General features: G+C 35.1%; 1 protein-coding gene across 7 annotated transcripts; it reads left to right on the top strand.

Annotated features, from left to right (window-relative positions):
• The first annotated feature begins 176164 nt into the window (after nt 1-176164).
• On the top strand, nt 176165-443251 carry UVR8 (Regulator of chromosome condensation (RCC1) family protein). Of its 7 annotated transcripts, none has more exons than XM_089829077.1 (13): nt 176165-176369; nt 176515-176634; nt 234956-235142; nt 235947-236093; nt 266945-267026; nt 300323-300478; nt 337313-337486; nt 351177-351248; nt 363766-363837; nt 364036-364154; nt 386515-386600; nt 386728-386780; nt 442823-443251. In XM_089829077.1, exons 2-13 carry the CDS (start codon nt 176553-176555, stop codon nt 442913-442915), a joined length of 1323 nt encoding a protein of 440 aa, XP_089685203.1. In that variant the 5' UTR covers nt 176165-176369; nt 176515-176552; the 3' UTR covers nt 442916-443251. The 7 variants fall into 7 exon arrangements, with proteins under 7 accessions (XP_089685203.1, XP_089685205.1, XP_089685206.1 ...); XM_089829079.1 differs by having other exon boundaries at nt 363766-363841; nt 364040-364154; XM_089829078.1 differs by lacking the exons at nt 176165-176369; nt 176515-176634 and adding an exon at nt 230802-231108.
• The last annotated feature ends 133465 nt before the right edge of the window (nt 443252-576716 follow it).

The raw sequence follows: 576716 nt of genomic DNA, 5'->3' as shown, positions 1-576716 counted from the left end.
AGGTTGTAATCACTGGATTGTAATAAGATCGGACTTGCTGTTTGGTGGACATAGCCCAGGGATTGGGTGAACCACGTTAAATCTTGCTGCTTTTTGTTTATTTCTGTGTGTTCTATTATTTTCTGTTATTGGTTATATTTGCATGTAATTTTTATTTCTGTCCATGGTTTTTTCCTAACAAGTGGTATCAGAGCAAGGTTGTCTTTCAGTTATACTCTGCAGGAAAGTCTCATGGTTAAGTGGGAGTCTCACAGTTGAGTGGGAGTGATGGAAGATGAGGGTAAGTTGAGGGTTGACAGGTTTAATGGGCAGAACTTCTAGTTATGGAAGATGCAAATGGAAGACTATTTATATCAGAAGGATTTATGGAAGCCGTTGGAAGGAAAAGCCAAGAATCAGGGAACTATGTCAGAGGCTGAATGGGATCTTTTGGACAGAAAGGCACTCGAAAGCATTCGGTTATGCTTGGCACCATCGGTGGCATTTAATATTACAAAAGCAAAGACGACAGAAGATTTGATGAAAACCCTAGCGACATTGTATGAAAAGCCCTCCGCTTCAAATAAGGTATTTCTCATGAAGCGTTTATTTAATATGAAAATGGCAGAAGGTGGATCTGTTGCAGATCATTTAAATGAGTTTAATACTATTACTAGTCAATTATCTTCTATGGGTATCAATTTTGATGAAGAAATTAGGGCTCTCTTGATTTTGTGTTCTTTGCTTGAAAGCTGGAATGGCTTGGTAATGGCGGTGAGTAATTCTGTTCCTGGATCTAGTACCCTAAAATATGATGATGTGATCGGTGTTATTTTAAGTGAGGAAACTCGTAGAAAATCCTCAGGTGGATCTACATCAGGAAGTGCTTTAAATGCACAAAGCAGGGGCAGAACGACTGAAAGAGGAAATAACTCTGGAAATCGTGGGAAATCAAGAGGAAAGTCAAAGGGGAGGAGGTCTCAATCGAGAGGACCAAATGATTGCTGGTACTGTGGGAAACCAGGGCACAAAAAGAAAGATTGCTGGACTTGAAAGAAAAATGAAGGAGATAAATCAGATGGAGACAAAGAGACAAATGTGGTAAGTAACAAATCCGAAGAGGATGCTTTGCTTCTGTCTTTAGAGAATGTTGATGATTCATGGGTTTTAGATTCTGGTGCTTCTTTTCATGCTACACCTCATAGAGGTTATTTCATTGATTATGTCCAAGGGGATTTTGGGCTTGTTTATTTGGGGGATAATGAACCCTGTCAGATTGTTGGAAAGGGAAAAATTAAGATTAAGTTACAGAATGGGAATCATTGGCTACTACATGAGGTAAGACATGTTCCAAAACTAAGTAGAAATTTAATTTCAGCAGGGCAACTCGGTGATGAGGGTTGTGTAGTTACTTTTAATGATAAAAATTGGAAGGTTTCAAAAGGTTCCCTTGTAGTAGCAAGAGGTGTGAAAGTAGGCACCTTATATCTTTGTACAGGTCATATTGTTCCTTGTACTTTGATTGTTTCAGAGAAAAATGAATATTCAGGAACAATTACTACAGTTGACCAGGAAGAACAAATAGCTGTTGTAGATTCTGATACAGCGTTGTGGCACAATAGACTTGGGCACATGAGTGAGAAAGGTATGAAAGTACTTCATTCAAGGAAAGCTTTACTAGGTCTAAAATGTGTGAATATGGATTTTTGTGAAAGTTGTGTGTATGGAAAACAAAAGAGAGTGAGTTTTGTAAAGACAGGGAAGAAAAACAAAAAGGAGAAATTAGAGCTTGTGCATACAGATGTATGGGGACCGGCTCAGGTATCTTCCCTTGGTGGCTCTCATTATTATGTTACATTTATTGATGATGCAACTAGAAAAGTATGGGTTTATTTCCTTAGATAGAAATATGATGTATTTCAAACTTTTAAGAAATGGAAATGCTTGGTTGAAAATGAGACTGGTAAGAAATTAAAATGTCTCAGATCTGATAATGGTGGTGAGTATTGCAGTCATGAATTTGAAGATTATTTTTCCACTAATGGTATTCGTAGACAAAAAACTATTCCAAGGACTCCACAGGAAAATGGAGTGGCTGAACGCATGAACAGGACTATAATGGAGCGCGCAAGGAGCATGAGGTTGCATGCTGGGTTGCCCTTATACATGTGGGCGGAGGCTGTCAATACTACAGTATATTTGATTAATAGAGGTCCCTCTACTCCTTTGGGCTGTGGTATTCCAGAGGAAGCATGGACTGGTAAGAAGGTGAGTTATTCTTTTCTCAAGACCTTCAGTTGTGAAGCTTTTGCTCATATAGACTCTAAAAATAGAACCAAGCTAGATGCTAAATCAAAGAAATGTGTCTTTGTTGGATATGGCATTAATGAATTTGGCTATAGGCTTTGGGATTTTGAAAATCATAAAATTATAAGAAGTCGGGATGTCATATTCAATGAAAAAGTGTTGTACAAAGATCTGTTGCAGCAACATGAGAAGAAAGAAGATGATTATGTAGTGCTAGATGATACTACAAAAGCTGATGTTCCAGCCATTCCTCATGATGTGCAACAACTGCAACAACAAATACCACACACACCAGTGAATGTTAGACGGTCAACAACGCCAATTAGACCTCCACAAAGGTTTTCTCCCTCTTTGTATTCTATTTTACTTACTGATGCTGGTGAGCCTGAAAGTTATGATGAAGCTGTGCAGGTGGATACTAAGATTTAGTGGGAGTCTGCAATGAAAGATGAAATGGACTCTTTGCTGAAAAATAAGACATGGGATTTGTGCAAGTTGCCTGCAGGTAAAAAGGCTTTACAGAATAAATGGGTTTACAGGTTGAAAGAAGAGGAAGGAGGTAAGAAAATATTTAAGGCCAGGTTAGTTGTAAAAGGATTTGCACAGAAAAAGGGAATTGATTTTGATGAGATATTTTCTCCTGTTTTTAAAATGACTTCTATTCGTACTGTTTTAAGTCTTGTGGCTACTGAAGATTTGCATTTAGAGCAGATGGATGTTAAAACAGCCTTTCTTCATGGTGATTTGGATGAAGAAATATATATGGCTCAGCCATAGGGTTTTGAGGTCAAAGGTAAGGAGAACTTAGTGTGCAAATTGAAGAAAAGTTTATATGGCTTGAAGCAAGCACCTCGGCAATGGTATCTGAAATTTGACAGTTTTATGCATGAGCATGGATATAATAGGTGTCATTCAGATTACTGTGTTTATTTTAAGAGGTTGGATGATGATAGCTACATTATTTTATGTTTATATGTTGATGATATGCTTGTAGATGGGTCTAACATGGATCATATTAAGGGGCTGAAATGCCAATTAGCACATGCATTTGCTATGAAGGATTTGGGGGCAGCAAAACAAATCCTTGGTATGAAGATTTGCAGAGATAGGAAGCATAGAACATTGACGCTATCTCAAGCTGATTATGTTGAGAAGGTGCTGCAACGTTTCTCTATGGAGAATGCTAAAGCTGTCAGCACACCTTTACCTGGTCATTTGAAATTGACTAAGGAGATGTGTCCCAAGACACAGGAAGAGGAGGATAAGATGTCCAAGGTACCCTATGCTTCAGCCGTAGGAACTTTGATGTATGCTATGGTATGCGCTAGGCCAGATATTGCACATGCAGTAGGAGTCGTTAGCAGGTATATGAGTCATCCAGGTTTTGAGCATTGGAATGCTGTCAAGTGGATTCTCAGATATTTGAGAGGAACATCCAATAAGTGTTTACACTTTGGGGGCTCTATTACTGATTTACAGGGCTATGTTGACTCAGATTTGGCTGGGGATATTGAAACCAGGCGGAGTACTACAGGTTATGTCTTTACTGTTGGTGGGGCAGCCGTGAGCTGGGTTTCTAGACTACAGAAGATTAATGCTCTCTCCACTACAGAGGCAAAGTATGTTGCTGCTACAAAGGCATCCAAAGAGATGATATGGCTTCAGTTCTTCTTGGAAGAATTTGGACATCCTCAAATGGATAATTATTTGTTCACAGATAGTCAGAGTGCCATTCATCTTGCTAAGAATTCAGCTCTGCATTCTAAGACCAAACACATACAGTTGGGGTACCATTTCATTCGGTCAGTTTTGGAGGATGGACAGTTAAAGCTGGAGAAGATACATACCAATGAAAATCCAGCAGATATGTTGACAAAGGTTGTAACAAGGGAGAAGCTGAACTCCTCTTCAGCTTCAGTTGGTCTTTTAGACTAAATGTGAATAAAAGAACAGCAGAGTCCAGGGTGGTTTGATCCAGTGGGAGCCCCATGCAGTAGTTGTATTGCTACAAGATCAGTCTCCAAGTGGGAGATTGTTGTTTAGTGTGGAGCCTGATCAATCCCCAAGTGGGAGATTGTTAGATTGTGGTGACTGATCAGGAAAGTACTATACATACTTCATAAATAGTGGGGTTCGGGGCATCGCCCCGAAAAAAAAATAAAAATTTGGAAGTAGCCGACATGGTAGCTGACATATTATGGCCAACATATGGCCGACATGTTATAACCCTAAAGCGGTTTAATACTTGTATAAAAAGGGCTTAGGGTTGGGTATTTTTCATATGTGGTGATACGAAATTGGTTCTTGCGGTGGTATTGAGTTGTAAGGGATTACGGATTGTAATCAGGTTGTAATCACTGGATTGTAATAAGATCGGACTTGCTGTTTGGTGGACGTAGCCCAGGGATTGGGTGAACCACGTTAAATCTTGGTGCTTTGTGTTTATTTCTGTGTGTTCTATTATTTTCTGTTATTGGTTATATTTGCATGTAGTTTTTATTTCTGTCCATGGTTTTTTCCTAACAATAATTGCTTAACAAAAAATACCCATTTCTTTATCGTACTCTCTTATGCTTGTATATTGTTATAACTACTAAATTGACCATAACTCTATTTGTATAGTCCATACTATCTTGCAAACATGCATAAATCATCATCATAGTGTAAAGTATCCATACCTATCTTTTCACATGTTCATGATAATCTTGTGAAGCTTGCCAATCAAAACTCTATCTATTCTGCCAAATAAATTGTATGATACTTAGAAAATTTTCTAAATATACATGCCAATACTTCTGTTGAGATAATGGGTGTTGCACACATTGCATAATATTGTTATTTTATTATTTTATTTTATTATGTAATGTTGTACCTAGATGGATGTGCAACATGTAAAGATTCTCATGGAATATTCTTGATGAGTTGTATTGTAACATTGTGAAAATATTTTATGTAATTATTTAATATTGGGGAAAAGAATTAAATGCCCAATATTAAATGTGGAGTCAGTGGGTTAGGTAGCACATGGTTTTAGCACATGGTTTATGTAATACCACTTAGTGGTTTCGTGGGACTTGCTACTATATAAGCAGCCACAAGGGTAGTTGTTGTAGAGTAAGGAGAAGAGAAAGGCAAGAGTCGAGTGGGAAAAGGCTTGATAGGTTAGCCAAGGGAGCATTTGTGAAGGTTGAAAGCATGACATGGGATGTGTGGATTCATGCTTGTTCACATAGTTTGCTCGGTTGTGGCTATGGCCATGAAGGCTTCCATGGTTGTATGGAAATGGTATTTTTTGTTGAATAATATATGGTGATGGATGCTTTTGGAGGCTGGATTTTTCCCTCAATGAGGGTTTCCCAGGGTATATCTTGTGTCACAATTTTGTGGGTATGTTGTCTATTCTTTTGCATGTGGATTTTAATTCCGTGTTTATTTCAGATCTATTATGGGTTATGTGGAAACGATTATATTCTTTGTTGCCAAGTTTCCTTACAAGTGGTATCAGAGCTATGATTTTATTATTGTAACCCTAGATTGAATCTATGGGAATGCATGAGAGGATAAAAAAAGAAAAGTGCAAGATATATGAATGATTTATTAAAGATCTAATGGTTTTTGAATTTGCTGTTATGATGGAATGGTAAAATATTTGGGCATGTAAAATTGTTGGAGAAAAGGATTTTTTCAGATGTTTCATTTAAATGAGGGTTTTGGGGGGTAGCTTGCAGAAATGACCTCTTGGGTAAAAACAGACCTCACCATTCGATCTGGGTCGACATTTCCATAAATTTTGATATATAATATGCGCTAGTTTGGCCATGTTAAGAGGAAATGAAAGAGTTTTTTGGGTTCAACCCATGATGGCCGTCAAATTTAATCCCGTCGAAATTTTCGTCACTAAAAAAAAAATGAAAAATCATACTGAAAATGGTAAAAAGACTATCTTAGTAAAACAGCCATAACTTTCTCTCAGAATATCGAATTTTAGAGTTCTTACAAGCGTTGGAAAGCTAATTCAGAGCATTACAACATGGCATAAGTTTGGTTTTATGATTTTAAAATTTTTTCAGGTTTTCAGAGCCCTAAAGTCAGATGTTGTTTATTTTAAGCATGGATTAGGGCATAACTTGGGCATACGGAGTCAGATTTTGGACTTCGAGTAGTCAACAAAAAGCTCTTGGAGATCTCTACACATTGGTTCAGATTTGGTGCAGGTTTGGCATGATTTATTTGTTGATATATTGATCTAAATAGTTTATAGGTATATTTTGACTATGGTAACATTGTGAGTTTATGGCATTGGAAGATTTAAGATTTGATGTCATTGTATACTCAGTTCATATTTCAGATTGGTCTCATGGTGATATGGTTATCAGTGGATATGTATGATGACTTGTTGGATCTACAAGTTGTGCAGTGTTGTAAGTGGTCTATACTTACAGGTTGCATTTATAGCTTGGTTATGGGTTGTCTTTTCCCATTGATCTTTCATTATTGATGCATATTCAGATTGGTGGCTTGGATTTGGGTTCTCTATGCCCTAAGTCACATAATTTACTATTTTCTTCATGTAGAAGGGATGAGATGTTGTTACCATGTACAATCATGGTGGAGGATTGTGGTTGACTATTTTATGCTGACAGGTTGGACATATTGAGAGCCTAATGCTCGGTTCATGGATGTGATCATGGTGTCATGGATTTTGGCATGACATGATTGGATATATAGGTACATCCTTGATGTTCATTAGCTTGGATTTTCTGATTCAGTTATGGTGGTATATCTTCTTGGTTGAGGATCATGGTTATTTAGGTTTCTTTTAAGGAGCTCATGATGTGCACTTTGAGTTCTTTGATGATTTGATGCCTTGGTTGATTCTCATGGTTAGAGGATGGTATTTTCATCATGATGTCATGGATAGCTTGGATACACAGTTTAGTGGGAGCTTGTGACAGTGATGGGGTGACAGCGCAGGATTAGTTCCTGGTTTGGTTTGGATCTTCAAGTAGGAGATGGATTTTATGATGACATAGGTGACTTGGTACCATAGTTGAGTGGGAGTTTTTGGCATTGATAAATTTATTGAGTGTTTGCAGATGTTGGAGGTTTGTCTTAGATCCTGTTGCTGCAGAAGCATCTTTGACATTTGCATGGTGCACTTGTTATCTTCATGGTGTGTGAAGATGGTTAGATCTTGAAGACTCATGGATTTCTTGGTTATCCTCATGGTATGTGGAGATGGTTCTTCATGGTATGTGGAGATGGAGATCGTTGCATCTTGAGGACTCACATGGTTCTTGGAAAAGGTGTGATTTATGCTTTTATTCGGCATGTTATCCTTGGTATGAGGATGGTTTCTTTATTATGTCATGGTATACTCTTGATACGCGTTTAGAGTTGTGACATGTTATGGTGTGTTCATGTGGAGCATGTTATCTCTTTAGTTGAGATGGTAAGATCATGTTGTCATGTTTATGTTCCTGAGGCCATGGTTGGAACTTTGACATTGATCTTGGTTTAGTTTCTTGGTATTGAGTACATTGATCATAAGCTGGATACTTCATGATATTTATATGTTGCATTTGGAGTTGGCATGGATTGATTGGTTACAGGTGCTCATGGATACTTAGAGACGGTGGTGATGTTGATTTCTCCTAGATTAGAGAAGTATTTGTTGGGATGGTTGATGGTTTCAGCAGGAAGTCCGAGGGGCAGTCACCTGATATGAACTTGAGAGGAGATTGTTCTTAGATGAGTCTTGGTTGGAGACTTGGGTATCTTGATGAGCATTCTCATTCTCCACTCTTGGTCTATTCAGCGGTTTGCTACTTGAGAGGTATAGCCCATTATTTTTCTCAGTTGCATTATATTTATGCTTGTCTTTCATGGATATGGATCTTGAGCTATGGTACATGAGTAAGTTCTAGAGGGTTCATTTGAGAGATGGTTAAGCATTGGTTATCTCCATGTGCATATGTTTTTATGCTGCTTGAGTTTGGGAGATGGTTTTATATTGGGCATATTCCTTGGATTAGGAATTATTATTCCTTGATTTAGGAATGGTTTTATTGAGTTTGATCTTCTTGTGAGAGGCTTACATCCATGATTAGTTATATGGTATGGTTTGGGTGTTGTTGAGGCCTCTTGTTGGGGTTTTATGGAGGAGATCATACTTGCACAGTTTACATCTAGAGGTGTGTGTAGAAGGACATGATATAGGTTATGATTTGCATGGTTTCTCTGGTCTTGGTTATCTTCCTGGATGTTCAATTTTTCCTACATTGGATTTGAGATTGGTTAGAGATTGTGATCACTGGTTTGTGCTCATGTATGTCATGTGAGAGATGACATGGTTATTCCTTTATCTCTTTCCTCTGTTGGTTGTGGTGAACTTGGGAGAGCATTGGAGACTTGTTATAAGAGTTATTCTTGCAGGATATTGGATTATGTATTGTGGATGTCCTTGATACTACATGGATTCACTTCTTTGAGATGTGTTGAGTGGATTGGTTATAGATTTGACATTATCTTTTGCAGTGGGAGCTTCTTGGTATATATGTGGTAGGTATTGCTCTTGAGGCTTGTGATTGCAGGTTATAGATTGGATATGTCGATGATATGACATTCACTTGTTATACCTTTGAGGTATGGATAGTTGGATGGGTTTTGGCACTTGTTGTGGGTGCTATTTCAGCTATGGATATTTTGACAACTACGGATACATGTGATTACCTTTGGATTAGGTTTTTGTGCTTGGAATTTTCAGTTGGTACAGGATTTTATGATCTTCTAATGCAACAGGTTGGGTGGCTTTCTCTTTGGATGGCTTCTATGTATGTTCAGTGGTAGTGGCATAATAGGAGGTGAGATCATTCATGTTCGAGATGTTGGATACTTTGATTTTGTTGTGAGTACCAGGATGGAGCACTTGGTGTATTTTGATCCATGATGGTGGATGTGCTGGGAGGGATTGTTCCCTTGTTCATTTTGTGTGGCTACGGATTGACCCTATGCAATTTATACAACAAGTTGGAGATTGTTGAGATAATGGGTGTTGCACACATTGCATAATATTGTTTTTTTTTTTATTATTATGTAATGTTGTACCTAGATGGACGTGCAACATGTAAAGATTCCCATGGAATATTCTTGATGAGTTGTATTGTAACATTGTGAAAATATTTTATGTAATTATTTAATATTGGGGAAAAGAATTAAATGCCCAATATTAAATGTGGAGTCAGTGGGTTAGGTAGCACATGGTTTTAGCACATGGTTTATGTAATACCACTTAGTGGTTTCGTGGGACTTGCTACTATATAAGCAGCCACAAGGGTAGTTGTTGTAGAGTAAGGAGAAGAGAAAGGCAAGAGTCGAGCGGGACAAGGCTTGACAGGTTAGCCAAGGGAGCATTTGTGAAGGTTGAAAGCATGGCATGGGATGTGTGGATTCATGCTTGTTCACATAGTTTGCTCGGTTGTGGCTATGGCCATGAAGGCTTCCATGGTTGTATGGCAATGGTATTTTTTGTTGAAAAATATATGGTGATGGATGCTTTTGGAGGCTAGGTTTTTCCCTCAATGAGGGTTTCCCAGGGTATATCTTGTGTCACAATTTTGTGGGTATGTTGTCTATTCTCTTGCATGTGGATTTTAATTCCGTTTTTATTTTAGATCTATTATGGGTTATGTGGAAACGGTTATATTCTTTGTTGCCAAGTTTCCTTACAACTTCATCTTCATTATCTGCCCAACTTCTATGATTGATATGTTTCCATAAATGACAACATCAAAAAGTGTAACCTATACAAGTTTTCAACAATCTCTTCCTCTGGCATTAATAGCAACATAGGAAAAATTGGCTATGTTTCACAAACAAAAACTTCTCAAACTTGGCCTTGATAAAATTTCAAAATTCAAAATTGTGGATCATCACATATTAACCATCCTTCCTTATATCTCTTAATTACATTATAGCTCCCTCTTCAATTATAATTCTAATTTTTTACATTATTCCCCCTTACTTATACCTTATATGCAATTTACTTTATCTCTCCCCCTTTGACATCAATGACAAAGGTAGAAAAATTATATACAATTCAAAATTTTGTTGCATTACCTTCAAGGTTGCTACTGGCTGGTGATCTGTGAGATGCAATCATCAAAGTTTTATTTGAACATGGTATCATCAAAGTTCTATTTCAACATGGTATAGAAAATAAAATCTCTTCGACTTCATCTCCTTCTATAGCTCTAAAACCCCAATGTCATCATTGATTCTTTTGATTCTATTCTCAAGATCAATGATCTTTGCTAAGGGATTTTGTACTTCATTCATTAGTGCCTCTAGCTCACTAAGTTTTGTGCTCAACTCATCTAATATATCCCTAATTAATGTGTGTGCTCCAACACACTTCCCATATACTATCTTTCCTTTTGTTGGGCGTTGTCTCAGTTCCTTGATATTTTCATCAAGACTCTTCAAGTCATTTTTGATATTGTCACACACCTTTCTAAATATTTGTGAATCATGTAGATTTGGAACCTTCACTACTTCTATACATGATAAAATTGTGAATTCTACATCAAAATCATGGATTACAACTTTTTCTCTATCCTGTGGATATGCCTTTGTTATCTGCACTAATATGGTATTATGTAGTATGTCTATCACTTTCATTAGTGCACTCTGTAGACTCTTCACTTTCTTATTCTTCTCAATGATCTTGCTAAGTGATGAGATCAATTCCATCTAATCATCATCATCTAATCCTTTTAAGGTTGCTAGTGCAAGGGGTGTCCTAGAAGAACTAGGTACTCTTGCCCTCTTTTCCTCTTCCTCCTTTTTCTTCTCTTCCTCATCCTTTTCTTCTTATTTTCTTCATCCTTTCTCTTTTCTTCTACTACCATTCTATGCTCTTCTTCATTCTTCTTCTTTTCTTCCTCCTTTATCTCCTCTTCTTACTTCTTTATTTTTCTCCTCTTCTTCTTTCATCTTTTCTTCTACTCTTTTCTTTTCTTCTTTTTCTTTCCTCTTATCTATTAGAATATATAGTCCACCAATATAACAAAGAGGGGGGTGGGGGTTGAATCATTTATCCACCTATTATTAAAATTATTAACCTTATAAAATCTTAACCATATAAGCAATAAAATTAGAAACCACAACAAGATACTCGTGCACAATAACACTAGATATGTTACCTAAGGAATCCTTTGATTAGAGGGAAACCACTAGTGAAAGTGGTGCCCACAAAATGATTTACTAAAAAAAAATTTCCTCATTAGAGGATGGACCTTGTTAGGAGTCTATAACATCATTTAGTACATATCAGTCCCTATTAGGAGACTTTGAATCCCTATTAGGAGATTCTAACCTTGTTAGGAGTTGTGCCAACCCTATTAGGAGTTATGGAAGGCAGATGGACCCACTATCCAAACAGCTTTAGGGGCAAGACCAATAAACCCACTATCTAAATGATCTATGTTTTATTCCTTGCAAAATAATAGAATTGTATTGCACTACTCCTTCCTCTTTCTCTATCCTATCAACTATACCTCTGCTCCTCATGATCTTGTTACCAAATCATAGACCTCACATCCAATAATCCCTTGGATTTCTTACTCACATTCACCAAAAAATTTCATCCTTTTTCACACTTCCTTGAACACTTTGCACTTAATCACTTTGCAATCATACTTTAAAACAAAGGGAAATACTTTCCTTAATGCCATATCTTCAAAATAATTACATGAGTTGGCCTTGAGGCTTTCTAATTTAATTATAATAAGATAATTAATTAATTCATAATTACAATAACACTTTCGGCTCACAATATATACAACTTCTCACATGTGAAACACTAGGACTTGTGCACTCATTGACATCACCGTTCGACTCTCTTCTGTCATTGATTAACTATGCATTTCTAGATTACATCTCTATTAGAATATATAATGCAATCACCAAAAACTAGTTCTCAGGTACTTTGTCTCAGTATTGCTCATTGTAAATAAGGCATATCTTCCATATGTCTTCATTTTAATTTACGCTCATTGAACCTTCTCATTAGGACATAGTCTAGAACATGTCCTTACCTACACATCACCCAAACATCAAACCTCTATCTATATGACCTTGATCTCTATCTGCTACTCTACTAGTCTTCACATACTTACTCTTATGTTGACATCAATGGAAAGCATAGTCATTAATGCAACATGTCAATATTGCCACATGCTCACCAATGCTTAGGATACTCCCCAAAAGGAATACCATCAAAATTCATGCTAAAAATCTCCCCCTTTGGTATTGATGGAAACATAGATGAAAAATATCTAGGTTCCAAGAATACCAAACGGTACTCTTCTACTATTTGTTCTCATCTTTTCAAATTCTCTTCATTAATCAAATCTAAAATCCTCAAGAACATTTCTCTATTCAACATCTTCTAGATTGGCATAATGATTTATTCACTAAGAAACTTCTTAGCTTCTTCCCCATTCATCAAAACTCTTCATGTTGCATATCTCCCCCATAGAGATATTCCTTCTCTTTTACATGAATCTTTCTAAATCTCCCTAATAACTATCTCTCCTCCATATATACTTAGGAGATATTTTTAATCCATTCTCTCCCCGATTACCATCAATGAAAAAGGCTTCATTATGCCAATTTACTACTTCAAGTCTTCAACCAACTCAAGTGTCCAAAGATATTTTTCAATACCAAATACCAAGAGTCCTCAATGACTCTACTCATCACATATACTCCCCCATAAAAAAAGCATCAGCATCCAGTCCAGTCAAAAAATAGCTCTCTATACCAATGGACTGATGCAATCTTTGCATCATCTACTCTGAAGTAGGTAGGGGGATAACCCCAAGCATACCTCTCAAGTACTCAAATGTATCATCATTAAGGGCTTTGTAAAGATATATGCAATATGATCTTTACTACTCATATATTCCAATCTAGTCTCCTTTTTTTTTCCTTCTCTCTCAAAACACGATACTTAATAGATATATTCTTAGTCTTAGACTAAAATACAAGATTCGTACACATACTTACTATATCATAATATATGATAACAAGTTCTAAAAATTCTATCCAAATATCTTTTAGCATTTACTTCATCCACATCACTTGATTACAATTATTTGTTGCCACTACATACTCTGCCTTAGTTATATCTATGAAATACAATCTTGTTTCTTGGTTAGCAAGGAAACCAATCTTCCTCCAAGAAATAATACTCCACCACTGGTGTTCTTTCTATCATCCACATTTCCTACCCAATCCACATTAGTATAAGACCATAGAATGAAATCAGTTGATCTATTATACCATATTCCATAATCAAATGTTCCCTTTAAATAAATGAATATCTTCTTTACTACTGCATAATGATACTCCATAGGATCAACTTGAAATCTAGCTACAATACCAACTACATTTTCTATATCTGATCTGGTGTGAGTCAGATATTATAAACCTCTAATCATGGCTCTGTACTTCTTCTACTCAACAATAGGTGTCTCATCATTGCTAGATAACTTGTGACTAGTTATCATTGGTGTATCAATAGGCTTACAACTTTCCAATCCAAATATCTTCAATAAGTCTTTCAGATACTTAGCTTGTGTAATAAAAATACCATCATTTTTCTATACAATATGCAAACCTAAGAAATTTTTTATTTCTCCAATCATACTCATTTCAAACTCATTTTTCATTTCTTTAGAAAAATTATCACTTGCTTCATCATTTCCTCCAAATATTATGTCATTAACAAATATTACTATGATCAACAATCCATCCTCTATTTCTTTCAAATACAAGTTACCATCATTCGTACCTTTAGCAAATCCAAGCTTTGCCAAATAATTGTCCAACATTGCATACCAAGTTCCAGGTGCTTGATTCAAACCATATAGAGATTTGTTTAGTCTATAGACCATATATTTTTCTTCTATCAGAGGTAAACCTTCATGATGCTCAATGTATACTTCTTCAAGTTCTCTACTCAGGAAAGTTGATTTTACATCCATCTAATACACTTTGAATTTCTTGTTTGCTGCATAAGCTAAGAATATTCTCACTGGTTCCATTTTAGCTACAAGTTCATATGTCTCCTCATAATCTATTCATTCTTGCTATGAATATCCTTTGAATACAAGTCTAGCCTTGTTTCTTACAACTTCACCTAGTTCATTCATCTTGTTTCTAAATACCCATTTTGTTCCAATAACATTCTTGTCTTTAGGTCTTGAAACTAATTCCCATGTTTCATTCTTCGTAATATTATCTAATTCTTCCTTCATTTCTTGAATCCAATTATCATCTTTACATGCTTCATCTATACTCTTAGGTTCAACTTTCAATGGTGATTCATTGTTAGATTTCTATTAGAGGTAGGAGTTGCTAACTCAACTCTTACTTCTTTTCTTGGTTTAGATATTTCTCCTCTTTCCTCAACAATTTGCACATCATTATGCAGATCATTGTTAGTCTCAAATAAAACTTCTACATTCTGTGTAACAATTCCAATATCTTCTTCTTCATCAAAATTGTAATCCAACATCTTTTCCTTAATTCTAAACTTTTCATAAACTTTTACATTTTCACATTCAACTATTGTCTTGGTTCTATGATTAAAACATCTTGAATCTTTCATTTTCAATGAATAACCAAGAAAGATACCTTCATCACTTCTTGGATCAAACTTACTAATATCATCATCTCTCTTTGTATAACATTTTCTTCCAAATATTTTGAAATAATTTACCAAGGGTGACTAACCAAACCATAATTCATAAGGGGTCTTATCCAAACCTTTTCTAATCTGTACTCTTTTCATAGTTTATACTATTGTATTGACTGCTTCTCTCAAAAATGTCATGGATGCATCATTCTCAAACATCATTTTTCTTGTTGCTTCTGCTACTGATCTATTTCTTCTTTTAGCAATCCCATTCTTCTTAGGGGTCTTGGGTGAAGACAATTGTCTCATGATTCCATTTTCTTCACAAAACATGTTAAACTCTCCAGAGGTAAATTCTCCTCCTTTATCTGATCTCAAACATTTTATCTTAACACCAAATTCATTCTCAACTCTATTCTTAAATATCTTAAACTTCTCTAATGCTTCATACTTTTCCTTAAGGAATGGTACCCACATTATTCTAGTGAAATCATCAACAAAAATCATGAAATACCTTTCTCCATAGAATCCTCTTGTCTTTGAGGGGCCACTCAAATCTATGTGAATAATCTCTAGCTTCTCTGTAGTGGTGAACTTCTTGCTAGAAAATGATATCTTCCTCTACTTAGCTAGGATACATTCTTTGTAGATAATATTAGTAGGCTTTATTATCATAGATAGATCTTTAACTGCAAATGTGCTACTAACCTTCATAATGTTATCAAATTTTATATGAAAAAACCTCCTATGCCATTACCAACTATTAAGCACTTTTGCAACCAAACAAGTTATCTTAGTAGGATTCAAATGAAATACATTACCTCTAGACCTTGTTCCTCTTCCAATTAGCTTACCATCTTTATCTTTGATAATGCAAATCTTTTCTATGAATTGTAACCGATGACCTTTATCCACCATCTATCTAACACTACACAAGTTATGTTTTAATCAACCATCAAAGTAAACATCATCAGTCTTATTCTTTCCATCAAGAGTAATAGATCCTATCCTTGCAATGTGACAGGTTGTATTGTTATTAACTCTAACAATACCTCCATCATGATTCCTAAATTTTACAAACTTATTCATATCACTAGTCATGTGATGTGAACATCCACTATCGATTATCTAATCAGATTTCTTTTCAAGTTGGAAAACTAGATCTTTTTCTTCTCTAATTTCTTTATCAAGATCATCTTCTTTTATGGATATAAGTCCTATCTCATCATCACTTTCACTCTGTACTTTTCTATCAAATTTCTCATCTTTATTTGCATACAAACAATTTCTAGGTCTGTTAGGCTTAGAATTTCCCTTATACTTCATCTCTCTTTTAGGATATTTAGATGTATAATGACCAAATACATTACAAGTATAACATTTGAAAATGTTCTTACCATCTGGTTATCTTCTTACAAGAAGGGCTATACCTTCTTCAACCTTCTTGTCATTTGCAAATCTAGTTCTACTATTGCTAGCAAAATCTCCATGTGTGCTCACACTTCTAGAAACATTTGGCTGAACACTTAAGGCGCTGAAAGTTATTTCAACTCTTATCAATTATCTAGATCATCTCAGACCTACTTTAGCTACTTCCAATCTTCCAAGAAAATTTTCCCTGATGAACTTCTCAGTACAAGGTATCAACAATTCAATCATCTATGCTAGTTGCTTGAATGGTAGGATCAAAGTTTTCAAGATCTTCCACACAACCTCATCTTCTTCCTTGGTTCCACAATATGACTTGATTACTGCAACAATCTTAGATATCCTACCAATATACTTCTTCATCTTCTATAATTTTAACATCTTGAAAAGTGCATATCCAATTCTTCAATCTTATCCTTTTTGTATGTGTATCTCCTTCAAAAATAGATTCTAATGCTTTCCAAATTAGATGGATGTTTGAATTGACTTTACCTAACTATTTTCATTCTTAGAAAGAGCTATCATAGAGCTTTTCTAGCTCTTATATTGCACATGAACATATCTCTTTCTACTTCACTACATTCTTCAAGTTTTGCTTCCTCCACAATTGCTTTCTTATCTTTTGTCAAAATCTAGTATCCTGGACCCATACACAATAGATGAGTCTTCATCTTCTCATTCTAGTTGTCATAGTTAACTTGATCAAGCTTAGGACTATCTTTTCTAAAATGATTCATCATTGATCTCCCAAAGCTATTAAGCTTTCTCTTCAAGGACCAAATTCTCTAATACCAATTGTTAAAATATATTATAGTCCACCAAAACAACTGAGAAGTAGGGAGGGGTGAATCAGTTATCCAACTATTATCACATTATCAACCTTATAAATCTTAACCATATGAGAAATATAATAAGAAATCATAACAAGAAACTCATGTACAATAACACCAAATATGTTAACTAGGGAAACCCTTGATTAGAGGGAAAATCCCAATGGGGATGGTACCCACAAGATTATGCACTAATATAAATAGTCCTTGTTAGAGGATGTACCCTATTAGGAGTCTATAACAACATTTAGAACATATCATTCCTTGTTATGAGACTTTGAATCCCTATTAGGAAATTCCAACTCTATTAGTACTTGTGCCAATTCTATTAGGAGTTGTGGAAGGTAGATGGATCCACTATCCAAAAAGCTTCAGGGGCAAGACAAATGAACCCACTATCCAAATTATCTCTATATTATTCCTTCTAGAATAATAGAATTGTACTATACTACTCCTTCCTCTTTCTCTATCTTTTCAATCCAACCTCTACTCCATTTGATCTTGTTAGCAAATCACAAGCCTCACATCCAATAATCTCGTAGATCACTTACTCACATTCACCAAATAATCTGCTCCTTTTCACACTTCCTTGAACACTTCACAATCATACTTTACAACAAAGGGAAATGCTTTCCTTTATACTCTATCTTCAAAGTAATTACATGAGTCAGCCTTGAGGCTTTCCCAATTAGTTATAATAAGATAATTAATTAATTCATAATTATAATAGCATGGTTGGCTCATAATCTATACAACTTCTCACACATATGACACTAGGACTTGTGCACTCATTGATGTTACCATTAGATTTTCTTTTGTCACTAACTACACATCTCCATATTATATCTCTGTTAGAAGATATAATGTAATAATCAAAGATCACTTCTTAGATACTTTGTCTCAATACTGATCACTGTAAATTAGGTATATCTTTTGTATGTCTTTGTCTTACTTTACTCGCATTGAACCTTATCATCAACACACGGTGAGAAACAGATGTCCTTACTTTCACATCACCTAAACATCAAACCTTTGTCCATACAACCTCGATCTCTATCTGCTACTCTGCTAGTCTTCACATACATACTACTATGTTGACATCAATGACAAACATAGTCATGAATGAAATATGTCAATACTACCACATACTCACTAGTGCTTAGGATACTCCTCCAGAAGTAATAACATCAGCATTCTTTCTAACATTCTCTTCTTATTTTCTTAACTTTTCTTCTTATTTTCTTCTTTCTTTCTTATTAGATAGGATCACATGTCTAATAATGACATTTTCAAGCTATAATATCACAATACCAATGTATAAATGGTAATATTTATTTAATTTCAAAAAATTACCTTTGTTAATGATTGCACAATTATTTTCCTCAATTTTAGGCTTCTCAGGACTTTCTTCTTTGTTCATACTCTTTGATTTTTCTTTTTCTTCTTTTCTGGCTCACTTTCCTTTGCCTTCTCAACTAACTCTACCTGATCTCATATTTTCTTTCCCCCAAAGGTCATTAAGACCTTGTTCCTTTTTCCCTTCCCAATTTTCATTTTCTTTACCATTTTATGTTTCTAAGGTTTTGTTGCTTCCTCCTTAATCTCAGCTAATCTAGCTCACTTTCTTACCTCAACAATTGTTGTTTTTTCTTCATCTTCTATAAGTGTGACAATAGGTATGGCTTGAGGTTGTACCTATGAAATTGATTCAAAAGGTGCAATAGGTGTTTGTGATAATGGTACTATAACTATAACACCTTCTAATAGTCATACTACTGCAAGTGATAGCATATACATGATACCTTGTTGTCCACTCTACTTCAATCCAGTTATTGTTTGTCTTACTATTGCTACCTCATTAGGGTTCATTTGGCTTTCCTCCATGATCATCTTCATGGTGGCCTCTACCTTCTTATTTATAGACTTCTCAAGCTAAGCTTGATTAGTCATTTGCATTATTTCTTCAATGGATCCAAACCTATTGAGCTCTTCATCTCCTTTTGATTTTAGTATAACTTCTAGATATCCTTCAACTTATTCCTCAATGACCTCATAACCAAGAGGTTCTAAATATAACATTCTAGGTTTTAGTGGCTCTATGTAAGTAAAGTTAGGGTTAACCATAAAACATATAATGTCATTTTTGTACTTCCTTACAACTATGGGTGGGATCCTGTACCTTTATTTCATCTCACCTTGAAAGGTCTTCACAACTAGATCTACATTGCTCTCAATCTTGTCAATATAGTATCTTCTTCATAACTCAGTTATCTTCTCAATGATACACTTGTCATTGTTAAGAAATCCAGTCACATATAAGAATTTAAATCTCTTAATCAATTAGAAAAACAATTAAGTAATTAGAGATCTAAATCTTAATTGGTTGTTCTTAACCCTCTTTATGCTTTCTAGGTTCTCTATCAACTGCGCTCTCAAGTTTTAACACATATTTACCTTTACTCTTTCTACATAAATCTTATGGGCCACATGGATTAATATTTTTTTTCATGTCATCCCCTCTAGAGCTAGCAGAAATATTTAATGCTATGATTCTACATATAAATATCACATCATGTTGTGTAATCCTACTAATCACAATTCCTCTCACATTGGGCTCAGACTTAATGTTCTATAACACATATTTATTTACATTTTTTTCATTTACTCGTATTGATCCTTCATTACATAATCCAATTACTTCATGAATCAAGTTAGCTAATATGTCCACTACATTATCTCCCAACCAAAATTGTCCATCATGAATTTTGCTAAATATTACCTTCGCCCAATCCTCATTGTCAAAATAATGTGAAAATAATAACTTAACTAAATCATTATGTGTTGGAAATAATCTATAATTGGAAATATTCTTAAAGTCTAAGCTACTGAGAGGGGAGGGGTGAATCAGTAACTTCAAAAAAAATTCAACTTAATTAACAATTAATCCTTTATATAAAAATTATGATCTAACTACATGCATGAGAAACTGAAAACATGAAAGCATACATAACAGTTTGACACAAAGATTTGGTTACCCATAAACCTTCCAAATAGAAAGTAAAACTAGGGTGGGTATGATACCACAAGCTTTAGTATTGTAGTATAACTTTGGCCTGTTAAGGATTACATTGATCACTTCTGATGATCTTCCCTGTTAGGAGCAATAAGGACTGCTAGGTCCACCTTGTTAGAGGATTTACAAACATACAATAAAGTATTCACTTGGTACAGAGATTTGCATAAGACTATTAGGTCCACCTTGTTAAAGGATTTAACTGATCCACCTGTTAGGATGAAGCAGTAGCTAATCTTTGATCTACAACTTGATTTGCTGAATGAGATTCCTCTAAGTGTATAAATCACCTTGCTATGATAGATGAATCTTTGTTGCTCCTTATACTATTGTAGCCTTTGTAATTTGCTATTTTTTCTCTTCTCTAATTAGATTTGATTATATTGTATTCCTTATACGTATTTTGGATATGATACAATACATTACATATATACGAATCCAGTTATACAATTACAAAGTTGGCCAAAATACAAGTTTACACAAATATTACAAAGTCATCTCAAATGTAGACACTCAGGTTCTAAAGACTGACTTGATGAGGTTCTGATACTTGACATCCACTGTCACTACTCGACATTGTCATTCACTCAGTAGACATAGAAGTTCGATTCATACTGATCACTTCCAAGTAGTCTTGAACTCAGTCTTCATTGGTGACTCAGCGAATACTATGAAACTCATCATATAAATTGAATCACTTGGTTACCACTACACAACTTTGTAAACACTATCACCTCAAGCTTAGTATAAACTAAGTCACTTTGTTAACACAGAGTAGCTCAATCAACATTGGACTAAAATCATATCAACTATGAACTTGGTAACCACTACACAACTTAGTTTACACTAGTAAACTTAGCATAAATTAAGATGCTCGATTTACACTACTAATCTTCACAATAACTGTACCAACTTAGTATACACTGGAATTTGTCCAAAGGACTTGGTAGCAACTATATAACTCAGTGATAATTAAAAATACTTGGTTAACATTGTTAACTATATAATAAGCTTGATAGATACTTACAATCTGAATAAGTGCATGTCACTAATAACAAACTTGACTAATATTTCAATAATATCCCCCTTTGGCATTAGTGACAAAAAAAATTAGTAGCCAAAACCTAATTCAAAAAGTTCTTGAATATCTTTATCCATCACGTTTTGATTCTAGCTTGGTAGAGTATACACTTTTTGAGATTTTTCAAAAATGCTTTTATAATATATATTTTTGTACATGGTAAGGCTCCTATATTGTATATTGTACATCTCCTTGCTATAAATTCTTCTTTGAATCATTATATACATTTATCTCACATCTATCTCTCTCATTTCCTTTTTAGCTTATGTATCAATTCTTACATCTTTCTCCTTCATAACTCATCATTCCCATATCTTAATATTCTCCCCCTTTTTGACAATAATACCAAAGATTTATTCTATATATTTACATATTAATGCCAAAATGAGACATAAAGTCTAAATGTACCTTGAGTATGATAGCCAAAGTTTTTTCCCAATTGTCTTGCAAGACCTTACATGTGTGTAGTGCAATCTTCACTTCTACTGACAACTCAATCATGTGGTCTACTATGGAGAAGTTGTTGTCATGGATGAGAATTTTTGTATGTGCAATATGCTTTTGTAGTGCATCCATGTTAGGGATAATCATATTTTGGATATCTACCAATGTAGATCTAATTCTTGCTTCTTCTCTAAGCAATAATGCCTACATACCTATCAAAAATCTAATCGTATTGGAATGAGCAGAGCTTGAACTGGGGTCAAGTTGCAATTGTTGAGCACTCACCTTGAGATCTATATCAATCTTGGAAAATTTTTCCTTTATTTCCTTAGTGAAATTTGAAACATCACATAACTTACCAAAAAGTGATGATACATTAGTACAAGAGGTTTCCAAAGAGCCCAAAATGGTAGAGAGTTCTACTTGATAGATGGAAATTTGTTGAGCAATGTGCTCCAACACTTTATTCTCAAATTTCTTCTTTGCCTTCTACAGTAACTTGTCTTGTCCATCTACATCTTCATCTTTTGGACTACCTCTACTAGCTAAAACAAAACTGGTTGAGATGAATCAACCTCTATACCTATAGCCTCTACCAAAATATTCTTGGCATCCTCAATGATTTTAAATTCTTTGTCTCTTTCCTCTCTTAGCCTCTACTACTTAGCTTTCTTTTAGAGAAGTTCACCAAATGTTTGCATTTGATCTAGATTGAGTTTGGATATGTCCTAATTTGGGATCACTATAACCTCATCAAGGTCTATTTCCTCCTCCTTTTCTTTTCCTTAAACCAAAAATCGTGTGCTTGGTTGAGGCTTGATCTCAACTATCCTAACACTTATTTCTTGCATACTAGAAATGGAAACAATAGTAGACATAATAGGACTAGCCACAAAAATTGGTATTTCACTTATTGTAGAAATACCTGTAGCAGCCAAAATTGATGTGTTCAAAACCATTGTATCTAACACGATAGAAGAGGGAAGAGTCTACAACATAGTAGATGAAGTGGAGGTCACTTTAGTTAATGATGTGCTCAACTTAGCTAGTGTAGAGATTGAATGGATGTTAGTGTTGTCATTAGTAGTCACAATCAATCCTGTTGAGGCTATCTCCACACATGATGTTGTCAATACCTTGCTTGGAGAATGAGGGAGTGAGGTAATAACTGCTACAACAATCTTAACTAGGTTGGATTCCTCATAATCTTGCATTCCTTCCTTGGTATCCTCTTGCTCCTGTTCCTCTTCATTATTAATGTTATCAAAATGTGTTATCTCTTCATCATTTACCTCTTCATCTTTCTCTTCTTTATCATCATCATCATAATCTTTCACAACAATAGCAAAATCACTCAGTTTGTGAAGAAGATAGATGTTCTTCCATGTATTTGTTGCATTCCTTACAACATTCTCAATATATTTTATCAAAACCAAACAAGTGTTGAATTTTAGAGTTAATTTCTCCTCATTTTTCTTTAGAGATTCCTTAACCTCCTTGTCTATTAAGCTTGAAATAATTTGCCTCAGGTTTTTCCCATAAATGTTGTTTATAGTTTACATGGAAAATTCCCATATTGGCTTAATCTTATCCATCAAAATATTGGGAATATGAGAAGTAATATGGTCAGGTGAGTATTTCTACTTACCTATTTTATCTAGTACAAGATCTTCAATTTTCTTTTGTTCTTCCTTAGTCCTAATTTCATACTTTAATGCTTTAAAAAAATTTATACCATCCTCTTCCTATAGTTCTTTTAGTCTATCTTAGAAGGTGGGCAGAGGTTTTCTGAATATTATATCTCCTCCTTCCTTATCAGCTTTCTTCCTTGAGGTTCTTCTAGTGAACACAACAGTGGATGGCTTGGTAGGCTTGGTAATGATTACCTTGCCCTTCTTCTTCAATAGTTCCTCTTCCTCTAATTCTTCCTCATCCTCTACTTCTTCATCCTCACCTTTTCCCTTGATCAACAAAAGAGTAGAACTACTTTTCAACTTGCCAATTCTTTTCTTGCCTTTGTTTACCACCAGAGGGAGCTTGATCTCTAGTTCTATCCTAGCTTTGGCTTTATCATATGTACCAAAATATGTAGCCTTTGGATCAACTGGCTCATTTATAGTGCCTCAATTATATCTTTAGTTTCATCTATATTAACCTCATATCCAAGAGGTTTCACCCATGCAATTCTAGGCTTGACTGTCTGAATGTATATCTTATCACTGTCTACCATGAAGCACACATTATCCTTGTAATCTTCAACTAATTTCTTTGGAATCCTAAATCTATTATTCATTTTCTCTTTAAATGCATCAAAATAGTTATCCATGATACTATTATAATTGTCTCCCATCTTAGCAATGTATTCATTAATCTGGTAGAGTACTGGCACATCTTTTCTCCATACAATTGAACCTTTCGAAGGGAAGAATTTTTTAACATAAAAGAATAAACATGTCAACAGAGAGCCAAACTTATATGGTTTGTTCTTTGATGTTCTAATGCTCTCCATGTTCTTGTTGAATTGAATCAGTAGTAGCTTGGTAAGGTCAAGAGAAAGATTGTTTTTCACTACCTTGTATGCAAGGTCAACTGCTTCACATGACACACTTTTCAACCTGCTTGAACTGTAGATCTTATGTGCAATGATATGAATACCAAAATTTAATTCCATGTCAGTGACATAGCTTATCTCCATGCCTCTACCATCCCATTCTGCTAGGATTTTCTTTTCTAGTTTAGCTCGACCTAGGGTTTTTGTCATTTTAGCTTTAGCCAAAATTGGGAGACCAGTGATTCTATGAATCATCTTCTTCGTGATCAATATTGTTTTCTCCAACCATAACTATCCATTGTATACCTAATTAAGAATAAACCTAATCCATTTTACTTGAAATTCATGGGACATGTGAGGAATATGGGTTAACCCTTTAGTCTAGAGGTGTTGATGCTCAAGTTTCAAGACACCATTTACACACAACTTTTCTAGGACTTCATCCATTTCCAAACTACCAATATCTTGAATTGTGCATTTAAAATGAGAACAAATTTAGTTAATAAATACTACCTTTGGAGGGATTTATGACTGCACTCCACCCAAATCTAGGGTTTTAGTGATTACGAGAGTGAGCTTGAAGTCTGGAGCTTTCCATTCTACACCACAAACTAGCATTGTAGAACCTCACTTTTCCTTGCTACTACTAGATGCCATCTTCACTTAGTAGGGCTTGATAAAATTCAAAATATTTTGGTAAAAATTTTCTCGAATTGCTTGGATGATTTTGAAGATCAAACTATGCAATATGCTCTCAAAAATTCATGGTAAAAATGAATTCAATTTCATTCCTTTTATCAAATTTTTCCATAAATGCTTGGTACGAGTGGTAGATCAAATTGATAGACTATCATCCACTTTTCTTGCATTGATTACTCAGTAGAGTCTTCCATCATTTGGTAACCATATGAAATTTAGCTACTCCTAACCTTGCTCGATAGAGTCTGTGACACGACCTCACTCGGTAAGGAAAGTAACTCGGTAGTAACTGGTGCCCTTTTACTCGATGATCCCTTTGTATCTTGAATACAGATATGGATCTTTTATCCTTTCAATTGGAATTGATTTGGATGTCTTCTTTGGTAGCCTAGTCCCAAGTCTCCTTTGAGAAATCAAGTAGAAATTGTGGAGCCACCCAATTCTTGAGTGACTTGTTCATCATTGTTTGGACTTGCATTCTCGGTAGACTTTGAAACCCATTGTTGTCTCATCTATTTTTGGATGTTATCAACCTTTGCCTTCTTTTCATCTTCAATCCTTCTAGTATTTAGGCAGTTCTTAGAAAGATGACCAAATTTAGTACAAATGAAACATCTTTTAGTAGAAACCCTTTTCCTCAAATGATGCTTTACACAATTCATTCCAATGTGTCCAAATTCTCCACAGTAATGACATTTGCACCAGGTTTTGTAGTCCTAACCATAGCTTTCACATCTTTTTCTACTAGATTTAATATCTTGGATTTACATTTTTATGATTTGTGCCCATGTATCTTACATTTGTGACATTTGCCTTCAAATTTTGGTTTTTCTTTGCATTCATTTGCTCTATGAGCATGTTGATTGCAATTGTAACATTTTTCATTAAATTTTGCTTTTCCATTGCTCCAACATTTGTTTGAAGTATGACCTATCTTACCATAGTGATTTCAAGTAGGTCTTTTATTATTTTGAGCTCCTTTCTTGGATGATTCTCCTTCTTTTGTATATCCAGTTCCTACTTTTCCTTTTTGTCTATAGAGATTTTTCTCATTTAACTAATTCATGTCTACTTAGGATTTCATCATTCTTTCATTCATTTTCCTTTCAGATTTTAGATCATTCCAAAATCTTTCATTTTCAGATCTTAGGTTCATGATTTCTTCATTTGCATTGGTGAGTTGGGGGTGGAGGGCTAAAGGGCTTCGCCAAGGCCCCTAGGGGTGGAGGCTGGGGATAGGTGTTGAATTTCATTTTTTTTTCCTTCTATCTCTTCTCTTATCTTGTTTCTTTCTTCAATAACTTCACATAATCTTATTGACTGAATTTCTTGTTCTCTTCTTAGCTTCCTTAGATCTTCTTAAAGTGAACCATTCTTTTCCAAGAGTTCTTTGATTGCTTCATCTGAGCTACTTGTTGAATGAAGGTCTTCAATTCTTTCTTCAATGTAGAGATGATCATTCATTTGAATTACAAGATCTTTTCTTCTTTTCAGGGATTGAGAGAGTTGCTTCTTTGCTTTCCTAAGTTGGGCAATAGCCATTTCCAAATCTAGCTTCTCATTGTCAATAGCCTTGTCAAGTCTAAATATCTCCATCTCCCTTGATCTTTCTCAAGTTGTTAAACTTTTCTCTAAGATCCACAATGCTCTGATACCAATTGTTGGAAATAATATATTGGTGTAAATATTCTTAAGGGCTAAGTTACTAAGAGGCAATGGGTGAATCAATAACTTCAAAAACTTTTCAACTCAATTAACAATTGATCTTTTATATCAAAATTCGGATCTAACTGCATGCATGAGAAACTAAAAACATGAAAACATAGATAACACTTTGACACAAAGATTTGGTGACCCAAAAACCTTCCATATAGAAAGTAAAACTAGGGTGGGGATGATACCCACAAGCTTTAGTACTATAGTATAAAGTTGGCTTGTTAAGTCTTACATTGATCACTTCTAATGATCTACCCTATTAGGCGCAATAAGGACTACTAGGTCCATGTTGTTAGAGGATTTACAAATATACAATGAAGTATGCACTCAGTAAAGAGATTTGCATAAGATTGTTAGGTCTACCTTGTTAAAGGATTTGACTGATCCACCTATTAGGATAAAGTAGTAACCGATCTCTAATCTACAACTTGGTTTGCTGAATGAGATTCCTTTGAGTATATAAATTACCTTATTGTGATAGATGAATCTTTGTATCTCCTTATACTATTGTAGCCTTTGTAATTTTCTCTTTCTTCTCTTCTCCAATTAGATTCAATTACATTATATTCCTTATATGTATTTTGGATATGAAATAATACATTACATAAATACCAATCCAATTATACAATTACAAAGTCGACCACAACACAAGTTTGCAAAAATATTACAAAGTCGGCTCAAATGTAAACACTTGAGTTCTGAAGACTGACTTGGTGAGGTTTTGATACTTGACATCCACTGTCACTACTCAATGTCATCATGCACTCAATAGACATAGAAGCTCAGTCCATACTGATCACTTCCAAGTAGTCTCGAACTTGGTCTAGTGACTTGACAAATACTGTGAAACTCATCATATGAACTGAATCAATTGGTTACCACTGCATAGCTTGATAAACACTATCACATTGAGCTCAATATAAACTAAGTCACTTGGTTAACACTGAGTAGCTCGATCAACACTAGACTAACATCATGTCAACTGCGAACTTGGTAACCACTGCAAAACTTGGTTTACACTGGTAAACTCAACATAAACTGAGATGCTCATTTTACATTGTTGATCTTTGCAATAACTGTAACTACTTGGTATACATTGGAATTTTTCCAAAGGACTTGGTAGCAACTATAGAACTTGGTGACAACTAAAAATTCTTGGTTAATATTGTTAACTGTATAATAAGATCGGTAGATACAATCTGAATAAGTATATGTCACTAACAACAAAATTGACTGATATGTTAACCCTATGTTCAAGGTGCTAATATACACTCTTAAATATCATATCTTGGTTGCAAATTAGGTCAAACTCTTTAGTTATACTTCCTTCTCCTACTGTCTCAAATTTACTCTTGAGCTAACTATCAAAATTTTCTAAATACAAAACTCCATTTGGGATAACCAAAAATGCTACAATAGGGTCTTCTTCCAACAGCTGAATAGGGTTTATCTTGATCATAGGTTTTCCATCATCCTAAACATTGTGAATCAAACTTATATTCATGTGTACTATAAAAACTAAACTAAAACTCACAATTTAAATCTCCAAAATTTGTGATATACTCAAATTTGCAAAAATGTGATTTTCTAGAGAATTTTCTTTAATGCTACTTTGATTGCCTTGGATTAAATCTCAATTCACTCCTTAACTCTTTACACACTCAAATGATGCTCACAATCTCAATTCTGATCCTTAAATACCATCTATTTACCTACTCCATTAATTGGACAAGTACACAATCTATAAAAAGATGTTTCTAATAACCAAGAGCCTTGATTTCTTTCATGTGTCCACATATGAGCTCAAAAAACTTTGTGCTCTTAACCATATCTTCAAAACATCACATTCTACCTCATACTAGTTGCACGTAGTTTAACTTTCTCTCTAACATTCTTTCTACCTTTCTGATGCTCAATCTTTTGTGAAAAATACTTAATTCAAATAAGATGAATCAAATGCAATCACTGACTTCAATATGCTTTTAGTTGGTTAATTGACTTCTCTTCCAACACTACATATGAACTTGATGTATCTTTAACTTTGACAAATACATCTTTGAATTCTTCTACATGTTCTGTTGTACTATCTTTCTGACTATTACTATTGTTATCATTCCTTCTATCATTTTTGTTCATTTTCCTTCTCAATCTTGGATTTCTTGAGTTGTTCCTCATCTTCATTATACACAATCTCTCTATATGACCAGAGTTTTTACACAGCTGGCATACCAATACATTGTTTCCAAATCTAGGTCTAGGTTGGTTAATAGGTGCTCTACAATTTATTGCACTTGTAATGTACAATGTTGCTCCTTGCTCCATTATTTCCTTCTTTAGATCTTCTTATTGCAGGGTTAATACCTCTAAACATTCTACTATTGTTATTATTGTTATCAAATTTGGGTTTCTTAAAATTAATTGATCTATGACCTCAACCATGAAAATTATAACAATAAAAATCTGTGATTGGTTTAAATGACTTACCTCTGCAACCCCTTTTCATATGACCAACTTCATTACATGCATAACATCTACCTTTAAATTCATATCTCACTTTTTTAGGTGATTTAGTTTGTTCATATTTATTAGGTTCATCAACTTATTTAGGTTGCTTTCCTTGCTCAACCTCCTTAGATGCATTATCAGATTGATTTGACTCGATCTTATTCAGATCTTCTGTATCGTGGATAGGTGGATGAATTTCAGGATCTGGTTCTTTTCTAGCTTTATATTTCTTAGTGGCTTTTCTCTAATGAAATATCCAAAACCAGTCTTATCATGAGCAGGTCTCTACAAAGATATTTTTTCATCAATCTTCTTACTGCTACAATATACTTTCTCAAGTTGCTTCTTAGTCTAGGTTAACCCTCCTTTTACAATAGTATTATGCTTTTCAAGTTTTGCATACTGCAACTTGGTAGACTCAAGCTCAAATGTCACTTTGATGTGGTTGGATCTCATATTTTCATTCTCAAACTTTAAATCTGATTCAATTTTACCATCATCATTCTTCAAGCTTAACTTTAGATATGTAATCTTAAGTTCATGCTTCAGGATCTCATTTTCCTTCTTCAGTCTAAAAAAATTCATCACTCTCCTTGATAGGATCTTTAGGATCTTTCTTGGATTTGAGATTATCTATCTTATCTTTTATCTTTCCAATGTAGTCTTTAGCATCTTCATATCTTTCTTTCAAAGCATCTCTTTCTTCAATAAGAATATCAATATGTTCAAGAGCTTCTTCTAGGTTATTCTATAATTGTTCCATAACCATAAGGATCTTACTCAAGTTGTTAAACTTTTTATGAGTAATTATGCTTTAATACCAATTTTTAGAAATAGGAATACTAATAGGGGGTGTGGGTGAGCAAGTGGGAGGGTGAATCAGTATTTCAAAAACTTTAGCCCAAAACTAGATATCTTTAACAACTTTATAAAATGCATAAGAAAGTAAACTAACTTTATTGAATAGAAAACACAACCATGTAGTAAGGGAAATCATAACACCATAATTTGTTGACTAGGGAAATCTTGGCCAAGGGAAAAACCTGGTGGGGATGGTACCCACAAAAATGATCCACTAATAAAAAGTATCTTGTGAAAGAAATTGACCCTATTAGGAGTCTATTACATTTGTATAGTATCTCAGTACTTCTTAGAGGACTAGGCCTTGTTAGAAGCCTCAATCTTGTCAGGAATTTTTATATACAAATATAAAATGTATGCAAGATGAGCCCACATAATATAGTTCCTTCAATACAAATAGATAGATATGAAAACCTCTTTAAATTTTTTGTTGATATCTTCAATATCTGATATTTCTTTTGTTGCTCATCACATACTTCACATTCCTTTAATCATACATGAGGATTCACATCACATATCCTTACATCAATATCACATTACATTACTCAATCACACACTTAACTTCGCATTCACAAATTTTCCTTTATACCTTGCTATTTTACAATTATCTATCTAGTTGACCTTCATGCTTTTATACATTTACCAAAATACAAAATTAATTTTTTCCCTCTTAGGGTTAATATCTAGGGTGTCATCCCTAATTAGTTATGTAATTATTTTGTAAACATAATATTTCCTTAATCCAAAATACCCATTTCTTTATCATGCTTTGTTATGTCTATATATTTTTGTAGTTGATAAAATGACCATAACATTGTCCATATATTTTGTACTATCATGCACACTCACATACATTACCATCATAGTTTCTAGTATTTGTACCTAAATTCACATGTGTCAATGATAGTCCTATGAATCTTTCCAATCAAAACTTTATTCATTCTACTAGATAAACAATATGATACATAGACAATTTTCTAAGTATACATGCCAATGCTTCTTTTTCATAATATGCCCACTTTATATGATTGACATGTTTCCATAAATGAAAACATCAAAAAGTCTAACCTAACCAAATTTTCATCAAGGATATGTCTATGAAGGATTATACTGAGGAGTTTTATAGGTTGACTAGTTGGTCTAGGCATAGAGAACTTTTTAGGGAAAAGCTAGATAGCTATGTTAATGGTTTGAGATTAAATATTCAAGATGAGACTGGTATGTTAAACATTGATTCTGCTAAGGATTCTTATTAGTATTCTCTGAAGGTAGTGATAATTTGAAGAGAAGAAATCAAGGTAGTTCCTAAGGAAGGAGAAGTAGGATCACGTAGTGAAGGATAAAAAGATTGTTGAGGATGAAGAAAAACCTATTGAACAGAGGAGAAGGACATGTAGAGGTGAATTTAAAGGTACTTGTTTCAAGTATGGTGAAGAAGGACACAAATATTTGCAATGTTCCCATAAATTTTGTGATTGTAGAACTAATGTGGTGAATGAGGTTGACCACTTGATGAATGTGCCTAAGGAAGAGTAGATTTTGTTGGTTCATTGAGTGTTGCTTGGTAAGGAGGAACCTTGTACGAGGAGGAATTCATTTAGGACTCATTGTAAGTTTGTTGGTAGATGTTGGAATGTGATTGTGAATTGTGGTAGTATTAATAACCTACTTACCGAGGAGATGGTTCAGAAACTTGGTTTGCAAAGAGTGAGAGATCCTTGTCCTTATAGGATTGTTTGGTTGCAAGATGAACATGCTTTGAAAGTAAGGGAGAAATTTCTTGTTAATTTTTAGATTGGATAGTAAGTTGGTCAAGTATTATGTAATATTGTGGACATGAGTAGTTTTCATATATTACTTGGTAGACCTTGGCAATATGATTGTAGAATTGTGCATGATTGTGTCAAGAATGTCTTTATTGTTGAGAAGGGTGGTAGGAACTTTTCACTGATTCCTTTGCAGGATGCATAACTCGATAGGAGGAACCTGATTATTGGTAGGAGAGTTGAGTTGAAGGATTTTGAAAGGGGTAGATATCAGCATGGGAAACAAATTTTTGGTCCACTAAGGAAGGATGTGAAGAAGTAGAGTAAGCAATTGAGTATTGCTAAAAAGGATTTGTATAACAAACAAGGGAAAGAGTGCACAAGTTGAAGACTTTGAGGAAATGTATGTGAAGAAAAAATTATGGTTTTATGTGTTGAGTCCTAAAAGATGTTCTTCTTGCTACCAAGTGTATATGAGCAATGTTAGTATGCTAATAGAAACCAAATTTAAATAAAGCTTCTACAAACTAAACAAAATTCATAAACTTCAAGATAGACTAAGATAAACTCTCAATTGAGAATATGAGCCATTAATGGGATCTCTTAATGAGAAGCTCTCTTGTTGAGTGGCTTTGTCTAAATAGATAGGATGTATGCTCAAGCTTATCCTTCAAAAAGGGCTTCAAATGCAGTTGGAATTTGGGTGTGAGTGTATGGCTTGGAATAGCTATGGAATAGATAACACTTTGGTGATAGGAGATCTAGCTAAAGGATGCATTGGAATAGCTAACCAAGGGTTGTGCGATGTGTGCTAGATGTTGATCAAGGAGGAACTGACACAAAAGTTGGATAGATACAATGGTACTAAGCTAAAGAGGATGTACAAGCTGACAAACCAAGATATGTTACAAATGTACAAGGTTGTTCATCTTTTGGTTTTGTGAGATGGGAATGTTGGTGAAGGGTGGCATGTCTGTAATAGTTGATAGGCAAATAGGTAGATGGTTTGCGAAAAGCTTAAGTGAAAATGGAGTTCTTTGTGTGCATGTGATAGGATAAAAGCTAGGATATAAGATTATTTACAAGCTGGAATATGGTACAAGCTTTGGACAAGATGTGGATATACAAGCTATGATACAAGGGATGATACAAGATTTACAAGGTATAATACAAGCTCTGATACAAGATTTACAAGTTGAGGTACAAGATTTACAAGCTATACAAGGAGGTATTTACAAGCTTCATTGGATTTTGGATATTTGGTTGGAACACCAAGGGAACAAGTAGGTATTTTATGGGATGGTGGGTGGATGGATGAGGGATAGGATAGTGATAGATAATGGATTAGTCTTAGTACACAAGGCACCTGAATTACCAAGTTTTCACCAAGTTACCTATCCAAGTCGCTTGAATTGCCAAGTTTTCACCATTGGATGCTTATTTCTCTTTACTATTTTTTTTGTATTTTTCAAAAGCTAGGTATACCAAGAATCTTCAAGCATAGAACTTCTTGAGATGAATGATGTTAGTAAGATCATTCAAGAGTTCTCCTTCTGGTGTAGATAGCTAAAAGGATTCAGAGCCAAAGGATGCAGTGACAACATAAGGACCAAGCCATGTAGGTTCAAACTTGCCTTTCTTTTCTCGAACGGCTTGGACTTTCATATTCTCTTTGAGGACCATGTCACCTAGCTAAAAGTTTCATGGGAGCACCTTCTTGTTGAAATTCCTTTTGAGACAAGTTTGATAGACTGTGAGATGATCATAGGCTTGTTGTCGATTCTCATCTAAGAGATCTAGTTGGGTGAGTCTGGCTACTCTGTATTCTTCATCTGATATTTTCCCTTGCAAAGATATGCGCAAGGAGGGAAGTTCAACCTCTATGGGTAGTACCACTTCGGAACCATAGACTAAGGAGTATGGAGTTGTGCCTGTGGATGTATGAAAGGAAGTTCAATAGGCCCATAGGGCTGGATTTATTTGTAGGTGCCAATCGCGGTCAAAATCATTGACAACTTTCTTTAAGATTTTGAGGAGGGTTTTGTTAGTTACCTCTGCCTGGCTGTTACCTTGTGGAAAATATGGGCTAGAAAAGTGATGATGGATGTGGAGGGAAGTGCATAATTATTCCATGTTGAGATTTTCAAAGTTACCTTTGTGGTTAGTGAAGATGGTGGATGGGATGCTGAAGCGGCAAACAATGTGGTACAAGATGAACTTGGAGACCTGAACTCCTGTAGCTGAGACTAGGGGGACTACTTCCATCCACTTAATGAAATAGTTTGTATCTGTTATTATCCATTTATGTCCATCAAATGAGAGAGGTGTGATATTTCCAACTAGATCAAGGCCCCAACAAGCGAAAGGCCAAGGTGGTGCAATAGGCTATAGATCATGTGCTAGAGCGTGCAAGAGATTTGCATGCTGCTGACATGGGAGACACTTTCTGACAAAGTCACAGGAGTCTTCTTCAATGGTAGGCCAATAGTAGCCTACTCTAAGGATTTTTTATGCTAGGACAATACCACTCGTGTGGCCACTGCAAAGTTTGGAATGTACTTCTCTTAACGCCATTACGGCCTAATTTTTATCTAGACATCGAGAGAGTTTATCATGATAACCCCGACGATATAGGATATTGGCTATGATAACATAGCGAAATGATTTTCAAATGAGGTTCTGGCGTTGGGTACATTTGAGGTGAGGGGATATGATACCATTGTTAAGGTAAGCGTGAATCTCATAGTACCAAGGGGATTGGGGACCAACCAAGATACAAACACGGTTTGAATCCTCATTCGCATAGGCAGGTGTGAGGAGCTGCTTGACTAAAAACTCATACTATGTAGCTGCTTGGGGAATTTCTAAGAGCGAGCCATTAGTAACCATAGCATCTACTGCTTTGTTCTGCATTCGAGGTACTTGTGTAAACTAAAGCTTTGTAAAATGTTGGGTTAGCTGATCAACTAGCTCTTTGTAAGGTAATAGCTTTTCATCTTTGGTTTTGTATTCATTTAGGGCTTGCTTGATGATGAGCTTAAAATTTCCAAAGATTTATAACTCACTGATGTTCCATTCTACAGCTATCTTTAATCCTTCTATGAGAGCCTCATATTCAGCTATATTGTTGGTGCTAGGGAATTGTAGCTTGAAGTCTTTTGGAATGTAATCTCCATGAGGTGTTGACCAACAATATTCCTACCCCTAATCCATGAGATGTGTATGAGCAATCAAAATAAAATTTCCATGGGGGTTTTTCTTCAATTAGACAGATATGCTCATCTGGAAATTCTATGATCAAAGGATATGCATCTATTAGAGGTGCATCAGCGAGGTGATCTGTTATAGCTTGCCCTTTGATTACCTTTCTGTCCACATACTGGATGTCAAATTCGCTAAGGAGCATAACCCATTTGGCCAAACGACTTGTAAGTGTTGTTCTCGAGAGCATATACTTGAGAGGGTCAATCTTGGAGACTAGTTGGATGGTATAACCTAGCATGTGGTGGCAAAGCTTTTGAGTTGAGAAAAAAACTACCAAACAAGCTTTTTCCATAGGAGTATAATTGAGTTCGTAACCAACTAGGGTTCTACTGATGTAGTAGATGGCTCTTTCTCTGCCGTAGTCATCGAGCTATGCTAGAAGTGCCCCTAGAGCAGTAGGCATTGTTGATATGTACAAGATCAAGGGATGACCAAGAATTGGTGGAACCAAGATAGGGGGATTGGCGAGATACTTCTTGAGTTGATCGAAGCTACGTTGACATAAAGGATCCCACTTGAAGTTTTCATCCTTCTTCAGTAAATGTGCAAATGGTGTACACTTATCTGCAAGCTGGGAGATGAAGCACCAAACGGATTGAAGCTTTCCCTGAAGAGAGAAAAGTTGTCACAGTGTCTGGGGAGAAGGCATGTCTAAGATTGCCTTGACCTTCTTGGGGTCAATCTCTATACCTCGTTTAGAAACTATAAAGCCTAGAAGCTTGCCAGATGTGACCCCAAAAACACATTTCTTGGGATTCAGCATGAGATGATATTTGGCTAACCTATCAAAGGCTTTCTCCAAGTCAACAAGATGATCCATGAAGGTGTGATATTTAACCAAGATATCATCCACATAATCCTCCAAAATGCTATGAATGAGATCATGAAAAATGGCTGTCATAGCTCTTTGATAGGTAGCCCCAGCATTCTTTAGGCCAAAAGGCATCATGTTGTAACAAAAGGTTCCCCAAGGGGTAGTGAATGCTGTCTTATGCTGATCCTCTTCTACAATATTGATTTGATTGTACCCGAAAAACCAATCCATGAGGGACAAAATTTCATTTCCATTTGTAAGATCTACAATCATATCTATGTTGGGCAAGGGAAAATCATCTTTTGGACAAGCTTTGTTAAGATCTCTGAAATTAGTGCAGATTCTGATGTCACTAGAAGGTTTAGTGATGGAGACCATGTTGGAGATCCACTCTGAGTAGTTGATAGGTCAGATAACCTTAGTAGCTAACATTCTTTGTAATTCAACTTTGACCATTAATGCCACCTTGTGGTGCATTTTTCTAAGCTTTTGTCTAACAGGTTTGATCTTTGGATCGACTGCAAGATGATGAACTACAAGCTTTGGATCCAGCCCTGGCATGTCCTGATATGACCATGCAAATTAGCCAATGTTCTCTTGTAAGACATCTAAGAGGAGATCAGCTTGGTCTTGTGATAGGGATACAAAAATGTGAACAAGTCTAGGGATCTCTGAAGAACCAATATTGACTTCTCTAGTATCCTCAATTAGAATAGAAGACACCTCTGGTCGATTATCTTGAGGAGGCAATGCTAAATCCTCATGTTCTACTTGTGACTCTAGATTTTCTTACTGAGGGGCTCTCTTTGCTGCCTTAGCTAGTCTTGGATTTACCTTAGTTCTTGTTTTGGGTGTATTAGAACTAGGTTGGGGATTTTCTCCAAAATACCCCTTGGGATCTAGCTTATAGATATATGCTAAGTCTGGCTTTGTTTTCTTGTGAGGTGTTTAGCTCCCATGAATCTTAGAAGCACTTCCTCTGATGTGAACTCATCAATGTGTATGATGCTCGGTTGGTCCCAATCTATGAGTTGTGGATGGGCGAGTGGTAGGTCAATGAAATGGATGGATAGTTCTTGAAGAACAGAGTTTTTGAGGGAGATTTGGTCTAGGATATCGTCGTAGGCTCTCTTTTCAACTTCCTCAAGAATGTCTTTGATTTTGCCAAGGTCGCGGTGAATGTTCAAAAAAGCATGACTATTTTCGTTGGTGCCCCCAGTTGTGGCTATGCCAAAGCCAAGACCTGACTTTGTTTCCCACTGGTGTGCTTTGATGGGGCACTGCATGCCTCTTTCTTCTTTTCCTAGACCACCACCTTGATAGTTCCATTTGTCAGTGATGAGCTTATGTTCTTGGGGATACTTTTGGCTGAAGTGATCAAGGCGTGCTTGATTTCTTGGAGGTGCATCCTTATGTAACCAATTTTTGATATCTGGAGTGAGCTCCTCATGAAGAGGGATTTTCGAGGATACAAAGGTTGTTGGGCCAAACTGTTTGTAATGAGGAGGTGGAATCTCCTTAGCTTTTTGATATGTCGGTCGCCCGTGAGTGTGTGGATCAAGTGGGAGTGCCCCGACAACAAATGCATCTGATAGACTATACTCTCCATAGCCTTTGTTATTGATCTTCATGATAGATAGGGTGGAGGCGAGGATGGTTTCTAGGTCATTACAAGTGTGGGATGAGTTGGCGATAGTTGTGCCAATATCAATTCCAAGGCAATGGTTTGTATATGAGGCTTCAACCGCATTACAGTAAGCAAAGGGTTCTGGATTGGCATGGATGGTTACCTCAGTGCCTTGATGCAGAAATTTGATGCATTGATGGTAAGTGGATGGAATGGCTTTCATGGCATGAATCCATGGGTGACCAAGGAGGATGTTGAATGGTAGGTTTAGATCAATAACATGGCAGAGTTTTTCTTAGATGACTGGCCCAACCTTGATTGGCAGAAAAATAGTTCCTTCTGTGGTTCTTTCCAAGTTGTCATAAGCTTTGATGGTGATAACCTCACTAATGATATCTACCTCAGTATACCCAGCTTGTTTTATGAATTTTAGGGTAAAAATATTCAAGGCTGATCCATTATCTATCATTACTCTTTTTACGGAAAAATTGGATACCATAATGGCTATGCGGAGCAGAAGGGTGTGATTTGGCTTGACCACGGGTATGTCAGTGGGTTTGAATGATAGGACACATCAGGATGAAAGGTGTCCAACAAGATTATGAAAATCAGTAGCATTGATATCTAAAGGGACACGAGATTCTATGAGAGCACTGTCAAGGATGTTCTTGTACACAGGACTAGTGCGGAGAAGGTCTAAAATGGAGATTTGGGCTGGCATGTTTCCAAGGTGTTCCAAGATATTGTACTAGCTTTTTGATGGAGCTGATGGTGCAGGTGAAACTAATGGGCTTGCAATTTTAAATCGCGCTCTTTGAGTGGTGACTGCACACTCATTGTTTAGTCCTTGGATATTGATAACATTGATAGAAGGCTCTTTCTCAGATATACAACCTATGAGGCTACCATAATCTATATAGGATGAAGTGTGGTCATTGTTCTTCCCATGATGTTGGTTTTGTTGGCGGTTGTTGGTGTTGTTGTTGTTGGTTTGGATAGGTGCTTTTCTAGGATTTTTGTTGTTGTGAGGAGGAAAAACATTTTGATAGATCTGTAAGCCTGCATTGGGAGAGGTTTGGGCACCAACGGTGATTTCTTTCCAATCAATGAGGTCCTACATATAATCTTTCAGTTTCATGCATCTAAGGGTAGTGTGACCTTTTACCCTATGAAATTTACAGTACTCATTATCTTTGTACCATGCAGCTTTGGATTGGCTTGGGTTGATTTTTTGGGTAGGAGGAAATTTGATGAGATTTTCCTTAACTAATTTGTCAAAAATGACATCCAAAGGCTCACCAAGGGTCGTATAATTTCTAGGTGCGGGTTGGAATCTAGGCTTTTTCCTTGCAACTACATTGATGGCATTAGCTTGAGTGCTAGACCCTTGAAAGTTGGGTCTTGGATTGTGGTTTTGATAGTTTTGGTGATTCTACTGTTGATAGTTGATAGCTTGTTGATTATTTGGTTGATACAGTGGGTTGGGCTAACTTTGGGAAGGACCAACAATATTCACATGCCTGGTGTCAATGACGCCATCTATTGAAATGTGCTTGTTTTTGTTCCAATACCTAGACTTTTCATTAGAATGTGTTTGATTTTGGTTGGCTTCCTTGTAAATCTTGACCACACCATCTTTAATGAGTCCTTGCTCAAGGATCATTCCTTTCTCTTTGATATCTTTGTAGGTCTACAAACAGTTCATGGTCATGTGGTGAGCCAAGCTAGGATGGGCATTATCAATAAACATTTCACCAAATGGCGCTCTTGCAAGGTGCACGATATGCGAGTGGTAAGGGTTTTCCATTTTTGCAGATATTTGGGAAGGCTTTCTCCACCTTTTTTCTTAGTGTGGAGAAAATCAACTACTAATAGCTCTTTTTCAACAAGATGGGCATATTGGGCTACAAATGCCTTAGACAATTCAACAAAGTTTTTAATTGTGCCATATGGTATTCTATAAAACCATTCAAGAGCTGGTCCAGCCAAGATTTTAGGTGCAAGAGGAAGACATCATCGTATGCCACTTCTTGGCAGTGCATGTAAAATTCTTTGATATGTGTGACAGGGTCTCCTTTTCCTCTAAATTTGTCAAACTTGGGTGTCTCAAAATGCTTCGAGAATGGAGTCATAGTAATGGCTCTGTCAAATGGGTAAGGACACACATTCTCAAACTTGAAGGTTTTTGGATCATTTCCCTCCTGGATGTTCGTCAAAGCTATCTTCATGACTTCCCATTCTGAATTAATGGGTGATGGCTGAGGTGCCCCTAATGTAGGAGTGCCCTGAGGTAGGTATGTGCTAGATGGGGCAATGGAATATGGATGGCTTTGAGGTATGGGCTGGTAGGGATTGTACATGGCTTGGGCAACTAAATGGTGGATGGTGTGTTGCTGAGGTGGAGGTGGCACATATTGTTGCATGTGTTGTGAGGCTTGTTGTTGATATTGGATTTGAGGTTGGGATTGAGAAACATAAGCTGGCTGTGGGATAAATGGATTGCTTTGTGGAGGTAAGGTATAAGATGGTTGTGAAGCTTGGGGGAAGGATCGGGGAGCTTGTGGAACTTGACTTTGGATTTGAGGAGTTTGACCAATATATGTGGGTTGTGCCCCCATTCGGGAAGGTATCTGCATGGCAAAGGAGGCCAATTAATTGGTGGTTGGTGGTGGTGGATTTCCTCCTAGAAGTGGCATAGAAAAATAGTTGGTGACAGGAGGTAATGGATTAGTTGGTGGTGGAAGTGGTGGGAATTGAAAGCTTGCGAATGGAACTGATGGGGTTTGATAGCTTGGTGGATGGATTTGAAAGCTTGGTAGAGTGGTGGAAGGAGCTTGGGTCACTTGAGATCTTGGCAGAACATTGGTAGTAGCTTGTGGGGTTTGATAGCTTTGTGGAGTGAGGGTAGTAGCTTGTGGTTTTGTGGCTGATGGCACTAAGCTCGAAGGACCTAGAGAAAATGATGGAATTGTGTTCTGAGATGAGGTAAACAAGCTGGGGGTGATGAAGGGTTGATTACTTGGCCCCATGGGTGGCATCCCTATTGTATATTGTTGAGGTTGGCCAAAGATATTAGCACTGATTTGGGAGATAGGTGGATTTGGAAGGCTGGGTTGGGGAGCAATAGTAGCAACAATGAAGGGAGTTAATGGTGAGGTGTTTTGGGCAAAGGGGGTTTGGGATGGAGTGGTATGGACCAACGGTGGACTGGTGGTCGTTGGATTGGCTTGCGGAAGGGATATTTCAACTTGAGTGGAGGCCGGTATGTTTGGGTCAGTTGGATCATAAGGACTAGTTTGAGGCTCTTTTTTTGGCTCATATTGAGGATAATTTGAATCATAAGAGCCTTTTGGGAGTGGTAGTTGCCCAAACAATGGGTGAGATGGTTCTGATAAGGGAGGAGGTCTTCCAAAGTCAAAGACTCCTATGTTGTCCCTTCGAAAGTTAGCCATGATTGTTTCTTTGTTTTTGTCTATACTAGCATTCACTAATACTGCATTTCCTAGTTGGTTCATGAAAGCTTCGATGTCATTAGGTGATGGTATAGTGTTCTCTGGGTTGAAGGATGGTTGACTACTCAAGGGGAGCGAAGCTGTTTGATCCAAATGATAGGGCTCCATTGTTTCCTTCTTCTTCTTGCGTAAGCGAGTGACAAGTGGCATCAAAATGCAGAATGTTTCCTAGGGGTGAGATGCAACAATGCTGATGGATGTAAAAGAGGAAGGCTTTTCTATGCAAATGATTTCCTAGATTGAGGCAAAGCTATATGACAAAACCTAAGGAGGATTGGGTTGGTGATTCTAACTTCAAAGATATGTTGCCAAATTATGAAAGGTCTGCTTTCCTATGTGCAAGCTTGGTGGTGATTGTGTCAACTTAAGGATAGACTGATTATCCTTTAGGAAGAACACGAGATTGACCACTTGTGGATCCCAACCTTTAGCTCAAGGTGATGAGGGATAATAAGTGACAAAGATAGATTACCCTAGACAAAGCTCTGTCAAAGGGATAACCTGGGTGAGATTGGTGGATTTGGAAGATATAAGGAATGGAAAACTTTTGGCAAGGTGACAACAATTTTGAAGGTTTGGATATGAAGTTTTTGGATTTATGGCTAGATAGTTTGGTTCTAAATGAGATGGATGAGCTAAAATGCTTAAGGGGATGACTAAGGATGTTTTCTTACCTACAAGGATGATTCTAAAGTGAAGCTTATGCAAGAAGATGTGTAGAAACAAGGGGGTCTAATCATAGAAATCATGCCTAATTGGTAAGGCATAAGTAGGGTTAACTCCTGGATGTTGGTTAAGTTGGATGGTGTGATCTAACTAGGCATCTTGAAGGGCTTCGTCGGCAGCTTTGTCCTCTGCTTTGTGGAGTTTTGCAATTCGAGGGCTTGGTGTTAGTTCCTTTCTCTTGGCTGAAAGTTCTTGGTATGCTTGAGATGGCTTGAGTTTGGCTTTGTGAAACTTCTGTTTGGGTTTGGGTTGTTCTGACATGAATTCCTGAATCTACTTGGCTTTGAGAGATCTTGGTTGTTTTGCTTCGACTTGTTCAACTTCTGCAATAGTCAGTGACTACACTAAGTATGCTCTAAGCTAGGATTGACCAAGTTTGGCAAACATTCATTCAACAAATAAAAAATCAAGCAATAGATAGGAACAACTAGATAGAAGTTTTTGATTCTTAGAATGTGATACTTGTGCCAAGGAGTGTGTATGTTTTACAAATGTTTTGATCAGTCACTTCAAACACAGTAACACCCTAGATGGTTGTCTACAAGGCTGACAGTTGGTTTAGCTAGGGAGTCCTCGATATACCCAAGGTACGTGAGCCCAAAATCTATAGATAAAAATAAAAAGATGTCACACAGCCGAGAGGAGCGGTAACCCACTTCTCCTCTTTCACTTCTCAAGGGTATAAAGTTCCTTGAGGCTTAGCTCGAGTGACAAAATCTTGATTCCAAGAGAGGTGTCTTTGGATTCACCTCTCGATCTTTATACTCTGTCGAAACACTGGAGTTGAGGTCGTCCATGGGGTGATGAAATCCCCAAGTAGGCCTCCTAAAAAGAGAAACAAGGTTTTGGATCCTAGTCTTATGCACTAAAGACAACCTCGAAAGACAACAAGGGGAGAGAAGATTTGGATGACCTTGGGCTAAAAGACAAAGTTCTTTTCCAACTGACACTTAAGTTTTTTGATCTAGACCTTGCAAACACACATGTTTAGGATGCAAATGTTCAATTCCAACTTGAATCGTTAACAAAAGTAAAATCGATCGAAGAATGCAAACAAGAAGTAGAGTTAGGTTCAACAAGAAAGTGAACTCGTGTGCTCGAAGGCCCTCCACATCAAGTATCGATTAATTTCCTTTAAGTCATTCAAGATTGAGTGTGAGTTTATTTTAAGCCTAAAAAGAAAGATGTGTAAAATGCAGTTTCAAGCGCGCGCCCAGAGGCCCTCCATGTCAAGAGTTGTTCAATTTTAATGTCCAAATGAAGGGTTAGCAAGCCTAATGTGCATTCAAGGAATTTTCTAAGTTAGAAAAAATAATAAAAATACAAGTAAGTGAAGTTTGATCTTTGTGGAGCACTTAACACCCTCTTAGGTGGACCCATCCCCATAGATGGCGCTGAGATTGCAACCAATGGTTAAATTGATGGGTGATTAAAGAGGGTGAGTCCAACTAAAAACTCACTTAAAGCGCCTTGATTTAGTTTTTTATAATTTAGGAAGTTCCTAGAATGTAGATTCTTTTTATGCCCAAAAAATTGAAGTGTGAGATATTGCAATGGTTAGTTTATCTTTTGCATTCAAGATTGAGTTTTTTTTTCTAAGCATGCATTCCAAGAAAGATTGATTTTAATCCATGGCATTCAAGATTATGTTTGAGAAACATTCATTCAAAGGAAAAATGTTTAAACATTCAAGTTCATTTTAGCAACATGCGTTCAAAGACAAGTGTTTAAACATTCAAGTTTTTTCCTTTGAGCATTCAAGATTGAGATTTTGTGTGTTGTTTTAAGAACTTTGAAGTGCTTTGTTTTAACCTTAGATCATTCAAGATTGTTTTGGACTCAAAAGTGAAAATGACTCTTTGGACTTTGGTTTTCATTCAAGATTTTGTGTTCTAGTTTGTGTGTTTTAAGCCCAAAAATGATATTCCGAGATTGTTTTGATGCATGAAAAACCTAAGAAACATTCAAGATTTTGCAACAAGACATTTGTTTGGAACAAATAACAAAGCTTTTAGGACAATTTTGGCAACCATTTAGGACTCTTAGTTTTCATGAGAATTTTAAAAGAACTTTAAAATATTTGCAAATGAGATTCATTTTATCCTTGATTGATGCTTTGAGTTTGATTTAGATTTTAGTGTGCACTTAGTGTTGATTTTGAACCTTTTGAAATGGAAACTTGAAGTTATTTTTAAATTCCCAAAAATGAGGTGTTCCTAAATTTGAATGAATGCATCTAAAACCTTGATGTTGCAAGGATGCAAATGATTGGATTGGTTTAGTTTCACTTGTTAAAAGATTTTTTTTTTGCAAATTTTTAGTTTTTTATGAATTTAAGTATGATTTGGGGGTTCATTTTAAGCACTAAAAAAGAAGTGTGTATGATTTTTCTTCCTTAAAAAAAATGGCCAAGATCTCCCATAAGAAGAAGAAGAAGAAGAAGTAGATGGAATAAGAAGAATATAGACAAGAAGAGGAAGAAGAATTCCAAGTGCTTTGTCCACCTATAAGTTTGAAAAATCTGCAAACACTATGAGATAGACTGTGAGTTCCTTTGTTTTCTTCATGCTCATGTGGACCTACAAAACCAATTTATACAATCCTACCAATCACAAAAACAAACAAAATTAGCCAAAATTAGCAAATGACATACAAAACTTGACTAAAAAAGCTAATGAAGATGACCCATGCGGGGTCCCACCAAGTGTACCAAAATGTATATGAGCAATGTTAGTATGCTAATAGAAACCAAATTTAAATAAAGCTTCTACAAACTAAAAAAAATTCATAAACTTCAAGATAGACTAAGATGAACTCTCAATTGAGAATATGAGCCATTAATGGGCTCTCTCAATGAGAAGCTCTCTTGTTGAGTGGCTTTGTCTAAATAGATAGGATGTATGCTCAAGCTTACGCTTCAAAAAAGGGCTTCAAATGGAGTTGGAATTTGGGTGTGAGTGTATGGTTTTGATGTAAAATGGCATTATGACTTTACTTCATGGATTGTGTTGTTTTGCAAATGGGAATGATCCAATTTATAGGCAAGAGGCTTGAGGGATTGAGGGCTAAGATGCAAGGATGGGGAAAAGCTCATGGAGGGCTCAGATTGCATGAGAGGAGAGCACATGGATTGTGCTTCCTTATAGCCAATCAGGGAGTGACACATGTCACAGGGTGAAAGGATGGAGGAAAGGGGAAGGATGAGTCAACAAAGGAGGCTCAAGGGATAAAATCTTCATAAAGACCCTCATAATGGCTTGTAAGAGCAATGAAAGGGCTTTGGAAGAGACATTTATGGCCTAGTGGGCTTCATAAAGTTTTATGGTTGGGATATTTTGAGGGAGATGAGAGGAATTTCGACTTGGGATTGATTAGGAAGGTTTTAATCTTGCTTAGGATTATGCAAATGATTAGAGGATGGATTCGGATGGTTTAGGATTAGCATAGGGATAGGCAAGTGGATGGCATTTAATGAGGGTGGGTGAAGGAGGAGATATTTGTTAACTTTGGCTTGGGTTAGTAAGTCTTAACCCATGTTTAGGGAATGTGACAAGGTTAGGAGGGGATTAGGATTAAGTTTAAATACATCTTCTAGAAGAGTCTAGACTTTGGATGAGGATAAAGACTTTCTAGAATAGTCTAGAACTTCCTAAGATGAGGATGAAGACTTTCTAGAAGAGTCTAGAACTTCTTAGGATGAGGATAAATTAGATTTTTAGGAAATAAATAAATTTTTATTTATTTCAAGGGTTTGGGTTGAGGAGATATTTATTAAAACTTTTTTAATAAACATGAGGATTAATATTTAATCTTAATTAAATATTTTGAGTTGGGATTAGGGGTAGGAAATGATGGGATTAGCCTTTAATCAAAATTAAAGAAGGATTAGAAGATTTTGGAAGAGGTTAGTGGTCTTAAGGAAATTGGCCAAGTTTTGGGCAAAAAATAAACTTTTTATTGATTTTGGATTTTTTGGTCAATTTATTAATTATATAATTAATAAATAAGGAAATAATGTTTAAATAAGATTTAAACATTTTTGGGACGGATTCCTTAATTAAATATTTTTAAATAAGATAAAGGGATTTAATGGCATAAAAAAAACTAATTAATTAATGATGATATCATCAGGAATTTTTTCAAAAAATAAAAATACTTTATTTTCTAAAGGATTTAGGTGTCTACACCAAGAACATCTTTTCTCACTTCGGTGTCTGATGCACTTTTATTCTGGGGTAGTTGGAAACCATGTATGTTGGAGTGGTTTTCATCTTGGAATTGGAGAACTCAATTGAAGAAGGTGTTGCTTAGTCATTATTGAGGATTTTTTGGTTGCATTTTTGTCCAAGGAGGTTGGTGATAGAATGAACTCGGTTAAGTCTATGGTGCTTAGTTGGTATTCTGCTCAATGGAACCTATGCTCAATGATGCTTATGGGATCTTGGTGACCATTATTTCTTGATGCTGAATGGATTTCTTGGTGGTTATTGCTGATACTCAGTGGTTTAGCTAACTAAATGGTGTTCTTGGGAGTTTGATTGACTAACTTGGTGTATTTAATATGCATAGAAAGTGATCATGGTATGGGTCAATCATGGGATGTGGTTGGACCTATCTAGGGTCTTCATTATTTTTCCTATGTATATTTAATGATTTTTATAAGCTGACTAAAGAACGTTATATTTATTTGGGTTTTAGATGATTCTATTTGCAACAGGTTGACTTATGGTCGTGCACTTGTATATAAGGATGGGTTTGGGTAGTGTTTAGGCATTCAGGGAGGAGTAGAAGAGATTCAAGTTACAAATTTGGAGTTGTAAATTTTTTAGCAAAGCTAGTATCTAAATGTGGGCTTAGAAAATAAGGATATTGCTCGGTATCTTGTGAGCACGAGTTTAGATTTTTCTTGGGGTTTCTGCTAGATTATTTTTATAGATATGGGCTAGCTAGGGTTTAGGTTGGAACTTAAAGGATCTTGCAAAACTATTACTTTCTTTGTATTTTTTCATAACTAGGAAGATCTTACAACTTGACACATGGCATGCAATTAATTGTTTATAAATAAATAAGTTGAATTTTCTATCAAATCTTGTGCCTTGTGTTGTATTTCTACTATGTGGCTATTGTTGGGGCTTGGAGATCTCCTTTGAGGATTCTCTAGGCCTTCACTAGATCATTTTGTATAGATGAGCCCTATAGTCATTAGGTAAGAACTTCATCTTCATCTTGTCCACCATCTTGAACCAAGATGCTATCTTGGCTTTCCCTTTCTTATGAGCTTGATTCTCTTCCACCTCTTCACATTCAAAGTAGTAATTCTAATGATCCAATCCAATTTATGAGTTCTCCCCCTGAAAATTTGTGTACTTGCATCCGCTAGATCCAGTGCTTCCTTTTGAGAGGTTTCTTCTTCACTCCCATCTTCTTGTTCAATTTCTTCATCGTCAACCCTTCCTCTTCTTCTACCTATGACCTCTATCTCTTCCATCCTCTCCCTTAATTTCTAAATTCCTTAAAAAGTGTTGTACTAACCTTGGAGGCATTTTTACTGCAACCTTTTACTCCTTGTCCTCTTAATCTTCCAATATTCCACCTAGAAGGATATACTTCCTTGACCTAATACCACTACGATGAAAGGAAGAAATAATTAAATACATAACTAAACAACATTTCCAAATGTTTAGTTACTTGGGCACAAGGAAGAGTTTCCAATAATCACAAGTAAAGAGGTGACTCCTTCATGAAAACGTATACCAGGAATGGAAATGGGTCAAAATATGGCTCATAATATTGAGATTAGTCCCCTCATAATGTGCAATTTCCATAAACATCTCTAATGTATACTTGGATGAAACCCATTTGGCCAAATTCAACCATTCCCTTCACAATGCCCAACTAGACTTACAAGCCCAAATATGAGTCCCTAAACAAAAAATGTCAAATTACTAACCTTGGGTGAAAATGGAGTCCATTCTAGAATAAATTTTGTGATGGGACACAACATACCAAGAGGAAATTCCAACTTCTTTTTAATCAAACTGATGGAAAGAGAATTGTTCATTATTTGGACCCCTAATTAGGTCTCTTCTCTAAAAGGAAATATCACTTCCAATATAATGCATGGAACACATGGAACTGACCTCTAAAAAAATTATCCACCTCTAGACATATCATATACCTATTTATTTTTGCGTATAATTCACAAGTACATTCACAATCATTGAAAAAGAGCATTCAATGATATTAACAGAGCGAGGGCATCAATTTATTCCTTTCACACCTTATATCATCAATATAGACCACCTTGATCCTATAGAGGACTCATCAAACTACTATTATTCACATTTTGGTGACTTTAAAATGGTGCAATTAGGAGTTTCAAGATATTTTCTATTCCAATAATAGTTGAGGAGGATTTTTTGGTACTTTTTAAAAAAATGCTTAAAATTTTATATATCATACACAAGAAGACCTCAAACTAGTCCAAAAATAAATATGTCTTCTACTTTCCATCCATGTATGATTTTCTTCAACAGAATTACATACAAATTTGTACCAAGCAAAAAAACAACAAATGTTTTGTTAGCTTAAAGAATGAATTTGACAACTGAGTGTCAATACACTTAACCAAGATCAAGAGTAAGTGTTGAATAAGATAAGGTGCCGAGTGATAACAAGTGTCGAGTGCAACAAGTACCAAGTGGTAACAAGTACCGAGTGCAATAAGTGTTGAGTGATAACAAGTGCCAAGTGCAACATGTGTCGAGTGATACAGTTTTGTTCAGGTGCCGAGTTATCCAGGAAACAACAAGTGTCGAGTACAACATGTGCCGAGTGATACAGTTTTGTTCAGGTGCCGAGTTATCTAGGAAACAACATGTGCCGATGTGTGCAGGAGTAGAAGATTCAATCAATCAAACATACCCAAAATTTTTTGTCACAAGTGCAACATGCAAGGACATATGACACAAAATTGCAAATCCAATGTTACAAGGACTCAAAGATTTGATGGACATTTTTATAATTGCAATAAATATGGACATAGGGCATTTGAATGTAGATCAAAACCTATGTGGGCAGTAAATCAACCAGCAAAGACATCAAACCATGAATTTTGGGATTACAACACCAGGAACAGCTGTCACTATTGTCAAGAATATGGACATATCCCATAGAATTTCATAAGAACACATCTTAGAGGGAACTAAAAAAGATGGTTGAGTCAAACCACATGTTTCAGTTGCTTAAAAACTAGTCATGTCAGCAAGAATTGCATAACAAGGTCAAAAGCATCAAGTTCTGAGTTCAGCAATGGAAAGGCAAAGATAGATGTTGGACATATCAGAAGTGAAATGAATAAGACATGGAGGAAGAAAGATGAGTCTAGCACATCAAATATAGAGATCACTTCACCTAATAGGTCAAGTGATCACACTTCATCAAATTAAGTAAAGAATAAGTGTGAGGGATTGATAAACCGAGTTACATCATAAATCAGTCCCAAGACATATAAGAACTGCAAAAATGAAATCAGCATAAACAAAGATGCTGAGTCAAAATTGACAACTTTTGTGAAAATATGTCAAAATTGCCTTCAGGAACCGAGTTACTAACAACGACCGAGTTGATAGTTGATGTTGAGCTATGAAATATTAATAAGAGCCGAGTAAAGTAAAACATAATGGGAGCCGAGTTATGACAAAACCTTTCAAGAGCCGAGTAGATAGTTGGCAGCGTACTAAGCATTTATTACTCTATTTTGAAGGGTACATAAATCCTATTTTCGATCATTTTTCACCATTCGAACAAGAAGCAAAGCCGAAAAAGGAGTGGAGAAGATCAAGAACAGCTCAGAAACCATTTGTAAAAGATTTCAACAGCGATTCAAGACAAATTTCGTCGATTTAAGGTATTTTACTTAAGTGCCGAGCTACGTAGGACTCATAAACTTGTTTAAATTATAAATCCTAAACCCGTTTAAATTATAAACCCTAGTTTGGCAAACAATGGCATCTGGGTCAGGAACCACCAAGGCTTTAGAGAGTCATGAAGTTCAGTTGGTCAGTAATGAAGTAAAACAATTTGAATTTAAGCCCATTCCAGAAGTAGCATACAAGAATGATCCTGCAGGAGCATTATCAGTTATTCCAGATAAGGTTGTTATGGTACAAGATGTTCGCAGATGTTATAATTGCAAAATTGGAGCCATAGGAGACTTAGAAATTCATAATGCATATAATAAACTATGTGAAAACAAAGTACTGAAAAATGAGTTTTCAATAGTAGAAAGAAAAGGGTTAACCAAAACCCTAGCATTTCTGACTGTTTTCAAAACAGAATCGGTACGGATAATTTTGAGCCGAATACATGACAGAGCTTTTTGGTTAGAATCAGGGCCAGTAAAATTTACCAAGAAAATTGTTCATAGGGTTACTGGTATTCCAACCCTAGATCGGCCTAAGACTCTGCGAAGTGACAAAAAGGAAATAATAGAGAAAAATATAGGTGCCAAATGGAACAATAGAGGAATGACTATCGACACAGTCACAGATCCCCTACTAGATTTTGCTGTGAGAATCATTTCACACAAATTCTATCAATCAAGCAGGTTGAACAGTGTACCTTGTATAGCAGTTGATGTTGCATACAAGATAATCAAAAGAGATCACACTTATGATCTAGCAGAGCTCATGTTTCAACAGATTAATGAAAATATGGGAGCTGTAAGGAAGAGCAAGGGAGCTCAATGCAAATTTGGATCAGTTTTGATGTGTATGTTTTTCTATCTGATGAAAGAATTTCCTTCTATGGGGAAAGTAAAATGGAATCCAGATAAAACAATTGTTGAACAAATTAATGGATACATTGAACAGATGGGTGAAAATTTTGATGCCCAAATGACTGGTTATTTTGAGGACTTCAAAAAGTCCATGAAACAAAGAATGAGAATTCCAGTCTCATTGACTGAGAAATATGAAAAATAAATTTGTTTTCTTGTAGATATAGATTATACTTACATACAAGCAGTTATACCTAGAATAAGATGGCTTAGGCCACTAGGTTATGAACTTGATGTTGATCAAGCTTCTGCAACAATAACAGCTCTACTTGCAGAAGACGCTGATAAAAATGCACAAATTTTTGGAACCTATGATGTTGTCAAATCAAAGGTAATAACAAATTTGAAGATTTCTTCAGCAGTAAAGAAGAAAGAGAAAATGGTGAGACAAAACAAAAGAAAGTTTGGCGTGGAAGAAGAAGAAGGAACAGCAGAAGAAGAAGGAGAAGACATTGAAGAAGAATGAGATAAACTTCAAAGTCAGACTCAAGGGTCAGGAGAAGACAAAGAGGAAAGTGTTGAGGTAGAAGAAGCCAAGGAAGCACCAGTTAAGAGAAAGACCACAATTCCCTCTGCTCCTAAATCCAAAGGAAGGAAAGTAGCTGCCCCTACATCAAAGAGACCTACCATAAGGGCTACAGCTCAAAAAGCCCAAGAAGAGGCAAAAGGAAGGAAGAAAGACTCAAAGAAGAATGTTGCTGAGTCAAAGAAAAGGAAGTTCATTCCCCAACCTGAAACAGATGATTTCAAGTGGTAAGACACAAACCTCAGACTGTTGTTGATAAATAATGATTTAAAAAATTAGAAATAATGAGTTCAAAAATTAGAAATAATGATTTAAAAGGTCTAAAGAACCTAAATTTTTCTAAACTCAACAAAGAAGAGCAAAATAAACTAGAGGAATCTGTGTATGCTATGATGGCTGACTATAAGCACACACCTCTAGAATTAGATGAATCTATGCCGAGAGAATTGTATAAAATTGTAGAGGATAAATGGCATTTTTGTTTACAAATGGAAAAAGAAATAAGGGAGTCTACATTAGCAAGATTTTTGCCTGATCTGACTATAGATCAAATAATAAATGTCGTAAAAAGGCATAATAACATATTCACTCCCAAGTATAGAGCATTCAGCATACTGTAGAATAAAATTGAAGAGGTAGTTACTAAATCCACAAGATTGTGGAAAATAGTTTACAAGAAAACTGAAGATGTATATAATGAAGAATATAAGGCAGAGGAAATTGCCAAGACAAAAGAAAAGAAGGTGACAGAAACCAAAGAAAAAGAGAAGAAACTAGTGGAGGAAAGAAAAGAAGAAAAGGAAGAAGAGGCACACTATGAGGAGAAAGAGGAAGATAAAGATACAATTGAGCCACAAGATTAAAGTATACAAGATATACAGACATCTCCTCCTAGTCCTCCTCATGCCACCATCACACCTGCAAATATCATAAAAATAAAGGATGTTACAGATACTTCAAATCTAAACATCAATCCATTAACTGCAAAGGATTTGGAAATCCTTGACCAATCATCACTTGTAGCAAAACTAAGTTCAAATCCTGTATTGGTCATTGTTGATGAATTACAAAATCCAGAAGTCAAGGTAAAAGAACAAGTGCTACCTTTGACCACGCAAACTACTGGTGTTCTATTCCTTCCACCACCACCTCCACCAAGTATAATCACTGATACACTTCAAGTGCTGAGTACAATAGCAGGGGAAATAAAAGAAATATCTAAACAATCAACAAGTTCAACCCCACCTAGCATTCATAAAAGGGATATTCAAGCTGAAGAAAAAGATGAGAAAAAGAAGAAGGAGGAGACTGCAATAAAAACATTGGTTGCATTACCAAAATTTGGTACTCCCACTCAAACTCTTCAGCAGCCGAGCACAGATGGACTACAGTTGCAAATCAGGACACCAGGCTCGAGCTCATCAAAGGCAGTTAGGAAACTTCACTATGGAGTTCCTGAGCTTGATGAAGAAATAAAGATCCCATATTATGAATCTAGCACTCTTACTGAAGAAAAGATTAATGAAATTCAGAGTGCATTAGACAAAAGAAGGAGACAAGAAGCACTAAGAAAGGAATACAAGCATAAGCTTACATTGAATGAAATTAAAGATATATTCATAGAAGCTTTTTACTTACAATCTCCAGATGAGTCAAGACCAATCATGGAACAACTATCTGATATAGTTGACCAGGTGACTAATGAAGACCAGGAAAAAAATGCCAGATTGCTTGAATAGTCAGAAAAGAAGTTCCAAGGTAAAGTAAATAGTAAACTATCTAGTGATATAGCATTGTCTAAAGAAGAACTGGCAAAGAAAGTTATAATAGTTAAAATTGTAGTAGGAAACATATTTTCCCTGTACAACAAGTTGTGGGATTTTTCCACATTCACACAGGACACTAGCCAAAAAATACTGAGCTTGGAAAACAATTTGAAAATTTCTAGCATGCAACTCCCCACAGATCCAGCTCAGAGTGAGAAACATTTTGTCCAATTGCTTCACACACAAAGAGAGTTAGTTGTCTTAGCAGCAGAGGAGGCAACCACAAAAGCCAAATTGATACAAATTCAATCATCAATTACTCCTTATTTGGAATTACTTCACAAGGAGCAGATAAATGTAGAAACAGTCCTCAGGAAAGACCCCAATCTTTCTTCATCTGATGGACTTGTACACCTAGCAGAAGAGATTTCCATCCAGCATAAGACAGTGGATGTCGCATTAGCAAATTGGGATGCAGCTCTGAAGGTACTCCTTGAAGTAAAAAGTACATTTTTGGCCAAGTATGGCATTTCATTGTAAAGACCCTTGACATAAGTGTCAAAAAGGGGGAGAATAAGTATGATAGAATAAGAGTTAAGTACAGGAATGATAAGTATGATAAAAGGGGGAGATAGCAAAGGAGATAGAAAATTTTGAGATAGCAAATTATGGGAGCAAATTTTGAATGAAGGATAAATTACTGAGTCACATGGATCTTAATTAAGTGTTTTTTCCACTCATGTCAAAGAGGGAGATTGTTAGCTTAAAGAATGAATTTGACAACTGAGTGTCAATACACTTAACCAAGATCAAGAGTAAGTGTCGAATAAGATAAGGTGTCGAGTGATAACAAGTGCCGAGTGCAACAAGTACTGAGTGATAACAAGTGCCGAGTGCAACAGGTGATGAGTGATAACAAGTGTCGAGTGCAACATGTGCCGAGTGATACAGTTTTGTTCAGGTGTCGAGTTATCCAGGAAACAACAAGTGTCGAGTACAACATGTGCCGAGTGATACAGTTTTGTTCAGGTGCCAAGTTATCCAGGAAACAACATGTGCCGAGTATCAGGAATACTTCAGGAGCCGAGTAACTCAGTAGAACAGCATAAAAGTTTGGAATTGCACAAACTATGATGCAAACAATTTTTGCAGCCGACAGGAGGTAAATCTCAAAGGAATTAATGATGAGATTGAAACTTTTATTTTTCCTATGTAATTTGCATGCAACCAATAAGAAAAATGCTAAAGGCATGCAACCAATCAGCAAAAGATAAGTATTGAGTGGGAAATTGAGATTCAATATGGATCATAGATCCAAATCAAACCCTAAGTGTTTGAAGTCTTTATAAGGAAGACGAAATTCCACTGTTAAAAAAAAGAAAAAAAAGAGGAAGACGAGACATATTGAAGGACATACAAGGGTGCATAAGCAAATCTATTTTCAGAAGCAAGAGTTATCAGATCACAAAGGATCAAGATCAGGAGAAGGTGGAAAAGGAGCCTGTATTCAGCAATCAAGGATTGTAATCTATCAAGTTTATTGCATCTAATACTCTCTAGCAATTGTATTAGAATGAAAATCCTATGGTGATAGGTTAGCTTTACAGCTATTTTGTAAGAACCTTTTGATTAGGTGATTAAAATCCTTTAACCAGGTGACACTTCATGTTAAGTGTTTGCAAATCCTCTAACCAAGTCACTATTAAAATAGTGTAAAGCCTTTAACAGGGCAGGCCTTTAACAAGGCAAACCATCAGAAGTGGTTGAACTATATTGCTGCAGTAAATTTTTGTGGGTATCATCCCCACCCCAGTTTTACCTTCTTATTCCTGGAGGGTTTCTGGGTTACCAACTTCCTGTGTTATGAGTTATTGATACATGTGTTTTGTTACATGTTTATTTGATATGCATGTAATCTAATTTCAGTTAAAAGTTTTATTGGCAAAAGTATGATACTTATGATTCACCTCCCCGTCTCATAAGTACTCTTTCCATACTTGAATATTCCAACATGTTTACAATCATAGGTTAAGGAAAAATCAACAATTTCTCATTCAAACTTCAATACCATTACATAAAATCTCCTATCTCTCCTCCAAAAGAAGATGTAAAAATAATTTAATATCAATTTCCAATGGTTGTAACCAGGTCAAAATGGTAAACCATTTGGAACATTAAAAGCTACTTGAAAACTTGAAATGTATCTAAGCTATTTGGCATATTTTACATGTTTAATGACAACTTTTATAATAGTGTTACAAACACCTTAAACTTTTTCAAAGACATATAAACCTATTAAAAATAACTTTAAAAAACCTTCTACCTCTACTTATATCTTTTCGACCACTTTTTCATGGTTGAACAAAGTAGAACCGCTTTAAGACTTTGTTTAAAAAAAAGGATCCAATTGGTATGGAGAGCCTAAGGGATGTAGTATGATTGAAAGAGACCAATATGGAACTCTAAGACCTTATAAAAGATAAAAGAAACCAAATGGCCTCATTACATTTTTTTATTAAAAAGACCACATTGGTTATGAGTGTCTACATGGTTCTTGATTATCCTACACCATAGGGCCCCTAGAATATTCTCTTGTCATGAGATAAACTGCTAAAGACATATTTTATTTGTATCCAATTGATTCCTCTAGATGAATTGGACTTCCAATTTGCATTTTTTGATGGAGACTTAAGACTACCCTCATCAACTTTGTATTGTACATTGTCTTTAATCTACCACTTGATACTTTCTTTGGTTTGTGAATCCATACCATTTCCAACCCCTATTATTGGTTGGTGGCATGCACTTCCAACAACTTTTGGAGTGTCTATTGCTTCCTTTTTCAAACCAATTGATTATTTTCAATTATATACTTTCTTTGATAGGGTATTAATTCTAACAGTCTTATGATCATTGTCTTCATATTGGGCCATCTCTGATTTTGGTAGGCTTACTGATCTTATCTATCTAGGACTTGCCTCCCCTTTCAAAGTTCTATGATCAATTAAGGGACACATGATGTCACTAATTACAATACTGCCCCTTTTGGATACCCTGTTAGGATTTGGTAACCAAAGTTTTATCTCAAAGTTTCTTGGGACTATTTTATCTATACGTACACTATCTCCACCTTCCACATTATTACATATCTTTTTCATCAATTTTTCTATTCACTTACATGAGTATCATGTTTCCCACCATCATTTTCTCTCCCATATTCACTTGGGATTCCTACAAAAATAGTTTTTGTTACATCAATGAGCCCCACAAAATATTTATTTCCCATTAATATGGATCATCAATCTTCACTTACCAATCTTCACTTTTTTACTATCTTCCACCTATTCACATTCAAAGTAGTTTACCAATGATCCAAGCCAATCTATATGATGCAAGATCATCCTAGGGAAGTTGGCAATCCTACATGCAAGATTTCTTTTGACCTTGGATTTGGAGGACTTAGTCATAGAAGAGCTGATGTTGGAAATAACAATGAGAAAGTACACTCTGGGGGGGGTGAATCAACACTTCAAAACTTTAACCATAAAACATGCACCACACATCCATGTCAAAATTTAGCATGTAAACTAAAATAGCTAACTACACATGTTCATCCATAGCATGAACAAGTAACACAACACAAAAAATTTGTTACCCAGAAACCCTCTAGTGAGAAGGTAAAATTGGGGTGGGGATGACACCCACAAATCTTCACTACTGCAGTTGTAAAGTGTAGCCAGTTATCGTTACAATAAGTTTGACTATAAACTATGATCTACCCTATGAGGGGTCTACCCTATTAAAGGCTTACAAAGACTATTAGGTCTCACCCTGTTAAAGGATTTCAACACCCTACTAAAAGTGTGCCTTGTTAGAGGAATTAAACTTACAATAAAGCAAGCAAATGGTTAAGAGATTTACACAAATTTGTTAAGACTACTCTGTTAGGAGATTTACTCTGTATCACCTATTAAAATGATTCAACACCATGATCCTTCAGTTAGCACTCTATTGCTAGATGTTAGATATTCTCTTTTTGGATGAATCCTTGATCCTTCTAATCAGATATGTCTCCTCTATCCTCTCTCTGCTTTCCTTTATTCTATCTAACTAATTCTAAAATTTAGATCATTGTCACAACCTCCATAGCCACCTTGAATTCTCTTTCTGCACTTAGCATTCATCTCCTTCTGTGCATTCACTCATACAAACTCTTTAAGGTTTTCCTCCTTAAGTAAACATAGGTTAGCTAGGTTTAGGTAAGAATCAATGGCTGAGATTTATCCATATTCCCACTTAGACATCCCTTAATTTGATTGGTTGTATGTACTACATAGGGATTCATAATATACCTTCATACATATCTTCTAGAATCATAAAACAATTGTTAAGTCGGCCCAAAAATATTTTATATAGAAGTTTGTGCCATTATAAACAACTATGTCCAAAACTGTTCACTTGGCATCTAAAGGCTCTGATGCTTGGCCATCACTACATTCTCAATATTGTAACTTGGCTTCCAAATGGCTTGGCATACACTATTTACTCACCTCCTGAATCACTCAACGTGTATAGTCCATTTGGCTCATGAGTGACTCGACACATACTAGGTATACTGCTTGGCATGTATTGTCTAACAACTGATCCTCAACATGCTTTCATCACTCAACTCACACTGATTTTCCATCTCACTCTTATTGCTTAGTGTGAACTATAATACCGATTGATAATGACTAAGTATTTTTTCACTACCTTGTCAAAACCAATCTGAGATCAACATGTGATTCTCAATAATTATTGGGTAGTTCTAGATGCACTATTGACTAAGGAGCTCAATCACTGAAGGACCTCGTTCTCTATAGGTTCTCAACAACTAAGTGGGTTTGGCTTATTGTGCATTTCTTGGCTACTCATCACTCACTACAATGCTCAATGTGTGTTGGTTGTTCAACAACTTTGGATCTTGGCAATGCTTGCAGGAGCTTAGCGATGATTGTGGTTTTCGTTGATGCTTCACAGTGTGGCTTACAGAATGGAGCTCTAGCAAATTTTCTCAATCATCTTGGTGCATTTAATGTGTGAGGATTGTGATGATGATGTGGAGCGATCGTGGAATTTTATATGGGCATATTTGGGTCTTGATTATTTGTATTTAATGGATATTTTAAGCCTTGTAAGGAATTTGATATTTAATATTTGTTTTAGGCGGACTTTTGACTTACTTGGGTATAAATAGAGGGTTTTGAGTCATTATGATCCAACTTCAAGAAGAGGAGGTAGCTAAGAGAGTGAAGCTTGTGAGAAGAGCTAGTAGCTATGGCTTGGGAAACAAGAAGATTTCTTGGTGGTTTGCAAGCACAAGTTTAGAACTTGTTGGAGGTTTCTACCAAAGTGATATTGCACCACAAATATGGACTAACTAGGGTTTTGGATTAGATTTTGAGGGTTCTTATAGAACTATTACTTGCTTTTTATTTGGCCATAACTGGGAAGGCCTTACAACCCAATACATTTCTTGTAATCAACTTTTTTATGAATAAACAGTTGAGTTTGGTATCATATCTTGTGTCTTGTGTTGTGTTTCCACTATGTGGTTATTTACTGGGGGCTAGGACATCTCCTTTAGGGATTCTACTACCTTGCATTAGGTCAGGTGGTCAGAGCAAGTTTCCCTAAGTGTGTAGACAAATCACCAAAGTTGAGGCAGTTTGTACCAAGACCTCAAGTTGCGTGAAGATTAATCTCATGGATTTTTTTTCTTTGGGTTTGCAAAGATCTTGGATGATGCCTCTGATAAGATTGGACCCTAGGGCAATTGAAGATCTCTGTGATATTGTAGAAGTAAGGATTTTAGATAAGGTTAGATCAGATTTCATATTTGAGATGGAGTTGATGAAGAATGCGATCATGAGGGCTATAGATGGTGTACCTTGGCATGTCAATAGTGAAGATGAAGTCATTGGAGACTTCAAGGTTATTGGATCAAGAAGAGAAGATAGAGTTGATCATGTGGAGAGATCTATGGAAGACAGAGTTGGTTAACCATATAGATCTGACACTCAGTTAAAGCTGAAGCACAAAATGAATGTTTCTGATTTCTCAAGCACTTTGAATCCTAAAGACTAAGTTGAAAGGACATGTTATTCTTTGGTGGAAATAATTACAAATAAATTGAGAAGAAGAAGGTGAAATGAAGATCACTAGGTGGAGATTGATGGTGACTAATTTGAAGGCTAAGTTCATCACTATTGATTATGAACTTTTATTGTTTAAGAGGTTGTGGAATTAGAAACAAAGGGATTTGTCTGTGAAGGATTATACTAAGGAGTTCTACAAGTTCACTATTTAGTCTAGACATCAAGAATTGTCTACGAAGAAGGTGGTTTGGTATATTAATGGTTTGAGATTCAATATTTAGGATGAGTTTGTTATGTTGAAGATTGACTTGGTCGAGGATCCTTATCAAAATACTTTGAGGGTAGAAGATAAGTTGAAGAGAAGAAATCAAGGTAGTTCTTGTGGCAAGGAGAAGTAGGATCACTTGAAAAAGGATAAACCAATTGTTGAAGGTGAATCAAACCTTTTGAGTAGAAGAAGAGGACAGGTAGAGGTAAATTTAAAGTTACTTGTTTTCGTTGTGGACGAGAAAGACACAAATCTTTTGAGTGTTCATAGAAGGCTAGTGATAGAAGAGTTGTTATTGTGAATGAGGTTGAACATCATGTCAATGAAACCAAGGAGGAGAGAATTTGTTGGCTCGAAAAGTGTTTTTTGCTAAGAAGACACTGGAAGCTTGTGAAAGGATTTTTTTTTAGGACTAATTGTATGTTTGGTGATAAAATCTGCAATGTCATTGTGGATGGTGGTAGTACAAATAACCTAGTTGGTTAAGAGATGGTTCAAAAACTTGGTTTAAAGAGAATGAGATATCCTTTTCCTAATAGGATTGGTTGGCTATAATATTAACATGCTTTGGAGGTGAAGGAGTAATGTCTTATTGATTTCCAAATTGGGCAGTATAAGGAACAAGTGTTGTGTCATATTGTGGACATGAATAGTTGTCACATATTTCTTGGTAGACCTTTGCAGTATAATTACAAGGTTATGCACGATTGTGTCAAGAATGTGGTTACTCTTGAGAAAGGTGGTAGGAAGCATTCCATGATTCCTTTGCAAAATGAAGAACTCGGTAGGAGGAACCTAAGTATTGGTAGCTGAGTTGAGTTGAAGAATTCGAAGAGGGTTAGAGATCGGTGTCGAAAGTGAACCTGTGCCACACTGAGGAACGATTGGCAAAAGTAGAACATAGGGAAGACTATTCATTATTTTAGACCTCAAACCAATTCTCTTCTCCAAAGGGCATGTTCTAAAAGCAAGTATCACTTTAAATATTATGCATGAAATACATTGATCTCACCTCAAAACCAAAAAATATGCCTTTAGACAAAGCCTATACTTGTGAATTTTTTCCTAAAATTCAAAAGGACAATCACAATCATGGAAAAAAGTATTTTCAATGATACTAATAGAGCTAGGGTATAAATTTATTCCTTCCACAATGCATATATTCAACCCAAACCACTTGAATATTAGAGAGGACACATAAAGCTACTTTATTGAAAAATTGGTAATTTCCCAATTGTGCAATCATGAGTTACAAGATATTAGAGTAATGAGAATCATTGCGATTTGTCTGATTTAGATGATTTGACTTGACCCTCCCAATTTTTCCTAACAAGTTGATTCACCTCAATGATTTTTTAGGCATAAATCGCCTAAATTGTCGATTTTGGAAAATTTGGGCAATTTTTGCCTAATCGATGAGTTTTGTGCCTCGTGACTTGCAAAAAAAATTTAAAAAAATTAATTCAATTTTTTTTATCGGGTACTTTTTTTGTGTTGCATCTTAATTATGAGTTATTATTATTTAAATTTTTTTAATGTTCGATCAATAGATATTGGTGTTTTGGAAACACATCAGATATATAGTTACAAAAATAATTGAGAAAACCTTCCTTGACCAAACATACTATAAACTCCAACATTCTTAGAAGATTAATTAGATCCTCTATAACCTCTTTTAATCATATGTAACACTTAAAATCTTTCATTAGATCAAATAAATGATATATGATATTATCAATTTCTATTTACTTAAGCTACAACTTACATTCTACGTATCTGATGGATTTATCATTGATGTTTCTTGTTTATGTATGTTAGCTTCTATTTGATGATGTTATAGTGTAATTAAGTTATATTCAATAAAGAGTGCATGAAATAAGTTGTAAATCATTAAAATCTTTAAATTACAAGGGTTTTTTCACTTTGTCAATTTGTAGCCAATTCATAGGTATTCACAATTCAAGTAGGCCTTACTGATTCCGATTCAATTCCAATTTTTGGTTCTTTGCAAGATAGTCTCCACAACAACCCTAGTTGACAAGGGTTTTATAAAAATTCTTGAGTAAATGCTTCAAACTTTCTCTATCCTACATGGGAAGACCTCAAAATGGCCCCAAAATAAATCCAAGTCCTAGTTTGCATCCATGTATGATTTTCATCAAGATAATTAAATACAAAGTAGTGCAAAGAAAAAAATAGCAAAATTTTACAATCATAGGTTTAGGAAAAATCAACAAATTCTAAATCAAACTTCAATGCAATTACATTGACTTTATTATCTCTCCTCCAAAAGAGGATGTAAACAACTTTTTTAATATCGGTGATGTAATTTTTTTACCAAATGGCCCTATTACATTTATGTGTTAAAAAAAATCACATAAATCATTAGTGTGCACAATGAAAGGTACTCCCCTTAATGATACAAACACAAGGAACAAAATAAAGAAATAAACAACAAAATGCAAGAACTAAACAATTGCAAGAAGGAACACTTGCTTTCTATTATCTTCAGTGAAATAACATTAAAAAATTTAGAAATATCACATGTTGCAACCACATGGGCATTTTCATTACAAATATCTGCAAGATAGAGTGACCACATCCACCATCAAAACCACCCTAGAAAACCCTAGGAGCCTTCTTCATATAGGAGGATTTTAACTACCCTAGAAGCTTCTAAATATTCTAACACTCAATTTTGAGGCCAACCGTCCTTAATTTATTACAATTTATTTTTCATTTCATTTAAGTATGCAAAGAATATGCACCAAATTTATTTTTGGAACTCAAATGAGTATTTTGAAGGATTTTTATCTTTAAATTTTTTCCATCAAATGTACTACAACTTATCAAGGTCATAAATTTTTACTCATTTAATTGATTGACCTTAATAACCTCTTTTTTAAGACCTCTTGAATATCTTTACAATTTTGATGTTGCAAGCACCCTTGATGATTGGGTTTGACCCCTTTTCGGAACTTCTAAAGCCCTCAAAACTGAACTTGAAGTTTTATAACATCCTGTCAAACCAAAAAAAATAATATCTTTAAACACTAACTTGATCTTGAAATAAAACTTTAATAGAAAATAAATATGACTAAAATGAACCTTCACAGAAGAAGTTGGAACCTTACGTGCTCATACTAAATCCCACTATCAAACCATTGATTTGAGGACATTCATTTGTACTAGAGAATGATTATAGAGAGTTGGTATGTGACTTGATTCTTCTTGTAATTTTTTAGACTAGCTTTGTTGAGATTTGGATTTATTTATTTATTCAATAAAAAAATTGGTCAATCAATTCCATGATAAATAATGTTGAAGACAAGAATGTAAACAAAAGAAATATGAGTTAGAGAAAAGTGATAGGGTATAGGATCCATGCACTAAGCAATTAGGGAAGTTTGAGCTATAAATAGAAGTTAAAAAACCAAATGGTGTTCATTATGACATTTCAGAGTTGGAAATCTATCTTATATTTTCACTTGAAATCCACTACCTCCAAATTTTTGAAGGCATCTTGAAAGTAATAGAATTGAAGATTTGAGAGCTCAACATCAAGAACTCAAAATTAAGAATGAATTGAGAGCTACAAAGGGTAAGGTTGTGCTATGATAAAATCATTCTAATTTAGTTTCCTTTTTATTCTTTACTGTGTATGCATCTTAGATGATTTTTTATATAATTAGTGGGTTAACAATTGAATTCTATGAATGGACACTAAATTTGCATATAGTTCTCACAAAAATAAATATTCATTACTCCTCTTGTTGGTTGTGATTAAATTCATGTAATAAAAATCTTGAGAAGTTATTGCATGATTTTTTGTGGGCTTATGATATAGAGAAACATGGTTTCCATAGAATCAATTAGGATTTTTATTGTCTTCCCAAAAATTTTAGCAATGTTAGCCTCATTTATACCCAGAAACAAGGGCAAGCCTTGTGTTTTAATAGGGTTGTTCAATGTGTCTCAAGAAATGAAGCTTAGAAACTTTCTCTTTCCCATTGCTTTTTATCTGGGTTCCCTTTGCATCACCCAACTTGGAATGAGGTTTCTTTTCAAACTATTTTGATTATGTGAGAACTAGGGAAAATCTAGAGTTCATTTGTGGAAAAAAAATTTGGTGTATCTAGGAAGTTGCAAAACCATGTCTTCATTAGGATGGAGCTAGCTTTTGAGAAGGGTTATCTTTCAACCAATAAAACTTTAGGAGGTCTCCATTAATATAGATTCAAGGTCTCCCACTTTCTTAAGTCCCCAATTTAAATACTCATCACTTTCATAAGAATAGAATTCGTACCACAAAAGACCTTTTTTGCATGTTGATGATGTCTACACACTTAGGAGGATTCGAATATTCAAACTTGTCTAACAAGGCAAGATCACTAGATATTTGAACTAGTTGTGTCTATATTTCCCATGAAATCATTACATAAGATTATAATTATAATTATTAGGCCTTGGTGGAAGGATTGACATTAATATCCTTAGAAAACTTTCTAGAGATATAAACCTCAACAGGGATATCGTTTCTTTTTGCTACATTTTCTAATGGCTGATTTTTTAAACCAATGATTGCATTTACAATCCTTACATTCTACTTGGAGGTTGTGTTTTCTTACTATCTAGTCTACTATCACAAAACCCAAAATAACTCACTTTCATGATGTTTTTTTCCAAGGTTTTCCATTGAGCTCCTATATTCTTCATTTGGTCTTCTAGGTCCTTATTGTCCTTTTTGTGGCCATTTTGAGTCCTTCCTTTATGTGTATTGGTTTTGTAGAAGGGCTCAAAATTATCAGGTTAGGATCCATAAGTTTTTTTCTCCATTTCAACTAGAATGATTTTCATGGCATAAGGTTCTTCAAGGAAATAACCCTATATTTCCTTTCTCTTTTCTAAAGCTTTCAAATACTTTTAGATTGGAAAAATTGTTTTCTAAATGGGAAGAAATAAATGTGGAAGTTGTTCATATGCCACAATTGATACTTATTGATCTATTTTGTCTAAGTATTGCATATATAATAATTTGATGTTATAAATATAGGTTCAAGATGACAAGGTGGCCCTTGAGGTGACCCATTTTCAAGAGTTATTATAGTATTTGATAAGTCCCCCTTGACGCTTATGCTTCTGGTTTTTGTTCTCCTTCTCAATATAAGCAATAAGGATAGAGTTCCTCCCATTGGTGTACAAAAAGTTCTTATTCCTAGGTTCCCCAATGGTACTCACCCTATTGTTGGTTGTCACTACACAACTCAATTAGTTTTCCAATTTATTGTGGGTCCCCATGTGGGTGGCCTCTAACATGCGATGCTACTTCAGAACCCTTATGTTAACCTTCTATAGGTGGAGCTTTAGGTTGGCTTGGTGGATATTTAGGTTGCCCTCCATCTTCTAAAGAATTTCCTAGATTGACATTGAAAAATTTACATTATGAGAAGACTCGAGAGAGGACGTCAAGGAGGAAAAAGTTGATGGGTGGATACTACCCATCCCTGAGCCAGATCAAGTGTTGGGATGGACAAAAAATGATGAACCAAAACCTCTTCCTCCTCCAACTATAACTTTAGATTCTTGAGGGTGTTTTCCTTCTAGGTCATGCCTATTTATTTTTATGTTGTTATTTTAGGGATAGGAGCTTATATTTCTAAGACTTTATGTTTTTGAGAAAAGACCATGTGACACTCAAGGAGTGATTTTTTCCTCCTAGAATTATTATTTTGATTTATCTATACTTATGGTTTTAAGTTAATTGGTTAGGATTTTACATTACAAAAAATAGAAGTAAGATCCTAATGCAGAGCTTTAGTATTCAATACTTTGATCATATATCACTTTGTTCCAATATTGATAATATTATAAGTTTTCCTATCCTTTAATAATCTAAAGGCATAACTTCACTTCTATTTTTTTAAGAACTCTATACATATCAACAATATACCTCTTGTAAAAACTATAGTTACTCAAACCTATCTCTTTGTAATATGAGATCTTCTTATTCTCAATTACAATGTAATGTCCAAGTGTTGTCTACTAAGTCCCATAGCAAGCAACTAATAGAAACAAATTACAAGGTCTTTAAATCATTTTCTCCAAAGATTACATATGGTAGATCTTCCACAATATGTCCTTTATAAATTTAAGCATAAGATGGATAAATAATGTTTCTCATGTAGAAACCACATGCTCATATAATGGATCAACCAAAAAGTATACATTTATAATAGAACCCTCATCTTATAACTAAGTGGATATTACCAATTATAACATCTTAACATACTAATCTACAAATCTACATTTGTTCTCTTTTCTCAAGACGATAAATAGAATAACTACTATACTATAGATCTATTCAAATAAAATATGTGTTTATCATTAATATTATATTAAGGCATACACAATATTTGGACAATTGAAAAAAATGCATGGTTGACATATAAATTCATGGATGCAGCATATAAATAACAATAATTATTAACTCTTATTACTAAGTTCCACATCGAACAACTAATACAAATAAATTACAACCTTTAAATCATTTTCTCCAACATCTACATGGTAGTAGATCTTCTACAACACGTCCTTTATAAATTTAAGCATAGAGATGTAAAAATGATGTTTCTAATGTAGGAACTACATGCTCATATAATCGATCAATATATTAGCACACATTTATAAGAAAATATTCATCTTATAACTAAACTTGGACATAAGCAATTATACCATCTTTACATACTAATCTACATGTTCGTAAGATTATAAATAGAATGACTATTGTGCTAGATATCTCTTCAAAGAAAATATGTATTTATCATTAATGTTATATTTATGCACATATAGTATTTGAACAATTGAAACAATGCATGATTGCCATATAAGCTCATGCATGCAAGATATAAATAGCAATAATTATTAACACTTATGAGAACACATACAAACATAGATGCATTGTGGACAATATAAATATGATATTATTTTTCATGTGTTGTAAAAAATTAAAGATGAGTATTTTGTGTTTAATTTAACAATGACTAATTAGAGGGTAGTAGATTTGTACCCACGATCAAATTTAATTTTGAAAATGTAGATGTCAAATTTGTAGTTATGTTTATAAATAAGGTTTAGATCCACACCTCCACCACTAGAGCAAGACTGGAAAATGGAAAATAAAATTGTTAGATCTAGATAATTGAAATATGTTTAGTTGGGTTTAGTTAAACCCCTAGTAAATTATTAGCTCTTAAAAAACAATACCATCACTACACTAATCTAAATTTAATTTTAAAAATTTAGATGTCAAATTTGGTTATGATTATAAATTATGTTTAGATCCACACCTACACCACCATACCAAAATAGAAAATATAAAATAAAATTGTTAGATCTGAATATTTGGATGTGTTGAATCAAGTCTAGCCAAAACTCTAATTAATTATTAATTTTTATAAAATAATACCACCACTACACTAATCAATATAAGTGTGAAATATTACGATTAAAGAAATATAAAAAATAAAAATAAATACATCACTCATTTATGTAACTCAAATAAGATTTTATTTATATTTGCAAAATAGAAAATTCATCTTATGTTATTGATTGGGAATAAATTATATACAATTTTATGTAAAAAAGTTTAATGCATAATAAATTAGTAATTTAACAAAGACAAGACATTAGACTGAGAAAACAAATATTGTCTAGATGAATTCAATCATATATGTAATCACCACTTAAACTCTTCTAATCATTGGAGACCAATTACAACCTAAGAATTCATTATTTTCAATGTGAATTGAATATACAAATATTTTAATAAAAATTTATTATTATTATATTTCAAAAATCATCATAATAATTAGTAGTTGAAAATCCATAAGAGACACAATTCAATTCGAAAAAGGACGTGGGGACATGCTTTAGCGAATGCCAATAAATTATGCAAAGCTTGGAAGGGACAATTCATTTTGGAAAGATGGCGATAGTATAAAGGTGTATTCAGAAGAAGAGTATGGAGAAGGCAACCAGTGAGTACATAACCATTATATGAAAAAGACGAGCTACCAACCTAGAATTTAACAAGGGATAAGACTTGTCAAATCATGCATGTGATTACTACTTTGCCCATTTAAGGTCACATTAATGGAGGGGAAAATGCGCAAAGAAGTTGTACGAAGGCCAAATCCTTTTTTCACATTATCTCGAACGAATATGGAATCGACTTCCTAAATGATAAAGAAGGCCTTTTTCACAAGATGGTAGAGAAAAGGCATGAGAGGGCCCACTACCTTTGAAATTTGGGTTCAAATTTATTGTATTACTAGGTACCCTAGTTAGATTTGAAATACTACTTTATGAGTGGAAGAAATATTTTTCAAATTTTTAATTTAGTTATCTAAAAAAATGGTTTGTTATTATTTTAAATAATATTTTAAAAAAATTATTTGGATTTTATATTATGTATAAATATTTATCTAATCTTTTTAATAATTCAATTGTCAATATCTAATGTACTTTAAGCTTTATATATTTTTATTATAAGGTTGAATCCTCTAATCTTTTGTTCTCATTTCTATCACACTCAAGTGTTGACCATGTATATGCTCCCTATATTAACCTTAGAAATGAAGACACATTAATAATTAAGAGTGACTTTGTAGCAATAAAACATAAAACACTATTCAAGAATAGGATAAGGTTACCATGTTTCATTCAAAACTTTTAATCTTTTAATTCATGTCACCGATTACCAATCCCTATGTATATAAGGTACAACTATTGAATTGAGGGCTAAGCCACAAGATCATTTGGTCCCTTATTTTCTTAATGGCATGTTATGAACTATGTATGCATATACAAAATTAGAGTTTGAAACTCCTTGACTTGACATGCATATAAATTGTGAACCCTTGAACATAATTCCTACATATTATGTCACATTGTCATTGAAAATGAATAAATATTATTGAATTTCATTTGTTGTTGTTTTAAAAATGATATAGATATCACAATTTTACCCAATTATTTTATTATTTTCCTTTCTTGCTCCCCATTCTTCAACAGTTCTATAGTTATGAAGAGAAATATTTACACCATTAAAGCTATAATTTTGGTTTTACTACTTATGATAATAATGATTATATATAATTACAAGAAACAAAGAGTACTTGTTTTTTACATTATAGTCAAGCACATAATATTTACCATATTTGCAATGAGTGTATACCACTCACGAGTAATAAAAATATGTTAAACAAAAAACTTCATTATGCATGCATTATAGTGATATCATGCTAACACAAGAGGTAAACACACATAAGTTTTTGCTAAACAACACTATAAATGCATAATATGTAATCATAGTTCTCTTCTTAACCTCACAAAAAACTTCATTATATATGCATTATAGTGATATCGTGCTAACACAAGAGGCAAACACAAATAATTTTTTCATAGTCAATTGATTTAAAGAAAATGGGTCATTTTCCTAAGCTATTATTAAATCATGACTCCAGTCTAACCATAAATCATTGGAATAAAATAATACAATATAATATTTAGAGAAAAGTATAAGACAATACTTAATATCAACTAGAAAAATGGGCATTAGTAACAACACGATCAAAGCCAACCACAATGTTATAGAACCATGTAACTATTCCTAATCACACCAATAACACCATCGAATTGAAGTAAATAACATGAAAGATTACACCAAATGAATAATACTCCATTGATGAAGCCTCGTTGATTTTCCTTTCTCCTGTAATATTTTGCATTGCTCTCAACTGGATAAGTGCACCATTAAGATCGATGAAAGTATGGACAAATTGATAGACAAGGGTGAGGATACTAGAAATCATGGTTGCAAGAATGGGGCCAAAGAAGCCAATTTATAGAAAACTTGGGATAGATTTGATGGTCAAGATCACTTTAGAACTCAAGACACTCGATGGACAAGATTAAATTAGGGGACGTTAAGTGATGATAAATTAGAAATTGCATTTCCACGTCAATGATAATATAGAATAAGATAGACTTACAAAAATACATATTGGAAATATTTATTTTCAACAAAAATATCATTTGTAAGTGGAGAAAATGAATGATGAATACTTTGAGTAGAATAAAAATGGGAGGAAAGAGTTATGTGGAAAATGAAATTAGTAAGCAAGAGTTAGAAGTGGAGAGAAAAGTGAAAGGTGGAAGAGTTAGAAGTGCAAAAAATTACCATAAAAGGTGACAAGTAAACATTCGAGTGAAATTTGATAATTAAAACAACAATTTCCTCATATTTAAAAAATAGATAAGTAAATAATAAATAAATAAAATTGTGGGAAAAGGGAAAGGGGGTAAATTATTTATTTATTTATTTATGAAGATGAAACATTAGGATAAGGGACAAATTGATAGTTATAATTTACCCTTAATTGTTTTTAAGTGACATGATTAGTGAAATGGATAAGTGACGAAAGATAAGTCGATAGAACATGGTGCAATTAGAGCATGAACATTAGCAATTAATTAAATAATTTTCATTATTGGTTAGTAAAGGAATGCCACAATGCCAATGAAAAACAAAAATCAAATGTGGGACATAGATGATATGTTAAAAAGGGGAGTTTTGTTGATGAAATAGGATCAATTAATCTATTCTGTAACTTGTAATAGCACTTCTAGATATTTATGTGTTTTTCAAGTTACTATACAAATGAATATATGTGTGATATAAAGAGGCATGCCTCTTGAAGAGACATTTCTCTTTAATATATTAACTTATATTAGTTATAGTTATAACACAATTAATATATCCTCAATATATTATAATGATCATATAATAAGATATATATATATATATATATATATATATATATATATATATCACTCTTAATATAAGTTAATTATTCCATATATAATATTTTTCATATATTATATATCTCATATATATAATATAATTTATCTGACAGAATTATAACATTAACACTCCCTCTTAATGAAGAAGGATAAAACACATAAATATTACACCATAGGAAATATTTCAAAATTAATACATATAGGAAATCTTTGATCAGAAGATTTCTAGTATATGATATCATATAAGTATTGGCCTATCAGAATATAAACATATGATATTCACCAATTACTATTTGATATCATATTAGGTAACATGAGCATTGGCCTATCAGGTTATCAATCAAATGATATTCACCAAGTACTATGAGTAATGGCCTATTAGAACACCAACTAAATGATATTCACTAAGCACTCAATATGGTAATGGCCTATCAAAATATCAAGGCAATATATTCACCAACCTCAAATATATCTATGCAAACAACTTGTAGATAGTTAAATTAATAACATCTAACACCTAGTTGTTGATTTATAAGATAAAGCCTTTCATGATTTATTTCAACATTTACACAAAATGTATATCACAATACAAGTTATTGTAAGGTCATCACCTTTCAATAACTTCTCCTAATACAAGTGATAATCATTTAGAAGTTTTAGAAGTTGTCACTTCTTCATGATGTACACAGGGGATAGGCTCATACATGTATGACATCAAAAGCTTGCATGAATTCTCCACGAATACTGTCATGTGGTGTTTTCACAACATTCACCATAAACATATTAGAGAATAAGGTTTCTCTCTCTTAGTTTGATATCAACTTTTATGACCTCTTAGCACAAGGTTCTCTATGATGAAGTGTCAGACTTCCTCTAAATCTATTATCATCATTTTAACCTCTCGGTAGCAAGTCATCTCATGCTTCCCTAGTTCAATGAGTATCCTAATAGCATAAGGCCTTCCAGCCTACATGCATGAGACTTTATCCCATGAATCATAGTCCTTTAGTTGTTATAGTTTATGACCATGGAGAATCCATCAACAAGGTCTACTCCTTCAACCAAGATCATCAAAAGTTTGATTGAAGCATTTATTTTCTACTCACTCTCTTTCTCCAAGGCTATCTCTAATGAACTGTTAGACTCCCTCTCATAATCATAATCATTAAGGATATTTTCTTCAAGAGCCTCAAATTATTCAACATAATCATCAGATGATTAATGAATCACGACTTCTTTGGAGTTACTATCATAAGATTGAGTTTGTACAATATTGGTAGCATGCCTAATGTTCCAATCTTCTTTCCTGTAAGGACGTCCTCAGAGAAAAAGGAAAAGATTAAAGCAAATGACTCTTTATATCACATATAGAAGTACAAATAATAGAGAGAGTACAAGGAATAGATAAGTTTAATACTGAAATATGAGAAATACTTATCTACACATGAAGGTCCATATCCATCAAGTCAAAAAATGCCTCTGTATAATCATTTGTCAAACAATGAGAATGGAATATTGGTTTATATATATATATATATATATATATATATATATATATATATATATATATATATATATATATATATATATATATATATATATATATATATATATATATATATAACTATGGGAATCAAACATTGGTTTATATTCCTCCCACAATGCAAAATTCTCACTCTTACATTGTCAAATGGTCAATTGTGGCAAAACAACTTAGTTTAAATTCTTGTAATAAAGAGCAGCCCTCCATCTATAGAAGCCCTTTTACATCATTAATGTGGATTGGATGAAAAAACACTAATCTCTCAAAACTTATGATAAATGGGAGGAACTTTTAAACTTTGTCTTCCAAAATGTAACATTTGGCAGTTCACATATAACATACTTTTATAGCTTAAAAATAGTCAAATTTCAAAGACATCTCAAACTTGGAACCTCTTACATTATCATGATATTACACAAGGGTTGCTTCCTAAGTCAACCATAACACTTTGGATGCCTTAGAAATGAAGCATCTTATGGCACTTCTCTCATCACAACATTCATTGAATCATTGATCGGTATCACTAAAGGTGGGTGTACATGTATGACAGTCTCATAATTTCTTATTACATCTTCCAAGGAACAAACTGACCATTTTGATATTTGCACAAAATCTTATCACAGTCTGCTCCTTCTCATTGGGAGAGCCCTTTATAGTAAGAATTTATTTGATCTCAATAGCAACCAAGCATTATATTTTGAGTCAGATGTAGTTATGTATTTTTCTCTATCAATTGTCTTAACATCTTCTCCATATCTTAACATCATATCATGCATTCCTACAATCCATCATCTCAATAGTGGTTTAGAGTGGGCACCTATATGGAGCAACTTCCTGGCTGATGAACTCATCCAAAACAGTAATTCTAGTTTCTTTTAGGTTTCCCATTTACAGAAACACACACAACTCTGACTTATGTCCTTATATATTGCTGAGACACATGGAAAGCATGCTGGCAGGTTGGAATAAATTCCAAACAAAATTTTGTTCAAGCATTATAACATTCAAATAAATCTACTATGTTTTTCATATATCTCTTGTGGTTATAATCCTCAAAGTAAGTATCGTTACACATTCATAGTATTATTTGAGGACCTGTCATAGATAATCATCTGTACCTCCTATCATTTTAGTATACTAAGTGTGCATGGAAACCATATGAATGATGATAGACTAAAAAAAAAAATCTCTTCAACAATTTCAAATAGACCTACCCAGTTTATCTATGAAGGCCTTGTCTTATTCTATGGCAGCATCTTCTATTGATGGATGTTGCATCAACTATACATGGTATTCACATACTAGTATTAATCTCATTTCATTCGATGACTTCTCATACATTTTAATGTTGTTTGATAATCAGTAATGATTATGAAATCAATTAAAGAAATCACACAATTGACTTCTCATCACTATTGCTCCCACAACTCCTATAGGAGTGCTTTAATTTCCAAATACTTATCATAGAAGGCTTATGGGATAACATTTCTACTTAAGTAGTGATCTACTATTTCTTTCCTCCAACGTGATTAATCTTCTAATCCTTTGCACATGACAGGTTCTCTTGGGAGATATCGTATTTTCCTTCTGCATGCTATGTGGTTAGAACTATAATAACCTTTTTTTTGTCCAACCTCTATGAAGGTCTTGTTTTCAAAGATTTGCAAATCGATCAATAGCAAAAGTGGTTGTGCCCACTATACATTAAAATTGCCTCCTTGTCTTGCGAATGATTCTAGAATTTGACTTGCCCGTGCCACAATGTCTATCAAAAGTATAGTACACCCAAAAATAAATAATGATGACCTTTATAAAGGCATCATTGTCTCCATATATTAAGAGTGTTTCATCAAAAACACTTCAGAGCTACTCATGACTCAAAACAAAGAAGGTCCAATTAAAAATCTTTTGACTTGGAACTTTTATACAATTCACAGATCTTCATGTTCACAATTCACAAATGTGAAGAACTCAAAAACTTTCCTTCAACGTTATTTAATTTTGGTGAGTATATGAACCCTCAAAGATAGCTAGATGTGTTTCCAACCACCAGTTCTATAATGTCATTCTATCCTGGGTGTCCAATTTGTATTGATCTATGATATATATGTATTCTCGTGCGTACATTATGGCTACCAGTTGACCTTGTAATGACTTAGTTAAATAAGTTTCCAGCCCTTTTACTACAAACGATGAACTTTGACAAGCTTATCTACCCCTACTATGATCTTCTCGTTGGTCCTATTTGTCCACCACATAAGGGACGCAATACCTTATACATCTTTTCATAGCATCATCAGTATAATATGGGTTAAACCAAGAGGGTTTCGCTCATTTCATTTTTTTTGCTAACACATATTTTCATGGTCTTGAAATCTACAAGATCTTCCTTTAAGAAATGAAGCTTTCTTCAAAGGAACTAGGCTATGATACCATGTTGATGAAATAGGATCGATTAATCTATTCTGTAAGTTGTAATAGCACTTCTAGATATTTATGTTTTTTTCAAGTTACTATACGAATGAATATATATGTGATATAAAGAAGAATGCATCTTGAAGAGACATGTCTCTTTAATATATTAACTTATATTAGTTATAGTTATAACACAATTAATATATCCTCAATATATTATAATGATTATATATATATATATATATATATATATATCACTCTTAATATAAGTGAATTATTCCATATATAATACTTGTCATATATTATATATCTCATATATATAATATAATTTATCCTACAGAATTATAACATTAACAAGTTCCTTAGGCATTAACCATTTTTAAGTGTCTACATTTTGTCTTTCTTTGAGACAATGCAATTCTAAGTATTATTTTAAAGAAAAATCAAGATAATTGCATTAAAAAATTTCTCCAATGGGTCAAGAGAATGGAGGTAGGATTCCCTCTCAAAAAATGGGCAAAATTATTAACACAGGGATATTTATTTAAAACATGATTGCAAAGTACTCACAGAAGAAGAGTTTAGAATGTATCTAAACTAGATAGAAGAGTTAATAAATGATGAAACCTTGCTTTCATAAGTGAGCTATACATTCAAAGAGATGTATTTAATATGAAAAAATGGGTTGATAATGCGACCACTTTATGAAAAAGAATAGACACATTGCAGTCAATGTGTGTTTTCGTCTACCCTAAAGCATTAGACAAACTTTCCCTAGAACTTCATAAAAAACACCCCGCATTTTTAAGAACAAAATAAAAATCCATGAACCATCATGACCACTCTCATTAGTTGTGGATATCCTTGAGTAGCATAGGAACATGACCAAAGATAAATCATCAAAAACCAAGAATCACTTAACCAAGCAAATCAACAACCATTCTTATCTTATTGTTAAAGTGGATAGATTATTTGATGACGATGATGTCTAGTTTCAAGAATGAAGTCCCATGTCTAAGGAAAATACCAACCACTTTCAAGTATACCACACCCTCCATAAAACAAATCATAGTTGAAAAAGGACAAAATAATGTTGATTATTGGTTGATAGGACAAGTTTGATTTGACTAATTAATTACCTAATTAGATAATTTGTTTGTTGATTCAAAATTTATTAATAATAATGATTGACATACTTTTGTATTTAGCTTGACCTAAATATTTGTCTCATCACTAGGGACAATTTATTGATGAAATGCAAATGACGAATAGTTTTATATATTTTAATCATTTTTCAATTTTGGGGATATTTAAATTTTTTTTTGTATTCTATAGAATATTTTGCAAATTTTAAGATTTTTAAAGTTATTTTTCAATTTTTAGGAATTTTCTAGGACATTAATGGTTTACATTTTGTATCTTTATTCTATTTCAAGGACAAGAGAGGGCTTTAGAATTGATGGTAATAAGTGTTGGAAATATAAGAGTAACTAAGAGGGGAGGAGTGAATCAATTAGTACTAAAATAAATTCCAGATCCCTTAGATGTTATTACCAAATACAAACTAAAAATTGAATATTGTTGAAGCTCAGTAAACACATACAGAATGTTGTAACTCAGTAAAATCTTGACATATAAAACTTTAGATGTTATCTGTGGTTACCATTACTTTAACTTAGTTGTAAAAACATAAAAGAAAATAGCTTGAACACATTTGACACCAAGATTTAATGTGGAAACCCAATTTGGGAAAAACCACCAATTGCAACTAGTTATTGTTTTCACTCTTTAGAAGTGAGCCTTGTTAGGAGCCAATCCTGTTAAAGGTTACAAAACACACTGTTAGGTGTGACCCTGTTAAAGGATTTAATCACCCTGTTAGGAGTGGCCTTATTAGAGGTCATTAGACAATTCAATAGAATTGTCACCTTGTTAGAGGGTTTGCAAATAGTTGTTAAGCCAACTCTGTTAGGAGATTTAGATCACTGCTACAATGGTTAGAGAGTAACAATGAGATGACCTGATTTGAATGCAACTAAATTGCTGATTATAGATCTTTGTTCTGGCTTGTACTTGATCCTTCCTGATCAAATATAGCTTTTCTACTCCATAAGGATATTCTACTTATCCTTCAAATTTTCTTCCTCTTCTCATCGTTAAATCTTCAATAACATCTTCAAGCTTTCACATCCACATCATCACTTTGAAATCATAACTTGACCTTATACTTATATCTTTCAGTTTGTCAAGTTGGCTTAGATACAACTTAGAATAATTAATATTCATCACCTTAATCAGCTAGAATCAATAGATATATCAATTAAGCTTACTATGCTAAAATAAGAAAATCCTTCGTTAGTCAACCCAGCTTTGTAGAAACTAACTCAAAAATGATTTCCTTTGTTAACCAATAGAAACTTAGTTAACACTGTAAACTTTACAAAAATCCTTTGGCAACCGAGTGAGCTTGGTTAGCACTGGTTCCATCCAACTTTCTTTCATTAACCGAGTGAGCTCGATTAAGACTCACTTTCTGCATACTTTTCCTTTGATGCTCGAGTGAACTCAGAAGACACTGCCTTCTGAACTAGGCAATCCCATGAACACTTAGTAGACACAAAAAATTGTCTTCACTGCCTGAGTGAGCTTGGCATATACTAACTGATAATGATATGACATTTGTGTAACATCAAAGACAACAAAAAATTTGTTAATTGTATCCAAGAATCTCCCTCTTTGGCATTGATGGCAATACAATATGTCATAGCACAATGAAATTTTGGATTGGTTCTTTGAGAACTCCCTTTGTTAGTATAAACTCATTCTTTTATTAGATTCATTCTCTATTTGCAACAACTGCTACCAAGCTCATTCAGAACTTTCTCCCTCTTACAAAAAACTTCTCCTTCTTTGGAAAACTTCTCCCTCTTCAGTTCCTTACTATATATTAGTTTGAAAAATTCTCAGAGATATGATAGTAAACTTCTCCCTCTTTGGCAACGTGCCAAAGACAATAATGTTGGAATTCTTTTTAGAATAACTGAGGTAGGGGGTGAATCAGTTATTCATGGTCGAAATGTACAAATAATTTTTTTCACAATTTAGTGAACCCATAAAACTTTCTTAACCATGCATGCATTCATTGTGTGTTAACTAAAACTGATATGTTACTATCAAATCATCTTGTAGAAATGTAAAGCATAAAACACAACATATCCATCAGCACATTTGACACAATGCTTTAATGTGGAAACCCAATTTGGGAAAAACCACTAGTAACATGCTACTCTTTTTCACTCTTCTAAAGTGATGCCCTATTAAAGGTTATAATACACACTATTAAATGTGACCCGGTTAAGGGATTTCAGTCACCCTATCAAAAGTGAGCCTTGTTAGAGGAATTTAAGCCATTCACTTGGAATGTCACCCTATTAAAGGATTTTTCAATGACTATTAAGTCAACCTTACTCCAAAGGATTTACCCTAGGCTGATACAATTTAGAAATTAATAGTAGAGCTTTTATTTGATACAACTTACAACCTTTCTTGTAGATTAAAAATCACTATTTAGTCCTCAACTCTATTAGGCTTTCAATCTTTGTAGCTCTAACAACTTGTTCACCCTTCAAGCATTCATCCTCTTTGAGCCTTCTTGCTTAGTAAACCATTACAGACTTCTTATCTTGGGTCACTTGATGAAGTAAAACCCCTTTCCTTCTCCTTATCAGATTTTCACATCAAAACTCTCTAAATCTTTGCTTCATGATCAGACATTCCTAGATATAGAAAATTAGAACACTTTTTCCACTCATTATCCATCACCAAAATTAGGGTTTTTGATGGATTAGGGAGGATACAATGTATCTATCCCATATCTTGTCTTTTCTAAAAATTTCTCTTTGAAATCCATTTGAATTTGCCTCCAAAATAGTTTAAATAAGATTATGTGCCACCAGCTCATCAATATTTTCTCCCTCCTAATTCACAAGTTCCAAGAAAACAAACTTCTCAATTTTTATTTGGCGAATCTTCGATCCATTTCATAATGCTACAACTCGACATTATCAATCTTTTGATGCTCAACACATACTATTTTACTCAACATCTACTATAAAATCACTTAGCATCAATTGGATTTTACTGGTGCTCAGCATCAACTAAAAATTTTTCAACATCAACTAACTTGCTTGACATCTACTAACTTACTCGGCATCCACTAGAATTTTCTTTCACTTGACTCCAACTGACTTTTTGTTTGGCTTGCACTAGCTTTGCTCAACACCTACTATCTACTTGGTCAAGCTCGGCAAATGAACTTTGTTTAACTTTATTCTTCTAAACTTTCTAAATGTAGCCAGTCATTTTGTAACCTTAAGTATATCATCAATACATTATGTTATCACTGTCTTAACTGATTCTTGCACTTCAATACATAATCGTAACTCAACCTTTCCTCTAGGTACTTTTGGTACATCTTGTTGATCAAATCCTCTTCATCAATTAGCTAAGTGATAGTGCTTGAAACATATAAGAAATTATCTTACCAACGTCTAGCAGGTTTGACATCAGTGACAAAATAATGATTGAAAGACACAGTCTTCTACAATAATCTTTCTACTCAAATGATTTTTTCAATCATATATCAACAAATAATTCTATAAATACAAATGTACCTTAAGTATTGATTCATTTGCAATATGCCCTTGTCAGTTTTACACCAACTAGTTGATCTTCAATAGGTTCTAGTTGATGCATCACTAAGCTTTATTTAGTGAACTTCAAATAGGGGAATGACCACTAGCTTACGTATTAGATAAAAAAATGCATCCTTAGGTAATGGCTTGGTAAACATGTTTGCAATTTGTTCCTTTGTATTAACATATTCCAATCTAACTTCTTTTTCTTGCACCAATTCTCTTAAGAAGTGATATTTTATTGCAATGTACTTTATTTTGGTATGCATCACTGGGTTTTTTGATATGTTGATTGCATTGGTTTTATCATAGTATATTACTATTGGATCCTTGATCTCTATCTTCATCCCTTCCAACAATTGTTTGAACCAAATAATGTTAGAACAATTAACTATTGCTACCACATATTCTGCCTCTGTTGTAGATTGAGATGTACAATATTACTTCTTTCTTGTCCAAAATACTAGTCTTTTACCAAGAAAGAATGCTCCACCACCAATGCTTTTTTTGTCATCAATACTTCCTACCCAATCAACATCAGTAAATACTTTTAAATTCAAATTGCCTCCAATTTTATACCATAAACCATAGTCTTCAGTACCTTTCAGATATCTCATGATTCTTTTGATTGCCATCATATCATTTTCCTTGAGATTTGTTGAGAATCTTGCCACTATTCCAACTACTAGAGCAATATTAGGTCTTGTGTGTACCACATACTACAATTTTTTAATCATTGATCTATATCTAGTCTGATCTACTTCTTTGGAATCATCATTTTTGGAGAGCTTATGTCTAGTAGAGATAGGGGTTCCAACTGGTCTTGAATCTTCCACTCCAAACTTTTTCAGTATCTCCTTGATATACTTTGATTGAGTAATGTAGATACCATTTGTGTTTTGTTGTATCTATAATCCAAAAAAGAATTTTATCTCACCAAACACAAACATCTCAAATTCTTTACTCATTTCTTCTGAAAATGCTTTGCATAAGTCATCATTTTCTGTAAATAAAGTATCATCAACAAATATTTTTGCCAACACAATCCTCTTGTCTGGTCCTTGATATACAAAATACTATTGTCATTTTTCCTTTGAAAACCAATCTATACCAAGTAATTATGAAGTCTTTCATACCAAGCTCTGGGAGCTTGCTTGAGACCATATAATGCTTTTTGTAACTTTTAAACCATGTCTCTTTTGCTAAGATCTACAAAACCTTCTAGTTATTCAATGTAGACTTCCTCATCAAGAATGCAAATTTAACATCCATTTGATACACTTTGAATCCTTTATGAGCTGCATATGCAACTAAAGTTCTAACACCTTCTAGTCTTGGCGTAGGAGCAAAAATCTCACCATAATCAATACCTACTTCTTGAGAATAGCCTTTGCACACCAATATTGCTTTGTTTCTTGAAACTTTTCCATCTTCATTTAGCTTATTTTTGAATACCCACTTTGTACCAATTACATTTTTATCCTTGGGTCTAGAAACAAGAGTCCAAGTCTTATTCTTTTCTATCTATTTTGTTTCTTCATTCATTGCTTCAATCCAGCTTTCATTTTCCAAAGAATATTTAACACTTCTAGGTTCAAATTCAGCAAGTAAACATGTACCTTTTAATTTTCTTCTTTCCATTATTCCATCAAATTTGTCTCCAATGATCTGATCAAGTGCATGATGCCTTCTGACATATCTTGATAATACAGGCTCATTGGGCTTTGAATGAGTTCTACCATCTTCATCTTGAATTTTGATTTCAAGCTCAAGTGCTTATGTCTGTGCAAGCTCGGTTTGAACTATCTCAGTAGTCTCTAATTGTGACTTGGGTCCTTCTGACTATAGCTTGGGTTGCACTATTTGCAACTCGATAACTATTGGAGATTTTGGGGACTTGAGAGATGAAGCTTCCTTTTTTTTAGAGAGAATTGGTAGGGTATTAGGTTCATAGTAAGAAAATCTTCTATAATCTTCTAGCTCCTTGTTTCTTTCTTCTTCACTCTTTTCTACAAACTCATCAATTCTAACATGTGCACTTTCTATAATTTTATGAGTAAACAAGTTCAAACATTTGCATGCTTTACTTCTATAGGAATATCCTAGAAATATGCCTTCATCACCTTTTACATCAAAATTTCCCTTTCTAGATTCTTTTAAGATACAACATTTGCTACCAAATACTTTCAATTAACTTGCATTAGGTCTGTAGCCATACCATAGTTGATAAGGAGTTTTGTTTAAGTCTTTCTTCAACTATACTTTGTTCAAGGTATGAACTATAGTGTTGATAGCTTCCTTCCAATATTTGAGAGAAACCTTCTTTTCAATCATCAGGGTTCTTGCACAATCCATGATAGATTTGTTTCTTCTTTCAGCTATACCATTCTATTGTGGTGTACCAGGAGCTGATACTTGTCTTTTGATTCCTCTTTCAATGCAAAAATTATTGAATTCATTGGAGATGAATTCACCACCTCTGTTTGATCTTAAACATTTCAACCTCTTTCCAATTTCTTTTTCTATTCTTGCCAGATACCACTTGAATTATCGAAAGGCTTTTGATTTTTCTTTTAGATACATTACTGTCATCATTCTAGAATAGTCATCAACAAAAAGAATGAAAAACTTTTCTCCACTATAGCTTTCTATTCCAATAGTTCCACATAAGTCTGTATGAAAAATTTCCAAAACCTCTTCTGACTGATAGTTTTTGCTTTTGAAATTAGTTTTTCCCATATTACCAATTTGGCAATTCTTGCATAAACCTATGTAAAGTTTCTTTAAGCTAGCCTCTTACCCTTTTATGTTTTCTTATCTTAATCAGATTATCAAAGTTTACATGACATAACCTTTTGTGCCATAACTAGCTTTACTTTACTTGAGCAATAAAATATGAACAATCACTAAAATCAACATAAAATAGATTACCTTTTGGTTGCTTGCTAGATCCAACTAGATTTTCTTTCCATCTAGCAGTTTGGCCTATCCATTCATGAATTCTACCTTGAATCCAATGTTATTAAATTATGCCACTCTTAGTAGATTATGTTTTAGTCCTTCAAACAAATGAACATTGTCACATACAAGTTATTTAGTTAATGAAATACATCTTTTTCCTTTTATGTTACAAAATTCATTGTTTCCAAATCTCACACTAGCTCCATCATAATATTCCATGTGCTCAAATTTTGTTTTTTCTCCAGTCATATGATGTGAACAACCACTTTCAATGATCCATATAACATTTTTGCTAATATGAGAGATAAGTGTTGTCTTATCTCCTTCATCATCAGATTCATCTTTCACAGCAATATATGCCATTTCATCTTCACTGTTATCAAAATCTTTAGCTATAAAACAAGATTTCTTACCTTTGTCCTTGTAGTTCTTGTAGTTTTTGGAATCCTTCTTGCCTTTGTGCTTATTTCTTTTTTTCTCATCCTTGATTTCCTTATTTGGACACCTAGCAACAATCTGACCAACTTCTTCATAAGAAAAGCAGATCAAAGGAACTTTACCTTTGTACTTTCCTCTACCTTTGGAATACTTCCTTGCAAGTAGGGCTTCAACAACTTCAAGATCACTATCTAAAATTTCTTCTGATGTTCCTTCTTCTTCACTTCTTGATTGACTAGATTTTGATTTTTTACCTTTTTCTTTTAGTGAGTGTTTAGCTTTAAAAGCAGATTCAATAGCCTTTGAACTAGGAACATAGCTATCAAAATTATCCAACTCAAAAGCTATCAATCTTCCAACTAGAGAATCCAAATATATTTTATTATTTGGATCACATCTCATTTCTTGAATAGAAGATACTCTAATTGCATAAATAGGAAGAAGAGTCCCAAGTACCTTGCTTACAACTATTTTCTCTTTAATGTCTCCTCCAAATGCTTTGATTGCACTTAAACTTGCTTTCATCCTTTCCACATTTTTGGCAATGTTCTCATCTTCTCTCATTCTCGTATGATGAAAGTATCCTCTGATACTTTTAGCCTTAGCTCTTCTTACATTGTCATCTCCTCCATATACATCTTTCAGTTCAATCCACATCTCATAAGTTGTTTTGCAATCTTTGACTTCATCAAATTTAGCATAACTAAGAGCATATGCAATATCAATCATCATGATGTTATGATTCTTCTTTTCAACAATATCTTCAATAGATAATGTTCCAGTGGGAGTCTTGTATTTAGTATCAAGATACTTGCATCCTAATTCATTGATGGTAGCCATGTGTAACCTCATAAGTCATTGCCATGCTGCAAAATCTTCTCTATTCAACTTGGGGATCTCTCTTTTGTAAGACATCTTGATCTTTAGCTCAGATCCTTGAAACCTAAAATGTAAGCACCAAAAGATCTAATACCAATTGTTGGAAATATAGGAGTAATTAAGAGGGGAGAGGTGAATCAATTACTACTAAAATAAATCCCAGATCCCTTAGATGCCATTACTAAATACAAACTAAAAAGTGAATATTGTTGAAGCTTGGTAAACACATATAGAATGTTGTAACTCCATAAAAGCTTGACATATAAAAATTTAGATTCTATTTGTGATCACCATTACTTTAACTTAGTTGCAAACACATAAAAGAAAATAGCTTGAACACATTTGACACCAAGATTTAACGTGGAAACCCAATTTGAGAAAAATCACCAATTGTAACTAGTTACTATTTTCACTCTTCTAAAGTAAGCCCTATTAGGAAAAAGCTTACAAAATACATTGTTAGGTGTGACCATATTAAATGATTTAATCACCCTATTATGAGTGGCCTTGTTAAAGGTCTTTAGATAATTCAATTGAACTGCCACTTTGTTAGAGGATTTGCAAATAGCTATTAAGCCAACTCTATTAGGAGATTTAGATCACTCCTACAATGGTTGCAGAGTAACAATGAGATGACCTAATTTGAATGCAACTAAATTACTGATTACAGATCTCTGTTCTGGCTTGTACTTGATCCTTCCTGATCGACTATAGCTTTTCTACTCCACAAGGATATTCTACTTACCCTTCAAATTCACTTCCTCTTCTCATCATTAAATCTTCAATAACATCTTCATGCTTTCACATCCACAGCATCACTTTGAATCATAACTTGACCTTATATTTATATCTTTCACTTTGTCAAGTCCACTCATATACAACTTAGAATAATTAATATTCATCACCTTAGTCAACTGGAATCAATAGATAAATCAATTAAGCTTACTTTGCCAAAATAAGAAAATCCTTCATTAGCTAACCCAACTCGGTAGAAACTAACTCACAAATGATTTCCTTTGTTAACCAATAGAAGAAGCTCAGTTAACACTATAAAACTTATGAAAATCCTTTGGCAACCTAGTGAGCTTGGTTAGCATTGGTTCCATCCAACTTTCCTTCATTAACTGAGTGAGCTCGGTTAACACTCACTTTTTGCATACTTTTCCTTCAATGCCCAAGTGAACTCAATAGACACTACCTTCTAAAATAGGCAATCACAGGAACACTCGGTAGACACAAAAAATTGTCTTCATTGCCTAAGGGAGCTCGGCATATACTAACTAATAATGATATGACATTTGTGTAACATCAAAGATAACACATAATTAGTTAATTTTATCCAACAATGGGATCACATGGATGGGATAAATAAGATCACAAATAGATAAGGGATATAGACTAAATGTTGTGATAAGGTAAGTGAAATGAACTAAAGGGATATAGATAGCATAAATAAAACGTAATGAAAATACTTATGAACATCCCTAGCCTTGTCAAGATTAAAATATGGAAAAGGTAATATGGATGTAGATAGGATAATTGATATAAGGGACATATGATAATGGAGGAAATAATATGGGTATGATATCATAGGATAACGTGCATGAAACCTATGACAAAATATAGAATTCAAGAGGTTCATAAGTTACATTCGATGTCATGTCCCCTTTTCAAATAATAAAAAAATAATAATCTTTGCTAAGGCAAGCAGGCCCAAGAAAGTGAAGTTTCGGAAAAAGGGGGTTAATCTTTGGAAACCGTTGGAGTAATAAATGAAATTATTATTAAAATATGTTTCATTAACCTCTCTTGGATGTGAGTTACGGTTATGGCCTCTTTTAAGGGGTTTGGAGGCATTTTGGGCAGATTCCAGAACTGGATTTTTGCTCATTCTTTGTTATTCTTCAGAGGTTGCCAAACCTGTGGAGAAGGAGACCCAAGAACGAGAGTTTGCAAGTTTCCAGGGAGACCCAAGAACGGGAGTTTGCAGGTTTCCAGGAAGGCTAAGGATGGGAGTTTGAAGCCATTCCATGTGCATGCTCATACAGAGTTTGCCTTAGTGTTGAACAATGTAGATTTGTGGGTTTTTGGGTGTGTTTTTGCATGAGTTTGGTGTTTTCAGTTGAGCATTTCATATCAGTTTTGGTTGCTGCTGTATTTCAGACTTTAAGTTGTTAAAATAGAGCTGAATATATGTATTTGGACGTGATTAAACTTCTGAGATAGTTTATCAGTTTTTTTGTGGTGTTTTCGAGCATTTTTGTGTTAATTTTGGGAGCCCGATGAGCATAGTTTTTGTCCTACATTTGTGAGCTGTTGTGTAAAGGCCATATAGATATGGAAATTTCATTTTGTAGGCTGTTATACTGCTGAATTTTTTGTAAAAATGTCCATTTTCAGATTTATTAATAATAGGTGAAGCTGTGAAGCTTTTGGCACCATTTCTGGCATACCCGATTTGGGGTTTCTTGAGAAATTTGGAGGATCTTTGGGATATTAGTTGTTTGATCTTGAAAATCTGATTAGAGGTTGGGAATATCATAAAAAATCAGAAAAGGGAAATTTCAGTGGTATCAAAGCCATGATCTTGCCAGCCTGAGGGTTTGTAGAAGTTTCCATGTCAGTTTTGACAACTACCCAGATCTTGCATTTCAGTTTTGAGAACTACCCAAATCTTGCATGTCATAATTTATGGTTGCATGTTGCTTCTAATCAGCTACATGTCAAAATTTATGGTTTCATGCTACTTCTAATCATTTTCATGTTAGTTCTTGGCGAATTTGGTGGTTGCAAAAGTTTGCATGTCAGTTTTGACAACTACCCAGATCTTGCATGTCAGTTTTGACAACTACCAAGATCTTGCATGTCAGTTTTGACAACTACCCAGATCTTGTATGTCATAATTTATGATTGAATGTTGCTTCTAATTAGTTGTATGTCAAAATTTATGGTTGCATGCTACTTCTAATCATTTGCATGTTAGTTCTTGGTGAATTTGGTGGTTGCGTGTTGCTTCTAATCAGTTGCATGTCAAAATCTATGGTTGCATGCTACTTCTAATCATTTGCATGTTAGTTCTTGGTGTTTGAAGAAGTTATATCCTATTGGGGTTACACTCTACTTTATCCAAAATGGACAGGTATAGTACAGAGTCTCAGAGGACACAATCTTGGACAATTGATATCCAGAGTCAAAACAGTAGAAAGGATGGTTATTTAGAAATTCGAGATAAACTTATGAAAATAAGCCATGACATGTCTGAACAGTTGATTGAGCACCACCATATAATGAATGACATGTTGTCCAACCCAGCTAAGGTGGATAAGTTGACTGGATTTCTATTTGGCAGATTTTCTCACAGGACAGATGAAACAATTCCCAAGAACTTACATGAGGAGTTTGAGAAACTAGCTGATAGCCAGGTAGAGGTCTCAGATTCTACTCTTCCACAGGAGGTGGTGGGAAAGGATATTACATAGATTGATAGTAACGGTCAACTTGATACTCAAATTGAGACAATTGTTTATAGGTCGTCAAAGGGTGATGCCACAGGTATTCAGGATGGTATAGTTACAACAGGCAGTAACTACAGTGTAGTGGGTTCAGATGATGATTACGAGGATGTTGTTGTGCAGGATGGTGAGATACCTGGTAGAGATGAGAAGACATTGAGCATTCATGACTTTGCTGAGAAAGAGTACCAGGCACAGTTAGATGCTTCCTCACATGAGGTTGAGGCTGGTAGTACTTCACATGATTTGTCTAGCCAGCTGAAGGTGAACAAAGATAGTATTGTCACTTCAGTATCTCATCATGACAGGTATGTGGAGTTAGTTGGTATTGGTCATATTACTCAGGTGAGGAGTTTTTTTGAGTTACCAGTTGATTCTAGTCTACGGATATGGACTCAAGATTGTTATATTGGTGTTTGGGATTCAGTTGACTGGAGATCTTTAACACTTTTTGGTAGCAGTGTTTGTTTGGGTGCTATCATGGATTTGATTAGCAGATTACACGGTGTTGTCTTTTCTTGTGCCAATATCTTGTCTGATGTTGGTATTAGTTTTTATACACCAATGTTGGGCTTTGTTCATATATCCAGTCGGCCATACTTGCTGGAATGTGTTGATGATATTTCATATTTGGCAGTGTGTATAGATGAGTCCCAGGATCATATTGGCATTGATGACATCCAGGAGGATGCAGTGGGCAGTTTTGAAAACTTAGTTTCCTTGGGTATAGAGGAGTTGGACAGCAATGCTAATGTTTTTGATACTCCGTATGTTGATATGAACTTTAGATTTGATTCACAGGATATGGATGGTAATACTCTAGAGACTAGTAACTTTGAGGATACTCCTTCAGATAGTGCATTGAAGGAGGTTTGTAGGAGACAGTCAAGCCAGTGCCATCATGTGTCTAATCAGTTGAGAGTTAGTGACCAAGACATTGCTATCACTTGCCAACATTTCGATGCTGCTCGTCAGTTGTTAGCAGTTTATGGATGGGGTTCTCCTACTAGTGATGAGTAGGGAGGCAGTTATCTTTCCTTGACAGAGTTCCACTCTTTATGGGAGGCTATTCGGATTTTGAGACAGAATTATATGCAGTTGGTAGCCGACAGAGATTATCTTATGGAGTGGGGCAGTATAGCATATGATGCATTGTTGGCCAAGGAAGATGAGGTGAGTGAGCTTACTAAGCAGCTTGAGGTGACTTCTGAGATTCTTGAGAGTACACAGTTGGCTTTCAAGGAGTCACAGTTTCATTTGGCTAAGGTGACCATGGAGTTGGAGCGACTACATTCTTTACCTAATTCTATACAATCACAAGCTGTGGTGTTTGGTGATCTGAGGATGTCCATGGCCGAGATTGTCAGAGACAGTGGAGATGGAGATGCATCCATCCTTGATACTAACATTGGCATATCAGGTTCATTCCCACTAGAGTCAGTTTTAGTTGAGTCAGGTGTTGTAGCAGATTGTTGTATGCCTGACATGGTGGTGGCCTCTAGTACTGATGGCACAAAGACTAGAGATGTATCAAAGATCATGTGTGATGTTGGTGAGTTGGCAGTTGGCATGGTTCCTGCTAGTAATACTACTCCCTTGGTGATATCTTCGGAGGTAGTAGTCAGTTCCAACATGGTTAATGATCAATTGTAGTTAGTTTCATCTAGATTACATTCTAAGCCACTGACTCAGATTGGCAAATTCTATCAGCAATACACTGTGAGGTACGCTCATCAATTTACCTTTGATGACCATGTTGATGAGATGATGATACAAAGATGTACTTTAGTTCCTAGTGCTTGTCATCAGTTATGGGATAGTTTGACACCTCAGGATGAGGGTTGTGATGGGCATGACATGGCGATAGGTTCTACAGTTGACAGCTTGATAATACATGACTTAGAGCAGGAGTTTCAGAGTGATGCTTCAGCGGGTGTTGTTATTGATTCTACTCCTTTGGCTATGACATCTCCTGACTTAGCTGGTGATCAGTCACAGTGGGTTGTATCACTTGTTCATGGTGAGTTTTTGACTAAGGTTGGTTTTTTTTATCAACATTATATTGCAAGGTATGTACATCAGTTAGCATTTGATCCTTGTGTTGAGGAGTTGATGGCAGGAAAATTTGGTTTGGGTTCCAATTCTTGCTATTTATCTTGTGATGGCTTTTCACCATCAGGGGTGCATGGTAATTATGGTTATGAGATAGTGGTCGGTGATCTACAGAGTTGTGTTGACTGTAGGCATTGTCTAGTGTGTGGATTCTCCATACTTGGTATAGTTTCATTCGGGAGCATTCACCATTGTTGCAGAGTTGGATTGTACATTCCATATAGGCCAGTGGAATGCATTGATGGTATTTACTGTGTTGGTAGTCCACTTTACTTGGGTTTTGATGTTCTAAGAGTTTGTGTCTCATGGGTTTATGACTATGGAAGTTGTGATTTTGGAGTTTGGTGGAGCTATAATTGTTCGTTTGATTATGGATTCCTCTTGGTCATATTGCAGAGGATATTGCAGGAGTCTGTGTTAATTGGTAGTAGTATAGTTCATGACTACATTTGGGATCCAAGTGGATTGATTTGTTTATTGTTCAGCCATTGCTTGAGGACAAGCAATGTTTGGGAGGGGAGGACTTTTCATGTCCCCTTTTCAAATAATAAAAAAATAATAATCTTTGCTAAGGCAGGCAGGCCCAAGAAAGTGAAGTTTCGAAAAAAGGGGGTTAATCTTTGGAAACCGTTGGAGTAATAAATGAAATTATTATTAAAATATGTTTCATTAACCTCTCTTGGACGTGAGTTACGGTTATGGCCTCTTTTAAGGGGTTTGGAGGCATTTTGGGCAGATTCCAGAACTGAATTTTTGCTCATTCTTTGTTATTCTTCAGAGGCTGCCAAACCTGTGGAGAAGGAGACCCAAGAACGGGAGTTTACAGGTTTCCAGGGAGACCCAAGAATGGGAGTTTGCAATTTTCCAGGAAGGCTAAGGATGGGAGTTTGAAGCCATTCCATGTGCATGCTCATACAGAGTTTGCCTTAGTGTTGAACAGTGTAGATTTGTGGGTTTTTGGGTGTGTTTTTGCATGAGTTTGGTGTTTTCAGTTGAGCATTTCATATCAGTTTTGGTTGCTGTTGTATTTCATACTTTAAGATGTTAAAATAGAGCTGAATATATGTATCGGGACATGATTAAACTTCTGAGATAGTTTATTAGTATTTTTGTGGTGTTTTCGGGCATTTTTGTGTTAATTTCGGGAGCCCGATGAGCATAGTTTTTGTCCTACATTTGTGAGCTGTTGTGTAAAGGCCATATAGATCTGTAAATTTCATTTTGTAGGCTTTTATGCTGCTGAAATTTCTGTAAAAATGTCCATTTTCAGATTTATTAATAATAGGTGAAGCTGTGAAGCTTTTGGCACCATTTCTGGCATACCCGATTTGGGGTTTCTTGAGAAATTTGGAGGATCTTTGGGATATTAGTTGTTTGATCTTAAAGATCTGATTAGAGGTTGGAAATATCATGTAAAATAAAAAATTGGACATTTCATTTGATGCCTATTTTTAGGCTTTCATCATGGCACTTTCTCAGTGCCTTTTTTCCAAGTTTTATTTAGTGGAGAAATTATTTCTCTTTATAATCCTTTTTTATTACTTCTATTTTTATTTTTTTGACATTTTCTAAATTATTGAATTTTATGAATTTTAAGGAAGATAATGAGTGCATGATAAGATGTCTATGAAGGAAACAAGCACCTTGTTCTTTAGAAAATACCCTTGAAATATATCCAATTACAAACCATAGATATAGAGCTATGTTCAAAGACATTGTTAGGGTAATTGATTGGGAGAAAAAATAATGATTGGGTGAAATAGGATAAGGATTTATGAAAAGATTGGACATGGTTAAAATGGAACGATGGAAAATAAACATAGGATAATGGAGAGAGTACATGAAGACTTATGTTTTAGTGAACGAGAATGTGGGCAAGATCAACATTGGCACACACCTTGAGGGGTGATGGGGTGATGGAAGAAAAAAATAAACTTTTTGATTTTGACAAACCAGATGTGGACTTTGTGACATAAGGACCCAAAATGAATTTGAAAGGTGGGAGGATTTTAGATAGAGGGATAAATTGTGGACCAAATTTGACTTTTCTTTACAACACTATATTTTAAGGAGTTTCTTTTAAACCTACATGGATTTTGATTTTTTGTGTTGTTTTGGCTCATTAGAATGTATTGCTTGTACAAGAGATTTAGGAACCCATATGGATTTTGACATTTCATTTTTCCTAATTGGCCTTGATTGCCTTTTGAAATTTATTTTTATTTTTGGATCTTTCTTTTTATATGTCAGTTGTACAAGACATGTTGTTCCTTGACTACATGTCCATTGGCCGACTTATGGACTTTATGCTTGGAATCAAAATTGCTTGGAAAAAAGAATAAGATTCATGGATTAATAAGAATTAAATTGAGGCCTTTTGGATGGGAGAAAGGTTATTAAAGACATGTCTCAATGTTGAGCTTGATTTAGGAAAGAATAAATGGATAGTGAACAAGTTGATGGTGAAATATATGGACCTGAAATGGATGGAAGGGGTGAAGGGGAAGGTATATACTTAAATTTAGATTTTACAGAGATATAAACATCTTGTGAATGAGATTTTTAACTAAGGCCATGACTATCATAATTTTATTTAATATGGATGGGCTCTAATATTTATCATTCATGGAGGCCTAACCCTTTGACTTGATAATATTTTTACTAGCAGATTACTTGTTTCTCTAGGAATGTGTGTATTTTCCTAAATTGCGAGCACTTTTGTACTTATTAATTTTAACAATTATTTATTGCCTTCCTTAGTATACTTGTATTATACATTTGCATTAGAACACTTTACAATTACACTCAAAGAATACCCAATACAAATTGAATCCTTTTTCCTCTCTAATATGTACAAAAATAAAGGTAGGATATAATCTCTATGTTAGTAGAGATTGTAATTATTAGAAGATTTTTGGTGTTGAGAGATTGTTTGGGAGTGGAATTATTTCTAGTTATGTTTGGGATTAATGTTTTGTCATTGATTTTAGCATATATCTATTTATCACACATAGTATAGATTATTGTTCAGTTCAGAATTAATTTGGTGGTAATATAGTTTGTTTCATTTGTACTTATGACTGCCATGGATTGATATTTAGAGATTATACATTCTATATTTACTATTGCATATGATGGTGAGTTCTTTTTAGTGGATTTCTTGAACACTAGTTACTGTTGATATTTACTAGTGAGCTATCTTTGATAATGGTCAATTTTTTGTTCGTAAAGTTTCAGTAGTGTAGGTTTTTGATCTACAATTCAAGATACTTATTAGATAAATACATTCTATTGTTTCTACATATCTTCTTGAGGATTATTTGTGTGGATGTCAGTTTTCCTAGGGACAAAGAAACAAAATGTATTTCCTGGCTAACTATGTAAGGAATGTTTTTTCTTTGATTATTTGGATTATCTATAGGATTTTTAGCATTTTGATTATTATTATAAAGGATTATATATATGTTATAGCCAACACTTATAGGATTTCATTGGTTTATGTAATCCATTTTTGTATTAGGTCTCATACGGAGCTGACATAATATGTGCTTGATAATTGTATATGTATATGAATTCATATATGAATTCATTTGTGAATTTGGTATGATTGGATACAAGTTTTTGGATGTGAGGCTTCATGAGAGAAGGGATATGAGTGGAATACAATGTTGTTCTTAAAATGTAATAATATTGGCATAGTTGAAGCTTTCGATTAGTTCATTTCAATGGATTGTTGTATATGGTGAATTAGTGCTCACTATTTGGGTTGTTTCCCTTATTGTAATTGGATTGTTGTCCAAGAAAGTTTGTTTTTCTTTTTTTATTAGAGCAATGAGTTCTAAGTTTGTATGTTAATGCATATGCATTCCCTATTTTATATTTAACATAGTTTTATATGTGCTAGTATATCACCTTGTAGGTTTGATTCTCATCATGATTTTTCCCTTTTACAAGCTTTTCTCAATAAAAAAATATTGGTGTTTGTGTTGTGGTTTTATTTGCTCTTCATTGTTTTATATGTTTCAAATTTGATCAATAGTGGTTGTTTTAATATCTCAATGTAATCACAACTTATTCATCCCACCCCCCCCAATCTTAGTTGTCTGTAGTGCACTATTATTCCTAAAAATTGGTAGCAAAGCTCTTTGGTCCTCTTTTTGAAGCATAACCGCTTGAGGAGATCTACAATGGCCTTCAAGAAGGATAGTCTGAAGTTTGATGAAACTAACTATGCACTTTAAAAGGAAGGATGCTTTCAAACTTGATCTACATGGTTATAGATTATTCAAATGTATAAAGGACAGTTACCAAATCCTAGATCTTGAGAAAGAGATGAAGTAAAGATAAAGAAAGTTTATTACAATATAATTTTCAAAGAATCCATACTCAATGCCCTAGGTGAAACCATATATACATATGTGATGGAACATGATACCTCTCATGAAGTTTGGATGCAATTGAAATCATGAAGGAAACAAGTTTGTGCTACAAATAATCTTAAAGAGTCTAAAAGGAAAGCTAGAATTTATGAGGATGAGTGAAGATGAGAGCATTAGTACATATTTGCATGAGATTGTAGAAGTTACATGTAAAATTAGAGATACTAGAGGAACCATTACAACATATGAGGTTGCTTTAAATAGTCTCATATCCTTTCCATCTATTTATGACACCAAGGTTATTTCTATTGAGGAGATCATAATTATTAAAATTGTGAAAAGGGAATCATTAGTTGGTAAGTTGTTCACTTTTGAAATGAATATACTAGGAGATGTTTTACCTAAGGTAGAATTGACATTCAAAGCTATAAAAGCTAAGGGGATTATTACAATTGATCATGATGTTTCTACAAATTATACTAAATCTACAATATTTGGTAGATTCATTAAAGAATGGGAAGAAATTGGGGAAGGGAAAATGAAGAAACAAGAATTGGAAGCTATTATTGCTGGAATTTTATCAAGAGGTGAAGGTAATTATGATGGAAAGATGCCTCTAAAATAATTTTCATGTGATAAGATTATTCATTTTATATCTAGATGTCCAAAAAGGATTCCTAAATATAAGCCAAGATATGAGAAGAAATGTTGTTATGTTTCTAGTGAAGGTGCTACTAATGATGAATTTAAAAATAGATAATGTGATTGTTTTTATTTCTATAAAAGAAGAAACTCTTTTAGTGGAAGAGAAATCTCTATTTATAAGGATAGAAAAGAAAGATGAAATAGATATAGATAGTGGGTTTTCACATCATATGACATATGATGTGAATAAATTTATGAAACTTGACAAGTATGTGGTGATATTGTTAGATTCAGTGACAATACTCCTATTGGAAACTACAATTAGAACCAATTTTATGTTGTCATTAATGTCAAACCTAATTGGTAAGACAATTTTATATATGATTTGAGTGTGATATTTAGATGATTGATTAAGAGGATTTGAGGAGTTGGACATAACAATAGTACCTAGAGGAAAGTTTGAGTTACAAGAGGAAACTATAATGGGCACTTGATTAGTCAGACTTTGACAAGTTAAAGTGATTGTTTAATCACACTATAAGTAAAGAATATAGTTATACTAAAGCTTTGAAGGAGTGATCAAAGATTGACAAGATGCTTAGGATTAACTGAGCAATAGAGAAGAAGATTAAGAAAATTCTAATGTATGATGAGTGATGCTAGTATCGACTGAGTGCCAATATAAGCTTAGCAGACGTAGTGTCTACCGAACATTAGTATATGCGTCAAAAAAAATGTTGGTAGTGACGGAGTAATCCAATGATGACTGAGCATCAGAGCACAATGTTGGCCGATGGACAACATTTTGACAATTTGTGACAAATCATGATTTCTAGCCAATAGAGTTAATTTATTGGAATATGTAAAGCATGTTGAAGATAAGGATGTATAAACTAGAACATTTAAATAAAGGGAAACTTTATTTATGCATTGCTATGTAAGAATTCAAGAATCTATTTGGAGAATTTTCTAGAATAGAAAAGAGGAGACAAAATTTTAGAAGGATTTAATGAATCAGACCTAACCCTAAGATCTATGATGGTGTTTAAGCGAAAAAAGATCAGAATTACCTATTTAAGAAGGTACAAGTGCTAACCTAATCAAGGTTGGAGCATTTTGTTGATGATATTGATTAGAAAACTTAAGCAGAAGGTTGAGAGGAGTTGAAAAGAGGTGAATAGTGATTTCTTGAAGGGTTGCCAAGCAAATAAGAGACTGAGATGAAAATGAAGGCCAGTCAGTGGATCAGCATGTGAACCAAACTATGATCTATATTTACAAAGTGAGTTGTATTTGGAAGATCAAAACTTAATGTTATTTTCTAACCATTGTATCAATATTGAAATCCTTTAATCAAGATTGACCTAACCGTCATATGTAAATCCTTTAATCAAGGTGACATTCTAATGGAATGTTCTAAATTCCTTTAACAAGGCCACTCCTAATAAGGTGATTAAATCCTCTAACAATGTCATATTTAATAGTGTGTTATGTAACCTTTATTAGGGTTGTATCCTAAAAAAGCTCACTTTAGAAGAGTGAAAATATTGGTGACATGTTACTAGTGGTTTTTACCAAATTGAGTTTCCATGTTAAATCCTAGTGTCAAACTTGTGTGCATGTTATTTATGATGTTTTACTGTTAATTTTTTACATTCTATAAGTCTATTATATTTAAAATAGTGGAATGCTAGTTTATGTTACTATTTACTATAGTGGCCAAGCTAATGGATGTAAAGATCTAAATAAGTTTAAGTGTTTGTTTGTTCAATTGGTACATCTGGACCTTGGAATACTGATTCACACCCCTCACCTCAATTATTCTAAATATTTTAACAATTAGTATTAGAGAATTGGTGCTTGTAGAGAAAATTTTGAAGGTACTTGAAGCTAAAGATCAAGATGTACAAGAAGGAGCTACCAAGGTTGAACAAAGAGAGCTTCCCTATATGGAAAAGTTTGGTGAGGCTATATCTAGCAGGAATTGGAAATGGTGCAATAAATTTTGTGGACAATACATATGTGGAAATAATAGTTCCTCCTCAAGGAAAAGTGAGAACACAACCAAGCTATATTGAAGATTTCATCAACACTAAGTTATACCAATTTTGGTGATATAAAAGACTGCAAAACTGCTAAGGAAATGTGGGACACACTATCGATCATCTATGGAGTAGACAAGAATGTCTTGAGAGAAAAATCAGAGATCTTGAGAGGAAAGTTTGATGAAATAAGAATGATAGAACATGAAAATATAGTCCAGTATTGTGGAAGAATCAAAGAATTTGTAAATTATATAAGAGGAGCACATGGAAAAATTGATGATGAGATTGTAATCAGCAATGTATTCAGAACTCTACTTCCTATTTATGCTATTAGGGTTTTTGTAATAAAGGAATTGAGATGCACTCCTGCTAATAACCTAACTCTAGAAGGTGTGATTGGTAGGCTTAATACTTTTGAGATGTCAAATTTTGATAATTTCACCCCTACCAATATTGATACTTCTTTTAAAACACAATTGGTTATCAGTAAGAAAGGAAAAGGAAAATGTGTGAAAAGTGATAGTAATGTTTCTAATGATGAGCTTGGAGCATTGATGGCTAGAAGACTTCCAAGAGGTAGAGGAAAATGTAAAGGTAAACTTCCTATAATCTATTTTTCATGTAACAAAGTTGGTCATATTGTTGCAAGATGTCCTAATAGAGAAGACAAGGATGAAAAGAAGGAAAGAAAGTACAAAAGAAGAAGAGATGACCAAGATAACAAGAGAAACAAAGACTAAAAATAAAAAGGGAAGAAATCTTGTTACATTGTTGAAGAAGAAATTGATATTGAATTTGAAAGTAATAATGAAGAAGTTGTCTATGTTGCTCTGAAAGAGGACTATGATGAAGATGAGAAAACTACATTAATCTCTTATGTGAATAAAAGTGATAGGTGTATAATTGATAGTGGTTGTTCAAATCACATGATTGGTAATAAAATTAAATTTGAAACCATCAGACCATGCAAGGGTAGATGTGTTAAGTGTGGTAATGATGTACCATGTCTTGTGAAAGGTAAAGAATCAATACAATTAACTGATAAGATCAAGTGTGACAATGTTTATTGGGTTGAAGGACTTAACTATAAATTGTTGAGTGTTTCACAATTGAACAAATCAGGATATAGGGTTGAATTCCGTATCACAAAAAGGCCAAGATATTTGATGTTGATGGTGAAATGATTGGATGTGGTGATCAAACAAGAGGTAACTTGTTCTATCAATTTATCTAATAAGACATGTTTGTTTAGACAATATGAAGAAATATAATTATGGCATAAGAGGTTATGTCATGTGAACTTTGACAATTTGGTTAGCAGTAGTAATATGAAAAGAGTAAAAGGTTTTCCAAAATTGAAGAAACCTAATAATACTATGTGTAAACAATGACAATTGGGAACAGTGACAAAGTCTACTTTCAAGGGCAAGACATATTCATCAGATGATAATTTGGAATTGGTTCATACTGACGTCTATGGACCCATTTGTGTTCAAAGCTATTGTGGAGACAAATATTTCATTCTATTTGTTAACTATTCTAGGATAATGACTTTGATATTTCTTAAAGAAAAAATTGATTATTTTCAATTGTTTAAGTGGTATTTGGCCAGAGTTGAAAAGGAGACAGGAAAGAATCTAAAGTTATTGAGATCTGGTAGAGGTGGAGAATTTATTTCCAATGAATTTAATATAGTTTATAATGATAGAGGAATTAAAATATAGATGTCACCACCTAGGATGCCTCCCCAAAATGGAATAGATGAAAGGAGAAATAAATAGATCATGGATTGTGCTAGAACACTAGTGATGGAGAAAAATGTTTCATAGAAATATTGGAGAGAAGTTGTAAGTACAATAGTTTATACTTTGAGTAGAGTGCAAGTAAAGAAAGGTACAAATATTACACCCTTTGAACTGTGGTATGGTTATGAACCTAATGTGAAGTATTTTAAAGTTTTTGAAAGAAAATGTTATATACCAAAGGATAATAGAAATGAAGAATCTAACGCTAAAAGTGATGAAGGCATATTCCTAGGCTATTCCACTAAGAGAAAAGCTTATAAGTGTTTGAACTCTAACATTAGCAAAGTTGTTGAAAGTGAAAATGTGAAAGATGATAAATATATAGAAAAGAATGAATTTTAATACATGATAGAACCTCAAGACCACAATGCATTCATATATGTAAATGAAGGTGTTCCTTGCACCCTACCTGAGCAAGAGAATAAAGCCACAAATCAACAAAAAAATGGGAATGTCGAGTTGCAACAAAAAGTTATCGAGAAGCAGATTGTGGGTGTCGAGCAACAACATAATGATGTTGATGTACATGTTGAAGGAGCCAAACATTAGGAAGAAAATGTCGAGAAACCATAACTTGAACCTTAGAATTAAAATGAACTTGAAATCATTTTTCAACATGAACACATATAAGAAGAAGAAAGAAGGAAAGAACTTGTACTAGAAAAATATGTGAGAAGACATCATGCACCTGAGCAAATCATTGGAGATAAAGAATCTAGTGTTATGACAAGGAAAAGAGTCAGAAGTGATACATGTTTACTTTGTGATTTTGAACCTAAATCGGTAAAATATGCTTTGGAGAATGAGAACTAGATTCAAGCAATGAATGAAGAAATCAAGCATATAGAAAAGAAAAAAAACATGGACAATGGTACCTAAACCGAAGGACAAAAATGTTATTGGGAAAAAATGGGTATTTAGGAACAAGTTGAATGAAAAAGGTGAAGTCACAAGGAACAAGGAAAGATTTGTATGCAAAGGATATGCACAAGAATAAGGGATTGACTATGGGGAAACCTTTTCCCCTATTATAAGATTAGAAGGAGTTAGATCACTACTTGCATATTATGCTTATAAAATATTTAAGGCATATCAAATGGATGTCAAATCAACATTTCTAAATTGAATACTTGAAGAAGAAGTCTATGTTGAGCATCTAGAAGCATTTGTTGACCCCAGCAAGAAGAACATGGTATGTAAGTTGCAAACCCCTAGAGCATGATATGAAAGGTTACATAATTATTGGGTGAATATTGGATTTGCAAGAACTAATGATAACAAAAACTTATACTTGAAGAATGGTAACAACAATGAGGTATTATTATTTGAAACTTTTGTTCATGATATCATATTTGGAGGAAATGAAGAATTATGCAAATCATTTGCAGATGAGATGAAGAAGGAATTTGAAAATTCTATGTTTGGTGAGATCAAATTCTTTGTTGTTTTGCAAGTTTATCAAATGAAGCAAGGTATCTTTATTACTCAATCCAAATACATCAAGGAGATATTGAAAACTTTTGGAATGGAAGATTCAAGACTAGTTAGTACACATATGGCCAGAGGACATAAGTTATCTAAGAATGATGATTCTACTGATGTGAACAAGACATTGAATAAATCGATGATTGAAAAACTACAATAGACTTGATATTGCATTATCAATTGGGATAGTTGTAAGATTTTTTGCAAGTCCTAAGAGAATCACATGATGGCAATGAATAGGATACTAAGATATCTAAAAGGAACATAGGACTACAAATTATATTACAATAAGAATGACAAGTTTGGACTGAAAATGTTTAATGATTCAGATTGGACAAGAAATGTTGATGACAGAAAAAGTACAAGTAGAGGAGCTTTCTTTCTAGGAAAGAGACTAGTGTCATGGATAAGCAAGAAGTATAACTATATCTCTTAATCAATGGATGAACTTGAGTATGTGGTAGTAGTAGTAAATTGCTCAAACATCATATGGATCAAGCAATTGTTGAAAGGAATGAAGGAATACATCAATGATCCAGTTGTTATCTATTGTGATAACACTACTACTATAAACATATCAAATAATCCTATGACACACAAAGGCTAAGCATATTGCTATAAGTATCATTACTTGAGAGAGCTAGTTCAAGACAAAGAAGTAAGCTTGGAGTATGCGAACACTAAGGATCAAATAGCTGATATTTTCACTAAGGAATTACCTATGGATGTTCATGAATATATTGTTAGTTTATGGTGACTGATCAAGGAAGTATTGTACATACTTCATAAATTTGTGGGCTACTGTTCGCCAATTGGCTAATATTCACCAATTTGCTATTATTTATTTGCCAATTTATGGCGAACATGTTGTAACTAATTTTTAACCCTAAAGAAGCAAAAATACTTGTATAAAAGGGCTTAGGGTTAGGGTTTGTTTCATAAGGTGTGATGCAAAAATTAGTTCTTGTGGTGGTATTGAGCTATAAGGGATTGTTGATTGTAATCAAGTTGTAATCATTGGATAATAATAATATTGGACTTGTTGTTGGTGGACATAGCCCAGGGATTGGGTGAACCACATTAAATCTTGGTGTCTTGTGGTCTCTTATGTGTGATCTATTATTTTCTAATATTGGTTAAATTTGCATATTACTATTATTTTTATCTATGGTTAAATCCTAACATATATAAGAGGTAAATTAGGGGTGATTCCCCTGGACAAGGCTACTTAAGCTAAAATGGTGCTCTACATCAAATGTGTTGATCAACATATCTTACAAGTTGATGCATAAAGTCATACTTTAGGAGTTTCCTAAAGTAGTAGTGAAGGAAGAAGGACAAAATATTATATTTGTCATACACAGATGATAGAGGAAAATTTAGTTCTGACATGAAGATATCTAAATAATCAAGATCCATGAGATAGTCAAAAGTGTATTTGGCATTAGAGGGAGAATATTGAAGCAGTTACCTATGCAGTGCTCAGAAGGAGGGAGATTATATCAAGAGACAATAAGAAAGGGAGAAGTGTTGCAAAGAAGGATAATGGTTATAGAATAATATGATTGATGTCATTATCTAATATGATAGAGTATATATGTTTCATATTAGAGTTGCATGGTGAGAATCAGAATAAAACTACGAATATTAATGAAAATTTGGTACTATACACAAAGGGAGTTTGCTCAATGTAGTACATGTATTGGATTGCATGGTAACTAGAGGTGTTGTCATCAATGCCAAAAAGGGAGATTATTGGAAACTACAATTGGAATAATTGTTATGTTGTCATTGATGTCAAACCTAATTGGCAAGATAGTTCTCTATCTAATTTGAGTGCAACATCTAGATGATTGATGAAGAGGATTTGAGGAGTTGGACATAACAATAGCACCTAGAGGAAAGTTTGACTTATGATAGGAAACTACAATGGAAAGTTGATTAGATAGACTTTGACAAGATAAAATGATTATCTAATGATGCTACAAGTAAAGAAGATAGTCATACTAAAGCATTGAAGGAGTGATCAAAGATTGACAAGATGCATAGGCTTGACTGAGTAATAGAGAAAAAGATTAACTTGCAATGTATGTTGAGTAAAGATAGTATCGACCAAGTGCCAATGCAAGTTGAGCAGATGTAGTGTCAATCGAGCATCAGTATTGATCGAGCGTCAGTATATGTGTCAAACAGAAAGTTGGTAGTGATCAAGTAATCCAATAATGACCGAGCGTCAAAGCATAATGTTGGCTGAGGGACAACATTTTGATAGCTTATGATAAAATCATGATTTCCAACCGATGGAGTTGATTTCTAGGAATATGTAAAGTGTGTTGGAGATAAGGATGGATAACCTAGAACATTTAAATCAAGGAAAAACATATTTGTGTATTTCTATGAAATGATTCAAGAAGAAGTTTGGAGAAGTTTCTAGAAAAAAAAAGAGGAGACAAAATGTTGGAAGGATTTGTTGACTCTAACCTAACACTAAGATCTACGATGGTAATTAAGAAAAAAAGATCAAAATTACCTATTTAAGAAGGTACAAGGGCTAAACTAATCAAGTTTGGAGCATTTTGTTGATGCTATTGATTGGAAAACTTAAGAAGAAGGAAGAGAAGAGTTGAGAAGAGGTGAGTAGTGATTCATTGAAGGGTTTCCAAGTGAATCAGACACTGGGATAAAAATGAAGGCTAGTCAATGGATCATCATGTGAGCTAAACTATGATCTATATTTGCAATGTGAGTTGTATTTGGAAGATCAAAACCTATTGTTACTTTCTAACCATTGTGTCAGTATTGAAATCTTTTAATCAGGGTTGACCTAATAGTCATATGTAAATCCTTTAATAAAGCTAACATTCTAATGGAATGTTCTAAAGTCCTCTAACAAGGCCACTCCTAATAGGGTGATTAAATCCTTTAACAAAGTCACATTTAATAGTGTGTTATGTAACCTTTAACAATGTTGGCTCCTAACAAATCTCACTTCAGAAGAGTGAGAAAAGATTGGTGACATGTTACTGGTGGTTTTTCCCAAATTGGGTTTCCACATTAAATCCTAGTGTCAAACTTGTGTGGATATTATTTGTGATGTTTTACTGTTACTATTTTACATTCTGCAAGTCTGTTATATTCAAGATAGTGGACTACTAGAATATGTTACTGAAAGTTTACTATAGAGGTCGAGCTAATGGATATTAAAATCTAAAGTATTTTAAGTGTTTATTTGTTCAATTGGTACATCTGGACCTTTGATAATTGATTTACACCCCCACCCACCACAGCCTTAGTTATTCTAAATATTCTTACAACTCCTTGTTCAATCAAAGGAAGGGGTAAATTTACTCTTGATGGTAAGAATAATACTAACAATGTTTTATTTGTTGATGGAGTAAAGCACAATCTTTTAAATGTTGAACAAATAGTTGACAAAGTTTATAGTTTGCAATTAAATCATGGAATGTGCACTATCACAAATTATTCAGGAATTGAGATTGTACCTAAAACAAAGACAAGAGGTAATGTTTTCCATATAAATACATCAAAGGATAGGTGTTTGGTTGCTAAAGATTAATGGCATTTGGTTGTGGCATAAGAGATTTTATCATGTGAGTTTTGATAACATTAAGAAGATAAATTCTACTGTAAGAGACTTGTTGAAGATGAAAAATTATAATAACACATTACAGGTGGAATAAATGATGGTAAAATAGACTAGAGATACTTTAGAAAACAAGATATAGTCTACTACTAGAACTTTAGATTTGGTTCATAAAGATCTATGTGGTCTGGCTAAGAATTGGACTTGTTATGGTGAGAGATATTTCATTATGTCCATTGATGATTATTCTAGAATGAGATTGCATATTTTAAGAAAAAAATTAAAATCTTTTAACAAATTCAAGTTATTCAAAGGTAAAGTTGAGACTGAGAAATGAATTATGATGAAATGCTTGAAATCAAAATGTGGTAGACAATTTACTTCCAAATAATTCAATTCTTACTATGGAGAACATGGAATTAGAATCTCAATATGTCTACCCCTCAGACCACTTATAAAAATGAGATAGAAAAGTGAAGGAATAGAATAATTCTTAATACTGCTAGAACTATGATGTTAGAAGGAAAAGTATTACTAAATCTATTACATAGAATTTGTTGCTACTATAGTTTAAATTTTTAATAGAGTCTAGTTGATACATGGTACTGGTAAGACACCTTATAAACTATAGTATAGGCATGTGCCTATAGTTATGTATTTTAATTTTATTGAAAGAAATTGTTACTTTAAAAGAGATGGTGATATAGGAAAATTTGATCCTAGAAGCAATGAAGGAATGTTTTTTGGTTTTTCTACTAAGAGAGCCTATCGATGCTATATTCAAAGATTAAATAAACTTGTTGAGAGTGCTAATATGAAATTTCATGAAAGATTTTAGATACAAGACAGAACATTTAGTAATGACTAAGATGACGATGATGGTAAGATATAGATCATAGAAGAGAAAAATAAAATCAAATTATTGTTCGGGAAGGTTCAGTTGATGAGATTCATAATAAAATTGAGGTTGAAGAATTTAAATCTCTAAAGACTCCAAGGTATATAAAGTGTAATCATACTAAAGACTGATATAAATCAAGGAGTTGTGACTAAAGGAAATATTACTAGAGATGGAATTTGTTTGATTTCACAAGTTGAGCCTAAAATAGTTAATGAATCTTTATAAAATCATAGTTGTATTAAAGCTATGAAAGAAGAAATTTATCAAATTAAGAAGAATTATACATGGATTTTAGTTCCCAGGCCTAAATATGATAATATTATTAAGAATAAATGGGTTTTCCAAAATAAATTGAATGAGAATGGTGAAGTTGTCAGAAATAAATCTAGATTGGTTTGCAAAGGATGTTCACAAATAGAAAGGTATAGATTTCAATGAGTCATTTTCCCCTTTTTCCTAAAATTGAAGTTGATAAATTATTTCTTGATTATGCTACTTTTAAGAATTTCAAGGTATGTAAGGTAAAATGTGAAGTAATAAAAAAAGATTTGAATTACTCCACATTTTATTTTGTAGGGGATGGCCTTATACATCAAAGGGAAGTTAAGGAGATTGATCCTTTCAATTCTAACTCTAAGGTTATTAGATCTAAGTAGATTAATGCAGTCCAAATGATGAAGGAGCACTAATGCAAACAAAGATATAAGGATATAATAGAATTAGAGAAAAAATGAAATATCCTTTAAACCTTAATGTAGCAAGAAGCTATGATAGGAAATTAAATATCATGGATCTAGAAATAATGGATATGGAAGTAAATTTAATAAAATGAATGAAGAAAATAAATGGTTAACCTTGGAAGTGAGTGGAATATTAGATCTATATTTTTTCCCTTTGTACTACTCTAGACAACAAACAAACCTAGTTCAAGACCTGCAAGTATGAGATCTACAAAACCCAGAAAGAAAAATAGTAAAATTTCATATATAAAAAATTAAAAACATAGATATTTTTCTTTTGATTGGAATAAATTTGTTATGAGAAATGTGGCAGGAGATGTAGATTCTCAATTTCTAGTGAGTTAGAATTTGAATTGCTATATAAGAGAAAATATAGGTCAAAATCACTTTTTGATATTTTATTTCACTAGCTATATATGTCATCTATAATATTATTTAAGATTGAAGGTAGAAATATTTATTTATATATAGGTTTTTTGTTGGGAACTAAACCCCTAATTTTTCATCTTTTTTTAGCAACTAAAAAATCATCTTTAAAAACTAGAAAAATATATCAATTCTTATTCCAAATAATCATTAAAAAATAATAATCCTTAACTTCATCCATTTCTACACATTTCACCATTTTAGTTCATTTTCATATTCTAAACAATAATGTAACTTTTATGTCATTTAAGTTGAACGGTTTTACTTTTATTAACCTTTTCATCTATAAAAGGATGACATAGGTTTGTGCTTTACCAAATGGTTATAATAAATCCTAATGTGTCTTATTTTATTTAATTGTCCTGATGTATCATAATGGATCCTAATGGGTCCTAAGTGGTCCTGGGACACCTCAGGACCTATTAAGACCCCTACAAATACAATAACTATGTTAAGACACATGAATGAGATGTAAATGATTCTAATGTATCCTAAGGGGTCATAATGGATCCTAAGTGGATCTAGAACTTGTTATGGTCCATTAAAACTAGTTAGGACACATTGGGACCAATTAGGACACATTAGAACCCTTTACCATTTAAAACACATTAAGGGGCATATGACACACTAGGATACATCAATGCGTGCTAGTCTATGATAACAAGTATGAAGGGGCGATAAGGGGTCCTAGAATACATTAATGTCTCCTAGGACCCCTACTAACCCCTAAGGACCCCTTACCATACATATTATCATTCCTAAAGGTCCCAAATGGTTTGAAAGGGATTCTATAACTCCTTTCCATACACTAATGTATCCACTTGTTGATTGATGGAAGTAGAAACATGATAAAAAGATACTGAGAGGTGGAGAAGGAAGGGGGGGTGGGGGGGGGGAGGGGGCAGTGAATCAGAATCTTAAACTCTTTAATTTTTAGTAATTCATTCACACATTCACTTTTTGTCTTATGCATGTAAAACTTGTAAGAGTGAACTTGTTGTAACATGTAAATCTAATCCATCACATGTGTGAGAATAGACACACAACACAATATTTTTTACCCAGAAACCCTCCAAGGTGAAGGTAAAATTTTGGTGGGGATAACACCCACAAATATTCACTACTACAATAATAAAGTTAACATGTTAGGGTTACAATGTTTGATCATAATAAATAATCTACCTTGTGAGAGGTCTTCAATGTTAAAAGCTTTTGAAGTTTACCCTAATTCAAGTTGATTAAAACTAATTGAATACCTAACACTCAATTTCATCTAGTAAGTTGATTTTGAGTCTCCTCTTTGAAAACTAATTCCTCTCTTCTGATTTGATTAAAAAATTCTTCCCCTTCACTACATTGATTAGGTCACTTGCTCTGCAAAGAAATAGCAAAACACTTACACTGACTTCTGAGTTGATCTTAATCCTTCACTTCTTCATTGGAAAATTACTCCTTTGATTCTTCTCTCTCTCTCTCTCTCTCTCTCTCTCTCTCTCTCTCTCTCTCTCTCTCTCTCTCTCTCTCTCTCTCCATCTATTTTAAGATCTTCTCTATTTAAAGAGTTTTGTAAAGAGTTTTCTAGATTCTTCCATATTTTGGCTCTCCACTTGAATTGTTGATCACAAAACATAGGGATCTATGATCCACATCATAAACACATAAAACTCTATAAAAACCTCTACAAATATCAAATGTTCCTTCCATGTTAGCTTGAAAATAGTTTACCTCAAAGTTTGTATCATTGATGACTTTCATGTAAACTCTGCATTGCTTGGCACTTACTATTCTCTGATACTTAGCATGTTGTTGATGCTTGGTGTGTACTATGCTCAACACTTGATATAAAACTTGACATTTATATGCTTTAACTACTCAATAAGTGTTGAACTCAGTTTGCACAGGAAATACTCGGTGACCATATACTTATTCACCTTGTATAGAGCTCAGTACATACAAGTTTATATACATGACTCAACCTATATAGAGTAGCTCGATCATAGTGATGACTGTCTGACTCTTCCTAGTAAATGAATAAGTGTTTGACACTAATAGAAAACAATAGTTAGAGATAGCAACAATCTCCCCCTTTGACATTAGTGACAAAAACACTTTGTCATGATTACATTGTTATAAATACAATTTGATATGAGTACTCCCCCTAAGTCTTATGAGCTCAAATGTAGAGCTTTAATTTTTTTAATTCTTGAAAAATACTAATGAATAAAAAATGTATAAATGATTACTTATCCTCATACAATATCATGATTTCCTTCTGAACTCTGCACATTGTTATCCATCCATTTGTCAATTCCTCCTTAACTGCTACATGACAACAATCATTCTCCCTTGTTTTTTACACTTATGTCATGGCTATTGGGGTTGAATAGGTGGACGAAAATCATATTTATCAATGAATGTTTAATGAATTTGGATGATCATGGAGAGTGCATGATCTCATATGGTTCTTGTTGCTTTCAAAATGTGATTTTGCAACTATAACTGTAAAGCAAAGTCAATTAAGCTATCAACCACTAAAAGATTGTGATCTTCTCTAATAAGATCATGTGTTAATTGCATCTCCATTTCCATGAACTCCAAATGAGGTATCAAAATCACTTGAATATAGATAAATTTAGATCTCATGTTTTTGTCAGCTATTTAAAGCTCGGCCAATGTGCCTTGAGGAGTCAATACTTATTGTAGTGTTCAATACTAGATTCTACTGACTGCGAAATAATATTGTTGGATTGCTGCATATCAACTTCAATATGTTGAATTAGTGTCTGAATATCATTTATAAATTGTGGCACATCTGACAAAATCATGTACAAATGTTGTACCCTTTGCATAAGTTATGTCATATTCTGTACGCGCTCTTGCAATTGAGCTTTCTACTAGGCAATTGTTATGGACACTTTATCCACAACCTTATTTTCAAATTTTATTGTCGACCAATCCATTAATTTCTCATTGGAGTCTATATTACCAGAATTTACTTGTTCAACACTATTTACCATCTAGGTAATAATTGGGGCTTCATCATCAAAATTTTGAATATCAAAAGTCTCAACAAAAATGTTTTTAACATCATATAATATGTTCTTTTATTTGTGCACTCTTCTTTTCTCTTCTTGCTTTTTCTTCTGTGCCAAAATTTATTGTGACAAAATTGTATGTTCAAATGTAAGATTTTCCAAGTCTAATTGTGGCATTTCAATTACTTAATCCATACTTCAATATCTGGTGAGATGCCTAATGTTACTTAACCTATACTTGGCAAAGGAGTGTTATTTCTCGGCACTACTTGAGAGTTGGTAAGGGAGTTTCACCACTTGATCGTGTTGGTGCATTGGTACTTGAGACAACAATGGTTGCACTTGGTTTAGCTCTACTCTCCTCTTTATTTACCTCAATGTGAGGTGATGACATAGTTTGACTATCTATACTTATGTCTTTCATCTTTGTTTCTACCTCTTTAACTGTGAGCCTCGATTACTTAGCCTCTAGAGTGTCAAGGGTGTTGACATATACTGGTGACATGTTACCTTGCGGACTCGACACACCTAAACTTTCTTGACTACTATGATCATCATCAATGGTCATTGTCTTAGTTTCTTTCTTTGTATTTTTTGCCTTAATAGACAACCTAAAAATGTTTTTCCAAAGAAATTCATCTTGTTGTTCTATAGCTTCCATTTTATTTTGTAATAGCAAAAATATTCTATACTTAGGAAAAAAATTGCTTCTTTGTTTCTCCAAAAATGTTTCTTGCTAGTCTTGAAACTAATCAGGTATAACTCTAGCTAAAGTGTCAATTCTTATCTTTTTCTCTTCTTCTTCTACCTATTGCCATCTTCTTTCCAACCTATCATACAAATTTGTGGGCATTTTCTTTTCAATTTCACTTGGAGCTAATTTATGATTTGAAATAATATCTATGATAACTTCCTCAACTTTGGTTATGTCAGCATTATCCAATGTATCATATTTTAGAAATCTAAAATTGTATAATCCTGAAGATCTTCTAAGATTTGCACATACCTTATCAATAGAATTTGATTTCCCTTTGGGTGGTCCTTTGACCAATCTCCTTCTCTTTGGTTTAGATGAACTAGCTTCAATAGTCTCTACTACTCTTTGTTTTGCAAACTGCTCAACACTAGCAGCTGCCCTAGTCCTTGGCTTAGTTGGTGGTGGAGGAGAGAGGGGTGTCACCACTAGCTTCTTTTTAGTTCTTTTAGCCTTCTTTCTCAGTGGAATGACAATAACTAGGGCTTTACCCTATGTCCTTCTTCTTCTTCTTCTTCTTTCTCATCACCATTGTCTTTTTCTTCATCCTCTCCAAGACCTTGTGTAATCTATAATGGTTCCTTGCCTTTGCCTAGGCTTCCTAGTTTTGCCTCTAGGTCTTCAACCATTCTTTTCCTTTTCTTCTACTTAAAAGCTATCTTAATATTCATAGTTATTATGGCTTGAGCTTCTTCATGTATTCCAAAATATTCAGTCTCAGTGTCTATTTCTTCTTTCAATAATGCAAACATGTTTGCATTCACTAAGTCACTATTAATTTCATGATCAAAACCTTGTAACCAAGCCTTCCTTAGATTTACTACCTATACAAATGTATTATCTATATGTACAAGAAAACATATATCATTGTAATATCTAGTTAAAAATTCTTCATGTATTCTCATCCTCATCTTCATTCTTTGCTTGAATTCCTAAAAGTAAGTATCCATGACATTCTTAAAATTTGTTCCTAATAGAGTAATGCATTTGCTTATTTGTCTTGTCACTAGTTTATTTTGTTCCCAAACAATATCACCAATACTAGGAAAATTATTTCTGCATATAAAAGAAATTACACATAGTGAGGGATCCAAACTTACACATTGAGTTCTTTTCTTTTCTAATAGATGATAGTTTTTTGCCAATTGTAGTCTTTGAAGCTTGGCAAGGTCATATTCATGATCTTTCATCACTATTTTCCATGCTTGATCTACTGCCATAAACAAGACATTGTTTAGTTTACTTGACTGGTAGAATTTGTCAGCTATAACCCTCAAAGAAAATTTGATAAATGAATCAAAAATGTTTGCAACAAACAAACCTCATCCATTCCACTAAGTACCTGTGTTTGCCTCAACTTCCTCTTGACTCAGGCATCGCATGGTTTTCTTCTTATCTATGATTGGACAGCCTGTAACGTTGTGAATCATTTTCTTTGTGATCTCTATAAGTCCATTTTGTAACCAAAACTTCATGTCATAAATCCTGCTTAGAATAATTTTGATCCATTCAATCTTGAAATTCCTTGGAAACTCTACGGCATGAGTTAACCCTTTCCTTTCAACAACTTTAAATTCATCCTTCAAGATCCCTTCATTGGATAATTTCTCATATGCTTCTCTTATCTCATAATCTTCTACTTCTATTTTACACATGTAACAACTCCTTACATCATGGATCATAATAACTTTGGGCGGTATCAAGGATAATGCACCCATTGAATCTCCTTTCATTACAATTTATGGAATAACATGAAATTTTGGTGGAGGACAAGCGTCACTCTTCACCAATTGAATTTTACTAACCTCTTGGCTCATTCCAATAGTAGATGAAGCTATCATTTTCTTTGTTAGCATTTGAAATATTTTCTTTCTCCGCTGAATTTTTCTTTCTCTGCTGAATTACTCAACACAATTTAGATCTTTACACGTTAAATATTCTCATCTCAAATATGCTCCAAATTTCTCTTAAGATCTTTTTCTAGTCACTCAAATCACCAAATTTCTATGTGCTCATAAAATTTGTATGCAAGGTGTGAGATAATATCTTCAAATTTTGATATGTACCTTTATTCAGTCAATTTAGGGTCTCCATTAATGCTATGTACTTAGGTAGGTGGAAGCTAGTTGTCTCTGTCGACACTGGTGCCTTTGAACTAGGTCTTTACTATACAGCTTGGTCTCTTCCATCTCACTTGGCCTAAACAATTTTAATTCTGAAGTACTTGGTCCATGTTACAATGCTTAGTCAACATAGATCATTTTTACTGATGTTTGACATCCTTTCACAAATATGTTCTTATGCATCTTTATATATGTGAATATGAACTTTGGCACATTTCATGTAAGGAACTGATGTATGATATATCAATTAAGTACACAGTTCCATACATACCTTTCTTTCTTAGTTTGAGATGACATGATCACATTCTCCATTAGATTGGGTGACCTCAACTCCATTTTCTCCACTATTTCCATTTTATGCTTTCTTTTTCCATTTTTGGTTCATCTCCTTCTTTACTTGTTCAATGTCCACTTTACCTTTACCTTTGTCTTTTATGTGATTTGGTGATGGTACTTGAGTCCTGCAATTCTTGCTTATATATCCAAGCTTGTGACACTTGAAGCATGCATTGTTAGGTGCATAGTTTTGCCTCTGATTTTTTCAATAGGGCTTTTTTTGTGATCTACATTCATATTCTCTATGCCCATACTTTTGGAAATTATAGAAATATCCTTCAAATCTAGGTGAGATAGGTGCATTCCTCATTCTTAGCCTACATTCATGTATTTGATGTCCTTGTTTCTTGCAATAAAAAAAATAACCATTGAATTGGGCTTAGGATTTTGTATACCATCTTTTCTTCAGAAAATGTTTGTAGTATAACCAAGTTTTCCATAGTGATAACATGTTGGTTTTCCTTTTGACTTTGCATTCCTCAGTTTTGCATTCCAAGGTGATCCTCCTTGCTCGGTGCATGAATTTCCTAATCCATCAATACTATCAGATGACTCCATAAGTTCTTCAAAGTATTTCATTTCTTCTTTTGGTTTGTTGAATCTTTCCACAAGTTCTTTCTTAGTTTTCAGTTCATTATTTAGTATGTCCTTTTGTGATTTAAGATTTTCTATCTCCACATCCTTTTGGTTTATTTCCTAATTTGTGAGAATCATTTGATTCATCATGTCCGGTTGAGTATTTGTGAGCTTTTGAAGATCTGATATCCTTTCTTCAAGTCTAGTAGCCATTACCCTTTTTTCTTCACCAAACATAGCCTTATCTTCTTCAGCTTTATTCTTTTTCTCGCTCACTTCACATATTCTTATTGATTGGATTCCATGTTCTCTTTTCAGTCTTCTTATCTCTTCATTCAGGAGTTTGTTCTTTTCAAGTATATCAGTAGATGCTTTGTCATTTGGATTGATTAATTCAAATAGTCCTTCAGTCTCAACTTCTTCATAGGAAAATTGTTTATCCTAGATAGCCAATTCGTTTCTTCTTTTTAGGGATTTCTTCAAATGTTGTCTTGCTTTCTCAAGTTTATGCAGTATGAGCTGGATGTCAATCACCTAATTGTCAATAACTTGTCTAGTTTAAAAGCCTCCATCTCCAAGTGATTAAGCTTCTCTTAGAAAACCAATGCTTGATACCAATTTTTGATTGATGGAAATATAAATAGGATAACAAGATACTGATAGGGGGGGGGGGGGGGGGGGTGGGGGGGTGAATCAAAATAGTAAACACATACTTTTTAGCAATTCATTCACACATTCACATGTTTTCTTATGCATGTAAAACTTGTAAGAGTGAACTTCTTGTAACATGTAAATCTAATCTATCACATGCAAGATAATAAACACATAACACAATATTTGTTAACTAGAAACCCTCCAAAGTGAAGGTAAAACTAAGGTGGGGATGACACCCACAAATCTTCACTACTACAATAATAAAGTTATCATGTTAGGGTTACAATATTTCATCATAATATATGATCTACCCTGTGAGGGATCTACCCTATTAAAAGCTTTTCAAATTGTTAGGTCTCACCTTGTTAGAGGATTTAACACTTACAATAAAGTAAGGACTCTGTTAGGAGATATACAAAGATCTATTATGACCACTCTATTAAGAGATTTATCCTAATTCAAGTTGATTAAAAATGATTCAGTACCTAACTCTTAGTTTTCTCTATAAGTTGATTTCGAGTCTCCTCTTTGCAAATTGATCCTCCCTTCTAATATGATAAAAAAATGATTTCCCTTCACTACACTGATTAGGTCACTTGCTTTGCTAAGAAATATCATAATGTTTCCACTAAAATTTGATCTAATTTTAATCCTTTACTTCTTTATTGCCATATTATTCCTTTGAATCTTTGCTCTTTTCTCATACATACTCTCTCTCTCTCACTCACTCTCTATGTCTCTATATATTCATCTAGGTTAAGATCTTCTCTATTTAAAGAGTTATGTAAAGAGTTTTCTAGATGCTTCCATATGTTGCCTCTCCATCTGAATCATTGATCACAAAACATAGGGATCCATGATCCACTTCATAAATGTGTAAAACTCTCTGTAATAACCTCTACAAATATTAAATGTTCATTCCATGTTGGCTTGAAAATGTTTTACCTCAAATCTTGTATCATTCTTGACTTTTATGTAAACTATGCATTGCTTGGCACTTATTATTCTCTAATACTCAGCAATGTTGCAGATGCTTGGTCTGTACTACGCTTGGCACTTGCTATGAAACTTAGAACTTATATTCTTTAACTTCTTAGTAAGTGTTGAACTTGAATTGTATAGGAAATACTCAGTGACCATATACTTGTTCGTCTTGTATAGAGCTCGATACATGCAAGTTTATATACATGACTCAGCCTATATAGAGTAGCTCAATTGTAGTGATGATTGTTTGACTCTGCCTAGTAAATGACTAAGTGTTTGACACTAATAAACAACAATAGTTAGAGATACCAATAATCTCCCCCTTTGACATTAGCAAAAAAAATACTTTGTCATGACTACATCATTACAAATACAATTTGATATGAGTATTCCCCTAAGTCTTATGATCTCAAATGTAGAACTTTAGATCTTTTGACTCTTGTTGAATACTAATGAATAAACACTGTATAAATGAATACTTATCCTCATACAATATCTTGATTTCCTTCTAAACTCTACATGTTATTGTCCATCCCTTTGTCAATTCCTCCTTAATTATTGCATGACAACATTCATTCCCCCTTGTTTATGACACTTGTGTCACAACTGCTAGGGTTGAATGGGTGGAAGAAAATTATATTTATTAATGAATGTTTGATGAATTTGGGTGATCATGAAGGGTGCATGATCCAATGTGGTTCTTGTTGCTTCCAAAATATGATTCTACAACTATAACCATGCAACTAAGTCAATTAAGTTATCAGCCACTAAAATATTGTGATCATCTTTGATAAGATCCTATGTTGATTTCATCTCCCTTTTTATGACCTACAAATGAGGTATCAACATTGCTTTAATAGAGGTCAATTTAGATCTCATGTTATTGTCAACTTCTTGAAACTTGACCAATGTGCCTTGAGCATTCAATAACTTACTATAGTGGTCAATATTTGATTTTGCTAACTACAAAATAATATTGTTGAACCCTACATCTCATCTTGAATCTATTGAATTTGTGCTTGAATATCATTAAGACTCATAAGAACACATTAACTATTGTAAGACACAAATAATTCTAATGTATCCTAAGGGGTCATAATGGATCCTAAGTTGACCTAGGACCTATTATGGCCCATTAAAATCACTTAGGACACATTAGTACCAATTAGGACACATTAGAACCCATTAATACCATTTAGAACACATTAAGGGGCATATGACACACTAGGATACATCAATATGTGCTAGTCTATGGTAACAAGTTCGAAGGGATGTTAATGGGGTCCTAGAATACATTAATGTATCCTAGGACCCCTACTATCCCCTAAGGACCCCTTACCATACATCTTATAGTTTCTAAAGGGCCCAAATGGTTTGTAAGGGATCCTAGAACTCCTTTCCATACACTAATATATCCACTAAGGGGTCAGTAAGAGTCTTATTACAAATTAATATGTAATATGACCCCTTAGATAATCCCTTAAGAACCCTTACCATAAATTATTGGATGTTGATGGGTCCTAAGAGGTCTTAAGTTGTCCTAGAATACATTAATGTGTCTAAAGACCCCTTATGAACCTTTAGATCATATACTACATGATAAGGGGTCTTAATGGGTTGTTAAGGATATTAAGGGGTTATAAGGGGTCTTAAGAGGTTTTATGATGCATTAATATGCTCTAGGACCCCTTAGACCCCCTTACTGTACATGTTAAGGGGTCCTAACAACACTTAGGATACATTAATAAGGGGATCTAGGGAAAATTAATGTGTCCTAAGACCCCTTATGACATGTTATCACCACTCACTCTAAATATTAAAGTTCTTATGAGTTAATAAGGAGTATTAGGACCCCTTGCAACCCTAAGGACCCCTTACCATACACTAATGTCACAAGGTGTCTTAAGGGGTTCTAAGACATACTATTATTTTATAAGACCCATTAAGACTCCCTAGGATAACAATACAATAATACATGGTAAGGGGTCCTAAGAGGTCTTAAGGGGTTATAGGACACATTAACATGTTTTAGGAATACTTAAGACCCCTTACTATACATTATTGTATAGTCAGTGATCTTAGAGAGAGAGAGAGAGAGAGAGAGAGAGAGAGAGAGAGAGAGAGAGAGAGAGAGAGAGAGAGAGAGAGAGAGAGAGAGAGAGAGAGAGAGAGAGAGAGAGAGAGAGAGAGAGAGAGAGAGAGAGAGAGAGAGAGAGTCTTAAAATCATCAAACATAAGTCAAGGGTAATAGTCTACTAGAAATAATGCTCAAGATAATGTGTTGATTCATGAAGTCTAACTAAGTCTATATTTAAAAAAAAAAACCCTCAAAATCCATAATCATTATCAACTAAGTATGAATTTCTTGTAAAACCCTCAAAATCCTTAATTATTATCAACTTAGGCAAATTTGAAACCACTCTCAAACATCCTGAAAGTATATACATAAAATGTAACTTAAGTATAAAAAGGAAAAGTATGCAACTTATACTTAAACATTACATTTTTTGTATGATCTCAGTGTTGAAATTGGCATGAGTGTTCCCTATTTAAAAGGGTTTCCTAGTCTTTCTTTATTTCCCCATAGGTTGTATGCACTATAGTGCACACGTGTTATATAATCCACTACATTTTGATAGTGCACTCACGTTATAGTGCACACATGCTATAGGATGAATGCAATTATTAATGCATTTGAATTCACCAATCCCAAGGATTGGATTTATCTTGGAGATGCAATCCAAAGTCTTAGTGGAATCAAATAGGTCTATGATGTATTTTCCAACGAGCATAAAAAAAATGCATGATTTTTTTTGTGTTCTTTCCATCATGCTTTCTTTGGGTTGAATATCGATAAAATCAAGTTGTATGATATTGTAGATCTTTGTGCTAACTATCTAACCATAATATTTATTTTGAACTCAGACTATTTTAAGCCTTTCAACTATAGTTTCTTTGAATATATTTCCATTTTTTGTCAAAAGCTAACATGTAGTATTTTGGGGTCAAATTTTGACTCATTTGTTGAATTTTACAAGAAGTTAGTTTTTTAGAAACTAGACTCATTCTACACCTTAAAAAAAAAAAAAATTTGATTATTTAGTAGCTTCTAATGATTTCTAGGGTAAGCACACAAGTATTTCACATTTTCAAGATGTGTCCCTTACAAAATTCATTAAAAAAAAAATACATTAAAAAATTTGCCAAAAAATTGGGCATAAACTATGTGGTGTTAAATTAATTCTTCCCATAGCTATTAAAGAATCTTTTTTAAAAAAGCATTTTAAGTGGAGCACATTTGATACTATGTTATGTTTTTACTTAAAAAGCAATACCATTTTGTGTGCTCCCTTGTTTTGAGGGTCTTAAACTCTGCCATTCAACAAGAAAATTATTAGTTTAGTAACTAGATTCAGAGGACTACAATTTTTATTTTTATCATCTTGAGATTGAGTCTAACAATCTTCAATTTCTTGTTGAAGTTCAATTTTTTTGGATTTCACAAGGGAAAAAAAGTGACATGTTAAACCCCCCCTTTGGTTTCACATTTTTGTGCACTTACCCTTGGGGGAGGGATTTCCTCAGTCAAACCCTAGATTAATGAATCTATATTGAAATTTAAATATAAATGTATGTAACTAAGATAAATGTAGATATTCATCTTTCTTATCGATGATGGTTGAACGTTGAATTGCTTGAATGTGAAATATCTCCAAATTTGCAATGAATCTACAAAGTCATCTTATAGATACATGGATGAAACATGCTCAATAGAAGAAGGATGAATGCTTGAATGAAGACACAATAGTCATTAGTGCATATCTTCTACCTTGATGGCAAACTCCACAATTAATAGTGAAAGAAGCTAGATTTTGAATAGGAAATGCAAAATGAAAGAAGAGCCTCCAATGAATCTTTGCTTGAACTCCTTGAATGCCAAAATCTCTGAAACCTTGGTTGAGAGCCAAAGTGAATGCTTCCATAACATGTAGATTACTGGAAAATGTTAGAATTATTTGAAGATGTGTAAATGAAATGAGAAAGCTTCCTTTTGTAGAGATCTTAGAGTGGTCAATGCCTTGAACTTTAAAATAAGGTGAGACACATCTTCAAGTGGTGAAATAAAATAATTGGCCTTGACAATATTTCTTGGGAGAATACATTAAAATATTACTTAGATATCAATAAAGGTCTACTTCAATTTAGAAAATAAGAGGAGATACATAATATTAAATTAATAAACATTTACAAGGAGAATAAAATATTAATTAAGATATGACTCAATAAGTAACTATATATATATATATATATATATATATATGAGAGAACTTAATATTTATGAGAAATAAAGGTTCAACTCATTTTATATCTATTTAAATTAATAAAATGTTCAAAGAAATGAAATGAATTATTTAATTGGAGGAGAAAATAGAGGATTACTTCTTAAAAATAAGTACTAACCTAGAGTTTTGACCAATTGAATCACTATTTAATGTTAATTTAAATTAATAAAGGAAGATACATATTATAAATTTAAAGTAAAAAAAGATGATGCATAATATTAAAAATATTAAAAAGAAGATCCATATTCTACTTGGATTGACCAATCCTTAAATTCCATATGAGGTATTTATTGAAACAAGTTGGGGTTCATGGAGATAATCAATTAAAATTGATGACACTACAGCTATGCAATTGTATGAGGATAATTTGGGCCACTTTACTTTTTAATGACAGGGTTGGCAAAAAAAATAGTGGCTTGTAATGATTCTTCTTCAAATCCTTATATTTATAAATCTATTTCCAAGCAAATATCATTGAAGGACCAAGTACCTAAGTAGTCAACATTGGTAATTCCATGTTCTTTAAATTTGATGGAGATGATTTCATATTCAAATCAAATGGCTCTAAATAATAATCTACTACCTCCTTTTCAAAATAAGCATCCACTAATTTCAAAATCTCTCAAGATCTTATCAAGCATTCCTATTAGGCAAGACTCCATCTTGTTTGCACTTTTATTCAATTTATAGTATAAGAGGGATTTGGGTGTTGTAGTTCACTTATTGATGGATGATGTTTCTAACACTTTAGCTTCTAGATATTTAGCAATTGATGCTACATATTCCCAGTAATGAGGGAGTTGATCAGGTAGCTAGTTTGCACATGCTTAGAAAATGGGGAAATTGTTTGGACTGCTATTAGATCTATGATCTAGCCCACTATTGGGTTTAGGTTATTGGAAGCTCAATTAAATTTAATGGCAGATCTGATTGTTGTAGCAACTGCTACACAATGGATAAATGAAAGTGGAGAGGAGTATTTTGGAAATTTTGCTAGTTGTACTAATCATATTTGTGAGAAGATCAAAAAATTGGATGGTATGTTGGAAGGGAAGTAGTCTATTTTACACAAAAATACCTCATAGGAGAGTCATAATATCACTACTTTCACTTTTCTTGTTTGTGAGAAGACTCAACAATTGAATTGTATGTTGGAAGGGAAGCAAGCTATTTTGCACAAAGATATCTTAGGGGAGAGTCAAGATATCAACCATTCGCAAGATTTATTGCACAAGGATTATTTTTATGTCTCTGTGTTGGAAGGAATACAAGATATTGTGTAGGAGGATCTCTTAGAGGAGTCTCAAGAATTCAGTTGACCTCAATATTTTTTGAATAAGGAAGATGTTTCAATCTCTGGCTTAAGGGATAGTTTTGATTTTTTTTAAACATCATCCATCTTGTAGACTCCCTTAGCCAGGATAGTATCCATTGAGAAAAAAACACCTAAAACTAGAGGAAGGAATCACAAAAGCACTAAAATTAGAGAGGATATATAGGTAGGTATCCAAAGTAATATTGAAGAAAAGTTTGCTTCTTTGAGGCGCTCTATGAGGAGAACCAAGTGTTCTCATCGAGAATAATGAGGTTGATTACATGGAATGTTAGATGCATTAATACCTTTGATAAGAGAGGGAGAGTCAAACAATAGATTGACTACTCCCAAGCATATATTATTTTTCTACTAGAGACAAAGTTATTTGATGATAATTATTTTAAAGCAATCTACAAATAGCACAATTGGAAATCAGTACATAATCTAAGAAATGGTGTCTTTGGGGATTGGCAACATTATGGAATTCTAGAACTATAGTTGGGCAAGTCCTAGCATGAGAGGCTAACAGGTAGATTATATCATTTCACCACTTTTAGATGTCATTTACACTATTCAATATATGGTCCCTCTTCTTCAACAAATAAAAATAGGTTATGTCATCAATTATCTAACTCAGTACTTGGATTTGTCGATCAAAACATTACCATGGGTGGAGTCTCTAACACAATTGCATATACGAGTGAAAAGAAAGGTGGCATTTGTTCTCCTCCAAAAATAGTTGAAATTTTTTTCGCTTTTTATTCAAGACAATGAGTTATTAGACATAATTCTTTCAAATGACACTTTTATATGAACAATAAGAGAAATGGATTTTTGCAAATTGCATAGCATCTAGACATGTCTCTTGTATCCTTTTATTGGAAATTATAGAAATACAACTTCTCTTATAAAATTATTTCCTACCTAGCATGTGATCATTTTTCAATTTTACTTGATTGTAGTAAGATACAATCCAAAAAGTCTTCTCTTAAAGCTTCCATTAAATTTGAATGCATGTGGTTTTGCCATCCACATTAGTTACCTCTACTACATAATGGCAGGTTAGCTCTTCATATTGTAAAGGTACCATAATATTTTAGTTTAATATGAAGTTGTAGCTGTTCAAAGGAATGACAAACACTAGAACAAACATGTGTTCATAAATATCTTTCATTAGAAGGAGTTTGTTAGTAAACAACTACAGGAGATTAATTATTTAATCATTCTCAAGGATTAGATTCAGAAAATTTCTCGAGGTAAAAGGGTCTTCAATTAGAATGGGAGAAGTTATGCAAGAGAGAAGAGGAATTATGGAGACAACAATCTAGAGAAGTATGGCTTTTGGAAAGGGACAAGAATACAAATTTTTTTCATATGTCTGTTAAGAAAAGGAGAGCGGCTAACACCATATTTGAGATTGAAGATGTTTCCTCTAGAAATTTACTAAAAGAGAATCAAAGTATCACATATTAAGGTGTAAATTTCTTCAAAAATATGTTGGCCCCATCATTAGTTAATACTATTAATCCTCATTGGAAAAATGAATTACTAGATGCTACTCCTATGTTGGTATCTTTGGAAGATAATAAGAATTTGTTAGCTCCATTTGCTATTTAGAGTTACATAGAGTTGTATTTTCTTGGCTCCCAACAAAATACCTAGCCTTGATGGATTCATTGCTTTATTCTTTCAAAAATGTTGGGATGTGATTAGTTTTGGTCTATTGGAAACATTAAAGGAGTCTAGATATAGTTTATCTATGCTCGGGAATTTTAATACTACAAATATTGCATTGATCCTAAAATCAATAATACAAGGACTTTTGTGGATTTCTTGCCTATCTATTTGTGTAACACATTGTATAAAACATTCACCAAAGTTATTTATCTAAGATTGCACATAATTCTTCCTAAAATTATATCTCCTAAACATGGAGGATTTGTTCTAGACAAGGAAATAATGGAAGGAGCTAGTTTGTCATGAGGTCTTTCACTCCATTCATTCAAAGCAATCTCCATCTGTGTTGATCAAATTAGATATGATGATGGTATATGATAAAGTACAATGGTCCTTCCTTTTTAAATTTCTTCACAAAGTTGGTTTTGATAAGAAATGGTGCAAGTGGGTTAGGGCCTATATTTTTTGAGCTTTCTTTTTAATTATCGTAAATGGTGATCCATTCGATTTCTTCCAATCTACTCAAGGTGATTCTATATCCCCTTCCTTGTTGATTATCATGGGTGGGGCTTTGAGTAGGATCATTAAAATTAAGTAGGATAAAAAAAGATGAGTAGGGATTCCAATTGAGAGCATGCATTTTTCTATTACTCATTCATTATTCGCAAATGACACTTTCTTATTTAATCATACCTCTGTCCAAGAAGCTAAAGAAATCAAAAGAACTTTGTCTTTATATACAGAGGTATCTGGAGACAGGATTAATAAACATAGGTCAAATATTTTTATATTTTTCACTAATCAAGCAATTACTAGAAGCTGATTAGTGTTCTAGGATTTTCTCATGAAGTATTATCATCTTTATATCTTGGTATTCCACTTTTTATTGGAGACAACAAAGCCATCTTTTCAAAGTCAATAGTGGAGAATACTAGGAGCAAAAAAATTCATAGAAATATAGATGATTGTCATTATCAGGAAAAATCATGTTGGTAAAGTCAGTGTTAGCTTCCATTCCAAATTATATAATGTTGGTCCTTAACGCCCAGCTGGTATTATTAGAAATTTTGAAAAACTAACTAGAGAATTTATATGGAATACAAACATGATTGATGAAAAAGAGTCCCTTTGGTATCAATAAAGGAAATGATGTCTGATAAAAATAAAGGGGGAATTAGATTGCATGATTTAAGTAAGAGGAATGTCGCTTTTGGAGTTAAGTTAGTATGATAGATGTTTCAAAAATTAGAGAGAAAATGGTGCAAAATTTTGCAAGAAAGATATTTAGATAATCATGACCCTACTCAAATTTTAACAATATATAACCCTCTAGATGGATCAACAATGTGGAATTTCGGTATCTTCAAGAGAGCTTATTACAAACTTTAATCTTGGGATGTGAATAATGGTGAATCAACTAAATTTTAAGAAGAATCTTGGTTTGGTTTTCCACCTCTTATTGCCCATAATGAATTATATGATGTTGTCCAGATCATCAAAGACACTTGGGGGCTTTTTTTAATCAATTATGTACTTGTGGTTAGAAGATTTTTAGGCAGGGTCATTTGGAAAGACTCATTTGATCTACCAATTTCTAAGCATCAGAAATTGAGCTTTTCCAAATTCTATCAAATCATAAGATATTTCTCAAAAATAAAAAGAATGATTTGATTTGGGCACTTTCAACTAATAGGTAATACACCATTGAGGTTGTTTATAGGGTTGTAACTTTGATGGATCAATTTCATGAGATAGTCATGCAAAGTGGTTCTTTCAAAGGTGGGATGCTTTGTGTGGCTATCTCTGAGAAAGAGAATTCTAACCAGTGAGAGATTTCACAAACTAAATATATCACAACCTTTTCCGTGTATTTTATGTCAAGAAGCAATGGAAGATGTGGATTACTTGTTTGTTCAATATTCTTTTGCACAATAGTGTTGGCCATTTGTTATGTCTAAGTTGCATCGCTCAATGTCACTACCAAAAACACATTGGGACTTATTTCAATTTCATGGCCTATTTTGTTTCCAAGTTTTTATTTTTCTTGCATTTGAAATGTATTCTACATTGGTGATTTGGGCGATCTGGTGGGAGTCCAATAAGTGTATATTTAGGAACGTGAGGGCACCAATAGATGTTTTCTACAATGAGCTTGAAAAATCAACATCATAATTGGTTAATGTACATATCAAGGAAAAGATTAGTAATCATAAATTTACTTGTTGGGATAACTCTTTGCTTAAAGAATGTAGGCATATAGTTATCCCTCCATCCATGGCTTCATCTTCAATCCAAAGAGGTGTGGATAGGTCCACTATTAAATGGAAGCCCTCAACATTTGGCTTTACTAAGATTAATTTTGATGGCTCTTCAAAAGGGAACCTTGGGAAATCAGGTTGTGGTATGTGTTTAAGAAATCACATGGGGGAAATTGTAGCATTCAAGTGTCTTCCATTATTCTCAGCTACCAATAATTTGGCAAAAGAATATGCATTTCTCAATAGACCTGTGTTAGCTAAGAAAACGAACATTCACAAACTGCATATGGAGAGTTATTCTACTATTATTATTAATGTGTGCATTAACATAAATATTTTTAACTGAAGACTTAGATATGTCCTCATCAATATTTGGAGCTTTTTAGATTCATTTCAAGTTTTTCATTTATCCCATGTCTTTAGAGAATATAATGTTGTTGCAGATATCTTGGAAAATTGGAGTACCAATGGTCTATATCTATATTCAACAAGTAAAAATTTATTTGTTAAAGACTTTCCCACTTTATTCCCAAGTAAACTGATCTAGAACATATTGTGAATTTGGAGGAGCAATTGGATTCCCACTTTACTCCTTCCCATTATTAAATGTGATTTTTTTTTAAAGTGAGTCATTGATGCTTCACGTGGTTCATATTCTTTTTTAGATCAGTTTTTACTCTTGGTTGTAGTAGTGCATTCCAAATTGTTATGACATATTTCAAGATTGGTCTCCTTTGATCTCAATATTTATGCATTGTATTAGCTTAATATTTTGTGATGATTCTTGGTTGTATTTTATTTCTTATCATTATAATCTGATGGGAGGTGGCACATATGGGTTTCTTTTGACCGATTCATGCTTGATTATAGTATGGTTACCAATTGTTGTTGGGTATTGGCAGCTAGGTTTGTTGGGCAAATGTCAGTCACATTTAAATTTTGTAATTTGTTTATGCACAGTTTGGGTTTTCGCATTCAGTGAGAATAAGCATGGAGTGGTTTGGGTCCTTTTGGATCTACATCTACATTTTGTTGTATGGAAGGAAGTGAGATTATTCAATTAAATGGGATGCCACACGTTGTGTAAGCGTTGAGCCAGTTCATTAATGTTAATTTGTGAAGTGTTTCTCTCCAAGTTTCAACAAGGACACGGCTTGATTAAGGTTAAGTGGAATGAATTTTTTCATGGGTCTCAACATTTTGTATTCATGTTGGGAGAAGCTATTGCATGACACACATGTTTTGTGTCTTTCACATATGTTATATTATTCTCTTTTGTTTGGTCTTTAGGTTCATTGTAATCTTTGGCATAGAAAATTTGTACGATCATTTATAAGGCCAAGCATTAAGTTGCTATGGTTTTATCAAGCGTCTTTCTTTTTTTCTATATGAGTAATGAAGGAGGGTTTTCTTTCTGGTTCATTTCCTGTGGAGCTCTTTTGAACTAGTTATTATATTATAACTATGTAGTGGTTCACCACTTTTGTCAAAAAAAATTAAGAAGATTAAATTAAATACATGAGATGACACACACACACACACACACACACACACACACACACAAAATTAGAGAGAGAAAGAGTGTTTTCTCTTGTACTATATTAGTTAGGTTAATTTTTTCTTTTCATTTAGATTTAGCTTCAAAATTTTATTTCAAATATATATTTTTAAAACTCTTCTCATTATGAATCTTGTACTTCATGTTTTCTATTTGTCACGTTAGCATTTTAACTAGTTTATAATTAAAAATTTATTATAAATGAACTATTTGCTTGATTTTTTTGCAATAATAAAAAATATAAAGACATAATGCAACAATAACTAGTGCCCTTTGTTAATCTCACTAAACCAATCATTTAATTTATTTGTATTGGTTTTATTTACATAATGAATCATTTCATTAAATCAATAAATTAATTTATTAATTTTAACCTATTATGCATAACTTAATTTATTAATTTTAACATATTTTGGGTAAACAAATTTGAATTGAATATAATTAGGGTTTGCTAATAACAAATGTTTTTAACCTTTCATAAATTAGAATAAAGCTTTAATTTTCTAAAATGAATGACGCTCTTTTTATTATTTTTTTAATTGTTAGGATTATAATTTTCAGATTTATTTTTTTCTATTAAACATAATTAGGATCACAGTATCATAGAATCAAGCATCACGAGAGAGTTTATTAGATAAGATAGAAGTTCTACTTGGATCTGTGCCTGTTCAAATCTTCAATCTTATACATCAAGCCAACAATACCAAAAATATCAAAATACTTGAACAAAAAGACATCAACAATATTTACTCTTTCATCCATGCAATCCATGGTAGTGGTCCATCTGCCCATCTGAGGCACATGCCCTCAACTCTAATAATGTTATGCAAATTGTTGAGGAAGGCAGTCATTTGTATAGCAAGAGACTTGGGAAATGGGCTGACAATAATGATAGGATGTCTCCTAGCCCAGATCTTTACAGGATTCTAAACTACAATAGCTGCATTTTCTACTCCACTATTAGGAATCATTTTGTTTATGACCTCTCCAGCTATGATAACATTATTTTCTTTGAGGTTGGCATCTCTGACATTCTGCCTTGGAGCAGCCCACACAGGAACTTAAATGGTCAGAGAAGCTTCTTCAACAGGTGGGTGTTGAGGGTTGGACCTTGATCCACTTGTAGCATCTACAACAAGGCTAGCAAGATTTTTAATTCTCTTCTTTCTAACAGTCTAGTCTAGCATTTCTTTCAAAGTACAATTCTCCCCTTTGTTCTCCTTGGACTAAATCTCAAATGTTAGGCCTTCACTCTTGAGTATATTAAAACACTCTTTAATGACTTTGTGGAATTGTTGTTCCTTCACTTTGAAGCTAATAGAGACCTATATACACACATGTTTAATAATGAGTCTCCGTAGAGACCCAATAAGAACCCTGTGTCTACTGTTAAATCTATCCTCATTTCTAAGTATCCACAAATGCCAAACCTGTAGAGAAGAGAACCTTGAAGCTAATAGAGGCCTGTATACACACATGTTTTATAATGAGTCTTCATAGAGACCCAATAAGAATATTGTGTCTACTCTTGAATATATCCTCATTTCTAAGTATCCACAAATGCCAAACTAGTAGATAAGAGAATGTGGCCCAAAGAGTACTATATTGTTTAGAGAGATCGACTATAAATCCAATAACAACATGGAAAAGAGAAATATGGTGACCAACAAAGATACCAAAAAAACTCCAAACCCCCTTAGAAAAAGGATAGTTAGAAAAGATATGGGCTATTGACTCCAAAAGATTACAGACTGAATAGAGGTAGGGATCACCATGAAATTTAGTAATGGGAAACATATGCAGTGAAATTCACCAAATAAAACATTGAATTTTAGGTTCTAGTCTGTGCCTAAGAGAATGGAAGCATTTGGTCCAAAAAGGTTTCTCAAGGGTAGCATTCCACTTTTTATTGAGATGTATAAAAATATCATCTAAGTAAAAAAGGAGACTGTACACAAACTTAGCTTCAATGACCACTAAGGGGGAGCCCTTTAGCCATTTACAAAATGTTAGTCTATCAATTTTGGCACCACACTCAAAAGGAAAATTAGCTTGGGTCTAGACCTCCTTTAGGATGTAATATGTTCTTCTTTGGGTGAGGGGAAACATGAATCTGAGGGATAATTTCTCCCAAGGGATCAAGCAACCATTGTTGATAAGATCATTGTACTTAGAGATACTTTTCTTACACCATAACATTGCAGAGCATCCTTGTATTAGGGCAAGAGGCTTTCCATTTCTCTCCAAATTCCACCATGGGGATCTCTCACCACAAAATTTGAAGCAGTTACTTGAAACCTAGTGCCTGACTCATTCCCAACCTTTTGGAATAGCCTTGAAGACATAAGACCCGCCTACTTAGATTTTCCACTTCCCAAAAAGGAGGTTATGTATATGCATATATTTCCATGTTTTCCCTTTCTAGGGAACCCCTATAGCAATATTGTTCCAAATCAAAACTTTCCAAGGTTCTTAAACTTGTGTTGCTTTGGCTACCCATTTAACTGTTAGTGTGCATCCTTTCCACCTAAGATGCTTCAATCCAATCCTCCAACTTCTTTCCTTCTAACATGTTGTTCCCACTTAGCATCATGTTTCTTATTTATACCTTTTCCATCTTACCAAAGGAAATTCTTGATGACTTTTTGAACATAATTGATCTAGGTTTGGTTAAAAATCCAAATCGAAGAGTAATAGATAATGTAGGCTAAAAGGATCTTTTGATAAACTTGAATTTTGCCAACCAGGGATAGGTAGTTTTATTCCATTTCCTAAGCTTCTTATCAATCTTTATTTTGACCCAATTCCACATGTTTTGAAGATTAGGAGATACAAAAAAGGGTATCCCAAGACATCTCACCAAATGATTAGGACCACCCAAGAGATACCATATTGGTTATACCAACTAGGAGGGTATTCCTCCCACCCTAACATGATTGACTTAGAGATAGAAATTTTGCTTCCTGGAGCTTTACAAAAGATATATAATTTGGTAATAAGGTTCTCCACATTTCTTTCAGAAATCTCAATAAGTATTGCAATGTCATTAGAAAATTTGACATTTGAAATCCCCTCTTTATTAGGTAACAGGATCCCCTTTACTTCAGCAGAGAGAGAACCATCTTTGATAATACAATGGAGGCAATCTAGCACAAATAGGAAGGGAGCTAAAGAACAACCTTGTTGCATGGATCTAGATAGGGGAAATTATTTGAACCTAGAACCATAAATCTCATCTGCTACTGTGGCATCTTTCATGAGCACAAAAACCATCTTAACAAAAAGTTCTTGAAAACTGAGACTTTCTAGCATCATCCCTATAAAATTCCATTGCACCATGTCATAGGCCTTTTCATAGTCAATTAGGAACATACCCAAGTTTTGATCTGACTACTTGGCCCAATCTATGGCTTCCCAGAAAGTGATGAGGTTCTCTAATATGTATCTATCTTTTACAAAGATAGTTTGAGTATGGCAGATGAAATTGGGTAACACATTTTTAACCCTTAGGGCCAATGTTTTTGCTAGAATCTTGTTTGATACATTCAGAAGAGTTATAGGCCTCTAGTTCTTTATCAATATTTTGTCTCCCTCTTTAGGAATTTACTTAATAAGACCTTTGTTGATCTTAGGACCTAATGTACCACTCTTCATAGCATGTTCATATAACCAGAGGAGGTCTTGCCAGATCCAGTCACTGTGTTTTTTTATAAAACTCAACTGGTATGCCATCATGCCCAGGGGCTTTGCAGTTACTCATTTGTAATTTTAGTGGTAATTTCCTCTTTTGAGATGAGATAGTTTAATCTATCTCTATCCTCTATTTTTACTTTGGTGGGGATAAGTTGACAGATCCTCTTCCTCTCATCCTCCAATGCAGTCCCATTGTCTTATGAGGTGAAGAGTTGAGCATAGAAATTGGTAAAATCATTAAGTATTTCATCTTAATTTTAAATATTTATATCCCCCTCCAAGATTTATTCAACCTTATCCCTTGCCTCTTTACATTTCAGCAACTAGAAAAAATATTTGGAACCCTTATCTCCATAGTCTAACTAGTTGATCCTTGTTTTGGTCTTAGCACCTTGAATCTTATGGTTTTGAACTTTCCTTAAGAAATCTCTAGAAATCACTAACTCATCAATAGCCTTGGTGTTGGAGGGGTCAATGTAGCACAACCTTTGCATCCACAAGAATCCAATGTAATGCATTCTCAAATTTTCTATAATCTTTGGCTTTTTTCTTATCTACAGTTTGAAATAGGTTTTTCTAGTTGTCTACCATGGTATTCCATCTTCTATTGGGATCAAGGTGTTGGATAGTACAAAGATTATACCATCTAACCAAGAATTTTGTTGAGTTCACTCCATCTTCTAGCAATGAAAGGCTGAGGGAAAATCCTACTCCTTTAGGCTTGGTAAATTTATGTTGGTTTAACAAGAAAGTTGAAGCCACAATAGGGTGGTGATCTGATAGAGGAAAAGGATAGACTTGTACATAACCTCCTTCACTATTCCTGGTAAAGAAAAGGGATTCTTTACTAACATAGAATCTATCTAGTTTGTTATATTTGTTTTTGGTTCCTTTTTGGAAGTTAATCTAAGTAAATCAAATTCCCTTATGTTCTTTCCTATTACTAGCAAGGCGGTCAAAGAGTTGAAACGTAATGATACGTTTGTTACAAAAAAATATTTCCTTGTGTTTCCATTCAACCCTTTACCCACCTGGCTTGTCCTATTGCCTCTCAACCATATTAAAGTCCCTGGCCAAAATCCAATGGATATCTTTTAGTTGGCACATCCAATTCCATAATTTGACCCCACTACAGCAATCATTTGGAGCATAAATGGAACAAATTCCAACTTCCTCACCTTGACAATTAAGGGTATCCCAAACAATCCTATTGCAAGGGAAACACCCCACTCCATAAAATAGTTAGATTATTTGGGACTAATTAGGATAGTTTCTCCACCTCTTTCCTTATTATGATTAGTGAAGATTGTTTTGGATTCTCTCTAGATGCACTTTAGGGAAGTATACAATTGAAAACTAGAAGCTTTTATCTCTTGCAGAAAGAGAAAATCAACATCAACATGTGATCTAAGGAACCTGTTGATCACATATTTTCTATCTAGAGTTTCTAATCCTCTTACATATCAAAAAATTATTTTGGAAACCATTAGGAGATAGGATTGAACTCAACATTCATTATAGCATAAACACGTTTGAAAAACTTAGGGAGCTTACTGTTCTGGATCTTATTAAGTTTCATATATGCAATGGAGCTTGGGGATCTACCCCTCTTTTTGGAACTAGTCTACTCAATTTTAGATTTGGCACTACTCTCTACACCTAATTCCTCATTGTTCCCTATAGACTCTCTCATAGGCCTCCTTATTTTCTTCTTTGCCTTGAATACAAAAGATTCTCCCTCTACCTCTTCATCCATCCAATTCATGAGTTGGCTTTTATCTGTATCACCATAGTCTGTAGTTTTTGTGTTGTCCCCCTCTTCAGGATCAAGGACATGAATACCTAATGCTATCCTAACAGGGTGAGAGTGATCCTTAGGGTTACTAGAAGAGAACCCCAAGAAGGAGGCCAGGATGCCAATCAAATCAAAGTTGTATAGTTTATCCACTGCTTCATAAGAGTTTTTGATAGCTTCAAGGCCTTCACATGAATTGTCACCCTTCAAGGTAGAGACACTATCAAGTGAGATAGAGCTCCCATCAATCTCAATATTGAAACTCCTAGTTTGAGCATCCATGGAAGAGGGGGGCTTAGGGTTTCTATCCAATATGGATTCAATCTCTTTAGGAACAAGAAGAACTAGGGGGAGTTGATCTCTATTCCTAAATTTATGCCTAGAGACTTTTTAAATTTTATCAAGTATTATTTGCTAAGCATTCATGGTTCGATACTTGGGGTTAGGTGGAACTAATCCTAGCAAGGAAGAGTCTAGTTTGAAAATTGATATGTCAAGAGAAGTCTCCTTAGAAGGATGGAAGGAGGTAGGGTTTTTGGATATAGGAGCAAGGTTAATATTAAGAGAGGGCACTACAATTTTCTATATATTTCCACCAAGAGAGTCTCATTGTCCAAGCTTCTAACATTTTCTCTTTAGGATAGGGAAATCCTTCCTAATGTGTCCCTCTTTCTGTAGAGATAATAGTTATTGAGGTGCCTAAGTAAAGTAATAGGGAAAGAGTAGTGACATCCACTTATAGAAAAGACAAATTCTTTGGGAAATTCCTTACTTGGGTCAATGGGAATGAGAATCCTTGCATTAGAATGTGGAAGAAGAGTGGATGATCTATTGATCCTCAAGATTTTTCCAAGGGGCTCCAAGGCTTACAATTTTGTTAGAAACCTCTGATCTAACAAGTAGAATGCAAGCACAAAATAATAAAAACTTCCATTATAATGAAATGGATATAAATGAGCTTCTATAGATGTACATGATATGAAATGCATGTGAGATTTCCTCTTTATATAGGCAAGAGTCACGTACCAAAGTTAGGTGGGACATGGTCAAATCCACCTACCAAAATTAGGCACCTACCAAAGTTATGTGGCACATGGTCAAATCCACCTACCAAAGTTAGGCACCTACCATAGGTAGGTGACATGTGAGAAATGAAGACATATCTTTGATTCTTATGAGGAATTAAATATGTCTCATAAATATCTCACAATATTTCCTAAATAATGAACAATAAATTCACCTAAGTAAACTTAAGTGAAAGAGTGAAATTGGGAAAATACCAATTTACTCTAACACCCCCCTTAAGTGCAACTTAGGGAGACATACTCAAGCTCACAAAGTTAAATGAAATGTAAGATGGGTCATGGCTGCTAGGCCATATTAGGTACCCATGTACAATATGCAAAAAACTTAGCAATATCTCATAAAGTGGAGAAAGAGGGAAAACCTCATGGGAAAAACCCTCCTCCAAAAAGAGGAAATACAAAAGCCTAACTAAAAGGCAGAAGAAAGACAAATCCCCATATGAGGAAAAAGCGCCCCCCATAAATGAGAAGTAGATAGGCAAGATTGCCCCCACCTCATTAGACTAAGTAAAGCCATGGAAGATGCTCTAGGTAGAATAAAGAAGCTCCTTCATCTATGTCGAACAATGTTCCCCCCTTTAGGAAGAAACAATACCACAGATGTGGGTACAGAGTTCCCCCAATCTACAAGTGAATATAGAAGAACCCACAAGATGAATGAAGTCTTCAAAAGTTGTGCACGTGTCATTGTCATAGAAGAAATCCTTGCACCTATCATTAGTCCTAACTGCTAAATAGTCCAACTTGAGACTAAGCAATGATAAAAATAGAGCAAAATCTAAAGACTAGTGGATCTCCTCAAAAGAGAAAATGACCTCTTCCAACTATTGTACATAAGAATTCATAATCACACCAACCTCAAAAGACTAATCATGTAGAGAATGGACAAGAGGGTCAGAATGTTCCCTCGTAACTATGGAAGAAGAATCACCTTCCTCAAAGAGAAGATGGATAAAATCCAATGTGTCTCCCAAATCAGAAATGTAGGACTCAACAAACAAGGTGTGAATGTCTTGCAAGTAGTCATCCCATGAAGTTGAAGCTGGAAGACAAGAACTATGTTGTTGTACTAAATCACAAGGCACTAGAATTGGTGGACCACAAGTACCTCAAGTACAATAGGTAATGGAGGAGATGGAATCTTTGGATGAGACATCACTCCAAGATTCAAGTAACCATATGGAATCTCCTTAGATGTGTCCACACTAGGGTGAACTGAGTTTGAAATGAAATGTGAGAAGGTGTAGAATTGTGAATGGTGATCAACCTCCCTAACTGCAATAATATCTCGGCTATGTAAATCCCAAACAATGACAGAATCAACTGTTAACTCAACACTCTTCCTTGAGCTACTATGTGTAATCTAATAAATAGAAAGGATGTTTCTTGACAAAGAAGGTACACATAGAACACCATTGAAGACCCCTTCCCAAAAACTAGCAAATATGAATCATTGGCCATCAAAATAGGTGGCGATGGACAAGGAAAAAATGAAGTGAACTTTTCCTTGAAGGAAGTCATGTGATGTGAAGCTCTTGAATTGAGGATCCACTTATCTAAATGTGAGTCTACAACTGCAACAAGCGCTCTTCCTTTAGAAGAAGATGAAGTAGATAGAGCTACCAAACAAAATTTCCCTTTTTCCTTAGAGGTAGAATCCTTCTCTTTATAAGCATTTGACAACTTAACACTATTCTTCTTGAGAAGATGCTTCAACTCATCAATTTGCTTAAGATAGAAATGATGCTCATCATGTCCTAATTTCTTGCAATAGGCACACATAAGATCATCCTTTTTTTTGAATGAATTCCTCATGGAAGAGGATGGAGAATCATTGTGTGGAAATGAAAAATGTCGTTTCTCACCTTGTGGCATGGGTGAGAATTGTTTTTGGCCTTTCCCTTTTTCTTGTTTCATTTGATTCCCCTATTTGACCATCAAAGTTGTTGAATTGGAGGTCTTAATAATTCCCATAGAGGTTAACGTAGCTTGCTTAAACATCAACATTTATGCAAATGCATCAAATGATGGTGCTACATAGGATTACCCATTGTCAACCTATGGGTTTGGAAGCTAGAAACAAAGGGTGAATACTCATATGAAAGTTTGACCAATAAATTGAAGACTAATTGTGCATCCTTTTTCTCAATGTCGTAATCCTTTAACATTGATCTTAACTCATTTTCTTTAGTAACATAATCCTAGAGTGAAAAAAATCCTTGGGATCTAAATTAGTGAGATCATGATCAAGTTGAAATCCCCTAATTTCATCAACTTTCTCATATAAGGCAGAAAGTTTCTCCCAAGCTTCTTTAATTGTTGCACATTTATCAATGTGAAACATGAGATCATGAGAGATGTATTTTCTTAGTCTTCCAATAGCCATTGTATTTTTAGTTAACCACTCCGTGTGAGCATTAGGATCATATTTAGGATCTAATGGTGCTTTAATTTTTTCATCAACATAATGAGTTAATCCTTTTTGCATTAACTTACTCCATGCATCTATCTTCCATGTGGCATAATTATGAGGAGTTAGGAGTGGAAATTTAGAAGAACCCATGAGTGAAAATAAGGAGTACATAGGGGACAGAGGAGAGAAAAAAATGAGACAAGAGACACCCCCCAAGTGAATCAAGAAAATACCCACCTTTACAGTGGTGATTTTGGAACTTTATCCTTAGTGTGTGTACAGTGGGCCACTTGCAACTAAGGCAAAGTGGACTTCAAATATTAATTTTTAAAACTTCTAAACTAAAATTTATAGGCTCAAAAATACTAATGCGAGAGATCAAATGAAGATCGAAGCATTGCAAATAAAGAAATGGATCAAAAATGACCAAATACTAAAAGTACAACTTCACCTTTTAATTACTAAAATATGATCCCATATTTAGAAACTAGATGAAAAAAATGCACTTTCAAAAAAATGGAGCCTAAAATAGAGTCTGTATGAGTGTGAATCGAGACTTCAATTGTAAAATTGAGGATTAGACAAGACCTATCATGAAAATTGACACTTTTTTAAATATTGTCCATCCAAAATTCAAATACAATACCACCATTGGAAAGATCAATAAAAATTATCCCATTTCAAAAAAAATTGTCCAAAGAAATGAGCAAAAATGAGTAAGTTATGAGCTCTTGAAGTTAGACTATCAAACAGAAAACTCCAATGGAGAGGGGTAGTGTTGAATCATTGCAACATAATTTTCTCCCAATCTGTTGCCATAATAGAAAATCTAAGAGTGACCCAGATGGTTATTTTTGGTGATGAACCAAACCCAAAAAGTGTTTTTGCAAGAATTTGGCTTAGGCCAAAATTCACCCAAGACCAAGGAACTTAAACACAAGCACACAATAGACCAAAATAGAGAGTATGATTTGAATGACGATATTCATTCAATATGCCAACTTAAGAGTACACTAAGAATGTTTTTATATAAAGGCCTCATGAGAGCTTCTAGAATGCATAGAAGTTAGCATCATGATAAATCATACAACTAGGCACTTGTCCACCAGATATGGGTTATCCTCCATTAAGCACAGAATTAAGTGTGATGATGTGAGGATAAGCCTACAATGGTGTAGCACACAAATCAGTGGTGTAGACAACATGTGCTAAATTAGGAGTGCAGATAACTAGGTTGCCAACATGACAACTCAGTGAATGATGCGAACTCTTGTGTTGTAGACACCATGTGCATAATTAGAGTTGCATAACTCATGAGAGTACACAAACTTCTAAGTGTCTCACCTAAATAAATAATAAAATAATGCAAAATAATGCATTAACCTAAGTAAACTTAAGTAAGTGTAATAAGTAAATACTTATTTATACCAACACCCCACCTTAAGTGCAACTTAGGGGAATGCCCTTAAGCTTACGAAATCTAGGATGCAATACAAAATGGGTCCCGGCTACTAGGCCATGTTAGGTACCCATGTACATAATGAAGATGCAATCTCTCATAAAGTGGAGAAAGAGGGAAAACCTCATGGGAAAAACCCTCCCCCAAAAAGAGAGATGAATAAGATGCATGGATGGATGGAGTAATCAAGATCCCCCCATTATGACATACATCCAGTATATACATAAGAGAATGATAAGAAGAGGAAGAGAGACAGGATAAGCTCCCCCTGCCAAGAAGAATACCAAATAGTGACTGCTTCGATGAAGAAGTTGATCCAAGATTGCAAAATGGTGTTCCTCCCTTTAGGAAGAAACAATGACAAGGGTACAAGTGAGACGCTTTCATTGTGTGTGGAAAGAATCCCATGGATAATTGATGTCTCTAAAACTTGCTCAACTGGCTGAAGAACCTGTCTCAAAGAACTGTCTGTCTTTGCAACTGATGTAGAACCCTGCTGCAACTACTAATCATAAGTATTCACAATCACTTTAACCTGTGAGAATTAATCATGTAGAGAATGAACAAGAGAGTTAGATGGAGCCCTCGTGACAACTAAAGAAGGTTATTATGCATCAAGAAGAAAAGGCAGATCATCAATATTGTCCAGCAAATCTATCATTGAACCTATATCTAGAAGATTGGATGTACCCTACTGTGTTGGACCTATCACTATGGTGATGTATGCATGCAGACTAAACTGATGTAGTGACCTCTCACTGCAACTATTAATAGAACTCCACATGTCTAAATCTGTTGAAGCACTATTGCTGGTGTCACTATTAGTTTCCACACTATATGATGTGCGAAGAGGAGTAGAGTACAAGCTAGGTGAACTTTCCTCAAAATGTACATCCTTCTCCACAAATATCTGATGTGTCTTAGGATCTAGAAGTTTGTATGCCTTCACACTATCTTCATAACCAATGAAAGTACAAGGCTGAGTTGACTGTGCCTTGCAACCTTTGGAAGATATCTTTGCCCATGCAGGACAATTGAAGACTCTGAAGTGTGTCACAATAGGTTTTCTACCGCACCATTCCTCAAAAGAAGTTTTTCCATCTAAGGTTGGATGAGGAGAATGATTAAGAATGTGAGTGGCACTACTAATTGCTTCCACTTCTAATGATGGATCTAGAGACTTGGATTTTATCATGCAACTTGCCATAGACTTAAGAGTGTGGATCCTCAAAGATGCAATATCTATCTTATGCAGACAGAATGTTGATAGATTCTGAAGATCAATTCCCTCGAGTCTACAAAAGTCTTTTAGTCTTCTATTCACATACATGCTTCAATTATCCATTTGCAGTACTTTGATGGCCTTTTTGGATTTCCATTCTACATGAGTCTTGAAGTCTAGAAATTTGTCCAACACTTCATTCTTATTATGAATAAAATAGACCCAAGTGAACCTTGAAAAGTTATCAAAAAAAGTCAATTTGTAGCGACCCTTTCTGAATGCAAAAGGACCTGCTAATACCATGTGAACCATCTATAGAACACCTGGTGCTCTTGAAGACTTCCCTCTTTGTAACTTCCCCTCTAGATGCATATCCACTGAATCTATTGAACATTCACCCTTAGAAAAGTTGATTTGAGGTAGACCTTTGACCATTTGGTATGTGAAAAGTTGCTGATGATAGTAGAAATCAAGATGACCATACCGTTTATGCCATAATTGCATGTTTGAATTTGATTGTGATAACAAGGCCTTTGAAGGAGACTTGGGCACAAAATGGGAGAAAAAGTACAACCTTTTATTATGATTCAATTTCCCCATTGCAACCAAGGAATCATCTTTAAGATTGTGCACCTTTATTGAGTCTAGAAGGAACTCAACTCTATGTCCATCTCCGAGATGAGTGATTTGGTAGATTGAGAGGAGATTTGAACGTAGGTTTGGAACATAGAGAACCTCTTAAAACTCTCCATTTTCCATTTCCATGTTTCCTTTTCCTTCAACTTCCATTTTGCTATCATCTCCCATAAAGATGTGTGGTACCTTGGACTGCTTCATTGAAGAAAAATCTTCCTTTGAAGAACCCATATGATATGAGGCACCTAAGTCAAATTTCCATTCCTTTGAAGAGTTTGAATTTTCCACGAGTGGTTTCCCTTTGCCCTTTGAATCTGAAGAAGACCATTTATCCTTATAAGCATTAGGCAATGGAACATTATGTTTCTTCATGATGTTGGTCAACTCATCAATCTTCTTAAGATAACACTCATGCTCTTCATGACCCAATTTCTTGCAATAAGCACAGTTTTTCTTCTCCTTATTATTGTACCCCTTCTTGTTGGAATTTGAGGACTTTCCTTGTTGATTGGATTGTGGTGTTGTCTTTTCTGCATCCTCAGATTTTTTCTTCCATATCTTCTTACCCTTTCCTTTATTTGAAGATTGTTCAGCTAAATGTTGAGAACCCTCATTGTTGGCCACCAATGCTTTAGACCGAGGTGATTTGAGGATCCCCATTGATTTCAACTTCTTTTCTTCATCATCCAACAGTTTAGCATATTCATCAAAAGTGACTTTCTTGTAGGCAGACCCTAAGGTAGTCTTTGAGGTGTTAAAAGAAGATACAAATGTGGAATATTAAGATGGCAGCTTGTTATGTATGAGATAGATCAGTCTGTCATCTTTGATAGAACTCCCACAATTAGTAAGCTTTGTCCTTAGTTCATTCACCTTGATGATGATATCATGTATTGAGACATATGACTTAGGATCTAAGGAGACAAGCTCATCTTCAATTTTGAACACATCCTCTTCAGACACTTTACCATAAAGGTTTTCGAGGGTATCCCAAGCTTCCTTGGATGTAGAACACTTCTTAATTGTATACATGATCTTATCATCAACCCCCAAACATATATCACCTAGGGCTTTCCTATCCATTGATATCCAAACTGAAATATCACTTGCTGAAACTTTATCACCTGCTGGTTTAGGAAGAGTACCATCTACATATTGTGAAACTCCATTATGCATTAAGTGATACCACATTTTGATTGACCGCGTAGCATAGTTCTGAGGAGTTAATTTTGGAAACTTAAAGTTGCCCACAATGCAAAAAATGAAAGAAAACTATAGAAAAGAGAGAACACAACACCAAAACCCCCCCGCCCCCTCTTTCACTAAATCAAGAAACCCCCCCAAAAGAGATGCTTTGGGCACTTTATCAGTAGTGTGATTATAATGGGCCACTTACCAATGTTGGCCTTCATGGACTTCTAATTTTGTTTGTTACAACCTCAATATAGATTACAAATCTGGAACTGTACAATGTGCTACAATTTTGAAGCATTACAAAGCAAAGAAAGGTTGTATTGCTAAAAGTGAGCTTTTGTCCACACAACCCTATAATTTGATTGCAGATCTGGATAGTAGATGAAAAATAATGCACTTTCAAAAAAAATAGAACCTGATTTCAACTCCACATGTGCCCGTACAGAGTGTTTGAAGTTGCAAAATGCAACATTATGTAGGTACAGTCACCAAAAAATGCAATTTCTAAATAATCTGTGCACCAAAACCAGAAAAGAGCTACACCACTGAAAAATTTAGAAAATTCTACCTAATTTTAAAAAAATTACACGTGATTTGGAGTCCAGATGTCCGAGTTATGACCTCTCGAAGTTGGACTGCAAAATCAAAAATCAATTTGGAGAGGGGTTGTATCAATGAATGATGGGGTTAAATTTTATGATCATACAATCATCGCAGCAGTTCAAAATTTCCCTAGAATAATGGTCAAATGATCGTCAAATTTAGGGTCATGAACTTGATGATGTCAGCAAAAAATGTGCCCTCGACTGACATGGTAGTATGGATGGGACATGTGGTAGTCCATACTGTACAGACATACAAAAAAATAATATGGCAGGGGTATGGATGCTGACTGTGTAGTGCTGACTCAGCTATACGATTTACTGGCGTGGATTGCTGACCTAGCACCACGTAAGTGCTAATGGAGGTCCACGTGGACAATGGATGTGGTTGCAACAGTGAACCAAAATGTGTTGCATGGCAGGTTATGATTCGCCCATGTGGACGAGGGTTGTTACCTGCGTGTCGCTATTGGTTATAGGTCGAGTTAATAGATATTCATCGCGTGGAGGCACTAACTACAGGCGTGGGTCTAGGCGAACTAGTAATTGTTTGCCGCGTGGCTCTGTGCACAGTGGAGTGACTTGTTGCCAGTAACTTTCGTGTCACTAAACTTCTTTTATGGGTGCTATTTTATGTGGGTTTTATCCCACATTGATGGAGGGATAAACTTGTGGCTTATTTAAATGATGAAGGCCACAGGTTGAAAATAAATGGGCCGCTGGATTTTGGCTTGGTCACTGGCTTGCGAAGCTTTCATGGAAAGTGGCTGCCATTAATTTGTGTACTCAATCATTAGGATAAGGTAAGGCTTAGTGCAATGTGCCAGATTTGTGACATGTGCCCATAGTGATTAAAATTTCCCTGCGATAATGAATTAAATAATCTGCAGAGCCAGGGTGTGACTGCCCGATTCTGCAAAAGAAATTTCTCTACAACTAGCCCAATTGGGAAAAATAAGTTCGAAAATAAAATTTGAAAATTACAAAGAATTAATAGATCCAAAAATAAAAATAATTAGATCAAATTAGATCATACCTGAACTACAAATCGGGGCCTCCTAGTTCTGATTTGCAAAAAAAAATTGCCTCACGATCAACTTTCACCCAGCATAGGAAAATTTATAATCGATCTTCACTGAATCAACTCTCTGGATGCAATGGTGAGGTTAGATTTGGCTCTAGACGCTCTCAATTTCTATAGATCCTTCAGATTTGTGTCGAGGTGTTGAAGCATGAACAGTCTCAAACGGCTATGTGTAGAGAATCTCCCTCAACTCTAATACCATGTAAGGATTTGGCTTATGCCAAAATTCACCCAAGACCAAGGAACTCAAACACAAGCACACAATAGATCAAAATAGAGAGTATGATCAGAATGATGATATTCATTCAATATGCCAACTTGAGAGTACACGAGGAGTGCCTATATATAAAGGCCTCAAGAGAGCTTCTAGAATGCATAGAAGTCAGCATCATGATAAGTCATACAACCAGGCACATGTCCACCAAATACGGGTTATCCTCCATTAAGCACGGAATTAAGTGTGATGAGGTGGGGATAAGCCTACAATGGTGTAGCATGCAAATCAATGGTGTAGACAACATGTGCTAAATTAGGACTGCGGATAATTGTGTTGTCAACATGACAACTCAGTGAATGATGCGAACTCATATGTTGTAGACACCATGTGCATAATTAGAGTTGTGTAACTCATGAGAGTACACAAACTCCTAAGTGTCTCACCTAAATAAATAATAAAATAATGCAAAATAATGCATTAACCTAAGTAAATTTAAGTGTAATAAGTAAATACTTATTTACACCAACATTTTTACATTATCACTTGTTGGTGATGTGACCATAGTGCAAAAAAATGTGATTTAGTACCACAAACGACCATGAGAGTCTCCAAGAAGTCTTGGAAGAACCTGCAAAGCACTATAAAATAGAAGCAAAATATATGTGACTTGCAAACACTTATTAAGGCTCTGATACTATGTTAGAAACCTAAAATCTAACAAGTAGAATGCAAGCACAAAATGATAGAGACTTCCATTATAATGAAATGGATATAAATGTTCTATAGATGTACATGATATGAATAAAATGTGTGATTTCCTCTTTATATAGGCAAGAGTCACCTACCAAAGTTAGGTGGCACATGGTCAAATCCACCTACCAAAGTTAGATGGCACATGGTCAAATCCACCTACCAAAGTTAGGCACCTACAAAGGTAGATGATATGTGAGAAATGAAGACATTTCTTTAATTCTTATGAGTAATTAAATATATGTCTCATAAATATCTCACAATATTTCCTAAATAATAAATAATAAATTCACCAAAGTAAACTTAAGTAAAAGAGTGAAATTGGGAAAATGTCAATTTACTCTAACAAGTATAAGGTTCCAAAGAAATGGTGGAAGGTTACCCATTGAAACCCAATGACAAGTGGAAAGGGATAGAACTTCAATCGAAACAACTTCTAGAGACCAAGGGAAAGCCCTAAAAGTTGCAAAGTCAATTTTCCAAAATTGTTTGTTCACAATTTGCTTTTGCATATTAGGGTCTTCAAAGAAAAATAAAAACAAACCTTTATGTATCATTCTAAGAAATGAAAACCAAAAACTGGGTTTCTTAATCCAGTTATTATTAAGTCATTCGTTCAAAAAATCCCTAGAGGGGAGTTTATTAGGGTCTTGGGCAGCAAGGAAAATGACAGAGTGCTTAAGCCCATAAATATCCTCTTTAATGATTGACTGCATTTGAGAGTTAGGAACAAGAATAAATGCAGAGGAAGACAGGTTCTTATCTCAAGATCATTCTTGTCCTCCTCCAATGCTAGGCCCTTTCCTTTCTTACACGAACTTGGCTCCATCAGGGAGAATATGATCATTTCTCAACACCTAGGAAAAAGGATTTGTTTAATGAACCAGTTTGTTTAATCGACTTTGAAAAAGAAAAAGACCTTGTGTTTGTAGAGGAGCGAATGAAACTAAGGGATAAACAATGTATTATTAAAACTCTTCGACCATCCTTGCATCAATGGCCCAAGGTGCTCATACTTTTGGTAGGTGCCCATACCACCTAGGTTGTAGAGCCCCCATTGCCAATCATTTTTTTAAATTCTTACTTAGAAAGGTAAGTAGGTTTATTTCCATTTATCTTATATTCCTTAAATGTAAGACTTGCATGAATAATTTTGAGATTTTTATGTTCATAATTATTTATAATTATTACCTCTACCAAGAAACTAATTAAAAATGTGTTGGTTTTCTTATTGTAAAAATTGTTTTATCCATATTTTTAGATAATAATTTTAAGAATAAAAACATTGTGCCTCTTAAGTTTTTAAGTAAGGAAACCATTTATCTATACACATTATCAATTCTTCTCCTTTGGACAATTTTTATCTTATATTTATTTGCCTTCTAATTTTTTCCTAATACAAAGCATCCCTCAAATATATATCATTTCAAAAATTTATTGATGAATTTTAATTCTTACTTATTCTTTGTTAATCCCAAAATATTCTGAGATGGAAAATAATATTTTTGTCTTGATGTTTGAAAATATTAGACATCTATTTTTTTTAAAATTACAATGTGATATAGACTACTAAAAAATCTTGTGATATTTTATCACTCTTTCATTTGTTTACAATTACACTTAACATATTTCATGACTTTAGAAAAATGTTTAACTCTGATGCATCCATTTTTTATTACCTTTTATATAAAAGATTTTTTAAAAAATCTCCAAATGTTATAGAAATTATAGTTCCAAAAACTCTTAGCATACTTAATATTTTTAAGTAGTTGAGGTCCTTGAATAGACAAGAAAATCCATATTCAATTTCATAATGTTCTATAAAAGTAGTAGAAGAAGAAATTGCATAACCTATTAGCATGAATACTAATGGTATTCCTTTAGGGGAGTATCCTAAAAATTGTTGGAACATTTGGTAGATTGACATGTCACATTCATGGCTGTATTTGTCATTGATGTCAACATAGCATTATTTCTGTAAAGGCTGGCACAGTAGCAGACACGGAATGAGGTCATGTAGACCGTGTATTGATGATGAGGTCAAGCATGGTTCAGGATATATTCTAAAATATCTCTTAATGACATGGGAAAATGTGTGCGCAGAAAGTCGAAGACATGTGAAAGTTATTTATAATTTATAGGAGATAGTGTGCAGACAAAGTACCTGAGAAGTGGTTTCTAGTGTTTGGATTGTATCTCCCAATTATAGGGATAGAATCATGATGAGAAAAGTTTGATAGTAATAGTAGACAACATGATGATGATGTTAGGGAATGTGCGAGATCCAAGGTCGCATGTGTGAGAAGTGCTGAAGACTGTGAGCTAACAATATTTTGTAATTATGAAAATATGTAATGAATTGAATTATCTTAATGAGGTCATATTATAATTAATTGACAAAGCCTCAAGGCCAAGACAATGAATTGTTTTGAGGATATTGTATAAAAATTTATTTTCTTTGTGATGAAGTGTGTAATGTGTGTAAGTGTGAATCATGAAAGTAATATGTGAAGTTGGTAAATGCGAGTAAGCGATCAAATAGATCAATGTGATGCAAAGTTGAAGATCTGGTGTTGAGATCTGAAAGGTATTTGGTGGGGTAGTGGCACAAGATGAAGACATAGAAAGAGTTTGAGTTGTGGAGATCAGTTAAATTTATATTATTCTAGAAGGAATAATACAAAGGCCAGTTGGATAGTGAGTTTGGTGGTCTTGTCACTAAATTTGTTTGGAAAATGGGTCCATCTACCTTCCAACACTTCTAAGAGGGTTGGAATCTCCTCATAGGGATTCTAAGTCTCCTAACAAGGATTTATATGTACTAAATGTATTTCATTGGCTCCTAAAAAATTCCATCCTATTACAAGAAACTTATATATTAGTACATCATTTTGTGGTTACCATCCCCACTAATGTTTTCCCTCTGATCAAGGGTTTCCCTAGTTAACATATTTGATGTTATTGTATATGTGTATCTTCTTATAGTTTTTGATTACATTGTTCACATGTTTAAGGTTTAAGGTTTAATAAGGTTGATAAAAGTTATATAGATCTTCAATAACTGATTCACACCCCCCTCCCCCCCCCCCACCCAGCTATCTTGGTTGACTTTTTCTAACAATTGGTATTAGGGCATCAGGTTCTTATAGGAAAAGCTTAACAATTTAAGGAGATCAATGGTGGGTCATTTTAGAAAAGAAAGTCCCAAGTTTAATAGAGTTAACTATGACATCTAGAAGGAGAAGATAAAGACACATTTTCTATGCATGGGTCTAGGATATTGGCTAATGATGAAGAAAGGAAGGACAATTATGGAAGAAAGAAAACTTGAAGAATGCAGTGAAGCTAAAAGAGATCTATTTATGTGTAACATGCTTCCTAGAGAAGCACTTTTGTAAGTTCTTCCTAAAAATGAATACAGTTAGGTAAAATCCTTAGACACATCTCATGGAATTTGGATAGCTCTGGAATCTACTTTTGAGGGTGATAAGCATGCTAAAAGAATCAAATTACAAAATTGGATATGAGGTTAAAAAGATGGAAGATGAATATGTAATAAGTTATATTGGTAGAATATCATAAATTGTTGCAGGAATCAAGTCTTGTAATAAAACTGAAGATGAAGATGAGATCATATGGAATATCTTTAAAACCTTGACACCGCCATTCAAGCAGGAATCACAAATGATTGAACAAGTGATACCTTGTACCAAGAAATTTACTAGAGAGACTCTTCTTGGAATATTGGAAGTAGCAAATGTAAGCTTAAAATAGGATGGATATTTTCCTAGAGTGGAAACTACTTTTAGTGCATTGAGTGTTCACCCTTCCTTGTCAAGAGGTGTGAGTACCAGGGTAAAATTACAAAGTTGTGTCACCTTTCAAGCTAACTTATCAGAATGACCAAATTTGAGTATTTCTATCTAAAAAATAATTTTTTTCAAACATATGATCTTAATAAAATTATTCTAGCTAAGTTACATATGGTCTCACACTTTTCCAATTGGAAATTGTCTATTAAATGCATGTTTTATACTAGTTAGTATCCAATTACTAAAAAAATACAATTATTTTAGAAAACTGACATTTCAATAACTCTTACTATCTATTACGATATTTTTTTAATAATATATAAACACCATTTTATAGAGCTCAAAGTCAAGAATATTCTCATATAGAGTTCATAGTGTTTTAATTAGATATAGTATATTGTAATTAAAAAATTCTACAAGTACATATTTTAACACTCAAGAAGATGTTGATTTTTAGAAAGAAAAAGTATTAAATAATATTAATAAATTTAAAAATTATATGATGTTCTAGAGGAGAGAGTTCTCTTCTAGAATCTATGATTTTTCTTTTGGTTGGAATAGATTTATTTTGAAAAATGTGGTGGGAGATAAAAACTATCAATTTGAATAAGTTGAAATTTGAATCATTATAAAAGAGAAAATATAGCTCTAAAGCCCGTTTTTATTTTTTATTGTTCTAGCTACATATATTATCGATAACATAATCTAAGATCAAAGGGAAATAAGTTTATTTTCATATAGTTTTGTGGTGGGAACCAGACCCCTAATTTCTAGCATTTTTCAACAACTAAAATTTATCTTTAACAAATAAGAAAATATATAATTTCTTATTCCAAATAATTATTAAAAAGTATAATCTTAAAATTCATCCATTTCTACACATTCCATTAGTTTACTTCATTTTAAAATTTTAAATAATAATAGCAGTTCTATGTCATTGAATGTGAACAACTACACTTTTGTTAGCACTTTCCTTTGTAAAAGGCTGACACAGGTTTGTGGTTTTACCTACCAGTGGAGATTATGTTGCTAGCAAAAAATCCATATCTAAGGAAGACAAAAGGATTGAAGAAGGAATTTCCTTGCTTGTAAGGAGATAACCAAGCAGTAAGAAAATCTTTCAATGTTGGACTTGTGATTAATTTGGTCATTATGCTTCTAAGTATCCTAAAAGAGTGAAAAAGTGAAAAAATAATTTTAAATTCTATAAGGCCTAGAGAATGTTTGTAGCTATAAAATAAGAAAATCCTAAAAAATAAGTCAGAGAAGAGAAAGCCCTAGTATCACAAGTTGAGAAGAAAGTTGATTGGGTCATAGGCAGTGGTTGTTCACATTATATGAATGGTGACATGAATAAATTTGTTAAGTTTAATAGCCATGATGGAGGAATTGTCAGAGTTGGTAACAATGCAGCTTGTTATATCAAGGGAATAGAATCTATTACTCTTGATGGGAAAATTTATACAAATCGCATTTACTTTATTGATGGATTAAAGCATAACCTATTGAGTGTTGGACACTTGGTTGATAAGGGATATCAGTTGTAATTCACAGAAAAGACATGTATTATTAAGGACAAAGATGGTAAGTTGATTGGCACTAGTACACAAGACCTAAAGGTAATGTTTTTTAGATGAACCCTACAGAGATGACATGTTTGGTTGCAAAATTTGATGAAAGTTGGTTGTGGTATAGAAGGTTTTGTCATATAAAATTTGATAATATTGTGAAGGCGAGTAGTACATTTGTTGTTAGAGATATACCAAAAAATATGAATCCTACTAATGTTGCGTGAAAGGAATGTGTTATGTTTAAGAAGAAGAAAAGTTCCTTTCCTAGCAAGAAGTTTACTACAATAGCAATAGTGGAGATTGTTCATACATATCTGAGTGGTCCCGCTAAGACAAGAGGATTCCACGGTGAAAGGTACTTCATGATTAGTGTTGATGCCTTTACTAGGATATGGGTAGTGTTCTTTAGAGAAAAGTATCAAGCATTTGAGAAGTTTAAGTTGTTTAAAAATAGAGTTCAGAATGAGTTTGGATTGAAGATTAATTGTTTAAGATCTTATAGAGGTGGAGAATTTACCTTGAATGAGTTTAACACCTTTTGTGAAGTGAATCACATTAAGAGGCAACTATTAGCTTTGAAGACTCCTGAGCATAATGGAATTGTTGAGGGAAGAAATAGGCATGTAATAGAAGCAACAAGAGCTATAATGTTTGAGAATGATGTATCAAAGACATTTTGGAGAGAAGCAAGCAATATAATAGTATATGCAATGAACATAGTATAGATCAAAAAAGGTATGAACAAGACACCTTATGAACTATGGTTTGGACATGCACCATCCATGAAATATTTCAATTTGATTGGAAGTAAATGTTATATCAAGAGAGATGACAACATTGGTAAGTTTGATGCAAGAAAAAATGAGGTATGTTCATTAGTTATTCGTTGAAAATAAAATCTTATAGATGTTTTAATTTGAGGACTAAGACTACGTTGAGAGTGCAAATGTGAAAGTGGATGAGAAGTTTGGAGTTAAAGAGAGAATGCTTGATTATAATTCTGATGACAAAGAAGCTAATCCTAAGCCAATCCAAGAAAAATTTGAAACTTTCTTTGAGACTAACAATAATTTGCAAACTAATATTCAATTTGTGGAACAAAGAGAAGAACCAAGATCTAAATCTAGAGAAAAAGTAAGAATTGAGTCAATGACACCAACACCAAACAATAATTTTACCAAGAATCAACCTAATGATTAGATTGTTGGAAGTAAAGACAATGGAATTATGACAAGAATTAGAGTACATGAAGAATTATGTTTGATTTTTCAAGTTGAACCAAAGAGTGCAGATGAATCATGCAAGGATGATAATTAGATTCAAGCAATGATGGAAGAACTAGATCAGATTGTGAAGAATAAAACATGGGAAATGGTCCCTAGACCTAAAGATAAGAATGTTATAGGAACTAAGTGTATTTTAAGAAATAAGATGAATGAACAAGGTGAGGTTGTGAGAAACAAAGAAAGGTTGATATGTAAAGGATATTCACAATAAAGGAGAAGATCTACCAAGGAACTCTTAGCACTCAATACTCTATTCATAAGCTTTTTGTAGTGAATAAATAGGCTCAAAAAGAATTGTGCTACTATAAGATGTGAGTGTGATATACGATCAAGACACAGGCCTTAGAATTTCACAAAGGAATAGGTTGTGCCACACCTATCTGCAATAAACAATTGTTGAGGATGTCTTAAGCATATTCATTGAGTGGACGAAATGGAAATCAGTCTCCACTAAATAAAATTTTGAGAAACAAAGTCAGGATTACCTTACATTGAAAAGTAGCATGTGTCACTTATTGTAACCAAAGTTAGGATGTTGTGCTTTGACTTCATAAAAGGTTGGAATTGGTTGTGAAATGCATTCCCAATGTCCAAATCCCAACTTTTTGGGTGGTTATGAACTCAAAAAGTTGGTTATGCTAGAATAGTTATAAATTCCTAAATCTCATTGTAATAAGGGACGTTTTTAGAATAGGGAATAAGGGAAAACTTGTGTTTTGGTGATAAGACAATTTTTGGAAAGTGTGTACAGAGGTTATCTTTGCAATCAAAGTTTCTATTTATGTTCTTGGTGCAAGAAAATAAAGGAATGTGCATTTTGGGTTCTTTTTCCATACTTCTAAATGGTTAAAATGTTGATTCTTTGTGATGAGTATTTTCATGGTATTTTGTAAACATTCATGAATTATTGAATTAGCATTATGTTGATGGTAGCTTTCAAGTGTATTTCTTGTTTGTCTTCATTAGCAGTTTACATCAATTTTACAAAAGCATTGAAGTTGTGTGGTGCATTCGTCATCAATAGTTTTCTTTCTATCTTTTAATTTGTAATCATATTTATTTGAAAATCAAAATTATATCTTACAAGGGAGCTGCCCCTCTAAATGCAAAGGAAGGTCGGATATCAAGGGCCTATCCAACTATTGCTGAAATTAATTTGCCAGATATTCCATTGGGCTAAATCATGTATTTTGTAAGTGACAAATTTGTTTACCAACAACATTGTATCTCTTAATAGGGATAGAATCATGATGAGAGAAGTTTGACAGTAATAGTAGACCTAGAATCATGATGAGAGAAGTTTGACAGTAATAGTAGACCACCTAATAATGATGTCAGTGAGTGTACAAGATCTGAGGTCGCACGTGTGAGAAGTTGTGAAGACTGTGAGATGACAATATTTTGTAATTGTGAAAAGATGCAATGAATTATATTATCTTAATGAGGTCCTATTATAATTAATTGACAAAGCCTCAAGGCCAACTCAATGAATTATTTTGAGGCTATGGTATAAATTAAAGTTATTTCTTTGTAATGACGTGTGAATTGTGAAAGTAAATGTGAGTAAGCGATCAAAAGGATCAACACAATGCGAAATTGAATATTTGGTATTGAGATCTGAAAGAACTTTAGTGTGGTACATGCATAGGAAGAGGACGTACAAAGAGTTTGAGTTGTAGAGATTAGTGAAATTTCTATTATTCTGGAAGGAATAATACAGAGGTCAATTGGATACTGAGTTTGGTGGTCTTGCCACTGAAGTTTTTTGGACAGTGGGTCCTTCTTCCTTCTACAACTCCTAACAGGGTTGGAATCTCCTCACATGGTTTGGGTCCTTTTCGGATCTACATCTACCACTTCTTTATGGGCCTATGCTTGTTGTATGAAATTACTACAAATTGCATGTGATAAGTAAAATTACTTCAACTTCATGAAAATTTTTTATTGGTATTTAGATTTCAAACAAAAAACATTTAGTTGTATGGAAGGGAGTAAGATGATTCAAGTAAATGGGGTGCTATATTGTGTAAGCATTGAGCTAATTCATTAATGGCAACTTGTGAAGTGTTTCTCTCCATGTTTCAGCAAGGATGTGCCTTGATCAAGGTTAAGTGAAATGAAATTTGTCAAAGGTCTCAAAATTTTGTATTCGTGTTGGGAGAAGATATTACATGGAACACATGTTTTTTGTCTTTCACATATGTTTTATTACTCTCTTTTGTTTGATCTTTAGGTTCATTATAAGCTTTGGCATAGAAAAGTTGTACGACCATTTATAAGGCCAAGCATTGAGCTTCTATGGTTTTATCCATAGTCTTTCATTTTGTACTATACGAGTAATAAATGAGGGTTTTATTTTTGGCTTTTTTCCCTCTGGAGCTCTTTTGAACTAGTTATTATATTATAATTATATAGTGGTTTTCCACTTTTGCCAAAAAAAATTTAAAAAGATTAAATTAAATACAAAAATGAAAATTTTGAGCATGAATGCATCTCTTTTCTAAGAGCCCCCAAGTCAATGGTTTTAAGACTATACATATATATAGTTAGAGAGAGAGAGAGAGAGTTTTGTCTCTTGTACTATATTATTAGTTAGGTTCAATTTTCATTTTTGTTCAGATTTAGCTCCAAAATTTTATTTGAAATATATATTTTGAAAACTCTCCTCATTATAAATCTCGCACTTCATGTTTTCTATTTTTCATGTTAGCATTTTAACTAGTTTATAGTTGAAAATTTCTTATAAATGAACTATTTGCTTGATTTTCTTAATTGGGAGGTCTTGGGTTCGAAGTTACTCAAGATTAACTAATAAGTGAAATAATTAATCATAATAAATAATAATTAACCTTGGCTTCGGCCTCTTAACGATGGAAAAAAAAAAAACTATTTACTTGATTTTTTTTGTAATAATAGAATATACAAAGGTATAATGCAACAATAACTAGAGCACCAAAATATTTTGTTAATCTCACTAAACCAATTATTTATTTATTTTATTAATTAAATTTACATAATGAATCATCTCATTAAATCAATAACTTAATGTATTAATTTTAACAAAATTGAATTGAATTTTTTTTGTAAGCTAGATTATTTATTATTCATTTTATTATTATTGTTAGATTTATTATTATTGTACTTGTCATAGGCAAGATACTATTGCATTTGGTTGTTTCATTAATGCAATTATTATATTATCTTACACCAATCAAATGCAACTATTATTTCATAAATTTAGTATTTATAAAGTTCTCAAAGTTATTTATTAAAAAATTATTTCATAAAATTTGTATAACTCAAATACTATTAGTTGAATAGGTTTTGTATTATAGGAGCCCTTTTTTCGAAGGCTCTCCATATTGCTGTTAAAATCTGATTGAAAAGATCATTGTTGAAAAAGAGAGATTTTTGAAGCAGAACATATGTTTCAATCATTGTTTTGTCACTGATGTCAAACCTGCTATTTGTTGGTAAGATAATTGCTTATAAGATCCAAGTACTATCACTTAGTTGATTGATGAAGAGGATTTAATCAATAAGATGTAACAACAACACCTAGAGGAAAGATGGAGTAATGATTATGTAATACAAGGATCAGTTAAGACAATGGTGAAATGATGTATTGATAATCTACTTGAAGTTACAGAGGTTGGCTACACTTAAAAACTTTAGAAGAACAAGTTATAATAAAACTGTCTGCAAAGCTTGACTGAAGTTAATAGTGGGTGCTGAGAAAAGTTAGTTTAAGCCAAGCAAAAAATCAATTGGTGCTGAGTAAAAGCAAATCCTACTGTGTGTTGAGTGAAGTAGTTGGTGCTGAGCAAAATTCAATAGGTGTCGAGCATCGGTAAAATGTAGTTGATGCCAAGTGAACTCACAGTAGATGCCAAGCTACACAGTATGTGTTGAACATCAGAAGATCAATAGTGTTGAGCTACTACATTATTTGAAAAGTCAAAGATTTGCCAAATCTAAGCCAACAAGTTTGTTTTCTTGAAGTCTGTGAACCAGGGTGAAGATAAGGATGATGATCTGGTGGTACAAAATTTGAGGTAAATCTTTTTTAGGTGAATTTAAATGGATTCTAGGAGAAGTCTATAGAAAAGACAAGATATGGGGTAGATACATTATATCCTACCGAATCCATCTAAACCCTAAATTGGACAATAGAAAATAGAGCGAGAAAAGTATCCTAATTTCCTATTTAAGGAATGTCTGGTCAAAAAGAAAAATATATGTAGAGGAGCGAAAAGTTGAGAAGGTCAAGAGGACCTAGGAAGAATAGATATAGAGAGATAAGGAATTTGCTTCGTTTAGTGACCACATAAGTGATTGCATTGGCATACCAAGAAAGAAGGTTGAAGGATATGAATGCTTGAAGGGTGAACAAGCTATCAGAACTACAAAGAATGAAAGCCAAGCAAATTGAAAACTGAATTGTGATTTGAAATTTGCAAGATAAGTTGTAAGTTGTATCAGATCAAATATCCTACTGTACTCTCTAACAATTGTATCAGTTAGGGTAAAATCCTTTGGACTAAGGTTGACTTAACAATCATTAGAAAATCCTTTAATAGGGTGACATTTTGAGTGAATGTTCTAAAGTCCTTTAACCAGGCTCACTTCTAATAGGGTGATTTAAATCCCTTAATTGGATCACATTTAAAAGTGTGTTGTAACCTTTAATAGGGTTGGTCTTTCATAGGGCATCACTTCAAAAGAGTGAAAAAGGAGTAGCATGTTACTGGTGGTTTTTTCAAAATTGGGTTTCCACGTTAAATCACTATGTCAAGTGTGTGAATGAGTTTTCATGTTTCATATTTTATTGCTACATGTTGATTTAACTCTAACTTGCATGTTTCATGGGTTCACTAAGCCAAGTGAAAAGTTTTATTGGGACATATGGACCTTGAATAACTGATTCACCCCCCCCCCCCCCCCCCTCTCAATTATTCTAAAAAATTCTAACAATTGGTATCAGAGTCATTTGCTGATAGAACTAGTTTGAAGGTACTAGAAGCATATAGATCAAGATGTCCAAGAAAGAAGTATCCAAACTTAACAGAGAAAACTTCCCTACATGGAAAAGTCTAATGAAGCTACATCTTGGAGGAATAAGAGATCATGCACAATCCTTAATTTCAGTGGAACATGTTTGTTAGGATTAAACCATAGACAGAAATAACAATTACATGCAAATATAACCAATAATAGAAAATAATAGATCACACAGAAAAAAGAACACAAGGCACCAAGATTTAACGTGGTTTACCCAATCCCTCGGCTATGTCCACCAAACAGCAAGTCCAATATTTTTGTGACCCGGTGATTACAACCTAATTACAATCTCCCACTTGGGGACTGATTAGGCTCCACACTAAACAACAATCTCCCACTTGGAGATTGATCCTGTAGCAATACCGCTACCACATGGGGCTCCCACTGGATCAAAACACTCTGGACTCAACTGTTCTTTTATTCATATTTAGTCTAGAAGACCAACCAAAGCTGAAGAGGAGTTCAGCTTATCCCTTGTTACTACCTTTATCAACATATTTGTTGGATTGTCATTGGTATGTATCTTCTCCAGCTTTAACTGTCCATCCTCCAAAATTGATCGAATGAAATGGTATCGCAACTGTATGTGTTTGGTCTTTGAATGCAAAGCTAAATTCTTTGCAAGATGAATGGCACTTTGACTATCTGTATGTATAGTACTTTCCTGATCAGTCCCCACAATCTAACAATGTTGATCCAGTTGGAGCTCCTACTACTGAAGATATGAAGAAGAAGAAAGAGCACAATTAGGCAATGTTGGAGATTGCCTCAGCACTCAGCTATGTAGAATTTGATGAGATCAAGGGATGTGACACTACATTCAAAATGTGGGATGCCCTGACTACTATCTATGGAGGAGATAAGAATGTCAAAAGAGGCAAGGCAGAGAATCTCAAAGGTAAATTTGATGACATGAGAATGGAAGAAGGTGAGAATGTTGCTCAATATGTTGCTAGAATCAAAGAGGTTGTTAGTGCAATAAGAAGTGCTACTGGTCATTTAGATGATGATATTGTTTTAAGAAAAGTCTTAAGAACATTATTTCCTATTTATGCAATTAGAGTCTCAGTAATTCAAGAATTGAGATGCATTCCAGGAAACAAACTAACTCTTGAAGGTCTGATAGGCAGACTTACTGCTTTTGAGTTATCCAACTTTGACAATTACAAACCTGAGAGTCTTGAATCTACTTTCAAGGCTAAGCTATTGTTGAAAGACTTTGAAGAGGTAAAATAGAAGAAGAAGAAAAGGAAGATAAAGCATGTAACTAGTGATAGCAATACAGATGAAGAAGATGTTGAACAATTGGAAGCACTACTAGCTAGAAGATTCCACAGAGGCAAAGGTAAGTTCAAAGGTAAGCTACCTATCATTTGTTTTAATTGCAATAAAGTTGGCCATATTGCAGAAAGTTGTACACAAAAGAAGAACTACAGAGAAGGTAACAAGTACAAAAACAGAAGAGAAGATGACAGTAGAGATTACAAAGACAAAGGCAAGAAGTGCTACATTGTTGAAGAAGTAGTTTATGTTGCAATGAAGGATAAATCTAATGAAGATGAGGCAACTACACTTGTGACCTATGTAAACAAAAATGACAAATGGAGCATTAACAATGGATGCTCACATCACATGACAAGAGATAAAAGTAAGTTTGTTACCCTAAATCATTATGATGGAAATAGTGTTAGATTTGGTAATAATGCTCCATGTCTGATAAAAGGAAAAGGTTCCATTACACTCATAGAAAAGATCTCTTGTGATAATGCTTACTATGTTGAAGGATTGAGTTATAATCTATTGAGTGTATCACAACTAAGCAATATAGGATGCAAAGTTGAATTTGGAAACAAGACTGCCAAGATATATGACACAAATGGGAAACTAATAGGAAAAGGAGATCAAACTAGAAGTAATGTATTCTACCTTGATATAGATGATTCTACTTGTCTTATGGTGAAATTTGATGATGTATGGCTATGGCATAAAAGGTTGTGTCATGTCAACTTTGATAATTTGATTAGTACCAGTAACCTAAAGAAAGAGGTTTTCCTCAGCTGAAAAAGCTTGATAATGCGATATGCAAACAATGTCAGCTAGGTAAAATGACCAAGTCAAGTTTCAAAAGAAAAACTTATACCTCTAAAGAGATACTAGAAATTGTTCATATTGACTTGTGTGGATCCGTACAAATTTAGAGTTACAAGGGAGACAAGTACATAATGTTATTTGTAGATGACTATTTTAGGATGATGACAGTCATGTTTCTAAAGAAAAAATCTGATGCCTTTCAAATGTTTAAGTGGTTTCTAGCAAGAGTTGAAAAAGAGATAGGTAAAAGTCTAAAATGTTTGAGATCAAACAAAGGAGGAGAGTTCACATCAAGAGAATTTGAAGTAATCTGCAATGATAAAGGAATTAAAAGAGACTTCTACACCTAGGACCCCTCCACAGAATGGAATAGTAGAAAGAAGAAATAGGTCAATAATGGATTGTGCCAAGACACTTATGATGGAGAAGAATGTTGCTCTAAAGTACTCGAGAGAAGTTGTAAGTACAACTGTCTATACCCTCAACTGGGTGCAAATCAAGAAAGGTACTAATTCAACACCCTTTGAATTATGGTTTGGTCACCCACCAAATGTAAAACATTTCAAATTATTTGGAAGCAAATGCTACATTCTTAGAGATGCAAGGAATGGTAAGTTTGATGCAAAAAGTGATGAAGGTATATTCCTTGGTTACTCCACAAGAAGTAAAGCATATAAGTGTTTGAATACTAACACTAACAAAATTGTGAAAAGTGCAAATGTAAATTTTGATGAATACATGAAGTTCATGATGTTGAACCCATCAAAAGACTAGAAGAATACAAATTATTTGTATACTTCTATGAAGGAATGCCTATTGAAGAAGAAGCTACCAATCAAGTTGGGAGCCAACAACAAGTCTCACTAACTATTGAGTCACAGCCAGTGAATGCCGAACTGAATTTAGGACTGAGTTGCATTCAGATGCCAAGTTACAGAATGATGAAACTGTGCATTCTAATTCTAAAGTTAGTATACAGGAAATAGATTTCGAGTTACGTGAAAGAAATATACATAGAGACACTGAAGCTGAAAGACAAAATGAAGAAACAAGAGCTGAGCCAAGACTGTCCAAATATGTTAGAAGACATCACCCTGTTGATCAAATCATTAGAAACAAAGATGTTAGATCAATGACAAGGAATAGACTGAGGAATGAATCATGCTTGCTAAGCAAGAAAGAACCCAAGCCAATGAAAGATGCTCTGGAAGATGATGATTGGTACAAGGCCATGGAAGAGGAGATTGAGCAGATAGAGAAAAAAAAAACTTGGAGTTTAGTTCCAAGACCAAATGACAAAAATGTGATTGGTACCAAGTGGGTATCTAGGAACAAGCTAGATGAAAATGGTGAAATTGCAAGGAATAAAGCAAGACTAGTTTGAAAAGGATATGCACAAGAAGAAGAATAGACTATGAGGAAACATTTGCCCCTGTTGCAAGAATGAAAGGATTAAGAACTCTACTTGCATATGCTACCTACAGAGGATTCAAAGTTTATTAGATGGATGTTAAATCTTCATTTTTGAATGGCATACTAGAAGAAGAAGTCTACATAGAATAGCCAGAAGGACTTGTTGATGAAAATAGCAAGGACATGGTATGTAAATTGCACAAAGCTCTTTATGGTTTGAAACAAGCACCAAGAGCATGGTATGAAAGACTTCATAGGTATCTTGTTAAAATCTGATTTAGAAGAACTAATGATAATAGAAATTTATATATCAAGATAGAAAAAGGTAAAGACATTCTATTATCTAAAATCTTTGTTGATGATATAATATTTGGAGGAAAAGATGCTTTATGCAAGGATTTTGCTAGTGAAATGAAACTTGAATTTGAGATGTCAATGTTTGGTGAAATCAAATTCTTTGTGGGATTGCAATTTTATCAATTGAAGTATGACATATTTGTCACCCAGTCAAAGTACATCAAGGAAATATTGAAAACATCTGGACTAGAAGATTCAAAACCCATGATAACAGGACACAAGCTATCAAAGAATGATGATTTTGCTGAAGTGAATCAAACACTATATAGGTCAATGATTGGTAAGTTTCAATATGTTGTACATAGCAGACTCGATATAGCATTATATGTTGGGATAGTCACTAGATATTCTAAAAATCCTAGAGAAACCAATCTAATGGAAGTGAAAAGAATAATGAGGTACTTAAAAGGAACATAAGAGTTTGGTCTATGATACATGAAGAATGAAAATTTTGATTTAAGAGCCTACACTAATGCTGATTGGGGAGGCAATATAGATGACAGAAAGAGCACCAATGGAGGAACATTTTTCTTAGGCAAAATGCTAGTTACATGGACTAGTAAGAAACAAAGTTGTACCTCACAATCTACAGCTAAAGCAGAATATGTTGTTCTTGCTATTGTAGACACCTAAAAACCTTTAGAAAATAAAGTATTTTTATTTTTTGAAAAAGTCCTGATGACATCATCATTTATTAATTAATTAATTATTTAATTAATTAATTAATTTTTATGCCATTAAATCCCTTTATCTTAATTAAAAATATTTAATTAAGGAATCCCTCCCAAAAATGTTTAAATCTTATTTAAACATTATTTTCTTATTTATTAATTATTTAATTAATAAATTGACCAAAAATCCTAAAATAAATAAAAAATTTATTTTTTGCCCAAAAACTTGGCCAATTTCCTTATGACCAATAACCTCTTCCAAAATCTTCTAATCCTTCTTTAATTTCGATTAAAGGCTAATCTCATCATTTCCTCCCCCTAACCCCAACTCAAAATATTTAATTAAAATTAAATATTAATCCTCATGTTTATTAAAAAAGTTTTAATAAATATCTCCTCAACCCAAACCCTTGAAATAAATAAAACTTTATTTATTTCCTAAAAATCTAATTTATCCTCATCCTAAGAAGTTCTAGACTCTTCTAGAAAGTCTTCATCCTCATCCTAGGAAATTCTAGACTATTCTAGAAAGTCTTTATCCTCATCCAAAATCTAGACTCTTCTAGAAGATGTCTTTAAACCTAATCCTAATCCCCTCCTAACCTTGTCACATTCCCTAAACATGGGTTAAAACTTACTAACCCAAGCCAAAGTTAACAAATATCTCTTCCTTCACCCACCCTCATTAAATGCCATCCACTTGCCTATCCCTAAGCTAATCCTAAACCATCCTAATCCATCCTCTAATCATTTGCACAAGCCTAAACAAGCTTAAAACTTTCCTAATCAAGTCCAAGTCGAAATTGCTCTCATCACCCTCAAAATATCTCAACCATAAAACTTAATGAAGCCCACTAGGCCATAAATGACTCTTCCAAGCCCTTTTATTGCTCTTACAAGTCATTATGAGGGTCTTTATGAAGATTTTATCCCTTGAGCCTCCTTTGTTGACTCATCCTTCCCCTTTCCTCCATCCTCTCACCATGTGACATGTGTCATTCCTTGATTGGTTGTAAGGAAGCACAATCCATGTGCTCTCCTCTCATGCAATCTGAGCCCTCCATAAGCTTTTTCCCATCCTTGCATCTTAGCCCTCAAACCCTCAAGCCTCTTGCCTATAAATTGGATCCTTCCCCTTTGCAAAATAACACAATCCATGAAGTAAAGTTATAATGCTATTTTGAGAGCCAAATCCATACTAAAGCCATCTATCCACACCAAAAATCCACAATCATCCATTGAAGCCTTTGGAAGCATATTGAGCATACATCCTATCTATTTAGACAAAGCTACTCAACAAGAGAGCTTCTCATTGAGAGGGCCCATTAATGGCTCATATTTTCAATTGAGAGTTCATCTTAGTCTATCTTGAAGTTTATGAATTTTGTTTAGTTTGTAGAAGCTTTATTTAAATTTGGTTTCTATTAGCATACTAACATTGCTCATATACATTTTGGCATGCCCGGTGGGACCCCGCATGGGTCATCTTCATTAGTTTTTTTAGTCAAGTTTTGTATGTCATTTGCTGATTTTGGCTAATTTTGCTTGTTTTTGTGATTGTAGGATTGTATAAATTGGTTTTGTAGGTCCACATGAGCATGAAGAAGACAAAGGAACTCATAGTCTATCTCATAGTGTTTGCAGATTTTTCAAGCTTATAGGTGGACAAAGAACTTGAAATTCTTCTTCCTCTTCTTGTCTATATTCTTCTTATTCCATCTACTTCTTCTTCTTCTTCTTGTGGGAGATCTTGGCCATTTTTTTTTTAAGGAAGCAAAATCATACACACTTCTTTTTAGTGCTTAAAATGAACCCCCAAATCATACTTAAATCCATTAAAAAATTAAAAATTTGCAAAAAAGAAAAAAAATTTTAACAAGTGAAACTAAACCAATCTAATCATTTTCATCCTTGCAACATCAAGGTTTTAGATGCATTCATGCAAAGTTAGGAACACTTCATTTGTGGGAATTTAAAAAGAACTTCAAGTTTCCATTTCAAAAGGTTCAAAATCAACACTAAGTGCATACTAAAGTTCTTTTAAAAAATCTCATGAAAACTAAGAGTCCTAAATGGTTGCCAAAATTGTCCTAAAAAGCTTTTTTATTTGTTCCAAACAAATGTCTTGTTGCAAAATCTTGAATGTTTCTTAGGTTTTTCATGCATCAAAACAATCTAGGAATATCATTTTTGGGCTTAAAACATGCAAACTAGAACACAAAATCTTGAATGAAAAGCAAAGTCCAAAGAGTCATTTTCATTTTTGAGTCCAAAAACAATCTTGAATGATCTAAGGTTAAAACAAAGCACTTCAAAGCTCTTAAAACAACACACAAAATCTCAATCTTGAATGCTCAAAGGAAAAAACTTGAATGTTTAATCACTTGTCTTTGAATGCATGTTGCTAAAATCACTCTTGAGTGCCATGGATTAAAATCAATTTTTTTTTATTTATGAATGCATGATTAAAACAACAAATCCAATCTTGAATGCCATAGATCAAATAATCATCTTTTGGGGCATAAAAAGAATCCACATTTTTGAAATCTTCTAAGTTATAAAAACTAATAAAGACACTTTGAGTAAGTTTTTAGTTGGACTCACCCTCTTTAATCACCCATCAATTTAACCATTGGTTGCAATCTCAGCGCCATCTATGGGGATGGGTCTACCTAAGAGGGTGTTAAGTGCTCCACAAAGATCAAACTCCACTCACTTGGGTCTTTAGTAGTTTTTCTAAGTTAGAAAATTTCTTGAATGTGCATTAATCTCGCTCACACTTCATTTGGGCACTAAAATTGAACAACAACTGACATGGAGAGCCTCCCGGTGCGCGCTTGAAATTGAATCTCACACACTTTTGTTTTGGGCTTAAAACAAACTCACACTCAATCTTGAATGCCTAACAATCAATGAACATCGCATGGTCTTGACGCATTTTCAATGGCGCTCGCATTTCTTATGTTGACGATCTCTCGACTTCCATTATGCTGACGATGCTATCAAGTTGGAATAAACATTGTATGCCATAATCACAAGTGTCTTCAATCATAGCTTACAAAATCTAAATCATCAATTGGAAAAGAACTCTTCTTTTTAGCCCAAGGTCATCTAAATCTTCTCTCCCCTTGTCGCCTTTGCAGGCCATCTTGGGTGCATAAGACTAGGATCCAAAACCTTGTTTTTAGTTTTAGGAGGCCTGCTTGGGGATTTCATCACCCCTTGGACGACCTCAACTCCAGCGTTCCGGCGGAGTATAAAGATTGGGAGGTGAATCCAAAGACACCTCTCTTGGGATCAAAATTTTGTCACTCAGGCTAAGCCTCAAGGAACTTTATACCCTTGAGAAGTGAAAGAGGAGAAGTGGGTTACCGCTCCTCTCGGCTGTGTGACATCTTTTTGGTTTCATCTACGGATTTGGGCCTCACGTACCTTGCGTATATCGAGGACTCCCTAGCTAAACCAAATTTCATCCTTGTAGAAAGCTTCCTAGGATGTTGGTGTGTTTGACGTGCTTGCTCAAAACTTTTGTCTGCTTGTTTGTTCATAGCTTTTGAATGAATGTTTGCCAACTTTGGTCAAAATCCCAAAAAAGCAAAAATCTCCCAGCTCAAGGCATACTTAGCGTAGTCACTGCCTCATCAGAAAATCATCCAAGCTCCCCTGCTGCAACCAAATCTATCTAGTTCCTTGCTTTAGAACAATCCCAAATCCAAAGTCTCTCCAAATCATCCCCCCCTAGCCAGCTAGAAACCCAATCCAAAATCACCCAAGCCTTTAAAGAGTTATTGTCACTTTGCCAAAATTTGCTATCCAATCAATATATCCTACCAATCAACCAATCTCACCAAGGTTATCCCTTTGACAGAGCATTGTCTAGGGTAATCTAGCTTTGTCACTTGCATCCCTCATCACCTTGAGCTAAAGGTTGGGATCCACAAGTGGTCAATCTCGTGTCCCTCCCAAAAATGTTTAAATCTTATTTAAACATTATTTCCTTATTTATTAATTATTTAATTAATAAATTGACAAAAATCCTAAAATAAATAAAAAATTTTTTTTTTGCCCAAAAACTTGGCCAATTTCCTTATGACCAATAACCTCTTCCAAAATCTTCTAATCCTTCTTTAATTTCGATTAAAGGCTAATCTCATCATTTCCTACCCCTAACCCCAACTCAAAATATTTAATTAAAATTAAATATTAATCCTCATGTTTATTAAAAAAGTTTTAATAAATATCTCCTCAACCCAAACCCTTGAAATAAATAAAACTTTATTTATTTCCTAAAAATCTAATTTATCCTCATCCTAAGAAGTTCTAGACTCTTCTAGAAAGTCTTCATCCTCATCCTAGGAAATTCTAGACTATTCTAGAAAGTCTTTATCCTCATCCAAAATCTAGACTCTTCTAGAAGATGTCTTTAAACCTAATCCTAATCCCCTCCTAACCTTGTCACATTCCCTAAACATGGGTTAAAACTTACTAACCCAAGCCAAAGTTAACAAATATCTCTTCCTTCACCCACCCTCATTAAATGCCATCCACTTGCCTATCCCTAAGCTAATCCTAAACCATCCTAATCCATCCTCTAATCATTTGCACAAGCCTAAACAAGCTTAAAACTTTCCTAATCAAGTCCAAGTCGAAATTGCTCTCATCACCCTCAAAATATCTCAACCATAAAACTTAATGAAGCCCACTAGGCCATAAATGACTCTTCCAAGCCCTTTTATTGCTCTTACAAGTCATTATGAGGGTCTTTATGAAGATTTTATCCCTTGAGCCTCCTTTGTTGACTCATCCTTCCCCTTTCCTCCATCCTCTCACCATGTGACATGTGTCATTCCTTGATTGATTGTAAGGAAGCACAATCCATGTGCTCTCCTCTCATGCAATCTGAGCCCTCCATAAGCTTTTTCCCATCCTTGCATCTTAGCCCTCAAACCCTCAAGCCTCTTGCCTATAAATTGGATCCTTCCCCTTTGCAAAATAACACAATCCATGAAGTAAAGTTATAATGCTATTTTGAGAGCCAAATCCATACTAAAGCCATCTATCCACACCAAAAATCCACAATCATCCATTGAAGCCTTTGGAAGCATATTGAGCATACATCCTATCTATTTAGACAAAGCTACTCAACAAGAGAGCTTCTCATTGAGAGGGCCCATTAATGGCTCATATTTTCAATTGAGAGTTCATCTTAGTCTATCTTGAAGTTTATGAATTTTGTTTAGTTTGTAGAAGCTTTATTTAAATTTGGTTTCTATTAGCATACTAACATTGCTCATATACAGCTATAAACTGCTCAAACATTGTATGGATCAAGCATCTACTCAAAGGAATGAGAGAAGAAATAATAGAACCTGTTATACTTTATTGTGATAACACTAGTGCTATAAATATATCAAAGAATCTAGTTATGCATGCCAAGACAAAGCACATTGCAATCAAGTATCATTATGTAAGAGAGCTAGTTGAAGATAAAGAAGTAAAGATGGAATATGTCAACTCAAAGGAACACATTGCTGACATCTTTACAAAACCATTACCTAAGGATGCATATGAATATCTTAGAGGTGATTTGGGGGTGATACCCCTATCAAAGGCTACTTAAGCAACATAGGGACTACCCTACATCAAAAAGATTGATTGCCAAATGTCACAAATTGATGCAGAGGATCTTACTTTAGGTATTATCTGAAGTAATGAAAATGTTGAAATTCCAAATCAATCACAAGCAAGGTGACAGAGGGATAAACTAGAGCTACTACAAACTCTATATCTGCATGTTAAGATGTTGAGATAATGTGTCTTTGGCATTATTGTCAAAGAGGGAGAAATAGTAGAAACTGATCAAAGCTAAGAATGATCAAAAGAAAGAGAGGGAGAAATAGCAGCTAAGAGGGAGAAATAGCAGAAACTGATAAAAAATAGCAGAAACTGATAAAAAAAACCTAGAAGGAGAAAATAGCACAAGGAAACATAGCAAAAGCTAATCAGGCCGACAAATCAAAGAGGGAGAAAAGAGAAAAGAGAAAGAGAAAGAGATAACTACTGATGTTGCGAATCAGAGGAAGATCTATCTTGTAAGAGGGAGTTATAAGAAAAAAAATTCAGAGGGAGTCATAAGAAATCAGAAGTTGCTGATGAGAGGAACAATCTTGAAACAAGTTTTCTTTTTGGTATTGTCTTACTGTTTTAACCTAGTTAGTTTGGTCAAGAAAATCATTTAGGTGACTTGGTTGATCAGTTTGGTTTGCCATCAATGCCAAAGAGGGAGATTGTTGAAATATAATTAAAAAGATCATTGTTGAAAAAGGGAGATTGTTGAAATAGAACATATGTTTCAATCATTATTTTATCATTGATGTCAAACCTACTATTTGCTGGTAAGACAATTGCTTATAAGATCAAAGTACTATCACTTAGTTGATTCTACTTGGAGTTATAGAGGTTGGCTACACTTAAAAACTTTACAAGAACAAGTTATAATAAAACTATTTGTAAAGCTTGACTAAAGTTAATAGTGGGTGCTAAGCAAAGTTAGTCCAAGCCAAGGAGAAAATCAGCTTGTGCTGAGTAAAAGAAAATTCTAGTGTGTATCGAGTGAAGTAGTTGGTGCCAAGAAAAATTCAATAGGTGTCGAGCATCAGTAAAACATAGTTGATGTTGAGTGAACTCGCAGTAGATGTTGAGCTACAAAGTATGTACCAAGCATCAGAAGATCAATAGTGCCAAGCTGCTACATTATTTGAAAAGTCAAAGATTCGCCAAATCTAACCAACAAGTTTGTTCTCTTGAAGTTTGTGAAATAGGTGGAAGATAAGGATGATGAGTTGGTGGTATAGAATTTGAGGTAAATCATTTTTAGGTGAATTCAAATGGATTCTAGGAGAAGTTTCTAGAAACAACAAGATATGGGGTAGATACATTGTATCCTACCTAATCCATCTAAACCCTAAATTGGATAATAGAAAATAGAGCGGGAAAAGTATCATAATTTCCTATTTAAGGTATGTCTGGTCAAGAAGCAAAATATATGTAGAGGAGTGAAAATTTGAGAAGGTCAAGAGGACTAAGGAAGAACATAGATAGAGAGATAAGGACTCTACTTCATTCAGTGACCACATAAGTGATTGTATTGGCATACCAAGCAAGAAAGCTGAAGGAGATGAATGCTTGAAGAGTGAACAAACCATCAGAACTATAGATAATGAAAGCCAAGAAAATTGAGAACTGAATTGTGATATGAAATCTACAAGATAAGTTGTAAGTTGTATTAGATCAAATATCCTACTGTACTCTCTAACAATTGTATCAGTTAGGGTAAAATCCTTTGGACTAAGGTTGACTTAACAGTCATTAGAAAATCCTTTAATGGGGTGACATTTCAAGTGAATGTTCCAAAGTCCTTTAACTAGGCTCACTTCTAATAGGGTGATTGAAATCCCTTGACCGAGTCACATTTAATAGTGTGTGTCGTAACTTTTAAAAGGTGATGCAGGAGCGTCCAGAGGTATAAAGGCAATCTTATGTCATAAAAAAAAAAAAGTACTTAGACTTAGTTTCTATTTCATGTGTTTGCATTTTTGGACACCCATTTAGGTCAAATAAAGGTTCCAACTCTCACAGTTCCACTATCAGTGAGATAGAAAATCTTGAAAAAATAGGAGCATGTAATTGGGCCATCATTTTGGTAAACTAGAAGGTGTGAATTGGCCAGATGAATGTAATTGTGATTTAGAACATTCCAAAAAAAGAATCAGGTCAAAAGGCCCCACGGTTTCAAAGTTATTGCAATTTTTCGGGTTTTGGAGACCTCCTAAGAATGCTTCAAAGTCAGGTTAGGGGCATTAAATGACCTCAAAAAGGGCTGAAAAATGGGGGACGAGAAAATTTGGTCCATAGGGCTATAGAGCACTTTGAGAGCTTTCTGAAAATGTAAACGGTTCGTCAATCAGAGCTACGGTTAAAAAGTTATGCCTCTCGGAAGTTCGGTTACCATTTCTGGATTCTTCTAGATTTGCGCCAACTTCTAACGCAACTTATGGAGCCTTCTATTTGGTTGGTGGATGCCTACTAGAAATTTATAGAATGTATTCCTATTCCTTAACCCTCTGGGGTCTATTTAAGGAAATTCCTGGCATTGTAAAAGGCAGTTCGGAGTGGAGTTTGAGAGGAGGTACTGAAAGGAGAAATTATCTCCACATTTATGCTATTGTAAGCCCTTAGGGCATGTTTTGAAGTTTATTTTCTCTATACTATTTTTTCTCAGTTAATATAATTTCCCCTTTTCTGTTGTGTCCATTCTGTTCTTGGGTTGTGTCCCCATCAAGTGGTATCAGAGCAGGTTTTCCTGAGTGTGTAGACAGAGCGCTAACTATGAGGCAGTTTGCACCAGGACTGTGTGGTTATGGGTTTGAGTTAAAAAGATGCCTCCACGAAGAGAGCGTGGCAGAAGGGCAAGAGCTATAAATCTTGAGGAGGTTAGAACCCTCCAAAGGCAAGTACAAGCATTGCAGGAGGAGCTCTGTAGAGGAACAATTGTGGCCGCAGGTGATGAAAGTGAAGATGACAACTAAGAAGACGAAATTGGACTAGAAGGGGAATTTGATGAGGAAGTTCTGAATCATGCAGAGGAAAGGCTTTTTAGGGCCATTAATAAGTTTGGGAAAAGACCTACAATTGAAGTGGGTGTATTTTTAGGAAATCTGAAACCAAATGAGTTGATCGATTGGATCAATGAACTGGAAGAATACTTTGAGTATGAGGATATCAGGGACCCAAATAGGGTTAAGTTTGCAAAGGCCAAAATGAAAGGCCATGCCAAAATCTGGTGGCAAGAGGTCCAATTGGAAAGAAATAGAAGAGGAAAGGAGAAGATCACAAGGTGGGATCGCATGGTGGACAAATTGAAGAAGTAGTTCATTCATATGGACTACGAGCTTGATTTGTTTAAGAAGATGCATGGGTTAAAGCAAGCAGGAAGATCAATCCAAGAATATACAGAGGAGTTTTACCGACTCTTGATTAGAGCAGGGCATGCAGAAGCAAATAAGGAGAAGGTTGCTTGTTATATCAGTGGGTTGCGACCTAGCATCCAGGAGGAATTAAGTCTGGTAAGAATGACCAGCGTTGAAGAGGCATACCAGTTTTCCCTACGAGTTGAAGAGAAGTTGAATAAAAGGTTTGAAGGAAGACAAAGAGGGTGCGGTCAAGGAGGAAGGGGAAGCGGTAGATCATCTGGAGGCCACAATGAAACCCAAAAGAAAAATGAAGATGTGGGTACTAGCAAGAACCAGAGGAATGAGGGTTTCAACCGCTCCCATGATCAAGACTTTGGAAATCAGAGAGGAAGAGGTAGAGGATGTGGACAAGGAAGAGGAGGCTTCTGTGGTACCTATTTCCATTGCAATGAAGAAGGTCATCGTGCCTTTGAATGCCCTCAATGACAAGGAAGGATAGATAGGAGAGCTGAGGGCCAAGCTAGGGTTGCTCATGTGGATGAAGATGCACAATCATCACATTCAGAGGATGCAGAAAGAGGAGAGACCTTGGTAAATGAAAGAGTCCTACTAAGTGGTGAGATTGAACCAGGACAACGGAGGAGTTTGTTCCGTACCAGATGCAAGTGTGAGGATAAATGTTGTGACGTGATCATTGATGGTGGTAGCACTGATAACTTGGTATCATAAGAGATGGTCTCTAAGCTGAAGCTCAAGAGGGAGAAACATCCCCAGCCCCTATCGGATTGCTTGGGTAAAAGATGATCATAAGGTCCTGGTAAGTGAACAATGTTTAGTGAAATTCAAAATTGGGAGTTACCATGATGAAGTTCTCTGTGATGTTATTTCGATGGATGTTTGCCATCTATTATTGGGTAGACCATGGCAGTTTGTTAGACATGCAGTACATGATGGACATGCAAACACATACTCTCTGACAAAGGATGGAGTTCGCCACAAAATGAAGCCCATGAAAAAGGAAGGTGAAAAGGTATGTAGCAGTGCTAGGATTTGTCTTGTTGATGAAAGGAAGTTTTTAGATGACATGAAACATCAGCATATGTGCTATGCTTTGATTCCTAGGAACGATAAAGAAGGTAGTAGTGAAATGCCACTTGAAGTTTCAGATTTACTGGGGGAGTTTGGAGATATTATCTCTGATAATGTTCCAGATGGATTGCCATCAGTAAGGAAAATTAGTCATCAGATAGATCTAATTCCAGGAGCTAGCTTTCCTAACAAGGCTGCTCACAGGATGACTCCTATTGAAACAAAGGAGCTAAATAGACAGTTTCAGGAGCTATTGAGGAAGGGCTTGATTCGAGAGAGCCTAAGTCCATGTGCAGTACTTGCAGTACTCGCACCAAAGAAGGATGGAGAGTGGAGGATGTGTACAGATTCTCAAGCTATAAATAGGATAACCATCAAGTACCGATTTCCTTTGCTAAGGATGGATGATCTTATGGACTGCTTCAGTAGAGCTCAGTACTTCACAAAGATAGATCTCAAGAGTGGTTATCACCAGATATGAATTCGATAAGGAGATGAGTGGAAAATAGCCTTCAAGACCAAGGAGGGTCTTTATGAGTGGTTAGTCATGCCCTTTGGATTGATGAACGCCCCAAGCACCTTCATGCGGCTCATGAATGAGGTACTTAAGAAGTTCTTGGGAAAATTTGTTATTGTCTATTTGGATGATATTTTAATTTTCAGCAAGACTTTGGAAGAACATTTATTGCATATTCGTAGTGTCCTTGAAAGGCTAAAGGAAGAGAAACTGTTAATTAATCTGAAGAAGTGTATCTTTGCAAAAACGGAGTTAGTCTATTTGGGGTTTGTTATATCACCCGAAGGTCTCAAAATGGATCCAGAGAAGGTAAAAGCCATCTTGGAATGGCCTAATCCAAGGTCTGCTACTGAGGTAAGATCATTTCATGGTCTTGTTAGCTTTTACAAGAAGTTTATTAATAATTTCAGTGGCATATGTGCACCCCTAACTGATACAATAAGAGGGGATAGAAAAGAGTTCAAATGGACTGCAACAGCTACGAGAAGTTTTGAATTGCTAAAGAAGAAGGTAACAGAACAACCTGTGTTGGCACTTCCAAATTTTAGAAAGGTTTTCCAGGTGGATTGTGATGCCAGTGGCAGCACTATTGGGGCTGTATTAAGCCAAGAAGGTAAGCGTATTGCATATTTCAGTGAAAAATTGAATGATGCAAAGAAGAAGTATTCTGTTTATGATCAGGAGTTCTATGCAATAGTTCAGGCCTTAAAGAAATGGAGGCATTATTTATTGCCAAAGGAATTTGTTTTGTATACTGATCATCAGACATTAAAGTACCTAAATAGCCAAGGTAAACTGAATCAGAGGCATATGAAGTGGGTAGAGTTCTTACAGAGTTATACATTTGTGTTGAAGCATAGAAGTGGAAAATCTAACAGGGTTGTAGATGCACTAAGTAGGAGACAGTTGTTGCTTACAGTAATGCAGGTTGAAGTAGTTGAGTTTGATGAACTCAAGAATTTGTACCCTGAGGATCCTAATTTTGCTGAAGCATGGAAAGCTTGTAAAGAACCTATTGCTCTAGATAGAACCAAGTGGTTAGACTATTTGATTTAGGATGGCATGTTGTTCAAGGGTAGTCAATTGTGCATTCCAAGGAGTTCCATGAGGGAAAATCTAATTAAGGAGAAACACAATGGAGGGATGGCAGGACATTTTGGTCGAGATAAGACCATTGCCATTCTTAGAGAACATTATTTTTAGCCTCAAATTTCACAGGATGTGAAGAAGTTTGTACAGAGTTGCCAGGTTTGTCAAGTTGCCAAGGGGTTTAGTCACAATACTGGCCTATATCAGCCATTGCCTGTTCCATCAAGGCCATGGGAGGACATAAGTATGGATTTTGTTATTGGATTGCCAAGGACACAAAGGGGTAATGACTCATTATTCGTGGTGGTTGATAGGTTCTCCAAAATGGCACATTTCATTCCATGCCACAAAACTCATGATGTTGTCCATATTGCAGACTTGTTTTTCAAAGAGGTGGTAAGACTACATGGTCTTCCAAGGAGCATAGTTTCTAACAGAGATACTAAATTTGTGGGGTATTTCTGGAGGACATTGTGGAAGAAGTTGAGAATAGACCTAAAATTCAGTTCCACGCATCACCCACAGACTAATGGCCAAACAGAAGTGGTAAATAGAAGTCTGGGCAATTTGCTGAGATGTTTAGTTGGGGATAAGCCTAAGGGATGGGATTTGATTCTACCACAAGCAGAGTTTGCTTACAATAACTCTATAAATAGGAGTACTGGAAAATCACCATTCCAAATTATATATGGGAATAGCCCAAGGACTGCACCAGAATTGAGGAAGATAGAGCAAGGGGAGAAGAAAAGTGCTGAAGCGGAAGAATTTGCTGAACATATCAAGCGTCTACATGAGGAGGTTCAGGCACACATTACCAAGATGAATCAAGAGTATAAAGCTAGGGCTGATCAAAGGAGAAGACATAATGAATTCCAAGTAGGGGATCTAGTCATGGTGCACTTACGAAAAGAAAGATTTCCAGCCGGTACTTACAACAAGCTGAAAATGAAGAAATTTGGCCCCTGCAAAATTTTGAAGAAACATGACTCAGGAAATGCATATGAGGTGGAGCTGCCAGATGGTATTCACATTTCTCCCATTTTCAACATTGCAGATTTAACAGAGTATCATGATGTTGGTGCAGATGAGGAGCTAGTGTTAGAGCCATGTCCGATTCCTGCTTCTAAGAAGGAGGAGATAGAAGACATTCTAGATCATCGCGTGGGTAGGAGTACCAGAAACAGGCAGTATGAAGAGTATTTGGTCAAATGGAAAGGACAACCGATCGAGGACTCAACTTGGATTTCAACAGTCGAGGTTTCCCATTTGGGATTTCCTCTACCATTCATAAAGTGACAGGGTCACTTTTCAATCTACCCTGGGTGTCTAATGCAGGAGCATCCAGAGGTATAAAGGCAATCCTGTGTCACCCAAAAAAAAATGTACTTAGACTTAGTTTATGTTTCACGTGTTTGCATTTTTGGACACCCATTTGGGTCAAATAAAGGTTCCAACTCTCACAGTTCCACTATCAGTGAGCTAGAAAATCTCAAAAAAATAGGAGCATGTAATTGGGCCATCATTCCAGAAGGTGTGAATTGGCCAGATGAATGTAATTGTGATTTAGAACATTACAAAAAAAGAATCAGGTCAAAAGGCCCCACGGTTTGAAAGTTATTGCAGTTTTTTGGGTTTTGGAGACCTCCTAAGAATGCTTCAAATTTAGGTTAGGGGCATTAAATGACCTCAAAAAGGGCTAAAAAATGGGGGGACGAGCAAAGCTGGTCCATAGGGCTATAGAGCGCTTCGAGAGCTTTCCGAAAATGTAAACGGTTCGTTAATCGGAGCTACAATTCAAAAGTTATGCCTCCTGAAAGTTCGGTTACCATTTCTGGATTCTTCTAGATTTGTGCCGACTTCTAATGCAGCTTCTGGAGCCTTCTATTTGGTCGGTGGATGCCTACTAGAACTTTCTAGAATGTATTCCTAGTCCTTAACCCTCCAGGGTCTATTTAAGGAAATTCCTGGCATTGTAAAAGGCAGTTCGGAGTGGAGTTTGAGAGGAGGTACTGAAAGGAGAAATTATCTCCACATTTATGCTATTGTAAGCCCTTAGGGAATGTTTTGAAGTTTATTTTCTCTATACTGTTGTACTAGCTTATTTTCTCAGTTAATATAATTTCCCCTTTTCTTTTGTGTCCATTCTGTTCTTGGGTTGTGTCCCCATCAACAGGGTTGGCCTCTCACAAGGCATCACTTCAGAAGAGTGAAAAAGGAGTAGAATGTTACTGGTGCTTTTTCCCAAATTAGGTTTCCATGTTAAATCACTGTGTCAAGTGTGTGAATGAGTTTTCATGTTTCATATTCTATTGTTGCATGTTGATTTAACAGTAACTTGCATGTTTCATGGGTCACTAAGCCAAGTGAAAAGTTTTATTGGGACATATGGACCTTGAATAATTGATTCACCACCCCCCCCCCCCCCCCCCCAATTATTCTAAAGAATTCTAATAATTACAATTTTTTTTCAGCCAAATTCTAGTTATGAACTGTTAATAGTAATATAATACTTTAATCAATTCTAATTTCTATCAAAGACTATTTTTAATTAGTTTTTATAAATTTTTAGGTTAATTTATTCTATTCACTATATATAATTACTAAATTATGTCAATTACATATAAATGATTATTAATTTAATATTTCCTTAATTTTAAATATAGACAAATTTCACCAAATTAATTAAGTTACCCACCTTTATAATAATATTTTATAAATAATATCAAATAGAAAACTAATTATTATATGGTGATAAATAAAATGATCCTTAATTAAATATAAACATTTTTAAAAATGAAAAATATGAAACTTAAAATTTATATTAAAGTTGAAATGTAGTCTAGTGAACAATGTAAACATGTTCCCTCATTTATTTGTAAAGTGAATAATACACCTATCAAAAATCAAAATACAATTAAATTTGTGTTTTTTTTTATATATGACAATTTTTTTTTTTATTGAGTATACTAATAATAATATTTTTTAAATAATTTTTATATTGATGTATCATATCAATAAGACTATATTAATTCAAATAATTTTATTACTATTAAGGCAAGTACTTGGCCACTACGTGGCACTTGTTATATGTTAATCTCTCTAGGAGGTACTTGTGAGTACTATTGCATTCACTTTCACACTTTTAGTAATTAGTTTTCAATCTATACACCAACCATAATCAATTTTTTTATTATTGATAAAGTATTTATAAAGTTTCTATATTAATTTATTTATATAATTTATTATTATAACTATTTCTTCAAGACAATTGCTTCATTTAATTTGGAAGTATGGGACCCTTTTTTGCCAAGGCCTCTCCATATTCATTTATTCAATATTCTTTTCACATTATCAAAATATTTATGAATTAAATCAAACTTGTTTCATAATAGATTTTCAAATTTTACCCAAAAAAATATTTTTAACTAACTAAATATCCATCAAATTTTAATAATGTTAGTTATAATATAAATTGATTTAAAGGGCAACTTCAATTACAATAAATTACAAGGCAAATACATGCCACTAGGTGGCTTGTTTATAATTATTACATCTACAATGAAACTAATTACAAAAGTGCTAATTTTTTTATTATATTTTAATTTTAAGAATAAAAACTTTGTCCTCTTTAAGTTTTTAAGCAAGGAAATGACTTATCTATACATATTATCAATTCTTCTCCTTTCGGTATTTTTTATCTTTTATATATTTCCCTTCTAATTTTCCCAATACAAAGCATCCCTCAAATATATATCATTTAAAATTTTGTTTTTGAATTTTGATTCTTACTTATTCTTTGATAATTTCAAAATATTCTTAGATGTTTGATGTTTTGATGTTTGAAAATATTAGACATCTAATTTTAAATAATTTTACTATGTGATAAGGACTACTAAAGAATCTTGTGATATTTTATCACTCTTTCATATGCTTAAAATTATACTTAACATATTTGATGACTCTAATGCATCCATTTTTAAAATATTTTTTTACATTAAAGCTAATTAATTTTCTTTTAATGTTATAGAACTTATAGTTCCAAAAGTTCTTAGGATACTTAATCTATATAAGTAATTGGGGTCCTGACAAGAAAATCCAGATTCAATTCCATAATGTTTCATAAAAGTAGTAAAAGAAGAAATTGTATAACCTTCTTACAAAAGAGTAAAAGAAGAAATTTAATAATCTTAACTTGCTCACACAACACACCAATAAAAGAGGAGACTTCTAAAATATTAAGCATGTATTAAAGCATCTATTCACCCTAACAAAATTGATAATGCCAATTAGTTCTTAGAATACAACTTTTTTAAAGAACTTTAGATCAAATTTAACCAAAATTATTGCCTGTATTAAATATTTGAGTAACTCCAAAAGTGGATAATATTTTATAGAAAAGGGGTACCATTTAGTGATAGATTTGGCTTATTAGCAAACTAATAAAATGAGCATAATTTAAACCTTCTTTTTAATTCATTATTCCAAATTATTGCATTTTAAGAAAAAGCTCTCTCTTTTTTACTTAAATATGAAAGATGTAAGATGATATTAGCATTGTATAATCAATGTCTAAATTAGATAATCGATCTTAAGTCCAAAACTTCTCTTTAAAGATAACACTATATGATGAAATTGTTATGATAAGTAATTAGACATTAGTTTAAATTAATAAATAAATAAAAGTAAATATTAATTTGAAAACAAATTATTAGGTTGAGAGTGACTCTTGAAAGGCTATTGAATAAAGCAGTTGTTGGCTCGTTTGTGCATTTAACAAAACTGAACAGTTTAATCAGTCAATACATGTGCATAATATAATTGAACCGATAAGATGAATATTATCTATGTATTCTGTTTTATGTAATCAGTAAATTTTCATGTTTGTTTTTCATAAAGTTACAGAGCATTCATGACAGAGTTTTCATCCATGAATCCTGCCAAGCAGAGATAATCAATAAGAGATGTACTGTTAGAAAGTGATCGATCCAAGGGCAGAGATATGTGAAGATCGTGTCTGTAATACTCTGAGTCAATCGAGAGCGATGGAATAGCATATCTTTCCTAATTTTAGCATGATGCAGAAAACTTTCAAAAGCGCGTGAAGATTTGGAGTACTCTCCTTAATTTAAACTGTCAGAATTGTGCCGTAAACCTGCCAGACTGATATATAAAGGAAGATGTTTATTTGTTTTATATGTTGTCAGCCATGCGAAAATCAAACTATTATCAGAATAAGGTTAGGGGTGGTGCCCATGGTTAAATTCCAGTGTAGGTTTGATGGGATTTTTCAAGTTGAATCTCACATTTTCAATTTATGTTGTTATTGGAGTAAGAGTGTACAAAAATCAGCACGTTTTCATATCTGATGTCTATTTATAGGTTTTAGTTTGTTCTGTGTGAGTTATTATATAAATAAGATCTCTTAGTATTCTTTATCTTTGTGAAGCAATTTGGTTGGATGCGTGCTATTCTATATTTAGTGTCAAGTGCATGAAAGTCTGAAAGTAGTTGAGTTGGACAATGATAAGGCGTATAATAAATTATATTTTGAATTTCAAAAGTTAAAAAATTAAGAAGAGGATATTAGAGGATAAAGAAGGTTGAAAGATTTTAAAATAATGAGGTAGTTTCTAATTTTAGAGTTGTAGGTTGTTAATTGCAAATATATTTTATTGAACAATGGGTTTGGTAGTTCTTTCTATTTATTTATTAAGGTCTATATTAATTAGAAATTGATTATTATTGTGTGTTATGTTTTAATAGAGTCTAATTTAAGATTTGCAAGTTCATCAGTTATCGTTGTATTGTAAACTCTTGCATGAGGCTTAGTTGTTCTTGACAATAAGTGTGGATAGTGTATATTTTGAAACAAGATATAGTTATTTATCTACATTTTGTAAGTGCGTACCTTTATCAATGGTAGGGATAATATATATGTTTTTAATTTTATTTGGTATAACAAATGAAGTTGTCCACAATACTATATTAAAACTTCCAAAGAAGTGTAGACCCTTGAAGAAGAGTTCTTTCATTGTAGAGGTACTTGAGAAGGCATTTGGACATGCTTGTAGGAAGTTGCTCACGGGAGAGTTTTATCATGTAGTGCATAGATAATGAGATTTGTTCTATAATGTGGTATTGAAGTTAAAATATCTTGTCAATACAATTAGTTGAGTGTTTCATGGATGAGCAATAAGATTTGATAAAGTGTTTCATCAAAAGTTCAAATGAATTGTTTTGTTTAGTCTACTAGCATCCTTTACATAGACTGATGTAATGAGGGTGAATGGAGTAATATTACATATAAGCATAGTATTATAGGTTAGTAATATGTAAATAATTTCAATTTAGAAAATAATAGTTAAATGTTAAAAAAATGCTTGAATATGGAGTTTTTTCATTAAGTAGAGTAATTTTTGGTGACTAGTTCATGAGAAAAAATAAATAAATTTTCAATGTTACTCTTTCTTAATATTTTGTAATTTCATACGTTCTATATGTTTTTTTTAGATGGACAAATTAACCCATACAACTAATCAAATTTAATATTCATTGCAATATGAGTTTTCTAGATGATTTGAATAATTAAGAGAAATGTTATAATTATCTCAACTATCATTTAGATCACAATTAAACCAATTATAAAACAGAATGTGAACATAACTTTATCCATTCCTATACATGCTTATTATAGAAAGACATAATTCTTAATGTAAGGTCCTTTCAAAAAAATCAATAGTTGCTGAGATTTTTAAGGAATATTTTAAATATGGTGGTCCCATAGATATTGTAAAGATTCTAGAAAAATCACATCGCATTATTTGTTTTGTTTTGTCTAAGTCTACTCATGACCTCTACAACTGAAGTATCATTATATGGAATAGACATCCATAGATAAGAGTTAACTCTACATCATAATAAATTTTCAAACTGGCCATTTTCAAATTGAAAAGTAAGTTTAATTAAACAACAAATTGTATCGATAGATCTTTGTTCTAGTGCTGAAGTTGAAAGGTTCTTACTAGACATCAAGTTTTGTTGAGTGTAAAGCTAAGAGCATTTAAATAAGAGATTGAGGTCCAGATTCTGTCCCTAGTCTAGTAGCTGACCACCATAAAAAAGAAAATAAATAATCAGCTGTCATTTTAGGTGATTAAATTTATAGATCAATGTAAATAGAAGTCTGTTGTACAGAATTTTAAGATACCTTGTAAGGAATTCAATTTGATCTGTGAAGACTATTTTACATGACACAAATAAAATCACCATGAATTCTGAAAAACTAATGTATCCGACCCTCTTGGTAAATTTAAAAAGGTAGGGGGTAAATATAAATTGTGATAAAGGAAGGTTAGACATATAGATATAAGAGGGGACGGGCGTCAAATAACGATGAACGGAGGGCACATGGTGTTGTGAATGTAGGGAGGTTTTAAAAGGCATAGAAATTCACATTACGAAATTTAAGAAAAGTTACCCAAACTTTGTGCAAATAGGCATAGAAATTAAGTACAGTTGTGAAATTTAAGAAAAGTTCCAGATACTTTGATTCCACGTATCTGTCGAGAGAGAATAAATATGCGGTGGGAAGCCATCGGCACTTAAATATAGAGGACGAGACGCACATGGCCTCCGCAAGACAATCCACGCCTTTTCCACAAATGACGCATTTACTTCGTCACAGTGTTGCGCTGTCTCGGACCTCACGCATTTGAAAGAATTGTGATTTACAGCTCTGAAATTGTTTTAACAGGATTAATTTCCAGGCATCTGTACTGTAGCTGTATCTTTCCTCTCAGGTTACGGCTGTAAGTCACTGATTCGCCATTATTTCTCTATCATCTATGGTTCTTTGAATTTCACTGGCGATCTTTAAGGTTCTTTAAAATATACCAGGCGATCTTTAAATTTCTTTAAAATATCGCTGATTTCGACCGCGTTTTTCTCTTGAAGCTCTGCTGCCCGTGAACTTGGTGTTTGCTGAGGAAAATATGAAGGCTGTCTCTGATCACGGGGAAAATCCAAGAGTATTGCTGATTTCGGCTGGAGCAAGCCACACTAGCGCTCTTCTCTGTACGCTTTTTCACTGCTCTTTGCTGAAAAGAAAAATAAATCTTTGTTTCCTTTTTGACTTTGTCGCTTGTTTAGTAGACTGGTTTTAGATGCAGGTTGAAAAGACTTTTTCGCTTGAGAAGTAAATTATTCTTATGCGAATCTTTTATGATTTCGTCACATATCGCGAGATAGTTTATCAAGTTTTGAAATTAACTTTCTGATCATTTTTTATGATTGATCATTTGTTTATCATTTATGTCTTCTTAGTTGATGATCTGAAATATTAGAATAATTATATTCTATGAGACATTTGTAGATATTACTGGTTCTTTGCTGAGACGTAAAATATTTTTTTTACGAATCAGTTTTTCCGTAATGCGAGTGTGATTTTCTCTTTGTTTCTTTGAGGATTTTGACTCTTTTACAAACTTAAATGTGCGAGAGATTGTTTACAGATTTTGAAAATAAATTTTGGACCATATTTTTATGATTGATCATTTGTTCATCGTTTATCTTTTTCTTATTTTCACATTTTCATCAAGATGAGCAGAAATATCAGTGAACTAATTTTACTAATTCTTTAATAAGTATATTATATTAATGTACTAGACTTGTAACATATGTTTCAGCTCTCTTTCAGTGAAGTGAAACTGGATATGCATTTTTCATTTTTCTGGTCGTTATGCCTAGTTTCCCCAAAAACAGCTTAGAAAGATATTTTCAACTGCAAAATTACTACACGGTACAAATTATTTAGCATGCATCTTTTTTGTTTGAGAGAAATTACAGAGGTTTTTAATTTTCACTTCCAACACAAGTTTAAACAAGTGTACCTCATTGTCTGTGGATGTTACTATTTATCGCAGGCCGAGTACATTATTTTCAAAACTTTTACTGTACAAAACAGATTTAGACAGAACATAAGGTAAAAAAAAGCAATTGAGTTGTCTTTTCACTGGTTTTTAAAATTCTGTATAAAGTTATGTGACGATTCAAGTACTAAGATGAATCCATTCACATAATCAAGTCTTGAAGTAAATGAAATCCAAACATCCAGTCTGAACAATAAAAGCATATGTTGTTCTACCAAGTGCCTTTTCCTGGGCAGTCGTCATTGCTCTTATCAGCATGTTTTGAGTAGGATCTGCAAATATGTCAGCCATCGTTCTCCCTTGCGCTTCATAGTTGTTGATTGTTGTAGGGTTGTCTAATTGCGTGGATTTTAATGTCATAGTAGTTGGGGAGGGGTTTGTGGAGAGCCGTTTTTCCTTCTTCTCAGCCTTTATCTTCGAGAGCTGTCTGTTCTATATATGGTTCATTTCCATTGAATAGGCAGTACCTATTTAATTATATAGATGGAGTGGGTTGCTATCTTCTTAAAATAATTAAACCTATTTAATTGTGTTTTATTTACATCAAATATAATATAATAACAAATAATACAAAACAATTTTCAGTAATATATAATTTTATAATTTGTTCCTTATATATCATATGTTTTCGATAAAATATATCTTCGGTGTTCAAAATCCAGTATTAAAACCGGGTGTGCGAAAGCTGCCACTCTCCGTAAGCTAATTTATTTAGCTTCCAATTATTATTTTTCCCTGTTTTCTACTCTAGAACAATATTTTAGAAAATAGTTCGTATACGCTGTTTTCATCTCATACTCGTGTTGCAAATATTTTCTGAAGCTGAAAGCAGAACTCTGCCGGCAATACATGATTGCTTAGGTTACTTAATGCAGCACTGTCAATTTTAAAATGTAAAATGGTTCAGCTTCGAGAGGAAAACAGTTGCAGAATTCATCGCAAAGATTTTGGTTTGATTTTGGTTTTTTAAGTTTTTAGTAGTATTTACACTAACTCATATTTAGGGGAATTACAAGTTGCACTAGACCTTATGAATGGTGAATAGTAAATACGATTTGTATTTACCACAAAATTTGTAAGATTAACCAAAAAAACGAAAAAGTAGACTCTACGGTGCAGGGAATTTTTTAACCACAGTTTAACGATGATCTTATATAGAATAGAATAAAGTTTTCCGTCAAGCATCATGTATGACCTGAATTGAAATGTTATATGCGTTATGACACTTGTAATATGTAGTGTGAATTATTGGCAAGCACCATGGCATTGACAGGACATCTCGTTTGTAGTTCAAAATAGTTATGAGTTCACACCACTGATGTGCGTGAATAGTCTTCTATGATATTTTCGTCATAAATTTGTCCAATATGATCATTAAATCTATCATTTTATTGAAAATGACGAGGTTTACGATGAATTGTTCAGTGCTTTTCATGTAACGAAGGAAAAGCATTCTTTCTATTGATATATGGGTGTGGCTATATATGTATGCATAATATAAGAAAAGTATCGATATTTATTAGTTGGGCAGGAATATTTATGCAACCGTTCAGGTTTTATTAAAAACTAGCTTATATATACCTATATATATTACATCGAGAGTATTTCTCCAAGCGCCTATTTTCATAAATCTAAGGATTATTTTTTCTCAATTGGGATTTATGAAAATAGGTATATATAACCTAGTGGAAAAGTATTTTTAATATTTTTTATAAGGTTAGTGTCGAATTATTTATTTCTTTTTAAATACAGTTGTATAAACATAAACTTACTATAAAATTATTCTTCAACATTTTATTTTTAAATTCTATGTATGGTGTTTATTTGCATCACTTTAATTCAATTTTATTTTAAGCATATTGTTATGTAAAATGTTATATTGAAGAGTAGAGTTATAGTTAGGGTTAGGCTTAGAATTAGAGTTAGGGTTAGCATTAAGATTTAAATTAGGGTTAGGGTTAGGGATAGGATTAGGGTTAGGCTTTTAATTAGACTTAGGCTTAGGGTTAGGGTTACAATTAGAGTTAGAATTAGGGATAATAATAGAGTTACAATTAGAGTTAGGGTTAGCGTTAGGGTTAGGGCTAGGGCTATTTTTAGGATTACGGCTCTTGTTAGGGTTATAGTTAGGGTTAGGTTTAAAATTAGAGTTAGAGTTAGGGTTAGGGTTAGAATTTGGGTTACAAATATAGTTAGGGTTAGAATTAGAGTTAGGGTTAGGGTTAGGGTAAGGACAAAGGTAAGAATTCGGGTTTAGGTTACAAATATAGTTAGGGTTAGGGTTAAAATTAGAGTTAGGGTTTGAGCTAGAGCTAGAATTAGAATTGGAGTTAGAATAAGGGCTAGAGTTAGAGGTGAAGTTAGGGTTAAAATTAGGGTTAAAATTAGGACTAGGCTTTGGGTTAAAATTAGATTTACAATTAGAGTTAGAGAAAGGGGTAGAAAAAGGGTTAGATTTAGGGTTATGGTTAAGGTTAGTTTTATATTTAGAGTTAGGGTTGTATATAGAGTTACATCAGGGTTAAGGTTAGGGTAAGGGTTTGAGTCAAGGTTAAGGTTAGGGTTAGGGCTAGGGCTAGGGATTTAGTCTAGATTAAAGTAAGGGTTAAGGTTAGGGTTAGAGTTTTGAGTCAGGGTTAAGGAACTAGAGTTAGGGTTAGGGTTAGGGTTTTAGTCAAGATTAAACTAAGGATTAGGATTAGGATTAGGATTAGAGTCTCATTATGGTAGAGTTAGGGTTAGGGTTAGGGTTTTAGTCAAGATTAAAAAAAAGATTAGGATTAGGATTAGAGTCTCATTATGGAGAGTTAGATTTACAGTTAGAGTTGTATTTAGGGTTAGAGTCAGGGGTAGGATTATGGTTAGGATTATGGTTAGAGTTAAAGGGTTAGTGTTAGGCTTAGAGTCAGGGTTAAGGTTAGGGTTAAAATATGAGTTAGGGTTAGGGTTATAGTTTGAGTTAGGGGTAGACAGAGCATAGGAATTATGGTTAGGATTACGGTTCGATTTAGGGTTTGAGTTTGAGTTAGGGTTTCAGTTAAAGTTAGGGTTAGAGTTTTGAGTCAAGGTTAAGGTTAGAGTTAGGGTTAATGTTACCATTACAATTAGGGTTTAAAGTCCAATTATTATAGAGTTAGATTTAGGGCTATAGTTAGAGGTAGGGGTAGGGTAACTATAGTTATAATTAGGGTTAGGGTTGGAGTTAGAGAAAGGGTTAGGCTTAAGGTTATTGTTAGGGTTATGTTTATATATAGAGTTAGCATCAAGGTTAAGGTTAACGTAAGGGTTTGAGTTAGGGTTAGGATTACAGTTAGAGTCTAATTATGGTAGAGTTAGGTGTAGGAGTAGGGTTAAGGTTAGTGTAAGGATTAGAGTTAGGGTTAAGGTTAGGGTAAGGGTTTGAGTCAGGGTTAAGGTTTTAGTCAAGATTAAAGTAAGGGTTAAGGTTAGGGTTAGAGTTTTGAGTCAGGGTTAAGGTTAGAGTTAGGGTTAGGGTTACCATTACAATTAGAGTTAAAGCCCAATTACGGTAGAGTAAGATTTAGGGCTACAGTTAGAGGTTGAGGTAGGGTTACAGTTATAGTTAGGGCTAGGGTTGGAGTTAGAGAAAGGGTTAGGCTTAAGATTATTGTTAAGGTTACGTTTATATATAGAGTTAGGGTTATATATAGAGTTAGCATCAGGGTTAAGGTTAGCGTAAGGATTTTAGTTAGGGTTAAGGTTAGTTAGGGTTAGGATTAGACTTAGAGTCTAATTATGGTAGAGTTAGATTTACGGCTAGAGTTAGGGGTAGGAGTAGGGTTAAGGTTAGTGTTAGGATTAGAGTTAGGGTTAAGGTTAGGATTAGAGTTAGGGTTAGGGTTAAGGTTAGGGTTATATATAAGGTTAGAGAAAGGGTTAGGATTAGGGTTTGGGTTAGGGTTAGGGTTAAGATCAGGTTTAGGGTTAGAGCATGAGTTTGAGTTAGGGTCAGGCTTATAGTTTGAGTTAGGGGTAGACATAATATTAGAATTAGGGTTAGGTTTAGGATTTGAGTTAGAGTTAGGGTTAAGGTTAGTGTTAGAGTTAGAGATAGAGTTAGAGTTAGAGTTAGAGTTAGAGTTTAGGTTAGAATTAGGGTTAGGGTTAGAATTAGAGTTACAAATAGATTTAATGTTATGGTTAGGGTTCGAGTTAGGGATAATGTTAGAGTTAGGGTTAAGGTTAGAGTTTTGAGTCAAGTTTAAGGTTAGAGTTAGGGATAATATTAAAATCCAATTATGGTAGAGTTAGATTAACAGTTAGAGTTAGGGGTAGGGTTATATATAGAGTTACATCAGGGTTAAGGTTAGGGTATGAGTTTGAGTTAGGGTTAAGGTTAGAGTTAAGGCTAGGGTTAGGGTTTCAATCAACATTGAAGTTAGGGTTAGGACTAGGGTTAGAGTCTAATTATGGTAGAGTTAGATTTAGGGTTAGAGTTAAGGGTATGGGTAGGGTTAAGGTTAGGGTTAGTGTTAAGATTAGAGTTAGGGTTAGGTTAGGATTAGAGTTAGGGTTAGGGTTAGGGTTAGAGATAGGGATAAAGAAAGGGTTAGGATTAGGGTCAAGGTTAGGGTTAGGGTTAAGGTTAGGATCACAATTAGGATTAGAGATAAGGGTAGAGAAAGGGTTAGGGTTAGGGTTAGGTTTAGTGTTAGAATGTAAGTTTGAGTCTAAGTTACAATTAGGGTTATAGTTTGAGTTAGGGGTAGACAAAGCATTGGAATTATGGTTAGGGTTAGGGAATAAAGTAGGATCGTGGTTAGAGTTACAATTAGTGTTGCATTTAGAGTTACATTTAGGAGGGCAGCTTGTTCTCTTTAGACACACCTCTTAGCATAATGGAGCAATATAAGGATTACAATGTTCCATAGGTAGTTTTATAATTTTATTAGTTACATTTATAAATATACCATTGGTTAATGTTAATTATGCTTAGCATGAATAGTGTACAATGAAGGGCTAGTAAATGTTATTGAGGTAATGATTACACTTATAATGAGTATAAAATGAATATTATGCTTTAGAGTAGGTTAATAGTTAGAAATAAAACATCAATTTTATACATAATTTAATGATCAACATATTAATGATATATTTCATGTAAAAGCTTTAATATTACAAACACAAAGGTTAAGGAAAAATGTTTCAAATATTTGCAAGTATATTTGAGAAGAATTTGAGCTAAAATGTTAAATCATTTATTTATTATTCCAATACATAGATTAAAGGAGAACTATATATCCTAGTACAATTATTTAGATGAAGTAATAAGTGAAAAAATGAAAGATGTGAAATCATCATATGGACCATGTGTACAGTTCTCCATGATGATGTAAGTACATCACATATTCTTCAGAGCTTAAAATCGTATTACGACCTTTGTTTGTAATACGATCATCATAGACCTCTTTCATAATGGGTGGAAATGCATCTACTTTTATAGAAGTGTTGCATACGTATTTGGAAACATCTTCTATCTCCATTATCTTTATCTCTTGTACATGATCAATTAATAAAGCTGCATTCTCAAGTGCTTTTACCATACTTGTACAACATTGTTTAATTATTAGTGCACACTTCTGAAACTCTGTCTCAAAAAAATGATTTTATCCTACAAAAGAAGTTGGGCTCATGTAGACAATGATAGACTATCTATCAGAGGCTGACATGCCTAAAACAAATCATGGAAAACAATTTAGAAAGCATTAGCATCAATAAAAAAGAAGAACAAATGTATACTTAATTAGAGGGACATAAATTTTAAATCAATAATGGTTCTGAAAAAACATAATAGGTCACTTAGTATAATCAAGTGTGGAGAAAATGAATATAAAAACCAAATTGTATTAAAATTTGTAATGAAATTTCGGGTATGGAAACATGGCAATATTATGACCTTTCATGGATAGTGAAGAATAGAGAAACATACTTTTTAAATATTGAGTAGCAATGTATTGGTTGAAAGTCATATAATCATTATGATTTATTTCAATTGAAGAAGGTCTTTATAATTTGAATTAAGGACCCAATTGATGATCATAGTTAAATTTACAAATTAGAGAATTAGCATAATGAAATTTCAGCCTAATCATACTTGCAACCATTAAAATGTGCAAATAATAAGGTTATAATGTTGCATTGAGCATATCCAATTATAGTTTTCATTAACTGTGGAATATAAACTATCAATGTAATAATAAGAATAACAACATAACAGTTCATGATGATGATAACATAATGTAGTAGAACAAATAAATCTTTATTATTAAATAATATGTTTGAAAACATCAATGATTTTCCAAACTTCTCAATCTGCATTCTTCCAGTTTTCTCTTTGAAATTTGTTTCCCGCTTTTCATTTTCTCATAGTGATCTAGGTAAATGGTGGCATTATCCTCAAACCTTCCAGTGACTTAACATGAGATATGGCCACAAATGTCAATCCTGCTCTTTCTCTTGGACCCATGTAAATTGTGGCTTTTGAAAGAGTTAGCCCTTGAGATTTGTGAATTGTCAACACCCATGCCAACCTTAATGGTAGTTGGAAGGACCTACCCCTCTGCAATGGAGCTATTGGTATTATGTTTGGATGATCATCATCAAGTGGTACTCCAAAGTAATTATCAAATTCAACTGTAACATATGTTAGTGGCTAAGGTGGAGCAGTTCCTGGTTTGTAGACAATATTTTTTATATGTGCCAATGATCCATTCACAAGACTAGTTTCTATCCATAGATTTGTAGTCAATATTACTCTTGCATTGTTGTTGATCAGTAACTTAGTATCAAGTTCTTTGCTTGATAAATCTTCATTTCCATTACCATTCCTTGACTTGATTGCAAGGCCACGTGCAACTGGATGTCTTAAAGAATACAACATTCTCATGTTATAGCTACAAACATTGTCATTTGTAGAGAATAAATTCACTACCTTATCAAATTCATAATTTCTTACAACATCTAATCTTATAGGTGTTCTTGTCATGGGCAAGTTCCAATTATCTATTTGTGGATTCACATCTCTGACATTTGTGAGAAGCTGATGAAATCTTTGTTGTTGGATATTTTCTCCATCTTGCCTAAATACTTTATCTAGTGTAACCACTCTCTTAAATTCCTGTCATAATAACTTTTCCCACCTATTGCTATCATATGTTGGTCTATCATTAACAGGAGGTAATTGCTCCAAATCACGAACTAAAATAATAGATACACCTAAAAGGTAGTTACAAAATTTTAAGTTATGTACATAAAGTAAAATCAAAAGATATGCATTCTACATGACCAATGTTAATAAGAATTAAGAGACATTAATAACACCATGTGTTGTAAGGAAAGGGATACCTCCAAAGCTTATGTCTACTTTATGCAGGAAGGCTTGTCTAAGTCAACTATCTATATTTTCTAGCATATTCTAGCGAATGAAGCTCATTTCAACAATCAAAATACATTTGATATTTTCCATGAAGCTCATTTCATCAATCAAAATACATTTGATATTTTCCATCTCTTGTTGAAAGCTTGTAACTCTTGTCCCTTGTAGTTGGAAAAAAATTGTAATTGGAATCCACAACTTTGAATGAATGGTAGATGCTTCTATATTGAAAGTTGCAACTCCAATTGGTGCAAGCAATAGAAGCGGAGAAGGATTTGTCATCGATGCCATCTGAAGAGATTGATTGATGGCACCAATCAGGTAAGACTTTCTCGTTCCCGTTGTTCCTTGAATTATCATAAATCCACTTGATTACTATGGTAGTGTGTCAAAATAATGTCAACTACCTTTTGTTGCTTGTGATTGAGAGCTGTAAATTTGATGCACTGTGGAATGTCATCATACATAAGAAATCCATGCTTTTTCATTTTAGGTATGAATTTTATTGCTCGGATTGTCTCCTCTTCAGTTTGATATTCTCTGCACCAATTTGTATTTCTATCAATATCTCTTCTTCCCAACATGTTAATTTTAGAAATTGGCATATGTTGACCATGGTGTAACCCAAATATTATTTTCCACTCATGTTTTGTACTATTTTGCTAAATGGCTCCGTTATCTTCTATCTCTGAATCACTTGAAGGTTCATCATTTTGTGCATGTTCTTGCCTTTGGAATGCCAAGAATTATAGTTGAATGATTCCCAATTTGCTACTATATTATCATCATCATGACCAATGTCTCTCTCAACATTATGAAAAGGTTTGTATAGTATCAACTCACACAAACAAAAGTCCACCCATTTATCAGAATCTTGCAAAGGAATAGTAAAATACCTAGAAAAAACTCTAACAATAGTTGCTTTCTTTCCTGGGCCCCATTTATTATCTCCTCTTCTTTTAGGATTATACATCCAAGACCTTGATGCATCAATCAAACTAATACCTTCCATACAAAGTGGTCTTGTTTTATAACAATCAACAAAAGATTTTGTGAGTTCTTCCTCATTTTCATCATCATTGATTACCACAGGTTTGAAAACTTCATGTGAGACATTTAGATTAACAAACTTTCTACTACACTCCACCAATGGAATTTCTAATAACATATGACATGTTTCTTGAGCTTCAATATCTCTTTCTATAATTGTCTTAGTTAAAAGCTTTCTATATATATATATATATATATATATATATATATATATATATATATATATATATATATATATATATATATATATGTATATGTATATGTATATATATATATGTATATGTATATGTATATATATATATGTATATGTATATGTATATATATATATGTATATGTATATATATATATATATATATGTATATGTATATATACATATACATATATATGTATATACATATACATACATACATATATATATATATAAAACAAGACCACTTTGTATGGAAGGTATTAGTTTGATTGATGCATCAAGGTCTTGGATGTATAATCCTAAAAGAAGAGGAGATAATAAATGGGGCCCAGGAAAGAAAGCAACTATTGTTAGAGTTTTTCCTAGGTATTTTACTATTCCTTTGCAAGATTCTGATAAATGGGTGGACTTTTGTTTGTGTGAGTTGATACTATACAAACCTTTTCATAATGTTGAGAGAGACATTGGTCATGATGATGATAATATAGTAGCAAATTGGGAATCATTCAACTATAATTCTTGGCATTCCAAAGGCAAGAACATGCACAAAATGATGAACCTTCAAGTGATTCAGAGATAGAAGATAACGGAGCCATTTAGCAAAATAGTACAAAACATGAGTGGAAAATAATATTTGGGTTACACCATGGTCAACATATGCCAATTTCTAAAATTAACATGTTGGGAAGAAGAGATATTGATAGAAATACAAATTGGTGCAGAGAATATCAAACTGAAGAGGAGACAATCCGAGCAATAAAATTCATACCTAAAATGAAAAAGCATGGATTTCTTATGTATGATGACATTCCACATACATATATATATATATATATATATATATATATATATATATATATATATATATATATATATATATATATGTATGTATGTATATGTATATACATATATATGTATATGTATATATACATATATATATATATATATATATACATATACATATACATATACATATACATATACATATACATATACATATACATATACATATGACATTCTAGAAGAGAGAGTCCTCTTCTAGAATGTATAATTTTTCTTTTGATCAAAATGTATTTGTTTTGAAAAATGTGGTGGGAGATGAAAACTATCAATTTCAGGTGAATTGATATTTGAATCATTATAAAAGAGAAAATATCTAAGTCTAAAGTCAATTTTTATTTTGGATAGTTCTAGCTATATATGTTATCTATAACATAATCTGAGTTTAAATGAAAATAAGTTTATTTTCATATAGTTTTGTGGTGGGAACTAAACGCCTAATTTTCAACATTTTTCAGCAACTAAAAAATTATCTATAAAAAATAAGAATATATATCAATTCTTATTTGAAATAATTATTAAAAATTATAAGCCTAAACTTCATCCGCTTCTACACATTTTATTAGTTTACTTCATTTTCAAATTCTAAAAAATAATACCATTTTTATGTCATTGAATGTGAACAATTATACTTTTATTAGCCTTTTCCTTTACAAAAGGGTGACATGGACCCTACTTTTGCTGCATACTTTGCAATATATTTGATAACTGCATGTCTTGAAAGGATAGGTTGCCAATCAACATTGGCCCTCCACAATTGCAGTATGTACCAATTGTGTGTATTAACTTTGTCATCATTTCTTGTTGGTTCAATTTTTTTCTCACCTAAATCTGCATTGGTGTATAACTTTCACCCCTCCAAATTTAATTGCCAAGGAGCATTATACCTAAAACATTGGTGAATACATATCTTGTTAACCCAAATTGTTGAAAAAGGTGAAATAGATAATTTAGACATAATTTTTTTTTTTCAATTTTCAGATTAACCTACAAGCCATTTGTCCTCTTTTTTTACGAAGGCATGCTCCCTCCTTACAAACTGCGTGTCTTTCAACACAATTGAGTATCTGTTCATAATCTTGATCTATATCCATCTCAACGAGCTATGTTGTATTCTTGAGGCATGGATGCTGACCAAAATTCTAAAAGACCTAAAATTGATAATTCATATATTATTCTATTGGATAGAGGTGAGCAACACATATTAATATTTAACTCATTTATAATATGAAACTTACATGTATATTTCTTTGATGTGGATCAAGTCTAGGATTCCATGCATAAATAATGGAGTCAAAATATCTCTCTACACTTTTTCGTTCATCCTCATTTGACCAATTAATAGTGTCCATATTTGGTGCCCCTCTGAGCCATAAGAATTCGTGAACATGAGGTGAACCACAATGTTACCACTCATATCTACACCAAAAGTCCTTTACTTTCATACCTTTTTCAAGTATTTCTTTCTTGAACATTGTATTCCTTAAGTGCATGTAATAAGTGACTATTTGTGGATGGTCGATGATATTCTACCTTCTCCATTTTTTAGCCTCTCATTGATCAGTAGGTGGTGTACCAGGCATTAGTGCATGTAAATCAAGCCATTGCATATCCGTTGCACTTAATGTGAAGAAAATTGTAGGTGTGCCAATTTGGTCAAGCAAGTCAGTTAATTTTGCTTTACATTTTGCCCAATATGATCTTGTTCCTCTTAGACTTGTTCTGAACCGCATTAGCCTATCTGTGAGATTATTACGTGGCATATTCTCTATATGTTCATGCAATTCATTAATAGTAATTGGCATTTCCTGAAAGCTCCTTTTTGTAAAAATAGATGCTAAACTTTGTGCGTGATATCTCATTACCATGTTCTGCACAAAATATCTAAATCATGGATGTTTTCCAAAGTGGTGATCCCTATATTTGATCAAATGCTTTACAAATTCATGCAAGTATACTCGTTTCATTATAGGCTCTAACCAATTACAACTTCCATCTAGAAATAATGTTGGGAAAGCCATATCCTACAACCCAGATGTGACATACTCATTGCTAGGTGATGCACTTATAGATGGCCACTCAATTAAAGTAGATGGAACCGCATCGGGATTATTAACCCAAGCATGAATTAATTCCATTTACCTTTGAGCATTAGGTGGACTTGAAGCCATAGAGTTTGTGTGCTCAATTATATTACCTCCATCTGTCTCCATGAGAGGACCTAGGAATACAACTTCATTTGCATCAAAATCAAACTCCATGTGCACTATCTTTAATCTACGAAATATTCTCATCCATATTTCTAGGTAGGTCATTAAGAGCACTTTCGTCTATCTTGACATCTGCACAAAATTTATCATTTTCAACTTTGTATTTCAATGCTCTATAAACACAATCCCTATTCACAATAAAGTTATATCGTGTACCACGTTAATCCCTTCTTCGAACAATAACGATTGGTAAATGATCAACTATGTGTGGCAAGACTTTTGATAGCTATTCAACATGTTGGGGAAAACTAATGGTATGTCCTTTATACTTATTTTGACTACCAGTTGCATGTGTAACTTGTAATATAGGGTTTACACATGCAATCAACATCTCTTCAACCTGAGTTAAATTTGCAAGCTCTTGTGGTTGACATCCCAAATCCATATTATTTGAAGATGAAAATCTATGAATTCCTATCTCTTGATGACACCTATTGCATAATGGACCCTCACTGGTGCAATATACTCTCATTCCTACATATGATTCCTGACAAACATAACACATAGTTTGTGTTTTCAAACTATATATCTAATATCTAAATTGCATTTCAAATCTTCTAAATTTGGATTGAAGCATACCATTTGGGTTGGGCATGTTTTCTCTATCATTTTGCAATTTTAAATCAACATGTATGTCACTTCCATGTTGTGGTGTTTTTATGGATGGCGAGCTCACATTCTCAATATTTAGTTGATTATTTGTATTTGGAGGATGGTCATATATGTGACTTGGTTGGGCTTGAGGATGTTGAACTTGGCAGCTTTGTGCATTTTTAGGAAGGACCCTCTCAAAAGTATTTCGATGATGGTTTCTCTCTGCATTTTTCAGATCTTGATTTTCAGTTTCCAGTTGTTCAACCATTATTTTTGCACTTCTTCTGGCATATCTCCACCTGCGCCCTTGATTTTCTGTTACTCTTTGTTGTTCTCTTTTAGGTTATGTTTGTTGTTCTTGTTGATGTCTACGATATTCTCTATGATACTCTCTTTGATACTGTCTTTGGTATTCTCTCCTTTCCTCCTTCGTCTCAAAATTCAACCTAGGTCTCACCATAGCTAGTAGAAAAAAAAATTAATGAAGTAAAATTTATTTATATATAGATGACAAATATTTCACCAATAAATATTATTAAATTTGAATTTATTTTTTTATATAATGTATGCTTGAATAAAGATAAATAACCTTGGAAAAGTAACATATATTTGTATATAAATGAGAAATACACAACGAATGGACCTTACTATTACAATGTAGGAAAAAAATGGAGAAAGTTATTATGCAAGTAGATCGATGAGATTATATAAGCATCAAAATGTATGCATAGAGTATCCATAAATGGAGAGAAACATTGGAGACAATTTATTAGATTGTTAAAAAATATATTAATAAAGAACAAAAAAGAGCATGAAGAATGTTTTAAAAAAAAAAAAAAGGTTTATGGAAGTGTATACTTTTATTATGAAATATACATCATCAAGATAAATAGTCACAAAAGATTATTACATCATGGAAATCAGTAATCCTATTCATTACATCATTTTATTACAAAATAGATAAGTACATGATGTTGTATTTTACAATACAAAATACCAATACCAAATATAATAGGAAGTCCACTTTAGAAGACAGTGAATGTTTTCTTTCTAATAGAGTAGAATACTTGCCAAAACATATGTGGGGCTCCACACAAAAAAGAACCAAGAGCATATTCAATACCACTACCTTAATATCCATCTTCTGTTAACCCAGTCATGAGATTGATGCAAGCGAGCTCGAGAATAGGCTTCAAGAGTTTGGGTATGTGGAAAGTAGATTTCAAAAAACTGTTGTTGACTTAAAGGGGGCTGAAACTTGTCAACAACCACGCCAGACCACCAAGAATCGTTCTCAAAGACATCTACAACCAAATCTAATGGAATGTATCCTGGTAGTGAAACAATTGGTGGTGTAGGGCTAATATGATTAGAAAAAATCTCCTCTATAAGAGGTTCTTTAGTTAGCTGATCTATAATAAAATGATCATATTGAATAACAAATGTTGGTTTTTGAGCATTTTCCACTTGACTTATTATGGTGCCAAGGAACCATGCTCCCTGGAAGCCATCATCATCACAACAAACTTCCACCTTCATTCCATAGTTAAAATTCATGATGTGCACCTTTAACATAAACAGAGTACATAAAATCTTTTCAATTACATGTATTTAGTTCAAAATAAGAGTATAAAGAAATAGTTATTATCGAAATATGTGTTAGAAAAAAATTACATTCTTAAATTTATTTATGCATAAAAATTACATTGTAATATTCAAAAATGGTGGCATTGCCTCCCACATTTCTAACATTAAATTTATTTATGCATAAAAGTTACATTCTAATATTCTACAAAAAAATTACATTCTAATGTTTGAAAATGGCGGCATTGCCTTCCACATTTCAAACTTTAAATTAATTTATGCATAAAATATATTTCAATAAAAGACTTAGCAATATAATATTAGAAAAATGGTGGCATTGTCTTCCACTTTTCAAACATAATTGTCTAAAAGTTAAATAGAAATAATATGTAAACATTAATCTAAATCTAAATACTATTGTAAATCTAGATATTATTCAAAATCTAAATAATACTCTAAACTAAAAGACTATTATAAATGAAAATAGTAATGTAAATGAAATTAGTAATGTAAATCTAACAAATAATATAAATATATTTACTTTTATATATCAAAAATACCAATCTAAATAAAATACAATCGTAATTCAAAATAAATTTTAAAAATTCAAGCAAAAACTTACTTTTGTATTTGATGTGACTCTTGAATCTTTATCTCCAAATTTGCAATTTTGTTCTCTAAATTTCTTCTCTTCTTCATCAACCTATAATCTTTTCACAAAAAATCTATATTCTACTCACTGTCTCTCTTTTCTATCCTACACAAACTCTCCAAAAAAAATTCTAATCTCTATTGTACTCTCTGTAAATGTAGTCTCTTTGCAATGTAAATGCACTCTCCTTTGCAATAGAAGAATGAAATGGAAACATTATAATGAGTGAAAGTAACTCTTCCTCTCCCCATAAACACTCTTCCTCTCCCACCCTCTGAAATATTTGCATGGCATATTCATTTATTAAAAATTGAATAGCCAATATGTTAAACAAACCTTTAACAATCTTGAAAACACAAAAACAAAATAAAGTTAAAAACGTGGCATGAATAAATGAATGGAAAAAATGAAATTAAATTGTGGCACGTGGCAGTGCCACGTACACCCCCCACTACTCTCCACCGGTCCATGCACCCCACCTCGGCAATTACTATTGCTGCTAACAGTGATAATCTGTCGTCGCTTGTGTGCAGGGTACAACCCCCGCAATCGTGGTGTTTTTTAACAATTGTATATTATTTTTTATTTTTTAAATTTAATTTAATTTTATTTTTCATTTTAAAAACATTAACATTTTTTTAAAATGTTTTTATTTTATTTTATAATTTTTTTGGTTTAATTTTTATTTTATTTTATTTTATTTTATATATAATTAAATTATTTTTTATTTTTCATTAAATATTAATATCTTTATTATTAAATTATCTAACAGGTGGTCTAAATTGAACTATTTATTTATTTTTATTATTTTTAATTTCGTATTTTAAGCAATTTTGGGCCCGTTTAATCCGGGCATGCCATTTGGCTTTCTAATATTTGACCACCTATTATTTTAGATTTACTTTATTTGAGCCACCTATTATTTCGAGAATGTTTTTATTTTATTTTATTTTATGATTTAAAAGTTTTAACTACTCTAGTTCCTTTTTACTGACAGAGAATCTTTCTTGGCATATTCTCGTGCTGCCATTGTATAGAATGCCTAGCGTAATTATTCAACACTTCCCACTAACCAATAGTATCGAAGAATTTTTTATGCTTAAACTTTTTTTTAAAGTTTTAATTTTTAAATGTATTTCTTAAATTGGAAAAACACTATTTATTTAGAATCTAATTGGTTTTATAGGAAAACGGCAAGGAGGAAAACAAAAAAATAAGGAAATTTAAAAGACATGCATCATCCACATCCACACTTGATAATTTGCAAAAATTTTGAACACCATTATACCCAACTCTCAATGATGCGCTTACTATTAATTTTCCTTTCTTCTTATATACCATTTTGTTCACAATCACGGCAATAGTTGTTTCATCATTCCTAAAAGTCTCCAACAATGCAGTGCTGAATAAGTCAGTGTGTCTAGTTTTTGGAACAGGGGGTTTTAGGCAAAGTCGAACCCATTTTTTTGGAACACCCAGTACTTGATCTTTAGTAGAAGCCTTGAATTTGGAGATGAAAGGATTTAGACTTAGGGAAAAAAATAATTTTAGCATTGCATATTAAAATAGATATTGTAGACAAGAAATGTAATATGAAAATTTTGATGTCTGAAGTACCCAAATCTGTAATTCTAGGACTTGAAAGCTTATCCGTTGAACTAGCTTTTGGCTTTTGGCCTCGATTTTCCATGCTTTTCCAATTTAGAGGTGGTTTTCATTAATTTAAAGGCCCCATTAGACAAATAAAAGCAAATGGATAAGACTCGCTATCTTTCTTAAAACAAACAGATCTGTCTCCAAAAAAAAATGTTTACCCATATCGAAGCGTTTTGACCGGTAGCTTTATTACCCGGAGTGATTCATATGGGACCGATTCATATGCAGTTGTATTTTGTTTATTTTTGTGTAAGGTATTTTAATTTTATTTGTTTCAGTGTGCTCTTAAAGAGAGCCACTAGCGTATTAGTTTCAATTTTTCCCAATTCCACACAATTTGCTTGGAGTTTTACAAATTCACATCACGTCCTTTTCCCAAGTGGTGAGTATATTTCCCATTTCTTTGCTTAGACATTAAAATACGGGTATGTTGTATTTCATTTGTACATAATATTAACTAAATTATTTAATATTTAATATACTTAGTATTTATTCATATTGATTATTTAAATACATTATAGATATAATTTATTAATTCAACATCTTTATAGATAATAATTTATTTTATTTGTTTAATTTAGATTTATATAACATAATTTTTCATATAAGAAAGCAATAATTTTTTTCTCAAATTTAACATATTGTATTGCATATTTATAGCTTTCAAATTAAACAAACAATTAGACTCATGAGTAAGATGTGTTTGGTCTAATTAAAAGCTCTTCATAATATCTTTTATCCCATTTAAAATTCATAGTAAAATATACAATTTGACTAAACTCTTACTCCAAAATCCGCCATACTAGAGGCAGGCTTGTTTATATAGTTTTTTATAAAAGATATATATGCTAGTTATAATAAATAATAGTTTAAAATATAGTAGGTAATCAATTTACTTTATTTTCAAATATAAAGAAGTGATGCATATATTTTTATTATAAAAAATATAATTTATTTTTCTTAATATATATATAATGAAGACAGGGTAAAAAAAAATTTATTTACTTCTAAAATATTTTTAAAATTGGTCTAGTATTTATTTTAATATATTAAAATATGTTTATATCAACCTCAAATAATTATTTTTTATTTCTTTTATGTAAATGAGTTTTATGTGAATATGAAAGAATAGAGTAGCATAAATATCTCAAATAAATTATATACAATAGCATATCTATTTTACAAAAAAATAATATAAAAGAATAGAAATATATCTCTTAAGATATCTAATAACATCTTAAAGTGAGTTACAAATTTAAATTTTATCCTATTCCTTTGACTTTTTCCCTTTCTAATAGGCCTCATTTTATTTTAAAATATATTTAATTTATAATATATATATATATATATATATTGCTAATGATATTATAAACAATAAAGGTAGGATCTTTTGGTTTGTCTTGTGTAGCCTATACAACTCATTACATTACAAGATTACATGATTGTAAAACAATCAAACCAACATTACATTATGTGTAACTCATTCAAGTTTCCATTGAATACCATACAACTCAATACTCTAATTCATCAACATACTTTCTTCAAATCCTATTATTCAATCAAATGATATGACACTCTAATAAATTAGCATAATGTCTAGCCAACTAAGACTTGACATCAATGACAACATAACAACTAATATGACTCTTTTACATACATTCAAAGCATTATCAGTTACATCATTAGTTGGGGCTAATACCTAGGTTATATATCAGAATTGAGATATATTAAGGACTATTCCTTTTGTTTTATATTATTATACTCTTTTATTGTTTTTATATCTGATTGTTTATCTTCCCTTATTCCAATAGAAGTGCCCTTGTCTATATTTTTATTTGATATTGATTCACTAGTTCCCTTATTATCTGCTAAATTATGTTTTGTTTTAGCATTATCTAAGTCCTCGTCTTCAAATTCTTCCTTATCCAACTCTGTGATTCTCAACTAATCATATTTTATTTATCATACCTTCTTCGCTTTCTTCATCTTATTCTTCAATGTCTTCTTCATATAAGTCAACTTTATACAAAGGAAAAGGAGAATCAAGTCAATTCATAATACTACCTATGTTCAATGTTATTTCCTTAGCTTTTGTCAATTGATTATGAACATCTTTTGCTTTGATTTCATTCTTTTCAAGATTAGAAGTAAACTTTTGCTCAGTTTTCCCTTCTATATCCAATTGGTTTCCAAGCATACTTATTTGAAAGAATGTGTACCTCATATTGGTGTTTGCTAGAACTTACATAGCTCCCGATTCTTTATTTAATTTTCTTTAATTCAAATAAAATTCTCGTTATTTGGTTGTCTTTCTATTTCCTAAGTTTCATTTCCTTCACATTTTCTAACAATGGATTGATATCTTCTTACTAATCTCATGATCTATCAACCTTTTATTGCTCTTTTCTATCTTACCCTTCCCCCTCTTACCTTCTCTATTTTAGATGAGTCTTTGATCCCCCTCGCCTCCTTTAAATTGGTTTCTTTGTGCCTTCTTGGGCTGCTAGGTGCTTGATTATTATGATATCTCTATTTATACCTTCCTCTTGTTCTAGTAAATTTTCCTATGAGAGACATTGTGATAAAGATAAAGCCTTGTTAATTATTGGCTCAAAATTATTTTTAGTATTGTTATACAATGCCTCCTCCAAAGGCTCTGTCAAATTATCTCTAAAAATTTGGTTATTAGAAAATATAATATGATTATTAGACCTTGAGATTAGATTTATGTCTAGTTGGTCATCTTCATCTTTTGGATTTCACATATTGTACCCTCTATTGGTGAAAAATGTCATTATGTATTAACTATTGACATTTCAGTCATGTTTGTTATTAGTGACACACTTATTCAGATTGTAAGTATCCATCGAGCATATTGTATAGTTAACGAAGTTAACTAAGCATTTAAGACCTTACCAAGTTCTACAGTTGCTACCGAGTCCAAGAAACAGTAGTCAATTTGCTCTGAGCAGTTTCAACCATAATGGTGATTAGCAGTGTAAACTGAGCTTCATAAGGTTTACCAAGTTCCTCAATGCAAACTGAGCTGTACAATGTTTACCGAGTTCACAGTTACAATAATGTGGATCTAGTGTTGATTGATCCACTCAGTGTTAACCAAGTGACTTGGTTTATATCAAGCTCATAGTGATAGCATTTACTGAGATATGCAGTATGAATCAAGTGACTCAGTTTATATGTCGAGTTTCACAGTATTCACCGAGTCACTAGTGCAGACTGAGTTCAGACTACTTGGAAGTGATCAGTATGGACCAAGCTTCTATGTCTATTGAGAGCATGACGATGTCGAGCATTGACAATGGATGTTGAGTATCAGAACCTCACCGAGCTAGTCTTCAAAACTCGAGTTTCTTCAATTGAAATGACTTTGTGTATTTTGTGTAAACTTTTATTGTAGCCAACTTTGTTGATTTGTAAATTGGATTGGTATATATGTAATGTATTATATCACATCCAATATATAGAATCAAGTAGGATAATAAGCAGAAAAGGGCAGAAGTGCGAAATAAAAGGCTACATCAGTATAAGGAGAAACAAAGATTTATCTATCACAACAAGGTGATCATTATAATCTCATTTAGCAAACTAAGTTGTAGATCAAAGATCATCCATTGTTTCATCCTAATAGGTGGATCAATTAAATCCTTTGACAAGGTAGACTTAACAATCTTTTGTAAATCTCTTTACCAAATGCATACTTTATTGTATGTTTGTAAATCCTTTTGCAAGATGGACCTAGAAATCCTTATTGCTCCTAATAAGGCAAATCATCATAAGTGATCATTGTAAGTCTTAATAGGCTAACTTTATACTATAGTACCAAAGCTTGTGGGTATCATCTATACCCTGTTTTACTTTCTATTTGAAAGGATTTTGGGTCAGCATATTGTGTGTAAAACATGTTATGAATGCTTTAATGCTTTCAGTTATTCATGTATGCAATTAGATCAAAATACACATGAAGGATTAATTGGTAATTAGGGATAAATTTTTATTGCTTATTGATTCACCCCTCCCCTCTCAGTAACTTAGTGTATCATATATATTTCCAACAATTGGTATCAGAGCTTTGTGGTTCTCAGAGAAAATTTTAATAGCTTGAGAAAAGATCAAAGGCTATGGAGGTATTCAGACTTAACAAGGCTATTGACAATGAGAAGTTGGATTTGGAATTTGCTATTGGACAACTCAAGAAAGCAAATGAGCAACTCTCTCAATCCTTGAAAAGAAGAAAAGATCTTGCAGTACAGATGAATGACCAACTCTACATTGAAGAAAGAATTGAAGATATCCATTCATGCAATTCAGATGAAGCTAATGAGGCAATCAAAGAACTATTGGAAAAGAATGGTACACTTCAAGAAGAAGTAAGAAAGCTAAGAAGAGAGAAAGAAATTTAGTTAGTAAGATTATGTGAAGTTATGGAAGAGAAAAATAAGATAAAAGAAGAGATAGAAGGAAAGAACAATGAAATTCAACATCTAGATCCCTTCAGCAAGCAGACTTCATTAATCAGCTCACCAATGCAAATGAAGAAATCATGAATCTAAGATTAGAGAATGAAAGATTGCAGAATGATCTAACACTAAAAAGCAAACCAATGAAAGGATGATGAAATCTCAAGCAGACATGAATCAATTGAATGAGAAAAGTCATTTCAAACAAAAAGGAAAAACAGGAATTGGATATACAAAAGAAGATGAATCATCCAAGCAAGGAGCTCCAAAGAATCAAAGATCTACTTTTAGTCACTGTGGTAAGATAGGACATACATCAAATAAATGTTGTAGCAATGGGAAAGCTAAATTCAATGGAAAATGCTACAATTGCAATCAGCATAGACATAGAGCTAATGAATGCAAAGAGAAACCTAAATTTGAAGGCAAATGTCACAAATGTAAGAAGCATGGGCACAAATCCTTAGAATGCAAAACTAAGATATTGAACCCAATAGAATAGATTGTAAAAGCTATATTTGGTTGGGACTATAACACTTATGTAGATGTCATTACTATGGAGAATTTAAACACATTGAATGAATTGTGTAAAACATCACATGAGGATGAGACACCACCAAAAGCTATTTTATTTGTATAGAATTTGGTCATCTTGCCAAGAACTATATAAATAATAGAAGAATTGAAGATAAAAAGAAAGCCAAGGCTAATAACATCAGAAAGCAGATGAGACAATAATGGATTCCAAAATCTTCTGAGAATGTAAGTCTAAGCAATAATGAACATGTCACTCAAGAATTGGGTGACTCTAGCAATTCCACTTGATCTCATAAGGAGTACTAGAACTAGGACTTTGAAGAAGACATATCACATCAGTTCTAGTCAACCGAATGAAAGATCCATATCAACATTCAAGATGCAAAGGGATCACTGAGTAATCAAGAAGGTGCCAGTCATTACCGAGTAAGGTCGGGTTACAATCCTTATCAAGTGAGTTTGGGTTGCAAGGCTCTGTCGAGCAAGGTCAAGAGCAACTAAGTTTCATATGGTAACCGAGTTAATGATGACTCTATTGAGCATTTAATGCAAGCGAAGTGGAGGCCAATCTATCATTTGAGCGAACAATTGTACCAGGCATTTATGGCAATCGAAAGGAGAAATTTGGTAAAAGGATGAAACTGAATTCATTTCTCACCATGAATTTTCAAGACCTATCTATGCAAAGAAATTTTTAAGGCATTCAAGCGATTTGAGCAAATTACTATTGCAATTTATGTGTTCTCTCAAACCCTACTAAGCAATATGGCACCCACCAGCAGAAAATCAAAGAAAGGATTTGATATGTTGGTTCAAGGCATTGAATAGAAGGTGCCAAACTTTAAGCTGAGTCCTACCATCGCAGAAACCCTAGATTTGAGCAGAGCTCAAACGCAAATTCCACCAAAGGTAGTATTAATCAATGACATCCGTTCACATTTTTGTTGTACTATTTAAGATATTCAAACATTAGAAATGGATGAAACCCTGGAGAAGTTGAGTGTAAATGGTGTGTTAAAAACCAAGCATCAACACCTTCAAATGAAAGGTTTAACGTACATTTCGCATATGCCATGAGATTTTTAGATCAAATGGATAAGATTCATTCTTAGTCATGTGCATAATGATCAGTTATGATTAGAACAACCTATTTTGATAACCAAGAAGATGATCCATAGGATCACTGGTCTTCTTATGTTGGGAAAAGCTAAAACGACCAAAACCCTAAGTCGGGTTGAGCTTGAAAAAAAAACCCTTGCCGAGTGGGATGGAAGGGGAATGAAGATTAGTTGTGTTACAGATATGGAACTAAAGTTTGGGATACATATCATTGCACACAAAATATACAACTCGAGCAAACTTAACAATGTGTCATGTGAAGCAGTGGATCTTGCATACAAAGTGGTCAAGAATAACCTGTCACTTGACCTTGTCAAGTTGATGCTAAATCAGTTCAACAAGAATATGGAGAGTATAAGAAATTCAAAGAACAATCCTTGTAAGTTTGGTTCACTCTTAACTTGTCTATTTTTCTATGTGCAAAAGTTCTTCCTATCTAAAGGTACAATCATATGGAGAAAGGATGTAACTATTATTTATCAAATTAATGAATATATAGTTGAAATAGGAGAAAACTATGTGAGTTTTATGGACAATTACTTTTATGCATTCAAAGATAAGATGAATAACATATTTAGGATCCCCAAAAAACTTCTTGATGATTACAAAGATGATATTTGTTTCATGGTTGATAGTGACATAGTGTATATACAAGTAGTTAGACTGAGAATTATATGGGTCAAACCTCTAGGTTATGAGGTAAACATAGATGAAACCAAGGACATTATTGAAGCACTGATTAATGAGCCCGTTGACCCAAAAGTTGCATACTTTGGCACCTATGATAAAGCTAAGGCAAGAATAGAACTTGAAATTAAACTCCCTCAAGCAATCAACAAAGGGAAGAAGAGAATTGCAAAATTAAAAACCAGCACCACTCTTTTATTGACTGAAGGAAAAGGAGATGATATTGAGGATGATGAAGTAGAAGATGAAGAAGAACCATTAAAGAAGAAAAGTAAGGTTATTATAACCAAGCTTGCCAAACCATCTACTGTTGCATTCATGAAGAGGAGATCTAGGAAGAAACTTTACAAAGAAGGAGGAGATGTGATCTTTAAGAGGCCTCCACCCACCTTTGAAGAAAGGTTGAAGGAAATAGAGTCAGGAGTAGGCATAACAAACTTTAAATCACTAAGGTATGAGACTAGGATTGCAAAGGAGTAGAAACAAATAGAAGACATGATATTGTCTAAAATACACCAGCTTGCTCAACAGATTTTGAGTGATGTAATGGAGAAGATCAAGCCAAGATGGGAGAATGCCATGAAAACTACTAAAGACATATATAAGCAGACCCTGAGGCAACTCATGTCGAGTTTGAATGATAAGGAGGTAAAAGAATCTCTGAAAAAGAATGAAGAAAAACTTACCTTGAGATTCAACACTTGTCTTATATTGTTGAATGACATTGAACATGTGGTAAGGAATGCCACCAAAACATGGAAGAACATTTATGTTCTTCACAAGCAAAGTGATTTTGTCATTAATGTTAGTGACAAGGATGATGATGAACATGAAAAAAGATGAGGAAATTGATGATGAAGAAGTTATTCATTATGAGAATGTAGATTTTGAGGAAGATGAACAGGGATAGGAAGCTACCAAGGAAGATCTACCTAAAGATTAGAACATTGAGGAGACCGACCCAGTAAAAATTGCAACAACGGTCATAGCCTCACTTCCTCATTCTCTGAGCAAAGCACTGAAAAAATCAAGCCCAAAGAAAGCTATTGCAAAATTGATTGTGACAAACATTGTAAGTACAAGCACTCAATCAATTTTTGCACTTGTTTAGCTTAGTACTTCATTGACAGAAGTGACAAGCACTTCATCTACAGGGCAGTCAACACTTCCCTCCTCATCAATTTTTGTCACACAAGGTATTCCATCAACAAGTGCAGTATCTACTTTTTCAGCTAGTCGTACTATTTCTACCATTGTTTACATTCCTAGCATGCAAACATTAAGTGCAAGGACAGTTAAGACCAAGCCTTAACTGAGCACAAAACTTTTGAGTAAAGGCAAAGAGAAGGAAGAAGAAATTGTTCTTGATGAAGAGATTTTTATTCCAAATTGGGACATCTCCAATCTCAACCTTGATCAAATGCATATATTTGGAGAACTTCTTTAGAAGAAAGGTAAGCAACAGAGGCTTAGAGAAGAAAGAAATAAAGAATTTTAAATAATTGAAGATGCAAAGAATATCCTAGTAGAGGCACTAAACACAGAGGTTGACACTTCTCAACCAATTTTGATTCAGTTAGCAGAGCCAGTCCAAAAATTCAACGAAGATTTGAATGGATAGGAGAAATTATTGCAGAGAGCGGAGAAGAAATTTGAGAACAAATTTTTGTAACTTATTGCTCAAAGGATTGCAATTCATCAAGTAGATCTATCTACTATCCTAAGCTCATTTGAGACCTCCTGCAGCAATGTGTCTTCACTATTCAGTAAACTCTATGATATTTCAATCTTCACCAAAGAAATTAAGAAAAATCTTTCAAAGATTGATGAAGATCTATAAGAAAGTGCACAATAGTTGCAACTTGACTCGAGTTACAACTATGCCCACTACACAAAGATCATATTCTTAACTAATATGCGGGCAAAATTGCTAAGAGAAGAAGCTAGAATAATAGCTACACTAATAAAAAATGATTCTCCCAAACATGGATGCATTGCAGAAACATATTGCACATGCCAAAACGCTTATCCATGATAACAACTTCTCAATTGTAGATCACATGATAAAACCTTTAGTAGAAGTTCAAGTTGCATTACACACATGCAAGGTGTCGCAAGAAAATTGGGACAAGACAATGACGTCAATTCTAAAGGTACATTCAGATTTCTTGTCACATTTTGGCAGTACTATATAGCAAATAGCATACATCTTTGGCATTAATGTCAAAAAGGGGTAGAAGATTGTATATTATAAAGAGGAAGTATATATAAAGGGGGAGAAAATGTATATATTAGATGTGAAAAGATGTAAAGTATATTGTATATATGTATGGGGGACCATTATATATGTACAGATACTAAGAGATACATCTCTTACAAAAACAATTTTGAAAAATCTCAAAAATAGAGTACTCTACTAAGTTGGAGACACAAGGTGATGAATAAAAGGTGTTCTTGAACTGATACGTGTTTTTGTCACTAATGCCAAAGGGGAGATTTTTGACATTTCAATCATGTTTGTTATTAGTGACACACACTTACTCAAATTGTAAGTATCTACTGAGCATATATTGTATAGTTAACAGATTTAACCAAGCATTTTAGACTCTACCGAGTTCTATAGTTGCTATCGAGTCCAAGAAACAATATTCAATTTGCATCGAGCAATTTCAACCATAATGGTGATCAACAATGTAAATTGAGCTTCATAATGTTTATCGAGTTCCTCAGTGCAAACCAAGTTGTACAATGCTTGCCAAGTTCGCAATTACAACAATGTGAATCTAGTGTTGACTGAGCCACTTGGTTTTAACCAAGTGACTCAGTTTATATTGAGCTCCTAGTGATAGCATTTACCAAGCTATGCAGTATGAATCAAGTGGCTGAGTTTATATGTCGAGTTTCACAATATTCATTGAGTCACCAGTGTAGACTGAGTTCAGACTACTTGGAAGTAATCAATATGGACTAAGCTTCTATGTCTACCAAGTGCATGACAATGTCGATCATTGACAGTGGATGTTGAGTATTAGAACCTCACCGAGCTAATCTTCAGAACCTGAGTTCCTTTAGTTGGGCCAACTTTGTGTAAACTTGTATTGTAGTTGATTTTGTTGATTTGTGAATTGAATTGGTATATATGTACTGTATTGTATCACATCCAATATATAGAATCAAGTAAGATAACAAGCAGAAAAGGGCAGAAGTGCCAAACACAAGGCTACAACAGTATAAGGAGAAGCAAAGATTTATCTATCATAGCAAGGTGATCATTGCACTCAAAGGAATCTCATTCAGCAAACCAAGTTGCAGACCAAAGATAAGCCATTGTTTCATACTAATGTGTGGATTAGTTAATCCCTTTCACAAGGTAGACTTAACAGTCTTTTATAAATCTCTTTACTGAGTGCATACTTTATTGTATGTTTGTAAATCCTTTTGCAAGGTGGACCTAGCAATCCTTATTGCTCCTAACAGGAGAGATCATCAAAAGTGATCATTGTAAGCCTTAACATGCCAACTTTATACTGTAGTACTAAAGCTTGTGGGTATCATCCCCACCCTTGTTTTACTTTCTATTTGGAAGGTTTATGGGTCACCATATTGTGTGTCAAAAGTGTTATGAATGTTTTAATTCTTTCAGTTATTCATCCATGCAATTAGATCAGAATACACATGAATGATTAATTGGTAATTAAGGATTAAGTTTTATTGGTTACTGATTCACCCCTCCCCTCTTAGTAACTTAGCCTATCGTATATATTTCCAACAAAGTCTTTGTTAGATTACCTCTAAACATTTGGTTATTAGAAAATATAATATGATTATCTGTCCTTGAGATTAGATTTATGTCTAGTTGGTCATCTCCATCTTTTGGATTTCACATATTGTACACTCCATTGGTGATAAATGTCATTATGTATTAACATTATGTACTTTATCAACTTTCTATGTAGTCTGATGTTTTCTCTTGTGTCTTTCAAAAATAGATTTTATTTTATACCTTTTTCACATTTTTCCAACATCTTTATATTGTTTACTAGTGCTGAATTTTTTGGACAACATCTATCATTCTCAATTGTTTCCTTCCCCTTCTCTGCTAAACTACATAATAGATATTCCTCTTCATTGTCTTGAATATAATCTTTGGTTTCTACTTGTTATGCGATGTCTTGTGCATCTTCCTAGCAAAGAGAGGGGTTTCCACTTGTGAACTCTTTGTTGTCCCTATCTTCTTCTCTAATTTCACCTTCCTCTATTTCCTTATTTGGTATATATATCAAACTTTCCAAATGATCCCTTTGTTTGGTATTATTGACCAGTTTTTTGGAACTCTCTGCTTGTTTATTTAGTTGATCCTTAGGTTTTAGTTGCTTTATTTCTTTGTTCTTTTTCCAAACAATTAACCTTGCGAATATCTTGCCTAGATCTGAAGTTTTGCCCATATATTTGCATGTTCTTGCCTCTGTATCATTCTTAGATTATAAAAGAACAATTTCATTGATGTGTTTGTCATATTTTTTCCAATTTAAGTTATAAATAGATCTATTAGTTATGATTTTAACTTGTTTGAACTCTTGTTATTCTAATTTTAGATTAATTAATAGTTTCACTCCATTAGAAGTTTTCTAGTTGGCTTCTATGCCTAAGAATTCCCCAATAAAGGATCTTATTCTTTATAGAGTATGAAAGTTAATGAGTTCTATTGGACTTTCTTTAATCTTAACCCATGTAGGCATTGCTAAGGATTTTACCATATTTTCATTAAAATTTGGCATCTAATGAAAAAGAATTACATTATAACCTTTGAAAAAAACATATTGGTCCAAAAAGGAGACTATCTTTAATTTCAATATTCTTGCAATGTAAATAAATTGGATGATTAGAAAGGGGAGACATACTTATTTGTTCTTCACAGAATTCATACAACCAATGTGTGAGTTTTGGGTCCTTTGCTTTGGGTTTACTCCTTGTTATTTCTCTTATAGTTGGTCTTAGCATTCCACTATAGTTTTGTCACTACTTCTTTATCTTCCACCCGATTTACTTCATTCTGAAGTTGATTTTTGTTGTCTAAATGAGTGATTTCAAGAACTTCAAACATGTTTTTGTTGCCTAATGCATATTTTGTGTTTGATTGATGCTTCTGTTGCGAGTATAACAATAAAAACATTCCTTCATCCTTCCACTTTTAACAAAAATCATACTACTTTTTCTTTTCCTTCTTGTACCCATTTTGAAAATTTTCTTACCTTTTCTCTTTGTGCATTTGTGTTGTTGATAGATTATCTAGTTCTCCCATTTGTTTAGTTTTTTTCTCTTTATTTTTTATTTTATTGCCAGGGTAAATCGTCATAAGGCATGGGGCATATTTGGTAACATTAAAATAATTTATATGTATAGATCCGTGATCAAGGCATTCCTTCGTTGGTGGTTTTCCCCTTTTTTATTGTTGGCACCGTATATATTTTCTGCATTTTGTTTCAAATTAGTGAGGCACATACTTTGTGCAATTCTATTACTTCTCTTGTTCATGAATTTGGATTTGTTGTTATGCGCCTTGGTATTGTCTTCTTCGCCTGTTAGATCTTTGTTTTGAAGCTCTCATCGTGCAAAAGCCCAAAGGGATTTGAGGTTTCAACTACATGTTTGGTGCTTAAGAAGTGTTTTGCTTGGAGGCATATTTTGCCTCAACAAACTCTGCCTTATTTTGAATGTCGATGATGTTGACTGCCCTACTAGGGCATAGGGTACGCAATAGAATTCGATGGTAGCCATTTTTAATATCTGAGGACTTCTTATTCTACACATGTTCTTCATCTCTCCTTTGTTGATTTTAATAGGCTTGATGGGTATCCTTCTGTCTTGGACTACCCATATCATTTATTGCAATAGATTTGTTGTCCTCTTTAGGGTTTTTTTCGCAGGAATTCAAATGATCTTGCTTGGTCTTCTCCTTCTTTGACAAATACTTTTTTCATTTTATCGAACATGATTATTATGAACTTTTATTATTAATATTTTTCATATCATATACTATTCCAATGAGTTCCTCTTAATTAATTATTAATTTTTTAATTTCGACCAATTAGAACTAAATATTTTTATTTGTTTTAAATTTTATAAAATGTACATGTCAATTTTTAAGTTACAAAATCATAAAAAAAATATTTGAAATTTCTATTTAACCAATTACAAGTATTTTTTAAATATTTAACACTTTTAAATATGTGAAAATTCTTCTAAAATCATTAGAATTTATTTTCTTGAAATTAGTCGGTTAATATATTTTGTTCTTACTTTCTCTATACAATTATGAAAATGTTAAAGTAAACAATTTTTTAAAAATATATTTTGTTTTATGTTTAATTAATATTATATCATAGAATTAAAACTTAAACATATTTGAAGATGTGAAAGCCACACTAGCGCCTTGAGGATGAAGCTACAATGGTGCTTAGTTTACAACAACAAGCACAAGACCCACAAATGCAAAGGGAGAATGAATAATGGCAAGAATGGAAGGTTGATGCTCTCATGGATGAGAAAATTACATTAATGTATGTTTTTTAAATTCTTTGAGAGGAAATTTTTTTGTTTTTGGTATTTTGATTGGGGGGGTTAAACACAACAAAGACTAATAGGCTTATCAAGAGGAGTACACCCTAGAATTTGTGAAATGGTTTAGGTGGCTGGTAGTGAGTTTGGGTAGACCAAAGATGAAGATTTTGGTACAAGTACAATTCCAAGTTTTGCAATAACAATCAGTTGTTCGACCACAGAGAGAATGAAATCGGGTAAGAAGGTGATAAGGCCTTTGTTACAACAAAGGGTTTTGATTGAATACCCATAAAGAACCCCTAGTTTTCAAAATGAAGGTTGCTATGTGCAAATGGCAATGAAATAATGATTTTGCCCCATATCTGAGATCGCAACATAATGTAAAGATAAAACTTATTGTTGGATGATGTGTATTTTTTTCTTAAGTACTATGTAATGTTTCCAAAAGAAGATTCTCTATAGCGATTTCGAGGTAACTAATTGTAATGTATCTTATCTTTATGACTTTACTAAAATAAAATCTTATTATCAAGGAAAAAAACTTTAACATATTAAATTTTGAAATTTAATAAAAAATATTCTTTAAATGTACAAGAATAAAAAATAAAAAATATTAAACAGATTCAATTTTTTAAATAAGATTTTTTATTCTTATACTACATATATATCATATTTTAAATTAAGTAATTATTTTAAATTTAAAACTATTATTCTTGTATCAATAATTATTGTAATTTTAAAGCACATGATATTTTGTTTAGATATATTAATATTTATAAATATTAATTACACTGAAGGCGTACCTATACTAAGATTTAACAACTTGAAAAGTGCATCAAAAGATTAAAATAACTCATTACAGATGCAAGATGATTGAATCAATCTCAATTGTCCATTTCTATTTTATTTTATTTTACGGGCCTAGTGAGATCTCAATTAACTAACTCTAATGAACAAAACATTATAATAGGAGTTTGTGAGTGTTATTTGTTTGCGTGTGCATAAATGCTTTTGTTTTTGTTTTTTAATGGATGTTTGAATTGTGGTGGGTCATCTAGGGCTAAAATCGCAGTCAATTGGGAAGTGTTTAAGTCCCCTCAACATGGTTGGTGGTGTTGGAATTACAATAGGAAAGGTAAACTTCTAAGGGGGTGGGGGTGAATTAGCAGTTTAAACTTAGATCCACAAAACTTTCACCACACATCTATATCATCCATTCAATGAGTAAACTGAAATAACATGTAAAGCATATACATCTAAATCATGTAAGCATGTAAGCATTCACACACATAACACCAGATATGATTACCCAGAAACCCTCCAAGTGAGAAGGTAAAATTGGTGTGGGGATCACACCCACAAATCTTCACTACTATAGTAATAAAGTGTATCCAATGAAGGTTACAATGTTTTGACGATGAAACATGATCTACCTTGTGAAAGGTCTGCCCTATTAAAGGCTTACAAAGACTGTTAGGTCTCACCTTGTTAGAGGATTTCAACACCCCGTTAGAAGTGTGCCTTGTCAGAGGACTTCAACATACAACTAAGTAAGAACCCTGTTAAAGGATTTCATATAGCCTATTAGGACTACTTTGTTAAGAGATTTGACTAAAATCACTTGTTAAAATGTCTCAACATAAATCCCGCGGTTGGCACTAGCTTGCCTAGTAATAGATCACCTCTAAAAAATGTCTTCTTGATCCTTCTTGATCAGATGTCTCAATGTTATATCCTTTTCTCTATCCTTTGTTCTTCTCTAACTGATTCTACAATTCACTTTTTCTTCATAACTTCTAAGTCACCTCGAATGCTCTGTCTGTGCATGCAAACTATCCACTTCGCTCCTTTAATTCCTTATACACACATAATGAAGAGTTTAGGGTTTCATTCTCCTTAAGAAGACTTTGGTGGCTTAGGGTTAGGTATGAATCTACGACTAAGATTCATCCATTTTGCTACTTAATCCTTCCCTTTTTCTGATTGGTTGCATGTAATTGCATAGGGAATCCAATTATAGATTCATCCTTATCTCCAAAATATCGAAATACAATCTTAAGTCAGCTCAAAAATGGTTTATATAGTTGTTTGTGCCATTAAAAACAAATATGTCAAAACTGTCTTAGTCGGCATATGAAGTCTCTAATGCTCGGCATGCACTGATCTTTCTGTTATGACTCGACACCTACATTGCTCGACATTCATTGTTTACTCGGCTCCTAAATCACTCAACATGGTCTATCTGCTCGACACTAGAGTGACTCGAAACATGAGTGGCTCGACACTCACTATAACTTGCCATGGTCTAATAGTTACATGTTGTGCTCGACATGTATTACTAGCTCGGCATGAACTAAGTAAATGGCTTAAGTGTGTTGACACTCACTTGTCAAAACTAATCTAAGATCAATAATCTCCCCCTTTGACATGAGTGTCAAAAACACTTGAATATACATTAATGTTCTTGATCTTTTGAGCATAACATCTCCATGACTCAGCTTATATACAAAACTTCAAAATTTCAAAAGTTTGCAATAACTTGTATACCTCAAAATTTGATAACTCCCCCTGAGTTGATATGTCTGTTCTATAACCAAAATTCTATGCTCCTTTTGAGTAAATTTTTCTTTGTTGATACACTTTGACTTCAATGCTGACTTCATGCTCTATTTTATTGATACTCTTTCATTTGATATGCTCTCCATTTTACTCTTTTTTTGCTTTATTTCTCCCTCAAAAATGTATCTCGCTCTTTGTTCTTATGCTCCCCCTTTCTAATTCTCTTTCTTATTCTCCCCCTTTTTGATACTCATGTCAAATGGGCTATAGACTTATTGTGTGTTTGTCAAAAAATAATTTATGGACATTTAATATGATCTTGTGGGTAGCATCCTAATTATCACATGCAACATCTAATGACTTGATTTGGATTGCAAGCTCAACAGGAAGGTGGACTAGAGCATCAAAAGTAGAAAGATTGGGGTCTTTCTTCAGTAGAGTTTCAGCATAGCCTAGCTCCTTGTGCAATATCTCCATATGTGGGGTGAGGGTAGCTTGTATGCTTGTCAATTTGGCTCTTATTTTAGCCTCATTTGTTGTCAATACAGCTAAGTGACTCTGTGTTTGAAGCAATGTTCTAAAATGCTTCTCACTCTAAGCTGGATTTGTTGGTAGTCTTGCACCTAATGCAGATATTTGGCTTTCCAGACTCAGAATGTGACTCTTAGTCTCTTGAGTGAAGAGTGTTGGATTGCATAGTTTTGTGTACAATGAGAATATGTTCTGAATTACCGTCTTCACATCCTCAACCTCAGTTGCAAATGCAACTTTTTGTAGTGCTATCTAACTAGATATTTCTCATTACCTTGCTTTGAAACTTGTTTTCTAACCATTCTAATAGTTTAGCATTTGTATCAAGGTCTTCATTATTGACCCTCTCTACTATATCTATCAGTTGTTCCATTAGTGGCTTTGTCTCTTCAGGAGTTGGTAGACTAAATGCATCTAGAAAGATGTCCTTGATGTCTTGAAGTGCTTGCTTCTACCTATGTTCTCTCTTAAGCATTTCTTGATGAATTTTCCTTTCTAAGTCTTGTTATAAAATGACTATTTGTTCTAGTGTCGTAGTATCATAATCATGTTTTGGTATAACAATTTCTTCATCAAGGCTTATATCTTTATAATGAATTAGCTTTTCAACCTTTGAGGAGCTTGGGCTTGGCACTGAGATTTGCAATGGAATAGCTTCTGTGCTTGGCTTCTGAAGAGTTTGTGTAAAAGAAGTCGTAGATGTTGGTAAAGCTACCAGTGCTTAAATGGCCACTTGTTCCTTCACCTTAGGTGTTAGCTCACTCTCTTCATGATTGCCTTGGTCTACTACTATGACTTGACTAGCACCTTGTCCTTGCGTTGTAGGTGCAGATAAGTCTATTTTACCTGTTTCTTTTTATCCTACAGTGATGTCTTTCTCTTCTGTTGTTTTCTTCTCAATTGTATCAACCTTGGTAGATGTAACTTCACTCATTTGGACCAAAGGCTGTACATTAGTAACTGAAGGGATGATGGAAGGTTGTTCTTGTGGATTCACCTTTTCCCTTGTAACATCAGTTACTGACTTTTGTAGTTCTTCTACACTAACCAAAACTAGATTGCCACAAAGTTTGCCCTATAATGTAGATTGATCTAGTATTTTCTTCAAGTCTTCTACAGTAAGAGGATTGATGTTCTAAGCTGATAGATCAAAGACATCCTGACACTCGGCAATTGCGTGTCATGCACACTCTGTTCTTCTTCCTGCTTAGGCTCAGTTGTTGCCTTGTCATCTTCTTTCATTTCTGTCTCTCCTCCAATTGTGTTATCTTTTTCATCATCTTCTTTATCACCATGCTTAGGCTCAACTATTGCCTTGTCATCTTCTTTCATTTCTGTCTCTCATCCAATTGTGTTATCTTTGTCATCATCTTCTTTATCACCATCTTTAACCTCTAAGGGTTCATCTTCTCCTTGCTTGACTGTGGTTAACCCATAAACGATTTTCCATATCTGTGCTGACTTCTTTACAACATCTTCAATATTATTTTGTAGAATGCTGAAGGCTTTGTATTTAGGTGTGAACCTAACAGCATATTTCTTTACTGCCTTAGCAATTTGTCCCTTAGTTAAATCAGGTATTACTTGGGCTAGTGTGGTCTCCCTGAGTTGTCTTTCCAAATTTAGATAATAATGCTCAATGATGTCATATAGACTCTTAGGTACTGAGTTAGCAAATTCTAGTGGTGTTGTCTTGAATTTTGACATCATGGCATAGCGGGCCTCTTCCACTTGGTTTTTCTCCTCTTTACCCAATTTATCAAAATAAACATGACTAAAACCTGAAAGATCTACATTGTTCTTAACATTTTCACATAAATTCTCAAGATCTGAGAGAGGATTGTGACTCACCACCTTAAATTCATTGTTATCATCTGATTTGTTTTGTCTTCATTAGAATCTATTTGTGCCACATACTTCCTTCTCTGTCTTTTCTACTCCTAACCTCCTTGCTTTGTTTGCTTTGTCTTTTCCTTTTCCTTTTGTGTCATAGAACGTGTGTTGGCTCTTGTTGTAGGTGTAGTGGGCTTTGGCTAACTTGGTTTGACAAGTTTCTTTGTTCTTTCCACAGGCTGTGTCTTGGCCTTCCTTTAATTTTGCTCGACAGGAGTAGGTGCTTCCTCGACTTCTTTCCCCTCAGCACCCTCAGTCTCTTCCTCTTCTTTATCTTCACCCATGCCCTGTGTCAGTGCTAGAGGTTCTTATGTTGGAGTTTGTTCTTCCTCTTCATCCTCTTCTTCTTCTTCTTCCTCTTCCTCCTTAGCACCCTCTCCAAATTTGGCTTTCAACTTCTTTACGAGCTTGTCCTTCTTCTTAATAATTGATGAAGTTTTCAATTCCATGGTAATCTTGGACTTTACCATCTCATAGCTTCCTAAAAAATTTGTAGTCTTATCTACTTCTTCTGCTAGTAGAGTTGTTATAATTGTTGAGGCTTCGTCTACATTGACCTCATACCCTAAGGGTCTCAACCATCTTACCCTTGGTGTGGCAGCTTGTACAAATGTGTAGTCAACATCAACAAGAAAACATACATCATTATAGTGTTTTTCCACTAGGGAAACTGGCATCCTTAGTCTCTACTTCATTGACTTTTTGAAATCTTCAAAGTAACTAGTCATTAAGGATTCAAAATTCTCTCCTAGTTGCTCAATGTACTCACCTATCTATACTGCAATTGATCTGTTGGTCTTCCATCCTACTGTTCCAAATGAAGGGAATGTGTTTTGTATATAAAAGAATATACAAATCAATATAGAACCAAATTTGCACTGTGCACTCTTTGGTTTCCTAATTACTCCGAGGTTCTCCATCAGTTGATCATATGTATGATCTATCTCAAAAATCTTGTAACCAACATCCATAGCTATATAGGGTACACTATTCAATCTACTGGATTCATATAACTTGTGTGATATTACCCTTACAACAAAGTTAATAAGAGGATCTACAATTGTGTCTATAGTCATACCTCTTTTTTTCCAGACTTCTCCAGTATTCTTTTCAATCATTTCCTTAGAATCACTTCTTAGTGTCTTGGGCCAATCTAGGGTTGGGTAGCTAGTAACCCTATGGATTACTCTCTTGGTTATTTTGATTGGTCCACTCTCCAGCCATAAGGAACCATCATGAATTTGGCTCAGCACTATTCATATCCACTCTATCTTAAATACATCTGGAAAATCTAGGGCTTGTGTTAAACCCTTTTTCTCAACAATCTTGAATTCTTCTTTTAAAACACCATTTTCACATAACCTATTGTATTCACCTCTGATTTCCATGTCACCAATGCTACCAATCTTGCAGTTATAGCATTTCCCCACATCTTATACCATTATTACATTTGGCAGGATCATAAACAATGTGCCATAAGGGTATTGTTTATATGCGATGTGAGGAATGGCTCTAAACGCAGGCTTCTTAACTTCATTACTAACTAACTAAACATTTAAAAAGTCCTTCCCTTCAACATTTTTTGAACTCGATGCCATTATGTCAAATTAGGGTTTATGAAAAAATTATGTAGCTCGGCTCTTGATAAATACCTTAGGAAATCTGATGAACTAGAGTGAGATCATTGCCAAAATCTCTTGCAACTGCTTTGAAAGGTTTTCCAGATCGCCTTTTGCTCTGTTCACTCTTTCTCAATTTGAAATGATGAAGAATGAGCTAAAATTTATCAAATACCCTTTAAAAACCTTGCATTTAATGCTAAGTTCTTACACAGCTGTAAGCTCGGCATCAACCGATTTCGGGCTCACTCGACAACCACTACGAGTTTGACATCAACTAGCTAGATTGCTAGCTCAACATATTCTAGCATTCCACTCGACATACATAGGAAACTTTTTATGCTCGGAAACAACATGAAAAACTTAAAGATTCGTCTCGAATTTCTAACAATATGTTGTATCTTTATTTATGCTAATATCACATTTTCAATACTATCTCCTTTTTTGAACTAATGTATGATATAGCCTTTAAATATCAGTTCCACATGCCTCTTGTTTGCCTTGTTTGATGAAATGTGATCACATGATCCATTGGGTGAAGTGATCCCTTCTCCATTTGATGTGTTGCAAACATCCTTTCTCTTCCATGTCATGTTCATCTCATCTCTGATGTGTTCAACATCTACCTTGCCTTTGCCTTTATCAAATTCACAACTTGGTGCCTTTGACCTAGTTGGACAATCCCTACTGAGGTGACCAGTCTTCAAATAACTAAAACATGTAGTTTGACTTAACTATCTTTGGCAGTTACCTCTAAAATTTGTCCTAATACAATTCTCAAGAACATGTCCATATTCTTGACAATAATGACAACTATATCTTGTATTATAATCCCAGTTATAAGAGTTGTCATTATTCCTTACCTTTGTTTGCCTGATTTATGGCCACATGGGTTTGGATCTGCATTCAAAAGCTCTCTGTCCATACTTATGATAGTTGTAGCAATATCCTTCAAATCTTTGTGTATGCATGGTCTTTGTTTTGCATTCATGTGCCTGATGACCTTGCTCATTGTACTTATGATAGTGAATCATTTTCGTAGGCTTGATACCCTGATTTGAAGTGTACTCCAGCACACATTAGTAGTATGTCCTTTCTTACCACAATTATGACAAGTAGGTTTAGAGTTCTTACCTTTGGTGTTCCTTTTTTCTACACTTTTGGATGATTCTCCTTCTTTTGTGCTTGTGTAACCTAGTTCTAATGTATCATTCTTGGATTTAGGGGATCTTAATAATTACTCAAAGTATTTGATTGCTCCATTTGGTTTGTTGAAACTTTCAGCAAATTTCTTTTCTCTCTTTCGATCACTCTGTAGTTGTTCATTCTGCAACTCCAATGTAGTTATCTCAATGTCTTTGACATTTAACTCATAGTTGGCATTAATCATTTGACTTAGAGTATCCAATTGGATGTTGGAAATCTTGGTTAGCTCTATTGACTTCTCTTCCAGTCTGTTGGCCAGAATTCTTTTGTCTTCTTCAATCATGGCTTTGTCTTCCATAACTTTCTTCTTTTGTTCAGTTACCTCACATAGCAATATAGCTTATGATTCTTTCTCTAACTTGAGATTTATGATTTTCTTAGCTTGGACTCTATTCTTTTCCATTAGATTTGCAACTGATATATCAAATTCATTGGAGTTTCCATCTGCAAATAGCTTAGTAGTGTCTATCTCTCTGTATTGTGTGTCATTCTTCGCAATAGCAATTTCTTTCTTTCTATTCAAGGATTTCTTTAGTTCCTCTCTTGTGTCATTCAATTGATGTAGTGTGAGATGTATTTCAATCTCCTAGTTCTCAATGGTCTTTCCCAACTTGTAGACTTCTTTTTCAAGATCTTTCCTTAAAGATGCAAAGCTTCTCTTTCAAAGAAGAAGGCTTTGATACCAATTGTTGGAATTACAATAGGAAAGGTAAACTTTTGGGGGGGTGAATCGGTAGTTTAAAGTTGGACCCATAAAACTTTCACCACACATCTATATCATGCATTCAATGAGTAAACCAAAATAACATGTAAAACATATACATCTGAATCATGTAAGCATTCACACACATAGCACCAGATATGATTACCCAAAAACCTTCCAAGTGAAAAGGTAAAACAGGGGTGGGGATGATAGCCACAAATCTTCACTAATGCAGTAATAAAGTGTATCCAATGAAGGTTACAATGTTTTGACCATGAAACATGATCTACCCTGTGAAAGGTTTGCCCTGTTAAAGGCTTACAAAGACTGTTAGGTCTCACCTTGTTAGAGGATTTCAATACCTTATTAGAAGTGTGCCTTGTTAGAGGACTTCAACTTACAACTAAGCACCATGTTAAATGATTTCATACAGCCTGTTAGGACTACTTTGTTAAGAGATTTGACTAAAATCACCTATTAAAATGTCTCAGCATAGATCCTCCAGTTGGCACTAGCCTTCCTGATAAGAGATCAACTCTAAACAATGTCTTCTTGATCCTTCTTGATCAAATGTCTCAATGTTGTATCCTTTTCTCTATCTTATGTTCTTCTCTGCAATTCATTTTTTATTCATAACTTCTAAGTCGCCTTGAATGCTCTGTTTACGCATGCAAACTATCTACTTCACTCCTTCTATTCCTTATACACTCCTGATGAAGAGTTTAGGGTTTTGTTCTCTTTAAGAAGACTTTGATGGCTTAGGGTTAAGTATGAATCTACAGATGAGGTTCATCCATTTTGCCACTTAATCCTTCCCTTTTTCTGATTGGCTGCATGTAATTGCACGGGGAATCCAATTAGAGATTCGTCCTTATCTCCAAAATATCGAAATACAATCTTAAGTCGGCTCAAAAATGGTTTACATAGTTTTTTTGCCATTACAATCAAATATGTCAAAACTATCTTACTCAGCATATGAAGTCTTTGATGCTTGGTATGCACTGATCTTTCTACCATGACTCGGCACCTGCATTGCTCGACATCCACTGTTTACTCAACTCTTGAATCACTTGGCATGGTCTATCTACTCAGCAGTTAAATGACTCAGCACATGAGTGGCTCGACATTCACTATAACTCAACATGGTCTAATATTTACATGTTGTGCTCAGCATGTATTACTAGCTCGACATGAACTAAGTAAATGGCTTAAGTGTGTTGACACTCACTTGTCAAAACCAATCTATGATCAACAAGTGGGGGGTAATATTTTTTGGTCCAAATTTTTCATATATTGTTGCTTACTAATGTAAGCCCTTAATACTATATGTAAGAATTAATTGTGTGAAAAGGATAATAATATGCCTTCTCATGTCACATTTGACATTGCAAGGAGTATTTTCTACCTTTGAAAATTTATTTTCATGTATTTCTATATTTTAATTTATTTTGTTGGGCTCGATACACTCCCTTAAATCCTTAAAAGTACTTTAATGTTGAATATTCATTTTATATGAGTATGGGGCTCTTTAATTTTTATTTTCTTAATTGTTTAATTTCATTTCTATCCATCTATTAAATTAATTATAGGCTCACTTACATCTAAATATGTAATTTTTTTAATGTCAAATATCCTTTTTATGTCAAATATTGGTATGCATTATTTTGAGTACAATTAATTGTGGTTATAAATTGATAATTTAGAAATACATTTTTTTAAAGATAAAGTAGGAGAATAATGAAAATCAATACTTATGATTTGATTTAATTGTCAATAGTTTTCAAATTGATATGTTTGCTATTTTGAATTTTCTATTGAGCTAGACTATTCTATTAGGTTGACTCTAAGTAGCTTGAGGTTGATCTATTTATTGTTGATTTGTAACTATTTAGTAAATCATATTAGATTATATGAGGAATTTAATAATCTATTAGGAATAGAGTCAAGCTTTGGATCAATGAGTCTTAGTTCTAATAGATACTTTTTAAGTAAACTAATTGACAAGAGACTATGTGATGCTCATGATGGTAATCATTCTAAAGGTGGATTCATGTGAATCGCTACTCATGAAACATGGGTCAATGAGTTTGACTCAAAACCCACACAGTTAAATCTTGATAGCAATATCACAACATTCTACATATATCAGTTAATGACACAAAGTTGTGAGGAGAAGCTATTGTGAAGAGACAATAAATTTATTTTTATTTCTAGTTTCTTTTGGCTTACCATACCTTTTGTACAACTATAGAGTTTTTCCATCTAATGATTGATTAGAGGTAAGTTTCATAGTAGGGCTAGAGTTTAGAGTTTGAGTTATGATTATGTTTAAGGATTAGGGTTACAAATATATTTTAGGGTTAGGGTTTTCCTAAGAGTTAATATTTTAGATTAAAAGTTTAGGTTTATGTCATGGTTAGGGTTATGATTTGGTTTAGAGCTTGGGTTATGATTATTTAGGATTAAGGTTTTAGTTGGGGTTAGGTTTAGAGTTGTGAATAGGATGAAGAATTAAAATTATGGTTAGGGTGAGGTATTACATTATAGTCAACATTATGTTTAAGGTGTGATATTTGATTATGGATAAAGTTAGATTGAGGGTAGACATAGGAATATGGTTAGTTTTTTGGATGAAGTTGTGATTTTTATTAGTGTTAGAATTAGGATAATAGTTTAGGTTTATGATGATTAGGGTTAGGTTTGTTTTAATATTTTGTATTATGATCTTGTTTACAATAATAATTAAATATCTGTGACAAATGACCATATACAAAAGAATATACCAATTTTTTTAATTAACCTTTAATATCTCTTTGACATACCCATTGCATCCTAAGATGTGATTGCTAGTTTTAATATTTCTCTTTTCATTAGTCATTTATATTTTTCAAATACTCTCATTCTTCATGTTTTATGAGATAAGTTTTTTTTTTCTTTTGCAAACTTTACCCTGTGTGCCACGATGGTGTTTTTTAATTATCTAATTTGAGGCTTGACTATTGAGCACTTTATCATGACAAATTACTCATCTTTTTGATTTATTGCCAAACAAATATGTTTTTAAAATATATTTTATCATCATTTTCATTAATAGTAAAATTGTGCTTTTTTGCGAGAAATGCAACTTTTATTAGATAAGAATTGTAAGGGATAGTAGAGGCTATTTTGATTTCACTTTATGACATTAAAGTATTTCTAGAAGGTCATTAAATAAGCAAGGCAAGAGTCATGCAGAGGGTTCGTTATTTGTACTCATTATATTCAACTTTTAACTAGCTTAGGCAATCAAAAGGGAGAACATTTAGATTTAATTTCCAGTGCAGAGTTGCTATTTTTGTAAACTTACTAGTTTTAGTAAGTTGGTTGTTTGAGGTTAGAATGTTTTGATTTCATACATGGAGGTTCATTATAGATATATTAGCCTATCAGTAGAGTTTCATTGTAATACCAAGTGAATTGGTGAAGTTATTGTGAATATTTAGTACAAAATCATTGAACATGGTTTTAAAGGCATTAGTTGCTCTAAAATGTGGTCAAAGCTCAACTGACAATCCTCACTTACTTAAAACATTATAGATGAGAAGGTGTCATTTGTAAAAAGGGGTAATCATAGTCAATCAAAGCAATGGTTGATGAGTTATGGTCTCCAGAAGTTGTGCTACTTGAAATTATAAAAATGAAATTATTTGAGCAGACTCTAATGTACTAATATATATATATATAAAAGGGTTGTGTGACCTCAATGTCCTAGGATGAAATTCTAGAACCTTCTTGAGTAGTGGAAGATTTCCTATAAAAAGAAGGTCCATATAGTTGTTTAGGGAGTTTCCGAGTTTGTTGTTGGTGGCTCTGGCATACAAAATATTTTAAATAAAATGCTCACGTGGCTTCACATTTTGCATTTATAAAATTTTTAATTCCATACTTTTGGAGATAGTAAGAAACCAACTTTTTATTCTCGCAACCTACAATTATTACTCTATTTTTGTTATGTGTTTGTGTCGTTAAGGGGAGTACCCTTCATCAATTATATGGAAATAGATGGAAATATGTCTACTTAGAATGAGATTTTGTTCTTTCATAATAAGTAAATGTGTATGCACATGCAAGAAACTACCATTACATGTATTTAAGTTATGTGGAAATGGTATGTAAGGTATGAATGGCGTGGATGCAAGCATGAAAGTGGGATTTTTGCATGCAAAAACCTCACTTTCATGCTTGCGTAGTCTCCATTCATACCTTGCATCAAAAACACATGATAAATGAGCTCATTTTATTTGATGGTATGTTTCAATAATTAGAATTTTTAATCTCAACTACACATACAAGTAAAGTGAAGTCTTAACTACATAAGTTGTTGAATTCCTCACTATATTGAATGTCTTTTTCATCTGTTGAAGCTCCTTTTGAGATTTTTGTACTGCCTTCTCTAAATCACTTATAAACAAACTTGAATTAGACACCTTTTGTAGTACAAGTTTGTGTCATCAAGGGGAGTACCCTTCATCAATTATATAGAAATAGATTGAAAGATGTCTACTTAGAATGAGATTTTGTTCTTTCATCATGAGTAAATGTGTATGCACATGCAAGAAACTACCATTACACGTATTTAAGTTATGTGGAAATGGTATGCAAGGTATGAATGGAGTGTATGCAAGCATGAAAGAGTAAAGTATGTGCAGTTGAGATTAAAAATTCTAATTATTGAAAGAGACCATCAAAGAAAATGAGCTCATTTATCACGTGTTTTTCATGCAAGGTATGAATGGAGTGTATGCAAGCATGAAAGAGGGGTTTTTGCATGCAAAAACCTCACTTTCATGCTTGCTTGGTCTCCATTCATACCTTGCATGAAAAACACGTGATAAATGAGCTCATTTTCTTTGATGGTCTCTTTCAATAATTAGAATTTTTAATCTCAACTGCACATACAAGTAAAGTGAAGTCTTAACTACATAAGTTGTTGAATTCCTCACTATATTGAATGTCTTTTTCATCTGTTGAAGCTCCTTTTGAGATTTTTGTATTGTTTTCTCTAAATCACTTATAAACAAACTCGAATCAGACACCTTTTGTAGTACATGTCTTTTGGCCTTAAGGGTCTTGATTATTTCATCCTTTACCTCCTGCAATGTGACCATTATGAGCTTGATAAGGTTTTTGAGCTGTTAATTTTTCTTTGCTTTTACTTTCCTTTCTTCTATTTTCTCAATATCTATTACGTGTTCCTCGATGATGTCAACTAAAAGAGTAAGTTGAGTCATTAAATCAATGTTAGGATCATATGTGGCCTTTGTAGCTAGCTTAGTTACTATATATGTGATCATGACCATTATTCTATCCCTTTGTTGTCTTTTATTCATTACCTTATGCTTTTGAATTAGTCTTGAGTGCTCTTTGAGCTTTGAAGGCTCATATTCTTTACTCTCATTTTCATTTCGACAATTATCTCATCAAGTGAATTCTTATTCACTTCAATCTCTGCATCACACTCAAAATGCTCTATTTCATCCTCTAATTTGGATGATGAGGGTGATATATCGTGACCCTTCCATTTTATTTTCCTTTTTGGTTCACATTCTTCTATCCCCAACTTACTTCTAGAAGACTTGGTTCCTATGCTTCTTTGTTTGAGTGTTTTGCTTTTGAACACCTTGGATTTTGATGATGTCACTTCTCTCATAGGTGAATCTTTCTCTCCATGTTGCACTTCCTCTACCATTGAATCAATTTTTTATTATTTTAATGACTCCTTCAGTTCATGTGTTCCCTCTATCTCTAGAGCTTTCTCCCTTGGTGGTGCATCTTCCCTCACTGGGACCTATATAGGCTCAGGTGACTTCTCCTTTTCTAGTTCCCATGCTACATCTATGAATTATTCAAGTACTTGTGTATCCATTCCAGTGGTTTCCTCTATCTCTACTTGAGTCATGATGATAGGCGACTCACCTCTATCTTTACTTGCTGGCTTTTTTTGGGAGTCTATCTTCGACGTTGTGTCCTATGTGATCGATGCAATACTACTTTCTCATTTAGAGTCTAGAGTATGAATCTCTAGTGTACTTTACTTCTTTAATGGTTGGGTGAAATTTTCCTTAGTAATTTTGACTTAATTCTCTTGACCAAAATTTACTAGTGATTGGGCTTCTCTGTGGTGTCCATCATTGATATCACTTGTTCTCTTACATGACTTATTAAGGATTCAACTTTTTCTTCCTCGTCGATTTATTTTCCCTTGCCTTGTTTGTTCTTCTTACTTTATTATTATTTCCCTCTTTTGTTGTGTTTTTATCCTTTTGTCTACTTGTGCCTTTGTGACTCCTTGCTTATTCTTTATAACAACCTCGTTTATCTCCTTGGCTACACCCTTATAGTGCTTGACTACACTCTTGTGAGATTTCAATGAATATTATTGATATATATTCTTTTTCATTTTGAAGTCTTGTTTGTATACTTCAATCAATGTCCTTTTACTTATTTCCTATAGTTCAAGTCTCATTTTGGATATAGTGTCATGTAGCATCTTTACAAATGCTTGTACAACAACTCTCCATTTTTTAAAACACTATATATCCTAGTTCCCTAGGAAATTTACTTTTGATTTATGATAACCTTTTGTGGATTGTCCAAATCTTGGTGAAGTCCTTGAATTCATCTTTGTCTACAACTTTTCTCTCCCTTTTCATATCAGGGGACTTATTGTTTGGGCTAGCTCTACTTCTATAGTATCTTGCAAGATGTCCAATTTTATGACATCTAAAAATGTCATTTTGGTGCATTTCTATTTTCTAGTGTTATTTCTTTGACCTTTCCTCATCTTGTAATGAGATGTAAGGTGACCTTGATTTCCACAAGTTGAACACATTGGTGTGGAAAACCCATCCTTTCTAGTGGGAATTTTTGACTTGGTGGAAGATTGGCTTGATGTTACTCTAGATTTACAATCCTCAACCTTATATCCATACTTGTTGTAGTAGTAATATTGTGCATCTCGTCTTTTCTCATTAAAATGAGATTTGCACTTTTGTGTTGTATGACCATATCGGTGATATTTATGGCAGTACTCACTAAAGGTACACTGAATACTAGGTGATACATATTTGAACCAACACACATTTAAACTATGTCCAATCTTACTACAATAATTGAAAGTAGGTTTACCACGTTCCTTACCTTTAGTCGATGTCCTTTCTTGCTTCTTGAAGCTTTGTTCTCTCTCACCAGATGATTCGCCAACTTCAGTCTTGTTGTTACCTTCATAGCCAAGATCAGTGGTACTTTTTTTCCTCCTCTGAGCTCACAATTGTTCATCTGTTTTATCCGAGCTCTCATTGAACTTCCTTAGCTTTTAATTCGTCTCATTCATGCTCTTTAGCTCCTCAATTAGTTTGAGCACTTGTTTTGTTAGCTGAGTGAAATACTCCTCGTGAGGATGATTATGGTCCTCTCCCATCTGTAGTAATTGTGCATCTCTTCTTCTCATTTCTTCCTCAATTATTCTCTTGGCCTCTAGGGCTATTGTCTATTCTTCTTCAACTTCATCTTTGGCTAGAATGATACTATCTCATTCCTTTTTTGTTTTTCTTATTCTTGTTGCTAACTCTTCCTTTTCTTTCTTCATGTGCAATGATTTTCTTAAGCCTCTTGTTTTAAGTCTTGAGACCATTTATGGATTCATCAAATTCTTCTAATCCACACTGATCTTCAAGTTGTTTGAAATGAGCTCATGATTGTAATTGAGCTTCTTCCTTTTTCTCAATGTCTCTCTCAACTCATCCTTCAAATTCTCAATAGTGCGGAAAGCTTTGTTGAGCTATTTTATGTAGTTTGAAGGCTTCTATTAGATATTTCCTCAAGTTTTTAAGCTCGTTATTGCTAGGGTATATGCTTTGATACTAATTGTTGTCCCAAATTGGTATGAGGAGGGGTGAATCAGGACAAACTTTTAAACTGGTTTGGTGTGCTCGAAACTATATAACCTTTGACACTAGTGTTATAAGAAACAACAAAACAATAAAAAACACTTTAAACTATGCAATCTCACACAAAAATATGCACATCAATGAGACATGGATTTTGCACGTGGAAACCCTCGACGAGAGGATCAAAACCATGGAGGGAATAATATACCCACTAGCCTTTTAATGGATGTTAAATGATGCCTTGTTAAAGGCTACAATTGTTATTTTTTAGAACACATTATGTTAGGAATGTTCATAACTTGCGAGGATTACAAAAGCTTGTTAAAGCTATCTAGTTAAAGGATTTACACATTCCTTCTAGGAGGTACCATGTGAGAGGATTTATAGATCTTACTATTGAAGCTTTCTTAGTTAGGAGCTTACAAGTAGATGCAATGATAAGAGAGCAATGAAAATGAATGATCTACTAAGAACACTATCTTTCCTTGTAGAATTCTATTATAACTCTTTGAAGATTCTCTGATATACTTCCTTTCTTTGGCTTGCTTCATGAACTACATTTGTTCACTTCTTTCTCTTTGTCCTTGACAACTAGTCTATTGTTTGTCTCTATTCTTTGTAACTGTGATCTTCTTCACAAGCTTTCACTCTCAACATGAAAAAAAACTTCATAAAATGAAGTTTAAGTGTTTTTATACACTCTACAACATCTGGGTGCCATTGTCTAAAAAGAAATCCCACATAAATTCGATGCATTCAAAATTTGAATTGCATACCTAAGATGGTCACATAATACCCTTGATACCTACAAGTAGAATCTAGACTGGCAGGCCCAACAATGCCTCTATGAACTTATATATAGCTTCTATCCTTGTGTTCATCAATTGCTTTGACCTCGATGCCTGTCACATCACTGTCTCTGATTTTCCTTTCATCCTGTCACATCCTTAGTGGCCCTTTAGACTCGTTCCTTGATTCATTGCTCGCTTTTCATTTCCACTTATCATGAGTTCAATTAAGTCATCATACACATGTTAATTAGTATGCTCTTCTATCGATAGTTGCATTGACTTGCAACTTCTTCGTCTTCTTCGACCAGTTACTAATCAATGATAGTTCACTCAAGGTCTTGTGATGCTACATGATAATCATCGCCATTTTCTAGTCTGCATACCAAGTGGGCTCACTGAGTCCAACATTATCTTCACTTGTGCCCTCAAATACAATGTAATTTTGTATCTCTATGATCCAAACAAGCAACTCATATAACTTGCCATCATAATCAGGTAGATTATAATGGGGAGTTTCTTTCACTTTGGTTAAATGGCTCTTAAGAGTCTTTCATCTCCATGTTCTAGATATGACATTTCTTCTTCCTCAACTTATTTTTTATATTCACTTACATCTTCAATGTGTCTACTTTGGTATGAAATTTCCACATCTTCTAACCTATCTACATTTTTTCTCAATACATCCATCATGGATGGATCTGCATGTCTCCTTCAACAAACCATCTTTACACAAGTCATTTACAATTACATGTCATATCCTCACTCTTCCCACCCATAATAATAAATCTAGGAGTTCATCACTAAGATTCAACCTCCAAAAGGAATGCAACTTTTCTTTGATAGCACTTGTTGTAGTCAAGGATAGGATGAGCCTTGAAAGGTCTATCCAATCCTTATAGAAAGATTAACACAATGGAAACAATAAAGAACAATTGAGAGATAATAGAGATCAAATTTCTTATCATCAACATATTTAATTACAATGGATATGTAACATCCACTATGACATGCTAGGTGTACAATCTTGATTATACAATGTATTTGTTAGTCTCTAGCTTCAGAAATATACTCTTGTCCTCCAATCCATAATCCCCCCAAACTAGGAACAACTATTAAAATTTATATAACTACACGAGCCAAAAGTCTTCCCTACAAGGATTACATTCTCCAAAATCAGGAAAATAAGAACTACAATCCAAGAGAGATGTTGATAAAGGACCCAAGAACCTTTAGATCTGCACAATTAAGTTTTACCAATGAAGAAACAACTTTGGAAGATTGCAAAAAAAAAAAAAGGCTATAAAACATGTAAAACAAATTGGTCCCCTAAGAACCCATTGGATTTCTCTCAAAAAGTATTAGACCAAGGTGTGATCCTAGAAAAAGATCCAAAATGACCTTTAAGAACACACCACAAGGTTTGTAATAACAATAGATTTTAACTAAAAAATAACAAAAGAAAACTCAGAGACTGCACAAACTGGAAAACAAGAATACACATAGTTTTGGTTGATGCAAGATTGCTACGAACCTAAGATGCTCCTACATCAAAGGGTGACCAATCTTAACTTTCACCTCTACATCAATCTTCTTGTTTCTTCTTCCAATCTTTTGGGTTGTCCACCCCTACTTTGTTTGATTCATTAGCTTGACACCCAAATAAACCTAACCACTCATGGTGTACCAAGTAAGTAGGTTATTCTTACAGTTCGAGAGAATGTAGAGGGGTTGGGTAAAAATATATGGTAGGTGGATAGCAGCTTTGATGAGAGAATACCCTCAACTTGTTTATATGAGGTTGATTTGGGTGTGAAGGAGAGTTTCACTTTTTCTAAGAGGATCTCCTCAGTTAAACCTTCCCTATTGTGTTCCTTAAAAGGACTACTTACCTTGGTTAGGGTTTCCATTATTTTAAGTATCCCCTTCTAGTAAATGACTAGCAATTCTTGGTTTCCTTGGTTGCTTCCTTGTTTAAAGAGATATTTATCTCCTTTAGGTTTTGATAATATTTTGGTGGGACTTTAAGACTTAGTGTCTTGGTTTGAAATAGGTCTAACAATATAAATTAGTAATTTTTTAATGCTATAACTCATGTCCATTCCTTAACTTATATTTCATAGAATTAAAATTAGGAAGAACTTTATTTAATATCTACATTCACACATGAATGTGTAGATACTAACTTGGATTTGGCCTTGGTCACGCTGTTTGTAGAAATATTTTATCCAAAAGTGTTCAAAATCCATTTGAAAATATGTTTAGCCTAGATTTCCAATGAAAGACTTGAGAGGTACATCCACACAAATGTTATTTTTAATAAAAGTTGCTCAATTTCTATTAACATAGTAATATGTGATATTTACCATAAGTCCAAGGACCTAAGGCAAGAAGACCAATGATGTAGTATTCAACTTTAAACACAATGAGAAATATATCAGTTGGCATGACACGTGTAGACACAATCCCCTGTAGTTTCTATCTTCTAGCAACCCATTAATGGGCCATGGCGATGGTTGGGCATGAAGAGAAATTTCCCATCAAAGCAATATTCATGGAGGAAATGATTTGGTCCAACATAGAGCTAGGCAACATAAATAGTCATTCCTTCATCTTTTTGAATGTATTCATGTGCTATATCATATAGTCCTTGTTACTATTGTTGCATAGACAATATATTTTTAGTGGAGTTTAATTATTTCTTATGGAAAATAAAAATAAAAATTTGAATGCTTGATGCACCTCAAACAAAGTATCACATAGAAAAGAATGTTATAGTGTCACAAGAAAGAATGACCACTTTTTTCAATCATTATTAATATATAATGAGATTTATGTCACAAACCTAAAAATTGATAGAAAACGACTTAACCTATGAAAGTGTTCTTGGTACCAAGGGGTCAATAATATTTTTATATAACACAATTATTTTAGTATGAAATCTAATGTAATTATTTTAGTATGTTTCACTTAATTTGTTTAGATTATGTTATCTTAGTGTTTTTAAAGATATAAGCTCATTTGTAAAGGTGTTTCTATAATTAGAAATGCTTCAAAAGTATGAAATTGAAATTATTTTTGAAATGTGTGTGCGTGTATATATATATATCAACAATTTTCTGTGTAATGGTGACATTTAGTTAGAATGACTTAGAATGATTTATGTTTCACTATGGTTTTTATGTTATTTTATCCATGCTTCCTTAGAACCTTCAATGACAAACTCATTTCGTATGTGACTTGATGCAAGTAGTTGGTTACATTTGGGTCTTCATTTGCAACCTATCCAATCTTTTGTCTATATTTATTATTATTATTTTAATTTCATCTTTTTGCATCTGGACCCTCATGTCTATGTTTGTTTGCTAATTATATTAAAAAAATAGAAATTACATAGGAAAAAGCAATATGAGACTACAATAGTATAGATAACATAAGGCTTTCCACATGGGATAATTATATTGAGATTATAATATCCAACAATAATAAAATAGAACAACATAATTTCATCTTACCTTCAAGAGCTGCAAATGGGGATGTGTATGCTTGGTGGTGGCTATGGTGCAACTTATATGGCACCCAGACTAGTGTTAAATAGTCTTGAGTCTTTTATATACAAATGAAATACACTCAAAAGAGGTGCATATAAGTTGCACTGTAGACAATGTCGTGCATGCTTACTTTGTCTTTGTAGACATGGGTATATGGCCATCAAGTACATGGGTATGAGAGGCCGAGGAAATATCTTTATTGTGACTATTACCTTCTTCTTGATTGTAGTAGTTAGTTACACATGACAATTAAAGTGGTAGTTAGTGGGAGTGGTACATGACAATGGAAACAGGTGGACATGTTAAACCTTATGGTCCAAATCGACTTTATAACTTATAGATTTAGTCTTTGAAATATGGAGTTCCACTTTGAACATTATTGTATTGTATGACTATACTCATTGACAAACCATCATATATTTAGTCGCTTGAAAATATAGAAGGTTTGAGACTATGTGGAGTGTTTCATGATAAAATAATTAAATTGATATACCCATGTCTCTTCTCATGTGTTCTAGTGTCTATTTGTGGTATCTTTGTAATATGCTTGTGTTTGGGTCTTTTGACAATTTAGTCTTATTTATGGTTATTTATAGATATTGATATTGATAGGATTAGAAGGAAGTTTTGTTAGAGTTTTAGGTGCCTCTACAATATTTTTGGGATCAAATTAAAGATCAAGTTAACTTACATAAGAGAATGGTAATATAATTGAAATAAGATTGTTGTCAATAAGATTCATTTGATTGTATTTATGCAAAAGATAGTCAAGAACATCAACAATTAAAACACAAAGAAATGAAGATAAGAAACAATGTTACCTTATTGAGCTAACCCTTAATTGAGCACTTACATCTCTAAATAACATTTGAACATGCCTACAAATTATGGGACCAAATCGCATCTAGTGTAACATCCTCATAGTTACATTATGTTATATGCTCCATCAAAGTCTAATTTGATCAACAAAACATTTTGCCTTGATTGCTGAGCCCATTCACATGTCCTTGAGATTATCCAACATAAATCTGCCACAAAGGAATTGGGTTTGTTTAGGTCTTACTATCATCTTTGTCATTGATTGGATTCTATTAGCTTAAAATTTTGTAATAATTTTATAAAAAGTATTCAACAATGTAATAAAATACCATCCAATTATACAGTGTGTAATTTTCTCCTTAAGAAAACACTTAATCAAACCGACTCAAGAATCCTTCATCAATAGTTTCAAGATATACTTTAGAGAAATCTTCCTTAGTATGTTGCCTAAAAGTTTGATAACATTCAATTGATAACCCATCAATTACAACTCTTGTTTGAGGTGATTTAAAAAGGGACGTGGCTAAGACAATAAGCACCTTTGACCAAAATTGAAAAAATTGAAAATACAATAGTATTTGTTGAAATTTTGAGCATTTATTTTCATGATTTGTATGTTTTATAATAAAAAATAACAAATAAATTGAGAAAAAAGTACAATATTTTATAGATATCTGAAGATTTTTCAAAGTTTTTTTTTGGATACATTTTATCTGAAACATAGCCCAGGCCTTAAAAAAACAACATATTCCAAGTCTTCAATAACAATAACTGTAATATGAATTTAACTAACTCGATCAATACAATAACTATAATATAATACAATAATTATAATGTGAATTCAACTTCCTTAAAATGATATCTTCAAATATATCTTCCAAGTCCAAATGCACATCCTGTCAATGTTTTTCTTCCCTAAATAGTTTCTCATAAAAACTCTGAAATAATTTTTGGATATCTTTTGAATTGAATGAATGAATGAATGAATGAATGCTTTTTAATGATGTCCATGAGCCCAAAATAGTTTAAGGGACTGAAGATCAACCACACTAGGTAATTTCCGAATTCCTTTCCATTTGTAATCTTTTGGTATGTATCTTAACCAAAAAATCAGCAGTCTGCTTTATTTTTATCCCCTTCAAATAAACTATGCACGTTGTCCGCCCTCAAGATGACATTATAGAGAGATCGGATGTTGTTGTATGCTGCACATTCTGAGAGAAAATGCTATTCCGTCTCAATCGCTCCTGACCTGCAAAATATGCAAGTTCTCTCTCCCAAGTCTCTTTGGGCCTCTTCCATCTTCCTGTCTTGCACTTGAGGTGATGAGATCTCGTCCTCAGTTGTGCCACTAATAACCTCGCCTTTCCTTTAATAACAACCCGAAGCTATGCTTTTTTGCCAAATTCTAAGTTTGAATTAAATTCTTTAATATAAATGTACTTTTTTTCCACTCATATTATTGTTCCACATCGCACATTACAAATTGCATTGTGAAACTTCCCAAGAAAGATTAGACCTTATCATCGAATATTGGTGCAATGGATTTGGAAAAAAGATGTCTCCAGCGCTTTAAATCTTTATACCATGTCATCCCTGAATTATATCTAGGCTTCATACCTACCTTGTTCCGTCTTCTTAAAAGTTGCGATGGTCAAATTTTTTTTGTTTTACTTCACAGTCAGCTGTACGGCACTGTTGTTCACAATCTGGCTGCAATTTCAATACATTTTTGCTTTATTTCAACCAATTACAAAATACACATGGAAAATACAGTGTAAAGTTGGGGGGCCAAAAACAAAATACCGAAAAACAGTAATTACAACAAAACGACAACTCAACGGTCGTCAACTTCAAACGCGCCCTTCGAAGTAGTTGAATGGTGGCGAAAGGAAAATATCTTCGTCGGATATGCAAGTAATTTATGACGGTCTACCAGGTGCAGTAATTTAATTCATTGGCAAGCTGAAACTATAGACTCCACTAGGAAAAATATGTGGTGGAGAGTAATAGGCGCTTAACTGCTCCCAACATGACATGAGAGGGAGACAGTGGAGTCCATTGCCCGTCCTTTTTAAAGTCGTCCTCCAACAAAATTTATCACGCCAACCCATTTCTCGTTCATACTACCTCTGTCAAAATTTCAGCTCAGCTTTCCAGGCCGCAGCCGTACCAAAAGAGAGGAAGATTCAGATGAATTTGGACGTCGGCGTACTGTCAGAAAGTGTGGCAGTAAAAACTTAGTTCCGACGGCTTGAAGTTGAATATGAGAGTTGCTGTTAACTATCAGCCATTGTGTTCTAAATCTCTTAGGGTTGGAGAAAAATATGGAGGAAGCGGTCTGTGAGGAAGGGTGTCGCAGAGCGTTGATGATTTCGGCGGGAGCAAGCCACACTGTTGCAATTCTCTGTATATTTCTCCTCGCTTTTGTTGAAGTATTTATTTCAGTGTTTGTTTTTGCTGCCTGCCGCTGGCTTACTGAATTTATCTGTTGCTTGCCAACTTTCAACTTACAATTTTTTTGTTAATTCCTCTTCTGCTTCATTCTGTACTCTGATTGAAGTAGATGCAAAGTTATTAAATTTGTATGCATGTCTGTAGTCTCATATCATTTTTAATTTAGGAGAGGAGTTTGACCATCCGTACAAATTATTTTACAGTGATGCTTTAGTATAATTTATTTTCCTTTTGTTTAAAAGTTGTCTATTTCTAAATTCAGGTCAAAAATGATAAGATTGTGCGAAAATGCTCTCCAAATGTACTCGTGGCTTTATTCAATTTAGTAGGAAAATATTATGCTTTCTCGTTCTGTTCAATTTTAAGTAAATATTATGGAAGATGACTTATTCAAAATCTCAAAGGAAAATGAATATGTTCACATCTTTCTTTCCATTTGATGCATATATCGGGAAGCTTCTTAAACCTTTCGAAGAAAAATGGTTGTGCTATAAAGTTCTCTTCCACTTTCAGCAAGTACAGATTTAACTACGAATAGATTTATTTCGGGAATTTCTCTCAATCGACTATCGTGAAGACCCGGCTTCTAAGGCTTCTTTCGACTCGCCAGTATCCCAGGGTTATAATATTTCTAGTCAGCGATCAAATTATCTACATCTGCAAACCAGTCACAATGAAAGTTTAAGGTTTTCCCTAATGGCTAGGATTAGAGAAAATATTAATTTACTAAGAATGCATTTAAATAGGCATAATATATTCTCGCTTTGAGGGCCGTGTTTGCTCTGGGGTTCAGGGTTCGTAGGTTTGTAATTGGCCTAGTCACCTACGTATTCTCTACATGTACTGGAAACATTAAACCTATGTAATACGAGGACTAATTCCGGTTACTCTCCTTATTGTTCTTGAATTCAACCCCAAATATTTAATTTTCCCGCCTTTATTAATGTCTATTCGGTTGTAATCTCTTACAATATATGCTTTGTTTATTTAATTTCTTCGTGAACTCTATTATTTGAGGGATGGGGTATAAATCCTGTATACTTTCCCTTTTTTCCTAGCTCACACCAGGGTGTGGGTTTTAAACATGGGGCAACATATATCAGATACACCAATTATTGGCAGACCACAGCCCTACTAAAATTCTAATTACCTTGTATTAGTAACGCATCAAATAGAAATTTTGACCTAGCTTTTTACTCCCTTTTGAGCAATGCAGTTAACTAAAATTTGAAACTGCAGCGAGTCATGAATGATAACAGTTGATCAAGTAGATTTGAAAAGAAACAAACAATGTGTACAGTTTTTTATTAATAAATAACAAGGATTAAAAATGTATTCATCCTGAAAACAGAGCCAAGTGGAATCTGCCAAAAACTATTTGTAATTTCGAATTTACCTTTCAAATCATTTCAGGAATGGGAAAAGAACTATGGCCCATACTAAATAATGAAATAATTTAAATAACACATATACTAGAGCTGTCCTGATGATCAAAAGGGCTGAGATTCGGGCCATTATTATCTTTGGGGTATAACTTGTCATCATATAATGATATTTTTATGAACTTAGGGAAGCTTATTATAATAAAGGCATGACATATGATGGTGGAAAGCTTTCAACCGGTGGTCTCATTTGGCATAACTTTTATTCTGTATTCCTAAATTGTATATTACTTGTACAATGTGAAATCCCCTAAAAATATGCTATACAGTTTTCTCCCTGGTTCTTTACAATATGACTGACCATGCAAGCCTGAATGTGTAAACCCACGTCAATGCACCTTAGCAAATCAGTATTATAACCTCCAGAACTAAACTGCAGCCCTCAGTATTAGCAATGCCACAACGTGTAAATGGCAGCAGGTGTAGAATTTTTAAATGCTGCTATAGAAATCCAGTTCACACTCAAAGAATTTCCCAAACGACATCAATTTCTTGCAGAGAATTCAAACACCAAGATAGCCGTCCCACAACTCCAAATTGCATAAGGTAATCGAATCACAGCAAATGATATCTGATTTCAGAATGAAAAATGCAGACCAGCAAATGCACAATTCATTGGCAATTGGACCAACTCAAAGTGCAGATCAGAAATGAGGAATTTCCAATTTCTCCAAACCCCATGTTGAAACCCTTCAGCATTCAATTTCTTGAAAGCATAAGCAAAATAAGAGATGGTTCGGTTTGCCTCAAGAATGCATTTTATAACAATTTTAAAAGCCAAGGCTTCTTCATTACACCATCAAATTAGAACAAGAGACTTATAAAGTTATTTATTAATATAGACTGAATAACTAACTTTCATTATGCAACTCATTATTGAAGCCCAATAAAATACTGATGGAGTCTGGACTCTGGGTGCTACAACTGCACTGCCAAAAATGAAAACCATGCTCACCTGAATTACTACAAATAGCATGTCACACAACCAGGGCCCTCATATCTAAGTGTCAGCTCATGACAGTTGCCATGGTAAATTGACATCTCCAAGCACTTGGAACCTGCTAAATCGGGGACATTACAAAAGGATGGAATGCTCAGATTGACAAATCCCTAGAGAATAAGAAAAATGGATTACCTTTACCTAGGGTTTTGGTAATCAAGCTATTTATTAATTTTCTATTTATATATACAAACTCAGAAATCGGTTCTCTCATTGCTAATTGTCAATAAGTATTAAGAATGCACAATTATATAGCCTCTCACACAAATTAGTCATTGTGATTGGTGCCCAAGAGGAGATGAGTTAATGAAAATAACAGGTGTCAATTAAGGAAGCACATATGTATTTTAGCTGCCTATTATAAAACTTATTTGGATAAGCATAAAGAAAAGAGCTTATTGTAAATTATTACATCAACATATCCTCATCAATCCTTTGGTTTGTTGATCATGTTCTGTACCTCAAATGCATTTGACATTTTGCTATTGATCTTATGAAACAATGTTTAATGTTTGCCAGAGAAACTGCATTGGAAAATAATTTGAACGGTTTGGTGAAGTGTTTTCTCAAAGCTTCTTTCAATTTACCATACAAGTTACTTGTTTAAGAGAAATTATGTCATATTTAGTTCTTTTCAGCGTATGTGAAACCTTGTATAGCCTTTTGGTTTACTTTATTTGATTCTTCAGATAATTTTCTGTACTTTTTTGATGATTGATTGTTCTTTTGAGGCTTGTAATGAAAATAGTTTCGAATCATGCTATTTTGATGCTTGGGATAAGAAAATAATTGTTAACAATTAGAAATGTTGAACTACTACTGTAGAATCTAGATAGATGTAAAGCTGAATGCTCTGATAATGAACACTTGAAATGATGATTAACTCTGCTGGTGAATTGAATTTTTAATTTTCTACTGGTTGTAACAACATTTATCATTTAAAAAGGCTTGTCTTGATTAGTATGGCAATTCATTCAATTTGGTCACCTCAATTGTTTTCGTAGGGCATTGTATTTTTGAAGAGATTGTACACTGGAAATTTAGTTCTGGCCATCTCATTCATTCAGTAGGACACCAATCTTCTAAGTTTTTTGTCCTAATGATTCTTCACTTGATTATTTACTTTTAATGATGCCCCAGTTAAAATGCTCCCTGATATATTATGTGGGATATATAATCTTCAGAGCTATGGGACATTGAATAATGGTTACTTTTTCTTCTGTACCACATTTTGTATAAATTGCCGAGAGCTTCCCTGATGAACCTTGTACTTTAATTAGATTCAGTGTCTTTCTTATGTTAGATTTTCATGTGGAATGCTGCTCTTACTGTGCTATTTTGTTTTATGGAGATGCAGCGGGAAATGTTGTATGCTCTTGGGGTCGTGGAGAAGATGGACAGTTAGGCCATGGGGATGCAGAGGATCGCCATAAGCCAACAATAATAAGTGATCTTGATGGTTGTGAAATAACATCTGTAATTTGCGGCGCTGATCATACAACAGCATATTCGGATACCAGGCTGGTGGTTTATAGTTGGGGTTGGTAAGGCTTTAGACCGGAAATATAGTTGCTAGAATATGATAAATACATTTGAATGAAGTCATGAGTGTCTTCAGCCAGGCTGAACACATGATATAGGAATTAATTGTATCATTATTTGATAAAATTCACCCATTGAAAATTTAGTTGTTTACAGTTGGGGTTGGTAAGGCTTTTGACTGAAAACGTAATTAGTAGAATATGACAAATAAATTTTAATCAAGTCATGAGTGCCTTCAGCTAGACTGAATATGACCTATGAAGTAATTGTAAACATTATTTGATAAATTTATCCCCGACTCAAAATTATAATGTCCATTGGCCTAATTTTCCAATTGTTGACTTAGAGTTTTTTATTTGTGGATGAATAATCTGTCTTTGAAAGAGGCATGGAAGAAGAGGCCTCATTACCTAATCATCAATATGTCACCCCGTCTGTAGTCTATTGAAAAATTACAATTGTTGCAACATTTTTCAAAGTTTGATATTTAGTGAATGGAGAGTTGAGCCTACACTCACTTTAAGTTTTGCTCTTCCATTCATTTCTGTGGACTTTTATTACATTGAAAAGAGTTGTGAGTATTCATGTTACTATCTTTTTTTTTGAATTGTATTGCTTGTAGGTATCTACTGTAATTGCATGTCTTTTAACTTCTGAGATCTTTTGTTGGGGAACAGTAAATAACAGCTGGGTATTTTAGTTTTTTAGTTGAGAAGTAAATAATTATTGTTCCAACAAATAGTGCATGCAATCAAGAATCAAGTGGTGGTTTGGATAAATATTTTGATTTTGTACCTTGTCTGCAGGGGAGATTTTGGAAGACTTGGACATGGAAACTCCACTGATTTATTTATTCCACATCCAATCAAGTTATTATATGGACTCAAGATCAAGCAAATAGCATGTGGAGACAGTCACTGTCTTGCTGTGACAAGAGATGGGGAGGTACACAGGTAGCTTTGGATGCTTGGTTTAATTGTTCCATTTCCTGTTTACTTCATCTGATGCATTAATTTTGTGAAGTAGATCAATAATTCAGGTTTACTGTAATGTCTTTGCTGTATTTCCTGCTTGTATGTGTTTTTGGTGAATGTATATAAGGATTGTTTTCCTTTGAGCATGTTAATCTCTGCACTTGAAGGGGTGAATGGGATTCAGAAATTTGATCATATCATAAGGTGTGTTTTCTTTTTCTTTTAAGAATAAACGCATCTTATGCTATGCACTGGAGTATACAATTTGCATCCTAAGAAACAGATTTGCATGGGCAATCGTGTTATGAAATGAACTTCAGGAAATGAACTTTTTATAATTGAACATGCATAGCCATATCTGATTTCTAAAACCTTAATCTCTTCCAAGTTATATGCAAGTTCCCCAGCTAGGACCTTAATTATCTCTAAAATTCCCAATTGTGGTTTGGATTGCACTTGTGAATGGCAACTTGTAATGTTACCTACTAGGAGAATGCCGATTCCTAGTGGTTAATCTTACATCACTGCACATATAAATCATATTAAATTTAGAAACAATTACTGATTCACAATATATACTTAAGACTTAATTCCTTATTTTTCTGCTAATTACTTACCTTAAGGGATGGTAGAATTATTGTGCTTGGGCGAAAAAATGGTTGACAAGTGGACTCGCTCAAGCTTCTTACCCGTCTTGGAACCCTCTCGTCATGTGACTGAATTACTACGTTTCTCCCTTCTCAAACTACTTATTCTCTTAACTATAATTAGTGAATGATTGAGGAATAGTCTAAGCGCGTGTATATATATATATATAATTCTCTTTTTAATTTGTCAATAGTTATATATAATATCATAGCCACCTAGAGATGGGGAGACATTGAGGTCTCAGAGATTACTATTGGTACCTAGTATGACTATTTTTCAAAAATAAGAGATAAGGGGGTACTTGGAGACGATAATTTATTTAAATATTCGTTAATAATTTCCAAGAAATATCATAACATATAGCTTTGAAAACAATAACAATAGAAAGTTTTAATTATGAACATTAAAACCATTGAATCAAATATTAAATATAAAAAAGAATTACTAAGAGTAATACTAGTACTTATAGTAATGTCATTTATTTATTTAATAGTGTCATATAGAATCAAGTAGTTCAAAACTCACACTACAAACAAATAAAAAATAAAATGTTTTGTTTTTATTACTTTTTAACAAGGTCATCGGGAGACAGGGAGATGGGGAGGTCTCTGGTACGGGTATTGGTACCAGTACGACAATTTTTTGAAAATAGGAGACGGGGGTGGGGGGTGGGGGGTACTTGGAGACAACAATTTTTTTTAATAGTTTAAAGAGTCTAATACTAAATACAAACTAGTAATATTGTAAACCTAAAAGACTAAAGTAAATAATAATAGTAATGTCACATTGAGATAGAGTCAAATATTTCAAAAATTACATAATCACATTACTGTATCTCATAGTCATACTTGTTTTCCGAATATTGCATATGATCATCATATCACATTGATAATTGCTGAGACTATCACTAGTATTACATATTTAGATTTTAAATTCTTTTTCTTTTAAAGAGTGGTAAACGCTTTGACCTGGAGCTATGAACCAGTGAGGCCACAAATAGGGGACCTCATCCCCATTAGATTTGAACCTTCATGGCAAGGATAACAACTCAACAACTTAACCATCACAACATGCCACTATTGGCATAGTCAGATTTTAAATTCAAATAAGTATAGCTTGATGCTAAATTGCCGATATGAAAACAAAAATGAACAAACTTGGTACAGTAAACTAAAACCATAAATCTATCTAGTACTAGTATGTTGACGGTACTATCATCTACTCCACAAGGTTGTGATCATCCATTTCAAGCTTTTTAGCTATGACGCTCTCCAAAAAATCATCATTCTCCAACTTAGGCTCCATTGATGGTAGTACAACTGGAGGCAATTCATTAAGGCCATTTGGTTCAACTGTTTCTTCCACTATGGCTGCAACATCTCCATCATGTGCAATTTGATCCCATTTTGTTGAGGGACCTTGCATATATGTAGGATCAACACGAGACATAAGGCAAAAATATATGTGCAATTTGATCCCATCTTGCTAAGGGACCTTCCATTTATTGGTCTAAATTTTTGCATTAAAAAACATTAAAATGAGGCCTTAAATACATAAAATAATTTAATATTATATGTTACATTTATTTTTCATTAGGGGACTTCACTTTTGGATTAGGAGACTGGGAGACTTCAGTCATGAAGTCTCCAACCTTTTTTGAGGTCTCTGAAGACATGAAGTCTCTAAGACCAAGAGACGTGTCTTTTAGGGGCGGATGGGTAACCATACTTTTTAATATACCTTTTTCCTCGAGCATTGGGTGTCATGTCCCCTTCTCAATCTTAGTTTTGGGCTACAGAATTAATCTATCTCCACATCCAGATAGATTAATATCGATCATAGGCAGGATGCTATCCAGTCACAAAGGGGGAATTTAATTTAATTTATTCCAGGACTTTATTAAAAGTGTAGAGCTAAGTCACCTTAATGTTTAAAGTCATTTACTTTATAAATTACTTTAAGTGACTACAGGACGAAAGTAACTATTAATTTCACATTCTTTGCACGTGGTACTTTTCCCTCATTCTGAGGCTATTTATGCACGAGTTTGCATTGGGATTAACACAAGAAAATTATGAACAAAATATTCTGAATCCTGGTTGCTTAAATGTGACTGGCATAAGACGTTGAGGACGAAACCCCTCATGTCTGAAACACTAGGAAGCTGGACGATACCCCATGCTTCTTCTAAACTTTGCAGTTGATGGTTTGGGCAAAATTCGGCAATTGGTGTGCAGTATTACAGGTGGAGAGTAAGTCTTGTTATTGCTTAGTGTTGATTGTTTCTGGTTTTACATAGATAAATAGAGCTGTTCATCAGAGAAGTGATTAGTAATACTGGGTGAGAGAAGAGAAACTGGAAGTAGCTATTTATAGGCAATGTTATCTGGTATTTTACCTTCACTCGACATTACCTTATTGATACGTTCTGGGAAGGAATAGTTTGTGTGGCTGCTGTCCATGATGTGAGGCTTGTTTTCTAGACAGGGCAAGCGGAGTTGAAAGAACGACTGGTTTCTTTTCTTGAGTGGGATTCATCTTGACGGAATTAATTTCCATCCGCAAGCAATTGTAGCTTCGAGGTTGGAGTGCAGGTCGAAGAGGGCAGATGGAGTTTGAACCCTAACCCACAGCCACTGCACAGGACGTCGTTGTGAATGTCGAGGCTTGTTATATTTGTTTCTGGTGTGAGTAGATGCAGATGCGTTTGCCCTTAGTGTTGACACAGTTGGTCATTAGAAGTGCAATTGCATTCTGGAAGTAGGTTGCTTGGGTGTCCTTTAAATTGTGATTGGTTGGAGTAGCTCGAGTTGGGAGAATAGTGGATGGCGCCAATAAAACTCTGAGAATGGATATCTTCATTCCGGGTTTGTTATTGCTAATAGTTAATTTGGAAATTTATGCTGTTGTTCCTTCCTTATTGCAAAGATGTTGCCAGAGCATTGTAGTTCTTACGAAAGAATTAATATATTTTCAGTGTGAATGTTACTATTGCATATTTAGAGGTATTAGTGTTATTTTCAGTGTTCAATTTTGGTGGTTTTGTGTAATGCATCTCTTTGATGAGACTATACTCACTGTTTAGTCGGTTTGAAGAACTCCATTCAGTTGCCAAATATTTAATGTGAACTTGTGCTTGTGTGAGAGTGTCCTTTTAACACTGAGACAATAGCTTTCTTGAACGTTAATGATTTCTTTGACGAAATTCCCATGACAGTTAAAATACATTTAGTATAGTAACTGAATCAAGATCATGAAAAGTTCATCACAGAGGTATCAAACAACTAATTTCTATTGGGTAACTAATTGATGTAATGCTTTTAACATTATTATTCACAGTTGTACAGGTCTTTTTGAATACGTTGAACAATTAGCAAATGTAGGGGTCACTATAGAAGTCTATGAACGGTTTGATGAAATTCCATCTTGAATACATAACAACACTTGTCTAATTTCAAGGGTAGAACATTTCAGTGTTTTCAGAATTGCTGTAGGTAATAGCCAGAATATTACAATGGTATCAGAGCCACAGATCCTGCTAGCCTGTGGGAAAAACTATTTTTGCAAGTTCATGAATGAGTAAAAGGCAGTATACATTTCGTCATCTTCAGCCGGAAAAGACAGAATCTTCAGAACATCTTGTAGTGGAAGATAGTTATTTTGTAGATGAGGATATAAGCTTTGGGCCAGAAGTACAGGTTGAACAAATTACTAGATTTGAACAGTTTCAGGAACAAGCACTGGTTTCTCCAATGGCACGAAATGACGAAGCAATAGACAGGCAAGTAATGGAAACCATGCGGGCCATTAGAGAAGGGCAAAATAACATTGCTACAACGTTACAACAGCTCACAGGTGCCATGTAGCAGTTAGCTCCTGTAAATAGGAGAGCACCCAACCACCACAGCGGGGGTGGTAGCATAGTAGGAACGCCCCGTACAACAAGAACTCCTACTCGGAATACAGATAGACCCTTGATGCCCATTTTTGTGGGAAATAATGCTAAAGAAGAAGTGGCTCAACGTGCAACTCCAGCCTTGTTACCTGATAATGTTATAGCAATATATGATGAGTGGGATTTACTTTCGGATCCAATCAAACAAAATTTGACTTTTAATCAATATATGAACCAAAAGAGGGAAGCTAAGAGACCTCAACATGATAGGAGGCCCAAGATGCAAAACAGGGATCTTAAACATGCTATGAACAAACTAACACTTCCCACTTTTGATGGCAGCAATAAAACTACAGCCAGGGCATGGATTCATAAATTGGACACCTATCTAACACTCAAGCCCATGACGGAAATAGAAGCTATTAGATTTGCCACGATGCATCTTGAGGGGGCAGCCTATGATTGGTGGCACCATGGACTTGTTACCCAGGGTCACAGACTCATCACTTCATATGAGGTTTTCAGCTCAAAGCTGATTACCTGTTTCGATAGGAAAGATATCGAGGTTTACTACCGGGATTTGGCCCAGTTACAACAGAGCGGGACTTTGGATCACTATATAGATGAGTTTCAGCGGATATCAATGATGGTACCGGATATGTCTGAGCAACGCAAGGTGATGTTATTCACAAAAGGATTACTGGACATAATTACAGGTTTGGTCAAAGTCCTAAAACCAAACACCTTGGATAATGCCATTAAGATTGCTCATGATTTGGATACACCTACCCCATTGTCACATCTTCCGAAGAAATCCTATAAGGCATCCACTTCTTTTAAGGAGAATAAAAAACAACAAAAGACACACCCCCAGATTGGATTTTGAGACACACAATGAATTGAGGAGGAAGAAGTTATGTTTTACTTGCAGGGAGCCTTGGACTTCTATCACAAATGCTTGGGTAAAGGCAAAATCCACTACGTTGAGGTCCATTTTGAGGAGGAGGAAGCGGTGGAAGAGTCACAAGAAGAGGATAAGATGGGGACAACAAGGAGGAGAAGGAAGTTGAGGGGCAGTCTGGTAAAGATAAGAAGAAACAAACCCCTACTGAGCAGCCTCCAGTTTTAGCTACCCTTTCGAGTGATCCAACATGTCATCCTTTCCGGGTGAAAGGGGTTATTAGAGGCCAACATATTACTTGCCTTTTAGATACAAGGGCCTCACATAATTTTATCAGTTCTCAGATGGTATCTAGGAGGGGTTTATAGATAATGGCCATACCCGAGTTTGATGTTAAGATAGCAGGTGGTGAAGTTTTGAGATGCACAGAGAAGGTAGCGGGTCTTCAGATTCGGTTTAATGGCTTTCTAATAGAGTCTGATTTTTATGTGGTTGATCTAGATGGATTGGATGCTATTTTGGGAAGACAATGGTTGAGTACTCTCTGTAGGTATTGTTGATGTGAGTTTTGTATCACTTACATAACATATTAGGATTTGACTATTTGATATGGGATATCAAACATGCGACTCCTCTCTTGAAAAGTTATTGCTCATGGGACATGAGTATAACTCCAATGTTCCTTACATTGTTGGATACTCGCTCAGTTTTATCGATGTGATTTGCTGGTAATCACGTAGGCGGCCTTACGCTATTCATTCAAGGATGACTTGGACTTTGGTGGAATGAGGTGATGGTGACTTGGTTTGTGAAATGTGTGGATGGTAGATAATGTTGATGGTAGTGATGATGGAGGGTGTGTTTGCCAATGGTGATGTTGATGGTAAAGTGATGGTGGTGGAAGGTGAGTGGATGCGTCCTAATACTTAACTTGCTTCTCTAAGCTTCGACTACCCAGCTACTTACTATTCTACTCCTACTCCTATGAATGGAAGGTTAGCAAATGGACGGGGATTGAACCTAATGAGCGCTGACCAGCGGCCTCACTTCCATAGGTGCAATGATTCAAAGGAAAAATAAACTAGTTTACCACACAAAGCTTCCCAACCAGCCACTAGGATGCTAGTGGCCTAGTATTGATCCCTATCAAACGTTTACTAATGCTACCATACAATTATCCATCTACTTTAACTTCACTTAAACAATTTCAAATGCAACCAACTTTAACAGCTTGAAAGAAAATCTAAGTGGAAGTAGAAAACATGCAACAACACCCAATGTTCTTGATCAACATGCCAATCGCAACAATGAAAAAGAGAGCATTTTGGTATTATCTTCGCAACAATTTCTCCAACCCTTACAAATGAGAGCAAATGGCCTTTTATAGGGGCCAAAAATACAACGGACGATGGAGATCAAAACAAGATCAACGATCCAGATTGGATCTTCAAAACCCTAATTAGGGTTGCCACCCCATCGGCCAATGAGAAGACGCCACCTCATCAATGGATCAATGAAAAAAGTGCAAAAAGTGGTAACCAATGAGAAGGCACCAAAATGGGGGCCAATCAGAAATAGACACATGTCCTATTCTAGAAGAAAGGGAAATTTGCCTTTTGGGCTTACATCAAATGATCTTCTAATATAACTCTTCCTTTTTCTTTCATCTTCTTAGCTAAGGAAATGAACTTAGCTAGCCTTTCGTTAACTTCTTCCATAGGAGGACAAGGTGTGTGCTTCGCCTTGAGTTCCGCTGACTTCGCCCCGCTATTCGCTGCTTGCAAAATCTTTTCATGATCCTTCTCATATTCTTTCTCAAATCCAATAAAAGCATTGAGAGAGAAGAGGGTGCCCAAATGCTTTCTCTTGATAGCAACCTTTCCCAACTCATCCAATCTCGATCCGAAATCTGTCTCATTGATATCCTCTTCTCTAATATCTTCAAAATCAAGTGCCACCCCAAAAAACTACCTTGTCAAGTGGGTACCTTGGAAGCCTTTTGGGACAAACTGTACTTCCTGCCACTCTAATGTATGTGAACTGCGGAAATTGGATGAACCAACTCCCAAACTTCTTAATCCTTGTCTTTGCTTCTGATGAAAGTCTCTTAGCAGGTGTCACTTGTAACACCCTTATTGTCTTCATGGCGAAGGCATCGCAAAATATCTTGTAATCTTTGTTATTGTGCAAATGGAGCTGCAGATAGCATTCACGTACCAAATATTGCCCCGGTCCGCTACCAACTTCTCCTAAGGCCTTAAGTCCCGAACTTTTGTACAATCTAGCAATTAGTTAGAACAAATAGGAGCTCATGTAGAATTGCCTTTGGTTTTGCACGGTTCTGAGTTGCAATTCTAAGTTCTCGCTTATGATCTTGGCCCAGTCTAACCTTTTTTTCCCTTTCTCAAAAATGATGGAATTACTGTTTAGATCAAATCTGGATGCACATTCCATAATCAATTCTGGACAAGGCAATGTGGGAGGAAAAGCCGCTGCGTGTACAATTCCACTCTTGTAAATCCTTTTTACCAAGGGGGATTGTCCTTCCTTCAGTTTGTCCCTCATTCGTATCATGTCCACTGTACAGATATTGGTGTCGGTTATTCTCTTCATTTTCGAGAAGAAGGAAGTATTGGGCATCATATCCTCTTTGTCTTTCTTAGTGTTCACCCGCTTGGGATTCTTACTTGCACTATCATCCTCCATGCTCGTCGCCCTATTACGGGATGGTAGAGTGGTGGACCAAAAGGCAAGAAGAACCAAGCGAAGCAATCCTTAGACTAGAACGAGAGATGGATGTCAGCTTAAGCACTCCTTGCAACTCTAGATGATGAAAATTCACCTTAACTGATAAACTTACAGCGACTTTTCGGAACCTAGGATATGACTTTCAAGTAGTTCAAATCCTTTTGCAAATAGAAATTTACACTCCTAAAACTATCCAACACTTGCCTTCTATGCAAGAATCAAATTTCATATGTATCTCTTCTCCCAACAAAATTGCCAAAATCTGATATAAAAAAATGCAGTCCTAAATAGGAGAAAAAGGTCAGACGTTCACCACAAATTGCTCAAAAATCAGAATCAGATCTGCCTCAATAAAATGCCAAGAATGGAAAATTTTGCCTTTGTCTCAAATTCGCCCATGCATGAAGTCTGAAATCTGCCCAAAATGCTACCTAGGGCACAAATCGCAGCTCACAAATGGAGGAGAAAACCACCAAAATATGCAAGAATCTGCCCACAAGAAAAATCGCCAAGGTCTGAAAATGGAGAAATGCAAGCAAAAATTGCCCAAGCATGCAAAAACTGCCCTCCACTAAATTCGCCTCTACAAAATTCGCCCAACTCTGGAAAAAATCTACCCCTCCACAAAATTTGCCCACACGGAGAGGATGAAATGATTTGTGAAAATGAAATGGGGAGGAGACTTCCTTTATAGCCAATTTTCTCTCTATAAAGCTGGCCTACATGGTCTAGGACAAAACAAAAAACAAAAATTAAATTCAAGTTAAGGCCCACAATTAAATACTTAGCTCAAAAAAATTAATTTTGCCAAAAGAAAATTGCATTTTTAAATTTACCAAATAGCTCCAATTGCAAAACGAAATTAAATGGCCTTGAGGGTGTTAAATATTTCCATTTAATGAGGGTTTAGTAATTAATATGTCATTAAATTTGGATTTTGGCTAACCAAAAGCCATTTTTTCAATATTAAATTACTAAATTCATTAAAAACTTAAAAAATTTCAAGGCAAATTAATCCAATTAAAGTCAATTTTTGCAATTTTCTACTAAATCGATTTTGCCAAGCTAAAAATAAAAAAAATAAAAATAAAATTGCATTTAGAACCAAAAAATCGATTTTTTTGCAATTTTCCTCATTTCAACAAAATATAAAAATTTCACCAAAGAAAAAATTTGAGATTTTCCAAAAACTCAAGTCTAAAAAAATTCTCTTTTGAAAATTATCCAAATTTGCAGAGCTAAAACCAAATTTTCAAAAGAAAACGTCTAAGTACAAAATTCACAACTTTATCCTGCCAACTTGAAATTAAATTAGAAAATTATTCGTCCTAAGGAAAAAATTGATAGCTCTGGAAAATCAAGTTGAAACCGGGTGAAAATAAATCTAACCTTCTCCCACTGGCCCTAAAGGTGTCCAAGGCTCAAAATTTTCAAAATTTAAAATTGTTGGACATTCCAAAAATTTGCCAAGGCGATTAGAAAAAAGGGGTCCCCAAATTTTTTTGAGGCGATGGTGTGAAAACTTCACAACATTTAGCATCAACCTAAAGAAATGTTCCTGAACATTTCAAGAAATAAGTAACTTAGAACAAAAATCTCAAGATGGCCTATCCGCAAATCTACTTAAGGATGAAGCACTCAACAAGGGAAAGGACTTTCAAGTTGGAACCTAAGCACCCTGACCATAAGTTACTCACGTGTGTGCAAATGATTTATTCCCCGCTCGACAAGAATTTGATAATCTCTTAGATCCATTAAACTTAGTTATTATAATATCCTTACTTCAAAAGCAACCTAGATAGAGCTCTGTTGCCAGTCAGGCGTCTATAGCCTCGATGGAGTTATCACTACGGCACCACAATCGTGGTTCTACCTTTAGTGATTATTCTTATAGCACCGGTAGAGATGATTGCACACCCTTGAACCAAATGTCATCTTTATTTTTACTTTGATATTGCTTTTTCTCTTTTCTCATGATTTTTTTTCTTTTTTTCTTTTTCTTTCAATCTTTTGTTTGGTTTGCAGGCAATGAAGCTTGCGGAGGGTTTGAAAGACCACAGTGGCGTTGAAGCAGGTGTATGATTTTTACTAAGTTCAATTTCACTTTGAAACATCAAGAACTCAGAGCAATTAAGTGTGAGTAGAATGTTGTAACCATGCCAAAGATAACTTAAGAACCTCTATCAAGTTAAACCCAAGTTTAGTGCAAGTCCTACCATAGACCAACAACTAAGCACATCCTTTTTCCTCTGAACCTTGTCAAATGTATTCGAGAAATGAACAAGACGGACTCCGTTTTGTCACCAAAAATGTAAAATCTACACACCTCGCCCACAAGTGATGACATGGACCCCCCTTTGCCCTTGCAAAGACCCAAAACCAAAATTCTCTCTAACTAAGGAAGCTCAAAGATCTCAAGTCAAATGACCTTATGCAAATTTTACTCGAGCTCCCTCACAACACCTAAACTAAACAACTGAAAGAAAACTACCCTAACCAAAACTAAACAACTAAAAGAAAATTACTCTAAAGAACTGAAAGCAAACTAAACTACTAACTGAAAGTAAACCTAAACCACTCTCTTGAACCAAATGGTCCAAGACAAACCCACCCTAACTATGTACAAGACTCTAAAGGGACAACACTAACCAATCTAATATATACACTGGATCTAACATGGTTTCTCAAGATGTTCAAAAGTAACAAGGTTTGGGTGATAGTTTTCAATCTCGCAAACTCATCCTTGTACTCTGAAAAAAATTTGGTCACCTCAAACTCAAACTCTAGAAAATTATCATGCAAGACTAACAATTGAGGCAACTCATAGGGTCCATGATTAATCCAAATACAAGTTGTTTCTCCAGAATTTCCATAATCAAAATAAAAACTTTCAAACCTTTCATCTTTAAGAGCAAGGAAAGAAACAACTTGGTGTGCTTTAGGTGGTAGCTCTTGTTTAAACCTCAATTGATCATCCAAAACTTCAGGGGGTCGCAATTGGTGATGAATCTTCCCTCTAACATCTGCATCAAACTCATTGGAAGTCCAAGCAGGATCAATCTTGGAATCAAGCTCGTGAAATATTGTCTTTGGGGGCTTGTCCTTGTGAACAGTGAACCATGAATCCTTGTGAATCTCTTCAAGTGTATCCTCAAAAATCAAGGATTGTTTGATATTCCCCTCCTCAAACACCTCTCCAAGTTGCTCGAACACAATATCCAACTGTAGCATCAACCCAAACTGTTCTTTATTTTTCTTTGCCATGGGAGCAACTTGATCACCACTCAACAATCCTTGCATATCCTCGTCAATAGGAGCTTCATCATCTAGCATGTAATTTCCCTTTGAAATCTCTTCAGGAACATCTTGCCATTCTTTATGTAGACTCTCACCAAACATAACACCTTCAAGACTGATAGGAGAACCATCATACGTCTTTGTGAATTGTCCATCAACTTCCATTTCAAGTGGCAAATTTTCTGGAGGTCGAAGTTGATGGTGAATCATGCCACCTGCAACAACTTGATCACCTTGAAAGGCTTCAAGCAATGACTCCTTTTGTATTTCTTTCGTAGGATCTTCAAGCATCCCCCCAAAGAATGCGGTGGAAATAGCATCTTGTATTGGTTTATCAATATTTTCCTCATATTTGAACTCTCTTGTGATATCTTGTAATTCCTTGTTCAACTCACCCACCTGATTATCTTCCTCTTTAAGGATATTTGAAACTTCTTGTAATCCATCCTCAAGAGTCACCTCGTGAATTATACATCCTTGGTCTATGTTCCCATTATCGGCGGTTTGCCAAGGGTTTTTCATAGGTAGCTGCACCCCTCACCGATTTGACACGGAAAAGGGGCTTTTTCTTGGACAGAGGATGCCATGGTAGCATTTGATAAGCTGAAACAGGTGATGAGTTCATGCCCAGTGCTAGCACTTCCTGATTTCTCTAAGCCCTTTTTTTTAGAGTGTGGTGCATCGAGAAGCGGAACAGGGGCTGTTTTGATGATAGACCGACACCCCATTGCTTTTGAGAGTAGAAAACTTCGGGGCAGCGAGGTATTATATTCCACATATGACAAAGAGATGCTGGCCATAATGCATACATTAGCAAAATTCAGGCAGTACTTGGTAGGAAGTTAATTTACAGTCAAGACTAATCATAACAACTTACGTTACTTCCTAGAACAAAAGGAATTGAATGAAAGACAGCAGAAATGGGTCAGTAAGATTCAAGCGTATGATTTTGACATTGAGTATGTCGAGGGGAAAAATAATATTGTTGCTGATGCTCTTTCTCGTAGGCCCCTAGTGTTGGATTGTTATGTCACTTCTGAAATTTCAGCGGATTGGAGATCACAACTGCTAGTAGAGTATTCCAAAAATGCGCACGCATGTCAAATTATGGATGGCATACTGCAGGATGAGCGGTACAAGGTGCTGAATGACATTATATATTATAAGGACAGAATATACTTGGTACCAGAATCTAGATTGAAGAAGAACATTATGCATGCCATACATGATGCGACATTAGTTGGTCATCCAGGTTTCTTTAAAACCTACAAGCAGATCAGGGAGAGATTCTCTTGGAAGGGGCTTAAGGGTGATGTATTATAGTATGTCAGAGAGTGCCAAGTCTGTCAACAGAATAAGCCTGAGCAAGGTTTTCCAACAGGATTGTTACAGCCACTTCCTATTCCTACTCAGAGGTGGGAAATCATTTCCATGGATTTTATTACAAGGCTGCGTAGAGTTCAGGGCTGGGATTGCATTTTTGTCGTTGTAGATAGGTTGACTAAATACGCGCATTTCTTCACAATTGCTTCAGATTGGTCAGCTTCATAGGTTGCCGAGTTGTTTTTTTGGGAGGTCTTTCGTCTTCATGAACTGCCTAGGACTATTGTGAGTGACAGGGACAATAGGTTCCTCGACACTTTTTGGCAGGAGATTTTCAGGTTGATAGGTACTGAGTTGACCCCCAGCACTAGTTACCACCCGCAGACGGATGGTCAGACCGAGATAGTTAACAAGTGGGTGGAAGGATATTTGAGAAATTACATTGCAAGTCAACAGAGGGCTTGGGTCAAATGGCTGTATTTAGGGGAGTATTGTTATAACTCCACTTATCATATGTCTATTCAGATGACTCCCTTTCGTGCTCTCTACGGCTATGAGCCTCTCTCCTTTATTGATTTGGCCTTAACACCATTAGCCAGAGATTGGATTGAGGAACAATAGGACATCCTCTGAGCTCTCAGGGATAATATTCAGCAGGCGCAGAATCAACAGAAGTTGTACGTTGATCAACGTCGCACAGAGCGGTGTTTTGAGGTTGGAGATAGAGTTTTTCTTCAGCTACAGCCTTACAGATAGAGCTCATTGAAAAAAAGTGGGGCCGAGAAACTTAAGCCTAGGTATATGGACCTTATTGTATCATTAGGAGGATAGGGGAGGTCGCGTATGAGCTGGAGTTACCAGCCGGATCCACAACATCTTCCATGTCTCGTGCCTCATAAAGGCAGTGGGCCAGCAGATTGTGCCTTCAGAGAGTTTACCTCCACTTGATGAAGAGGGTAAACTTGTTTTAGTACCAAAGGAGGTGATTGAGACCAGGGAGAGGAAGCTACGCAACAAAACTGTCAGGGAATATCTGATCAGGTGGAAAGACTTGCCTTATGAGGATGCCACTTGTGAAGGTGAGTCCATATTGCAACACCCAATATTGAGATTGCTTGAGGGCAAGCAATCTCGGGAAGGGAGGACTGTCATGTCCCCTTCTCAATCTTAGTTCCGGGCAATAGAATTAATCTATCTCCACATCCAGAGAGATTAATATTGATCACAGGCAGGATGTTCTCCAGTCACAAAGAGGGAATTTAATTTAATTTATTCCAGGGCTTTATTAAAAGTGCAGAGCTAAGTCACTTTAATGTTTAAAGTCATTTACTTTATAAATAACTTTAAGTGACTAAGGACGAAAGTAACTTTTAATCCCACATTCTTTGCACATGGTACTTTTCCCTCATTCCGAGGCTATTTATGCACGAGTTTGCATTGGGATTAACACAAGAAAATTTATGAACAAAATATTCTGAATCTTGGTTGCTTAAATGTGACTGGCATAAGACATTGAGGACGAAACCCCTCATGTCTGAAACACTAGGAAGTTGGACGATACCCCATGCTTCTTCTAAACTTTCTAGTTGACAGTTTGGGCAGAATTCGGCAATTGCACTATTATAGGTGGAGAGTAAGTCTTGTTATTGCCTAGGGTTGATTGTTTCTGGTTATAGATAGATAAATAGAGCTGTTCATTAGAGAAGTGATCAATAATACTAGGTGAGAGAAGAGAAACTGGAAGCAGCTATTCACAGGCAATGTTATTTGGTTTGCCTATACGGGTGTCTGGGTAGAATGTCGACAAACTATCGCATGCTTGTGATAGTAAAGTGTGGAATGAGCTATTGTTACATTTTAGTGCCAAATTGCATTTATTACATAATAACAATATAGAAGCTGGTAAACCTGTGAGCTTGTTTGGGGAATCATGACACCCACTAATTAAATGGGAAACCCATGTGGATATAATAGTCTCGTTGAGGGAGTTAACAAGAAGTTAAGAACTTAGTAATACGCTAGCAAGAAGACAACAACAAATGGAGAAAATGCTCAATCACTTGACAAAAGCAAGGTCAAAGGGAGCTTCACATTGGTCCAATAGAAGGTCAATGATATTGAGTTTCCTTTCAAGGATCAAGAAATAGGATATGCATACAACCAATTTGGCCAAGTCATTGAAGGAAGCCATGTTGGATTGGGTTGATGGTGGATGGTAGATAAACATATATTTGAAGGACTACATAACTGTGAGAATGGGGTATCCATCCTCTAAGATTAATAGAGATTATCCAACGTCCAAGAGTAATAGAGAGGACAACAACAATCTAAGACGAAAGATCGACAATGAGGATGATAGGCTTCATGGCACCATGAGCCATAAGCAGGACATGGTCACAATTTTGCTCCAACCATTGGGGGATATGGAGAAGCAATAAATAACAAGGATGAAGAAGATGCTTGTATGAACTTTTCTAAGCCAACATTAGTTGATCAGTTTCATGGGGATGCGTACACTACCTATGGTCATTTAATTGAGGAAGCTCTATAGTTGGCTGAGTATTATTTTTTCCTTTGGTTGGACATGAGGCATGAATGCTTGTCATCTCTACAGGTGAGTGACATTTACATAGACCATATGGGATCATGATGAGTTGCTCCATGACATCATGCATTACATCATTTATATTAGAGTGAAGCAGCAAAAGTTAATTATAGATTGGCACAACATTATATCTAGAAGGGTTACGGAGGCGACACTTGCGGTCATGATGCAACATCAAGGTTTTGGTGGATATGGTCACCAACATTTGTGCTTGGTTTGGGATCCTGGAGCAGGTTTGGCATTAGACAGTGATATTTTGAATTGCTTTTAGGAAAGCAATCTCTATGCTGGAAGGCTATAATGTCCCCAAATTTATGGAAGATGAATTAATTAAATTAATTAGTTAATAGTGGTTCCTTAATTTTAATAACATTATAAAGTACTTTACTTAATTAATTAATTTAGTTATGAAATAGAAGGGGCCAAAATAACAAAATTATAAAATAGTGTTGGCCTCGCCTATTGTAATGTTCTAAACTCTTCTTGGAGGTTTTTATAAGTAAGTGGTTTGGCATTATGTTTATTGTAGTGGAGTTATCTTTTCTCGTGCATTTGCAATTCTAGTTGGAATTGAGTTTTTTGGTGTGTCGTTTCAAAGGTTGAAGATCCTGCCTAGTTTGACATTTGCAGTTTTTGTGGACGTGACTCCTTACTTACCTGCTTGCTGATGCAAATTTGTAATGTCTCATTTGAAGATAAATTTGGAGATTATTTCAAAAAAAGTATATTTTCTTTATTGAATATCTATTGATAAAATTTATAATATTATTGTTTGTCAAATTTGTGTGCATATTTTATTATTGTCGGTTGTGAAGCTATCACATAATACTATAGATCAAGTTGGAAGACTATGATAACATTGTTGCCCCACTTTTCATCCTGTACGCATTATGCAAAGTGAAAAATGGTCTTGTGTCTCAATTAGGTTTAGGTAATGTCTGAGTCAGTTTCTTTTCCCAAGTGAAAAGTCCCTCCATCGGATTTTCACCTTCTTCCTTCTCCCACATTACATAACCGGGTGGGTTTACCTTCTTGTCATGAGTTTGTAGGTAGTCTAAGATCCTTTTCAATGGAGATTCTTAGTTTGTATGATGATCTTCACAAAGTCATTTCCAAGAAAGAACTTGTTCATGACTCATTATAGTTTACACACAAAGAAAATGAAGTCTGCGGAAAACCTAGCATTAGCTTCTCCTTGGTGGAATTTCGCACTGAATAGGTGATTTTCCACAGAGGCCAACAAAAGAGGAATGCTAGAACAAGGAGGAAATGAGTTGTTTGTGGATGGATTGTTCTTACGTTGCATTATTCTACCTCGGGAGTTACTCAGAAATCATTAAAATGACCAGAATAACATTTGGTGGAAAATTCTAAAGCAGCCTCTCCACTGCGGGTTTTTGACCTAGGAAGTTAGTTTTCCGACAAAGGTGTTTGTAAGAGAGAAAAGCAAGTGGTCTCCTTTTTTATTTTCGTACCTCTTTTGAGACATTCCAAAGTCTAGGGACATATTAACTTAGAAGGCTAAGTGAAAATAAGAACAAGGGCGGACAAACAGAAGTTGCCTTCTTCGCGGCGGGTTTTCAACCCCTTGAAACGATTTTTTGCATCCATTGAAAAATCACTTTTGCAAACATGTTGAGTTCACAAATCAATCGCAAGATGCTTAAAAAAGATAATGGAAGCTAGTTGATCACATTTAGGAAGGAATCTTGAGTAAAATCTAGCTGGGCAGATTTTTACCCACGAAGTACTCTGTTCTTAATTCTCCGCAACTTGGTGAAAAATGGGAAAGTAAGTCTGTAATAAATGAAAGTAACCGTTGGGCCAACGGGAATAGTGAAATGACATGCAAAAATCCGTTAGAAACCCCCGCAATTAATGATATAACGGATTTATCCTTTAATTCACTTGTGTGGTGTGGATCTTGAAGATTAACGGGTGGATTGATATTTCTATATAGAGATGAACATAACTAATTTTTAAACTACCGCTTTCTTATTTGAACTGTTATGCTGTCGAATTGTAAAGTGATTTCAGAATTCTCATAGTTGCAAGGCCCTACTCTCTGTACTATTTTCAATTTTAAAATTTGCAGTCTGTCTCTGTCTAAGTTAAGATGACAACAAGATTCGTTGGTTTTGATGGACTGGGTGGGATTAAGTCAACATTGCAAAATGTTATAGATACTTCACTCCGCTTCTTCGACATGCAAGATTTCCAAAGGAGGTTGAAGACGGAGCCGATCCACCCAATAACAGAGAAACTCCGAGAAAGCGGGTTAGTGGAAGCAGCCGGGTTTCCAGTAGCAATTCAAGCCCCTGAGCTAATCGTTGAATGCATTAACCATTACAATTCGGATACTAAACAAATTCTGTTGCCGGATCATACAGTTTTAATCTCAATTGATTGACAAATTGTAGTCAATTGCCTCTGGATTCCAAAATGGGAAGAATTTTCCGAATTGACCATGGGAGGAGCCATGTCCGAGTTTTCCTTGAAGAAGATGGTGTGGTGAAAGGAAATCATGAGGTCTTGGTTCCAAAAACCACGAGGACCTAAGAGTAAGGTTCCTAAGACTCTTTTCGACACTGATCTTAAGCCCAAAATTGTGGACATCTTGGCTCTTTTACATCGGTTGAAAGTTGAGGTAGAAGCACTCAATTTTGTAGAACAATATTTCTTTTTAGTGCAAATCATCTGTTCAGACACACATTATGTTGATTGGGCGTATGAGGTTAGTGAACATCTGTCCAGAGCTTTGAGTGCTGCAAAATTCTACAATACCTTCTACATGTCCTCTTTCCTAATTTATATGTTGGCTTCTTTACAATTGTGGCCGGGCCTCCCTAGAATAGAGGATTTTCCTGATGATGTAAAAAGTTATGAATTTTATCTGTGCTTGCAGTTATAGAATAGTTATGCAGAATACGTCAAGGTTAATGACTCTTTTACAATGAGAATTTGCAGGGAGCTACAAGGATGCCCGGAGAGGAGGTTTAGCCCAGAAGCGATGGCAACCATTAGCCGGTTTGGTAGCTATTTCATTCAATTCTCATCCTTCTCATATTTGCGTCTTGCAGCTTTCGACAGATTTCCTTTGAAGTTGCCTAGATACCCAAGCGACATGATTGTGCTCATAGAGATCATAAGACAAGCTATCCAAGTGAACGCGCTGAGCACCAGTCTAAGGAAGAAAGGATATGAGTTCCCCATGAAGGTTGGGGTTTATAGTTGTGATTCTCGGTCTGAGGCTAAAAACATGCTCAAAGCATTCGAGAGTAAGTACAAATTGGAGGAATATGAAGTTATGAGGCCTATGTTTGACCCAAATGGATATGCAAGGGAGGTGCTTCAGATTGGGAGTGTGATCAAACATGTCACCACTTTGGAAGATTATTGGGAGATTGCAGAGATGAGTTTGAGAGCCGTGATCGTGCATTTGCCAGACTCATGGTGGAACAAATAAAGACATATGGTGTTGATCTCAACGTAGAGGGATTAGAGGATGATGGTCAAAATATATATAGCAATACATATCTTACTAAATTAAGCGGAGTTCCTATCAGTTCTAAGCCATATGTGGACGTGGAGGAGAGTCTCGATATTATGATGGCAAGGATAATCAAAAGAATTGGGAAGTGGGTTGAGTGGACAGCTAGAAAGAGCCGGAGTAAGGGTGCAACCACTCAAGCCTCTCCAGCAGCTGCAATGCCTACTTCATCTTAGAGTGTTACGAGTGTGACCATAGCCTCCACCCAAGGACCAGCTCAACCTGTGGGCAGAGGTGCTCAACCTGTGGGCAGAGGTGATCAACCCCCAGACAAGAATGTTCCTATAGCCCCAACATGTCATGATGGATCCTTGCCAGTTATAGGAATTGAGACAGGCACTGAAGAGAAGAAAGCAGAAGAACCAAAGGCAGTGCTCCTTCCCCAGTACCTTCCCCACATACTACTCCTGTTCCATCTCCTCACACTACCTCTGTTCCTTCTCCGCGTACCACTCCAATCCCATCCCCTCATCATAGCCCCATGCCATCAGCAAGTGCTCCCCTTTTGAAACCAGGTTGTTCCCCCATACAAATAGTGGACTTAGGGGATGGAAAAAGTAGCACTAGTGAGTCAACGAAATTGGATGAAGAGACGAGGAAGACTTCGGAGATGGAGAAAGGCTAGGCTTCTTCCAGACTCATCTCCAAGGATTCAAAGAATCCTTTCTCTTCAACTACTGTGGCCATGACTCCAGTGAAGAAGAAGATTTTCAGCATCGAATCACTTGGAACAGCTTCCAAGGTGATAGGAAATGACTCTTGGCTAGAAGATACTTTGGAGAGGAAAAGAAAGAGAAAATATGAGGATGTTTCTGCAAAAGACACTGTGTCCCTCGCGGTGCGTTCCGTGACTGCATTGACAAAGGTTAAGAAGCAGAATACTTTGTCCATACTTGGACAAGATCCAAAAACAGGGCACCTGACAATGGAGATAGCAAAGCCAAACAAAGGAGGGAGAATTGAGGATATGATTCCTGAGGATTTTACTTTGCATTCAATAGACCTTGGGGAAGCCAGACATGATACAAAGGTTGGCTTGTGAAGATCGAGCAATGAAGTGATAGAAGGACAATTATAGAGTCTCAAATTGTCCAAGATCAGGATTAAGGCAGAAATAGAAGAGTTGAATAAGTTCATTAGACAGGTAGTCACTCCATTGGCAATTATTTTTGGAATGTCTGTGACTCAGACTCCTAGTGTAGTCGAAGTGCAAGCTCTCATTTCCCAGCTCTAGGAAGATATGCACTATGGCTAAATTGGAAGAGAGTGGATTGAGAAACTCAAGTCAGAGGGAGTTTCTCTCATAAATCAAATTTGGATTGTTATCCTCAGATTGGAAACGAAAAAAGATAACATATTATTTAACAGCAACACTTTGGCCAGAGAAAGAGTTAGGTGCGATGAATGTCTCTCCCTCTTAAAGATGATCATGCAGATGAAGGCCAAGGAAGTAGTCGAAGCTAAGATTCTAAAAAAGGGTAATGAACCTTTGTTTGAATGGTTCCAAAGTATGCAGTTTAAGCTTGAAATGATTCAAGAAGCTGAGAAAGGGCTCAGAGAGACATAAGATAAGATAAAAAAGACCCAAGATAAAGGACTTGAATTGATGAGAGGGCTACACACTGACTCTCAAACCAGTGGTCAAGGAAAAGACCTCATTAAAGTAGAAGTGATGAAAAGCAACTTCTCAACCTATTTGGATAATTTGTCCGCAGTGGCGTCTAGTAGCTAGAATAGAACTAAAGAACTCCAGGCACTCAGCGGATTGATACATGTGGCTATGATGGAGTTGCCGGATCAGTTGAATATCGTAAAAGAGTTGGCAAGGGAACATGCAAAATGGCTTTTGAGATTCACCAATATACACGTGCCCAATCATGAAGAACTAATCCCAGTAATGGTTGCCGCCAAGTCACATAGAGCGAAAACAGAAAAGGGGAAGAAGCCTAAATGATTCATATGATGCCCTCTTTTTGTTTTCTTTCGTAATTTTGTAATATGACAAACTGGCATCTTGCTATTTGTCACCCTCAGAAGATGAACTGATTAAACTTCCATTGTAATAGTCATCTCAAAAAACTCTATATGTATGAATCGAAAAGATTAATGAAGGGTCGGAAAATTTTTGGTATGAAGTACTTTTTGTTGTAGAGACAATTGAATGGTATTTTATGTCAATTATTTTCTGTTCCAGTAGGTATTGTATTTAGTTCATGTTTCTCTTTCTGTTTTATTGAGAATAAAGAAAGAACAGAGCTTCCCCCCTTGTTTCGAGGCAACAGATGAGTGCGATAAGTATTGTTACAGTTTCATTTGAAAAAGAGATTCTATTAGTATTTCCGATTTATTAGTTATATTTTAGGTTTGAATTTGCTTAGTTCAGCATTAGTTGATAATGCGGATGAGATTTACGAACTCATAAGATGTGTGGGTACATGAATTTGTTCCAGTGTTGAGAAGTTTTTATCTGCCTGAGTTGGATTTTATTTAAGTCTAGCTCGGTTATCCCTCTACTGTTCTTGGGTTAAGAACATACCCCAAAGTAGTTTAGGAAGAAAACAAAATTCATTGCAAATTTATTTTAGGGAGCTGTACCTACCAATTCAGAGGAAAGCTAGTACATTTACAGAGAGCTTTCCAACTGTTTGTGATCAGATATTGTTCCGAATTGGGCATTAAAGAGTGATAATCTGAAAGAACAAATCTGTTTACCAACAAACATTGGTGAAGGTTAAGTATCAAAGTTTACTAAAGAGTGCCGAAGATCGAGTATCATGTGCTTTGAAGGTTGAGTGTTGAGTATGACTTGATGTAAGGGTACATTGATAGGTCCTGAACAAGCCTTTCCATATGGGTGTGTGGGTAGAGTGTCAACACATTGTCATACAGTTGTGAAATTAAAGCATGGAACAAGTTGTCATTATATTTTAGTGTTAAATTAGATTCAATATATTATTTTGGTATTAGGCTAGTAATCTTGCCAACTTGTTGGGAGAATCATGACACTTAGTTGAAAAATAGGAAATGCACGTGGATGTAACAACCTTGTTGAGGGAGTTAACAGGAAGTCTATAACAATTTAGTAATACGATAGCAAGAGGACAACAATAGATGGAGAAGACCTTCAATCACTTGAGAAAAGCAAGGCTGAATGAAGTTTTGTATCAGTCCAATAAAAGGCCAATGATCTAGACATTCCTTCGGAGGATCAAGTGACATGATATGCATACAACAAATTTGGTAGCACTGAAGCAAGCGAAGTGGGATTGGGTTGATGATGGATTGTAGATAGACTGTAGACATCTATCTCAAGGACTACATAGCCTTGGGAATGAGGAATCCATCCTCTTAGTGTAATAGAGACTATCCATCCTCCAAAAGTAATAGAGAAATACACTCTGAGATGAAAAAAAACAATGAGGATGATAGGCTAGATGACAACATGAACCCTAAGGAGGACATAACCATTGTTTCACTCGAACAATTGGAGGATTTGGACAAGCAAGAAACAAATTGTCCCTTCAAGGCAACTACAACGATGAAGAAGATGCTTGTACAGATTTTGCAAATCAAACATTGGCCGACTAGTTTCATAGAGATGAGAATGTTAGAATCTGAAAAAATTAATAACCTAGAAAACTAGTGCGAAGAATAAATATCTAAACTATGAATGCAAATGATACAAAATCAAAATAGCAACATATAGTTAGTCTCCAAGAGAATAATGCAAATGCTGGAAGCAAAATAGCATTAAGAGGATGCAAAAACAAGAGATGCAAATACGAGCCAGGTAGCATGCTTATATAGGCTAGGAAGAGGGAGGAGGTGGCAACACCAACCAATGAGGAGCAACCATCTATCGGACTAAAGATAGCAAAGTATCTTCCCAAGATAGCTAATGGATGCTCACATGTAGGAAGGTGACACCTCACAACCATTCACCTGATAAGACATGCTTTATTAACCTAAGCGAGATTATTAAAAGTGTAGAAAAAACCTAGCAAAATAGGAAACATAAAAAACTACACTAACAGAGAACACTACTAGTGACCCTTTGATTTAGGAAGCTCTATAGTTGTTTGAGTATGGAGCTTTTCTTTTGGTTGGGCATGAGTGATGAATAATTGCCTTCTATTGTGGTGAGTGGCCTATACATGGAGTAAGCACGATCTTGACATGTTGGTCAACAACACCATGCATGACATCATTTATAGTTAAGTGGAGCAGTGGAATCCTATTGGAGATTAGCACAACGTTAGATACATAAGGAATAAGGAGGTGGTGCTTGCGATCATGATTCATCATCGAGGTTTCGATGGATATGGCTACCAACATACATGCCTGGTTTGGGATCCTGGAGTGGGTATGACATTAAATAATGATCTTGGATTGTTTGAGGGAAAGCAATCTCTACGTCGTAAGGATTATAATGTCCACAAATAAATGGGAGGTGAAATAATTAAATTAATTAATAAAGTGGTCCTAAAATTAAAATAATAATGTAATGGACTTGTTTAATTAGTTATAAAATAAAAGGGGCCAAAATAATAAATTAATAAATTTGTTAATGTTTGGTAGCTTCTGCGGGATAAACTCATGAGGTTAAATTGAAGTTATATCTATCTATCTATCTTTCTATCTATGAGTGTGTAATTAAATAATAAATTATTATATTAATTAAATATTAATGAATAGACATGCATGTCCCATGAAGGGACATGTCTATCCATATTTGATCCACAATATAAAGAGAGATTGCTGTACTTGGAACATATATACCGAAGAGGCAATGCAACCACATTTGCAGTGATCCATGAAAACTAACATGGTACTAGAGTAGGATGTTAACTGGGAAGCCTAATTAGAATACATGTCTGAAGCAATGATGAACTTCCATCCGCAGACACACTTATGTATTTGTAGGGGATCACAAATATGATAAAGGAGCATCCATCTACACATAATGCATTTTGCAAACAAAATGCATTTCTAATTAAATTTAAGTCATTTTAGAATTCCTGATATTTTCCCAAGAGGTTACCGATTTATCTCCAATATTTGCGAGAAAACTTTTTTTTGTCTCACTGAGAAGTGGTAGAGAACGAGATTTTGAAGTATGGTCTAGACTAAAAAATATATAAAGATTATAAATATCTACACATTTGTCGTCTAGAAAGAAGAATCAAGTTAAGAATGCCACATAACATTCATTCAATAAAGAAAATCAGCATATAGAAAAAAACCATGAATTAAGTTCAGAATACAACATAAATAATTAACAAAATTACCACAAAAAAGAACACATACCGCTTTAATGTCAGTTTGTCATACTCAAGTGTCATGATGTATTTTCATTTTTTTGTGATAAAAGCCAAAAAGCCTTGTTAGCATGAATGCTGATGGTATTCTCGTGGCGGAGTATCCTATAACAGTGCCGGAGGCCTAATTCAATAGTTATGTGTTGCATTCATGACAGAGTTTGTCATTGATGTTAACATACTTGTTATTCTATGAAGACTGATAGAACAACAAAGAGAAATTGACTTTGCGCGGTTCGAGGATTGAAGATCAGTCAATGCACACTTATGGTGATGTCCTATAGTATGTTTAGATGCTATAGTTAAGAGTGGATATGGAAATATGAAGACTAGAGAGAGTAATGAAGGCAACTTTCAGACAACGTTTTTGGAAAGTGGGTACTGTTGTTTGGATTTTATCTCCTAACAGAGATTGAATCTGGTTGAGCGAGCTAAGACAAAGGTTGAAGACATGTTGGAGATGCCTTGGTTAAGCAAGCAGAATCAGAGCTCATCACATGAAAAGTTATGAAGACTATGAACTGACAAATTGATTGCAATCCTAAAAAGATGTAATATTGTAATGTAACGTGTATTATAATATCTTAAGGATGTCCTATATTATAATTGTAAATTGGGAAAGCCTCAAGGCCAACCGAATAACTTGTTTTAGGACTTAGTATAATGGAAAGGTCATTTCCTTGTGGATAGGTATCCAGTGCGGATGTTTTGTAACCAGTGAGATCATTTGTGTGATATGCAGTCATATCTGTGTGATGTATATTGTGCAAAGCTTGAAAGCGAATATCTTTTGGATCACAGCAGAGTTTGGTACAGTTGAGGCATGATGAGCTTTCAAGGAACTATATTTGGCAAGATAAGTTGTTGTTGGACAGTTGTTGATTCACACCTGTATTATTCAGTGCGGACAGTAGATAGGCTATTTGGAAAGTGGGTCCCACTAACTTCCCTTCAACTCCTAATAGTGTTGGCACAACTCCTAATAGGGTTGGAATCTCCAAACAGGGTTTCAAAGTCTCCTAAGAGGGACTCATATGTATTGATTGTATTTCATTGACTCCTAATAGGTAATATCCTCTAACAAGGAGCTTTTATATTAGTACATCATTTTGTGGGTACCATCCCCACCGAGGTTTTCCCTAGTTAACAAATCTGGTGTTATTGTGCATGATTATCTTTCTATGGTTGTTGGATTGATTGTTTACATCTTTTAGAACTAATAAAGATATTGAGAGTTGTTTTAATTGCAAAACTGATTCACCCCCCCATTATCCTGGTGAACTTTAATTTCTAACAAGTTGGAATATATTAAATAATATTTAGACATATACAAATTGTAACGGATATAAACTATAGTCCTAAAACTATTTACAAAATCTAAATAAGAATTGTAGGGGATATCGATCCTTGATGTGAACATGCAAAATTGTAGAGAAGCATATAAACATGCAATGGAAATTCCTCTATGCGTAGAACAAAACAATGATAATACAACATAACTAGCACTTTATATAAAAAACCCTAGGTTTACAATCTAGTTATGCCTCTGAATTCTCCCTGTTCATTTGTTTGGAGTAGTCAAGCATCAGAAGTTGAATTGAATGGAGGATGTTGGATATGATTCAAGAGAAAGTTAATGGCATAATCTACTTTCTTAAAATGCTCTGTGAGTTGTGAATCAATTGCATTTCCATAATTCCTAAAGCTCTCTTAGAAAGCATTTAAGTCTGTACAAAAAAAGCTATACATAATAGCCTCATAAATAGAGATAAAAACTGTCTTTTTGCAAATACCTTTGAGGAAGCAAGCCGTCTACCCAAGTTTTCCCACTAAAATGATCATAATATCTGGTGGCCTCATCTAGTGTTTGTTCATTAATTAAATAATCTTTCACAATCTCCACAACAATGTGTAATATGAAACTATAGGATTGCAGGAGGTCAAAGCAATTCAATAGGAAAATGGATATAACTTAAGAAGGGTAGATAAGTCTTGGTGTCAAATTGAGAAGCTCCTTCCTTACCACTGCATGAATTGCCTCTTCCATTTTTTTGCAGTCCACCAAAAACATCTTTGCAAGCTATTCTGTATTAAATACATCAGAAATCGAGAATTCCCATTTACAAATTGGGGATAAGAGATAGTAATTGCGGGTGTAACACCGTTTTTTAAGCAAAAGCAGAAAAAACTTTCAAGATGCAAACAAAAAAACTCTTAAAGTCCTTTTAAAGCTGACTTCCAACTCCCTACATGACGGCAAGTACATATCTGGAATAATTCACTCGCAATGTGTAGATATTATGTTATTGTACATTTGATAATTAATGAGACACAAGGCTTTTCAATATTAAAATAATAAGATCAACAATTGGTATCATATTTGCCTTTGAAATGGTATCTAGGTAGAGTGGAAGAATCACAATGAGTGCCATCACTACATGTATGATGTAGGAGCATCTTGCATCAAAAAATAATTTTGTTTTTGTTTTTTTTTTTCAAAAAAAAAGAGAGGGAAAAAAAAGTGGAGGAGAGAGAAAGTGACGAAAATTAGAAGAAAAATAAATAAATAAATAAAAATGGAGAAGAGGGAAAAAGACATTTAATAGGTGGCATAATTAAATGTAACTTGTGGCTTGAGGGTTTATTTAATGTAAGGGTTTATTTTAATTTGTAATGGGCTAGGCCGACTTATGGTTTAATTGGGTATAAGTAAGGGGTCTTATGGAGTCTTTGGGGAGATCATCTAGCTCGGAGAAGAGGATGTGGTAGAGGAGAAAACTTTGAAGAGCTAGTCGCTGCGGTTTGGGAAACAAGGAGATTGCTTGGTGGGCTTATGAGCACAAGTTTAGATCTTCCTTGGAGTTTTGTACCGAAGTGTGGCTCTGGAGTAACTAGTGTTTGGATTAGATCTTGAGGGATCTTGTAGAAGTGTTATTGTAATTGCTATTGTATTTGGCTGTAACTGAGAAGGCCTTATAGCCCAAGACATTGCATGTGAACAATTATTTATGAATAAACAGTTGCATTTGGTATCAGATTGTGTATCTTGTGTTGTGTTACTGCTGTGTGGTTATTTGCTAGGGTCTAGGACATCTCCTTTGGGGATTCTCTTGCCTTGCACTATGTCAAATGGTATTAGAGCCAAGTTGTTCTTGAGCGTGATGACAGATCGCCAAAGTTGAGGTAGTTTGTACCGAGACCTTGGGATGGATCTATGGGTGTGACGATGGAAGGTTGATCTTGTTCGGGGAGATTGATTTGTTGATGATTTGTTGTAGAGGGCTTGCAAAGATCTTGGAAGATGGCTCTGAGAGGATTAGGCCCTAAGGTGATTGCGAATCTCTGTGATGTGGTGGAGAAGAGGTTTTTAGAGATGTTTGCTCGGTTTGAAGCTAGATTGACCGATTGAATTAAGGAAGGGATGGTTGAGTTTCATAGAGATTTGTGGAGCTAGAATCTACCAATCCAGAATAGAGTTGTTTGGCCGATTAAAAGACTTGTTCGAGAGAGATGGCATAGCAAGGTCAAGGTGGAAGAGGTTGGTTTTGTTGATCAATTTGTGGAGTTTGATGCAAAACTTGTAGAGCAGCTTGTGGCTGTTGCTGAGGATATTCCTAACCTTGTTCATGCTGGGATGGAGATTTGTTTTCATGCTCAGTTGGTTGTGTCTGACAGGGAAATTGCAGAGCATTTGGTTGTGGATAATGAGGATGTTGTGGATGTGGAGTTGGATTTTGCTAGTGTAGATTCATTGGTTGCTGATGTGGTTGAAGATCTACATGATATTGTAGATCTGTATGTTCCTGATTTCCTGATGATTGACATGGCAGAGGATTTTCATGTTGCTGACTTGGTTCTGGAGTTATATGGTATTGCTGACATGAATTACATGTTTGAGGATATTGCTATTGTTGGTTGTGATTAGTTGCAGAGACTGAGATTCATTTGATTCTGATGTTTAAGTGGATTAAGCATAGATGGTTGATGTACAAATTTTCTCTCTTGTGTTTGATGGATAGGAAGCTTTTGGTGAAGTTGAAGATTTCTTTTGGTGTCAAAGTGTGGGACACACTTTTCTATCTACGAGGGGAGTCTGATGCAGGAGCATCTTGCATCAAAAAATAAAGGGGAAAATAATTTTATTTTTGTTTTTTTTTTCAAAAAAAAGAAAGTTGACAATTTTTTTTAAAAAAATTTTGGAGGAGAGAGAAAGTGATGAAAATTAGAAGAAAAAAATGGAGAAAAGAGGGAAAAAGGCATTTGATAGGTGGCATTGCTAAATGTAACTTGTGGCTTGAGGGTTTATTTAATGTAAGGGTTTATTTTAATTTGTAATGGGCTAGGCTGACTTGTGGCTTATAATTTGTAATGGGCTAGGCTGACTTGTGGCTTGGTTGGGTATAAGGTGTCTTGTGGATTCTTTGGGAAGAGGATGTGGTAGAAGAGCAAACTTTGAAGAGCTAGTAGCTGCGGCATGAGAAACAAGGAGATTGCTTGGTGGGCCTGCGAGCACAAGTTTAGATCTTCCTAGGAGGTTTCTACCAGAGTGTGGATCTGAACTAGCTAGTGTTTGGATTGGATCTTGAGGGATCTTGCAGAACTGTTATTGTAATTGCTATTGTGTTTGGCCGTAACTGGGAAGGTCTTACAACCCGATACATTGCATGTAAATAGTTATTTATGAATAAAGAGTTGCATTTAGTATCAAATTGTGTATCTTTTGTTGTGTTTCTATTGTGTGGTTATTTGCTAGGGGCTAGGACATCTCCTTTGGGGATCCTCTTGCCTTGGATTGCATCATTACACCAAAAGCATTTTGGCTATTTTGACTCCTCTAAAAATGAAGATTGTTGGGTAGTAGAAGCATCCAACTCAATATTTTCTAGCTCTAAATCCATGAGTACCATTGGCCCTTCTTTGTAGTTGTGTGTTTGTGAAAGGGAGTGAAAGCTGGAATGCATGTAAATTAAGTTCTTGCCTTTTTTGATGCCAACTGGTTGCACTTTATTGAGTAGACAAAGAAGTATGAACCCTGATTCGTCATAGGTGAATGACAAATTGTCAACAAATTGAGGCAAATTTAGTGAATTAAAGTTGTAAGATTACAGATGAAAGTTTATATTTGAAAATCATTATTCATAAATGAAATCAAATTTATAGACTTTTAGATAAAAAATAAAAATCTGTGAGAAACCTTATTAGAAAATATAATAGAACACAATATGTTAATATTCTATTAAATAACAAGATACCAATTACAAAGAGTTACATCTCCTTATATAGAGATTGGAGAATGAAACTATGCAGCAGGTTGAACATGACAGGACTTGACCAGCACTAGAAATAGCAAACTAAGAAGTTAGGAAAAAACACTTGTCACTAAGTTGACTCTGTTACAACTGTAAACCTTATCTTCTAATAGTTCTTAATTGAATGTTATTCTAATACACTTGCTTTAAATAAAAAATATTGAACTGAAAACTCTTTGAACCATAAATTTTCCATTCCTGTAAAGCTTTTCTTTGAAAACAGACCATACACCAAGTAGAACTCCAGCAAGCTATCTCGAACCTTTGTAAAGCTGCAACTCCTGAGTTGAATTCCCAAGTTCGTTTATCACCTCCTTAGAACAAATTTGTAGATGAGATGTACTTTTGAATCCTTTGTTATCAGGGATGAAGTCAAAGCCCTAGTTGGAACAAATTTGTGAGTCTATTATGTTTGAAACTGTTACAATGCTGATTATCATGGATACTGAAGTGTTTTTATTATAATGCAGTTATGATTGTGTATATTGTGAATGCAAGATCTGGAATTGTTGTTTGGCCTAGATCAATGTCAGACTTAATGGTCTGCTATGGATGTAACTGTGTTGCTGATTTGCCAGTTTTTTGCATTTTAAGATTTAAGAGGGGTTCTCGATGCAGCCTTTAAGGTATAGGGATGCACATTCCATTTCTCAGGATTTTACCATTTTTATCAGGTTCCAAAATTCTTTTTTAGGGTAGTTTAAATTTTTTCATCATTCTTGCTGTGTTCAACTAGGGAGCTGCCCAACAGACTATTGGTGGAATAAATATGGAAACATATAGGTCATGAAATGGACAATGTGAACTCTATGCAGAAGGTCATGAAATGAACAGTGTGAACTCTATGTGAAAGGTCATGAAATGGACTGTTTGATCTCTGTGTGAATCAGATAGCTTATACCATGAGTTAAGAAATAAGAAAAGTGCACTTCGTGGGTTAATTGATGGCAGTTTTGTGTGATTTGTTAGTAGGTTATGCTATCGACCAAGCTCTAGGACATCATTGCCACAACAGAATATAGGTGTCCCGAATGGCCGGCCAAACATATTTATTACAAAATGACTTTATTTTTGTTCTACAACACAATGGTTTATATGTTTTTGTGTTACTGTGGGGTTCTCATCTTTATATATTGCTAAATATATAGGGTTTCTAAATTAATAGTTATTTAATTAAATTGGTTGTTCTAAAATTTTGCTAAAATTGTTTCTTTTGTTCCATATGGCTTTCCAAAGTTGGGGTCGCAATCAAAACGGGCAGCTTGGCCTTGGAAGCACTGAAGACTCACTTGTGCCTCAAAAGATTCAAGCTTTTAAGGTATTTTATGGAACATAATGCAATTGGAACAAAAACTGTTGTGTTTGTCTATCAGTTTTTGCAGTTTTGGAACTAGTTCTGTGTATTTGTACATTTATCCATGATATTTTTGACTGTTGAAATTTGTTGATATCTACAATGTTAATTACAGCAGCGAAATTTATGACATTAATTTTTTTTCTTAACTACACTATCATGATTGTTGAAACCTTTTCCTTCCCTACTATTTGAAGTAGAACCAGCTATAGCTGAACTTGAAAACTTTTGTGTGGCGAGGTTTAATTCTTTGTGTATGTATATATGTACATTTGAGCTTTACTACACCATCTATTGTCAACAAGAAATATGTAAATGCTCTACCATACCATGTCACAACACCACGAGACTGTATGTTAGCCAAATCAACTAATCAATATCTTAATTGCTTAGATTATCTACAATGGTAATTTGGGACGAGTGGGAGTTGGGGTGATTCTTTGGGATGTGAATGGTAGTTGGGTGTCATAAAGATAATTAAGCCAGTGCTCCATGAGGATGCGTCCCTTTGCTAAATTCCCCCTACACTTGTCTCGGGGATAGTACGGGGATGCAAGGACAGGAATTTCTAGTCCCCAAATTCGTTTCCATTTTTCGGAAAATGGGGATATTTCCAAAAGAGCACTTTCAGCACAGTAGGGTACGGGGGAGGTGGCTAGAAGTCCCCTACCCGTCCTGAGTACTTCTAGCCGTCCCTTATGGCTCAAGCCATTTTTGGACTATCAGTGTTAAAAAATAAGACACTTTTAAATTTGAAAAGAAAGGTTGGTAGGTCCCCAAAGACGCCCAAACCACATTTAACAATATCAAGACCTAATCTAAGCATAATATAACGAAAAATTGAAAAAGAAATCCATTTTCACATTCATGAAGGAGGTGAGCAGCAAGAGCAGTTGTTTAAAGAGTGAACAATAGTTGAAAGAGGAGGTTATGGCATCAAATTTACTTAATTTAGACTCTTAGACATACCATGTACTGATTATGGATAGCTATATATAATTGCGAACTTCATTGTTTACTATTTAGTAATCTAGTTATAGTATTTACATTTTAATATTATTATGGACAGTTGATTATGTAGTTGGACTTAAATGTTATTGTTTACTAGTAAGTATTTTAGTTATAATAGAAATGTCCATTGTTTACATTTCAATATTTTATGTCATTTCATGCATGAAACTTGGACCCTTTGTGCATTTTTGCCATATGCACAACATATTTCTACAATGAAAGTATTTGAACTTTGTTAATTTTCTATGTCGAGCTTCTAAAATGTCAATGGTGAATGGTTTATCAGTGTTATGATAGGCATATTTGAATTCTCTCTCTATACATAAATTCTTTTTTTTTAATAGCAATCTCTTGACATCCTGTCCCCTAAATCTTAGCTTTGAGCCGTACCTATACCAGAAACATGTCCGTGTCCTCTAAAACCTCCCTGTCTCAAAAAATTCCATGGAACATAGAATTAATTTGAATAGGAGGATGGACTAGTATGGAATGTGCTCTCATCTTCTTTGGAAGTGTGACATATGGTGTTCAAGAAAATTCGTTAATTTGTGTTAATGGCTTTCGTAAGGGTGCTTACCCTAGTTGGAATTTCAAAAGCTTTTTGAGGAAGCCTACTCTCCTTGGTTCCCTTTAAGATCTATTTTTTTGCATTTTTGTCTATAAGTGGACTTGGTAATGGAACTTTTGGCTAGTCATAGTGGTGAGCCAAATTTTTTTGTGACACTTTTTAGTGATTGTATGGATCTTAGTTGTTTATGAAAATGTTTGTATCTAAACCAATTAGATTTGATGATGTTTCTTTCCATTTATGGGTACATGCGATCTCATTTGAGCATTAATAAGCATGCTCTTTATTATTAGGGTATGTGCAATATAGTATTTATATGCAGGAAGTATTACAAGTGTGGTTATTGTTGCCCCAAAAGATTGGCCTGTCAATGCCCGATACAATCACTAGACTCTTTAGAATCCATAAGGTGCGGTTAAACAATGTTGTGACTCCTGCAAGGGATGCTAACCACTGCTAACAATCCCCTACTCCCTACTCCCCACTCCCCCAAAGTCGCTTACAGAGGAGATTCAAACCTGTGACCAAGTGGATACCACTTTTTACAAATGTGGTTTTTGTTGCACCAAAAAATTGACTTGTCAATGCCCAATACAACTACTAGACCTATTCAATCAACAAGAGGCGATTAAACCATGTTTTGAATCTTGGAATGTTGGCGCATTTACGATAGGAAATATATTTATAATGTATTTGTATTTTTTATTCAATTTATGTGTTCTTTTTGTTGATTATTTTCCTTGCTACATACCTTAATTGCATGCGACTTGTTATGTGTTTGTTATTGTTGCTCAGTAAGTGTGTGTAATTTTGGCTTGGAATGTGTTTGTTATTTTATGGTTCCTGGTATGTGTTATTATTCTTCAAAGCTAGATGGTGTTGCCTATAGTCGCTAGGGAAGTACCCTTGAAACATGTATAGTATGGAGCTTAAGTTTATAGTGGATTGGAAAAAGGTTGTGTTGAGTGCTATGTCCAATGTTGGTCCCATGATTGTCAGGGAAAATTAATGGAGAGTTTTTTTAGGCATGGTAATGTGGCATGGGCAACGCAGTGTTTGGTATCTTCCATGGTCCTTACAGATGGTAGTGATCATTACCATATTGACATTTAGATAGTATTGGATAAACACAATTAAGTATTTAGTAAGGTTCCTACAAGGAGACTTTCAGATCGAGGAATTGAGCATGTTATTGAGCTCGAGGAAAGCTAAAAGCCTATCATAACCATTCGTTTTAGGAATCCCGAAGGAAATAAACAAATCCATTAAGTAGCTACTAGATATGGGCCCCATCAGACCTAGTTTGTGTGTATAGATTATTGCGACCTGAACAAAAGGACAATTGAAAATCAAATACCCCATTCCTAAGATCGATGAGTCATTAGATGAGTTGCACAATGGAGTGCACTTCTCAAAGATTGATCTTTGATCAAGGTATCATCAAATTGGATTGAGGGAGAAAGTCACTAGAGTCCCATAGTTTGCAAACTCTCCGAGTACTCTTAGAGTTGCCGAGTACTACTAGGTTTTTTTGTTGGGCGAGTACTCTCAAGTTTGACTCTCGCGTATTTATAGATGTAAAAAAATGTAGGTAAAAATGTTGATGCAGGGAAAACATTGGATTAGATGCATTTTTCACATCATCTTAGTGCTATAAAACTACACCTTTTCTCTATTGAAATGTCACGTCTGATTTAATACATTTTGTAATTGTATTCTACAAAAAAAAAAAATGATTCTCTAATAGATTTTAAATTTTAGTACTTTCTGAGTTGTTGAGTTTTCCTCAGAGTTTTTGTCAAGTTTTTTTCTAGTTGAAATTTTTGGGCTTGCCGAGTATTCTCCAAGTCCAAGTATGCAAACTATGCACTAGACAACATTTTGGTGTCATATAAGCACCATGAACTTTTTTCATGCCTATTGGATTAACCAATGGTTGTGACACCCTTTCGTACCATATGAATCATATTTCTGACAAATAGTTTGCAAAAATATCTATTGGTGTTCTTTAATGACATATATACAATAGGATGTGGGAGGAACATTTGAAACATTTAGATAAGGTATTGTGTTAAAGCTTCCAAGTGTGTGTTTAGAATGATAGAATTTTTTTACTTATGTCATGTGATCGACACTCATAGTGTTCAGGCTAGTGGGGAAGATTTATCCAATTCTAGATAGGCCATTACTGATGGCACTTAAAGATTTGCGAGTTTTGTTCTGGTCATGCAACTATTGTAGTAGGTATTTTGGGGCATTTCGTTGTTAAGGACACCTCAAACAGATCTCACCAAGAAAGGTGCTTCCAGGTTGACAATTGAGGCCAAATAGACATTTGATAAACACAAAGAGGTAATGAGCACTTGTTCTATGTTATCTTTAGTTTTGCAATGCGATTCTTCGAGTGAGGGGTTTGGAGTAGTATTAATGTAGAATAGGTGTCCCACTGTAGATGAGAGTTAGAAGCTCAAAGACACAGAGAGGCTATATTTCCTTAATGAGAAGGAAATGCTTGCCATTATGCATGCATCGGCCAAGTTTATATAGTACTTGGTAGGCGGAAAATAATAGAATGGAGTATAGCACATGAGCACTACTACTAATTGAGTCTTTAGTAAGTTGTTTATGGAGTTGACAAAGTTATTGCTAAGTTACTAATAATTAATTCACTGTATGGTATGAGAGTAGACCTCAATTCTTATATGATGCTAGTGGATGGTAAAATGTTAATAACAACAATACATTCCAAATTATTGTTAGTATCAAAAGAATTTGAAATCATAGAGACTGCATGTAATGACCTTTACTATAAAGGCCACTGAAACCCTCAAACTGGACTTAGGAATTTTGTCAAACAGTTGGCATGTAACCGAATAAGGCTGCAATATTACTAATTGTTGTACAACGAAACCTCAATATATGATGCCAATAATGTATGAACAACAATTCCAGATTATAACACTACCAATCTAAGAGATAGATGACAATATGAAACTCAAATATGAAGTCCAATGCAATTCTGATTTTATGACAGCAAATAGAACTGATTACAATGAGAGACTATCACAACTATGCACTTCTAATACATCAAGCTCTTGACAATGCAATGTTATGACATGAACAATAACCCAGTTCAGATTTGGAATGCAAATGACGAAACTTTTACAACAGTTATTAATGACTGGAAATAACTATTTATGCAATGACAGTGCTGACTGTTCTAATCCATAACATGCAATATTTTGGCAATCAAAACTTCAGTTTGTGCACTTGGAATAGCTCCAATTTTGCCGGATATGAATGCTGAATTAATGCCACACGAAGACCTCACAATCTGCCCCAAACCGACTCACAAAATTGCTGCTGCTGCCCAACTGACAGGGCCGTACAGGTACGGCCTGGTACGGCTGCTAGATAAAAATATTGCAGCGTTTTTTTGTCACTCCAAAAGCAATAAATCTGGGCGCCTAGGGTTGCTGAATAACCCTCTAAAATATGAAATTCATCCGTCAAGCCAATTAGGAGTTATGAGCAAAAACGTGGGTCCAAACCCTGGACTGGCAGTCTGAAAATAATGCACAACTGTGTCTTCAAACCCTGTTAATCAATCCACAAATGCTAGGGCACAACTGAAACCCTTATTCCAACCAAAGTAAACCCTTATAACTGAATCTCAATGAAGTCCAAATGAGATGGCTGAATTACCAACTCCTCAAATGCAACAATTCAGGTGATATTTCACACCCTCAAAGTCGCCAATCCAAGGGAGTGATTCGTTCCCAAAGATCAAATAATAATTTGCAGACCCAAGAGACTACAAATTTGCTCCACAATGGAAGAAGTAGAAGAAATCTCAAATCCAAGCATGTCCAAAATGAGAGGCCCAACCCTCTATTTATTCACTTTTCTAAGAAGTTGCTAGAACATCTAGAAACATCCTTTATAAAATCTCATTATAATGCACTTTTTCTAGAACTTCTAGAAACATCCTTTATAAAATCTCATTATAATGCACTTTTTATAATAAAGTAATTTTATAAAATAAAAAGTGCAACTCAACTTAAAATTATAACATGTAGGCCCCAATAACACATAATAATAAAATATAACCTCTTAACACTTCTTCAAGAGCAAGATATGACCATCTGATCCGCAGAATTGACTCTCTCCACACCATTTGCCTACGAGAGTCTGGAATAGGCAAAATCCATGATCAATGTCATGTTGAACTAAAGAGGGGACATTACACTGCATTATCATAAAAAACTTTGAAAACTTAGTAAGAGTTCACAACTACTACAAAAACATGTTTGTGTCCTTGTAAGATACAAGAAAAAAATATTTTATCACTACAAAATTTTCAATTAGGAAACTTAAATTTTTGTATAATCCAAATAAGAATCCAATAAAAGAGAAACCATTATAATGACATGTAGAGTCAAATAGAAATGAGTTCTACATTTTCAAACATTCAAGGTACTAAACCAAGTCACATTGAAAAGCTTTGCTATTAAATCAAACCTTCAAATTTTGTTAAAATACAATTCAAATTGTAGAAGTAGAAGGTAGATGTAAAACACATTATAATTATAGATATGCATAATATCAATATAAGCATACATAATCACAATGCCCATGATTTTGACAATACAAAGATGAGAAATCTTAGTACAATACTTGGTTGCTTAAAAACATTAAGTTGATGTTTTTATGGAGCTAAGGGTTTTCGTACTATGACTTGACAGAACAAGAAGATGTTATGAAGGCAAAGATGACATACACAAACCATTACCTCATCACTTCTAGCAATGTGACTGTGCAAAAACTTGAAACTGTAGCTTTGCCATATTCACCAAGCAGAGCAATTATTCATATGATAGAGAGCCTAGGTTAGTGACACATCCAAGCCAACTAATCAAGAGTATCTATGTTCCATGACGTTTCTCAGATGCAGAAGGGGGAGAAGATGGGATGCATTTTGGGGACGACAGTTTGAGGGCCATTCTTAAGGGACCACCATATACAAATCTTTAGAAGTATATATATGTGTGTGTCAAAATATATTAAAATATCAATGCCCCATGACGTTTGTCGGATGTTGACATGGGGATGAAAGGGAGAGAAATGCTTAAAATTGTAAACTAAATACATGCAAGGTGATTTACCGAACTTATCAAAATTCCAGAACTCCCAAAAGCTATATTGATTCAGAAAACTTTCTCAAATAAGGCATGTGTTTAGAACTCATTAGAACCACTTGAAAATAAAGCTTTGAACCAAAGAAATTTAGAGCGCCTGAACAGAAAAGCATGGAAAATTAACTCCAGGTTCAAACAATGATTTCCATGAATATGAATACTTCTGAGAAGGAAGTGCTGTTTCTCATTGATATTGATGGAAGTGCTTGCTGTTACAAGTCTGAAAAATCTGTGCCAAGAGCCAACACTATCTGCAAACTTTTGCAGAGCGAAAATCCAGAAAGAAAGAACTAAAACAGTTACAAGACATTTCATGTACTTTTATTCAAAAACTACTTGAAATTAAGGCCAATTTGTTTTTATAGGTACCGTTGAAAATGGAATGTTTGCTACTAAAACAGAAGCACTGGTTGCTTGCTTTCTACCCCCTTGAAAATCAGGACAAACACTGACATGCTAATTCCCTTTCTAAAATTTAAATTAGCATTCTGACATATCTTCAGAAATCTTCATAATATCTTCTTGGACTGATTTCCAATCTTTATTAACCCAGGCTTCAAAAGCAGGACGATTTAAATTCAAAATCAAGCTTCTTGGATGATGGTTGACATTGCACTGCAAAAGGAAACCTATTTTGAGTGTCATTATAATGTACCTCTTTCCTTGGAACCATCATAGAGGCTCCAAGAATTATATTGAATCTTGAGCGGTAGTGGCTATGTTTCTGTAGAACAGTGAAGGTATCAAATGAAATAACCAATAGAAACATTTTCTGAGACTTGCCTTCTACATTGTGCTCTAGCTTGCATACTTCTGCTCATGTACCTTCATCTTTATGATGTGACTTAAAGATGACATGTCCCTACTATTTTTGCATTTTGACACACTGTTTTGAGGCTATATGAATCACCATTCTCAGCTACCTATTATTGTCCTTTGATTCAATTTCATTGCTTGATCATCCTGCCATCCATGCAAAGACCACATTGGGGAAGAGGCTTATCTTTTATTCTTATGGTGACTGTGTTTTGATGACCTTAGCAAGTCTCCACACTGTCACGACATCGTTGTCACTTCACCATTTCCAAATCAGATCTATGACTAATAGAAGGCTCTCTCTTGATGGACATTGTCGTCTTCCTTGTCATTGCCTTCACTTTCTCCTTCTTTTGGAAGCACTGAGTTTAAGCTTGGTCAAAACATTAAGAAGGGTTGAAAGTCCCTGCCCAAATAGTCTTTTGGTCACTGCACTTAAATTCTTACATTATTCGGTCTTCAACTGAATGTAAATGAGTTTAATTTGACACTGCTTCTTTAACACTGATGGTATCTTCATAACAGCTTGTCAATGTAGCAAAATATACTTTTTTACAGTTCATATACACTGTACAGTCATGGCAGTTCCTCTATGCTTGGTAGTACTGTTCTTGTTTATGATTCTATCACTGATTTTTTGCAACTATGTCACAGTCTTGTCTAGCTTATTGAATGCTCTCATGAGATGATAGTGGCATTACAGCACGTCAATTGTGTCTCTTGCTGCATTTTTTATGAACATGCTTCAGACCTCCATAGAAGTTCTAAGTTCTTTGATCCATTTGCAACTTACTACTGTCGTTTTCATCTGATACAAGTCACTATTCTGAGCAGTGATTGCCACTGCTTTAATGTCCATGAATATCACTATAAGGAACCTTGAAGCTCATCGTTCTCAAACCTAAAAGCACTGATTTCACTACTTTTCCTGATTTTTCTTGCTTTCACACTACCATGCCTTCAAAACATATGACAGTACCATTATCAATATCCTGAATTCAATACATTTGTCACCTTCAAGTGCAAAAGTCTAAACGAGTTTGATCCCCTAGAAGAATAAGATAGACATGAATAGGCTATATCATTGGCATGATAGCAGTGTTTACCGTAGAGGGTAAAGTAGATTAATGCATATCACAGTGACAAAGATAAGACATAAATGCAATGCTTCAGGAATTAAACATATTTTTCATTAATGTTCCCATGCTTCAGTACATCATACACAAGTACAAGATCGGACATGTATCGATAATACTGAATGACTTTTCTCTCAAGGGAGAGTTACATATATAGATTCCGAAGGGGTGCGACCCTACAGTTGTGTCATAATGGAACAGACTTCAGGTTCTAACTGACAGACATCTTAACTAATCCCGATGGCATAACACTTTTGCCGACATCATCCCCACCAAAATAAATGTCGTCTCTGGACGACATAGAAAAATGGAGACAAGACTACTATACACAATACATTAAAACAAAAACTAGGAGGAAGGAGGGTGCGTCCCTGGAGGTTTGGATGTTGGAGCTTGTAGCTGCAGCTGTAGCTCTCGCACCTGCTTAGTCCTCGTCTTCAGGTCCTCCTCGGTCTGCATCTGAATTTCAAGTGCCACCTGCATCATATCAGCAATACTCCCAAGTTCTGTCTCTTTGGCTGCACATTCTTTCTCTAGCAGACTCTTATCATTCTTTATTGTCTTGAGCTGAGTGAGAAATGTTGTTCTCTCAGATTCCTTCTCCAATTTTACTGCCTCTAGCTGAGCAATGAGCCCTGCCCGCTCCCACTCCCATGCTACCTGCTAGGTAGCCAAGTGCCCTTCTGCTACAACCAATCGGGTAGTCGTCTAGTCCTGAGCCTTTTCGACTGCTACCTGATCTGCCTTACTCTTGTAGAGAGCATAGTAGGTGTCTTGGTAGACCTGCACAATCTCACGAGTAAGGGACTCCACTCGACTTTCCACTACTGGCCCTCGAACAAGCCAATCTTGTCTCATCTCAAAAGTCTCACTGCTAGGCCATCCTCGTGCCTCGAAACATGCAGTAAATGCAGTGGGACAACCAACTCTCACAAATCAGAGAACATGCTCCGACTCCAGAACTACTTCTAGTGCTCGTGTTTGAGTAGAGATGACCACTTGGCGACCTCGATTAACTATGATCGCTAAGTATGCCTCAACATCCTCCCCTAGATTCGTGGATGATTCTAATGCTGGTAGCTCCTGTGTTCCTATTGCCATCTCTACTACCTCCAACATCCTCCGAGTGCTATCCGCTGGTGGTGGTTGATGTCAGGGAGATAAGGGGTCATGGAAATAGTAATGGTGTGGCGGTGATGATCTCGACCTCCTTCATTTGCGTGTTGTCACCCTCATCTATGTCGCTTTCATTGTTAGACAAAGTATCCTGTCTGTTCGTGTTCCCATGCTTAGATATGGAATCCACCTCATGTCTGCGCCGTTTCCTTACCATTGCCATCTAGCCGTCCAATGTGTCCAAATGGTGTCATTGCATAATAGGAGGTTCCCTTGGAGCCGAAGGTCCTGACTTAATCTCAAGCCTATCTGTTGGGAATGGGATCAACCGTGCTGTGGCATCCAAAACTAGGCCAATAGCATAGTGCGGCATGTAGAATGTTTTATGTTGAAATGTCATGAACTCATACATACACTCTAAAAGTAGTGCCGCCCAGTCGTATACCCTTCCTGTCACAATTCCGTTCATTAATGCCACTTGCGGAAATGAAATGTTTGAAGCGTGGTTGGATCCCGTCATTCTTCTTTTCACCAGGTCCATAATGCAATGCCATGGTCCTTCCCTAATGTCAGATTTTTTTAGTCCTCTTCCTTTGGAAATCTGCATCATGACTTGTTTCTCCAGATTAGAAAGGTCCCTGCATACCATGGTTATCAACCATTCCTTTGTTTCCTGTGTCAGTTTCTTCACCTTAGGATCAATGTTCTTGCCTCCTTCAACATATCCAAGTATGCCAAATACTCTCGTGAAGTCTTGCACTTTGCAAGAATCTCTATATCACAGTTTAGATATGAAAAGGTACTCGTTTTTGAGTGCCTCTAATAGGTATTGATCATTATTCTCAAGAAACCTTTGAAATTGTTAATGCAAAAAACAAGCATTTTATGTCCCATTCCACCTTTGCTCTCCTTATGCTGCTCTTTACCAAATCATCGTCTAGGTTTCTTGCCACCACTTGCGACACTCTAATCCATTTGATCCTTCGAACTGAATGTTTTGAGGCGTTACATGGGATGTTGTAGGTGTGGATGCTTTTGGCTGTGCTGTCGTTTTCCCTCTCTCCACCTTTCCTACAACTTTAACTTCGAATAGTAGAACCTGTGTATTCCTTGACACAATGTTGGTCAAACTTGATCCACTGGCTTGCATCTGCAGTTTCGCTCTCCAAGGCCATTGTTTGTCCATAACCATTTCTTGGTTTGTTGTTTGCACAGATGAGAGGAAATCGAATGGTTAGGGCTTGTCTCCCTCCACGTCTGACTTTAATCTTCTTCCTAGTCTTGTACAACTACACCCTTGTACCTCACGTGTGGATTTTCCTTCCTGATTTACATACTTCTGTCCTTCCAATACCTTATTGGCTTTTTTCCCTTTGCCTTCGGTGCCTTTGTTCACAATTAATGGATGACAACTTGGTTCTGTCCTTGTGCGGTATCTCTCTTGGCCATATTTGTTCTGTGCCCTTTGTTCCATACACCGCACCGTACTTCATGCCTTTGATTCCGCTTTTCTTTTTCCTACAATCCTCATGACATTATGCTTCACAACATCGTACGGTGTTGCTAAAATCGTTGTGCACTTTCAACCAATATGGTTGTACGGTTTTACTTAACCTCATGCATAAGTCCATGGTTTTCCTTTTGATCGTACAGATGGATCATATGGTAGTGACCGTACGGTATATTTTATTTGCCAATTGGTGCCCCTTTGGCCATACAGTACTATTGTTTTGGCTTGCTCCGCCAACCTAAGTCACAGAGTTCACCGAACTTCAAACATGAAGTTCGAAATCCAACAAACTCTGAAACATGTCTAAAAATATATTGAAATTCATCTTATATTCAAATAGGCATGGGTCATAATTTTTTTTCTCCAAACAGATGTATTAAAAAGGGCTTTTTCATACTTTGATTCAGCCTTTTCCTATTCCGGCATTTACATGCACTGATATGCAAACCTGTCATTGACAAACAGATAATTGTTGGCCATTACTTCTCTTAGTCAAACGAGGCCCAAGTCAAGACACAAATGGTAAAATAATGATATTATTGTGTTTTGAAGAGAACAAAATAAACATCTGCGTATAAATGTGAGTTTTTATTCAATTATTGTTCATGAGAATATAATGAACTAATATTGGAGTTGCTTTGTAAATTTATTTATGGGTCTTAAGATATTCTTCCTAATTATTTAATTGATAATTTTGATTTATATAGTAATATTATTTAAACTAAAAGTTGAAACTTACATATGTTATAAAGTTTTAAATTTTATAATATATTTAAATTTAATAAAATATTATTCTATTTTTTAATTTTTAATTTATATTTAAAAAATTAAATTTATGTAACATGATATTTTTTGTTTTTTTTGAGTTTTCTCCTCGTCGACTTTCATCCGATCTTTTTAATAGGTGAATTTGAATTCGAACTCGAACCTTGTGACATAGTTGCTAGCTATCGTACGATAGAGATACAATAGTTGCTTCGACTCTCCAAGGCCGTACGACAAGGGTAGTATGCTCTTGTTTGGTACCGTACGGTTTGGTTTGGAAGGTATAGTACTATATGTGTTGTTTCCAGTGCTTTAGGTACTTTGCGTTTGCTTCCGAAACTACTTCATTGCTTTAGGTACTTTGTCAATGCTTTAGGTACTTTGTCGATGCTCTGGGTACTTTGTCAATGCTTTAGATACTTTATCAATGCTTTGGGTACTTTGAAAATGCTTCAGATACTTTGTCAATACCGTACGAAATAGACTTGTATGTATTCGTATGACCTTAGTTTATTCACTTGTGTTTTGTAAAATTTCAAACTAATATTTTTGAAAGAGATATATGCATATTTATTTATTTTTTAAGTATTCTCTAAGTCTAAATTACCTCGTGAGCTGTCATCTCTTCGGCTTTCATGCCTTTGATGGTAAATTTATGAGTTTCGAACCATTAATTGGATCAACGATCTCCTTTTCGTCTAAGGTCCATAATTTGATTGCTCCATTATTGCCCACTTTGCGTACTTTATAGGGTCCAACCCACTTGACCTTGAACTTGATTAATTTAATCTCATTGCACCTGTTATACATCAGTACAAGTTGGTCTGGCATGAATTTTGTTAGCTTTAGATTTTTATCATGCCACGCTTTGCACCTGAATTGAGATATTGCAGTGGCCCACTATGCCATTAGCTGTCGTTTGTCAAGCTTATTCAGATTGTATAGCCTTTCCCTCAGGCTCTCCATATCACCCAACTTGTTCTCGATTGCGATTCTTAGGCTTGGCACCATGAACTCAACTGACACCACAACCTCTTGTCCATACATCAATTGAAATGGAGTTTGTCCCGTCATGACCTTATATGTGGTGCGGTTGGCCCATAACACAAATGGAAACTTTTCCTCCCAGTCCTCACCTTCAACTCCACAGGACTTATAGATAACCGATAATAATATCTTATTTGTCGATTCGACCTGCCCATTTGCTCTCGGGTAGTATGGGCTTGAAAAAGAATGATAGATTTTGAACTTCGTCGTGAGCAATCGGATGACGTGATTGACAAAATGTCCCCCACTCGCTCGTTAGTTGTATTGGAATGCCATTCTGGTGATCATTTGTTCATAAGTAAAATTTGGAGTACTTACTGCCAAGTTGTCTAGAAGGGCCCGTGCCTCGACCCACTTCATGAGATATTCGGTTGGTACGACAATATACCAACACCTCTGAGCTTTACTTGCCTTAAGGGGTCCGACAATGTCCAACTCCCATCATTCAAAGAGTTCTCGTGCATTCGACGGGTTAAGTGGTATAAAGTCCCTCTTCAATGGCTTTCTCGCCCTCTGGAAAGTGTCGCAGTCCACAACCCATTCCCTGGCGTCGTTATACAAAGTAGGCCACCACAACCCTACCATAATATTTTCCATGCTGTTGTGTCTGGCTCCATGTGTCCACCTGCGGGACCTTCGTGCACTTATCTCAATATGCTCGACACTTTCCATAACACATCTTCAAAGGACTTGGTCAGGTTCCATCTTATATAGCATCCCGTTAATCAATTAAAATGTTCGGCTTCTCAACACGAGCTTCCTCTATTCGTTCGGTTGCATTCCCCTCAAAAACTATCCTGTTGATAGGTATTCCCCAATGCTTGTATACCACAATGGAAGTACAACAACCCAAAACAAGTGTGCATTGGGAAAGTCATCATTTACTCCCTCCGATGGTTTTCTTGAGTTAATCCTTGAGAGATAGTCCACGCACACGCAACTCTTTCTGGGAGGTACCACGATGCTAAATTTGAACTCTTGTAGGAGGAGCAACCATCGACTCACTCTCCCTTGAATGATTGATTTATTCACCAGGTACATCAAAGCTTGGTGATCCACATAGAATACAAATCGTGTTGCCAACGAGTAGTGCTGAAACTTTTGTACGGTTTATACCATTCCTAAAGCTTCGCTCTCCGTTGTATTGGAATTCTTTTCGGCTTTGGACAATAGTTTGCATGCAAAGTAAACGGGATGATCTAATACATGGTCACCTGTCTGTGCTAGGGTTGCCCTAATTGCAAAGTTTGATGCATCCACGTGCACATGAAATTCTTTATCCTAGTTCAGGTAGGCGAGGATAGGTGTTCCTTCTAGTCTTGTTTTAAGTTCTTTGAATACCTCGTCTTGTTCCATTCCCCAAATGTAGGGCTCTCCCTTCCGAGTCGGCCTGTCCAGTAGGCAGGACACGTGAGCAATTTTTGTTATGAATATTCTATAGTACTCGATGTGTCCCAAAAAGGACTTCACTTCAGTTACGTCTATGGGAGGTTCCATTTCTAAAATTACTTAGACCTTGTTTAGATCCATCTTCAATCCCGTTTTGCATGCGATATGGCCCATTAGTCTTCCCTGAGGCACAGTGAATCTACACATTTTATGGTTTAATGCTAACCTAGCTTGATGACATCTTTCCATGCACTCTCTAAGGGTTACCAAGTGTGTGTCCTCTGCAGAATATGGACTAATTGTCTAGAAAAACCTTAAAGTTCTCGATCAACACCTTGTTGAAGATGTGCAAAATGATTCGTTGGGATTTTGCTAGAGTGTTACACAATCCGAAGGGCATTTGGTTGTACGCATAAACTTCATTGTCTCCCACAAAGGTTGTTTTTAACTTATCTTCTTTTGCGATGGATATTTGGTTGTAACCAGAGAATCCATCAATGAATGATTATATCTCATGTCCAACAACTTCCTCTAGAATACTATCCGTGAACAGTATCGTGAATGGGTACTTAATGGTTACGACATTTAGGCAACAAAAATCCACACATCCTTATTTGGTTGGCGTCGTTTTTCAGTGAGATTACAATAGGAGACACCCATTCGCTTGTCTTTATACAAAATATGATTCTTGCGTCAAGCATTCGTACAATCTCCTCATTGACCCATATGACATAATTCTTGTTCATTTGGTATGGTCGCTTCTGTACAAGTATGACTCCTTGTATGAGTGGAATCCGATGGATGCACAATTCAGGTGGAACTACTTTGAGGTCCTTATACGTCCAAGCAAAAATATCCTTGTATTCCTGAAATATCTTAAATGCTGTTGCTTTTAGCACTAGGTTACAATCATTGCCGACAAAGATGTTCTTAGGATTGGCTTCGTCCCCTAGATGCATTGCCTTTACCAAAGGTTCTTCATATTTAATAAGTTTTTCTTTAGCAAATGCACGTGTTAGTGTTTCATCCATTGGTGCCTCCCACTCATATTCTCTGTACTCCGTTGGGCATAAATTCATTTCATCCTCATTTCCGTTGTCTACCCCTAACATGTTGCATCTTGGAAATACCTTATAGTCTTCCATTTGCCAGTGGAAGAGTCCATTTAATGAATCCAAGTCATCATCCCAGCATCCTTTCAGTTTGAGAACCCCTTCCTTATTAGGTTCCATGCTTTTCTTCCTTTCATCGCCGCCTTCTTCCACTTCGGGATCAAACAAGGATGCTAGATCTTCACTCACCATATGTGTTTGCAAGTTAATTGTAAACTTACGACCTCCTCTTTCCATCGAGAGAGTATTTCGTTTCCAATCGTCTTTCACCCTCGCTTGTACCAACCAACCCCTTCCTAGGATCGTGTTGTATCCTTTTCTTGTTTGCAGAATTACTACGAAGTCTAAAACAAAGGGTTGTGTTCCAATCATCACTCTCTAGGCCATTATAGTCCCAATAGGTTTAATTTTGTGTTGGTCAACACCTACCAGTTGAAATCTTGGCGGCCACAATGTTGGTCACCCTAACTTCTTCCATGTTTCCTCTAGTAGTATGTTGATGCCAGAGCCTCCATTAACAATGGTGTCCATTAGGATGGTCCCCAGGATGCCCATCTCCACTATTGCAGGGTGTATTCACCGCAAGTAACATCAGATCCTTTTCTTTCCCAAGAGGACTCTTCTCTCCAAGGAAGGCTTTGTTTTCATTGCGATTACTCTTTGTTGGTCTAGTCGATGCCTTAAGGGATGGTGGCATGTTTAATATTGCATTTCACAATTGTGGCATTGTGAGAAGAGGGTGATTTAGTTTTATTGGGCTTTAGGCCTGCATCACCTGCCTTATGATGTTTTTCTCTGCCTGCGTCCTCGTTGAGGTACTCGTGGCATCCTTTGTTTCCCTTCTTTCGGCCATCATCTCCTTCTCTATTTCAACTTTTGTTTCCAACATCCTTTTTTTTTCTTCTTTGGGATTAGGGTACTCACCTTTCTTTCTTTGCATTCGGGTAATGACTAACATTCTTCATCGTACGCTTTGATGTTCAGTAGGTTAACCTTTGGTTTTGGGCATTTTGAATCGTCGTGATCTCCATGACCACACCATTTATACAGGAACTGTGGTGCTTTGCTCTTAGGACTGTCCTTGGAAAAGTGGCCCCATTGATTACAGGCATGACATTGTATCATAGACCGCCCACTTTGATCGTACTGTATACAACTATGACCTCCATTATTATTGTTATTATTTCTACCTCTTCCTCATCAGTTATCCCGATATCGTCCCGTCAATTTCATGTTGGTGTTTGCATTCCCCATTCCCGCACCGCTTGATGTAAATACCTCCTACCTTATTAGAACTTGTTGGTGGCCCTTGGTTTTCATGTTGAACGAGCATATTTTAGTGGAATGCATGGCTATTTGGTAGATGTTGCAGAACTGATTTTTCGGGCAAGCACCCTTCGTGTGGCCTTCTATACAATCCGTACACCATAAGTCCCTATCAGTACTTCAGCTAGGGTTTTTCTTCATGTTCTTGAATTCTTTCATCATATGTAGTATATTTTTTGTAGCGCCTGAATCTTCTTGTTTGATTCTTCGTCGCTACTCTCCCCTAAAGAATCGTCTTCCTCCTCAGACAATCTACTTTCTTCTTCCTTGTTTTACTTTCCTTCTTGAGGTCCATCGCTCTATTATATGCATCAATGTATGATGTCGGGGGTACAATTTTCATCTTTTTGTGTAGTGCAGGTTTCAACCCTTAGACAAACCAATTTTTTTGAAGCCATCAACCGGTGGGCTTTCCATCTTCCCGACCAACTCCTTTAGTCTCCGCGCATATCCACAGAAGGTTTCATCCTTCCCTTGTTTGGTGTTGTAAATTTTTGCTATAACTTTTTTATCATCTCTTAATAGCCGGAATTCTACCCCAAAGTCCTTTAAGTCTACCTATGTAGCTATTTTGCTTGTTTGATGTTAGAAAACCAATTGATTGCTACTCCCCTCAAAGTAGCTGGAAATTGTCACACCCAGTCATCTTGGTTTGTCACTCCATTGGCCATCCATATGGTTTCACATGTCTTACAGTGTCGTATGAGGTCTTCTATACCATCACTTGTGAATTTAGGTAGTTTCTACTTCTGCCTTACCATAATTGGTGTCTGTTGCTTTGGTACACTTGGCTTCATTGGTTGCGTTTGTTGTAGCTGTGTTGGTGTGTTTGTTGCGTCCCGTGTTTGTTCTCATTCTATGCCTGCGTACCCACTTTACATTGCAGTGTAATAGGTTCTAAAAAGAGGGTTATACAATTATCGAACTATACTTGTTCGTATGATGTGTGATTGACAAAGTGGTCACCCTGTGCTTGTGCTCCTTCGACACCTTGAGCCGCTTTGGTTCCTTATTCTCCTCTATTGGGATTCTCCACATGTGGTGTATGTAATTTTAGAAATTCTTCCCTCGTTTCCTTGATCAGATTCAACCTTTGCCGCATCTCCTCTAGTAAGTCCTCCATACTTCTTGGTTGCCGATGGTTAGGTAAACCATGCTCTTTGTTCAGTGCACCTCCTATGGGTCCATGGTCACCCTCCGTGACCCCACCATGGCACCCGTCAGGGAGTTGCTCGAGTCGTTGCCTTCACTTGATTTGCTGTGCGAGGATCAAAGCCTTCTGTACAGGGTGGACATCATCATTATATTTTTCTCTTTTATTTCTATTCTTATTCAATTGATTTGGCATCAATTCTTATAAACACATCATAAATAACAAGAACACTTTAAGTTATATATAGTCTTCGTACATCCTCATGGTCGTCTATGCGACCATTACCGAGTTCTAGTGCTCTTTTCCCTCACACTCCATTTACATTACCACGGCCTAGGCTCATGGGTTAGATCTCCGTCGGGTTTCATCCCAATCCTCTGAGTCCTGACGGTTACATTCCAAAAAGTTCTTGAGAGTTTGTTGTTTGCGCTGCTCCCTCTTAGCTTCCTCTTTTCCTTGTGCTTGTGCAAGGAATGCTTGCACAAACAATCGAGGGAACCAATGCAAAAGTCAGTTGACAGCGAGGTTGATGTTCAGAGCGTCCCAAACTGTGTCGACCAAAACTTCCTCCCGTATGGCTTCTCTACAAACAAACATTTCAATTATCGCACGAAAAAGTATGTGAAAGTTCTCCACCTGAGCATGCTCACGTTCATACAACTCGGTCACGCCATCTTCATTAGTTCAAATGTTCTGTTGTGCAGGTATGTCCATTTATGCTATCCGCTACATTGCACTTTCCTGATTCAAATCAGCATCGACGCCAAATTTTATCGTATAGGGTGAAGTAGATTAATGCATATCACGGTAATAGAGATAAGACATAAATGCAATGCTTTAGGAATTAGACATATTCTTCATTAGTGTTCACATGCTTTAGTACATCATATGCAAGTACAAGATAGAACATGAATCGATAATACTAAATGACTTTTCTCTCAAGGGAGAGTTACATGTATAGATTCCGAAGGGGTGCGACCGAACCGTTGCGTCATAATAGAACACCATTCGGGTACTAATTGACTGACATCTTAACTAATTCTGATGGCATAACACTTTTGCTGACGACAAGCAGCTCCTATATATTCACTGTGAAATGGACTGTTTTTATATATGTACAATAATGCATATACTTGGTAAGCAAACAGCCCAGTGATATCTAGTCGCTCGGCCTTCCTTTGGGTCATACTAGATATGTGAGACCTCCTAGAACATTCACTCGACAACATCACCTTGCCTCCAGTTGTTCTTTCAGACGGTCGAGGGACCTCACACACCTTCGCCCTGGACAATATTGTTTGGTTGTGGAGTACTTCTCGCTTGTGAGGAGTTCTTTTGTCTTTCCGCTCTCCTGTTTCGTTCTTTATGCGGACATTGTTTGGTGCTCCTGCTGCTGCCTGCGGCCTTGTTTGTACGTTTTTCAGTCCCTTAGACCTGTTTGTGGTCTCTTTTTGGACATTAATAAATTTATCTTATCTTAGTCTCATAGGCTTCCATTTGCCTCTATTTTAGCAACAATGTCTTTCACCGTACCATTCTATGACAAGGCCTTCATCAAACTGGGACCCTTTTGACTACCATTTCATTCCTGAATGTTGCTCATTGACCGCTATGGGGTACTTTGATTGAATCTTTTCCCTTCAATGGCAATCTTTTCTCTGTTGTTGGCATGTATCTGATGTTAATCTACTATTGGTACAAGGACTATGTTGTGACTTAACCCTCGGAGCTGCTATCTTTTCATTACCAGCATGCATATCTTTCCCCTTCATTTAAAGGATAAAACATGCAACATCTTTTAAGGACTTTGAAAGAGTCAAAACTTTGCTACAATGATGAAAATTTCTTATGGAAAGTGACATGTGATATCAATAATATTAATTATCAGTGCCTCTGTTAATGTCCTTCTCTCATTCTAAGGGAAAAACACATAACAGCTGCAGTTTTTCACCGAGGACAATAAATCATGCCATGTTTATATCATACGCAACTGATTTTGCATTGTTATTTTGCTTCCTTCTAGCAGTGATCTTGCCTCTGCTTTCATGCTGACAGTGTTGCCCCCCTCTCTCTGTAACATCTACTTCTGCTCATTTAATCTTTGTTCACCATTACTGCTAAGGAAAATTGATGCTCTCTGTTTTTTTTGAGTCATCATGTCCACTGCTTTCATCGCATTGCTTTTTAGAACCATCCTAAGATTTCCCACTTATCACTTCTTAGATACATCATTTCTTCCAAAATAGCTCTTTATCAGTGCATTTTTGTGTCTATACTGTACATCACCAGTTGGTTTCCTCCTCTACGACTCACCAGTTCTCATACAAAATAGTGAATAGCATTTTGAAAGCAATCATACATGTCTTACCAACAGGGGATATGATCTCATAAAAGCCTACCCCTCTGTCTAAACTAGCTGTCATAGAAAGCTTGAAGGTTTTGAAATTGCCATCATGTTCTCTCCTATCAAATCATGATTTTAGGACTAAAAACAATGAAAACCTTTAAAAAGCATTGAACGCAGATGGCCTATGCTTGCTGCTGCTAGAAATAAAGTCTTGACCAAACATCTAATCAAAAAGAACTACCTGTAATAACCCAGAAATGGTGGAAAGAATCTCTTTTTCCTCTTGTAGTGGATGTATTACACGAAAAAAATCTCACATAATGCATGAGCTTCTTCAAAAGATGGCGGACACAAAAGTTGTGGATGATCAATGCATGAATTTATACATATAAAAATCAACATGGGCCCATGGCTGATCTATTTAATAATTATTGATGCTTTGAAAGAACCCATGAAATACGCCTTCCCTCATGAAGATCATGCTGTTCGTGATCAAATCTTTGAAGTTGGTACTGAAATCTTTGCATTCTTTTCAAACAACTGCCTGTTCTTGAAGAATCTGCTTCCCTTTATACAACCACTAGAACCTGCTTCACGCTGCTGTTTCTATATTAAGATCCTTGCGTGAAAATGATTTTAAGAATGTCGATTTCCATCACTTTTCTTATTTTTCCTTGTCACTTCTATTTTGAAATGGAAACTCGCTGCTAACTCATATTCGTGGCATCACTTCTTGCCTTGGACAGCTATTCCATTCCTTCAAATCCACGATTCTCACTATTAAGTTGCTGTTTTGTTCAGTTGAACTACTTTATCAAACTTGACAGCCATGAAAGAGAAAGCAAGAAATTAGGGCTTTTGTCTCACCAAAGCTGTTAACTCCCTTTGAACTTGGTCGCCCTTTAGAGTTTGGTCAAATTTTCACCATCTCTCCCTCCAAAACTTCAGTGAAGAAAATATATGTGATCTTTCAAAATCTTTTGCATTTTGGGGTCACTTCCAAAATGAAAGTATGTTTTTTCCTCAAATAATGATAAGGCCTTCCATTTTATTTTATTTTGGAATTTAAGAACAAGTGCCTTCCCTCAAAAATTATTGTTGAAACTTTGATGTGATTTAGGCATGGAATCTACTTTCAAGACACAAGGCACTTCACTTAGGACCTAGGTGAAATATTTTGGCCCAAAAGGGGAAAATATGCAACAATGCACATGATTTTGTTTGTTAACATTTAATGTAGACTAAAGTAGACACAAAATTAAACTGTGACAATGTATTGACAATGTTGACAAAAATTCTATCTTCTAAATGTGGATAAAATTAAATGATAATAAAGTAGACACAAAATGTGAATTATGAAGAACAAGTGAATATATATATCCTTGGAAAATTGACCGTCCATTTGTCATAACTCTAAAGTACTGTCTATGGACAAAATCGCAACCCAAATTAGATTTAATGTTTAAGATCTTGCTAATTTAAATTGAAATATCAATGTGATGTGCACATTGTCTCTTTTTTAATAGGTAATGGGCCTTAGCCTAGATTAATGATTATTATTAGTTGAGATTAATTATTATTATGTGTTAAACTTGAGTAGACTTGAGCCCAAGACCTCCGAATTGAGAGGCTCATAATTTACCGTTGTGCTCTAGGCTTTTGCATGTGCAAATTGAAAATTTTATTTAACATTTATCAATCTATTTGTATACGTTGGTTGAATTTTTTGTAATTGTTAAATATTAATAGTGATATTCATACTGGTCTGAGAAGTGCAGACCACACCTTAATCTTCTCCCCTTATACCATACGAAAGCATTATATACACTACACTTGACAAATAGATGGGATACAGTCCTTGGCAGTAAACATGTTATGTACTAACTATAACTAATTGTTATGTTAGTTAACATTTTTGTTATCTCCTTCATAGGTGCTGATTTCTACAAGTAATGTATGGGCCGACCTTGAGAAGGTCATGTCCCTTTAAGGGACATGCCCTTTGGTCTTGGTATAAGGGGTGGGTGTTATTGTAGTTTAAGGATACACAAAAATATTGAAGTCTGCTCTTTAAAACTATACGGCCCTATACAAATTACTGCAGAGATAAACAAGTTCAGAATAACATTTAATATTCTGAAAATTACATTCTACATTCATAAAGAAGAAGAATATCAGAGCATCAACGAATAAAAGGTATTATCTTAGATCTGAACCTATAAAATTTACAGAAACTTTACGGTAATTGTTATATATATGGCCTGAAGTTATAGATTGTAGTTGCAGCAATATTATAGTAAAAAAAATGCCTACCTTTGAATCAAAGGCATCACTTCCCAAGTCGTTACGAATTTGTAACTAGTTGTGCCTTAAGGCTTATATGTGTGTCCCGACAAGCTTTCATTTCTAATTGTGCGGTAAAAGTATCGATCAACAATGCTATTTGAAAACTATTTTGCCATTTCTCAGGTTTTGAGTGTTTCACAAGTTGGCAGGAGAATAATTAAGGTTTAAAATGCCATTTAACTGCGATTTAAACACACAAAAATGTTTAAATTTGCAGTACATTAATTTTTTAAAAATATAATGTTAATTTGATAATAATAAAATTTATTTTATTATATTGTTATTTAATATTTGTAGATTAATATCAATTATTAATATTACCTTGACTAACATCAAGATTAATATTAATGCTTAATATCATATTTATTAATTGACAATAGTAATAAGGTATTTAAATAGCGTGTATGCATCTTATATTATATTTGTATTGTACATACTAATCAAGGCGTATGACATTAGTTTCTAATTTGTACGGACTTAGCAATGACATTGTTTTCTAATTTGTACGGACATAGCAACACTGTATAGCAAAACCAAGTGACAATAGCATATGACAGGACCACCCCCACAACCATATGGTCATCAAGAACATCACACAACACCCCATGCCATTCAACCTGAGCATAGTATGACTACACAATGATCGCATATGCTGGCCTCACTGTCTCTAATCACTGTCAACTGGTTGAAGACATTACACAAAAACCTCTGAAAAATTTCACATGCCCATGTATCAGGTTCTCTTAGTTGCATCCACATCCGAATTTAAATAGCTTAGTAAAAAATCAAAGAAAAATAAAAATGAAAACTGGCAAAGCAAAACAAAAGCTAAGATAAAAGAAGAAAATGACTTAATGCATATGAATACTAACCCCATAAAGCATGTCTTAGAAATTGACTCTATGATTCTGGCTTCAAATTCGTAGGGTTTTTTCTGATTTTGTGAATTCAAAATCAGAGACAACAACTAGAAACCCTATGACAGAAATCTTAAAGGTAATTGTATCTGGTAGTGCAACTAACCTGCCCTAGCCAATTTGGTGGAGATATTAATCAGGCATTTCATTGTGAATTTAATTTGAGTATTAAATTTGTGATGTCTAGTACCAAGAGACATATATAGAGTTTTGGTCAATTTGAGTTTAGTGGAGTTTCAATCTGAACAATTTGAGTTTAATGCAGTTTCATACTGGACGATTTGAGTTTTATCGGAGTTTCATTCTTGACAATTTGAGTTTAATGGAGTTTTATTCTGGATGCCTTGTGCTAGCTTAAATTTATCCATAAATTTGGTTCATTGGTTTGAGAATATTTGGACATGTGAATGTATTGTATTGCACAAACTAATTTTCCTTTAATGGCATGAAGATTGAGCAGACATGAAAAATGCAGTGTGGTGGATGACTGTTAGAGAAGTTGTTTTGTCATTTGAAATTTTTTTTATGTGAATTATGGGGTTTCGGTTTACTGGACGCCAATGTGGCATGGTTTTTTCTCCATTTGTTAAACACGAGCGTCCTTCTTGATTGAAGCATTGAGAAAATGGTGTGTGATTGCTAAAGATGTGTGTAAGAATATTGATGCGTGTGTATTAACTGTTGGATATTGGTTTATTTCTGCCATTGAAGAATCTCTGGAGGTCAATTCATCACGAGACTCTGGGATGGGAATAATAGTAGAGTTTTGCCGGTCACATCAGTACTTTGGACAATGTTGATGAGTTCTATTTTGCTGTAGTGATTTATTTATTTCAGTTGTGGTTAGCATTATGGTCTCCTTGAATATATGAGTTTGAAGGCAATATATTTGCTATCTAGGTTATATAGCAGAAACAACGTTTCATTCAACTTTTAGCCATCTTTATTGTATTTAAATTAATGCTTGAGATTTAGAAATAAATGTACCTTCAAATGAACTTGAATGAAATGCTACAAACTATAAAATCTTACAATCATTCTCATTTTACATTTTTGCTGCTTCCTAAGTGTATTTCTTCTTGGACTCACTTAATTTCATTGAGTACTCACACTTTTCAATGCTGTGAGTTGGAAAGCAGTTGGCCTATAGAGATTGTAAATCAGCTTAAAGAGTATTAGCCTAGGCAGTATGTTTGGAACTACAAACAGTTTGAAAAGCTGATATGTTTGAACTTAGAGGAGCCATTAACTAGCCAAAGACAAATACTGCGAAGCTCTTAATAGATGGTGATTTTGATTGTTGTCCAACTAAATAAAAAAATACTCTAGAATAAAGACTACTGTCCAAATTAAAGGATGAATCAATTATTCAATATTTTCGGCTAATAGAAAGTTTGAAAACATCACAACCCAACACCAGGCAAGATGCACAGCCAAAATAGAAAATGGCTTGGAGGATGAAGCTGATGCTGATAACTTGCAAAATAGTGTCATTAAAATCTTTAAAACTCCTGATGTAAACCATTTCGTGTAGGTGAGAAATGTGGGCATCAAGTGATTTTTGTATCATTTTATGGGATTTAAACATGATTAAATGACATGTATGCAGTCAAAATCATACTTGCAGAAAAATTCAGCAATTTTAAGAGGGAAAAATTTGTATCTGTCAGTAATTTATGATATGTAGAGTGGATGGCCTTTTTTGCTTCATTAGTCTGTGTATCTCAGTTGATCGATCCAATAATATTCCTCAACATTAAAATGTTGCAACCTATTCTGTAAGAGGTGATGCATTCTACTAAAAATGGTTAGTGTGCGTGTTTCATAACTGTAAAATTCAGCATAAGCTTTTAAACAGTTCCATAAGCTGTAGAGGTGACAAGAAGTCCATACAAGCCACCATATTGTACTTCTTAAGCTGATGCTGGAAATGTTTCCTGGTTGCAATCACTAATGATACAGTGATTATAATCACATTCGACTTTACATATATCAATTATTGCAGCTGAAACAAGCAACACATTCTTGGTCTTGTAGAAATAGACTCTTAGCATTTTTCAAGTGGATAGCATTGCCTGAAGAAATCTGAATAGGAATAGTGCCAACTTCAATTGCTGATAAGTGCCTAAAGCAACTTGAATTCTTATTTGTTGTAACAGTGAATGTGTTGATAAGCCTTTTGTCATTAGGCATGTCATATAATTTTGCCCTATCCTCATACATTTGTTGTCTCAAATTAACGTCAGAACAAATGGCTGATATCATTGCAGAAGTTGTTTCAAGCCTTGAATTAAGTTCATCATATCCTCAATTGAAATGTCTGTATTCATAATAAGTTTCTTATTCTAGAACTTTCTTTTTTGATCATTCACGCTTTTTCTTCTTACTTTCATAATCATAATTTTTTTTTTATTGCCCCTGTAACAAGTTACATTGGCTTTCTCTGGCGTCCAGTACCCTTCTAGGGCTTCTTGTCTTGAACTTTTCATCCTTCCAAGGAAAGAAATGTTCTTGGTTTTTCCTTTCTTCTCAAGGACAACTTTTATGTCTATAATTTATTGTAAGTGGATAGCTGCTCAAGTGTATAGATACTTGTGACATAGTCTTCTCAAGATGGGAAGAAGCAATGTACTAGAATTGGTGTTAATACTGTATCTTGAACATAAGAACCAACAGTGAACAGCTATTGTTTTGGTTTGGTAACCTTCATGTAATAGCTAGACAATGTTAAATTCATCCATTTGCGGAACGACTATTTTTCAGAAACATCTTTAGTTATATATCGACTCTTTGGATTGAAGTTGTAAAATAATGTTGCTTTGTTTGGCAGCCCTCAAAGTGTACCATAGTCAAATCTCCCTGTGATGTGAGGGATGAAATGTTCTTCCACGGAGTGTCAAATGATTCTTCTTTCTTTGATGGCTTTCAGCTTGTACGCAAGAATTCGTTGAGGATCTGTCCATGTAGTAATATCCTCCATTACTTATGAAAATAGTAGTGCAAGAAGAGAGAAAAAAATAACTCACTTAAGTTCATCAGAATACAGACAACCTTGCGAAACAAATGACCTACTCTAGGCTAATATCCATAGTAATATCCTCCACAAGTATGAAAATAGTAATGTTCCCCATCTATTTTACAAGTGAACAATAAATTATAATAATAAAATTAAAATAAATCAATCAGTCAATAATAATAATATTATATATAACTTGTATAAAACATATATATTATTCCTACAATATTTTATGAAAAATGTATTGTTTACACATTATATTATTGATATAAACTGTCATGTCCCCTTTTTAGCGACATAACTTTAACAGGGGATTTGCCTATCATCGACTCTCGTAGGCAAATGATTATGGGAAGAGGGTCATTTTTGTTTTCCGATAATTACAATTTTGCTCTCGAAGAATAATAATTTAGTAAGTGGGGCCTACTCGTTCTAATATTAAATTAAGGTTGTACTCTAACTTTATAAAGTTATTTATTTAATTTTATAAAGTTTAATAGTTGAAGTACATCATAAAAGATGTTTCCGGAAAACTTTCAGAAACTTCTCAGCGAAGTGAATAAATAGAGGACATAAGGCTCCCATTTGGACAAGCGATTTGTGAATTCTACTACTTATTATATTGGAGCAATTTGCGGTCTTGGTCTGCAAATTTCCATTGGATCTTTGGGAACGAAAACTCCCTTGGGTCTGCATAACTGAGGTGGTGAGATATCCTTCGAAGGGTTGCACATTGGAAGTGGTCTACAACCATTTCATGATTGGGTTTATTGCATATTCAAATTGTTGGAAAGGTGGCGCTCTCATGAAACTCTAACGAGTGATACTTGTATTACTCTCATTAGACTACCGGCAGGAGACAAATTCAAATTATCCCTCATTCACAGAGGGTACAGGACTGGAGGATTTAAAGTGAAGTAGGGAAGCATTTTCGAGGTACCAATCCCTCATACCCGTCCTCTGACTTCATGCGAATTAATGCGATATTATCCTAACAATCAAAGGAGGCCGCTGTACTCCGCGTTGGAAGATATTAATCAAAAATCGCGCAAGTTATACAGCAAGGGAAGATTATTTCAAATTTGGTTCACCGTCAGATTAAGTTTGAACCAGTCCCGTTAATTCCAGACAACGGATATTAGTGAAATCCTCAATCTCGTGCGGCGATAATTCTGAGGGCAGCATTTCGAATCGTTGACTGAGACAGAGGAAATTATGCTCGACAACGGAAGCCACGGGTATCAGTACCAAGGGTGAAGATTGGTCACGAGCTATTAAAGTCACGATAGGGATTGACTCGTTTCAGTTCGTCATCCACAAAAACGGGAGAAGCAGGCGTGGAGTGATATTTTGACGTGGATTCAAGGTTGCCGGATTGAGCCACGACCCAGGTCCTTTTTTAAATTCGATCATTGTTGAAATACCAATTAAATATTTCAGATGATATTGCAGATTAGATACTCAGTTTCTCCTAAAAATTCGATGTAGTTGTTTCATGGGTTATGTTAATCAATTTGAATAAATTATTAGAGACTTTACCTTTACCATTGACAGATGCCTGCTTAGTTTTGATAGAAGTCTTATTGCAAGGCAAAGCTTGCGAATTGTTGACGCTATAGTAAGGGTTATTAGAGTTAGTATGCTAACTGTTTGATACTCCTTGAAAGTTTTAAAATTTTTGGTGTTAAAAGAAGCAAAACCTGTCAGGGTTATTTCATAAACTATAATGTGTAATAATAATAATAAGATTGTATAATAAATATTATAAATAAATATATTAAATCATTAAGAGATTAGCAAATAAATATATTAAACCATTGAGAGATTTACAAATAAATATAACAAATAAATTATCAGGGTAGAAATATCATACATAACAATACATGAAACTGTAACTGTGGAGGGAAAACTATATTCCGATAAATTACAATAAGTCCATGAAGTGGCATGGCTAATATTGTATATCTTTTCTATTGATCAGTATGATTATTAGGAAAACATTTGCTATGGAGGTTTGTCGATACACATATATGTATCATCTAGTAATTATTCAGATTACCACGATACCACAATGCCCAATATAATGTTATATGCTGAGTTAACGATAACGAATATGGTCAGTCATTACATTGACCGATTTGTCAGTAGGTATAGCAAAATGGTACGATATACAAGTTGACTAATACAATGTATATCTCAACCCAATAGGGATAATGTAAACAATTTTTTATGCCTGATGTCAAGGAAATGAATACAATGCTAAGTCATCGCAAAAGGTAAAAGTGAATGATCGAAGATCATAATACTTAATACAATTATACCAGTTGACAAAAATAGCAATTATTTATAGAGACAAAACAATTATCCAAAATATGGTCTATTGCCACATGAGAGGCTGTCCAAAGAGTCAAACTAATTCACTGCAGATTGAACATCATGATTTGCTAATCCATCCATAAGTAACAGTGATTACTATCATCACACGCCAATGAGACTAGGGTTAAAAGACAGCCAGCGATCGGTAATACAGTCTAAAGTTAATAGATATTAATCAACAGTCAAAATCATATTACTGACAATCCATTAATATCAAAGTATTAGAATTGACAAACAACTATTCGTTGTCACTAATCCTAAGCAAGTCGCATCTTAAGTGTATCAGCATATGAACAGTTGGGAAGCGCTAAATATAAAAAGGGAGATGTTATAACATCCAGTAGTTTTGATCGACCATGTCAATGTCATTTATCAATGCAAAATCGATAAGATGATTAGGAAATCTAACAAGCATGGACATGACTTTTGATAGTTAAAAGATGCAAACATTTGATGATAAGGGGATATATAAATAAGTTTAAGTTCAATTATTCGATTCATTCAGAAAATTCTATCCCTTATACACCCAGATTTTTATCTGCACAGTTAAGCAAGGGCCTGACTGGCATAAATATGTTGAATGTAATAACCCGAAACGTTTAGATCTTTGTGAAACACCCATTCCTTAACTAATCAATGGTTTGGCATTTCGTCAAACATTTTGCACGCAAACTCTAATGCTACTGTAGGAAACCCAAACCGTCTTTGCTAGCAATGCTGATGAAATGCAGGGGTATCTTCTTTTTGCTTAGTGTTCTGAGGTCTTTTCTTGTAATTTTTGAACATGTAATTTCTTGAGATGCTAGTAAGGAAAATAACAGATGCTGAAAGTTGAAGCTATTGCAACTGATAAAGCTGATTCTGAAAATGATAATTCAAACTTACAATGTTGAATGTAAACAGTGAACTCATCTAACTGGATTAGAATAACTAGCAATTCTTATTATGATTGATTTTTTACTGTTCTCAACACAATATAGACTGGCAGTCCCAGTGAGTTTAAATTACAACTGTTTAGTACCCAAGCACACTAAAATTTCAGAACATAAGAACCTGATGTAAATGGTTGTTTGCAGCAGAGATATACACTTGTAATGTAGAACAATCAATGCTGCAATGCTGGCAACCTGGGCATGTAACAACAGAGGAAAATACGCTGTGAATTTGTGAGACTCAAACACCTCCAATGCCATCTGTAGGGCAAGAATGCAGATCGCTCAACAGCAGTTATATCCACGACAATAAACAGGGAATTTTGGCATGTCAATTTGCAGACTGATTACACCAGACTTGCAGAACTAAGTGCCCAGCTCAGAGAATTCCAAATGCTCAAAGAACAGCTCCAATGCTGCCTCAAATCTTGAGCTCCCGAGACACACAATTTTGCAAGGAAGAAAAAGCTGAAAATACCAATGCACAGTCATGCCAAATGGCAAGGGCAATGCCGCTGCAAAATTGAAACATTCAACCGCTAACTTTCCCACAATGTCACCCAAATGCAGATGCAATTCACTTGTGGTAACAGAACTGGGAATCACCATAACTCAGAATTACAAATAACTCATCAATCTCACCAGCAAACCTTCTTCTCAGCTACAGGGATCACAGTAAGACAAGCTATCAATATCCAGCTTGCACAACAACTCAATCTCACTATACATCAGCAGTGGATTGATTCACAACTTCAATCTTTAGAAGCCTTAGATCAAACCCTTATACTTCAGCAAGGGCACACAAACCAACACTTAGAAAAGCCACAAAGGCAACAAAGATGAATAAATATTCAGGCGTGCTTTTTCCAATGAAATGAGCTCATATTTATAATCCCTTGTTGACAAAAGTTTCTCAAAAGAATTCAACTTCAGAACTGCGAAAGTTTCCCAAAAGAACTCAGCTCTTGAAACTTTCCTACACAACTCTTTTAGTAACATTTAATACTTGGCTTAGGCATATAATTAATTAAATAAATTGCCCCTTCAATGATGACTCAACCCTCAACTTAAGTGAAGTTATAAAGATAAATTATAACTTTACAATAAACCATTTAATAATTTAATAATAATTTGGTCATTAAAAATATAATAACTTCCAAAATACTTATCACCTAAATATGTTGTCTGAACCAAGAGTCAGTCAAATTATCTCTCCATGTGACCAAATGCATTTTCCAAAAATAGAAAGGGTCCATCTCAATCAACATCTGACTTAGCACAAATAGTGAGTACACGAGACTAAACCCAAATGAAGTCCAATCTGAGCCAAGCGAAGACCAACCTGTAGCTTATTGAATTGTGGAGAAGACAAGACCCTCCCAAGCCAAGCCACTACCTCAGAGACCCTTTATCCATAATAATTAGTCTACGAGGATCACAATAATAGTCTAATCTCTCAAGCTCTGATGCTGGCAAAAATGGGGAGATTACATTGAAAGTATAGAATTGCAAATCAAAGACATTCTCTATAAAGTATAGAGCGATAAATTTATTGATAAAAATATCAAAGAACTCATTTCAGAAATTATTTTTTTAGATATAATTTCAAAGTTTTACATAATTATTGTAAAGATATTTAGTAGACTATTGGATTGATTTTACAAACTTCCTACATAAACAGTCATCTATCTTCCAAGCCAATCACATGATCATAAGAGAGAGCAAGGACAGCGATCTATTAGGATATGCATCTTAAAATATATTTAATATTATATTATATAAGAAGATTGTATCCTTGCATTCCCAATCCATACAAATCTCACAAATTAAGTTCTCTAAAAATCGTAGCATTTACACAGCACAAAGTCCTTTAGATTCTTCGACCAAAACTCAAAGTTCATAAATATAATCATTAGATTGTGAAGATAGAAGAAATCTTACAAGGGACTTTACATATTGGAAGAAGAGAGAAAAATAATAGCTGACTTAATTTCATCAGAATACAGATAATCCTGCAAAACAAATGACCTTTTAAGTTGAACTCACACCATAGTAATTTCCTCTAGTAGCTTTGGAGTTACAATTGCAGACTGAATAAACACTTGTTTGTCGAACTCCATCCATGAAATTCAAAATTTGGGGAATTTTCACCCTTGCCAAATTTTATCCGAATTGTATGATATTTAAAATTGTATTGTTTTATTTTAACATAATTTGAGTGATATAGTTAAATTATTTAGCAGTGTTAAACTATTTGTACAATGTTGTTTATATATTTACTTATACTTAAGAAATAAATTATTTAGGGCAAATTTTATGTTGATTTTTTGTTTCCAAATTTTTACCCTTTCTGAACTTGATCTGAAGCTTATGATCGCCGAACTTGAATTTGAATTTCAAATCTTGTGACTTAGGTTGAACTAATCAATCAAAGTTGATTAGTAAGCAATTCTGTTCTTTCCATATTCTTGGTAGCTATAACTCCAAGCCAGATCAACCTTGTTTACCTATTTAATTTGGCTAAGTGCAACTGATTTTTGAAATGAATGATAAAACAGGAGGAGAGTGAATATCACGATGAATAGCCAATGAAGGGTTTTAATATCAAGGATGATACTGCATATTTCACATGGTAGTAGAATTTCATTGCATGGTGTATTACAATTGCATTTGTTACATTAAAAAAGTAAGTAAAATGTTTAGTTGCTCTTAACATATGTATTTTGCCTCAAATACATCATCGACTTGTTATATAGACAAATGGCTACAGAATCCGATTACACAGTGTATTACAAATGCTTTTGTTACTTTAAAAGTAACTCAAATGTCTAATTGTTCTTAGCATATGAAATTTTCCTCAAATACATCATACACTTATTAATTGCAATAACATAATGAAGGAGGAGAAAAGAAAACTGGAGAATAAGAGTTGAACTAACAAAGAAAGTTATTAACACTTTGTATTATGCATATATATATTAACTCAAACATGAGAGAGATATTCCTGTTTGAGTGATCTTGTTTAAGCTTATTCTTGTTAAGTTGGATATAATTTTGTTATAAAATTAGCCTTATTTTTTATTCCAATATCTTGTACATGCCATTCTTGCATACAACATAAATAATAAATACACATTCTTTTATTTTCTTCCAATTTAATGTGCCTAGAATTTGGACAGGGTTTGGCAATGAAGATGGTAGCAGCAGGTGCTGAGCACACAGTTGCTGTCAGTGAGGATGGAAAGCTTTATGGCTGGGGTTGGGGCCGTTATGGTAACTTAGGTTTGGCTGATAGAAATGATCGATTCATTCCAGAAGAGGTGGCTTCAATAAATGTGGGTGAATTGATCTGTTTGAAAAAAGATTCTCATTGCATTGTTCTTAAGCAAGCCTTTAAAATCATTTATCTTTTTTGAGGATGCCTTGCATAGCAAAATTAAATTTCTGCTGCCCTTGGTACAGATGCAAGAAACATATACGGTGATTTTTAGTGGACATCCCATATCCCATTTAAATTTGCTTCTATATGTTGAATTGAACTTCTAATTTAAATATTATGGTGAAGACGTGTCCATTCACTTGTTCTTATTTTAATTAATTATTATGCTTGAGGAAAATAGTCAATCATAAAACATGGTAGTCAGTCTTCCAAGGCATCTCATGTGGCATGTATAAACAAACCAAGTGACCATTAAGTTGAACTAAATGCATAAGGAACAATAGAAATATATTTCTGTTATACAAGCCACTTATTTTGCATGTTCATCATATTGTAAAATATATTAATTTCTTTTTAGGATGGAAGAATGCCACACGAGAAAGTAACTTTGAATATACTTTGCAAAAATGAAACATGGGAACCTAAATCAGTAATTATCCATCAATTATGAAACATTAAGTGTACAATGAAGTATGGAAGTTAAATGTGTTTGACTAATTCTGTTTTAAATCCCATCCTGTCTTTCAGGTAGTGAATGTAGATCTGTTTACAAACAACCAGTGAAAATGAACTGTTCCTGGTATCAGGTCAGAATAAATGTTCAGTTCCAGATAACCAACCATCCCTTCATCCCTAAATCAATGTGTTTGAGGAGAACAAGTAGCCAGGCGGTGCAAATACCTTGCAGTTCAGATTTTGTCCCAACAATATAAATTTCTTATTATGATTACCTGTGGAACTTGAGGCAATAAATGATCAATATGGTAATTAATACGGCTTTTGCATGATGCATACGGTGGACAACTGACAAAATATACATTTCATAACAGAGATAGAAATACTAGAAATAGTCAATATTAGGATGCTAATTAATTTTACCATTTGCTTCAGCACACAATGTCTTGCCTTGGTTCTATAATGTAATAGAATTTATTGTTCTATGGCTACATGGTTTGGTTTCTATCGTTTGATGAGTATCCCATTCCTCGCATTGATGAGTTGATAGATGAATTGCATGGGGCTTGTTATTTCACGAAAATTGATTTGAGATCAGGATATCACCAGATCAGAGTCCGTGAACAGGATATTGAGAAAACTGCTTTCAGATGTCATTGTGGGCACTTTGAGTTTGTAGTCATGCCTTTCGGCCTGACCAATGCACCTGCCACTTTCCAGTCCACTATGAACAGAGTTTTCCACCATCAGTTGAGGAAATTTGTGCTAGTGTTTTTTGATGACATTTTGATCTATAGCCGATCATGGCAGGAGCATCTAGAGCATTTGGAGACAGTGTTGAACATTTTACAGAAGGGGTCCTTGTATGCAAAAGAGTCCAAATGTGACTTAGGGATGACCGAGCTGTTATATTTGGGACACATTATTAGTGCAGATGGAGTGCGGATGGATCCTGAAAAGATTCGCGCTATTGTTGATTGGCCTCCACCAGAGAACCTTACATAGTTGAGGGGGTTCCTTGGTTTATGTGGTTTCTATCGCAGGTTTGTCAGTGGCTACTCACGACATGCAACTCCCATGACAGATCTATTGAAAAAAGGGGAATTTGTGTGGACTCAGAAGGCACATGACTGTTTTATGAGATTTAAGGAGATAATGACTACGTGCCCAGTTCTAGCATTACCTGATTTCATGAAGCCATTTGAGCTTCAATGTGATGCATCTGGAGAGGGAGTAGGTGCTGTACTTATGCAGAAGAAGCACCCCATAGCTTATGAGAGCAGGAAGCTCAGAGGCCCCGAGCGTTCATTCAGTATATATGATAAGGAGATGTTGGCCATCATGCATGCTTTGGCCAAATTCAGACAATATCTTGTGGGTAGCAAGTTTTGTATTAAAACTGATCATAACAGTTTGAGGCATTTCTTGGGACAGCGGGACCTAAATGATCGCCAGCAAAAGTGGGTAAGTAAGTTGCAGTCATATGATTTTGACATCTCATATGTCAAGGGAACTCAGAATGTTGTTGCAGATGCTCTTTCTCGAAGGCCACACCTCACTCTTATGGTTCAGATATCAGAGGATTGGCGACACTTGATTATAGCAGAGTATGCCAGGGATACATGGGCCTCCGATATAGTGGAGGGAACAGTGATTGATACCAGATACACACTTGTAGATGATTTAATCATTTACAAGAACAGGATTTACCTAGTCCTAGGATCGAAGGTTAAGCAACTGATTTTGAGAGCATTTCACGACTCACCGACAACAGGCCATCCCGGGTACTTCAAGACTTACAGGTCAGTTCGAGAGCGGTTCACTTGGAAGGGGTTGAAAGCTGATGTTTTGCAGTACGTTCGAGAGTGTCTTGTTTGCCAGCAAAACAAACAAGAACACACCTATCCGGCAGGGTTCCTACAGCCACTTCCGATCCCTGACAGGAAGTGGGAGTGCATCTCCATGGACTTTATCACAGGTTTGCCCAAGGTACAAGGACGAGATTGTATTTATGTGGTGGTAGATAGATTAACAAAATATGCTCATTTCTTTCGGCCTGACCAATGCACCTGCCACTTTCTAGTCCACTATGAATATAGTTTTCCACCATCAGTTGAGGAAATTCGTGCTAGTGTTTTTTGATGACATTTTGATCTATAGCCGATCATGGCAGGAGCATCTAGAGCATTTGGAGACAGTGTTGAGCATTTTACAGAAGGAGTCCTTGTATGCAAAAGAGTCCAAATGTGACTTAGGGATGACCAAGCTGTTATATTTGGGACACATTATTAGTGCAGATGGAGTGCGGATGGATCCTGAAGAGATTCGCGTTATTGTTGATTGGCCTCCACCAGAGAACCTTACACAGTTGAGGGGGTTCCTTGGTTTATGTGGTTTCTATCGCAGGTTTGTCAGTGGCTACTCACGACATGCAGCTCCCATGACAGATCTACTGAAAAAAGGGGAATTTGTGTGGACTCAGAAGGCATAGGACTGTTTCATGAGATTTAAGGAGATAACGACTACGTGCCCAGTTCTAGCATTACCTGATTTCACGAAGCCATTTGAGCTTCAATGTGATGCATCTGGAGAGGGAGTAGGTGCTGTACTTATGCAGAATAAGCACCCCATAGCTTATGAGAGCAGGAAGCTCAGAGGCCCCGAGCGTTCATTCAGTATATATGATAAGGAGATGTTGGCCATCATGCATGCTTTGGCCAAATTCAGACAATATCTTGTCAGTAGTAAGTTTTGTATTAAAACTGATCATAACAGTTTGAGGCATTTCTTGGGACAGCGGGACTTGAATGATCGCCAGCAAAAGTGGGTAAGTAAGTTGCAGGCATATGATTTTGACATCTCATATGTCAAGGGAACTTAGAATGTTGTTGCAGATGTTCTTTCTCGAAGGCCACACCTCACTCTTATGGTTCAGATATCAGAGGATTGGCGACACTTGATTATAGCAGAGTATGCCAGGGATACATGGGCCTCTGATATAGTGGAGGGAACAGTGATTGATACCAGATACACACTTGTAGATGATTTAATCATTTACAAGAACAGGATTTACCTAGTCCCAGGATCAAAGGTTAAGCAATTGATTTTGAGAGCATTTCACGACTCACCGACAGCAGGCCATCTCGGGTACTTCAAGACTTACAGGTCAGTTCGAGAGCGGTTCACTTGGAAGGGGCTGAAAGCTGATGTTTTGCAGTACGTTCGAGAGTGTCTTGTTTGCCAGCAAAACAAACAAGAACACACCTATCCGACAGGGTTCCTACAGCCACTTCCGATCCTTGACAGGAAGTGGGAGTGCATCTCCATGGACTTTATCACAGGTTTGCCCAAGGTACAAGGACGGGATTGTATTTATGTGGTGGTAGATAGATTAACAAAATATGCTCATTTCTTTCGGCCTGACCAATGCACCTGCCACTTTCCAGTCCACTATGAACAGAGTTTTCCACCATCAGTTGAGGAAATTCGTGCTAGTGTTTTTTGATGACATTTTGATCTATAGCCGATCATGGCAGGAGCATCTAGAGCATTTGGAGACAGTGTTGAGCATTTTACAGAAGGAGTCATTGTATGCAAAAGAGTCCAAATGTGACTTAGGGATGACCGAGCTGTTATATTTGGGACACATTATTAGTGCAGATGGAGTGTGGATGGATCCTGAAGAGATTCGCGCTATTGTTGATTGGCCTCCACCAGAGAACCTTACACAGTTGAGGGGGTTCCTTGGTTTATGTGGTTTCTATCACAGGTTTGTCAGTGGCTACTCACGACATGCAACTCCCATGACAGATCTACTGAAAAAAGGGGAATTTGTGTGGACTCAGAAGGCATAGGACTGTTTCATGAGATTTAAGGAGATAACGACTACGTGCCCAGTTCTAGCATTACCTGATTTCACGAAGCCATTTGAGCTTCAATGTGATGCATCTGGAGAGGGAGTAGGTGCTGTACTTATGCAGAATAAGCACCCCATAGCTTATGAGAGCAGGAAGCTCAGAGGCCTCGTGCGTTCATTCAGTATATATGATAAGGAGATGTTGGCCATCATGCATGCTTTGGCCAAATTCAGACAATATCTTGTGGGTAGCAAGTTTTGTATTAAAACTGATCATAACAGTTTGAGGCATTTCTTGGGACAGCGGGACCTGAATGATCGCCAGCAAAAGTGGGTAAGTAAGTTGCAGGCATATGATTTTGACATCTCATATGTCAAGGGAACTCAGAATGTTGTTGCAGATGCTCTTTCTCGAAGGCCACACCTCACTCTTATGGTTCAGATATCAGAGGATTGGCAACACTTGATTATAGCAGAGTATGCCAGGGATACATAGGCCTCCGATATAGTGGAGGGAACAGTGATTGATACCAGATACACACTTGTAGATGATTTAATCATTTACAAGAACAGGATTTACCTAGTCCCAGGATCGAAGGTTAAGCAATTGATTTTGAGAGCATTTCACGACTCACCGACAGCAGGCCATCCCGGGTACTTCAAGACTTACAGGTCAGTTCGAGAGCGGTTCACTTGGAAGGGGCTGAAAGCTGATGTTTTGCAGTACGTTCGAGAGTGTCTTGTTTGCCAGCAAAACAAACAAGAACACACCTATCCGGCAGGGTTCCTACAGCCACTTCCGATCCCTGACAGGAAGTGGGAGTGCATCTCCATGGACTTTATCACAGGTTTGCCCAATGTACAAGGACGGGATTGTATTTATGTGGTGGTAGATAGATTAACAAAATATGCTCATTTCTTTCCTATCACCACTACCCACTCAGCAACTCAGGTGGCAGAGGTTTTCTTTCGAGAGGTTTTCAGATTGCACGGATTGCCTCAGAACATTGTGAGTGACAGGGATAGCCGTTTCATGAGTCATTTTTGGCAAGAGGTATTCCGGTTATGTGGCACGGAGCTTACACCCAGCACTAGCTATCACCCACAAACCGATGGTCAGACGGAGATTGTGAACAAATGGGTGGAAGGGTATTTAAGGAATTATGTGGCAGCTCAGCAGCGAGCTTGGGTCAGATGGATATATCTCTGCGAGTATTGTTACAATACTACATATCACATCACTATACAGATGACACCCTTCATGGCACTTTACGGTTATGAAGCACCTAGTTTCTTGGATTTGTTGTTGGGCGACAGTCGGGTACCCAGTGCAGGAGAATCATTACAGGAGAGTAAGGATATAGTTGCTACTCTCAAAGATAATATTGCGAGAGCTCAGAACCAGCAGAAGCAGTATGCAGACCAGAAGAGGACTGAGCGTAGTTTTGAGGTGGATGATATGGTTTAGCTCATGTTGCAGCCATACAGGCAATCTACTCTTAAGAAGAGTGGTGCAAAGAAACTCAAGCCATGCTATGACGGACGATTCAGGGTTATCAGGCGAATTGGTGAGATGGCTTATGAGTTGGAGCTTCCGGCAGACAGCAGGGTGCACAATGTGTTTCATGTGTCCCGCCTCAAGAAGGTGTTGGGTCAAAATGTGGTGCCTTCCGCAGTATTACCTCCTTTAGACGATGAGGGAAAATTGATTTTAGTGCCAGAATCCATCCTGGAGAGCAGAGAAAAGCAGCTTCGCAGAAGAGTGATCAGAGAATACTTGGTTAAGTGGAAAGATCTACCTGTTGAGGATGCTACCTGGGAGGGGGAAGCTATTTTGCAGCACCCAGCGTTGAGATTGCTTGAGGCCAAGCAATTTCAGGAGGGGCGGACTGTAATGTCCCCTCTTTAGTTCGACATGACATTGATCATGGATTTTGCCTATTCCAGACTCTTGTAGGCAAATGGTGTGGAGAGAGAGTCAATTCTGCGGATCAGATGGTCATATCTTGCTCTTGAAGAAGTGTTAAGAGGTTATATTTTGTTATTATGTGTTATTGGGGCCTACATGTTATAATTTTAAGTTGAGTTGCACTTTTTATTTTATAAAATTACTTTATTATAAAAAGTGCATTATAATGAGATTTTATAAAGGATGTTTCTAGAAGTTCTAGAAAAAGTGCATTATAATGAGATTTTATAAAGGATGTTTCTAGAAGTTCTAGCAACTTCTTAGAAAAGTGAATAAATAGAGGGTTGGGCCTCTCATTTTGGACATGCTTGGATTTGAGATTTCTTTTACTTCTTCCATTGTGGAGCAAATTTGTAGTCTCTTGGGTTTGCAAATTATTATTTGATCTTTGGGAACGAATCACTCCCTTGGATTGGCGACTTTGAGGGTGTGAAATATCACCTGAATTGTTGCATTTGAGGAGTTGGTAATTCAGCCATCTCATTTGGACTTCATTGAGATTCAGTTATAAGGGTTTACTTTGGTTGGAATAAGGGTTTCAGTTGTGCCCTAGCATTTGTGGATTGATTAACAGGGTTTGAAGACACAGTTGTGCATTATTTTCAGACTGCCAGTCCAGAGTTTGGACCCACGTTTTTGCTCATAACTCCTAATTGGCTTGACGGATGAATTTCATATTGTAGGGGGTTATTCAGCAACCCTAGGCGCCCAGATTTATTGCTTTTGGAGTGACAAAAAACGTTGCAATATTTTTATGTAGCAGCCGTACCAAGCCGTACCTGTACGGCCCTGTCAGTTGGGCAGCAGCTGCAATTTTGTGAGTCGGTTTGGGGCAGATTGTGAGGTCTTCGTGTGGCATTAATTCAGCATTCATATCCGGCAAAATTGGAGCTATTTCAGGTACCCGGTACGTGGGATACGTGTACCTGGTACTTGGGTACGTGGGTACGAGTACCAATGCAACCTTGGTTTTCTCAGACTCATCATCTTGTATAGGCACAATATTTTCCACATTAGTCTAATTCTTGTTCTGTAAGTGTCATCATCAATCTGAGTTTATATGAGACAAAATTTGCAGCACCCTCAAGTCTATCTTCAAATCTAATTTCATTCACCATGATTGCTAATTAATTGCAAAGTCCTTATGATGATGTTTTTAGATTTTTTGAGGTTGTATATGTTCTTGGTATTGTTGCCAACTTGGCTCTGATACCAATTTAAGGAAATAGGATCAATTAATACAACCTATTTAAAAAAAAACCATATACTCTCTCTCTTATGTTTCCTCCTTATTGATAGAACTGATACTCTCTCTCTTATTTTTTCTCCTTATTGATAGAACTGATGCAATATTGCTTTTGCAGATTTTGACAAGTAAATTACAATATCAATTTGTAAGTGGTTCAGAACTTCTAATTTAAACTGCATATAATATTAGATCACTGCAACTTGATTAATACCACATGTGATTTCTGTGTATTCTGAATTGTAGCAATCAAATGAGGATTTATACATGTAAGTTAAGACATGTCTCTACGTGGTTTATCCGTACATGACATTGCCTAACATACAATTAGCATCGATTCCAACATAGATGCCGATTCACTTTGAGCTAGCTGCATTGGTAATGATACCAATCGCTGCGAATGATTTGATCTACACTTGTTAATTAATTCATTCGTAACACCAATAGTGGATAATAATATGATCAGTATATTGACCAGTTTACACATGGGTTAATTATTCAATCAGATTTGTTATTGATTCAGTTTGAATATAGTTTACTAGTTACTCATTTAATAATCATCAGATTATATGTGTGTGTGTGTGCACGCGCGCGCCCGCGTGCGTGTGTGCGTGTGCGTGGGCGTGTGAAACTCAATCACATATATGAATTATCTAATGCTTATCAATCTGAGATAATAATGTTTAACTAATAATCATAATAGTTTATCTCTTGATGAAATCAATCCGACTGAAGCTACAACATTAACACTATATACACTCTATTTATGCCTTTGTTGATGCTTAGGCTGACTTAGATATGTAACTAAAAGATCTAGTACAAGTTATTTACTTATATGCAGCCATAAAAATGATCCTTGATTCAATGATTAGTTAAGTTAACCACACTACTCATAACCCTATGCTCACAATAGCTAAGGGAACAACATGCCTTACTCCTTCACATAAGTTTTGTTCTTTGCTGCTAATGAATTGTGGATGCTCCCAAAATCTTCATCTTCCCATGTGGCAACTTCAACTGACAAAATGTTCCTTTGTGTGAGTGTCCTAGCCCTTAGCTTCTTTATGTATGTCTAGAAATTGAACTTAGGATTGGATGAAGCTTACCTTCACATCTATCCCAAGTACTATTTGTGTTTAAATTCCATGCAAATCACTTTTTCTCTTCATATTATTTTGTGATTTTGCCATGTTCTCCTTGTGGCTTGAGAGTCTCTCTTATTGGTGGTTAATTTGGTCCTCCTCTAATCTATTGGTATACCTTTAAAAAAGAGGTTACGGATGGTAGATAGTACCTTGAAACTTATTGAATGAATTATTTAGGATCTCTAATGGGAGACAATCCACTTAGCCCATCTTTTAAAATGGGTTTTGAATTTAATGATGTACCGATGTATGGCTCCTATAGTAGCAACGATATTAGGAACGCCTCTTTTGCATTTGATACAAGTTTATGGTTTCTTGATACTTTGCACGTATCCTTTTTAATTAGAATGTTTTGACCTTTAAGTGGAATGACATGAATAACTTGTGGAAATTCATCCCAATTTTTCCTAAAATAGTTAACCGCTGAGCTCCCAATACAATGCTTGTTTCAATCGTTGGGATAGAAATCCATCAAGAATCAAGTGCAATGTCTCCCATGGGAATTTTAACATTGGGGAATCTTTGTGAACAACTAAATGTACTTTCATTTACAACCATAAGCTGGAGTATTGGGGTTGGGTAAGCAAAGCAATTCAATTGTTTTGCCAAGTTATAGTTTGTGAAGTTATGAGTAGTCCTTAAGTCAATTAATATTATTAGTGTCCATCTTTTATGGGAACCTAGTCCCTTAAGGGTTTGTGAGGTATTAATAGCCAACAATGCATGGCAAGAGATGATAGGTTATTTTTTGAGTCTTCTACCTCCCACTCTATTGTCTCTTCTTCATCCCTTTCTTTCTCTCTTTCTTGATAGATGCTGTCAATTGAGAATGGTTTCTTCGCAACAAATTTCTTTCCTTTTCTAAATGCTTTATGATAGTTGAAACATAACTCTATCTTGCCCGTTCTTCCTCAATTTGTTGAGGAATCAGTCTTACAAGTTAAAGAAATGTTCGTGTAGGGGTCCTCCAATCTCCTTTTCTTAGAAGTTACTAGCTTCGATTAACAAAAACCTTTTCTTTTACCTACCTTGCCACGATCATTATTTAAAGCATATAATTTGGACACAATGAGCATATCTCATATTTAATGTTGTCTTTAAAACATACTAGGAATAGTTCCTCAAACTTTTCTCTACAACATTCTCCACTCTTAAATGCCTAGTTTGGAATCAATGAATATAATGTTGTGAGGTTTTCACACAATTGCCCCATTGCAAATGGGGACCTCTTTTTTTGGCTTGTACTTGTTAGGTTTTGGCGGTAAAGGTGACAATTTAGATATCAAAAGGATTAAGGAGTGGTTAAGCTATTAATTCGTTAGGTTGCAAGTGCATATGAGAGTGCCAAAATTAAGGTTTCACTAGGGCAAGTTATAGCAGTTAGAGTTAAAATTCCTATGTGCATTAATATTTTGGATAGTCAAATAGTCCAAAATACATTGTAAAGACATATTTTGTGCATAAGGGCTTTAAAATCCTTATTAAAAATGATTTTCCGTACTTAAAATATTCAAAATCATTATAAAATAGAAATAGAAATAGAAATTTCTTTCCAATAAGCACAAAATCCCTATGGAAATAGAATTTCCACTTAAAAAATCATGAAAGTCACTACAAGGGGTCATTTTTCCACTCGTCAGGAGAGATTTACAATAAAAAACAAAGTGTTGGTACAATTTGTTCCTATGAGAGTTTCTTTTTGCCTCGTAGACATCAAGGACAAAGAGTAAAAGTTTGCATGTACATCGATTTTCCACTAGACTTTGAAAATTTTGAGAAAATTGTAAAGTCCTTGTGGACACGGATTCTCCCTTTTTCCCTATGAATATGGGTTTTCCATTTATCCAATACATAGAATATTTTTGAGCTAGGAAGTCAGGAAAATCCATATGGATGAAGAATTTACACTTATCCTGATGCATGTGAAACTTTCGCTAATCTAGATGAAGGTTGTGTTTTCCTTTTAGGGACATTTTAGTTACGTTAAAATGTTAAGGTATTGGGATTAAATTAATCCTTTTGAGGGTCGATTCTACCCTCTATGGATAATGAAGATTTTCTTGAATGGGAGCGTGATAAATTTGAGTGGAGTCCCCATGAGGATTGATTTTGCCTTTGAGAGAACATGAAATAAAATTTAATGAATTAATTAAAATTAAGTACAAATGGAATTTCAGGGTGATATTTTTAATCCCACATTGGTTGTGTGAGAGAGATCTATCTAAAGACTCCTTTAAAAGAACCTCCAACAACAATAAAGTGCAAAGTAGGTGATGCATTGACCGTAAAAGTCAAGGTTGGTCAAAGCGAGAGCCAAGGACTTGATAAGAAAATTGTCCAATGAAGGGAGAGTATAAAACGTAAGAATGCCATGAAGAAATACATCAGCCATGGTCGAGAAAACTGATTTAGGAAGGTTTCTGATTTAAAAATCAGAATTTTCTTTGACTCCAAAAGGGAAATTTAAAGGTTGAGTGGACACAAAACACAAGTTCGTATTAAGTTCTGAAATCTTCCTCATAGGGTTCAATGTTTACAATAAATGCTAAAATCTCTCCATTCGCCAAATCATATCAAGGTTGGTTGCAGGTTCATTTGAAGACAAAAAATTGAGTTTCAAGACCAAGTTGGGGCAGCCAAGGGGCTGCTGATGCATGATGATTCAGACTAAGTCTGAAAATTTTCCCAATAAGCTAGATTATTTTAAAAAATCTTAGAAAATTCACAGGCTGTGGGGCAGCGAAGGGGCTGCTGATGCATGATGATTCAGACTAAGTTTGAAATTTTTCCCAATAAACTAGATTGTTTTAAAAAATCATAGAAAATTCACAGGCTGCCTAATCCTATGAGAAATTGTTGCTGAGTGTTCATACACTTATTAAAACTCATGGACATTGGTTAGAGTGCATCTGTCATGAGGAGTGGATTGGTTTTGTGACATTTGTAGACTTGTTATATGGCAGTCCTCAGAAACTGAACTAAGACATTAATGATGAAAATTGATACAGATTTTGAAGTCAAAATCTAGTTATCTAAGGCATAGTTTTCATTATTTTGAAGTATGATTTTTCCTAGTTGCGGACTTAGCCTGAATACTCCTCAGACTTAGTTTTCAGACTGTCTTCATAAATTTGTTAAACTTTATGACTTCAAAGTTTTGATTTTCTTTGTAAGTTTGGGGCAATTAGGGATCAATTCATTCATTATTGCATTGTCCTCAAACTTTATTCTTAACACTTTCATTCAAAATTTGATTTGTAGTCAAAAGCTATAAATTTTCTATGTCAAGTTATTAAGGGTAAAATCGCCATAGGAGAACCTAGTTAGAATGAACCAATAGCTTCTTTCAGATTGTATGTTTGCCTTGCATGGTCCAATGGCATTTACATGGACTTAATTTGGATTATTGCTTGCATATTGTTATGCATCAATGGATAGTGCTAATTGAGTGGTGGTAGTTTGAAATTTTGAACATCTTACATTTACCTTAGGAGATTCTACTAGCTTGGCTGATGTTGGTGGCTGAATTAAGTCTTGTAGAGTTCCCAAGGCATCCATGATTTCTTGCGTTCTAGGAGTAGATTCGATTCTCTAAGCCCTTATCATCTCCTTGCAATTGTTTGTTGGGAATGGTTGGAAGATGTTAAGTTGGTATTCATTGAATGAACAACGTACATCCCTTTGTGATAACCAACATATCACATCATAAAACTAAGTGATATTCCACGATTTAGAAGCAACCTTGAGGTTGTCTCATTTGATCTCACAAGTCATCTACATTGGTTAGCATATGACCATCCTTATTCAAGAGAGTCTTGTAGATTTGCTTTTCACCTTGAAACATTGAGTGTTTGATTTTGTATGTTGTAATGGAACAAAACTCACATCAACAAGAATCTTAGTGACACACTATTTGTTTTGTTTGATGATGATCTACCATTGTTGATTTGATTTCGTCCTTCATTTTCCTGGCATTTTTCGATATTTGTTTCCTTATAGATTCATTCTCTATGAGACAAATCTGCTAAATTACCGTATCATTACTGATTGGAGATTTTCCAGGTGTGAAATTATTTTTGCCTCTTGTTGCAGCACCAGTTTTTTTTTTGCAATAACTTACTGAAAGCAAATTAAAGTAATCTGAAATTTCTTTTGTATCTGGATAAAACTTCTCAAAAACAGTCTCCTAGAAATTTGTAGTCCTTAGAGAAAATTTGGTGGAAACTTGAACTTTGCAACAAATTCTTCAGTTTTTTCCCAATGTTCCTATGTTCGGCCTAGATCAAGTTCAATTGATGAATACCTCAAAAATCAGAAACAATTTTGCTGATTTGAGACCCATGGTGTAAATATAGTGGAATTATTAATTTTGTAACAGCTACAAAATCTCCGCTAAATAACCTCAAATCTGCACTTTAGCAGCTTCAATATGTGGACTTGTTTAACCCTTCACAAATCACGGAAAAATTCACTGATTTGACATTTTGAGTAAAAAATGAATGTTTACCGCATGGGGTAAATAGATTAATGCACATAGACAATAGATAAGAACAACATAACTCTTTATATTATTTGCATATGCCAGAGACATTACATTATGCTTGATAAGACGATTTACAATGATCTCAGATGGGGTATAAATACTTCCCGCCGAACCTTCTCGAAGGGGTCCATCGGCTACATAACAATCTAATCTACCCGTCGGCTACAAAATCTTTACCGACAACATGTACCCGTCGGCTACATAGTTTCTACTGACGACATCATCCCCCCCAAAAGAAAAGTCATCTCCAGACGACAATACAACAAAATTTAAAATAACAAATAACCCAAATACATCAAGCCATAAATACTACACAGCAGGATGGGTCCTTGGCATAGTGCTCGTCCGCGCTCTCAACTCGTTCAGCTCTGCTCGCAGCTTATAGACTTGTTCCTTCCGAACTTTCAGTTCTGCTTCTGCCTCCATTTGAAGCTCTACAACTGACTGCATCATGTTTGTGATTTCCCCTTATTCTTTTTCCTTTGCTACTGCCACTTGCTCCTTTTCAGTTGCCAACTGCTCTTTTTTTGCTGCTAACTTCACTTTTTCTGCTGCTAACTTCTCTAGCTGACTTTGTCTGTCCAACAGGGCTGCTCTCTCGTAGTTCCAGGCCACTCTTTCAGATTCCCAGGCCGCCCTTTCTGAAGCTAACCTGGCAGCTGACTCCTCCCAAGCTCTCTAAGCTGCTACTTGATCCGCCTGACTCCTCTGAAGAGTGTAGTATGCCTCCTTGTGTAACTTTTCTATCTTATGAATTAGAACCTCAACCCGACTCTCCACACCAAAATCTTTAGTGGTGGCCCAATCCTGACGCATCGCATCAGTCTCTACATCCGGCCATCCCCGCTCCTCAAAACACACCATGAAGGTAGCTGGGCATCCCAATCGCATAAAAAATATAACCCTCTCGAGCTACTTCATGACTGGGTCCAATGCCTGAGTCTCCGTCGAAGTTAACACTTGGCGAGCCCGAGACGCTAGAGATGCTAGAGTTGCTACATCAACAAGAAATGCTTCTCTCATCCCTGTCTCCTGCGCTACTGAATATTCTTGTTGCACACCCATAGTTGCCTCTACCGCTCCTGCCATACGCTCAACAACACTGTGATGGTCCTTGTAGCCGACGGGTTCATATTGTCGGTAAAGATTTTGTAGTCAACGAGTAGATTATATTGTTATGTAGCTGACGGACCCCTTCGGGAAGGTTCGGCGGGAAGTATTTAAACCCTGTCTGGGATCATTGTAAATCATCTTATCATCAGTGTTATGTAATCCCTTGGCATATGTGAATAATAAAGGAGTATTGCTATTGCTGTTGCTGTTCTTGTCTATTGTCTGTGTGGATTAATCCATTGATCTATGCGGTAAGCATTTGGCGCCGTTGCCCAATGGACCTGGAACAAAGGTTGGAATGACGACTAATGCCGAATCAGTTAAACAAAAAAAAGAATAAGTTGAAGGACAAAGATGAAATTTGCACAGCTCAAGGAAATTTAATTTTGGTGCAACAGGCCAAATGTAGACGGAGGTTTCAAAAGATTGCCGATGGACACTAAAGCGCTGAGGCATTGTTGGAGGAGATTCGTTAGCGGGTGGAATTGGTGGAAGAAGCAAGGGAGGAATTTTTGAACTTATATTCGCCGAGGGAAGAGAATCCAGACAGAAGGGAACTAAATCGCATGACTTGGAGTGCCGAGGGAGCACGAGCGTGGAGTGAACTCTTTGTCCGTGATACACTTCCGGAACGGGAAGACCCTTCTTCACCAAAGTACACAGCTGTTGGAGATAAGACAACTGTTGGAGAAAGTGCTGGTGTGGGAGTGCAAATTGCCAGTGTGAGAGTGCAAAGCGCCGGTGTGGGAGTACAAAGCGCGAGTGTGGGAGTGAACAACGCCAGTGTTGCAGGACCGAACAACGCTCGTGCACAAAATCCAGTAGTGATGGTGTGACCAAAGGAAAAGCTGCTGAAGTTTGATGGCGATGGTACGACTGATCCAATTTGACACTGTAAAACATGTGAAACAATTTGGAGGGCAAATGGCATAACAGATACCAACGAATGGCTCCGGCAATTTTCGGCAATCCTACGGGGTGTCGCAATTGATTGGTTCTCTGATACAGATCCCCAAAAGTTAACTATTTGGGACAACATCAAGGAGTTTATCACAGAATTTCAACTACTGTGTGACGACAATGAGATCGTGGTGGAGATATACAACACAAAGCAGGGGAAGAATGAAATTGTCTGAGTATACTCTAGGAAATTAAAAGACTTAATAAATAAAATGGAAAATAAGTCAGCAAATGGGCTATAGAAAAGATGGTTCGTTGAAGGTCTACGTTTGAAGTTGCGGAAGAAGATGAAGATTGTGCCGCCGTCATCATATACTAAAGCGTACAATCGGGCGATGAACTTGGAAAGTGAGTAGAAAATAAAGAAGAAAAGTAGGTCATTTGAGTCAGATGACGATGCGTCTTCGGAAGAAGAGAGTAGCGATGATGAAAAAAACAGCAAGAAGGTTTGAGCTCTCCAGAAAGACATGATCCTGATGATGAAGGAATTGAAAAACATGCAGAAAGAAACAAAGGGAAGCGAGCTATGGTGCACGGAATGTAAGACAAAAGGTCACACAAAGGGATCCTGTCCAAAGAAGTAGTTCTGCGAGATCTGCTAGATCATGGGACATTCCACAAAAGAATGCCCCTTCAACATGAAAACCAAAGGACCTCAATAAGTGTTCCTAACACAGGAGGCTTTTGCGTACGGAGGGAGCAAGAACACAAGTACGGAGGGTGCCACGTCTGGAGGATACAAAAATAATAGACGTGGGCAAAACAACAATGCGAACAATAACAATAATAATGGCAGCCGAAGTCAAATTTAGTCCGATGTGAATTGACGGCTGATCGTTCAATGCTGAGCATGTAATTTGTGGGGCTACGTTGCTCGGGATTGTACAATGGCAAACACACCAAAATTATTATGCAAATGGTGTGTACTTGATGATCATGAAGATGCCAAGTACTTGAAGTCTGGAGTGAATTTGATCACTGTCGTGATGAACGAAGAGGAGGTGCTGGCAATCACACAGAAACAAGCAAAATTATACCCTGACCCTGCGGAAGAAAAGAAGAGGTTGGAGGAAGTATGGAAGGAAATTGAGAAAGTGACACAGGCAGAGAGTGCACACTTGAGGGACACCACAGGTACCTCAACAAGAAATTGCGCGGAACAGAACATTGTACGGTAGATACTAGAAATGGAGGTACTTGTCAAAATTAACAATCTGTTGATAACAATGCCATAGCTCCGATTGACACTTACAAATATCATGCAAACTGCTAAATTACCAGGAGAACCAGGACGTGGGAAGGAAATTGCCACCGGTGGAGAAGACCCAATGCTACTAGCCCTCACATCCGGACGACATTCGACAGTCGTCGAGATGGAGATTTTCGGCAATGTTCTGAAAGACACAATCATCGACAGAGGGTCCGACATGAATGTCTTACTAAAGGATACCCAGAAGAGGTTGGGATAGCCCACGTTGTGGCCACCTACATTCCAGTTGTTGACAGCGGACCAATATGGCATTAAACCTCTCGGCGTCTTGATGGCACAATCGGTGACGATTGACACACAACATTCTTGCTCAACTTCGTCGTGATCCCGCTGAAGAGAAAAGGATATGACGCAATTTTGCGCTGCGGATGGCTCATTCAAGCCAGAGTTAAACATGATTGGAAGAAAAACACTTTATCACTTGAAAGCAAAGGGTGGAAATTCGTCATTGATTTGCACACCCAGATGGTGGGGGAAGAAGCTCTATCATCAGATTTTGAAGAAGAAAATGAAGGGAGGCAGTGTATGGAACAAAATCAGGAGGGAGTCCTGAGGTTGGAAGTAGGATCAACGGACGATGATTTGGATTTTGTCAATGGTCTTTACCACTGGCAGATGGAGGACTATGAGCTGTTACAGAGTTGCAATGTACTGACCATAGAGGAAGGACACAATGGAGATGAATTCCCAAGAGAATTCAGAGAAATGAAAGAGGGGGATGCGCCGCTGGATGAAACACCCGCCCATGCATTCAGTGAGGGGGAGCCAATCAAATACAATGAAGCCACACTGCAAACCATGAATTTGGGAGATGAGGCCAAACCAAGGAATATATTGGTGGGAGATAATTGGGACCCAGTACTGAAAGCAACAACATTCAAGATATTTTTGAAATACAAAGATGTATTCGCATGGACATATAAGGATTTGAAAGGAGTACTGCTGGAATTGTGTGTGCACCGCATTTTGCTGGTCGAGGGAACAGTACCCGTACGGAAGCAACCCTACAGGATGAATAAGAACTATGCGGCACGGGTTATAGAAGAGATCAACCGGATGCTGGAAGCCGGTATTATTTTCAAGGTGCAGACAAATGAGTGTGTGTCACCCATAGTAATCTTATTGAAGGACACCACCCAAATCCGGATATGCGTTGATTTCAAATGCCTTAATGCAGTCGCAATCAAGGATCCATTCCCCATTCCATTTACAGATAGTATATTGGAGGAGGTCGCAGGACAGGAAATTAATTCCTTTATGGATGGGTTCTCCGGATACAATCAAATTTCCATAGCAGAGGAGGACAAACTGAAAATGACATTTGTCGTGGAGGATGGGGTGTACGCACTCAACCGGATGCCATTCGACCTATGCAACGCGCCGGCTACATTCCAGCAGATCATACTGCACATTTATGACAAAATGTTCGTGGGAAACTTCAAGGCGTTCTTGGATGATTGGTTTGTATCTAGTGTCGAAGACAAACATCTGGCAGTGTTGGGGGAATGTATGGAGAGATGTCGACGGGCGTGACTAGCCTTGAATTCGAAGAAATGCAGATTCATGGTTCCACAGGGAAGACTGCTTAGGCATGTAGTTTGTAAGGAGGGCTTGAAGACAGATCTAGAAAAAGTCAGAGTCATTGGAAATGCAGCCGTCCACCAATGTAACGGAGGTCAAATCTTTCCTAGGACACATGCTATTACAGAAGGTTCATCAAATTTTTTTTCCAAAGTGCCATGCTCGCTGGATAGGTTAACATGCAAAGGAGAATCATTTAGATGGGAGAAAGTACAAGATGAGGCATTTCAAGGGCTGAAGGTATGACTGGCTACGGCACCCATCTTGGCATACCCAGATTGGAATAAGGAATTCCTTGTTCACGTCGAGGCATCCAACTATGCGATCGGAGCAACCTTGGCGTAGATAGGTAGCCACGGGTTGGATCACCTGATATACTTTGCCAGCCAACTGTTATCAAAAGCAAAACAGAACTACAACACAATGGAACGAGAAGCATTGGGCATGGTTTACGCTGTACAAAAGTTTCGACACTACTTGCTAGCGACACCGTTTGTATTCTATGTGGACCATCAAGCTTTATTGTACCTGGTAAATAAATCGGTCATCCAAGGAAGAATCAGTTAGTGGTTCCTTTTGCTACAGGAATTCACCTTCAAAATCATTGTACGAGTTGAGAAGAAGCATGTCAGTGCAGACCATCTATCGCGGATTAAAATAGGTGAACCGATGGATGGAGACGTGAATGATGATTTCCCTGATGCATAACTATTCCAAATTGTAGTACTACAAAAATGGTATACCAGTATGGGGAGTACTTGTCCATGAGACAACCACCGAGGGAGATGCCAGAGAATGAAAAGCGGAAATTGGTATTAAGGAGCCATACATTTCAGTTGATTAATGGATTGCTGTACAAAATGAGGCCAGATCACATCCTTAGATGGTGTGTCTTGGAGGAGGAAATACCAAAGGTATTGAAGGAAGCACATGAGGGACCAACAGGTGGACATATGAGACCCGACACCACGGCGAGGAAGATACTACTGGTAGGATTGTGGTGGCCAACGGTGTACAACGACGTGCAGAAATGGGTTGTCTGTTGTGACACTTGCCAACGGGTTGTGAAGCCGTTGAAGAGAGACTTTATGTCGCTTAACCCCTCACACGTTCAAGAACTCTTCGAACGATGGGGATTGGATTTCATTGGACCTCTGAAGGTGAGCAAGACTAGAAGGTGCTGATACATTGTTGTCGCAACGGAGTATCTGACCAAATGGGTGGAGGCACGCGCACTACTGAATAATTCAGCTGTCAGCACAACAAGATTTATTTATGAGCAGATCATTACAAGGTACGGGATTCCATTACAATTAAGAAGTGATAGGGGTGGACACTTCGTTAACCATGTTATCAGACTGCTCACCACCAAATTCAAGACCTGTCATTCATTATCGAGCTCGTACTATCCAAGAGCAAATGGACAGGTTGAAGTTACGAACAAGATCCTGGTATCAATTATCTACAAGTCATGTGCGGTCGAAGGTCAAGATTGGGAGGAAAAACTACCCTCTGCTTTGTGGGCATACTGCACGACATACAAGGTGACAACGGGGCATATATCATTCCAGCTAATGTTCGAGTAGGAAGCAGTGGTACCAGTAGAGTTCATCATACCAAGCTTAAGGATCGCACTAGAAAATAAGTTGGGCGACATGGAATGCCTGAGGGAATGGTTGCATAATTTGAATAAGCTCAAAGAGAAGTGGCTATTGGCACAATGGGCCACAAAGGTGACACAGAATAGACGTAAGGCGTGGCATGATAAACATCTGAAACTCAACAGGTTTCAGTCGGTGCAGTTGGTGTTGAAGTATGATAGACAAAATGAGATCAAACCAGGAAAGTTTAAGGTCAAATGGGTCGGGCTATACCAGATCCAAGAGGTAGGTGATAATGGAGCAATAAAATTGTGGACCTTAGACGGACAAGAAGTGCCTCAAGCAGTCAACGGGTCGAAGCTGAAGATGTACCATGCCAGGAAGACTTTGTCGTCATCGTAGAATGGCCAAGTCTTAATGACTCCCTTGTCATCATAGAATGGTGAAGTATGGAGGGAAAATTGAGTTTGTTGTATTTTTTAAGGAAAAAAAATTGAAAAAAATAAAATAAAAAGAAGGCGAATTGAAAAAGGTCCGCGGATAGCGCCACGGACAGAGTGTCCCCTGGACAGTGGTTTTCGTGGACACCTGTCCTCGGCAAACTTCCGTGGATAGGCTCCCACAATTGGCTTGAAGACCTCGCGGCTTTATCCTTTCGTCCGCGGGTTCACTTTCCTAATCTTCTGCGGCTTTGCTTTCTCACATTCTACTGTGCTTCCTTCTTGTTCCCCTATGGTGTAGCCCTTTCCTTCCGTGGTCACCTGTTTCTTTCTTCCGTGGGCATTTCATCCCCCATGCCAGTCTTTTTCAATACCGTTGCTAGTCTTTTTGTTTATCGCGGCTCAAATTTTTCATTCCTCTCGTGCGACTTAATTCTTTTCTCTCGTGGGTTGTGTGTGAACCGGTTCTTCTTGCCTTGCCCACGGAGTGAGATTTTTCTTCTGCGTCGTTCATACTTTTTATCCTCGCGGAGTAAGTTCTTCGCCTTCAGAGAGGTCATAAAGTGTTTATCGAGTCTTCTTTGGTTCACCGCACCCTGAACTCCTCTTTCGCGGGTTGTCTGTATCCTTCGCGGCTTGCGGGATTTGATATTAGCAACAAGAGCTGCATTGTGGCCATGGCCAGGTAGCACGGTATTGATGTTGTGTTGAATGATAAGTCCAAGTGGGAGACTCGTGCTCTTATTTGTTTTGGCAAGAAACAATGTTTTATTGGCACGGTGAGGGCATCTTTGGTGCTTATGAATTCCAAGAACACAGTGTCCTAGATTAAGCGGCTTATGTTTCCTCTTGGTAGCATAGATCTCTTTCCTGTACGTGGATGGTTGAATGTTCATGGTTTCACTTGTTTTAAATTTTCGTGGGAGAAAAAGAAATATTAAGACAACGAGATCCTTGGAGTTCCAGACAGAACCTTGCTGTGGAAAACAAAAGTAATGAAAGGAGGAACCCTATATTATAAAACCACGAAAGAAATGGTTATTATATGGAATTAGTAAGGAAACAAAAGCAATGGAAGAACTAGCTTAAGGATAATATGGGGAAGAATGCTAGAGTCTTGGCTTCTGGAATTCGAGTTGCAGGGCCATCAGCGTCCGTCAGCAAGAAGGAAAAAGTAAGGGCCAAACTCACACATCTCACGGTTCAATTTGAAGGACTCAATGGCAGCAAATGCCGAAAATGGTGGCAAGAAACTCCAGACACAGGTAATTAAACAGATTTTGATACGAGCATAGGTGCATTGGGCCATCCAACTTCCATTTTTTTCCATCCGATTGTTTGAATCAGTTTTGCGAACTATGATAGAAGCATATAATCGGCACAACAGAACCAACACATTTTTTTACAAAAAGCATCGGATGACAGTTTCTTTTAAACCTAAGGATTTCACTAGGGTTTTCGGCATCCCTGGCCCTGGAGCTCGGAAGGTGGAAATCAAGAACCACAAGTTGTCTCAGGAACAAAAAGAATATTGGATACGAGTAGTGGGCCGTGATCTTACACTAGAGGAGATGGAGTCAATGGTAAAGGGGTCTAAATGCAGAGGGCTTTGGCGAGACCTTATTTGAGAGGGCCATTGGAGGTGCATTATGGATGTCATCAAGAGCAAGTTGACAGGGACAACTCGGGCTTCAAATATAGCATTGCCACAGAGTGTATTTATGAATGACATCATGAATGGCACAGTGTACGATTGGGCCACAGTCCTCGCTGACCGGATGGAGTTCATGACAATTCAACACCAGAAATTTTTTATGCAACACCATGCCGTTGGCTTGTTTCTGGAAGTAGCCAGTAATTAGATACCAATGAATGAATTTTAGGCTCCACCGCGGGGAAAGTTGGTACAAGGAGAACCTCCAATATTCTATTGGAGACATTTGGACACGGGTGGAACAACAACGGGGCCGAAGAAGGTATTCCGAGGATTGGAGGCTCACGGGGACACGGATAGCGGCCGAGAGGATACTTTAGAGAGCAGTGGTGCTAAGTACAAGGAAGAGAGCACTTTTGTGGAAATTGGCAACGAACCAGTAGTTAGCGAGTCCACATTTTTCAGCTCGGTGCAATTGCCAACTTTTGCGCACTTGTCCACCTCCAGTTCACACATTGCTTCTTTTGGTCAGCATCATGCACCGGTCGTGATGACCCCAACGGCAGTAGCAGATGTGGTCCCACGGACAGTAGCAGATGTCCCACTGGTAGTGGCAGACGGTGTCCCACGGCTAACAGATGTTGCACCGACGACGACCACAGAGATTGCTTTCCCGACGGTTGCGACATGTTTCACTCGAGGGCGTACCTTTCCAGCATCGTATGCCAGACCTTGTTGCACCAACAGAGCTAGAGTTGATAGAGTTGCCAACGCAAGACCCTAAACCCCAGGTTCATTTAGATGTGATTGGTTTAGATGCTGTGGTCACTATTTCATCTTCCTTGTTGACGAAGGCACAATTAGAGTAGCTTGAGAGAATGGAGGTGATAGATAGAGCAAGCGCATTTTTGAGGCAGCAGTTTCGGCTCATTCCTGCAAAGGTCGGACCGTCCATTCAGTCTCCGAGTCATGGAGGAGTTACTCCAAGACCAATAGCCGTATCAGGGCCATAGGAGGTGGTAGTTCCACAGTCCGAGGGGGCGGCCAGGAAGGAGGAGGCGGCACCAGATGTGGACATGGTTACCACAGGAGTGTTAGAGACGGGCAATGATGGGGAATGGACCATGGATGATGTGCCGAAGGAGGATTATGGGTCAGATGAAGACAGATACAGAGATTACCTTAGGGCTATGCGGGCTGCGCTGCAGAAGGGACACAATGTGGCATTACAGGTTATGACCTGGCAGAGAGAGTGGCATTTGGTTTGGGCTTATATCAGGGGGATTTGTTTGCAGCGGTTCCGTTGATGTTTTGAGGACAGAGGATGGCCAACAGTTGAGACACTGGAGATGTTGGTAGATTGGTCCACTGAGCCGGAGGTGGGTCCATGCAACACTTCCATGGAGAACCTGGCGCACGAGATAGTAGGATTGTACAAAGAAGTCTACTATGCTCGCAGGTGTGCGGAGGCAGATAGGGCAGTAGACAAGGTCATAGCGGAGAGGTCTCTAGCAGTAGAGAAGGAGGCTAGAGAAAAGGTAAATGCGGAATTGGTTAGCCAACAAGTAGCGTGGGCAGATGAGCGTGCAACATTGTTGCGAGATAAGGAAGCGGCTGAGTAGGAATTGCAGTTAGCAAAGACCCAGGCTATGGATGCAGTGTTTCTCCTGAAGGAAGCCGTGGACGTTAACACACGGATTCAGAAAGATTTGAGCATTTGGACAGAGCAAGTCTATGAATTGCGTCGGCAACAACATTGTTCAGGCTCACAGCCTCCTCTCTAGTGTATATTACTATATTCTTTCTCTATTGTATTTTGTGGTCTCTGGGTTTTGTTAGTTTTGAAGTCGCTAGGAGATGACTTTTCTCTTGGGGGGGGATGACGTCGTCGGTAAAAACTGTGTAGCCGACGGGTTCATGTTGTCGGTAAAGATTTTGTAGCCGATGGGTAGATTAGATTGTTATGTAGCCAACAGACTCCTTCGGGAAGGTTCAGCGGGAAATATTTATACCTCGTCTGGGATCATTGTAAATCATCTTATCATCAGTGTTATGTATCCCTTGGCATATCCAAATAGTAAAGGAGTACTGCTGTTGCTGATCTTGTCTATTGTCTGTGTGCCTTAATCCATTGATCTATGCGGTAACAATGAAGGCCTTTGTCTTTTGCCCTTGAAATGCCAAGATTAACCTTGGATAGCACTTGTAATGAAATCACTTGTGCAAGAGAAGAATATTATAAGAAATATGCTATAAATACTAATAATACTTGAAGTTGACAATATTAGTCCACTTTGAGGAAGCAAACCTCCAAATATTTTTTACTTCCAGAATACAAATCACAACATGATGATAATAAACTAACCACTTGTGTTGCATCCCAAATTTTGCCTTAAAATTTTAAAGTTGTTTATAGCCATTGTTAAATCAGTTAATTATAGTTGTTGCATTGATTTGATCATGTTCATGTGAAATTGAATTAGTTAATTATAGCCGTTGCATCGATTGATCATGCTCGTGTGAAATTGAATCAGTTAATTATAGCCGTTGCATTGATTGATCATGTTCATGTGAAATTGAATCAGTTAATTATAGCCATTGCATTGATTTGTTTATCAAATGAAACTAGTTAGTTAAATTTAGTCGTTGTGTCCATGTGAAATGGAATTCGTTTATTTTAGCCGTTGTGTAATGAGATTTCCTAACAATCACTTGATGATTTTTCTTAACAAGTTATGAATCTTGAATTGATGTTTTGGCAAGAATGTTGTTTAAAAATGTTTACAAGATGAAAGATCAGAGAGAGAGGGGAAGTATTACAAAAAGAGGTCATTTGGAATGGGATGATCATATGATTCAGTTATTAGGAATGATAGGTATGATCTAAAAGTCGCCATGGCAAGGTTAGTAGGGCTTGACAATAAATTTCTTAGTGGAACATTGCATGAGCTAAAATTAAAAATAAAAGAACAATATAATTATTCAAATAAAACAAAATTCTTACCTTAATTGATTTTAACAAATAATAATATCACTTAATATTATATTACTCTCTTAATTAAAATCATAAATAAATAAATACAAAGTGGCATTATTACATTAAGCATTATTAAACCAATAATGCCACCTTGCATATACTTATTTATAATTTAACCAAGATGATAATAAAACATTAAATAATATTAATAAATAAAAACCTTTCGTCTTTCACCCTCGATTTAGTATTTCTTCCTTTTCAGATTTCTTTTCCAATCGATGGAATGCAAATCGTATTTGAGAACTTGTAACGGCAGGAAGCCGTAAGGTCAGGTTTAATTTAATAAATATATTGGCCTTGTCGTCTATCGAGACATGGATATCCGTCTTCCATTCTTTCCGCAAAAGCTTCTATCACGCTGCTTAGTCACAATGCCATACATCCAAGTTCTCACATCCTTGCATTACTATCGTCGACTGTTCCTGTGGAAATTCTAAAGGCGACAACTGAGCTAAGATACAGTAACCCGACTGTAAGCCGTGAGTCCAGTAAGTAAGTGTTCTTAAGTTTTTCTTTTCTTCCATATTTCAATCATAGATCCTTGTCCTTTCTGAGTCGGTTTTTGATCCAAATCTTGAGTAGTATTTCACACAGCAATAATCTTACTGCTTACCTTATGTTCTGAACTCTTGTAAATGCCTTAAGTCTGTATTCAAGGTCACTACTTTAGCAGTTTGGTGTTTAATAGAGAAAGTCGGCCGTAAAAGTATTAATGTTTAAATACTCCTATTTTTTTCTTAAGAAACACCTTATGTTATCACTTTGAAAATTCTTTTGAAAATAAGATTATTCAATGATCAAACTGAACATGTTGAAGTCTGTAGATTTTTCATGTATATTTAACTTCGGATACATATGTCTTAACAATATAAGAACATTGTTCAATACTGAGTACCAAGGAATTTCATAGGCTGTAGAGCCAAAATCTTATGATTAGGTACATCATAAAACGGTTCAGGCACTGATGAGACACTGGTTTGATGACCTGTTGATGGTGTAGAGGTGTAGATGAACCTGATAAAAGAAAAACAAGAATGATATTAGTAATTGAAACTACACAATTAAATCTAATGCATTTTAGCTCATGCAAATCCACTTTTGAAATTAGTTGTCAAGTTGAGTGGTGGAGATTGGATTAGAAATCCACATTTGAAATCTTTAGCCAAGGCGATATTAGGTAGACTTGCCACAACAAATTGATCGCGTTGTTGTCCTGATGCTTTAGTTATTCACCCAAATGTCTGTTGGGACCTCAACCCACGTGAATACTTCGATGACTGGATCAATGAACATCCCAAGCCTGACCTCAGGGTAGGGAGGGTTGTTCTATTAAATTAGAACTTGTGGGGATAAGTAAAAAAGTCTGTGGTTGGGAGGTTAAGCCTATGATAATGCTTCTCCTCTCACCAAAGTCAGAGCTTGGACAACCAATCTGGAAAGTTTCTCAACTAAAACAGTATGTTCAATTTAACTTGTGTGTTAGTATTTTTCTTTTTTAGCTGAAAGTTTCTTTTAAGAAAAGTAGATGTTTTCTTAAAAATCTAGTTAGCTAATAGTAGCATATTAATTGCATTTTCATTTCAGTAAATATTTTAGATTTAATTTCAGTTGATTATGTCAAATAATAGATAATGATAATTTTGTTTGAAAATATTCAGATAAGACATTTTTTTTGTTGGAAATCTATGACATGTGATTGAAATACAAACCAGTTAGTTTATTGATGAAATTGGTTAGTAGAAAATCCAGAGGTTACATATGGTATTAGAGTGTTGGGTTCAACACTGAACCTAGGGCATATCACCTTCCTAAAATCTAATAAAAATTGAATACAGGATGCTAGTACGTAGAACACCTCGCAAGAAAACACATCCTATTTTTCCTTACCTCATCAAGAATATGACTAAGCGCGATTATTCTTGCTGTTTTGAGCCTCAAGATGATGAAACACTGAGTCAAGCCGTTCAACGTATGAAGAAGGAAAGAATTTGATAGACCCCTGCGAAGAAGGCAGCATACAGGAATAAACTAATTTTGGAGGAACGCTTAGCAGAACAATCCCCTCCTCCATTTTCATACATCGTGGATGGTATGAGACATGTACCAGGCAGAACCAGAAGTTGTAAAAGAAAAAAAAAGAAAAAAGAAAAAAGAAAAATAAATAAATATATATATATATATATATTCTATGGATGTAAAACGATGTCAGTAGAGGAATTTTGTAAATAAAAATTGCTTTGTTGAGCAATGGAAATGAAAATTTTGCTTTGTTGAGCAATGAGTCTAGTTTGTAAAAAAAAAGATTGCTTTGTTGAGCAATGGAAATGAAAATTTTGCTTTGTTGAGCAATGAATCTAGTTTGTTAAAAAAAGATTGCTTTGTTGAGCAATGGAAATGACAATTTTGCTTTGTTGAGCAATGAATTTAGCCTTGTAAATAAATATTGCTTTGTTGAGCAATGGATATAATCTTGTAAATCAAAGTTTGCTTAGTTGAGCAATGAAAATAAAACTTGTTATTGGCAAATAATTAGAAATTTTGAACAATAGAAGTGAAAATTTTCTTTTGAGCAATGAAAAATTAAAATTATAAATTTAACTGTGTAAACTAGCAGGTTGAAGACTTGAAATACAACATGAGTAACAACGAGAATGCAAAAAATCGAGAGATAGTTCGTGAGAATCATCAATCCTCTAACGAATTACTACTTCAAATTCTACAAGAAACACAACTAAAACTAGAAACTATGGAGAGAAGAATGAGCGAGATGGCAGCCTAGATGGGGCAACATCGTGAGGAAATACAAGACACACCCAGAGCCGAGACAGAAGTCTGAAGCTATAATAAAACCCTCTCCCCAAAACAAGTTGATAAACAAAAGAAAAAGGAAATTGTGGCTGACTTAGCAGCGGATGTTAAGAAAATTAAACCCCTAAGTTCTCTTCTATAGAGTCAGGAGAAGAAGTCGAGGCATGGCTGACAGAGATGGAGCAATACTTCGAGATCTGAAACTTTTCAGAAACCTCAAAGGTAGTTTGGGTTATATATCAATTCACTGGAGAAGCAACAACTTGGTGGGGAAACACCAAGGTGGAACTGAATATTAGATCCATTGACATTACATGGGAAAAATTTGTAGACATATTTAGAACACGATGGCTGACTCAAACTTTCTTTGGCTAGAAACTCATTGAATTTCAAAATTTGAAACAAGGGGATTTGTCAGTTCATAGATGGTGGGAGAAATTTACCAGCTTACTTAAATACGTACCACCCTACCAACAAGATACCAACCTAAAGGTAAGAAAGTTTATTATGGGACTGAATAACAGGATAGGGGGAGCTGTAGATGTCCTTGCACCGCGAACCATGGAAGAAGCCTTGGAAAAAGTTGTTTGACAAGAACATAAGATTAAAAAGGATGATTCTCTTCGGAACAATAAGAGAAAGAGTAATTGGAATTTAGAAGGTGCTGAATCTGGACCAGAAAGGAAGCAATTTAGGGACTTTAAGAACAATAAATTTGAAAACAAAAGCAACGGAAACAAAAACATTCAAGGAAATTTTCATGTGGGCAAAAGTGACAGGAATAATGAAGGAAGAGGACCACCGGGGGGTTGTTATATTTGCAAAGGGAACCACTATAGGAGACAGTGCCCTAATCTCAATCAGCCACAACACTCACCTTTGCCACAACAACAAGTTTTTCAATAGAGAATTCACGCAATAGATAATAGACAGGTGGAGCAATAGATAGGTCCTATCGAGACATCGGGTAAGATTTATGGAAACCCTGTAACTATAATTATTGATACCGGAGCAACTGAATGTTTTATTTCACCTAAACTGTTAAGTAGATTTCCAAAAAGAACTGGTTTTATGGAAAACCCATGGATGGTCGAATATGCAAACCAGTCAAGGGCCAAGGCAGAGCAATGCCTGTTTGAAGCTCAGGTTGATTTTCCAAACTTCTCTATAGGACTGAACTTATATGTAGCTCCATTGGGATCTTATGACATTATCATTGGCATAAACTGGCTCAGTGAATATAAGGCTAAGGTAGATTGCCTTGCCAAAACCGTCAATTGTGTGGATGATAGAGGTAGTTCCACAAGTATTTTAGGAATCAAACATGAAATTAGAGCTCAATAGATTTTAGCAATGCAACTTAAGAGATATGGAAGAAAAGGTTGTGAAATTTTCCCAGTAAAGGTTGAAGATACAAAAGAATCCACGTATGGGGATGATTATATCTATGAGGATGGAGAAAATAAGCAAAAATTAAAAGAATCATTTGAAGAAAAATATCCTTAGTTGAAGAACTGTCAAGATGTATTTCTTGAGGAACTTCTTGGTTTACCCCTTTCTCGGAAATTTGATTTTACTATAGACTTAATACTAGGAGTAGAACTTGTATCCAGAGCCCCATATAGGATGATCACCACAAAGCTAATGGAGTTACAGATACAATTGCAAGATATGATGGATAAGAAGATGATTCGACCTAGCGTCTCACCATGGGGAGCCCCTATGTTATTTGTAAGAAAGAAGGATGGAACCATGAGACTATGCATAGACTACAAAATGGTTAATAAAGTCACTATCAAAAATCGATACCCATTACTCAGGATAGATGAGCTCTTTGATCAAATGAAGGGTGCGATAGTGTTTTCAAAAATTGACTTAAGATCTGGTTACCATCAACTGCGAATTAAGGAAGAAGACATACACAAAACCGCTTTCAGAGCTAGGTATGGACATTATGAGTTCATTGCAACCATTTGGGTTAACTAATGCCCCTGCAACCTTCATGAACCTAATGAACAGTATATTTCACGATTGTTTGGACAAATTTGTGTTGGTATTTATAGATGATATTCTTAAATACTCTAAAAATGAAGAAGAACATCAGAGACATTTAGAGATAGTATTATAGAGACTTAGAGAACATAAGTTATATGGAAAGTTATCAAAGTGTGCCTTTTACTAGAAAGAAATATAGTACCTAGGGCATATAATTTCAGCGCAAGGTATACCAGTAGATCCATCTAAGATTAAAGCAATTAAAGAATGGCCCATACCTAGAAACGTATCTAAAGTTAGGAGTTTCATGGGGTTAGTTGGATTTTACAAGAAATTTATTAGGAATTTCTCAAGAATAGCTCATCCGATTACATCACTTCAAAAAAAGGGGAAAAAATTTGTTTTGACAGAAAAATGTCAATCAGCTGATGAGTTTTTGAAAGAAAAATTGACTACTGCACCTATTTTAAGGGTACCTGATCCACAGAAACCATTTGTGGTAATCATTGATGCTTCAGGTGAAGGATTAGGGGGTGTGTTAATGCAAGAAGAACAAGTCATTCCCTATGAGTCTAGGATGTTGAAAAATTACGAACAAAATTATGCACCACACGATCTAGAATTAGTAGCCGTAGTCCATGCTTTGCAAATGTGGAGGCATTATCTAATTGGGAAACCTTTTGAGCTTCGATTCAATCACCAAAGCTTAAAATATATATTCACTTAGCAAAATTTGAATGCAAGACGGAGGAGATGTTTTTGGCAGATTATGAGTTTGACATAAGTTACATCAAGGGAAAAGAGAATAAGGTGGCTGATGCATTAAGTCAAAGAAGACATATTTCACAAATGACTAAGGTAAAATTTCAGTTGAGGGATCAAATCTTACAACATTTAGAGCATGATGATTTTTACGCAAAAATTAGTATGGCACTTATTAGAGATCCACAAGACGCCAAGTATTTAGATTTTAACTTAGAGGAAGATGGATTGTTGAGATATCATCATAGGATTTATGTACCCAATCATCATGAGTTACGAAGATTAATTCTAGGGGAATATCATTTAGCCCCATATTCGGGACATCCGGGGGTAACAAAAATTTTATCTGACATAAAATCCTTATACTTTTGGAAAGGAATGAAAAGAGAGATAATTGAATATGTAGCAAGTTGTTTAGAATGTCATAGAGTGAAAGCGGAACATAGATACCCAACAGGATTGTTGCACCCAAATGAGGTACTTGAATGGAAGTGGCAAATGATATCCATGGACTTTGTACAGGGGTTGCCTATGGCCAAGAATCGACATAACACTATTTTGGTCGTGGTTGATAGATTGACTAAGGTTGCACATTTTATTCTAGGGAATTTATCTGTTTGAGGACCTAAGATAGCCCATAAGTTCATAAAAGAAATTTTCAGATTACACAGGGTTCCAGAGAAAATTATTTCAGATCAAGATACAAGAATTACTTCCAGATTTTGGCAGACACTATTTTCAGCCGTGGGTACTAAATTAAATATAAGTTCAGCTTATCATCTTGAAACAGATGGTTTAGATTACACTGTGTTCCAGAGAAAATTATTTCAGATTGAGATACAAGAATTACTTCTAGATTTTGGCAGACACTATTTTCAGCCTTGGGCACTAAATTGAATATAAGTTCAACTTATCATCTTGAAACAGATAGTCAGACAGAGTGAGTGAATCAGGTATTAGAGGACCTTCTAAGGGTTTATTGCATGGATCGACAATATCAATGGGAAACATACTTACCCTTGGTTGAATTTGCATATAATAACTCATATTTGTCTTCGATTAAAATGACTCCCTTCGAAGCCTTGTATGGCCATAAATGCAGAACCCCAGTACGTTGGAATCAATTAGAGGACAGGGTCATTATTGGGCTAGAAATGCTACAAGAGATGGAAGAACAAGTACTTCAGATCCGCTAGAGATTAAAAGAAGCAAATGATAGATAGAAAAGTTATGCTGATGCAAAAAGAACACCTAGGGAGTTTTCAGTAGGGGACAAGGTGTTATTGAGAGTTAAGCATCAAAAGAGTACTATTAATTTACACAAGAATGCTAAATTGGCCTCAGATATGTATTCGAAGTTTTGGAGGTTGTTAACCCAGTGGCCTACAGGATTGCTTTACCTCTAGCCCTTGCCAGGATGCATAACGTCTTGCATGTGCCTTACCTTAAAAAGTTTGTTAGTTATCATGAGCACATGATTGATTGGAAATTGTTTTAGGTGCGAGAGCCAGGGGTGGTAGAGGTAAAACCACTCAGAATACTCGAGGTACGTAAGCTACGCTTACGAAATTGAGAGGTAACTCAGTGCAAGGTCCAGTGAGACCAGTATTCAGAAGATAATGCTACATGGGAAGATTATCATGATATTTTTCAGAAATACCCTTATCTTTTTACAGAAACTGGAAACTGAATATTTTTCTTTTATTTTGAACTTTTAAATACAATTTGATATTATTTCATCGTGGGCAATGAAAAACCTAAGGGGGTGGGTATGTTACATCCCAAATTTTGCCCTAAAATTTTAAAGTTGTTTATGGCCATTGTTAAATCAATTAATTATAGCTGTTGCATTGATTTGATCATGTTAATGTGAAATTGAATCAGTTAATTATAACAGTTGCATTGATTGATCATGTTCATGTGAAATTGAATCAGTTAGTTATCGTTGTTGCATTGATTGATCATATTCATGTGAAATTGAATTAGTTAATTATAGCCGTTGCATCGATTTGTTTATCAAATGAAACTAGTCAGTTAAATTTAGTTGTTGTGTTCATGTGAAATGGAATTAGTTTATTTTAGCTGTTGTGTAATGAGATTTCCTAACGATCACTTGATGATTTTGCTTAGCAAATTATGAATCTTGAATTGATGTTTTGGCAAGAATGTTGATTAAAAATGTTTACAGGATGAAAGACCAGAGAGAGAGAGGGGAAGCATTACGAAACGAGGTCATTCGGAATGGGATGATCATATGATTCAGTGATTAGGAATGATAGGTTTGATCTAAAATTTGCCATGGCAAGGTTATTAGGGCTTGACAATATATTTCTTAGTGGAACATTGCATGAGCTAAAATTAAAAAATAAAAGAAAAATATAATTATTAAAATAAAACAAAATTCTTACCTTTATAGATTTTATTAAATAATAATATCACTTAACATTATATTACTCTCTTAATTAAAATCATAAATAAATACATACAAAGTGGCATTATTAAACCAATAATGCCACCTTGCAAATACTTATTTATAATTTAACCAAGATGATAATAAAACATTAAATAATATTAATAAATGAAAACCTTTCATCGTTCACCCTCGATTTAGTATTTCTTCCTTTCATATTTCTTTTCCAACCGATGGAATGCAAATCGTATTTGAGATCTTGTAACGGCAGGAAGCCGTAAGGTCAGGTTTAATTTAATAAATATGCTGGCCTTGCTGTCTATCGAGACATGGATATCCATCTTCTATTCTTTCCGCAAAAACTTCTATCACCCTGCTCATTCATAGCACTATACATCCAAGTTCTCATGTCCTTGCATTACTATCGTCGATTATTCTTGTGGAAATTCTAAAGGCAACAACTGAGCTAAGATACAGTAACCCGACTGTAAGCCGTGAGTCAAGGAAGTGTTTTTAAGATTTTCTTTTCTTGCATATTTCAATCATAGATCCTTGTCCTTTCTGAGTCGGTTTTTGATCCAAATCTTGAGCAATATTTCACACAGTAATAATCTTACTGTTTACTTTATGTTCTGAACTCTTGTAAATGCCTTAAGTCTGTATTCAAGGTCACTACTTTAGCAGTTTGGTGTTTAATAGAGAAAGCCGACTGTGAAAGTATTAATGTTTAAATACTCCTATACTTTTCTTAAGAAACACCGTATGCTATCACTTCGAAAATTCTTTTGAAAATAAGATTATTTAATCATCAAACTGAACATGTTAAAGTCTGTAGATTTTTCATGTATATTTAACTTCAGATACATATGTCTTAACAATATAAGAGCATTGTTCAATTCTGAGTACCAAGGAATTTCATAGGCTGTAGAGCCAGAATCTTATGATTAGGTACATGATATAATGGTTCAGGCACTGATGAGACACTTGCCTAATGACCTGTTGATGGTGTAGAGGTGTAGATGAACTTGATAAAAGAAAAGCAAGAATAATATCAGTAATTGAAACTACACAATTAAATCTAATGCGTTTTAGCTCATGCAAACCCACTTTTGAAATTAGTTGTCAAGCTGAGTGGCGGAGATCGTGTTATAAACCCACATCTGAAATCCTTTGGCAAGGCGATATTAGGTAGACTTGCCACAACAAATTGATTGCGTTGTTGTCCTGATGCTTCAGTTATTCACCCGAATAGCTGTTGGGACCTCAACCCACCTGAATACTCCGATGATTGGATCAATGAACGTCCCAAGCCCGACCTCAGGGTAGGGAGGTCCATTCTATTAAATTTGAACTTGTGGGGATAAGTAAAAGGGTCCGCGGTTGGGAGTTTAAGCCTATGATAATGCTTCTCCTCTCACCAAAGTCAGAGCTTGGACAACCAATTTGGAAAGTTTCTCAACTAAAACAGTATGTTCAATTTAACTTATGTGTTAGTATTTTTCTTTTCTAGCTGAAAGTTTCTTTTAAGAAAAAGTAGATGTTTTCTTAAAATGCTAGTTAGCTAATAGTAGCATATTAATTGCATTTTCATTTCAGTAAATATTTTAGATTTAATTTCAGCTGATTATGTCAAATAATAGATAATGATAATTTTGTTTGAAAATATTCAGATAAGATATTTTTTTTGTTGGAAATCTATGACATGTGATTGAAATACAAAACAGTTAGTTTATTGATGAAGTTAGTTCGTAGAAAATCCAGATGTTACAACTTGCTCCTATATATATACCATATTCATGTCTTGACTTCTATCCTAGCCAGCTTAGGTACCCAAATGTAACATCTATGGCTACTTAATTACCTAAATAAGATTGTAGTAATGATCATAAAACTAAATAAAAAGTTAAGGTAATCACAAGCTGAATACTCATGGCTTTGTGCAATCTATAAGGCTAAGGACGTAGTATAATATGTAATAGTATAAGGAGATATAAGGACTGATGAACGGTTTGATCCTAATGTTTTGTCTTGCTGATTAGGACATGCAGATAGTGTGTGGTGCAGGAGACTAAGTAGTCACTATATAAAAATTCTCAGAAGTCTATTATCTCTATTTATCAAATGAGAACAGCTATCCCATCTTTTAGAAATGTCTAATTAAAACTAAAGATGTATTTTGATAGTTAGTGATGTTGTTTGGATACTACTATTGACATCAACCAAATGTCTTTTGAGAGGCAATTTTCTTCTAGGTAAGCCTTAAAGTGTTTCCCATGCAAACAAGTTCTTAAGGACAAACATATCCTTACACTATCAAGAAATCTTCATCAATTCAATTGAAAAACTGTTTCCTTAAATCAGCTGGGTTATCGTTCATCGTCATATATCTGATTGGTTCATCTCTATGTTTAAAAGGTAGCCCGACAACTCTTAACACCCTACTTATCTCTAAATCAGTCCAACAAAGAGCTTGCAGTCAGATTTGTACACAAATATGATGTTGGCTTTTCCACTTCCTTCAGAATATCTTGTGTCAAAGCCTCATAGAATATAAACACATTGGGGAATGTACCTAGTAGCGGAGAAATTTCCAACATTTGTGTATTCACTAGGACATTAAAATATCATTTCGTTTTTCATTATATTGCTATTAAGTTGTGACTTCCTAGGCATTCATATAGCTTGCAGTATCGGACTCGGATAGTAGTTGGCAAGTCCAAAATTTTGTGATTGGGCAAATATCCTAGAAAACTTGGCAACTTAGAAAGCACTAGAAATTAAAATTTCTTATAATATTCTTTTTTTTGCAAAATTCAATTACAAATATATTAAATCAAAAAATGATATCTCCAAAATGGAAATGCAATGGCTTAAAGCCAATAACTTGTGTAAAAATGTGTTCTAACCAACATATTAGCCACCCAACATTTTACCCACACAGGTATTTGTATCCATTCTTTTCTTATGTCTACAAAAACTCGTATGTTAAATTTGTGGAAAGTAATAATAATAGAGCACTCCAAGAGTTCGCAAATACAAATGCAATGTTTTATAGCAAATAAAATGTGTAATAACATGCTTTACCCAACATTTTACCCACGTAGCTATTTGTACCCATCCTTTTCGTATGTCTATAAAAACTCGTGTGTTGTAAAAACTTGTGGAAAAATATTAATAGAGTACTCTCAGTTTGAAAATACTGGTGTATGAATGCTGGCAGTCAATACAAATGCAAAAGAAGCAAACTCTCACTAGAAAAGGTAACAGATCATGTCATGCCATATGAACACACCAAAAAAATTGGAGTTAATGTGTAATCATTGGAGTGACCTTTTTTTTTCTTTTTCTTTGTATTGTAATACTCCTCAACAAAAGAATGCTGATCTCTTACCATGTATGATGATGTGGATCTGAATTCTTGGGTTTAAGCAGTGAACATGATAAATAATGTGGCATACAAATTTCAGAGTAATTTGAAATGGCGAGCTATGAGGTTAAGGGGTGTAAGGTTCGGTTTCGCAACTGCTGGATACTTTACCCTATCTTGCAGAACATTCATGATGCCTTTTAAATTGATATTCTAGTTCTTGGTACTCAAATAGCATGAAGAAGAATAATTATATTGCTTGCAAAATAAAAACAGGTATTTACATTGCGCTCCACGTGAGTTAGGAATTTACTAAATGCTACTGATGGAACAACATTATGTATTGCTTCCAATGCTCATTAATAGTCTTAAAGGTTTTTTTTAAAGATGTTCAAGTTAGCCTTTGCATCAAACAGAAATTGGGAAAAATACATTGTGCGGTATCTCTCGAAAACAGAGAATTAAGTTTTGTTGTCACGCATTTCAGCTATATCATTCTATTTTATAACTTGTGCAGGATGAGAAATTCAGCATGATTGCTTGTGGATGGCGTCACACCATTACAGTTTCAGATTCAGGTAGTTTGTACACATATGGTTGGAGTAAGTATGGGCAGCTTGGACACGGTGATTATGAGGATCATCTTGTTCCATGTCGAGTGGAAGGTTTAAGAAATTCTCATATAGCTCAGGTTTGTTACCCAATGAATTCCATGGTATTGTAATTTCTTTGGTATCCACAGCATCTTTATTTTACATGCTGTCTATTTATATCATATGCTTATATTGAGTTCTGAAGTATGTTCTTGAAACTAATAATGCTCTTCTTGAGATATGCAAATATTAAAAGTTTAGGTTAGAATTATTGGATCACAACTGAACTAAAATCAACAGTTTTGATCTGTAGTTTTTGTTGAGTACTAAATTTAATTAATATGTGGATTAACTGTAAATGAGGTGTTAAATGATTATTTTATGAGGCATGATGATAGTGCCTTCTTCGTTTTTATGTTTCTTAAAATGGAACAACTCTATTCCAATATTCCTTAGAATATAGTGTATGGAAATAAATCAAGTGAGATTCTTATGGCATAAGAAGAGACTAAACTTGTTTAGGAAAATTCTTGGAGAGCTATAAATTAAAATTTCTACATTAGGTCTCAACAAGCAGCCATGAAAGCATTTATAGATCAACAACTGATGTACCAAAGATCAGCTATTTCATTATCCTTGGGGGTCGAACTAAGTTTTTGTAGAATTTGGAAACAACATTTAAATCTTGATCCACAAGTGGTGTTTAACATCGCATTTTACTGATGATTATTAGGCCCTACAATAATGCTACACTAGCACTGTTAGTTTCCCTGGGGTCATGAGGCCTTCCTGATTGCTTTGGACCAGGCTAAATTCTACTGATGATTATTAGGCTCTACAATAATGCTACACTAGCACTGTTAGTTTCTAGTTTCCCTGGGGTCATGAGGCCTTCCTGATTGCTTTGGACCAGGCTAAATTCTACTGATGATTATTAGGCCCTACAATAATGCTACACTAGCACTGTTTGTTTCCCTGGGGTCATGAGGCCTTCCTGATTGCCTCAGACCAGGCTAAATTCTTCTTGAATTTAGGTGATCCACCTTCTGAGCCCTGCAATCTAGTAGCTGAATAAGTGAATTTGTGTGCATGAAGTATCAAACACACGTGCAAAGTGAATTATTTTGAATTTTCTAGGACGATCTCCAACAATGGAATGTTAAGTCGATCACCATGAATCCTGAAACAAGGGACAGAATTTAATATTTGTAGTTGATGCTTTCTATATATGCAACTTTATTTTTCTGAGGATGTAGTTTGTGAACTATTGCATCTGTGAGTAAGATTAGTGTAAGGAGTCAAGATGATAATTCTGGATTCTATTGCTTTATGTCTTTCTTCTATGAATTATCGTGTTTTGGAATATGCAGCAAGTCATCGTTGATATGTGCTGGTGTTTTTTTATATTGCCAACTACAAACATGATTATTACAAAACACAGGGCGTTAGTAGCAAAGGTGGTTATAAGATAGTATACACTGAAGCAGATACACAAAAATTGATATACAATATGATTGGAGACTAGGAGCTTACAATAGTGATTAGAAGTCAACTTAATTTCAAGACATGGGAAGAAGGCTTTGCTGAAATGGAGATAGTGTTGGTGGGTATGAGGGAATCAAAAATATCATAAGTACCCACTTGGTTTCTTTTCATGTTAATATATAAGAGAAGTTCCTAAGGTTTGCGTTTAATCTATATGAATGAGGCTCCATACCTGTGTACCATGCTAAAATCTGATTCTAGGGATCCGCTTCCATACATTCTTCTTCGCTCCTTTCTTCCCTTCACGTCAGTTTTCATATCAACTCTGTCTACAAACCGTCCCCCATACCTCCCCGTTTGACCTTGCTTTCCTTTTATATGAATAGAGTCACCCTTTGTAAGAGGGATGAATTTGGGTAATGGTGGTCAACCTCTTCACTTTTGTTATATTAAGACATTCTAATCATTTAAATTATTGATCTTGCCCAAGACACTAACTACTACCTACTTTTATGCTCTTTATTTATTTATTACTTGATTTATGAAAAAATCTAGTGATGTCTACAGTTGACTAATTTTTGAGTAATAATGCACACTTAAAAGTAAATCAATCCCCAATTACAATATGATTGCAAATCTTTAGGCTTTATGATATAGCCACTAAACTAAAGCAAATCATGAAAGGTTAATATCATAAACATATCTAACTACTCCTTGACTGTCTTCTCTTAAGAAAAATAAATAGGAGAGAAATAATACATGAAATAATCAATGGTATATAGATGATCACGAGCTTATCCACTGTTTAATGGAAACATGAAAGACCTTAAATAAGGTGTGTAAATAAAAGACTTCCACTTTTCACTAACATTCAATACAAGAGAAAGAGAGGTTTCCAAACATAACTCTTAATATAACTAAAGTTAGATTAGCAAAACCCAAATAGGATGAAGGGATGCCAATACTAAACCTAAATAATACTAAAGAAGTATGCAAGCAAGTCCTCTTTCATGCAATGTTATTAGCTCTAAATGTGTGATGTGGATGTAAATTGAACCAATTGAGTAAATGACAAGAGAAAAATAGATCTAGATGCTATATATGTGTAATAAACCCAATTAAAATATGGAAATAAGCCTATGCTAAGAGATGAAAAGAAGGGTGGAATATTGACCTAAAAATCTGCAAAGGAAAATGCCTTTTCACTTAAAAAATTGTGGATCTGGAATTGTGATTGAGATTCCGATTGCAGATTTGCTACCAAAACATAAAACCTTGAAAAGTCCAGATCTCCGCATATAGGTCGACCAAGAGAAAGTCTATCGGCAGGTTTACATGATGATGGGCATGTTCCTCGAGCACTGTAACAAAGTCGACCCAGATTTTCCTTGAAGCCCTCGGCTGATAGTTTTCGGATCCAAATTCTCAATTCCAATAACATGTTCCTACACACAAGAAAAATGGATTTTGTTTTGTTGGATGAGAGCTTGCCTTGGCCAAGCCCTAGATTGAGAAATCAACCTTGATATTTAAATGTAGATAACGATGAAGGAAATGCTAGGAAGTAGTAGAACTTAATATATCAATGAGAAATACAATTACCTTAATAGATGCATTTGAATTTGATATGTGATCAAGTATGCAAATGTAATAGCGTTGGCACAAAAAAATTAAAAGGAAACCATGGAAGTCAAAATGTCATGAATGGAAATGCTTGTGACATGTCTTTATGAAGAATGAAGAACTTGAATGGATGAATGAAAGATCTTCTCCTTAGAATCCAAATGCCAATACCACCTTAAACGAAGAAGCTTGATGCAAGAAGGAAATGCTATATCTTAAAGGATGCTTGAAGATGCTTGGTTGAAGTGAATGCTTGCTTGGAGTCTTATGTAGCCGTGTATGCTTGCTCTTGATTACTTGTGTGATGATAGTGGATGAAAATGAAATGACCAAGCCTCCTTATATATTAGTTTTTGGGATAAAAAAACAAAGTAGGCCGGCTCTGGAGACAAAATCAAACAATTTAAACACTAGAGACACTTGGGCCCCTATGATCAAAATCTTTTAAGGAATAGGTTGACCTAGTCAACCTATGGTTGGAGAGGTCTTGAGGAAAAGTGACCCCGAGGTCTCGGGAAAATGTAAAAGGATTTGGAAAACAATGAAACTGTAGGAAGATATGACCAAAAAGGTGAGAAAATATCACCAAATTGGAAAATGAGAGATGCCCTAGAATTTTGAGCGAGATTGGAAGAACAAAGAGAGACCTAAACCATACTAAGGAGGGCTAAAAGGTCTCAAAATGAAGTGCTTCCATATTAAGATGGTACATTTAGCCTTGACCTTAGCAGGAGTATGAGCCAAGTCATATTCTCGGTAAAGGAAGAAGAAGAAGGGAAAAGGAGAGAAATCACAATGAAACTGAACATCACCAAACTTCAAGGACATATGCCCCCAAATCTTAGGCAATGTAAAAGTAAAAGTGGATAAAAGGTAAACTACACTACAAGGAGGGAGTATGTATGCCCCCTACTTATGATGACTATATACTATATAGCTATAGACACCATAAGGACGAGAATCAAGGATAACTACTTCTAGCAACAAGGATATATTCTTTTAGCAATAATGTATTCTACAAACTTAGCGAACAGCGTTGGCTCTTGTAAGCTAAGAAAATAGATAATTATGAAAGGATATGTCACTAATGAGAAGAGATCCTTTAAGGGAATTAGATCATGTTAACAAGGCATCTACATTCAAGAGGAGTGTTTGAACAAAGATAACATCTTTAGGACAAAGAGAGGGAAGAGACCAAGAATGCACTTATTATCCCCTTTTGTGTAGGAGAAAATAGGGATCCTTGGATGAAGAATGACAAACTTTAAGATGCAAAGTAAGGGAAAATGTTTATAATCAACATAGTTTTGCAAATACAGAAGAGGTGATGATCAAGGACATTCACCTCTTGTAAGAGAGAATCCTGATCAAGACAACAATTCCTTATAGGAAAAGAATGTCATATGATAAGCAAATGCTGATGTACTAAGGAAAGTCGATCCTTAGACAAAAAGATAAAGAATGAACAAGCTACGTTACCCTCCAAGTAAAGAGGCAAGAAACTAAAAAAGAATAAAAGGAAGAATGAGAAGATCATGGTGGATTATAAAGAAAAACCTTGTAAGATACAAAGACAAATTGTAAGCAATGACCAAAATCTAGCCTTGCACAAAACAAAACACCCTATATCAAACAAATGTATCATAGTATAATACACCACCATAGATAGAGAGAAGGTAAGATAGATCATGGGATATGCAATTCCAAATAGCATAATGTTTAACATATGTTGTAAAAAAGATATTTTATATGAAGTAAAAAATAGATGATTATTAAATGGCAAATCCAAGGCATGGAAACGATTTGTTAGGCAACGACAATCATGTCTTGCATGAAACAAAGCAGTACATGCCTAGAAATAAGAATGTATCATAAAATAATACAAAGCTATAGAGAAATGAAAGAAGAGGAGGATAGGATACCATGTTATACCTTCTTAGTGATCCCAAAGGGAACAACAAAGTGATAACGGATCCTTGAGAGAAATAAGAAAGAATGCCAAATAGATGCCCTTGATGAGAGATTCTTTATAATAAAGATGTACTTACAAGGAGAAGATTGCACTCAAGATGTTAATCCTCACATAGCACAATAGATGCATGTAAGAGAGAACATCAAACTAGAAAAGAATGTAAGGTAATAAGAGATATTGGATGGATTGAACAAGAAAAAAGGGGATACATTATGCCTCCCTAAGTGTCTTTAATTTATACTAGACATCTGATTTCAAGCAAACATAAGATTCCACTCGGGATGTTAATCCTTATGTAACATAAAATATATGCACGAAATGATGTCATCATATAAAAGGAAAACAAGTCATCAAAGGGAGAAAATGGATCTGGCTATATAGATAGGAAAATGAAATAGGACCCTTGCCCCCCAAGTGAGGAGGCAAGAGAAATGACTATTATGTTGCTCATAAAGTAGGATAATGACCCCACAAAGGAGAGGCTATCAATGTCACAATGAGGAATACCATAATAGGGATGTAAATGTATCAAGTAGAGTAGTCATGAAAAAGGTACCATTCATCATTACAATTCATTGAAAACATACTATAAACAATGAATTCTTTATATTGAAAATGGTGATAGTGACTAGAAAAAGATCTGTTAGGCATAATTAGATTGAAATGTGAAGGTAAGCATTCAATATGCATACACTCATCAATTAAAGGTGTTTGATTTTCAAAGTCAGGGATGTTTCTTTTTGTAGAGAATGTTTGTGTTAATTTTCTCGAATCGCTGCAAATGTAATGGCACTGCCATTTTGGTATGTGTTTTCCAAATTGCAGTCATCTCTCTATTATAGAATGACGTAAGGATTGACATGTCCATTCATGAGACATGTCTATTCATTAGTTTATAATTAGTATAATGACAAATAAATATTTCATATATTTAATATATTAATATATATTATATCTGACACTTGTGTGTGTGTGTGTGTGTGTATATATATATATATATATATATATATATTTGCACTATAGTTTATCCAGCTCAAGCTACCAAACATTAACACTCCTTAGCTAGTGAGGATAAACAAGATTTATACGCAATATGAATAACATATTACCTCAACACAAAAAATAATTTATGGAATGTCAACTCATTTAACTTCCCAGTTTGTTATATGCCAACTCATTTGACATTTGAAAGTCAATTAATTTGACTTTAAAGTTTCTTGAATATGAACTCATTTGACATTTGAATGTTAACTCATTTGACATTTGAATGTCAACTCATTCAACATTTGAATGAAGTTATTGTAAGATCGTCACCTTACAATAACTTCTGCAAATACAAGTGATAATCATTTGGAAGTCGTCAATTCCTCATGATGTACACATGTGATAGGCCCATATTCAAAACATACAGTCACACAAATGGACTTTGGATCTCCCTTTGAATATCATTTTTCAGAGCTCTTCATCCAAAATTGCTTTTGAAGAGGTGCCAAACTCCTTCTGTGTTTGAAATCAATCTCCCCTTTCCTAGGACAACATTCTCGAAAAAGATCAAGGCAAATAACTCTTATAATTGTATAAATAAGAATGTCACATTAACTAGAATGCTAGTAATCTTACTCATATCCATTATTGACAACATAAATGATTATAGCATCTCTCTTTATTTTCAATAATCGAACACAATACTTAATTTCTATGTATATGACTGTCCCTTTGGCATTTTCTCGTAGAAATTCTATATTTATAATTATATTTAAATTTTATTTCGTTTCATTTATATTTCTATAAATATTAACATATTTTCATGAACATATTATTTGAATCGATACTTATTTCATTAAATAAATCATATTTACCTTTTATACCTTACTTGGTAGGAGGTAGCTCCCTACAACCCAAGATGTGTATTTACCTCGGTTATTCTCCTTTAGTCTTGTTTGTCAATATTCACACGTGGCGGATTACCTGCGTCCCAATATTCCTCCCATCACCATTTTCACCTTTTATCTCTATTTCTATGTGGGGTCCATGTTTGCCTATTGATTGTGGGTTATCCGTCTCAGTCGTTAATGAGACACCTTGTTTACGTTTATGAACATTGTCTTAAGTTTTGGGCTTTAGGCACAACTCTTATTAAAAATAAATTATCCATAGCTCCCTTATGAAAATATTGATGGATGTACTACTGAGTCGTATGTAGTAGAAAGGGGTCCAATGTTGTTCCCCGTTTATGCAAGTTCCAAGGTATGTAGTTTGGACGACAAATTACCAGTCGCTTCAATCTTGATTCAAATGATTTTCTTTTGCAGTGTTTATTAAAAGTAAGACTACTACTTGTTATCATTGTTTGAGTGGATACAACTTTTCCAACCAGACCATGATGTTCTTGTCGTGATACATGTCCCTACAATTCTTGACCAAGAATGATAATTGTCATTGTGTTATGCTCATGTTTCATAAGAGGGCGTCCAATTTCACTGGAATCAATGAGCTCTATCAACGAGTGAGTAAGATCATGCTTCAGTTCACCATGTTGGCTATCTGTCAGTTGAAATGATTGGCAGTGATTTCCATTAGAACCACTATTCACGGGCCCAAACTCGTGTGATTTAATATGTATATCTTCTTGCGGTTAAGCGAGGCATGTGACTTCTATCAACAACATTGTGGCAGTGGATTCCATTGTGGCTGTCTTGCTGTCTTTAAAGACCGCTTTGAATTTCATGGTGATATGAGGTACCATAGTATGGGGAGTTGACAATGCTGGTAGAGTTTCTATCAAATATTCTTTTCTCATTGTGCATGTCGTCGATATCCTCTTGGTGGGAATGTGTAGCATCCTTGACCGCGTGCGAAGAGAATTCCTGATTTACTGTGACATTGGTATTGTCTTCATTATGCTATTGATGCAACGTTACCACCAATGTGGTTTCTCATTCGATCCTTCAATCTGTGGTCTGTTGTACTCTATCTAGAATAGTAAACTCGTGCTATATTTGCAATTCCATTTTAATCATTTGTAGTTTAACTCTAATACCATGTTAATTTTCTCGGATTGCTGCAAATGTAATGGCACTGCCATTTTGGCATGTGTTTTCCAAATTGCAGCCATCTCTCTGATATAGGATGAAGTATGGGTTGACGTGTCCCTTCACGAGACATGTCTATTCATTAGTATTTAGTTAATATAATGACAAATAAATATCTCATATATTTAATATATTAATATATATTATATCTCACACTTATATATAATAACTAAGGCTCCACAATCTTGAAGAGTTGATAAGCCACCCATAGGGTCAATGTGATTAGGATTCTTATGGTCTAAGATTGAATATGTTAAAATGAGGTCATAATAATCAACAATACCTAATTTGATTTGAGATTTGTCTTGAAAGAAACAAAAAGCATCAAGGTGTGATCCTCCACAGCTAAGATACTTTTACAAGGACAAACATAACTCATCGAGGCCTCATCTATAGAAGAAATATCAATGAAATGCATAAGAAGTGGTTGATTACTCGGAGAAATAACCATGATATCATCCAATTTTATAAAATTTATTTCATGAGGAAGGAAGTAATTCGTTTTAATGTCCCCATTGTAGCATGACCATGAGAGTTGATGGATTCAGCCTATCATTGGGTCCTTGTAGGCTGATACTAGCGTTTCAAGGACCTTGTTGTGGAGTTATAGACACTTTAGTGGCCAATGGTGAGATTTGGCTCTGTTTTGAGGGACTTACTATTAATAGTAAGGCAATAGATGGCTGCGATGAGCTCAGATCAGTACTGTGAAGGGGTTAAACTTATGATTGTTTGGTATTGTGATTGTATTTCTTTTCCTTGTTGATTAAGATCTGCATAAGATTGAAAGTCATTTCTAGATTGGAACCTCTCTCTTGCAAGGTGATTCAAACTGATATTGGTGTTTTTTGGTGGAGATATATCTTTTTTGTGGCCTTGTTGGAGAGCTGTGTGTGATTTGGTGAGTACATTGGAGCATTTGTTGATAACCAGTGGGTTTGTATCTAATTTGTTCATTCAGATCTGCATAAGAATAGAACTCATTCCAGATCTTAGTATTTGACTTGTAAGGTGATTCGACTATATTTTGGCGAAGATACAACACTTTTGGTGTCTTGTTGGAAAGCTGGGTGTGATTTGGTGGTTATATTGAATTCCTGTTACAGCTCATCTTCCAATGCATATTAGTGTTGTTCCACTGTTCTAGATCAGAGTTTATAATTTGAATTATCTCTTTCTAGCTCTATTTAGTGAAGTTTTGAGCATACGTATGATATTAATTCCTCTATTCATGTTGGGTATGCCGAGCATGTGTTACCATTACCAAACCTGTGATTATGTTTGTAGCCATCTGTTTAAGGTATTCCATTTTTATTTCTAGTTGTTTGTTGATTTTTTTTTGCATTTTGGGAAACTTTGAGAAGTGATGGATTTAACTTTACCACTTTACATTAGTTCTTTTATAAATGTTATAATCTTTATAAACTTTCTATGACAAAAAATATCATTGTTAATATGTTTATTTAAGTTATGGGTTCGTGTTCGATTCAAAGTTTGAGTTTGAAAAATTCATTTGCAAAAACGACAAAATCTTGGAAACATGTTTTGGTTTGTTTGGATTCATTTGTACAAAAACATGTAATATATATATATATCTTAGAAGCATAAGTTGAAATTAGAATGTCACATAGTATCAGAAAATATATGATATAAACAACGAAGCACCATAAACTTTCAACCTGTAATCATAGCACCATGAATTGTGATCATACCATCAGTTATTTCAAGTTTAACATCAAATATTCATAACATTAAAATTAAATCATGATTCATAACAACAAGTTCAAGTGTCATTGTTTCAAGTTCAACTAATGGATTAAGCCATCATAACCTACTTGCACACCACAAATGAGAGTTAGAAGCCAACAAAAGCCTTTCACTTACACCTTTTAGGGTTAAGGAAGTCAAGACAATATAAAATTTGTAATAAAAAACAATTCTTAGCTAGTCATGGGGTGAAGTTCGACTAAGTTTGAGCTTGTTCAATCTGGGCAAGTCAAATTCACTAAGGTTTTAACAATAGAGACACTAGTTCAAACTATGGGTCATATTTTTGAACCTCTACTAGACTATTTGATGAACTGTACCTGAACCAAGTACTAGTTCAAATCGAGGCCTAATATGGAGGGTGTTTAGGCGAACTAGGGTAAGTAAGGATGTTTATGTTGAGCTTTCATATTATCAAACAAAAAATATAAAAAAGATTCATAGCACCATAAACTCTAAACTTGTAATCATAGCACCATGAATTGTGATCATACCATTAGATATTTCAAGTTCAACATCAAAGATTCAAAACATTAAAATTAAATCATGATTCATAATAAGTTCAAGTATCATTATTTCAAGTTCAACTAATGGATTAAGCCATCATAACCTACTTACACTTTTTAGGATTAAGGAAGTCTAAACATTATAAAATTTGCAATAGAAAATATTTCTTAGCTGGCCATGGGGTGCAGTTCGACCAAGTTTGAGCCAGGTTCAATTTGGGCAAGCCAAATTTGCCGGCGTTTTAACAGTAGTTAGACAAGTTAAAACCAGGGGTTAGGTTTCTGAACCTCAACTAGATGGGTGGGCAAATTGTACTCAGAGCTGGTACTAGTTGGAACCAAGGCCTGGTATGGAGGGTGTTTAGGTGAACTAGGGTAACTAAGTTGTTTATGTTGAGTTTTCATATTATCAAGCAAAAATTATAAAAATGATTCATAGCACCATAAACTCTGAACTTGTAATCATAGCACCATAAATCATGATCATACCATCAGATATTTCAAGTTCAACACCAAAGATTCAAAACATTAAAATTAAATCATGATTCATAACAACAAGTTCAAGTATTATTGTTTCAAGTTCAACTAATGGAGTACGCTATCATAACCTACTTGCACACCACACATGAGAGTTAGAAGCCAACATAAGCCTTTCACTTAACACTTTTTAGGGTTAAGGAAGTCCAAACGTTATAAAATTTGCAATAAAAAACACTTCTAAGCTGGCCATGGGGTGCAGTTCGACCAAGTTTGAGCTTGGTTCAATTTGGGCAAGTCAAATTCGCTAGGGTTTTAACAGTAGACAGACAAGTTCAAACCAGGGGTCAGATTTCTGAACCTTGACTAGACGAGTGGGCGAATTGTACTTGGACCAAGTACTAGTTGGAACCAAGGCCTGGTAAGGAGGGTGTTTAGGTGAACTAGGGTAACTAAGATGTTTATGTTGAGCTTTCATATTATCAAACTAAAATTATAAAAATGATTCATAGCAACATAAACTGTAAACTTGTAATCATAGCATCATGAATCGTTGATCATACCATCAGATATTTCAAGTTCAACACCAAAGATTCAAAACATCAAAATTAAATCATGATTCATAACAACAAGTTCAAGTATCATTATTTCATGTTCAACTAATGCAGTACACCATCATAACCTGCTTGCACACCACAAATGAGAGTTAGAAGCCAACATAAGCCATTCACTTACACTTTTTAGGGTTAAGGAAGGCAAAACATTAAAAAATTGCAATAAAAAGTACTTCTTAGCCATCTGTGGGGTGCAATTCAACCAAGTTCGAGCTTGGTTCAATCTGGGTAAGTCAAATTCGCAAGGGTTTTAAATGTAGAGACACTAGTTCAAACCAGGGTTAGAGTTTTGAATCTTGACTAGACCAGTGGGCGAATTGTACTCGAACTAGGTACTAGTTGGATGTAATGGCTCTTACCAATAGGCCACTAAAAACCACTAATACGAAACTGTGGAATTTCGTCAAACACTTGGCATTCAAACCAAATACACTACTAAAAGTAAAATGCTGAGTACAGGAAATTGTTGTGCAACAAATGTACTCAAATAACTGATGTAAAATAATGCCAATATATTCATTCAATGATAACCAAATGCTTTTACGTATGATATGCAATTTTCATCTCAAGGTATTGCAACGTGGCACATTACAACAAACCCTTACTGGCTGAATGCAACTGAGAATTTCTTGCAACTACAAATTGAAATGCAAGAACTTGGATTGAGCAAATGCTGGAGACTGAATGCTGAAGACAAAATGATGTAAATGCAACTCCAAACTGCCCTCCAATTTGCTGATCGTATGGCTTGTAGGTACAACAATACATGTATGGCTCCTAGCAAAAATAAATGCTGGGCTGAAGGTGCCGAAATTGAATAATCGCCAGGCTCCAAGAAAAATTCTCCTAGAAAATAAAAATCAAACTCCTAGCCAATAGTGAGATATGAGCAAAAATGTATGTCCAGGCTGAAAATTGAAACTTGCTGAAAAAGCCCAAATAAGCTCAACTTGAAGCAGCTGGATACCACTTCCAAAGTGCAACCCTTCAAAGGATATTTCACCTCCTTAGTTATGCGAATCCTTAGGAGACTCCGTTCCCAAAGATCAAATGACAATCTGCACACCAAGATGGCGCCACAAATGCTCAAAGAGAAAAGTAGTGTAAACTCAAAACTTGGGATGTCCAAATGAGAGGCCAAGCACCCTATTTATTCACTTTCCTAAGAAGCCTCTTAAGAACTTCTAGAAGTATCCATAAAATATTCTTATGAAATCTCTTTATAATGCACTTTTATAAAATAAAAAGTGCAACTCAACTCAAAATTATAATATTTTGGCCCTGCATAACACATAAAATAAAAATATAATAAACCCCATCTCTCCAAGAGCAAATAAGACCATCCAATCCCCAAATAATCATCAGAATGTCTCTCTCACCAAAAACATCTGCCTACGAGAGTCTATGATAGGCAAATTCACTGAAAAATTACATGTCACTAAAAAGGGGACATGACATTGGAACCGAGGCTTGGTACGGAGGGTGTTTAGGCGAACTAGGGTAACTAAGATGTTTATGTTGAGCTTTCATATTATGAAACTAGAAATATAAATAATTGAAGGTGTTTGTTACAATCTTCTCCAAAGTGAAGGCATCTTCACTTTATATTGCTTTTACACAAATGCAAAATAGCCGCCTAAAGGTTGATTTAATGGAATGCCCCATGAATTGGAAGGCACATTTGTTGATTGTGCCACAGTTATAGGTTATTGCTTGACAATTTTAGGTTGCCAAGTCGAGTTTGAGTCCAATTCTTCAAAATATGGTATTTATCATCATATTGAGCATTATGTTTAAATTGGAGTCTTCTGGAGGTAGCTCCCTTGAAGCGGTGTATTAATGTCAAGTATTTTTTGCATGTTTCCTATTATATTATTTCATTGGGCAAGTTGTTTCATGACATTCATAACATAGGAAGTGGATCGTATTGGTTCTATCAATAATTCATATTTTCTATAAGTTTAAGAGTTTAACATTTCTTTTGACATAAGCTTACTGAGTAAAGACTATGTACTTGTCTTATTATTGTGAATAGATACAAATTAGTTCTAAACTGTTATATTTCATCCCATGTCACAAGAATAATCTAATTCAATAGTAGTTGACAAATGAGATTGTTCAACATGTACAAAGATGATGTTTCGGTCATCCATGAGATGTAGGTCATAGCTTTTATTTTTATGGGCAAAGTAAACAATTTTTTGTTTAGTATTTTGAGTACTTTTAGTAATATTTTCTTATCTAATTTACAGATTTCTGGGGGTTGGCGACATACAATGGCTCTTGATATAGAGGGTCAAATATATGGCTGGGGTTGGAACAAGGTAACGTGTTAAATCTATCTTATGAAATAAAAAGGTTAGGACAATAGACCTAGAAAAACAGAGAAAAAATAAATTAAAATATATTAGATCAATATTAAGAGCATGTAGAAAGGATTGATAAAAATTTCTCTATTGTAATGGATAGAGTTCAGCATAGATTTTGTTTCAAATCAGTGTCTTAATATAGCTCAGCATAGATTCTTAGTTTTTGTGGGTGTGTATATTTCTGTAACTGTCATTTTTTTTAGTAATATAATAACTTTTATTAATAAAGATAAAGTGGCACACATAGATTTAATTGTTTTGATAAATCAATGTCCCATCATACACAACTACTTAATCCACCGCATCATTGTCAGGCCAAATAATTAGTAATAATATAACAGATCCATCCATGGTTAAACCCTAACCCTGCACAAGACAAAACCTTCATCATCATGCTTTAAGCTCCAAAATTGTAGGGACCCAAAAATCGACCACTCTCGGATTTAAGAGTTTATATTTTATATTTAGGCTACCAGCATATCTCCCATTGCATAGGAACACAGATAACTAAAAACTTAGTAGAACACATCAACCAATGCCATTGTTACCCAAGCCCCTACCTCGCGTTGGATGCAACACCATCTTGTTTCTCATTTAAGAGTCGCCACTTCGGATTGCATCTCATCTTTGACACCTCAACATTATTTAGCCTCTCTGTTTTCTCCCCACTGCAATTTATTCATCCAAACTTCTAATAATGAAAGTGCACAAAAGTTTCGTCTATCTCAAACAGGACTCCTTAAACCATTCTTGCCTCTTTCTCTCTTCGAATCTTTAAACAAAGGGACTAAATTTAGTGTCTTTAATCATCTCAATGTGCACTAGCTTGTCCACGAAATTCATTGCTAACCCAGGGACAACTCTCGCCAAAATGGGGCCAAGGTTCCCCATGAAATCCATCGATACTGTGTATCATTACGATCTGCACAACCTCTACTAAAGCACGAAGTTGTAGACCCCAAGACATAATCTTTGAGTACACATCAATTTTTGTCCTTTATATATTTTACGCTTCATTAAATGTCTATCCCAAAAAGACGAACACACTATCAGCGAGCCTTCGATCTTGAAAATTGAACATTCCATCTAAATGCCTCTTTGTTATAGGGCCATGAAAGTGAATTTGTTGCTTCACTACCTATAATGCGAAGGATGTCTCCATCTTCCCAAATGCCACAAAAACCTCAATTTACGCTAGACACACTAAGAGAGAAGTGTTGCAATTATGATCCCCTTGAGTCTTTCAACATTTATAACTCGACCCTACATACCTTTCTGTCATTTCGAGATGGGATCCACATTGAATGCAAACTTGACTAATGGACACCACCATCACCCTATCCACCACCTTTCATAATGTTTTTTTATTAATTATTAGCTGTTTCTTTCAAAATTTAACTCTCTAAAGTCCTCCAATTTCATTACCTCTTTAGCAAGGTTTAGGGCCCAATTTGATTAAATGTCGGCCTCTTTATTGCCCTACCTTCTGACATGTGATCTTAAAATCATTTTATAAGGCTAGTTCTGCATTGATGATGTCAACATAATTTTGTAGATTCCATGCTTGGATAGATCCTTTGATTATTGCTTTTAGGAGGATTTGAGAACCCCCTTCTAAATGTAGTCTTGTTGCTTCAAACTTTCTTGCTTCTTTAATTACCATTGATGCAACTTCTGCTTCTGCCACATCGTTGGTTCCATCAGCTAACTATTTTCCCTCATAGACAATTGTATTACCATCCCAATCGCTAGTAGTAACTCCTGCTCCAAACAGGCCAGGATTGGCTTTTGAAGCCCCACAAAATTTGCCTTCCACCACCCATCTATCAGATTAGCCCATAGTACCTCACAACTAGACAGAGGAAATGGATAAACCCATCTTGACCCATTCATGGGCTTTATAAAAATCATTGTATGACAAAAGATATGCATTGCATTATAACATGAATTTTGTTGGTGCATTTCTCTAGATCTTTGCTAATTTGAGCATAGAGTATATTCAAGAATTTTAATGAATTGATAAAAGGTTCCTTATATGTGAGAGAAAAATCACAGCATATATAGTGGAATTAATAAAATATCATATGTTGAATTAATACAGTCTAATTACAATTGCATCATGTTGGTTGCTTGTGATATGCCATTCTATGTAGCTATAACAAAAGGACAATCTCTAACTGTTATGGCACCAATGATGAAATTAATTGAAATGGATAACCTATATAATATAACATGACCTATATGTTATGGTAAATCGATGTTGTAGTTGTAGTAAACATAGGAGATGAAAACTCATAAATTTACAAATATGACGTTTCTAAAAGAAACAACCGTGAGCTAAAGATGAAATTAGAAACTACTCGTTAAATTAAAGTCTAAGTAAGATGATCATTAAATAAGTATTGTCATACTCTTATGCCCTGCCTTAATGTTCATTGTGTAAGGGTTGTCTTTTGGTTACAAGTTCTTCAAAACATTATGCTTCTGCTGAGACCCTCTGTGGATTTGTAGAATGACAATGACCAAGAGTAGCCAAAATTATTCAGAAAAGAATAGAGAAGGGTGTCCCCTTCTTCAAAATGCTTTGCGACAAGAGACGAGTTTTCCACTAACCCTCCTTGAATTAACAAAACATTTGACAAGAAATCGTCACAAAGCTATAATGGAGCTTCTCTTCCATGGAGATAGACAAAAAATGAGAACAACTAGCATGATTTTGAGAAAAGATCAACAAACCCTCCAAACTTTGTAGACGAGCATAATGCCCCAAAATAGATTGCAAAATGAAATATTTTTTTAGGAAAAAAATCAATGAAAACCTATCATAATTTTTGAGGTGAAAAATTCATCAAAATCCAACATGATTTTTTAGGATAAACGGTAAACTTGAACAGATAACTTTTGAGGAAAAAATTATAAATCCACCATATGTTTTTTGACGAGAAAATTATAAACCCACAAAGGAATCCCACAAAACTTTGCCAATTACAAAATTAAAATTTCTTTTGGAGGGAAAAGTTAATGAAAACCTATCAAATAATTTAATAAGGGAAAAAACCATATAATAAAAGATAACAAATAACTAAAAAATAATAGACTAAAAAAGATAAACATACTAAGCATGTTCTTCTCTTTTCTCTTTTGTCCTCCTTGATGCCAAAAGATACTTAATAACAAAATTTAATTGATGGTCCATACATGATACATAAATAATTGTTTTTTAATTGAATATAGGTTGATAGGATGACCAGTTGTTACAACATAAATAGGAAAATAACTTAGTTGGCATTTATACACATTTGATTGGTATTGATACACATTCTTGTCAATAAATAGGTATATGTTTGTGCTATGTCACAATTTTATGTTTTAGTAAACAGGTTGAATTCTACATCCTAGTAGCAGTGTTTGTTGGACAGATTGTTGGGACTCCATTTTGGAATTTCTTCTGGTTATGTTTAGCATTAACGTTTTGTTATCTATTTCAACCCAATATATATATTAGATAGTGTCCCTATTGATAATCAACGTAGTAAGAGTTTTAGTGGAGACACAATTTTTTTGAACTGGGGTTTTCAAACAATATGGGATGATATTTGGTGAGTTTACATGCTATGTTTCCCATGACATATGTTTCTTAGTTGATTCAAATAAGTTATAGAAGATTTGTTAAGGACAGGTTATTGAAAGTATTTATTGAGAACTATTTCAGACAATGGTTTGAGTATTTTGTTCGATGAGTTTCATTGGAGAATAATTTTGGTATGTGATTCAGGATACTTCATAAAGATGTAATTTGTATCGAGTTTGTAACTTGACATATCATCAATCTCATTAATAAGATGACATGATCCCCTCTAGCCTCATAGCTCTAATGCTTGTTGTTAATACATCGTTAACACTCTTTGGGCGACACTTTGCTTGTGTCCAATAACTAAGTAAAATAGTACCTTTCGTTTTTGGCCTTTTGCACCTTTGTCTTATTTAAAATTGCAAATGTGAGATGGTAGATGCAGACAAGATTTTTTTGTCCTATTTTCAAACCCTCTTTGTTGATTTCTTAGAGTAAAGCTATATTGACTAATGTGAATTCCACTAATCATTATCAAAAATTTACAGCTCTTAATAAAACATAATTTAATGAAAATCTACAAATTCCACTTCTCAAGCCTCTATTATTGTTACCTCTCATCTTGGGATATATACCAGGGGATGCATTATTATAGTTGTCTTGAGGGTTTTGGTGGTTTGTTTGGCAATGTGGATTGTTTCCCTTGTGTGTATTGCATTTGTGTGCTTCTTGTCTTCATATTGTAAGGGCATTGCTTAATAGAATGTCCCATTACATGGAAGATGTCACAAAATAGTTTCTTCCGAGAGTTTGTTTTAGAATGTCCTTACCTTTTGAATTTAGTACCACAATTCTTTACTTTCTTTGGTACTTTCCTTTTCCACTTTTAGTCCCTTCATCATCCTCATCTCATCTCTTCTCAAGGCTTGGAGAGCCTTTCATTCCTTATCACTGCTCTCCTTAGTTCTATCGTCTTCTTTTGTTTTCCGTTTCCCTTGAGAAGATGTTTTATCTTCACATTTCATGTCCATAGCCCAATTGTAGGTGTCAATAGAAAGGATGGTTTTGAAGAACCACCTTTTCTTTAGTGCATCTGCAATTTGATTTTCTAACCTCACCAACAACTCCAGGAGTCTATGATCATAGGCTCTTACTTTTTCATGTTATCCTTGTGTTGTAAATTTCTTGTAAAGGCTTGTTGTCATCCAAAGCAGTTTGAATTTTTCCTTGAATGCTTTGTTCAATTCCTCTTATGAGGATGTGGGGTGTGTCTCAAATTCTGTGTCCCAAAATAATTCGAGAAACCGTAATCTGGATTTCAAGTTCCAGAATCCCTAATCAAGGATTTAAAATTCCAAATCCTAAATGATATTCCAGTAACCAAGCAGGCCCTTAAGGTTGTGGTTAATGCTTTCAACAAATAGTCTCTGTCTTCTTTGCTGCTTGCAATCTATATTGTTTCTCGTATTTTGCAATATCTAATGTAGTCCTCAGATCCACTCCCTTGTATACTTTAAAATGTTTTGCTCCACACTTGGACTTGCTGGGGGAGTCGTTATCCTTCTTGCCTGATATGTCTTTTGCACCACAAACTTGATTGCATAGTTTTTATCTCTATGCTTTGATGCACCATTTGCATTCGTCTCTATGCTCTGATGCGTCATTTGCATTCTCGGACATGAAATAGTCTTCTACTTGGCCTCTAACATTCCATGCACTAGTGTTGCCAATTGTTTTGTCTATAGTCCCTTCGTCTGAAGGTCTTTGGCTTAGTTCCTCATATTCTTGGTTCTTCTGAAATAAATAGTTCTTTAATATGATGTATGCCTCTTTGAAATGGTTCAGTTAGTTTGTCTCTAGGTTGTCCTTTGGGTGATTTTTTTTAATGTTTGCAGTTGATGTTACAGCCTATGTTCATTGTTGGCAAGCTAGGTGTGACTTGTTTGTAATTAGTGAATCAATTTCCTTGCTGCTGAAACCCATTGCAGCGACATTTCCAGGTTGTGCTTTCAAATAAGAAATTGTTCCGTGCAATGAAACCATCCACAATTTCTTTGATTAAACCGATGTTTATGTGACATCATGATATAGAGGCAAGATTTTTTGTCATTTATTGCCTTGGTGAAATTGTGAGAATTTCAGCTCCTAAAGCACCTGCCCTACAATAATGACATAATTAGGGAGGTCCTACATCTGATTATTGAAAGTTCTCATGGGTTAGATAATATCAAAAGTCCTTTTACAAAAGAGGGTTAAGATTTTAGAATTGATGGGAAGGATCAGATAATATGTTCTTTTGATTGATTTAGACAGTGATGATCTTATTCTTGAAATGCTTCATCATTTCATATCTTCTATTAGTGCGGATTGCAAAGACATTATTTCTGCTTGTATGAAAACCTAAGTTGCTGGTTCGGATTTTGGTTCATATGCGGGTTCGACATTCACCCAAATTTTTTTTGGGCTGGGTTCGGTCTGATTTGGGTTCGTTCGTACAAGATTTAAAAAAGGAAAAGAAAAATTATATATATGTAACCATGTGCTGCAGCAAATAAATTTATACACCACTATGCTAATATTATAGCAATTTAGCAACATACACCACCATATATATTCACGATTTAGTTTGAATAGCATTACAAAATGTGAAAATACACCACTATATCAATGTTTCAATTCAAAATCAGTAATGCCAAATCACTAATCACTGTAATCAGTATTCACTATTAGTCATGTGATAAAAAATCATCGAAGAATTCCTCTTCATTAGGAAATTGTAGATTAGAAGCACAATTAGTGCCACTAGCATCAATAGTCTCAGATGTAGCTTTAGGATCAGCTTCAACATTATTATGTATTTCATCATTATGTTCACCAAGACCATCATCAATGGCTAGTGCTTGAAAGTGGGCTTTCAACTCTGTAGACTTTGGTTCAACATCCCACTGTTTTGCCTCCCCTTTTTTGTAAGTGTTCTCTTTGTGAGTTGTGAGCCTCAAGTTGGAATGCACAAAGACCAAGTTATATGCCTTCATGGAGTTTAGTCAGTTGCATTTTATTCAGTGGATAAAGGAGTATGTGCTCCAATTTCTCTCAGATGATGATGAACTAGCAACCTATCAAGATTTACTAATTTGAAATTATAGAGTGAAGAGTTTTGAATATTTAAGAACAAGAAATTACATATTAGAATCTTAAGATTCAAGAACTTGTGATAAAATTTTGATGGCAATGGGTGGCAAGAGTTTGTCTTTTTGTCTATGGAAGTACCACCATTTATGAGCATCAACATTGCTCGTCTTCAAGAGCATCAAGACCACAATCATCGGTGCTCGCAAAACTCATAAATTCAGACCACACTGCTGATCGTAGGTGCTCTAGAAAGAGTCTTCGGAGGGCTGCCTTGTACCCTTCAACAATTTCAGGATCTCTGTATGGAGCAACTCTAGTGTTGTTCCCCTCGAGGACATGTTGACTATAGAACCTAGGGGTCAATGCAAAGGCAAGTAGATGCAAAGGGGTAGTCATTTTATTCCCTTTTTCTTCCATGATTACATTTAGCTCCTTGAAGAACTTTTCATCAGGGTCTTGCTCTTTCTCATTTATGATGGCTCTAATATCTTCAATCATGGAGTCAATGCCATCATATACCTCACCCAAGCAAGGCCTATCCATGTCAGTGTATCGGATCATGCTCAATATAGGCTTAGTGAACTTCGGAAGGTACTCAGCACGATCCCACCAAGAGTCTTCTAATATCCTTTCCTTAATGACAGCTGCCCTTTCACTATTAGATTGCCTCCATACACTCCAATTAGCACTTGCTACCATTCTAGACAATGCTTCTTTCACTTTGATAAGGCGTCTCAAAACAATAGTGTTGGAGCCAAAGTGGGTCTCAATAACCTATTTAAAAATCAAAACAATAGTAGATTAAATTTTTTAAATCAACGAATGTATTTAAATTTAAAAACATAAGAAGTTTACTAAACTAATGTGACTAAATTTCTGTATATGTTTAAATTTTAAACAATTGAACTTAACTTCAAGAGCTCCAATTTTGAGAATTGTCTAAATATGACTCGTGTCATATGGTGGTTTGTGACAAACATTTGGATATCTTGTGCCTTTTCATACAATTTTTTAATCCACTCAACCTTAGTGCCAATTTTTTCAGCATTAGGTTGAGTGTGTGCACAAAACAAGGTGTCCAAAAAATGTGTATCGTATCGCTCCTCAACCAATAAGTCGGCAGCCCTACAATTCTTTGCATTGTCGGTTACTACTTGAACAACATTCTGAGGGCCAACTTGCTCAATGGCTTAGATGAGAATGTTTGCAATGAAAGGACTGTCCTTTACCTGTCCTTCGCAATCCACAGTTCACAAAAACATTGCAATAACATTCACCAGAGGATGGTTCCTCGCATCTTCCCATCCATCCGATACTATTGTGACACTTGATTCGGTCCATGAATCCTTGATGGGCAGCATGGCAGCGTCTACACGGGCCACCTCGTCACCAAGTAAAGTGGTGCGTATCTTTTCATAACCAGGGCCCTTGAACCCCTTTGGAGCATCATTAATTGCTTTCACCATGTATTGCTAATATGATGAGCGAACAACATCAAATGATAATCCATTAGCATATACACATCTTGCTATGGCTTGATCGACAATGTCTCTAGCATCATTTTGAAATGATGCTTCCAATGGTCCCATTGCTTTCTTTCTTACAAGCTTTTGTGGAGGAGAACATAAGAATGGATGACCCTTAATCGGTGGTTCATTAGTAACAGAAGTTGAAGACATAGATGACATTTTCTCTTGCTTTGAAGGCCTACCACTTTGCAATGGATGAACAACACTTGCCCTCCCAACAACTTCATTTGCTTGCTTTTGTTCTTGAATGTATTTGTTCACAATGTGATTTGGAAGGAGGGTTTTAGGTATCTTTTCGTTTACTCTTGGCTTCCTTGTATAAAATTTAATGCCTTTCTGAGGAATAAAGCACAAATGTGCTTTCACTCTTATAGGAACTACTTGATTCCTCTTTGCAATGGCTGCAAATCTATACACAACCTCTTCCACCTGGCATTGGTCGAAGTATTTCCACATAATTCCATAATGGGGAGCATCTGTCGATTTTCAAGTGAGGGTTATTGGCAATAGAAGCACTTGCAACCATTATAAAATCTACAAACAAAAAAAACAAGTTACAATAATGAGAAGATGATGGAAAGCACTTAAAATAGATAACAGTGAACACAAATTGAAATAGTCTAAAGACTAATATAGTAATAATAAATAGTAAATACCTATAGACAACAATAATAGTTGTATTGTACCTACAAATAACGACAAGCACTTCAAATAGATAACACTGCACACTAATTAGCAGAGAATTGAATTCTCTACTAAGTAGTGTTGATTGTTATCATAAATTTGCAAGCCTATTGTTATATAGTATGACTATATTGTAACATGATTTTAATAAGTTAAATAAAATTAAAAAATTTAAAAACAAATAAAAATTTAACAAAACATTAAAAATTTAAAGTAGTAATACCTGTAGCAATTTAGAGTTGACTGTAGAGGCTCATGACTTAGTGAATGTAGACAACCTTGTCTCCAAACAAGCTTGCCTCCATTGAAGAACCAAACGACTACCACAAATCTACCGTCGTCAAAAATAAAAAATCACAAACGGTCGCTGAGAAAAATTGGAAATCCCAAATGTGGGTTCAAATATGAACTGACGACGTCGTTTTATATTGTAATATGCCAAAACAACAATGTTTTACGTTTCAAAAATGTCAAAAAACACTTAAAATCAAATTTGAAAAGTCAACAAAACGACGTGGCACCCAAATTCGGTTTCTATTCATCCTGGGTTCTGCTCACGTCACACACAAATTCGATCAATAGTCGCTCAAAATTTGACTAGGGTTCAAAACAATGAATCCGCAGGCAATTTTGACTGCAATAGGCGAATAAGCGTCGACTTTGAACCAACTTCGAACCATTAATGAATCGAATATCGAATTTCGTTATTTTTGAGCAAGTACGGCCATTGAAAACCATTAAGAGCTTGACTTTTGATAAGAGTGATGCGTCTTCTAGCCCATCCTATATATATTATTGGCTTTTTCGAGGTGAGAATAGGTTACTTCTTCAGCTACATGTGAAATTATTAATAGAGTTTTCAAACAATGTGAATAGGAACTTAAGCCGTATTTATTAGTCGAGAAAATTGAATTTTCAAGGAAGCAAGTAGATGAAGAAGAGACATGGCAAAAGTTTCTGATGGTAAAAATATTTTATGTCATGAAGTATATGTGACAACTTGAGGATAACTCCTCCACACTATGTGCAAATATCGTTGTTGAGGATATAAAAACCAAGCTAGCTAGAACTCAAGTCTTGCTTATTTGGCCATTTTTGTTGGTTCATCTATCTCACTTTTCGTTTATCAAGTTTAATTCTTGTCGTTAATTGTCTCTGATGAGATAACCCATTTCTTGGGTATGTAAAATTCATGCATGAACCCAAACATGTGGTGTTTAACTCGTCATGGATGGAAATTGAAGTTGTGTGTTAAATTCTCATAATTTTTGTATCTTTCTATTAGCTAAACTTTTGGTAAGTCACTGATAGCACAACTTACAACATTTTCACTTCACGAAACCTCTCATGAGATTTCTCTCTCTTCTCAATAATAGGAGAGACTCCCTTCTTTTTTAGGTGGCTTTAACAATAACTAAACAAAATAGGACGTTTCTATCAATCCATTCCTTTTTCTTCAGGAATAATTTAATAAACAACTCGTAAACAACATTAATACTTAAACAAAGTGGATTTGTCGCTACGATAATACAGTGACCCTAAGATTGAAGTAAGAACAACACTAAGGCGACAATTTACTTTTTAAGTTTTGTGGAATAATTATAGGAAGCAAAGTTTCCTACGTTTATCCCAAATTTGGATTTACATAGAATAACTTGCAAGGCACAAAGTCTCTTACCAGATACTCTCAAACTTAATAAAAATACCTATAACTAGAGCCCAAAGTCATCAGTTCTAAGTAATTGCAACCACAAACAACTATAACAATTTGTTCGGCTGTAGCACAAAGTCTTCAAAAGTTCAAGTTGACTCAAAATGCACTAGATAGCTCAAAGTCTGCATTTGCTCCTTTAAATCCTGTTTTTAACCAAATAAGCCCTTGACACACTGTAAGATGCAAAGCGTAGGCATGTAAATGCTACAAAAATCACCTCCAATGGTCTTCAAATAAAAACATAGGCTTTTACTCATTTGAAATGGTCTCTATGGAGGCATATGCATGTGTATCATACATGTAGTCATGCCAAAAATCGATACCGATGATTTTAATGTAGAACACAGTACTATATGCATACAGATGTGTTTTTATAACACGTGCATAAGTAAATGAGTTTAAAATTTCCTCTCAGCATGCTTTAATGCATATCACAAGTATTTAAGGATTTAAAACATGTTTTTATAGCCCATTTACATGTACTGGAAATAATGTGATTTAGGAATGCAAATACATGTAAATTGAGCAATTTATAATATGTAATGTGGACAAAAATTGCCACATCTAAAGCATCTTACCCAAACACATGTATAATAGTTGGTAACACACTTTTAATATTTGTTTGCATACGTGTATTTAAGCCGATAATCACCACCATTGGTCTTTATGACTTAAAGCACACTTTTAGATGTTAAACATAACATATAAATGATTTTTTGAATACGAAAATGATATAAAATCACCACCTTAAGTCATGACAGGCTGTTTTGGTCCATTTTCATGTGTTTGTAACTTTATTTTAAATACATGTGTATTTATTTAAAATTGCTGGTTTATGACTTATGAGTTAAAACATCAAAGGTGGAGTTCTAGAATTAACTTGCATGTCCAAAAACAAAACACGTCATTATGCAATATTAATTAAAAACTCCACATTATGGCACATATGTATCTCATGTTTTAAGTTTGCATGTAATTATACTTTTCATGTAGAGATATGTAATGAAATTCAATTAGTCCACCTTTACATTAGAAACTTATAAAAAACTATGTCTAAATCTCATCAAAATCATGTGAAATTTTAAAATGGAGTTTTAAATCCTTCTTACACGTAAGTGACACTTTTTATGCCATGTAATTGCCAATAAAAAGGCCACTAATGAGAAATTTTAATAAAAGATCAAGATATGCAGTCTGGCCAAAAAACCCCAACTGAAGAATGCTTAATACTTTAATAATTTTTATTGACAACTTGGATTGAGGCTGCAGATAGCTCAAAATGAGTGGAATTGAAATGCCTTCAATCTAGGACAAAAAGAAAATGGAAAACCAAACAAGACAACTAAGAAAATGCCATAGAGAGTTTAAACTACGAAAATTTGCATAGGGTTGCCCTAATTTTACGAACACAAAATTAAGGACAATACTTTCAATATTAACTAATTTCCTGTGTCCTTTGGTCTACTTGTGTTGCTTATCTCTCATATCATTAAACATACAGTTTTCATTAACACTGATTTTTTTTGCCTATATGCAAGCCACGATGAATAATATACATGTATGTAGTTGATGCCATTAATGTGGTTACTTTTATTATTGAGTTTGTATGCTTTCTACTTGGCTGATGCTATATCTGGATTGATAATCATAACTGTTTGTGGATAAACGCTTCTAGTTGAAGATTACTGGTAGCTTATGCTAGAAAACATTTTGTTCATGACCATGCTTTTTGAGATTGCAGGTGCTCTAAATTTCCCTTAAATTTTGATTAGAGGTGGATTTGCTTGTAATTTGTAGGAATGTAAAAGTAGCTTATGTAGTTTATAATTCTCTGTCTTGCAGTTTGGGCAGGTCGGTGTTGGGGATAATATTGATCACTGTAGTCCATTGCCAGTGACCCTTCCTGTTGAACAGGCATGTTTCTTCGATAAGTATTACCAAGCTTGACAAAATAGTTAGCTTTCATTGAATTGCATTAATATACTAGATTATGAATTAATCACAACATTTAAGAACATGATTCTATATTTTTTTGATAGTTCTCAATTCTATTCTTGCATCTGGTTCACTTTTTGAGAGTGTAAAGCTAAACTGTAATCATATATTTTGCAGACAGTTGTGCAGGTGTCATGTGGATGGAGACATACGGTTGCAGTAACTGATAAGCATAATGTGTTCTCATGGGGCAGGGGTACAAGTGGTCAGTTAGGGCATGGAGACATCAATGATAGGTGATGTTTGATGTGATGCATGCTCCTTTCATAGTTACAGTTATGGTCAGGAGAATGTGTCTGGAAAAAAACTTCAAACCTGAAAAAGATGCCAAATTTGAAGTAGCCATACCAAGTGGCTACAAATTCAAAAACATTATTAAAATGCAAGAAAGCCTCCCAGATGCTTTAACCCATGCTCTAAACAAAAGTACATGTTAAAAATATTTAACCACAATAAGGTTATTCCTTTGAGTATCTAAAGTAATTATTATCTTGTACAAAATTTGATCTTATCAGTATATCTGTAAATATCCAAATTTGCACAATTTGTAATCATGACTTGTCTCCAAACCTAGCAATCCACAAATCTCTCTCAACTTTTGAGGCACGCCAAACTTTTGAACCTGTTGATTGGTTAAACTGTTTTTCAATGACAGCTTTCTATTGAAAACTATGAATATTAAAGTGAGGGCACGAATTAGAAATATAAAAGAAAATACAAAGTACCATAAGATTAATAACAAGGATAGCCCTTATAGGAATCACAAAAACCATCTTTACAAGTTTCATTTACAGTAGGAAGACAAATTTCCTACAAAGAGAGAAAGAAATCATATTTATGTCTAAGTTGAACTGATTCAGTCACACTGACTCAAAATTAGTCCCACTTACAATTGGAATGCCATTTGATAAAATGGTACTGTGTAGGAGCTCAATGCTAACCAAACACTCAAACACCATCGACAATTGAAGGATTTATATTTGTTAAACATCTCAATGACGTCTTATAGTACACTTGGGCTAATGGATTCAAAATTTCATTAAAACAATAAAAACTCAAAAGTGTTTTTGACATTTGTGCCATAGGTCATAACCTTATGGCCTAGGAGGTAAGGGGAAATTCTAAACCCTGTCTAAAAACTTACAAATAAGCTTCTAAGCTTCATTCCAAGGCACTCCTAACTTTCATCAGAAAAGTTGAAAGTTGCAACAAGCGGCTTTAAAAAGTGAAGAAGATTGAATGCGGAAGCCTTACGTTGAGTAAGAGCAAGACAAATAGTATTGACAGAAGGAAGGTGTTTTGCCTTTCAACGGCCAGAAGCATTATGTTAAGGAAGAACAAGACAGAGAGTGATATCAATAATTCAATCCAATACAGAAACATTACGTGGTTCATGATCTATTGATCATTTTAGTTTTACAATGAATAATGATCAAGTTTTTAATTTTCTAACAACAATATTTATGATGTACGTTTTCGATATTTATTCAAATCAGGACTCTAACTATTGTGTATCTTGTCTTTTTGTGCTTTGCGCAATTCAAAGTAAGAAAACAATAGTGAAATCCATGTTTGAAAAAGATTAAGAATAAGGTTTGTTCTTTATGTGTCAATGACTTTTGCACTTTGTGCAACTTGAAGAAAGACAAAAACAAAATCCATCTGTCTTAATCGTTTGCATTATGCATGGCTTGAATTTTAATTTTAAAATTATAAATCTATAAACTTTATCATGTTTCTTCTAGAGTCTACGCGTATTAGTTCTTATAGCATGAGTGAAAATGATGTTGAGGCTCAAGCAGTTGAATTATGCACTCGAAAAGTATAGAAACAGAAAGTGTCCAATCCACTTGTTCCATTGGGAGCCCAAATGTTAGCTTCCTTGTCAAATTCTTTCAAAAATATGCCAATGGTCCCCTTGAGCCTTAGTCCCCTTTAAAACAATTTGCATTGACGTCACAAGCAAAGTTTGGGACTTTTGGGGTCACTTGGTTGTCGAAGTATCACTTTTGTAGACTTGTATTCCTACATAGCATTATTGGAGTTAATGTCCTTCATATTTGTCACACAGATGTAGAAAAGTATATTGAGCATGCTCGAAGCTTGAAATAAATGAATTATGAGGTGGTAGTGAAGAAATTATACCTACACATGCTTCTTTGCCATAAGGGGGGCAGGGATGGGGGTGTGGAGTCCTTAATCTTTTCGTACTTTGCAAAAGCTGTAGACATAATCTAATTTCTTCTAGTTGAAGAGCAATAGTGCAAGGGGAAATATAGAGTTAGAAGTGATGGTTCAAGCCCAGTTGCAAATGTATTCAATGTCCAATTGAATGATGAGGTAGACTGTAATGTCACTTTTTCAAGGAATACCCCTAGAGATTATTTGGCCTATCTTATTTATGCAGGCTAAAATTGACAAAAGGGAGTTAACTTAAATTAATTCTTGAATATTATCAAACAAAGTTCATTTCATCGGCATTGTTATTTAATTAATTTAATAAAGTATTATTAAGTGTGCTAAGTGAAATATTAAAAGAGGATTAGTAAAATCACTTTATTTCTAGGATTCAAATAAAATATTAAGAAATATGAGAATTCAAAATGATTTTCTAGAGGTTTATTAGAGTTATTATAAAAGCTTATTTGGAGGGCTCATTTGGTAAGCTTGATTCATTTCTCTTATTTGAATTTCGAGAGCTTCTTGTGGACGCAAACTCTTGGGCAGTGTTAGAATTAGCTAGAAGAAATGACAACTACATGCAATTATAACCAATATCAGAAAATTAAAAAGTACACAAAAGAGAACACAAGACACAAAGATTTAACGTAGTTCACCCAATGCCTGGGCTATGTCCACCAACAAGTCCAATATTCTTACTATCCAGTGATTACAACTTGATTACTATCGATAATCCCTTACAACTCAATATTGCCGCAAGAAGCTACAATCTCATCATACATCATGAAGCCCCTTAACTCTGAGCCATTTTATACAAGCTTTTGCCACTTAAAAAATTAGGGCTAGAGTATTTTTTCTTAACAAGTTAACCTAAAACATACTTGATGATGAGTCAACCTTGGGAAATGGTTGACAAGTCAATTCAAAAATCCTTGAGTCAACCCAATTGTTTTTAAAAAGTGTACAATACTTTCTTGATTAGTCACCAGATATCATCACGCAATTGGTTTTGGTGGTGACTCCATCCACCCTAGCTAGTTATATGCAAAATCATTCAAGTTTCACATTTGCACTTTAATAATAGTCGCTCAAAAATTGTGAAGTCGTTTTGGTAAAGACAAATTTTAGATTTTCAGTTGCAATGATATGAATTTAATTCAATTTCTTCATGGACGAATTCCTATGAATGAAGAGATAATTTTATGAAGGGATTGACAATAATTTAGAACATAAAATATGAATATGAGTGAGTATTGTCAGAAATTACGAAGTACATCCTATCATTCCAGAGTCATTTCATCCTCCAAGAAGGGCATTGAGGGTTCGTTGCGAAAGGAGAGCAAGTCTGTAAGGGTCGAGTTGTTCTAGTTAGAATGTGGAATTTTCATGAGTACATAGACAGAGTATGATATCTTTCCTGTTCAAATATCAAGGTTTATGGATTAAGCTGAGCATATTTTCATGTTTTTTGTTGATCACAACATATGAGCTCACAATATCTAATGTACTATTGTAACATTCAGTGAAGATCATTTAAGATTGTATTTTCAACTTGTTTAAAGTCATCTCTGTCAATTACAATGTCAAGGTTTTTGGCTCCATGGGCTCAATCGTTTTCAACTTTTCTTTGTGTTTAGAAGCTTCACACCTCAAGGTTGAGCAAGTTTCAACAAGGTCAACATTGCTATCAAGATCTTCAATGATAGGCATCATTTGGTTCTTTTAAGGCTCAAGGATCACGGTTTCTGCTACAAGGTGACTTCAAACATATTTTTAGGGGCAAAGCCATTGTTCAACCAATCAAATCTCGTAGTGTTGATGCACTAGGAGAAAATGCCCTCAATCTCCTCAATGTCTTTTTGATATCTGCGGAGAATACACTCCTTTGGATCAATCACTACCTTTAACTTGTAAGAACCATGGCAGACAAAACCTTGGTAGACATAATCTCAGTGGATAGAGCCTCGAAGGGGGACAAAGTGTTGGTAGACAAAACCTCGGTGGACAAAACATTGGTGGAAGATAGAGCCTCTGCGATAGACACAATGTCAACAACAAACAAAGATTCGACAATAGACGTAGCCTTGGCGACAGATAGAGCTTTAGCGATGCACATAGCCTAAGCGACAAACACATCCTGGGCAGAAACATGGCCTCGATCACCAACATAGCCTCGATGACGGATACAGATTCGGCGAAGGACAAACCCTCAACGACAGACACACCCTCTACAATGGACACAACCTTGGCAACGAACACAACTTTGGTGATGGACACCCCTTCAACAAGTGATAACCTCGGTGACGAACACAACCTTGATAACCTAAGTGACAAACACAACCTCAACAACAAGCAGAGCCTCAATGGCGGACAAAACCTTATCAACAGAGAGAGCCTCGATGCCAGACAACCTCAGTGATGGATAGAGGATGAATAAGACGATTATGGAGATGGAAAGGATTCTTAAATGATTATTGGGGCCAGGTTGTAGCAACAATGGTTTATTTGATAAATTGAAGTTGCACAAAGATAGGTCTTGATAAGATCTCTCTAGGAGTATGGATGAAATGCAAGTAGACGATTGATCATTTAAGAGTGTTCAAGTTTGTTATATGCATATGCATTTGTGCCAAAGGAGAAGAGGAAAAAGTTGGATGACAAGGGTGAGAAGTGCATCTTCATGGACAATAGTGAATAGTCCAAACCTAAGCGATAAGGTTCAAGTTCAAGTTCGATAACTATGCAGTACAAAGTTTGGATGAAGTTCAGAAAGGCCAAGAAATTCTAAAAAATCGGCATTAAATTCACCTTTTTTTTTGAAAATATAATGTAAGAGTAAATAATTATTATTTACGCTTTACGTAAGTTTACTTAGGATAAATGCATTTAGTTATTAGTTGTCATCTCGGAGTTGTTGACAACACAGGAGTTTGTTCCTACTTAGTCATACTTATCTTCTCACCTACATGGAGGGTAATCTATCTTTTGTGGATGTATGCTTAGTTGTCACACTTATCTCCTAGCACTTTTTAGCTTGTTCTAGAAGCTTCCTAGAGGCCTTTATAAACGGGCTTTCCTATTGTATTTTCATATCATATCATATTCTACAGCAATTTACTTTTTATCTCAGAATAATATTTTCTTATTTTCAGACCAAACCCTTGCCTCTTCTTATCTTTTTCTTCTTTGTGACAAGGTTTCTACATGCAGGTGATTCAAGGGCTTGTGGATTTGATTTGCGTATTTGCTCAAATTCAACATATAATACAATAAAATTATAAACTATCAAAATAGTTTAGCAATACAAATTAGGTATGAAATCATTATAAATAGATATCATATTTATAAAACATACATCATAAGAAACATTTGGAATCATGATTACATGGATGTTTTTTTATCAAAAAGATACAATTAATACTTGAGAGATTAGAACTCAGAACGACCCCCAAGTCATCAAGAGTACAAACATAGTTTTTTGTCAAAAAGTTATAGTCAGAAGTGAAGTCAGTTAAACTTCAAAAAAGGTTAAAGTCATCAATGACACATGGCTGATCTGTTGGAGATTCATCACCAGTATCGCTATTCAATTCTTTATGCATGAAATCAAACTCATCTATAACTCTAGTTGCTATGTCTTTTGAAATTCTTTGTAGCGAAGAAGATTTGGAGTCATTTGTTGATCTATTCATGAATAATTACAAATTGCTGACAATATTGAGAAGATCTCATAACTTTCAAGAGAGCATCTTGTTCCTCTTTGTGAAATAGATGTGGTCAAATAAAATCAAATTCCTTTCCCAAGTTGATGAACTTGCTTCTTGACTCAATACTGGAATTGAAAAACATTTTAGTTAAGAGTTTGTGCTTCATAGCTGATCAACCATATATAGCTTGTTACCTCTGCTCGTGCCAAGTTGTTTTGCGCTACTTATATTTCGAACACCCTTTATACTTTCTTGTATCTCAAGCATTGGTCTTCGATTAGAGGTGGACTTTCTCGATCTCACTCAAACCTACTAATAGTGTCATAAAGCCTTGCCTCCAATGTGAAATAACTTAGGCTCCAAATAGCAAGTTGCTACGTGTAAAGTTGTGTGGATCATTTTCCATTTGGAATCAACTTCTTTCCATATCTCCATGTACTCTACTTCTACATTATTCAATGTTGTGTGAATGGATTTCTTTCAACGGTCCATGATTTCATAAAGCATACCAAGGCAAGAAGTGTCACCATGCACAATAGGAAAAATGTAACATATCAAATTACTAGATTTAAAAACATATACTAAATTCTGAAATTCATATCTTGAAATAGAAATCCGAAGAAATGTAAAAATAGTTAGGAAAGTAAATCATATAACCATATTACTGAATTAAACATCTTTTAAACCTTATAATCCATTTCTCATGAAAGTAACTACACAAATCTATCATAACTGAAATCACTAACTAACAAATATTCATAACAGTTCAAGAGAAACTAAATCATTTCCATATATTCCATGAATTATGTAATAATTACAAGAAATGAACTTGCAAGAAAGAGTCCAGGAAGAAACATACAAAATCTAGCAGAGGTATTTTAAGACGTTGTGCAAGCCTCGACTTTCTGGAAAGAGGAGAAGCATTGACATAGGTTTAACCTCCCAACCACAGACCTTATTATTCCCCATACAATCTTTTAACAAGAAAGGCCCTCTTACCTTGGGATTAGGCTTGGGGCACCAAAGTCCAACCATCTGAGCATACGGGTGTTTAGAATGCCCGCTTAGTAATAAGGGGGCATGCCTAATTAATTGACACCACCCACATCTTGTGATCAATAAAAAGCCAACCATGCTTCTAAACGACCTTGGCCAAGGGCTTAGATGGGTTTCCAATACTTGATAACCACCGTTCGACTTGACAACAAAATACATAGTGGACAAACATGAGCTTACTTGGATATTCTGTTGGAATTTATTATAAAATTTATCACGAAGTCATATATGGAAGTTCTGATTTCTGTTCTTTCCCTTGTAGGGATTTCTTTTCCTCTTCACCCACTTTCATTGACTATTCCAGCCAGGGTGAGGCCTTTGAGGAGAGAGTGATTTCTCATTTTGGTATAGATCATCTTGGATATTCATGGATTCATATGCATTGGCGGGTACACCGCGAGTAACAAACCTGTGTAAAGATGTAATTCAATTTTGGCAACATGTCGATCTTATATTTCAGTACCACACATGGTAATGTAAAAGACAAGATTATAAACGTAAACACAAAAAGGAATGAACTTTGATCTTAGTGATAATTTATCATTCTGTATGTCAGTCCCCTTTTGAAATTAATAGTTTTTAGTGATCTTGAATAGAAAGGTTGACAAGAACATGAGCTGAGCACATAGACATTGTTTATATAGCTGATGCATAAATCATAAAGGTCAGATGCATAGATAATTCATCTAAAAACTGTTGCATCAATTTAGAATCATAATTATTCGAGTGCATAGATACCGAACTTAAAATTTGTTGCATTGTTTCAAATTCATAAAGAATGAGTATGCAAATATTGAACATAACTTGAGCGAAAGCCTTTGTGGGATTTGAATGATGCCACCACCCTACGGCTTAGAGCTGACTCTTGCTGTGAATGGAATGCGAAAATTGTAGTGGGAAGACCCACGCTTGAATCAAGAGATATTGTGCGTAGGGTAGAGAAATAGAAAAAGAAGAGAAAGAGAATAGAATATTCTCTGCAGTCAGATGTGAAATGTTTATAATCCCCCTTAGGCTCAAGTGAGCTGTGGCTCAAGGTTGTAGTTTCATTCCAAGACCATCGGTTACAAGGTCACTGAATTTAAAAGAAAAGGTGGTGGCGAGTGTATATGGTCGCCTATCAAGGAAAATTATAAGTTTGAATTATTAAAGGGTTCCTTTTGAAAAAAACTTTGTTTAAATATATGTGTATGCATATATATATATATATTTTAAATGAGTCCATCATGCTATTATTATAAGGTCGCACTTGTTAAAATACGTATATCTATATACATGTGTAGTTTGGAGAAATATGGTTTATTTTAACAACATATCATCTTGAATCTTGATATATGCAAATGTGTGTATATATATATATATATATATATACATATATTAATAAGTACGAACTATAGATATTATTTTAATATCATGGTGGTATCATATATATGTGTGTGTACATATATAGGTGACGATAAAAGACAATGGAGGCAACATCACAAAGCAACAAAGGTAATGGTTCTCATATGAATTTTCATAATGATTAGTTATATATATTTTATACGTTTTTCCAAGTAGCTCATGTGTGACCAATGTGTGTACTCTATTGTGAAGTCGCTAAATTCTTACCAAGGTAGTTAGAGGTCATACTTGGCGATCAAACAAATGGACTAGAATAGTGCCCCATTCCTTAAATGTCATTTTGCAATGCTTTCTCCCCTTTGTCTACTCCTGCAACCACTAGTGCAACATTTCCACAATAATAAGTTCTCCCATTTAAATCAATATTAGAATATATCACAAAATAACTGTAGCAATGATTAACTACCATTATCTATAACAAGTAAATACAATAAAACAACGGTTAACTACCATTTTCCATAAATAGGTAAACATGATAATTGATAATCAATTCCATTATAGCAACCACTTCTACATGAAATAAACAATTAATTATAACTTCCTCTCTTCACATGATTAAGAAAATGACAGTTTCAACTAATCATCTCAACGGCTATAACTTATTCTAATCAAGTCAAAATTTTGGGATGTAATGAAAAACAACAACAATTGGCACACATATATTAAAAGCCTTCGATACACTTTCCCAAAAGCTGTTTAAAATGATATGCTCTATGTTCTTCCCCTTTGCACTTGTAGAAAGCACTGAATTTTCCCAATCATTTGAACAAGTCATTGATCTCAAAGTTATGTTCTCTTCAAACATTCTTTTCAAAGTTATATTAAATAAGGAAAACCTTGTGTCATAGGGCCTCATTAACTCCCTAGATGGGTGTTGTCTATAAAGACTATGTTAGATAATGATTTATAGTGAAATTTGCAACTGCACTCTCTATGAATTGCTTCATGGATTCCTGGGAACTTAGCTAAGTCATGAAGCAACAAATCTAGACAATGGACTACACATGGGCTTGGATAAATTTGTTGGTATTTCTCTATAATGAGCTTTAGGGCTCCGACACAATTTGCTGCACTATCACTAAACACTTGAACCAAATTCTCCGCCCCTACTTCAAGCATGAACTGTCCTAATATCTGAAAAATATACTCTGAGGTTTTTCTTTTAATTGATTGTGTCAATATATCGCCTCCACTAAGAGGTCCAGAGGGAACACTATTAATCAAAGGAAATGAGGAAAGATTTTTTTAAATGATAAAAGTTACATAAGAAGAAAGCACTATGAATCACATACAATTGAGATGTGCCAAAAAATAAGCATATCTTCATTAAATATCAAAGCCATACATTCTCAGTTCCATCTAGCTCCCCCCAATATCATTACGTTAGATGCATTATCTTGAATCGACTAATAACATTCAAGAGTACAAAATACACTTCTATGTATACAAAAGATTACATTGATTCCCATAAGGAACATTAAGTTTTCTTTTGAGTAGAACAATCGATTCACATTAATACATGTTAGGATCTTCTAAGAAGAAAGTACAAAGAAGGCCTTAAGGATTTAGTTGAGAGTGTGGTTATCCTTTTCCTTGACACCTCATATCTGCAACAAGATCACAAGTACAACTACCAACACCCAAAGGGCTAGGGAAACAATACAATCATAAGAAGATATGCTAACATCACATTTGAAGATCATAAATCTGTTATCAAGGATGCATGGAACATAGGACAAAAAGGAAGCACAGACTATAATCATATCAATAGTAACCATAAAAGGAAACAATTAAAGCAAGAGGTTTCCGTTTCCAAACAAAAGAAGTAGACTGGACACTAGAGCACATTAGCTAAAAGTGCCATTACATGATATTATCTCCTTGGGTTGTCCTGGACCGATCCATTTGGACTCGGACCCCTTAGTTGGACTCATGTGGAGCTGACAGACCTTTAGTGAGGACAAGGTAGTTCAACTATGCCATTTACCTCCAGCATCATCTACATTCCCATCTTTAGCCTTTGCAAGCACTATGGTATGGATGAGGGATGTCCTTATCTTGCTTAGTGTTTTATCCTCAGTAAATTTAATTGTTTTCACTTACATAACTCTCAAATGGGTTGTTGTCCTGGACTGGCCACTTTAGGGCCCCGACCCCCATAGAGGACCACTCCCTGTTGAAGACTACTAGGTGACTATCTTAGTATTCATCCATCATGAAATTCAATAAAATATACTAGATCCTACAACTTAAACGTAAAGGTTCTTCTATTAACATCTGATAATCATTATGAAATCTGTATGGGCTCAAGCAGTGAGTCATCCAAAGGTGTGAAACATTCTAGATAGGTTATATATATTAAGAAAGGAAATTACCTTTTTTGTTGTAAAACCCAAACAATGAAATCGAAAACAGTTTCCACATCAGTAATATGAATCTCGAGTGTTATACTCATCACAAGCTCATCACAAGCTACTATGCTTAAGTAATGGGAAGAGGCTAAGAACTTAACAATTAATATAAGAAAAATAATGTAGCATAATTCTTTTATACATGAAAATATATTTCCTATCCTAATTTACCAAGGATATTAAATACATTACTACTCAAATATATTTTCTATCCAACTAAATCTCTTTTGATTAATAAATGCCCCTTTAAAAAAAAGCTTTCTATTAAATGAAGTGTTTTTAATACTCAACATAACAACCTTAATTGGTATCTAAGCCACTTACATAAAACTGGAACTTTAAATTATAGTTTCATTAAGATAATTAAATCCATAACTCTTTTAAGAAATTTAGATGACCAAATCATGTATAAACAATTACATAAGAACTCTTGAGATCTAAACCATAACAACTCAATGTTCTATCTTTATTAATCAACGCTGTCCCTTCATGAGAGACAAAAGTAAAGTAGTCTTGTGAGTAAAATGATATATAAGGAATAAGTAAATGATAGGCCTGAATTTGTTTTAAGAAGAGACCAATTCAAGTATTCATAAGGAAGATCCCCATAGCCTGAGGAAAGTGGCTTTAGAAGAAAATTGTTACAATGTCCATTTAAAGGAAAATAGCTCCTCAGAATTATATATAAGCATCATGGAAATGACAACATAAAATCATAGCTGGTTATAACTGTAACAAGCACAGACTTTCATTCTCTTATTCAGTTGTTTGACATTTCATCAAACACTTTGCAATTCAACTCTGTATCTTCTAGTTCCACTGATGAATGCAATGACGTTTCTTGATTTTGTCCAACTAAGCATGAATTGAAATGCTATAATGGAAGTTGCAAATGCAGCATATAATTCCCACCACTATGCAACAGATTTGATTTGCAAACTGGGATTTTTAACTTCGCAATTAAAATACCATGACTTTGGAACTAAATGTCAAGAATGCTTGTAGTTTTATGACTTGACTAACTTATATGCATTGAAGTAAAGGCAGATTACAATTCAATTATTATTAAACAAGCAAAGAACCTGGTAATGTCATGTATGATAAGAGAAGGGGTGTCCAACTGCCCTTTCATATTAATCACAGACCTTGCAAATGTAACCACAACTCCCTGGAATTCCAAACGCGGGTCTAATGTTGAATGCAGACCCTCCGACTGTGAATGCAGGCTTTAATGGAACAATCACAGGCCTCAAACACATAACCGCAGGCCCCTACAATGCAACCACAGGCCTCAATAGCAGATCACAGGTACTCCTATTATGAATGCAGCCTCTATAGGAAGTATAACACTTCCAAAACAATAATGGCAGCCAAGGATAATGCTAACACTGCCAAGTATGAAGGATGGCAGGTCTCCCAAACTCGGAAGCATAGTTAAAAAAATCAGTTTCGGCAATATCTCGACCGGCCATTTTCTTTTGAAAATATTGAAATTGGCAAAAGCTTAGCGAAAAAATTGGCACTTTTATTGAACATTTGTATATATACAATTTCGTAAAATATTCTTAAAAATGTCTACATACACCAAATTTGTAGAACTTATAATGATTTGAGATATCCACCATATATTAATCAAAGTTTTGAGTTAAACAGTAATAGAATCATATACCAAAAAACAAGTACAATATTTGAATATAAATAAGTTGAATGCATATAGAAGTCAAACTCCATGAAACTACAACTTCTGAATACATATTAAGATTAAGTTTCAGTATCAATGAAAACTAAAGGTCACAATCATAAATTGTGTCTACGAGTAAAGCTCAAAAGAGATCGCTGCAGCTAGGTGGTTGGTGTTGAAGTAGTTGATCTGGCAACATCCTCAACAAGTGCCTTAGGCTCAATAGAAGACTTTGATGGATGACCAAGCTCATGATCCTCCTCACGTGTGTAATGTTTCCGACTAGCAATGACGTGATTTTGCAGACTTGATTTTCTAAAATGGATGCGGATATGTTCCTACAGGAGGTCCGTACAGATGTGGGAAGCTTTCTAGGATAGCTATACGGTGGAGAAGACAAATGCAGAGGTGAACTCCAGCCAAGCCAGTTCATACGGTGCAGATGGAGGACTATACGATATTGTAGAAGGTCGTATAGTTATGAGGAAAGGCCGAACAGCTAGTGGAGAATGCCGTACGGTGTTTCTGTGTGCCCATCTGGTTAGAGTGGAAGCACAATACGGTCGTACGGTGAAACAAACTTACCGTACTAGGCAATTTCTGGCCTTACGGGAGCTAGAAAGAGTGTACGGTGATTATAATGGGCCGTATGACAATTCTAGCCGATCGAACGGAGATGCAAATGGTGGATTCGGAAGCCCAAGTCGTACGGAGGTGAAGAACAGTGAGGAATGAGCAGTATGGACAACACACAGTAGGGTATCGAAACACAATGTTGCATATATACAAACACAGAATGTTAATGGATCCACAAATTAATACGAAAGTGCACAGAACAAGAATAGATTGTACCAACGCAATAGATATTTACCAAAAGATGGAGCTCCGACTTGCCTGATCCAAGCGAAGTAATACATGCAACAATGGAATAGGGTGAGGGTTGAATTCCACCGAAACCGCATGAGCCAAATAGGGAAGATCTTTCACTTCCGAAATGGCGAACAACAAATAACCCTAAACAGGAGTTCGCAGTACATAGAAATATAATCCAAAGCATACCTACTGACTACTTACAAACCGTGCTTAAATACCCGTCGGGAAACTTTTCGAGGGTGTACAAAGATAGCCGACGGCGACACAAACTACGAAGACAAAATAAAAATGGGTCTGAGATAAATTAAATCAATCGGCTTGTTACACAGGTTAATTAAATATATTTATTTTATGACGGGGATATTACAACGTGCTCCCACATCTGCGTCCATCTTAAACTCAACTAGCTTCTCATGTGTGAATAAAGGATCACACACAAATGCATCTGCATCCTCATCATCAAAAGGAGCAATCCAATTTGCTGAATATGGATCAATGTCATCCAAATCAAGTGCTTCATATGAATCTTGATTGCCACCTACTTCTCATGTAAGTGAGGGTTGCACCTTACATAAACCAAAATTTTCAAGCACTTTTGAGTCAAACTATTGCATTTCTTTGTGTGTATGTTTTGAAAAGTAATGTTTCTCTTGCAGGTAGAAGCACTACAAGGCTGAGATAAAATTGAGATGGCAAGCTTTTGAAGATTAGGCATTGTGGCACTATAATCTTCCCACCACAGATCTGGAAGGATTCAAAAAAACCATTTACAATGTGGTAAAACTTCCAATAAACTTCATGAGCAAAATAAATGGTATGATAAATCTAAACACACATTCTTTTTGACCTAGCTGAAAGGTGTATTTCCTACGTTTGCAATCAGGAGAAGAAAACAATGGCCCCTCTTCCATTCCTCTGCTATGCAACTCATCAAGTATGAGGTCTTGAAGCTTCAAATCAGCAACCAATCTTTGAATACATGTGTCCAACATAATTTGAATGTCTGCATCTGCTCTAAAAGTGTTGGAGAAATAGAACCCGGAGTTCAAGTAGTAGGTGGTTGCATGAATATTTTGGTGGAGTTGTCGGTTCCACCTATGATTAATTATGTTCCATATGGGTCTATATTTGGTCTCATTTGACATATACAAGTGTTGAATTGCCTCTTTGCCCCTATCCATGGCCTTATATAGAAACCCCATGTGTTTTTTATCCCCATCCACAATTCGTAGAACCTTCACCAAGAGTTCTGATACCTGGACATAAAAAATATACAAAACTCAGTGAATGCAAATATTTCAAAATTAATTACTAAATCATGAATGAAGATTTAGAAACTTACTTTGAGGATCTCCTCCATTAGAAACTTACTTTGAGGATCTCCTCCATTAGCTTTTCAAAGCTAGCATCAAAGAAATTTTTTACAACCTTCTCTGCTTCAGGCTTCTTGACGAAAGGACTCTCTAACCATTTCTTATCTAGAAATATGCACCCTATGTCTAACAATATCTAAGAGATGGTTTGCAAGTTCAGAAAATTAGTAGCAAAACATGTGACCCTTGCCCCATGTATGATTTTAGATGTACTTTGCAATAGTCCTTCCATCTTCAACCACCTTGTCCACCCAACTCAATTTTCTTAGGTCCTCAAGGAGCAAGTCAAGACAATGGGCAGCACAAGGTCTCCAAAATAATGTGGGTTGCCTCTACAATAGGCAGCACAAGGTCTCCAAAATAATGTGGGCTGCCTCTACATCAGAAGTCTATTGGCTGTCACATACACAGTTGCATTATGAGTCACAACTTGGATGACATTAGCCACTCCCACTTCATTACCACCTCATCCAACATGTTGCATAGATTTTATGCATCTTTTACTTGATCAAAGGTATCAACTGATTTTAGAAATACCAACTGTCCCCTTGAAACAACTACAAAATTGATGAGTGTCCTATTCCTTCCATCTATCCACCCATCGAATATAATAGTGCAAACTTTTTGTTACCAAACTTTTCTTTGATTTTCTACAAGTTGGTGATTGTTTCTTACCCCACCGTCTAACAACAACCCACTAACCTTATAAGGAGTTGGGGGCTTGAATCCCTTATCATACAAAGAAATTGAAGTTACCACTTGATCCCAATATGAACTACATAAAGAATTGAAGGGAATATCATGGCAGATCCAAAATCTTGTAATTGCCATCTTTGTCTTGTCATGCATCTCTTTGTTCGATGTAGTGCCTAGCAAGTCGGGTTGAGCACTAAGAGTGTTACATGGAACCCAAAAGTCAGATAAAGACCCACCCCCACTTCGCCATCCATTTATCCGAGGCCCAATAGAAGAAGAAGCCTCTCCACCTATTTGTGATCCTGTAGAATCAAAAGTCCCCATTGGGGTTGCCATGGCCTCGATTGTCCTCTTTTTTGCTGCCTTATTTTGTGCATATTTTGAAGGCTTGTCAAAGCCTCTCTTGTAGCCTCTTTTGGACATTTATTAAATGGTGTAATATCATTGTATGGAATCTTTGCAAGATGATATTTAAATCGGCCTATGCCTGAAGTCATTTTCTTATGGCAAAAGATAGATTGGACTTTCCCTTTGCTTGCACCTGGGATCCCATATTTCAATAATGCGTACATCTCTCTGCCACCAGCCATCGTGTAAAGAAATAGGTAGACTTTGAGAGCCTAGCAAAAAAAAGTACGATTTATAATTAGAATGAATATAATAAATTAGGGCGGGGGCCCTAGCTCGGTTGGCTAAATCTTCCTTGTTGTAGGGGGTTGGTCACGGGTTCTAGTCTCCCCTGTCCCGCATGGTACCGGTGGGCGTGTCGTGCTAGCGCTACCGGTCACGTTAAAAAGTTTACCCGGCGCACTGTAGTTTATAGGGGGGGTCGTGCTGCACCCGATTCCTGCAGTGTAAAAAAAAAAAAAAAGAATATAATAAATCAAATTTAATATTTTATCATTATGAATGTATTAAGATTTTCAATGCTAGATTAGTAAATAGGTGTATGTAAATGTATTAAAATCTATTAGAAATGATAAATCTATTAAAATATATTAATTATGAATCTATTTAATTTTAATATTTTATAAATATGTTAAAAACTTAAAAATTAAAACACAGTAAAATGTTAAGTGCTGTTATATATTTATAGTTCTTAAAAATGAAAATAATAATATATAATAGTATCAGACCTCAGTATTAAATTTTAATACATAACAGTATCAATATCAAATTTTAATAGAACAGTGTTTAACTGTTTTTTCACATATTTATACATATTATTTTTTAAACTTAGATTTTATATTTTACATTGTGTCAGGTTAAAATTTAGTAATTTATAGTTTTTAATATTTATTATTTACGATTAATATTATATTATAGATTAACTATGTATAATATATATGTAACTTTATTACGATGTATTATTAAATAATATATTAAGTTTTTAATATTATATATTGAAACACTGTAAATAAAATATAATTTAATAATTTAAATTTTTTGTGAAGTGTGAAAATTATAATTTGCTAATATAATTTGAAATTTCAGTACAATAGTCTACTTTCGCTACCATTATTATTAATACACGAAGAACCTTAATCGAATGAGGCCCAACCAAGAAACCATTAAACACTCAGAAAGCATAATGGTCCATACCTGGTCTGTCGATCCTGCTTGCAACCAGTGAATCTGCCCCAGTGGATTTGGCTTGCAATTGGTTGATGTTCAAATTATCTAGTGATCATTCGATTCAACAAATATCTAGTCGATATGGGCTTCAACGAATAATCCTTGCCTTCCATTGCTCGCATTTGCATAAATGCAACAAACAATAATAATAATTGTAAAATAATGATGCATATAAGCCAAAGGGAAAAAACAACAAATACTAAAACCTAAATAGAGAGTGACGCCTTTTAATGCAAAAATCAGTCAATGGTAATCAACGAAATCGACTCTAATTTTTCGGCGCAATATGGCGATATCAAAAGAAAAAAATGCTACGATATTTTGGGAAAACCGCTGCCATTTTTTTGAGCACTTATTTCAGCTAATAAGATGACCTATGATATTTTGAGTGAATAGCGATATTTCATAGTGTTTTTGAGCTATGCTAAGAACGCACACCTAATAAAAAATGTAGGTGTGTTCAATGCAAGTACAATCTCTCAATCAGCCCCAAATCCTATTCAGTTGCATATTGTGGTTGGTGGTGAGTTTGCTTCCACGGTTGAGAATGAGGGGCGTGATGATGTGGCAATCACATCCGCTCAAGATATGTGTGCAATAGGTACTGAGGAGGTGAGAGCATACTGTCATGGTGATTTCATTCCTTCTGTTGGAAGCAAATTTATTTCATCCAATACAATTAGTAGCTTTGGACAGTTGGTAGTGCTATGCTATCAGAGGGATCAACTGTGGGCTGTGGGGAAGCAGGTTGATGCTTCCATGTATAATTTGTATTGTGTTGAGTTGTTCATGGAGTATTTGTTCAAGAGTTCGGATTGGTGGGAGGATTTATATAGAGTATTTGAGGGTAGTCTCGTTCGGGGATCTTGTCCTATACGACGATTGGTGGGGAAGATTGGAGAGAACTTGGCTACAATGCTTCCCAACCGGGATTTTGTTGTTGGGTTTGCTGAGAGGGTTAACCAGGAGCTTGTGCCACCAGTAGTCCGGAGTCAGAGATTGGAGTAGTCTCCTGATTCCCAATTTGATATTGATGAATCGATGACAGAGATTGGGAGTTTTTATCGGCATTACACTGGGAAGAGTGCTCATCACTTCTCTTTAACCCATGGGTAGAGGATTTGGTTTCATGTTGGTGTAGGTTGGATCCAGTTTCATACCATCCATTATGGGATAGATTAGCACTATCTTTTGTAGATGGGATCGATAGCTACAAGTTAGACCACTTGCAGTATCTACACACCCTGGTTAATTTATTAGAGGTTGGAGTTGGTGATAGTGATTTAGTTACTTATGGTTGTTATGATCTCCATAGTGTAGTTGGGTATGATTGTTAGTTGATAGGGACTCAGATGTTGACAGAGTTGGTATTTCAGTTGGATTGAATTACGATAAGTTGTTATCGCCATCATCGCTTACAATCAATTTCCGGATAAATATGTTATTGATATCAATTATTTGGGTGCTGGTGCTAGAGGAGTTGCTTTTATACAGCTGGGATAGTATGAAGTTTTGCCCTTGTGATCCAAGTGGATTTTGATGTTCATTTTGCTCCAGGATTACTTGGGGACAAACACTCTTAGGGAGGGAGGATAGTAATGTCTCCATTTTTAGCAAGGCTTTTTAGTTGGCTTGGTCAGTTCACCATCGCGACCCTTGTGAGCTAACAGTGGGATTTGAGGGTCTTAGCTGTGGGGTTATAGGCATTCCAACAACCTATGGTGTGTTTTGGCTTCGTTTGAAGGACTTACTATTTATAGTAAGTCAACTGTTGGTTTTGATGAGCTCAGTTAAGTTAGAGGAGTTGAGTGATGCTCTCAATTTTTATTTTGGGCATCTGGTTTCTGCTTGAAGAATCTTGTAGGGAGCATCTACTTATATAAGTCAACCTGTTAAGTTAGTTCATCGTCTTTCTTCATCAAGATCGCTCTGGTGTTGTCAGGTTTCAACTTTGATGCTTCTTCAATTGTTTTCGCGAGGCTGGTGAATTATTATTATTACTAAGCTAAATATGTTGAAGGTTGCTATTTTTGTTGGTGTTGTATGTGGGTCACCTCAGTATCATAGCTTGTTGGAACGAGCTTGAATAGTTTGAAATCGTGGGCACAAGACATAGTGGCACTGTGTGTTAGAATATTATGTTATGGTGGAAAATGTCATTTTTGGGAGCCAAAAGCAATTACTAAATTATATTATAATGGTACTTTATTATATTTTAATGTTGTGTTGAGGAATCTTCTTAAGTGGAGTTCGTTTGGGAAACTCGTTGGAGATTATAAATATGAGCCCATTTGATTATCTTATTGTGCTTTGTCATATATGTGACATTTTTGAGGGGTTCTAATTTTTTGTGCCCTTGGTGAAGTACAAGGGTTTGTTCCTGTGAAGTTCATTATAATAATTCACAGCTGAGGTGTTGTTAATTAGTTTTATGAGAATTGTTCTTTATCTCCATTGCTATATACCCTGTAGTTGGGAGATAGCGTGGTGTTGGGAATTTGGATTTTGGCGTCTTCTCATACTGTTATTACTGTTGCTGAGAAGCAGTTGTTTGCTGGTTAATTTCGAGTTGGTTGAGCACCCATTTATATTTGTTGTTAGGCGTTATTTTCTATTTGCACTTTGGGAGCAATGTTTTCCATATATGCAGTTGCATTTGTTTGTTGAAGAATTGTTTTGCTGCTGCTAGTCTTCAATTTAGAGGGTTTCAAGGAATGCCTTAGCTGTAAGTTCATGGATTGTAACTTCTACTTTTTCTGGGTATTGTTGATTTAGATAATAGAGGATATTTTGTCAAGTATGTTTTTATATATTTTGTGAAATTGGAATTTTCAGTTGTATATTCCCTATGTAATATTCAAATATTTGAGTTGAAATTATTATTGCAATATCTTCTATTTTTCTGCTATATTGTTGTGTTAAAAATTGCAAAACCTCAAAAACAAAAAAAGAAATCAATTCTTCAGCATAGATTGTTTGAGAGCCAGCAATGCCAGTTAGAGTAATTGTGTTTAACAACTTTGTCGGCAATATAATATAATATGTATTGTCTTTTGGTGAGTGCAGATGATATGTACATAATACCAAATATAAATAATATGTCCCAATTGATAATTTCCTTTGACCAATATAAAATATACATAATAATCTTCTATTCTTATGTTTCTTTTTCTATACTGCTTAGCATGATCTTTCAGATTAATATAATTTGCTTATTTTGATCAATGTTAAATTCTTTATTATATATCTAATTTTATAATCTCATCCTATGATCCCTTCGATACCTGATGAGAATGTATTCTTATACTTCTTGATTGGGATTACAAGACGTCCCATGTCCCTTCATATGTCCATACTATTTCTGAACACACCTTTTCAGTATCAATCACTGCATTCCAATTTGTCTTCCCATTAATTGGTGTCTGCTAATGTGTCTATTATTATATCACCGACGATGAGGAGAGTAGAAGCCTTTATTATAATCAAATCTTTAATTTCTTTGTGATCTTCTATCCTTAATCACCGACTGTAATTAGTTAGGAATATCACACTCATTGTGTACCTCTTCAGATTGTTTATATGAATACTGACATGGCAGATTTGGTTTGTCAGTTCTTATACTCAGACAGTCATACCTTACGTTTACTGGTACCTTACAACGCATTGCTCCTATCAAGCCTTCAGTAATAACTTCTACGCGTAATAAATATTGTTTAATACAATCAGTGTTATATATTTGCTGCTATATTAGTAGTTGCATCATTTGATACCATTTGATGTAATTATATATCTGTAGTTATATTGCTTGTAATTATTACTATTACTTAATAATATTATACTGATTATTTATATATTAATTATTATTGCAAAATAGTAGTGATTAATCAATATATTTGATATTGTTTATTTAATAATTATTATATGTATACGTAATTACTCATTTATTAATATTATTTATCAGTTATCCATTTAACAATTAATAATGTATAATTTATGTACTCATTGTTTAGTTAATAATAACATTTATTAAAATGATTAATATATTTAATCAATATACTTTTTATTATATATTTTATCAATTAATAATCATTTATTTATTTATTAAATTCTTAGTACAGATAGCGGATATAACAGATAGGCATACAAACAAACAACCAGACAATTGACACTAGAGAGCTCTAGACAACTAATTGCTGCACAAACAGTGAAGCAAATATGGGCCTGATACAACTCTGCACATTTTACATAGCAAAGAAGCAATAGCACTAAGAGTTTTGAACCCACTCTTGCCTCTCTAGTACCAAGGCAAAACAAGAGTCTAAAGGAGGTCAATCAGAATGAAAAGTATGTTAATGAATTTGATTTCATTTTTGGATTTGGCATTGTTTTATCATAGTGATCCAGTTTATTCCGAGGAGATGTAAAAAGAGAAATGTCGTGAGGCTGCAGATGAGGAAATAAATGCAATAAAGAGAAGTAGAGGATGGGAGCTGATTGATTGCCTCATGCTAAGCAAGTGATTGGAGTGAATTGGGTTTATATGATCAGAGGCAATGTTGAAAGAAGGGTAGAGATGCAATAGGCATGATTGGTTGTCGAGTGGTAAAAAAAACTGAAAAGAGATAATGATGAGACAGATAATCACAAGAATAGAAGCTGTATTGGCACTCATAGCAATTGCAGCTCAACATAAGTGAAGGTATAATAGATGGATGTGAAGTCCACTTTCATGAATGGAGTATTAAAAGAGGAAGTGTATGTGAAGCAGCCAGGTTGTTATGAAGTTCTAGGGCAAAAAGTCAAAATATTAATGTTGAAGAAAATTCTCTTTGGGCTGAAGCAACTACCACGGATTAATTCATTTTTTATATAATATCATTAGCAAAAGTGACATGGTGAGCCCACTCTTTACATCAAGGTAGATGATGGTAATATTTTTATTATTGTCTTGTATGTAGATTAAGTATTTACTAGGTATGATGATTTCCTTATTGCTGATTTCAAAGAGCCAAGAACTCATGAAAGAGAGTTTGAGATTACTGACATAGGCCTCTTGACTTAGTTTTTAGGCATAGAAATAAAATGAATGCATAATGGTGTATTTATTGGTCTGTAAATATACTTCATGTCAATTGTTTGTCAGAATTACCTACAAGAAAAGCATATTTGTTTGGAGAAAATACTAGTACAGGTCATTACATTCAATCACACACAATTCAAAAGAGGGTTACTGACTAAAAACTATAGTGCATAATGCACTTGAGACATAAATGAGTTAAAAAAATTTACCAACTAAATACTCCTCATCATACTTATCTTAAACTACATATGGAAAGAACCAAAAATGTCATGCTCCTCATTGTGCTCTTGCTTCTTAATTCTTTTTTCTTGATCTCCAACAGCAATCCTCCATGGTTTAATTCTCTACTAAATGTGTGTTTTTGTAAGCATTATCTCAGTTTCAAGGACGTGACATTATGGTGTTGATATGAGAAATGTTAGTGTTTGGTTAAGATTGGAGTCATTTCTTGTGAAAATTGAGCTGATTTTAGTTTTTTATATGGAAATGTAACATACAGAAATATTCCTCAACTTGTTGAGGCATTAAGTGCAGATGGGTTGGCCTGTCGACAAATTCAGACATCTAAAGAAACAGTTGTATCTGGTTTGTATTATACTGCAGGCTGGTTATTCTAACGACATCAATGAATAGAAAAATGGTCTTGATTTCTTTAAATCTAAATTGACGTTTTCCTTTTCTTGTTTGGTTGAACAACGGAAATTAATGGCAGGCTCAAATTGGATATCACCATCAGAGAGATATGCACTTGTCCCAGACGAATCTGTAAGTGTTATCTTGCATTTTTCTTCTCTTTTTTCATTGTACTATATACATATAAATGTTGCAAACTTATACACAAAATATATTAAGTGCGCAACTCCTGCACATGGCAGTATGGGGGCCACTGTCATGCCATTCAGGATCTAGCATTGCTTACCTCTTAGTTGGAATGACACAGAAACAGCCATCCTAAAAAATAAGGAATTTATACAAACAAAACTGAAACTCAAACCATAAAATTGCGTACAGATTGAGTCAATAGCCTCACAAATGCTTCAAATTACTCACAATGGGATTATCTCAGTCAGACAAGACTCACTGGTAGTTTCTGAGTAACAAATGTATCATTGTAAAATGAGAGTGTAAATAACATAGCAGCTGAAATGAAGATTAATTTTTGAAACCAAAAAAATTAGGTGTAATTTCAATGTATAAGTATGTATTGAAAATGTGTGAAGTTTTTAAGGGATAAGAGATCCATGGGGATTAAAATGTACTTTTTCAGGTCCCATAACAGAGACTGTATTTTGGATGATACTTAGTAGTTGGCCTGGAATTACCCATATAGAAAGGTTTGAGAGCATCTGGAAGTTCTATATAAATAGCATTTTCCTATAGGCATAGAGGTTTGTTCAAAGACCTTAGTAATCAGCTCCCAAGATCAAGATGAATGATGATACGATTAGAGATCATGAAATACAATTACAGCTGATCATATCTGGAATGATACACTATAACATAGCAAAGCCTGATTAAACATTATAACAGTACAATTCCAATTAAGAATTTATGATTGGGATGGAGCTCAAGTCTCAGAAATAGTCTTTAAGAAAGTGCTATACATGCCAGTTGCAGAGCTTGAACATAGGCATATTTTGAGGAGTTTTCAGTCCTTGGCTGCTACAGACGACTGAAACATCTTTGATTATTGAACAATATTAATCTGAGTAATGCATTATTTTAGCAAAAATATTGGAAATATGATCAATATGATGACCACAAACTTACCATTATCTGCTATGTATACAATACTTATGCCACGGAGACCACACAGGCTGATTTAACTATCTATATACAACTATACAAATGCTAATATATCTTAATAAAAGGTTATTGTAGCCACAAGTCGACTGCCCACTTGCGTGGATGATATAGTTTAAGGGTGTCTCATGCCCCCGCCCTTAAAACCAACAACGTCGATGATCCTTGAATACATTTTCATGAATTCTTGATCCTCCCATATTGCATTTTTATTGGTCAGATTCTTCTAGTTGATTAGATACTGTTGCTTAGCTTTCAAAATTGTTTCTCCTTCCTCATCAAGCTTTCGTCATTATATTAAATCAGTATAACAGCATTATAACAATATTGTCAGACATCAAAATCATGGTCTGTCAATATAAATTTTCAAATCAAAATTTCTCAATCATATATCTGGAAGTCTCAAACATCAAAATATAATAGGCTGTAGGTGCAACGTATGGAACTGAAGCTCATTCTAGCTATCAATATCCGAAGTTGATTACTTATAATAACCTGAGTCACTATCTACCTCTTGTAGAATTGGGTTATCAAATGGTAGCCCGACCAGTCTTAGTTGCACCTCCATTTGAATTTTATCTTCTGTGGACACAAATTATAAATCTCGTGGGCCCATCACATTACCACTTTGGCAAAAATAATTTTAAAAAAGGGAATAATTATTTTGGTTTTTTAATGCCAACAATCATCCAAATTTGTTGGGTACACCTTTGTTTCTGGGAGTGATCAGGGACGTTTCAGATATCCCCTTAGTGTGTTAGGGACGGCTAGCTGTCCGCAAATGTCAGGGAATGTTTCTGGCCATTTCTTCCAAATTTTTGAAATTTGGGACGGCTAGGAAATGTTCCTTTTTTGCCCCACTACCCCAGAAGAGTTTTGGGGATGGCAACAGTCCCTTGGGGACAGAAAGCACGTCCTCTTGTAAGATAGTCAAACAGTCTTCTTTAAGCAAGAAAAATGCAAGATTGGATACATTTTTGTTAATTTAGGTAACTTCACTTTGAATGCTACATTTGCAATAAGAGCCATCATAATCTGGTGCAAGCTGTTTGTACTTGTTTTGTTTCTTAGTGACATTGACTTCTATTGTTGAAACTGCACTAAGATCTAATCTCCTACTTCATAATGTCTTTCACTGTGGTTCTGATCAACATGGTGCCTCTTTCTATTCTATCATTACCAATTTCTTCATCTCCCTAAGACTTGAGAGTCTCTTGTTATTGTTGAATGTGTTTTTCAATTTACTCTATCCTTTTGGTGAGCCTACAATGGAAAGATACTAGATGGTTGATGGTACCCATATGCTACCAAAAATAGAGACATTTGGAATAAACTGTAGAAAAATGTGTTGCGCCATAATTCTGCAAGTGCCATTGCACCCATCTCTCTTTCTTTTTTGAAGCAAAACATAATCAATAGCCCTCCAAGCATGTGATGAGTACCTTAGTTTGTCTGTCTAATTGGGGATGATGCGATGGGCTACAAGCAAGATTATGCCCAAACATGAGAATAAGTTAGTCCAAAAGTAACTTGCAAATCTAGGATCGCAATCACTTGCTGAAATGTCTTTTGCTGGATTTGATAAGAAGTATTACACTTGAACTAACAGGTATTTTGTCAAACAGTTGTCCAGTAATCAAAACTCTTAAGGAAAATCACTACTGTCATGCCACTGTGCTGATTGCTCACATAAATGATATGAAATAATTAATTTGAAATTATAAAATCAGGTCTTCAACAAGGTTCAAGACGGTGCTTCAAAACCACAATATTGGAATAATAGTTTATAACCAGATTAATAACCTGACAGCATTTATACAATATGTCATTGATAAATTTCTGAGTTCAGATATATAAGAACACAGTAATTGGGTTACGGATGGGCAGTTAACATACAATGTGATGTCCCCGACGAAAAATAAATGTAATTAATTATTTTGTGTAACGGGCCGATTATTTTAATTTAACTCGGACCCAAATTTAATTTTTGTCATAGTAGTTTGTGTCGCCGTTGGCTAATCTTTGTACACCCTCGGAAAGCTTTTTCCCGATGGGTATTTAAGCACGGCTTGTAGTAGTCGATAGGTATGCTTTTCGGATTATATCTTTGTACTGTGGATTCTTGTTGGAGTTTAGCAATTGATCACCATTTCGGAAGTGGAAAACCTTCCCTATTGGGCTTGCTTGGTTTTGATGGGATTAAACCCTCACCCTATTCCGATCATGTTCTTGATCTGTATCTGGCAATTGGAGGACTTAATGGCATAATTGTTCCGGTTGGAGAATCTGTAGATTTTGTATGTTCTTCTCCACATTTTCTAAGCATTGTTGTTTAATATTTAACACTTTACACAAACCGTATGGCTTCATTGCATCTCTCTAAATAGTGTGGATGATTCCGTATGGCCATCATCCTATTGCATTCCGTACAGCCATCCCACTTAACCGTATGACTTATTTGGACTCCCGTACAACAGCTAAAGTGACCACCGTATGACAACTAAAATCACCATAGGCACTCAATCCTCACTGTACGGCTTGCTATTGGTGTGTACTAGTTATACCGTACGGCTTCCACAGCCCATACCACCGTACGGTTGACATAGTTATTCAAAAGACCATCGTACGTAAATAAGTTCTTGTAATACACCGTACGGACATCATATCCATCTGTATGGTCTTGCTCTTGCACCTGTAACACGCACCCTTGGTCATTAGAATTGAAGTTTTGTGCTCCCACAAGCCGTACGGCCTCCCACCAAGAACTGAAATAGTGGTGTGGTATATTACAGTGGTATCAGAGCAATCGATCCTGCCAGCCTGTGATCGGTGAATGTGAGTTTATAGCCGGAAGAGAAGGACACATTCTGTTGATCGAATGGCTAAAGAACAGGAACGGGAACGGGAACCGACAGGTGCCGAACTCATTGCACTTCTGAGGGATCTTGTGCGGAACCAGGCACAGATCATTGATACTCAATGGCTTATGGAAGAAACTCTCAAAAAGTTGGCAGAAATCAAAATTTCTGGAGAACTGAATGGACATAGCGCAGATTCGGTGGCAAGCAGATCACACCCTCGCACTGCACACTCTCGACCATCCATGCCGACTTTCCCACCACGAACTGAGACACATCACGGAGAGAGACTTCCGACCTTCGAGGAAATATGGGAGGATTGGCAGAATGCGAATCTTGAAGAAGACATCTCCTACATGGATTACGCAGAGCTAAGAATGAGATATGTAGGAGGTGGAAACAGAAGAGGATTTTTTAACGATGACCTAAGGAGAAAATTGTGTAAGGTGAACCTGTCTCCATTAGACGGTTTAGGCTCCATTTCAGCGCAGGCATGGGTAATGAAAGGCGATACCTACTTCCAGCTAAATCCTATGCCCAAAGAAGCAGCGATCAAATTTGCCGTGTTACACTTGGAGGGCGTTGCGCTCGAATGGTGGCACCACGGCACTATCACTCTTGGGCATGATCAAATAAAGACTTATGCTGAGTTCACGGAGAGTCTAATTGAACGGTTTGATGGAAAAGACCCTGAGCTCAATTTCAAAGATCTGGCACAGCTAAGGCAAATGAGATCAGTAGATCAGTTCATCGCGGAGTTTCAGAGACTTTCTGTGTTGGTGACAGACATCTCTGAACGAAGGCGGGTCGTTCTGTTTATGGATGGATTGGCAGAACCATTGAAAGGTTGGGTGAAGGGATTCAACCCGTCAACCTTGACGAAAGCAATCAGTAAGGCATGAAGCATGGCGTCGTCGTTAGCATCATCCTCATCCTCTCAGATTCATTCACATCCGAAAGCGTCGACGTTCTCGAGGGACAAACCTCCGCCCAAGAAGCCATCACTGGATGAAGCATGTCGACAAGAACTCCAAAGAAAGAAATTATGTTTTAATTGCAAGGGGCCTTGGGAACCTGGCCACCGATGCCTCGGGAAAGGGAAAATTCATTACATCGAAGTAATGTCCGATGAAGAAGATGAGCAGGATCGAGAGGAAACGCCAGTGGAAGACATCCAACCTAGTGGTGACATTGACATGGCCAACTTGAACCATACGGAGAGGATTGCCGCTTTAATAAAATGTGGAGGATCCATTGCCTTGGCTGGCAGTTCAAGGTGCACAATTTTTCGTGTGCGAGGTACCCTTCAGGGACAAAGGGTCACACTGATGCTGGATAGCGGAGCTACATTGAATTTCATAAATTCATCTTTAGTACAACGAAGAAATCTTTTGACGGAAGCACACGTGGGCTTTTAGGTCAAAGTTGCCGGAGGGACTTTTTTGCCCTGCATGCACCTAGTTCCTTAGCTGAGCATCACGATGGCAAATCACACAATGACAGAGGACTTTTTCATAGTGGATCTGGCCGACATGGAGGTCATCCTCGGCATACAGTGGATGGAGACGCTTGATGAATACACTCAAAGTTTCAAGCAAATGGACTTCACTTTCGTGGTTAATGGGAAGAAGGTGGCCCTTTGAGGGATGGAAAATGAAGGATCGAAGGAAGTGTTTGCGTATCGAATGGAGGCAATTCTACGGCATGATGATGTTGCGTGGGCTGCACAATGTTTCATCTCGGCGGAACCAATTAAGGGGCAACGAACACCTCCACAGGATAAAGAGCTTCAGGATGTTTTAAATAAGCATGAAAGGGTTTTCATGGATATTCCTGCTGGCATTCCGCTGCATCGAGGATTTGAACATACAATATAGTTGGAACCAGGAGCGAAACTTGTTATAACCACACCGTATTGCCACCCGAAGAAGTTCAAAGATGAAATCGAACGGACGATCCGGGAGTTACTTGATAAGGGATGGATCCGTCCCAGTTCTAGCCCGTTCACATCATCAGTGGTGTTGGTCAAGAAGAAGGACAAAACGTTGCGTATGTGTGTGGACTATCGTGCACTAAACAAGAGGACAATAAAGAATAGGTACCCCATTCCAAGGATAGATGAACTATTGGATGAACTACATGGTGTGGTCTATTTGTCAAAAATAGATCTCCTTTCCGGATACCATCAGATCCGAATGAGGGAAGAGGATGTGAAAAAATGGCCTTCCGTTGCCATTACGGACACTATGAGTTCTTGGTCATGCCGTTCGGTTTGACCAACGCACCAGCTACATTCTAGTCATGCATGAACCACATCTTTAACAAGCAGTTGCGTAAGTATTTGTTGTTGTTCTTTGATCATCTTCTTATTTATAGCAAGACGTGGGAGGAGCACCTGAAACATTTGAACGAGGTTCTAAGTATAATGGAAGAACAGTCCTTGTTCGCCAAACAATCCAAATGTGAGTTTGGAATGACGGAGATATTGTACTTGGGGCATGTTGTCAGTCAATATGGGGTTGAAGTGCATCAGGAGAAGATCCAGGCTATCCTCGATTGGCCTCCCCCGAAATCACTCACGAATCTACGAGGGTTCTTCGGATTGTGTAGCTACTACAGGAGATTTGTCAAGGGTTTTTCTTAGCGCCGCGCGCCTTTAACATATCTGAGGAAGAAAGGGGCTTTCCAGTGGAATGAAGAAGCACAACTCACATTCGATAAGCTAAAAGAGGCCATGAGCACATGTCCGGTGTTGGCACTGCCTCACTTCACCCGACCATTCATTTTGGAATGCGACACATCAGGGGAAGGTATTGGAGCGGTTTTGATACAGGATAGACACCCCATCGCATATGAGAGCAGGAAGCTTACACTAGCCGAGTGCCTATATTCCATTTATGATAAAGAAATGTTGGCCATTGTTCACGCATTGACCAAGTTTTGGCAGTACTTGGTTGGTGCCAAGTTTGTTGTCTGTACAGATCACAACAGCCTGAGATATTTCTTGGAGTAGAGGGACTTGAACGAATGACAACAAAAATGGGTAAGCAAGGTTCAATCTTTTGATTTTGACATTGAATATGTAAAGAGAAAAAGCAATGTTGTTGCAGATGCCCTATCCCGAAAACCCACCATCTGCTCACTAGAGCAGATCTCAATTGACTGGAGGGCACAACTGCTGGTGGAATATTCCAGAAATACTTTTGCCTGTGAGATAATGGATGGTCACATCCATGATAATCGTTATAAGGTGGTGAATGATATCATCTATTATAAGGATCGGATCTACCTAGTGCCAGAATCCAAGCTTAAGCAGAAGATCCTAAATCATATGCACAACTCCCCCCCGGCTGGTTGTGCTGGCTTCTTGAAGACTTACAAAAGTATGCGGGAAAGGTTCTCATGGAAGGGATTGAAAGGGAATGTGTTGCAGAATGTCAGAGAATGTACTATTTGTCAACAAAACAAATTTGAACATACTCTTCCTGCCAGACTGTTACAGCCTCTGCCGATTCCTGAACATAAGTGGGAAAGTATATCAATGGATTTCATAACAGGTCTTCCCCAGGTGAATGGAAGGGATTTTATCTTCGTGGTGGTTGACAGATTGACAAAGTACACTCACTTCTTCGCCATCCCCTTGGACCTTCGGGCTGCATAGGTCGCCGATCTGTTTTTTAGAGAAGTCTTTCGCCTACACGGATTACCTCGAAACATCGTCAGTGACTGGGATGGACGCTTCGTCAGTATCTTCTGGACAAAACTGTTTTAGATGGTAGGAACTGAACTATCACCGAGTACAAGTTACCACCCACAGACAGATGGCCAAATTGAAATTGTGAACAAATGACTTGAAGGTTATCTACGGAACTACGTCTCGGCACAACAACGCGCATGGGTGAAATGGATCCACCTCGGGGAGTACTGCTACAATACCACTTATCACATGTCAATCAGGATGACGCCGTTCAAGGTTCTATATGGGCACGAACCACTCCTTCATCGATATAGTGCTGGGCGACAGCCGCACTCCAAGGGCCAACTTCAAGAAGGACAGGACATTTTGAGGAGCTTGAAAGAAAACTTGCAACAGGCACAAAACCGACAGAAGGTATATGCCGACAAACATCGATTAGAGTGAAGTTTCAAAGTGGGGGATCTAGTCTATCTCTGGTTACAACCTTATCGACAGTCATCATTGAAGGGAACATGGAAGGAGAAACTGAAGCCCCGGTTTTATGGCCCCTACCGCGTGATCCGACGCATTTGTGAGGTAGCGTACGAACTGGAGCTTCCCGAAGGTAGCCGCATTAATAATGTCTTCCATGTTCCCTATGTGAAGAAGGCTATCGGGCAAAACATCACCGTCACTATAGAGCTTCCACTCCTCAATGAGGAGGGGAAACTCATCTTGGAACCTATTGAGATTCTCGAAGTGCCCAAAAAAGTCTTGCGTAATTGAACTGTGAGAGAATATTTGGTACGTTGGCGACATCTATCACTAGACGATGCAATGTGGGAGGGCGAACACATCCTATAGCATCCGACACTGCATTTGCTTGAGGACAAGCGAATTTCGGGGCGGGAGGACTGTAATGTCCCTGACGAAAAATAAATGTAATTAATTATTTTGTGTAACGAGCCGATTATTTTAATTTAACTCAGACCCAAATTTAATTTTTGTCATAGTAGTTTGTGTCGCCGTCGGCTAATCTTTGTACACCCTCAGAAAGCTTTTTCCTGATGGGTATTTAAGCACGGCTTGTAGTAGTCGATAGGTATTCTTTTCGGATTATATCTCTGTACTGTGGATTCCTGTTGGAGTTCAGCAATTGATCGCCATTTTGGAAGTGGAAGACCTTCCCTATTTGGCTTGCTCGGTTTCGGTGGGATTAAACCCTCACCCTATTCTGATCATGTTCTTGATCTGTATCTGGCAACTGGAGGACTTAATGGCATAATTGTTCCGGTTGGAGAATCTGTAGATTTTGTATGTTCTTCTCTACATTTTCTAAGCATTGTTGTTCAATATTTAACACTTTACACAAACCGTATGGCTTCATTGTATCTCTTTGAATGGTGTGGATGATTTCGTATGGCCATCATCCTATTGCATTCCGTACAGCCATCCCACTTAATCGTATGACTTATTTGGACTCCCGTACAATAGCTAAAGTGATCACTGTACGGGAACTAAAGTCACCATAGGCACTCAATCCTCACTGTACGGCTTGCTATTGGTGTGTACTAGTTATATCGTATGGCTTCCACAACCCATACCACCGTACGGTTGACATAGTTATTCAAAAGACCACCGTACGTAAATAGGTTCCTGTAATACATCATACGGACATCATATCCATCCGTATGGTCTTCCTCCTACACCTATAACACGCACCCTTGGTCATTAGAATTGAAGTTTTGTGCTCCCACAAGCCGTACGACCTCCCACCAAGAACTGAAATAGTGGTGTGGTATATTACATACAGACCCGTTAGCAGTGTGAGTGCTGATATGGAAGTTTGAATATGCTCCGAGTGTCCTCCCAGTGGCCACGTCTAGATATTTCCCTTGGTTGCTATTTGCCGACTAAAATATGCTAACCCCGACTGTACTTGTTCTCCTCCATTCTCACTCCAACATTCACTGCGGCTTAAGTGCTCTGGTATGTGACCCTGCGGTATGGTGATTGTATCTCCCAGTACCTTGTTATTGCATCCAACTCCCTTCCAATATAAATATACGATTATACTTGCAGATGTCTCAGCTCTGTAAGCTGTTACTGTTATGACCCGACCTGCTACTTCTAGGTGAGGTGATCCCATGTAGAAACTACCGTGAACAGAATCAATTTCCATCCAGTTCCTTTTATCTGCTATGCATTTAGTCCTGAAATCTGATGCTAGGCAATGCGATTACACCTGACTGGAATGGGAAATGTACTTATGCAGGGGAGTATACTTCTGCTGAGAAATTACTGTTCTTTCCTTTAGCCGTCCAAACTTAAAATACCAACACTGACCTATACGTATTACTTTCTTGAAGGTTTTCAAACACCTGTATCCTCTCTGCCGCTGAACTCCCAATTCTTAAAGACCTTTAATGCATCAATCTAGAATCATAACTCTGAAGTGTAAATGTGAGATGCTAGGTTTGCATCTAGTCTCACTCTTTTCCTCTAAGGGGTTTCGTCCTTAGGAAATACCTAGTCACATTTAAGCAACCTTTAGGATTTGTAAAATAACATATATTCGTTTTGTCAATCCTAATGCAAAAGCTTTCTTTTATAACCTCGAAGTGTGGGGGGAAACAAACACCGTAGCAATGTGGGATAAAAGACTTTCGTCTTTTAGTCACTTAAGCCATTTTGTCATAAAGTACTTTATATTTTAACTCAATAAAATAAAGTGACTTAAACCTTAGGATTTCTCATTTAAAATCTCCTCAACTAAAACCAAAACTCCTGTGACTGGCTGACATCCTAAATGACATGTCGTTAGCCTATCCAGATGGAAGATAGACCAACTAGGTGCCATTAATGCTAGTGCGGAGAAGGGGGCATTATAGTCCTCCTTTCCTGGGATTGCTTGCCCTCAAGCAATCTCAAAGCCGGATGTTGTAGGATTGACTCGCTTTCCCAGGTGGCGTCCTCATAAGGTAAATTGTTCCAGTGAATCAGATATTCCTTGATGGACGTGTTGCATAGCTTCCTCTCTTTGACCTCTATCACCTTTGCTAGTACTAATACAAGCTTCGCTTCCTCAACGAGCGGGGGCAACTTTATTGAGGGTACTGTATGCTGGCCAATTGCTTTCTTGAGACATGAAATGTGGAACACGTTATGAGTTCAACTGTCATTAGGTAAATCTAGCTCATAGGCAACCTCACCAACCCTCCTAGTAATGTAATATGGACCAAAAAATCTAGGCTGAAGTTTTTGAGACCCATTCTTCTTCAAGGAACTTTGCCTATATGGTTGGAGATAGAGATAAACCACATCACCCAACTCAAAACTCCACTGAGTTCGCCAGTGATCAGTGTACATCTTTTGCTGATTCTAGGGCCCATAGAATGTTCTCCCGAAGAGATTTGAGGATATCTTGCTGATTCTATATCCAATCCCCAGCTAGTGGTGCCTTGTAGTCTTGCAAAGCGAAGTCTACGAATGACAGGGGTTTGCTGCCATAGAGAGTACGAAGTGGAGACATCTGAATGGACATGTGGTAGGAGTTATAATAGTACTCCCCTAGATACAACCACTTAACCCAAGCTCTTTGCTGCCCTGCTACATAGCTCCGGAGATAACTCTTCTCGCATTTGTTAACTATCTCAGTCTGTCCATTTGTCTAGGGGTGATAACTCGTGCTGGATGATAACCTCTTAGATAGAATATTAGTCATAACACTCGTCTCTCCCTTCTTGTATGTGATCTCAAAGTTATACCCAACATTTTTGTGACCTTTTTTTTTTTTGTTTATTACATGACAACCTATGTTTAAAGTCTTAGAGACTATTATGTTTTGTCTTCACCTTAAAGCATCCTCCCATGAAATAAGTTCTCCATATGTTGATTGCATGTAGGATAGCCATCATTTCCTCCTTATAAATTTGTTGTAACAAATTCTTAGCTTTGAGTTGGCAGCTCACAAATGCTAGACGTCTTCCCTCCTGCAAGAGTACTACTTATATCACATACCTTCATACATCAAATTTAATAATAAAGGTTGTTTAAAAAAATGAGGTAGATGGAATCGAAGGTGCACAAATTGCATCCTTAGTCCTCAAATGCCTTGGTGGCTGCCTCATTCTGCTAGTATAAGTTCATAAAGCTGCCTTTTGTATATCATTCTCTAAAGTTTATTTTATGATATTATATAATGCACTTGGTAGGCCATTACCTCAAGTGCACCAAATTATTTTACAATCAACTCAAATCCTATATTATTTTTTATCACCAAGATCATATCATGGTTAAAAGTGAGAGCATATGGAGAATAGAATGAGGATGAGAAAAACCTGCAAGATATTGCTGGCTAACCCACCACGATTACGTTATTATCAAACTTGAAGAATTAATCAAGGCTAAAATGGTAAAGAATAATATCCAAATTTTGATCAAGCTAAACCTGCTCAAACCAAGCATCTATAAATAGATCCTAAAATGGTAGTCTATATCACCCAATTTCAATCCATGCTGTAATGTCCCCAGATTTCCCATAAATGATATTAATTAAATTAATGAAGTTATCAAAAAATAAATATCAATTGAAAAGGATGACTTAATATTATTTGACTTCTGAATCTTTAAAAAAATAAGAGCTCAAGTCACTGGGCACCATTTTCGGTAGTTTGCTATTGCTTTAGAATTTCTATTTCTGTTGTACCTATTTGGTTCAGCTGTGTCGATGTGATCTTTGTGGTCACTGCAACATGCAGAATAAAATAGTAATTATTTTCTCCTTTCTTCAACAAGAAAAGGTCACATGTTAAATAATATGGCGATTATGTGATCAAATAAGGCAACCCCAAGGATGACACTGCTAACTAGCAATTGTGTTGGATATAACTAAGAGTAATGATGTGATTCACTGATGACCATGTGGGTACGTATGCAGCTATGCTATTCATTTACAGATTTCAACTTTCTAAGTGGGAATGATTGGCAATTTGAGATCTTCAACTACTTCCAATGAAATAAAGTAAAAAACGATTAGGTTTAGGGTTCTAATCTAAGTCTATCAATATAAAAGATGTAATGTACCCTCTTTAAATTAACATTTAATAATAAAATTAGAATGAATGAATGAATAAATAAGTAATATAATATAACTTCAATTTTGTGAAGTTTATGGAGACATCATTGCAAATGCATTGAAAACTCATCAAAGGAAGTAGGCCAGAGAGATTAATGATATATAAATCACACTCTTACATATACGAAAGCTATAACAGCCAAAGAATCATCAAGATCTCATAATGGAGCTTAATGCACGATGTAAAGATGATGGAAGCATATCAAGCATCTTGAATGTTGATATTGTTGAGCTCCAATGATTTTGTGCTAATAGCTAAAGAGTCCAGAGGAATGCAAAATGAATCAAAAACTCATCAAAGGATTTAGGCCAAAGAGATTAATGATCTATTTAAATCATGCTCTTACATATACAGAAGCTATAGAACACCCAAATAATCATCACCATCTCATAATGGAGCTTAATGCATGATACGAAGATGAATAAAGCATATCAAGCATCTAACTACTCCTAGTCAAAGCTTCGGCTCTGATTGCTTCTTAAATCACTATGCTCTATTATTGAACATGCAATGATAACATGAATCGGAGACAATAGGCATAAATTACAGTCAAAGCTTCTAATTTGCTGTACCACAATTGCTTCTAGTCAAAGCTTTGAATCCAATTGCTTCTTTTATTCACTTTTCTTCCAAATTGATACTACACAATCAAAATTACGTTTGCACAAGTTTGGTAGAGCTTTCTTGCATACAACAAAAGATAATTTTTACAATGAGGGGGTACTCCTTTATATAGGTAAAGGAGTTTAGAAAAAGGAGGAAAACGTGGGAGTAACTCAACCAACTTTGACCCGGTCTAACTAACGAGAGACATTATTGGATTGCATGTCATAAGGACATGCAAATCGTATTATATGTAATTACACAATTTCATGTAATACATCCTCTCCAATTTACAAACATGAAAACTAAAGAAGGAAGAAGACACGAGAGTTGAAATGATCCTAGGGATTGTTCTGAAGGGTCTTGTACTTGGCGATGCTTGCAAACCTGGATGATCACAAGATTGGGAGTTCCTGTAATTTGGGCCACTGCATTCACCTTTATGATCATGGTGTTGTGTCTTTTGATAGCCTCTGATTGTCTTTGATGAATTGCCCGTTTTCATTAGAGAACAACCTATTTCTTGTTTGAGTTGTTGTGAATTCTCCTTTGTAGATTGACACATTTTGGAGTCTTTGACACTTTGAAGAGCTTCTTGATAGTGTCCGGATGTAAACTCGGAATAAATTTCCATTAGCACCTAAAAAAATTTCGTTTTCTTATTGAAGCAAATTGCTTGGCACATTTCCACACAAACTCAGGTTCTTGGATAACCATTGGGAAAATGGAGACCAAATGAATTATTGCTTTTTGAGGATTGAGGCATATGTTCCTAAGGATTAAAGACGTTTTTGCAAGAGAACAAGTATTTGGGACATTTTTGACCAAAAGCATGGTCTCCATCATGTCAAAAATATGACTTCTAATGGCAGTGGAATGCATCAATACTGCAAAACGCCTTCCATATATGCAAACATGTGATCTCAAAAATGCCCAAATCTGGGCATTATTTGCCAAAACGTGCCCTCAAATGGAATTAAAAATGACCTTTTTATGTATGGAGATTCAATGCCTAAAGCATGGATATGCATAGAAATGCCAAAATGCCCCTTAAGGAATAGATTTCATGCCATGAAATGGGCAGATCTAAAATTTCCCTCCAAAAATGTGGTCTCAAAGGGCAAAAACATGGGCGTTCTTGATCTTGGAGGCAAAAACGTGAACTTAAGTTGCAAATGCATATGATGAAATGCAAAAGCACACTCTATTTGGGGCTTTACATGTTTTAAATTGCAACTCTCTTTGCCTTTCTATGCAAAACACACTCTCCAAGTGCTTTTGCATGTTTTAAATAACATGTATATGGAGGCAAGAGGCAAAACACACTCTCCAAACCTCATTACATGTTTTAAAATGCATGTAAGTGTAATCTTATGTAAAATGCAGTCTAGAGGCCTCATTACATATTTGAAAACTTGCAACATGGGCAAATAATACAAAACACAGTCTTGGACCCTCATTACATATTTTAAAAATATGCAACATGTAACATGCAGTTAATAAATTTAACCTTGGAAGGCAAAAATGTGGACTCTAGATGCAATTACATGTAAAGTGGATTATATGTAAAGGAGGTTTTTTATGCAAACTGGACTCTAGGAAGTCCATTACATGCATTTTTAGTGCAAAATGCACTCTTGGTGGTCCATTGCATGTAGACATGTAAATGGGTTGAAAAACCTAGGTATGCACAACTTAAGTGATAAATTAAGCACATGTCTAATTGATTTTTGAGAAAATATCATTTAATTGGGTCAAAAATAACATTTACACTATCTAATTAATATATTATGCGCAAATATATTTTCAAAAGGTAATATTCAACTTATATGTTTTAAATAAAACATAAAGTAACTCAAATATAAATCAAACTACATAATTAATAAAGTCACTTAAGTGAAAATTTAAAAAAACAACTCAACATGAAAATATAACATAATGTGCGATATAGTCACTTAAGTGATAAATATAAGTGAAAACTAACCTAAAAACATAACATAAAATCAATTTATGTTATATTTTTCAAAAAGGAAATGTCAACATTACATTGTAACATGATATTTTAAATTATGCAATTGCATCTCGAGGTAACACTTTTTGGGCACCTAAATTGTCAAGTCTTTTGGCTGCCAAGCCCAATTAAGTCCTAAGATATATTGAATCAAAGGCAAAACCGAAAGCAAGGGTTTGAACAAAACTAAAAGACCAAAAGCATTAGAACACACACTCAAAAATGCGAAAAAGGACATTGAAGGCTTCATAAATCAAGCAAAAGCTTAATAAAATGAAAAACGTGTACTGATCCCATCTTTTGGCCTTCACGTTCTTTTAGTAGTTGACCAAGTGTGTGTGCGTTAGCCTTGTTCTACATGGTCCCGAGGGCTAACGAAGGGTTTAATGGGATCCTGGAGTGTTTTGGCCTAATCCTTTCCAGTTTGGGCCAAAACGAAGTTGATTTACTCAGTTTCAGGCATACTTACTATTTTTAGTAAGTCGACAGGACACAGTGCAGGTCAATTTTGGTGATTGGATTCGATACTCCTTGGTGAGAGCTTTCCGATGAGCTATCACTCGCATTATTCAGAGTCCGATTGCTAATACATTTTAATGCTTGAAGTTTTATTAAGGTAACATCTAATTTAATTGTAAAATATTAAAGTGTTACTTTAATATTTATTTTATGGTGATGTGTACCCAAGGGAGACATAAGGGGTATTTTAATATATGTTTTATATATTACACATCTTTTATCCCACATTGCCCATATGAGTTGAGCGGACCCTTGGAAATAGAATAAAAGGAAGCATTTGTGGCTTCATTAGATAGGTTGAATATGAGAAGAAATTGGTCTGTGAGTTGCAGCTCCGTTCTTGGCATTTGAGGACGTTTTTCCTCTCTTGTAACATTCTAGACGTCATTCCCTTGGGGTTTGGCCTTTGGAATTCTTTGTTATCGGCTTCATTATCAGGCAGTTTGGTTGCATTTTCGGCTATAGGCAGATTTGGTATTTTGCTCATATCTTCTTCACTACTTGTTCGACGCTTATGCCGCTTTGAGGGAATGATATTACGAAGGTAGTGGACTGATTGAAGGACAAAGTACTGTAGCAGCAAGTTCGAAAGCATGCGCTGGAGTATTATGTCAATAATGCTGAAGTAATTAGTGAGTTGATAAATCTGCCATGTATTTGGTTTTATGAATTCTGAAAATAACATTTTATTGGCAGCAGTTCATTTCCACTTTGCATATTATTGTAGTTTCTTTCTTGTTTATGTTGTATGATACCAATTCCATGCACAAAACACAACAAACAAATAAACGTTTGATTTCTGGAGTTATAAGGGGTTTAAAACATTAAACGGAGAAATAAGAGGTTGAATGCAAACTGTTTGACATAATTCCTTTCAGCAATTTGGTTTAGTTTTTTTGGGACATCCAGGGGTGCCCATTACAAAACGAAAAAGACATGACGAAAGCCTTTAGTGAAAGGGATTGTTATATGAATTGGAGTCGATTGATTGATCAATATTAGCCAGTTAAATAATGAACTATCTTAGAGAAATGTGAAACTAGTTGAAAACATTTTGTATTGTTACCTACATTTCGTGTTGACAAAATGCAGGACAACAAAGGCAACCAATGAACACAAGTAATTAAGAAATATGAAAGTGTTGATTGTAAAATCAATATAAGATACTGTTGATCAACTGATCGATAATTTATGACAAGAAACTGTCACCAAGACAAATTGATTATGTATCCAGATCAATTGTAATTATCAAAAGTGATCCATCAATGGTGAATTGTATATTTAAAGAAAGACTCATCTATGATGAGGCATCAAGATTAAACTGCATTCCTGTTACATGTTAGGGAACTCCCATTGACAAGTCCAGACCTCCACCTTACATTTAAGATCTTCATTTTCTCTTGAGGGTTGCCCTTGGTTTTTTTCTATGAACACTTGGATTTGGAATATACCACTGGCTCACCCAGATTTCCCAGCTTGTACTGATTTGTAAGTGGACCATGGAAAAGTTGAGTTGAATCTAAAACAACTGGCTATCTTCTTAAGCATTTTGCTGATTTGCAGATCAGATTTAGAAAGTCTTTTGAGTTTTCACTAAGGAAAATCAGAATTTTGGAGTTCTTTAGGTCTGCTTCCAAAAGCAAGTTGGAATTCCACCTTGACTTGGAATTTTTTTAATTGCACTACCAATTTCATTTTCAGGTTAACTTACAATTTTGATTTTATTTTGAATTATTACGTAACGACAAAATCATGGACTGATTGAAAATTTGATGCTCCTTAGGAATTTCACTTGGGAGAAAACCAAGATTTCACAGAGTGCTGGATACTAACTTGACAACTCAGATTTCTAGCCCTCTCTAAGATCCCAACTCGTAATTGGACCTCTACTCCCATCTTAGACATGCCGACTTCCTGTTTTGTCAACCCTGAGACTTCAAACTTGCTACCAAACTAGTGCTAAATTAACAACTACTAAACTACCAAGGAACAAACTAAGCAACTAAGTGAAAAAAAGTGGGTATCCTCATTTTCAACAGGATGTGCGTGTTTTACAACACAACAAGCTGGTTTTAAGGACATAATCCCTTAGAACTAGTTATTCGGACAAAACTCCACTTGGAGAAATAAATCCACCCAAGGATTGCCATTGAGCTTATTGCGGGTATTTGACATTGAGGAGCTGGAGATGATATTTTATTTGCAGATTTATAGCTGCCAGGGATTGGTATAATTTCAGCTGGGGTATGTGACACTAGAGAGAGTTTTGTTGCCAATTTCTCTGAGGTATTCCTCTGTGCATTGGTGGTTAGGCTCCCAAAATCCTTGCAGGCGAAGCATAGGCCTTGTATTCTCATCTCATTGTTGCTCATTATGGGAGTCCTTGTAACCTGATCATTGAGATTGGAAGTAGATCGACCTTTATAATCTGATTTAGTAGCTCTATCATACTTGCTTGCACTATCCCCATGACTAAAAGTTTTCCCTTAGATGAAATTGCCTCCTTATACACCCTCCTATCACTAGACACATTTTTCTTATCATCTCGTGACCCCTCTCTTCTTGCAAGTAGATCATGAGCTATACTATGATATTGTCTCTTTACCAAACATATCTTATTGCATAGCCTTGGACGAAAGTCCATGAAATAATTGAAAGATAAATCTTTCTTTACGTATTGAGGGAGAGTATTATATTCCTCAAACATGCTAAGTACTTCATTCTATTTGTTTTCCCCGATTGAACAACTGCAAGAGTGCTGATCACTCACATGTTATGTTTAGGATCAATACAAGTTTTATTTCTTCCAAACCCAACAGTGTGTGGAAGGAAACTGCTTTGATGCCACTGTAAGATCCCAACAAGTTCCAACTTACCAACCCACTGATTTGCTGCAAATGATGTTTGTCTTGAAATTTGATAGTTATATTTTTTGAATTTTAAAATAGATTGTCAGATAAGAAATAATAACATTGCAAATATAAAATATTGTAGAAATGAAATATAGGTGCAACGATTCATTGAGCTTAATACACGCACACAATGCTTTTCATTAGCCATTCATACCTGTAGGTCGTCAATTTTTTTATTGTAAAATCTTCGAAAGTATGGCAACAATATATGAACCTGCAGATAATGGTAACATATATTCCATGTTAATAATAATTGCAAGGGCTGTTACAGTTGATTCTAGAAATACCCTTTAATAATCTGCATTTAAAGCCTTGTATCTTTAAATTTGCTGCTAATATTCTTGAAACCCTTGATTAATAAAGGCTACAATCATATATTTAGGATGTGCAGCTGATAAACCTTCATACACATGTTCAAACCGTCATCCAAAATCTTCAAAACTTCAGCAATTGAGCTCAAATATGATCACTATATGCATCCAACCCTTTAAGCAACCTTTTGCTGATTTTCCGCTACCTTTGATAGCTAGAACCAATTAGAGTTTTCATTCTTAATGATCAAATATGGATGGAACCCTACCTAGTTCCTTCTCCAATGAAGAATTCCAAAAATCAAATCTAATGGTCATCAAAAATGAGATCCTTTTCATTCTTTGGGTTTTTATAATTCCTCAATAAACTTCACCAATAAGTCTCTTTAATGCCATATTGTCTTTTGTAGTTGCAAGCCAACTTAATCATATATCATTGATGAAGCACCTTGTTCTAAATAAGTCATTTATGTTAAGAATATAACCTAGATAAACCTACAGGCCTGATGGTACAGACCGTACCTTCTCTTAATATATATATCCCTAATGATTGGCATCTAATATAAATATATATTGCTCCTAGAGGTGCCGGCGATTTCTAGATGATGCCTTGTTTGGTGCTTGATTAAATTAGTTAGTCATAACTAAACTATATCTGCTAGATCTCCAATTGAGGAATAATCACAATTTTGTTAGTGCCAAGGGTTATGTCCTTCGAGGGACATACCCTCTAGAAAGGGTATATATTTGGGTTGTGAATGCAGTTTAGAAGACAGGCAAACACACAACAGTCTGCTCTTTTAAGTATTTTACTTCCTGTGAATTATAAAGTATAGATATTCTTATTCATTCAAGATCGAATATAGAGGATTGGACCTGCATTGAAGATAATTGATAGCTTATTCAAACAATCTAAATATTCATATTATTTAGAAAACCATTCTCAGCCATTCAAAACTGAACTAAAAGTCTGATTCAAAGAACAAAGAATTAGCAGAACTTTACATGGTATCAGAGCCAAGTTATCAGATCTAGGGCTCTGCAAAATTCAGTTATCAGACTTCATATATATTAAATAGTTTTCTCCTATGTTCGATGGGAAAGAACACTTTGAAGCCTGGAAATTCAAAATCTTGATGATTCTTGAAGAGAACAATGTTAAACAATTTGTTGATGGAGCATCCAAACAACCCCCAGTTGAACCTCAGAAATCCATATGGAGCAATGGAAATAGATAAGCTATTCAAATCATCTTGGATGGAGTTAAAAATGATATTGTACCTATGCTTATGAAACATCAAATTGCCTTTGACATGATGAATGCATTACGAAATGCAAATGAAGTAAACAATGCAACTAGGGTTCTTGCATTAAAAAGGCAACTAATCACATTCAAATAAAGAAAGGAGAATCGATAAACTCTTATTTCCTAAGAGTTGCCGGCATCAGAGATGAACTATCAAGCATAGGAACCATCATTAATGACACAAAATTAACCCTTATGGCTATAGATGGATTGCTAGATTCATGGGAAACATTCACACAAGGAATAAGTGCTAGAGATCAGCTTTCGGACTTTAACAGACTCAAGAATGATTGTCTTCAAGAGGAATCTAGAAAACTAAAGGAGGGAAACCAAAAGTAGAAGATGAAGAGCTTCATGTTCTTAATGCAAACTACTATAAAGGCAAGAAGAAGCATTTCAAGAAGAAAAAGGAAAATCAAAAGAATGGAAAGCCCAAGAAAGATCTATCTAAAATAAAGTGTTTCAAATGTGAAAAATTTGGACACTATAGATCAAATTGTCTTGAAAATTTCAAACAACAGGCAAATTGTACAAATGTCATTAGAGAAGAAGATACTTATAATCTAAGAACTGTGTTTTGTATTCCTCTCTATCAAATGAAATTTCAAACAAAGCATGGGTAATTGATAGTGGATCTTCTAGACATATAACAGGATACAAAGAAACTCTAGATTCTTTATCAAAGAAAGTGAACGGTGAAGTTACCATTGGTGATAACTCTGCACACTCTGTTGAAGGAATTGGAAATTGTACTTTGAAACTAAAATCAGGAAATACTCTTCTTCTTAAAGGTGTACTCTATGTGCCAGGGATTAAAAGAAACCTAATCTCAATTACAACACTTGAAGATGATGGACACAATGTTGCATTCGTGGATGGCAAAGTATTGACTTGGGGCTAAGAACTCTTCCATCAAGAAAGCAAAGTTAATTGGTCAAAGAAAGGGATATTTGTATGAATTGAATACAAAATCTAGTCGATCCATTCAAGCCCTAGTTCACGGAGTTGAAGATTCAAATGAAATATGGCATAGAAGATGAGGGCCTCTAAATTTTAAAACTTTATCAACTATGGAAAAAAGGGTTATTAGATTACCCAAATAAAATAAAGATCACCCTAGTATTTGCAAGGGGTGTGCTTTGGGTAAAAGCACCAGAGGGTCCCTTTCATGATAATACTAGGAAAACAAACAATGTACTAGAATTAATTAATTCAAATTTATGTGTACCTATGTCTGTTCTTTCTCTTGGAGGATTTTGGTATTATATCTTGTCTCTAGGAAAACATGGATTTAATTCTTAAAATGCAAGGAATCAGAAGAAATCCTACAAAGATTTAAAGAATTCAAAGCATTAACTGAAAATTTTTTAGGACATAAAATTAAAACCCTTAGAACAGAGAACGACGGAGGATATACCTCAAACTTGTTTAAAAGGTTTTGTAAAGAATCAGGGATCAAGAGGGAGTACAGTGTTCCTTATAACCCAGAACAAAATGGAGTAGCATAAAGAAAGAATAAGACAATTATAGAAGCTGCCAGGGCTATGATTTTTGATCAAAATCTAGAATACTATCTTTGGGCAGAGGCCTCTTGTACTGCTGTATACATTCAAAACAGAAGTCCTCACAATTATCTTAAAGATAAAACCCCTAAAGAAGTATTTACTAAAGTAAAACCCAATATAAGTCATCTTAGAAATTTTGGATGTCCTGTATATATTCATGTTCCAAAATAAAAGAGAACCAAGTTAGAACCCTCTGGGAGGAAAGGTATCTTTGTAGGATATAGTGAAACTTCTAAAGCATATAGAATTTTTATACCTGGACAGAAAACTATTGAACTTAGCAAAGATGTTATCTTTGAGGAAGATCTTGCATTCAAAAGAGCCATAAGTTGTGATGAACGTTCTCCTTTATTGAGTTCTGAAAGAAATAGTGAATCTGGATCCTAGAGGGAGAACTTAGAAGAGATCGAAGATGAAATTCAAAATATGAACCTTGAAGAAAATTCAAAGAAAAGACCACTTTGGGCCATAAAAACAGTTGAAGCAGCTCAAGACTTTGCTGCATCTTTAGGAATAGTCAGAGAAAGTAAAAGACCTAGAAGATTCTCTGTTTATACAACAAATATGAGTGATTTATCCAAAATAGAGCCAACCAATCCTTCTGATGCTATTAAACATTCAGCCTGGAAAGAAGCTATGACAGAAAAATATGAATCAATTATGAAAAATGATGTTTGAGAAATTGTTCCAAGACCTAAAGGAAAATCTGTTGTTTCTTCCAAGTGGATATTTAAAATAAAGCATGCTGTTGATGGTAGTATTAAGCCAGATTTGTAGCCAGAGTATTTTCTCAGAAAGAAGGGATTAATTATGAAGAAACCTTTGCTCATGTTGCCAGATATACCTCCGTACGAGTAGTCTTAGCAATTGCCGCATCAAAGGGATGGAAGGTACATTAGATGGATGTAGAAACAACATTCCTAAATGGAAAGATTTCAGAAGAAGTCTATCTAGACCAACAGGAAGGATTTGAAACCCATGATCCTAACACATTTGTTTGCAAGCTCAAGAAAGCTTTGTATGGGCTTAAATAGGGCTCCTAGGGCCTAGTATGAAAGGATTGATAAACATCTCACTGGCTTAGGATTTTCCAAGAATGAAGCCGATCCAAACTTATATTATAAAAGAGATAAAAATGATATGGTAATTCTGATATTGTATGTTGATTATTTATTAATCACAGGTGATGATCATCTTATAGATCAGTGCAAGAAAGATCTAACTAGAGAATTTGAGACGAAAGACTTGGGGCTTCTCCATTACTTCCTAGGATTAGAAATACGACAAAATTTTGGCAGTATCATACTTAATCAAGGAAAGTACACATTAGATATCTTGAGGAAATTTGGAATGTGGAATTGCAAGTCTATGTCTTCTCCAATGGAGACTAATTTACATAAACTTAATGAAGCAACTGCAGGATCACCTCCCATAGATTCTACTCTCTACAGACAGATGATTGGGTCCTTTATGTACTTAATAAATACAAGAACCGATATTTACTATGCAATTAATGCCTTAAGTTAGTTTATGTGTGAACCGAAGGAGATTCACCTAGTTGCTGTTAAACACATGAGATACTTACAAGGCACTCTTAATTATGGACTCAAATATGAGAAAGTTGATTTAGATTTGCATGGATTCACCAATTTAGATTGGGGTGGAAGTGTTAAAGACAGGAAAAACACTTCAGGATGTTTCAGTTTAAGATCAACTATGATATCATGGATATGCAGAAAGTAATTTTCAATAGCACAGAGCTCCATAGAAGCCAAATACATTGCAACAATGATGGCCTCCCGAGAAGCAGTATGGCTGAGGAAGTTACTTGTGGGATTATTTGGGCAAGCCATGAATCCTATGATTATTCATTGTGATAATCAGAGTTCCATCAAGCTCTCAATGAATCCAGTTTTCCATGACAGGTCCAAGCATATTGAAATTCCTTACCATTCTGTAAGAGATATGGTAGATAGGAATTCTGTAAAATTGGAATACATTTGCACTGCAGATCAGACATCAGACATACTCACCAAACCTCTATGTAGAGTAAAGATAGAACATTTCAGGAGGAGACTTGGTATTGTTGAGTTGTAATCCATTTGTACTCTTTTGATTATTAATAAAATATTTTTATTTTTGTCAGGCTATTGATTGTTATGGGCTCCACCATGTGTAATCATTATTTAAAGAGGTGACAATCTCTGAAATAATGAATACGTGTGTAAAAGGCATTATGAGAGATGACGATCTCTTAGATAATGTACTAAACAATAGATTTTACTGTGAGTTCCAAATGAGTTTTAGATCATATTGTGATGTTGACATTGCTATATTCATGGGTCACAAATTGGATAAAGGAAGAATCTTAGTATTCTCCAGGTTTATCCTATATTGTGGTGGATCTTAAACTCAGAATCTCGTTGTGATATAGAAATACCAGTTTCTATGAGTCACAACATTTGTCTTATCACTAGTAGCAGTGATTTGTCATATCACAAGTTTAGTAATATGACTTTGTAGCATGTGTTCTCTGATACCACATACTAAGAAGAGACAGACAGATATAGAGTATTAATTCTTTCTTAAACATATATATTGGTGTTGCTAGATATGATATCTCTTTGTAGGATTATCGGGTTAAGAGGGAGTGTTAAGAATATAACCTAGATAAACCTATAGGTTTGACGGTATAGACCGTACCTTCTCTTAATATATATATCCCTAATTATTGGCATCAAAAATAAATATATATTGCTCCTAGAGATGCCAGCGATATCTAGATGATGCCTTGTTTGGTGCTTGATTAAATTAGTTAGTCATAACTAAACTATATTTGCTAGATCGCCGACTTAGGAATAATCACAATTTTGTTAGTACCAAGGGTTATGTCCCTTGAGGGACATACCCTCTAAAAAGGGTATATACTTGGTTTGTGAATGCAGTTTAGAAGACACACAAACACACAACAATTTGCTCTTGTAAATATTCTACTTCCTGCGAATTGTAAAGCAAAGATATTCTTATTTATTCAAGATCAAATATAGAGGATTGGACCTGCATTGAAGATAAGTGATAACTTATTCAAACAATCTGAATATTCATATTATTTAGAAAACCATTCTTAGCCATTCAAAACTGAACTAAAACTCCGATTAAAAGAACAAAGAATTAGCAGAACTTTACAATTTAATGCTTCATTATATACGTCCCTTGGTCCCATTATGATAGGTCGAGTAATTTACCATATTAAAATTCATATTTTTGTAATAATTGTCAATTATAAAAAGAAATAAAATAATCGCATTGTACATATAAATTAAAATAATAATAAATGAATGATCATTGTAATTATAATATATATATATATATATATATATCATGATAATAATAAATTAAAATATTTAAAGTAATGATAACAATGAATTAATGATAAATTAAATTAAATAGTAAATTAATGATGATTGTAATATATAAATTAATGATACATTATTATAATATAAATTAAATGGTAAATTAATGATCATCGTATCTATATATTTAAACATATATTATTCAATACATATACCATTAGGTTTAATTAACTAAGTGCGATATTTCATATTATGAAGAGGCGTCGATCAAACCCAACTACACAGACGGGACTTTTCAAGGCATATAACTATGGAGTATTATCAATCTGAAGAAGGAGAAAAAAACCAGGCGGAAGACATACATGGGGATCAAGTTGCCAACGCTACACCAGTCCATTGTGTGAGAAATTAACGACAAGTGCATATCGTTGAAGTTCATACAGGAGGAAACAGGAGACGAAGGAATAAGATAGCTCACGGACTTAGTTTTCCTTGACGACGAGATTTGCAAGGGAGTCAACAGCCGCATGTGTAGGGCTCTGTAAGGAAGACAAAAATGACGCCTAAACTAGCCATCAAAGCATATCCAAACTAGTATCTTTATATTAAGTTTTGCAGGCATTGCCGCTAGGGAACAAGTATTTCATTGTCAAGGTACCGAAGTAAGGAATGACGGTTTCTTTAGAGAGAAACCTTCGTTCTGCATTCTGATTGAGTTATGAAGAATTTGGACAAGCTTATGAACTATCTGGTTTCTTTGGAAAAGAAACTCAAAATACAATAAACAGTAAAATGATTAAATTATTTAGTTTCTTTAGAGAGAAACTACAGTAGACAATATATATATATATTGTAAGGATCAACATATGCATATGACAAAAAGGCCTTGGTAAAAGGGGGATCGTTACCAAGTGATTAATTAGAGATCCCAAGAGGCCTTAGATAGATGCTCCTTTATGACAATTACTTAATTAGGAAAACAACTCCCATGGAGGGTTGAGTGATTCGAAAGGAGTCTCTTTTAAAGAATTAGTAATAGGTTCAATGGGGTAGTCTTTATATTGTAATTTCACGTTTTCATTTGAGTTTCATACATTTATCTTACTAACTCTAACAATGTGATGCAGGGTTTAGCAAGGGTTTGTTACAGTGGTATCAGAGCATAATCCTGCCATCCTGTGGGTAAACGCTTATGCAAACTTACGAAAGACGAACAAAAACAACAATGAACGATTTAGCAAATGAAGTGAGGTCGTATATGGAGCAAACCAGCCAAACTAATCAAACTTTATTATACCAAATGGTGAAATCAAACCAGGCTCTCCTACAAGCTTTATAGAACATGGGAAACTCAATAACTTAAGGAATCAACCCAACTTGGGGAGAGAAATTAGTTCAATACATTCAAAAAATAATAATGCAACTTCAAGTTCAAGTCTGCCCCAACCAACCTTTCTACCTAGAAGAACCAATCCGAGAGAAGAGAAAGGGATAGAGCAGCCCTTAACCAGTACAAAAGATATTGCTAGAATATATGCAGCCTTGGAACTCACATTCGAGAAGCAGTCTTATTTAGGGAATTTTGTGCAGATAAAAGAAGAGAAATACCTAGAGGGTATGTAAATGAAGAGCTTAAATGCAAAGTAAGTAAGGTCACAATTCCAACTTTTAATGGAACAGGAGAAATGTCAGCACATCAGTGGTTAGAAAATTTTTATACATTCTTTATTCTAAATCCCATGACAAAGGAAGAAGCACTCCAATTTGCTATAATCCTTCTGCGAGGAGTAGCATATGATTGGTGGACACAAGGTCATATCTCATTAGATAGATGTAAGAACTTATGAGGAATTCTCACAGAAAGTCATAAACATATTTGATGAGAAAGAAACCGAATGGTACTTCCAAGAGTTGACTCACCTTAAGCAAACAGGAGCCTTGCAAGAGTATATAAAGAAATTTCAGTCATGGTCCCCGATCTATCTCAAAAGAGACTCACTCGAATGTTTCTAGAAGGTCTTAAAGAATCAACAAAGACATTGGTAAAACCCTATGAACCACAAAATCTAGAAGAAGCCATAAGAAAAACCAAAATGGTTGAATCGAATAATAAGGAAAGATTCTGGAATTTTCCTCCCAAGACTTTTTCCCGAAGTGAAGGAATCAGTAAGGAAAACCAAGATAAACCATGTCGCCTGTGCCACAAGCCTCGGAACTTTGGACACAAATGCCCCCCGCGAGAAGAACTAATCCAGAAGAATTTGTGCTTTAAATGTAGGGAACCTTGGGGACGAGGACACTGATGCAAAAGAGGACAAGCAAATCAAATTGAAGAAACAAATAAAAGAATCAGAACAGAGGAATTAGAACAAGGAACATTGGCAATCATATCTCAAGATGAGAATAGGCCTTTCCGAATCAAAGGTGTGCTTAAGGGACAAAAGGTGATTGCACTAGTGGATACAAGAGCTTCTCATGATTTTATCAGCAAACACTTGGTCGAAAAACGAAGGCTAAAAACCCAAGACTTTGAAGGGTTTGAAGTCAAGTTGGTGAATGGCACCCTAGATCATTGCAAAAAGATGGGTACACAAGGAGAAATCACCACTAATGGATATATAATTAAAAGGAATCTTTATGTAGCAAACATACAAAATGATGTTATTTTAGGAATGCCCTGAATCAACTCCCTAGGACGTTTCATCATGGATGGGCCAAATTTGGAAATATGCTTCAAACATGAAGGAAAGGACGTAATATTAAGAGGCATGATAGATGGATCATTCAAGGTAGTATCTTTTAATAAGATGGAGAAAATCTTAAAACATGATCAAGGAGAAATGATAGCTCAATGTTTGATTATGGATAATAACCCCACTAAAGAAAAAACATTACATCTAGAAATTCAACCTATCCTTGAAAAATATAAAAAGGTGTTTGAAGATATACCCCCTGGACTTCCTCCTAAGAGAGGATTTGAACACACCATTGAATTCGAAGGAGCAAAACCAGTAATTACCACACCCTATAGGTATGCCCATAAATATAAAGAAGAAATAGAAAAAACTATTAAGGAACTTCTGGAAATGGGGCGTATACAACCAAGTAGCAGTCCTTTTGCATTATCTATTGTATTAGTGAAAAAGAAAGACAGAACTATGAGAATGTGCATAGATTATCGAGCATTGAATTAAAAAACCATAAAAATAGATACCCCATATTTAGAATTAATGAGCTAATGGATGAATTACATGGGGCATGTTATTTCTCCAAGATCGATTTAAGATCCGGATACCATCAAATCAGAATGAAAGAAGAGGATGTACCTAAAACAGCATTTAGATGCCACTACGAACATTTTGAGTTCCTTGTACTTCCCTTTGGACTCACAAATGCACCAGCAACCTTCCAATCTTGCATGAACCATACCTTTAGACAGCAGCTACTCAAATTCCTTTTTATATTTTTTGATGACATTCTCATTTATAGTAAGACTTGGGAAGAACATTTAGATCACATCAAAGAAGTTCTTAGTATTTTAGAAAGAGAATCCCTTTATGCCAAAATTTCAAAATGTGAATTTGGACTCGAGGAAATACTTTACCTTGGACATAAAATCAGTGAGGAAGGAGTGAGTGTAGACGAGGAAAAGATTAAAGCTATCAAGGAATGGCCCAAGCCAAAGACTCGTACTCAACTCAGAGGATTCATGGGATTATGCAGTTGCTATCATAGGTTTGTTAAAGGATTCTAAAAAATTGCAGCCCCTCTTACTGACTTAACCAAAAAGAGAGCCTTCACGTGGAATAACAAAGCACAACAAACTTTTGAACAACTCAAGGTCATTATGAGTACATGCCCAGTGCTGGCCATACCCAATTTCTCCATACCATTGGAACTGCAATGTGATGCATCGAGAGATGGAATAGGGGCAATACTAATGCAAAGGAAGCACCCTATAGCTTTTGAAAGCCGCAAACTCAATGGAATTGAAAAAAATTATTCAATTTATGACAAAGACATGTTTGCAATAATGCATGCATTGGCGAAATTCCGACAATAATTGGTTTGTGGAAAATTCATAGTCAAAACAAATCATAATAGTCCATGCTTCTTCTTAAACTAGAGAGATCTAAATGATAGACAATAGAAATGGGTGAGCAAAATTCAAGCCTACAATTTTGACATAGAATATGTTAAAGGAGTAAATAATGGAGTAGTAGACGCCTTGTCCAGAAGATTCCACATCAACCATATTTCTTGTATTTTAGGTTGGAAAGAAGACAAAATAGTAGATTACACAAAGGATCAGATTGCAACAAAAGTTATGGAAGGGAAGTTATCCAATGGAGACTTCAAGATCGCTAATGACCTCATCTTCTACAAAGGATCTATTTGACTTCAAAATCTAAAGTAAAAAAGATAATTATGAAGGAATATCATGACAATCCATTAGCAGGACATCCGGGATTCTACAAAACATATAAACATATAAGGGAAAAACACTCTTGGAAGGGATTGAAAGGAGACATACAAAAATATGTACAGGAATGTGAAATAGGTCAGCGAAACAAAACAGAACAGTCACACCCAACAGGACTGTTACAACCACTACCTATTCCAAATAAAAAATGGGAAAGTATCTCTATGGATTTCATAACAAGATTACCTAAGGTTCATGGAAAAGATAGTATCTATGTACTGGTAGACAAACTCACAAAATTTGCACACTTCTTTCCGATCTCTACGGAATATAAGGCTCCTCAAATAGTGGAAGTATTCTTTAAGAAATTTTTTTGCCTCCACGGATTACCCAAGTTTATTGTAAGTGATAGAGACAGCAAGTTCCTCAGTAAATTTTGGCAAGAATTGTTTAGACTAGTTGGGACTTCGCTCACTCCTAGCACTAGCTATCACCCCCAAACAGATGGTCAAAAAGAGATTGTAAACAAGTGGATAGAAGGTTACCTAAGAAATTATGTCACAGGACAACAAACGGCTTGGATCAAGTGGCTACACTTGGGCGAGTACTACTATAATACAACATATCATATATCCATAAGGATGAGTCCCTTTAAAGCTTTGTATGGATATGAAGCAGCGACATTTGGAACCCTAACCATTATGGAAAGTAAAGTACCAAGTGCACAAGAACTCATTCAAATAAATATTGATATCATCAAAGAGCTGAAGGATCATTTACATATTGCCCAAAATCAACAAAAACTATATGCAGATAAGAACAGAGTAGAGCGATCATTCCAGGAAGGGGATCTATTATCCCGTCGACTACAATCCTATAAACAATCATCTATTAAGAAGAATGGAACTGAGAAACTCAAACCACGTTTCTATGGACCATATAAAGTAATCAAAAGAATTGGGGAAGCAGCATATGAACTGGAGTTACCTAGCTATAGTCAAATCCACAATGTGTTCCATGTATCCAGACTCAAGAAGGTTTTGGGCCAGCATATAGTACCCTCTGTAGAACTTCCCCCTTTGGATGATGAAGGACAACTTCGGTTGGAACTGGAAATAATTCTGGAAATCCGAAGAAAAGCTTTAAGAAATAGATTTGTGAAAGAATTATTAATTAAATGAAAAGGGTTGCCCGTTGAAGATACTACTTGGGAAAAGGAAGGAACACTCAAGTTGCTTGAGGACAAGCAAAATTGAGATGAAGGAACTGTGATAGGCTATATAATTTCCTATATTAAAATTCATATTTTTGTAATAATTGTCAATTATAAAAAAAAAAAAAATCTCATTGTACATATAAATTAAAATAATAATAAATTAAATAATTAAAATAATGATAATAATTGATGAATGATCATTGTAATTATAATATAATTATATATATATATATATATATATATATCATGATAATAATAAATTAAAATAATTAAGATTTTGATAACAATGAATTAATGATAAATTAAATTAAATAGTAAATTAATGATCATTGTAATATATAAATTAATGATACATTAAGGATACATTATTATAATATAAATTAAATGGTAAATTAATGATATCGTATCTATATATTTAAACATATATCATTCAATACATATACCATTAGGTTTAATTAACTATGTGCGATATTTCATATTATGAAGAGGCGCCGATCAAACTCGATTGCACAAACGATACTTTTGAAGGCATATAACTATGGAGTATTATCGATCTGAAGGAGGAGAAAAAAACCAGGCGGAAGACATACATGGGGATCAAGTTGCTAACGCTACACCAGTCCATTGTGTGAGAAATAAATGACAAGTGCATATCGTTGAAGTTCATATAGGAGGAAACAGGATACGAAGGAATAAGATAGCTCACGGACTTAGTTTTCCTTGACGACAAGCTCTGCAAGGGAGTCAACAGCCACATGTGTAGGGCTCTGTAAGGAAGTCAAAAACAATGCCTAAACTACCCATCGAAGCATATCCAAATTTAGCATCTTTATATTAAGTTTTGCAGGCATTGTCGCCAGGGAACAAGTATTTCACTGTCAAGGTACCGAAGTAAGGAATGACGGTTTCTTTAGAGAGAAACCTTCATTCTGCATTCTGATTGAGTTATGAAGAATTTGGACAAGCTTATGAACTATCTGGTTTCTTTGGAAAAGAAACTCAGAATACAATAAACAGTAAAATGACTAAATTATTTAGTTTCTTTAGAGAGAAACTACAGGAGACAATATATATATTGTAAGGATCAGCATATGGATATGACAAAAGGGCCTTGGTAAAAGGGGGATCGTTACCAAGTGATTAATTAGAGATCCCAAGAGGCCTTAGATAGATGCTTCTTTATGACAATTACTTAATTAGGAAAACAACTTCCATGGAGGGTTGAGTGATTCGAAAGGAGTCTCTTTCAAAGGATTAGTAATGGGTTCAATGGGGTAGTCTTTATATTGTAATGTTATGTTTTCATTTGAGTTTCATACATTTATCTTACTAACGCTAACAATGTGATGCAGGGTTCAACAAGGGTTTGTTACACCCATTCACTTTAATGACTTGATAATTAACACTTATAATTGCTTTTCTAAACAATAAGTAATGTCATAATAAAGGTGTACTTTTCATTAAATATAATCACCCTCAATAATGCTTTATAAAGTTAAATAATAACTTTCTAATATAACCATTAATAAATAATATGATTAATACCATTATAATTTTAATATCTCATTATCTGTTTGTTCCATTTTAACTTGTACATCAACCACTTTTTCCATTGTGAATTAGATGCCTTACTAAACATAGCAAGGAGCCCTCTCAATCAATTATTGACTTACTATGATTAGTATATCCCTAAATACCTAATCAAATCAATTGTGCCAAGGGTGGACACTACAAATGAGATTTGTCCGAGTGCCCTACAAAATATAGAAATGTTGGATAGATGACTTACTATGATTAGTAAGTGTACCAAACTAAACTAAACAAAGAGAAATCTTGAACACTTTTGTTCTCCAGAATGGAAAAGTCTTCTACTCTGCAAATTGGAATCCTCAAATCATAAGGCTAAGCCTATGAGGGGTAATAATAGGCTAATCCAATTATAAACCATATCGTTCAAAAAAGGGGACAATTATATCAATGTATCCATATAGCCTATGTAGTAGACGAGTAGAAGACAACCAATGCATAGCTAAAGGTCATCTATCATGCCATTTTGTCTTCTTCAAAACAGGTTGCTCATTCTTGGTGGTAAGACAATTATGGCTTTCTACGCATGCGCGCGCGTACACACACACACACACCAACAAATAAGTAATATAGTTTTGGTTTTCAGTTGCATTCCTTTTTTGTAATTTTTCTAAGGGTTAGTTGTTGGGGTTGGAAATGTTGATTGTGTTAGGGGGAGTGTCTATACATATTTAAGATGTGTTATGTAGGAAGAAGATATCCATAAAAATGTTCTACAGATATAGTCTTTTGTTGTATGATGAGTAATATATGGCAACTTAGGACTTGTGCAATATTTTTTTAAGGACGCCCTTTGTCCTTGATGCCAAATTGGGATAAATATATTGGTGGTGCAAAGAGTCCACAATTGTTATCGTCAATGACAGTGGGAGAGATTGTTCCACATATATATTTGTGTTGTCATTGATGACAAAGTTGTTACAATTGGCGATTGTCATTGTTACAATGGGTTTTGCAGTCTTCCTATGTGTTCCAAAGAGTTACATTGTTGGTAATATATATATAGCAAGAGATTAATGAAGAGAAAGGTAGAAGGTATAAGTGGAGGTTTCAAGTCTTGATTTGAGCTTTGGTGAGGATATTAGTTATTTGCACATAAATATTGCTAAGTGTGGCTGTTATTGGTGAAAAGTTTGTTTGATTGAGTTTTTGGGATTTGGTTTGCAATGAGGCACATCAATATATTTCACTATGTGGTTGGTGTATGGTGATGACAAGTGTCAAAGGATGTTAAATCTCCATTTTCATTGTTTGGTTCGGTTTACAACAAGAGATGATGCTCCGCTTGTCATCTTAAACAAAACAATGTACGTATTTGTGTTCCTCTATCCTTGGTAGTTTTGATGATGCAGATTAGTGATATGATTATAATGAAATCGGGTAAAGCTATGTTGGGCATTTGCAACTATTTTGGAGGTCCGCACTTCCTTTTGTTTTAGGTGTGTTGACACAGTGTGATGTTTTACAAATTCACATGCTTTGTTGCCCTTTGACACGTATTGGAGATGGCGTTTTGAGCTGGCAATTTATGTGTTACACACTACATTGCACTAGGCCAACCCAATGGATGTTATTTGGTGTTGTAGTGGATATATATTGGCTGTTATCCTTCACAGAGGAAAGTAAGAGTAACACTCACTTTATTAACAACTTCATTACTCGAGGCCAACTCAAAATGTTTTAGACCTTGCGATGGAGTGCGATGATTATGACAAAACACTAGTTCCAGAGGAAGTTGTGCCCACATGGTCTGATGCTTCACATGCTTCATTTCCCTTCCGCATGTAGTGGAGGTAGTGTTTTGAGTTGATACTTAGTGTGTTAAATGCTTCATCTCATTAGGCCGACCAAATGGATGTTGTTTTGTGTTGTGGTGGATATGTATTGATAGTTATTTATTGGAGGTGAAAGCATCGAGTTGTGTACAATAGCGCATAATATATTGTGAAACGCTAAAATGTAAATGTGAAGATAAAAAGAGATGAATTGAGTTATAGATGTCTAAAAAGAAAATTGTAATCAGCATTGTAGAAGAATATACTCAGTTCAATTGGTATAAGTCATTGTAATCAATGTTAATGTATCTTGCCTCGATGAAGTGGATCTTAGTGATTTGCAATATTTTTGTATCTTGGCCCAAGACTGTGCGTTGTAGTTTGCAAGTCCATAATAGGAGCAGTGAGCCCCTTGGCCTTTGAAAAACTTTATAATTTTTTCTTCATATAGTGAGTGTGTTTAACAACTATTGTTACATTTAAATTAAATATATTGAGAGGAATGACCAAAATAAAGGTACGGTATAAACACGAGGGAAGATCATAGAAGAAATTTGCATAAAAATTCATGGAGTATCAACATATATATATATATATATTTGACTCCCACAAGAATCCTGTTTTACTGGTATTGTATGACCAGACTTATTTAGTAGATTTTTTAAGGCCTTTAATATGAGGTTAATTAGACCAAAAATACTGAATAATATATGTCAATATTATCGTATCGTGATGAATTGCAAAATACTCAAACAAAATTTGGAACCCTTCAAACTGAAATCAAACAACTGATTAATTGGAAAATTGTGAGCAACTGAAACACACTGACAATTCCTATGTAGAATTGAACTAAAAGGCAAGGAGGATTTTATTTTATAATGACGAAAGAACTCACATCCATTTTTGGAAAATTAAATTGTCTGAATGAATAAGAATGCTGTTTTATAAAAGAATTTTTCCTTTCATATATGTTTTTCAAGGGAAATATTATGATATTATTTTGCTTTACTTTATTTCCCCTCAATTCACTTAAGGGCCTTGGGTCTAGCAGTATTTTTATTGCACTTATGCAACCTTATAAAAATAATTGTTGCTGATCTTGTTTAAAATGAAGTTACTTTTTGACTACTTAATTTGATTATTTACTTATTTTATTTTTCCACCACTCCATTAACCTATATTTAAAAATTGAGAAAAATAGGCTAAGGGCCTTCATTAAATTAATTCTAGAAAAGTGGACTTGACAATCATTCCTCATGAAACTTGTGTGTAGACAACAAATTGTAAATTGGGATGCTTCAAAATCTGGTTCCCTTCCCAAGGGTGTTCTCAACTAGAAGATACTTCCAATGAACCAAATATTATTTTATGCTTCTATTTCTTAGTTTCCGTTTCTTGATGTTGATAATCTCTTTAGGAACCAAAATAAACTTCTTGTTTTCATGGAAGAGAGGCACCTAAATTGGGGGAATGACACGATGTCCAAGTTCCTTCTCAAGTAGTTTTATTTGCTTTGATCTGTAATTGAATTAAACTTATATCAGACTGTATGTAGAAGCACGATCTGCTGAGAATATAAACTTTGAATATTTAATCTTGATATGGAGTGATGAATCTGATCAGAGATAATGTCAATGTCTAATGATGAATATCAGCCTATAGGAACACACAGAACTTCGACCTGGTATTGCAAATATAACTTGAATAACAACTTGTGAGAATAAGTGACAATGTTGGATATCGATCTGCTATAGGTAATGAACATATATTGATTTTGATGTCAATACCACAACAAATGACACACATATATATTGTCTTCCAATAGATGCCTCACAAGATCGGTCATGATCTTTCCATTCAAGAGTCACGATTTGTTTAGAGAATTAGTTAGTATTGACTAACTAATTCGTTCTCATACAAGATCTGATTAGTTAGTTAATACTAACTAATTGTGACTGCTTCATATATATATATATTCAAAGTGATCGATCTGCAATACATAAGTGTATCAAATCAAATTTCATTTTAGATGTGTTTGGTTGGTATTTGATTATATATATTATAATCTGCAGTCTCAGGTGATCTGCCCGATGCTAAACATTAATACTCCCTCTTAGCTAGGGAAGATAACTAAGATGAATTTTTAGATATCACCTTACTCGTGACATCAAGGAGTATATTTAGAATATCACATCTCATGACATTCATATACCCTAGTTATGATATGTGCATTGACATCATGTCACATGATGTCTATCATAACTCATCATGGCGTCTCACCATGATTATCTCATAAAGAACATGATGATGTGTAAAGGTATCAGATTTCATGATATCCATCAAAATATTCCAGAGATACTACTATCATGATCTACATAAAAATATCATGTCACATAATATCCATCATGATAGGAAACATTGTAAAGTCGTCACCTCACAATGTTTAATTCAAGTGTATATCATGAAAAGGATCATCACCTTAATGTAATGTACACAGGAAGAGGGCCCATAAGTCATCGAGTCACACATGATAAAAAGAGTTTACACATTAAACATCTTTAGTATATAATTTTACAAATCAAATAAATTTAGAGACTGAATCTCAATTACATTTCAATCATACCAAGTTTCTTCTTGAAGTGTTCCACTTCAACTTTAGAAAGATGCTTGGTGAGAATGTCTACAGTTTGATCACTAGTATGAATATACTCTAATTGAATTGCTTGCCTCTCTACCATATCTCTGACATAGTGAAAATGAATTTCAATATGCTTGGATCGATCATGGAACACTAGATTATTTGACAGCTTGATACAACTTTGATAATCGCATAGAATAGTAGTAGGCTTTAGAGGATTTCCAAATAGTCCCACAGTCAACTTTCTAAGCCATATAGCTTCTTTGGTGCCCATAGTTGTTGCAATATATTTTGCTTCAGTAGAGCTTTGTGCAACGAAGGATTGTTTTCTGCTTGTCCAAGAGATCATAGCGGATCCTAAATTGAAAGAATACCCAGATGTTCTCTTTCGATCTGCCACACTGCCAGCCCAATTTGACTCTGTGAATCCATGTCAATCAAGAGCAATCTTCTTTGTATTTAAGGCAATATCTAGTAGTACCCTATAGGTATCTCAAAATATGTTTAGCAGCAACAAGATGAATTTCATGAGGCTCACACATGAACTGACTTAATGCATTCACAACGCAGCATATATCAGGTCTAGTGTTAACCAAATAGATGGGTGACCCAATAATCTGTCTATAAAGTGTAGGATCTACAAATCTGGATTTTGATGTAGATTCTTTTAATTTGTGCGAGTTTGTCTCTGTGGGAGTGGACATAGGTCTACAGTTTAACATTCCAAATCTCTCAAGTATATCAACACTATATTTTCCCTGATTTAGAAAGATACCTTTAGGTTTTTGCCATACTTCCAATCCTAGAAAGTAGTGTATAATACCCAAATCTTTCATTTCAAATTCTGAAGTTTACTTTTTTTTGCATTGAGCAATAAGATGATCTTCTCCTATGAGTAGTAGGTCATCAACATAAAGAATTAAAATTGGCATATCACTATTAATACATTTAAAATAGAGATTTGGATGAGCAACATTCTTGGAGAATTTTAATCTCATGAGGTATTTGTCAATTCTTTCATACTAGGCTCAGGGAGCCCTTTTAAGTCCATATAGAGCTTTCTTTAATTTGCATATATGAGATTTTGTATTATGAACTATAAATCCTTCAGGTTGTTCAAGATAGACTTCTTGTATTATTCCATTTAGAAATGTAATTTTAACATCCATTTGATGAACCTTCCAACCTTTTGCTGCTGCAATGGCTAACATAGCTCGAAAAGAGATATATTGAGCTACAGGTGCAAAATTTTCCTCGTAGTCAATGCCTTCTGAGAGAATCCTCGGGCAACAAAACATGCTTTGTGTTTTTCTATGCTACCATCTACAACATGTTTAATTTTGAACAACCATTAGGAGTAAACAACTGATTTTTCTTTTGGTCTAGGAACTATATCCCAAACATCATTCTTTAGAATGGAGTGATATTCTTCTGTCATAGCATGTTTCCAGGCTTGTTGTTTGAGGGCTTCATCAACATTGGCTGGTTCAGAGTCAACAATTTCACTCATTAATGCATCATATGTTAGTTTGTGGGGTCTTTTTCTTTCTCTGAATGTACCATCAGGAACTGCAAAGTTTTCAGCTTCCTTCACAATTTTCCTAACCCAAAGTGGTTGTTTTCTTTTGTTGGAATTTTGATTTTCATCAAGACACTTGTTCTAAATCTCAGAATCAGGTGGATTTTCATATAAGGTGTCTTTAGGATGTTCTGACTGAATTTCAGAAGTAGAACATGTATCCTTGTTTATGATAGGATTTTGGTTTTCAAACTCATCATAATTCTTTCCCCTTTTAGACGTAATATCTTCCTCAAATATTACATCTTGACTAAGTTCTATTTGCCTTTGTCCAGGAATGAATATTCTATATAGTTTCACTATATCCCACAAAGATTCCTTTTCTTCTTGAGGGTTCTAGTTTTGTTCTCTTCTCTTTGGGTACATGAATGTACAATGGGCAGCCAAAGATCCTTAGATGGCTTATGTCAAGTTTCTGTCCAGTAAATGTTTCCTCAAGTGTTTTGTTATCAAGATGAGAATAAGGACATCTATTTTGAATATAAACAGCTGCTCTAGATGCTTCTTGCCAAAAGGAGGAATCTAGATTTTGATCAAACATCATGGGTTTTGCTGCCTCAACAATAGTTCTATTTGCCCTTTCAGCTACCCCATTTTGTCGAGGATTGTAGGGTACAATGAACTCCCTCTTAATCCCTAAACTAGCACAATATTCTTTGAACAATTCTAAAGTGTATTCTGTCCCATTGTAAGTTCTCAAGGTCTTGATTTTCTTTCTGGAGAAATTTTCAGTTAGAGCTTAAAACTCTTTGAATCAATTTAGGATTTTCTCAAATTCTGTACATTTTAGGAAATATATCCATGTTTTCCTTGAGAAATCATCTATGAAGATTAAATAGTATAGGGCCCCTCCCTTGGAGGGTGTTGACATAGGTCCGTAGAGGTCAGAGTGGATTAGTTCCAATATATTTTTGGCTATGCTTGAACTAGTGTGAAATGATCCTTTGGTGTTTTTCCCTAGAGCACACCCTTTGCATGTTCCACAACGTGAGGAGTTTAGTATGGGTAGTTCGGTTACGAATTTATCCATTGAGTTTAAGGCTCAAAAGTGTATGTGCCCTAATCTTTTGTGCCATATTTCATTTATGTCAGGAGATTCAAGAATGAGAGCTTGTTTAGGTTCAGTACACAGTTTATATAGATAACCTTGCCTTATTCCTATAGGTTTGGCTTTCTTAAATGAGTAGGATTTGTGACAAGTCAAAGCTCTCCCATTCATGAATGTGATTTTGTATCCATTATCTTCAAGAGCCGATATAGATATTAAGTATCTTTTGATTTCGGGTACGTATACTACATCTTTTAGTTGAATTTCAATGCCTGATTCTAGTTTGATGGTACAGTCCCTACACCTTTTACAGGATGTTCAAAATCATCTCCGATGGTCACTTCATCAATTTCTTCTACCATAGTTTCCATATTTTCTCGGAATCTCGTAATGTTTGGATGATCCGCTATCAATTACCTAGGTGCTTGATTTGTTTGATACTTAATTTGATAGTGCTGAATAAAATAAGAACTTCTCAGATTCTTCTTGTGAGTTTATTTTTCCAACGTGGGCATAAGATTCTTGTTTCTTTGTTCTTTCAGGACAGTTTACAAAATAGTGCCCATATTGGTCACATCTAAAACATTCGACTTGTGAAGTATCTTTTCTATATTTTCCTTTCCCATGAAAATTCTTCTTTCTTTTGAAGTTCTTCTTTCCTTTCTTCTTCGTATTTGTATTCAGAACTTGTATGTCTTTATCTAAGGATTTTTGTTTGATTCCTTTTGGTAATAACCTGGCTTCGTGTAGAGAGTCGGATCTTAGTTGGTCTAGTTTTTGTAGTTTTGATCTTGAGCTAATGCCTTGTTTGAATGGTTCCCATGAACTTGGGAAGCCACTTAGTGCTATTAGAGATAATTTCTTATTGTCTATTTCATACCCAACGTTAGACAATTGGTCCCTTAATTCTATAATTCTCATAAAGTAGGCATTTACGGATTCACTTTTGTTCATGCTTATGTGATTCAGTTGTGTTTTTAGTGCAAGATTTCTTTGGGTATTGCTTACCTCAATTGTGTTTTCTAAGGATTTCAGCATGAGGTATGCAGTTGTTTGTTTTGCTAGAATAGGCACAGTGTGATTCTTTACGGAATCCACTATTAATTTCATAGCTTTCTTATTGTTTTCAATCCATTGTGATTTTTCTGGCTCATTCTCAAGCTCATTACATTTTATTTTAACAAATGAGTCTACTTTGTTTTCATTGAATACCATCATGATTCGTAGCTTCCATGCTGTGATGTTATTGGCTCCTTCAAGGCGATCCTCGAGTCTTATTGCACTTGTCATTTTGAAGGATGAATTTGATAAGTTAAAGGTATGCAGTTTGAATTCTCAAGTTTAACTTTGGGTTTATTATAACCGTAGGTTTGATACCATGTAATTGATCTACACTTATATCACATTGTATGCAGAAGCACGATCTGTTGAGAATATAAACTTTGAATCTGATCTGAGATAATGTCAATCTCTGATGATGAATCTCGGTGTTTACCGCATAGGTTAATTAAGAAATGCACACAGATAATGAACACGAACAACAGAATCCTTAGATTATTTGCATATGCCAGAATATTATATTATGCTTAATCAGATAAGATTAATGATGAATTACAATGATCCTAGACGGGATATAAATACTGTCCGCCGAACCTTCTTGAAGGAGTCCGTCGGCCACAAACATTATGTCCACTACAAACTATTTACGCGTCGGCTACAGAATACAGAAACACCGACGACAATCACCTCGTCGGCTACAGAAACACCGACGACAATCACTCCGTCGGTTGACACAGTTTCTATTGACGACATCATCCCCCCCAAAATAAAAAGTCGTGTCTGGATGACAATTACGAAGTATCTGAGATAAATTAACAACCAAAATACATTAACAGAGTGACTACAACAAAAAATTTGCTTCTGTCACATCACTTCCACATTCATCTAGTTACATCTGTAGCCTCTGCTAACACAATACTGTCTCCTTAAGTTGACCTTGATAGCCACCCGTGCTGCTTTCTCTGCTTCCAACACAGGGTCCAATGAGCTAAGTGTCGCTGTACTGCCTTTTGGATGACCCACTCCTCCCGATCTCTCTATGCATCCACTAAGACAGGCGCTCGGCCAACACCTACTCTCAGTGCCTCTGGTACACAAACACTCCATGCCTGCAGTAGCTCCAAGTCTTCATCAACTGGTCATACGTCCCATGAATGATATCCGCGACGATTGGGGGTCTAGGGGGTAACACCCCCGGCGGGGTCGAGGGGCAGCCAAGACCAAATTAACACTTCGAAACCCACACAAAATTGCATGAAACACACCATTTCTGTCATTTTCTGCCGATTCCACACTCTTTCTGGCAATCACTGATACTTCCCCTTCCTTGTGGCAATGTCCGATACTCATTCCACACTGCTTGAATCTGTCGTTTTTTTTTTTTTTGGTTCTCTTTTTTTAATTTAATAAAACTTGCTGGCACCTTCCCTCTGCCGAACTCAACACACGTTGAAGCATAGTGTAACCCTGTAGAAAAAAAACCCATGGATGGATAATACTATGTCGAGGTTGAAGAAGTGAAGCCATCACCGAGGTAGACAACAGGCATCCCATCCGTGGGGGATGCAAACAAACTCCACGAAACCATCACGAACGCATGCAGCAATAGAACAATGTTTGCGGGAGGAAAAGAGCATGAAATGAAAAAACAAATTCTTAGCTCGCGGGGCCGCAACAAGCATGTCCGCTCGCAGACAGATGCCCGCGGAGCAACCTTCCGTAGACAGTTGCCCACGGAGGTTGCCCGTGGATAAATGTCGGCGGAGCAACCTTCCGCGAACAGGTGCCTACGGATAGCTTGCCCGCGGACAAGTGCCCGCGGAGGTTGCACGTGGACAGATGCCCGCCGAGCAACCTTCCGCGGATAGGTGCCCGCAGAGCAACCTTCTGCGGACAGGTGCTCGCGGCACACACAGTCACTTTTTTTCTTTTTTTTTGCTTTTTTTTTTTTTTTAAAACAAAGAAATGCACCTTAATTTTTCCTCAAGGTGTTGCCGTTCTCCAACGACAATGACGAGGGAATCATCTGATCATTCGGTGACGGCGATGACATCTTCCTGGCACAATAGGATTCGTTGACAGCATGAGGTACCTCTTGCCCGTCCAATGTCCCCAACTTTATCACTCGATTGTCGCTGACCTCCTGGATCTGATATGGTCCAACTCATTTCGCCTTAAAATTTTTCGGCTTGATTTCATTCCGACCATTGTACTTGAGTACCAACTGCCCTGGCTGAAACCTATTGAGTTTGTCATGCCACGCCTTATGTCTGTTCTGTGTCACCTTCGTCGCCCACTGTGCCTGCAGTCATCGCGCATCTAGCTTATTTCCTTGCTGTCAGCACCCTTCAAGTAATTTTATGGTACGATGCATTCTTTTCTTCTTGTGCGGTCTGTTCATCGTGTATCAAATGGTGGAATTTTTCTTTTTTTTGGGGTTTGGACTGTATGTTCTTCCCCTCAGCTTCAGGCGTAACCGCCTTTCCTTCTTCCGTTGCTCTGTATTCCTTTAGACATTTATTTTCCTCTATTTTCTCACCTTCATTGACCCTTAGCATATTACAACTCGGAAAGAGTTCATAGTCTTCTATTTGCCAGTGGTAAAGGCCATTCACCGAGTCTAGGTCGTCATCATTCGATCCTCCTTCTAGTGTCAATACTCCTTCGTCTGGTTCCATTCTCCTCTTTCCTTCGTCGTGACTGTTGCCTTCACCTTCTGAGTCTGACAATACTGCCTCCTCACCTACTATTTGTGTGTGCAGGTCAATTATGAATCTTTTGCCTCCGCGCTCCATTGATAGGGTATTTTGTTTCCAATCATGTTTTACTTTTGTTTGCACTAACCAAGTCCGTCCCAGAATAGCATCATATCCTTTTCTTTTCAATGGAATGACTACGAAATCCAATAAAAATGGTTGCGTTACAATAGTTACTGGTTGCGTTACAATAGTTACTAGTTGCGCTTTCAAGATTCCCAACGGTTTGATTCCATGTTGGTCTACCATGAGCAACTGAAATGCAGGTGGCCACAATGTCGGCTTTCCCGACTTCTTTCAGGTATCCTTCGGTAAGACATTCACGCTGGACCCTTCGTCAACAATTGTGTCTGTCAAAACATTTCCCAAATTCCCCATCTCGACGACCACCGAATGTCTTCCCGTCATGAGCACCAGAAGCATTGGGTTTGTTGCCGTTGTTGGACTACTGTCCCTTCTTGTGTCCTCTGTTGCTTTCGGAAATGGTGTATGATTCAGAATGGTCGTCCGTAACTGGGGCATTATGAGAAGGAGGTCGCTTATCTTGACCGGTATCTTTGTTTGTAAGATCTGTCGTACAATGTTTTGTTCTGCGAAGTTCCTTGCCAAGGTGTCAGTGATGTCCTTCAACTGAGATGTCCTTGCCGACGATGCCTTTCCAATTTCCACTTGCGCTTCCCCCAATTTTCTTTTTTCCTTCGCCGGTAGTTTTGCTTGCCTCTGCGTAATTGCTAGAACCTCCTCTTCATCCGTGCCGACAGTGATCAAGTTTACTCAGACTTTGGGCACTTGGCATCTTCATGGTTGTCGGGTCCGCACCATCTACATAATAATTTCGGTGTGTTTGCCGCTGTACAATCCCGCTCAAAATGACCCCACAAATTACATGCTCGGCATTGAACGATTGGCCATCCGTTTGCATCATACTGGGTTCAACTTCGGCTCCCATTATTATTGTTATTGTTCACATTGTTGTTATTTTGCCTTTTGTTATTATTCCTATACCCTCCAAATGTGGCACCTGTGCTATTCGTATTTCCACTACTGCCCGACGGAGAAGTAGCCTGTGTAAGAAGCACTTGCGGAGATCCTCTTGTCTTCATGTTAAAGGGGCACTTTTTTGTCAAATGGCCCATGATCTGACAAATGTCACAAAATTGGTTCTTTGGACACGATCCTTTAGTATGACCGTTGGTCTTACACTCCGTGCACCACAACTCATTGCCTTTTGGCTCCTTCTGCATGTTTTTAAACTCCATCATGTGGATCATGTCCTTCTGTAGGGCACGAACCTTCTTACTGTTGCCTTCATTGTCGTTGCTATCACCTCCGGTAGGCTCGTCGTCATTCAAATCAGATGAGCTAGTCTTCGTCTTCTTCTTTGTCTTCAGCTCACTTTTGAGGTCCAATGCTCTGTTATAAGCTTCTGTATATGGCGACGGTGGCATAATTTTCATTTTCCTCTGCAACTTCGAGTGTAGGCCTTCCACGAACCATCTTTTCTGAAGTCCGTCCACTGGCTTACTTTCCATTTTGTTTATGAAGTCTTTTAATTTCCTGGTGTAAATGCGGATGGTTTCGTTCTTCCCCTGCTTAATATTGAAGATCTTTGCTACAATTTCATTATCATCCCGCAACAGTTTAAATTCTGCCAGGAACTCCTTTTTAATGTTATCCCAACTGTTTAGCTTTTGTGGATCTGTATCAGTGAACCAATCAATTGCTACGCCTCGTAGGGTGGCCGAAAATTGCCTCATCCAATTGTCTTCATCAGTTATCCCATTTGCCTTCAAGATTGTTTCACATGTTTTGCAATGTCGAATAGGATCGGCCGTACCATCGCCATTGAACTTCGACAGTTTCTCTTTCGGTCCCGCCATTATGATTGGTTTCTATAAACAGGCGTTGCTCGGTCCTGCAATACTGGCGCTGTTCAATCCCACACCGGCGGTCTGCACTCCCACATTGGCGGGCAGGTCTCCCACACCGGTGGACTGCACTCCCACACCGGCGGTCTGCACTCCCTCACCGGCGGATTGGTCTCCCACATTGGCAGACTGAACCCCTCACCGACGGACTGTTTTCCCACACTATCAGACTCAACAGCTGCGAACCTTGGTGAAGAAGGGTGTTTTGAAGTTGTCCCCTGCGGAAGTATATCCCGAACGAAGAGTTCACTTCACGCTCTTGCTCCGTCGGCACTTCGAGCCGTGCGAGTCGATGCTCTTCTGTTTGGATTCTCTTCCCTCGGAGAACACAAATTCCAAAACTCCTCCTGTGCTTCTTCCACCAATTCCACCTGCTGTCGAGTTTCCTCCAACAATTCTTCCGTGCTTCGGTTTTCGTCAGCAATCTTCTGTAATCTCCTTCGGCGTTCGGCTTGCTGTGCCGGAATTAAATTTTCTTGCACAGTATGGATTCCATCTTTTCCCTTGACCTTATTTCGATCCTTGTTAAGCTGATTTGGCATTAATCTTCATTCCTCCCACCTTCCAGGTTCATAGGGGAATGGCGCCAAATGTTTACCGTACTGGGTAAAGAAAACAATGCATACAAATAATAGACAGAATAGCAGAATTCCTTAGATTATTCGCATATGCCAGAACATTATATTATGCTTCATCAGATAAGATGAATGATGAATTACAATGATCCCAGACGGGATATAAATACTATTCGCTAAACCTTCCCGAAGGTGTCCGTCGGCCACAAACATTATGTCTGCTAGAAACTATTTACCCGTTGTCTACAGAATACAGAAACACCGACGACAATCACCTCGTCGGCTACAGAAACACCGACGATAATCACTCCGTCGGTTGACACAATTTCTACCGACGACACTCGACCTTTATGAACACAAAACTTCGACCTGGTATTGCAAATATAACTTTAATAACAACTTGTAAGAATAATAGATAATGTTGGATATCGATCTGTTGTAGGTAATGAACATATATTGATTTCAATGTCAATACCACAACAAATGGTGCACGTATATATTGTCTTCAATAGATGGCTCTCAAGATTGGTCATTATATTTCCATTCAAGAGTCATGATTTGTTTAGAGAATTAGTTAGTATTGACTAACTAATTCGACCTCATACAAGATCTAATCTTCTGTTAATACTAACTAATTGTGACTGTTATATGTGTATATATTCAAAGTGATCGATCTGCAATACATAGTGCATCGTATTTCATCTTAGATGTGTTTGGTTGGTATTTGATTATATATTATAATTTGCAATCTCAGGAGATTTTCCCGACGCTAAACATTAACATGATCAGTAAGAGGCCGAAGCGAAGATTAATTTTTATTATGTATTGTGATTAATTATTATTATTGTTTATTAAGCTCAAGTACACTCAAACCCAAGACCTCTCAGAGAAGAGACCCACAATTTACCATTGTGTTGTAGGCTCTAGCCTTTTTCTGAAGCAATTTTTACCTGTGAGAAATTTCCATAGTTCTTTATTTGAATTTTGTGTGGTCTATAGAAAGTAGACTTAATCTTCCTTATTTCGTTCCTTTTAATAGATGGTTGTTTGTATGGATTTAATCTCAAGAAGACTATATCACCAATCTTCAAGTGGGCTCAATTTAGTGTTAATTTGTATACATTGTTTTTTATTCTAAGCACGATAAAAGGGTGCTCTTTTTGGTGTTAATCTGTAGAACTAAAATCGAACTTGGTTGGGTATGAGACTAGGACCTTGGGTACAAGATCCAACAACATAATTTAATTTCAGATGGGTTGGTGTAATTAAATGTTCACTAATTACACTTTACTTAACCTTACCTAGGATAATGCATTGCATAGTAGTTTGTCATTGAGACACCTAGGAATTTGCACCAAAACTAAGCACATGGTGTAGGAGAATTCCACTCTAGGTGGTGATAGTTGTTATCTCTATCCACATTTAGTGCACATATCACATTATCATCCTCATCACTGCACATGCTTCATTGCAAAATGGGCGATGATCCACCTTTGGTTACATGTGATTAGGTGATGGGTAATCTTCTCTTTATCATTGTCTCTTATCACCTTTCCTACATAAGGACACCTATTATGTTCATTTTGATTAATCAGTAGGACTCAGCCAATGTATATCAGTGTAGTCCATTGATGTTTATTGTCAAGAATATCATTCTTGCATCTTAATGCAATTCTCTAGCCAATCTCTTGTGGAAGTATCTTGGTCATTAATTTGATCCTCGGGATTTTGTAGAGTCGCCTTAAACTCTAAGATGGCATCAGCGCAATTCTATCTTGGTATTAGATATCTCAAAGTGTGAAGACCTCTTCTCAAGAATATCAATCTTGGCTTGATTCAGTTGTGGATGCAAAATTTGACAATTTGGCCATCATCATTGCATAGTCTATTTGGAGAAAATTTGGGTTTTGTATTTTGTGGCTTTCTATTGCAGGTCAAAATTAGAGCTTTTTGGTGCAAATCAGAGGTTGACATCATATTAAGGAGGTCCAAAAACCCCTAAATCATATTTTGCTTCATGCACATTGGACATGTGAGGCCAAATCTAGAGCCATTTGAATTTCGGATGTGTGATGATGACAATTCAAATAAAATAATACAGACAATTTTTGAACATCGATATCTCATTCATTCAAACTTCTTTTTCTGAGCAAGTTTTTTTTTTGTTTTGCGGTAGAATTTCGTGGTCTACGTAGTGGAGCAGGTGATTTTGGGTCTCTGTTCTTGAGGTTTTCTGAAAATTGCAAATCCCATTTTTTGCAACTTCCAAGGTCTTGTTTGGGCTCATATGAACTCCTTTCATGTGTAATTTTTGTTGTAAGTGCATAATTTTTTCCTTATTTTCCAAAACTAGTATTAGTTTTCAGTGTCTATGATGAGAAATTGTACTTTCAAAATTTGGCTTAGTTTTGCAATTGTAATGCATAGGCTCTAGTTTAGTCCTTTGCGTAGTGATCTAAGTCTATTATAGCTTGATTGTGCGGTATAATCATTTGTTGATCTCATTTTGTGATGTGACAAGTATATCATTTACGTAATCATGGGATAACTAAGGATAATTATGAGTCATGGGAAAAAGGAATAATCATACATTATGGATGGCTTAATCTCCTTTCTCCCCTATATGGACTCATTCCTAAGCCAAAGTCACAGGGGAAGCATATGTTTTGGGAGAAAAAAATGCTCAATTATTTGGGAGATTTATGGAGATCCACATGTTCCCCCTTTCATAGAAGATCCTACTTTAGATTGCCTCATTCTGCTTGATGATGCATATAATATTCCCAATGATAATTGTACATTGGAGGAGACTGAAGAATTTGTGTATATTGAGAGAGAGGATGATCCAATGATTAGTCTTGCAGCTCCTACTTTTCAAGGTGTGATCACACATCCATCTTCTATTGGTGATTCCAAAGAGTCATTACAAGAGACATCTATTTGTCTTCCTGATTAGGATTCTTATTTGCCAAATTTTGGTTCAGTATTTGTGGAGTCTCACATTTCAGCTTTGGGAGACATACTTGGGGTTTCTCTTCTCTTTGATGATAGCATCATAGTCGGAGATACTTCTTCACCTGCTTTGGAGATTGGACTTCGTAACACTTAAGCTTCACTTGGTTTGTCACATCTCATGAGTTAGCTTGGTGGTGTGGTGGAATATTTGAGCTTGGACAGACCTATTCAGTCTTTAGAGATGCATACTTGGAGGTCTTCCTCATTCTTCCATTTGCACATGGATTGGCTTCTTATTTATTTGATGTATTTATTTGTTCCAAAGGGTAAGTATGTTACTTATAGGCATTGGACTCTCTTTGTTTGTAGGTACACTTTATCAACATTGGAGCTTCTTCATTTTGGGGGGGGGATATCATGTCTCCTATCATTCTTCCTATGTGGGCTAAGTTACTAGATTCTCTCCAGCAACCCTCAAAGTCTGGCTCAATTCTGTCCAAAGTCTGGTCCTTGTCAAATTTTCCCCAAATTTGCCTACAGAGCTACAGATTCACTGCATAATCTGTCACAGAAATCTAGCCAGAATTTGGAGTGAATATTGAAGAATTTGCTTCCTAGCAGCCGAACCTAATCTGAATATGGTCTCAAAACAAATTGTTTTTATTTTTTAAAAGTTTTTTTTTGCTTAATTTGGATTATTCAGTCCTCCCAACCCTAAAAGTGACCACTAAAAAGGCCAAAAAAGATGGTTTATATGCCATTTATGCATTTGTGAGTGAAAATGAGAACTTGCTTATAGAGGAAATCCAAATTGACAATTGGTGAAGTCCAAATTGACGATTGTAGAGGAATTTCTTTAAAAAAAAAATCTGAATCTCAACTTTTGATCTAGCTTGGTTAGAAATCCTCTCAATGCACTTATCTTTTAATGATTCCTTTCATTCTCAAACTCTCCCTTGATATGGAAATATGTCCCATGCATGCGACCAGGCAAGTGTATGATGTTATGTGTATGGCTAAATGATGCAATTAATATGCTATTATATTGAAATATAGATATGGTGGTGTATTTTTCTATGTTGCTTTACTATTAGCAAAGTGGTGTATGGACTTATTTGTTGTTGCATACACACATTTTTAAAAAAAACATGTTTTGGTACGGACAAACCCAAAATGAATCTGAACCGAACCCAAAACATATTTGGACGAATTTCGAACCCAAATCTCAAACCTGCATCCGTACTAGAATCCGAGCCGACAACTTAGTATGGGGGTATAAGTCTTTGTATATACATGATCTATGTAGTTCTTGGGGGGTCTTGAGCACTCCATCCATTCATACATCTTGTGTGCTTTTCATCTCTCTTTTTGGGAGAGGGCTTTCCCCATGAGGTTTTCCATCTTTGTTTGCTCTTGGAGAGATTGTATTGCATGTATGGCACTGCATATTGTACATGGGTACCTAAAATGATCAAGTAGTCGGGAGTCTCGGGACCCATTTTGCATTTTGAGCTTAAGTGCATTCCCATAAGTTGCACTTAAAGGGAGAGGAGAGAAGGGGTGTTGTTGGTGTAATTAAATATTCACTAATTATACTTTACTTAAGCTTACTTAGGATAATGCATTGCATAGTAATTTGTCATTGAGACATCTAGGAGTTTGCAACTCAATTAAGCACATGGTGTAGGAGAATTCCACTCTAGGTGGTGATAGTTATTATCTCTGTCCACCTTTAGTGCACATATCACATTCTAATCCTCATCATTGCATAATAGATGACGATCTATCTTTGGTTAAAATGTGATTAGGTAATAGCAAGGTTGCACGGGTACAGGAACGGGAACGGGAATGGGTACAGGTATGCATATTTTTCAAAATAGGGGACGGGTGTAGTCTGTATGCCTAATTTTTTCTATATAATTAATATTTTATAGAAAATATAAAAATCAAAATATATGTCATGAGTCATGACATTGAGCATCCAAAACAAGAAATTTGAAAATATGAGCCATAAGTCAAATAATAATATATATATATATATATATATATATATATATATATATATATATATATATATATATATATATATATATATATATTGCTGAATGTTTAATCTTTAAAGTATTTTTCATAATAGGGGATGGAGGTACTTGGGTATGTCAAACTTATTTAAAAATTATACTTTTATATTTATAAAAAATCTGAAATTATGAGTCATGACAATGGTTTTTCAAAACAAGAACAGTGATAAAGTTTGCAAATGTAATGTATTGTTTTCAGTTTCAGATTTGCTATATGTTTGAAATAATAATACATGATAAATGCTTAGATGCATAACAAAGAAGGCAGACTTTAAACATGAACAAGAAGATCCTAAATCATATGACAATGACATATTGCAAATGATAAACTTATGACTTGAACAGTGATAAAGTTTATTGTTAATGAGTATCAAAGTTTCAAATTGATTTGGTATTGAATTAAGTTTGATAAACAAGAAGCTAATACAAAAATAAAAATCAGAATCTTAATCAAGGTCCTTAGCTATGATGCTCTCCACCGAGTACCTGGTACATGGGATACGTGTACCCGGTACTTGGGTATGTGGGTATGAGTACCAAGGGTGTGGGTACGAGTACCCATGCAACCTTGGGTAATAGGTTCTCTTCTCTTTATCATTGTCTGTTATTGCTTTTCCTATATAAGGAGGCCTATTATGTTCATTTTGATTAATCCATTGGACTCAATCAATGAATGTTCGTGTAATCCATTGATGTTCATTGGCAATAATATCATTATTGCATCTTAATGTAATTATCTTGCCAATCACTTGTGGAAGTTATCTTGGTCTTTCATTGGGTTGTGGAGGTGGTGTTGAGTTATCTAAAACTCTAACATGCATGAAAGCAATTCTACCATGATATCAGAGGTCTCAAGGTGTGAAGACCTATTCGCAAGAATATCAATCTTGGCTTTATTCAATTGTGGATGAAGAACTTGACAATTTGGCCATCATTGTATTTGGGATTTTGTATGTTGTGGCTTTCTATTGCAGGTCAAAATTGGAGCTTGTTAGTGAATCAGAGGTTGGCATCATATTAAGGAGGTCTTAAAGCCCCAAAATTAGATTTTGTTTCATCCAAATTGGACATCTAAGGCCAAATCTAGAGCCATTTGAATTTTGGAAGTGGATGACGACAATTCAAGAAAATAATTTTAGAGACAATTTTCAAATGGCTATATCTCCACTCATCAGGACTCTTTTTTTCGAGCATTTTCTTTTGTTTTGGGGTAGAGTTTTGTGATCTACATAGTGGTGTAGGTAATTTCAGGTCTTTGTTCCTATGGTTTTCTGAAAATCACAAATCTCATTTTCTACAACTTCCAAGGCCTCGTTTAGGTTCATATGAACTCTTTTTCAGGTGCAATTTTTTTTGGAAGTGCTTTTTTTTTTTTTTTTCTGTATATTTGCTGTATTTTCTAGATTTGGAAGTGCATATTGTTTTATTAGTGATTGTGATTAGAAATTGTATTTTCAGAATTTAGCTTAGTTTTGCAATTATAATGCGTAGGCCTTAGTTTGGTCCTTTGCATAGTGATCCTTGTTTATTATAGCTCGATTGTAGGGTATAATGATTTGTTGATCTCATTTTGTGATGTGACAAGTACATCATTTATGTAATCATGGGTTATGAAACACATCCCACGGTAATATTTTTGACTAAGGATAATTATGAGTCATGGGCAAAAGGAATAATTATACATTGTTGATGGCTTAATCTCTTGCCTTGCCTTAATGGGCTTATTCTTGAGCCAAAGTCATAGGGGAAGCAATATGTTTGGGGAGAAAATAATGCTTATATTATTTGGGAGATGTTTGGAGATCCACATGTTCCTCCTTTCCCAAAATATCCTGCTTCAAATTGCCTCATTCTTCTTGATGATGCAGATAATATTCCTTATGATGATTATACATTGGAGTAGATTGAAGAATTTGCGTATATTGAGAGAGAGGACGATCCAATGATTACTCTTGCAGCTCCTACTTTTCCAATTGAGATCACACATTCATCTCTTATTCGTGATTCCAAAGAGTCATTACAAGAGATATCTATTTGTCTTCTTGATTAGGAACCTTATTTGCCAAATATTGGTTCATTATTTGTGGAGTCTCACATTTCAGATTTGGGAGATGTACTTGGGGGGGTTTCTCTTCTCTTTGACGACAGCATCATAGTTGGAGATGCTTCTTCACCTTCTTTGGTGATTGGACTTCCTAACTCTTCAACTTCACTTGGTTGGGCACATCTCATAGGTCAGCTTGATGGTGTGATAGAGACATCGAGCTCAGAGAGACCTATTTAGTCTTCAGAGAGGCATTCTTGGAGACCTTCGTGATTCTTCCATTTGCAAATGGATTAGCTTCTTAATTATTTGATGTATTTATTTCTTCCTAAGGGGAGTCATGTTACTTGTAGATATTGGATTCTCTTTGGTTTGTAGCTACAGTGCATCAATATTGGAGCTTCTTCATTTTGGGGGGGATATCATGTCTTCTATCATCCTTCCAGTGGGGGGATAATTCTTTGTATATACATGATGTATGTAGTTCTTGGGGGTTCTTGAGCACTCGATCTCGTGTATTTTTTATCTTTCTTTTTGGGGGAGGGCTTTTCTTGTGAGGTTTTCCCTCTGTCTCTGCTTAATGAGAGATTGCATTTCATGTGTTGAATTGCATATTGTGAATGGGTACCTAAAATGGCCTAGTAGTCGGGACCCATCTTGCATTGTGTGTTTAAGTGCATTCCCATTAGTTGCACTTAAGGTTTGGGGGGGGGGGGGGGGAGGTGTTGGTGTAATTAAATATTCACTAATTACACTTAAGCTTACCTAAGCTAATGCGTTGCATAATAGTTTGTCATTGAAAAACCTAGGAGTTTGCACCTCAATCAAGCACATGGTGTAGGAGAATTCCACTCTAGGTGGTGATAGTTGTTATCTCTATCCACCTTGGTGCACATATCACATTATCATCCTCATCATTGTATAATCGAGGATGATCTACCTTTGGTGAACATGTGATTCCAACTTGTGTAGATGTTAGGTTATCTTCTTTTATGATTGTCTCTTATCACCATTCCTATATAAGGAGGTCTACAATGTTCATATAGATTAATCCATTGTATTCAATCAATGTATGTCCATGTGATCCATTGATGTTCATTATCAATAATATCATTCTTGCATCTTAAAGCAATTATCTTACCAATCTCTTGTGGAAGTTATCTTGGTCTTTCATTTGATCTTGGGGGTGTTGTAGAGTCACTTAAAACTCTAACGATAAGCAATGGAAAAACTACAAACATATGGCAATTCCACATTTTTTTATTTTGATATAAGAACCTAAAACTTGCTCGAAAAATGACTATTTTCAAATGTGACACAATTTAGACATAGAGATGATGATTGGATGACAAAATAGTTTCATGTATAACAATCAAGTTTCAGATACAACAAGTTTAACACTCAATGGAACAAAGTCCCCTTTCGGAAATTGGATGTTTAGTGGTGTATTGTGGTTGCTTCTACAAAATGGGTATGTTGGTGGTAGCCTCTTAGCACCCCATAAAAGAAGATTTGATGAATTGACCTGTTGAAACCCCATACATAATTATAAGAGGGATTAGTACTGTTGGATGTAGAGTGACAGTTGGCGTTATTAAAAGAGTGAACTTGAATAAGAAATGTCAATGTGGCGAAAGCAGATGAAAGAAAAGAAACAATGTATAGGGAAGGGGTTCTGCAAACAGATTGCTGTAACCTTCATAACCAAATATCAATGAATGTGCGGAAGACATGTTACGTTATGCTGTTTAATGTCCACCAATGTGTCATCAGGTGCATAATGCCCCCTCCAGTTTTTTGACTGTCAATTGGTGACAGGAATACAGATGACTTTCAAACCTGATATAGAGGTTCTTGATGATGTTCAGAACCTTTAGACAGTGCGTGTAATATTTGAATCATTGTGGCCGGCTAGGAATGGTTAGAGTCTTGTGCCACCTGCCAAACATGAAGTCATTATCTGAGAAATACTATTTTGGGTTGTTTAATAGATTGCTTACAACTTCCCTCTCATATGATTTGATCATTAATAAGTCGAATTCCAGATTATCATCATCTCAATATCTATGATGAGTGGCATTTTCTGGTCTTATTGTAGGAGGGCATATTTCATTGTCAAGGTCTGATGGAGTTCAAAAGGCAGCCTAATTACATTCAAAATAATAAAGAGGTCAAAAGCATGTCAAAATTAACACCATTCTGATGTCGCAATCTGAAATGGTGGTGTGAGTATCTCCTAGACTACAAAGTAGTTGAAGAGAAGAATTGGAATGATTAATGGAAAAATAAGTTGTCATTTGTTTATGAATTTTATTTGATTGCTTTAAGTTTTCCACCAAGTCAGCTTATATGGATAGGCTGGTGTTGTCAGCAAGATAGTAAATAAAATATTCGAACAATCTTATTTGTATTGGACGTTGGCAGTTTATCCTAGTTGGCAGGTGATGATGGTGTCATTATAAAGCTTTTGATCGTCTCATGAATTGTTTGTATGTCTTATTTGGGTAAAGTCCTTTTACAATGCTTATGAACTTCCTTCAGTTACCTTTTAACAATGGTAGGAACTATTCAAAACCATAATGGTTATTGGGAACTAGCTGATGAACAAGATTTCAAAGACCCTGGGAAAGATCGAAACCTTTTCTGACATGTCATTCTTAAAATCCGTTTTGAACCTTCAATGTTGTAGAACAGTGCAATTATACTGAGTTCTGATTCTTGTTCTGCTTTTCTTATGGTCAATTATACTAGCTAAACTGGTAAAATGGTCAAAATCCAAAATTATAATAAAAAACATACTGCAATTTTTAACAAGTCACACCCATCTAGGGTAAATAAGAATTTTAGTTTTTGTTACACTATTATATATTAGCAATTACAAAGGTTTTATTGTGACACACTGCAGTAATATTTGGAATACAAAGATTTTGTTATTACAGTAATATTTGCATTGCAAATATTTATCACATTAGACTTATAACTGGCATATTAGTTTCAACAAGAGAATAGTTAAAACAGAAACTTTAGTAAAAATATTTTTAAGATGCCAGAAGTTGTGTATGCATTAAGGATTTTGCTCTTTTTTCAGGGTACCCGCCAATGTTCCTTGACCTCAAACAGTCGTTCTGCTGATGCCAGTGTCCCAATTTCTGATGCTAAGCGTGTGCGAACTGAAGAGTGAAGTGGTAGATCTTGTGCATATTTACCATCAAAGAGATTTCTGTTTGAATTTGGGTATAGTAAGTGATCTTGTATTAGTTTGTAAAGCTAATGTTTACAGTCCTTGGAAGTCTTTTGGATGCAAAATGATAGTAACTGTGGAAATGTTTACGACATACTTGTTGAACATGTATTTGACCACTCAAGCAGTCAGGAACTCTTCTTATGTCTGCATGGTTGTGGTCTCCTTGTTTTAGGAAACTTTGTTACTTACAGACGATACACACTTCTAGAAACAAATGAACAATTTGTATTAAAAAAACTGACATATCCATAAAGCAGTTTTTTATTATGTTTAGAGAGCATCTTGTTACATCTAAATTTATTAAAAGTGACTTAGAAAAGTTAGAAATTCACTGATGTATTCTTTTATATTTCAATGGCACTTAAAACATTGGGTTGAATCAAATTTAATGTGTTGGAGAAATTGAAATTGCAAACTATAATATTTGATAGATTAAATTGGAAGATGTTACCTAGTTTTTAGGTTTTCAGCCCTTATTTATAGTATAGAAGAGAAGATAGACCATATGGAAGAAGATAATATGCCGTGTAGGCATTGAGGTGAGGTCTTTAGAGAGTGATTCTATTTTTCTCCAAGTTTATTCTCTATTTTGAAATTCATTTACAAAGTCAAGTAATTTCCAAATACCCGTTGCTATCCAGCAAACTAAACTGTAAAATTATAAGGAAAGTTTGGAGGAAAAAAAAACTAAGCATGCCCTTGGTAAGAGATGAGTTTTAGTTTTCTGTTTCAACGTTGCTATTTCCAGATATCTAAAGCTGTATAAATTGATTTCTAAATGTATGAGCAGGAAAATTTCTTTTTGAGGGATTTCCCTTACAGTTTGTCTCTTGTAACTTTAATGATTTATGAAGGCTACAAGCATTAAATGAGACCAATGCAAATTATTCACTTTGATAAGAATGATGATGCCACCAATATTTTCTTGCATAATACATTTCTTGTTTGTCTGTGAACATTTTGCCTTTAAATGTGTTGTGTAATTGTTGCATTTCATAAAGGATGGTTATTTTGATTCCTTAACAAATATTATATGCTGGTGCAGTCGAATGGGAGTGACTTTCTTCCAAACCATAAATTCATTGGTTTAGTATGCCGAGACATGAAAATAATTGGGCTTTTCAAAATTTATTCAATGTTATTCCCCACTATTCAACAGCTATAGAAACATTGAAGATTATTATTTGTATTTGCCTCATCCTTTAAATTAATTCCCAAATAAACAATGGATTGTTACATGGGCTGTTCTTTTTAATAAAAGCAATAAAACAAGGGTGTTGTTCCTTACAAAAGTATAGTTAGAAGGTGCAAAAACAAGAGCTATTCATAAAAAGTTCAAGAAAGGACCATTGACAACAAACTAATAACACAAGTAACCCACATCAACTGTAGATAAAGAACTCACCCACAACATTGAGAAGAGAATGTTAGATTGCAGAGTGATTTTTCCTTTGCCGACAAACAATCACCCAAGTGATACTTTTAGAAGGATCCCCACCACAATGGGGAGATGGCAGAACTCTAAAAGGAGAGAATCAACACCATCACTATAAACGAAATGCTAACAATGTTGAGCCTTAACAATCATAGGTTGGAATAAACTAGGAGCAAAAACAATTTAGTGAAGGGATCACGTTGCTAGATGCTAATGTTTTTGTACACTGCAAGATGTCACTCAGCAGCAAATCCATATTGTGCTAAGTTACATTGTTTGATCATACTCGGAGGCAAGTGTCTGGTGACTTGGCACCATGTGTGTGGCCTCATTTATGCAAGCAAGTTTATTTGGCGTTGTTTGCTCATTTATGAAGGCAACATTCTTATTTGATATTATCAATTCAACTTATTATGGTTGATCATTTTCATTTTATCTATTGTTGTGTATATCTCAAGATAGTGATCGTTTCACATTATTGTATATGCTAGTTGTGTGGTGGTATTCCTTTCATTATTATCAACATCAATAATGAAGTATGGTGAGGTTTGTTTTTTAGTGTTGTGATTAGTATTCATGCATAGGATATCCTTAGATTGTGCAATTTCTCTTTTCTTTGTGACTTGGAGATCACTAAACAATGAGACAACATTATTTTTGTGGTTCTATGAATACAACGAGTCGACATTATAGTAGTATCCTTAATGTTCGTTTTGTCCATGTGCTTGATAGCCAATTACCGAACACTTGATTATAATGTTTTGTTCATCCCGTGTGCTTAATAGCCAGTCATGGAAGAATGTACATAAATGATTGTTGAGATCTTAGCAGAGGTAGGGTGTTTGGGTGGTCTTTGGTGTCTGTATGGTAGAAGGGAGGTCGTATGTATGCAAGGAAATGGTCGTATGTATGGTATGGACAAGTTAGGTCATATGGTAGCCTGAAATGGAGTACAAATGGTGGTGTTGATTGATCGTACGGTAGCCTAGAGGGTTATACTATATGGTGATGTTGTAGTATGGACAAAGATGGTGATATCGTATGGTAATGTTGTAGCACAAGTAGAGATGGTCATACAGAATGATAATGCTGCAACACAGATAAATGCATTGCGTGTTGAACCAAGCCAAGGGTAGCGAATGGTGTACAGATAGGTGGTGGATTCAATTTTGAAATCGTAAACAAACTTATAGTACCAAATACATTAGAGGGAAGCCAAACAAGAAAGGAGATAGAACACGAATATCTTTCAATTAATATTTGCAATAAGATGGTGCTTCAATTTGCTAGATCCGAGCAAAGTATTACATGCAATAGAATAGGGTGAGGGTTGGATCCTACTAAAACTAGAATAGCCAAGTAGGGAAGCTCTTTCACTTTCGAAATGACAAACAACAAAGAATCCCAACAGGAATTTGCAGTACAAAGAAATATAATCTAAATTGCATACTTACGACTACCTACAAGCTATGCTTAAATACTTGTCGGCGAAAACCTTTCTGAGGGCGTACAAAGATAGTTGACGACAACACTTATCAATGTAAACTAAAACAAAAACGGGTCTGAGATATACTAAATCAATTGGAACCAAACATACAAATATTAATTTGGACCCTATATTAATTAATTAAAGCAACTAATTAAAGGTCCTTATATTGTATTATTTAAATTATAGGACCAGTTAATTAATTAATTAAATTAAATTATTACATTAAAATCAAGGAGATTACAAATCCTCGTCGGCCAAAGATTGCTTGTCCTCAAGCAATACCATGTGCGGATGCAAATTGTTATATCTGTTGAAAACTTTATGCTTCTTTAGGATCACATGTGCATAATTGAATTTAATTGAGATGAATAGACCACCATTCGAGCTTCGTTGCACCACCTTGATATAAATATTGCTATATTCAAAACCACCAGGATCCAAAGGGAGCCAATTATTAAACAGAGCCATAATCTTCATGTAATCATCAATCTCCTTAGGAACTTCATAACACATGTAGATCCTATTATTTTTATGAGGAAGCACTTCACATGGAAAAATTGTAGTCATGCACGACTTAGGCACAACTGAAAGGTAAACTCCATATTCAACCAACTGTGGTTTCTCCTGCAAGGAATCATCTAGCATCTCCAAGAAGTTGAACAACCATTGATAGAACCTTCTCATTTGGAGGGCCACTGATAGAACCCAAATTTTCATCAAGATGATCATTAGGTGAAGGTTTGACAATATTTGTGTCGGTATCTTCCTTTAGAATCCATTCCTTCATCTTCAATTCGAATACTAAAATACATTTTGTCTTTGTGGTAAATGACATCGCCAACTACCTTGTATCTATTGTCCTGCACTTGACAATCCAACAGTCGTCACACAAAAGTATTCTTGGAGTATTCGACTAATAAATGTGCCCTCCAATTGGCTGGAAACTCAACCATAGTGTAATCCAAGTCAAAGCTCTTCATTCTCCCAATAGGCTGGTAGAATCACCAACTCTGATACCATTATAATGTTTCACTCGTCCTGTGTGCTAGATAGCTAGTTACCGAACACTTGACTATAATGTTTCGTTCGTCTCGTGTGCCTAATAGCCAGTCACAAAAGAATGTACATAAATGATTGTTGAGATCTTAGCAGAGGTGGGATGTTTGGGTGGTCTCTAGTGTTCGTATGGTAGAAGGGAGGTCATACGTATGCAAGGAAATGGTTGTACGTATGGTATGGACAAGGTAGGTCATGTGATAGCCTGTAATGGAGTACGAATGGTGGTGTTGATTGGTTGTACGGTAGCCTGGAGGGTTTACAGTATGGTGATGTTGCAGTATGGATAGAGATGGTAGTACACTATGGTAATGTGTAGCATAGGTAGAGATGGTTGTACAAAATGATAATGATGTGACACAGATAGATGCATTGAGTGTTGCGCCAAGCCAAGGGTAGTGGATGTTGTACGGATAGAAGGTGGATTCAGTTTTGAAACTGTAACAAACTTATAGTCTTGAATACATTAGATGAAAGCCAAACAAGAATTGATATTGAACATGAATATCCTTCAATTAATATTTGCATCAAAATGGTGCTCCGATTTGCTAGATCCGAGCAAAGTATTACATGCAATAGAATAGGGTGAGGGTTGTATCCCACCGAAACTAGAATAGCCAAGTAGGGAAGATCTTTCACTTTTGAAATTGCGAACAACAAAGAATCCCAACTAGAATTCCTAGTACAAAGAAATATAATAGAAATCGCATACCTACAACTACCTACAAGTCGTGCTTAGATACCTATTAGGGAAAACCTTTCCAAGGGTGTACAAGCTGATGGCAACACTTATCAACATAAACTAAAACAAAAATGAGTCTGAGATATACTAAATCAATCAGAACTATACATACAAATATTAATTTGGATCCCATATTAATTAATTAAAGTAACTAATTAAAACACTTTTATTGTATTATTTAAATTATGGGACCAATTATTTAATTAATTAAATTAAACTATTACATTAAAATTGGGGACATTACAAGATCTCAGTCTAGAGGGTTGGATTTGATTGTCATCCATCCAAACATATGTAGGCAAAACTTTCCATTTCACTAGGTATTAAGAGTGCTCATTTGTTTGTCTTGTTAAACTTAATGTCTAAGATACAATCCAGTTTGTTGCATTGAATCTCCAGTAACTCCTATTGCCATTATGTAGGATCTAGTGCTTCTTGTTGATCTGGTCGAAATGCAACATCACCCTTGAAAAGAACAAGTTCATAAACATTAAATTGAGGAGAAATCCCCAAATTAGGTGGTAGTTCAATCTCATATGCATTTGATGCAAATTAATTGAGGATCTTGTAGGATCATGTCTTCTTCATCACCAAATTGGTGTTTCACCCTTTTGGTAACCTGTCCTTCTTCAAATGTACCCAGATGAAGTCCTCTATATGGTATTGAACATCTCTTCTCCCTTTTTTGACATATTCCTTATACTTAATGACATTTTTCTATAAGGTCTTCTTGACTTTATCATATACATCCTTCATTTCTTTTGCAAAGTTCTCCCTTTATGCATGTACCCTAAAATCTTATGACAATTCCTCGGGTTCTAAGATTCCCTTAGTTGTCATGCCATGCCCAATTTCAAATGGAATTTCTCTAGTATTTATGTTAATGGAGTCATTATAGGAAAATTCTTCTTGTGGAATGACAACATTCCATGTTTGATTGTGTTTCCTAGTTAAACATCATAGTAGGTTTCCCAATGACCTATTAACCATCTCAGTTTGCCCATTTGTTTGAGGGCGATTGCCAGAATCAAAAGATAAATTGGTTCTCGACTTCTACAAGGTCCTCCGAAAATTGCCCACAAATTTTACATCTTTGTTAGATATTATGGTTGATGGCAATCCATGAATGCTCATCACCTCACCAAAGAAAAGGTATGCTATATGCGAAGCATGATGAGTACTTTTACATGGAAAAAAGTGTGTCATTCTGCTAAACCTATCCACAAGTAGAAACACATTATCATACCCTTTTTATGCTCTTGACAACCACATTGCAAAATCCATGCTTATACTATCCCATGGTCTAGATGGGATAGGTAAGGGTTGCTACAAACCTACATTAGTGACTTTTCCTTTACCCTTTGGAAAATTGTGCACATTCCACATACCTTCTAACATTTAGCAAATTAGAGTATGCCATATTACCAAGGTTAGAAAGATCAGAACAAGCCTTGTAGTTGTCATGGAAATTTACATCTCCTTCATACATGGACTTTAAGGATTCCACCCCTACTTTTTGCAATTGAATTTCTTGTACTATCATTGTACTCCTCCTTAATGCACCTACTACGTAGTTGCTTGTATCCTTTTGTGTTTAATAGTGAAAGTATAGGCTTGTGTGGCTTCCACCCATTTCTATGCCTATGGCTCAAGTTTTCTTGACTTCTTAGGAAACTCAAGGCTTCCTTGTCATGTAAATAATCAATTCCTTAGGAAGGAGACAATGTCTCCATTTCCTAAGGGCATGTACTAAAGTATGCATGTCCAAGTCATAGGATGAGTACTTCCTTTTGGCTTCATTTTTCCTTTACTAAAGAAATTCGACTCAATAGTACCCATATCCCCACATTGCTTGCATCACATTCAATTGTAATTTTTTTAATTGAAACTAGGCAAAACAAGTACAATTTGGTTAGCAACTTGTACCTTCAAAGTTTTAAAAGGTTGGTTTGTAGTACCTATCCATGTGAACTTGCACTTTTGTCCTCCCTTTATAGTATCCAACATACTTGGCTGAGATTCCTTTTGAATTTCTTGTAAAATGTGGCAAGTCCATGAAAGCTCCTCTCTTCCCCATGCTCCTAGGCATTGGTTGACTCAATATAGAAGAAACTTTGTTAGGATCCATCTTAAGGCTTCCCTTTGAAATGACAAAGACAAAGTAAACTAATTCCTCCTTCAAGAACTTACATTTTTCAAGGTTAATAAGCAATTTCTCCTCATGTAACTTCTTTAGCACTATACCCAAATGTCTAAGATAATATTTCCTTGTTTTGCTAAAGATGAGGATATCATCTAGATACACCATGGAAAATTTCCCTATGGAATGCTTAAGAACTTAATTCATCAACCTCATGAATATGATGGAGCATTACTTAGCCCAAAGGGCATGACCATAAATTCATATAAGCCTCATTAGCTTTAAAAGCAATTTTCTATTCATCCCCTTCCCATATTCTAATTTCATGATATCCACTTTTTAAGTCTATTTTAGAGAAATAACAAGCCAACCCCACCTCTCCCACCCCCCCACCCCCTAACCCCCCCAAAAAAAGAAGCAACAAAAATGAAAACAAAAATAAAAGAATAAAATAAAAATAAATTAAAACCATAAGATTCTCAGTTCTAGGCATTAGAAATCTAACTTGACTCTAATTCTATTGATAGTCCCGACATTTGTACAAAGTCTCCATTTTCCTCCCTTCTTGGGTGCTAGTACAATAGGAACAACACATGGGCTTAGACTCTTCACAATGACTCTCCTATCCAATTGTTCTTGAACCTACCTAGAACTGTCCTCATTTTGTGCAAGAGTCATCTTGTAGGTAGCTTTGGTTTGCAAGCTTTCACCAAGGATTAAGTCAATGTGATGACTAATATCACTAACAGGTGGCAGAGTATTGGGAATCTCCTCCTTTGAAACACCTTCATATTTTCACAATCTCTTTTATCTCGAAGGGTAGACTCCTCTCCCAAACTGATTTTGTCCATCTCACTCTAAGTGTCAGTACTAAGGAAAAATCAATGTTCCCTTTTAATGCTTGCCCACCAATAATATGTTTGATTCTTGTTTCTTTAATTCTATCCCATTAAGTAATGGTTTCATAGTATAGTTTACTCCCCGCTTTGTTATCTTGTAGACATTCTTCATCCCATTATGATGTGCATTGACATCATATTTCCATGACCTGCCATGGAGAAGATGACAAGTATCCATGTCCACAATTTAAAAATAACCTATCTTTGTACTCACCTATATGAAAATCCACCCACGTCTTCTTATCTATGATGCTATGTTGTCATTTTGTTAGCCAAGACACCTTCCAAGGTAAAGGATGAGAAATTCTTTTTAATTGCAACTCCTCTACCATTTAGGTTGATATCAAATTATCATGAGATCCTAAATTCATAATTACTTTACAAAGCTTTCCTTTTACCTTGCATGATGTCCAAAATGTTAGAATATATAGTCCACTGATATAATTGAGAAGTGGGGGGGGGGGGGGGGGTGAATCAGTTGTCCAACTATTATCACAATTATCATCCTTAAACGAACTTAACCATATGAGAAATATAAATTGAAACCACAAGATACTCATACAGAATGACACCATATATGTTAACTAGGGAAACCATTGATCAGAGGGAAACCACCGGTGGGGATGGTAACCACAAGATGATGTACTAATATAAATATTCCTTGTTAGAGGATGGACCCTGTTAGGAGTCTAGGAATACACTCATTCATATGAGTCCTTGTTAGGAGACTTTGAGTCCCTGTTAGGAGATTCCAACCCTGTTAGGAGTTGTGGAAGATAGCTGGACCCATTGTCCAAACAGCTTCAAGGGTAAGAACAATGAACCCATTGTCCAAATGAGCTATGTATTATTCCTTGTAGAATAATAGAAATGAAATGTACTTCCTTCCTCAATTTTTGTCATGTCAACTAGACCTTTGCTCCGTCTAATCTTGTAAGACAAACCTCACATCCAATAATCCCTTGGATCGCTTACACACGTTTACCTAATACTCTTCTCCTTTTTGCACTTCACACTTTGTACATTAATGGATCACCGCTCCCATACTCTTTTTACAAACAAGAAAAACATCTTTCCTTTATACCATATCTTCGTGATAATTCCTTGAGTTGGCCTTGAGGCTTTCCCAATCAATTTTAATAAGATAATTAATTAATTACAATTACAATAGCACTGTTAGCTCATAGTCTATACAAAACTTCACACATGTGATACTAGGGCTTGTACACTTTTCGACGTCATCAAAAGATTATCCTCTATCACTACTTGATTGCACATCTTCTCATTACATCTTAGATGTAAGATATCGAACAAACATTAGGAATTGTTTTCCCAACACTCTGTCTCTTAATTGCTCTTTATAAATCAAGTACAACTTCCATACATCTTTGACTTAGACTCTGTGCACTTGACCACATCATCAGGACATAGTGCCAAACATGTCCATAAGTGCGCATCACTAGATAATCAAATCATTTCTTGTACCTTTAAGATCTATGTCTACTACTGGGCCAATCTTTAAAGAAACCATGTTGTGTTGACATCAGTGACAAATACGGTCATGAATGCAACATGTCAATAGTCTCCAATTCTTAGAATACTCCCCCAAAGTAGTATCATCAAAATTCATGCTAAAAATCTCCCCCTTTGGCATTGATGGCAACATCGATGAAAAACCATCTAAGTTCCAAGAATACCAAATAGTGTTCTGTTGTTGTTGCTAATCGGCATTAGTTGTCCACACACTAAAAAGTCTCAATACAACAAATGCATGCTCATGCTTCTTCGACAACAACTGTTTACTACACACTAAACAATTCACAATATATCAGGTGCATCTTCCTTCTTCCTTACATGAATCTTTCTAAACCTCTCTAAATAGATATCTTTCCCTCATTCATACAGTTGTGTCTTCCATACTTAGGATTTTTTTTCATGCGTCATCTCTCCCCCATTGACATTAATATCAAAGGCCTCAATGTTACAACATACCAATTGCTAATATGTTAATTTAAGTCTTCAACCAGCTCAAGTGTCCAAAGACACTATTCAAAACCAAATACCAAGAGTCCTCAATAACTCTTCTCATCATAGATACTCCCCCATACGAGAAGCATCAACATTCGCTTTAGGCTAACAATAGTGCTCTGTACCATTAGACTGATGCACTATCTGCATCATCTACTTAGAAGTAGAAAATGGTGTAACCCCAAACATACCTCTCAAGTAGTCAAATGTATCTTTCGGAAAAGGCTTTGTAAAGATATATGCTATCAAATCTTTAGTACTCACATACTCCAATCTGATCTCCTTTTCTATTGCTTTCTCTCTCAACACATTATACTCAATAGATATATGCTTAGTTTTTGAATGCAATCATGATTCTTAGACATACCCACTGTACTTGTGTTATCACAATAAATAGTAACAAGATCTTCAAACTCAATTTTGATATCCTTTAGCATCTTCTTCATCCACATAACTTGATTACATTTGTTTGCTGCTACACCATACTCTGCCTCAACTATACTCTGAGAAATGAAATCTTGCTTCTTGCTTAGTGAAGAAACCAATCTACCTCCAAGAAAGAATGCTCCACCACTGGTGCTCTTTCTGTCATCCATACTGCCTGCCCAATCCGAATCAGTATATGCACATATAGTGAAATCACTTGATCTATCATACCAAATTCCATAGTCAGATGTTCATTTCAAATATTTGAATATTCTCTTTACTGCTACAAAATGATACTTCTTAGGATCAACTTGAAATCTACCTACAATCCCAACTGCATTTGCTATATCTGGTCTGATTTGAGTCAGATACTGTAAACCTCCAATCATGGATCTACACTTTTTCTCTACTGCAGGTGTCTCCTCTTTATTGGATAACTTGTGACTAGTTATCATAGGTGTATCAACAGGTTTACAAATTTTTAATTCAAAACTTTTCAAGAAGTCTTTTAGGTACTTATCTTGTGAAATGAAAATACCATCACTTTTTTGTACAATTTGCAATCCTAGGAAAAAAATAATTTCTCCTATCACGCTCATTTCAAATTCATTCTTCATCTCTTCAACAAATTCATCACTTGCTTCATCATTACCTCAAAAAATGATGTGATCAACAAATATTACTATTATCAACAAACCAATCTTAACTTCTTTCAAATATAAGTTACTATATGTCGTACATTTAACAAATCCAAGCTTTGCCAAATAATTGTCCAACCTTTCATACTAGGTTCTAGGTGCTTGCTTTAGACCATATAGAATTTTCTTTAGTCTGCATATGATGTCTTTGTCTTCTAATAAAGGAAATCTTTCAGGCTGCTCAATATATACCTTTTCTTCAAGTTCTCCATTCAGGAATATTGATTTAACATCCATCTGATAAACCTTGAACTTCTTATATACTGCATAACTCAAGAACATCCTTACTGCTTCCGTTCTAGCTATAGGTGCATATAGTCTCACAATTTATGCCATCTTGCTATGAATATCCCTTGCATACAAGTCTAGCCTTGTTCCTCACAATTTCGCCTTGCTCATTCTTCTTGTTTCTGAATACCCACTTGGTTCCTATCGCATTCTTGTCTTTAGGTCTAGGAACTAACTCCCATGTATCATTCTTCACAATATGATCTAATTCTTCCTTCATTGCTTGAATTGAATGATCATCTTTACATGCTTCATTTGTGCTCTTAGGTTCAACTTGAGATATCAAACATATCTTCTCATATAATTTGTTTCTTGTCATCATACCTTTGTCTTTGCTTCTAATTATCTGTTTAGGAGGGTGATTCTTTGTCAGATTTCTGATAGAGGTAGGAGTTATCATGTCAACTCTTAACTCTTCTCTAGGTTCAGATCTCTGCTATCTTCTTTTCTCAACATTTAGCACATCATTATGCAAATCATTGTTAGTCTCAAAGAAACTTCAACATTCCTTTTCACAATTCCAGAATTATCTTCTTCATCATTTGAATTGTAATCTACCATATTTTCCTTAGTTGCAAACTTTTCATCAAACCTTACATTTGCACATTCAACTATTGTCTTAGTTCTATATGTAGAACATCTATATGCCTTTCTTTTCAATGAATATCCAAGAAACATACCTTCATCACTTGTCGGATCAATCTTACCAATGTCATCATCTTTCTTAATATAACATTTGCTCCTAAATATTCTGAAATACTTAACTGATGGTGAATGACCAAACCATAGTTCATAAGGTGTCTTGTCCATACCTTTTCTGATCTGAACTTTGTTCAAAGTGTATACTATTGTATTGACTGCTTCTCTCCAAAATGTCTTAGAAACACCATTCTCAAATAACATCACTCTTGCTATATTTTCTATTAACTTATTCCTTCTTTCAGCAATCCCATTTTGCTCAGGTGTTCTAGGTGAATATAGTTGTCTTTTGATTCCATTCTATTCACAAAATATATTAAACTCTCTAGAGGTGAATTCTCCTCCTCTATCAGATCTCAAACACTTTATCTTAACACTTGATTCATTCTCAACTCTAATCTTAAATATCTTAAACCTCTCAAAAGCTTCATAATTCTCTTTAAGAAATTCTACCCACATCATTCTAGTGAAATTTTCAACAAAAATCATAAAGTACTTTTCACCATAGAATCCTCTTGTTCTAGAAAGACCACTGAATGATCTCCAGCTTCTCAATGGTAGTGAACTTCTTGCTAGGAAATGACACTTTCTTCTATTTAGCCAAAATACATTATTTACACACAACATTAGTAGGCTTTGTAATCTTAAGCAAGTCTCTGACTACAAATGTGCTACTAACCTTCACAATATTATCAAGTTAATGTGTCAAAATCTTCTATGCCACAACCAACTATTGCCTACTTTAGCTAGCAAAAATGTCATTTTAGTAGGATTCAACTGAAATACATTACCTATGGATCTTGTGCTTGTTCCATTCAACTTACCTTCTCTATCTTTAATAATGCAAGTCTTCTTAGTGAATTGCAATTGATAACCCTTGTCCACCAATTGTCCAACACAAGTTATGGTTCAATCCATCAACACAATAAACATCATTAGTGTTAGTTTTATCGTCAAGAGTAATGGATCCAATTCCTATTATATGACAAACTGCATTGTTACCAACTCTAACAGTACCTCAATCATAATTCTTGAACTTAACAAACTTATTCATATCACCAGTCATGTGATGTGAACAACCATTGTCGATTATCCAATCAAATTTCTTTTCAACATGGGAAATTAGAGCTCTTTCTTCTCTAATTTCTCTATCAAGATCATCTTTCTTGATAGCCACAAATCTCAATTCATCATCACTTTCACTTTGACCTTTCTCATCAGATTCTTCATCTTCATTTGCATAACTTTATATATATATCTCTATCTCTTCCAGGATTAAACTTTCCCTTATACTTTTTCTCTCTTTTAGGACATTTAGATGCATAATGACGAAATTCATCACAATTTAGACATTTAAAGATTTTCTTACCATCCTTTTTCTCTTTTCACAAGAAGGGCTATTCTTTCCTCAATGTTCCTGTCTTCATCAAATCTGCTACTACCAACAAAATCTCCATGTATGCTTCCACTCCTATTCAGATTTGGTCGAATGTTTAGGGCATCGAAAGCTATTTCAAATCTAGCTAGATCTCTTGACTATCTAAGATCTACTTCTGCAGATTCTAATATTCCAAGCAATGCTTCCTTTGTTAAATATTTAGTGCAGGGCATTACTAATTGAATCATTTGAGTTGCTTGAATGGTGGTGTCAATATTTTAAAGATCTTCCATGTTATTTCATCATCTTTCTTGGTTCCACCATGAGAACAAATTCTTGCAATACAGTCTACAATATTGCTTCTTACAAATTCATCTTCCATCATCTTAGCATCTTGAAATGTGCATATCCAATTTTGTAATCTCATTATTTTTGCATCTCTATCACCTTCAAAAGTATGTTCTAATGCTTTCCAAATTTCATGATATGTTTGAAGTAACTTTATCCAACTATATTCATTCTCTATAAGAGCTGATAGTAGAGGTTCTCTGGCTCTCATGTTATACATGAACAGATCTATTTCTGCTTCAGTGCATTCTTGAAGTTGTTCTTCTTCCACAATCATCTTCTCACTCTTTGTCAAGATCCAATAACCTAAACCTATGCACAACAGATGAGTCTTCATATTCTCCTTCCAACTATCATAGTTGGCCCCATCAAGTCCAGGACTATCCTTTATGAAAAGATTCATCATCGATCTCCCAAAGTTGTTAAGCTTATCCTTCAAGGACCTGATGCTCTGATACCAATTGCTAGAATTGTTAGAATCTAAAAAGATTACTAACCCAAAAAACTAAAGAATAGATATCTAAACTATGAATGCAAATGATACAAAATCAAAATAGCAACACATAGTTAGTCTCCAATAGAGTAATGCGAGTGCTAGAAGAAAAATAGCATTAAGAGGATGCAAAAACAAGAGATACAAATAAAAGCTAGGTAGCATGCTTATGTAGGCTAGGAAGAGGGAGGAGGTGGCAATACTGACCAATGAGGAGCAACCATCTATAGAGAAGTATCTTCCCAAGATAGCTAATGGATGATCACATGTAGGAAGGTGACACCTCAGAACCATTCACCTAATAAGACATGCTTTAATAACCTAAGCATGATTAATAAAAGTGTAGTGATATAGGGAAAAATAAATAACCTACTAGGAAATAAAAACTACACTAACACCCCCGATAAGTGAAGCTTAGGTGGATGTAGAGATGAGTCCTAGAAAGTCAAGCCTAATGAGGTACCCATGTGCATAAAATTCCCCCAAAAGAGAGAGAAACAAGACCCCCCCAAAAAGGTCAGGACTTTGAGTGAGAGGAAGAGCCCCCCCCAAAAATGAAACATCACACCCCCCCAACAAAGCTTGTCAATGAACTTTCTCTTAGTGAAGGGTTTGGTGAAGATATCAAAAACCTGCTTAGAAGTCGGACAATAGTGAAGGTCAATGACATGACCATGGATGAGCTCCCAAGTGTAGTGCATGTGGATCTCTATGTGTTTGGTTCACTAGTGATGAGCCAAATTCTATGAGCTTTGAATGGCACTTTGGTTGTCATAATATATGACTGATGGTCATCTAATCTAGATACCAAACTTAGTGAGAAGATGTTGAAGCCAAATGGCCTCAATGGCGGCATTTACAGCCTCCCAATACTTAGCCTCAATAGAGGATAGAGCAATAGCATACTGCTTTTTGTTCAACCAACAAATAGGACCTGAACCAAGTGAGAAGCTGTAACCTAAAGTAGACTTGTGATCCTGAGAATCACCCACCCACTATGAATCTATGTAGCCCACCAAACAAGCTCAATACCTACTACATAGTGAATCTCACAATTGTGAGAACCCTGAATGTAGTGAAGGATCCATTTGGCTACTTTCTAGTGTAGCTCATGAGGCTATTGCATGAATTGAGAGACCATGCCTATAGCATATGAGATGTTAGGTCTCGTATGAGTAAGATAAATGAGACTCCCAACAAGTTGTTGGTACAAAGTGCCATCAACAAATGGAGAAGAACATTGAGCCTCAAGTTTGACTCCAGAAAGGAAGGGAGTCAGAGCAGGCTTACAATCAGCCATATGAAACCTCAAGAGTAAATGTAGAGCATACGTAGATTGTGTGATGGTGATCTCGAAAGGAGACTTAAAGATCTCAATCCTAAGAAAGTAATGCAACAAGCCCGAGTCAGTCATAAAAAAATTGTCCTGAAGGAAAACTTTGATAGCCTTAATGGTGGGTGAAGAACTTCTTGTGATAAGAAAATCATCAACATACAAAACCAAAAATAGAAGTGAATCAACCTGTTGTAGAATGTAGACATTAGGATCATGATGACACCGAGTGAACCCAACTGACAGAAGGAAGGAGTCCATCTTGGTATACTAGGCTCAAGGAGCTTGTTTGAGACCATAGAGAGACTTCAGAAGATGACACACAAGTGAAGAATCCTAAAGGAAGCCCTATGGTTGCTCCATGTAGATCTCCTCATGCAGGTCACCATGAAGAAAAACACTCTTCACATCCATCTGATGTACTTCCCAATGATTAGCTATAGTAATGGCAAGAACAAGTCAAATGGAATTCATTCGGGCAACTGGCACAAAACTCTTAGAGTAGTCAATCCTAGGAACCTAGGAGAATCCTTTAGCGACCAAGTGAGCCTTGTGCTTGTCAACTGACCCATGTACTACAAATTTTGTCTGATAGATCTTCTTACATCGAACAAGTTTTCTTCCCTTAGGAAGAGGGACAAGATCCCAATTATGGCTCCTCATCAAGGAACTATACTATTCCTACATAATTGTATCCCACTTAGGAATACTAGAAGCCTCATGAAAGGAATATCGATATGAGGTAGTCGCAATGAAGACATGTGGAGCATCTTGGAATTGTGAACGAGTTTGCTTGGTGTCTAATGGATGCCCAACCCAATCACCTATAGACTGCAAGGTCTATCTAGCCCAAAGTGGACTGGAAGATGGAGAATTTGGACGAGAATCATTAACCTCTGGATGATGACTAGTAGAGGAAGGAGGTGAGTTCTTTGAATCACTCTCTGCATCAAAAGTGGAGGTAGAAGACTGATTAGGTGAATCTAACTCATTAGAAGATCTGTCATGTATTCCAAGTGAGTCAAATGTCAAAGTAGAAGGAGTTGGAGAAGTAATAGAAAGTGAGATTGAAGATCCCTCCTCAAACTAAACACTCCTCTCAATGAACAACTCATGCATAGTAGGGTGGAGCAATCAATAACCCTTCACACCATTAGGATAACCTACAAATATTCAAGGTCTACTTTGTGGATCCAAGGCCTTGCATTTCTCTGTAGGAATGTGGGGCTATGTAGGAGAGCCAAAAACTTGAAAGTGCTTAACTGATGGTTTCCGACCACTCCAAGCTTCAAAAGGAGTAACTCCCTTCAAAGCTCAGTGAGGAATACAGTTTTGGATATAACAAGCACAGTTAATGGCCTTTGCCCAATACTATGGTGTGAAAGATCTAGAGTGAATCATACAGTTTTCCATTTCCCTCAAGGATCTATTCTTCCATTCTACAACACTATTCTGTTGAGGATTGTATGGAACTAAATGTTGTAAATCAATCCCCTCTAAAGTGCAAAATCTTTCAAATTGATGGTTGACATACTCACCACCATTTTCTGTGCACAAAACTTTGATGGCTTTCTCAAATTGCTTCTCTACAAAAGTTTTGAAGTCCTAAAAATGATAAAGTACCTCTAACTTTTGTTTGAGAAAGTACACCCAAGTATATCGAGAAAAGTCATCAATGAATGTGAGAACATATTGGGCTGTACTGAAAGAAGGATGCTAAAATGGACCAGCCAAATCATTGTGAGCTAACTCTAGTATCTGTAAAGCTCTCCATTCCTTACCTTTGTCAAACTTTTCCTTAGGATGCTTGCCAAGAATGTAACCTTGGAAAACACCACCTAAGAACTGAACTAAAGGCAAGCCTATGACCATGCTTTTCTGGTTGACCTGATGCAAGTAGCAAAAGTTAAGATGGCCAAACCACTCATGCCATAATTTACTCACATTTTTAGAGTGAATGAGCAAAACAATCGAAGGAGGATTAAGAACAAGGTGAGAAAATAGATAGAGTCATGACTGATGATTTTCTCTCCCAACTACAATTGTAGAATCACTGTGCAACTCATGTATCTCCACTAAATCAGGAGTGAACTCAACCCACTTGCCTGGACCTATATGAGTGATCGGATATACCGATAGGATATTAGTTGATAATGAGGGTACACAAAGAACATCATAGAATCTGCCATCCCCCACATCAATAGACCCTCTCCCACACACTTCAATAGGAGTGTCATCACCCATCAAAATATAAGTCATAGTACACAACTCCAAGAATGCAAGTTCTTTCTTAGATGAATCCATATGGTGCAAAGCACCCGAATCAAGAACCCAAGTGGATGGTGAGGAAACAATGGCAACAAGGGCCTTGCCCTTTCCTTTCCCCTTATTTTCTTTTTCCTTGTTAGACCCTTCATTTGAACTTTGTTGGATAGACTTAGGAACACTGATATAATTCTTCTCAAGAATGTGTATCAAGTGATCAACTTATTTCTTGAAACATTTATGTTCATCATGACTAGGTCTTTTACAATAGGCACATTGGACATTTTCTTTCTTAGGCTTATTTCCCTTGGAAGATGGGGTATCAATAGTTTCTTTTGAAGCAACCAGTATCTGATCCTTCTTCTCCTTGCTATTCTTTTGTTTCTTATCCTTACTATTGTTGTTACTACTTTATCCTTTTTGTTCTTTTATGCCTTGGTTGGCAGCCAAGGCATGTGACTTAAAGGACTTAAGAGTGCCCATCTAGATTAGCTTGTCCTATTCTTGAGTGAGATTAATAGCAAAATCATCTAAAGATGGCATGGTAAATTGAGTACCAAGTGCACCATTAGTAGCATAGAAGGTAGAGACAAACACAAAATATTCTAAACTTAGCTTAGAGAGAATACTAAGAATTCGTTGTTCATATTTCTTTTCAATTTCACATTGTTTTAACTATAGCCTTAGTGATTTTAATTTACTAAAGAAATACTGTATTGTGTTGAAATTTATTGTAATTAAACTAATTAGTTCATTTTCCAACATATGACCCCTCATAGAATCTTGCATGCCAAATAGTATTTCTAGCTTTGTCCATATTTCATTTGGTGTATCCAAAGACTCAATGTGAAATAAAAAATTAGGAGAAACTAACAAACACAATGTTCCATATGTCTCATCACATTTGTTAAACCACTTAGGCTTATGTTCATCTTTATCAGGTTCAGTTTTAAGTCCTATAGTTATCCTATTTAATCCAACTTTCCTTAAGTGAATTGTCATGCGTGATTTCCACTCAAAGTAATTGTATGGAGTTAGGATGTGCATATTTTTTTGATCCATGATGAAGAAATGTAGAGAAGAAATGACAAAAAAGAAGAAGAGAACCCAACCATGACAATGCCCCCCCTTTTTACTCAATCAAAGACACACCCCACCCCCAAAGAAATATGATTTGGCACTTTATTTTAGTGTGTTTACAACTACCACTAGGAAGAAATACTAAGTGGTCTTGATTTCAATGCATTACAAAACCCTCACGAAGAATATATGTTGAAAGTGAAACTTGTGCACAATACTCAAGGAAACAATTAGAAGTACTACGATCTACTTGAAACATCATGCAGTTTCAAAAAATGAATTCCTTTGATATGAGGTCGTATGAGAAAGTTATGATCCTCTAAAGTTTTCAAAACGAGAATTGTGAAAAGCCATGACCGAGAATTTGCAATTTCTGAAAAAATTATGCATGAAAATCAAAAAATGATTGCACTAGTGGATAGAGCACAAAAAAAATAGCCAAGATCATAACAAGAATCGTCAAAATTGAAGTCCGTATGAGCAAGAACGAGGCATTTGAAAACTGCATTCAAATCTCTGGCTACCAACGGAGAGGGGTATGATTATAACTTTCTATGCTTGATTCTACAATTTATACAAATTGCATGCAAAAAAAAAAAGATACCCAGATGATTTTTTGGTGCCGCAAACAAAACCCATAAAGCATTTTCCTTGCTAATGTATAAAAGATGTAGCTATAGTGTAAATCAAATGTCTTTAGCAATAAAAAATAGCCCCAACAACAAAAAAATGACCCCAGCAACCAAAAAATGACATGAAAAGGTTGAATCGGCTACCTAAATCAATTAATGGTATGCTTAAACCTGTAGTATTCATTGAAAACACCAAATATGCAAGTCGGTTGTCAGATTTGAGATTGAAACCTCAGAGATTAAAATTTTTTTTGTCAGCCTTTTTTGATTCTCAAGATCATCTAAACATGCAAGAGAAGAGCATACTGGGTTTTTCAAAAACCTATAATAAGATTTATTACCCTCACCCTCAATCTCTCAAATAAGCAAACTAAAATCTACTCTTGCACATAGAAAAATTCTGATGTGATGTTAGAATATGAAAAGATTAATAATTCGAAAAGCTAATACAAAGAATAGATATCAAAACTATGAATGTAAATGATACAAAATCAAAATAGTAACACAGAGTTAGTCTCCAAGAAAGTAATGCAAATGCTGGAAACAAAATAACATTAAGAGGATGCAAAAACAAAATGAATGTAAATGATACAAAATCAAAATAGTAACACAGAGTTAGTCTCCAAGAGAGTAATGCAAATGCTAGAAGCAAAATAATATTAAGAGGATGCAAAAACAAGAGATACAAATACAAGCTAGGTGGCATGCTTATGTAGGCTAGGAAAAGGGAGGAGGTGGCAATATCAACCGATTGGGAGCAACCATCTCTCAGACTAAAGATAGAAAAGTATCTTCTCAAGATAGCTAATGGATGCTCACATAGGAAGGTGACACCTCAAAACCATTGACCTAATAAGCCATGCTTTATTAACCTAAGAAAGATTAATAAAAGTGTATGAAAAGCCTAGTAATACAGAGAAAAATAAATAACCTACTAGGAAATAAAAATCTACACTAACAAGAATATCTAGTCCATTGATATAAATTTTTCCTTGTGAAGGGGGGGGGGGGGGCGGGTGGTTGGGGGTGGTGATTGAATCAGTTATCCAACTATTATCACAATTATCAACCTTAAACAAACTTAACAATATGAGCAATATAAAGTGCAACCACAACAATATACTCATACACAATAACACCAGCTATGTTAATTAGGGAAAACCTTGATCGGAGGGAAAACCCCAATGGGGATGGTACCCACAAGATGGTGTACTAATATAAATATTCCATGTTAGAGGATGGACCCTATTAGGAGTTTATGAATACATTTAGTACATATGAGTCCTTGTCAGGAGACTTTGAATCACTGTTAGGAGATTCCAACCCTGTTAGGAGTTATGCCAACCCTGTTAGGAGCTATGGAAGATAGCTAGACCCACTACCCAACCAACTTCAAGGAAAAGACCAATGAAACCACTATCCAAATGGTCTTTGTATTATTCCTTGCAGAACAATAGAAATGAAATGTACTTCATCTTCTTCTATCCTATCAACCAGACCTCTGCTTCTTCTAATCTTGTAACCAGATCACAAAAATTGTATCTAATAATCCCTTGGATCGCTTATACGCCTTCATAAAAAACTCTGCTCCTTTTCTTACTTCATATTTCAATGGATCATCACTCTTATACTCTTGTTAAAAACAAGGAAAACATCTATCCTTTATATCATATCTTCATAATAATTCTTTGAGTTGGCCTTAATGCTTTCCCAAAAAACTATAATAAGATAATTAATTAATTACAATTATAATAGCACTGTTGGCTCACAATCTATACAAAACTTCACACGTGTGATACTAGGGCTTGTGCACTTGCTGACATCATCAAAAGACTATCCTTTGTCATTGCCTGACTATGCATTTTCTCATTACATCTCAGATGTAAAATAATGAATAAACATCAAGAATTTCTTTCCCAATACTCTGTCTCTAAACTGCTCTTTGTAAATTAGGTACAAATTTTGTACATTTTTGACTTAGACTCTATGTACTTGACCACATCATTAGGACACATTGCTAAACATGTCTATAACAATGCATCACTAGACAATGAAACCATTTTCTGTACCATTACGATCTATTTTTGTTGCTTAGACAATCTTTACAAAAACCATGTTATGTTGACATTGATGAAAAACATAGTCATGAATGCAACATGTCAATACTCTCCAATGCTTAGGATACTCCCCAAAGTAGTATCATCAACATTTATGCTACACAAAAGATGCTTTTCCTTTATGGAGCTTCCTTTGGGGCAGGTCCTCTTAACAATGTCCTCCACATCATGATGTTCTTTCCTTCCTCTGGATTTGTAGGTCTAGACTATATAATATGAGTATCATCATATTGCAGTAAATGTATCCTCCTGTCTCCTCCATGTCATTGGTTCTAATTTTCTATTTGGCATCTTTTTGCCAAATGTCCTACTTGTCCATATTTAAAACAATTTCTATAAAAGACTAACTCCCACCTTCCCCCTCCTCCACTTCTACCTCTATCATTTGGCTCCCTTCCCCTAAAAGTACCTTTGAAACTATAGTTCTTGGTTAGGTCTCCCTAATTAGTCTTTCCTTGAGTCCTTAGTTTGTGGTTCCTCCACCATGGCCTCCTCTGCCTCTTGTTGGTGTTTTGAAACAACACAATTTCAAATTATCTCGATAAGAACATAATACATCTAGGGGAAACTACTTCCATCTACAACATATCCTTTTAGACACCAAGCCAACAATAAGGCTAGACCCTTCTTCTACTTCAAGCTCTGCAAAACTTAGGCAGGTGTACTTATAGATTCTTTATATGGTACCCATTGTTCAAAAGCATAGATTGAATCTAAACAAAATAGATAAAAAGCAGATAAACCCCTTATTTCTCCTATACTCATGCAATGACAAAGATATGCAATAACAAATTGCAACTCTATGAAATCCACAAGTTAAGTGAGGGCATCATTTTTAGCTCTTCAATATGGAGGGGAAAATATTTTGATTAATGATGTTGAATATCAACACAACCCAAGTATGCAACAACAAACACATGAAATCTCCTAGCTGACCAATCTCTTATCCATTAGGTATAAGCTAAGTAAAAACATACACATGGATACCTGAGATATATTCATATATTCAGGTATTTGATCTATCCATTCACCTTGTAAATTGACATCTATCTTCATAAAACCTCTCATACTTATTGTAATATCCTCTTGGTGAAACCTACAACCCTAAATAAGCATTTACTTGGCTCTTTGTTCCAATAGAAAACCTATCCAGACATACAACCTTAAGGGTTTGCAAATGAGTTTAATTTCTTTGTTCTTAAATAGACAACAAAGGAAGGAGACAACAATTAGAATGAAAATAAGAAAATGAACATTGTATTAATCTCCTTGAAACTAATACATCATGGTATATGCCAAAACTCATAATATACACAATAAACGATTGTATAATCTATTTTCTTATAAAAATTACAATTTTTGTTCATAATAGAGAGAAATGCTAAAGAAATTGTGGTGGAATTGCATCTCTGGATCCAACAATGTGGTCTCACAAACAAAACTGGAACCAACAATGTGAGTATCACACTAAAAATTGCCAACCCTTACAATGGATGAGAAAGAGAAAGATATATAAGAAGAATGGAATCCCATATCTGATTTGAAGGTGACATGTCCATTTGAATCCTCATTCCCTATAGTTGTAAAACCTCTCTCATCTTTCTACCCATGAAATCTGATTTGGTTTTTATCATTATTTTGTAACAAACCCGAAATATCTCCTCTTCAATGATGAAAAACCTTACATTGCCAAAATATCTGATGTGCATATAAAATGCTGATGATACCTTGATTTAACTAGTTTGGATGTGACAAAACTCACCCATAACTGCATTCATGCTACCTTTTATGTTCATTCAGTTCATCATTTCACTAGAAATCCAATCTAAACTGCCCCGACTGAATGAAACTACAAATTGGGTACTTGAGACAAATCCCTGCATAACTTGAACTAGTGACCTCTTGTGCGAAATAAAACTCCAGAAATGGAAACTTCATTCTCTTTGAATTTCAGTGATATAAAATATCATTATATTAGCTCACCAAAAAATGCCCAAAGTCTTAGTTTGAAAACTGGGCTCTTGTCAAGGCTTTGAAACTGCATCTCATTTCAAATATTTAATACCTTCTAAAGTTTGAACTATATATTATAATTGAAATTTATTTAAAAAGTTCCTGCACATTCAAAACTAGAAAATAATAATAAAAACATTATTTCTGAAACCCTGCCATGTGTCATCACTAGATTGGTTGATTCTTGCACAACCACCTGACAACCTCCACCTAGGTGCCATGTGTCATCACTTCATTGGTTACCTATTTTGCCACATCATTGAGCCATATGATCGTGCCATGTCATTGCCACATCTTCTGTCGCTATGTCGCTATCCTAGTCAACATTTTGCTATGTCATCACGACATAGTGACCTTGTGACATGTGTCACTTTAGTCCATGTCAGCACTTCAAGAAGCATGCCATGTCTGAAGTCTCTACCACATGTCAATTTTTGACTCGTCCAACTAAGCCCAGTTGGTTGCAAATCACTACCACGTGTCATTCTCTGATTGGTCACTAAGTGCCTCATCACTGCTAATGTCATTGGTCACCATGTTGCATGATTATCCTTCTTGCAACTTTCCTTGGCAACATGGCAACAACTGTTTGATCTACCACATGTCATCATCTTGTGCCTCACATCTTAGACTACCACATCACTGCTCGATTTGTCTATCTGTACCATGCGTTGTCACTTGTCATCACATGATTGATTCTCAGGTTGCCACTTTCCATGATCTCATTCGTCTGTTAGATCTACACATATTTCACTACATCCTTTGTTTGCATACTTTTTGGTCAAAATTTGACTTTGGTTATACCTCCAGCCAGCTATGGGCCCCACACAAGCCAGTCTTGCCTCAAAAGGAATGTGTCTTCTTAGAAAATTACAAGGTGTGTGTTGGTGCTTATAAACATTAATAAAATCATGCATACAAATAATTTGGGATAAATCTTTTAATTGCTTTTCTCCTCTGCTCGCGGTTTCATCACTCAACTCTATTTTTTTCATCATCGTTCTCTTGCTCTGAAACAATAGGTGTCCTTTTTCTTTTTCCATTCTTTTTAAAGTGGGGGAAGAAACAGTTGGGTTGGGATATAATGAGATTAGAGTGCCCATGAACTACAAGTTGATGGAGTTTCCTCCCAGGTTCATGTGATGTCCATTCTCCTTCGGTTATGCTGACTCTCCAAAATAATTCACACCCACTTCTCTATGAAATTCAAAGTGGCCAGCAAGGTTTTGGCAGCCTCCTTCCATCTTAACTAGTGGTAGAGAAGAAACCATTTTGTTGCTCAACTGGTGTTGCTGCTCCATCGAATGGTGTTGCAACATAGGTAGGCTTTGGCTGTGAAATGGTACGAAGGAGTTGTTCTAAATGGGCATTGTCCTCATGATGATGCTCTCACTATCACCATGGGGACAATGTGCTATCATTATGGCTACCATGGAGCTCCTCTCTCCTTCTCAATACTCATCCCCTATCATGTTCATATTCATGTTCTCTATCTCTACATTTAGGTGCTCCATAATACACACACTATAGATCTACCACTACTGTTGCATCATCATTTCATTATACTGAAATCTCTAGAGATACAATATACCTAAATCAAACTAAGCAAGACACAACCCAAATTTCATCTCATCTTTCGTTGCATGTAACTTGTTCTTTCTTTTCCCCAATTGAAATATGATCATAATTTGTGAGTGAGGGATACTCGTTGTTGATGTTTCCACTCATGGTACCCTTGCTCTCAAAAGAAGCCTTGGCACTATAAAATTCAAGGGATAAAACTAAGTGAGTTTGGTCTACATCCTATAGTCGCCTCCCCTTTTCCAATCCAAAACATGGGGTTTTCCTTCCTAATTAATATGTTAGTGTGCTTGATGGCTGCTAGCTATAGTATCACTAACTTTGGTCCATCATGCACTGTATGAAAACAATGTTAAAGAGTTGTGGGAATCAAGATTAACTGAAAAAGATGGTCCATTTCACACACGTTGAGAATGCAAAGGGATGGGAATTTGGTGAAACATGTGGCCATAATTCACATGTGGTCAGGCCAAACTTCCAAAGACTTCGGCTCCTACTTTTCCTAGCTTTAGTGCTAACAATAATGTTTTTCATTTATGGAACCTCTAGAGCCATTTGGTAAACTGAAACAATGGATTTAGATCTTCAACCTTTAAAGTGTTGCACCAAGTGATTTCAGTGAGACTCTATTCCATGCCTCCTGAATGCAATCTTTCTTATTAAAACCTTCATCATACGTGAAATCTTCTCCCTCATGGCTTTTTCTCTTCTTGTTTCGACATTTTGATTTTCCCTATGTAGGATCACACCTCTTTCCATACAACACATGACACTTTCAAAAGAAAACTTTTTGCCTGACTTAAAAAGATGTGCTCATCTGTGGGTAGGATAGAATCAAAACATCATTGTATCAATACTTATGGAGGAAAATTCATTATTGGTTTTTCATTGGTAGCTAAGCATGGCACCAAATATTTTGATTTTCCCACTTCAAAGAATGGAATTGGCTTTAAACACTAAAATAAGATACACTTAGCTCTCGTCTTGTGAAGCTTTTCAACTTTGAATGATATTTGCCCATATTGAAAACATAATGATTACAATCATTATAACTCTTTCATTTTAGAAAGCTTTTAATCCCAATTATAAATTATCATTCTAATACCATGTAGTTGGGCTCCAAAGTGGGTCCAACTAATTTTTTAAAAAAATTTCACACAACTGAACTATCAGATTAATCCATTGACCATTTGGTATTGATTTGATCAAAATTCAATCACTGTCACACCATTCAAAATTGATATTCAACCTTTCCTACAAACTGCCAGTTTCATGCCAAGAGGTCCTCTTACTGGCTTTAAAAACTAACAAAGACTCCTGACCGGGCACTGAAATCAGATGCATTGATTCTTTGTTTTGCATTCTTGTACCCTACCAAATCTTGTGTCATGAAAAATTCTTAGTCAAAAGATATTGACTATTGAAATTGCCTCTTTAGAACTACCTACAAGAAAATCAGTTAGAAAACCAGAAAACACGTTCAAATTTGGCTTTGAAAATAGGGTAAACTAACACTTGGAGGCACAAAAACTAGGGCATTAGTTTACTGTCATGAGGACAATATAAATATGTGATTAGGGCTCATGATGAATAATTTGGCGCATTTGGTGAGCGGTCAAAGTGGGCTACTCAAATTTGTAGACTGGAAGCACTGGTAGAAAAACATTTTTTGCAAACAAAATAGACTTGGGAAAGTGTGCAGACGGATTCGTCATGACTTGCAAACTGGCACACTTAAATTATTTTTAGAATAGAACACAATGGTTTAATTGATTCAATATCACCTATCATAGATTCAAAGTTATGACATCACAAATAGGGGTACCAACTAATCTACATTTACTAACACCAGTAAAAGTTTACAAATTGCATTTGGAATCATGTTCAAAAATTGATCAAACAGATTCATCATAAAATCAAAATTGAAACATAACAAGTCTTTGACCTCTAAAATGCAATGAAAAAAGATTTTTCTTATTTTAGTCAATTGGGTCAATGTTATAACAAGTCAAACAGGGCCTCCCAAAATTCTGAACAATTTGCATTAGCACGACAACAATAAACAACCAGATTTGAAGGATTCAAACCTAATCAAAACATATCAAAATGAATCAAAATATTAAATATAGGTTCTTTGGTATAGATATTAAATACTCCCAGAGTGGAAAGTCATTAAACATTGCTGGGTGCAAGATATTCAAATGCAAACAAGGCCTCCTGTTGCTGTTTGACACTTGGGTAAAAATGTAGATTTGAACACTACTCAAAATGAAACTTCACAAAATGGCTTGGAATGGAATTTTATTTTCATGGGACAAGTGGTTACACTAAATGCAAGGTGTTAGAAACATTAAACACGTCTTAGGCCTCAAATGGACAACCGGGTACACATGCATCAAAAAGCAATTATAGGGCTTGATTTTTAGAATAGTACTCAAAATTAGGGCTTCAATTTTGATTCCCAACACCTCTAAATATTCTCCTTGATCCTCTTCCCCTATCACTCTATTCACTTCTCATTTCAACCTGTTTGCCACCTTTATGGAAAGCTAGATACACATATCCACTATTTTAGGAGTCAACATGCTTACTTCCTCTTGTATGTTTATTTTCAAACCATTGAGCTACCTAGCCTCTTTTTCTACCTCATCTTCTTGTCTCTTGGCCCTAAGGGATAGTCTGTGGAATTATTCTATGTATACATATACATCTAAATCCCATTGTCTCAAGTTTTACAACCTTATGTACAATTGTACTGCAAGATCTGCTAGTAGAAATTGGGCTTTGATTTTTTTCCTCATCCTCTTCCATGATGAGATCATATTATTTCCTTCCTTAATCCTTTCCCCTTTAATGAAGTTCCACCATGAAAGTGCAAATCCCTTCAATTTTTCTCTTTCCACCTTGACCCTCTTTTCCTCTAGAACTTCCTTGCATTCAAAATGATTTCTCAAGGCGTCAATCCATTCTAAGACCTCCCCAAATTTCCTCCTTCTTGGAAACAAAGGTATATTGTTAGTTCTCTCCCCACTGACTTCAAGGCTTCTAGAAATGCTTCTTGATTTGTAACAAATTCCATTGGTGCCTAGGGGCTTCCTCTTCCCTTCCCCCTCCTTCCTCATTAAAATCACATTCACTTTCCTTTCCCTTGTCTTTTCTCTTCCTCATCTCTCCACATTTGGTCTCAAACATATCTTCAAGCATCTTCTTCATTGCATCTTGAGATAACTCTTTAAGAGGCATTATGCTAGCTTCTCCCTTTGATTCCTCTATTGACATATAACTTCCTAAATCCCAAGTCCAAAATCTCAAGTCCTATTATGATACCAATATGATGTAGAGAAGCTATATGATCAAATACTAGTTTATAAGATCTTCCTCTATTTGATTGAGTAGTGAGGCCTTTAACCCTTTAGACCTACCTACATGTTCTCAATCAAGATACATATAACCCCTCTACAATAAAAGGGCCCTCTTGAGACCATTGGAAAATAGTCAATTTGTTATTATTCAATATTCCTTTTATGATCCTATGTTAGATCTCCAAGCTTGGTTGGGCACACCTTGTTACCTAACTCCTCCAATGTAAAACTAGGCTTGTATTGAACATCATTTGTATATCCATATGGCATAGAGATCCTTATTGAGTCAAGTTATTGACCCATACAACTCTTATCCTCTTGAAAGGATAGATTGTCCTATTACAAACCTTAAACTAATTAGTCTTGGATTCATTATTTTCCCTTTTTATCTCTTGATTCTATCAAACACCTTAGCAATAAAATCCTTTATTTAGACACCCATTTCAAACCTTAATAACATATCCAAAATTTAGATCTTCACTCCACTTTTATGCAAAATGATCCCACTCACTCAAGTAGGCCTAATAGGGCCAATTAGGCATATTTTCCAAAGGAACCCTATTGAGAATTCCTTAATTTTTCAAAATGCCACTTGGATTAGTTTGTCTCTATGAAAAAAGAAAAAATCCACTCTTATTTCTCATCTAAATGAAGCCTTAATGTCTTTGCTACACTTATTTGCATATTTTTGTTAACCAGTGAAATGAACATGCTTTGTTAAGACTCAAGAAATCTCCTATCTTCTTCATTATTTGTTTCCCAAACCAACTTCATTCTAAAATACCATCAAGGGGCTCAGTTTCCACCAAAGCTCATAAATCCCTATAGTGGAAAGCAAAGTTATTTACATTATAGTGGCAAAACCCTTGGTATGATAGAGTTTCAGTCACAGTGTAAAAAAACTTAAATATCTTGAATTATAACTTTAAACCAATTGAAAAGGAAAGCTAAGTAACAACTCTATCTAACCATACCACTCTAATCTAATACTAGTTTGTATGATTTCATACTCATTCAAAATAAGGCACTATAAATAGGGGATTTTGAGTTTTTATTGCTCCTTCACCCTTATAGACTTCAACAACCCCTGAGAAATCTTCCAAATAACTTATAATGTCATTTCCTCCCTATTCCAATAAAAAAAAATTGACTCCCAACTGGTTATCCATTGGGATTCAAATTTGAAACTTTTTGACAATTTGTTGCTAAGAAACTTTTACACATTTTAGACAACTTTTCATTCCTATAGACCTGATGACCCCAACTTCCCCAAAAATGAGTAAACTTATCTAATTTACCCCCAAAACCTCAAATCCACCAGTTGATTAGCCTTTCCCATGACCCTTTGACCAATGTTGACCCAATGGCTTCTTATGGCCTTACAAGGTGGGTCAAAGATGATTACAAATGTTTTCCAAAGAACCTTTCTCACTTTGTTTATTATCTATGAGTCATTATTGAATTAAACAAGAAAAAAATACCCTTCACCAGTCCCTTACTTGCTCCATCTATGGATTGATTATCTATTAGAGGTTGTGGGTAAGGCTTTTGGGGATTTCTTCATGGTAGATGATGAATCTTTTAATATTTTTTATTCTACTTTTGCTAGAATTTTTTTTGATATGGATATTTCTAAGGAACTTCCAGAAAAGATTAAACTAGAGTGTTACAATGGTTACTAGATCGAAACTTTAGACTACGAAGGTATTCTTCAAATGCAAGAGATGATATAAAATGGTTCATGTGGTGGTTTAATGTGGATTACAAAAGATTAAAAAAATTGTTTCACGTTGGAAGGGAGGCGTAAGGAAACATTATACTATTATGAAGAATCCTTCCCATAAGAGTTCCTCCTAGGTGGCACTACATGGTTTTTCTTCTTCTCATCCTCTCGAGACATTTGTTGATGGTTGTGATGTGGCCAATGTACCTCTTGTTTCTTGTGAGGCTTCTCCCCCTCGTGATGTGTCTAAGATGGTTGACATCGATGTTGATGCACTTGTGGTGTCTCAATTTTTTTGATTCATAGTGGCATGGATTTTTCTAGTAAAGGGGTGTCATATTCAGCCAATGTTGTATCCTTGGCTATTGTGAGCTTTAGTTCTTTAGGTGTTGTTGGATTTTTTGCTGTAGACCCTATTTATGACACTTCTATTGGTGTTTTCTCTCTCTCAATTAAGGGTGTTGGGACTCCAACACAAAATCTACTAGATTTGCATGATGTTGCTGCTAAGGTGGAGGGTTAGGTTATAGTGAAAGGAAAAAATCTAAGAAATATTCATCCTCCTTCAATATGACTTTCCAATCCCACAAAAGAAAGACTAAAGAAAAATATTAATGTTCTCTATTTGTGGCTTCTTGGATTGAAGTTATATCTACTCTTGTCTTTAGTTTGTAACCTCATGCTAGTTTTTGTCTAGTGGTTGTTATGGTATGAAATTTCTTGAAAAATATTTCATGTTCATTATGTAAATGGGTTTGGGTTTCTTCAAAACCTATTTTTTTCGTAATAAAAAAATAATTCTCACTTAAAAGAAGCATAATTTGTGTTCTATTTACATTGATGATTAGGTGTTTAATAAGATCACCTTGGAAATAAACATGCTCTATGCTATATTAATGGTCTTTAGGATATTTGTACGGTGCACAATTCTCTACAATGAATTATGCTGAGCTTAGACACCACCAAAATTTTGACATGGGAGTTATCTAAAGCACTAAATTTACAAAAAGGATTACATGAGTACATGTTTATCTAATAAATGTACTTGTCTCCATATAAGTGAAAAATCATATCTTGTGGTATTATATTCAAACCTTAGGCATTGTTTACTTTTCTGACATCCTCATCTACTAGAAGAATTATGAAGGGCATGTTGCACAAATTGAAAGGTTATTGGCATAAGCCCACAATTATCTTAGCCACAAATTATTTTTTGATGTATTTTATGTGTACTTGATAAAATTAAAGATTATTCAAAAAATAAAATAAAAAGCATCAATTGTGTAGACCAAGTTTTTTGGACAAAAAATCATATTAATTCATAGCTTGTATTCAAAGAAATTTTCAATGTCCTATTTGTAAGACTGAGTCAAAGCACAACATTTTTTAAAATAATAGTAGCACCTCCAAAGTTATGACAATAATTGATGTGCTTGTGTTACAACTAGAATGACCTTATTATTACATACAAAAGGTAGCACAAAAAAATTAATGAACACTATGTTTTTCTGTGTGTGTGTGTGTGTGTGTGTGAGAGAGAGAGAGAGAGAGAGAGAGAGAGAGAGCGAGAGAGAGAGAGAGAGAGAGAGAGAGAGAGAGAGAGAGAGAGAGAGAGAGAATTATGATCCACCACATTATAACAATATGGGATCATCAACCTCCTATCTATAACAAAAAAAGCATAAAAACATTTACTCCTATTCATAACAAAGTAAGCTTTCAAACATTTAGTGTATTTACTTGAGACCAATGTAAGGAAACTTGGCAATAAAGAATATAACCGTTTCCACATAACTCATAATAGATTTGAAATAAACACGAAATTAAAATCCACATGCAAGAGAATAGACAACATACCTACAAAATGTGACACACGATATACCCTGGGAAACCCTCATTGAGGGAAAAACCCAGCCTCCAAAAGCATCCATCACCATGTATTATTCAGCAAAAATACCATTTCCATACAACCATGGAAGCCTTCATGGCCATAACCACAACCGAGCAAACTATGTGAACAAGCATGAATCCACACATCCCATGCCATGCTTTCAACCTTCACAAATGCTCCCTTGGCTAACCTGTCAAGCCTTGTCCCACTCGACTCTTGCCTTTTGTCTTCTCCTTGTCACTCTTACTCTTTGTCACTCTACAACAACTACCCTTGTGGCTGCTTATATAGTAGCAAGTCCCACAAAACCACCAAGTGGTATTACATAAACCATGTGCTAAAACCATGTGCTACCTAACCCACTGACCCCACATTTAATATTGGGCATTTAATTCTTTTCCCCAATATTAAATAATGACATAAAATATTTTTACAATGTTACAATACAACTCATCAAGAATATTCCATGGAAATCTTTACATGTTGCACGTCCATCTAGGTACAACATTACATAATAAAAAATAAAATAATAAAATAACAATATTATGCAATGTGTGCAACACCCATTATCTCAACAATCTCCCACTTGTTGTATACATTGCATAGGGTCAATCCGTAGCCACATAAATGAACAAGGGAACAATCACTCTCAACACATCCACCATCATGGATCAAAATACACCAAGTGCTCCATCCTGGTACCCGCAACAAAATCAAAGTATCCAGCATCTCGAACATGAATGATCTCACCTCCTATTATGCCACTCCCACTGGACATACATAGAAGCCATCCAAAGAGAAAGCCACCCAACCTGTCGCATTTGAAGATCATAAAATCCTGTACCAACTGAAATTCCAAGCACAAAAATCTGATCCAAAGATAATCACATGTATCTGTAGTTGTCAAAATATCCATAGCTGAAGTAGCACCCACAACAAGTGCCAAACCCATCCAACTATCCATACCTCAAAGGTATAACACGTGAATCTCATATCACTGACATATCCAATCTATAACCTGCAATCACAAGCCTCAAGAGCAATACTTGCCACATATATACCAAAAAGCTCCCACTGCAAAAGATAATGTCAAATCTATAACCAATCCACTCAACACATCTCAAAGAAGTGAATCCATGTAGTATCAAGGAAATCCACAATACATAAACTAATATCTTGCAAGAACAACTCTCATAACAAGTCTCCAATGCTCTCCCAAGTTCACCACAACCAACAGAGGAAAGAGATAAAGTAATAACCATGTCATCTCTCACATGACATACATGAGCACAAACTAGTGATCACAATCTCTAACCAATCTCAAATCCAATGTAAGAAAAAACTGAACATCCAGGAAGATAACCAAGACTAGAGAAACCATGCAAATCATAACCTGTATCATGTCCTTCTACACACACCTCTAGATTTAAACTGTGAAAGTATGATCTCCTCCATAGAACCCCAACAAGAAGCCTCAACAACACCCAAACCATACCATATAAATCATCATGGATGTAAGCCTTTCACAAGAAGATCAAACTCAATAAACTATTCCTAAACCAAGGAATAACCTTTCCTAATCCAAGGAATATGCCCAATATAAAACCATCTCCTAAACTCAACCAGCATAACAACATATGCACATGGAGATAACCAATGCTAAATCATCTCTCAAATGAACCCTCCAGAACTAACTCTTGTACCATAGCTCAAGATCCATATCCATGAAAGACAAGCATAAATATAATGCAACTGAGAGAAACAATGGGCTATACCTCTCAAGTAGCAAACCGCCCAGTAGACCAAGAGTGGGGAATGAGAATGCTCATCAAGATACCCAAGTCTCCAACCAAGACTCATCTAAGAACAATCTCCTCTCAAGTCCATATCAGGTGACTGCCCCTCGAACTTCCTGTTAAAACCATCAACCATCCCAACAAATCAGCGTCACCACCGTCTCTAAGTATCCATGAGCACCTGTAACCAATCAATCCATGCCAACTCCAAATGCAACATAGCAATATCATGAAGTATCCAACTTATGATCAGTGTACTCAATACCAAGAAACTAAACCAAGATCAATGTCAAAGTTCCAACCATGGCCTCAGGAACATAAACATGACAACATGATCTAACCATCTCAACCAAAGAGATAACATGCTCCACATGAACATACTATAACATGTCACAACTCTAAACGCGTATCAAGAGTATACCATGACATAATAATGAAACCATCCTCATACCAAGGATAACATGCCAAATAAAAGCATAAACCACACCTTTGCCAAGAACCTTGTGAGTCCTCAAGACGCAACCATCTCTACACACCATGAAGAAAAACCATCTCCACATACCAAGAAGAACCATCTCCACATACCATGAAGATAACCAAGAACTCCATGAGTCCTCAAGATCTATCCATCTTCAAACACCATGAAGATAACAAGTGCACTATGCAAATGTCAAAGATGCTTCTGCAGCAATAGGATCTAAGGCAAACCTCTAACATTTGCAAACACTCAATAAATATATCAATGCCAACAACTTCCACTCAACCGTGGTACCAAGTCACCTATGGCATCATAAAATCCATCTCCTATATGAAGATCCAAACTAAACCAGGAACTAATCCTGCACTGTCACACCATCACTATCACAAGCTCCCACTAAACCGTGTATCCAAGCTATCCATGACATAATGATGAAAAACCATCTTCTAACTATGAGAATCAACCAAAGTATCAAACCATCAAAGAACTCAAAGTGCACATCATGAGCTCCTCAAAAGAAATTAAATAACCATGATCCTCTACCAAGAAGATATACCACCATAACCAAATCAGAAAATCCAAGCTAATGAACATCGAGGATGTACTTGTATATCCAATCATGTCATGCCAAAATCCATGACACCATGATCACATCCATGAACTGAGCATCTGTCTCTCAATATGTCCAACCTGTTAGCATAGTCAACCACAATCCTCCACCATGACTATCCCTGGTAACAACATCACATCCCTTCTACATGAAGAAAATAGTAAATCATGTGACTTAGGGCATAGACAACCCAAATTCATGCCACCAATCTGAATATGCATCAATAATGAAAGATCAATGGGCAAAGACAACCCATAACCAAGCTATAAATGCAACCTGTAAGTATAGACCACTTACAACACTGCACAACTTGTAGATCCAACAAGTTATCATGCATATCCAAACCAAACACTGATAACCATATCATCATGAGACCAAACTTGAGTATACAATGACATCAAAACTTAAATTTCCAATGCCATAAACTCACAATGTTACCATAGTCAAAATATACCTATAAGCTGTTCAGATGAATATATCAACAAATAAATCATGCCAAACCTGCACCAAATCTGAACCAATGTGTAGAGCTCTCCAAGAGCTTTCTGTTGACTACTCGAAGTCCAAAATCTGACTCCGTATGCCCAAGTTATGCCCTAATCTGTGCTCAAAATAAATAACATCTGACTTTAGGGCTCTTAAAACCTAACAAAATATCAAAATCATAGAACCAAACCTACACCATGTTGTAGTGCTCTAAATTAGCTTTCCAACGCCTATAAGAACTCTGAAATCCGATATTCTGAGAGAAAGTTATGGCCGTTTTACTAAGACAGTCTTTTTACCATTTTCAGTACGATTTTTCATTTTTAATTTTTTTCAGTGACGAAAATTTCGACAGGATTAAATTTGACGGCCATCATGCGCTGAAACCAAATTTTTTTTTCATTTTCTCTGAACATGGCCAAACTAGGGCATATTATATATCAAAATTTATGAAAATGTCAACCCGGATCCAATGGTGAGGTCTGTTTTTGCCCAGGAGGTCATTTCTGCATGCTACCCCCCAAAACCCTCATTTAAATGAAACATCTGAAAAAATATTTTTGTCCAACAATTTCACATGCCCAAATCTTTTAACATCCCATCATAACAGCAAATCCAAAACCCTTAGATCTGCAATAAATCATTCATATATCTTGCCCTTTTCTTTTATCCTCTCATGCATTCCCATGGATTCAATCTAGGGTTACAATAATAAAACCATAGCTCTGATACCACTTGTAAGGAAACTTGGCAATAAAGAATATAACCGTTTCCACATAACCTATAATAGATTTGAAATAAACACGAAATTAAAATCCACATGCAAGAGAATAGACAACATACCCACAAAATGTGACACAAGATATACCCTGGAAAACCCTCATTGAGGAAAAAACTCAGCCTCCAAAAGCATCCATCACCATGTATTATTCAACAAAAATACCATTTCCATACAACCATGGAAGCCTTCATGGCCATAACCACAATCGAGCAAACTATGTGAACAAGCATGAATGCACACATCCCATGCCATGCTTTCAACCTTCACAAATGCTCCCTTGGCTAACCTGTCAAGCCTTGTCCCACTCGACTCTTGCCTTTTGTCTTCTCCTTGTCACTCTTACTCTTTGTCACTCTACAACAACTACCCTTGTGGCTGCTTATATAGTAGCAAGTCCTACAAAACCACCAAGTGGTACTACATAAACCATGTGCTACCTAACCCACTGACCCCACATTTAATATTGAGCATTTAATTCTTTTCCCCAATATTAAATAATTACATAAAATATTTTTACAATGTTACAATACAACTCATCAAGAATATTCCATGGGAATCTTTACATGTTGCACGTCCATCTAGGTACAACATTACATAATAAAAATAAAATAATAAAATAACAATATTATGCAATGTGTGCAACACCCATTATCTCAACAACCAACACAAATAATAGTTGTATAGGAGATGATATTGCTCCACTTGACGAAGGCATGTCAATTTCTATGAAAAGGAGTGTGAGGAGGGTGCCAACACTTCCAATCAACTCAAGAGGACCAAAAAATGCTCCTCAACATAAAGGCCAACATACATAAGGGATTTCCTAATTAGGACGACTTATTCCCTCTTGACCTTATTAGAATTTGGATGAGCTAGTTTGGGGTTTTGGACATTAGGGTCTCAACTTACTCATTTTTCAATCAACGAGGATGTAAATAGTTAGGAAAAATCCTAAAGCTAAAGCCTAAAAAATTTGGGAACTTAAAAAACAAAAGTATATTTATCAGGGTTCATGCATGGGGTCACAACTTACCCTTTTTTCTAGCTTGGTTGAAGCTAAATGGGTTCAAGATTGATGATGGATGTTTAATAACTTATGATAAAGAATGGCTTTTGGTCACATTTTAGAGTTGGGGATCAACAATAAACCTTTCCTCTTACCACAAGAAGATTTTAATTATTAAGGTGAAAGTATGTTGAATGTCAAATAGCCTTAAAGAAATTTGGATCTTGATTAGAGGCCATTGGCGATCATAATTGGTGTTATGCCTTACCCCTTTCACAAGAAATGAACACAAAATATAAAAATAATAGTCAATAAAGCTAGACACACTTAGAAAAATATTTGTTAAAATAAAAAGTTGCATGAGACTAAGGATAAGATCTAACTATTGTTGAAATTCAGTCAAGTTTTTTATTGGTGACAACACTTATTTAGATTCTATATACAATTTTTTTCAAGCACTACAATTCAAACCAATCAGTTTAGTGTTTGTCGAGCTTTACAGTTTCTATCGAGTTGATAGCTTAAGTCAAGTGAAGCTAGTGTTAACCGAGTACAGTCATGGTAAATAGGGAATGTAGTTTATACCAAGTTACATAGTATCTACCAAGTCACCAGTGAATATTGAGTTTGAAACTATGTTGAGGTGATTAGTATGGACTGCGCTTCTACTTCTACCAAGTGCATGACGATGTCGAGTAATGACAGTGGACGTCGTGTATCAAAACTTCACCAAGTCAATTTTTAGAACCCAAGTATCTACATTTGGTCCGACTTTGTAATATTGGTGTTAACTTGTGTAATGGCTAACTTTGTAATTGGATATATATATATATATATATCATTTCCTTTGATGACATATATGAAATAATGTGAATGGATGTAATATCCTCCCCTGATTTGAACTTTGACTTGTAAAAATTTAACTTAAGGAATATTGTCAAACACTTTGTATGCAAACTCATAAAGCTGATTTGCTCAATAAATTGCTTTCCAATGAGTAGATTTACGAACAACTATGAAGTGACATTAAAATGCATAACACACATCATAACATTTTCACAAACACTTGGCACACATTCAACAATATATGAAAAATCTGGAAACTCTTTCAATCTGCTGATAAAGGGTGAGTGTTAAATGTAGATGTGCACTTACAGCTGCCTTAAAGGCTGCAACAACTATTCAGACTTGTATTCAACAATTATTATGCAAAGTATCAAAATTTGACAGAAAAAACCTGGAATTAGTTGCCGTAGTATTTTGCAGATGTAGTTGGCAGCCTTCCAAACTTCTAATCAGCCGAAAAAACAAGTAAACTTGATACCAACACTGTTCACGCCGTACTGTAGCAAAATACTATTCATGCCGACTGTAGCAAAATACTGTTCATGCGGCACTATAGCAATAACTAACTTCAGATCTGCACCTCAAACCCTTGTAAATTTCTTTATGCGAACACCCCAAATGAAACCCAGTGTGTTTCCTAAAGTGAAAACACCATTGATCCTCCTAACTGTGTCTTCCAACAGCGAAGAGAATGCTAGCAAAGAGGGATTCCATCCTCCAAGCCCGATAATTAGATATCCAGCAACATAACATTAATCTTCATTCAAGCATACAAAAAAAAGCTCTTCCATCTCTTTTATAGTGTTCTCACAAGAGCTCAATCCTTCGTTTTCTCAATGTGGGATAAAACATAACTCCCTTTATGTACCTTATGTCTCCAATGTGTTATAAAAATAAAGGGAACTCTTTTAATTTAAATATTTCTCACAAACTATAGTCTATGCATTAATAAAGTTAAATATTTAAATTTAACTTTATAAAATGGCTTTATCAATGCATAACAAATCTTATCAATGATAAATAAGTTTTCCTGTCAATTTTAAACAATTACCATCGACATACCACTGTGACTGAATGTCCAACCATGTCCAAGATGACTTACTATAAATAGTAAGTATGCCCAAAGTTGCCTCAGAACCCCTCAGAAAGACCTGCAACTGAAACTGTCTAGGCCAAATGGCCTCTAAGCCCCTTTAATGTCCTAGTTAGCCTACGAGACTGTGGGGAAATAGGCTAATGACAACATCATGCTATGAATGCTAGAAAGGGGACATTACAGTCTGCCCTTCCCAAAATTGCTTGTCCTCAAGCAATTTCAGCTCTGGATGCTGCAATATCTGCTCATCAGTTTGGGGGTGGTAGCTGGTACTCGGAGTGAGCTCTGTTCCACATAACCTGAACAACTCTTGCCAAAGGTGGCTCATAAATCTGTTCTCTCTGTCATTGACTATGCTCCGTGGTATCCCATGTAGTCTGAATACCTCTTGAAAAAATAGTTCTGCTGTTTGCGTTGCTGAATATATAGATGAAATTGCAAAGAAATGTGCAAATTTCGTCAATCTGTCTACCACAACAAAGATACAATCCCGACCCTGTGCCTTGGGGAGGCCTGTGATAAAATCCATGGAAATGCTATCCCACTTCTTCTCTGGTATGGGTAGGGGCTATAGTAAACCACCCAGAAAAGAATGTTCTTGTTTGTTCTGCTGACACATAGGGCATTCCCTAACAAATTGAAGCACCTCTGATTTGAGTCCTTTCCAAGTGAAGCGCTCTCTCACCTGCCGATATGTCTTAAAGAATTCAAGATGTCCTACCATTGGTGAATCATGAAATGCCCTCAAAATCTTCTGCTTCATAGCAGACTCGGGTACTAAATAAATCCTTTCCTTGTAGATGATCAGATCATTTACGACAGTGTATCGACTATCTTGAATAGCTCCCTCAATAATGCTAGATGCCCAACTATCCTTAGCATATTCTGCCAAGATCATCTCTCTCCAATCATCCATGACTATCCCAACAACAAGCAAATGAGGCCTTCTAGATAAAGCATCTGCAACAATATTTTTCTTCCCTTTGACATAGGCTATGTCGAAATCATAGGCCTGTAATTTACTCACCCATTTCTATTGCCTGTCATTAAGGTCCTTCTGTCCAAGGAAATGTTTCAAGCTATTATTATCTATTTTTACTGTGAATCGGCTTCCCACTAAGTACTGCCTAAACTTAGCTAGCGCGTGCATGATTGCTAGCATCTCTTTGTCGTAGATGCTGTAGGTTCTCTCCACACCTCATAATTTTCTACTCTCATATGCGATGGGATGTTCGTCTTGCATGAGAACAACTCCTATGACCTCTTCCAAGGCATCACACTGCAGCTCAAAAGGCCTGGTGAAATCTAGAATGGCTAAAATAGGACATGTACTCATCAGCTCCTTAAACCTGTCAAAACAATCCTGAGCCCTCTCTGACCACTTGAAACTATCTTTCCGTGTCAAAACTGTAAGTGGTGCTGCTATCTATGAAAATCCCTTCACAAATCTGCGGTAGAACCCACAAAGCTCGAGAAATCCCTTGAGTTGTGAAGTGTTCCTCGGTGGTGGCTAGTCCAGAATGGCCCTGCTCTTATCTGGGTCAACCGAACACTTCCTGCACTAATAATATGCCCTAGATAGAGCAACTCTGTCATCCCAAACTCACATTTACTCATCTTGGCATATAATGACTCCCTCTCTAGAATACTGAGCACTGTATCAATATGCTTCAAATGTTCCTCCCAAGTATGGTTGTATATCAGTATATCATCAAAAAATATCAACACAAACTTCCTCAACTGATCTCTGAACACTCAGGACTGGAAAGTGGCAGGGGCATTTGTCAACCCAAAGGGCATGACTAAGAACTCAAAATGTCCATAGTGGCATCTAAAAGCTGTCTTCTCCACATCCACCTCTCTAACCCGTATCTGATGGTAGCTGGATCTCAAATCAATCTTGGAGAAGTAGCATGCACCATGCAATTCATCAATAAGCTCATCGATGTGCGAGATAGGGTATCGGTTCTTGATTGTCTTCTTGTTTAGCTCCCTATAATCAATGCACATCCTCATTGTACCATCCTTCTTCTTCACCAATACTACTAAAGAAGCGAAAGGACTTTTGCTTGGCCGTATGTGCCCCATGTCAATCAACTCCTTAATTGCCTTTTCTATTTCATCCTTATATCTCTTCGGATGGCGGTAAGGTGTGATGATAACTGGCTTAGCCCCTTCCTCTAATTCAATAACATGCTCGATTTCCCCTATCCGGGGGTCTCCCTGGAGGTATCTCACCAAACACCTTAGTATGTTTGGTTAATATTTTTTGTACATCAGGTGGATACTCTAGTTTATGCTGCTCTGTCATCTCAGGCATTACTCTAAACTCTGCTGCCCACTGCACCTGATCATGTCTAAAGAAACTCTGCATCCACTTGAGTGACACCACTCGAAGTCTCCCATGTGACAAACCTCTGAGCACTATCTTCTTACCATTTTCCTCAAACCTCATTTCCATTTTCTCAAGGTTAAATGTAAACTCTACCAGAGACTTCATCCAGTTTATCCCAAGCACCATATCCTGATCACCAATGTTGACCACAAAGAAATCTCCTGTCATGTCATAATCTCCCAAATGAAGCTGCAAGTTGGAGATTTTCTTGGTACATTCAATTTTGAAGCCATCAGCAACCATCACCTTAAATCCCCTATGCTCCTCTGTATGTAGCCCTCTGCGTGTCACAAACTTCTCATCAATAAAGTTATGTGTCACCCCTGTATCAATGAGTGCCACAACTCTTTGTCCATCCAAGGTTCCCCTAACTCTGAAAGTGACGGCCTCCTGTATACTTGACAACTGAGCTATCGTGCTATCACCGCGTGCTTCCTCCTGTGAAGAACTATCATCATCTCCATCTGATTTGGATGACTGCTCTAAATCTCCATCTACTGACTCTTTGGCTAAAAAGTACTCCATCTGCTTAGCTTTTGCTTTCAATGGACACTTATGTGACAAATCCCAAGGCTCCCTGCAATAAAAACAAAGCTTCTTCTTCCTGAGATCATTAAGTGTCTCATTGTCCAACCTCTTACTTTCCTCCTTAGTTGGTTGAACCTCTTTATGAAAAGGTTTCTTGTCCTTATCTTTCCTTGAAGGGAAAATCTTTGCTTGGAATTTATTTTTTGAAGATGAAGAGGAATCCATGTCATGAGCTTTCTTAATGGCTTCTTGCAAAGTGGGAGGGTTGAGAGCTTTAATCCACCCTCTCAACGGATCAACTAAGCCATCCATAAATAGAACTAGTATCCTCCATTCAGATACATCTGTTACTAACACTGCAAGTTTTTGAAACTTTGAAATGTATGTTTCCAATGATCCCCACTATTTAAGCTGAGCTAACTCCTTGAAATGGAGTTCTAGATCCTTCCTATCAAAACGTTCAATCAGCCTCTCTGTAAACTCCACATATGAGGTAATGTGTGCTTGTCCGATAGTGACCATACCATGATGCCACCACTCGTGTGCTAACCCATCCAGATGAATTGTTGCATACTTAATAGCTTCTTCCTCGGGCATAGGGTTCAATTGAAAGTATGTGTCAAGCTTTTGAACCCAAGCTCTTGCTGTAGACTTTCCTGAGCCATCATAATATGGTAACTCAAGTCTCCCTACTTTCTTCCATAGCTCATAGCTCTGGTTCCTTTCATGTCCACGTGGCATATGTTTCATCCCACATCCATATAATCCCTAAAGGTAATTGTAGCAGTAAAATCTAGCCCTTTGGCTTCCCAATCTCTCCTCAACTGGTCCTGTATATAAGTAATCTGGGGCTCTGGTACGAGCTGCTCTGGAGCTCTAGGAGGAAATGTAGGAATCATGGGCTTTGAACTCACTGTCCTAGCTCGCTGGGGTGCATGACCGAAATTGTTTCCAACTTGTTCATCTCCATTATGTGTCCCATCCTAATCATTTCCATTCTGATTGTTACCATTCTGATTATTTCCTCCACCCATGTTAGCATTTAACCCCATTTGCTGAGCCATCATCTGCATCATAAGATCCAATCTCTGATTCTGTTCCTGTGCCCTTTGTTTTGCTACTCGCTGACCCTGTACCAAGGTCTCTAATAACTGTAAGAATCTTTCCTCTCCAGGCTCTGGACCGACATTCCCGCCTCCACCTAATCTTGTATTCCTATCATCTCGGTCACCCATATTGCTGTCTTGATCAAAGAATACCTCTGCTGTGTCTGTATGATTGGATTCTATACCCCCCTGTACGGATGAACTAGACTGTTTGCTTTGCAGGTCTGAACTCCTACTTTGTCTTGCTCTGGTATTGCGGAAATTATAAGGCCCCTATCGCATGCTCAAACATAAATGCTCTGATTTTAGTGTTTTGACATTTCATCAAACACTTTCCCCTCTATCCGCTAGTTCCAAATTTCCTATAAGACCTCCACAGGATAGCAGGACTTATAGCTCTGATACCACTGTAATATCCTCCCCTGATTTGAACTTTGACTTGTAGAAATTTAACTTAAGGAATATTGTCAAACACTTTGTATGCAAACTCATAAAGCTGATTTCCTCAATAAATTGCTTTCCAATGAGTAGATTTACGAACAACTATGAAGTGACATTAAAATGCATAACACACATCATAACATTTTCACAAACACTTGGCACACATTCAACAATATATGAAAAATCTGGAAACTCTTTCAATCTGCTGATAAAGGGTGATTTTTAAATGTAGATGTGCACTTACAACTGCCTTAAAGGCTGCAAAAACTATTCAAACTTGTATTCAACAATTATTATGCAAAGTATCAAAATTTGACAAAAGAAACCTGGAATTAGTTGCCGTAGTATTTTGCAGATGTAGTCGGCAGCCTTCCAAACTTCTAATCAGCCGAAAAAAAAGTAAACTTGATACCAACACTGTTCATGCCCTACTGTAGCAAAATGCTGTTCATGCCGACTGTAGCAAAATACTGTTCATGCGGCACTATAGCAATAACTAACTTCAGATCTGCATCTCAAACCCTTGTAAATTTCTTTATGCGAACGCCCCAAATGAAACCCAGTGTGTTTCCTGAAGTGAAAACACCATTGATCCTCCTGATTGTGTCTTCCAACAGCGAAGAGAATGCTAGCAAAGAGGAATTTCGTCCTCCAAGCCTGATAATCAGATATCCAACAACATAACATTAATCTTCATCCAAGCATACAAAAAAAAGCTCTCCATTTCTTTTATAGTGTTCTCACAAGAGCTCAATCCTTCATTTTCTCAATGTGGGATAAAACATAACTCCTTTTATGTACCTTATGTCTCCAATGTGTTATAAAAATAAAGGGAACTCTTTTAATTTAAATATTTCCCACAAACTATAGTCTATGCATTAATAAAGTTAAATATTTAAATTTAACTTTATAAAATGGCTTTATCAATGCATAACAAATCTTATCAATGATAAATAAATTTTCCTGTCGATTTTAAACAATTACCATCGACATACCACTGTGACTGAATGTCCGGCCATGTCCAAGATGACTTACTATAAATAGTAAGTATGGCCAAAGTTGCCTCAGAACCCCTTAGAAAGACCTGCAACTGAAACTGTCTAGGCCAAATGGCCTCTAAGCCCCTTTAATGTCCTAGTTAGCATACGGGACTGTGGGGAAATAGGCTAACGACAACATCATGCTATGAATGCTAGAAAGGGGACATTACAATGGAATGTAAGCATGTGAATGTGAATCAGTAGTAGAGTAAGTGTATTGTAAGGCCATATCAGGAGCAAAAAAGTTATATTTATCACATAGAGGTGATCAGTACTTCAAAAGATCTCAATCAACAATTCAGTTATAAGTCAAAGATCTATTGTTTCATCCTAACAGGTGAATTTGCTTCAAGTCCTTTCACAAGGTAGACTTAACAGTCTTTTCTTAAATCTCTTTACCGAGTGCATACTTCATTGTATGTTTGTAAAACCTCTAACAAGGTGGACCTAGCAGTCATAATTGCTCCTAACAAGGCAGATCATTAGAAGTGATCAATGTAAACCTTAACTGGCCAACTTTATGCTGCTCTATTGAAGTTTTGTGGGTATCATCCCCACCCCAGTTTTACTTTCTATTTGGAACGTTTTTGGGTCACCAAATATTGTGTTCATGGTGTCTTATATTTCTCAATTTCTCATGCATGCAGTAGATCAGATTTATTGATATTAATGCAATTAAGTTTTGAATTTGTTAAAAGGTTTTGAGGTTACTGATTCACCCCTCCCCTCTTAGTAACCTACCTAGTCTTGAATATTTCTAACAACTATTGGTAAAGGAAAGTTCATTTTGAACCCAAAATACAAAATTCCTATATTCATTTTTTATGCAAATTGAGAAATGCTTATATTCATTTACCATTTACAACATAAAGCATAAAAGCATGCCAAAGACATCATGCTCAACTCCAATGTCAAGTCATATAAATGTTATATCAGATTTACTCACCCATATTACATTTCAATTACAATCCTTCTTTCTAGTGAGAGAACCAATATTCATTATTACATTTACAACAAATGTCCTCCATAATCAATATCACATTTCAAAAAATCAATGAAAAACACATAAGAAAAATTAGTTTGCATCTCTTTAGACCTTAATGGTGGTATAAGCTTTTGACATATAATTGAAAACTAAGTATCATATTTCTTAATGATGTTTTTTTGTGTTATGAGATAGCGGACAATTTTATTTTGAATGTATAAACCTCTTGACCTTCTTAAATTATAAGGATACAAAATATCTCATTGTTTATTTTAAATAGATGTAAGTAATCTTAATAATGTGTGACCAAAGACTTTGCTTCTACAAATATTTTCAAAAATTGAATGGTAAACAAAATTTATAAAATCTCAATAATTTAATAGATGTTTGATTTGTTAGTGAAGTTGAATGATTTTCAATGAGTCCACCTTACATCAAGTCTCCCTGAATATAAGACTTCAACATTATAAAAAACTATATTTGTGTCATTGCCCTAAATAAATTTTATAGAATGTATTTCCCTCAATCTTTATTTCTTAGCTAAAAAGATTTGAACATAAAGATGAATGCTCAGTTCTTGTGATCAATAATATAATAATCATCCATATTCTAATCTATAATTGTCAATATGCTCTTTACTTTAATTGAAAGATACCGATTTCAACCTTGAATAGACAAAAATGTCATTGCCATTTTTGAAAAAAAAAAAAAAAAAGTTGACTGAAATATACATGCAGTCAACTCTAAATTGACTTAATTATTATACTAAAGAATTAGATTTTGATGGTCATAAGAAAATACATCTAAATTAAAAGAAGAAATATATGGGCGACCGTTATCTACGCGTATCTGACTTCAGGGTAGTATAGAGATATGAACGCTTAAAATACATGATTTTTACCAAAACTCTTTGATCAAATAAATATATTGAAATTGTGGACACGTGAAGTCTGAAATTTGACTATGGATAAGCTCATTATGACTTTGGTCAAAAAAATTGCCTGCTCCCTAAATCTTAATTGGTTCATGTACTATTTATTTATCCGTTGATTTTATTTGTAAAATTTCAAATGGCCCTTTCTTCTATTCATACCTTTTTTTGGAAGTATTTAAAAAAGTATTCTTGATAAATTTTGATTATGTTTAAGATCTTTGATAAAGGCAGTAATAGGTATTGGTAAAAGGATTCAAACTTTTATATAATAAAATGATAAGGGATACAAATTTAACCAAAATAAATTAAAAAAATAAATGAGGGGTCATTAAGTGTAAGGTTTCTTAATAAAAATTGTAGTTGAAGGCTATAAGTATATTGTTAGTAGTATAATACATTAATAGTAATTCTTCATTAAAATATTTAAGGCAATCAATTTTAAATAGTTTTGTTATTCAATTCTATTTTTTAGCATTTTCGGATTGTATACTAATTATAAATATTTTTCTCGCTCAAGCATTAATATGAAACCAATATTGGCTTTTTATGAGAAAATATATTAGAAATTACCTATATAAGACTATAAATCATTAATTAGAAATCTATTTTAATTTAGAAACCATCTATATAATAGAAATCAATTATAGAAAGTCAAGAGTCACAACTCAAAATTTCACTTTAGATATCACTATAGAGAATTGAACTTGGGTCTCCATTTAATGGAAACACAACATTTAACTTAGATATTTTGCTTCTTTTTCCACTTTTTGGAATGATTTATTTTATTTGGATCACCAACAACTATATGTTAATAAAACACTCATTCATATCTAATTTAATATCAAAAGTCACAATTATTGTTATTATAACTATTTTCTAACTTATAATAATACATTAGTCTATAGTAGAAAGGTTATAATTGCACTTTTCATGCCTTATTCTTCACTATTTTTTTCCTTGTTAGTATATATGCTCTTTACTAAGGTAAGTAGGCGAAGGGCCTCAACCCATATTAATCAACATAGAGAGTGAAACAATATTGAGGAGGCTTGAAGACCAAGCCAACAAAACTAGTCTAAATTAACCAACAAGCTATAAATCAACACCAAGTCTAGAATAAAATAGTAGGTAAAAATCATTAAAAAATGATAGAACAAATGAAAATACACGCGAGATTGAAACTAATCTACATGAATGCTCATCCAACAAAAAATCATGAGGAAACGAAAACTTTTTAGGAAGATAGTTTTCCTTTGTTGTACAACTATTCAATAATTCAGCCAAAATCAAAATTTGGAACCTTATGACAAGAGGTGGAAGATACACCTATAGAGAGGTTTGAGACATTACAAGCCAAAGAACAAGGTAGGGTTTCTTTAATTTGAATCTTAGAATTTAGAGTATCACATGAGACAAGACAAGGAATGTTAAGTATGGTCATTTGAGTTTGGGACGGAGTTATGAGAACAATAAATCAATTATCAAACCATTGAAAATAGTAGAAGTAGCTCGTTTTAGGCAACAAGAGCTAAAGGATAAGGATAAAGAGGTTCTAAATCAACAAAGTCATTGTTTGAATCAATAGAAAACACTATAAAACAATCATGAAGAGAATTATTACACTAAGTAGAGTAAGATGACTTTGTAGAGCCATACTTAGACAAGAAAAACAAAACTATCTTGTACGAAAACACTCGTGATGTTGAAAAGAGACGAGTTCATAGTTAATTGATTGAGAACATAGAGAATAATTTACCGGTATAATAATTTTCCACATAAAGTCTTCAAAGATCTATATCCACCAAAATACATGCCTAGGAAGTGTGATAGGAATTTTTATATTTTTAGGTTTCACTTTTAAGGAATAGTCTAAAGCTTTACCAATTGTGTCATACAAAGATATACACAAAAACTATTGGTATACATGTTATTCAATTTGTGATTTATGTTAATGTAAAAGGGCTTCTTGAGCTATCTTGTTATTTATTAGTTAACTTTCCACTTTAGCTCTCTTCACACTTCATTCAATTTACTCAAAGATCTTTTCACTTTATCCCCCATTTGTTGTATTTTTAGTCTCTTTGGTGGTAAGCGCTTGATATCACATTCCATTGTATTAAATATAGTGTATTGTGATTGCATTCTATAGATCTTGCTTGTGCCCTATTTTGCTTCTTCATCATCTGCAATTCTCTCATAGAGGTTAGTTTTATTTTGTTATTTTGATCTTGTAACATTTACATCACATTTTTGTACTTTCTATTTGTTTGTACTAGTTTTTTGGATTATTTGTCTTCTTTAGTCTAACAAATTAAGAATAAACCATGTATAAGTTGACAAAAAATACCCTTTATGTGTCCCTTTATCCTTATATCCCTTGTGTTGTAAAATCAATTTTGATCTTGGCATTTTAGTTATCCTAAATATACAATGAATGTGTTTGTATCCCTAGATAAAATTGCCAATGTTGTTCCATTTTCCTTGATCACCGAAGTGATCATTATCTAACAATGATACTATTAGTTAACTTGAATATATAACTTTTAATTTTGAACTTAAAGGTATTGATTTAAAGACAATCCATAAGGAATGTTTAGTCTCGTCATATCATCATAAAAATAATTATCTATGTTCTTATATACTTATCATCATTTAAGGATTTTATAGACAAATTTGAGGCCTTCATTTGGAATGTTCTATGATAAAAATAATCATCTATGTTCTTATCTATTGTAGCCTCCATCTGGAGCATTCTAAAGCAATTTCAAGCAACTTGAGGCAATGTAGAAATGGAAAATTAAGAAACATTGAGCTTTTAGAAAAGTTCATTTTTGGAGGCCATTAGAGCATAGTTTGAGGTTAAAATTGTTGTTTCTCCCTCATCACAATGTGCCAAAGGACTGTGTTAAGCTTTTAATTTTAGATGTCTTGAAGACGTTTCCAATGAAGTATTCTATTTATAATTTCAAGAAATGAGTAAAAAGCTATGAGCCGACAAAGTTGGGTTAGAAAAATGCCAAAATTGTGCAATTTTTACCATATCTATGATCTATTTTTCTCTAAGTTATTTCACTTTTCAAAATTTTCTTGTTGTAGGAAGAACCAGATGTCATCATTGCAAAGTTTTTTGGTGCAAGATCCCCTTGGGTCAAAAGACCTATGATTAATTTTTATTTAGTTATGAATTAAATAATGTAATAAGGTCTACTAGACCATTCATATGTCAAATGTAGTCAATTGAAGTCATTATGTAAGGCTCATAAGATACACATGAATTGTAGGAGCAATTAGGACCAATAGGTCGAAGTTAGTCAAAGTGGTCAAATAGGCTAGACCAACATGGAAATTGTGCCTAAGATATATTAAATAAGAATTTGATGTAAATGTGTCCATTAGATAGTTATAATGCCAAAACATCAAAAAGTTACAAAAATGTTGCACAAGTTGGTTTGCAACTTTGCAACATTTTAGTAATAGTCGTCTAAAACTAATCATAAACTTTGATCAAGTTAAGTTGTAACTAACTGAGAATTGGTTAAATACCATAATTTGGTTGAGAGTATGTAGGTGTTGGAATTAACAAGTGGGAAGATTTACTTCTGAGAAGGGGGGTGAATCAAAAGTAACTAACTTTAACCTTTACAAATCCTTTCAATTAATATTATCCACATGCATCTAATCCATCTAATAAACATGAAAGTAAAGACATGCATGAAAATAGATAACACACAAATTTGGTAACCCAAAAACCCTCCAAAAATGAGAAGGTAAAACTGGAGTGGGGATGACACCCATAAAATATCAATGCAACAATGCGTAACTGTTCAAGGTCACAATGTTTGATCACTTTCAATGGTCTGCCCTATGAAAGGCATGTCCTGTTAAAGACTTTACACCCTACTAAAAGCGACCTAGTTAAAGGATTTCACTACCCTACTAAAAGTAGGTCTGGTTAAAGGACTTTAGTACATTCACTTGGAATGCCACCCTGTTAAAGGATTTACAAATGGCTACTAAGCCAACCTAAGTCCATAAGATTTCCATATCTAATACAATTGCTAGAAAGTATTAGAAGTTTTTGACCTGATAACTTGCAATCCTCAATTGCTGATTACAGATCCTTGTTCTGCTCTGATTGATTTGATCCTTGCTTGATCTGATATGTCACTCTTCGAGGTTCTGATACTCTATTCTTAATCAACTGGATTCTGCAATGTTTCTCTAATTCTTCACTAAGTCTTTTTACCCTTTTGCACTTCCCTATAATTCACCCATACACTTCTTTCTTGCATATCCTCTCTCATGCATAATGGGGCTTCTCCCTTCTTTTAAAGATTTCGAAGACTTAGGGTTAGGTATGAATCTATGATCAATATTAAATCTTCATTTCCCACTCATTTCTTGCACTTTTCCTATTGGTTGCATGCCTTCTCCATTTTTCTTATTGGTTGCATGCTGATTGCATAGGTAATGTAAAAGATTTGATCTTATCTTCAAGATCCTTCAAGATTCATCCTATGTTGGCTCCAAAAATGGTTTACATTTGAGTTTGTGAAGGCACAAACTCATATGCTGATTCTGTGTTACTTGACACTTACTAGTTGCTAATGCTTGACACATATAGGAAAACTGGCTCACTTGGATCCTTTAGTAACTTTGTTTCACTCAGCATCTATAGTGACTTGGCATCTATACTTTGCTCGGCACCTGAAGTTCACTTAGCACCTATTGAATTCTCTGTATACATTGTAGCTTAGCTTTTGTATTGTACTCGACATCATCTTGAGAATTTGTTAAGTATATTGACACTTAATTGTCAAAACCAATCTGAGACTAACAGTAGGGAGGGCTAAGTTTGGTTGAAGATTTTAATAGAAATGCTACTTTGTAGTGTAAATATGTTGTCTTCATGGTTGTTCTCTTATTTATTTCTCTCTCATATATTTTTAAATGTTTACAATAATTTGGATATCATAGAGTGGTGATTTTCTTTCATTTGAGTCAAACATGAAGATTTTCAATTATCTAGACTGAGATATCTATCACATTTTGTCAAAATTGTCATAAAACTCTCATTGTGAAGGGTTTGAATGCATTTTGTTTAATACTTTAATTTCTAGCCATTCAAGAATTCTTTTTCTTTGTAAATTTTTGGTGTATTTATTTTTTTTTAAATTGGTGGTGGTATCATGTTAATAGGTTTGTATTTATGGAGAACTAGCAAGCCCTAGATCAAGAATGCATTGAAATACTACGACCACAAATAAGCAATTTTCTTAAGAATCAATTCATATGAATGTTATTAGGGCATGGATGTTTTATCATGGTGTTGTAAAGGACCTTAATAACCTAATTTCTAATTTTTATAAGGTTATTTAGGTCCTTTACATGTTAATTCTCAAAGTCTGATTGCATGTTGATAATCATAGTTATTTGATCTAGTGATAAGAATAATCATGTTGCAAGAAGTCTTACAACCATGTACGACCTATTAATGATAGACAGTCACTTTCATTTTATGCATAAATATATTATTTTAATTTTGTTCTAGTATCATTGATGATTATCTAGAGTTTATTCAGTTGTGGTCATTTTTGTAAAGTTAATTTGGTTAGCATAATCTATAGTTAGAAAATGTGTTGGTACATATTCCAGTTGGTGTATGGATAGATTAACATGTTGTAAAAATGTTCCTTCTTTCCAAAAGAAAATATATTTACGTTTGAGGATTCAAACAATTCAATTTCCAAAAATGTCCTCTTTCTTATGTGAGTTTCTATCACTGTTGCTACATGAAAGTCGTAGAAAACTATTATATTCTTTGTTTGAGTCAATGGTAACCATTTAGAGTCTTGTAATGATTGTATATATAATTTTAGAGGTGTTTCATATATTTTTTTGTGAGTATTCAAGGCATGGATAAGGACAATATAAATAAATAAAGGTGAGATAAATGATTGGAGTTAATTAGGGGACAAGTCATTGGATCCATATTTTCTTTTAAATGATAGTACAATTCAACTTTGTATGACATATTTGAATGTTTAAGTGCCTTGATAGGCCTAAAAACAAGGAATAGCTCCTCTTGAAGAGTTTTATAGGTGTGTGTTTTAACAAAACAAAGGAGAAAATGGATCTTTTTTCATGGTGAGTGTTGTGATTCCTTGTACCCTTCTATTAGTTTTTGAAGGGTTAAGGGAAGAAACATTTAATACATCCCATCAATGTTCCTAGATATCTCTATACTAAAGATTTTCAAATGCCTCTATGTGAGGCTTCCCCTATCTAAGGGTTTTCAAAGAAATATTTTTCCAATCTATGACTATATCATCCAAAAGATAGTAGGGTCTACATCCTTCAAACAAAAATGTTTCCTTTTTAGTTAGCAAAAAATCTAGAGAAAGATTTGATCTGAAACTGCAACCATTTTCCACATACAAAAAGGAATAATCAATACAAGTGGAGTTGGGGATTTATTCCATCATGGAATGATAGTAAAAGAGTTGGAAAAGGAATAAATGACACTCATGTTACAAGTGTGAAAGGAGAATACAGATTTATCCATCGAAAAGATTTAGCTAGTTATAACAACCACTAGGATGAGGCTTCAACATGGCACAAATTCAAAGCTCCTTTTTGACTGAATTTTCAAGATTCAAATCAAGGGTTTCTTTCTATAAAATACCATTGGCACATCATAAAAATTGATCAGAATCTAGGAGCTTCCCTTCAACCTTTTGGAAATAGAAATATTGTTCTAGCATATTTTTGTCACTTCATAGAAGTGTAGGACTGAAACATGGGTTAGAACCTAGCATACTATGAGCAACTACAAAACTCAATCAAAATAAATTGAACCCTTCTAATCTACCATGAAAATTAATTAAAATAAGGAAGAAAACATAAACAAAACCCCTCTTTAATTATAGCTCCCATGTCCATCTTTCTTCTCCATTTTTATGTAGCTCCAATTGCCTATAGTGCTTATACAATTGAAAGCAAATTACTATGATTGGATGGATGCTATTGATAATAATAGAAGCATGGTTTGAAGCCTAATGAGTTCTAAGAGATTGAAAATGGGTGCAAGGTGGCTCAATTTATATCCAAGATGCAAGAGGAGAGAATTGAATGAGAGGATGGACACTTGTCACTTCTAATGTGATATTCCTTAGAGTATCTATGACAACCATGTTATAATATACCAAATGTAGGATTCTATGATGCATGAAAGTCAACATGGCTAAAAGTGGAGGAGAATCTATGATGTGCATATGACACCTCAAAGTCACTTGTAGCCAAGAATCTATGATGATGGAGGCTTATTATAGACATGTGTAAGGAATAAAATATATCAAATATGACATATTTTAGCCAAGTGTATGGAGAATATCTATGACACATCATGTCCATGTTGTTGACATTAAGGTCAATTTGTCTATTAGCAACTCAACACTTAGTCAATTGGTTACATTGCTACCAAGCTTTACAATTGCTACCGAGCTTATCATTCAATTTGCAGTGTTAACCAAGTGATTTAGTTGTTCTTGAGCCAAGTAGTCAAAATATAGTATCTACCAAGCACCTAAGTTAGTTTTTAATGTTTGTTGAGCTACATAGTGTTTATTGAGCTTCAGAGTCAAAGTTTAGTGCAAACCAAGCATAGCAGAGGCTACCGAGCTAGTTAGTAGAAGTGAAATTTTTTGTAGTGTTAACCAAGCTTTGTAGTGTTAGCCAAGTCTAAAAGTGTCTATCGAGCTCATAGGGTTAAAAAAGTGGATCTAGTGTTGATTGAGTCATATAGTGTCAACCTAGTGATCTGGTTGCTATCGAGTTTATTAGCATTCATCGAGTCACATAGTGTTGACCGAGTTCAAGCTACTTGGAAATGATTAGTATGGATTGAGCTTCAAGTTCAACTGAGTGCCAAAGATTTTTGAGTAGTAACAATGTTTTCTATGTATTAGAACATCACCAAGTTTGTCTTTAGAACCTGAGTTACAGTAGTTGGGTTGACTTTGTGAATTATGATGAAATTGGTATTGTAGCCAACCTTAGTAATTTATGGTTTGGATTGGTATTTATGTAATGCATTGTATCATATCCAAGTGTGTATGTGAAGAGTATATGATGAGAAGAAGTGGAAATTAAAGAAGGATACAAGTAGTATAAGGGACAATAGAGATGTATCTATCATAGTTAGATGATCATTGCAATACAAGGAATCTCAACCAGAAAATAAAAGTTGTAGATCAGAGATCAACCACTAATTCATCCTAATATATGCATTAGTCAAATACTATAATAGGGTAGAATTAACACTCTTTTCTAAATCTCTTAACTGAGTGCATACTTCATTGTATGTTTGTAAATCCTTTAACAAAGTAAAACTCACAATTTCTCCTAATAGGGAAGATCATTGGAAGTGGTTAATTGTAAGCTTGTGGGTATCATCCCCACCCCAGTCTTACTTTCCAATTGGAAGGTTTATGGGTCACCATATATTGTGTCAAAGTGTTATGAATATTTTAAATGCTTTCATTCTTTCATGCATGCAATTAGATTAGAATATTATATGAAGGATTAATTGGTGAAGTTAGATAATTTTTTATTGGTTCTTGATTCACCCCTCCCCTCTCAGTAACCTTGCCTACCTTATATTTCCAACAATTGGTATTAGAGATTATTTGGTTCTCACATCAAAAGTTCAACAACTTGAGAAATGATTAAAGGAAATGGAGGTATATAGGAGAGATAAGGCTATTGACAATGAAAAGTTGGTTCTTGAATTGGCTATTGGACAACTAAAGAAATAAAATGAGCAACTCTCTCAATCATTGAAAAGAAGGAAAGATCTTGCAATACAAATGAATGACATCCTCTACACTAAAGAAAGAATTGAAGATATATATCCATAAATAAATTCAGATGAAGATGATGAAGAAAACAAAGACCTATTAGAAAAGAATTCCAATATTCAAGAAGAAGTCAAAAAGCTAAAAAGAGAACGAGAATCCATTCAGTCAGATTATGTGAAGTCATAGAAGAAAAAGACAATGCCAAAGAAGAGATAGAAGAAAAGAACAATGAAATCTAACAACTATCCCTTTAGCAAGAAAACTTCATTAATCAACTCACTAATGCAAATAAAGACCTTATGAATCTAAGATCATAGAATGAAAGACTGTAGAATGATCTCAACATTGAAAACCAAACCTATGAAAAAATGATGAAATCTCAGGAAATCATGAATCAATCGAATCGGCAAATTTAGTATAGACACAAAGGAAAAGTTGGAATAGGATACACAGAAGAAGGTGAATCATCTCAACAAGGAGCTCAAAAGAATCAAAGAGTTACTTGCAATCATTGTGGTAAGATAGGCCATACATCAAAAAAATGCTGGAGTAATGGTAAAGCAAAATTCAATGGAAAGTGTTACAATTGCAATAAGCATGGTCATAGAGAAAGTGAATGTAAAGAGAAACCTAAGTTTGAAGGTAAATGTCACAATTGCAAGAAATGAGGACACAAATCTTCAGAGTTCAAAACCAAGCAATGGAACCCGAAAAAACAAATTGTCAAAGTAATATTGGATGGGATTACAACACATGGTGTAGATGTCACTACTGTGGTGAATTTGGGCACATTGGAGAAAACTATGTGAAACATCACATGAGGAAAAGAGATACTAAGAAAAAGATGTTTTATTTGTATAGAACTTGGACATCTTGCCAAGAACTATATGAACACATGTAGAATTGAAGATGAAAAGAAAGCCAATGGTAATAATATCATAAAGAAGATGAAGTAGAAATGGGTACTAAAATCTCCAGAGAACGCAAGTCAAAATCATGAAGTGATTGACACCCAAGTCAATGAGTTGGGTGATTCAAACAATTCAACTTAGTTCATTATGGAGATCACCGGAAATGTGATTTAGAAGAAGTAATCTAACATCAGTTCCAACTAATAAGAAGAAAGATCTACATTAGCATTCAAGATGTGTAGGGATCACCAAGCATGATGGAAAGTAGAAGACCTTACCAAGAAAGGTCAGCTCACAAGACCATCTCGAGCAAGGTTAGGTTGCATACTATTGTAGACTCAAAGTGGTAGTTCCTACCAAGTGATGGTGACTCTACCAAACTATAGATGTCTCCTGAGCATTAAAGAATAAAACGAGTGGAGGACAACCTATCACCGAGAAAGCATGAAGTATGAAGCATTAATAGTGATTGAAAGGAGGAAATTTGTTAAAAGAAATAAATTGAAGGCATTTGTTTACCACAAATTTCTAGAGCTATTCATGAAGAGAAAATTTAGAGCCCTCAAGCGATTTTAGTATTTGTTATTGTATAATTCTCAAAATTTTTAGAAACCCTACTGAGCATGGCATCTTCAAGCATCAAAATGAAGAAAGGTTCTAAAATGTTGGTTTGTCAAGTCGACTACAAGGCACCTAATTTCAAGTTGAGTCCAGTGATTGTAGAGGTGCTCAACCTAGTTGGCATATAGTCTCAAATTTTTCCTAAGGTATTACTTATGCATGACATCTATTCCTTTTATAACTGTTCTATTTCAAAACTTAGAACCCTAGAGATGAATGAGGCATTCAGGGAATTGTGTGTGGATGGTGCATTAAAACCTAAACGTCAACATTTGGAAACCAAGGGCTTAACACATATCTCTCATATGCCAAGATAATTTTAGGTCAAGTGGATGAGATATATTCTAAGTTGCATACACAATGGGCAGTTATGGTTTGATCAACCCATTTAGATAGCAAAGAAAATGATTCATATAATCGCTGGGCTTCCAATTCTTAACAAAGATACGACAACCAAAACCCTAGGTTGGGTCAAATAGGAAAAGATAACTCTTTCTGAGTGGGATGGAAGAGGTATGAAGATTAGTGGTGTAATAGACATGGAGATAAAGTTTGACATTTATATAATTGCACACAAGATTTACAACTCTAGTCAGTTAAACAATGTATCATGTGAAGCTATCGATCTCACATACAATGTTGTGAAGAATAACCTATCCTTCAACCTTGCCGAGATTTTGTTGAATCAATTCAACAGAAACATGCAGAGCATCAGAGGATCAAAGAATAATCCATGTAAGTTTGGATCTCTTTTGACATGCTTATTATTCTTCATTCATAAATTCTTCCCTTCTAAAGGTATAGTAGTATGGAGAAAATATGTTCCTATTTTATATCAGATTAATGAGTATATAGTAGAGATAGGTGAAAATTTTGATAGCATCATGGATAACTATTTTGAAACATTCAAAGAGAAGATGAGTAATATATTTAGGATCCCTAAGAATCTTATACAAGATTACAAGGATGATATCTATTTCATGGTAGATTGTGACAAAGTACATATTCTAGTAGTCAGACCTAGAGTGACATGGGTTAAAAATCTAGAGTATGAAGTTAACATTGATGACACCAAGGATATCATAGATGCTTTGTTGAAACAGCCTATGGATCCCAAAGCTACTAAAAGGCACAAAGCAAGCAAGTTCTCCTCTAATGCTTACTAAGGGAAAAGGTGTTGATGACAAAGATGACGAAGATGAGGAAGAAAATGTATAAATAAACAATGATGAACTAGATGATGAGGAGGAAGAACAAGAAGCTACTGGAGGAAGCCTTCCATAGATTCAAGGTATCAAGGAAACTGATGTAGAGAAAATTGTAGCAACAATCATGGGCTCATTTCCTCACTCTCTAAGAAAAATCTTAGTGCAATATAGCTCAGAGATAGCTTCTTTCGAGTTGGTTGTGGATACCACTACTATATAAAACATCCAATCAAGCTCTAAATCTATTCAACTAAATGTTACAATAACTAAAATTCCCAACACCTCATCTTCCGAGCAGCAAGGTCCTCCATCATCAAGCTTGACCAAGCAACAACAAGGTAATTTTGTTGTTAGTACTGTTTCAACATTTTTTTCTAGTCCATCAATTTCCACATTTTTTTCTATTCCACATGTATCCATAGCTAGTAGAATGATAGTTGAGAACTAGTCTCAACCGAGCACTAATTCCTAGACAAGGGGAAGCAAATTTATTCCACCATTCTGAAGAAAAAGGGAAAAGAAGTAGAAGCTATTGATATGGATGAGAATATAGTTATTCCAAATTGAGATATCTCTACCCTCACCCTTGATCAAATGAATACCATGGGTGAACTACCGAAGAAGAGAGCTAAGAAATAAAATCTTAGAGAAGAGAAGAATAAACAAAATCCAATTTTTGAAGACATAAAGAGCATATTTGTTGATGCAATGAGTATTAAGGTTGATAGTTCTCAACCTATTCTTGATTAGCTAGTAGCAATTGTCCACAAATTCAATGAAGAATTCAATGGATAGGAGAAGCTACTTCAAAGAGCTATAAGAAAATTTGAAAACAAAGTGTTATAACAAGTTGTACAAAGAATTGCAATAGATCAAGTAGAGTGAGCTACTATTCTTGGTTCACTGGAAACCTTAATGTTGCTTAATTATTTATCAAGTTGAGTGAAACATCTATATTTACAAAGGAAAATAAGGATAAATGTCCAAGATAGATGAAGACATGAAGGAAAGTGCACTCCTTCTGTCACTTGACCCAAGCCATAGTTTTGCACATTATTCAAAGATCAGATATTTGACAAATCTGTAGGTAGAATTATTGAAGGGAGAAGCTAGGATTAGGGCCACACTTGTAGAAATCCAAGGAATGATTCTTCAAAACATGGATGCATTGTAGAAACATAATGCACATGAAAAGGCACTCATCCATGATAACAAATTATCCATAGCTAATCACATGATGGAATTATCAACAAAAGTTTAGATTACATTACATGCAAGAAAGGTACTATAGGTAAATTAGGACAAGACAATGGTACTTATTTTGAAGGTACATTCTGAATTCTTTTCACATTTTGGTATTAACATATAGATATTATACACCTTTGGCATTTATGTCAAAAAGGGGGAGAAGTGAATATATAGTAATATGTAAAGAGGGAAAGTTATTGTAAAGGAGGAGAAGTATACTATACTCCTTTTGTATGTATATAAGAGAGAAATATGTATGGGGTAGTGGTATAGTGTTGTATGGATAAGAAGAAAATACTTTTACAAAAATAATTTTGAAAAAAAAAAAAAAAAAGTATGCTACTAAGCCATAGCATATGGAAGTCAAAATCACGTTGAAGACACAAAATGATGGCAAAGGAAGTTTTTGACTTATAGTTTTGAATGATCAAATTTTTGTTTTGGTAAGTGTTTTTTCACTAATACCAAAGGGGTAGATTTTTGACATTAAGGTCAATTTTTCTATCATTGACTCAACACTTAGTCAATTGGTTACATTACTACCAAGCTCTATAGTTGCTACCAAGCTTATCATTTAGTTTGTAGTGTTAACCAAGTGATTTAGTTGTTCCTGAGCCAAGTAGTCAAAATAGAGTGTCTACTAAGCACCTAAGTCAATTTGCAGTGCTTGCCGAGCTACACAGTGTTTATTGAGCTTCAGAGTCCAAGTTCAGTGCAAACTAAATGGATCAGAGGCTATCGATCTAGTCAGTAGAAGTGAAGAAGTTCATAGTGTTAACTGAGCTCTATAGTGTTAACCAAGTCCAATAGTGTCTATCGAGCTCATAGAGTTAATGAAGTGGATCTAGTATTGATTGAGTCATGCAATGTCAACCTAGTGATCTCGTTGCTATTGAGTTTCTCATTATTCATCGAGTCATATAGTGCTGACTGAGCTCAAGCTACTTGGAAGTGATTAGTATGGATCGAGCTTCAAGTTCAACTAAGTGCCAAAGATTTTTGAGCACTAACACTATTTGTTTGTGTATTAGAACATCATCGAGTTTGTCTTCAAAAGTCGAGTTACAATAGTTGAGCCAACTTTGTGAATTATGATGAAATTGGCATTGTAGTTGACCTCAGCAAGTTATGCTTTGAATTGGTATAGATTTAATTCATTGTATCATATCCAAGTGTGTATGTCAAGAGTATATAATGACCAGAAGTGCAAATTAAAGAAGGCTATGAGTAGTGTAAGGGACAACAAATAATTATCTATCATAGTCAGGTGATGATTGCAATACAAGGAATCTCAACTATCAAATTAAAGTTATAGATTAGAGGTCAACCACTGGTTCATCCTAATAGGTGCATCAATCAAATCCTTTAATAGGGAAAACTTAACACTCTTCACTAAATCTCTTAACTGAGTACATACTTCATTGTATGTTTGTAAATACTTTAACAAGGTGGACCTCATAGTTCTTATTGCTCCTAATAGGATAGATCACCATAAGTGGTCAATTGTAAGGATAGATCACCCCAACCCCCATTTTACTTTCTAATTCAAAGGTTTCTAGATCACCATATCTTGTGTTAAAGTGTTATGAATGTTTTAAATGCTTTCATTCTATCATGCATGCAATTATATCAAAATATTATATGAAGGATTAATTAATTTAGTTAGATAAAGTTTTATTGGTTCTTGATTCACCGCTTCACTCTCAGTAACCTTGCCTACCTTATATTTCCAACACATGTGTCAAGGCTAGGTGGAATATTTAAATTAAAAATTCATAATTCCATGCAAATGGAAAATAATAAATTAAAAATTAGAGGTGGAAAATAGAACTTAGGAAATTGAGAATTCCCATAGTTTGCAAACATGAATCAATTAATTGAGAATGCTGGTTAGTAAGGAGAATGTTTGGTAATGTGGGATGAAAATGATTGAAATGACATAGGATTAGATTATGGGTTATCTAACCTTATAGGATAAAGTAGTAAATGATTGGCCAATTTGATGAAATAAATGCAAGATTATCCCTTTTGATGAAATGTAATGGTTATGTAGATCGACTAGGATGATGGTGGGTAGATCAAAACCATGATCAAATTTATTGATTGATTAGGAATAATAACATGCCAAGGATACATGGCATGGATTAAGGACATGTGAAATTTAATAGACATTGTAAATGCCACATGATCAAAGTTGATTGACAATATTGATCATAATAACATTGACAGACATTATAAATGTTATTAAATGGGTTGGATAGTGCCACAATTTGACATCGACAGACTCGACAATGTCAATGATCAAATGATAAAGATGATAGATTTGACCCAGCACCAAGGGACATGACAGTACTAAGGAAAGATTTGATAGGTTTGATAGATTGCCAAGGCATTGAGGGACATAGAAATGCTTAGGGTTGGATAGATAATGACTAATTTGAGAAATTTGGTATGTTTTGGGTTTATTAGGGTTGATTTGGGATAGTTTTGGGTTGATTAGAAAGGATTTTGATGATATTGAAATGTTTTTGGGTTGACTGAATGAGATTTTGATGATGGCGAAATGATGTGGAGTCAATTCTGTAGAGTTTAGATAAGATGGGAACCAAGTTTGAAATGATCTACAACTGATTTGAAAAATATGAATGATGATGGATATTGTCAAAACATGCTCAAATGATAATCAACTTTGGTCAAAAGATTAGAATTAGTGAAATTAGAAAATGAGATGTGTTAATATGAAAAAGTGAATAAATAGTACACATGAACCATTTTTGAGCATTTACATTTTGGCCCTCTTTGGTACAATTTGATTTAGAATGTCGTGTCAAAAAATAACTGATGAGAAGGCCATAACAACACACCCCAGTATGGGTGATATATATGGGTACCCCCTCAATAAATTGAACAAATAATGAAAATATTTGGTCAATTTTTTCACAACGAATAGATGAATCCATAGAAATTGATGGATACAAAATTGGAGCTCAAACACAAAAGTTATGGGGTTCAAAGTGCAAAATGGGGGTTAGTCAAGGCCTTAGGAGCAATTTTGGGCATCCAACTACCCCAAGTGCACCCAAAACACACCCAAGTGAACACTTTGCATGACCAATTATGCCATAAGATACCAAGTGCACCCTATGCATAGTTGGGAAGCCCAATTGTGCTCTAGGATGCTCTAAGTGCCAAAATTAGTCTGACTAGACATAGAATGGCCCAAAAATTTCTATGCATGCAAAAAACCAAAGAAAGAGGTCAAAACATGGGTAAACTTAGTCAAAAATTGTCAAATGTTGCTAACTTTAGTCAAACCTAGGTCAAACTTGGTAGAAAGTTAATAGGTTGTTAAGTGGAGGGTAAAAACAATACAAATAAAATCAGAATGACCCAAAATTTGGTGTACATATTCAAAACCATAGAAAGAGGTCAAAACATAGGCCAAACTAGTAAAAAATGGTCAAATTTTGTCTAAATCAGTCAAACCTATGTCAAAATTAGGCCATACTTGGAAGAAATCCACAAAAGGTTGACAAATAGTGTATGATTATGCAAGAATGTAGGAATGAAGAATGAAGATGATTTTGGTGCATCTGAGTACATGAGTATGGTGGTAGTGAATGAGATGGATATTAGAAGATAGAAGAGATGAGACAAGGAGTAGTTGGTATGAGATGAGGAATTTTGCTTTCATAAAGTGCACTATATGTCAAAGGAGCTTTATTTTGATATGGAAAATGAAATGCAATCCATCATGGCTATAGAGAGCGAGAGTACAAATGCACATCTTTGCATAAACAAGCACGATGTAGATAGAAAATGACCACCTCCTTCCTAAGGCATATATACATACTCTAGACTCTTAAAGGTACATTAGACAAAGAGAAAACAAAAGACAATCATGAACTATCTTGACCACTCTCATAGATTAGTTTATATCATTGAGTGCCATAAGAACATGATCAAAGAAAAATAAAGTAAAAATAAACTACTCACTAAACAACACGTGACAAAAAATATTCTTGTCCATTTTAACTTTCATTTTAGTTTTTTAGGTCTTTAGAGAGTGTTTGACAAATTTCTTATATGGTAGGTTTGATTTTCGATCGATTGATAGGATCATAAAAAAATTTGGATTGATTGTTGGTTCTCATTGCTCAAATGGTAGGTTAACATGTGATTATCATTGAAGTGTCATGCTTTGAGTTTCAGTCTACAAAAGTGCAAGTGTTTAAGCAAAAGGGGTTGTTATCCACAATGGCTATTTACAAGGTTTATTGCAAATTTCTCATGGGTTTTGCAATTTTTAGGGTTTTGGAGGATATTTTACGTTTTAGTGTTACTCATTTCTTCAGGACATTTCATTATTTTTAGGGTTTATTTAGAGAGATTTTATAATTTTTATCAGATTTGTTCAAGATGTTTAAAGATTTTTATGGATTTTTTAAAGGATGTCTTATGATTTTATGGATTTGTTCAGGACATTTTATGATTTTTCTAGATTTTTCAAGGACATTTTATGAATTTTAGGCCTTTTTTTAGATTATATCTTAAATTTTAGGGTTTTTTAGGATCATAGAGGATTCATAAGTGTTAGCTCCAATCCGATGTGCAATAAGTCCAATGGATAACATGTGCTTAGGAATGTGCCCCCGATTCTTTTAAACTCACACATTGTATAGGTAATATGCCCCAAGACAAGACACAAACTATGTATGAAGGCCAAAGGCAAAGTATGTACAGACTGGTGATGCATGGATAAGATAATAATGGATATTAATTAGTTTGTGGGTCATGATCAAGGACTAAGGATGTTGTACAATGTGAAGGATGTGCTCAAGGAATGACAAGGGGGGCTAAATTAGATAGAATCCCGATAGATGGAGGTGCAATAACTGATTATACATGGTGTCTATTTGCTAGGTTTTCACCATGGTACTTGTACAAATTGCTGTTTTTCCAAGTTTTCATCAAGGCATCCATTTTTTAATGACTTTTTTCTGATTTTTGTTTTTTTTTTTGTTTTTTTAATGAATTTTCGCTAATTTTTTTGATACAATTTTCTTAGGACTTTTTCTCATGTTATTTTGATATTTTTTTAGGACTTTTAGAAAAAATCATGGATGTTGCTAATGAATGCTAGAAATGAATCCATTGTCGATGCTATGAGCTGATAACCTCTAGATCCGCAAGTGACCATAACTATATGGGATTCATTCCAAGTTTGTAGCTAGACTCAAACTAGAGGAATGACCTCAAGATATACCATCGTATACTGTATGTAAGACCATCTCTGTCTCTTGTGAATCAAGGAATATAAGGATAATTGGGTCAAAAGATCCCTTGTATATGATGTAACTAATGATGATGTGCTCAAAGTCTTGTTGGATAGAGGTTTGATTTTGGGTGTTGGACAAGTTAGGTATAGAATTTGGGTATAAGTAGCTAGATTCAAGGAAGAACTAGGAGGATTGAGACCAACAACTTCTAACATGAAGGCTGATTGAGTAAGCTCAAAAATACTTTGTGGAATGATGAACATTAAAAAACTTTTATTCATGGTATCAACTTCATTTTGTATCCTTGAGAGTTGCTTATCTTTTTCTTTTTCATGGTCTAATGGTGCTTTTCGATTTTCACCAAGAGATCTATTCTTGTTATTTTTTCCTTTGTTTTTAGTTGTGCAACTGGAAGATAGAGTTGATTCCCCAAAATATTCCAATGTGCTCAATTTAGGAGAAATTTCTTCTTTATGGTCATTAATTTTAATGACTTCATAGAGTTCCATGATGTTTATAAGAGCATCATCATTGCTAAATCGATCGAAGATCAATGGTCCACGTTGGTCCCAATCCAATAGTTTAGAAGAAGTTGAGGGGATGTCATCATCACTGTTGAATGGGTTCTAGTGAAAGGTATAGATATGTATATCTAATTTAGTGGTATCATTGGGATCATGTTTAGAAGCCAAAGGACTTGGATCCCATAATGTTTTGATCCAAGGTGTAGAACTTGTTTGAGTGATAGGTGGAGTTATAGTAACATGGTTATTCTACATAGGTAGACTACAAGGATTGAGAAAGATACAATCAAGTGCATAAGGACTATCAGGACTATTGGTTTCATGCTGGGTATCCTCAAATTCCTTTTCATCATTCAAAACATTCATAGTCTCGTACTAGGAGTACCTATTCGTAATGGCCTAAATCCAAGCCCTAAACTAAGAGGTCATCCTTTTGCAGTGATAGGTTCAATTATTCCTTGTTTCTTATATCTAAGACCACTACATTCATCATAGCCATATTTTTGCATGATAGTAAACCCAAGTCCATACTTACTGGGGGATATCAAAGTGAGTTCTTGTTCTGATTTTTCTTTCTCAATACATACAAATGTATTCCCATTGCTAATGAAATTGAGAAGTGACATTTTTTGTATTGATCTTAGGTTATTGTTCTTGCAATAGTTGTTATTTATCATAATATTGGGGAGAAAATGGTGACTCCCTAATGTGGAATACTTGAGACATAAAGTATTTTCTACACCCTTTTTCTTCAATCTTAATCTTTTCCATGGTCTTACTGAGGAGTATATTAGGATCCACATATTTAGAGGAATCTATAGGCTGTGTTTCATTATTTTTTGGGACTTGGTATGCAATAGCATCTCTCAAATTAGCACAAAACTAGAAGGGATTCAAATCACTAGGGATGGTAACCTCTACATTGTAATATGTGAACTTTAGACACTAGTGATATATGGAAGGTACCACTTTCATGGTGTAAATCCAAGGGCATCCTAGTATCATGTTGAAATTTATTTTGATATCTAGGACCTAGAATAATGTATTCTCAGTAGCCAGACCAACTCTTATAGGTAATATAATAATACCCTTGGAAAAGAATTCACCATCATCATAGGCCTTTATTGTGATTCTATGAGAGGGATCCACATGTTGTTTAGAGTAACCCAAACCCTTGACAATATTTAGGATATAGATGTCTAGTCTTGCTTCTCCATCTATCAAGACACATCTAACTTTGGTGTTATGGATACAGACTTCAAGATGAAGGGGGTCGTTGTGGTTAGATCTATCTTTAGGAATATCTCAGGCTAAAAAGGTGATATGTTGTGATATAGATAGGTTCCCAACCATGGCCTAGAAATGGGAAACATCAATGTTATCTAGTACTATTGACTCTTTTAAGGCTTGGTCAAAGGATCTTTTGATGCTGTGGTGGTGCATGTAGCAAATCCATGATGGATATTTGCATAGGAGTTTTTCCAAGCTAGTCTACAAGGCTATAATCAAAGGAAGCATGATTAGTAGATCTACTAGGGGTCATGGGTCTAGCAAAGGTTGTAGGTCTAGCTAGAGCTCTAGCTAAGGTAATTCAAGTCTGGCACGTGGTGAAAACACAATGAGGGTCTTTAGCCTTTAAGGTGAATGTGGATATATAGAAGTCAAACTCATTGAAACAATTGATGGTGTGGTCATAACCCATGTCTATGTAATTTACATTAGCATGTGAGCTTTAGTTTGAAGTAGAGGCTTTCGCTTTGTCATGATTACCTAAAGGATGTTTGAAAATAGTATGATCATAATTGGATGGTAGTAGTGATAGATCGATAGTGATCAAACATTCATCAATAAGGTCTTCGATTTCATGTTTAAGTTGGAAACATAAAGTGGTCTTGTGTCCTTTGGTATAGAGGTAATCACATAATTTTTTGTCATCCCACCAAGAGGGTTTAGTTGATGGTTCATTTTTGACCGGAGGCAATTGCAAGAAGTTATTGCTCAATAATTATTGAAGTGTGGTCTCAAGTGGTATCCCCAAGGGTGTAAATCTTCTATCTTTATTTTTGGGGTATCTTTGTAGTTTTTCTTGTTTCAAGGACTCAATTTTCTATTGTTGAGGCAACCTTTGGTTAGAAGTTTTTGAGTTTGTAGGATTTGCACCTTTTAGAGTCATTTGAGGTTGTCTTATGTTGATCATTTGTGCATCCACAATACCATCATTGGTTATATTCTTGTTCTTAGAGAAAAACTTCACCTTGTCATTAGATGAGTTTGTATTGGTATTTTCCTTGTTTGTTTTGAGGATGCCTTTGTAGATGAAGGCATATTCAATGCTAGCTCCCTTTTTAATTAACTTAGCAATGCTGCTTGAACTTTTCATCTTGAGTTCGTACATTAAATTAGGGACTAGGTTTTCAATGCATAGATTAACTTTTTTTTCTTTGGGAATATCCAGTGAGCATTGACTAACAAGGTTTGTCCAACATAATAGGAATGTTATGAATGGGTCTCCTTATTGGCATTAAGTCATTATTGCCATTAGTGACAACACTTATCTATATCAGTATAGCTACTAAGCTCAGAACTCAATTTCCTACACTCACCGAGCATCTACATTGTATACCGAGCATTTAGTGGTTACCTTATAGGTTCATCACTTAAGTAGTTCATATCGAGCTTCGTAGTTCACATCAAGCATTCCAATATTCATCGAGCTTCACAATATATACTGAGTGATGGAAGTGTAATGTTTACTGAGTGATGGAAGTATAATGTTTACCGAGTGATGGAAGTGTAATGTTTACTGAGTGATGGAAGTATAATGTTTATCGAGTGATGTAAGCATAGTATTTATCGAGTAATGAAAGTGTAGTGTTTACCATGTGATGGAAGTGCAGTGTTTACCGAGTGATGGAAGCGTAGTGTTTACTGAGTAATGAAAGAGTAGTGTTTACCGAGTGAAATCAAGGTAAACAAAGGATTCAATTTTTATCGAGTGATACTACATGTAAAGAGTCACCTGTGGTTACAGAGTTTAGAACTACGTCGAGTGATCAGTATGGACTGAGCATTCACTTCTACTAAGTGCATGACAATGCCGAGTAATGTAGTGGACGTTGAGTATCAGAAGGTCACCAATTCAGTTTAGTGAACCCAAGTTATTTACTATTGGGCCGACTTAGTAATGTTTTGTTCACTTGTGTTATGGCCGACCTTGCAATTGTAATTATTGGAATGGTATATATGTAATGTATTATATCATTTTCAAGTTGTATAAAATGTGGAAGAGAGTATCAGGAGAGATATTTAATGTTTTGAGAAGTGTAACTGTGAATCTGCAGAAGATCAGAATATTCAACAAGATCTACAAGGAGTAGTAAAGTTTCATTAGTCACAAGAGGTGATCTATACTTCAAGGATCTAATAAGAAAATCAAGTTTGTAAGTAGATCCACTATTTCATCGTAACATGTGAATTAGTTTTGTAAATCCTTTAACAAGGTAGACTTAACAGTCTTTGTATAAATCTCCTAACAGAGTGCATACTTCAATGTATGTTTGTAAATCCTCTAACAAGGTGGACCTAGCAGTCCTTTTTGCTCCTAACAGGGAAGATCACTAGAAGTGGTCAATGTAAGCCTTAATAGGCCAACTTCAAGCTAAGTAACAAAGTTTTGTGGGTATCACCCCCACCCTAGTTTTACTTTCTATTTGAAAGGTTTTTGGGTCACCAAAATCACTGTGTACATGTGTTATGGATTTTTGATTTCTCATACATGCAGTAGATTAAATGAATGAATTGAGAATATTATATATGGTTAAAGTGCTGAATTGTTTTAAAAGTTTTGATGTTACTGATTCACCCCTCCCCTCTCAGTAACATATCATATATTGAATATTTCCAACAATTGGTATAAGAGCTTTTTGGTTCTCAGGATAAAGTTTGATAGCTTGAGCAAAGATCAAGAACAATGGAGATATTCAGACTTGACAAAGCTATTGAAAATGAAAAGCTAGATCTAGAAATGGCCATGGCTCAAATCAAAGAAGCAAAGGAGCATCTTTCTCAATCCCTGAAGAGAAGGAAGGAACTTGCAAGACAAATGAATGATCATCAGTATGTTGAAGAAAAGATAGAAGACCTTTTGCCATCAAGCAGTTCAAATGAAGCTAATGAGGCTATCAAGGAACTCCTAGCAAAGAGTGGTACTCTACAGGAAGAAGTAAGAAAGCTTAAAAGAGAACAAGAAATCCAATCAATTAGGCCATGTGAAGTTTTGAAACAGAGAGACAAAGAAAATGAAGACTTAGAGGCAAGAAACAATCAATCCCTTCAACATGAAGATCTTGTAGATCAACTATCTAATGTAAATGAAGAAACTATGAATTTGAGATCTGAGAATGAAAGCCCGAGGAATGATTTAATCACTAAAAGACAAATCAATGAAAGCTTAAAAAGTGACTTGAGATCTGAAAAACAAATAAATGAAAGTTTGGAAAATGACTTGATCACTGAAAAGCAAATCAGTGAGAGAGTGATGAAATCTCAAACAGACATGACTCAATTAAATCAACAAAGTGAGCAGAATCTTCATAGAAAAAAAGGTAAAGCTAGACTTAGTTATAGGAAGATGGTGAAACCTCCAAATAAGGTGCCCAAAGGAATCAAAGACCTACTTGCAATCACTGTGCAAGCTAGGGCACACATTAAACAAGTGTTGGAGCAATGGAAAAGGTAAATTCAATGGTAAATGTTACAATTGTAGTCAGCATGGTCATAAAGCTAATGAATGCAAGGAGAAACCAAAACTTGAAGGCAATTGTCACAAATGCAAGAAGCATGGTCACAAGACATTCCAATGCAGATCCAAATCATTCAATCTAGCTGAACAACTTGTTAAGGAAATCTTTGGATGGGACGACAATACTTGGTGCAGATGTCATTATTGTGGAGAGTATGGACACATTGGCAAAGACTTTTCAAGGCATCACTTGAGAAAAAGAGATACAATAGTAAGATGCTATAGATGTATAGAACTCGTTCATATAGCTAAAAATTGCATGAATATAGGAATAGTTGAAAATGAAAAGAAAGCTAAAGCTAAAAACATTCGGAAGCAAATGAGGCAACAATGGATTCCAAAATCTATAGAGCAAGATGGTTCAAATGATGGCAATGCCACTCAAGAAGTGAGTGACTCCACCATTTCAAATTAGATCCATAAAGGAGGATATGGAATTGCATCTTCTAATGATCTCTCAAGCAGTTCCAAAATAAAAGAAAAGGAAAATAATCAAATCAGTATTCCAGATACACAAAGATCAAAGAAAGTGTATCTTATGCCAAGTTGCATCTACCGAGGAAGGTGTGTTGAAGACCTTATCAAGCTAGGTCGGGAGTAACAAAAGTTTGGTTTGATCATCGAGTTGCAAGCTTCTACCGAGCAAGAGAATAATAGCCTGTCAAGCACTATGTTATCTCAGCTACCTTTGTACCAAACATTAATGACAAAATTTTTATCAAAAGAGCAGAATTTTATTTCATTCTTCATCACGATTTTAGAGCTAAGAAATTTTCTAGTGAAATTCAAGCAATTTCGAGTGATTCCAAGCGATCTTCTAGCAAAAGATTTGTTCAAAAATTTTCTATCTTTTACCAAGCATCAATAGAATCTAGGAGCAGTAGTAGGACTAAGGCAAAATGAGGTTCAGAGATGCTAGTAAAGGGTACAGAATGGAAAGCACCCAACTTCAAAATTATTTCGACCGTTGCAGAATCACTTGTCCCTAACGGTGCTCAATCTCAAATTCCATCAAAGGTACTCCTTATAAATTATATTCGCACACATTTTAAATGTTCTATTCAAGAGATTAGAAACCTAGAGATGGATAATGCCCTAGGAGAATTGAGTGTTGATGGCTCTCTAAAACCTGAGCATAAGCATCTTGAAACCAAAGGCTTGACTCATATCTCGCATATGCCAAGAAGCTTCCAAACCAAATGGATTAGGTATATTCTGAGTCGAGTGTACAATGGGAAACTATGGTTAGAGCAGCTAGTTTTAATCACAAAGAAGATGATTCACAAAATCATGGGTCTCCCTATGCTCAACAAAGTGAAGGTTACCAAAACCCTGGGACGAGATGAGTTGCAAAAAATAACCTTAGCCGAGTGAGACGATAGAGGTTTGAAGGTTAGCACTGTATCTGATGTTGAACTAAGATTTGGCACTCATGTCATTGCCCAAAAAATCTATAGCTCTAGTCGACTAAATAGTGTATCCTATGAGGCTGTGGATTTGGCCTTCAAAATTGTAAAGAAGAACCTTGAATTTGACCTGTCTGAATTACTGTTGAAACAATTAAATAGGAACATGGATAGTATAAGGAGTTCAAATAATAATCCCTATCTCTATTTACTTGTTTATTCTTTTATGTTCAAAAATTCTTTCCATCTACAGGAACTATAGTGTAGAGAAAAGATATTCCCATTATTTATTAGATTAATGAGTTTGTAGCAGAAATGGGCAAAAATTTCGATAGCATCATGGATAATTATTTTGAAGATTTTAAGGAAAGGATGAACAATAGGTTCTGAATTCCATCAAAATTGGTTGAAGACTACAAAGATGATGTATGCTTTATGGTTGATTGTGCTAAGGTATACTTTCAGGCAGTCAGACCCCGAGTTGTATGGGTGAAACCTCTTCCTTATGAGGTTAATATTGATGAGGCCAGTGACATTATTGAAGCACTAGTGAATGATCCAATAGACCCAAAGCAACCAATCTTTAGAACATATGATGAGGCAATTGCCAGAATTGAGCTTGAAATCAAGCTACCCTAGGCGATAAGTAAAGGCAAGAGGAAGATAGCCAAATTAAAAACTGCTAGCGGTCCTCTTATGCTCATAGAAGGAAAAGGTGAGGATGAAGAAGATAATGAAGAAGAAGAAGGAGAAGAAGAAAAAGGACATGAATCTGAAGAGGAACCACCAAAGAAGAAAGGTAAGGCAATTATTACCAAACCTAAGAAGAAGCCTATTGCAGTGTTCTCTAGAAGAACGAGAAAAGGAAAGTAGGAACCTATAGTGGTCAAGCCTCCACTCACATTCAAGGAAAGGCTTAAAAAATTAGAAGAGGGAGCTAGCACCACAAATTTCAAGGCATTGAAATTTGAAACAAGAACTGATGCTGAGAAAATGCAGATCAAGGAATTGGTACTCAATAAGATGGGTAAATGGAAATACTCCTCGGACCAGCTCGCCTCTCAAATCTCCAAAGAACTATTGGAGAGATTGCAATAGATATGGGAGTTAGCCACCCAAATGGCTAAAGAAATATATGAGAAATCTCTAAGGAATCTTCTATCGAGTCTTACTGGAGCAGAATTAAAGGCAACAATGAAGAAACATGAAGGTAAAATGATGATTAGATTTCACACATGTTTGATTTTAATTAAGGACATTGAGCATGTTGTAAATGATGCAAAAAACATGTGGAAGAAAATCTTTCATTTGAAAAAGCCCAGTGAAGATCCAATTGAAATCAAGGATGATGATAGTGGTGACAATGATGATTTTGATAGCACTCCATCCATCACAGTTACTCTAGGAGAGCTGCATGCACTAATGGAAGAAAAAGAGGAAGAAGACAAGGAGGAAGAAGCACATGAGGAAGATACAGATGAAGAGGATCCAGTTAAAATTGTAGCAGAAGTGATTGCATCCCTTCCTTACTCTCCACCAAAGACTGTTACATCCACTATGGAGACAACTTCTGCAAGTGAAATTGTGAGCACAACAGTTACATCAATTGCTCAATCTTCACCAACCTCCTCCCAGCTCCAAGTATCTGAAATAGAGGTGCCAAGAACTTCATCTACCGAGCTGTCTATCACTTCTTCAGCCACTAAGTCAATCTCCTTAGCTCCTTCATCATCAGTAAGTGTAATAGTGAGTTCCACAATTTTGTTTTCATCAATTCTACCAAGTTCTATAGTTTTGTTTCTGTTAGCATCATCTGTATCCACTTCCACTCTAATTAGTTCAGATACTACTATGGGTACTCTACCGAGTATGATACCATTTTTGGGAAATGTTTTTGATCTGGTTAATACTTCTATTGGCATTCAATCCTCAAGTCCTATCCTAGTTTTCATTGCTAGACCTTCTATCTCCACTATTGTGTCTGTTCCTAAGGTCAAACCAATCATCACAGAATTCAAACAAAGGCATCCATTAAAACTTTTGATCACTGGAAAGGAAATTGCAGAAGATATTGACTTAGACACAGGAATAGTGATTCCAAAGATTGACTATGACAATGCTACCATTGAAGAGATGAGGTTAGCCAATCAACTAATAGAGATGAAAGCTATGCAAAAATAGTTAAGATCAGAAAGGGATAAGGAATATAGAATAATTGAAAATTCCAAGAATATAATTATAGATGCCATAGGTGTTGAAGTAGATTCTACTCAACACATTTTGATTCAGTTAGAAGAGGTTGTACAGAAATTTAATGAAGATTCTTCCGCACAAGAGAAACTTATTGAGAAAGCTGAAAAGGAATTTGATAATAAGGTGCTAGAGAATATTTCTCAAAAGATAGCAATAAAGCAAGTTGAATTGTCAACATTTTTGGGAAATTTTGAAAATTCTTTCAATAATGTAGCATCACTTTTTGCTAAACTTTGTGATGTTTCTAGTTTTACCAAAGAAATAAAGGATAAGTTAAATAAGATTGACATTGATATGCAATCAAGTGCATCCAAGCTAAATATGGACTCCTCCTACACAACCTCCCATCACACCAAGATCAGATATTTGGCAGATGTATAGGTAGAACTATTGAGAGAGGAAGCTAGGATTCAGTCTACACTCATAGACATCCAGAACATGATCCTTCCTATCATGGGCACAATGCAAAAAAATCTTGTTCATTGCAAAACATTGGTCCAAGATTAGAACTTCTCAGTGGCTAATCACTTGATCCAATTATCAGCAGAAGTTCAAATTGCTCTCTCCACCTGTCAAATTTTGCAGCAAACTTGGGATAGTACTTTTGTAACCATCCTTAGGGTACATCAAGAATTTTTATCTCACTTTGGTGTAGCCATATAAATTGTATATATGCAGTCCTTTGGCATTATTGTCAAAAAGAGGGAGAGATTTAGAGTTTCAGCATAATAAACGAGGAGAGTTATCACTATAAGTGATAAGAAGGAGGTAGCACTCATTAGAATTAGCATGTGTACATAAGTATCATTGTATATACATTATAAGTCATTAAGAAGGTATATAGAAATGTATATGCAGCAGTTCTACAAAGATCAATTTTGAAAAACCAAAATTCATTGAGTCAGGTAATGTACATGTGTTTTGGCTTATAAGTGTTTTGTCACTAATGCCAAAGGGGGAGATTGTTGGCATTAAGTTATTATTGCCATTAGTGACAACACTTATCTATATCATTATAGCTACTAAGCTCAGCACTCAATTTCCTACACTCACCGAGCTTCACAGTTTACACCGAGCATATACAGTGTATATCAAGCATTCAGTGGTTACCCTATAGGTTCATCACTTAAGTAGTTCATATCGAGCTTCACAGTTCACACCGAGCATTCTAGTATTCACCGAGCTTCATAGTATTTAACGAGTGATGGAAGTGTAACATTTACCAAGTGATGGAAGTATAACATTTACCGAGTGATGAAAGCATAGTATTTACTGAGTAATGAAAGTGTAGTGTTTACCGAGTGATGGAAGCATAGTTTTTATCAAGTGATGGAAGCACATTGTTTACAAAGTAATGAAAGAGTAGTGTTTAATGAGTGAAAGCAAGGTAAAAAAAGGATTTAGTTTTTACCGAGTGACACTACATCTACTGAGTCACCTGTGGTTATTGAGTTCAGAACTACATCGAGTGATTAGTATGGACCAAGCATTCACTTCTACTGAGTGCATGACGATGCCGAGTAACACAGTGGACACTGAGTATCAGAAGGTCATTGGGTTAGTTTAATGAACCCGAGTTGTTTACTATTGGGCCGACTCAGTAATGTTTTGTTCACTTGTGTTATGGCCGACCTTGCAATTTTAATTATTGGAATGGTATATATGTAATGTATTATATCATTTACAAGTTGTATAAAATGTGGAAGAGAGTATCAAGAGAGATATGTAATGTTTTGAGAAGTGTAATTGCAAATCAGTAGAAGAGCAGAATATTGAGCAAGGTCTACAAGGAGCAGTAAAGTCTCATTAGTCACAAGAGGTGATCTATACTTCAAGGATCTAATCAACAAATCAAGTTTGTAAGTAGATCCACTATTTCATCGTAACAGGTGAATCGGTTTTCTAAATCCTTTAATAGGGCCGACTTAATAGTCTTTGTATAAATCTCCTAACAAAGTGCATACTTCAGTGTATGTTTGTAAATCCTCTAACAAGGTGGACCTAGTAGTCCTTTTTGCTTCTAATAGGGAAGTTCATCAGAAGTGGTCAATGTAAGCCTTCACAGGCCAAATTCATGCTGCAGTAATGAAGTTTTGTGGGTATCATCCCCACCCCAATTTTACTTTCTAGTTGGAAGGTTTCTAGGTCAAAAAAATCACTGTGTACATGTGTTATGGATGTTTGATTTCTCATACATGCATAGATTAAATGAATGAATTGAGAATAGTATATATGGTTAAAGTGCTGAATTGTTTTAAAAGTTTTGATGTTACTGATTCACCCCTCCCCTCTCAGTAACATATCATATATTGAATATTTCCAACACTCCCATATTTTTTTTTATTGAGCATAGATCAGATAGTATCACCTCATTTTTAATGTTGAAGAAAAAGTGGGATATGAATTTATCTACTAATTTTGACCAAGATTTGATATTACCATGTAGTTTGGAGTACTATTCAAGTGTGGGCTCACTAAGACAAAGAGGGAATAGTCTCATAAGATATGTGGGCTTGTCATTGAGTTCAGTACAAGAGACATATAATTTTTTGATGTGGTCAATTGGGTTTCCTTATTGTCGATATTTTTCAAATCTTGGTGCCTCAAAATGTTTTGACAATGGAGGCTTATACAAATTTTTTTCAAAGGGATTAGGACATATATCCCTTTCTGTGTATAAGACTTGTTTCTTCTAGAATACCAATGCCTCAACTTGTTTGGCCAATTATTTGAATCGCTGTAGTAAATCCTCATTAGGGTGTTGAATGTTTAGCCTTTCTTCAAGTCTTTTATGTCTATGAGTAGATTTTTTTCCATGGAGAGAACTATGTCTACTTAGTTCTAACATTTATGGATCTAAAGACTTGGGTGATGTGTCTCTAGGAGGTGGAGCTATGTTGGCACCTCAAAGAAAGAATGGTCCTTGTTGTGGTATTGATTATGATTTTTGTACCATCGGTTGTTGTTGCATCACTTTTTGTGGTTTTTATTGTGCCATTTGTTGTGGCTGTTGTTTAGATACCTCTATTGGTTGATTATGAGGCCATGTATATGATTTTTGTTGTGGAGATATCTATTGAGTTTTTTGTAGAACATGTTGTTTTTGAAATAATTGTTATTAATAGGAGATTTGTCTCTCTAATCATTTTTTATATTCCAATTGTTGTTTTAGTTTCTCTTGTTTTTTAGAAAATATGGCTTATTGTTGTTGGTACATTGCATGTAAGTCAAGTAGATTTGGACTAGGTTGCATGTTAGGGACATTAGGTCTTTGAACCACTTGAGGTTTTTTTGTGTTTTTGGATATTGATATGTTGTATTCATGTTAAGTGGACTTTGACTTGGTTGTGCATTAGCAATGTTAGGTCCTTGCCCCACTTGATGTTGGTGTTGCCTTTGAAGTTGATTATGTCCTTTAGAGATGAACATCATGTTAAGGTCTTTGTTTTAATACTTTTGGGTGTTTGATGTTTCACCTTGAGACATCATATTGATATGGAAATAGGCCACATTCCTTTGGGGAATGGGTGGAATATTGATAAGAATCTTCCTTTGTATGTCAGTAGGGTTTTTTGTAATCAGTGTTGATGTTTCACATGGTGCACTCGTAGGGGGCTCCATGGTATTTGATATCATAATAACTAGTAGAGTTAGGAAAAGGGTTTCACTTAGTTGATTTTCCTCCAAAGGAGGTACATTTTCATCCCTATGGTGCAAGTCCCCTTAGGCACTTTTTTTGTTGCATTATTTGATTGAGTTAAATTCTTAATGTCCTTTTGGGGTACTTTGGAAGAGTCTTTTTTCCATTGATTGATGAAGGTTCTCCAAAATAAGGGGTTGATATTAATCTATTCAAAAGTACTTTGGAGAATCTCAATGGTTGATTCTTGGTGAGATCTCATAGGTGTTATCTTTGTGTTTAGAAATTCTAAAGGTAGTTTCCCCTTTTCAAAGTTTAAATTAATCATAGGTTGTATGTTTTCAAATGTTGGGTTGTCTTGATATTTAGACTTAGGTTCTTCCAAATTTAGATTAAATTTGACAATTCTTGGGCTTCCAAGAGTTTAAAGTTCTTTCAAAATGTCTTGTCTTGATGAGCCCTAGCAATTTCTTTGTCAGTGATGCCATCATCTATGTCAAAATTTTCACTTAGGTGTAAAATACTATTTTGTATGTTCAAAGGGTTGAAGATACTTGTGCTAGGTTTTTTAAAATTAAAATGAGAGGGTTTCTTCATCCTCTAGTGTTGTAGGTATAGCTCCACATCTAGGAGGTATGGATTTGAAATTGGGACTCCGTTGAACCATTTTATGTTTAGGGGAAGTATTTAGAGGGAACTTCATAGTAGACATGTTGTTGAGGGTTGGTTGTGTAATTTCTTGATGGTTAGGGTTTGGCAAAGACATGCTTAGTGGGTCCATGAGTAATGATAGACATAGCTTCATTTAACCTCTCATTAAAGAAAGTTAGTGGTCTTCCCTCTTGACTCAAGAATGTTCCAACTACTATGTTTGTTGCATCACACTCCAGTATGAAGGGCTTCTCAAAACTAGGTAATTTTAGGATGGTTTGGGTGGTCACTTCCTTCTTTAACTTCTCAAAAGCTTCAAAGGATTCCTTTGTCCACTTGAACTGAGTCTTGTGTTCACCTTTTATGGTATCCAAAATGGGTACAAATATCTCACTGAACTTTCTCACGAACTTCTTACAAAAATCAGCCAAACCATGGAAGCTCCTGACTTTAGTCCTTATCCTAGTTGTTGGCTAGTTTTGTATGGCTTCCACCTTATTTGGATCCATCTTGGGGTCTCCTTACGACACCACATATCCTAGGTATACTAGTTCTTGTTTCAAGAACTCACTTTCCAAATTGATGCCCAACTTCTCCTCTTGTAGCATCCTCAATATTATTGGTAAACATATTGTTCACTTTTATTAACTTTTTGAATGCCCAAAACTTCTGAACAATGGCTGATTACAATAGTTGGGAAATCATAGCTATATGACTGATTTCCCTTGAATTTTATAGGTACATCTCCCTTATGGTTATGATTTCCAATGAATTTATTTATTCCTATTCCTAAAAAGGGGGCATGTTCTTGACCTGAGAATAGAAGAGGTAAACCAAGTTAGGCCTAAACAAAGACTAACATAGGAAAAGATTTAGGTGTTAATGCTAATCAAATCTGTGATCTCATACATCTTACAAACCTACATAATTTGACGATACAATAATGAAATTCATCTATAAATTACCTATTTAACAAAATGCTTCTGAATCTAACATGCAATGGACTAACTTAAAGAATTATGAAAGATAGAATCCCTTTTAACCTTCAATAACACTACTATTACCTTCAACTTGTAGTATTGGATAGGAAGAACAAAACTCTATTTATTCCATAACTCAATCCAAATGAACAAGATATTCTAAGATATCACAAACAATGGAATAGTAAATAATTGATATAAAACACATTTAATTTGTCTCTACAACATGAATTATTTCACACCAAAATTTAGTCGAATCTTCATTAATCTTTCAATTAGGTACATATAGGATTCTGAGATGACCATTACAAAAAGGAATTCAATCAATTCATCTCTTCAAATTTGACAAATGGAAAGGAGTTAGTTATTAGTTACAAATGCTTCATCAAAATATGAAAGGGTAGGAGATATGTCACTTTTCCTTCTTTCCATTTTTTGACTTCGCCCTACAGGCCTTGACGGTGACAATGATAGGGATAAGATCTTCATGTTAGTGTATCTCAGAAGCCATTTGGAGTGCTCTTGGGCTAGGTTGTTGATATAATTCAACCTTTCTTATATTTCCTCTATAGTCATGTGCACACACCCACTGTGTTATTGGAGATCCAACACTCTGTTTTGATGATCAGAAGATTTCTCTATTAGATTGTCTAAATAACTAGAGAAATTCTTTTGCATGACAAGTTTGACTATTCCCTTCTTTGACTTTGATCTCCATTTCCTTTAATCCTTCTTCTACCACTAAAATAATTTCAGATTTGAATTGCATACTCTATAGCCATTCAAATAAGGTCTCATCTCCCTTAAGAAGAATCTTTGCCTCTACTAATTCCTTAGCCTCCATTTGGATGACCATTTTTAATAAGGAAATGTAATCCTCACTCTTGGAATTTTTTGTTGAAAAGGTAGCCTAGTTAGCAAAAATGTTATCTTTTTCTATTTTGAGCCTTAGTACTATATTATTGAGTTTCTCTATAATTGCAAGTCCCTCAAGCTTGAGTTTTTTGCTCCACTCCCTACCAATTTTCCCAAAGTTCTTGTCTTCTTGTAACTGGGAGATAATAGCTTGAATGTCTATGGCTATAGGATTGCTGGTGGTTGGCACTCCCTAAATGCTTGCCAGTGGGTTGACTAGTTGCCTAATGAAGTAATTAAGCTTGTGAATCTCTACCTTCATTTTGACTTTAGCCAGTTTGAGACTTTTGAGTTGTCCTTCTATCACATCATTTTTTAATTTCCATAGACCCACTTTGGTGTCATGTCTAACTTCTCCAAGTTCTATAGAATGTAATGTGAAGTTTTTTGTAGACATGTCTTCAATTCTTCCTTCCTTGGTAGGATTAGCAATCTCCATAGTTAAGTGCCCTATATCAGGTTCTTGGCCAAGAAATGATAGTCTTCTACTTCTTAACTTTACTCGATGCCAATCTAGAAAAAATAGGTAGAGATAAGGTTTCTTTGTTGGGGGCTCCCTCTTCTTTCCTCTTTCTCTTTCTATCCAAGGTATCCTTGAGCCATGACTCAGTGCCAATCATCTTAGATGTAGTCTCAAGTGTATTTGTACTAAACATTTTCCTCTTGACTAGAGTTCATGTCTTTGTAGCTAAAGAGAAAGGATTTATTGGAGCTTAGGAAATAAGTTTTGAAGTTTTGAGACCTTTCCCTATTTTGTAGTCTTCTTTGTAGCTTCATTGGACTCAATAGATTTTCTCTCACTACTTCTACCATCTCCAAGGTCCACCACTTGTATTTGGGGGATATTTGGTAATGCAACATTTATAGATGGAATTGGATTACTATTAGATGAGAGGGCCAACATGACTACACTATCCTTCAATTCTTTCACTTTCTTCTTCTTGGCCTTTGTTTCAATTTTGATCACTGGTACTAAACCATCCTGTCAAGTTTTATCAAGAGGGATATTCTTGTTAGGAGGTTGGTCACCTTAATTGGTTGGTTGAGAAAGCCCTTGAGTGATGGGAAAGATTGTGGTTGAGGTACCCCTTTGAGAATATGAGGCTATCTCTACATTCAAGAATGATTGAGTAGGCGTGCCTTTGCTCCTGCTTCATTGCACCATGGTCCACTTGACCCATTTTCCAATTCTCTTGTAAATTTTTGTCATCATCAAATCTAGATCTTCCACAACATCTTCATAAGGTTTTGAACTCATGGGAGTAATCCTTATCTTGGTCAAGTAAGTTTTTCTATACATATTTTGACCATCATCTTCAACTCCTTCTACATCAATGTTAATCTTATACATCTTCACTTGGTCAACTATCAATCTGGAAAAGGCTTGATCACAAATTTCAAACTCATCTTTGTAATTGGCTCAATAGTCCACAATGGTAGTGATATGTTTCATCACACTCCTATCTGCAAGGCATCTCTAGAATACCCATTCGGGTCGAACATGGGCCTCAAGACTTCATACATGTCTAGCTTATATTTCTTCTCAAACACCTTCATCATTGGCATCAAACTGAGTGTCAGAGTTGAAGGTTTCAAATTTCATGGGGAATTTGTATCCTTTCTTCTTCAGGCTCCCACTTAGTATATTCACTTGTAGGGATTTCCATATGATCTTGATCAGCATAATCATGTCACTTGGATACCTTAGTAGCTTTAAGGGGAATCTATCAAATACTGCAAGACACAAATAAGAAAATGATGAGAACTAAATGAAGTAAGATCAAAATTAACTAATGGTGGCAATGTCTTCTGGGTTGAATCTCCTTTTTGGGCATCCCTGTAGCTCCTTGGAAATCCTCATGGTAAATGCATCATTCACCTTAACATAATCCACATAACTATTTTGTAATTTTAGACATGGATAAAATTGATAAGATTTAACATCATCAGGGAAATTATCTAATCTTGGGAGGCTGGGGCATAATTGCAATGAGGCCAACATGTAAATCAATAAGGAAGAAATGTAGAATATATTATATAACTTGGCTTCTGGGAGAGCATTGGATAATATTTCACTTACCTCTTGCACCCAATCAATGTATTGGGTATCTGAGAAAATTACTTGGACAAAAAAGAAATACTGCTCAACAAACTTTAAAGCTTCTACCTCAACTTTCAACCTATGCATGAGAACCAAAATATAAATGATTTCTAGGTTAAGATTGGTCCAAACAAGGTTTTGGGAACTTTACTCGTATCACTCTATGGTTTCTGGAACCATATCCTGATGATTTCTTTCCTCCAGATCATCTTCTTTGCTAAGAATTTTGAGATGGCTCCACCAAAGCCTAAATTGGAGAACTCTCTCTTTGGCACATGAAGGAAATTCACCACTATTTACCTATGAATTGAGATTAGCACTATATCATTAGGTAGCACAATTTTCCTAGTTTCTGGGTTGTACTAATGGATGCATTCATATATCAACTCAGGGGCTTGGACTGCAACCAGGAAACTAGTGGGCTCATCTAATCCACATCCTTAGAGCTTCTTTTTAATGGGATGAATTCATTTAGATCTCACCCTTTTTTGGAAGTCTTCCATATCAATGAAGTGAAGGGAAGTATCCATGAAGTTCTGCAATTGGGACTTGATCCTAGTTAACCCATCAAAACTTACAAACTTGGTTGCCATGATTTCATGAATAAGATTTTGAATCAAGAAAGTGAATGAGAAAATGAATGTAGTAGTCACCATTTTTTCAAAGGCTATGTGTATTGATAGAATGAAAAATCAAAGAAAAAGTGGTAACTTATTCAAATTCTTGTGCATCTTTATATGAGAGCTTCAATTCATTCGTTGATCTTGAGAACTCACACCACACAGATGAAAATTTAAGAAAATACCAATTGGATAGTAAATACAAGAGTTAAATGAACATCTATGGGTCTTTTTACTATTTTATTGAACTCAATGATAACTTTTTGTATGCCCACTACTTACTTTTCCATTTTTCTTTAAGTTTCAAAAAGTTACCATTACGGTACCCCATTGAGGAAAATCTGCTAAATGAGATTCTTGCTATATTTCTTCTTCCTTAATAATTTGATCCATTCCAATATCATTTTGACATACTTTTAATCTAGTATGGGGGTTGAACTTAATCATTAACTTGATTTTCTTGAAAAATTGAAAAGGTGTCTTCATGGGTTGGAAACCTGCCAAGGAGAAGTTAGTTTCCATTTTTCTACCACTACTTCCTTCTAGGTTGAGTCTTTGACAATTGCATTTTTGAAAGCTAGGAATACTTGGTCAAGGTGTGAGGACCTATTTGAGATTCATTAACCATCTTGTTTTTCACTACAAGCCATTTTTTGGAAAACTATCTTCATGGGTTGAAAACCCGCCAAGGAGAAGACAACTTTGGGTTTTTTGCTAAGGCTTAAATATGTGAGTAACAATGAATCTAAACCATGCTTGGGGATCTTAACTTAGATTCAAACACTAATTTATTGTATAATCTTTCACCTTTTTTCATATTTTTAATCCATACATTTCTTCAAATGGTTATAATGGGAAATCACCTTCATGGGTCAGAAACCCACTGAGGAGAAGATGATTTTAAATTTTTTGCCAATGCCTACTTATCAAGGAGTGGTACACCATGAGTGAATATGGAACATGATTGATCATCAAATGAGAAAAATGAATCTTTATCAGACTAGATATCAACTTACATGACCAATCAAAAGTAAAAACAAACACCCACCCGACAAGAGGGAAAGAGAAGGTGAATGGGAAAAATTTGATAGAGATCACCTAACCTTAAGGACTTAGATCTAGACTCAAACACAACTAAGAACTAGATTCACATCATCTACTAAACAAAATTCAATTTTTCCAATAGGTTAGAAAACAAAAAGTGGAGCAAAACATACCAACTCATGATGTTTCATGCACTCTTCCTTGGTCCTACTGAATATGAGAAAGTCATCTAGGTAGACTACTACAAACCTACCTATGTAGTCTTTGAATACCTGATTCATCAATCTCATGAAGGTGATAGGTGCATTGGTGAGGCAAAATGACATTACTAACCACTCATACAAACCCTCCATGGTTTTAAAAGTTGACTTCCACTCATCCCCTTCTTTCATGCTAATCTAGTGATAACCACTCTTAAGATTCATTTTAGAGAAATATTTAGCACCCTCTAGGAAATCCATCAAATCCTCTATTCTAGGTATAGGAAATATATATCTAATAGTAATCCTATTTATGGCCCTAGAATTAGAGCACATTCTCCACTTACCTCCCATTTTATGAGCCAATACAACTGGTATTGCATATGGGATGATGCTCTTTCTAATCAAGCCTTGGTCCAAAAAATCCTATACTTACCTAGTAATCTACTTGTGTTGATCAAGTGTCATTTTGTAGGAAACCTTGTTAGGTAAAAATGTTCCTTTTATGAATTCTATTTGATGACTTACTACTCTTTGAGGGGGTAGAGTGGTAGGTGTCGCATTGCACAAGATATCCTTGTACTAATCCAATAGTTGTTTGACATCCTCTAACATAGCAATTTATTGAGAGTCTAGTCCTTCTTTAGGTTTCACTATGATAGAAAACCTCATTTCCTTGTCTTTTTTGAGTTCATTCATGAACTCCTTCTCACTCATTAGAAACCCATTGGATTCTACTACATTATCAAATTATTCTTCCACCAATGACTGCAACTTATAGGTAACACCATGCTTCTTGAAAGAATAATGTTCTTCTTTCCATGATGCACTGCATCCCTGTCATACTATCATGGTCTGCCTGGTAATAGATGGCATGCATCCATTGGTACCACATCATGCAAAAATTTTTCTTGGTACCCCCTATTGTAAATTCCACCCATTATAGTTTATTGACCAGCACATTTTGCCCCTTATTCGACCAAGTAACCCTATATGGGTTAGTATGTGGAAACTTATTTATTTTGAGTTTTATTACTACCCCTCTTAGATTATGTTAGATGATGTTATTAGTAGATCCTAAGTATATGATAAACTTGAACACCTTCCCAAATATCTTACACTTCACTCTGAAGAGAGACCTTCTCTATTTTGGTTCCCCTTTGCTAGGTTCCTTGATAAGCACTCTCTTAAACATTAGGTTTTCTCTACTCTCAAAGTAAGGGTCAACCTCTTGTGGTTTGACATTAGTAAGTTCCTCTTGTACATAGGCTATTTTGTTCTCACCGTATGATGAAGAGGCTTTATTAAGGCATCTATAGGTAGGGTGACCTAATTGGCCACAATTGTAACAATTCATGTTAGAGAAATGAGAACCCCTACCATAATTATTGAATCTACCTCTTACACTAGTACTAGAGCCTCTACCCCTATTGTACTTTTCCCTTACACCCAAGTCTGTACTCTATTTAGTCTTTATAGAATCCTTTAAACTCTTGTTATCCATACTTTTTCCTCCATAGCCACCTCTATGTCCACTTGAGTCTTTTTCCCTTCCTCTCCCTTTGGATGTTGAATCTTTCTTCTTCTTCTTATTTTCTTCTATCTTGAGTGCTAACTAATAGCACTTCTAAACTATGGTGGATGTCCACATGCTGATTTCTTCTTCGATACTCCACCTTAGTCCTTCCAAATATCTAGCTACTCTAATGCTCTCATCTTCTTGCACCTTAGATCTTAGGAAAAAAATTTGGAACTCCTTTGTATAGGATGCCACATCCATATCATCTTTCTTTAGACTCTACCTCTTCTTGTGTAATTGAATCTCATAGTCCTCTGGTAGGAAATGCTCTTTTATCTTTGCCACCATAGCCTTCTAGTTAGCTATTGGCTTCTTGTTTACTCTTTCCCTTTCCTCTTGAAGGAACTTCCACCATGTCAAGGTTGGTCCTCCCAACCTAGCATTTTCCTCTTTTACTTTTTATGCCTTTGTGATCCCTTTACATTAAAAATGATTCTCCATACATTCTACTCATTCCATGACTGAGCCTTTATCCATCTTGCCATTGAAAAGAGGCACTTGTTCCAAGTCTTTTACACTTAGGGACTTTATGACCTTAAAAAATGGTTCCTCTATTATTGGAGGGTTTGGTTCTAGGATTACATCTTCTCCATCTATTTCTTTCCCTTTATCCTCATCTATATCTAGCTTTTCTTTCACATTATCAGTTGTCTCCATAACTTCATCTAGTTTTTTCTTCATGTCTTCCAAAGCTTCCTCTAGAAGCCTATTTCTTTCCTTCTATTTTGTGATCTCTTTATCCAATTCAACTTTAGTCACCATGGTGCTCTCACCAACTAATTAAGACATAAACAATTCCTATCCCAAATATTAACTTTCTCTGCTACCACTTTGACGGGGAGAATCAAACTACCAAGACCTAAAAGTACTCTTCCTTTGGATCTACACTAGGCTCTCTCTCTCTACTAGCTTCTTAGGGTCTCTTTCTTCACCCTAACCCAAGGGATAAGAACTCTCCTATCTCTCTTACTATTGGATCCTCACCAACCACCTCAAAATACTCTTCTACCCTTACAAACACACCCTTGAATTCATAGTTGTCTAACCCACTATTCCAAAATGTCAACACCCTTTATGAAAAATAAGCTTTCTAGTCTCCATCACTGAATCTTACATGTGTCTTGAACGTTTCTTTGTGGCCATATGTTTCTACTCCTTAACAATCTCTTCAAAACCAACTTTTTGCCTTGTAGCCCTTTTGCCCCCAGTTAGGAATCCTAATAGGGAATTTGACTCTTCATTCCAAAAAATTCTTAACAATCCAATAAAATAACTAGATTTCCTAATAACCTTTTGGGAAAACTCTAAAATTCATCTGGTCTGAAGCCCTCAACTCATCTATACACCCCTATACCAAAGTGACCCTATTTTTAAGGGTTTAAGGGTTTGTTGTAGTCAATTTGGTTTCTAGAGTTTTGAACTAATCAAAAGGACTAAAACCTTGCCCACATTCAATCAATTGATTGGCACATACCAATCCACCTCCTCCATTCTTTTTCTCTTGCAAATATCAAGTTACCTTACTGAGCACGCCAAGACTTGCCTAGAGTTTGATGGGAAAATTAGCCATCTAACTCCAACAAAGAAATAAATGCATATTTACAACATATGTATAGTGCTCTACTTGATTCCAAATGGCCATGAGATTTCAACCAATGGAAATCAAGTTAGAGCCATGTTTCTACAAGTAACTTAGTACAAACCAATAAACTGGCTAAAGAAAACTTATTTTTGTAACCCTTATCAAAGCAATTCAAATTACTAAACTTATAATGGATTAAACAAGTAAAATACATAATCTAACTATCCACACTAAGAAACCAACTAGTTCAATCCATTAGAACTTGAAAGAGCAAATCTTCAACCATACTATGGTAAAAATGCTCAAAAATTGCTCAAGAATCCCTTATGCCTCTGTACAATATTAATTCAAACCCTTGTCTTGGTCATAGAATGGCCTTATATAGGCCTCCTACATGTGTGGTATTTTTAAGGACTACCTAACAATGACTTTGCACATAAGTTGTCAAAGTTGTCATGACAACTTTGCAAAAATGAAAAGGTGTCATGAGCAACTTTTTGCTTTTTGCTTTCCAATTCTTCCTAGGACCCCAAATGTGTCTAGGCTAACTGCTTAGGACTCAATAAGAATATTTTACTTAGTCTCACCTATTTCTAGTCATGGTTAACCCTTTTGACCAAGTTTTCACCCTTAAGTAACATTTTCTTCCCTAAGTCCTGTTTGAGTCCAATTTATAAAAATAACTCAACAACTCTTGCTAACTCCTTCTAACCTATTTAGACACACATCATGGACTAGACTAATTCCTTATTCTTTAATGGTTTGGCTAAGAAAATTTACCAATCAAAATTTGAGTAGGGAGAAGCCAAAAACCTAGGTGCTCTTGTACTAGATTTATTATCAATTTTTTTTTTGATAATCTAACAAGATTTATTACCTTTATCTTTGTAGTCCTTGTTTCTCCTATTGTCTCAGTATCTCTTCATCCTTTTTACTTGATTCTCCTTCTGTTACCCTTGCCTTCTTTGTCAAGAAACCCTACAACAATATGACTAACTTTTTTACATGAATTTTTATATATAGGAAGTTTACCTTTGTATTTTCCTTTGCCTCTTGAAAGTATTCTTTCCATTAGTGCTTCAAGATCATCAAGTTCATCATCAAAAGAATCATTGTCACTATTCACACACTTTCCTTTTCCCTTCCTACTAATAACCAATTGAGATTTGAAAGAAGATTCAACATAAGTAGGAGTGCAATTATCAAAATTTGACATTTCAAAAGCAATAAGCCTACCAGTTACACCTTTCAAACTTAAGTTGTTACCAAGGGTACATCTAAATTCTTGTATTGTAGAAACTCTAATAGCATAAATAGGAAGTAGAGTTTTCAATACCTCTTTAATCATAGTCTCATCATTAATCTTTCTTTTTTCTCCTCTTATTGAATTTACAACCTCTTTGATTCTTCTACAATATTGGACAATATTATGACCTTCCATGATTCTCATTTCATCAAATTTTCCTCTGAAGCTTTCTAACTTTTCTCTCAAAATGTTTGTGTCTCCTCCATAGATGGTCTACCATGTATCCCACATTTTCTTTCTAGTAGTGCAATCCTTTATGTCATCAAACTTGATATAGCTAAGGGTTGATGCAATCTCCAACATAACCTGGTTGTGTTCTTGCTTCTCTTTCATCTATTGAGTGGTTAGAGGAACTATATTTATAGTTGCATATGCATTTTCTATATAGTATATTGCACCATCTCCAATTCTATCCAAATGCAACATCATCAAACTTTACCATTCAGTGAAGTTCTATTTGTTCAACTTTGGCATCTACTTTTTGTACATCTTGATCTTTTGCTCCAAGTACCATCAAACTTTTTCAAGCACCAATGCTCTGATAGAAATTGTTAGAATGATATAGAATAACTAAGAGGGGGGAAAATCAGTTATCCAAGGTCTAGATGTAAAACTTGAATATTTGAACACTTCAACTAATCTAGATCTAAGCATCCAATAACTCAACCTCTAAAGTAAACAATCAATAACATAAAATTTTAGTCTAGTATCCTAATATTTATCAAACTTGCAAAATGTAAAACATTAACAGTAAAACATCTCAAATGACATCCACACAAGTTGACACCATAATTTAACATGGAAACCAAATTTTGGAAAAACCACCAGTAACATGTTTCTAATTTTTCACTCTTCTAAAGTGATCTCTATTAGGAGCCACTCTATTAAAGATTACAAAAACTAATGTTAAATATGACATTGTTAAAGAATTTAATAACCCTATTAGGAGTGACCTTGTTAGAGGACTTAAGAACATTCAATTAGAATGCTACCTTGATTAAAGGATTTCAATATTGATACAATGGTTAGGAAGTAACAATAGGTTTTGATCTAATAAATACAACTCACTTTGCAAATATAGATCACATTTTGGTTCCACATGTTGATCCACAACTGACCTTCATTGCAATTTTTATCTCTAATCTTCTTGGTACTCCTTCAAGAAATTACACTTTGACACTTCACAATTCTTCTTAGCCTCGAGCTTCTATTTTCCAATCAATAGCATCAACAACTACTTCAACCTTGATTTGTTCTTCACTAGCTCCAGTAACCTCTTTAAGCTTAGCTTTTGTACCTCCTTAAATAGGTAATTTTGATCATTTTCCTCTTAAACATCACTGTAGCTCTTAGGGTTTGGTTAGATTCATTGAATCCTTCCAATATTTCATCTCCTTTTTTCTCTTCTAGAAACTTCTCCAAACTTTTCCTTGAATTCTTGCATAGATTTTCTCAAACATGGTTTACCTCAAATTAAATACTTTAGGTCATCCATCCTTATCTTCCACATGTTTTACATATTCTAATAAATCAACTATGTTGGATAGAAATCACAATTTCGACTGAATCTATCAAATGTTGTCCCTTAGACAACACTATGTTGTGACACTTGGTCATCACTAGATTAATCAATCACTAATAACTTTTCTATTCAACACATAGACTAACACTTGGTTAATATTGATTCTTGGTTGGAACTATATTTTCTTAGCTTATACTAGCACTTGGTCGACACTAGCATCACTTAGCATAAACTTCAAGTTTTATAATCTTCTACTCCTTTTCTTGATCAAGCCTATGTATTTGGTCAATCTTTGATCACTTCTTTTGGGCTTCAGTATAAATATCTTTTTCACTTGTAGCATGATTAAACAATCACTTTATCTTGTTAAAGTCCAACTAATCAAGTTCCCATTATAATTTTTCTCATAACTCAACCTTTCCTTTAGGTTTTTTTATTATGTCTATTTTCTCAAATCCTTTTCATCAATCATGTTGATATGGCACTCAAACCAAATATCACTATCTTACCAATAAGGATTAATATCAATGACAACATTTTTTTCCTCAATTGTAGTTTCTAACATGAATAAGGAAAATTTCTCCTCGTGGAAAGATAGAATGAGGTTACATCTATCTAGAATTGGAGGTAACATTACACATAGGTTGGATAATAAATATAGTGCACTTGTCACTCCTATGACTATAGGAAAAATGACTTAGAAGAGAAATCACAATAGCCATATGATTGAGATTGCATTCTCCCTTAATGATGTCAAATTTGGTGATATCAACAATTACACAAATGCTAAACAAATGTGGGAGAAATTGGCACTTTTACACAATGGACATCAAAATGTGTTGAGAGCTAATACAAAAATATTTGAGAGGAAAGTATTATGACATGAGAATGAAAGGAGGTGAGAGTGCTACACATTATGTGAACCAAATCAAAGAGTTTGTGAGTGTAATCAAAGTTTCTAGAGGTGTTATCATTGACAATGAAATTGTAAGTAAAGTTCTTATAACTAATGTGCCTACCAATTTTATAAAAGTTTGTGCAATTAAAGAAATAAGAGCTATGCCTGCTAATATCTTTACTCTTGATAGTTTAATTAGTTGGTTGATTTCATTTCAATTGAGAAACTATGATAAAAAAATGGCTACACTTGGAGATTCTTTTAAGTCTTCACTAACCATTGGAAATTCAAAGAAAGAGAAGAAAAGTAAAGATGCGAGTGAGTCTAAATATGCAGATGATTTAGGTTAAATTGAGGTATTTCTTGCAAGAAGGTTAACAAAAGGTAAAGGTAAATTCAAAGGTTAACTTCCCCTAATTTTTTTTAAGTGCAATGAAGTTGGTAATTTTGCTTCTAGGTGTTCTAATAGAAGTAAGAGTGACAAAAATGATAAGATAGATTACACGTACATGTATAATAAGGACTAAAAATATAAATGAAAGAAAATGTGCTACATTGTTGAAGAAGAGAACATTGATTCCTGTAGTGATGAAGAGAAAGAAGTAGTTGAGATGGTTTTTTTTTCTATCAAGGAAAATCCCAATGTAGAATGGTATGAGAGTTAAACTACCCTTAGTTTACATGTTAGAAAGAATGATACATGGATTATAGATAGTGGATGCTCACATCATATGAATGGTGACATAAGTAAGTTTGACAAATTTAAGGAAATTTGCAATGGTGGAATTGTTGAGTGAAGTAATTATGTTCCATCTCCAAGGATAGGTAGAGGATCATTAATGTTGAATGATAAAATTAGATGTGATGATGCATACTAGGTACATGGACTAAAGTATAATCTTTTGAGTGTTTCCTAGTTCAACAATTTACATCCCAAACTGGAGTTTTAGATTATAAATGGCAAGATCTTTGATGATAAAGAAAACATAATTGGAACTAGAGTGGAAACTAAAGGTAAATTATTTTATCTTGATCCTACTATTGAGACATGTCTATTTGATAAAGTTGAGGATTTATGGTTGTGGCATGATAGGTTGTCTCATGTAAACTTTGAGAACATGGTAAAGGTTATTAGAAAGAAAAGAGTTAGAAGCTTACTGAATCTACATAAACCCCAAAATGTTATGTGTAAAGAATATCAACTCAGTAAGATGGAAAAGCTAATCTTTTCAAGAAAGACACAATTTTATTGATATTTTAGAGCTAGTACACCTATTGGTATGGAAATTTATTATGGTGACAAATATTTCATCTTGTTTTTTGATGATTATTCTAGAATAATTAATATCATGTTCATGAAGTTGAAATGACATGCTTTTGATATGTTCAAATGGTAGAAGGATAGATTTGATAAAGAAATTGGTAAATCATTGAAATGTTTAAGATATGATAGAGGTGGTGATTTTATATCTATTTAATTCACTAAATTTTGTAATGAGCATGGTATTACGAGATAATTATCTTCATCAAGGGCACCACAAAAATATGGAATTTATAAAAGAAGAAATAGATCAATTATGGATTGTGTAAGGACATTGATAATTGAAAAAGATGTTGCACAAACATTCTAGAGAGAAGCTATTAGCACTATTGTTTATACTCTTAATTGAGTTCAATTTAAGAAAAGAACAAACAAGAAACCCTATGAGCTCTATTATAGTCATCAACCTAATGTAAGTTATTTGAAAATCTTTAGAAGTAGGTTTTACATTCATAAGGTTTCAAGTAATGGTTATTTTGATTCAAAAGGAGATAAAGGTATATTATTTGGCTATTCATCTAAGAAAAAATCATATAATATTTGGACAAAGCTACTAACTACTACATGATTGAACATTGAAATGTGATAATTGATGAGTTTCTAGACAAGAATGATGTGGAAATAAAAAATAAACCTGAAGATTAAAACAAGTTTGTGTATATGTATGAAGAGGAACTAGACACAATACCCAAGTTACAACAAAGAGCTATTGAGCATTAGACAATATTATCCAAGTTACAAATTGCCTTACCTGAGTATCAAACAATACAGATCGAGTAGGAAGTTTAAACCCTAACGAGTGAAGAGAATGTTGATAATCAAATATTTATACCTGTATTAGAAAAGTATGTGAGAAATAATCATTCACTTGAATAGATCATTGGAGACAAAAGCATTGGACTGATGACAAGAAGTAAGTTGAGAGATAGTACATGTTTGATAGTTGATTTTGAACCTAGAATAGTTAAGGTTGCACTTGAAAATGAGGATTAGATAAATGTTATGAATGAAGAAATTGATTAGATAGAGAAGAACAATACATGGACACTAGTACTAAGACTTGCTAACAAGAATGTGATAGGAACAAAGTAGTTTTGTAGAAAAAAGATGAATGAAAATGGAGAAATGGTGAGAAAAAAACAAGATTGGTTTGCAAAGGTTATGCACAAGAAGAAGGAATTGACTATGGTAAGAATTTCACACCTCAAGCAAGATTGGATGGTGTAAGAACATTGTTGGCCTATGATACCTACAAGAAGTTTAAAGTATATCAAATGGATGTCAAATCTACATTACTCGGCATCCACTATTTACTTGACACATAAATCACTTGACATGGTCTATCTACTCAAAGCTTGAGTGACTCGACACTCATTGCAACTCAGTATGGTCTAATATTTACATGTTGTGCTGAACATGTGTTACTAGTTTGGCATGAACTAAGTAAATGGCTTAAGTTTGTTGACACTCACTTCTCAAAACCTATTTGAGGTCAACAATCTCCCCCTTTGACATGAGTGTCAAAAAAACTTGAATATGCAATATTATCCATAATCTTCTCAAGCATAACATATCCATGACTCGACTTATATACAAAATTTCAAAATTGTGCACTAACTTGTATACCTCAAAATTTAATAACTCCCCTTGAGTTAATATGTCTAATTTGTATCCAAAATCTATGCTCCTTTCTAAGTGAATGTGTCTTTAATGATACATTTTGACTTCAATGTGCTCTATCTCATACTCTTTCATCTAATATGCTCTCCCTTAGCTAATATCTATCCCTATTTTTTGATTTCTCTCCATAAATTTATATCTCCCTTTGTTGCTATGCTCCTCCTTTCTTATTTTTCTCCCTTTTGTTCATACTCCCCCATATGTATTACATTTATACCTGAAAAATATATCTCCCCCTTTTTGACACTTATGTCAAATGGGCTATACACTTATTTTTTGTTTGTCCAGAAAAGATTTATGGACATCCATTATTATCCTTAGAGTTGCATCCTAGTTATCACATGCAACATCTAATGACTTAATTTGGATTGCAAGATCAGAAGAAAGTTGTACTAGAACATCTAAAGTAGAAAGATTGGGGTCTTTCTTCACTAGAGTTTTAGCATAGCCTAGCTCTTTATGCATTATCTCCATATGTGGTGTGAGGGTAGCCTAAATACTTGTCAATTTGGCTCTAATGTTAGCCTCATTTTCTGTTAAGATAGCTAATTGACTCTATGTCTAAAGCATTGTTCTAAAATGCTTCTCACTCTGAGCTAGATTTGTAGGTAGGCTTGCACTTGATGTAGATATTTTGTTTTCCAAGCTCAGAATGTGACTCCTAGTCTCTTGGGTGAAGAGTGTAGGATTGCATAGTTTTGCTTACAGTGAGAATATATTCTCAAGTACCTTCTTCACATCCTCAGCCTTGGTTGCCAATGCAACTTGTTGTTCTGCTATCTCACTAGATATTTTCTCATTTACTTTATCTTGATACTTCTTTTTAGACCATTCCAAAAGTTTTGTATTTGTATCAAGGTCTTCATTACTAACCTTTGCCTATTTGTTCCAATGTCATAGTATCATAGTCATACTTTGGAATAACAATTTCTTCATTAAGGCTTATTCTCCATAATGTATTACCTTTTCAACCTTTGATGAGCTTGGGCTTGGCACTAAGATTTTCAACAAAGTAGCATTTGTTCTTAGACTCTAAAGAGTTTGTGGAGAGGGAGTGGCAAATGTTGGTAAAGCTACTAGTGCTTGGATGGCTACTTATTCCTTCACCTTTGGTTCTGTCTCTTCAGGCTTTCCCTAATCTATCTACTATAAATGCTTTAGAATAATTGAGTGAGGGGGGGCAGGTGTGAATCAGTTATTCAAGGTCCAAATATCCTAATAAAATTCTTTTTATCAAGAAAAGTGATCCCATTAAACTATTCATTCATCCAAGCTTAAACTTTTCTACTTAGCAAGTAACTAAAAATCAACATGCAAGAATAACACATGAATAATTACCAAATAACATAGTTATTTATGTGGAAATTCAATTTGGGAAAAACCACCAGTAACATGCTACTCAATTCTCACTCTTTTGAAGTGATGCCTTGTGAAAGGCCTATCTTGTTAAAGGCTACAACACACTATTAAATATGACTTGGTTAAAGAATTTGGCCACCTTGTTAGAAGTGGGCCTAGTTAAAGGACTTTGAAACATTCACTTGGAATGCCACCTTGTTAAAAGATTTACAAATGGATGTTAAACCAACTTAAGTCCATAGGATTTTACCCTAGCTGACACAATTGTTAAAGAGTAACAACAAGGGCTTTTGACCTGATACAACTCACAACTTAACTTAAAAATTTTAGATCTCTATTTAGCTCATAATATTGCCTATCTTTCAATCTCTATAGCTCTAAAAACTTGTGCTCCTTTCAAGCTTTGTCTCCTTGAGTCTCTATGCTCAATATGCAATCACTATGTGACCACTTATCAAAGTAGAGTCTCTATGCTCTATTCTTTCTTCTCCTTGACACCCTTCAACCACTTCACAATTTGGCACACTAGCAACTCTAGCTTCTTGGCTTGTGACTTCTTAAATAGAATTTTGGAATTGCTTTTCTCACTTGATTCTTCGCTCCTTTAATTTTAGTTCAAATGGATTAGTTAGGATTCAATGAATCTAACCCATATCTTGTTTCTTCTAGAAACATCATGAAGAATCCTCCTAAATTCACCTAAAAATGGTTTATCTAAATTTTTGTGCCTCCAACTCATCATCCTTATCCTCCATGTAGTTCACAAAATTCAAGGCAACAACTTTGTTATCTTAGATTTGGCAAATCTTGGACTTTTCCAATAATGCAATAGCTCAACACTATTGAAATTCTAGTGCTCATCACATACTATGTTACTTGGCACCAACTATATTTTATTAATGCTCGACACCTACTATGGATTCAAATGGCATTCACTAGGTTTTTCTGATGCTCGGCACCCAAAGTTTTCTCGACACTCACTAATGAACTTAGTTAAGCTTTGCAAATAGCCTTGTTACAACTTATTCTCCTAGTGTTTCTAAGTGTGGTCAACATTTGTATCTTTAGGTATACTATCAATACATCAATTTACCATTTTCTTAACTGATCCTTGTACTTCATTACAAAACCATAACTCAACTTTTTCCTTAGGTACTTTTGTTACATCTTGTTGATTAAATCCTCTTCATCAATCAACTAAGTGATAGTACTTGGATCTTATAAGCCATTGTCATTCCAACAAATAATAGGTTTGGCATCAGTGACAAAAAAATGATTAGAAACATTTTTTATCAACAATCTTCCTTCTTTGCAACAATCTCCCTCTTTGATAGTAATCTTTTTCAATCAAATTTCCAACAATCTCCCTCTTTGGCATTGATGGAAAACCAAACTGATCAACCAAGTTATCAAAATACTAACTAGGTTAAAATAGTAAATCAAATGCCAAAAAGAAAAATGGGTTAACATTAGTTTTCACTTCTCCCTCTCTAATCTGTTATTTTGATTACTTTACTTCTGCTTCTCCCTCTTAGTTGTTGTTTCCTTTTTCTTTCCTTTCTGCAATATCTTCCTAAACATCATTTTTCTCCCTCTTTTTTGTGGTTTATGACTATTCACTTTGATCTTGTACTTCTCCTAATTCCCTCTTTATTTTTCCATCTATTGGATGCATTGATCATGTTTTTCTATTCCGGTATTAGCTACTTCTCCCTCTTTCCATTTGATCATATAGATTTGATGAGTTTCTTTCTACTTCTCCCTTTATCCAATTGAATGTGATTGGTCAATTTCTTTTCTTGCTATGTAATCTCCCTCTTTGACAATAATGCCAAAGACATATTATTTCAACATATTATTATGAAAGTATAGCATCTTTTGGAACTTCCAATTTCTCCCTCTATCACCTTGCTTTGCAACTGATTTGGAACTTCAGCACTTTGATTACTTTAGGTAGAAATCCTAAAAATAAGTATCCTATGCATCAATTCATAATATTTCAACAATCAACTCATTTGATGTAGGACAATCTTTGCTATTGCTCAGACAACCTTGGATGAGGGTATCACTCCTAACTTACCTCTAATATATTCAAATTCATCTTTAGGTAATTCTTTTGTGAAGATGTCAACAATTTGTTCCTTTGAGCTGACATATTCCATTCTCACTTGCTTGTCTTCCACCAATTCTATTACATAGTGACACTTAATTGCAATATGCTTTGTTTTGGCATGCATCACAAGATTCTTTGATATGTTGATGGCACTTGTGTTATAACAATAGAGTATCATAGGTTTAGTTACCTCTTCCTTCATACCTTGCAGTAGATGTTTGATCCATACAATATTGGTGCAGTTGATGGCAACAAAAACATACTCAGCTTCTATTGTAGACTGTGAGGTACAACTTTTCTTTTTACTAGTCCAAGTAACCAATCTTTTTCCTAAGAAAAATGTTCCTCCACTAGTGCTCTTTTTGTCATCAATATTACCTCCCCAATCTATATCAGTGTAGGTTTTCAACTCAAACTTTTCACTCCTCTTGTAATATAAGACAAAATCATCTGTTCCTTTTAGGTACCCCAGTATTCTCTTTACTGCCATAAGATGATTTTCTTTTGGATTTGTAGAAAATCTTACCACTATTCCAACTATTAATGTAATGTCTAGTCTACTATGCACAACATACTACAACTTTTCAATCATTGATCTATACAATGTCTGATTCACTTCAGTTGATTCATCATTCTTTGATAGCTTATTTCCTGTTACCATTAGTGTACTGACTGGTTTTGAATCTTCTAAGCCAAATGTTTTGTGTATCTCCTTGATATATTTTGATTGGGTCACAAATATACCATGCTTTACTTGATGTACTTGCAATCCAAAAAAGAATTTGATTTTTCCAAACATCGACATCTCAAACTCATATTTCATTTGATCAGCAAAATCTTTGCATAGGACATCTTCTACTCCAAATATTATGTCATCAACAAAGATCTTAGATATCAAAATTTCTTTACCTTTTTCTGTCTTGATATACAAGTTGTTGTTGTCATCTTTTCTCTCAAATCTTATCTTCACAAGATATTTGGGTAGTCTCTCATACCATGTTCTAGGTGCTTGCTTCAAACCATAGAGTTCTTTGTACAGTTTGCAAACCATATCCTTTTTGTTGTCATCAACAAATCCCTCTAGTTGTTCCATGTAGACTTCCTCTTCTAGCATACCATTTAGAAAAGAAGACTTTACATCCATGTGGTAAACTTTGAAACTTTTGTAGGTAGCATATGCAAGTAATGTTCTTACTCCTTCCATTCTTGCAATAGGGGCAAATGTTTCCCCATAATCTAGTCCTTCTTTTTGTGCATAACCTTTGTAGACTAATCTAGCCTTATTTCTTATGATCTCACCATTCTCATCAAGCTTGTTTCTAAACACCCATTTGGTACCAATCACATTTTTATTAGCTGGTCTTGCAACTAAGGTCCAAGTTTTGTTCCTTATCTGATCTATTTCTTCTTCCATAGCTTTATATCAATCATCATCTTGTAGTGCATCTTTCACTATTATAGGTTCAATCTTGCTCATAAAATATGATTCATTTCTTAGTCTATTCCTTGTCATTGGTCTAGCTTCATTGTCACCAATGATATGTTCTGTAGGGTGATGTCTTCTCACATACTTGGATAGTCTTGGTTCTATCCTTCTTTCCATATTTGATCTTTCAAGTTTAGAGTCACTGTGCACATCTATTTTGTGTGTACTAACTTTTAAGTGAGAATGTGTATTATTTTCATTCTACAACTTAGCTCTTGAATGCAACTTGACATTCACTGGACGTGACTCGACTAATACTAAAACTTGTTGCTGAATCCCAACCTGATTGGTAGCATCTTCTTCAGTAGGCATTCCTTCATAGAAATATACAAAGGATCTATACTCTTTTGGTTTCTTTATTTCATCATCTTGAGCTTCTGCATGCCCATCAATATTTTCACTCTCCACAATCTTGTTAGTGTTAGTATTCAAACACTTATATGCATTGCTTCTAGTGGAGTATCCAAGGAATATACCTTCATCACTCTTTGAATCAAACTTGTCATTTCTAGTATCTTTAAAAATATAACATTTATAACCAAATGTTTACACTAATTTAGTATACAAGTAAACACTTAACTTAATGAAACACAAGTATTAATATTAACTAAATTAACATAAACCTCAAGATAGACAAAGAGGAAACAACTCAAATGAGAATATGAGCCATTAAGGTGCTCTCTCAATGAGTTTGTTCTCTCATTTTAGGGATTTGTATATTTTGTTAGATTTGGTATGTATGCTCAAATACTCAAAATAGCTTCAATGGAGGATTTGGATTTTGGATGTGGATATATGGTGGTTGATGTGAAACTTGCTCTCAAAACAACATTATGGCTTTAGGATGATGGAGTGTGTTAAAATGGCTTGGGAGGGGATAGTTTCTAGGTGCAGGTTGGAACTTGGGCTTTGGTCCTATAGCTACATTGATGGCATTAGCTTGATTGCTAGACCCTTGAAAGTTGGGTCTTGGATTCTGGCTTTGATAGCTTTGGTGATTCTACTGTTGGTAGTTGAGAGCTTGTTGATTGTTTGGTTGATATGGTGGGTTGGACTAATTTTGGGAAGGACCAACAATATTCACATGTCTTGTATCGGTAACCCCATCTATTGCAACATGCTTGTTTTTGTTCCAATACCTAGACTTGTCATTGGAATGTGATTGATTTTGGTTGGCCTCCTTGTAAATCTTTACCACACCATCTATAATGAGTCCTTGCTCAAGGATCATTCCTTTCTCTTTGATATCCTTCTAGGTTTGCAAACAGTTTATGGTCATGTGGTGAGCCAAGATGGGATGGGCATTATCAATAAACATTTTCACTCTGGCAAGGTTCAGGATATGCAGGTGGTAAGGGCTTGCCATATTTGTAGGTATTTGAGAAGGCTTTCTCCACCTTTTTGCTTAGTGTGGACAAGATCAACTACTGATAGCTCTGTTTCAACAAGATGGGCATATTGGGCTACAAATGCCTTAGACAATTCAGCAAAATTTTTAATTGTGCCATATGGGATTCTATAAACCCATTCAAGAGCTGGTCTAGTCAAGCTTTTGGAAAAGAGGCACAAGAGGAATATGTCATTGTATGCCACTTCTTGGCAGTGCATATAGAATTATTTGATGTGGGTGACTAGATCTCCTTTTCCTCTAAATTTGTCAAACTTGGCTATCTCAAAATGCTTGGGGAATGGAGTCATAGTAATGGCTCTATCAAATGGATAAGGACACAAAGTCTCAAACTTGAATGACTTCAGATCATTCCCTTCTTAGATGACTTTCAGAGCTGTCTTCATGGCTTCCCATTTTGAATTAATGGGTGATGGTTGTGGTGCCTCTACTGTAGGAGCACTCTAAGGGAGATATGCGCTGAATGGTGCAATTGAATATGGATGGCTTTGAGGTATGGGCTAGTAGGGATTGTACATGGCTTGGGAAACTGAATGGTGGATGATGGGTTGCTAAGGTGGAGGTGGCACATATTAGTGCATGTGTTGTGAGGCTTGCTACTGATATTGGATTAGAGGTTGGGATTGAGGAACATAAGCTGGCTGTGGGATAAATGGATTGCTTTGTGGAGGTAAGGTATAAGATGGTTGTGAAGCTTGGGGAAAGGATCGGGGAGCTTGTGGAATGTGACTTTGAATTTGAGGAGTTTGACCAACATATGTGGGCTGTGCCCCCATTTGGGAAGGTATCTGGATGGAAAAAGAGGCCAAGTATTTGGTGGTTGGTGGTGGTGGATTTCCTCCTAGAAGTGGCATAGAAAAATAGTTGGTAATAGGAGGTAATGGATTAGTTGGAGGTCAAAGTGGTGGGAACTAAAAGCTTGGGAATGGAACTGATGGGATTTGATAGCTTGGTGGCTAGATTTGAAAGCTTGGTAGAGTAGTGGCAGAAGCTTGGGTCACTTGAGAGCTTGGCAGAACATTGGTAGCAGCTTGTGGGGTTTGATAGCTTTGTGGAGTGAGGGTAGTAGCTTTTGGATTTGTGGCTGATGACACTGAGCTCCAAGGACCTAGTGGAAATGATGGAATTGTATTTTGAGCTGAGGTAAACAAGCTAGGGGTAATGAAAGGTTGATTACTTGGCCCCATGGGTGGCATCCCTGTTGTATATTGCTAAGGTTGGCCAAAGATGCTAGCACTGATTTGGGAGATGGGTGGATTTGGAAGGCTGGGTTGGAGAGCAGCAATAGCAATAGTGAAGGGAGTTAATGGTGAGGTGTTTTGGGCAAAGATAGTTTGGAGTGGAGTGGTATGGACCAATGGTGGAGTGGTGGTAGCTGGATTGGTTTGCATAAGGAAGATTTCAACTTGAGTGGAGGCTGGTATGTTTGGGTCTGTTGGATCATATGGGGTGGGTTAAGGCTCTTCTTTTGGTATATACAAAGGATGACTTGGATCATAAGAGCCTATGGGTGGTGGTAGTTTCCCAAATAGAGGGTGAGAAGGATCTAATAAGGGAGGAGGTCTTCCAAAATCAAAGGCTCCTACATTGTCCCTCTGAAAGTTTTCCATGATTGTTTCTTTGTTCTTATCTATAATGGCATTCACCAATACTGCATTTCCTAGTTGGTTCATGAAAGCTTCAATGTTAGTAGGTGATGGTATAGCATTCTCTAGGCTAAAGGATGGTTGAGTGCTCATGGGGAGCAATGTTGTTTGATCCAAATGATAGGGTTCCATTGTTTCCTTCTTCTTCTTCTTGGCTGAGTGAGTGATAGGTGGCATGAAAATGTTCCTAGTGATGAGATGCAACAATGCTAATGGATGAAAAGGGGGAAGCTTTTCTATGCAAATTATTTCCTAGGTTGAGGCAAAGCTATATGAAAAACCTAAGGAGGACTGGGTTGGGGATTCTAACTTCAAAGATATGTTGCCAAAGCATGAAAGGTCTGCTTTCCTATGTGAAAGCTTGGTGGTGATTGTGTCAACTTAAGGATAGACTGGTGATCCTTTAGGAAAAACATGAGATTGACCACTTGTGGATCTCAGCCTTTATCTCAAGGTGATGAGGGATGACAAGTGATAAGGCTAGATTACCCTAGACAAAGCTCTGTCAGACGGATAACCTCAGTGAGACTGGTGGATTTGCAAGATGGTAGGAATGGCAGAATTTTGGCAAGGTGACAACAATTTTGAAGGCTTGGATGTGAATCTTTTGATTGCTGGCTAGATGGTTTGGTTCTAAAGAAAAGAACAAAATGAGATGGATGAGCTAAAATTCTTAAAGGGATAACCTAGAATGGTTGGCTTTCCTACAAAGATGACTCTAAAGTGAAACTTATGCAAGAATATTTGGAGAAACAAGGGGGCCTAATCATAGAAATCATGCCTAGTTGGTAAGAAACAAGTAGGGTTAACTCTTGGATGCTTGCTAAATCTGATAGTGTGATCTAACCAGGCATCTTGACAGGTTTCGTTGGTAGCTTTGTCTTCTTCTTTGTAGAGTTTGGAAATTCAAGGGCTTGGTGTTACTTCTTTTCTCTTGGCTAAAATTTCTTGGTATGCCTGAGATTGCTTGAGTTTGGCTTTGTGAAACTTCTATTTGGGTTTGGGTTGTTCTGACATAAATTTTTGAATCTGCTTGGATTTGAGAGATTTTGGTTGTTTTGCTCCAATGTGTTCAACTTCTGAAATAGAAAATGACTATGCTAAGTGTGCCTTAAGCTAGGATTGACCAACTTTGACAAACATTCATTCAACAAGTAAAAGATCAAGTAATAGATAGGAACAACTAGATAGAAGTTTGTGATTCTCAAAAGATAGTAACTACACCGTGGAGTGTGTATGTTTTACAAATGTTTTGAGCAGTCACTCAAAACACATTAACATCTTAGATGGTTGTCTACAAGGCTGACAGTTGGTTTAGCTAGGGAGCCCTCAATATACCCAAGGCACATGAGGTCCAAATTAGTAGATGAAACCAAAACAATGTCACACAGCCAAGAGGAGCGGTAACCCACTTCTCCTCTTTCACTTCTCAAGGGTATAAAGTTCCTTGAGGCTTAGCCTAAGTGCCAAAATCTTGATCCTAAGAGAGGTGTCTTTGGATTCACCTCCTAATCTTTATACTCCGCTGGAACGTTGGAGTTGAGGTCATCCCAAGGGGTGATGAAATCTCCAAGCAGGCCCCCTAAAACTATAAAACAAGGTTTTGGATCCTAGTCTTATGCACCCAAGATAGCTTCGAAAGACGAGAAGGGGAGAGAAGATTTGGATGACCTTGGGCTAAAAAACACATTTATTCTTTTACCAACTAATTCTTATGTGTGCTAATCTAGACTTTGCAATCACTCATGTTTAAGATACAATGTTTATTCCAATTTTGAAGCGTCAACAAAAGTAAAATCGATCAAAGAATGCAAGCAAGAAGAAGAGTTAGGGTCAACAAGAAAATAAACCCACGTGCTTGGAGGCCCTCCATGTCAAGTATCGATTGATTTTATTTAAGGCATTCAAGATTGAGTGTGATTTTGTTTTAAGCTCAAAATAAAGATGTGTAAAATATGATTGTCAAACGCGTGCCTGGATGCCCTCTACATCAACTGAGTTGTTCAATTTTTATGCCCAAATGAAGTGTTAGCGAGACTAATGTACATTCAAGAAATTTTCTATCTTAAAAAAACCAATAAAAACTCAAGTTAGTGGAGTTTGATTTTTTGTGGAGCACTTAACACCTTCTTAGGTAGACCCATCCCCATATATGGCACTGATATTCCAACCAATGGTTAGAATAATGGGTGATTAAAGAGGGTGAGTCCAACAACAAACTCACTCAAAAGTATCTTTATTTGTTTTTATAACTTAGAAAGTTTTTAAAATGTGGATTCTTTTTATGCCCCAAAAGATGAAGTGTGAGATATTGTAATAATTAATTGATCTTTTGCATTCAAGATTGTGTTTGTTGTTTTAAACATGCATTCCAAAAAAAATTTGATTTTAATCTATGGCATTCAAGATTGATTTAAGTGACATACATTCAAAGACAAGTGTTTAAACATTCAAGTTCATTTTAGCAACATGCATTAGAGCATTAAAGCATGTAAGGAGAACCTACAAGAAACATGGTTAGTGGTTTCATAGATGCTCCAATCTACAAAGCTACAAAAGCCAATTTGATTAGTCACCCAAAAATCTCAAAAATTGAAGCTTAACTATGGAGAAAATAAAATCAACTTTTTTTGTTCTTTTTCATAGGCATAAAAATGCTTAAAAAAACCTCTACTCTATGGAACCACCAAAAGTTAAAATTTGATTTATACTTAAAAAAAAAAAAAAAAAAAGAATAAAAAAATAAAAAGTGCAGGGATTAATAAGTCACAAAGGTGCTAAAATAGAAATGATGATGGTGCAGAGAGGCAAAAATAACCAGGCGGAGATGACTGTTAACCAGGCAGAGACGCTAAATAGTGGAGGTGCTAAATTGCAAAGATGCTAAACTGCGGAGATGACAGTTAATCAGGTGGAGATGCTAAACTACGGAGATGACAATTAATCAGGCGGAGACAATAGTTAACTAGGCAGAGATGACAGTTAACCAGGTGGAGATGCTAAACTACAGAGATGACAGTTAACCAGGCAAAGATGCTAAACTGTAGAGATGATAGTTAATCAGGTGAAGATAATAGTTAACTAGGTGGAGATGACAGTTAACTAGGCAAAGATGCTAAACTATGGAGATGACACTGTGTGTAAAAAAAATTGATGGGTGCAATTTTTTTTCTAGAAAAATTTTGTTTTTGGTTTTTTTTGATAGTTGAGGATATGTTTTTTTCCAAATGCATCCTTCAACCTGCAAAAATAAGAAAAGCACCTTGCAACCCACTCAAACAACAACAAACATTAGATCATTAGTTTGTAAGAACAAAAAATAGATTGAAATGGATGAATGAATGACTCATAGTGGGGTCCCACCAGGCATGCCAAAATATTTACACTAATTTAGTATGCAAGTAAACACTTAACTTAATGAAACAAAAATATTAACATTAACTAAATTAACATAAACCTCAAGATAGACAAAGAAGAAACAACTCAAATGAGAATATAAGCCATTAAGGGGCTCTCTCAATGAGTTTGTTCTCTTATTTTAGGGATGTGTCTATTTGCATAGATTTGGTATGTATGCTCAAATACTCAAAATAGTTTCAATGGAGGATTTGGATTTTGGATGTGGATATATGGTGGTTGATGTGAAATTTGCTCTCAAAACAACATTATGGCTTGGGAGGGGATCCAATTTATAGGCTAAGGGCTTGAGGGTTTGAGGGCTAAGATGCAAGGATGGGAAAAAGCTCATGGAGGGCTCAGATTGCATGAGAGGAGAGCACATGGATTGTGATTCTTTACAGCCAATTAGGGAGTGACACATGTCACAGGGTCATTAGTTAGAGCAAGAGGGGTTGAGGGGTCAACAAAGGAGGCTCAAAGCTCATAAAGACCCTCATAATGGCTTGTACGAGCAATAAATGAGCTTGTAAGAATCATTTATGGCTTTATGGGAACATTTATGGCTTGGTGGTTGGGATATTTTGAGGGAAGACTTTGGCTTGGCTTAGGAAAGTCTTAAGCTTGTTTAGGATTGTGCAGATGATTAAGGGTAGGATTATAGATGGTTTAGTATTAGATTAGGGATGTTAGAGATGGACAAGTGGATTGCATTTATGAGGGTGGGTGAGTTAGTAGCTAAGCTTGGTTAGTATGGGTGGATGGGGTGGATTAGGCTAAATGGGGGATTAGAGATAGACTTAGGATGAGGATGAAGACTTTCTAGAAGAGTCTAGAACTTCCTAGGATGAGGATAAATAAAGTTTATTTATTTCAAAAGTTTGGGTTGAGGAGATATTTATTAAAACATTTTTAATAAACATGATGATTAATATTTAATCTTAATTAAATATTTTGAGTTGGGATTAGGGTAAGGAAATGATGGGATTAGCCTTTAATCGAAATTAAAGAAGGATTAGAAGATTTTGGAAGAGGTTAGTGGTCTTAAGGAAATTGACCAAGTTTTGGGCAAAAAAAAAAAATTATTTATTTTGGGATTTTTGGTCAATTTATTAATTAAATAATTAATAAATAACAAAATAATGTTTAAATAAGATTTAAACATTTTTGGGAGGGATTCCTTAATTAAATATTTTAAATTAAGATAAAGGGATTTAATGGCATAAAAATAAATAAATAAATTAAATAAATAATAATTAATAAATGATGATGTCATTAGGAACTTTTTCAAAAAATAAAAATATTTTATTTTCTAAAAGATTTTTTAGGTGTCTACACCAAATACTTTGAGATGTTTTACATTGGGTGAGTGATCATACCATAACTCAAAAGGTGTTGCATTTGTACCTTTCTTGACTTGTACTTGATTTAGAGTATACATAGCAGTACATACAACTTCTCTCCAATACTTCAGAACAACATTTTTCTCCATTATTAATGTTTTGGCACAATCTATCATTGATCTATTTCTTCTTTCTACAATGCCATTTTGTGGGGGAGTTCTCGGTGCTGTTGTTTGTCTTTTAAATCCTTTGTCATTGCAAAATGTCTCAAATTATTTTTATGTGAACTCTTCTCCTCTGTTTGAACTCAGGCACTTCAAACTCTTTCTTGTTTCTTTCTGAACCCTGGCTAAATACCACTTAAACATTTGAAATGCATCAGATTTTTGTTCTAGGAACATGGCAGTCATCATCCTAGAGTAGTCATCTACAAACAACATTATGTATCTGTCTCCTTGATACCTTTGAGCTTCTATTGGGACACATAAATCTATATGGACTAACTCTAATACTTCTTTGGAGGTGTAGGTTTTTCTTTTGAAACTTGACATGGTCATTTCTCTGATTGACATTGTTTGCACATTGTATTTTCAGGCTTTTTCAATTTGGGAAAACCTCTAACTTTCTTCATTTTGCTAATACTAATCAGATTATCAAAGTTAACATGACACAACTTTTTATGCCATAGCCACACATCATTAGGTTTTACAATGAGAGAGGTTGCATCTTCCATATCTAAGTAAAATAGATTACTCCTAGTTTGTTCACCTTTTCCTATCAAATTTTCATCAGCATCATAGATTTTGGCAGTTTTGTTTCCAAATTTTACTTTACAACCTATATTGCCTAGTTCTGACACACTCAATATATTATAGTTCAATCCTTCAGCATAGTATGTATTATCACATGAAATTTTCTCTGTAAGTTTAATAGAACTTTTTCCTTTGATTTGACATGGAGCATCATTTACAAATCTAACACTGTTTCCATCATATTGAGTAAAGGTAATAAACTTACTTTTGTCTCCTGTCATATGATATGAACATCCACTGTCTATGATCCACATGCCATTTTTGTTCACATAGGTTACCAATGCTATTGCCTCATCTTCATTTGATTCATCATTCATGGCTACATAGACTACCTCATCATCATTATCATCAGAATCTTGTTCTTCAACAATGTAGCACTTTTTGCCTCTGTCCTTGTAATCTTTGCTATCATCTTCTCTTTTGATTTTGTACTTGTTTCCTTCTTTGTAGTTCTTCTTTTGAGTGCATCTTGTAGCAATATGTCCTACTTTATTGCAATTAAAACATATGATAGGCAGCTTACATTTGAATTTACCTTTTCCTTTGTGAAATCTTTTGGCTAGTAATGCTTCTAATTGTTCCAAATCTTTTTCATTAGTGCTTCTGTCACTAGATGAGTACTTTGTCTTTTTCTTCTTCTTTAGTTTCACCTCCTTAGTGTCCTTTAATGTTAGCTTGGCCTTGAAAGCACATTCAAGATTCTCAGGTCTGTAGTTATCAAAGTTGGATAACTCAAATTTAGTAAGCCTTCCTACTATCCCTTCAAAGGTTAGTGTGTTCCTTGGTACACATCTTAATTCCTGGGTGGTTGAAACTCTAATAGCATAGATGGAGAGCAAGGTTCTTAATAATTTTCTATTAACAGTGTTATCCTCTAAATGACCACCTAAACTTCTTATTGCACTTACTACCTCTTTCATTCTAGAGGCATATTGAACAACATTCTCACCTTCCTCTATTTTCATGTCATCAAAATTTCCTCTGAGGATTTCTCTTTTTTCTCATTGAAATTTTTTATCTCCTCCATAAATATTATTCAAGGCTTTTCACATTTTGAATACATAATTGCATCCCTTGATGTCATCAAATTCAACATAGTTGAGGGTAGAGGCAATCTCCAACATTGCTTGGTTGTGCTCCTTTTTCTTCATATCTTCTTTAGTGGGTACAACTAGATCAACATGTTCTACTTCAATTGAGGCTTGTGCATGGTATCTTATTGATCTAAGATGCAACTTCATTAGGCTTTTCCATGTATTGATGTTATCTCTGTTAAGCTTGGGAACTTCTCTCTTAGACATCTTGATCTTCCTGCTTCTAGTACCTTGTAACTAATTCAACAGATGGATTTGATACCAATTGTTAAAAATGCTTTAGAATAACTTGGGGGGGGGGGCGGCGCTGGGGGTGTGAATTAGTTATTCAAGGTCCAAATGTCCTAATAAAACTTTTTTTATTAAGTAAAGTAAGCCCATTAAAATGTTCATTTATCCAAGCTTAAAATTTCCTACTTATCAACTTACTGAAAATAAACATGCAAGAATAACACATGAAGAATCAACACATAACATAGTGATTTACATGAAAACCCAATTTGGTAAAAACCATCGGTAACATGCTACTCAATTCTCACTCTTCTGAAGTGATGCCCTGTGAAAGGCTTGCTCTATTAAAGGTTACAACACACTGTTAAATGTGACCTAGTTAAAGGATTTAGCCACCCTGTTAGAAGTGGGCCTGGTTAAAGGACTTTGGAACATTCACTTGGAATACCACCTTGTTGAAGGATTTACAAATGGTTGTTAAACCAACCTAAGTCCATAGGATTTTACCCTAGCTGACATAATTGTTAGAAAGTAACAACAAGGGCTTTTGACCTAATACAACTCACAACTTAACTTGTAGATTTTCAGATCTCTATTTAGCTCATAACGTTGCCTGGCTTTCAGTCTCTACAACTCTGAGAACTTGTCCTCCTTTCAAGCTTGGTCTCCTTGAGTCTCCATGCTTGATATACTAGTGCAATCTCTATGTGACCACTTATCAAAGTAGAGTCTATGTGCTCTGTTCTTTCTTCTCCTTGATTCCTTCTCCTTGACACCCTTTAACCACTTTGCAATTTGGCACACCAACAACTCTAGCTTCTTGGCTTGTGACTCCTTAAATAGAAGTTTGGAATTGCTTTTCCTACTCAATTATTCCCTCCTTTAATTTTAGTTTGAATGGATTAGGTAGGATTCAATGAATCTAACCCATATCTTGTTTCTTCTAGAAACATAATGAAGAATCCTAATTTTTTTCAAAAAATTATGGTTTATCTAAAATTTTGTGCCTCCATCTCATCATCCCTATCCTTCATTTGGTTTACAAAATTCAAGGAAACAACCTTGTCAGCTTAGATTTGGTGAATCTTTGACTTTTCCAATGATGCAGCAACTCAGTACTATTGAAATTCTTGTGCTCGACACATACTGTGTTACTTGGCACCTACTATGAATTCACTCAACATCTACTAGGTTTTTTTAATGCTCGACACCTAAAGTCTACTCGACACTCATTAATGAATTTAGTTAAGCTTTGTAGACAACCCTGTTACAACTTATTCTTCTAGTGTTTTTAAGTGTGGCCAACATTTGTATCTTTAGGTATATTATCAATACATCATTTTACCATTGTCTTAACTGATCCTTGTACTTCATTACAAAACCATAACTCAACCTTTTCCTAAGGTAATTTTGTTACATCTTGTTGATTAAATCCTCTTCATAAATCAAGTGATAGTACTTGGATCTAATAAGTAATTGTCATTCCAACAAATAGTAGGTTTGACATTAGTGACAAAACAATGATTGAAAACATTCTCTATCAACAATATTCCTTCTTTGCAACAATCTCCCTCTTTGATAGTACTATTTTTCAATCAAATTTCCAACACTATCACTATGACTTGGCTAGCACCATGTGCTTGTGCTATAGGTACAGATGAATCTATCTATCCTGTTTTCTTATGTTGTCCTGTAGTTGTGTCTCGCTCTTCTTCTTTCTTCTCAGTTGCAACAACCTTATTAGATGTATCTACTATCATTTGGGTAAAAGGTTGTACAAGAGTAACTAAAGGGATGATGGAAGGTGGTTCCCATGGATTCACCTTTTATCTTGTGACATTAGTTACTTCCTTTTGTAGTTCTTCTACACTGACCAGAATAGGATTACCACATAGTTTTGCTTGCAAAGTAGATTGATCTAAAATATTCCTTAAGTCTTCTATAGTGAGAGGATTTATGTTCTAAACTAATAGATCAGAGACATCCTAAATTTTTATAGTTTTATTGGTTTTGGCTGTGTTATGGGGAGGACTGACACTCGACAATTATATGTCATGCACACTCTGTTCTTCTTGCTGTTGCTCAGCTATTGCCTTGTCATCCTCTTTATTTTATGTCTCTCCTCCAATTGTGTTATCTTTTTCATCCTCTTTCTTATGATAATCTTTGTCATAATTTTGTGATGCAGGAGCATCCAGAGGTATAGGGGCAATCCTGTGTCACCCAAAAAAATGTACTTAGACTTAGTTTCTGTTTCATGTCTTTACATTTTTGGATACCCATTCGGGTCAAATAAAGGTTCCAACTCTCACAGTTCCACTATCAGTGTGTTTGAAAATCTCAAAAAAATAGGGGCATGCAATTTGGCCATCATTTTGGTGACCTAGAAGGTGTGAATTGGCCAGATGAATGTAATTGTGATTTAGAGCATTCCAAAAAAAGAATCAGGTCAAAAGGCCCCACGGTTTGAAAGTTATTGCAGTTTTTCGAGTTTTGGAGACCTCCTAAGAATGCTTCAAAGTCAAGTTAGGGGCATTAAATGACCTCAAAAAGGGCCAAAAAATGGGGCAAAAACAAAGCTGGTCCATAAGGCTATAGAGCGCTTCGAGAGCTTTCCGAAAATGTAAACAGTTCGTCAATCAGAGCTACGGTTCAAAAGTTATGCCTCTTGAAAGTTCGGTTACCATTTCTGGATTCTTCTAGATTTGCACCGACTTCTAAGGATGCTTCTGGAACCTTCTATTTGGTCAGTGGATGCCTACTAGAACTTTCTAGAATGTACTCCTAGTCCTTAACCCTCTTGGGTCTATTTAAGAAGATTTTTGGCATTGTAAAAGGCAGTTCGGAGTGGAGTTTGAGAGGAGGTACCATAAGGAGAAATTATCTCTAGATTTATGCTATTGTAAGCCCTTAGGGCATGTTTTGAAGTTTATTTTCATGTACTATTTGTACTAGCTTATTTTCTCAGTTAATATAATTTCCCTTTTCTATTGTTTCCATTCTATTACTGGGTTGTGTCCCCATCACTTTGTTATCATCTTTAGGATCAACTTCTCCTTGCTTAACAATGGTTAACCCATAAATGAGTTTCCATATTTGGGTTGATTTCTTGACAAATCTTCAATATTCTTTTGGATAATGCTAAAGGCTCTATATTTAGGTGTGAACCTAATTGCATATTTCTTCACTGCCTTAGCAATTTTTCCCTTTATCAACCTTGGCATTTCTTGGGCTAAAGTTGTCTCCCTAATTTGTCTTTCCATATTTAGACAATAGTGCTATTTTTTCTCAACTAAGTCATATAGACTTTTAGGTATTGAGTTGGAAAATTTTAGTGGTGTGTTCTTGAAATTTGACATCATGGCATAGAATGCCTCTTCTACTTGGTTTTTCTCTTCTTTTCCCAATTTATCAAAATCAATATGTCTAAAATGATAAATCAGCATTGTTCTTGATATTTTCACATAAGTTCTCAAGATTAGAGAGAGGATTGTGACTTACCACCTTGAATTGATTCTTATCATCTAATTTTGTATTATCTTCATCAGAATATGGTTGAACTTCCTTCTCTATATTTTCTTCTCTTATCCACCTTGCTCTGTTTCCCTTCACTTTTCCTTATCCTTTTGGGTGGTTTCACATGTGGCAGCCATTGTAGTAGGTATAGTAGGCTTTGACTAACTTGGTTTCACAATTTTCTTTTCCCTTGCCACGAGTTGTTCCTTTGCCTTCCTCTTTTATGACTTGGAAGGAGTAGGTGCTTACTTGGCTTCTTCTCCCTTGGTACCTTTAGTCTCTTCCTCTTTTCTATTTCCTCCCATGCCTTGAGTTAAAGCTAGAGGTTCTTGAGCTTGTGTTTTTTCTTCCTCTTCATCATCATCTTCTTCTTCCTCTTCCTCCTCAAAAGCTTCTCCAAATTTTTCTTTTAACTTCTTCACCAACTTGTCCTTTTTCTTTATTGTGGAGGCAATATTTAGTTCCATGGCAATCTTTGACATCACCATCTTAGAATTTCCAAAAATATTAGCTTTCTTATCTACTTCTTTTGCAAGTAGAGTTATTATGGCTACTAAGGCTTCATCTACATTTACCTCATAACCTAAGGGTCTCAACCATCTTACCCTTGATGTGGCAGCTTGCACAAATGTGTAGTCAACATCAACAAGAAAACATACATTGTTATAATATTTATCAACTAAGGAAACTAGAATTTTGAGTCTTTGCTTCATTGAATTCTTGAAATCTTCAAAGTAACTAGTCATTATAAATTCAAAGTTTTCTCCCATTTTCTCAATGTAATCGCCTATATATCTTGCAACAGATCTATTTGTCTTCCATCCTAATTTTCCAAATGAAGGAAAAGTGTTTTGTACATAAAATAATATACAAACTAGCATAGAACCAAACTTTCATTGTGCACTCTTGGTTTTCTTTTATTGCTCCAAGGTTCTCCATAAGTTGTTGTAGTTGAAGTTCTACTAGATCATAAGTATGATCTTTCTTAACAATCTTATAACCAACATCTACAACTATGTAGGGTACATTGTTCAATCTATTGGATTAATAGAATTTATGTAAGATTACCCTTATAGAAATATTGATAAGAGGATCTATGATTGTATCTATAGTCATACATCTCTTATTCCAGACTGCTCTAGTATTCTTCTTAATCACTTCCTTGGAATCACTTCTGAGCATCTTGGGCTGATCTAGGGTTGGATAGCTAGTAACCATATGAATGATTCTCTTAATTATTTGAATTGGTCCTCCTTCCAGCCATAAGGAACCATCATGAATTTAGCTCAACACAATTCTTATCCACTCAATTTTAAATACATTCAAAAAATCTAGTTCTCGTGTTAAACCCTTTTTCTCAAAAATCTTGTATTCTTCCTTCAAAACACCATTTTCATACAATCTTTTGTATTCACCTCTTATTTCCATGTCTCCGATGCTTTGTATCTTGCAATTGTAGCATTTCCTCACATCTTGCAACATTATCACATTTGGTAGGATCATAGACAATGCACTAGAAGGGTCTTGTTTATAGGCAATGTTAGGAATGGATTTAAATATAGGTTGCTTAACTTCATTACTAACTAGCTTAACATTTAAAACTTCTTTCCCTTTGACATATTTTGAACTTAACACCATTGTGACAAGCTAGGGTTTATGAAAATTTAAACTGCGTAGCTTGACTCTCAATAAATACCTTAGAAATTTTATGAGCTCATGACAAATTGCTACAAAAATCTTTTGCAATCACTTTTGACTAATTTCAGGTCATTTCTAGCTCTTCTCACTCTTTCTTAATTTTGAAATGATGAAAAATGAGCTCAAATCGATCACATACCCTTTGAAAACCTTGCATTTAATGCTAAGTTCTTACACAACTGTAAGCTTAACAATAACCAATTTCGGGTTCATTTAGCATCCATTGACATTTCCATCACTCATCTGCTACTACTACAAGCTTGGCATCAACTACTTAGTTTGACAACTTGACATGAACTAGCATTCCACTCGCCACATATAGGAAACTTTTCATACTTTGCAATAACATGATAAACTTAAATATTTGTCTGGAATTTCTAATGTCATCTTGCATCTTTATTCATGCTAATATACTCTTTTTCAGTACTATCTCCTTTTGGAACTGATGTATGATTTAACCTTTAAATATTAGTCACACATACCTCTTGTTTTCCTAGTTTTATGAGGTATGATCACCTGACCCATTGAGTGAAGTGATCCCTTCTCCATGTGATGTACTAAAATAATCTTTCTTTTTCCATGTCTTGTTCATCTCATCTCTGATGTGTTCAATATATGCCTTGCCTTTACCTTTATCAAATTCACAACTTGGTGCGTTTGACCTAGTTGGACAATATTTACTAATGTGACCAGTCTTCAAATAGCTAAAACATGTAGTTTGACTTAACCATCTTTTGTAATTTCCACTGAAGTGTGTCCTAATACAATTTTCAAAAACATGTCCATATTCTTGATAATAATGACAACTATATCTTGTATTATAATCCCAATTGTAAGAGTTCCCATTGTTTTTTAACTTTTTGTTGTTGTTTGATGACCACATGGATTTGGATCTGCATTCAAAATCTCTATGTCCATAATTCTAATGATTGTAGCGATATCCTTCAAATCTTTGTGTATGCATGGTCCTAGTTTCGCATTGATGTGCTTGATGACCTTGCTTATTGCACTTATGACAATGAGTCATGCACTTAGGCTTGACATTCTAATTTTTAGTTTTGCTCCTACACACATTAGCAGTATGTCCTTTCTTTCCACAATTATGACAAGTAGGTTTGGAGTTCTTACCTTTGATGTTCCTTTCTTTTGCAACTTTGGATGATTCTCCTTTTTCAATGCTTGTGTAGCCCAGTCTTGTTGTATCATTGTTAGATCTAGAGGATCTCAATAATTGCTCAAAGTATTTGATGGCATCATTTGGCTTGTTGAAACATTCAACAAATTCCTTTTCTTTCTTTAGGTTATTTTACAATTATTTATTCTACAACTTCAATGTAGTTATCTCAATATCCTTGACATTCAGTTCATAGTTGACATTCATCACTTAACTTAGAGTATCCAATTACATGTTGGAAATCCTGGTTAGCTCTATTGACTTCTCTTCCAATTTTTTGGCCAGAATTATTTTGTCTTCTTCAATCATGGCTTTGTCTTCCATATCTTTCTTCTTTTGTTTGGTCACCTCACATTGTAGTATAGCTTGTGATTCTTGTTCTATCTTGAGATTTTTGATTTCCTCAGCTTGGAATCTATTCTTTTCCATTAGATCTACAATTGTTGCATCAAATTCATTGGAATCACCAACTGCAAATAGCTTGGTAGTGTCTACCTCTTTGTATAGTGTGTCATTCTCTACAATAGTAATATCTTTCCTTCTCTTGAGCAATTTCTTTAGCTCTTCTCTTACCTCATTTAGTTGATGTAATATGAGATGCATTTCAATCTCCTAGTTTTCAATAGTCTTTCCCAACTTGTAGACTTCCATTTCAAGATCTTTCCTTAAAGCTATAAAGCTTCCCTTTTATAGAACAAGGCTTTGATACTAATTGTTGGAATTACAAGAGGAATGGAAAACTTCTGAGGGTGGGGGGGAAGCGGTGGTGAATCAGTAGTTTAGACTTGGACCCATAAAACTTTCACCATACATCCATCTCATGTATTCAATAAGTAAATTGAAATAACATGTAAATCATATGCATCTAAATTATTTAACCATGTAAACATTCACACACACATAACATTAGATATGATTACCGAAAAATCCTCCAAGTGAGAAGGTAAAACTAGGGTGGGGATGACACCCACAAATCTTCACTAATACAATAATAAAGTGTATCCAATAAAGGTTACAATGTTTTGACCATGAAACATGATCTACCCTATTAAAGGTCTGCCTTGTTAAAGGCTTACAAAGAATTTTAGGTCTCACCTTGTTAGAAGATTTCAACACCCTATTAGAAGTGTGCCTTGTTAGAGGAAGCACCCTATTAAAAGATTCTATACAACCTCTTAGGACTACTCTATTAAGAGATTTAACTAAAATCATCTATTAAGATGCCTCAGCATAGATCTTACAATTAGCACTTGCTTTCCTGATAATAGACCACCTCTACATAATATCTTCTTGATCCTTCATGATCAGATGTCTCAATGCTATATCCTTTACTCAATCCTCTATTCTTCTCTAACAGATTTTATAATTCACTCTTTCTTCTAAGTCACCTTGAATGCTCTGCATGCAAACTAACTTGTTCACTCCTTGAATTCCTTACACACACATTCTCCTCTCTCATAAAGAGTTTAGGGCTTCGTCCTCCTTAAGAAGACTTAGGCATCTTAGGGTTAGGTATGAATGTATAGTTGAGATTCATCCATTTTGCTGCTTATTCCTTCCCATTTTCTGATTGGTTACATGTAATTGCATAGGGAAGCCAAATATAGATTCTTCCTTATCTCCAAAATATCAAAATATAATCTTAAGTTGGCTCAAAAATAGTTTACATAGTTGTTTGTGCCATTGCAAACAAATTTGTTAAAACTATGTTACTCAGCATATGAAGTCTCTGATGCTTAGCATGCATTGGTCTTTATACTATGCCTCAACATCTACATTACTTAGCATCCATTGTTTACTCAGCTCCTGAATCACTTGGGGTGGTCTATCTACTCAACAATTGAGTGACTCAACACATGAGTGACTTAACACTCATTGCAACTCAGCATGGTCTAATATTTACCTATTGTGCTCGACATGTATTTCTAGTTTGGCATGAACTAAGTAATGGATTAAATGCATTGACACTCACTTGTCAAACCAATCTGAGATCGACAAATAAAACATAATATACATCAATGATTGGTTAAATTACAATATGTTGTACATAGTAGACCAGATATTACACATGTTATTGTTATAGTTGCAAGGTTTTTCTCTAATCCTAAGGAAACACACATGACTTCTATTGAGAGGATATTCAGATATCTAAAAGGAACTAAAGATTTTGAATTGTGGTATAAACAAGGTGATGAATTTATACTTAAACTATACAATTCTACGAATTGGGCTGAAAATGTTGATGATAGAAAAAGAAAATTTGGTGGAGTTTTCTTTTTATAGAAAGACTATTAACATGGCTAAGCAACGAACAGAGCTACATTTCAGAATATACTATAGAAGCTGAGTATGTTTTTGCTGCAATTATTTGTTCAAATATAGTTTGGGTTAAGAAACTATTAGAAGGTATGCTAGAAGAGATAACTAAGCCTATTACTATTTATTTTGATAAAAATAATGCAATAAATATATCAAAGAATCTTGTGATGCATATAAAGACAAAGGATATATCAATCAAGTATCACTACTTGAGGGAGCAAGTAGAAGAGAAAAAAGTTAGGCTTGAATATGTAAAGTCTAAAGAGAAAATTGGACACATATTTACTAAGCCATTTCCTAAGGAGGCTTTTGAGTATCTAAGAGGTCAATTTGGATTCCTTCCCCTATCCAAAATTCACTAGGTGAAAATTAAGGTATTATACCAATTCATGGATGAACAAAAATATCTCTGTAGAGTTGATGCAAGAGTTCACTCTTTAGGAGTTTCCTGAAGTTGTGATAATGATTGTGATGAAATGGATATAAATAGTAAATGTAAGGAACATGGATAACTACAAGATTTTAGAAGTTTCACACTAGAGCTTATAGTTACCATTAGCATTGTTGTCAATGGTGGGGTGAATGACTTAGAGGAAGAGAATATGTGAGAATTAGTAGTGAAGAAAAAATAAAGAGGGAGAGAAAGACTAAGTGTGAAGAGAATATGAAAAGGGGGTAAGTGAATGAAAAATATTGTTGTCAAAGAAGGATGAAGATAAAGTCAGAGTAAATGATGATGTTCTTGAAAATAAGATCATATCCTAGGGGGAGAAATCTTGAAGAATCTTTCTACTGCTGAAGACACAAATTGAGTACACCTAACGAATAAATTTACTATACATAACTTGAATTAAGTTAGAGAGTTATATAGTTATATTTTTATCAATGCCTACATTTGATTATCATATATAATGTTCTATACTATAAAATCATATGTGATTTGTTGTCATCAATGCCAAAGGGGGAGATTTTTAGCCCCAAATCATGATGTAATAGATAATACTATGAATGTATGTAAGATATTCCTGTTAGTTATTGTGTTGTCTTTGATGTCAAGTCTTAGTTGATTAGATATTATGACAGTTTGGTAGAGTTCCATGTCATTTGATTGATGAAGAGAATTTGAAGAAAGTATGTTGATGACATAGTTGATTAGTATGGTATTCAATGGGAACTTGAATGAGTTAGACAATGATAATGTAATATTGGTTTGATTATTTTACATTCATGTAATATTATAATGTAATGAACTATCCAAGCTATACTAAGTAACAAGGTGAAAGAAGGAAGACAATTTTCACCGAGTGACTACAGTTGTCACCAATGTTAGTAAATAGATTTGTCCTTCAAAGAAATAATGAAATAAACTAAATCTTAAATGCCTAGAAAGAAGAATGAATAGAACAAATAGTTGGATGGGCTATCATAGGCTGATAACCCTCCTCTGAATTGAGAGGTACAACTCCCTCATTGAAAGATTTACAATAAATTGAATAATAGGATATATCTTTAACCTAAAGACACTAAGGGTTTTTAATATTCATTCATAAACATGAAGTGAATCTGATTGCTAGAATTATAGGTTAGAATAAAGAGAGAAAGATTAGAAAACAACCACACCACTATTCATTCAATCCTTCCTTAAATTAAAGAGAAATAAATAATTATATTATTCATTCTAAAAATTATAAGTGACCACAAGAATGCATCCAAAACATGAAATATGTGACCACATGATTAGTATCAATCTAAGAAAGATATATTTAGACTACAATATCTAATAGATATAAAGTTCCCTTCACTTTATACACAAAACAAAAGAAAATACATGATTTCTCTATCCTTGTGATTACAATAAATATTTGTAAAAAAAAAAAATAACCTTCCTATATCTCCCTATTCCAAACAAAAAACTTGCCCCCTTTCTGGTAGCCACATGACATGCAGGAAAAAGAAAAACCCCTATCTTGAGAAAAGATTTTCAATAAATAATCCTCAATGGCCTTTCAGTTTTGTAACGGATTCTTCTTGGAGATCCTCTTCACATTCTAATTGACCTCTTATTTAAATATGTTTCATTCTTCATAAGTGTGTTTTAGAATAATATATCACTCTATTTTGATAGGCAACACATATGTGTGCCACATGATTTGCACACTAATTGAATATTTTCTCAACTTAGCTTCATGTCTCAAATTCCTAAAGCTTCCATCATACTCGTATGATATACACCTTTATACACAAGAACATGGAACATTTATTTTATAGAGTGTGATTCCATGTTATGGATATCTTTGACAATTGTAAATACTCAACATATCTCCATCTATACACCTGTTAGTTTCAATTTATTACTAACCCAATCACCTTAACACTTTAGAGGACACATAGTGTGCAACATATTCAAACAATTAGATACCACCATTTTTGTATGATTTTCTTGAAATGGAGGCCCAAAAGCTATTAAGGAAATGTTTTCTTATGAGTAGGTATTATGTCAAACCATTCATGTGCACTATATGTGTTCAAATTACTGCACTCTGAAAACTCTAGTTAAATGACTTTCACAAGCATATAAACTATCAAGTGGCATTTTGTCAAACAATTCTTGAGTCTCCTTGAATTGGTTAAAGGACTCTCTCATCATTCCAAATAAGAATTTTTAGAGTGCATTTAGGAGTATTATGTCAAATTTTTGAAGTCTATTCCCTTGGGAATATCATCCACCTCCTTTGCTATCAACATCTCTCCATGCTTATTTTTCACTCCCCAAATGGCACTCGATGAATGTCAACTATCGAGCATCTTTCTAGTGATTCAAACTACATCATATATCTCAAATGCTTGACCACTTATGATACACATTTGAAATATATCATAGTGAGTCGATAAATGAAAACCATGCATGGAGAGCTAGATTCCTTTGTTCAAATCCTTAACATGTTGCTGAGAATATATTCAAATACTTATTGTTCAGGCCCAATTGTTTACATGATACCTCTGTTCCTTACAAAACATTCCTTTTTCTTTGAAATGACAACCCAAAAATTCTATGTGCATCCAAATCAATTTATCAATAAAGACAACCACAAAATTGATATTGATCATGGTTCTTTTAATCCATTTGACACCATCGAGCAACTTGTATGCTAAACTTGATAAGGGATGACAAGAGTTTATGAGGAATTAGATAGCTTTCATTGCAATTGTCCCTCCATGCTACATATATGTTACACCCATGGGTATCATCGAACATGGATATTAAGACTACCTAACTGATAGGGATTTAATTGATAATTCATGAGACCTCATAGCCCCTACAAATCACTATGATTGGGGTGGTTCTATTTTGCATGATATATTATATGGGTGTTTCTACTTGTTGTTTACCATGATGATAGATCTAGGATCAATTAAGAACTAGTTAGTAGCACCAACATTATGTCAAACATTTGTATAATCTTAATTGATGATTTGTGGGACTTCTTTACACTTCTATAGTGGTGTAATGAAAATGACCTAGGCATTTTGTCAAACACTTACATGCCACTTATCTCTTGCACCCCATGCCTTTTGAAATGAACAAAAACTTCTTTAATCTCTAGTTCATCATTGGTAATAATATATTTCAAGAATAATTCCCTTTGATAGGGTTGTTGATTCTTGATATAATACATAAAGATGTGTCTTGTATTAGTTTATCCACATAATAATGAAACTCATTAACCTCAAACATTTGAAATGGATCTACTTTTTATAAACTTGGGCCTTGAATTTGCATCTTAGTGATTTTGAACCTTGAGCTATAAACCTTGAACTTGAATTATGGAATTGAACTAGGTGAACTTGGGCAACCCACACTTCTGAGCTTGATCCTCTGAAAGGGTCTACACTTTTGAATATTGAACTCAGACCAAGGCAATAACAACTTTGAGCTAAATTCTGAACTAAAACTCAAATTTGGAAACTAAATCTAAACTCAATTTTGAACTTTGAACTTGAATCTTTGAACTTAGAGGTTCAAAGTTAGTTCAACACATCCCCTAAAACATTCACAAATCATATTATACAAATCATCATTAGCAACAAAAATCAACCAAATATTCCTTTTATGGGGTTGATTTTGGAAGCTTTAAAATGTGGGCACTTAAAGCACGATAACAATTGAGTAGTATAATAGAGTTCATAAGGAGACCAAGTAGAATAGAGATATCAAAAGCAAGCTAGTGCTAAACCTAGTAGATTATTTGAATGGTTAATTTCTTACCATTGCAGTAGAAAAATGTCTTAACCAAGTGTACCTAACAAGTCTATAAAATTCTATATGGTAACATTGATTAGTGGCATTTATAGGTTCTTTAGAGAAGACCACTCTTTAGATGGGTTCAAGGAGCGAACAAGGTCTAGATGATCTTTTGGTGTAAATTCTCCAACTAGATCACATTAAATGTGTATGTAAACCTTTAACAAGGTTGAATCCCAATAATTTTTGTTAAATGTAAAGCCAAGAAATAAATGGTGATAAAATAAACAACAAGAAGGAGCCAAAACTAAACTAATAAAAACTAGAAATATCCTAGGAAAATCTTTCTAGAATGAAGGGAAAAACATAGTTGCACAAAAAAGATATATCTTTATTGATAATAAAAAATAAAGTGTACAATATCCTTTGGTAGTTATGAATATATAATAATAGGAGAGACTCTTCACATTATAATTGAAGGTCTCTTAAGATTCTCATAACTCCCATAATTATTTATAACTCTTTGAATATTCATGCCTCAATGCATGTGAATGACACATGTCGTTTATATTTAATATTAAAAATTAAACTAAGTGTTCTTTTTAGTTGAATGTAATAATAATGGTAATAATGTTCATATTTCTAGAGATAAAGATCTCTATCACAACTACAATCTTCAATACTCCCTCTTAGCCAGAGAGAGATCTTTAGCTGAACAATCACACAAGACTACAACCAAAATATTAATGATGAAATCTCATCCCATATATCCTATAAGATTCATAAAAACCTATAATATTCAATCACAGTCATGGAATCACTCAACATGAATCACTGTAACAATAAATCACATTCATGGAATCACTCAACATGAAACCCTATAACAATTAATCATATTCACGGAATCACTCAACATGAAAAGATATGAAAGAATCATATCTAAACCTTTATTCATAGACTATCTAAATGTGAACTATCATGTAATCTCTCAACATGACATCCAACTCCCATCACAGATTCTCTCAATGTGATGACATCATGGACTCTCTCAACATGATGTTCACTATCACATAGTGAAAGAGTCATCATAGCTAATCTTACAATTTCATTTATTCACACATAAATAGAAATAGGTATAACAAAAGCAAGACTTAGTTCCATTTAATTCTCAAATTTTACAAATATCACAAGCATCACAATCATGTATGAAAATGAAGAGGATTTATTAAGTACCCCCTCTTAATTATGAAGCTTTCCTTTGAAACTAAAATCTCCCTCTAAAGCTCAACATCCTTATCTTGTTGCATCTTGCAACCAAAAGAGATTATTAAAATCAACTATCAATGCTAAAAATAATCTCTTTCAACAAATATAATCATAAATACTCATCTTGTTGTGGTCTAGTTTCATACATACACAAAGAGATTCAAAATAATGCTTTTATAGCTAATGTAAATCTCATAGCATCAATATAATTATAATAATGCTTATCTCTTCAATTCCATGCAATTTTGTCATTCCACCATGGTAATGTTGTATATGATTTTCCTTCCCTTTACCATTTTGATAAGAAAATATATCTAGAATATATAGAGTAATGTTATGATAAGAAAACATATCCAAAATATACAGAGCAATATTGTTTATTCAACAAAACATAATGAATCTCATACAATGTGAAAGATTATACAAACCAAAATGTATTAATACAAACACAAAAAATAATAATCTCAAGAAATATAATAATCTCATTTCTTCATTTGATAAATAAAATGAGACTTCTAAATCCGTCCCTGTCATATTCTTTATAATGAGCATTTACACAAATATGATCTCTAGAGTGTATCGATGGTTACAAGAAAAAGCTATGATGACCAAACACTATCTTCTCACTTATTACTAAATGCTCTACAAACAAACCTAACTAAACATGGAATGAAGGTTCTAAAACAAAAAATAAGTTGGTCAAGGAATCCAACATTTAGGTTTACATGTCCAAAATTGTATATACATGGAAATCGCTGCTATCTTCTACCTAATAATCATAGATGAAATACACAGAGCTATCTAAGGATGAGAACAAAGAAATAGCCAATAAGATTTAAGTGATGAAAATATTATAATGACTCTATGCTTGGAAGAATCTATGAAAATGAAAGGAGTAATGACAAGATCTCTAAAATTTAGCGGAAGAACATGCTCCAAATTGATGACAATGGCCTACTCTCGGTCAAGCATTATAGATCGATAAGAAAGTAAAGAATCCAAAATACACAAAAAAATGAGCATGAGGCATTGTGAGGTGCATGATTTCATTTTGGATTTCTTCAAAAAATCACCATGATAACCACCATGCAAAAGAATAAATTCCAACAATTCATTAGAAACTTTTTGTCATGCCATTACATAAAAATAGAACCTTGCATAACGTGGTGATCATTGCTAACAATATATAATGCCTAGAATAGCATTTTTCATAGGCATGATAGATACAAAATTGAAACATAACTTATAAAAAGAAAATATTCACAATTCCCCCGCTTCTCTCTTTAAAATATTAAAGACAATAAACAACCTTCCAACAAGAAAAAATAACTAATTATACTCCTACTGATTGCTTTGAGTTGATCAACCATATTGAAATCTTTCCAATGGGAGGGAGGGAGAGAGAGAGAGAGAGAGAGAGAGAGAGAGAGAGAGAGAGAGAACCATACCTGATGGATGACTATCAATACTAGAAGGAAATATACTTATAGTGCTCATCAAAAATGAAATTCCTAGAGACCCTACACAAATACACAGTTTCACTGAGAATGAATTAAGAACACTTGGAACAAGAATGTTGCTACAGGATTCTTTGAATTCTTTAAATGAAACATATCAATAGAATAGGATCTTATCTTTGAAAATCACCATTGATTCCTTTTCAAACCAAGAGAAAAATAAAAATAAAAAAAATCATTAAGATCTTTGATATCATGCTAATAATAATGTAACTAGAACATATAATCCTCGTATACAAATAACTTGTAAAAAAATAAAGCTTATCTATCATCTAAATATGTGAATGTTTGAAAATTCTTGTGTGATAAAGAGAGAACTATCTACCAGAATAGAAAACATTTGCACTAGAAAATACTTGAGGCATAGTATCAGATGCATAGTCTCCATGTATATTTTCCAATCATTGGAATCTGAATCTCCTCCAAATGTTTCAAACTCTCACTCAGTTCTCCAGTCACTAAAAACTATTATCTTCCTCTCACAAGATTAAGATTTACACATAGTGCATAGAAGGATCACGATACATAGAATATAAAATAGATGCTCAAAAAAAGACATCCATTATTCTCTAATGAATTTCATTGCATATACATGAGAATCTTTCTTACTATTATTATCTAATTGAGCTATGATACCATGTTAAATATAAAGCCTAGAAATCAATGGTGATAAAAAACAATAAGAAGGAGCCAAAACTAAACTAATAAATTCCAGAAATATCCTGAGAAAACCCTTCTAGAATGAAGGGAAAAACCCGGTCACACAACAAAAATATATCTTTATTAATAATAAAAGTTCAAGTGTACAATATCCTTTGGTAGCTATGAATATATAACAATAGGAGAGACTCTTCACATTATAATCAAAGGTCTCTTGAGATTCCCATAAATTCTATAATTAATTATAACTCTTTGAATATTCATGCCTCAATGCATGTGAATGACACATGTCATTTACATTTAATATTACAAACTAAACTTAAGTTCCTATTTTAGTTGAACGTAATAATAACATTCATATTTCTAGAGATAGATCTCTGTCATAGCTACCATCTTCAACAATTTTCACTTCAGAAGAGTGAAATTTTTTGGATTGCTAGTTCTAGGTGTTTTTTTCCATTTATAAGGTTTCTAGATTAAAAATCTTGGCGTCAAATTTGTGAATGTTGTTATGTTGCAAGTTTATTTTTCATGATATTTACTTTTTACTACAACTAAGTAACAATTAGGTAATAGTAAAGCTATATTTATCATATCTAGAAATAATAGAAATATTGAGTTAACAGTTTGAAGTAAATTGATTATAAGTGTTAATTCTTAAGTTGAATGAGATTACTAAGCTATTAGTTTTGATGTTTATTAAGTTTAAATGGTACTCAAGTGTTTTAAGGGACTATAAGATACATAAATATAATAAATTCACCCCCCTCTTCTCCCCCCCTCTCTCTCTCTCTCTCTCGATCGAAAGGTGTCAGAAGGGATCATATGACCCATTACTATATAGTAAGGTATGGTAAAGGGGTCTTAAGTGTTCCTATAACATATCAGTGTGTCCTTTGACACCTTAAGTATCCTTTCTATATATTATTTTATGGTAAGAGGTCATAATAGGTACTATTTGAGATTTTAATATCCCGTAGGACCCCTTACATACATTATTATATGATAAGGGGTCCTAAAGAACAATAATGTCTCATAGGACCCCTTAAGATGCCTTAAGACCCTTACCATACATAAGCGTATAGTAAGGGGTTCTCAGGGGTTGCAAGGGGTTCTATAACCCCTTAGGAACCCATAGTAATCCTAATATCTAGAGAGATTGGTACTAATAGGTTCTGAGGGGTCACAATGGGTCTTAAGACATATGTATTTACCATAGCACCCTTTAAGATACCGTAGGACCTTTTACCATACATTAGTACATGTTATGCAATTATAAGGGGTCCAATGATACATTAATGTTCCTTATTTTCCCTTAGGGCCCCTTAATATGTATGGTAAAGGGGTTGTAAGGGGTCCTAGAACACATTAATGAGTCCTAAAACCCCTTACATTGTATTAGTGTATGGTATGGGGTCCTAAAAAAACATAAGAGAACCACAACACACATTAATGTTTCCTAGGACAACTTATGACCCCTTAAAATCCCTTAGGATCCCCTCCCATACACTAATGTATGATAAGGTTTTGTAAGGAGACATATTGCATTTAAGGGATTGTAGGACACATAAATATGTTCTAGAACCCTTACCATAGATGAGTATTTAGTAATGGGTTCTAGGCTATCTTATGACCCATTCAATCCTTTAAGAATCCCTAAGGAGTCAATATTATTTCCTAGTATTCCTTACAACCCCTTTGAATCAATTACCATACACCATGAAACACTAATTTATTCTAGGACCCCTTACCAACTAATAAGTGTGTCCTAAACACCTTAATGTGTTCTAGGAAATATTAATAGGTTCTAATGTGTCCTAAGAAATCCTAATGCATCCTAAGGGGTCATAATAGGTCACAATGGGTCTTAGGACCACCTAGGATGTGTTATGAACCTTTATGATACATCAGATCCATTTACATCCTATTAGTGTTTTATATAATGGTTAGTGTGTTCTAAGGGTTCCTAATATGTCCTAAGGGGTCCTAGGATCACTTAGGATGCATTTTGACCACTTATGATACATTAGTAAAACTTAAAATCAAATAGGACACATTAGGACCCATTACAACCACTTCGAACCCATTATAGTCCCTTAGGACACATTAGTGTATTCTATAATAGTTAATTTGTTCTAAGTGGTCCTAATGTATTATTCTATGTTATATATCCCTATAATGGATCCTAAAAAGTCCAAATGTGTCCTAAAGAGTCATGTGGCCACTTAGAACACATTAGAACACCTTTGGATATATTAGGAGCCATTGGGACATATTATAACCCATTAGCATATACTATGCCCCTTAAGGTGTTCTAAGGAGTATTTATGGATTTTAATGTGTTTTAATTTTTTAAAGTGCATACTATTGGGTTATAAGGGGTCCTCAGATCACTTGGGACTAATTATAACCCTTTATGAGACATTATGACCCCTGAGGACACATTAGTGTGTCATATGATGGTTAATGTTTTCTAAGGGGTTGTAATGGATTCTAGGGTGTCCTAAGGGGTTGTAATGGATTCTAATGGGTCCTACTAGGTCCTAATATGCATTAATGTGTCCTAATGTGTCTTAATGAATCCTAATATATACTAATTGTTCTTAATGAGTCCTAAATTTTCCTAATGACTTCTTAAGGCACATTAGGACCAATTAGGACACATTATAACTCTTAAGAATGTCCTATAATGATTAATATACTCTAAAATGTTGTAATGTGTCCTAATGGGTAATAATGGGTGTTATGAGGTTTTAATGAGTCCTAAGGGTTCTTAGGACCACTTAAGGGTATGTGCAGGATCATGGTGTACCAAACTATGGCCTTAAGTGGCAGTGAAAAACCAGCAAATCAGGGTTATGTCAACTTGACACATAATTTTAAAGTGGTTCTAGACTTTATATCAAAAAGTTGTAAGAAAATAATTTTTAGGAAATTGAATCTAGTTTCTAAAATACAAGGCCTTATCTGGAGAAAAAAATATTTGATTGGTCAAAAGTTTGGATTTTAATGCAGTAATACAAAAATTTCAGGGCGAAAATAAAAAGTAGGTGTATGTCTGACCACCTTAATCATAATGAAATGATAATATTTTTCAATATAATTTTAGATATAAAAAGTAGACTCATGCCTAGATGTGACACATATTTTTGGGAATTTTTATTCCAACTAAATAATTAATTATGAATTTTCTACTATACTATTTTTAGAATTAAAAAACTCCCATGTCTGACCACCTTAACTAGTTAAAAAAAAATCAAAATTAAGTTTTTTTTTTTTTTCTTATATTAGTCGAAGCATAAAATGTGATGCATCTTTTGAATTTCACAAATTTTATACAGTTTGAAAGTTATAGCTATTTTTCAACCAGTATGTCAATCAACACTTTGCAGCTAACTCCATTGGAAAATAAGTAATAATTACTTACTGAACTCATAATTTGACAAACCTTACATTTATGAAAAGCTAAGAACATTCTTAAAAAACCCTTTTCATTACATCAAATTTTGGTTTAAAAAAAGTCGTCAGCTACATGCTTGAAGTAAAAAACACATAAGAACATGCAAAAAACACATTTTCGGGATGTTTTAAAGATGACCATATAAGGTTGGTATCGAAAGATATAGTAGGAATTATAAAGGTATTAATTGTTTTCATTTAGTATCAGGATGGGTGGGAAAAATGTTGGAATAGATTTTGAAATTCTTTTAGGCATTTCAGAACTACATATTTTTCAAATCGCCACTTTTTGGCACACCATGATTGTGCACATACCCTTAAGACACATTAAAGCCCCTTAAGACAAATTATGATTTATCATGATACATTAGAACCTTAAGGTTTGTCATAGGAGAATTAATGCATTCTAAGGGTACTAATGGGTTCTAATGTTTCTTAATGGATATGAATGGATCCCAAGGGGTCACATTAGATCCTAAGGGTTCTTATAACAATTAAGGACCTATCAAAATCCATTAGGAAATATTAGAACTTATTAGAAAGAAATTTTCCTAAGGACATGTAATAGGTCCTAAAAAGTCCAAGGACCCATTATGACCGCTTATGATACATTATGACCACTTAGAATCCTAACATGTACCATATGATTATCAATATGCTCTCTCTCTCTCTCTCTCTCTCTCTCTCTCTCTCTCTCTCTCTCTCTCTCTCTCTCTGCTAAAATGGTTAAGAATACACAAAAATTACCAAACTAATCATATAATAAACAATTCAATGAGAGATGATCATGAAAAAGTCAAGAGATTAAGGTTAAAATCCATAGCCGAATGGGAATCATCCTAAAGACAATTTGTTGATTCCTAAAATATGGCTAAATATGAAATTACCTAAAACTCTCAAAATCTAGAATCTTTAACTATACTCCAATGAAGATGAAACCATTCTCAAATATCATAAAAGTATATACATAAAATTTAACTTATTTATAAGAAATAAATAGTATGTAACTTATTCTTGAATGTTGTATTTGATTATACTATTGGTCAAAAAATTAGCCTAGAAGGGCATATTGGATTTTATTTACATATAGTTTTTTTTTCATGTTTACTTAGGAACTTTAAATAGTGCATATGCACTATATAACACACTCCCTATAGACTCCATAATGATGGTGCATGAAGTGATTCACTCTATGGAAGCTGGAAAAAGGGAAGGGATGTTACTTAAACTAGAATTTCTAAAGCCTATGATAGGGTCGAGTAGTCTTTCCTGGATAGGGTGCTTAAGGCTTTTGGTTTTGATGACAAAACTTGTAAGCTAATATCTTAGCTGGTGTCTACTATCTCTCTTGCAATTTTAGTTAATGGATCCCCCTCCAATTTTTTTGAACCCTCTCATGGCCTTCGTCAGTGGGATCCTCTTTCTCCTATTCTCTTCATTATCTTGGCAGAATGTTTAGGCAGACTCGTTGAGAAGAATAAGAAGGAAGGGAGAATCAAAGGTTTTAAAACTTCTTCTAAAAGTACCCCTTTTTCACATCAGCAATTTGATGATGATACCATAATGGGAGGGGAGGCTTCTGTTAAGGAGGCTAAGGCTATGAAGGACATCTTGGATATCTACTCTAGAGGGTCAGGGCAGCTCATCAACTGGGATAATAGCTCTATTTTCTTTATCAACACCCCTGAGGACAGACAGAAGAAAATCTCCAGAATTCTGGGATGCAGTGTGGGGAAGCTTCCCTCTACCTATCTTGGGCTTCCTTTGGGCATGAATCCTACTAATTCTTTCTGGAATGGCATTATAGATAGATTTAGTAAGAAGCTGGTTGGTTGGAAAGGGGCCTCTCTTAGCCAAACTGGAAAATGCCAACTAGTTAAATCCACCCTTCAAAACTTGCCTGTCTATGCTTTGAGCCTCTTTGTGATCCCTGTGAAATTTGCTGAGAGAATGGATAAAATTCAAAGTGACTTCTTATGGACGGGGGCTAAAAAGAATAAAAGGTATCCTCTTGTTGCTTGGGAAAAATTTTGCCTCCCAAAGAAATATAGGGGTCTAAGCATCAGGAAGCTAACTCACCTCAACAAGGCTCTTTTGGCTAAGCAAATATGGTGTATCTTCAGCAGCATAGGGGAATGGAGAAACATTATGGAAAACAAGTATATTAAGAGACCCTCTAAATAGTTTACCCTCTTTAGTGAAGATATCCTAAGAGGATCCACTGTTTGGAATGGTTTTTAAAAGCCAAGGACCTGGCAAATTCTAGAGTATCTTGGAAAATGGGAAATGGGGAGGATATCTAGTTTTGGTCTGATAGTTGGCTTATTTAGGGCCCCTTTATGAAAAATTCCAGCTATGAGGTCTAGGTGAATGACTGCATCAACCATTTTGGGCAGAAAGTTAGTAACTATAGGAATGACCAGGGATGGATAGACCTTTCCGTCATCTCTAAAGATCTTCACCCTATTATGATTATGCTTAACTCTATAGTCCTAAATAACAATAGGGATGAGTTGTTCTGGGGAGATAACACCAATGGGAAATATACTACCGCCTTTGGGTACTCGGCCCTTTGGAGATTAAAAGAGATTCCTGCTTGGTTGAGGGCTTGAATTCCTGGCCTTATTCCAAAAATTAATATGTTCTATTGGCTGGCTCTATAGGGCAAAATCCTTACCCAGGATAACCTCATATTATGCCTAGAAAATGTCTGTTATGTAAAGATCAGACGGAGACTGGCAATCATTTATTCATTCATTGCTCTTTCTCCAGGGAGGTTTGGGTTTTCCTCACCCATGACTTGGGCTTTAGTTGGTGTGTGCCTTTTAACCTTCTGGATCTCTTCTATCAATAGAAATGTATGTTTAATAGGTCTCATCTTCAGGAATTAAGTTCCCAGATCCTACCTTATTTTTGTTGGAGCATCTGGAAGGAGAGAAATAATAGAATCTTCAGAGATAAAGAGGAGAAAGCTATAGTGATAGGAAAGAAAATATTTGCTAATATTAAGGAAAACTATTCAGTAAGGAAAGAGGGAGATATAGAATTAGGTGGCAAAAAAAAGGAGAAGGAAAAAGATAGAAAGATGAAAAGAAAGGAAGCCAAATGGCTTCTCCCCCTGGAAGGTTGGCATAAAGCCAAATTTGATGGAGTGTCCAAGGGAAATCCTGGCTCCTCGAGAAGTGGAGGCATAATAAGGAATGAAAATGGAGATGGTATTACAGCTTTTTCCCTCCCGTTGGGTTATCAAACCAACCACTTTGCGAAAGTGAATGCTACATGTAATGCCGTCAAACTGGATTTTGAAATTGGAGTTACTAATCTTTGGCTTGAAGAGGATTCAAACAACATTATAAAATGTATTAACGGCAACTCTTAGCCATCATGGTCAATTGTGAATCTTATTGATGAGACTTGTAATACTCTTGCCAAATTCAGGAGAGTCCACATCACTCATATTTTCCATGAAGCTAACCTAGTTGCAGACAAGTTTGCAAATATTGAGGTCGGTCTAAGCCAAATTATGACATGACATCCAAGAAATACTTTGCCGGTAGATGTTAAAAGCATGATCGAACTGGACAAGATCCAAGGAAGTACGAAGAAGATCAATGTGCAATTACGAGTATGAATGGACCAAGGGAAAAGGGTACTTCCCAAAAAGTTAGCATGGGAAATTGTAATTGCTACAATTTATTACAGACTAGTCAACACGCTTTGTGGGTCATTTATTACATTTACAATAGGAGCAACAAAAGGGTTAATTCTTTTTGCATTCTGCTTATTCAAAAAGGTTCCAACCCGTTGTAGTGCGAGGTGCATATGAGAATTGAGGGTGTGTAGAGTGCAGATATGGTTGGTGCAAGGTGTAGAAAGGAGCTAGTGGGTGAAATTGAGAAATGGAAGAGCAGGGATAAAGTTTGGGAGTAGCTGGATCAGGGTAGGATTACCAGATACATTACAAAATTGCATGGCTTTGATCAGGAGGTGACTAATAGTATGATTGGTTCATGGAAGGATGGAAGAGTGAAGGTGAATGGGGTTTCTTTCATGATCACTAAGGAGGTGATTTTGAGTGTTTCTGAAATCTTGATTGAGGGTTTTAAGTTTTTTAGGGACAAGAAGCTCTCGACTAATGCTATGAGGGATTTTGTTATGGATGAGAAGGAACTAAAAGCCCTGAAGAAGATTGACATGTACTATGTTCTGAGAGCTGTTAAAGAGTATATTACTTTGGACCCTAGGTTTGATAGGGCTCATACCCACCACTTTGTTCTTTTGAATCTTTTTTGGCACAATCGTAAAATTTCTTTTCCTTTTTACTTGTTAACTTCTTTGAGCAAGGTGGTGGTTAGCTTCAAAAAGAAGCCTACTGATAACCCTGCGTTGCATGAGGGGCTCTTATTGCTTATTTATGAGAATTTTAAGGCTTAGACTATAAGTAAGGCTCCCCCTCAGACTGAGAATGTGACCTCTAGAAGCTCCAACTTCTCTTCAGACTCGGATGATAGTCAGAGCTTTAGCTCTAAGGATGACATGATTTCTTTTGCTAATAAAAAAGCCACCCATCAGGTCAAGAACTCACCTTCCTCCATCACCCCCAATAGAAAAAATCCTAGGGATCATGGGCAAAAGCATCTTGTGACCAAGGAGGAAAATAAGGATGACCAAGGAGGGAAGAAACACAAGAGGGAGGGTTTGGAGGATGAGATAATGCAGCAAGAATAGGACTTGTCTTCACTGCCTCTTTCACCTATCCATATTCATGCACAACTTGAGGAACAAAATTTGGATTTTGAGATCGAGGGTGGGGAGGTGTAGGTAAATAATAGGAGGAAAGCTTGGAAAAACTTTAAAGTTAGGACCTTGAAAATGGACATTTTTAGAGAGGCCATGATCCTGTAGGTCCTCGTGGATAACCAAGAAGAGACAAGGCTTGAAGAACTCATAGACCAGGCGATTGTGGCTATTTTGGACAAAGTTAGGGAAATCGGGCTGAATCTCTTGAACAATGCCCGCAATAGCATGATTGATCAAATCAATCAAGTGGATTTTCCATGAGTTGGAGGAGGTCAAAGAGCAAGTGGGTCATATGGAGGATAACAAGAATGGAGCAAACTCAAATAAAAGAGATGGCAATGGTGAGAGGCTTAGTCTAGCATAGAGACGGATTAACAACCTCAAAATCTACGATCATAATCTCTTG

Source organism: Cupressus sempervirens, chromosome 5, assembly GCF_028749045.1.
Source record: "Cupressus sempervirens isolate cs-2001-9-10 chromosome 5, ASM2874904v1, whole genome shotgun sequence".
Taxonomy (NCBI): domain Eukaryota; kingdom Viridiplantae; phylum Streptophyta; class Pinopsida; order Cupressales; family Cupressaceae; genus Cupressus; species Cupressus sempervirens.
Note: the sequence above shows the minus strand (reverse complement) of the source record. Positions and strands in the feature narration are given on the sequence as shown.

Coding starts and splice junctions, on each gene's coding strand:
- UVR8 (XM_089829077.1), top strand. CDS start 176,553: ATGAAGGCTGTCTCTGATCACGGGGAAAATCCAAGAGTATTGCTGATT. Junction 300,479..337,312: donor AAGAGGTGGCTTCAATAAAT/GTGGGTGAATTG, acceptor TAACTTGTGCAG/GATGAGAAATTCAGCATGAT. Junction 364,155..386,514: donor CATGGAGACATCAATGATAG/GTGATGTTTGAT, acceptor TGTAACATACAG/AAATATTCCTCAACTTGTTG.